Source organism: Mobula hypostoma, chromosome 4, assembly GCF_963921235.1.
Source record: "Mobula hypostoma chromosome 4, sMobHyp1.1, whole genome shotgun sequence".
In the NCBI taxonomy this organism is placed as follows: domain Eukaryota; kingdom Metazoa; phylum Chordata; class Chondrichthyes; order Myliobatiformes; family Myliobatidae; genus Mobula; species Mobula hypostoma.
The window spans coordinates 53,520,254-54,096,969 of record NC_086100.1 but is presented as its reverse complement, the minus strand read 5'-3'; the positions used below and the strand labels follow the sequence as shown (position 1 = coordinate 54,096,969).

Sequence of the window (576,716 nt, the reverse complement as noted above, 5' to 3'; positions counted from 1 at the left end):
TGTGATGGAATGGTTTTGTTTGTATTATAATAGACATAAATAGATTGTAATCAGATGAAGAAATTGTAGAAGCAATTATGTAAATGAGAAAACCTGAAAATATTGCAGAATTTAGTTCAGTCTTAAATGCAGGAGAGTACTGGACATTTTGCCAGATCATGCAACATTATTGATCTTTTACATCAGATATTGAGAAAAGACAAAAAAAAATAATTGGGGCAAAGAGTAAAAGACAAATCACTTACATAAGAACAACTTAGGAAGAGGGTGACCTTTGTTAGTTTATTATGATAAAGCATAAATATTAAAACTTGCTAACTCTGAATGGATTTACAATAGTGAGATTAGTTATACCTAAATTAAGAAAGAAGCGTTAGGAATTGTCTCTGAAACAGACAAGATTTCGAATGGCTGATAGATAAGTGCACCATCTGTCAAGATTGCAGGGATAAGTCATCAAGGACACATCTTCAAAGTTGGAAATGGTCAATGAGACTTTTCAAAAAATACACTTAATTACTGTGAAAACGGGACTGATACGTCTTAGTATGCAAAGATGATTTTGGAAATAGATTGAGGTGAAACATGGTGTTGAGTGTAAACATTGGGTAATAATGCTGCAGCAATATCAAACTTCCAGTCGGCCATACTTGAATTATTGTCTTCGGTCCTGGTCGTCACATTACAGGAAGTATGTGGAAGCTTTGTAGAGGGTGTAGAGGAGGTTTACAAGAGTGTTGCTTCGATTAGAATGGAGTAGCTATAGGAATAGGTTGGACGAGCTTGGATTATTTTCTCTGGAGCATCACAGGGTGAAGGGCAACCTGACAGAAGTATAGAAAATTCTGAGATGCAGTAACGGGGTAGATAAACTCTTCTAACCTGTAATAGAAGGCAGTTTTAAGGTGAGCAGGCTGATATTTAAAAGAGATTAATGTGGCAAGTTTTTTTTTCTACACAGAGTGGAAATTGCATAGAACTTGCTGCCGGGGAAATGGTGGAAGTAGATACAATATTAAATGTCTAAGGGCATTTAGACAGATACATGAGCAAGCAGGGGATAGAGATTTCATGTGCACGCAGATAGGGTTTAAATTAGCATGACATTGTGGGCCAAAGAGCCTGCTCCTGTGCTGTTCTACATTCCATCGCATGTCCTGTGCTACATGATGGCCTACTGCTGAATACTTATTTCATGAGAAATAGATAAGTACCCTTAGTTATATTAATTTATATTTGAACATTTTATGTAACAAGATGGTATTAAGGCACATATTTATTCACTATGTTACCCAGTGTCAAACAGTTCAGTGGACAGAACATGAGAATTGTCAACAATACACTGAAGAAACAGGCATTGCCTGGATGCCCTAGTTTAACCATGAATCATCCTCTGATAAACTGAAGAGCAAGGGGACATTTCTTATCTGGTTATGTACCAAATGAACTACTAATACTGAGGAGACTCATTACAAGATGAGCTTGGATCAACCGAATATTGAAGGGAGATTGGTAGAGAAGCAGGTGAGATGAAAATTGAATTAAAACTTGTGACTGAGAGAGGTTCATGCTACATAACAAAGTTCATAAGTTAATCCACCTAACAAATATGGTATTAGCTCTTCACAGTTCCCTTGATGCTCAACTCACCAGATGTCCGGTACTCTTTTCCACATTGCCATTAACTTCCACATTCCCTATGATGCAGATTTACAGAAGTAGTCTGCAAATTAGGAAGCTCCTATAGCAAGAAAAACAAATGTTTTGATTTTACGTCAGAACTTAAGTGAGACCATTGATTTCCCTTTCCTCAAATACTCCCTAACATGCTGAGTATTTCGCAAATTTCTGTCTCATTTCAGATTTCCAGCATTTGCAGTATTTTGCTTTCCTACATTCTTTTTATAAACACTTGAGCTGTCTTCTGATTGGTGAGGAGAAATGCTTTTTACTTGAACAGTGCAATAAGAACTCAGCAGTTCTGATCCTGTGGAGTGCCTGAGGCAGAGGCGTATTCTACATTCAGGCGTACACTCTAAAGACAGCACACCAAGCCATTTAGGAAAACTAAACTAAATTGATGCTTTTAAAGAGTTAGCTGTTCACGTCTTCTCTTGTAAGGGAAATATTTCCCATTCTCCTAATTCAGGAAGCTGGGGATCTTTTCTCCTACTGCTCCTCAAAAACCTCTAACCTTTACAATCTTAACCTCATCTTTGAATCTCCTGAGTTCACTTAGACACACCAGTCTCTAACAAGGGTAAAATCTGGGAGTATAGCTGATTTAAATATAGTAGTTCATTCCATGTAATAGAGACTTTGAAATGCAGTTACAACCGAATCACTTCTGGGCATCAGAGTCACGTGAAATCAGGCATCTCTACAACATTTCTGTATCCTGGTATAATCTGTACCCACCAGTACGGTACCCCACTGTTCCATGAAATCAAACCTCAATCACTGTTATGAGTTCCAGAATAATACAGGAAATGCCAGTGTCCCAGTGTTATACAACAAATGAACTGTATCCACCATTTTGCACCCTGCTGTTGTAGGTAATCAGACTATTGACCACTTGTTCAGTGTCCAGGATGGAATCCATGACAGGAGTAGGGTACAGTTGGAACTATGCTTGGATATGAACCTAGATTTGTACTTGGGCTCAACAAAAAGACAGGTAGGCCCTGAGGGCTAGATCTGGCATCAGGTGGCTTCAAGAAGTTGGCCTTTAGATGAACCCCAACAACTGCGCCAGTTACTTTGTCACTGGGTAGTGCACTAGGTGTTCTCTGCAGACCAGATCTAGTAGCAGGGTACCCTCAAGAGTGAGCCTGAAGCCACATGGGCCCTTGGGACTGGGTCTGGAACCAGGTGGTTCCTTAGGGATGGGCCTGAAACCAGGTAGGTCCTCAGGATTGGGTCTGGAACCTAGAGGCTGGGGTGCTCTCAAGGCTATTCCTGGAACCAGGTGGGCCCTTAGGAGTGTGTCTACAACCAGATGGGCCCAGGAGAACTGATTCGGGAACTAGGTGGATTCTCAGGTCTGTGCCTGGAACCAGATGAGCCCCACAAACCTGCTTTGGTACTGACTACATAGCAGTGGTATGTCTAATGGAAGAATTTACATATGTATTACACTCATAACTACAGGAAGTGGTTGAGGCCAATAGAATAAATGAATTAAGAATGCAGATTACCATATAAGGGAGAAGGAGATGGGGTATTACCCTGACAGAATTTGATGAGAAAGGACAGAAGTGGCTTGCTGTAGCATAAGTGCTGCCTTGAACTGTTTATTTTCACTGACCTGTCCTAGTGTTGAATATTCTGTGTACTTCTAATTCAGTAATTCATCATCTTCTTGAATTGCATACTTTGTAATCCATGAACAGGTATCTGTAGTCATCAGCAGTTCAGTTTTCATTAGCAGTCCTTCTAAATACTCATACTGTAAAATTCACATGTATGATGTGCTGTAATACTGATAATAATCATGAAACATGTTTTCTCAATATTAACGTGTTGTTCCGGTAAGATGGCAGCATGCTCGGTCACGGTGGCCTCTATGGGGCCAACCAAAGATGTGTCCTTTTTTAACATTTTTTCTAATGATCGCAAAACCCTGCTGGACATTAAGAACACTGAGTCCTAATGGTCTACCCTATCAGCAAGTTGCTCGTTGGCGGGGAAACTGAAGGAGATAGACGGTGCAGGTACTGCTGCTGCCTGTGTCAGAAAGGCGTTGGAGGATTCCGTGCGCAAAGGAGGTGTGCAGTTTAACAACGAGTGATCGTATGAGTTGATTTTCTTGTGATTGCAAGACACTGTTGTACATTGTTAATGTGGAACGCTGCAAGTCCAATTCACTGATTTACTGGCAGATGGCAGGAGCAAATGGCAGGAGAGCTTCGTGGCCTCAGTCATAGCGACAGCAAGGCCTCAAGCCCTGGTGTCCCCTGTTTACAGCCACCCAGGAGAGAGGGGTTGGAGTCGGTATGCACCAAGTATGGTGCGGTGTCCCAGCTGGAGTTGCTGCTGTCCTCAGAAGACAAGCCATATTGTGCTCGACTGCAGACTGCTGTAATATTCATGGACTCAGGGTCTTAGACGATATTTCTTTTGTGTGACCGTATTTTACTGATATCTTATATATGCTTGCTATCTTATACATGCTATATGTGCCTTGTGGGTGTATGACTGTTTGTGGATAATCAATGTTGTTCTGCTGTTTAAGAAAGGTTCTAAACAGAAACAGGAAATTATAGGCCGGTGAGTCTGACATCAGTTATGGGAAAGTTATTGGAAGATATTCTAAGGGACCAGATATATAAGTGTTAGGGTAGAGATAGACTGATTAAAGGTAGTCAGCATGGCTTTGTACATGGTAAGTCATGTGTAACCAATCTTATAGAGTTTTTTGAGGAAGATACCAGGAAAGTGTATGAAGGCAAGGCAGTGGATGTTGTCGACATGGACTTTAGCAAGGCATTTGACAAGGTTCCACATAGGGGGTTGATCAAAAAGGTTCAGTCACTCAACATTCAAGATGAGGTACTAAATTGGATTAAACGTTGGCTTTGTGGAAGAAGCCAGAGAGTCTTAGTAGATGGTTGCCTCTCTGACTGGAGGTCTGTGGCTAGTGGTGTGCCACAGGGATCGATGTGGGGTCTGTTGTTGTTTGTCATCCATATCAATGATCTGGATGATGATGTGGTTAACTGGATCAGCAAATTTTGGAGACGACACCAAGAATGGGGGGTGTAATGGACAGTGAGGAAGGTTTTCAAAGCTTGCAGAGGGATCTGCATCAGCTGGAAAAATGGGCTGAAAAATGGCAGATGGAAGTTAATGCAGATATTTTAAGACTACCCTGGGTAGGTTTTACACAGTGAGCAGTAGGACACCAAGGAATACAGGAGAACAAAGGAATCTGGGCATACAGGTCACAGGTAGATAGGGTTGTAAAGAAAGCTTTTGCAGACATCCCACCCTGCAAAAACTCATTTCAGGGAGGTAGCACCATCAATTTGCGGGAGACTTCCGGGAGAGGTGGGATGTCTGCAATAGAGTAGCTCCTTAGCAGCTGGCCAGCTAGTTTAAATAACGTTAGCTATGCTAATGAGTGAATGACACCTGTTAAACTCACCTCAACATGGCTTTTATAGTCTTAACCCACCATGGGCAATAGAAAGGTCATTGTTACAACAGTGCAGCGAGCAACACTGTCATTATTTTGACCCATATTAGGCAGGGGTACACTTTAGTGTTGTCTGGGGTGACGTATGTTTTATTTTTTTTTGGAACACTCTGCAATGGCGCGCTCTCGCTCGCGCGCTATCGCTCTCTCTCTCGTGGTCGCTCGCGCGCTCTCAAGCACTCTCACTTGCTTTCTCTCTCGCTCGCTCTCTCTCCCTCTCTCACTTGCTTTCGCTCTCGCTTGCCCCCTCTCCCTCTCTCGCTTGCTTTCTCTCTCCCTCTCTCGCTTGCTTTCGCTCTCGCTCGCTCTCTCTCCCTCTCTCGCTCGCTCTCTCTCCCTCTCTTGCTTGCTTTCTCTCTCCCTCTCTCGCTTGCTTTCGCTCTTGCTCGCTCTCTCTCCCTCTCTCGCTCGCTCTCTCTCCCTCTCTCGCTTGCTTTCTCTCTCCCTCTCTCGCTCTCTCTCTCTCCCTCTCTCGCTTGCTTTCTCTCTCGCTCGCTCTCTCTCCCTCTCTCACTTGCTTTCTCTCTCGCTCGCTCTCAAAAAAATTGATTTCCGTGATTTTGTATATAATTTGTGGGCATCAGAGAACCACTATTATCCTGGAAGTTCCAGGAGAGGTGGGATGTCTGCTTTTGGCACATTGGTCTTCATAAATCAATATACTGAGTACAGGAGATGGGATGTTATGTCCAATTTCAACAGTTAAGCAAAATTTGGATAGGTACATGGGTAGTAGCATGGGTATGGAGGGCTTTGGTCCTGGTGCACCATATAGGAGCAGGCAGTTTAAATGGTTTCGGCATGGACTAGGTGGGCTGAAAGGCCTGTTTCTGTGCTGACTTTTCTATGACTTCACTGTGTTTTGCACCTTGGCCCTGGAGTAACGTGGTTTTGTTTGGCTCTATTCATGGGTGTTTATGTATAGTTGAATGGTAATTAAACTTCAGCCTGAACCTGAACTTGTTTTGTCAGATATTCTGCCTGTGTGTGTGTGTGTGTGTGTGTGTGTGTATGTGCACCTACGTGTGCACATTGGTAAGAGCTGGAGTCTTAACATCTTCGTAATTCTCTACTTAATCTGATAAGGTCATACTGAACTCTGCAAATAGAGAGGAGTTCAAAATCACGTGTTATTCTGCAGTGCATAATTGGTGCAGCTGCATGTATAGGCATCAAAACACTGCATGCAGATGAGGGATTTGCCTAAAAGAAAATCATAAATTGTAACCTGGTTTATTCTTGTCACATGTACTGAGGTACTGTGAAACACTTGTCTTGAAAAAGTTCAAAAGTTCAAGAAGTGCAAAAGTTCATTGAGATAGTACACAATGTAGAACAATAATAAAATACAGCAAAGTGTCACAAATACTGTCAGCAAAATATAGAGAAGGTGCAGTGCGGTAGTCAATAAGGTGCTAGGTCATTGAGGTAGGGGTAGATTGTGGCCAACAGTCCATCTTAAAGTACAAAGGAACCATTCTATAGTCTTATAACAACAGTTTAAAAGCTGTCTTTAAACCCGGTGGCAAGCCCTGATGAAGGGTCTCGGCCAGAAACATCAACTGTTTACTCTTTTCCATAGATGCCTCCTGGCCTGCTGTTTTTGTGTGTGTGGCATGTGCTTTCAGGCTTTTGAACCTTCAGCCCAAAGGGAGGGGAGAGAAGGGAGAATGACTGGGGTAGGTGGGGTTCGCTGCTTTACTGGAACAACCAGAAGTGTAGACAGAGTCCATGCAGGTTTCTGCGATATGCGTGGAAACTCTGCAGTTTCTTGTGGTCACAGGAAGAACAGTTCCATAATAAACTGTGATGCATCTGGATAGGATGCTTTCCATGGTGCAGCAATAAAAATTGGTAAACGTAAAAGGGAATATGCCAAATTCTTTTAGACTCCAGAGAAAGCTTTCTTGGCTGTGGCTTTGGAATAGGACAAGCTATATGAATTTGAAGCTCTCAACCATTCCAGCTTCAGCAATGTTGATGTAAGCAGGAGCATGTGCACCACCCCCTCCCAATGTTATTGACCAGCTTCTTTGTTTACCTGACATTGAGGAAAAAGTTGTTGCAACGACATCATTTCATTAGGCTCTTCCTGCACTCTGACTCATTAGTATTTAAGATATGGTGGTTGTATCATTTGCAGATTTGTAGATGGAGTTAGAACAGAATCTGGCCACACACTCATGAGTGTATAAGGAGTAGAATAGGGGACTGAGGTGTGGCCTTGTGGAGCGCCAATGCTGAGGATAATTATGGTGGAGGTGTTTCTGCCTATCCTCATTGATTGTGGTCTGTTAGTCAGGAAGTCAAGGATCCATTTGCAAAGGCAGGCCCAGGAGTCTGGAGATGAGTTTGCTTGGAATTATAGTATTGAAGGCCGAACTACAGTCAATACATAATGGTCTAAAATTAGTATCTTTACAGTCCAGATGCTCTAGGGATAAGTGGAAATCAGGGAGTTGGTTATCTACCGTAGACCTGTTTCGGCAATAATTGTTGTCTAAGTCTACAAAGTCTAAATTTTCAATATAGAATAATGATCTTTAAATTGTCTTTCCGAAGTAAACATAGAGTGCATTACTTTCCATCAGTTACTGTGGTGATAGTAATCTGGATTAGATGTGCACCCATTATCTAATTAATCATTCATCCTTCTGGTCATGTTGTATTTTTTTCTATATCTCTCGTTGTTCCTAATCACAGGAGCCAATTAAAAGTCACCACATCATTGAGTGTAGTGTCACACGTCAATTAGAACCATTTGAGGATATTCATGAACCACTCAGGCTTTTACGACACTTCACTTATGTCATTATCACTACTTGAATTTGTCTTGTATATCAAACCCTTTATTTTAATGATGTGAAGTGAAATTCTATGGGCACCGTGGTAGTATTCAAACTCATTTCTCTGGATCAATGGTCCAGGCCTATTGACCCAATAATTTAACAGTACCCATCTTATCGTAGAGTCATAGAATGGGAGATCATGGACACAGTAAAATCTGCTGATGCTGGATATCTAAAGCAACACACACAAAATGCTGGCGGATCTCAGCAGGCCATGCAGGTTCTATGGAAAAGAGTAAACAGTCGACATTTTGGGCCAAGAAGTCTTGACCAGGAACTTCTACTCTTTACTTTTTTTTCCATAGATGCTGCATAGCCCGCTGAGTTCCTCAAGCATTTTGTGTGAGGGCATGGAAACAGGTCATTCCGTCTAATTCCTCCATGCCAACCAAGATGCCCACTAAGCTAGTCCCATTTGACTAATATTTTGCCCACATCCCTCTAAATTATTCCTATCCACATACTTAAATATCTTTTAAAGATTGTTACTGCACCTGCCTGAGCCATTTCCTCTGGCAGCTCATTCCATGAATGTACCATTGAATTTCACCATTGTGTCCCTTTTAAACCTTTCACCTCACTGTAAACCTATGCCCTTTGGTCCTTGACACCCCTTCCCTGGGAAGCAGGCTGCATACTTTCACACGTGTCTGTATCTCCAATGATTTTAGTGTCCTGCCAAAATGCAGTTCCAGTCTCCACTGAAGCTGGTGGTGGCTATTCATAGTGGTCCAATAAACTGATCTATCTTAATTCCCTTAAACATTTCTTTAAACTAAACCATCTTGTTTTGATCATTCTGATATTTGGTACACATCTAAAAGGTGAATTGATAAAATCGATACAGTGAGATGTTAGTGTCTCAATAACTCGTATATAGTTGAAGAAAATCAAAATAAAAATTGCAGAAGCTGGAAATCTGACGTAAAATCAGAACTTGCTGAAAACTCTCAGCAGATCAGGCAGCAGCTGAGAGCAACAAAAAGCAACAGATCTGAAACATTAACTGTTTGGTTCTCTTTCTGTTACAGTAAGAAAATTTAATTAAGGATGTCCCAGAATTTTAGGGAAGGTCAACAATCAGTTAACAAAGTAGACATCAAATTTGTCTCATTTGCCCTATTTTTAGACTGTGTTAGAAAGAGAATTTACTGCATCACTATCTCAGTGAAGATTATTTGCTCTGAAACATTGTCTGTTTCTCTGTCCTCAGATGCTGCCTGACCTGCTGAGTTTTCCCAGCATTTCTGTGTTTAGTTCAGGTTTCCAACATTTTCATTTAATACTCAATTTCCTTATGAACAATGGCAGACCTGAATGGTCCCCACAGGGCCTAAAAGGGATGAGAAAAAACGAGGGGGCATTAGGAATTACACATTTTTAAAATGAAAAATAAAGTCATTAGCAAAGACCAATTTGTGGAAATTCAGTCAAATGACTTATAGAAATAGGAATAACCATAAAACTCAGGCTTAAAGTTTCATCCAAAAATCACAAGGGCTTCAATAAAAAGTATTCACCCAGCTTTTTCAGCTATTCGGACATTAGTTCCTCATTACGATACTTTGCCAGTTTTTTCTAGATTCCTTCTCATATGGTGTCTTCCCAGCTTACACCGAACTGAAGCATGGTGACTCAGCGACCCTCCTGGTGAATCTGCTGGAAATTCTGGAGCAACATAAAGGGGACAGGGGCTCATCATCTGTGCTCTGAATATTTCTTTCCTATGTTTCCAAACAGAATATTTCTTAGACACAGTCAAATAGAAAACTGGAGCCTATGTCGCTACTTGTGTCTGTGTGTGAGAGAGAAAGCTGGCATCATACACCAGGGTGCTCTCTTTTGTTACCTGTTGAGGTAACCTCATGCCTTTGGCCAGGAGCAGATGTTGTCAGGTGGTGCCCAACCTTCATACAGTATTTCGTCTCTTAACCACTACACTCTCCAGCTGGTGGGTCAGCAGTGGTGGCCAAGTCGCTGTCCATCTGCCCCTGACTTCCAGCTCAACTCCTCTCACCTGCTCCATATCCAGCAAGAGGCTCTTTCTGCTTCCTTCCCCATCCTGCCAGCTGCTTGGTTCTTGCTCTTTTCAACAAGGCCCAGAGCAAACAGCAATCTCCCTGCCGACCTTGCTGGGAACCCTCTACAGCCGATCTCCACGGGGAATAACCATGTCTGACATCCTTTGTCCCTGCACTCCTGGACTAAGGACTGGTACCTCAGGGCCTTCCTGTCATGAGCCTCCTCGCATCCTTCCTCCCATGGTACTGTGAGCTCCACCAGGGAGTTTTTTTTGTCTGCAGTGGACCACTGTATATTGTCCGGTCGAAGTGTGGTTGGCACAACCTCCGGAAACTTCTTCTACATTATCCTCTGCAACTTCCACCACCTTCAACAGGACCCCACCACTAAGCACATCTTTCCCTCTCCACCCCTCTCCGCTTTCTGCAGGGATCGGCCCCTCCGCGACTCCCTGGTCCACAGGTCCCTCCCCACGGATCTCCCACCTGGCACTTATCCCTGTAAGCGCAAGTGCTACACCTGTCCCTACACCTCCTCTCTTGCCACCATTCAGGGCCCCAAACAGTCCTTCCAGGTGAGGCAACACTTCACTTGTGAGTCTGTTGGGGTCATCTATTGCATCCGGTGCTCCCGGTGCGGCCTCCTCTATATCGGTGAAACCCGACACAGATTGGGGGACTGCTCTGTCCGCCACAACAGACAGGATCTCCCAGTAGCCACCCATTTCAATTCTGCTTCCCATTCCCATTCAGATATATCCATATATGGCTTCCTCTACTGCCATGATGAGACTAAACTCAGGTTGGAGGAGCAACACCTCATATATTGTCTAGGTAGTCTCCAGCCCCTTGGTGTGAACATAGAATTCTCCAATTTCCGGTAATTCCCTCCCCCTCCCTTCCTCTATCCCTATGTCACTCTGCCCCCTCCCCCAGCTGCCTATCACCTCTTTCATGGTTCTGCCTCCTTCTACTACCCATTGTGTTTTCCCCTATTCCTTCTTCACCTTTCCTGCCTATCCCCTCCCTGCCTCCCCTCCCCCACCCCTTTATCTTTCCCCTTACTGGTTTTCACCTGGAACCTACCAGCCTTCCCCTTACCACCCTCCCCCCACCTTCTTTGTAGGGCCTCTGCCCCTTCCCTCAACAGTCCTGTCGAAGGGTTCCGGCCCGAAATGTCGACCGATCTTTTCCACGGATGCTGCCCGACCTGCTGAGTTCCTCCAGCATGTTGTGAGTGTTACCTCCAGAAATTGTAGCTTCCTCCCCACATCGACCCTCACCTCCCGTGATTCGGCAGTTTGCAGTGGATTGGATTTAGGCCTCTTTGATATGGCTGGCGTGGCCATCTCCTTTATGAAAATGACTCTCCTGTTCCTCTCTGCCAGCTAATCTCTTTTTACACCTCTCCCACTCCAGTGTATTAGCAAGGGACAGCAGGACCTCGTCGTAGCACCAGCTATACCATCCTTGTGCTAAAGCTGTTTTGCATCCTGACATTATGTGTGCCAGTGAACCTGCTGATCACAAAGCTTGCAGCTGGGGTCTTCTCTCAGCCCCCATGTGTGCAGCTGTGATGGTGTCTGGAGAGTGTCATACATAGACCACAGAAGGAAAGAAATGTGGAAGGGTTCCAGTCTCCAAAGCTCTGCCCAAGTGATCTTGCACTTGGGAAGGTCCCATTTCGTCTTGGCGCCCTGTGACCCCAAATCCACTGCCTTTGAAACCCAAAATAAAGAGGATGAGGACAAGTTACCTGTGCAGATGATTCTATCATACTCATCAAAAATGAGGTTGAGTATTTTATTTAGTTAATACAAAAGAGTTAAAAGAGAACCTCAGAAGATGGATCAAGAAAATGCCAACAGTTCAATAAATTTGAGAAACAAAATCAGAACAAAGTACATAAGAAGATTATGTAATATAGACAACCATCAATTTGTATATTTATTCTAAAACAACAAAAACATGATAGGTAAGATATTGTCATGGGAAAACTTCTCCTTCAAAAAAGTCTTCCTCACCAGAAAAAAGTAAGAGATTTCTTATAACATGACAAGCCAGGACAAGTACCTTCCTCTTAGATCATTATGTTCTTTGACAAGCCCTCAGGTAAATGAAGGCATTCAGCTGTTGCAACATGAACAGCCTACACACAAAAAAAAGGGAAGAAAAAACAATTATGGGACGTATTGTACCACTGAATTTCACCAACAAATAAATAACCAAAATTGACAGAGTGCTTTTTGCTGGATTGGGAAAGTCTATTAAGATAAAGTAAAAGCTAAGGAATGAGGTATTTCTGTTATTTTTCTCGAACATACCACAGTTTGTAATGCAGAAAACAGATTGAAACATGTCATAAGATATTAAAGAAAAAGATGTAAATTTTCTTCCTGATTATCTGGTATGAAGAAAACATTGGTAAGACTGTTGTACAGGATTAGACACTAAATTCTTATCAATATCCACAGCCCAACTATCTGTCTCATGAAGCAACATGTCCCCTGAAGGCACTAACAGAAAATCTGGAAATACATAAAAGGCCAACTGTGAAAAACGAGTATTTAAATCCTGGGTAAAACTCTTAGTACTGCTGATCCTTGACTCCAGCAATTTTTTTCTAATCAGTTCTACAGAATTTGCACTTTCTTTGTTAAATCACCTGACAATTACAATTGAGAAAGGATGAGCTTCGGCAATATGAAAAATTCTGTTGTCTTAATAATAGCCATCTGTAGCTCCCTTTTAAGTATCTGAGCTGCTTAACATCTCCCCTAACATAATCAACACTTGCATTGAAGAATAATCAGAAAGACCCAGTCTCGGGTTTTTATTTTGCCAAATAAATGAAGAAATTTTTGAGTCAACTTTATCAAAAAAAGATTTTGGAACAAAGATTGGTAATGCCTGAAATATATATAGAAATGTTGGCAAAAAAAACATCTTAACTGCATTAATACGACCAATCAAAGTTAAATATAAAGGAAACCATTTAGATGAAAGTTGAGTAATATGGTCAATTAAGGGTAAAAAGTTAATCTTAAATAAATCTTTATATTTACAAGTAATTTTAATCCCAAGATATGAAAAATAATTATTAATCAATTTAAATGGAAAGTTATGATATAAGGGAAGTTGTTTATTAATTGGGAAACGTTCACTCTTACTAAGATTTAATTTATAACCTGAAAAGAGACTAAATTGTGCTAATAACTCTAAAACAGCAGGGACTGGGTAAAATACATTTACAGAAAGCTAAGAGAGATGGAGATTTAGCATTACCCAACTTTAGATTTTATTATTGGGCAATTAATATTTGACATATGAAATTTTGGTTACTTGACCAGGATATACTATCCATTCTTAAATGGGTAGCATTGGAATTACAATCTGTTCAGGGCTATACACTTGGCTCTATTTTAGGTTCCTCTCTTCCTTTTGATTTGAAACGCCTTAAACAGGTATCTAACCCGATAGTTAAATATACCTTACGTATTTGGTTTCAATTCAGAAAATTTTTTGATCTTAACCAATTTGGGCTAGTGATTCCTATTTTAGGTAACATATTTTTTCCTCCCTCTTTTACAGATCGTGCTTTTCAAATTTGGAAGATAAGGGTATTTCAATGGTTCCCTTATGTCTTTTGAACAATTATCTAATAAATATAATTTATCAAGAATACATTTTTTTTAGATATCTACAAGTTAGAAATTTCCTAAGTACTATACTTTCTTCTTTTCCAATGCTTCCTCCTACATACATTTTAGATACTATAATTAACCTTAATCCATGTCAGAAAGGTGCATCGGCTATGATTTATAATATTATTATGAAACTTAGGAAAGCTCCATTTGATAAGATTAGGGTAGATTGGGAACAGGAATTGGGGTCTATCATTTCCGTGGATGACTGGGGGCAGATTTTACAATTAGTCAATACTTCCTCTATCTGTGCTAAACATTCCCTAATTCAATTTAAAGTTGTTCATAGAGCACGTATGTCCAAAGATAAATTAGCTCGCTTTTATTCTATATTAATCCTTTTTGTGATAGATGTCCGGGGCAGATAGCCTCTTTAACTCATATGTTTTGGTCTTGTCCTACTCTGGAAACTTTTTGGAGAGACATTTTTAATATTATCTCTAAGGTATTGAATATAGATATCTCTCCTCACCCTATTACTGCTATCTTTGGACTACCTAAAATTTCAAGTAATCTTTCTCCTTCAGCCCGTAGAATGATTGCATTTCTTACTTTAATGGCGAAAAGATGTATCTTACAACATTGGAAAGAGCTTAATGCTCCAACTACCTTTTTTTGGTTTTCTCAGACGATATTATGCTTGAACTTGGAGAAAATTAGAAGCAATCTTTATGATTCCTCACTTAAATTTGAACAGACCTGGAGATCTTTTATTCAATATTTTCATTTAATGTAATTTTTTTTCTCCTCTTTTTTAGCTCCATATTTATATACCCTTCTTGTTTTTTTTTACTGTTTTTAATGGAGGTCGGGATTGAGGACGTGATTTTAAGTTTTTTAACTCTGCTTGGTTCCAAGTTAGCCCATTGCTTTGCTTTGCTTTTAGTTTAGTTGCACGGTGGGTTTTTTGGGGTTTTTTTTTCCTTTTCTCTATTGGTATATATATATATATAAAATAGTATACTATTATGTTACCTTAGTATGTTATGTTTAAATTACATTGTTTGTAGTATTTTTTTTGTATTAATATCTCCTGTAATTTTATTATATTCTAACAGTGTATCAGTGCCTTTATGGCTTACCTTTTTGTATACTTATTCAATAAAAAGATTTAAAAAGAAAGAAGAAGAATCAGAAAGACGACAATTATTACCTCAGGGTGATGGTGGAAAAGAACGTTGGCTGTCATTTTTACTTTCATCAGTATTGCAATCATGGCAAAGTTGGTTTGGCTGCCCTTTATTCAAAGAGCAAAGTTCAAAACAAATTTATCTTCAAAGTACATATATATTACCATACGCTTCTTTGAGATTCATTTTCTTGCAGGAATTTATAGGCAAAAAAAGAAATACAAAAAACTATACATAAACGAAGACTGAAAAACACCCAATGTGCAAAAGAAGACGAATTGTGAAAATAAAATAATACCGATAACTTGAGCTCTAACGAGTCTGAAAGTGAGTCTATAGATCGTAGAGTCAGTTCAGAGTAGTGGTAAATGAAGTTATCCACACTGGTTCGGGAGCCTGATGGTTGAAGGCTCATAAATGTTCCAACATGGTGATGTGGAATCTACGGCTTATGTAATTCCCACCTGATGGTAATATGGAGAAGAGGGTATGGCCAGGATGGTGGGGGTCTTGGTCTTGAATGATAGTTGCTGCTTTCAAGTGGCAGTGCTCCATGTAAATGTATTTAATGGTGGGAAAGGCTTCACCTGTGAAGGACTAGTCTATATTCTTTTCTGTTCCTGGATATTGATGCATCCACTTAGGATGCTCTCCAAGGTGTGTCTAAAGAGTTCACCAAAGTTTTTGGTGATGCGCTGAATCTACACAAACTTCTATGAAAGTAGAGGCACTTTCATACCTTCTATGTGATAACACTATTGTGCTGGTCCCAGGACAAATCCTCTGATATGTTGATGCCAAGGATGCTGTGACTATAAGACATTGATTAAGACTATTGTGAGCAGTTTTGGGCCCCATATCTAACAAAAAATGTATTGTCATTGGAGAAGGTCCAGAGATGGTTCACAAGAATGATCCTGGCAATGGAAAGGTTAACACATGAGAAGTTTTTGATGACTCTGGGTATGTACTCACTGGAGTTTAGAAGAATAAGTGGGGAGCTCTTAGATACCTACTGAATATTGTAAGGCCTAGGTAGAATGGACATGGAAGGGATGTTTCCAATATTAGAAGAGTCTAGGATTAAAGGACAAGCCTCAGAATAGAAGGACATCCCTTTAGAACAGAGATGAAGATGAATTTCTTTAGCCAGTGGCTGGTGAATTGGTGGAATTCTTCACCATAGATGGCTGTGGAGGCCAAGTCACTGGGTATTTAAAGTGGATGTTGATAGGTTCCTAATTCGTAAGGATTAGTAAGTTATGGGGAGGAGGCAGCTAAATGGGGTTGAGAGGGAAAGCAAATCAGCCATTATCAAATGGCAGTGTAGAATCAATGGGCTGAATGGCCTAATTCTGCTCCAATGAATTAATGGTCTTATGGAATTTAATGCTACTCACCCTGCCCACCTCTGTTCCCCTAATGAGGTTTCTTTTTCCTGCAACTGATAATCAGCTCTTTGGTTTTGCTGATGTTGAGTGAGAAGTTTTAGTATTCAACCCGATTTTCTTTTTTTAACTATTTAAATTTTATTGAATTCTTTTACAAATTTTTCCCCGAACCCTTGAGGCAATGTTGAAATTATGTAAATCATAGCTTATAAAACATAAAATTATCCATAAAATAAAAAAACAAACATGACAGAAATAAATATCAATATAATAACCATGTGTCTATTTAGGCCTCTAATAACATAAAAGACAGATATTCAGCAATATGTTTCACCACACATTCATCACTACTCCCCCCCCCACAGGAAACCTAAATATTTGCCCCATTTATGTGTATAGATGTCCAATCTATCAAACTGTTTGTAAGACGTGTTCAAAAGCTGCCACTTTGGCTATTTCTGTGGCCCACTCCTGAAATGATGGTTCCCCCCCACCGCCCCCAAGTTCCTCCAACCTCTAAGTATAATTTGTCTTCCTACCATTATATTTATCTGGGTCCAATTTTGAGAGTGTTTATCCCCAAGTAACCCAAGTGTATCTCCCGAGACAAAAAGTCTGGGGCAGAAAGGGAATTGAATACCTGAAACTTCACCAATATACTTAAGTATCATAATCCAAAATTCTTGAATTCTGGGACAGGACCAAAGCGTGCGTACTGAGTCCCCTTTATCTGTCTCATAGCGCCAGCATTCAGGGGTGCTTTTCAACCCTAATCTATGTGTGGGCACATGGCCAAGTGGGTAAGGCATTCAAGTAGCAACTTGAAGGTTGTGAGTTCGAGCCCCAGCCGAGGCTGCGTGTTGTATCCTTGAGCAAGGTACTTAACCACACAGTGCTCTGCGACAATACTGGTGCCAAGCTGTCGGCCCTTGCCCTTCTCTTGGACAATATCGGTGTCGTGGAGAGGGGAGACTTGCAGCATGGGCAACTGCAGGTCTTCCATACTTTCCAGGCGCAGATCCATGGTCTTGCAGCACTAACGGATGCCTAAAAAAATATATTTGTAACCTTGCTCGAGTCCAATGAAAATGGTGTAGAATCTTAAACTGAATAAGGCACACCTTTCACATTTGCATAATGTCACAGGTCTCTTGACATTGTTTTGACATTTTTGTCATTTTGTTCCACTCCTTTGTCTCATGTCAAACTCAGGTCTTTTTCCCATGCGCTTTTAAGACCCAGCAGAAATTTGTCCCCAGAGATTTGTGTTAAAGCTGAATAATAAGTTGAGGCTTCGTGACCTTTACCATATGCAGCCAGTATAGTAGACAGTATGGTAGCAACTTGTGGGGGTTGCTGTGTAGAACCAAAATCTGTATGTATCAAGTGATGCAGTTGAAGATATCTCCAAAATTGTGACCTAGAGAGATCGTACTGTTGGGTTAATTGATTAAAAGATTTTAAACTGTCACCATTATAAAGGTTTCCCAATTTAATTATACCTTTCCCTTGCCATTCCCTCCAGAAGAAAGGGGACTTATCAATACACAACTTTGGATTCATCCTGATACTCGAGGCTTCATTCATTTATGGATTAAATTTAAATAATCCAGCTAGTTTATTCCAAAACAAATGTATATGTGATATAATTGGGTGAGACCTTGCCTCAGGAGGTAACTTGATAGACAAACATTGTAATGGACGGATGGGAGGAAGAGCAGAACAACTCTGGTGAGGCAGAAATTGATAGCTTTCTGAGGCCATTGGGGTTACCTAAGTTGACGAAAGAACAACAACAATACCTTGATTCCACTGTAGCGTTGGAAGAAATTATATCAGTGATTAAGACCTTACCTACTGGGAAAGCTCCTGGCCCAGATGGATTTACAGCAGAATATTTTAAATGCTATGCAGAGGTGCTAGCTCCTCTACTGCTGAATATGTACAATGAGTCTATAGAGCGGGATAATTTACCCCCTACTTTATCACAAGTGCTAATTACATTGATTCTGAAAGAGGGTGAACACCCATGTGAATGTAAGAATGATAGACCAATTTCCGTAATCCCAATAGATATAAATATTTTATCAAAGATGGTTGCAAACTGTTTAGACACAGTAATAACATGGTTGATACATAGTGATCAGGTGGGATTTATCAGGGGCCGTAGCTCATCTGATAACATAAGGCGTCTTGTGAATATTATGTGGTCGGTGGCCGATAATCAGTCACCTATAGCAGCTATCTCACTCGATGCTGAAAAAGCATTTGATTGGGTAGAATGGGGCTATCTGTTTAAGATTCTTCAATTTTTTTGATTTGGACCCATCTTTTTAAAATGGATTATACTGTTATATAATAACCCTGAAGCAGCTGTTCAGACTAGTGGTTACATTTCACCTTACTTCTCTCTCAGAGGGGCTACCCAACACGGTTCCCCACTTTCTCCAATGTTGTTCTGTCTAGCTTTGGAGCCCCTGGCAGCAGCTATCAGAGAGAATGAGAACTTTATAGGGATATCTATGGCAGGACAGGTTCATAAACTGATGCTTTATCCGGATGATATTTTATTATTTGTGTCAGACCCTAGTCGATCGGTGCCATGTCTTTTTCACATTATAAAGTCTTACTCTAGATTCTCAGGTTATAAGGGGTTAATTGAACAAAATCGGAAGCACCACCGTTGACGGCATATTGCCCTGCGTCTGCTTTTTACCCAGGCCAACTTTGCTGGCGAAAGAAGGGTATATGATATTTAGGTATTAATTTTCCCCCTCAACTGAAGGATTTAGTAAAGGTAAATTTTGATCCATTATTGCGGAGAATTTCATGTGATGTGGACAGATGGTCATCATTTTATTTTTCAATGTCGGGAAAAGTAAATGCCTTGAAGATGAATAGCATTCCAAAGGTTAATTATCTGTTCTAATCGTTCCCAGTTCAAATCCCATTAACATATTTTAAGCAATTTGATAAAATAATTAAGGCTTTTATTTGGAATGGTAAACGCCCATGCTTAAACTTTAACAAATTAGAATTGCCATTTGAAAGTGGGGGCTTAGGTTTGCCAAAGTTAATATACTATTACCATGCCTTTACTCTTAATCATTTAGCACATTGGTCTGTCCCTCCGGAGAGAGCGCCTCCTTGGTATCGTATTGAGTGTTCAACCTGATTTTCAATCTCCCTCCTAAGTGCCGATCCGTCAATACCTTTCATTCAGCCAGCAACAGTGATGTCGTCAGCATTGGATCTATACTTAGCCACACAATCATAAATATAATGTGAATAGAGCAGGGGACGAAGCCCACATCCCTGTGGTACACCTGTGCTGATGGCGAGTGTGAAGGAATGTTATTGCCTATCTGTACTCCCTGTGGTCTGCTGGAGAGGAAATTGAGTATCCAGTTGTAGAGGGAGATACTGAAGCCAGGCTTAGTGATGTGTTTCCAGGGGATGATAGTGTTACGTGCTGAGCCGTAATCAATAAAGAGCATCCTGACATATGCATTTTCATTGTCCAGGTGTTCCAGAGCTGAGTGAAGAGAAAATGAAAAGCCATCTGCTGTTAACCTGTTGTGGCAGTAGACAAATTGGAGTGAATCCAGGTCACTTCTCAGGCAGGGGTTGGTAGGCTTCATCACCAGCCTCTCAAACACTTCATCATCGTGGATGCAAGTGCTACTGGACTGTAGTCACTGAGGCAAGTCACCACGTTCTTCTTCTGCTTGAAGCATTTGGGCACCTCAGACTACTGAAGCAAAGGGTTAAAGGTCTCAGTGAACACTCCAGCCAATTGATCAACACAAATCTTTAGTACTTGGCTAGGTAGCCTGCCTGGGCCAGATGCTTTTCATGGGCTCACCCTCCCGAAGTCTAGCTGCACGTCAGCACCAGAGACTGAAATCACAGGATCACTGGGGGCTGTGGGAGTCTGTGATGGTTCCTCCATGTTTTGATGGCCAAAGTGAAAATAGAAGACATTGAGCTCACCTGGAAGTGAGGCCCTGTTGTTGTCTATGTCGCTTGATTTTATTTTATGAGAGGTGATAGCATTCAAGCCCTGCCACGACTGTCGAGATTCCTTCTTTGATTCAGCTTTAATCTGGAGTTGTCACTTTGCCTGTGAGATTGCTGTCTGGAGGGATGTCATTCCCTCATGTAAGGTATTAACTTTTAATTGTCCCTGCAAAGGACATTTTCAGATTTAGATGGATAATTGATGAGTTTAGTTTTATGCAGTTTCTATCTAAATTAGTAGTTTGGGAAAAAAATCCACTGTGGACTTCCTCTGTTCTGTCCAGATGTTTAATAGAATGTGCAATCCATTAGAGCATCCTACGTTGTTCAGTTGGAACTAATTGAGGAGTCTCCTTGGCAGAAAGTGCATCCTTCCGCTCAGATGGGATGATGCACTCGGATACAATGGCCTCTCTGGGGCCAATAAAAGCTACTCTGTGTCTTTTCACAATTGCAAGACTCTGCTGGTGATTAAGAACTTCGAGTACTGCAGGTCCACTCCATCAGAGAGATGCTTGTTTTATGGAGGAGCTGGTTTTGGTGCACACTGTGTTGCCGCCCAACTGAATGGCCTTGGAATCAATGTGCAAAGGCATTGTGCAGTCTGCCAGTGAGTGATTGTCTTGGACATTTTTCTTGTGATCGCAAGATCCTGTTGGATATTGGTAACGTAGAATACTGCGAGTCTGGTTCAGTGGTTTCTTGATGAGACGGACGGTGAGAGGACTGCATAGCCACTGTTGTAGCACGGACTAAGCCTCGTGCCGCAGCGTTGCCTGATGCTGGAGGTGGTGTGGTATAGTGTCTGTGGTGAATGGGGGGCAGGCTCCTCCAGTGCTGCTCTCCTATATTCATTCGGTGGGAGACTTGCTGGATTGTATTCATCTGCAGACTGCCAACAACATCCATGCACCATCTACCTACAGGACATTCACTCAGGAACTTGGACTATATTATTTTTTTGTATGGCTGTATATTTACTGTTAACTTATATGTGCTTTATGTGCCTTGTTCTGTGTATGACTGTTGGTGCAGTGTTTTGCACCATGGCCTGGGAGGAACGCTGTTTCGTTTGGCTGTATTCATGGGTATTCATGTATGGTTGAATGGAAATGAACTTGAAATAATTTGCCTGGACCTCTAGAACACAGTGGTGTCTGACATTTGCTCCAGGCCATTTAGAAACAAAGCAGAAATCTCACAATCAACACCCTGCTTCTGTACCCAAATGTGAGAAAATCTGCAGATGCTAGAAATCTGAGCAACATCCACGAAATGCTGGAAGAACTTAGCAGGCCAGGCAGCACCCTTTTCCCTTTTTCCTCTCTCACCTTATCTCCTTGCCCGCCTATTGGCTCTGTCCGGTGCTCCTCCCCACTTTTCTTTCTTCCACGGCCTTCTGTCTCTTTTACCAGTCAACCTCCCAGCTCTTTACTTCATCCTTCTCCCTCCCGGTTTCACCTATCACCTTGTGTTTCTCTCTCCACTCCCCCACCTTTAAAATCTACTCCTCAGCTTTTTTCTCCTCCAGTCCTGCCGAAGGGTTTTAGCCCGAAATGTCGACAATACCCTTTTCCTAGACGTTGCCTGGCCTGCTGAGTTCCTCCAGCATTTCGTGTATGTTGCTGCTTCTGTTCCACCTGCTTTCCCTATTCTTCCACCTACTTGGTACAGAGTAGCGTGCATTTTCCAGCTCCCTGTAGAACAGACTGCAGAGAAGTTACAAACACTGCTTGACATATTGGTGCTTGTCATATCCGCCCATGCCATTCACAGAGAACATAACCTATAAATTAATATTCCGGATGCCAAAATGCACATCACAACATGTCATCCCCAGGTTGCGGCAGGGTTCCGTTCCTGTGAACTATTCATAAGGCAAACAATTTATACGTAAGATATGAAGCCACAGACTGAGTCCCCGGAAGCAGAATATGCCTGCAGCTCTGAAACGGCCAGCAAATGCACACTGCTGGGCTCCCAAACACTTATGCCTGTGTGTGGGTTGTATACATCAGGTACAGTATTTGTAAGCTCAGGAGTGCCTGTGTGACCAATATAAGTCCAATTAAGTGTACTAAACCCTAGCACTGTAAAAATCTTGCACCATTATCTTTAAACAAGATCTTCAAGAGACTTTTATTTGACCTGACCTTTTTAAGATTCTTGCTGTCTTTAATGTGGGAACTTCCTCTCAAAATGTTCACAGCAGTCAACACAGAACTTGTAACAACATATGAAATCTGCTTTCTTTGTGATAATGAGGTGAAACTGAAAATCAATAAGCTGAGAAATTTCTGTGAGAGCAATCACTTCAGGTGCCCTACAGTTGAATTTTACCAAACACCATCCTATCAGAACTTGAACCCTACTAAATTATGAAACAGATTTTTTTAATGCAAGAATATTTAATCCAGAATGTTATAATATGCTCATTATTAGTTAGACAATTTAATTTCTATGTTTGTAAATGAAATCTATAGCAGCTGCAGCACAAAATTGGACACTAGGGGTCATTTCTAAGACATTGGTTTACCAAAATACCTTAAGTGGGCAGTCTTATTCTAAGACTCAGCTGTGCATGTTGTAATTGGTCAGTTGCCCACCTGACTGTAAAGGGTTGAAAGCAGTAGGTGGCCAACAGGAAGGATCAGAAGTCAAGGCAGAAGTGGGGCTAATAGATAAAGATGACTCACCATCAAGCATATGAGAGACAACAAAGGGTTGTCTAGACACAAAGTAAAGATTCTCATTTAACCTGGAAGGTTTTCTTGCCCTCTACATAGCAGCTGACTTGTGTTCACCTCATGGAAAAGCTGCAGTGGCTTCCCCTTTCAGGCCAAGGTTAGAGATCAATTAGGAGCCCAGTGATGTAATAAACTTCTAATATTCATAAACTTATGAGGTGCCCAATTTCTTAAGACCAGTATTTAAGTTATCAAAATGTTATAAGTAGTTATAACAACGTTCAGAGCGAGAACCAAGCAGTAGGGCAGAACACCTTATTCAAACCTCTTGCGAGATGGAGTGGGTTTTATTGTGGAACGTTTTCCTTACTGAACAAACACTGCATGCATTATTTTCCAACATTGGAAGTTTTTTTATAAGCATGCCATATGATTGTTGTTGTCACACAAAAGAAAGCATAAGTAGAAATGTAGCTGTTTCTGCTGCTGCAATTGATGATTGAAACTCTAAACAGCAAGAAAAAGAACTTCTGTTATTTCCTTTATATGAGCAGGTCCATTGTTGCTCCATGAAAGGACCATATCATATTCTTGGTTTTTACAGATTAAGACTGTAAATACTGGAAATAGCCTCTCTAGTCCCAGTCACAGTGTCCTTGATGGATGTGAACATTATTATATACCTGTCTCCCACTATCAGATGCGGTCATGAAAATGTGTATTCCACTCCAACTGCACCACATTCTCTCACTGCTGCTGCAAAAAAAGTGTTTGACAATTGACAACAGCACCAGTACTGTCACAAAGTAAATCCCTATATGCTGCCACTACATAATTAGTACAATGACAATTTCTTCATATTTTCATTTGAACACCTTCCTTTACTTAAAATATTCTTTAAAATAAAAGGATATTTTGTGTTTACAAAAATAGATTAATAGTTAATGACATTAAATTTTCCAAAAGATCTTGCAAGCAAAATGGAGCAGGAAATATGACCTGAGGCCAAGCTCAACTAGGATACTGAGCAGTGGAGCCCGCTGAATTTACCATATGGTTAACTGTATTTTATACACTTTTATGACTCATGGTATAACTTGAGCAAACATCCTGTGAAATCATCAGGAAAAAGGCAGGAATTCAGCGATGTCTCCTGGATTTCTTCAGTTTTGCAGAGACAAAATCTGTAATAGTATTGTCAGAGGGTGGAACTAGAGTGTGCATCATCTGGCTAGACATTATCCATTTCCCACATCATATTAATGCAGGTTCCTGTGCAAGTTCTGGACATTGGCTCAAGGATGACCTATGGTTCCCTGCCACTGACCACACAACATTCCAAGCAGGGCAAGAGTACAAAAGCTCAGAGTTCAAAGTATGTATACATTATACAACCTTGAGATTTGTCTCCTTACAGGCAGCCACAAAACACAGAAACCCAAAAGGACCCATAAGAAATTGACTGACAAACCCAATGTATAGAGAGAGAAAAAAATTGTACAAGCCATAAAAGTAAGCAACTAGCATTTGGAACAAAGGTCAGAATTCAGACCCGAAGCCCCGAGCAGGCCATAGCCTCAGCCTCAGTGCAGCAGAGAGCAGAGTAAACAGCAGGAAGCAGCAAGCAGAATCAACCCAACCCTTGCCTTTGGTCCCAAAACCCTGCCTTTTCAATCCATCTGGCCTGGCATTTAAATTGTCCACATGTTGGGTTGTTTCTCACTTCAGGGCCCGGGCCCTGACACATTAACATGCTCTGGGCCTGGACCTTGTCACCATGTTTTGGCCTGTGACCGACTTTTCCAAATCGGCTAGGTGCTTAGATTGATCAAACCTCGCTCTCTGCTTAGGTGGAGAGGCCTCAAATCTGCCTCTTCACTGATCTGACTTTGCTCCGTTCCGCTCGTCCTGACTTTGTTTCGAATGTACCTTGACAGTGCCCCGACTTCGCCTTGACCATGCCTCGACCTTGCCCCGACTTCGCTTCGCATCCATACACTTCAATACTCGACTCAGCTTCGCCATCACTTGCCTGTTCATTTTTGTAGTGATAGTTTGTCATAGTTTTTTTTTCCAAAAAAACTACTTTTAATACAGTATTTAGTTGTATTTCTTGTTTTGGTACCGCCAAAATTTTGTTGCTCGCCTTCAGCAGCCATTATCCGTTATCCATTATAATTGTGAATACTCATAAGACCATAACATATAGGAGCAGAATTAGGTCATTTGGCTCATCGAGTCTGCTCCACCATTTGATCATGGCTAATCCAATTTTCCTCTCAGCCCCAGTCTCCTGCCTTCTCACGGTATCCCTTCATGCCATGACCAAGCAAGAATCTATCTACCTCTGCCTTAAATATACATAAGGACATAGCCTCCACAGCTGCCTATGAATTCCACAGATTCACCACTCTCTGTCTAAAGAAATTCCTCCTCATCTCAATTCTGAAAGGACATCACTCTATTCTGAGGCAGTGTCCTTTGGTCTTAGACACTTCCACCATAGGAAACATCCTCTCCACATCCACTCTATCAAGTCCTTTCACCATTTGATAGGTTTCAATAAGGTCACCGCTCATTCTTCAGAATATCAGTAAAAACAGGCCCAGAGCCATCAAACGATCTTCATATGACAAGCCATTTAATCCTGGAATAATTTTCATGTACCTCCTTTGAACCCTCTCCAGTTTCAGCACGTCCTTTCTGTGATAAAGGGTCCACAACTGCCTCACCAGTGCTTTATAAAGCCTCAACATTAAATCCTTGCTTTTATATTCTATTCCTCTTGAAACGAATGTTAACATTACATTTGCCTTCCTCACCACAGGCTCAATCTGCAAATTAACATTTGAGGAATCATGCACAAGAACTCCCAAATCCCTTTGCACCTCAGATTGTTGTACTTTTTCTCCATGAAGAAAATAGTCTACCCTTTAATTTCTTCTACCAAAGTGCATGACCATACACTTCCTGACACTGTATTCCTTCTGCCATTTCTTTGCCCATTCTTCTAATCTATCTGTCCTTTTGTAGCCTCTCTATTTCCTCAGATCTACCTGCCCTTCCACTTATTTTCATATTGTTTGCAAATTTTGCAACAAAGCCATCAATTCCTTCACTTAAATCATTGACATATTATGTGAAAAGCATCGGTGGCAACACAAACCCCTGAGGAACACCACTAGTCACTAGCAACCAACCAGAAAAGTTTCCCTTTATTCCCATTCTTTGCCTCTTGCCTATCAGCACTGCTTTATTTATGTGAGAATCTTTCCTGTAATGCCACGGGCTTGTAGCTTGTTAAGCAGCCTCATGTGTGGCACCTTGTCAAAGGACTTCTGAAAATCCAAGTACACATCAACCCAATCTCCCTTTTCTAACTTGCTTGTTATTTCTTCAAAGACTTTCAACAGATTTGTCAGGCAAGATTTTCCCTTGAGGAAACCAGACTGACTACAACCTATTTTATCATGTGCCTCCAAGTACCCTGAAACCACAACCTAAACAATAAAACAATCTTTCCAACCACTGACGTCAGACTAACTGGCCTATATTTTTCTTTCTTCTGCCTCTCTCCCTTCTTGAAGAGTGAAGTGACATTTGCAATTTTCCAGTCTTCTGGAACCATTCTAGAATCTAGTGGTTCTTGAAAGATCATTACTGATGCCTCCACAATCTCTTCAGCCATGTCTTTCAGAGCCCTGAGATTTACACCATCTGGTGACTTATCTACCTTCAGACCTTTCAGTTTCCCAAGAATCTTCTCCCTAGTATTAGTAACTTCACATGCTTCATGACCTCTGACACCTGGAAAATCCACCATACTGCTCGTGTCTTCCACAGTGAAGACTGATGCAAAATACTTATTCAGTTCATCGACCATTTCCTTGTCCCCCATTACTACCTCTCCAGCATCATTTTCCAGTCGGTCAATATCCACTCTCACCTCTCTTTTATACCTTACGTTTCTGAAGAAACTTTTGGTATCTTCTTTAATATTATTGGCTAGCTTACTTTCATATTCCATCTTTATCTTCTTTTGTGACTTTCTTGATGCCTTCTATTAGTATTTAAAAGCTTCCCAATCTTCTAACTTCCCACAAATTTTTGCTCTATTATATGCCCTCTCTTTAGCTTTTATTTTGGCTCTGACTTCCCTTGTTAGCCACGGTTGTGTCACCTTGACTTTAGAATAATTCTTCCTCTTTGGGATGTATATATCCTATGCCTTTGGATTTGCTGCTGGATATTGCGACCGTCGCTGCTCTTTTTGAGGAGGCTGAAGAGAGCTGGACTTTTGCACACCTATACTTACATCATTCTGTAGATGCACAGTAGAATGAAAAGCTACATCACTGCTTGGTATGGAAACTGCACTACAGTGGACAGGAAGGCTCTACAGTGGGTAATCAAAATGGCCCAACACTTCTACCTGCCATCAAAGACATATATACAGAAAGGTGCCAGAAAAGAAGGATTCAACTCATCCTGCTCATATACTGTCTATTCCACTCCCATCAGGGAGAAAGCTACATAGAGTCCATGCCAGGACCACCAGACTCAACGACAGTTACTTTCCCCAAGCAGTAAGGCTAACTAACACCTCCACCATTACTTCATTATTTTCTGTCAGTCACCTTATATAATGCATAGCATCACTTTATGGACATACAATCAATATATTTATATAAGCTATCTTATATATTTATATTTATTGTGTATTTTTATTATTGTTGTGTTCTTTATCTTTTGTGCATTTTTTTTTGTGCTGCATCAGATCCAGAGTAACAATTACTTTGTTCTTTTTGTACTTGTGTACAGGAAATGACATTAAACAATCTTAAATCTTGAATTGAAAAATATTGGCTGAGGACATAAATTTTAGACGGATGCATGTATTGTTATTGTCCAGGTGGACCAAGGTCCAGTGGAGAACTAGTGAGATTGCATCTGCTGCTAATCTATTGTGGTGATAGACAAATTGCAGTGGGTCCAGAGTTGTTTCAGGCCATGATCAACCTTTCAAAGCACTTCATCATAGTAGACATGAGAGTAAATGAGTAATAGTCACCCTGCTCTTCTCAGGCACTGGTATGATTGTTGCCCTTTTGAAGCAGGTAGGAACCTCTGACTACAGAAGTGAGACATTGAAGATGTCCTTAACATTCCTACCAGTTACTGGCACACGTTTTGAGTGCCCTACCAGGTACACCATCAGGGCTGAAGCCTTGCGAGGGTTCACCCTCTTGAAAGATCTCTGAGACAGAGATCACAGGGTCACCAGATACTGCAGAGATTTACACAGGTATGGTTTTATTCTCTCTTTCAAAGTGTGCATAAAAAGTGTTGAGTTCACCTGGGAGTGAAGCATCACAGCCATTCATGTTGGTAGTTTTGCTTTGTAGGAAGTAATTGCCTGCAAACCCTGCCAGAGCTGAGTGACTTGCATCTGATTCTGTCTCTAATTTCAATCAGACTTATCTTTTCTCTTAAAACAGTCTTCCATAGGACTTCTTGTATTGTTCTGGATCATCAGTCTCGAGTACCACAAAATTAGCCCTTAGCAGACCGCAATTCTCCTAGTTCATTCATTGCTTTTGGTTTGGGCACGTCCAGTATGTTCTTGAAGGAATGCCTTCATCCACACAGGTCTTGATGAAGTCAGTGACAACTGTGGCATATTCATTCAGATTCAAAGATAAATCCCTGAATGTTGTCCAGTCCACTGATTCAAAGCAGACTTGTAAGTGCTCCTCCGCTTCCCATGACCATACTTTTGTGGCCCTCACCATTGATACTGCAGTCTTCACTCTCTGCCTGTGCACCGGAAGTAGAAGTACTGCCAGGTGTTGGACTTTCTAAAGTGTGGGTGTGGGATGACACGACAAGCATTCCAGCTGGTGGTATAACAGTGGTCAAGCGTGTTAGCTCCTCTGGTTCCACAGGCGACAGGTTGGTGTAGTTCTTCAGAGATTTCCTCAAACTGGCCTCATTGAAATCCACTGCAATAATAGGGAAGGCATCAGATGTACTGCTTTGTGACTACTGATCATGGCACTCAGCTCATCCAGTGTCTGCCTGAAGTTGGTCAGGGTTGGAACATACACTGCTACCAAGGATGATGGTGAAGAACTTCCTCAGCAGATAAAATGGAAGACACTGGGCTGCTAGATATTCCAGGTCCGGTGAGCAGAACTGAGACAACTGCCATGTCAATGAACCATGATGAATTAATCCTGTACCATACTCCACCTCCTCTACCTTTCTAAGACTCAGCCATTATGCATTTGTGGTGGATGGTGAAGTCCTTGGGTTGCAGTGCTGCTCTGAAAGGTTGAGGATTAGCCATGTTTCCATGAAGCAAATTACATAACAATCCCTGACGTCCCTCTGACCACTTGCTCTGAGGTCTTCAATTTTATTTTCCAGAGACTGTACATTCGCCAGCAGAATAATAGGGAGTGGGTGCTGGGGCTCTGCATTTCAATCTTACCTGCAGACCAGCACCCTTTCTGCTCTTCGTGTTTCTTAAGGGAAACTGCACTCATGGCCCAAGTCTGCAGTCTTATTCGATAGATATTTTAAACGTCTTGAAACAATGTTGCTTACTGAAGTACCCATAGCTGTAGATTTCAGCTGTTGAGGTCCTAAATGGGAATACTTAAATGATTCCCTTTCGAGCTGCATGCAAAACATCGGCACTTTCTGGCACCAACCTGTCTTGTCAAATCTCTTAGCAATGAATTTATTGGCATAATCCATACTGTTAGCATTTCAATGTGAAAATATCACTTTGATTTTTACATATATAATATGCTTAGAATACAATTGAAGGTAATGGCATGTAACTCACTGACAGCCAGCCATTATCTCTTAGAAGTATGTGAACACACACGATTTTCTTCCTATGCTTTTTAATGGCACATCAATAATGATTTAACTAATTTCATTTCCCCCCTAGGCTGGTGACAGCAGTAATATTCTGCATAATGTTATCTATTTTTCAAGTTTCAGTCACAGCTCTGAGTGACAGTGGTAATGAGTGTTGAAGAGTATGTAATAAATTTCTTTTCCTTTCCTTTTATTTTCATCTTCTTACAGCATGGAATGAAACGGTTTGACCCATTAAACATATGCCGACCTCAGAGCAATCACATCACCCTCATTGCCCCATCACAGATCCCCACCAACTGCACCAACCCACATGGGGGGCAAATTCCAGTCTCCACTTAACTGACCAACCAGCATGTTTTTGAAAGTGGGGCATTTTGGAGAAACCCACATGGTTACAGGAAGAACATGCATGCTCCCTCCACACACAGATAACAGCCAAAATCAGGTAATGCCCCCCACCCCACCTCCTTTACCATTTCCCATCCCCTTTTCCCTCTTTCACCTTATCTCCTTGCCTGCCCATTGCCTCCCCCACTGGTGCTCTTTCCCCCTCCCCTTTTCTTTCTTCCATGGCCTTCTGTCTCTTTCACCAATTTACTTCCCAGCTCTTTACTTCATCCCCTCCCCTTTCAGGTATCACCTATCACAAGGGTGGCCAACCTTTTACATTCCATGCGTCAATTTTTTCACGCACGAATTCACATGCACCATGCAACTCTTGTACCCCCATTCAATTCTTGTAAAAATATGTTAATATAGACATATTTAGCATTTTTACATGATATATTGATTTAATATGAAAACAAGATAAACATTACTTAACTTAATGAGAATTTTAACAAATATATTTTGTCTCTTTTTGATGCCTTCCTTTTTCTTAATCATATATTCTTTCCGTGACTAGACCCAAGCACTAGCTTCAGTTTTCCTTCTTATTTCACTCTGATGTTGTGTTTTATAGTGTCTATTAAGATCATGTCTTCTATTATGTGAGAAAGTGTTCTCACAAGCAATGCACAACGGTTTTTCTGACGGACCCGCTATAAGTAAGAACTAATTTTACCATTGTTCATTGAATTCATGCTTACTATCACTTTCTGCTTTTCTTTTGCTCATTTCCTTTTGCACTGTGATGGGTAACTGAATGTAAAAACAGGGCTTAATTTTCGAAAAAGTACAAAATTGCAAATGTTCACAAAGGACGATTAAAGCACAACTCTGTGGCGCACGAGTATCAGTTGTAAACTGACTGGCAAAAACCTGTGACGCTGGTGCAGGCACCTGGCGCCTCCGGATCAAACAAGTATCAAACGTGTACTGAGCAGTTATGGAACGACTGCAGAACAAAAGTCCTTCTTTCCTAGTTTGACTCATTGAACATCTTCTTTTAATTGAAAACAGATTAATGTGAAAGAACATTTGCCAAAAGATGTGCATGAAATAATAAAATCGCTAAAATAATTGGTAAGTTTTAGATTTATTCTCAGTAAAATCCATTTCTAGCTCTAAGCTACTTGAATTCCTGTTATAGATTTTTTTTCTACAAATCGGTATTTGGTTAATACTTTTTGCATGAGTAGGCTTACTTTTTTATTATTATCACTGGGGTGCAATGAGCCACTTCTAATCATCCAATGCGCCACTTTTGGCATGTGCGCCATAGGTTGGCCATCCCTGACCTATCACCTTTTGACCTTTTGTTTCTCTCTCCCCTCCCCCCCCCCCACCTTTTAACTCTGCTCCTCAGTATTTTTCTCCAGTCCTGCCAAAGGGTTTTGGCCCAAAATGTTGACTGTACTCTTTTCCATAGATGCTGCCTGGGTTTACTGAGTTCCTCCAGCTTTTTGTGTTTGTTGCTTAGATTTCCAGCATCTGCAGATTTTCTCTTGAAAATCAGGATCAAACCTATTTTGCTAGAGATAGCTGAACTACCTGCTGTGTTAGGTGGCCCCAACCTGTTCATCTTCCCCCTTTGTGTTTATGGGACAATGAGCTGCTAAGACCACTGAAGCAGTAAGCAGCAAGAACTTTCACACTAGATGCTTTGTGGTTTGGTTAAACAGTGTTGCAATAGTACTGCCAAGTTAAATCATTACTGAACTGGGAGAGTATCTATGCTGACTTGCTGAATAAGTGTGTGCTGGACTAGTGGTTCATGCAGTGCATTTGTACTGAAGCAGAACAGGGAGAACTTAATGAGAAACTGCTTGAACAGAACTAAATCAGTCTCATGAAAGAACAAAAAGGGAGACAGACACAGAACAAAGAGATATAGAACAAAGGAACTGGAATTATAATTTTGAAGACACTACTTTAATAAGATCAAGTAGAAAGACATATGAGAAGAGTGAAAAGAATATATGTCGTGGTATAAAGCTATTTTAAATGTAGAGATTTATTCCATAGATTTTAAATAGTTCCTTATATGTTGGTATATTTTGTTTGACTTGATGCCAGAGTTGAAGCCCACTTGTGCTTAGTGACTCCTATACATTACACACAATGCCATAATCTGAGATGGTGTGTCAAGTTGAGTGATGGCTCTATTTTCTCTGTCTCTTGAAGCTCTCAGCAAGGTTTAACCAGGTGGAAGTTTTTGGCTATTTGAAAGAAGGAAGCCACAAAGATAAGACCATAATGGAGGGAGAGAAAGTAAGGAGAGCACATTTACACCATCTGCAGATCTAGAATCAAAAGATAGAATGCGGGGTAAATGAAATGTCAGATTGGATATAGAAATACCATTCTTATCTTCAATGGCATTTTACCATTGCTGTACTTATTTATCCATTAATTTATTTATTCATCTTTTTATTTATTGAGATACAGTTCAGAATAGGCCTTTCTGGCTCTTTGAGCTGCGCTGCCAAGCAACCCTCAATTTAACCCTAACCTAATCACGGGACAATTTACAACGACCAATTAGTGTACCAAGTGGGGATGGAGGGAGGCAAGGAGGGAGAGGGAGAGGGAGAGGGAGAGAGGTTGAGAGAGAAAGGGAGTGAGAAAGAGAGGAGGAGAGAGGGGGAGAGAGAAAGAGAAATGGGGGAGGGAGAGAGAGAGAAGGAGAGTGAGAGAGAGGGAGGGGATGGAGAGAAGTGAGAGAGAGAGAGAGAGAGAAAGAGAGAGTGAGGAGAATGGGAGAGAGAGGGGGAGAGGGAGAAGGAGAGGAAAAGAGAGAGTGAGAGAAAGAAAATTAGTGACTTATAATGAATCTGAGTGTTGTGGCTGCACTGTTTGAAAACCTGGAAATATAATAATCTGTGAGCTGTAGGGATAAGATTTGGAGTAATAACAAGATTCTGGGGTGGCATATGAATGCTAACTGTGAGATGTTTTAAGTGTCCTGATTTTTGCATATTGATTGCTGTGTTGAGGCCAGTGATGCAGTTTTCTGGAGAAGGGATTTGCTGATATGTTTGCTATTCTTGATGACGAGATCAAACATTTTGCAGTGTTTTCTCCATGCCCAAGTTGCTTCATTCCTAGCTCTGATTTCAAGTTCAGTTTCTTTCTATTGCTGTCCATCATTAAGTTGGATAGCTTCCTAGGCACCTGCATGTAAAGGAGCTCTTTCATCCAATAGCAAGGTATTCAAAGCCATAGTCTGCCCCCCATCCTGTTTCACCGTTGCTGACAACATACTTCTGAAATTACTTCAGCAGTGGTTTTACTTCATCTGGTGCTAGATACTTACACAATTGGATCCAGTTGTAAATTGCCAAGAAGAAAAGCAGAGTGTGTAGCACCAGCTGGGTGCCATATTATATCATGGACTGAAAGTATGATCATTGTAAGCAACCTGCACCAGGTCACAAAGGCAAGGTATGGTTTGTATTGTGCTTCAAATTCATGCTTTCAGAACCATAAAGAATGTCTCCATTATATGTTTCAACAATCCATTAACTACCATCCACTATGATTATTGACCTGAAGTCATTTCTGATTCAAGGTTGATTTAACTAAATGGAGGCAGATTAGCTGCTTGAAAGCATTCCCACCCAATTTTTTAGCCTTGACTGGATACTTTGACTATGCAGCTAAAAGGAGCCCCATTAATAGATATCGCTCATGATTGGAAGGTGCTCAATAATGTTTTAATCTCTAACTGAGTACGTGCATAAACTAAAGTGATCTTCTTAGTCCTAATTAAAGCCCTTAGATTATTCTGTGTCACAAAAGAGTTTAACATTTATGCTTCTTAGGCTTTCAGGATTGAGTATGACTTGCATCTAATCTGGTTTTGATGTGGCTGACAAGGCCATGTGTGAACAACAGACTCCTCCGTAGATGGAGCATATGGTTGTTGATAGGACAGGCAGGTGGGAAATTTATGATACAGAGCTTTTCTACACACTTAAGCAGGGGCTTTTGAAAGCTCCTCACACATGTTCTTGAGATTCTTAATACCATTTAAAATTTTCCCTCTCTGTTCTGAGCGATCAAGGGATAAAGACTCTCAGGGTCAATGAACATGCTGCATTTTCTGAAGGAAGCATGTTATTGAATATTTTCCTCTGTCCATCTGGTAATCTCTTCCCACAACAGAACCTCTTGCTCAATGTCAGCAAGAGCAAAGAACTGATAATTGACTTCAGGTGAAAGAAACCAGAGGTCATTGGAGCATCAGAGGTGGAGAAGGTCAGCAACTTTAAATTCCTCCGTGTTATTATTGTGGAGGACCTTTCCTGGGTGCAAAACATAAATGCAATTATGAAGAAAGCATGGCAGCATCTCTACTTCCTTGGGAGTTTGCAGAGATTTAGCATGACATCTAAAACTTTGACAAACTTCTATAGATGTGTGGTGGAGAGTATATTGACTGGCTGCATCACAGCCTGTTATGGAAGCACCAATGTCCTTGAATGGAAAATCCTACAAAATATAGTGAATATGGCCCAGTCCATCACGGGTAAAGCCCTCCCCAACATTCCCAACATTGAGCGCATTTACATGAAATACTGTCACAGGAAAGCCGCATCCATCATCAAGGACCCCCTCCCCCACCACCATCCAGGAAGAAGGTACAGAAGCTTCAGGTCTCACACCACCAGGTTCAGGAACAGTTACTACCCCTCAACCATCAGATTTTTGAACCAGAGGAGATAACTTCACTCAACTTCACTTGTGTCGTTATTGAAACCAATGGACTCACTTTGAAGCCCTTTTCATCTCATGTTCTCGATATTTCTTTCTTTTTGTATTTGCACAGTTTGTTCTCTTTTGCACGTTGGTTGAATGCCCCAGTTGGTGCAGTCCTTTATTGATTCTGTTATGGTTATTTTTCTACAGATTTATTGTGTTTGCCCACAAGAAAATTAATCTCAGGATTGTATATATGTACTTTGATAATAAATTTACTTTGAACTTTGAACTTGGAACAGTCTGAGTTTCCTGAAGGTTTTTGTCAGAATGCTTGTATTTCCAGACATCTGAGGATCTCTGTTTGAAGAAAAGCAACTCATTCTTTAATTTTCCTTTGTCTTCCTACATGCCTTTAGATCTGAAACTTGAACCAGAGCTGTTTCATGCTGTATGTATGGCCAGCTCTTTGACAGGTTTTCAGAATATTGAGGTAGCCACCTAACCACAGTATGCAACAGGGCTGAATATCCCTCCTTGACATTTTTCATCCCGTGTAGTTCCTACTCCTTCAAAGTACTGAAACTTCCCCTCACCACCAAATCAGGGGGTCAAGGCATTGGCATCACACAGAAAGGAATGCAATTACTTCTTCTTTTCCTCTACTTTCAATCTGGAGAACAATTATGAATATTCTGCAGGCGTGGAATATTTAGATGACATTGCTTAGTTGTATGAAAGTTGTTTCAATAGAAATTCCTTATAAATATTCTGACTAAGAGTCTTCAACCTGAAACATTTCTCTTTGCACAGCCGCCACCTGACCACTTGAATATTTTCAGGATTTTCTGTTTCTATCACTTAAAGAAGTTAAAGTATGTTAATTATAGGTTTGAAACATTGATAAACAATCAGTAAAGTAACTATTGGGTTACATGAGTAAAACAAACACATGCTGTTATTTTTCAATTCTCTTAAACAAAGTAGAAATTATCAACAATGGAATATATACTTAGAATTAAAGGAATTTTTTTCTATAATGGCAGAGAGTATGATCTTTCAGTAACTGTGACTCTCATAAACGATTATTTTCCAGTTCGTGTCCCTGACAAGTGCACACAGGTCTGGAGTACTTCTTGTGCTGTTTAAAAAGTACAGGACTCAGAATGTCATTTAGTTCTGTACCAACCCATGTTCTTATGCAAAGGTGTTCTTTCTTGTCAGAATTGAACATTATCACCTTGGGTTGTTAAAACAGGACACAAACTAGAACATTACATGCAAGCAAATGCCTTTCCTAATACTTTTTGAATTATCTTTAGAGTTGCACTTACAGTGACTTTTGGAGAAAGAACATCATTACATTAAAATCCACTGGGTTAAGGAACGAGTGATTTAAATTCAATGACCCTGGCAGAAGTTGCAGTGTTCACAATCATCACAGTTAACCCATGTTTGCTGATTTCAATATGGGTAGTATCCCAGTTTTGATGCCTGCTGATTTCAATAATCTCAGCATGCATCTGGTGCTAACCTTACTTTTGATTGAAAATCAATGGCTATTTTCATGATGCTAGCTCCAATGAAAGAAAACGTCACAATATTGGCCACTGCTTTCCCTAAAGAAAAGTTGCATTATGACTGAACCAAGTGATGGGAGTTGATCAGGAGTGAGAATCTACCTGGGAATATTTGAAGAAAGACAAAAACCTGAGAGAGAGTAATAGGAAAATGATATGTACCTGCAGGTTAGGTGTGAGTGATTTGGGTGGTGAGGAGCAGGGAGAGTGACCTCCAATCTATGGTCAGAATGTTATAGGTGCAAACAATTATAGATGTCATTGCAGGAGTCCAGCTCTGAAGACCTGGCTGCAGTGATACTGGAATTTCAATTACTTCACACAGTTGGTTGGTCAGGAATTTCATCTTTAACAAGGCATAGCTCATTAAACATTCAACCAGCTTCAGATACTGTACAAGCTCAGCTACCATAAATGTCTTTCAACCAGTACTTCAAATCTAACAGTGGCTAGCTTCACCTCATCCTCACAAACACAGGTGATTTGCAAACCTCTTTCCCAGAGCTTCAGAATCAGAATCAGAATCAGGTTTATTATCACCGGCGTGTGACATGAAATTTGTTAACTCAGCAGCAGCAGCAGTTCAATGCAATACATAATCTAGCAGAGAGAGAGCGAGGGAGAGAGAGAGAGAGAGAGAGAGAGAGAGAGAGAGAGAGAGATAAATAAATAAATAAATAAATAAATAAATAAATAAATAGATAGATAGATAGATAGATAGATAGATAACGTGTATTGAATAGATTTTTTTAAATGTGCAAAAACAGAAATACTGTATATTAAAAAAAGTGAGGTAGTGTCCAAAGCTTCAATGTCCATTTAGGAATCAGATGGCAGAGGGGAAGAAGCTGTTCCTGAATCGCTGAGTGTGTGTCTTCAGGTTTCTGTATCTCCTGTCTGATGGTAACAGTGAGAAAAGGGCATGCCCTGGGTGCCGGAGGTCCTTAATAGTGGAAGCTGCCTTTCTAAGACACCGCTCCCTAAAGATGTCCTGGGTACTTTGTAGGCTAGTGCCCAAGATGGAGCTGACTAGATTTACAACCTTCTACAGCTTCTTTCGGTCCTGTGCAGTAGCCCCTCCATGCCAGATAGTGATGCAGCCTGTCAGAATGCTCTCCATGGTACAACTACGGAAGTTCTTCAATCACCGCAGTTATACAAACATGACAGCCTTATCTCAGAGATCGAATTATACTGTTTGATAATATGTTTGTTCCCAAAGGTCAAGGTGATACACATGCAATTTCATCAAAAATCACCCATAGGCACTAGGGAGGAGATTGCGAAGCCCTTATTGGGATTATCATTGTTGAGAACAGGCTTGACCCTATCAAAGCATGTGTGCCTTCACACTTAATGATTATTCACCCTTCATCTTCTCCTTAGCCCCACTTGTTTCTGATTTACAAACTGCAGATGACGTGCAGATTTTCCTGTTACTTTTCCCTTTCCCTGCATTAACAAATTTACCCCTATCCCTTTTGTGGTTTAGAAAACCGTGCATGTCAATCAAGTCTGACTGGAAGAAGATGATTCTGATCAAGACAGACTGTCACTCTGATAATGATGCTGCATGCAATGAAGAGGATAACATAGATGTAGGATCTGCATATGGTGAGGCATGAGTAACTTGCAAGATGACAGAAGGCAAGGATTTCATGAGTGCCAGCTTGCTGGTGGATAAGGTCAGAAAAAGTCAAGTGATTTCTTTTATGAGCCTTGCTAATGGATGTGTACAATTAAATGTTTAGTATACTATGAAGATGTCAGAAAACATATGTTTTATGTTAAGAAGCATTTAGAAGTACAGTGATAGCTTGATACAGAGCTCTGCAGAAACCTTGGAGCTCATCCTTTTCACTGTGGCTTCCAAGATCTTACAGCAGTTTAACAATCTGTCAACCAGTAAATTACAAGAATTGTTGATGCATTCCCTAATGCTAGTTCCCCTGGCTGGCTGGAGCTGGAATTTTCTGTCCTCTCCAAGGAAAGGATTGATTTTCCTTCCAGACAAATATCTCTTGCAATGTCTTAGTGTTGTCTGTTAACCACCCAAGCAGGTTGTACACATGCACAGAGGGTGTAGTCCATAGTTGGATTGGCTTGAGATCATCTTCCAAGAGACCCTTCAACTCTGGTAGTCAGCAACCAGACTACCTGCTCTGGAGTAACTCTGCATAGAAGCTCAGAGTGAGCTTAATCTAAACAGAAGACAGGCGCTCAGGGTGCAAGGGTGACTAACTGAGTTTTGTATCCAATTTTCCATGATATTGGTTAGTAACTTGGTTTGGGATGCTTATTTCATGGTGGTTTTTAGCTCTCTCTCCTGGTTCAAAGTTCAAAGTTCAAAGTAAATTTATAATCAAAGTACAGACTGTATATGTCACCATATACAACCCTGAGATTTGTTTTCTTGTGAGCATACTCAGGAAATCCAATAACAATAATAAGATCAATGAAAGACTGTACCCAACAAGGTAGACAGCCAGTGTGCAAAAGACAACAAACTGTTCAAATACAAAACAAAATTGAAAAAATTAATAATAATAATAATAAACAATAAATATGAAGGACTTGAGATGAAGAATTGTTGAAAGTGAGTCCATTGGTTGTGGGAATTTTTCAATGATGGGCAGGTGAAGTTATCACCTTTGGTTCAAGGGCCTGATGGTTGAGGGGTGATAATTGTTCCCGAACCTGGTGGTGTGACTCCTGATGCTCCTTCTTAATGGCAGCACCGAGAGGAGCATGACCTGGGTGGTAGTGGGGGGGTCCCTATTAATGGATTCTGCTTTCCTGTGACAACGCTCTGTGCAGATGTGATCAATAGTGGGGAGGGCTTTACCCGTGATAGACTGTGTTGTATCCACTACTTTTTAAAGAATTTTTTGTTTGGGGGAATTGGTGTTTCCATACCATGAGTTGATGCAGCCAGTCAATATATTCTCCACTAGAAGTTTGTCAGAACTTTAGATGTCATGCCAAATCACCGAAGGAAGTAGTAGTGCTGTCGTGCTTTCTTCCTAATTGCACTTACGTGCTGGACCCAGGACAGACCCTCTGAAATGATAACACTGAGGAATTTTAAGATATCATTTCAGGGGACCTGTCATGGTCCCAAGAATAGTGTGGTAGCCAGTGAATGTAAGGTATGGAATTCTTGGTGTATGTGAAATTGGTGTTGTGGTTATTTGCCTGAATTTCTCATAAACAGTGAGGGCATAAGGAGAAACTGTCCTTCTTTGTCCCTTGCACTTCGTCTCCTCATCAACGTCCTGTTTCTCTGCTGCAGGCTCTACACCTGCTGGGGTTGCAGCTCCATGCTGATGAGTTTGAGGAATATATAAAAGACTATTAAGAATCCTAATAACATTTTTCCCAGCACTTTCCCAAAGTGATCCAGGAGCACTCTACTGCTTCAATCTGCTACCTCAGGCTGATGTAGTTAAAAGGCTTCAATCCTATCCCTGACATACGTATGAGCACAGATTGTACAATGATAAACAGTCAGCCAAAATGTCAATGTATAACTTCTGCTACCCAAAGCCACCCTTCGTTTTATTATGGAAACAGAGGGCAGAAGGACTTCCAGAAAATGAAGACGTCGGCCTGCCTCCTGAACACCAGGCCATGCCCACCCACATTGGACCTTGAGAGTTCAGAATCTCTTCTTGTTTTGATGTTAGACAGAATTGACACACAGTATCCATAAACAAAATGTTTGCTGTAAATGGCACCTTTTACCATGAGGAATGCTATTATCCATGTAAACCCAAATACTTCCTTCAGCTCAGACAAGAGGAATTCTGCAGATGCTGGAAATTCAAGCAACACACATCAAAGTTGCTGGTGAACGCAGCAACTTCCTTCAGCTCTTGCCTTATGAATACTGATACTTAAACAACAACAGAGAATTGGAAATTGTGATATTATACAGATAACACCAGATCCAACCTGCAGAGAGCCAGGCCCATAGAAGCGTAATGGCAGCATGATGTATCTGTATATAATTACATGAATGATTCATAAGGTCATAGGATACCAGCAGATACCACATTATAATTGGTGACAAGGATTGGCAAGTTATAAATGATCAGAACAAAGTCAGGAGAAATATTAATTTGATGTATTTAACAGTACCATTGTTACCTTGTGGACTGTGAGAATTCTGTAGCTGCAAGCAAATGGTAGCATGGAGGTTAGCGTTATGCTATTACAGCTTTTCTGGATGGCTGCCAGTGACTAGTGGTGTTCCTCAGGGGTCTGTGTTTGGACCACTTCTTTTTATGTTATAAGTCAATCATTTTTGGATGATGGAATTAATAGCTCTGTGGCCAGGTTTGTGGGGGGTCAGGTATTGTTGAGGAAGTACAGAGGCTGCAGAAGAAAATAGACATATTAGGAGAATGGACAAAGAAGTGGCACTTGGAATACAGTGTTGGGAAGTGTAATTTTATGCACCTTGGTAGAAGAAATAAAAATGCAGACTATTTTCTAAATCAGGAGTTCCCAATCTGGGTTCTACAGACCACTCAGTTAATGGTAGGGGTCCATGGCAGAAAAAAGGTTGGAAACCCCTGTTCAAATTGGAGGAAAAACTCAAAAATCTGAGGTGCAAATGGACTTGGGAGTCGTCGTGCAGGATTCCCTAATGGTTAGTATTGAGGTTGAGTCAGTGGTAAGGAAGGTAAACGCAATGTAAGCATTCATTTCAAGAGGACTAGAATATAAATGCAAGGACGTAATGTTGAGGCTTAATAGGGCGCTGTTGAAGCCTCACTTGGAGTATTGTGAGCAGTTTTGGGCCCCTTATCTCAGAATGAGTGTGCAGAGATTGGAGAAGTTTCAAAAGAGGTTCATGAAAATGATTCCAGGATTGAAAGGCTTATCATAGAGGAGCGTTGGATAGTTATGGGCCTGTCATCATCATCATTAGGTGCCGTGCCCAGTCTGAGCTTTGACTGCCATGGCCCACACACTCCTGTTTTGGATCAAGTGGATCAATTCATCGGTATTCATTTCCAGTTCTCTGGCTGTTGTCTCCATCATCATTTGTCTTTGTCTTCCTCTTGCTTTCTCCCCTTTAATCTTTCCCATAATTACCATGCATTCTAACTCCTCTTTCCTAATCACATGTCCAATGAAGTTACGTTGCCTTTTCATGACCTCCTTGTCATGCCTAGTTTAGTATTGGTCAGTATACTCTTCATTCTCGTAAAGGTTTCTTTTGCCATCCCTATTCTTCTTTTGATGTCCATGTCGCACCTGCCATCTGATGTCACCCAACTTCCTAAGTAGCAAAAGTTCTGTACTTGTTTTATGTCTTCCCCATTTATTCTCAGCCTGCAGATAGGATTCTCCTTCTTTTTAGATATCACCATAAATTCTGTCTTTTTGCCATTCATAGATAGACCCATTTTTGCACTTTTCTTCAACAACAATCAATTAGGTTTTGTAGTTCTTCCTCTGTACTTGCAATTAACACAGTGTCAGCTGCATATCTGAAATTATTGATGTTTCCACTGCCAACTTTGATTCCCAAGATGTCTCTTATTTTTTGTAATATTGTTTCACTGTACACATTAAACAAATTGGGGGAGAAAACACACCCTTGTCTAACGCCTCTATTGATTTTCATAAACTGACTCACTTCTCCATCTATTCTTACAGCAGCAGATTGTTCCCAGTACAGATTTCTGATTAGGCGGAGGTTTTTCGAATCTAGATCTAGAGTTTCCTATAATATTTCAAATAATTTATTGTGTTTCACTTTATAAAATGCTGTTGTGTAGTCGATAAAACAAACAAACAGATCTTTTTGCACCTGAATAGCTCATTCTGATAGTACCCTTAACATCAATATTGCGTTTCTTATACCTTTGTCTTTCATAGAACCACATTGTTCTTTACCTATTTCAGCTTGTATCTTACTTTAAGCTCTTGTCATCAGAATTCTTAGAAGTATCTTGGTGATATGACTCATTAAACTTATGGTCCTATGTAATTCATATTCTATTGCTCCAGGTTTCTTAGGAAGAGTGATAAATACTGATTTTTTTCATCTCTTCTGGTATTATTCCAGTCTCATAAATGTCATTGATTAAATCAGTAAGTTTTTCAATTCCATGATCTTCAAGGGCGATAATTTGTTCTGTTACTAATTCATCAGGACCTGCTGCCTTTCCTTTCTTCATCTCTTAAGTTCGTCCGGTGGAAGGCAAAAGCAAACCACCATTGCTAGATACTAGGTTTCCTAGAATCTATTTGCTAAGAAAACCATGGTCAAACTCACAAAATGTATCACACAACAACAGCATCAAGAGGATCTTCAGGACAATTCAGAAGATGCTTCACTCGGTAGGGTTGATTCTGGGCAGCAGGGGATCCCCGACCGTCATCAAGCTATTGCTCATAAAATTCAAGTAACACAAAAGAAAATTATGGGCCTGTACTCAATGGAATTCAAAAGAATATGGAGGGGGCACTCATTGAAACCTATTAAATGTTGAAAGATCTCGATAGAGTTGATGTGGAGAGGATGTTTCCCGTGGTTGAGGAGTCTAGGACCTGAAGGCATAAGTCTCAGCACAGAGGAAGATCCACTTAGAATGGAGGTGGGGAGGAATCTCTTTAATCAGACAGTGGGGAGTCTGTGGAATTCATTGCCACAGGCAGCTGTGGAGGTCAAATCGTTGGTTCATTTAAGGTAGAGGTTGATAGATTTTTGATTAGTCAGGGAATGGAAGGTTACGGGGAGAAGGCAGGATATTGGGGCTGAGAGGGAAATAAATCAGCCATGATGAAATGGTGGGGCAGACTCGATGGGCCAAATGACCTCAGTCTGCTCTTTTAATTTATGGTCTTATGAGTTTGGAGTTCAGTTCCGGCACCATCTGTAAGAAGTTTGTATATCATTCTCGTGAGCACATGGGTTTCCCCTGGGTGCTCTGCTTTTCTCCCGCATTCCAAAGTTGTATTGGTTAGTAGGTTAATTGCTCATGAATTTTCCCCTGATTGGGCTAGAGTTAAATAGGTTGGTTGCAGGGTGGTGCAGCTTGTTTGGCTGGAGGAGCCGGTTCCATGCTGTCTCTCTAAATGAAAAATGAATAAAACATAAAGGTAGCAAAAATGAGAGAAAATGCTTCTAATCTTTAATTTCCCAAGAAGAAGTTCTGTAAAACCAGTTCTCCAGGTTAAGATCAAAAAGAGAAAGAAGTGAAGGACCTGGGGTGAGGATAAGAGTACGGGAGGTGGAGTACAAGTGGAAATTGAAGGTGGAGTTGTTTGCTAGCTCATTCTTTAAAGCTGCACCTACCAATATTAAAATTAACACACGGAAGGAAGAATGATGCATCACACCGTAGAAGCATCTCAGGATTAAAGTTACAAATGGCTTGAATACTGCGACAAAATAAAATAGCAGCTCCAGCAGAATCAGGATTTGTAGGAAGCCTGTAGGTGTAAAACAAAATATGTATATTGTTCACATTCTGCATGGGAAAGGACAAAAGTAGTAGTCATGCTCAATCAGTTTCTTGAAAAGCATAATGCTGACAGACTGAATGCTCTAGTAAGGGAATGTTAGAAAACAATATTACATGTGCTCCCTGGGTTAAGAACACATGACTTGCAGATGCCCATATATATGAAGGACCAGTTGGAAGACCAGTGGGGGTGGGGTTACTGGCTGCTGTTGGTCTGTAAGAGCCTTCTGTTGGGTAGGGCAGTGTGCCTCCTCTCTCCATGGCACACAACCCCCTCCCTTGCACTATGACAGTCAGGACTGGATTGAGTGGAGCAGAGCTGGGGACACTGAGCGGACTCACTCACTGAATCAATAAAGACAGCTGGCTGCCGTTCTCTCCACGACTTCTCGGTCTCCTATCATCGCTGTTTTGTAAACCGCTCTCCCACACTGCTTTTGTTAAGATCTGACTTCCGAACATTTGGGGTTACTAACCGTTCTCAGAAATACAGCTTTATCGACCTGCTTGTACTTATCCAATCTTCTCTGAAGTGGTGGTTTTATGATCATAAGACCATTAGTGTATTGCATATTCACAACATGGTAGCTCCACAGGAAGATACAGGTTACAGATACAAGATACACTTTCTGAGGTAATTTGAAGGTTGAAAGAATACAACCTACAACTGTCCAAAGCAGGAGATAAAATCAAAAGCCACACAAATATGTGATTAATTATATTATTAGACTCATAGATCCATCAAGGTGACAAGGCAAAAAATGCTGGAAGTCTGAAATAGAAACAGAAAATGCTGGAAATGTTAATTAGGTCAAACAGCATCTGTGGAGAGTGAAACAGAGTCAAATGATATCTGACCCACTGATTGTTTTGAACATTGTCTGCATTCCTATCAAAAGTTATTACTTTGGAGATTCTTTTGGATTGTGCACTCAAAGACAGGTTCCAGTGTGGTCCAACAGATGAAAGGATACTGTTGGACGCTGTGGTCTAAGAGATGAAAGGAACAAAGTTGCTTACATTTGGTTTGGCATTTACAATTGTGACTTCCATTGATATGGCAGCCAGTAGGGAGTTTTTCCTGTGCCAGTCACAAATGGAACAGCAAACTAAAGTCAAAGTCTACTTCCAAGCAAGAACTGTATCATGTGACCAGAATTGACTTAGACTCTTATGTCAATAAGCAGAAGAGTCATTCCTCAGAGTTCCTTCCTTGAAGTGTCCAACCCTGTCAGAACAAGGGACAGAGAATAGCTGTTTATAGAACAAAGCACAAGTGAAAGGAACATAGTCACCAGTGTAACATCAGCACGGAGTTTATTTCTCATTACAAATGGAGTTTGAGCAATATCATAATCATTGCAGATGGCACAGAATTTACTTTGTATTGCCTCTAAATTTCAAGCAACAGTACTGCAAGACAACAGGATTTTTAAGTCACAGTCCTAACTGATGGAAATTTAATGATGGTGCAGATCACCACTGTTATAGATTGTTTTGCGTTATGGGATAATACATATGAAAGGCAGTTGAGTCTCTCTGAATAAGCAACTAGGTCAATCATAAACCAAAAGCAAAGTACTGCAGATGTTAGAAATCAGAAATTAAAACAAAATATTTTGTAACTACCCAACAGATTAAGCAGCAACTACAGAGCGAGTTAATGTTTCAGGTCAATGAAATTTCAGACAATCGAGCATCCTAATATAGCAGCTCAAATTTCGAGCATTCAGTATGTTTTCTCTGCCTCTTTTGACATTTCAAATTGTATTCATTTCTATCTATTTACATATGCTCCAGGTCTACCTTTTGTTATTCCCTCCCCTTTATCACCCTCCAGCTCCACTTGTGTCACACAATCTCTCACGGTCTCCACCCTTTCACAGGCATTCCACTTTGTTCTAGCCCAACCTCTTTCTCAGGAGCTTTAAACTTCTTTCATTTATAATTTTTCTGAGTTCCTACAAGAGGTAATTTACTTAAAAATGTAATAGGTGCAGGAATAAACCATTTGGTCACCCAAACCTCTACCATTCGACAAGGGTATGACTGGCCTTCTACCTTAAATGTTACTTTCCGACCCTATCCTTATAACCCTTGATTCCTCTAATAGCCAGCATGGTAACAATGGGAGGTTTTAAATGTGTATGAAGACATGGCAGAAACAAGTAGAAGTATCCAATAATTAACTTTTGCAAAATCGTTTGTACCTTTAAATTTTCAGCTGGTTAGTACGTTTCTGCATAAGTATGCTGGTTCTGCCAGGCAAGGTTAAGAGAGGACGTTTGCTGAAATCTGAACTCCAGAATGTCAGCAGTTCAAATTTCAAAGTAGATTTATTGTTGAAGTACATATATGTCACCATATACAACCCTAAGATTCATTTTCTTGCAGGCATACTCAGTAAATCCATAAAGGAATAATAACCATAATAAAATCAATATAAGACTGCACCAACTTAAGCATTCAACCAGTGTGCAAAAGACAACAATCTGTACAAATACAGATAGAAACAAATAGTAGTAATAAATAAATAAGCAATAAATATCGAGAACATGAAATGAAGAAGCCTTGAAAGTGAGTCCATTGGTTGTGGGTACATCTCAATGATGGGGCAAGTGAAGTTGGTTTGAAGTTATCCCATTTGGTTCAAGAGCCTGATGATTGAGGGGTAATAACTGTTCCTGAACCTGGTGGTGTGAGTCCAGAGGCTCATGTACCTTCTTCTGGATGGCAGGAGCAAGAAGAGAGCATGACCTGGGTGATGGGGGTCCCTGGTGACAGATATTCCTTTCCTGTGACAAATCTTCATGTAGATAAGCTTAATGGTGGAGAGGGCTTTACCCATGATAGACTGGACCGTATGTACTACTTTTTGTAAGATTTTCCATTCAACAGCATTGGTGTTTCCATACCAGACTGTGATGCATCTGGCTGGTATACTCTCCACTACACATCTATAGCTGTTTGTCAAAGTTTCAGATGTCATACTGAATCTTTGCAAACTCCTAAGGAAGTAGAGATGCTGCCAGGCTTCCTTCATAATTGCACTTACATGCTGGGCCCAGGACAATTTATCCAGAGGATGATAGTATTGAATGCTGAGCTGTAGTCGATAAAGAGCATCCTGTTGTACACATCTTTGCTGTCCAGATGTTTCAGTGTTGAGTGAAGAGCCAATGAAATGACATCTGCTGTGACCTTCTGGTTCCAGTAGGAAAACTGGAGCGGATCCAAGTCGTTTCTCAGGCAGGAGTTCATATGTTTCGTCATCAACCTCTCAAAGCACTTCATCACTGTGGATATAAGTGCTACTGGATGATAGTCATTGAGGCAGCTTACAATGTTCTTTTTGGGCACCAGTATGAATGAAGCCTGCTTGAAGCAGGCGTGAACCACAGACTGCTGAAACAAGAACTTAAAGATCTCAGTGATTGCTCTAGCCAGTTGATTACAGGGTTACAGGATCATGTCAGCCTCAGAGACTGGAATCACAGAATCATCGGGGGCTATGGGAGTTTGTGATGATTCCTCTATGTTTTGATGGTGAAAATGAGTATAGAAGGCATTGAGCTCATCAGGAAATGAAGCCCTGTTGTCTCCTATGCTGTTTGATTTTACTAATATTATTTAAGCCCTGTCACAACTATTGAACGTCCTTTATTGATTCAAGTTTAGTCTGGACTTGGCACTTCACCTGTGAGAGGCCTTTCAGGAGATCATAACTGGACCACTTGTACCTGTCTTGGTCACCAGACTTGAATGCCTCTGATTTGGCCTTCAGAAGATTATGGATCTCAGGTCTTCTGGTTGGGGAAGACTATGAGTGATTTTGTGGGGACACACTCATTTACAACTATTTTAATAACGTCCATGACAACCATTGTGTATTCATTCAGATCCATAAGTGAATCATTGAACATGATCCAGTCCACCAACTTGAAGCAATCCTGTAGCCACTCCTTTGCCTCGCTTGACCACTTCTTTGGTATCCTAATCCCTCGAGTTTTGCTTTTTAACCTCTGCTTGTATGCAGGTAGGAGAAAGACAGCTAAATAATCTGATTTGCCGAAGTATGATCGGGGCATGGAATTGTAGGCATTTCTTATTTTAGTATAGTAGAGGTTTACTGTGTTGGGACCTCTGGTGCTGCAGGTTATATGCTGGGGAAGTCCCTGACTATGATTTGAAATGCATCAGGATGGACTGTTTCTTGTTTGGAGATGGCATCAGGCAGAACCTCAAGCACTTGATTATTGTCAGCTGCTGGTGGTATGTAAACTGCAGTCAGGATTATGGAGGAGAACTCCCTAGGTCAATAAAACAGATGGCATTTGATCATTAGGTGTTCAAGGCTGGGGGGAACGCAAGTTTGTCAAAGCTGCCACATCGGAGCACCACTGTGAGTTTACCAAGAAAGACACATCCTCCACCTTTTGCCTTTTCAGAACCAGCAGTTCAGTCCATCCCGTGAATCTAGAAGCTTTCAGGTCTGATTGCCGTATCTGGTGTGCTGGGAGTAAGCTATGTCTTGGTCAAACATGGAATATAACGATGTTCAAGGTAAAATTTATTATCAGAGTGCATACATGTCACCACATACAAACCTGAGATTCTTTCTCTGCAGGCATACCTAGCAAATCTATAGAAGAATAACTAAACTGTAAACATCAGGAACTGTTAACTGTGAATAAACTGTACAAATGCTGATATAAATAAATGGCAATAAATAATACACATGAAGTAGCAACATAAGAGAGTCCTGAAATGAGTGCAGCCATCCCCTTTTGTTTAAGAGCCTGGTGGTTGAGGGGTAGTAACTGTTCTTGAACCTAGTGGTGTGAGTCCTGGGGCTCTTGTACCTTCTACCTGATGGCAGTATGGACTGCGTGGTGAGGATACTTGATGATGGATGCTGCTTTTCTATGGCAACGTTTCATGTAGTTGTGCTCAATGGTTGGAAGGGTTTTACCCATGATGTACTGAGCCAAATCCATTACCGTTTGTAGGATCTTCCACTCAAAGGCATTGGTGTTCCCACACCAGGCTGTAATGTAGCCGGTCAGCACACTTTCCACCACACCTCTATAGTAGATTGCCAAGGTCTTCGATGACATGCCAAACCCCCAAAACTCCTGAGGAAGTAGAGGTGCTGTCGTGCTTTCTTTGCAATTATATTTATATGATGGGTCCAGGACAGGTCCTCTGAGATTTTGACAAACTCTTTTTTCCCTCCAATACAGCAATCTTGCCCTCAGCTCCTCAATTTTGTTCTCCAGCAACTGCACATTTGCCAACAAGATGCTGGGTAGAGGAGGTCTCATTCCTCTGTGTTTCAGCCTAGCTTGGAGTCTCCCTCTCTCCCCTCCCCCCCCCTCCCCCAGCTTAAACGTGCCATACCTGCTTGCTTGAGAATCCGCCAAGTCTTTCTTAAAATTGTAGATGATCGTGAAATCAGTGATAATTGTCCAGGAAAAAATAAGCATATTATCAGAATGTGAGACACTGAAGAGCTATGAGATGCCAAGAAATCTGGGTGTCCTCATGAAAGATTTGCAAAGTGCTAGTATGCTATATTGCAAATAGCTAGGAAAGCTAACAGAATATTACAGATAACATACATCAAAGTTGCTGGTGAACGCAGCAGGCCAAGCAGCATCTGTAGGAAGAGGTGCAGTCGATGTTTCAGGCTGAGACCCTTCGTCAGGACTAACTGAAGGAAGAGTGAGTAAGGGATTTGAAAGCTGGAGGGGGAGGGGGAGATGCAAAATGATAGGAGAAGACAGGAGGGGGAGGGATAGAGCCGAGAGCTGGACAGGTGATAGGCAAAAGGGGATATGAGAGGATCATGGGACAGGAGGTCCGGGAAGAAAGACAAGGGGGGGGGTGACCCAGAGGATGGGCAAGAGATATATTCAGAGGGACAGAGGGAGAAAAAGGAGAGTGAGAGAAAGAATGTGTGCATAAAAATGAGTAACAGATGGGGTACAAGGGAGAGGTGGGGCCTTAGCGGAAATTAGAGAAGTCGATGTTCATGCCATCAGGTTGGAGGCTACCCAGACGGAATATAAGGTGTTGTTCCTCCAACCTGAGTGTGGCTTCATCTTTACAGTAGAGGAGGCCGTGGATAGACATGTCAGAATGGGAATGGGATGTGGAATTAAAATGTGTGGCCACTGGGAGATCCTGCTTTCTCTGGCGGACAGAGCGTAGATGTTCAGCAAAGTGGTCTCCCAGTCTGCGTCGGGTCTCGCCAATATATAAAAAGCCACATCGGGAGGACCGGACGCAGTATATCACCCCAGTCGACTCACAGGTGAAGTGATGCCTCACCTGGAAGGACTGTTTGGGGCCCTGAATGGTGGTAAGGGAGGAAGTGTAAGGGCATGTGTAGCACTTGTTCCACTTACACGGATAAGTGCCAGGAGGGAGATCAGTGGGGAGGGATGGGGGGGACGAATGGACAAGGGAGTTGTGTAGGGAGCGATCCCTGCGGAATGCAGAGAGAGTGGGGGAGGGAAAGATGTGCTTAGTGGTGGGATCCCGTTGGAGGTGGCGGAAGTTACGGAGAATAATATGTTGGACCCGGAGGCTGGTGGGATCTCCATTTTAATCACACATTTTAATTCCACATCCCATTCCCATTCTGACATGTCTATCCACGGCCTCCTCTACTGTAAAGATGAAGCCACACTCAGGTTGGAGGAACAACACCTTATATTCCGTCTGGGTAGCCTCCAACCTGATGGCATGAACATCGACTTCTCTAACTTCCACTAAGGCCCCACCTCCCCCTCGTACCCCATCTGTTACTCATTTTTATGCACACATTCCTTCTCTCACTCTCCTTTTTCTCCCTCTGTCCCTCTGAATACACCTCTTGCCCATCCTTTGGGTCACCCTCCCCCCTTGTCCTTCTTCCCGGACCTCCTGTCCCATGATCCTCTCGTATCCCCTTTTGCCTATCACCTGTCCAGCTCTCGGCTCTATCCCTCCCCCTCCTGTCTTCTCCTATCATTTTGGATCTCCCCCTCCCCCTCCAACTTTCAAATCCCTTACTCACTCTTCCTTCAGTTAGTCCTGACGAAGGGTCTCGGCCTGAAACGTCGACTGCGCTTCTTCCTATAGATGCTGCCTGGCCTGCTGCGTTCACCAGCAACTTTGATGTATGTTGCTTGAATTTCCAGCATCTGCAGAATTCCTGTTGTTTTAGAATATTATAGATTATTTTTAAAGGGCAAGATACTAAATAAAGGAGTTTATGCTTCAATTATATTGGGCAATTGGTGAAACATCATCTGGAGAAATCTTGTGCAGTACTGGCTTCCGTATTTAAAGAAGGATGTCTATGCATTGGAAGTACTTCAGAGAATATACACTCAAAAAATACCTGGAAGGATGGCTTGTCTTGTGAGGCTTGGCCAGGCTAGGATTGTGTCCATAAGTTTATAAGTGTGAGAGGTTCTGACAAATCTTAAAGAGGCAGATGCGGATAGATGTTATTTCTGATGGGATAATTGAGAACTAGGGATTGCTGTTTTAAAATAAAGATCCAGCCATTAACGACAGAGATGAGGTGACTCTTTGTTCTCAAATAGTGCTGATTTCTTGGTCCTTTCTTCCTCAACTGGTGGAAGAAAAATCTTTGATTTTTCAGAAGCAGATGGATTCTTGATAAGCAAGAGAGTGAAGGGTTACTTCAGTAAAGTTGAAACTACAATCGTGTCAGTAACAATAAAAGCGTAAAACAGGATTGAGGGACTGAGCAATCCATCTCTGTTCCGAATTCCTATTCTCATATATATGCTCACGCTGGAGAAGCAGAAATAATTGAATGGAAACTGAGCAAACTAACTGTGTAAGGACTTCAATTTGTAATGAGGAGGATTTAAGCTGATGGAATGAGGACATCTTCTTTAAATCCTTTAATGGATTTACTGAGTATGCTTGCAAGAAAATGAATCTCAGGTTTGTATGTGGTGACACTACATGTACTTTGATAATAAATTTACTTTGAACTTTGAGCTTTTGGTCATCGGGTTTTTCTGGAAGAGACTATGGTTAAGAAAGCACAGCTAACATGGATAGAAGCAGTGTCCCAGTGAAGGCTGAGCTTTGCTGGAAACGGTGCTTTTGTTAAGTGTTTTCATTATATAGATTAGAGGAACTTAATAAACCTCAGCGTCACGTAAAAAAGAATCTGTACTAATACAGTCTAAGTCAATAGAGTTCACAGCCTGTAATAACTTCCTCCCCATGTGGCATGCAATTGGATACACTTCACTAATGTGTATATGAGCCTTTGGAGTTACTTAAAAGTTTTCAGGGTACAGGTGGTATTCTTTTCCAATTTTTCATTGTGAGTGTCATCTTCAGTTTTTAGTGCTTTATTTAAAATATAGCTTTTATTTCAAAAATAAAATTTATTCATAAAAATATTTGCAAGAAATACAAAATACATGGCTTATATTCATCCTTTAATAATGTTGTCTGGTTTACATATCTGTTGTGCTATTACGTTAGTCAATCTACATACAAAGCTCATGTGACCTGCTTAAACAATATGCCTTTCAGGTATTTACACAGGACCCAGCCTCTTAGTGTCCAGTGGCAGCAGGACCTTGGGTTGAAGTTCTTCCCCACAAAGCCTCTGTGTTGCCTGCATCAAGTTTTAGCATGCACTCCTGCAACCTGTGATGTGTCAGGCAGTAGCACTCCCTTATGGACATCACGTTGTACTGAAAGGCCAACAAACTTCAGGCACCAAAATGTGTCTTACCAGATCGAATGATCCTCCAGCAGCACTTGACGCTTGTCTCACTGTGCATCCCTGAGGACAGCCTGTAGATCAGAGAGTCGTGTTTTATGCAGCATTTTGGGATGAGCCTCAACAAGGAACCTTGCATCCCTTCCAAGCCTTCTTTGGCAATGCACAGTCTGCAGAGGTGGGTGATTGACTCAGCATCTCAAGGGGAAGATGCACTGGGAATGAGACTCCAAATGTGCAGGAAAGAGCAGATGTGGAAGCTCCCTCTCACTGCTAGCCAAGAGCTTGAGGCTTGCTGCTGAGCTCCAACAATGAGGCATTCAATAATGATAATGATGAGGCATTCTGCCAAATAGTTTTGACAGTCTGCTTGGGGAACAATCCCACAGGATCCATCATGTCCTTCTCCCACAGTGCCTGCAGGGCATTCCATGCTGACTACTGGTTAATGGACGTGTAGTCAAAAATGTTTCTTCCAGACAAACTTTTCTGCCAAGGACAGGCAATGCAGCAACTTAACTGAATATGATCTTATGCTGCACCAAGGTTAGGCCCAACCTTCACAGATTGACATCAGCGTGCAGTGGCACCTGGTGCCTGCATACCTCTGTTCAATGTACAGTTTGATGCAGGCACACACAGAATCTTAAAACCATTAAAGAATTACTGAAACAACACACATAAAAGTTGCTGGTGAACGCAGGCCAGGCAGCATCTCTAGGAAGAGGTACAGTCGAAGGGTCCTGACGAAGGGTCTCGGCCCGAAACATCGACTGTACCTCTTCCTAGAGATGCTGCCTGGCCTGCTGCGTTCACCAGAAACTTTGATGTGTGTTGCTTGAAATTCCAGCATCTGCAGATTTCCTCGTGTTAAAGAATTACTGAAGTAATCTTTAGTTGCTATATTTTTGAAAACTATAGGAATTAATGTTTCGGGCAGTGTAATAAATTTGTTCTGACTGCAGCTTGAGTTATCCAGTACTTGAGGGCTTGATTTTTGAGGAGAGTCTGGATAAACTGGGACTGTTTTCCTTAGAGTGAAGGAGGCTGAGGGGTGAACTTGTAGAAGTTTATAAAAACATGGGAAGTGTAGTTAAGGTGGATGGTCACAGTTTTTTTTCCCCCAGGGTAGGAGAGTCTACAACTGGAAGATAAAAGTTTAAGGTGGAGAAGAAATATTCAAAGGGGACCTGAAAGGCAAAATTGCCACATAGAGGGTGGTGGGCATATATAATGAGCTGCCAGACGAAGTGGTAAGGGTGGATAAAAGACATTTGGACAGGTTCATGAATAGGAAAGGTGTAGAGGGATATGGGCCAAGTGAAGGCAAATGGGACTAGCTCAGAAAGGCACCTTGGTCAGCATGGATCAGTTGGGACAAAGGGCCTCTTTGCAAGCTGTATAATTCTATAACAACATGAAAAGTTTTGTTTCAATTATATCATTTGGTCATCATTTTTTTAATCGTACAAAGCTGTGAATGATTAGTTCTCTCACCTTTCAAATATTTTCAACAGCAGTCATTAGTATACATTGAGCTACGCCCAATTTGCATAGCAATATCACATGATGCATTTGTGACTTGTTCCAGACATGCAGCATAATTAACTACCCATTACAAACTGACCACAAATGTAGTTGCCAGTACACAGTGTAGGGTGGGGTAGAAGATATTACTAATCTGTGAAAGATGTTCCAGCGGTGTGAACACTGCAGCACAAAAACTTGCCAAGCATTTCCCATGCTTTTGAACACCATTCATCATCTCAATTACGCAATTGTGAATGTTGGCTTTCCATCAGTTCCTGTAACACAGTTCAGTCTTCGCAACAAAGAGGATTACCTGTGGCAAAAATATCATGATTGTTTCAACAAATTTCTGCCAACAGTTGATGAGCATTATGAATCTCTGAGTACAGTAATGATTTGAGCATAATATTTATGCTATCAACGTATCTGCAGGAGATTCAATGTTTGTTGTTTTGAAATAGTTCTGGAACTATGTGTGTCTTCAGTTTCAATGTACGGTCAAGTGAAAAGATCATTTAGTACCAGAGAAAACAAAAGATGTTTAATTTAGTGAAGTAATTCAAAAGTTGTAGGACCATTTTTACCTGAGTCATCAGAACTTGTGAAGAACAACAAATTTGGAACTGCAAATTTGGCATCTTTTGAGACAGCATGTTATGTGCCAAGTTTCTACAAATTTAGCTGAAGTTATCAAGCATACTGAATCTTACATTTGATTTTGCAGTGAACATTGCAGCATCTCCAGAGTGATGTTGAAGAATGTGGTCCAGTGCAAGGTACAAATAAAGTGGCAATTTATATTCACAGAGCAGTAGCAAAGACCAAAGTCCCAAAGCAGAATCCGAGCCATATCGATGAGATATGTATCAACTGATGTGAATGATGCTATAGAAGGTAGTGTGTATCAATTCAATATACCAAAATATTTTAACTGCCGGAAAACTAGGCAGATATCCCCCAGAAAGCACGTTAAAATCTAGGGAGTGAATCAAAACTACTTTAGTGGAGTCATTTTTTTCCTGAGCAGAAGATGCTGCAGTTTAGGGAAATTGTGGTTTGGGAAATTTTCAGTGAGGTGTGTTTGTGCAACAACAGTCCATAAAGACTAAACCACATCTGTAATCTCCCCAATTATCATAGGATAGATATTATCTAAACTGAGATGTTGAATGGCAGATGAGGTTTATATTACAAGTTTAATGTTCCTTGACCTCCTTGCTACACTGGACACAGTTGGACGTATCATCCTTAACTCCCCCAGTCTGCTCCAAACTGTTCAAATGCAACTGGCTTGTTATGAAGTTTTCTTTTCTTTTCTTGTTTTATCAATGAAGGTGAACCCCCACCCCAAAAAAAAAAATCATGGCTCCATCCTTTCCATTAAGGATAGGTCGCCTAGCTGTGACATCATCTGTTGACCTGCAGTAAACATGCAGACTGCTGACATCTGGATTTACTTGCTATTCTTCTTGAGACTGCACCCATTGGTGCAGATTCACTGAGGGACCTCATATTTAACATGCAACCTTCTGCCTATGGGAAGACTCAAACAGGTCAGTTCTGCTTACACTACTCCCTCAGTCTGATTCCATATCGTTTCCAGGAATCTCGTTTAGTCCAAAATCAACAGATTGGAATCGGAATCAGACCGGCATGTGATGTGAAATTTGTTAACTTAGCAGCAGCAGTTCAATGCAATACATAACCTAGCAGAGAAAAAATAATAAATAAAATAAATAATAATAATAATAAACAAGTAAATCAATTACGTATATTGAATAAATTTTAAAAACCTGCAAAAACAGAAATACTGTATATTTTTTAAAAAGTGAGGTAGTGTCCAAAGATTCAATGTCCATTTAGGAATTGGATGGCAGATGGGAAGAAGCTGTTCCTGAACTGCTGAGTGTGTGCCTTCAGGCTTCTGTATCTCCTAACTGATGGTAACAGTGAGAAAAGGGCATGCCCTGGGTGCTATAGGTCCTTAATAATGGACACTGCCTTTCTGAGACACTGCTCCCTAAAGATGTCCTGGGTACTTTGTAGGCTAGTACCCAAGATGGAGCTGACTAGATTTACAACCTTCTGCAGCTTCTTTCGGTCCTGTGCAGTAGCCTCTCCATACCGGACAGTGATGCAGCCTGTCAGCATGACCTTAAAGCTCTTTTCAACCTTGTTCCTCAAGGATCTGTGCAGGAAATCAGATTAACAAGAATCCTGATGGGTACCTGGATATAGAGTGAAAGGTAAGTTGTTTGTTTGATTTTAACCTTTTCATTTTGGTTCACGTTTGAAGAGCTGGCATTTGGATAAATTATAAGTAGTTGGCTGAACAGACACAACTGACCTCAGCAAGTATATTTCAGATGAGAAACAAAGGTGGGAAATTTGTTATAATTTATATTAAACTTATTAAATAAGTCACAAACTTGTCATTAGGCTTGGAAGTTTGCGCGCGTCAATGACCTTGAGAGCTATGTTGGCTGGAGTCAGGGCTTTATGCTTTGGCTCTTAGTAGAGTCACCCATGCCAGCTCAAAGGCTAGAGGCCAGACTAAGAGTGGTGCAATGGTCCTCCAGGTTCAGGGGTTTAGCTCAGGGTGAACAACTTTGATTGTTAAAACAACATTGTTACGGAAACAGCAATGATGAATCCTTTTACATCAGAGTGTTAGAGTATTCCTGAGTCTACATCTGGGACTTGTGTGACTGACAGTAGTGAAAACCAAGAGGAAGCTGATTGATACAATGAAGGAAGCCCAGAGCACTATCAGAGTAGAGGACCTTCATTGATACCCTAAACACAGTTTTTTTTTAAAAAAAACGCGCAATGCCAGTAAGTAAGTTATTAAATAAATGGCGCAGCAATATGCACAAAATGCTGGAGGAACTCTAAAGGCCAGACAGTATCTATGGAAAAGAGTAAACAGTCAACATTTTGGGCTGTGACCCTTCATTGGGACTGGAGAAAAGAGCTGAGAAGTTAGACTATGAAAATGGGGTGAGGAAAGGAAGAAGTACAAGGTAGTAGGTGAAACCAGGAGAGAAGGAGGGGTGAAGAAAAGAGCTGGGAAGTCGATTGGTGAAAGAGGTAAAGGTCTGGAGAAGGGGAAGTCTGTAGGAGAGGACAGAAGGCCATGGAAGAAAGGGAAGGGGGAGAAGCACCAGAAGTGATGGGCAAGTAAGGAGATAAGGTGAGAGAGGGAAGTGGGAATGGAGAATGGTGAAGTTGTGGGGGGGGATGCAATCACCAGAAGATTGAGAAATCAAAGTTCACGCCATCAGGTTGGAAGCTACCCAGAGGGAATATATGGTGTTGATCCTCCGATCTGACCATGGCCGCATTGCGGTTGTAGAGAAGGCCATGGACTGACATGTCAGAATAGGAATGGAAAATGGAATTGGCATGGGTGGCCACTGGGCGATGCCGCTTTTTCTGGCGGAGCTTAGGTGCTTGGCTGCCACCAACATCATAGTTCCCTCATCCACTGCCACTATGAGAGTTCCCCAGAGTTAATAAGGTGAAGCCATGGGCACTTACATAGGTCCCAGCTATGCCTGTCTTTTTGTAGACTACATAGAACAGTCTATGTTCCAAGCCTACACCAACATCACTCCCCAACTTTTCCTACGCTACATTGATGACTGCATTGGTCCTGCTTCCTGCACTCCTGCTGAGCACATCGACTTCATCAACTTTGCCTCCAACTTCCAACCTGCCCTCAAATTTACCCGGTCCATTCCAACAACTCCCTCCCCTCTCAATCTCTCTGACTCTGTCTCTGGAGACAGTTTATTCACTGATACCTTTTATAAACCCTCTGATTCTTATAGCTACCTGGACTATACCCCTTCCCACCCTGTTACATATAAAACTGCCATCCCCTTCTCTCAATTCCTCTGTCTCCACTGCATCTGCTCTCAGAATGCGGCTTTTCATTCCAGAACTACTGAGATGTTCTCCTTCTTCTAAGAAAGGGGCTTTCCTTCCTCCACCACCAACACTGCCCTCACCAGCATCTCTTCCATTTCACACATGTCTGCACTCACACCATCCACCCTATTAGGAATTGGGTTCCTCTTGTCCTCATCTACCACCCCACCAGCCTGCGCACCTAGCACATAACTCTCCATAACTTCCGCAATCTCCAATGGAATCCCACCACCAAACACATCATTCTCTCCCCTCTACCTTCAGCTTTCACAGGGATCACTCCCTATATTGTCCATTCATCCCTCCCCACTGAGCTCCCTCCTGGTATTCATCCTTGCAAGTGGAACAAGTGCCATACCTGCTCCTATACCTCCTCCCCCGCTACCATTCAGGGCCCCAAACAGTCCTTCCAGGTGAGGCGACACTTCACCTGTGTGTCTATTGGGGTTATCTACTGTAGTGACGCTCTGGGTATTGCCTCCTGTATATCGGTGAGACCCAATGTAAATTGGGAGACTGCTTCACTCAGCACCTATCTGCCAAAAAAGCGAGAAATCCTGGTGGCAACCCATTTCAATTCTACTTCCCATTCCCACTCCGACACGTCAGTCCATGGCCTCCCCTACTGCCACGATGAGGCCATACTCAGTTTGGAGGATCAACACCTTATATTCCATCTGGGTAGCCTCCAACCGGATGGCATGAACATCAATTTCTTGAACTTCCAGTAATTGCCCCCCCGCTTCACCATTCCCATTTCTCTCACCATCACATGCTTCATGCTCCTTCCCCTTCCCTTTCTTCCATGGCCTTCTGTCCTCTTCTAGCAGACTCCCCCTTCTCCAGCCCTTTATCTCTTTCACAAATTGACTTGCAGCTGTTTCTTTCACCCCTTCCCCTCTCCCAGTTTCACCAATCACCTACCACCTTGTATTTCTTCTTCTGCTCCCCCCACCACCTTACTCCAACATCTCATCTCTTTTTCCAGTCCTGATGAAGGGTCTTGGCCCAAAATGTCTACTGTTTACTCTTTTCCATAGATGCTGCCTGGCCTGCTGAGTTCCTCCAGCATTTTGTGTGTGTTGCTTTGACTTCCAGCATCTGCAGATTTTCTCTTGTTTGGAAATAAAAGGCACAGTTGGTTCATTACCTTTGGAATATTACTACAGATCTCAAACACAATACCTATTTGTTCTCATTACATGAATTCATGTCAAAGTCCCTTGTATGAAATGGGAATGATGTATTCTTACTACCGGGAACCCTAAAAAAGAAACTCAGTTAAATGCTTTTATTGTGAACATCACAAGTGAACAGAGTTAACTTTCACAGTAATGTACCTATCAACCAAAAGGTTTCTACATTTTGATTACAGCTTCAGAATGGCTAATAGCTAAAGAAGTTCTGTAAAAGATGCCTTGTCACTTCACAGTTGGGTTGTATTATCTGAATCTGATCAATTATTTGATACTGTTATTTAGGCTCACAATCAGAACAAACCCAGGTTCTGCCCCATATGGCTTCTAGGGATCACTGTATATTTATCTGAGTCCAATTCAGAAAAATTCTGTTATAAAATATAGTCTTTAGTACAGGGTCAGGATAGAGAGTAACACAACCACTGTTTATGTTATTTAAGGCTAGAGTAAGCAGGTGAGCTTCAGAATTCATATCAGCAAAGAACTGATAGCACACCGAATCTGGCATGCAGTTCCTTTCTTTCCAAAGGCTTAGTGGACCTTTTTTTTAAAGAAAAAGTTGTATGAAAGTTATTTTATTGATTACCTTCTGTTACAAAGTTTGGAGTTAGATGTCAAGGGCAAGAAGCCAGTGGTCGGTGTCCAAGTTGGAGTGCTCAGCAATTGAAGGCCAATTGAATGGATACCCTTGAGGATGAAGACCAGCAATCCCTATTGTTACTGGCCAAGGTTGGTGGGCCCATGGATGAGGGATGATGATCCTCCCCCTTGGTTGGTGAGTCCTCCCAGGTCAGTAAGTCCTGGGATTGGAGATCCATGCAATCAGGAGGCATGAGGACTGGTGACCTTCACCACCCATCCCCAGGATCAGCGAGTCCTGTGATCCATGCACATCAGAATCCTGAGGTTGAGTCCTAGGATCCTAGGATCAAAACCCAGAGATTAGCCAGGTCTGGAGTTCAAAGTCCAGGGATTGGCTAGTCTGGAGGTTGAATCTTGAAGGTCAAAGACAGAAGTCAGAGAGTCTCGAGGTCGAGGCTTGAAGGTTGAAGCAGAGGTCTCTGTGTCCAGGCCTTGGATTGGAGATGGAGGCCCAATATTTATAAGTCTGAGAGTCCGGAGCCAAGGACTGGTGGCCTGGAAGCAGCCTTTCCTGTGTGAGTGGGAGGGTGGGAGGGAGTTTTGGGAAAGGGGGTTTTTTTGCTGTTGTTTTGTTTAGTTGTTTTTTTGTTGTTATGTTGTTGCTGTTGTTACTTGTGTTGTTCTGCTGAAGGTTGTGGGCATGTGATGTTGGTGCTGGAAGGTGTGGTGATGCTTGTGAGTTGTCCCAACACATCCTTCATTTTTTTTTGGTTACTAACACAAATAATTAATTTCTTTCTGAGGTACATGTGATAAATAAATGAATCAGATCTGGATCAGTTCTATTCAATCTAGTGAGGAGTGTATTAAGAGCCATATAGCAAGTTTCTTATTTTTACATGGCATGAACTCAGATCTGGATGTAAATCACATTAAAAACATTTTCATGCATTGCTGACTTTAAGAAAGACATTGAAAGTTTGAAGTGAAATAACCTGTCAAAGGAAAAATATTTTAAAGGAGGTTTGATTATATGCAAAATACCATCTGATTTTAGACCATAAGGCATAGGAGCAGAATTAGGCCATTCAGCCCATCAAATCTGCTCCACCATTCCATCATGGCTGATCCAGCTTCACACTCAACCCCATACACCTGTCTTCTCGCCACATCCTTTGATGCCCCTATCAATCAGGAAATGATCAACTTCTGCCTTAAGTATACCCATGGACTTGGCCTCCACTGTAGTCTGTGGTAGAGCATTCTGCATATTGACTGCTCTCTGGCTACAAAGTTCCTCCTTACCTCTGTTCTAAAAGGTTGCCCCTCAATTTTGAGGCTGTGCTCTCTAGTTCTGCATACCCCCACCATAGGAAACGTCCTCTCTACATCCACCCTATCTAATCCTTTCAACATTCAGTAGGTTTCAATGAAATTCCCCCACAATCTTCTAAAATACAGTGAATACAGGCCCAAAGCTGCCAAATGCTCCTCATACGTTAGCCCCTTCATTCCCAGAATCATCCTCGTGAACCTCCTTCAGACTCTCTCCAATGACAACACGTCCATTCTGAGGTACGGGGTCCAAAAGAAAAATAGAGGGCTATGGGTAACCCTAGGTAATTTCTAAAGTAAGTACATGTTCGGCAAAGCATTTTGGGCCGAAGGGCTTGTATTGTGCTGTAGGTTTTCTATGTTTCTAAGACTGTTGACAATACTCCAAGTGCAGCCTGACTAGAGTCTTACTAAGGCTCAGCATTATCTCCTTGCTTTTATAGAAACATGGAAAACTTACGGCACAATACAGGCCCTTCGGCCCACAAAGCTATGCCAAACATGTCCTTACCTAAGAAACTACCTAAGGTTACTCATAGCCCTCCATTTTTCTGACCACCATGTACCTGTGCAGGAGTCTCATAAAAGACCCTATTGTATCCGCCTCCACCACCATCGCCGGCAGCCCATTCCATGCATTCACCACTCTCTGTGTAAAAAACTTATCTCTGACATCTCCTCTGTACCTATTTCCAAGCACCTTAAAACTGTGCCTTCTCATGCTATCCATTTCAGCCCTGAGAAAAAGCCTCTGTCTATCCACATGATCAATGCCTCTCATCATCTTATACACCTCTATCAGGTCACCTCTCATCCTCCGTCGCTCCAAGGGAAAAAGGTGGAGTTCACTCAACATATTCTCCTAAGGCATGCTCCCAAATCCAGGCAACATCCTTGTAAATCTTCTCTGCACCCTTTATATGGTTTCCACATCCTTCCTATAGTGAGGTGACCAGAACTGAGCACTGTACTCCAAGTGGGGTCTGACCAGGGTGCTATATAGCTGCAACATTACCTCTCGGCTCCTAAACCCAATCCCACTATTGATTAAGGCCAATGCACTGTATGCTTTCTTAACCACAGAGGCCAATGCACAGTATGCTTTCTTAGGAGGGTTTAAACTAATTTGCAAGGGGGATGGGACCCAGAGCGATAGAGCAGTGAAAGAAGTGCATGGAGTAAAGCCAGATCTAACATATAGAGAGGCTTTGAGGAAAGAGAAGCAGAATGAACAGTGTAAAGACAGTAAGGTAGAATGGCTGAAATGTGTGTACCTCAATGCAAGAAGCATCAGGAACAAAGGTGATGAACTGAGAGCTTGGATACATACATGGAATTATGATGTAATGGCCATTACAGAGACTTGGCTGGCACCAGGGCAGGAATGGATTCTCAATATTCCTGGATTTCAGTGCTTTAAAAGAGATAGAAAGGGCGGAAGAAGGGGAGGAGGGGTGGCATTACTGGTCAGGGATACTATTACAGCTACAGAAAGGGTGGGTAATGTAGCAGCGTCCTCTTTTGAGTCAGTATGGGTGGAAGTCAGGAACAGGAAGGGAGCAGTTACTCTATTGGGGGTATTCTATAGGCCCCCTGGTAGCAGCAGAGATACAGAGGAGCAGAATGGGAGGCAGATTTTGGAAAGGTGCAAAAATAACAGGGTTGTTATCATGGGTGACTTTAACTTCCCTAATATTGATTGGCACCTGATTAGTTCCAAGGGTTTAGATGGGGCAGAGTTTGTTAAGTGTGTCCAGGACGGATTCCTGTCACAGTATGTGGACAGGCCGACCAGGGGGAATGCCATACTAGATCTAGTACTAGGTAATGAACCGGATCAGGTCACAGATCTCTCAGTGGGTGAGCATCTGGGGGACAGTAACCACCGCTCCCTGGCCTTTAGCATTATCATGGAAAAGGATAGAATCAGAGAGGACAGGAAAATTTTTAATTGGGGAAGGGCAAATTATGAGGCTATAAGGCTAGAACTTGCAGGTGTGAATTGGGATGATGTTTTTGCAGGGAAATGTACTATGGACATGTGGTCGATGTTTAGAGATCTCTTGCAGGATGTTAGGAATAAATTTGTCCAGGTGAGGAAGATAAAGAATGGTAGGGTGAAGGAACCATGGGTGACAAGTGAGGTGGAGAATCTAGTCAGGTGGAAGAAGGCAGCATACATGAGGTTTAGGAAGCAAGGATCAGATGGGTCTATTGAGAAATATAGGCAAGAAAGGAGCTTAACAAGGGGCTGAGAAGAGCAAGAAGGGGGCATGAGAAGGCCTTGGCGAGTAGGGTAAAGGAAAACCCCAAGGCATTCTTCAATTATGCGAAGAAAAAAAGGATGACAGGAGTGAAGGTAGGACCGATTAGAGATAAAGGTGGGAAGATGTGCCTGGAGGTTATGGAAGTGAGCGAGGTCCTCAATGAATACTTCTGTTCGGTATTCACCAATGAGAGGGAACTTGATGATGGTGAGGACAATATGAGTGAGGTTGATGTTCTGGAGCATGTTGATATTAAAGGAGAGGAGGTGTTGGAGTTGTTAAAATACATTAGGACGGGTAAGTCCCCAGGGCCTGACGGAATATTCCCCAGGCTGCTCCACGAGGTGAGAGAAGAGATTTCTGAGCCTCTGGCTAGGATCTTTATGTCCTCATTGTCCACGGGAATGGTACCGGAGGATTGGAGGGAGGCGAATGTTGTTCCCTTGTTCAAAAAAGGTAGTAAGGATAGTCCAGGTAATTATAGACCAGTGAGCCTTACGTCTGTGGTGGGAAAGCTGTTGGAAAAGATTCTTAGAGATAGGATCTCTGGGCATTTAGAGAATCATGGTCTGATCAAGGACAGTCAGCATGGCTTTGTGAAGGGCAGATCATGTCTAACAAGCCTGATAGAGTTCTTTGAGGAGGTGACCAGGCATATAGATGAGGGTAGTGCAGTGGATGTGATCTATATGGATTTTAGTAAGGCATTTGACAAGGTTCCACACGGTAGGCTTATTCAGAAAGTCAGAAGGCGTGGGATCCAGGGAAGTTTGGCCAGGTGGATTCAGAATTGGCTTGCCTGCAGAAGGCAGAGGGTGATGGTGGAGGGAGTACATTCAGATTGGAGGATTGTGACTAGTGGTGTCCCACAAGGATCTGTTCTGGGACCTCTACTTTTCGTGATTTTTATTAACGACCTGGATGTGGGGGTAGAAGGGTGGGTTAGCAAGTTTAGAGACAACGCAAAGGTTAGTGGTGTTGTAGATAGTGTAGAGGATTGTCAAAGATTGCAGAGAGACATTGATAGGATGCAGAAGTGGGCTGAGAAGTGGCAGATGGAGTTCAACCTGGAGAAGTGTGAGGTGGTACACTTTGGAAGGACAAACTCCAAGGCAGAGTACAAAGTAAATGGCAGGATACTTGGTAGCATGGAGGAGCAGAGGGATCTGAGGGTACATGTCCACAGGTCCCTGAAAGTTGCCTCACAGGTAAATGGGGTAGTTAAGAAAGCTTATGGGGTGTTAGCTTTCATAAGTCGAGGGATAGGGTTTAAGAGTCGCGATGTAATGATGCAGCTCTATAAAACTCTGGTTAGGCCACACTTGGAGTACTGTGTCCAGTTCTGGTCACCTCACTATAGGAAGGATGAGGAAGGATGTGGAAGCATTGGAAAGGGTACCGAGGAGATTTACCAGGATGCTGCCTGGTTTAGAGAGTGTGCATTATGATCAGAGATTAAGGGAGCTAGGGCTTTTCTCTTTGGAGAGAAGGAGGATAAGAGGAGACATGATAGAGGTGTACAAGATAATAAGAGGAATAGATAGAGTGGATAGCCAGCGCCTCTTCCCCAGGTTACCACTACTAAATACAAGAGGACATGGCTTTAAGGTAAGGGGTGGGAAGTTCAAGGGGGATATTAGAGGAAGGTTTTTTACTCAGAGAGTGGTTGGTGCGTGGAATGCACTGCCTGAGTCAGTGGTGGAGGCAGATACACTAGTGAAGTTTAAGAGACTACTAGACAGGTATATGGATGAATTTAAGATGGGGGCTTATATGGGAGGCAGGGTTTGAGGGTTGACACAACATTATGTGCCGAAGGGCCTGTACTGTGCTGTATTATTCTATGTTCTATGTTCTATGTAACCACAGAGTCAACCTGCGCAGCAGCTTTGAGTGTCTTATGGACTCGGACCCTAAGATTCCTCTGATCCTCCACACTGCCAAGAGTCTTACCATTAATACTATATTCTGTCATCATATTTGACCTACCAAAATGAACCACCTCACACTTATCTGGGTTGAACTCCATCTGCCTCTTCTCAGCCCAGTTTTGCATCCTATCAATGCCCGCTGTAACCCCTGACAGCCCTCCACACTATCCACAGCACCTCCAACCTTTGTGTCATCAGCAAATTTACTAACCCATCCCTCCACTTCCTCGTCCAGGTCATTTATAAAAATCATGAAGAGTAAGGGTCCCAGAACCGATCCCTGAGGCATACCACTGGTGACCGACCTCCATTCAGAATATGACATGTCTACAACTACTCTTTGCCTTCTGTGGGCAAACCAGTTCTGGATCCATAAAGCAATATCTCCTTGGATCCCATGCCTCTTTACTTTCTCCATAAGCCTTGCTTATCACCTTATCAAATGTCTTGCTGAAATCCATATACTCTACATCTACTGCTCTTCCTTTATCAATGTGTTTAGTCACATCCTCAAAAAATTCAATCAGGCTCATAAGGCACGACCAGCCCTTGACAAAGCCATGCTGACTATTCCTAATCATACTATATCTCTCCAATTGTTCATCAATCCTGCTTCTCAGGATCTTCTCCATCAACGTACCAACCACTGAGGTAAGACTCACCGGTCTATAATTTCCTGGGCTATCTCTACTCCCTTTCTTGAATAAAGGAACAACATTCACAACCCTCCAATCCTCTGGAACCTTTCCCGTCCCCATTGATGATGCAAAGATCATCACCAAGGGCTCAGCAATCTCCTCCCTCACCTCGCACAGTGGCCTGGGGTACATACCGTTCGGTCCCAGTTACTTATCAAACTTGATGCTTTCCAAAAGCTCCAGCATATCCTCTTTCTTAATATCTACATGTGCAAGCTTTTCAGTCCACTGTAAGTCATCCCTACAATCGCCAAGATCCTTTTCCGTAGTGAGTACTGATGCAAAATACTCATTAAGTACCTCTGCTATCTCCTCCGGTTCCATACACACTTTTCTATTCTCCTTGAAATAAATGCCAACATTGCATTTGCCTTCTTTACCACAGACTCAACCTGTAAATTAACCTTCTGGGAGTCTTGCACAAGGACTCCTAAGTCCCTCTGCACCTCTGACGTTTGAACCTTCTCCATATTTAAATAATAATCCACACTATTGTTCCTTTTACCAAAATGCATTATCATACATTTCCCAACACTGTATTCCATCTGCCTCTTTTTAATCCTTTCTTCCAATTTGTCCAAGTCCTGCTGCAATCGCATTGCTTCCTCAGCACTACCTACCCCTTCACTTATCTCCGTATCATCCGCAAGCTTTGTTACAAAGCTATCAATTCCATTATACAAATCATTGACAAGGAATGTGAAAAGTAGCGGTCCCAGTATTGACCCCTGAGAAACACCATTAGTCACTGGCAGTGACTTTTATTTCCACTCGCTGGCTTCTGCCTGTCAGCCATTCCTCTAACTATTTTGAATCAAAACTGGTTATTGATTGTACTTTTCAGGCATTGACAAATTCTTTGGTGATTTCCGTGCGAGTCAAAGATCCTCACAGTTGTGTTTTGCATTTTACTTAGGGAGCAGTTAAGACCAGAAATAGCTGCACTGAGAAAAATGTTTTAATAACACTAATATTAAACTATGCAGGTTAAAGTACAATGTTATATAAAGTTCATGCACATTAAATCATCTGAAACAGCCTGGAGTCCACATGTTGGATTCTTTGTTTTACATGATTAACTGCAGAATTGAATCATTTAAAAAAAGGGAAGGTGGTTAAACCATCCTTATATATTATTAGATAAGGATAAAGTGTTCCGTTTAACCATCTGAGATCAATCTGACATGTTATTAGATCATTAGAACAACAGCTTGTTATACATGCAAAGTGTCTTTAATGTAGCAAAATGTTCCTTTACAGAATTCGACACTGAGGAAAGAATAATGGCAGATGTGCAAACACATCCAAGTTGCAGATATACCACTGCTGTTGGTAAAATCTCAGATGACAATCAGGAGGCATACAGGAGTGAGATAAATTGCCTGTTGAGAAGTATTGCCACTACAGCCTCAAACTCAATATCAGCAAGACAAAGGATTTGATTGCAAACTTCAGGAAGGGGAAGTGGGGAGAATACACTCCAGGTGGCATTGAGTGCACAGGGTGAGAGCTTTAGTTTCAGGATGTGATCATCCCAGAGCATCTGTCCTGGCCCGGCATACTGATCTGATCACAACAAAGGCATGCCAGTGCCTCTTCTTTATTCGGAATTTGAAGAGATTTGCTATGTCTGCATATTTATCTGAACTCTCCTGTTATCCATTGCCTTAATAAATGCAGTTATAAAGGAAGTATTCTCAATAACATTGTAACTTCCTCCCTTTCAGACAATGTTCATGTCAATGACTTGTAGATTCAAGAATATGGAGCTGATAATCTTACAGTAATAGAGTACTAACTTTATAATATACTCACTGAATCACATTCTTACCGTGAAATGAATTTTAAATAACTCATAAAATAATATTGAGTCTCGACAATACATTTCTTTTCAATGTACTGACCATATCTGAATTAAAGGCTGTTTCAGCAAATAAAGCATACACAAAATTGCCAAGAGTGAGCCTCACCTACTCTAAGTATGGCTTCAGAAAATAATTAATGGCATTTCTACATGCTTACAATTGTTGATTGCTATTTCAGTAAACTTTACAAATTAATTGTAATATTCATCTGCATATAATACAGTAAATTGAAAATCACAATGGCATAAAATATACTGTGGATCGAGGACTTCAATGTCAACTAACTGTATAACTGGCCAATCTGCCAAATCCTGGGTCTACAACAGGTTGTGTTAAAACCAGAATGAAGAATAAGGCTGAAGCATTTGCAGTTACCGTCAATGGATAATCCATCTCAAATTTTTCTTGAGTTTCTCAGCATCATTTAGTATAAATAATATAAAGAAACAGGCGAGAGTGCTTGGTACAGTCAAACGCATGGAACCAAACAACTTCCCAAATATAGTTCTTAAGATGCCTGCTGCAGGCTAGTAGTGCATCAAACTAAACTATAACCCTGGCACACCCAAGACAATGTGAAAACCTGTTCAAAATTTGTCCTGTGTTCAACAACCAGAACAGATCCAATCTAGCTCATTAGCACCCTGGTATTCTATACAATCATCAGCAAAATGATGGTAGAAGTCATTGACAGTGAAGGCCAGCTTCAACCAAGCCAGTATCATTACCTTGAAGCCTCTCAATCTTACTCACTGCAGTGTTGCACCACACTCTTCTTTTAGGAGTGGAAGTATTCTGCAGAACCAATGGAGAAACCTTTCAAAATATGGCAATTATACTTAAGAACCAAGGTCACCTAAATTGTGGTTGTCAGACTGGTGTATACAGCTCAGTTTGCATTCATGCATGCTCAGAGGCCTTACCTGGGCAACAGAAGCAACACACCAATTACAGACTACTCACTTTTCTGCTCTATTAGCCTCCTGTCCCATCTGTAATTCTGACATTGTCTTCATTAGCCATCTCAAGACCCATGAAATCAAAATGAAACAAGTCAAGTTCAAGCTGAAGGGACTGCCAAAGAAGAGAAAGTCCAACTGTACACAAAACAGCTCCACTCCTTGAGTGGGATGGGAATGAAAGGCCATAATGTAAAAAAGAAACAGCACAAATACTTTTCCACTAACTGCATTGGCACCTTAGGCCTTTGTTCCTCAGAGTACTGTTCCAGTATCAATCATCTTCTGCTCTTTTATCAATGACTTTTCTTTCATTATAGCTTCTGTGGTTTGCACCCACTGTACAATGTTCATATCCACTTACGATTTCTCAGAATGTAGCAAGGTCTAGACAGCATTCAGCCATGGACTAATGAGCAGGCAAGAACTTACTGGCACAAATGTTGGGCAATAGTCACCCTTGACAAGGAAGAGTTAAACTACCTTCAATTTACAATCACCAAATCCCCTTGCTTTAGCATCCTTTTCTGTAAGTCAAATGGGCAAGCCACAGAAATGGTGTGGTTACAAAAGCACATAGAAGATAAGTATCTGAAAGTGAATGTCTTATCTGCTCACTTCTCAAAGTCTCTCTACCATCAAGATTACACATCAGAGTGTAAAGAAATTCTTGTCACTCGATTAGATTATTACAACTCCAATAATGCACAAGGAGTTTTTCATCATCCAGAAGAAAGTAGCCCACTTGATTTTAGTCTATCTGTATGAGTTCATAATAAACACAAAAACATACATATTCAGTTGTGCATTGAAGGCTTTAGATCAGATGAAATTCTTGGTGAGTTATATAGCCAGCAAAAAGAGCGTCATTTGTTTTCACTTTTTTTTTTACTAATCTCATGCACAAAACATTGGTGCAATGAGACAATAGTTAAGGTACTGGACTGCAAAAAATCCGCTCCAATTACACACAGTAATAGCTGTGGCTCCTAAATTCAATTAATAATCTGTGTAAAAATTAGTTCAAGTTCAAGTTAATTGTAATTCAACCACACACACACACACACACACACACACACACACACACACACACACACGTACAGTTAAATGAAACATTGTTCCTCTGGGACCAAGATGCAAAACTCAGTACATATAGTTACAATCCAGCACATACAGTCACAGAACAGTAGTACATGTCCCCAAGTAGCACGGTCTGAAGATTGACAGGTTGACATAATGTGTGAGGTACAGTACATTTTTATGTAAGACAGTATAGTATTATTGGCACTATTACAATAAAAGAAGCAGTCAGATAAGTATGTGAAACAGTAGCAATAAAAGATTAGAAGTGCCCAGTGCAGGATGAGCATTGGGGAATGGGGGTGGTTGGGGTGGGGGGCAGAAGGGCATACTACAGGGTGTACATGTTTGCACATTGCATCAGGGTATTATGAAGTCTAACAGCTTAGGGAAGAAGCTGTTGCCCAGCCTGACAGTTCTGTTTCTTATCCTGCAGTACCTTCTACCTGCCAGCAGGGGATTAAAGAGATTGTGAGAAGCATTGAAGGGGTCTTTGACAACACTGGAGGTACTGCGTGTGCAACACCTGATATATGTCCATAATAGGCCGGGGGATGGGGGGGAGGAATGGAGACACTCCCATGATGTTTTTTTTTAGAAACAGGAATGATGGACCACAAAACTATCAGATTATCATAAAAGACATCTGTTTCTTCAGGGGAGGAAATTTGGCACCCTAATCCATTCAGCCAGAAACTCAAGATTCTCCAGCAATATTCCCTCTAATTTGAAATGACCAATCTGTGCAAAAATCTTGTGCTATGCAATTTTTTGCCCAGTAACAACAACATGTGCGCACTGAATTTTATATATAGGTATTCATTTTAATAGCTAGCAGAACACTCAATAACAAGTTTAATCTCCTCTGGGTTTGATAGTTTTTGCTCTTGTTTACCTGCACTCTCACAAAACATACATCGTAGGACTGTAGCAGGTAATGAAGGATTTTCTCACCAGAGCACTTGCACACCATCCATATGTGATTTGCTTGCTAAATGATGCTTTGAAAAGTCAAGTTTCCAAATATTACTCCACTTCTTCCCACTTGCAAAGTCTCCAGCAACTTTTGCATTGTGACAATGCACATAGGTAACACCAGTTTCAGTAATGCACTTAAATATTTCTTGTAGCTGCATGTTCCTGACCTCATGAGCTTTCAGTGTAGTAGTTTCTACTGTTTCATTAAGCCTTTCCGCTTTAAATGCATTAGCAGTTCTTTTGTACTTTACACCTTTGCTTCTTTGGAAGTCAACACGGTGAATCAATAATTTCTTAAATAAAAATGGTATAAATAAGCCAGTTCTAAAATCTACAGACAAACCTACATGTTGTCAACGCCGGTCACATCAGAAACTGGAAAACGAAAGTGATTGTGTATGATTGTGAAATATACTCAACACGCAAACAAGGTAGAGGGTGACAGCCTTTTGTGTGCTAGTAGCAAAAGGTGTGTGCACGCGCGCATGTGCACACCTCAGAAGGAACATTACTCTCCAGCAACGTTGTTGACACTGAAATGGACTAGAAAGTCCCGCTGTTGAAGAGTAATTAGGGTTGAGCAAAAAAATTGCTGGCCTTACCAATGATCCAGATCCTCAAAAGTGAAAGATAAAACAAGGAGGGAGGAGAAGATGGCGGCTCAACGCAGCGTGCACAGCTGTTCCAAATTGATATCAATATGTGTTAACTACAGGGCCGTGCATGATCTGGATTTGATGGAGACAGCCGTGAGAAGCACGGAGGAACATCTGGAGAAACTTCTGAAATGCCTGCTTTGCTGCCACTGCTACTGTGCGATTGAGAACCTCCGGAGAGGAAGGCTCCAAGTCCTCGGCTTTGCCTATTGCCTGATGCCGGGTCCAGGGTCGAAGCGCTCGGCAGAGATGGTGCTCGGTGCTTGGTATCGGAGAGCTGGTCGGAGGCTCGGAGTCGGACTGTGGTTGGATGCTTCCAGTATGCTGCATCGGCAAGTTGGCGGCGCTGGAGGTTCACCGTCTGCATGAGATGATGGGACTTTTGAGAGACCTTGAGACTTTTACCATGCCATGGTCTGTTCTTATCAAATTATGGTATTGCTTTTCACTATTGCAACTATATGTTATAATTATGTGGTTTTTGTTAGTTTTTAAGTTGGTTTGTCATGTGTTTCTGTGATATCATTCTGGAAAAACATTGTATCATTTCTTAATGCATGCATTACTAAATGACAATAAAAGAGGACTACATGTCCTCATAATCTAATCTAATCTAATCTAAATAATAAATAGATGAAAAAGGATCTATACGCTTTCCCAGCGTATACGATGAATAAATTCTTCTCGGGCTTCCAACCAGGAGAAGATATCGATTTTAACCAACATTTTGATGACAAACTGCCAGCTTCATCAGGAATGATGCCTGGTCATATGAAGTACGGTGGTGTTTATATCCCTGTCATCCATCCTTCCTGATTGGTTAGTACTCAATTTGATTGTAAACAAGGTGAGACGATGGAAACCTCATTGGATGAGGACTAACCAATCAGGAAGAACAGACGTTGGGAATATAAATACCACCAACTAGATGTGCGCAGGCATCACCCCTGATGAAAATGGCAGAGACGTTGGAAATATCAATATCTGTACCCAGCTGGAAGCCCAAGAAGAGTTTATTTGTAATAAATAGATGGCACAGAGAACTGAAACTAGATTGAATGATGTATTTATCGTTTCAGGGATATTGTAGGGATAGTGTGATAAATACTCCATTGAGTTGAATGTGAACCAGAGGAGTCAATGATATTTGACAATTAATCCATACAAGTGCTTGTATTTACACAAAAGACAGATTTATGATATGAAATCAGGGAATTTCTTTGAAGATATATTTCATGAACAAGATATGGTATAAAGAGATATCCCTTGAAAATAGGAAATCAAATTAGAAGTGTACATGCAAAGCACTTAATTCCTGTCAAAGATATGCATAGAAATATTGAAGAGTTATATGATTATTCTAGAGGTTGATCCTATGGAGATTGTGAAAGAAATGACACCAGATTTTACTGAATAGAGTGAGGAAATGGCATATTCCTGAGTCAAGAAATAACTACATTGTCGATGATCCAACACCCTTTTACAATATCAAAGAGATTCAGGAAATCTATGACTAAGTTCAAACTGTAACTAATGTGTATGTATGAAATCATTCTTTATTTTTGGAAGACAGAAGTAGCCTAACGTGTCATACGTGACACATATATGACGTGTAAAAACGTGCCACTGCTTAGTCAGAGAGTTGAATAAATAAGCTGCACATATGTTACTAGTTCTCCATATCTCTTAGTGATTCATTATATTCCTGGCAGTTCATGCAATTAGAATAGAAAACCACCCATATATTACAGTTGGCACTTAAAATTAGCAGCAAGCTCCTCTGCATATCCTTTTTCTGTTAGCTACTCAGTTGAATTAAATAGGCATGACATCTGAATAAATTTATGAGGAAATGGGTTTTGGGTACTTGAACAATCAATTCTATAGCTCACAATAGTCTGCATTTGCCCTGTTCACACCCAGCAAGGACAGTTTGAAATCTTGACCCTTTCTTAGCAAAGAAGGAGCACAGGAACGCAAACACGAGGAAATCTGCAGATGCTGGAATTTCAAGCAGCACACATAAAAGTTGCTGGTGAACACAGCAGGCCAGGCAGCATCTCTAGGAAGAGGTACAGTTTACGTTTCGGGCCAAGACCCTTCGTCAGGAACACAAGAAGTTTTATTCTATTCAATTTCTTTTTAAGAGAAGTTTATTACAAAGAATTTGTGATTATTTTGGCTGCAAAAATAACGACATATATTTTGTTGATATGACATGAAAAATCAGGACCTCCTGTATAAATCTCAGGACTCTGGTATGTACTTGTTCTGGTAAAGTAGTTGATCTGTACAGCTGTTACATTTTTTTCCACTGTTCCACCCTCTTTTTGAAAGGGCGTGTGAACGGACTGGTTTATGCCTGTCACTTTCTTGCAATTCACTCTTGAACACAGGGCACGAACTAGCTACAGGAGAGAACATTCTTGTTCCAAGGATCTGCAATCATTTTAAAAGTAATTGTCCATAAACACAAACAGAAACTACCAGTGCTCTCTACTTTGTATTATTCTTCCTTTTTGGGTCAGGCTGATAAATGGAAACAGTGATTCCAGAAATTTGTTAGAATAGCAGCTTCCCTCAGTTTTTTTTAAGGATTGCATTTAACTACAGATTTTAATCTTTCACACCACCTAGTGGAAATTGGAAACAGATTATTCATTTTTCAAAGAAGAGCCCATCACCTGGTAAATTTTATTGAACTTCGACTCAATTGGCATTCTGTATTTTCCTTCATGTTCTATCAGGGAATGTACTATATCATGAGGCAGATCATAATGACCTTCTCCCTCTCAGACTCTGCATAATCAGAAGGATATTATAAATGAGACTCCCAGCTTTATGTAGGTTTTGATGATTCGGTTCAGAGTTCACAGCGCTGTCCCCGCCTCCCCCATGTATAGCATTGACATCACATTTCTGCAGTTATGTCTCAACATTCTTTACAAGTCAAAAAGTTGGTGCAGATTTCCAGCAATGAAATATCACGTATTGACTCTTCTTCTGGAACTCACTCTTATACTCAGTGTGGAGTTAGTTGTTAAATCAGTTTTCAAAACAAATCTTGAAGGATTCAAATCTTGAGTATAGTCTTCCATCATTGAATTGTCATTATCCCCATCTCAGTAATACTGGGGCCAATGTTAAAAATTAATGTTCCTCATTCTCAAAAATAAAATTTTGCTTTTATTTCAGAATTCCAGCATCTTCAATGTTTTAATTTTATATCTTTAATTGAAATTTGCAACTCATGCTTATGTAGACTTATTCAAGCATCACAAAAATTTCTTAAGCAACATAGAAAATACCATACCTGCAAACCCCAAAATAGTAGCTACTGGCATCTAGACCCCTGCCAGCAAAGACTAGACAGTCTTTGGCTTTTCAGCTAAGCATTGCAAAGTCTGCAAGAGAACTGCAAGTAACCTTGGGCAACAAAAGAGACTACCTCCAGAATAATGTTTATGTTCTCAACTCAGGTGAGAGAAGCAGCAGTGTGGCTTTAGTTCCCGATGAAATAGCAGTAGAAGTTTGAGAAGCCCAAGAAATGCTGTAACTGTTTGAGGGAGCATGGCTACTGCCATTCAACTATGCCGAATACTTTCTCTGGGTCCACGGTTATGCCTTGGAGTGAAAGGACATAACCCAGGAAGGAAATCGCTGGGGCGTGGAAATGCATTTCCCCAATTTGCAGTGCAGTTGGTTTTTGAGAAAATGCTGAAGTACTGAATGGATGTGACTGGGATCCTGGAGAAAATGAGGATGTCGTCAAGGTAAATAAGCACATACCTGTGTAGCATGTCTCAGAGGATCTCATGAATGAAGGCTTGGAAAAATAGCTGGATTGTTGGAAAAACTGAAAGGCATCAACAAGTATTTGTAGTGGCCAGTGTGTGTTATGAACACCAATATCCACTCATCCCCCTGGCAGATGCAGATCAGGTCATACATGCTCCATTGATCCAGTCTGGTGAGAAGATCTGCAGAGTGTTTCAAATACAGGAGTTTGAGCTCAATGTAGGACTGCCTTAAGGATGCCAACTCCAGATTCTTCCATGGAGTTTACTCCCGAAGCCTTTCCCATGAGTGGGTAAAGCCACAAGGCAGCAGAGGCTTGAGGTCAGAGTTTTCCTGCTCCTGGATGAGCTGCCAACCACAGCTGACAAGCCCATAATGCCCGAAGCAACTGATTTCCAAGGTGCCAGTAACCCACCCGTCTGTAGAAATGGTTTCACTGGGATTAGTAGCTAAACTACATGTGAAGGGCAGGAACTGGACTTGGCTGTCAGAGGCTATTTGGGACTCATGCCAGTGGGGGCATTTAATAGGTAGTGGGAGCTTATTCCCACTCCAACCCAACTATAACAACCTTAAAGGAAATGGCAAGTGATACCCTTAATAATAAAATATGTAACCCTCAGGTTCTATGCAAGTCTAGGGAAGACAATCTCTGGCCCTGCCAAATGGGTGAGATTGAGATGTGAGTCCACCCCGAAACCCCCCTGTTTGGGTGGATGCTGTGTGATTTGTTACCCCGCTACAAATCAGTAGCACAAAATAACAGATAGTACACCAGATACAATTAAACAATTTAGCTTTATAATTCTTAATTTGACTGCAGGGTTAGTGAAGAGAAGCAAAAAAAAAAGAAAAGGGCCCATTTTAATGAAACAGTCTAGTGTGCACAAGTTGGAGCTCACGGTTTCCCCTTCGCTGATCTTCCATCAAATTCCCCAGGCCTCGTCAACTCCTGGCCCCACTCCAAGTCCATCCTATGACCTCTCCTCTCCTGCATCTTCTCCCTCCATTTCCTGCTGAACAAAAGACCCAGATCACCTCAGCTAGTCAGGCACACAGCACAAAAACACACTCCCTTCATTGGACAGCTCACATCCCAAAGCATCCATTATCTCTAAACATAACCCAAACATTGCTTCTACAGAAAGACCATTACATCAGCAGTGAAACCTTTCCCAGGGTGTTACAAGTATAAAATAACAAGCCACAAAGGGCCACCAAACAAGAAATAACAGATACGAAACACTGCTAGGCAACAAAGTACCTGAAGGCCATGAACAACTGAGGCTGGCTGGTCCAATGAGTGAACAAGGATCATGGATGAAAACTGGGTTTAAATAGGCTGCAGGTGATCAGTCGGAAACAAATGGCAGGTGATTCTTTTTAGCTGGGGTGGAGACTGGGAGGTTCCTGTCTGTGCAGGCCTGACAGTTATTCTTATGTTAACCTGCCATTTGAACAGCACCTGGAAAACTCGATGACTTAATTTAAAAATAAAGCTAGTAGAAACTGCTTGTGAAATTGAAGCTCAAACATTGTTCATTTTAAGGTGTTGCAAACCACACACTCAGATGTCCAACCTGCTGATATCCTCCTGAGATACCAAGAAAAGTTACAGTTGCATGTGCATAGTTCTGGACAAGAGCTTGCGTCAGATTTGACCAACACTTAGCCACGGCTGCAAATATAGGCAATCTTAAAAACACCTAAATCAACTCCTCCAGAAGGGCTAATGGTGCTTGCAAATGCTATATCTTGCCACCATAATAAAATGTAATTCATAGTGAACATCCCAAGTCTGTTCATTTCCCCTATTAAAATAGTGTGCCTGCCAAGTATCTAGACAGTGAAAAGATGCTAGCCCCTTTGGTCCAGTCAGAAAATGCACAGAAATTGCTAGCCTAGTAGGCAAATGAAAGAGAGATTACAAAAGAAAACTGATGATGGATTTAGTGATGGACCTGTGAGGTCTCCCTCTCCAGCAGAGTTACCTGTTTTCATCGTCGTGAAGACATGCCAAGTATGTTGTGCACCCTATGCATAAAATGATAGATGATGGACTGCCCTAAATGTGCATGCAGAGAAGAAACTCAGACTGTCACTACATTGGGATGTTTGCCCTATCCATTCAAATGCATAGGACTCTGAAAAAGCCTGTAAACTGTTTTTAGGTATCAAAACAACACTTGCTACAACCATTTAAAACTAACCATAAGACTTTATGGTTCTTCATGTGAACATAAAGTACTCTCAATGTGTTTGTGCAAAATATGATACTGTGATAAGGAAATAATTTGCATTACACACTTCTGTAGAATGCTTCATGCAAAACTTCTATACATAACTAAAATTCTCATTCTGTTTATCTGGTTGTGTCCTCAAATTAGCCCAAACGGTGCATTAAAGCGGCGCTTTTTTTGACTAAGTGGACTTAAAATGCGCTAACTTACAGAATGCATGCAAAGGTCAGGGTTATATTCGTTTAAAATTGCTCACTCGTCAACAGGCCCCACTTTCCACACCCGATTCCAGCTTTCATGGAAACTGCGACGCGACACCACGACGCATGTGCACATCCAGCCTCAGCAGTGCCTCACAATGCTCAGAGCAGCGACACCAACCGCAGGAAAAGGGCAGGGCAGCTCTATTTCGAGTGGTCACATTCTGCTAACCACCATCAGCATGTGCAGGATTGAGACAGATCAAACTGCGACCATCAGTAAGAGATATTTAAATCTTATTGTAATGAAGTACTTCGAAACACCCTATTCACAGATTCTACACTTGGACTAATAAATAATGGGAAAGAAGAAGTATGGGGAAGAGAGTGGAGGACTGCTCCGGGATTTTTGAAGCAACTGTTCTGGGTCGAGTGTATACTGTTTCTCCAGGAAGCGGTGACCTCTACTATTTGAGATTTCTTCTTCATCACATAAAGCGGCCAGTATTTTTCGAATCATTGAAAACACATGATGGAGATATCCTTCCATCATTCAAAGACGTCTGCAGAGAGGGAGGATTGTTGCAAGCTGACGATCATTGGCAGCAAATATGGAAGAGGCAGAGAGAACAAGAATACCCAGAGCAATGAGAGATTTGTTTGTCGTCTTGCTAACAAACACTGAAATCAACAATCCACAACAATTATGGAACCGGTTCAAGAATGCAATGTCTGAAGATTTCTTACTAATGGAGAGGAGAACTATCAATGATCCTAACATCATGATCGATGAGACGCATCATGGACAAGCTCTTCTGTATTTCCAAGGGAAACTTGAAAACTTGGCAAAACACTTAAAGAATATAACTTGCCGACACCAAGAAACGGTACAATTACTCAAAATGTTGGCAATCTGGAATTTTTGCGTGAACTGTAATACAACAGAGACGTACAGCAGGAATTTATTTCACAGAAGAAGCCCCTGTTGAATAATGAGCAAAGAGAAGTATATGAATATGTGTGCGACTGCTTGGAAAGGAATCTCTCTTCAATAATTTTCATTGATGCACCAGGAGGAATGGGCAAGACATCTATCATCAACTTGATCCTCGCTGAAGTTAGGGGAGATGGAGGTGTTGCTATTGCTGTAGCATCATCCGGTATTGCAGCAACATTGATGCCTGGTGGTAGGACAGCACATTCAAGATTCAAGATGCCCCTCAAAGTCAATGAAGATGCCCTTTGTAACATTGATAAAAATACCAATACTGCAAATTTACTCCATAATGTGAGGCTTATTGTCTGGGATGAGTGCTCCATGATTAGGAGGGAGAGCTTCGAAGCCGTGGACTGGACTCTTTGTGATGTATGCGGCAAGAATGAGGCCTTCAGGGGTATCTTAACCATTTGCTGTGGCGATTTCCATCAGCTTCTAGCAGTTGTGAAACGAGGAAATGATGTTGATGTGGAGAATTCATGCATAAAAAAATCCTACTTATGGAGAAGCTTCATCAAGTTTCAATTGAAGAGAAATATGCGATTGAGTGAGGGAGAAGGACGATATTCTGAGTTCTTATTGGATGTTGGAGAAGACAAGACTGAGAAAAATGAAAATGATGAAATCGATTTATCTGAAGATACGATTCTGCCAGCAAAAACTATGGAAAAATGTATTGATTTCATCTACCCAAGATTCGACAATCCTGCAGAACTGTTCTCGAGGAATTCTATCTTGGTTCCTCTCAATGAAATGATGCGAAAAATAAACTTCATATGCATTAGATGCTTCCCTAGAATCATGAAAGAATACTGTTCCTTCAGTGCCGTAAGTGAAGGAGCTAACGCCATTCATTTTCCAACAGAATTCCTTGATTCGGTTGAACTCTCTGGATTGCCACCACATAAACTGGAATTGAAGAGGGGATCTCCCATCATTTCAATGAGAAACTTGGATCCATCAAGGCTTTGCAATGGAACGCGAATGATGGTGGAAGAACTGCACGATAATCTCATCGTAGCAAAGATAAACATTGGTACGTTCAAAAATGACATTGTCATGATCCCAAGAATTACTCAGTTTATCAGAAGGGGAAGATGTCCCTCTTCAGTGGAGCCAGTTCCCAATACAGTCACGCTTTGCTATGACTATACGTAAGGTGCAAGGCCAAACCATGGAGAATGTGCTGATTTTTCTGGAGAAACCGGTATTCCCGCACGGTCAGATGTATGTGGCTTTAAGCCGAAGAAAAAGAAATGAGAACATTAGAGTATTCTTGAAAGGTGGCAGAATAACCAGAAATGTTGTCATCAAAAGTGTCCTTCATTATACAGGGAGGAGCTATATTTGTCTTGCTATGTGTCTTTCTTCTTTAATAAACTGAGTTTTTTCTTCATTAATTTCCAAAGCAAAGCTATACCAATAGCATTCAGGGAAATTTAATATTCATTCTGGTCACATCAGACTGCACTACCCTTTTCTTAAAGGGTGTCCCAACAGGTCACCCAGTTGTCTAGTATTAATTACAAATTAAACCTCCAGCAATGTATTCTTAGGTAAAACTTAACGACGACTGGATGAGAAGACTGAAACTGGCTCATATTATGAAGTAGAATTAGGCTTACAGAAGGCAGAAATTGCACTGTAATTGAAATGTCTGTGTGAAATGAAACCACTTGGCCACCATGCTAAGACTGCAAGTATAAAGATTCCCTTAACACTTTTAAATGAAATGAAAGTAAAGTCATTCAGCTGTAGCAAAGCTGTTCAGCTGTGCTATTCAATACTTTGTTATGCATTTTTTTTGTTATATTTACATGGATTTCTTTTATAGGTTTCCAGTTACCATGCATGTTCATGCATGGTGAAGACATGAAAGGACATAAACACTCAGTTGTCTGCCAAGCTTGGGGCATTAGAGTTTGGAGTTCAATTCTGGTGGTCCTCTGTTATCAAGTTTGTACATTCCTTCCTGTTTGAACTTGGGTTTCCTTTAGGTTCTCTGGTTTCTTCCCACAGTCCATAGACCTATTGGTTTGTAGGTTAATTCATCATTGGAAACTGTCCCATGATTAGCTTATGGTGAAATTGGTGGGTTGCTGGGCGGCACAACCCAAAGGGCCTGAAGGGCCTGTTTCGTACTGTATCTCTAAGTAAAATAAAGTGAATAAATAGGTCTAATTAAGTGCTAGTTTTTTATATTTAGAATTCGGGAATAGTGGAGTTATAAATAGTGTTTCAGGTGTACGAAATCCTGGTTAAATCACAACCAGAATATTACTTTGCAGCGTTGATAAATTGGAATGATATCAGAATACAAACAAAAAAAACGATTTAACCTGAGTTGGATTAAATAGCATTTATGCAAAATTTGATCAAAGTTTTCAGGATACTAAGATTGGTAGATGTCATTTCTGACAGGATCAAGCTAAAAAATGTGTCAGTCCTGAAGTTAGGAAGTACTTCTCCATGCAATACTTTGTAGAACCTTGGAACTCCTGCAATTTATGAAAGATCAGTTGCAATTTTTAGAACTGGGATAGATTTCAGTTAATCATAGGCAATACAGGAAGGATGTGGATACTATAGAGAGAATGCAGAGGAGATTTACAAGGATGTTGCCTGGATTAGAGGGTGTACCTTATGAGAATAGGTTGAGTGAACTTGGCCTTTTCTCCTTGGAGTGACGGAGGATGAGAGGTGACCCGATAGAGGTGTATAAGATGATGAGGGGCATTGATCATGTGGATAGTCAGAGGCTTTTTCCCAGGGCTGGAATGGCTAACATTGGGGGGGGGGGTTATAGTTTTAAGATGCTTAGAAATAGGTACCGAGGGGGTGTCAGGGGTAAATTTTTCACACAGAGTGGTGGGTGTGTGGAATGCACTGCTGGTGGCAGTGATGGAAGCGGATACAATTGGGTCTTTTAAGAGTCTTTTAGATAGGAACATGGAGCTTAGAAAAGTAGAGGCCTATGCGCTAGGGAAATTCTAGGCAGTTTCTAGGGTAGATTACATGGTCGACACAACATTGTGGGCTGAAGGGCCTGTAATGTCATGTAGATTTCTATGTTCTATGTTCTATATAATGCATCGTGGCCATCCCTCGAGGTCGAGGATGATGGTCTTCGTGCTGAAAAAGTGGCCCACAGAGTGAAGACACCTGTGCGTGTATTTGTTTAACGTGTACTTGATGTTGCACTTCGAGAAGCACACGATACTTCACAAATCAACCAACTGATTCCAATGGCATGGAAACCACGACGATTGGAGCTGATGGATTTGTTGCAGCCTTCATCTGCCTTCACAGCCATTGAGTTCGAAGTAACTTGGTCCGCCTGTTCCACCGTTGAGATCTTGGTTGGATTGTTCTTTGTCAGGGACCTCACCCTCGACCTTACCGCCATGGGTGACCCTACCAGGAGCATAGCTCCAGACAACATTGATCTCGGGATCACAGGACCACACAAGCTTCTCCACCACGACAAGATGACAATCCACGGAGAAGGTTCTATATAATAGGGGATGTGGCACAATAATGGATTTGACTCATACATCAACCATGGTCCAATTGAATGGCAGAACAGACTTGAGCAAATAAATAATCTACTTCTATTCCCATGTTCCAGATCTTGCTGATTTCATGTATTAGGGTGGATATGCTGCAAACGCTCCATAGCACATTTAGATTTGAACAATACCTACAAAATCTAGCAATGCCAGGAATGCTTTTACAGCCTTGTCAGGATTTTTAATCAAGAAATTTTAAACAAAAGACACTTGCTTTATTTGCAGTTCTTAGAATTTCATTCTCAGGACGTGAAAAGGTGGGAATTTATTGCCTGGCTTGATTAATACTGAGTTTGATACAACTGAGTAAACCACATCAGAGTTAACCACACTGGTGTTAAACTGAAACCACAGAAAGATCAAAATGGTTAAAAGTGACTACCAGTAGAATTTTAAAATAAACCAACTTCTGCTGAAACCAGTATTTTATTTATTATTTCCAGATTTTTCTATGGTAAAATTTTGAACTCATATTCTCTGGCTAACTAGTGTTGTAACATAATCGTCTTACTGCTACAACCCATCATTTATTAACAAGATAGATCAGTTTTCAAATTGCTTATATTCCATCAAATGTGTAATAAAAGTAAGGAATCTCCTTGTTTTTTCTTCTTTTACGTGTTATGAAAGCATTGAAAAGTTAACATCTGGTTAACTATGGTCTGGCCACCATTTGTGACAACACTTGAGATCAGGTATTTGTAGATGAACAGTAATAAAAGACATTCCTGGTAGTCCAGACAATACAATGCCAACCAATCTATAAACAGACATCCTCTTTTGTCTTTGCCAAATGCCCTACTGAAATGTTATTAAAATTTGTGATTTGCAGCAGTTTATACACCAAATATTTTAAACCCTATAAATAAGTAATCCTTAAAAAACTGTTACAAGAACATTAATTAGGCTTCCTTCTTCTCTATGGTATTCTGATAGTACCAACAAGAGAAAATCTGCAGATGCTGGAAATCCGAGCAACACACTCAAAATGCAGGAGGATCTCAGCAGGCCAGGCAGAACCTATGGGAAAAAAGTACAGTCGACGTCTCGGGCGGAAACCCTTCAGCAGGGCTCTGATGGTTAACCTGGATAGCACTAATACAAATGCAAAAAAAAGCCAACAAATTTCAAAATGGAGGCCTGTCAAACCTTCTTGATTTTGTTGAGAATTGTACAGAGAAGTGGAGCCTCTCCCTCTTGATACAATATATCTCCTCAGCAAATCTTTTTCAATTCAAGATTGTTTAATGTCATTTCCAGTACACAAGTAAAAAGGAGAACGAAATAATTACTCGAGATCTGTTACAGCACACAAAAAAAGACAAAGAACACAATAATAAAAAAAACCACAATAAATATAAATACATGAGATAGCTTATATACTGCACACAGATTGATTGTATGTCAATAAAATGACTAAGCAGAGGATTATCTGTACATACCATGTATGACAGTGGTGGTGAAGGTGTGGAGAGGTGAGTTAGTGAGTGGAATTGTTGATTAATCTTATTGCTTGGGGAAAGTAACTGTTTTTGAGTCTGGAGGTCCTGGCGTAGATGCTTTGTAGCCTCTTTCCTGATGGGAGTGGGACAAACCATTCACGAGTGGGGTGGTAGGATCTTTCAAAATGTTACTGGCACTTTTCCGGCCCCTTCTGTATGTCTTTGACGGTGCGTAGGCTGGTGCCAGTGTTGTGTGAGCAGTTTTGACTCCCCTTTGTGGAGCCTTCCTGTACCATGCAGACACGCGGCATGGCAGGATGCTCTCTACTGCGCAGCACGAGAATGATAGGCGTATAGATGTGCACAGTCCAGACCTCCTTAGCCACCTCAGAAAGTAAAGGCATTTGGTAAGCTTTCCTGATTGTGTGGAATGTGTTCTGGGACCATGAGAGGTTAAGCCAGATGTGCCCTCCCAGGAGTTTGAAACTGCTCGCAGTTTTCACTGCTGTGCTGCCGATGTAAAGATGGGTGTGAGAGGTGCGAGTTCTCCTGAAGTCGATAACAAAATCCTTTGTCTTGTTGGCATTGGGGAAGAGGTTATTTGCCTGGCACCAAGCCTCGCTTCCTTCCATCTCCTCTCCGTAGGCCATTTCATCATTTGGTGATGACACTGTTGTGTCATCGGCGAACGTGACAATGTGACTACTCAGGTGTTTGGCCATGCAGACCTGTGTGAGCAGAGTGTACAGCGGTGGGCTCAGCATGCAGCCATTAAGACTTTGGGCATATTTCAGATGTGAGAATCATGAAATAAATATTATTAATGTTAGCCAGCATATATCTAGTTATGTTGCTTACTTTACATTCCTTAGGTTTTCAGTTAACCGCTATAAATTATTAAGTTGGTAATTGGTTTATTATTGTCGTGGATACCAAGGTACAGTGAAAAATACTGTTCCTACAGATTAATTCATTACAACAATGCATTGCGGTAGTACAAGGAAAACAATAACAGAGTACAGTTAAAAAGACAATGTCATGCAGATAGGCAATAAGGTGCAGGGTCATAAGAGAAAAAACGTGAGGTCAAGGGTTCACCTCATCATACTAGGGAACCTTTCAGTAGATATATAACAGTGGTATAGTGATATATAGAAGCTGCCCTTGAGCCTAGCCCTTGTGCTTTTAGTATTTTGCTCTGTTTGCCCGATGGGAGGGAGAGAAGAGAGATTGCCTGGGATGAGTGGAGTACTTGATTACGCTGCCTACCTTACTCAGGCAATGGGAAATGTGGACAGAGCCCACTGAGGAGAGGCTGGTCTCGATGATGTACTGAGCTGTGTCCACAACTCTCTGCGGTTCCTTTCTATGGCTAAAATGCTTTCTAGGTGCATTGATAAAAATTTGTGAGGGTTAAAAGGGACATGCCAAATTTCTTCAGCTTCTTTAGAAAGTAGAGGCTTCGATTATCTACACTCAGTGGACTTTATAGGTACACCTGCTTGTTAATGCAAATATCCAATCAGCCAATCACGTGGCAGCAATTCAATATATAAAGCATGCAGACATGGTCAAGAGGTTCAGTTGTTGTTCAGACTAAACATCAGAATGGGGGGAAAATGTGATTTAAGTGACTTTGACTGTGAAATGATTGTTGGTGTCAGACAGTGTGGTTTGAGTATCTATCTATTCCTCGAGCCCTCTTTCTAACTATCTATCCAACCAGCGTGGAAAAGCCCCTACTGACACAACATTCCATGGGCCCAGTAACACACCTATTTAATCCTAGCCTAATGACAGGACAATTTACAATGACCAATTAACCTACTAACCAGTACATCTTTCGACTGCTGGAGGAAACCAGAGAACACGGAATAAACACATGCACTCACAAGAAGAATGTACAAACCAGAATTGAACTCCAAACTCCAACGCCCAAGCTGTAATCACGTCTGACACTACTGTGTATCTCAGAAACTGCTGATCTCCTGTGATTTTCACACACAACAGTCTCTAGAGTTTACAGAGAATGGTGTGAAAAGCAAAACTCCTCCAGTGAGCAGCAGCAGTTCTGTGGGTGAAAACGCCTTGTTAGTGTGAGAGGTCCGAGAATAATGGCCAGTCTGCTTCAAGCTGGCAGGAAGGCGACTGTAACTCAAGTAACTAGGCATTGCAACAGTGGTGTGCAGAAGGGCATCTCAGAATGCACAATAAATCAAACCTTGAAGTGGATGGGCTAGAGAAGCAGAAGACCATGAATGTACAGTGAGTGGCCACTTTACTGGGTATAGCAGATACCTAATAAAGTGGCCACTGAGTGTATGTGATTGGACCAGGACAGGCTATTTGTGATGGCTACTCCTTGCAACCATCATGACCTCAGCACCATTGATGTAAACAGGAGCATGTGCACTGTCCCCCTTCCTGAAGTCAATTATCAGCTCTTTTGCTGACATTGAATGAAATGTTGTTGTCACGGCACCACATTGCTAGGCCCTCTACTATACCCTGATTCATCATTATTTGAGATATGGCCTACTGCACTGGTATCATCTGCATATTTTCCACATGGTTGTGAGTGTAAAGGGAATAGAGAAGGGGGATGAGGATGCAGACTTGTGGAGCACCAATGTTGGGGATAATTATGGCCGAGCTGTTGCTGCCTATCCTTACTCTGTTGGTTGGAAGTTAAAGATCTTGTTACTAAGGGAGGTGTTGAGTTCCAGGTTCAGGAGTTTGGAGATGGGTTTGCTTGGAAGTATATTATTGAACACAAAGCTGTAGTGAATAAATAGTCCAACATGCGGTAGGTGTCTTTACTGCCTAGATGTTCCAGAGATGAGATTAGGGCTAGGAAGATGGCTGTCAGGATTGGTGGTGATACCCCAATCTCCTTTTGTTCAAAATGTACATAGAATGCATTAAGTTCATTGAGAAGGGAATGCTGTCTGACTTGGTTTCATAACCTACTGTTGCATGTAAGTCCTGCCAGAACTGACAGCTGGTCTGGGACTTGATTTTGGATCGATGTTGTCTCTTGGTATCCCTAATAGCTTTACTGAGGTTGTATCTCGATTTCTTGTACAGGTCAGGGTCACCTTATTTTAATATGGCAGTCCAAGACTTCACTAGGGAGTGGACCTCCTGGTTCATCCATGGGTTCCAATTTGAGAGCATCCAGATCATCCTCTTTGGTACACAGTCCTCAACAGACTTGTTGATCAAGACCCTGGTGGTGGTGGTGACACACTCATCTAGGCTGGCTGTTCTACATAGGAACCTTGTAAGTTTTTATGGGGAATACTGATGGTAGTGAGTCAAAGGGACAAGAAGGAACTTAGTTTGATTCATGATGTGTTTTCAGATGATCACAATCAGCACAGCAAAGGGAGTGCTAGATTGGCAGCAACATGCCAGACTTGTAGTCAGCCAGGATTGCTGCCTTAGAGTACTGTTAGTGCCTTATTCTGTAATACTTGCATAGCTAGCCAATTTTTTTTTTCTGAACACAGTTGGGAGTTGACCGAACTGTGATTCCATCACCAGCTAAGCCATCAGCGAGTACTCAAATTTCAGGATCACACGAGAAGGAGTAGCACTTGGTCAAAGTAAGGGAAACTATGTGTAAAAGAATGCCTAAGTGAAAGTTGCACCCTGTGCACTAAGACAGTAAGTATCCTCTACTCTGCTACTGTAAGGATGACATAGCCCAGTGGGAGCCATCACTGTTTACACTTGCAAGCATAAGAATCATGCACTTAACCTCGGGAGTGCATACACCACACACCATGCACCCAGTGAGAGTAAGCAATGTGTACCACAGTGGAAATAAGCACTCGGTATCAGTTACCCCTGCAAGTGCAGCATTGTGACCTTAGTGAGTAAAAACACAAGGTAACATAATGAGTGTGTCATATATCTCAAAGGGTGCATGTCAGCACCATGTCTGCCAATGAGCAACACCACTGACTATCCTAGCATCTTTAAGCACCTTGTACTCCATTGAGTACACGGGGTATTATTCATAGAGAGTAAGTCCTACATTCCCCACCGTGGTAGTTCTGTATATACCAAGGAGAATACGCACCATGTAACACAGCAAGTGCAAGCTCTGTGTATCCTAACGAATTAGTGAAAGTAAACACTCTTTGCATCACTCAGAGTGTCATATACAAAGGTAAGCACCATAAATTGCAACAAGCCTAAGCAAGGTTAATTACCATATACACGGTGAAAAGAAGCACTGGTCTCCTTGCAAGAGTAAATGCCATGTACACAGCAAATGTAAGCTCCATGTTCTCCAGAGAGTATAAACTATACTTACATCTAGTATACCCCATCAAAGTGTCGTTATCACAGCAAGTGTATACCCATGAAAGTCCCATCCTATATATAGCACTTAATATCCCACCAAATGTACAACATCTGCTCTAGCAAGATTAAGCACTGTGCATCACAGACTTAATCACTGCACATCCTGACAATATATAACAAGCACTGTGTGTTATAACAAGATTAAGTCATGCACTGCAGCAAGTCTACAGTATATACTATCATCACCAGCAATAAAAAGCAGTATATACACCAGCTAAAGAAGCAAATGTGTAGCACTATGTAATAACATGATATTAACAAACCATTATAATATCACACCTCTATATAAAACCACTTACTGTATATTCATTCTCTTTCCCTTAATCCCATCCTTCTTTCCCACTCTTCTTTTTTTCTGCACATAAGACCATAAGGCATAGGAGCAGAATTATTGCCTATTTTGAATTTACTGAATTGGATCCTAAATTTTCTAGTGGGGATTACTTAGGCTATTTGGTAGGAGTGCCATTGTTTTAATGCCCAGTAGAAAGAACTATCTTGGGTCAAAGGCCTCATTAAAGCAAATCTCTCCTCAAAGTTCTGTGAAAGGCTTCTGGGCTGCTGTCAGCAAGACGAATGGTGTAACAATCCGAACTGTGATATAGTTGTTGCTGCATTCTCCCTCCTTTAGAGTCAACTCAAAAGATTATCCAAGAATTTCTTGGTTAAAAAAATGTATTTTGTCCCAAGGCCTGGGCAAGTGGAGCATCTTAAAGATAGACATGGCAGAGAAACTAGTACTTGGAAACTATAGGTGAAGTGATTGGACTTGAGAGATCATCTGGCAAAGACTCACAAAATATGAGTCCCCAAACTATTGGTCCAGTATCATCATCAAAGTGTTGAGGATTACGTAACAAAGCAGCCTGCCTGATCAAATAAAATAGAATCATTCCCTGCGACGGACTTTTTATGGGTTTTTCTAATGTAATATTTTGACACTATGTTCAGGCACTAAATCTTAGACATTTTCTGTTTGTAAGTAGTACTGGATGTGTTTGTCCCAAGTATTTGCAGGATGAGTCAGAATTCTCCCCAAGAAACACTTGCTTGCCATGCCTAAAAATCCTTAGGCATAATTATATTAAATTAGTTGATGTTCCACCATGCAGTTATCTGACATCAGTAAAATTTAGAAGAAATTGTCAACTCTGAGGCAAATTTAAAACTAAATAATGATAAGGCCCTAAATGTAAATTCCTCTAGTGTGCCAATATAATCACTGAAATTACTCTGTATAGGACAAATTCTATTGGTATGACAGCTGCCCTCATAAGATATTATGAAGAAATTAGTTGAACGGAACTTTACAGCACAGAGTTATCGCTGAAATATTCTTTTCTTGTCAGAGTATTTATTCAGCAGTGTTTAATCAACTGATTTCTATGAGGCAGGTTGATGCTGTGATACTAGTGGTAGAGTTCAGCTGCATTTTTCTGACAGCTTGTGAGTTGTTTTCCATTTTATTGGTAAATTTGAAAACATGTTACCAATGCAGAAATGTGCTGTATTTAATTAGTCTAAACATGCAACCAACAGATGTGCATCCAGACATACACTGAAGGCTTGAAATACATCTTTTGTGGAAAGCTTATTTCAGAACACAAAGGTTAAGAAGAATTTTCTGTTCACAAGTGATTTCCCTTCCACAAGAAGTTCCTGTCCCCAAATGATTGTTTCGTAAATGTCCATGGAATATTCCATACTCTCTGCTTGTGTGATTGGGATTAGGCTCATTCATCCTGGTTAGAAATGATCCTTTGCTTTCTCACACATTTAAAAGAAAGTGGAAATATGACGCCAGGTTAATGCCCAGGTGGAAACATGCAAATTGATCCCATATATCTTAGCCAGGGAAGGGAATAGTTTACTCCAAGAGGATTCATCATAGGTAGAATAATAAATATTGGGTGAAAGGTTTCTTCTGGTCTCAGTAAATTTAGCATTATCCTTCTGCAAGGTTATAATTCACAAAATACAACCAAGATTTTAAATATTGGAAAAATATTTAAGCCACTTAACCTTCCAGGGCCCTGTTTTTGAAAATTCAGAATGTATGTACAACTACACTTTGCATATACTGTACTACACGTATTATATAAAACAGTAAATTGTTCCAATTAATGAGATTTTGGACCACTTAACTGCCTGTATTTCCAAGACAGATGCTGATAAATTAGCATCTTGAGCTGATTAATGCTCAAGGTAGAAAATGATAAGCGAAAAATGCTCAACTGGTCAGGAAACATATGTAGATCAGATTGGTCACTGACCTGAAATGCTTAGCCTAATTCCACAGATACTTTCCAGACCTGCTAAGTATTTCCAGCATTTTCTGTTATTTCAGATTTCCAGCATATGCGGTATTTTTCAGACAGATTGCATTTCTTCCTTGCCCTCCACCAAACTGTACTTCTGATTTCAGCTGTTCGTGGTTCTTCCAACAAAATTAATGGAAATATAGAGGAGTGATCCCAGCAAGCTCTCATGCACCACCTGCTGGCTTGTTTCCCAATGCTCATGCAATGCCATTCTGCCTGCTATCTCATTTGAAAACAATACATAAAATCAGCAAGGACAATTGAAGAAGTGTGCCAAATGAAAGAAAAAAATAATTTGATTGATTCTCTCCCTAGGAAAGTAGTGAAAATTTTTATTGTGTGCATATATTTTCTGTAGGGTATTTCATAAAATGGACATAAGCACAATTAAGGGCTATAAGGAAATAATTTAGATTGATGGTGAAATAAAGGAAAAGCATGTGTGAATTATTGAAGTAAAATCTGATTGACAATTAGCACCAAATTCCAAAAGTTTGTCAGTGCTGGGATCCATTTAAATGTTTGTTATTAGTACATTCATTATTGGTCAACATAGAATACCAAAAGCATTCGGATTTCTGTTAATAAATGGGTAAGCAGTAGTAAGCATCAGGCTGACATCTTCACCCATCCCCAGACAACCATGTAAAGCAAATATAGAACAGTGATGAGCAGTAATGGAGTAATGGTGAGCAGTAATGGTGGTTAAATGTTTTCATAAGTATATTTTATTTGCTTCCATTACTTTTATTTTCATGCGACTCTGCTATGAGTTACATTACATGAGTTCAGGCTGTACTCTTTCTGGTAGGATCATCAAAAGAATTAACTTGGGTTGTCTTGTTCCCATTCTTGCTCTGTTTCTGATAAAATTTAGATTCTAACCATTACTCTGCCAGCTAAAGGATCTTTCCAAATCAAACATCTGTACACTTCTTACAAACAGTTTCCACTATTTTATTTGCTACCATGTATTTATGTTTTTCCCCCCAAAACAAATCACTTCTCGAAAGGGTTGATTGAGAAAGCCTTATGCAGATAGATTCACTCTTCAAATTTCCCACCTTCATTGTAGGGTAAACAGCCAGCCTCTGATCATACTTTCCTTAAAGTATTTTGTTTCTGCTTAGGATCTCTAATGCAGACCGGACTGTATACCATTAAACTAGACTTTCATTTTAAATCTCACAGTTAATCTGATGGTGTCAACCTCTGACTGGAATCAGCAACCAGCTTCCTTGGCTGGTCCAGTTTGGAAGTCCTAGACAAGATCTGCTATAATGTAACAAATCGCCCATATTTCCATATGTGGATTTATGTAATGAAAATGTCTATGAAAGCCTGTTGTTAGTGCAACACTAGTTAATCACACATTGCTTCAGGAAGGTAACATTCCCATAAAAATATCCTACAATTAAAATGTTACTGAAATAAGCTTGCTACGTTGCTCATTCGTTCATGTTAACAGCACAGCTGCTCTTAACAATGTACTTTTTTACAGTTTGTAAATTGTCAATTATAACAATAGCTGTAATCAATTTGATAAGTTAACAAGAATCATTTTTTTTAATTTTAAAGGCTACAAGTAATAAACTTCAATATATTAGAAAAGCTGATGGTTACCAACAAACTTCAGACCTTGCAGTCTAATGTGTACCAGTGGGCACACCGTGCTTCCTTCCAGGCACAGCTCAGCTAGAATACCACTGTGGAAGAGAGGTACTTTGCCTTTGCATATTCACAGGATGCCAAAGGCTATTCAATACCCCATAAAAACTCCCAAGTAAGTAACGGATTGCAACTACTAGTTCACTGTCTCTTAATTCCATGGTTAAAGAAAATAAACAAAGTATATCCTGAAAATCTGATGAAAATGACCAGAAGACCATATTTAACCACAAATATAAAGCATTCACAGATTGGAAACTCCATTGTTCCTCAAAGGAAATGAGTCACTTAAGCAGCACCCAAAGGTGGAAGTCTAATAGAAAACACATGACCTAAAGAAGAGATGGTGGGTGGAAAGAGTATAGGAGGATCAGCAGTTCTCCAGCAGCCACAATACAGAGTATATGTGAATTTGCCAGTGTTCTCAAGACCATCTATGGCCCACTATCCAAGGCCCCGCTCCAATGACAGTCAAGAATGGCAATGAACTTATCAAAGATTTGAGACAGTCAACAGCCTTTGGAAGGAAACTTCAAAGAACTCTTTATTCACATTCTATGCTAAAATTATGTGTCATAGAATCCATTTCATACTCTTCTATCTGGCATAGGCCTACAGCCATTCCTGAATTCCATTTGCCAACTGAAATACAAGAAGACCTCATGAACACATGGTATTCTTCTTGAAGTTCCTCAACTTAATTAGGAAAGACAATTTCAGTTCTACAGCTTCTATGTCCACCTCCTATGTAACCACCTCCTATGTAAGAGGATTTGCCAGGTGATCGGAAATGATAATGGTGACTTTCTTCAAAAGAAAAAACAAATTTGACTGTGGTGACGAACAACAGCCAGCCTGGTGTCTGCCAGAGGATCAGGCAGTGCTGGGGGAACTTCTAGCACCTCCTCCTGCAGTCCAAATGAAGGGTCTTGACCATAAACGTTGACTGTCCATTTCCTTCCACAGGTGCTGCCTGACTAGCTGAGTTCCTCCAGCTTATCATGTGTATCTCCCGCAATAGTTTAAAGCATCTCCCCATATCATGATGTGGAGTCAGTCAATATAGAGACACAGTGGACATGACCTTAACCACCAAAAGCACCTTGCACAAATCTAGCTGTCCACAGATACTATTTTCCTTCTTACATTTGTTTCCAGGTGGCATGTAAGCCAGGATCCTAATCAGTAGGCCATCAACAGAATCCAATTTCAGTGCTGACTGGTGCCAAGCAAAGCTGCCTCAAAGCCTTTTTTTTTCAACGCATCACATCCCCTTGAACAAGCCTTCTATTGGAGTGTAGATAGTCTGTAGGTCAAATCAGAAATTGTTCAATCTTCATTGCCTCTTCTCCAGACCTGAGGTCATTCCCAACCTGAGTAACCAAGCTGTGGCATGCAGATGGTAGTCGTGTATGAGAATATGAAGAGACCAAACTCCAAGTCATCATTGTCTCATTGTATATAATGAGTTGGCCCCTTTTCTCAATCTTCACAAAGCAATGTTCTCTTACAACTTGCCTACATTGTACAGCTTTATTTCGAGACATGAAAGGTCCACAATGTGACCTGAGGATCCTGATGAGATTCCCTACTTTCTCCCATAACGTGGAAACAACCTCTCAACAAAAATAGACACAAATGATGAAATTCCCCATTGACTCCGTGCACCAGCACCACCTTTGCTCAGGTGAGGAAAAGGAGTATGAGATTCAAAGCTTCTGGTGTCATTTTTAGGAGAAGGGTGACTTAATTTTCAAACCACTGGTGAGATGCCAGCAATGCTGCCTCCACAAAATCCTTTGAATCCATTTGCAGGATAAACAAACCAACATCAGCATCATCTCAAAGGAAAATATCCTAAGCTTCGAGGCACTAATTACAATAATTTGGTGTTATAAAACAGGCTAGATTGTTTGCATGCCTGACACCAGACTCCTGAAAAAGACACTCAATTCCAAGCTCTGTCCTGGGAAGAAATTTCAAGAATGTTCTCAAAGTCCCTTGGAAAAATGTAATGCCCACACTGACTATGATTACAACTGCTCAGCGTGGGAAGAAGTACGCAAAGTGACATTTAGAACACACAGAATTCTAACGTAAGTGATGGATAAAGAATCCCAAACTACCCACCTGCCAATCAAGTCAGCCACCAAACCATCTGAAGTTCCTACACCGGTGACATCAGAACCCACAACATGGAGTTAAAGCAAGTCATCCCCGATCTCAAGCATTACCTAAAGGATGTTAATTTCTATCTTGTGGGAGAGTATTAAATGGAGCAGGGCAAATTAAGAGAGTATTAAACAGAAAATGGAGAGGGTTAATTGGGAATAGCTGTCTTTGGGCAATTCCACATCTGAGATGTGGAGGGTGTTTCAAAGACTTCACTCGTCTTCACTTGCCCCATCACTGAAATGTTCCCACAACCTTTTGGACTCACTTTCAAGAACTCTTCATCTCATCCTCTTAATATACAGCATATTGCTTATTTACTTATTATTACCATTTTTTTCTTTTTGTATTTGCACAGTTTGTCTTTTGTACACTGGATGGTGCGGTCTTTCATTGATCCTATTATGGTTATTATTTTGTTATGGATTTGTTGAGCATGCCCGCAGGAACATTAATCTCGGGGCTGTATATGGTGACATATATGTATTTTGAATATAAATTTGCTTTGAACTTTGAACAAAGTACACATAGAACAGAACAGGTATATACCAGTAAGAGGGAAGGACAGGATGACAAGGTAAGGGAAACTTGGATGTTGAGAGAGGTGCTAAGTTTAGTCAGAAAGGGAAAAGTGTATCAGGTTTAGGAAGTTAAAATCAAGTGGAATCCCTGATGATTATATAGAAGCTAGAAAGGAACTCAAGAAGGGAATGAAGTGAGCCAGGAGGGGCCATGAGAAATCCTTGGCAAGTAGGATTAAGGAGAATTCCAAAGCATTCTATACACATATCAAGGGCAAGAGGATAACTTGGGACAAGGTAAGATCACTCAAAGACATTGTTGTAATATTCAAGAAAGAAGGGGATAATCATTAGAACTGTAGACCATATGGTAGGAACGGCTTTGCAAGGGTTTTTTAGGGATAGCATGAGGGTTAGGGTTGTCAATGTGGTTTTCTGCACGGCAAGATCAGTTTTACTAGCTTGATTGAGTTTATTTCATATGTAATGAAGATGATTGATAAAGGTAGAGCTGTGGATGTCATCTACAGAAATTTTAGTAAGGTGTTTGACAAGATCTGCCATGATAGGCTCATCCAGAAGATTAAGAAGGATGGGATCCATGGCTGTTTGGATTTAGAATTGGCTTGGCCATAGAAGACACAGAGCAGTATAAGTGCAGAGTAAGTCCCAGGTCAACGAGCTGGAGGTCTCTGACTAGTGGTGTTCCACAGGGATCTGTACCAGGACCCTGTTGTTTGTGATATATAAATGACCTGGATGAAAATGTGGATGTATGGGTTAGTAAGTTTGCAGATGACACAAAAATTGTAGTGGATTGCATAAAATATTGACAAAGGATACAGTGGGACATAGGTCAGTTGCAGATACTCTCAGTGGATGCATTATAGAGTGTACACCTGCTCATTAATGCAAAAATCTAATCAGCCAATCATATGGTAGCAACTCAATGCATAAAAGTATGCAGATATGGTCAAAAGGTTTAGTTGTTGTTCAGACCAAACATCAGACTTGGGAAGAAATGTGATATGATTGACTTTGATTGTGGAATGACTGAGTGTGCCAGATAGGGTAGCTTGAGTATCTCAGAAACTGCTGATCTCCTGGGATTTTCACACACAATAGTCTCCAGAGTTTACAGAGAATGATGCAAAAACAAAAGACATCCAGTGAGTGACTGATCTGTGGGCGAAAATGCCTTTTTAATGAGAGGTCATAGGTTCCAAGGTTGTCAAGCTGAGAAGTGGTAGTGGGGACAAGCTCCCACTACCCAAAAGTGCTCCTCATGGCATGCACCTCAAATACCCTCTGACAACCAAGTCCAACTCCTGGCCTCCTCGTGTAGCTTAGCCTCTAAGCCCGGTGGAACTGTTTCTACTGACAGGAGAAGGGGCGAAGGCGGGTCCTGGCGCCTTAAAACCAGTGCTTCGGGTAGATGAAGCTCGTCAGCCTGGGAAGGCAGTCCATCTAAGAGAGGAAAAACTCTGATTTCAAACCTCCGCTGCCTTGCGGCCATACCCACTCATGGGAAAGGCTTCGGGAGTAAACCCTGAGGACAAATCCGGAGCTGGAGTCCCTAAGGCAGTCTGACGCTGCCTTCAACCTCATCCTGACAACTCCTGCAATGACACTGGTGCCAAGCTGTATCGGCCCTTGCCCTTCCCTTGGACAACATTGGTGTTGTGGAGAGGGGAGACTTGCAGCATGGGCAACTGCCGGTCTTCCACACAACCTTGCCCAGGCTTGTGCCCTGCAAAACTATTTCCAGGTGCAGATCCATGGTCTCGCGAGACTAACGGATGCCACCACCACCACCATAAGAGAATGGTCAAACTGACAGGAAGGTGATATTAATTCAAATAACGATGCGTTACAACAGTAGTGTGCAGAAGAGCATCATACATCAAAGCACGTGTTGAACCTTGAAGTGATGGGCTACAGCAGCAGAAGACCAATAACATACACATTGTGGCCACTGAGTGTATGGGTAGAGAAACTGGAGGAGTTTCGTGTGACCAAATGTATGGTGTTGCACTTAGGCAGATCAAATGTGAGAACTCAGTACAGTATAGTATTAATGACAAGACCCCCAACAGTGTTAATCTACAGAGGGATCTTGGATTCCTAGTCCATAGCTCCAAGAAGGTGGCTGCACAAGTAGATAGGGTGATAAACAAGGCACTTGACACGCTTGTCTTTATTAGCCAAGGCAGTGACCTCAATGCTGCAACAGTTGGAGGGGTTCAGAGTTCAATTGCAGCATTCTCTGTAAGAAGTTTATACATCTTTCCAGTGAGCGTGTGGGTTTCCTCCGAGTACTCCAGCTTCCTCCTACATTCCAAAGACATACTGGTTAGTAGGTTGATTGGTCATTGTAAATTGTCCTGTGCTTAGGCTAGGGTTAAATAGGTGGGCTGCTGGACAGTGTGGCTTGTCGGGCTGTGGAGGCTTTTGAGAGGGTGCAGAGGATGTTTACCAGGATGCTGCTTGGATTAGAGGGTGCATGCTATGAGAGGTGAGTCAAACTTGTTTTTTTTCTGGACCAGTGGAGGCTAAGGGGAGTCCTGATACAAGTTTATAAGATTATGACAGGCACAATATCTTTTACTCTGATCAAAATGTCCATCACTACAAGGTATGCATTTAAGGTGAGGGAGGCCATTCCAAAGACATGTGGGCCAAGTATTTTTACAGAGAGTGGAATATGCTGCCAGAGGTGGTAGTGGAGGCAGATACACACATTAGATGTTTACCAGTCTTGGTTGTGTGTTTTTAAAATGGATTCCATTGTTTTCTTGTTTGTGGCTTCCTGCGAGATGAAATCTCGAAGTTGTATATGGTATACATATATTGATAATGAACTTACTTTGAACTTTGAACAAGATATGTATTAGCTGTTAATGCATGAATATGTAGAAGCTGGAGGGATATGGCCTGTATTGCAGGCAGAAGAGATTAATTTGTTAGGCACTTAATTACTAGTTAATTAGTTTTACACATCATGATCCGAAGGGCCTGTTCCTGTACTGCTTTACTTTTTACGCACTTCTCTGATTGACAATAAATCTTGAATCCAACGTACTCAACTCAAATCACTAATTCTCATCTCCAAGCCTTTCCATGGCAGGCTGCCTTTTTGAATCTGAAATTCCTTTTATTGCCGTGGGCAAATGGCCTTTTTGTTTCTTCTTTTCATTTCATCTGCTGTAAACAACAATGGTATCAGCTGCCTCTGGCTTGCAATTTGGGATAATTTTCCAATCTTTATCCACTTTAATCTTCTCAAAACCCAAAACCAAATGATTTGAACAGGTTAACAAGTGTCAGACTAACATATACATAATGCTGGAAGAACTCAGCAGGTCAGGTGGCATTTATGGAAAAGAATAAGCCAAGACCCTTTATCAGGACTGAAAAAGAAAGAGAAAGAACCCAGAATAAGGCAACACACATCAAAGTTGCTGGTGAACGCAGCAGGCCAGGCAGCATCTTTAGGAGAGGTACAGTCGACGTTTCCGGCTGAGACCCTTTGTCAGGACTAACTGAAAGAAGAGCTAGTAAGAGATTTGAAAGTGGGAGAGGGAGGGGGAGATCCAAAATGATAGGAGAAGACAGGAGGGGGAGGGATGGAGCCAAGAGCTGGACAGTTGATTGGCAAAAGGGATATGAGAGGATCATAGGACAGGAGGCCCAGAGAGAAGGAAAGGGGGGGAACCCAGAGGATGGGCAAGGGGTATAGTCAGAGGGACAGAGAGAGAAAAAGGAGAGAGAGAGAAAGAATGTGTGTATATAAATAAATAACACATGGGGTATGAGGGGGAGGTGGGGCATTAGCGGAAGTTAGAGAAGTCAATGTTCATGCCATGAGGTTGGAGGCTACCCAGATGGAATATAAGGTGTTGTTCCTCCAACCTGAGTGTGGCTTCATCTTTACAGTAGAGGAGGCCGTGGATAGACATATCAGAATGGGAATGGGATGTGGATTTAAAATGTGTGGCCACTGGGAGATCCTGCTTTCTCTGGCGGACAGAGTGTAGGTGTTCAGCAAAGCGATCTCCCAGTCTGCGTCGGGTCTCGCCAAAATTCTTTACAGTAGAGGAGGCCGTGGATAGACATATCAGAATGGGAATGTTCTTTACAGTAGAGGAGGCCAGAATAAGGCAGATGGAGTGGGGGGTTGGTGAACCAGATAGATGGGGAATGGGGGAAATGAAGTGAGAAGCTGGGAGGTGATAGGTGGAAAATGTAAGTGGTTGAAGAAGATGATGAGCAGCAAATCATAAACACAAGACACTCTGAAGATGCTGGAAATCCAGAGCACCACACACAAAATGCAGGAGGAATCTAGTCTTGAAACGTCGACTATTTAATCATTTCCATAAATGTTACCTGACCTGCTAAGCTTCTCCAGCATTATGTGCGTATTGCGTTGGTGAGGAGGGGGCCAAAGGAGGAAGGAGCGACACCAGCAGAGGTAGGGGAATCTGAGCAGGTGAGAAGGGTTAAGAGGTAAGACAGAGCAGGGAATAGGGGGATAATTTACCGGAAGTTAAATTAATCGACGTTACATGTTGCTGTTGAATCGATGTTATTGGCGCACAACCTAACTAGTGCCAGGTTTTAAGACAGCTTTTTTTGCTTCAAAAATCTCATTTTTAAGCCCACCCTCCGCCACCTCCAGTTTAAATTCCAAGCGGAATATTTGGAAGATCAAGAACCAAGGAACCAGGTTGCGCCAATATCAAAGATGGCACCGATCCCGTAAGCTTCTCTGGCAGCCGTATCGAAAGCCGGAAACCGTGTGGTGCGTGTACATTTTTATATTTTATACTTATTGCTTGATGCTGATGCTCCTGTTTGTGTTTTATTAATATTCTCTCACTTTGTTCTCCTGCAGGTATGACAGGCCTGAGGGGTGAGGGGTCACGGTGCTGTGGATTGTGGGACGGCCCTGAGCGCTGACTGGCCTTTGGAGGACTCCGCCCGAAGACGTGGAGCGATGGCGCCGAAAGGGAGCAACAAGCAGCAGTCGGAGGAGGATTTACTGCTGCAGGATTTCAGCAGAAATGTCTCGGCCAAATCATCGGCGCTGTTCTATGGGAACGCATTTATTGTGTCGGCCATTCCCATCTGTGAGTAGCCGGAGCGGAGGGGAGAGCGCTGGCTGGGTGTAGTCTCGGTGCCTGCACCGGCGGGGGACACCTCACCTCCCTGGGGTGGTGATGTGGCAGCTGGGGCTCGTTATCGTGTCTAGTGGACATGGGAACGGGAGCAGACTCCCGACCCTCCTGCTGCCCCTGGCATTCGATATGACCATGTCTGTCTCAGGCCTCGTCCCTTCTGGTGCCAATTCCACATACTGTAATCCCCGATTTTACAAATTACCTCTTCCCCGTACCACGCTTGGCAAAGAGAATTCCAGTGATTTATTCTGCACATGAGTAGCATCCCTAGATTCTACCTGACCTCGTGAATTCCTCCAGCATATTTTGTTTTTCTTTAAATTCCAACACTTGCAATTTCTTGTCTCTTGTACCACAGAATTCCAGTGATCTATCTTCCACAATCCTCTGGCATAGATAATTTCGGTTAATTGAGACACATCGGAACCATTACGTTTTGGCCCAATTAAGCAGTTGTTCCAGTTAGCTGAAGTTCCATGGAAATAGTTAGAAAGGTATCAAAAAGGCAAACGAATGTTTAACTGAGTTACAAATCATGTATTTAAATAAAAAAAAGCAAGTTAGAAAACTACCAATACTAGTACAGTACTATAAAGCTGTATTAGTTCTTAAAAGTTATCGAAGGAGGAATTCATTCATATCGTGCAGCTGTGTTCTTTTGATTGCAAGTAACAAAATCAGTGCAGGTATCTAGTATAGGTAATGAACTGCTTTGAGCAATTACATCCTCAGTCTTCATTTTCACTGTTATATTGAAGATGATTGTTGATGCCTTCAAATTTTTTTGTAGTTCCTTGTTGAAGTAATGAAATAATTTCATTTTCATTCCAGCCATTTCTGGCATTTCCAAGCCTGAATGCTGGAAACTGCAGTGTTCTGAATTGTCTTGCTGCTTATTTCTTGCAAACTTTTGGTGACAAAAATCTCACAAATGTTGACAATACTCTTTTCCATAGATACTGCCTGGCCTGCTGAGTTCCTCCAGCATTTTGTGTGTGTTGCTTGGACTTCCAGCATTTGCTGATTTTCTCTTGTTTGTGACAAAAATTGCTGAGTTTTGAATGCAAACACGTGCAGCTGACACTATTTAAAGACTTCACTCTAAGCATGGTGTGCCTAACAACCACGGAAATGCACGCAATGGACACTAGGTAGAAACTGTTCACCCACAGTCTCCTGCCCCTATTAAGTGGCATAGTATCCCAAATAAACAAAGGGAGTCCAGGATATTTTCTCCATTAACGTTTGGTCTTTAAGAGTTGTCCCAAATATGTGGCTGCCCTGATTAACCAATGGCCCAGTGAACTGGAGTGCACTGTATATAGTGTACTGAGAATTCTAATGATATACCTTGCACACCCTAAGGCACAGAGAATTCCTGTCATTTTCCCCTCTGCGTGAGGTTCCTTTGTACCTCAGATTTTAAATGACTACTTCTTAATGTTGTAAAGGTGTCCTCATCAAATTTACTACCTCCTATAGGATCTTATCTTTTAAAAAGATCTCCCCTTCTCTGAACTCAAAGAATGTAGGTCTAATTTCCTAGGCCATTCATGACAGGACAATGATTTCATCTCAGGAATTGGCCTACTAAATCTTTTTCCAATGCTACCACATCCTTTCATATATAAAGGAATTAGCACTGTTACCTACTCAGGTGTGGCCTTGCAAATGTAAAAATACTAATCTACTTCTAAACTCAAAACCTCTTGCAATAAAGGCCAACATCCTATTTACATGTCCAACCACATGGTACATTTGCCTGCTTTTTTGAGTTTATCTGCACTTAAATCCCTCTGTTTACTCTTAACCTTTCTCCATTTCGATAAATTTACTTTTAGATTTGTTGAAGTGCATCTATCTTATCCTGTCCCACATTAAATTCTATTTGGCAAGTTCTTACTCATTCACTGAACCTTCAGTCACATAACATTTTTAATATCGTCCCACTTGATAGTGATATTTTTACAAGTTATCCCTCACTGGAATTAATCCTAACAGGTATCTTTGGGATGTTGTCAATGTGACTTGTGGGTAAAATATTGGACAATATGGATAAATAATAATGGGTGCGTGATGGAAGCAAATAAATGGTCTTGGAATATACATGGGCATGGAAGAAGATGCTATTAAAATATTCTTTCTGGTAGGGGTAGAGTCACAAGACTGCTGTTGAGATATAACTGAAGTGTGAGTACAGTTGCAAAAACTTAGAGGATAAGAGATCAGTTCTGTAATATGAATAACATCAGAACTGTAGCATTTTTATTTCTTTTTTAACCTCTACAAAACAAATACTTTATATTTGCTAATACTGCCACAATGTACAATCAGGAAACATACCAATCCAGTTCTTTTTTTAGAAGCAAGGTGCAGTAATTGTACTCAAATTTTATAGTTTTAAATCATTTTGGTTATAAATATTCTCATATTTCTTTAGATGCCACTTAAGGTTTTGCTAAGGTTACTTTTCTATAAATGTCAAATTTTGGAGAGAATAAGACATAGGAGCAGAATTAGGCCATTTGAGCCATCGAATGTTTTACCATTCCATCATTGCTGATTTATTATCCCTCTCAAGCCCATTCTCCTGCCTTCTTGTAACTTTTGACACCATGACTAATCGAGAACCTTTCAACCTTTGCTTTAAATATACCAATAACTTGGCCTCTACGGCTGTCTGTGGCAATGAATTCTACAGATTCAACACCATCTGACTAAAGAAATTCCTCCAAATAGAAGTTGGTATCTCAAGACATACTATTGATCAAAGTTTGGAATTCATAATGGAGTATTTTGCTTTCAGGTTCATATAAAACAATAACTTCTATTTGTGCATCTTATTAAATAAACTTAATAGCTAATGTATAGCTAAAATTCCCATGGTCAACATCTGGATAGACCATAAAGCCATATATTTCACTACTTTTATGGCTTTTACGTTTGTTTTTTATCTTGAACGTGATCCTGGAACTGTTGGAGCCTGTGATTTGCAGTTTAGAGATTGATTAGGTGTTTCAGCGCTCTGCAGTCTCCGAGAGGATTCCGGAAGACAGGTGATGTGTCCTTGTGGGGAGAAGACTGCGGGACGGGGCATGAGCCGATGTTTGACTGCATTTCACCGATTGAAGCTTCCATTGTCCGCTGATTAAAGCGACAAGGGAGATTCAAACACTGAGGCCAATGCAGAAGGTGAACACCAGCTGCCTGCCCTTTGATAGCTGGCGGGATCGCGCTGCTGCCAGGGAAGGGAGACTGCCTTTTGTTCACCAGTGGGATTGCTTTGCTGCTGGAGAGGGGAGACTGCGTTTGATTGCTGATGGGATCACTCTGCTGCGAGAGAGGCCGCCACTGTGCCTGGAAAATGTTACCAGGTTTTCTGCATTTTGGATATGGACTTGGACTATGGACTTTCTTTTGTAGTCTTATAATCTTTTATATTCTATATTTTTCGCAAGATCTAACTTGTTTTTTGTGTAAGGGGGATTTGTGGGTTGATGATTGTGCTGCCATTCTTTCTTAGTTTTGGCTATCTGGAGAAGAAGAATTCCAGAGTTGTATACTTTGATAATAAATTAACCTCTGAAGAATAATGTTAAGAATAGTTCTCCTGCTCGGAGGAATATGAAATGGGGAAAATTTCTTTGCTCCAGCATCATCAAATTGCGAAGGCGCTGGGCGAATAGAATTAAGTTATAATGCCTTTAGATTGCCAGCGCACAAAAAAAAGTTAACTTCCCTTTTCATTGTATCTTCAAAAGTCAAAGGATTTTGTTATTCATAGAAATATAGTAGAATTTGCAAGTATAACACTTTCACCATACAATTAATAGTGCTTTTTCCGGTTTTCGTAGTTCTTGTGTGTGAATGAAGATCAGTAAAGCTTGTTTTTTTGAATAAAGCCTTAATAGGAAGATTTTAATGTCAAAATCATCATTTTTATTAATTTTACACTTACACAATGGAGCAAAGTGGTTAAGCTAAAGTTCTCAGCTTCCCCAGCCTTAGTGCCAAAGGAATTGTGAATATTTTTTTCCCATCTCAGGTGGAATTAACAATGTTCATATTTTTTTGAAGCTTTCTACATGAAAATAGACTTCTGTGGCAAATTGTTTAAAAAATCTATTTTAAAGATAAAATTTAATTTACTGCAAGTAGAATTGAAAATTTAAATCTGCATTACTGCTGTATGTCAATTCTTGCTGCTAATTTGTGTTCTGGATTATGAATGTAATTATTTTCAATTTTATTCTTGCAGGGCTCTATTGGAGGATCTGGCACATGGACCTTGTCCAATCTGCAGTTCTGTACTGTGTTATGACCCTTATTAGCACCTACCTTGTGGCATTTGCCTACAAAAATGTAAAGTTTGTCCTGAAGCACAAGTAAGTATTTTCTGGATAGCCTTTATTTGTAGTTTTCCCTCGGAAGTGCTGCATATTATTAACAGAAGTCTGTGTGTCTAGGGTGGCGCAGAAGAGAGAAGATGCAGTTTCCAAGGAGGTCACCCGGAAACTATCAGAGGCTGACAACAGGAAGATGTCTCGCAAAGAGAAAGATGAAAGGTATTTTAAATTTTGTGATTTTAGTATAGTAGATAATATTTTGAAAGTTGAGTGTTACTAAAGTTCCATGCTAAAGTTGATGCTGTAAGTTGAATGTAAAATAGAACTGGACTAAGTTAAGTTTTACATTATAATATTGTAAATTGCTTTTTGATGCAGAGTAACCCACTACCAATTGGACTCTAAAGAGGACTTATCAAACCACCATTTTAATGTATACTTCTGTAGTTAGCCAACAATTTGAAGACGTTCAAGGACACAGTCTTTCTTCAGTTGTTCATGATAATGCATTATAGCTCTTGCTATTGCATAGAAAGTACAGATTTATAATATTTTGATTAGTTTTAATTACCTATTCAGTGGTATGTTGGATTGTTTCTTTACCTTTTCTGAGGGTTGGTTTTGAATCTAGTTGGTTATGTAGATTTAATGTCACATGAATTTGATATTCTTAGCTTAGTTTCTAAAGTATATTTTGCTCCTAAAAGTGCCACCAAGTCACCTGGTTATGTATAAAAATGGTTAGTTGGAGAAGTGGCAAATACTGACTCCTTTAGTAGATGGAACTTCAGTTATAAGCAACAGCCGAATACACACAATCCTTGGGCATCTAATAATCTGCTGGAGTTTTTATATACTGTATTAAAAAAACTACTGAACATGGATCTAGGTGCTGCAGGAAGTAATACAGCACTACTGTTAGCTGATGCTAGCCACTGCTATTGTACTCCTCATTCCTCTACTCTCCATTAAGGATTTTAAGAAGTAACTCAATACTTAATGAAAACAAACTTACTGGAAGAGCTCAGTGGGTCAAGCGAGAAATGGGTGACAGTTTGGCTTGAGACTCTGCATCAGAAAGGAGGGTGGAGATAGGTAGTTTAAAGAAGAAAAGGGGAAGAGATGCACTGAGCTTGGGTAAAGGATGATGGGCATAAGTAACCAGGTGGGGGGGAGAGAGGGCTGGAGTTGGGGGACGGAGACAGGTGGGTGTTTGGCGGAAGCAAATGGGGGGGTGGGTGGGAATAAAGGGAATGGAGCTGGTGGGGAATGGGAAGGGTAAAGTTGGAGCCAGGACACCAAGGTTACAACTGTTGGGATCTGGTAAATAAGGCAAGTGATTATGGCAACTGTTAGGGAGAAGTGCTGGATGGATGGTATGAGAGAGGGGATACAGGGATGGAGGATACTGGTCACTGCATCTATCATTCTTTGTCACTTCTGCCAGCTGCGATGGATCCCACTACTACCCATGTTGACCCTTCCAACCCCCTTTATGTCATCCATAGTACTGTTCTCTCCACTACTGCCTGGTCTGCTTATCCTTCCCTCATCCCTGGCAATTTCCCCTGCAACTATGGGTGGTGCAAGACTTTAGTCCTCCTATTCCTTCCTCACCACTATCCAAACTCCTGAACACCCCTCCCGGGTGAGACAAAGACTCGTGAGCGCCTCCAACTTCTACTGCGTTCAGTGCCCCAAATCTCTTAGTCGGCGAGGTTACATTTCGTAACTTCAGCACATGAATGTCTATCCTGGTAAGTGAGATCACTTTGTTTAGCATGTGAGACTTGTGGCTGTGAAAACAACCTCAGGTTCTGAGACCTCCTCTGTGATGGTTGTAGGAATTGATTCTGAGACTGCAGGAAGTGGTTCTGACACCTCTGGACACCTTCCTTTTCTCTCTCTGGATCTACTTCAATCCCTTTCTTTTTCTTTCACGCTCCTCCTCTCCATCTCTTCCCTCCTTTTTCTTCAGGTTTGTGCATCTTGATGTTGGGAAGGTGCATTTAGTTCACTGGAGTATTCTCTTGTTAGTCCGTCTATTGCTTTTATTCACTCTGGTCTGTGCTCTGATCTCTCCTCTTGGTTTTGTCATTTACAATGTCATCTGATTAATGCTCTGTTTTTGTATCTCCATTGACTCATTTCTTCTTGGCTTTCCATTCATCCAGCTGGACCTACACCTACTTTTATAAGCAGACTTCGGTCTCCCACTTCAAGTTCATGCAATAAATTTAATGCATGTAGAGTCAATTCTGGTTCTTTATACTCACACAAGCCAAATGCTTACAAATTTCCTAAAGCTTGTTGAATTCTCCAGCTTAAAACCAAACCACATTTTGCAAGTAACTGCCTGATTAACACATCAGAAGCTTTCTCAGATATGTTACCTACAAAAAGTTGTAGTTGGACCACTGCTTTTGTCACTTTCACACTCCCGTGAGCAGCATGGCCCTACTTTGGTCCAATATACTTTCCAACCAGAGGCAGAGAGATTGGCACCAACACCTGTTTGTCTTTTGCTGGGCAATGGTTCACAGTGTTTGGCATGGAGAGAATTATGGCATCATCCAGCACCTTGTTTAATTCACTTTCAGTTGGCTCCATTGCGGGGAACGTGGCATGCAAATAGTGGATGGGCCTTTAATCAAATCATAGTTGCCTCAGCCACTGGTGTCCCCACAATGCTAGTCCTCTTGTTTTTACCATATACAAGATCATTGTGACCTTTTTTAAAAACACAAACAACAGGAATTCTGCAGATGCTGGAAATTCAAGCAACTGTATTTCGCAGTTATGAATGTCCTTTCCATAGGAGTTATCTTTTTTCCAGTACAAGTTCTTCGTTGGACATCTGCCAGCTTCAGTTTAGTATCTTTGAAATGCCCCTCAAGCTCATTTTGTGGAGTGACTGAACCGGTGTCCAATTCTGTTTTAATTAATTTGCGATTCACTTCTGCTGCAAGCCATATTGCTTGGCTATTGTTAATTTTCACACTTAAGATTCCACAAATGATCTAGTGCATCTTTAATCTCATGACTGAATTGACAATGCTCAGGTAATCTCTTCAATTCAGCTACATACACTAAAATGGACTTGCCATCTTTTTAATTCTACTTATGAAACCTAGAGTTTTCTGCAATTAACAATAGCTTTGGTTCTAAGTGTTCCTGCGTCACTTTTACAACAGTAGCAAAGCTCATTTCTGATGGTTTGTTTGGGACAGTCAAACTTTGAAGCAATCTGTATGCCTTTAACCTTAATGCATTTAGCAAAATTAGCATTCACTTCTCGTTGGCTATTTCATTTGCTTCAAAATACTGTTCCAATAGCTCAGTATACCTGAGACAATTACCCATTGTGTAATCAAACTTATCAATCCTTCCAATGTAACTGACCATTTTTGATTTTACCTGATACTGAGTTTATGAACCCTGAATTTTTAGATTTACTGTGTTTTTTTTAAAAAAAAAACTCAATTATGTCTTTCCTTCTGAAGAACATACAGTGCCTATAAAAATTACTCTTCTCCCCCCCCCCTCCCCCGGGATGTTTCATGTATTATTGTTTTACAATCTTGAATCATAGTGGATTTAATTTGGCTTTTTGACACTAATCAACAGAAAAAGCTCTTTCATGTCAAAGTAAAAACAGATCTCTAAAAAGTGATCTAAATTTATCACAAATATAAAACACAAAATTGATTTCATAAGTAGTCACCCCCCCCCTTTAATATGACAGCAAATGATCATTGGAACAGCCAATTGGTTTTAGAAGTCACATGATTAGTTAAATTGAGATCTGTTTTTGGAGACCTGTGTGCACTCAAGGTGTTTCAATTGATTGTAGTAAAAATACACCTGAATCTGGAAGATCCAACAGCTGGTGAGTCAGTATCCTGGAAGAAAAAAACTATGCTTGAAGACAAAAAAAACACTCCAAGCACCCGACAAAAAAGTATTGAAAAGCACAAATTAGGAGATGGATACAAGGAAACTTCCAAGTCACTGAATATCCCTTAGAGTACAGTTAAGTCAAGAAATAGATGGAATATGGCACAGCTGTAAATCTGCTTGGAGCAGGCTGTCGTCAAGAACTGAGTGACCATGCTGCAAGAAGTGAGGGAGGCCACCAAGAGATCTATGACAGCTCTGGAGGAGTTACAAGCTTCAGTAGCTGAGATGGACGAGACTGTGCCTACAACAACTGTTGCCTGGGTGCTTCACCAGTTGCAGCTTCATGGGAGAGTGGCAAAGAGAAAGCCACTGTCTGGTGGAAAAAAAACTCACATGAAATCTCGGCTAGAGAAAGCGTGTGGGAGACTGAAATCAGCTGGAAAGCGGTTCTGGGGTCTGCTGAAATCAAAATTGAGCCTTTTGGCCATCAGATTAAATGTTACGTTTGTCGTAAGCCAAGCACCACACAAATCAAAAACACCGCCCCTTTTGTGAAGCATGGTGGTGGCTGCATCATGCTGTGTGGATGCTTCACTGCAGCAGGCCCTGGAAGGCTTGTTAAGGTAGAGGCTAAAATGAATGTAGCAAAATACAAGGAAACCCTAGAGGAAAACCTGATGCAGTCTGCAAGTGAACTGCAACTTGGGAGAAGATTTCTTTTCCAGCAAGACAACGACCCCAAGCATAAAGCCAAAGCTATGCAGGAAAGGCTTAAAAACAGCAAAGTTAATGTTCTGGAGTGGCCAAGTCAGAGTCTAGACCTCAATCCATTTGAGAATTTGTGGTTAGGGTTGAAAAGGGTGTTCACTCACGATCCCCATGCAATCTGACAGAGCTTGAACAGTAAAGAACGGGCCAATTTTATTTTAAACTCGACTGTCTCTTCACGTGCCTTTTTTGGCTTGCTAATGCTCCCTCTGCACGTTTTGAATATCTCGGTGCGTTTTAACAGGTCGGTAGCTGTCTGGGGCTTGTTTTAAAATATCTCGTTGCCAGTGTAAGGTTTTGTAACTTCAAAACATTAAACTAATTAAATGAAGACGTGGAGCCCAGGAATACGGTCTAGTTTGAGTTTACTTTAACGGAGGTGTGCCCGTATCACATGGTAATGTGATGACGTATGCAGTTAATGTATTTTTACACATAATCTGTAATTATTTAAACAACTAAGAATGCTTAAACAATATATAACTTTGTTACACATATTATTGAAATACTAAATACACAACAAGTGAGACTGAGTGTGGGTGAGACAGCTGGTTTGTGGAGCACCTGTACTTTGCTTGCAGTGGCCATCCTGAGCTCCCAGTTACATGCTATTTTAACTCCTTTTCTCTTTTCCACTCAACTTGTCCATCCCCTACTTGTTCCATTGTCAGATGTTTGCTAGTTCAACCCACTGGTATGAATGTTGAATTTTCCACTTTCAAAGAACCTTTACCACCTGTTTGAATGTTCTCGCTCTCCTTTCACTCTATCTCCTGTCCTGTTTTTGTTCCCTTTCCCATGTCCTGCAAATATTGTTGCCCCCGCCCCTGTGGTTTCTTCATTTAATACCCACATATTGCAACTGCCATATCCTTGCCCCCATCTGTCTTTTGATCCTCCCTTAATGTTTCCTGTTATCAACTTCCTTCTTTATCAGATTACGGCATTTGTAGCCTTTTTGATCATTGTCCAGCACGTCTCCTCTTTCACCCTCATGTCCTCATCACTTGGTAGCATCTGCTTTCTTTCCCATTGTCTGCTTTCACCTATCACTTGCTTGTCTCTGTAGCACAACTCCAAACTACCATTTTCCCCATCTGCCTCTTCCTGCCTATCGGTCTTTGCCGCTCATTGCTCCTGATTATACTGATTACCTTCTCTCTCCACTCTGTAGAATTCTGTTAGTCTCAACCTGAGATGTCGACTGTTCTTCTGTCCGTATAGATGCTGATGTGACCCATTGCGGTAGTTTTTTTTTCGGTCCAGATTCTAGCATCCATAAGTCTCTTGCAGCTTGGTCTTACTTTTCAATCTGGCTGAGAATGCCTTTAAATTGTATACAGTTTACAAATTCAGCTTTAATGGAACTTGAAATCCAAAACTCGGTGTGCAGTGGGTCTACATGGTAATATGTTAAGATTCTTTTTAAAATCTTGGAAATCTATTTTCAAATGCAAAGAAACTTTTCTTCTCAATGTAAATATAAAACTAAAGTTTCTAAATTTCCTTTCCAAACAATAGAATTCTGTGGAAAAAGAATGAAGTGGCTGATTATGAAGCAACAACCTTTTCAATCTTCTACAACAATACCTTGTTTCTGGTTATGGTGATCATTGCTTCATTCTTCATACTGAAGAATTTCAATCCAACTGTGTATCCTTTTTAATGCTGGTTTTACGATAGATAATTTTGCATTTTCACGATAGTATCATGAACAAAACAGATGAGCTGAGAGTGTGGATCAGTACTTGGAGCTATGATGTTGTGGCCATTACAGAGACTTGGATGGCTCAGAGGCAGGAATGGCTACTTAGAGTGCCAGGCTTTAGATGTTTTAGAAAGGACAGGGAGGGAGGCAAAAGAGGTGGGGGCGTGGCACTGCTGATCAGAGATAGTGTCACAGCTGGAGAAAAGGAGGAAGTCATGGAGGGATTGTCTACTGAGTCTATGTGGGTGGAAGTTAGAAAGAGGAAGGGGTCAATAACTCTAATTGGTGTTTTTTATAGACCACCCAATCGTAACAGGGACATCAAGGAGCAGGTAGAGAGACAGATTATGGAACGGTGCAATAGTGACAAGGTTGTCATGATGGGAGATTTTAATTTCCCCAATATTGACATCTCCCTAGAGCAAGGGGTTTACATGAGGTGGAGTTTGTTAGGTGTGTTCAGGAAGGTTTCCTGACACAGTATGTCAATACGCCTACAAGAGGAGAGGCTGTATTTGATGTATTTGGAAATGAACCAAGTCAGGTGTCAGGTCTCACAGTGGGAGAGCATTTTGGAGATGGTGATCACAATTCTATCTCCTTTACCATAGCATTGGAGAGGGATAGGATCAGACAAGTTTAATTGGAGTAAGGGCAAATATGAAGCTATCAGGCAGGAACTTGAAAGCATAAATTGGGAAGAGGTGTTCTCGGAAATAAATGGCAGAAATGTGGCAAATGTTCAGGGGATATTTCCATGGCGTTCTGCATAGGAAAGTTCCCATGAGACAGGGAAGGGATGATAGGATACAGGAACCATCGTGTACAAAGCTGTTGAAAATCTAGTCAAGAAGAAGAGAAAAGCTTATGAAAGGTTCAAAAAAACTAGGTAATGATAGCGATCTAGAAAATTAGAAGGCTAGCAGGAAGGAGCTTAAGAATGAAATTAGGAGAGCCAGAAGAGGCCATGAGAAGACTTTGGCAAGCAGGATTAAGGAAAACCTCAAGGCATTCTACAAGTATGTGAAGAGGAAGAGGATAAGACGTGAAAGAATAGGACCAATCAAGTGTGACAGTGGAAGAGTGTGTATGGAATTGGAGGAAATAGCGAAGGCACTTAATGAATACTTTGCTTCAGTATTTACGACAGAAGAGAACCTTGGCCATTACAGGGATGACTTACAGCAGACTGAAAAGCTTGAGCATATAGACATTAAGAAAGAGGGTGTGCTGGAGCTTTTGGAAAGCATCATTGGATAAGTCACCGGGATCGGACGAGATGTACCCCAGGATACAGTGAGAGGCGAGGGTGGAGATTGCTGAGCCTCTGGCAATGATCGTTGCATCATCTCAAAGGGGACAGGAGCGGTTCTGGAGGATTGGAGGGTTGCAGATGTTGTTCCCTTACTCAAGAAAGGGAGTAGAGATAGCCCAGGAAATTATAGACCAGTGAGTCTTACGTCAGTGGTTGGTAAGTTGATGGAGAAGATCCTGAGAGGCAGGATTTATGAACATTTGAAGAGGCGTAATATGATTAGGAATAGTCAGCATGGCTTTGCAAAGGCAGGTTGTGCCTTATGAGCATGATTGAATTTTTTTGAGGATATGACTAAACACATTGAAGGTAGAGCAGTAGGTGTAGTGTATATGGATTTCAGCAAGGCATTTGATAAGGTACCCCATGCAAGGTTTATTGAGAAAGTAAGGAGGCATGGGATCCAAGGGGACCGTACTTTGTGAATCCAGAATTGACTTGCTCACAGAAGGCAAAGGGTGGTTGTAGATGGGTCATGTTCTGCATGGAGGTCGGTGACTAGTGGTGTGCCTCAGGGATCTGTTCTGGGACCCCTCCTCTTCGTGATTATTATAAGTGACCTGGATGAAGAAGTGGAGGGATGGGTTAGTAAATTTGCTGATGACACAAAGGTTGGAGGTGCTGTGGATAGTGTGGAGGGCTATCAGAGGTTACAGCAGGACATTAATAGGATGCAAAATCTAGGCTGAGAAGTGGCAGATGGTGTTCAACCCAGATAAGTGTGAGGTGGTTCATTCTGGTAGGTCAAATATGATGGCAGAATATAGTATTAATAGTAAGACTCTTGGCAGTGTGGAGGATCAAAGCTGCTGTTCAGGTTGACTGTGTGGTTAAGAAGGCATATGGTGCATTGGCCATTATCGATTGCGGGATTGAGTTCGAGAGCCGAGAGGTAATGTTACAGCTATATAGGACCCTGGTCAGACCCCACCACTTGGAATACTGTGCTCAGTTCTGGTCATCTCAGTACAGGAAGGATGTGGAAACTATAGAAAGGGTGCAGATGAGATTTACAAGGATGTTGCCTGGATTGGGGAGCATGCCTTATGAGAATAGGTTGAGTGAACTCGGCCTTTTCTCCTTGGAGTGATGGAGCATGAGAGGTGACCTGATAGAGATGTATAAGATGATGAGAGAGATTAATTGTGTGGATAGGCAGAGGCTTTTTCTCAGGGCTGAAATGGCTAACACAAGAGGGCACAGTTTTAAGGTGCCTAGAAGTAGGTACAGAGGAGATGTCGGGGTAAGATTTTTACGCAGAGAGTGGTGAGTGCTTGGTATGGTCTGTTGGCAACGGTGGTGGAGGCGGGTACAATAGGGTCTTTTAAGAGACTACTGAATATAGGTACATGGAGTTTAAAGTATGTACATGTTCGGCACAGCATTGTGGGCTGAAGGGTCTGTATTATGCTGTAGGTTTTTTGTTTCTATTTTCAAAAAAGAAACAGGCAGAGTCTAAAAAGTAATATCGAAATAAATGGTATTATTGTAATGCTGTCCAGTTGTGGCTAATTTACAAAAACATCAAATGAATAGGTGGAAGATGACAATTTCAGTAATTTGGCAACAAATTTATGAATAAGACCTTTAAGGAATGCTCTAGCTTGCCTGCTTAATGCTGACACCCAATTTATCCATGAACGCTTTGTTGGCTCCCTCAGTTGTCTAAAATGCTGACCACCAAATTTCCCTTTTTATCCTCACTGATCTTGGATGCTACTACCTTATTTTCAAGTTTTCCATCATTAATCATTGACTCCTACCATCTTTTTGTAACCTATCACCCCCTCTCCTGTTGCCTCCTAAACACTTCCCAAAATTCTATTTATGAATTCTCCAATCACAGTAGCATCCTTGCTGCATTAACAAAGCAGCTGTAGTGCCCATAAACCTTGTATGCATCTGTAGCACTGATTCTTCTCCAAAGTACCTCTTCCAGTTACTGGATTTTATAAAATTACGGGATGTAGAGGCAGAATTAACCCGAATAAGCAGAATTAATCAGCAGGGGTCAGAAGCCTTGGGAAACGAGACATGCTGTCTATAGTGCCCAACAACCCTCGTGGCTGCTATCTTCACTGATGTTGGTGGCAGTCTCCTGAGTGCTGTGAGCCTTTCCTTCAAGTGTGGCTTATTGATTTCATCACCTTCTGTTTGCTTAATCCATGCCACTGGGGCAGAAGATGTGAAGAGCCAGTAATTTGGTCTTTCTCTTCCACAGCAAGTCATTCAGGCATGGAAGCAATCAAGCATGCAAAATCTGAATCGTTTTTATAAAATTTATTTTCCTTAATCATAATCACAGAAACTACATCCTGTCCATCTGTGCTTCATCGGGAATGATTGCATTACTTTCCACAGGCTCTAAGTGATTAACATTGGCATAGTTAGCTGATGTTAAGATTTGAATGATCTTACATTCTTGAGGATCAGGTCATTTAGATTTTCAGTCTGTAAAAATTGGCATCCATGATGACAGAATTGGCCACTTAACGACGGTTCTGTGAACTGCAATGTATTTTCACTTCATATGACCAGCTGTGGATGTTCTGTAATAAAACTGCATTTTGCAACTAGTTTTTATTTGCAAGCCTATTACTGTGAGTTTTCTCGTAAGCATTTAGCCGTTGTTTGGATTTGCATGCTAGGCGTCTGACATCATGTTGAAGCACTGGATTGGACCCTAGGCATACTTTTAACATTACAGATTGTGGAACATGTTAAGTATGTGAAGTGAACATGTGAAGTGCTAAGTATGGAATCCTATTCCAAAAATTTGTTTATGATACTAGTTTTGTAAAACAGTTATGTCCCATTGATCGATTTGTAGCTTATAATCATCAGGTATAAAGAACTTCATGGGGCCATATTGTTATATGATTTTATGAATGAATATTGTACCTCAGTGCAATATTGGATTCTTCAGTGTTTTACATTTCTATATTTTTACAAGCAGCACGATAGAGGTAAAGGACAATAGTGGCAAAATAGATGCTTGAGGAGGTCCAGCAAAAACTTCACAAAATATTGACAAGAATTACAGATTACCTTTATGGGTTTATAATTATGACAGGGATTTGTAAGCAGGTCGGGGAGAGAACTATGAGGAAGCAGTTGTATTGTTAAACGTAAAAAGCTTGAAATACTGGGATTAAAAATAACCATCCCTTAATTTACTGTATAGAATTAAGATTTAAGATCAAAACAGGAGGAACGTTAATCACATGACTGAATTGTACCACAACAGTTAATAAAACTTAATTGAAGAAAGGGTATACATGCCTGGAATAGATGTACAAGATTAGGACTATTGCACATTAAGAGAATGTACATCAATATAAGTACATTGACATAAATTATTTTTGCTAAATGCCATTTATTGTTGTCTGAATGAGTTTTCAGAATCAGTTTTATTATCACTGGCATGTGACATGAAATTTGTTAGCAGCAGCAGTTCAATGCAATACATAATCTAGCAGAGAGAAAAAAAACATAAACAGGTAAATCAATTGTGTATATTGAATAGATTAAAAATGTGCAAAAACAAATACTGTATTTAAAAAAAAATGTGAGGTAGTGTCCAAAGCTTCAAAGTCCATTTAGAAATTGGATGGCAGAGGGGAAGAAGCTGTTCCTGAATTGCTGAGTGTGTGCCTTCAGACTGCTGTACCTCCTATCTGATAGTAACAGTGAGAAAAGGGCATGCCCTGGGTGCTGGAGGTCTTTACTAATGGATGCTGCCTTTCTGAGACACCGCTCCCTAAAAATGTCCTGGGTACTTTGTAGGCTAGTGCCCAAGATGGAGCTGACTAGATTTACAACCTTCTGCAGCTTCTTTTGGTCCTGTGCAGTAGCCCCTCCACCACGGAATAACTATAGAAGTTTTTGAGTGTATTTGTTGACATGCCAAATCTCTTCAAACTCCTAGTAAAGTATAGCCTCTGTCTTGCCTTCTTTATGTCTACATCAATATGTTGGGACTAGGTTAGATCCGCGGAGATCTTGACACCCAGGAACTTGAAGCTGCTCACTGTCTCCATTTCTGATTCTTCTATGAGGATTAGTATGTGTTCCTTCATCTTGCCCTTCCTGAAGTCCACAATCAGCTCCTTTGTCTTACTGATGTGGAGTGCCAGGTTGTTGCTGTGGCATCATTCTACTAGTTGGCATATCTCACTCCTGTATGGCCTTGTCACCGCCTGAGATTCTACCAACAATGGTTGTGTCGTCAGCAAGTTTGTAGAAGGTATTTGAGCTATGCCTAGCCACACAGTCATGTGCATACAGAGAGTAGAATGGTGGGCTAAGCACACACCCCCGAGGTGCGCCAGTGTTGATCGTCAGTGAGGAGGATATGTTATCACCAATCCGCACAGACTGTGGCCTTCAGGTTAGGAAGCCGAGGATTCAATTGCATGGGGAGGTATAGAGGCCCAAGTTCTGCAACTTCTCAATTAGGATTGTGAGAATGATATTAAATGGTGAGCTGTAGTTGAACAACATCCTGACATAGGTGTTTGTGTGGTCTAGGTAGTCTAAAACCATGTGGAGAGCCATTGAGATTGTGTCTGCCGTTGACCTACTGTGGCGATAGGCAAATTGCAATGGGTCCAGGCCCTTGCTGAGGCAGGAATTCAGTATAGTCATAACCAACCTCTCAAGGCATTTCATCAGTGTATTTCGACAGAAGCAACTAATTAAAAGCATCTGTCTAGAAATTCAATTACGTGCAAGTTATTCTCCTCTCCCCGCTCCCCCAGACTATAGCACAGGTTGCATTGTATCTAATATGGTCATATCTGGTTAAGGGTTATTCTGATGACCTTGATTTAATATCATTCCATATGCAATGTCTTTTTTGGTGCACATCAAGGAAATGCTGACCTCATTATATTGAGTGTGACCATCATTAGGCACTCCTAGAACATTCTTCCCTTGTTTTCAGTTCCTGATCCGATTTGCTAACACGAGCACGCTGCTCAACTGTACTTGGATTTCTGTCCCATCAGTTAACAGTTTTAAAGATTAGGTTACTAATGGTCCAGAACATTCACTGGAAATGGTGAGTAACAATCGCTGGAAATGTTTGGCTTGTTAAGAAAACAACATGCCTTGGTAATTTTGTTCCTGTGCAGAGGGATAGTTTGTGCTTGATTTAATTCACTGTCTACACCCGGTGCATGTGCAGTTGCAATAACTTGTTGTGGCAGCATGTGAAGGGTTACCTTGGCAACCTCAACTGTGGGATTTCCATGGGGCCGAACAGGCCACAAGTAGCAACTCGGGTCAGAGACCTCCGCTGCTGATTTTTGAAAACCTTGAAAAATACTTTAAATGGATTAAAATAAATCCATTGCTTAATCTGCTTAAATGTTGATGGATCTGAAAGCTGTGTACAGAAATCAACCATTAAGTGCTGCTGTGCAGAGAGATCTTGGGGACCAAGTTCATAGCATGGAAGTGGCTACACAGGTCGATAGGGTGATAAAGAAGGCTTATGGAATGCTTGCTTTTTATTAGTTAAGGCATTAAGTTCAAAAGTCAAGAGGTTATGTTGCAACTTTATAGAACTCTGGTTAGGCACATCTGGAGTATTGCATACAGTTTTGGTCACCCCACTATAGGAAGGATGTCAAGGCTATGGAGAGGATGCAGAAGAGCTTTACTAGGATGGCCTGCTGGGTTCCTCCAGTATTTTGTGTGTGTTACCATGATGCTGCCTGGTTTAGAGGGCATGTGCGATCATGAGAGGCTGGGCAAACTTGGGTTGCTTGCTCTGGAATGGCGGAGGCTGAAGGAAGATCTGATAATAGATTTATAAAATTATGAGAGGCATAGATAGAGTAGACAGGGAGTATATTTTTCCAGGGTAGAAATGTTTAATACCAGAGGGCGTGTATTGAAGGTGAGAGGGGGTATGTTCAAAGGAGATGTGAGGGGTAAGTTTTTTTACTCAGTGGTGGATGCCTGGAATGCGCTGCCCAGTAAGTTGGTAGAGGCAAATACGTTAAATGCTTCTAAGAGATGTTTAGGGAGTGACATGAAGATGGAGGGTTATGGACATTGTGTAAGTAAGAGGGACTAGTTTTTGGGGGATTTTTGATCTGCTTTTTGGATTGTTCAGCACAACATTGTGGGCCAAAGGGCCTGTTCCTGTGCTGTACTGTTCTATGTTCTGATTGTCTTCTGGGAAATAGTGGCATGTTGGTCATTTATTTAGCAGTCTGATGAACATGTATGATACCTGGTGACAGTAACCAACATAATTCATCAGTAGAAAAACATGCCAGGACTTAGGTTTGCATGCCATATTTCCTGCAGGAGTGTTCTGCAGTTGGAATGTGAGGAAATGGTAAGTGTAGTCTGTGGCTCAAGAAAGATATTGACATGTTCATTGATGAGACAGAGAAATGGCAGATAGAATTTAATCCTGAAGACTGAGAAATGGTGCATCTGAGAGAACTAAAGGCTGGGATATAGACAATGAATGATACTACCATAGGAATATATACTATGTTCTACATGAAAAGGAAATCGGCTTTTAAACTCACGAGGGCAAAGGCCATCAACTTTTTGCTGTTGATATTTCTGTAGCAGGCAATTTCTTCTTTATGAGGTCGAGTTGCTAGCTTGACGCTCAACCCAGCACGGATGGAAAGCGTGCCATGGGAGCCGGCTGGGTTCGAACTCAGGAGCCCTCGCTCCTAAGTCCGGCGCCGATGCCACTACGCCACCAGCCGGCATGTTGTACGTGTCTTAAGGAATAAAAAGGGGAAAACACTGGTAAGGTCATTAAGAAGTTGCCTTCTGAACTTTGGCGATGTTAGCAGCAGCTGCGTGTACAAGTGTACTCCAGTATTTCTCTCCAGCTACTTGCCTCATGTCATAGCGATATAATCAGTGTGACTTCTCTCCAAGGGTGCAATTAAACATTAATCAAGCGGTTTCGTTTGGCCATTAAAAAATTGTTCCTCAAACCAGGTACTTGTGCTGCCACACACAAAATGCTGGAGGAACTCAGCAGGCCAGACAGCATCTATGCAAAAGAGTAAACAGAGACTTTTAATTAGGACTGTTCTCCCATCTTTAACCCTCCTCTTCCTGGACACCCTGCTCAGGCCTTCTGCCTGCTCTGGATCTTTTCTTTACTAAATGCCGACAAGATATCAACAGTCTCGACTTCACCGCTCCTCTCTCCAAGTCTAACCTCACTCCTCCCAAACGAATGTCTCCATAACACCATAAGACAAAGGAGCAGAAGTCGGCCATTCGGCCCATTGAGTCTGCTCCATTCTCTCATTTAGTTCCACTCCCCCACCTTCTCACCATAACCTTTGATGCCCTGGCTACTCAGATACTTATCAATCTCTGCCTTAAATACACCCAATGACTTGGCCTCCACTGCTGCCCGTGGCAACAAATTCCATAGATTCACCACCCTCTGGCTAAAAAATTTTCTTCACATTTATGTTCTGAATGGGCGCCCTTCAATCCTTAAGTCATGTCCTCTCGTACTAGACTCCCCCATCATGGGAAACAACTTTGCCACATCCACTCTGTCCATGCCTTTTAACATTCGAAATGTTTCTATGAGGTCTCCCCTCATTCTTCTAAACTCCAAGGAATACAGTCCAAGAGCGGACAAACGTTCCTCGTTAACCCTCTCATTCCCGGAATCATTCTAGTGAATCTTCTCTGTACCCTCTCCAACATCAGCACATCCTTTCTTAAATAAGGAGGCCAAAACTGCCCACAGTACCCCAAGTGAGGTCTTTATAGAGCCTCAACATCACATCCCTGCGCCTATACTCTATTCCTCTAGAAATGAATGCCAACATTGCATTTGCCTTCTTCACCACCGACTCAACCTGGAGGTTAACTTTAGGGAATCCTGTACGAGGACTCCCAAGTCCCGTGGCATCTCAGAACTTTGAATTCTTTCCTCATTTAAATAATAGTCTGCCCGTTTATTTCTTTTGCCAAAGTGCATAACCATACACTTTCCAAATTGTATTTCATTTTCCACTTTTTTGCCCATTCTTCCAATCTATCCAAGTCTCTCTGCAGACTCTCTGTTTCCTCAGCACTACCGGCCCCTCCACCTATCTTTGTATCATCTGCAAACTTAGCCACAAAGCCATCTATTCCATAATCCAAATCGTTGATGTACAATGTAAAAAGAAGTGGCCCCAACACTGATCCCTGTGGAACACCACTGGTAACCGGCAGCCAACCAGAACAGGATCCCTTTATTCCCACTCTCTGTTTCCTGCCAATCAGCCAATGCTCTATCCACGTATGTAACTTCCCCATAATTCCATGGGCTCTTATCTTGTTAAGTAGCATCATCTGTGGCACCTTGTCAAAGGCCTTCTGAAAATCCAAATATACAACATCCACTGTATCTCCCTTGTCTAGCCTACTGGTAATTTCCTCAAAAAATTGTAATAGGTTTGTCAGGCAGGATTTTCCTTTAAGAGAGTCTCCACTCTCTCCACACTAATCCTAACCTCACCACCAAACTCACACATAAAAGGGGGTGCTGTAGTCTGGTGGACTGACCTCTACCTTGCTGAGGCCAGGCAACAACTCTCCTACACCTCCTCTTACTTACCCCTTGAACAGGAGCCCACTAAGGAGCTACAGGCCATTGTCACCTGGGGATTTTCCATCCACTGCCAGCAACCTCATAGTTCCCTTACCTCACACCTCTCGTTTCTACCTCCTACCTTTACCACAGATGTTGCCTGGCCTACAGAGTTTCTCCAGCATTTTGTGTGTTACTTGGATTTCCAGCATCTTCAGATTTTCTCTTGTTTGTGATTACAATGCTGGCATTTGTATTGCACTAAATCCCAAATCAGTGACTAAAAATAAGTTCAATATTTTTATTTATTTGGACCGGATTTTGTCATGCACAAATAATAATACATTCCATTAAAATTCACTTCTACATTGTCTGAAAACCATTGAACAAAAAAAAAGCATTTATTCCTGAGATGTTGCACCCTAAAAGAACACAGGCATTAGCTACAGTTGTATAGTACAACCCAAATCAAAGTCCAAAGATATGCAATATCATCTAATAACTCCTGGCAATTCAATTAGATTGCTATTATAAATCTATTGGATTTATCAATTGTAATGCAACAAATCAACAAAAGAAACAAAGGCATTGTATGATGGAACCAATTATCCGATAGTACACTTGTATCTAATTAAGCTTTTTTGTATATACTGTACAAGTTTTAATCTACTGCAAGTCATTTTGTAAGCATCAAAGTAAAGATACATGAACATCAAATGAAATCTGTTAATCAATCTGAGTGCATAGTACTCTGGTATGTATTGTGTTGTTTCAAAACAATTAAGGATGAGCACACTAACAAACTACCTTAAACTACTTTGTTTCACAGATTTTAATTGATTTGTATTAGATTTTTAAAATCTGTTAACAGGGGAGGGGGTTTTATTTTGCCTAATGATCTTGTCCTACCATTCAGTTTTATCATGGCTGACTTCTGCCTCTGGATTTGCATGGCAAGTTACCTCAGCCAGACACTTTTGAATTGGTTTTAAAGAAACATTGACTTTAAGTATCCACAGCCTTTAAGGGGACAAAAATCAATACTGGTGGCTTAAGCTTTTAAAAAAAAATGATGTAAAAAGGATCTTTGCCAGCAAAGAAAATAGCATTGTACCTGCTCAGGGCCAAATCTACTTCCTGAGGTGCCTTGCCAAAACTGAATATAACAATCTGTTTTACGTTATGTACAACTGAAGTGTTGCTTCACCCTTTTCTACTTCACCCCCTCTCACTACAAAGGCCTTTCAAGTACATTTTCTACCTAATTTGAGTGTTTTTTTTAAAAAAAAGTATAGCGTACTTACATCATTAATTAGTCTGCCTTGATTCCATTGTGTGTAACTTGGCTCTTTCAACTGGCCCACTCACCTTATCCATGTTGCTAACGTTCTGCCTCAAATACGTGATGTCTCTCACCAGTACCTTGTACAAATGTGGTAATACATAGCTCCCTTTGTTAAAATCCAACAGGCTTAAGGTCCCAGTTCAACATTTCTGGGGTCACTAGGGTCACAGTCAGTCTATATATATATTTATTTCCTTCTCTCACTCCCCATTTCAATGAAAGGATTAAAAACTAGACATTTATACAACATAAGCTTTGTGGAGCTTTCTTAAATAAACTTCCATTCTGAACAAGGTATCCAACAGTTCCGGTGAGAAGTTCATACAGTATACTTCAAGTGAATGCAATATAGTTACAATGCAGGTTAACCTTTGATTATTACAGATAGTACCCAATCAAGAACAAGTTAAAACAAGCATTGACTTTCAGCATATTTTACAATGCAAAATAAGGTGTGCAATGTCCATCACTGGATGTCAATTCATTGATGTAAGCACACTTAGCCTCCTGTTCTAAGAAAGTCACAAAAGTTCCAGCTCAGTGCAAGCAAGGAAATGTATATGACTGATCCTAACGCAGGATGAGGTTCAGAAGGGAGGAAAAAGAATACTTGTTTAAGCTTTACCGGAATTAATAAGTTCAACGATACACAAGCTATGAACTTGCATGATCTAATTTTTTTCATGATGCAAAGAGACAAAAGTAGAGCTCAGTTTTGCTGAGTAATAAACTTCAGGAACCACCTTAATAACCCAGGAATGTGCTTCTCAGTAAGGGCACACTCTCTCGTGGCATCGGCATGCACCTGTGGGAATTCAGCAGGGAACAGCTTTAAATTCACATTAACCAGACAGTGGTTCAGCAAGTAAAGAGTACCACTTTCATCATGCATTCCCAGTCAATGTCATGCTTCTTTAAGTTAGGACCTGTAGTCCTTCTTGCTGTATGGTTTGTTGCCCAATATATTGTCAATCTCAGTCACAGTCTGTGTTGTCAACTTTGAGAGTACCTAGAAAAAAATTTCAAAACAGGTCAATTAAATACTGAGGATAGAATGCTTGAAAAGTGGTTAACATTTACTTTGAAATGGACTACAGTCAGGAAAGAATTGAATCCTCTTACAGCTTCTCACAGTACAAAAACAGTCCAGAGTACATAAATATTATTGCATTGCTGTGTGCAAATTAGCTTCCTAGTTTGCAAAGTCCCTAAATAATCTGTGATACAGAGGAAGTATTTTTATCATTGATTAAATCTCAGCCAAGACTCTAACAATATTGTTTACATCCACTTTACTGGACTGATAGGGCTTTGTTTAATGTCTCAATTCAGTGACAGATTGGTGTGACTGATTCAAGGTCCTGGACAAGGTATGTACTGATGAATGCAAATGGGTGCAGGAAGAATAATCAATGAAAAGTTTTTACACAAAATAACTCAGTATGAATCTAACTGCCATAACATGAATTTCACATAATATTTGTATTGATATTCCGTATTCAGTACTGGGCATGCATCAGTTTAGCATAGACTGAACTGAAGCAGTTGGTTATATAATTGACTCTACATTTGTTTTTTAAAATTCATATTAAATCATTTATACCCCTTTCCATTAAAGCAGGAACAGTGGTGAATTTTGATTTGGGCAAACAATAAATTGCAAGATGTGGCTTCCCTTTTACCTGCCAATATAGATAGTGAAATTGTGTGACTGGGACTCATTAGAGATGAGTTATTGTAGTAGGGTGGTAATCTCATGGGACCTGTGACAATATGTTCAGAGGGGTAAAGCAGGAGTATTGGAAGTGAAAAGGAGGAATGGCTTACAGTAGGGAAAATGTGTGTTCAGAATCACAGGATGCTTGAATTGTAGAATAGTGACAGTGCAGGATGTGGCCAGTTCACCACTGTATTGACTCCTGATTTCTAGGGACTTCTTTAAAACTCACGCACAGACAATTTTTAAAAAAGAAATTTACAGCTTGCAATAGATTTATAGCAATTACAATATCTACCTCCCAATTGCTGCAGGCTCTATTTGCATACAGGTTGATAAATAAATAGTAGTCAAAAGTGGCACAGGGAATTTAGAGTGTCAAGTTACTCCAATTTGAATAATTTCTAATTAATAAAAATAACAATTGCAGCTTTACTAAACTAATCTTCAGCATGAGGTGGCAAAATGTAACAGAAGAGCATGCTATTTTATATAAAATTTTTAATAGAACAACTCATTCCCCTGTGGCCCGTGCAGTAACCTGTATTATTAATTGTAAGTTAGTATTTCTAGAGGGCGTATTGATGTGATTATCTTTCCTCCTGCAGTTTATTGTGAATATGATAAATTCCATTGATAGAAACATGATATCAGCAATGAATCAATTAGTTGTTGTCTTTAATAATTACTTGCCTGTATGGCACCTAGGTTTTCAGTAAGCTGTTGTGCATTGGAGGCTCCTAAGAGGACTGAACTGACACCCTCTGTACGTAGACACCAAGCTGAAAGTAGAATAGAAGTGCTAAATTAAGAATAGAATACAATTTTTCTGTGAACTTCTGACAAAAATCCTGCAATGTGAAACGCTGATTCAAAATATCTGTGTATTCCTCAATGGAAAGCCTGATATTTGAATTTTCTGTTTCTCTTTATGCACTATTTCCTGACCACTGGAATGTTTCTAGCACCTTGTTTTTTTCTTTTGCTGACACTATATGTTTTAATTAAGGAATACAGTGCATTCTGGTTAACTGGGACACATCAGGACCAGTACATTTTGGCCCAATTGAGCAACTGCATCAATTAGTTGAAGTTTCATGGAAATAGTTAAAGGTATATATATAAAAAAAAGACAAACTACCATTTAACTGAAATTTAAATTCTGTATTTAAATTAAATACAGAACAAATTAGAAATTACCAGTACCTCTGCAGTACTATAAAATTGTGCATTAGTTCCTAATATTTATTAACAGCAATTAATCCTTGTGTCTGCTGCTGAGTTTTGATTGGCTGTAAATGAACAAAATCAGCATAGACACCTAGTGCAGAAAATAGATTGCCTTCATGCAATGCATCCTATAAATCTTTGTTTTCGTTGTAACATTCGAGATGAATGTCAATACCTTCAAACTCTTTGTAGTTCCTAACTTGTTGAAATATTGAAATCGTTTAATTTTCACTCCCAGCTATTTCTGGCACCTACAGGCCTGAATGCTTGAAACTGCAGTGAAAAAGAGTTCTGAACTGTCTTCCTGCTTATCTCTTGCCAACCATCAGTGTCAAAAATCACTGCTCTTTGAACATAAATACACGTAATTGTTGCTACTTAAAAATTGTTATGGTAATTTTATTTCCCTCCCCCTTCCCTCTCTTGTGTCTCCTACTTTGGCCTCTTACCTCTTCTCCTCACCTGTCCATCACCTCCCCTGGTGCCCCTCCTTCCCTCTTACCTACAATCCATTCTCCTTTCCTATCAGATTTCATCTATTGCCTTCTAGCTAGTCCTCCTTCCCATCACCCATGTTTTTTATTCTGGCATCTACTCCCTTCCTTTCCATTCTTAAAGAAGTGTCTTGGCATGAAACATCAACTGTTTATTCATTTCCATGGACGCTGCTTGACATGGTGAGTTCCTCCAGAATTTTGAGTGTGTTGCTTGAGATTTCCAGCATCTGAAGAATCTTTTGTGTTCATGACATTTGAATTTTTCCACATTCACTGTATACCACTTAGAATCAAGACTGCCTACACATTTAGATAGATGTTTTCCTGTAACCTTTGCACTTCTAATGCCCAACCATTAATTTCCAGGCCAATTTGGTATAAACTTCCTTCTCAATGCTAGTGAACTGGTCTCTTACCTAAAGGGCTTTTCTATTTCTGCCCAAATATTTGGCTTCATTCTTTTCTCACTCTTCCCATCCATTTTGCATCTATATTGTTATCCAATGCAATTCACTGCAATCAATTTGTTCCCTCTTCATTGTGAACTTTTACTCGAGACCAGCTGCTGGCTAATCAGGTACCACACCAGGGTAGCAATTCTGTTTGCTGCATGTGAACTCTTATGTGCCAGCCTTCACAAAGTACAGAGTCGATTCAATCCCATTCCTAGTTTCAGCACGAAATTTGAAGGGAGCTATTCAAACTGTTAGATTGGTAGCTAGGTTTGTTTGAAAGAGGCTTTAGGAGAAGAGAAATAATCTGTACCAATTTCTAATTAAAACTCCGACACAATCCCCAAAATGGTCAGAGTTTACCCAATTAGACAGGCAGAAGGTCCATGCCAATGTGATCAATTAATAATGGCTACAACAAGACAGTTTTACAAGTCAAATAAGTTAGTAGAGATTTACTTAAAGTAGGCTAGTTTAAATTTACTCTTTAAAAAAAATTAAAGTTGTATCAAAGAAATAAAATTTCAGAAGCACATTACTTCTGGATCTCTTAAAACTGGTCTCACCTATTGCTAACTGAGGCAGAGTGCAGCTCAGTCGTTCCACAATCGGAGTGAGATCCTTCAGCTTAGCCTGTTGTCTCCTTCCTTCCTCGCTGATAATTTTGTCCTTCAACCACTGGTAACACTAAAATCAGGAAAAACTGTTATAACTTGTTACATTCAGCATTCTTAAATACAGGTGTCCCCTGTTTTTCGAACGTTCACTTTACGAAACCTCACTGTTACGAAAGACCTACATTAGCACCCCGTTTTCGCTTTCAGAAGGTGTTTTCACTGTTACTGAAAAAAAATTCAGCGCGCGATAAAAGGCAGCGCGCCCCGAGCAGCTGCTCTCCCCCCGGATTCGGAACTGCTTTGCTTTAACATGTGCCTGTGAGCAGCCGTTTGCAAGATGAGTTCTATGGTATCGGAAAAGCCTGAAAGAGCTCCTAAGGGTGTTACAGTTACGGTAAAACTAGACATAATTAAGCATTTTGATTGTGGTGAACGAAGTAAGGACAACGTGAGTTTGGCTTGTGGAAGCTGACGAACATGATGTTGAAGAGGTTTTGGCATCCCATCACCAAGAACAGACAGATGAAGAGCTGATGCAATTGGAAGAAAAAAGGATAACAATCGAAACCGAATGAGTAATGATAAAGTACGACTTTAATTTTGAAAGGGTACTTCAGTTTAGGGGATATTTGCAGGATGGTTTGAGTCCTTATTAAAGAACTGTGTGATAGAAAAATGCGCGAGGCTCAGCAGTCAAGCAAGTCTTCCACAGCAGACGACGAACCTCGACCTTCGACATCGAGGCGGGCAGAGATAGAAGAAGATGAGCTGTCTGCTCTAATGGAAACAGGCAACAAGATGATACCCCAGTGTCCCACCACCCCAACCCCCAGGCCACGGACAGATACCGATTTGCAGAGAATGCAAAGGTAGCCGGGAGGCACACAGCACATCTTTAAGAAAAAAGCCGGAATAAACATGCTAATTAATTAGGTGCCGCCGACACGTAATTGTCGGCCCAGACCAGAGACGACGCAATTCGAAATCGGCACTGATCTGGGCCAACAATTACGGGCGGCACCTAATTAATTAGCATGTTTGTTTTGGCTTTTTTCTTAAAGATGTGCTGTGTACCTCCCGGCTCCCGCTGGACCCCTGCATGCTTCGCGGCAATGTATCGCTCAGCGGCCTGGAGAGTGGGGGCCACTGCACCACCCAACCTGCAACGACTCAGTCTAACACACCATCATCAGTGTGCTCGCTGTCTTCCCGATTCCCGTGATACTACACTGTACATACATTATTCCTACTTTATATTGGCTGTGTATTTTTACGTGTTATTTGGTATGATTTGGCAGCTTCATAGCTTAAAGGTTACTGGACAGAGTGTTTCTGCCAACAGCGCTTACGTGAGATTTTTGCTACAGAGAACAGTTCAGTAATGATTGTGGAAAAGTATTTCTACTTTATATAGGCTGTGTATTTATCATATCATTCCTGCTTTTACTATATGTTACTGTTATTTTAGGTTTTATGTGTTATTTGGCATGATTTGGTAGGTTATTTTTGGGTCTGCGAACACTCTCAAAATTTTCCCATATAAGTAAATTGTAATTGCTTCTTCGCTTTACGACATTTTGGCTTACAAACCGTTTCATAGGAATGCTCTACCTTCAGATGGTGGGGGAAACCTGTTGTTTATAATTTACTTCAATGCAAAAGTGGCTGCACTTGGGATAATCCATTGATTGTGAGTCACTTCTGTACTTCCTCAGAATGTGACAGAACAAATTGAAAGTACAGTAAATGCCTTTTAAGTATCTACAAGGGGTGATTGATAAGTTTGTGGCCTAAGGTAGAAGGAGTCAGTTTTAGAAAACCTAGCACATTTATTTTTCAACATAGTCCGCTCCTACATTTACACACTTAGTCCAGCAGTCATGGAGTATATGGATCCTGGACCTCCAGAAAGTGCCCACAGCAGGGGTGATCAATAAGTTTGTGGCCTAAGGTCGAAGGAGATGAATTATAAACTTCAAACTTTCTGCATAATCACTCAAAGAGTTGAACTGCACATGCATGTAACGAGAGTTGTATAACTCATCTTCTTCGACCTTAGGCCACAAACTTAACAATCACCCCTGCTGTGGACACTTTCTGGAGGTCCAAGATCCGTATGCTCTACGACAGCTGAACTAAGTGTATAAATGTAGGAGGGGACTATGTTGAAAAATAAATGTGCAACGTTTTCTAAAATTGACTCCTACCTTAGGCCACGAACTTATCAGTCACCCTTGTATACTTAATTGTATTTTGTTTTCTGTGAGATATCTTTGGATTGCAATGTCCCATGGAATTGATACTTAACAAAGAAAATAGTATTTTTAAGCTTTTGTAGATTCTTATAAAATACTGATTTTAAACTCTCACCTAATACTGAGCAATGCAATTTATACAGTCTATCATTTTCTCACTTCCAAGCAACAAGATTTCAATCTTGTTTAATTATGTCCTATTAGTGTATTTAGTATATCATGTCAACCTGGTATACGACATATACTGTACATCATGTATCATAGTGTAGAGTTTGTCATGGTGCACATTGTATACAGCAGTGGTTTTCAAAACGACCTCTGATTTTACAGTTCTACGGAAGCATATCTGATGTTTGCAGGAGTCTGTGTTTTTGGTCTCTAATTGCCCTCCAGCTTGGATTACATCATCGCTTTCTCAGGTGGTATAATATTGTTACCTAAGTATATAAATTTATGAAGTGGCAACAAAGCGTTGAAATGGAGTTAAAAAATAAATCCATCAAAGGATTACTGCGCCTGGTTTTAGGAACCACACTTTAAGAAAAATGTAATGATTTTTCAGAGAAGAAAGAATCAAAAAGAAAATCAGGGTGTGGAATGCACTTCCAGAAAGGGTATTAGATGCAGATTCAATCATATGCTAAAGGAAGCTGGAAATGTATCTCAAAGGGAAATGTTGCAGGACTATGGGGACCAGATGGATTGCTCTTGCAGAGCTTGTACTGACTGTCTCAATAAGTATGTCATAACCTCATTTCTAGCAAAGCAAGACAAAGCCATAACATTGTTTCTCTAAAAAAAATACAAAAATTCATTATCTGTTTTACCTTTAAAGAAGCACGTGAACTATCGGGTACTCCAATATCATACTTCCCACTAATGATTCCACAGGCGAGTGGAGACCACGTCATTGCCCCAATTCCTACAGAAAGATAACAAATGGAAATGAATAGATGCTGAGGTGATGGAATGAATGCACTGAGACTGGTGAGTGTTATGGAGGAACCAAAATATTAATTAAAACTGGAATGATTCTTATGTGTACAGGAATTGTCAAAGCTCAAAGCCAATATCCACTAATAGTTTGTTCAGAATGAGAATTCCGATATTCCATTCTTAAAAAGTGCAAGGATCATTTTTAAACAAGATTAACAAAACTTGTACTATTCAAACTGCTAACATTGCATTTGGAATTAAGTACTTTGTAGCCCCAGAGCAACCAGGTTACTGAATCCCTGTACTCTTTTTTTAAAATGTTATTCTGTAGGTAGATGACCAGAACTGCACACAATACTCCAACTTCAGCATAACACACCCACTCCTGTACTCAATACTTTGATTTAGTGTAGTGGTTAGCACAACACTTCACAGTACAGGTGCCCTGGGTTCAATTCCCCAGTGCCTGTAAGGAGTGTGTACATTCTTTCCGTGACAGCGTGGGTTTCCTCCCACATTCCAAAGGTGTACTGAGTGGTAGATTAGTTAGTGTAAAGCTGAGCCTACTGGGCCCGAACACCTGCCTCTGCAACTGGATCCGGGACTTCCTGACTAGGAGATGTCAGTCAGTCCGGATCAGAAGCAGCATCTCCAACACCATCACACTGAACACGGGGGCCCCCCAGGGCTGTGTGCTCAGTCCACTGCTGACCTGTGACTGTGCTGCAACACACAGCTCGAACCATTTCATCAAGTTCACCAATGACACAACTGTGGTGGGTCTCATCAGCAAGAATGATGAGTCAGCATACAGAGAGGAGGTGCAGTGGCTAACGGACTGGTGCAGAGCCAACAACCTGTCTCTGAATGTGAACAAAACAAAAGAGATGGTTGTTGACTTCAGGAGGACACAGAGCGACCACTCTCCACTGAACATCAACGACTCCTCTGTAGAGATCGTTAAGAGCACCAAATTTCTTGGTGTTCACCTGGTCCCTCAACACCAGCTCCATAGCAAAGAAATCCCAGCAGCGTCTCTACTTTCTGCGAAAACTGAGAAAAGTCCATCTCCCACCCCCCATCCTCACCACATTCTACAGAGGTTGTATTGAGAGCATCCTGAGCAGCTGCATCACTGCCTGGTTCGGAAATTGCACCATCTCGGATCACAAGACCTTGCAGCGGATAGTGAGGTCAGCTGAGAAGATCATCGGGGTCCCTCTTCCCGCCATTAGAGACATTTATACCACACGCTGCATCCGTAAAGCAAACAGCATTACGAAGGACCCCACACACCCCTCATACAAACTGTTCTCCCTCCTGCCATCTGGCAAAAGGCACTGAAGTATTCAGGCTCGCACGACCAGACTATGTAACAGTTTCTTCCCCCAAGCCATCAGACTCTTCAATACCCAGAGCCTGGACTGACACCAACCTACCGCCCTCTACTGTGCATATTGTCTTGTTTATTATTTATTGTAATGCCTGCACTGTTTTGTGCACTTTATGCAGTCCTGGGTAGGTCTGTAGTCTAGTGTAGTTTTGTGTTGTTTTACGTAGTTCAGTGTAGTTTTTGTATTGTTCATGCAGCACCATGGTCCTGAAAAACATTGTCTCGTTTTTACTGTGTACTGTTGCAGCAGTTATGGTCGAAATGACAATTAAAAAGTGACTTGACTAAATTGTCCTGTGATTAGGCTAGGATTAAATCTGGGGATTGCTGAGCGGCAAGGGCCTATTCTGCGCGGTATCTCAGTAAATAAATAAGTAAAGCATAGCCTCTGGATCAAGTCATAGTTCCAAGTTCATATCAAACTTCTAAGTGCCACTAATTGTGAGCATAAAACTAATTATCAGCAATTCATTGGGTGACAACAGTATATTCCCTCCGTTGTGAACTTTGTTTAGTGCCTCAGTCAATGAAAAACCTATTGAATTTTCCTAATGAAAATTCAATAGGTTATTCCAAATTGGACAAAAAAATCATTAACTTCTAGTTATAGGCTATGTGCTATATTTCATTTCTTTTATGCTTCAATGGAATTAATTCTTTATGTCCGTAATAAATACTTTTGAAAATGTTTCATCCAAACCATTTATGCTCCAGTGATCTGCTTCCCTTCAATTTTAATATCATTTTTGTACTTTTCATCACAATGACTGAATTTAAAAAATGAAAAGGTAGGGTAGATAATCAGAATCTTCTTTCCAGAGTGGTAATGCCTGCTGTGCCTTGCATAGGCACATGAGATATTTACCAACCTCTGAAAGGCAGCAGAGATGTGGCCCTCATCCCCCTCAATCTGCTCACAGCTGTCAGTCTTTATCCGCACAACTGGGAGCATATTCAAGACTCCCAAGTGAAGTCAGAAGAACTAAACTTCCAGTCAGCTAATTTCCACTGACTTGATAACTGCACTCTGCCTTTGAGTTATTTGTGGAGTCCCTAAGGAGACATAACATATCTGCAAATTTCCCAATACTTAGGCTGGCGAATCTGCCAACTGAACCTCCCCAAATGCACCATGAAGTACCATGGAGAAAATCAGATAGTGGAAGAAGGCAAATTCGAGGTAAGTCACTGCTTAATAAAATCATCAGCTTTCTTTAAATGTATTTCAACATTTTCTGGTATTTTTGCCAATTTTTGATAAAAATGTTGTAATATTTGCAACAAAAAAAGAGCACTGAAACAACTCAGCATCTAAAGAGTCAAAAGGGTTTGCTGACATTTCAAGTGGACTGAACGTAGAACAGTACAGCAAAACCTCTTAAATGTCACTATTGTGTCTGCCTCCCAACTTTTCATGTAAGATAAATAAATAAATAGAAATTCCCCTCTCACATCCTCTTTAAACATTCCCTAATCACCTTATGTCCTCTAATATTTGACATTTCCACCCTGCGGAAGAAGGTTCTATGCCTGTCTATGCCTCTTGATTTAAAATACTTCGATCTAGTTGGAAGGATGAAGATAGGGCAGATGGAACATGGTAGGGGAGGGAAGGGGAGGGGAAAGGTGTACCAAGGGAGAAAGCCCTATGTAGACTGGTGAGTGAGTTTGGGGGAGAACACTGGTGGGGGGGGGGGTCTGACATATATGAAAATGGAAAATTCAATGTTCATACAATTTGGTTTGTAAGTTATCCAAGCAGAATGCGACATATTCTTATGTGGCTCTATTATTTTGCATATGGCCCCAACATAGAAATGGAAATGGTAAAAACCGGACTGGGGAGTGGGGTGGGAAGAGGGGAAGGTGCAACTGAAACTGATGACAGGATCACATTGGCGAATCCCTGCAGGGCAGTGACATAAAGAGGGGAAGATGTGCCTGTTCAGGACCATGTTGGAGTTCCAGGTTTCAGAATCTACAACCTCTTTTGTTTTAATAGTACTTGGAAAGTTAATGCAAATCAGGGATACTTGATTGCCCGAGGGCAGGCTTAACCAGCTGACAAGGGAATTCTGTGGCTGGGAGAATTAGTTCTGATCTTCAGAAAACACAGGATCGCACTCCTGACATTTCAAAGGCAGGTAACTGGAGAGCTCAGGCAGCTTGAGGATTATTAGATTATTCAGGTCATTTACCATAAATTACTCTGTTTTATAATTTTTAAAATAAATCCCACAAGACCAGAATAGGTAATCTCTAAAATATTAGACCTGTGACTCAATATTCCTGAACTGAGCTTTGAACAAACACAGTTTAATTATTTTTACCCTTCTGGCCTATTTCTTTGGGGGAAAAGATTCAGTCAAATGGATTGACTGTGCAAAATGCATTGCATGGCAGTACAACTTATATTAATCAGAAACAACAGGAATACTGCAGATGCTGGAAATTCAAGCAACATACATCAAAGTTGCTGGTGAACGCAGCAGGCCAAGCAGCATCTATAGGAAGAGGCGCAGTCGACGTTTCAGGCCGAGACCCTTCGTCAAGACTTACTCACTCTTCCTTCAGTTAGCCCTGACGAAGGGTCTCGGCCTGAAACGTCGACTGCGCCTCTTCCTATAGATGCTGCTTGGCCTGCTGCGTTCACCAGCAACTTTGATGTATGTTGCTTATATTAATCAGGTTTGGATGAATTAATATCTTGTTTCTATAGAAAATGTGCAATGTGACTGACACTGATTTAACTAAAGATATAAATGAACTACCATTTCAGAATATTGGATTAGGTGAAAACGAATGGGAAATTAGTGCTCTCATGATCGGGTTAACAAGTTGGATAATGTGCCAGCTTGTCTTCTTTGGTGATTTGCCTGAGATTGGAGGTTGTTGATTCAAATGCTGTTGCAGAGCTTGAATATTTGACAGTGGTGAATGCTCCAGTGAAGCGGAGAGCATATAAGTTGCTGTGTCATTTTGATGTTCATAAAAGATAATTTAGCAGTGCTCAGGTCTATTCTAGCATTTCAGCTGATGTTAAAGATTGCAGTGTGCTAATTAGCATCATTAAAAACAGATGAAATTATCAATAATCCCACTGCTGTTAGTAGAATTTTACTTCTCATAGTGACAATGCACTTCAATGGATCATGAATATTCTGATGTGCATTACAACATAATGTAAATATATCTTTATTTCAACCATTAGGGTACATCCTGGAACTGAGTGTTGGCTAGACCACTGCACTAACTTCAATGTACTCACCAATTTTGTGATAAAGCTCAGGGAGCTGGACTTCAATCTTTTCTCTTTGAAATATATGATATTCTGCTTGCTCACAGACTGGAGGAATCAAATTAAATTGCCTTGCCACCGAATAGGCCTCCTGGAGAATGGACAAAAATCAGTAAGAAACACTTTTTGAGGTGGGCTCTAACAATACCTGATGAAATGGATGAAGAGCTAGCCTTGTTAGTGCCCAACTTTCAAAAGCAGCAGTACAAGAGCTGGGAGGAAGAATGAAATACTAGAATCTTTATTTAACTTGCAAATATTTATTTATAAACTCATTTACTGGACTATATTTAATGAGCAAAACATATTGGAAATAAATCCATAGTCAGTCACCAATGAAAATAATAAGCCATCATTAAAGACACAATGGCAGGTCATAACAAAGTTGCCAAATCTATGTCTTACTTTCCCGGCATACTTTTGTTCTGCAGTTCAGGATCTCAATTAGAGTTTTATTCTAGAGATTATTGTTAATCAGGAAAGATCATTTGACAGACACCTACTTTTTGATTTTATTATATCAAATCCCAGTGAAGTGAAGTGACAGAATATTAACAACTTTTGGATGCTTTTTGATGTCTAATAATAAGCAATAGAGCTCATTTAAGTAGTTAATTATGGCAGACAGACTTTTGTCTGATGAAAAGACCAAGGCTTTGAAATAACATTGGTATGAACAGAAAATAAGTATTAACATGCTGTCTAAAATTCCTTTGGGTATTGGGAGAATTTCTGTCAAAAACTGCTCAGATCACAATATTCCAAAATACTGTAGTGTTCACACACTGTAAAAATTACAGAACTTTAAAAAGTATACACTGTAATTTTGTTTCTAGGCTGAGCACTACTTATGCAGACTTGATTAAATGCTATTTTTCTGAAATTTCAAGTGATTATTTGCATCACCAGAAGTGTGTATTGTGTACTTGATTTCCATCTCCAAGCATTTAAAGATGCATACCATAATCTCCATGGCACTCCAACGGGATGTACCCCAGTACATGGCCATTCCCTGGTTTATCACATACGTCATCGCCCGGACAATTTCTAAGTACAGGGAAGCAAACAAAAAGATATTTTAAAAAGGAAAATGAAAGCACAGATATTATGAGGATAGGACTTGCATGAAAAATTGCATTTAGCAGAGTGCCACTGCAGTGCTATTGTCTAAATTTCTTCTAAGATTTCAATTCAAATAATGCAAAACCCAAAATAATCTGCAGAAATGTAATGCTTTTTTTAGATCATGCTCATCCTTTGCTTGAGGCATTTTAAGTACAGTAGATGTGACAGGATGCCCTGTTGCCCCACAGTTGATTTTGGAATTTGATGAAGTTTCTCACATCACTGCTGTTCATGACTTAATCCTATCAAAAGGTACAAGCATAGTCACAGCAGTTTGGTGTATTATATAATACAATGCATCAGTTCAGACCCCAGAGTAAATGAATTTCCTAGTAACTTGACATTAAAATAAATGCTTCACAGTTAAATGAGGTGTGACTAGAGTAGAATATAGAAATTACCTAACAGTTTCTGATTGTTCAGCTTAGACAGGGGATCCTTATCCTTATTTGAGTAATTAGTTTATTTTTGTCACATATACTGAGGAACTTTGAAAAATGTAGTTTTGCATGCTCTTCATACAGATCATTTCACAACATCAATATTTCAAGGTAGTACAATGGACTAGAAAATAATAATATTACAATTACAGAGAAATAAAACCACAGCTCTGGTTAAAGAACACATGAAGAAATGACATTAGTCCAGATCTTATCACTGTAATTAACAGAGTTTTTCAATTTTGTTACTTGATGGAAGACACCACCAAAGAAAAGCACATTAAATTCAGCAGGCAGACTTCACACATTCTTAAATTCTACTGATATGAACATATCTGGATGATACTCATCTCTACTTCAGACAAATCAATAATTTATGCATGTTGAATTAGGTAGTGATTTTTGCCATCCTTTGGAAAAGGGTGATGGAGCCTAAATTTAATATTCAAAGTTCTATGAGGTCATTAAATGTCTCAAAACACTCGTTAAGGAGCAGCAAATTCCTCCACTGTATTTGACAATATTCCTCCATCCAAATACAATAACCAGCATTAAATAAAACCTCAACATTGCACACAATAGACTAAGAAACTAGATTTCAAAATAACTAATTATAAAATACTTTGAACTAAGCCTGTTATTTCTAGAATATTGAATAATGAGTGAAAATCTCAATAAAACTTAAAAATTCTTTTACAGGGCTCAACAGGGTGGATGTGGGAAGGGAGTTTCCCCCAGCTGAGCAAGTGGGACGATCCACTATCTCAGAATAACAGCTTAGCCATTTAGGTGCAAGAGGAAGTTTCTTCAATAGGCAGCAAAGTTTTGAAATTCTCTGTCTTAGTGGACCGTTTGGGCTCAGTCACTGAGTATATTCACAACAGAGATTGATAAATAGGAGAGCAGGCTCAAAAGGACCAAGTTTAAAAGCATTGCATTAGAATAAGAAAAATACTACTCTAAAGCTCCTGATTTCAATTTGTTGCGTGAATTGTTTTAGGATATATGCTCTACAAAACTGAATGCCTGCTGAGTTCCTCCAGCATTTTGTGTGTGTTGCATTCATCGGTTAGAATTGGTTTTGACAGATCCTGCTTGATCACTACAGCCACTAGGAGGTGCTGTTCATCTATAAAAGAGACCTGACCCTGCATGGAGTAAGCTCACACATCCAAACCAAGATATGTTACTGGTCTAATACAGCTGTAACATGAAGAAATTTTATACTCCAGCAATGTAGCAGAAGGTAGATATGAGAGCAGTTCAGTCAGCTGCAATCTACAGTGGGCTGCTTTATATTTGCATCCTACCACCACAGAACTTGTACATTAGTCAGCATCTGGGGAAGAAACGAAATAGTGGCAAGGTTTCAGGTTGAAGACCTTTTGTCAGTTTTGACCCATCAGCTTTTCTGTCCAAATCAAATGCTTCAAGACTATCGTGTTCAGCTTTTTACAGCTTAATTAAATATGATAATGATGTCTTTAGAAGGCATCTGTAAATTGTAGTGTTTTTATTGCAGTTCGTTATCTTCAATTGCTTCTGCAGAATTTTGATTCCCTCTGGACTGCTGTTGAGAGACACTGCATCCTCAGTAGAAATCAGGGGTCTATTAATGACTGCTGTGGAATAGGAATTCAGGTTGAGGGAAAACAGCTTGGTGAATACATTGCAATCCAATTTTGCAACTTCCAGGACCCAAGCATTCAAACTTGGGAATGGCTTGAGAGACCTGCCTTCACAGCCTAATTACAAATGCGAGTAATTAAGGAAAAATAAAAGTGCAAACACTTTCAGAATGAATTTGCAACTGTTTAACTCACTTCACTTTTGCCTCCTCAATGTTGATTTAAGATCAGTTGCTTTATTAAGTAGATCAGTTACATTTGCTGTCTAGTCTCTTTGATTTCCACAATTAACTATCTTTCCATTTTGGATTTTCCACTCTGCCACTGAGCCATTCTGGGAGGTCATGGTGTTAGAAGAAGTGAGACGTGGTAACGTACAAACGTAAGTCCACACTTCTATTTTGTATGCGAATAAATCTCATACCAACAACAAAATCCATCCTATTTATCAATTTTGCCATTTCATTTAATCTCTACAATTTAGGCACTGCATCTATACCGTCCTCAGGGCCATTTGTACTTTTGATATGGAGCCTCCAATCCCATCACCAAGGTCATTGTAGATGTGATCAGTATCTGTGATCCAGTACAGGATTACCACTATCAATGCAAGAACCTGTACCAATACATCGCTACTCCTTGCTGTTCAACCAATTTCCCCTCAAATTCTTGGACGTGAAATTCTGAAGATTCTTTGAAGGATTTCATAGAATGCTTCCTGGAATTTTATCTGAGTAACAAATATGCATACTCCAAAGTTAGACAGTCACAGATAGAATGTAATAAAGAAGCAAAAATAAACTAAACATCTGGGGCTACCAATACAGCGAGCAGTACTTAACGTGAACACTAACTGAGGCTGTCATTTATTAATGCAACAAACGTACTCCCCACCCCTCACGTTATCAAGTAGAATGCTCAGGTGTTGATTATGCAAGGCTCTGAAAGACACACATGGGTGCTGGCCTCACCCGTCTAAGCCATTGGGAAGTTAGGGAAATGAATTAAGAGGAAAAAAGGGATAGTGGAAATAGATACCTCATTTTAAATTTCTGCATGGTCTTAAGGGCTGGGGTATGTACAATAAACCCCACAACTCAGGCATCCTTGTGGTCCTAAAATCCACTACTCTTGTTTTTTTTTATATCTAGGCATCCATTAGTCTTGTGAGACCATGGATTTGCGCCTTGGAAGGTTTCCAGGGTGCAGGCCTGGGCACGGTTGTGTGGAAGACCAGCAGTTGCCCATGCTGCAAGTCTCCCCACTCCACACCACCGATGTTGTCCAAGGGAAGGGCATTAGGACCCATACAGCTTGGCACCGGTGTCGTCGCAGAGCAATGTGTGGTTAAGTGCCTTGCTCAAGGACACAACACACTGCCTCAGCCAAGGCTCGAACTAGCAACCTTCAGATAACTAGTCGAATGCCTTAATCACTTGGCCATGTGCCAACACACTCTTTTGTTTACTTGGCAGAAATAAAATGAACCAGCAATCAGTGTCTTGCTAGAGATGAAATCTACGAAATGCAAAATAAGTTCATTCAAAGATTAAATCAAAATCATGCAAGCATTGTTAAATTATAAATGTAATTGAACATTTACTGAGCCCTCTTCTAATAGTCAGAATTTATTGTACAGCTATTTTGTTTATTTAGATTGGAGGGGTGGTCCCAGCTCTTTGGTTTTTGGTGAGAAACTACCAGTATGGTGATTGTTCCCTTGAGTGCTGTCCAGTGGTGGCCAGTGCGATCACATTTGCTGTTGTGTGCTGGGGCAGCAGGCTGAGGGTGGCAGACACCAACAGAATCAACAAACTCATTCATAAGGCCAGTGATGTTGTGGGGATGGAACTGGACTCTCTCACGGTCATGTCTGAAAAGAGGATGCTGTCTAAGTTGCATGCCATCTTGGTCAATGTCTCCCATCCACTACATAATGTACTGGTTGGGCACGGGAGTACATTCAGCCAGAGATTCATTCCTCCGATATGCAACACTGAGCATCATAGGAAGTCATTTCTGCCTGTGGCCATAAAACTTTACAACCCCTCCCTTGAAGGGTCAGACATCCTGAGCCAATAGGCTGGTCCTGGACTTACTTCATAATTTACTGGCAGAATTTACATATTACTATTTAACTATTTATGGTTCTATTGCTATTTATTATTTATGGAGCAACTGTAACGAAAACCAATTTCCCCCGGGATTAATAAAGTATGACTATGACTAAACTGGAAGGTTAGAAGGAATGAGGGAATGTGCACTACCAGGCTGGGAAGTTTGCAACCAAACTACTCTCTGAACTCCACTGGTTTCACAGATTTTGCAAAGTCCGTTTTCTTTAATTGTTGTCAAAGTATAAGATGCTGTTTGAAAATGGGCTTTACGGAGGGAAATAATGGAGCGACAAAATTAGGGGAACACAAAGCAATCCAAGTTTAAGAAACACTGAGATCTGAGGAACGTAGGAATGGAGGATGCGAGCTATGCCCATGGAGATATTCAAGTACAGGAATGACGTTTTTAAAATTATATCATAGAGATCATATTCCATTGGAAAATATCCGGTGTTTGACTATTGTCACAAATCCCACAGCTGGGACTGAGATTCAATCTTCAAAACAAAAAGTAACAACTGCTTTTTCATGATTTAAAAACAGATATATACAGTATGTTGGGCAGAAAATTACATCCACTAAGCTAAGAGAAGTCCCAAGAAATTGTTTATAGGTGATTACTTTTTAATGTTTACTTAATTAAAAAGCATCTATATAGTAACTGGTGTTCAATGAATTTGTGAATCCTTAAAAAGATACATATATACTTTCCTGAGCTTACTTCCAGTTTTTCTGCCTGGTTAATTAATTGTGTGTACAATTAACCAGTATTATATCATGTTTAATTTTCTGATGTTATATTTGGTTCAGCAAATTATTTAGATGCTCTAGATAGTCCAGTCATTTTCACTGATTGCCCTCCCCCTCCTGACTTTCATTTTTCCAAGTGTAATGAAGAAAGACTTCCAAGGATAACTCAGCAAGAGATACAGAATTAATATTGGTGAGAAGGGAACAGCAAAATCATGAAAAAACATGTGTTTGAAGAGTTTTTGCCCATGCCCTTGGAGACAGTAAAGCATAGCACATGCACATGATATTTCAGTACATTACTTGAAATTTAAAATGTTAGCTCAAGCATGCTTGTTTTACTAGGAAAACTGCATGATTACTGTTGTGGCAAGCAAGGTGATAATGTTTTTGTTTAACTGTATGGATACCCTGCTTGGTCTTAAATGGCTCCCAACCGCTGTTTCTCAAACTAAGCCTCGGCGGATTTGCTTGCTTCATGATTTATGATAATTGCACTCTCTGGGGCCTGATAAACCTGTCTATTATCTCAGTTGAGCTGCTACTAAGCAGTTAAACATAAATGTTAAACCCTGGAAGCTGCTAATCATAGATATAGATATAGATAGTTATCAAATCATGGATACAGCAAAATACTTGTAAGTTAATCAGCCCTGCCTCTGTTTTGTGATTAAAACTGCATTTCCTCCTCCTGTACCATACTTCAGGTTATTTATTCAAGAGAATTAATTACAGAGTATATGCACTCATGAAAAGTAACTAATAGATGTCCAAGATCATTGTGCTAGGCTACTGAACATGAGTAATTCTAACCTGAATACAGTACAGTAATTAAGGAAGATACTCATAAAAGGTTTCACACTATAGCCTCACAAATCATTTTGTGAGAGAATAGAGTTACCACCGATCATTTGGACTAAATTATTCAAAGGTCTATACTCAATGTCCACGATCAATTATGAAAAATGATTTGATTATGTTGAAGAGAGAAAGGACTCACATTTACATGACACCCCCAAGAACTTCAAGATAGCACAAAGCCAATGGTGCACTGGAATGTAGCAAAAACGAGAACCATGGTAGCCAATGTATATAAGAACTATATGATAAGTCATGTTTATTTCGCTGTTAATTGAGGCAAGGCATGAATATTGTCCAAGTCAAAGAATAACTCTCCAGTCTTTCTTCAGTATCACATTATGGGATCTTTGACATTCACCTCTGAGAACAGATGAAGTGCCAATTTAATTGTTCATCCAAAACTATTCCACCTTTTTCACAGCAGCAGTGTATTGTCTGGACAGCAAAGGTCCAGGAAGATTATTTTTGCTCATCTGAAAAGAACGCTGATGTTCTATTTACAGTCACAGCTTTGCACTTCACTGGCAGAGAAAAAATTGTTTCCCCCCACACCCAGTTTAGTTGTGTTACCATCGTCCTCTGCTGCTGTATTTACTGATTAAGGTTTGGTAGAAGAGTTTCAAATCTTAGGCTTTGATATGTAATTTCCAGAATGCAGAAAGGCAAATGGTCTCTCAAACGAAGCGGGAGATTGTGGGGGAGGGGGGGGTGGCTTTTGACCTATCTCGACTTACTAATAGCAGCAAAGCAGTATTTGTTATGCATTGTCTTGTATGTTCACTAAATGTCTGGGAATATCTAACTCATCCCCCTTAATATTTAAGTTTGTGAAGTAGGGGTATTTCGATGTTCTGTACCTCTGTGAAGTGCTGGCGTTTGCTTCTCAGCTTCCTGCTACTCTGATCATATTAAGAGATTTAGTCTTTGCTCTGTACGAGATTATAGATTAACTGACTCTTTATTCTCTCTCCTCAGTAGATCCATAATTAACTTGTCTTTATGTTACTTGTTTCTTTATCATCTACTAATATACTGTTATTAGATACAAAGTACCTGCATCATAACCAATGATTTAAGTTGCAGAATTTCCCAGACAAAATTAGTTCCAAACTTAAAGACGCTTTTGCTTCTGAGTATGTTTTCCTGCTTGGTAATATTAAGGGAAAACAGAGTACAAAATTGCTGAAAATGTACTAGCAAGCTTTGTCTCCCTTTCCCCAATCAAAAATATGAATAAAGTATTTCTGGAATTTAGAAATTTAAAAAACCTGAAAAAAAAATCGGAGAATGAGCAAGAAACCTAAAACAAATTTAAAAAAAATTATCTCAAAAATTTAGAATTGTGAAGTTTTATCGTAACTCCTTAAATTCCATCGAAATGAGTGGATTTCTAAGAAGTAGTGCTGGTTATTTGTTGCAACCTTTCATTCCCCTCACTGGACTCCTAGTAAGCCCTGCAATGGAACAAGCCCATAAAAGTGCTCAGAAAGGAAAAAAAATCTGAGTAAATTGAGTATTTTTGCATTCATACATGGAAATCTGCAACTTCCAGCAAACGTGAAATGTCCACATGAGGAGACGTTGAGAAGTAACTGATCAAATGAGCCAATAACTTGTAGTTTCTTTATAACTCAGTAATTCAAAACAAGCGATAACAATTGTTCTAATTATTAGGAGTTTATGCCTATTTGTTAATCCCTGAGTTATTCCAGATACGTCTTCAACACAATGATAACGGAAATAAGGGTCAACTCCGCATTCTCAGATTTGTTTAGTTCTGGCTATTCAGTATTATTTCTACCAAGTGATATTCCAGAGTTATTTTTTCGAAAAGAGCCTGAATAAGCATGAGTAAAAGATATAAATGGAAATTCTAAATATGTGGGTATTTGAATAGCCTTCAAAAGCCTTGCTGGAAATTTAAAGCTAAAACAGATGTTGGAATTATTCACACTGTTGATTAAATATTAGCTCTGTTTCACTTCTCACAGATGCATGCCGACTGGCTGAATATTTACAACATCTTCTGTTTTTATTTTAAAGTTGAAAAATAACTTGGCTATAAATGGGTCTGAAATATCACCTGTTTATTCCCCTCCACAGATACTGCCTGACTTGCTGAGTTCCTCCGACACTTTGTGTGTGTTGTTGCAGTAAATGGGTTTGCTATAATATGCTTACAAACATCAGGTGCAGAGAATTCCCTGGATGTATGTGTTTGAACCACAAGTGATATATCACTATATTTATTTTTGTGTAACACTTTAAAATCTACACAGAACCAGGAATATATTGATGAATCTCTTCAGTTATTTTTCATATAATAAATCCAGACCATTTAATATACTTTGACAACAATGAAATATACAGCCAATTTTATTAAAGATTTACATAGAACATAACAACACTGTACAGGCCCTTTGGACCACAATGTTGGTCTGACCCTTTAACCTACTCCATGATTAATCCAACCCTTCCCTCCCGCACAGCCCTCTATTCTGCTTTCAGCCATCTGCTGAAGAGTGCCTGGTATTAGCCATTTCCGCCCTGGGAAAAAGTCTTTGCCTGTCCACTCTATCATTTTGTACACCTCGCACAATTCACCTCTCATCCTCCCTCTCTCCAAAGAGAAAGGCCATTAGCTTATCCTCTGAAGACATGCCTTCTAACCCGAGAGCATCCTGGTAAACCTGCTGTACGCATCCTTCCTATAGTGAGGCAACCAGAACTGAAAATAATACTCCAGAGTTAGCCAGAGCTTTATAGAGCTGCAGCATTACCATGGATCTTGAATTCAACCCTCTAACTAATGAAGGCCAATCGAGCAAAGTCCATAATCAAAGTTCAAAAGTTATCAAAGTGCATAGATGTCACTATATACAACCCTGAGATTCATTTTCTTGTGAGAATACACAGTAAATACAAATAAACAAAATATAGTCAGTGGAAAACCACAAAGATGAACAAACAACCAATGTGAAAAAAGACTAAAAGAGAAAGAAAAACAAAATAATAATGATAAATAAATAGGCAATAAATATTGAGAACAAGTGAGTCCATAGGTTGTGGAACCATTTCAGAGTTGGGGTGAGTGAAGTTACCCCTCTAGTTCAAAAGCTTGATGGTTGAAGGGAAATAACTGTTCCTAAACTTTAAACTTTGACTTTGAACTTTGCTCTGTTGGCCCTCACTGTTCCTAGTGGTGTGGGACCTGCAGCTCTTGTACCCCTTTCCCGATGGCAGCAACGAGAAAAGAGCATGGCCTGGGCGGTGGGGTCCTGATGGATGTTGCTGTCCTGCCACAAAGCTTCATGTAGATGTGCTCAATGGTGGAGAGGGCTTCATCTGTGATGGACTGGGCCATATCCACCACTTTTTGCAGGCTTTTCCATTCAAGGGTGTTGGTGTTTCTACACTAGACCATGATACAACCACTCAGAATACTGTCCACCACGCATCTGCAGAAGTTCATCAAAGTTCTAGTTGACAAGCCAAATTTTCACAAACTTCTAAGAAAGTAGAGGCACTGACATGCCTTCTTGTACTGGCAGCTGTGTGTAGGACCCAGGACAAATTGTCATAAGTTATAATGTTGAGGAATTTAAAGTTGCTAACACTCTTCCCCCTCTGATGAGGACTGCCTCATGGACTCCAGTTTCCTCCTCAAAACACTTTGGTTTTGATGACTTTGAGTGAGAGGCAAAACCAGATTTTCAATCTCCCTCCTATATGCTGATTTGTTAAACCTTTGATCAGGCCAATGACAATGGTGCCATCAGCAAACTTAAATATGGCATTGGAGCTGTGTTAACTTCACACTCTTAAGTATAAAGCGAGTAGACCAGGGGTCTAAGCCCACAGCCTTGTGGTGCACCTATGCTAATGGAGATGTTGTTGCCGGTCTGAACTGACCAGTGTCTGCAAGTGAGGAAATTGAGGATCCAATTGTACAAGGAAGTATTGAGACCTAGGTCTTGGAGCTAATGATTAGTTTGAGGGAATGATAGTATTGAATGCAGAGCTGTAGTCAACAAAGAGCACCTTAATGTATGTATCTTCACTGTCCAGATGTTCCAGGGTTGAGTGACAAGCCAATGAAACAGTTTCTGCTGTAGATCTGTTGTGTGGATAAGCAAACTGGAGCAGCCCCAAGTCACTCCACAGGCAAGAGTTGATATGTTTCATCACCAACCTCTCAAAGCTCTTCGTCACAGGGGATGTAATTGCTACTGGACGATAGTCTTTGAGGCAGGTTACCACGTTCTTCTTGGGCACTGGTATAACTGAAGCCTGCTTGAAGCAGATGGGTACCTCAGACTACAGATGTGAGAGTTCAAAAAGATCAGTGAACACACCAACCAGTTGATTAGCACAAGTCTTCAGTACTCCCTTTAATCACTCTATCAACTTGTGCGGCTACTTTGAGTGATCTACAGATGTGAACTCCAAGATCCCTCTGTTTGTCCACACTGCTAAGAATCCTCCCATTAACCCGGCATTCTGCCTTCAGGTTTGACCTTCCAAAGTGAATCACTTCACACCTTTCCAATTGAACTCCACCTACCACCTACCTGTCCAGCTCTGCATCCTACCAATGTCCTGTTGCAACCTATGACAAACTTCCAAACTATCCACAACAGCACCAACCTTTGTATCATCTGCTGTTTAGATCGACATTGCTTAGTGTACCTGATATTGGCAGCTCTTCTGCTACACTCTTATTTTGCCTCAGGATTTTTGCTACTGCATTACTTCAGTGCCCAGAATTACAAAATCCACTACTTTTTCATAGTCCTGATAGTATCGCAGATTATAGGTTATTACAACAAAGATGGTGCTCAAGGCAGCTGGATTACAAAACGGTGTCTATAGCAAAAGAATCCTCCTTCTAGTGAGAGTCATTGCACACTCAGACGATATATTGGAAAGGCTGCCAGAATCTATGGTCAACATTAAAATGTGGCAGGTCACATATCCCACAGCACTAAAGCATTTTAAGGCTTCTAGCGGAGAGTTTATGGCTTTCTGCAGTTAAATACTGTATATGAAAAGGCTTTGTATGAATATCTGATAGGATTTTCAAAACATTACATGTATTCTCAAACTGACTGCATGACAAACTTAAAGAGGCAAGTGAATCATTTAGCTGCTCAGAAAATAAGTATTAAATGGAGTAGAAACTGACCAGGAAAAAAGTGGCCGAACAGACGAAATAACTAGAGCAAATCAGCATGAGTCAGCTCCACTACAAACTTAACAACCGTTTCCTATGCAGCAACATTAGATTTTATCTCTTAGTCATGTTGTACAATCTGACTAACCCCCTCAGCTTCCTTGATGTTGTTGAGCTCTATATGTCTCACATCAGGGCTTCACACAGGCATGGATTTCATGATTCTGAAAGGTATGTTTTTTTAAGCTACATCTCTCTTATTGGATTATTAATCAATAAATTTTTGAAGAATACCAATGAAAGAATCCCAAACTCTTCTCCTCACTACATCGTGTGCTGAAGGGATTTTTTCCTGTGCGGCACTGTTCGGTATTCCATGTTCTTCGTCTATTTAACACAATATGCATGCCTTTTCTGGGATAACACACCAATGATGTGATATTTCTATAACATCTACAAGGTCGTTTTCAGTTCGAGTGCAGATGGGAAACTGGCAAACATTCTGTTTTCCTGCCCTTTATACACAACACAAGGACTACCAGGCTAATTGCAGAGCAGGTGGTTATTTCCATAAACCCTGAAACTACACTCATCACAGTCAAAAGTTGCTTCCAATTCTTCCGAGACAGGGCACCAACCACAGAATAAAAAGACAAGGTAAGCAGGGTTAAGGATAGAGAGTGAAGACCGGGTTATTTATTTATTTTTGAGATTTATTGAGATACAGTGTGGAATAGGCCGTTCCAGCTCTTTCAGCCACACCGCCCAGCAATCCCTGATTTAACCTTAGCCTGGTCATGGGACAATTTACAATGCTCAATTAACCTACTAACCTGTACTTCTTTGGATTGTGAGCACTCTCATGCATTCCACAGGGAGGACGTACAGATTCCTTACAGACGATGTCGGGAATGAACTCCGACACTCCAACCTGTAATAGTGCTGCACTAACTACTACGCTATCTTGTCGACTGTACCTCTTCCTAGAGATGCTGCCTGGCCTGCTGCGTTCACCGGCAACTTTGATGTGTGTTGCTACGCTATCTTGGTGCCTCTTTTTGATGAGGAACATTACAGGAAGCTTTACAAACTGCAACAAAAGTAAGAGGCAGATTATTTTATGGAAGGTGCCCCAGAAGATTAATTGAACAATTGTAGAACTCTGACTAAAGATTCACAAGCATTCAACACACCTTACACATCAATGGGCAGTCCTTCCCCTCCCTGTACAGGCATCTCATATGCAAACACCAAGTGGAATGCTAAATCTGATCATTTTGCTGCAAAGACTGAAGTAACTTCCTTATTATTATAGTTTTGATTGTTCAACAATCTAATAGCATATGACAATAATAATTAATACTTTATTTGTATAACATAGCTGGGTAAAAAAAGCCAATTTATTCAGACATTTTCAAATACAGTAGTTAACAGCCAGTGATCGTGTGATACAATTTTTTAAAATGCAGGAATTGGCTATGTGGAACAATTTGCTTTTGGTCAAGACACCTATTTTGTAGGTTTATTTTTGCCATCCTTATTAAGAACTTGTACAACAAAAACACATTGAGCTTTAAAATGAAGCATAACTGACCTTCCATTGGAGTGTTGGTGTCTGGTCGATTAGCAAATACAACATCAACATACTCGAGTTGCATTCTCTGCAGAGAAGCCTTTAAACCTGAAAGTAGAGCAAAAATCTGTCAGTAGGAATGATCATTCAGCCAATAAATGCAGACTACTCTTTGTGATAATCTGCTCAGTCAATGGCAGGAGCCTGCCATTGTCAATATTCAACATGTTCCACCATCTTCAACACAATCCCCACCAAATGAGGAATAACATTAAGCATTTTTCTTGAATTTTTGTATTTCAAATGCCCCCAAAACACCTTATGAAATGAATTAACAGATTGCACATGATGCTATTAAGTTAGATTTGCAATGTGGAGGTTAAAAATATAATAAATCATCTGAAAGACACAAAGGAGGAGTTTACAACCAAGGTTGAATGCAGCTCTATTCATCTGCCTCCCAGGTTTCCCTGTAGCTATTAAACTGGCTCCTTCACATGGAGTAGGTTGAAATTAGCAACACCAATTCTTTCATTTAATACCTGGACTAATCATAGGGATTGCATCATAGGTATGTTGCCACTACAAGCCTGTAAATTGGCTTCACAGCTACTAAATTAACTCTGTTTGTAGACAGATTTCTGAAAATACAGTAGTCAACCATTTCATTATGGTGGATGCTCCTTTTTAGAGGGGAAGAGAAAATGGGACGATTGCCTTATCCTGTTGCACATGTTGTATGTTCCCTGCATCCAAATTACAAAGCATCACTAATGAACATTCAGGCTGAAATAAGTTGCCTAGTAGAAGGAAATTAAAAATCTAAACATGTATGCTTCTGTATTAATACTTCTTTCTATGTATTGTGCAAAAGTCTGAACGTACAGTATCAACCAACAAAATCAGAAAGGAACTGTCACAACCACGCTTCGTCTAGCAGTACATGAGTGGGAGGATCAGTGATACAGATTCAAGACCATCACATAGCCAAGATTGATCATTATTCCTCAAAACTCCCTGTTACAATATTTATACCTACCCCTTCAATAAGCAGTATAATTCCAATCTGACAGTTAAGTAGAATTCCTGGCATTTGTATATAATACTTCACATGAACAGATTTACAGAATCAGAGTAAAATTGTCAAAGACGGCAAAATTTGTGAATTATGCTCTATCAGACACTGTACCTTCAATAATATGTTTTCGAGAAAGACCTCTTTCAGTCTCAGCCCTGTGGATGAGATTTAAGACATGTTATAGTTTTCATGTAATAAATAATAATTCCAACACTTCCAGTGGCTGAACAAGTAAATCAAGTTTTTCTCATTCATCAATTTTTTATGTCCAAAGATACATTCTTACAGCTTTTCAAACTATAAGTGCTATAGATATTTGTTAAACAGAAGAAATACTGCAGATGCTGGATATCCAAAGCAACACACAAAAAAATCCTGGAGGAACTCAGCAGGTTAGGCAGCATTCAAGGAAATGAACAAAGAGTTGATGTTTCGGGCCAAGACCCTTCTTCAGCACTGGAAAGGAAGGGGAAAGATGCCCGAATAAAAAGGTGGTACTAGGGGAAGGAGGCTAGCTAGAAGGTGATAGGTGAAGCTAGGTAGGTGGGAAAGGTGAAGGGCTGGAGATGAAGGAATCTGAGAGAGGAAGGTGGACCATAGGAGAAAAGGAAGGAGGAAGTGCACCAGGGGGAGGTGATAGGCAGGTGAGAATAGATAGATAGATATACTTTATTAATCCCAAGGGAAATTTGGTTTCGTTACAGCCGCACCAACCAAGAATAGAGCGTAAATATAGCAATACAAAACCCCCAACAATCAAACAACAAAATGCAAACTATGCCAGATGGAAAATAAGTCCAGGACCAGTCAATCGGCTCAGGGTGTCTGACCCTCCACGGGAGAGGGGAAAGGGAGGGATTTTTTTTTTACCAGAAGGAGAAATCGATATGCATGCTATCAAGCTGGAGGCTACTAAATGGAACATGAAGTGTTGCTCCTCCATCCTGGGAATAGAAATTAAAATGTTGGGCCACTGATGCAGCAGAGGTGCTCGATGAAGTGGTTCCCCCATTTACAACGGGTCTTACCAGTGTACAAGGGGCTGTGTGGGGAGCACTCGATATCTCCAGCCCTTAACCTTTCCCCCCCACCTGGCTTCACCTATCAGCTTCTAGCTATCCTCCTTCTCTCCGCCACCTCTTTATTCTGACACTTTTCTCCTTCCTTTCTGGTCCTGAAGAGGGGTCTTGGCCCTAAACATGGATATATTTTGATGGATACTGCCTGACCTGCTGAGTTCCTAAAGGTATTTGTTTTTGGCTGATTCTGAATACGGATCCACTGAATGTAAACATGTGCCCATGGAAGATGGGATGCATATTACTGTTGTTAGTCAATAAAATACCATAGCATTATTTAATATTCAGTTTCTTCTTCACTTAAGATCAAATGAATACAAACCAAACATGCATATCAATACATATTAGCAAATCCTGAACTTAGAAACCAAAGCAGTTCAATACCTGATTCCTACACACAAAGTTAGAAATACAGTAAGTGCCTATTGTTAGAGCTAGAGTAAGCCAGACCTGCAATATTCTACATTGATCAATGTCCGACAGGGACTTGTGATCACTAGAAAAGTGACCAAGACCATCGGTTTTGCCGTTTGTTGGGCTGCGCCCCTCCCTCCACGCACTGCCTCTGAAGCCTTCCCGTAGCAGGCTGCATCACGGTCTGCAACAAATCCAGCTCCATTGTTATCGAGCAACTTGCCAGTGGAGTAGACCTACAGGACTTAACGTTCTTCATATCCACCAGTGTCTTGTGTTTATAAAAACAGCTGAAGGACGGACATTTGCACCTTTGTTCGGACCGAGATAGGCAGCTATGACCAAGCGCAATGCCATCTTACTGGAAGCACCCTCACTCAACTCCTGCAGAGTTGAGTGAAGTTGAGGTAAACTCCTAGCCAAGAGAAGCTTATTTCACTAACCATGGAACCCATTGTGTTTATTTTTAAAGCCAATCAAGAATTTTAAACATGGAGGAATATGGACTGCTAAACTGTACTTAAAAAAAATCCCCAGCACATAGACTTACCTTTCCTTCTTAGTGGAATGTGTAATTTCCTGGCCTGTGATTGAACATGGAACATAGAACAGGACCTTTGGCCCACAATATGTGCTGATTTAGATTAATTTATTAGATGTCTAATTAAACCAGTCCCTCTGCCTCTACATGGATCATATCCCTTCATTCTCTCCAGATTCACGTGTCTCTCCAATAGCCTCATTAACTCCTCTATTTCTCTCTACCACCAACCTCCTTGTAGTGCATTCCAGGCACACACACACACACACACTGTGTACCAAAAAAATGTTCTTCATACCAGAGGCTCTCTGGCAACCAATGACTAAGGATCCTTGGAAGATGTATTGTGTAGTGACTAATAGTCACGAGGGTTTAAATGGGTCAGTACAGAGACAACACGTGGCTACTGTTATCTGAGTACTTGGTCTCTTCTGAGAAATTCATATCTTTCAGATCTAAGTTTCCATTATTTCTCCAAATCACTTTGTGTTAGAATGTCCCTTGGTGCCTCAGTGATTAGAAGGAAACACTACTTCTGGGGAGGCACGGTAGCACAGTGGTCAGTGTGGCGCTATTACAGTACCACTGACCTGGGTTCAATTCCCGCCGCTGTTGGTAAGGAATTTATATGTTCTCCCCGTGACCGTGTTGGTTTCCACCGGGTACTCCAGTTTCCTCCCACAGTCCAAAGACCTACCAGTTGGTAGTTCAATTGGTCATTGTAAATTGTCCTGTGATTAGGCTAAGGTTAAATCAGGGGTTTCTGGGTGGTGCAGCTCAAAGGGCCATTCCGTGCTGCTTCACAATAAATAAATAAATAAATTGAAAAATACAGTAGAATTTTTTACAAATCTTTAAGAAGATTACAGAAGTAAGGGTGATTCAGCTTGCGCATTTTTGACAATATTTCTGTATCTGTTCTAATACAGGCACCAACTCACTGTATCCCAGTACTGACAGCCATTACCCCTCCAATTCCAATCACTCCAATTTCATACAATCTGAAGATCAGTCAAAATTGCTGAATGGATGTTCCATCTCTATTTCAACCGTTACAGAAACAGCGCTTCTGCCAGTGACAAAGAAATGGCAGCAGCAATGAATACAGCAAAAGCAATATCCCAGCTGAAGAATTATCGTTGGTTTATGACCCTGAATTAGCTGTGCCTCTGGCCAAGTTTCTACAATGCAGAGACAACACTGGCATTACCTGACAAACCACCCCCAAAATCAGAGCAATACTTGCCATCCACTCTCAACTATCAACAAAGTGATAGATGGTATTTTGAAAAGGGTTAAAACTTAACCTTTAATAAACTGTGCACCCATGCCCAGTTTGCATTGTCAAAAGCAGTGGTCCCCAACCACTGGGCCGCGGACCGGTACTGGGCCGCAAAGCATGCGCTACCAGGCTGCGAGGAAACGATATGATTTGGCGATAGGAGTCAGCTGCACCTTTCCTCATTCCCTGTCACACCCACCGTTGAGCTTGAACACACGCGAGGTCATTACGCACGCGTCATCCATGTCAGCGCGGGAAGGAGATCAACTCCTCGAGCTTGCAAATGACGGCCGGCTGAAAAGCATGTTTGACATAACATCTCTGCCGGCAGTCTGGATCAAAGTCAAAGCTAAATATCCTGAGATAGCCACGAAAGCACTGAAAACCTTGCTTCCATTTCCAACATATCTCTGCAATGAATGCAATGAAAACTAAATTGCAGAATACAGTGGACATAAGGAACCCCCTTCGAGTATCGCTGTCTCCCATCACCCCTCGATAGGACCGTCTTGTTGCAGGAAAACAAGCCCAGGGCTCCCACTGATTCAGCGATATTGGTATGTTGCAATGATTTTATATGTTCATACGGGGAAAATATGTGCTGTGTGTTCAATATCCAAACATTACTTAAAATGTTATGATGCTATTGACTTATATAACCATATAACAATTACAGCACAGAAACAGGCGACCTCTGCCCTTCTAGTCCGTGCCAAACGCTATTCTCATCTAGTCCCACCGACCTGCACTCAGCCCATAACCCTCCATTCCTTTCCTGTCCATATACCCATCCAATTTTTCTTTAAATGATAATATCGAACCTGCCTATACCACTTCTACGGGAAGTTCGTTCAACACTTACTTCAAGCTCCCCTGATAATTGACTTATCGCTATATTCATGCGAGGAAAATATGCACTGTGTGTTTAATATTAAATTCGTTAGATAAACACTTTTAGAAACAAAATTGAGTGTATTAGCCACTTGTCACCTATATTGCGTTCGTGATTAGCACCCCCACCCCTGAAAGAATCGCCAAAACCGATTTGTAGAAAAAAATCGGCACGTACACGCATGCGCAAATCACGCATGCATAGTGGTGCCCGCGCAAGGCTTCATGGTCATTGTAGTCTTTCTCGGGGTAAACCCAATGCATTTGATTACTACTCTTGTCCGTTGGCAACCCTACCACCGCCCAGCCCCCACACCCGGTCGGCGGGTTCGCAAGATTATTGTCAATATGAAACTGGTCTGCAGTGCGAAAAAGGTTGGGGAGCCCTGGTCAAAAGCACCTGGCTCCTGTCATGAAAATGGATTAAATTTCTGAATTCCTTGGTCGAGATGAGACGAACTGTCCACAACATCAAGGCAATGCTTGGCTGAGTGCAACACTGGGAAGCCCTTTTAAAACTAATATCATGGGCATTAGTGGGCAAACACATATACTTCGTACTTTGCTGTTGTAGACAACGTGATTATTGGAGGTCAAACACCCTGCCCCACAATATCACTACTGGCATTCCTCAGGTGTAATATTTTACCATGGGCTACCTTGTACTTACCTCCTATTTACACCAATGGCTTGTTTTGCACAGTCTTGTATAATTTATGTATAATTACTTAGAGCAAGGACATGGGAACACAGTCCCACAGAACAAATTAGAATAATATTGCAATAAAGATAGTGATGAGCTCAGGAGGACCAGCCAACCCGAGATGAATACATGACATGAAGGTCTGACTTAACATCAGAAACATAGAAAATCTACAGTGCAATACAGGTTCTTCGGCCCACAATGCCGTGCCAAGCATGTCCTTACCTTAGAAATTAAAGAGATCGATGCTCTATAGAAGGATTCAGGAAGTTTACCAAGTTTTAATGAGGCCTCCAGAACCTTGAATAGCCAAGGGATTAGTGAAGGTGCAAAACATTTATAAAATTCCACGGTAAACCCATCAGGTCCAGGAGCTTTCCCCGGGCTCATAGAGAAAATAACATTCTTAATCTCATCAGTAGTAAAGGAAGTGTCTAGCATAGAAGATATATCATGTGAAATCTTAGGGAAATCTAGGTTATCTAAAAAAGTCATACATATATTTAGAGTCTCGTGGAAACTCTGATTGATATAAGGCGGAATAAAAATCAAAAAAGGATTGATTAATCTCAGCTTGATCAAATATCAGTTGATCTTTTTGATTATAAATCTGATTAATTTGAAATTTAGAATAGTTAGTCTTCAACTGATTAGCCAACAGTTTACCAACTTTGTCACTATGTATATAAAATTCGCTTCTTGTTTTCATTAATTGATTTGCAATCGAGGACGAAAGTAACAAACTGTGTTCCATTTGAAGTTCAGTTCTTTGTTTATACAACTTCTCAGAGGGAGCTGTAGCATATATCTTATCAATTTCCTTAATCTTGTCTACAATAACCAGCTCCTCGCCCTTCAACCTCTTCCTCAAAGCAGCAGAGTACGAGATGATCTGACCACAAATATAACCTTTAAAAGTATCCCAAAGGATGTTCATAGAAATATCTTCTGTATAGTTGATTGTAAAAAAGAGATCAATCTGTTCATTCATAAAGTTAACAAAATCCAAGTCCTGAAGCAACAGCGAATTAAAATGCCATTGTCTATTATTTTGTGTGTTGGCCAGTATTTTAATAGAAAGATTAAGTGGAGCATGATCTGAAATGGTTATAGAGTCATATTCACATTTAACCACTGAAGAAATAAGACGAGAGTCAATAAAAAAAAAATCAATTCTTGAATAGGAACGATGAACATGTGAGAAAAAAGAAAAATCTTTTTCCTGGGGATGCAAAAAACGCCAAATGTCCGTCGACCCGGAATCTGAAAGGAATGAGTTAATCAAGGTTGCAGATTTATTGGGTAAGGTCCGTAAAGGAGCCGAACGATCCAAAGATGGAGATAAACAAGTATTAAAATGCCCGCCCCAAATTAGTGAAAACTCATTCAAATTCGGGAACAAATTAAATAATGATTTGTAAAATTCCGGACAGTCCATGTTAGGAGCATAAACGTTAACCAAAGCTACCTTTTTATTAAAGAGTAGACCACTAACCAATAGAAATCTGCCATTCGGATCAAAAATAATATTGTGTTGTACAAAAGTGATTGAGGGATCTATAAAAATAGAAACTCCTCGAATCTTAGCGTTGGAATTCGAATTAAAGTGATGATCCTTCCAGAATTTGAAAAAACGTAATCTGTCCCCCCTCCGCACATGGGTCTCTTGTAAAAATAGAACATGTGCGTTAAGTCTCCGGAATACTTTAAAAACTTTTTTCCTTTTTATTGGATGATTAAGACCATTAGTATTCCAAGAGACAAAATTAATAGTGGACTCCATAAACCCTAAAGTCAACCCGCAAAAAAAGGAGGATTGACAATAGGTTCGACCCACGCACCCAGAAAGGGAACAGAACAAACGAAAGATAATGGGAAGGAGAACGCGACCAATACTTCGGTAATGTAAGTAGCCCAAGAAAAAAAACTAAAAAGTGAAGCCCCTCCCACCACCCCCCCGAACCCCCAAAGTTAAATCTAAGATAGACCAGCCAGAAAGAAGCAAGCACTAGAACTACCCCCATCACTTCCGCTAGACACTCACTAAAAAAAAGTGTATCTATAAGAGGATCAGCTAAAGTTATAAAACAGTAGAGAAATTTTAAAAAAGTACACCGATTAAAGCAAACACGATATAATACAAAGAAAAAACAGGTAAATATAAAGAAAACCGTTAACCAACAACAGACTGTATAGTTGAACAAGAAAATGAGACTATTAGCATAAACTAACAAGGAAAACTACAAAAAGTACGTTTGAAAACAACAAAGTTTAAGGCCTCAAAGGAAATACGTAAAATGATGCAGAGGAAATAACCACCCAGAATCCCAAGGGAAAAAGAAAGGAATGACGCAGTTAGAAAAAAATTGGCAACCATATTAATTAAACCGAAAAAAAACTTTTCTGCCCTCATATAAAGCGAAAAAAAATTTTTAAAAATTAAACCAAACAGATTAACTGCCTCTGAACAAACAGAGATGATTTAATAATTGCGATTAAGATGTTGAAGGCGAAAATTGATCCAGGTAACTCTGGGCTTCCGATGGAGAGTCGAAAAAACGGGAAGACCCATCAGGCGATCGAATCTTCAAACGTGCGGGATAAAGCAACACTGGTTTTAAATCCATCTTGTAAAGTTCCGACATCACAGATCTGTAACGGGCACATTGATCCCGAACCTGCTTACTAAAATCTTCGACCAGGCGGAACCGAAGCTGCGAGTAATCAATGTAACCTTTAGGTTGAGCAAATCGAAGCAATTTCTCCTTGTCTTGAAAATAATGAAATCGTAAAATAACATGCCAAGGTTTATCTGACTTAGACGAATATAATGGGACTCTGTGAGCCCGATCCAATAGTGGTGGTTGGTCAGGAAATAAGGTAGGGAATGCATCTTTTAAAAGTTGAGAAAAAAACTTTATAGGGTCATCAGATTCAGCAGCTTCACGAATACCAATAATTCGAATATTCTGTCGTCGCATTCTGCATTCTAAGTCAGAGTTTTTAAAAGTCAGAAAGTCAAGTTTTTTCTTCATTACAGGAATTGTTTCTTCAATTTTCCCCATCTTGAGTTCATTTTGTTGCGTGGATTTTTGAAGATTAGATATAGCAGTCTGATGTTTCGTGATAGATGTTTCCATTTTATCGATTACATCAATAATTTTCTGCAGTTTAGTTGAAATTTCCGTTTGAATCAGATCCGATATAGCTTTCAAAGTTACCGCTGGTTCAATCGGAGGAGGATCGGTAACTTACGGTCTAACCGGAGGTTTGCCGTCTTTCCCGTTCTTAGACATAGCAGATCTTAAAAGCATGCAAATATCAAAAAACACAATTTGTTGCAAGGTATTATAAAAATTGGTGCCTTAATGGTTAGCTTAAATGTAGCTGATCATAGGAAAAAACTCAGAGGTAATGGAGCGAGTCAAGACAACGACTTCACTCCATGAGCTCTACTGGAAGTCTTCCTTAGAAATTACCTAGGGTTACCCATAGCCCTCTATTTTTCTAAGCTCCTTGTACCTATCCAGGAGTCTCTTAAAAGACCCTATCGTATCCACCGCCACCACTGTCGCCGGCAGCCCATTCCACACACTCACCACCCTTTGCATAAAAAGCTTGCCCCTGACATCTCCTCTGTATCTACTTCCAAGCACCGTAAACCTGTGCCCTCTTGTGTCAGCCATTTCAGCCTCTGACTATCCACACGATCAATGCCTCTCATCATCTTACACACCCCTTTCAGGTCACCTCTCATCCTCCATCACTCCAAGGAGAAAAAGCCAAGTTCACTCAACCTATCCTCCCCAATCCAGGCAACAGAATTTTATCAACTTTCAAGGCGACTGGGTTACTTGCATATTCTCACATTGACAAAGATACAGAACATCCACATCAGAACAAGGGCACAAGGACTGTGACTCTTAATGTCTATCAGGAGCGAAAAGGGCTACTTATGCGATGTCCTCACATTCGAAGGCGATTCAGATCTGGACAGAGCTCCCTTTGACTTAGCATAAGGAAGTTAATCATAAGGCAGTTTGATGGTCAAGAGTGACTATATCTCAACGGCTCCGGGGGAAGGGCCCAAACTGTCCGCTTCACAACATTATACCAGTGAATGTGAGGTCACAAGAGTTCAGGATAGATGCAATGTAAGATCTCATTGTTGATCAAATACAGGAGATTGTTAGCTTCATTTAAAAATATCATAAAAAGCTAAAGTTTGTCAGTTATAAATAGAAAATTCCATGCAAATCATGGACTGAATGAGAAACCACATTTGTTCAGCATAGTTTCCTCAGACATTAAATATGCTTATTGAGCTAATAAGGGAATCCATTAGTTGGATAGCTAATAACTGCTGAATGCTTAGGTACAAATAATTAGCAGAACTAAATAAATTGCATTTAACTTACAAAGGGAAAAATAATGAGAGAATGGCAATGTTAATGAGCACTCACTTTCCTCCCCAGTAGAGCTTCGTTGTTATCACCAAGCTTGATCGTCTGAAAGAGAAACATGGTAGAACAATCATTAGGGCAACACATGGGGCCAGAAAATCTAGTTGGCATGTTTCAGCTTACTTGCATTGATTACCAATAAGTTTGCTATAATATGTGCCTGTCATCGATACTGTATCAGATTCAATGGCGCCTGAGGGATTGGCAGGGAAGGATGGTGGATTCAGATGGATGGCTGATGATCAGGATTATGATGTCAGGGAAAGAACTTTTGACTCCACTGATGATATATTATTTTAATAAAACTAAACTTCAGTTAGTGCCCAGAGAACCTTGAACGAGCAAGCCCTAGTCCTAAGCTAATAAATTTGGTCTCAATTCAGTGCTAGGTGGCAGTCCAACATGCCTAAATAACAGGTCTCATGAATGTAACAGTGTGGTCAGTACTTCAGTTGATCAGCCACGAAGTGTCTCTGTACTAAATGGAATTTTTGCCTATTTTACATCTTTAAAACAAGGACAACAATTGGCTATTTTGTAACCATTGTGCAGTTAAAATTGATTTCTTCTGGGAAAACAAGGCCAAACAAAAAACAAAAGTATAAAGGTGTTAAGCAAACAATTTTTGTCATGCAGCTCATTTCTGGAAGTTTTGTTTTTGCTATGAAAACAGACTATTTTACAGCCAACACACACTAAAATGCGGGTGAACGCAGCAGGCCAGGCAGCATCTATAGGAAGAGGAACAGTTGATGTTTCCGGCTAGGACCCTTCGTCAGGACCAACGTCGACTGTACCTCTTCCTATAGATGCTGCCTGGCCTGCTGCGTTCACTAGCATTTTTTGTGTGTGTTGCTTGAATTTCTAGCTTCTGCTGATTTCCTCGTGTCTGTGTTATTTTACAGCCTTTGATTTCCTTCTGTAATTAAAAAAGTTGTTGCTAATAAGTGACAGGTCCCTGAAAGCCAAGAGAGATACAACTTATGAATAATCAATACCATAAACTGTGTTGCTGCTGCTTTGATAAAATAACATTAAAACACACGTAAATTTAATTAATGTTATTCTGGGATGCAAAACATTTTAGAAAATCTGGTAAAAGCACAGAAATAAACACAGTTCCAGGGACAAATGCTGATTCAACTCCTTGTACACAATAGCATTCTCCTCACTTTTTAAAAGGATTCAGTTTCTAAGGTGTTTCTGTCAGCAATGCACAACCATGATCTGTTTAATTAACAGCTGCATCCATGTGCTGATACAATAGCCACACTCTTGAGTATGTGAATGTTTCAGCAAGAGAAGCCTAAATGACAAAACATAAATTAACCTGGGGCATACATTTCTGAAATTCAAAACAGGGAGGTGACCCTCAAAACTAAGGTGAGGAGGCTCTTGGGCCTAAACTGATGCCCAAAGCTTGCCTGATGAAATTTATGAGTATGAAATTATGCAAATAGTCTTATGTGGTTGTCATTTGAAAGCTTCAGTAGTATGTAGAGTGGGGGTCTCCACTAACTTGCACCAGGTAAAGTTCAGAAAAAAAGTTCTGCGGAGCTGTTATGCACTACTGTAAAGCACCCCTTTGCAGGCAAGTGGGAAAGATAATTGAAGGAGATGTGGTGGGCATGTGAGACAGAATATTCATCAAAGCTACAGGGGAAAGAAGGAGAAAGGAATGGAACTGATAGGATCACTCTCCTGGGAGCAGGAACTGATTCAGTTAGCTTAATGACCTCCTGAAAGATCACTAACAGTAAAACAGGTGGACAAAATGTGGCTTTCCACAGCTCAGTCTGTACTTTTCCAGTCTGTTCATTTGACATTAATTATACTTTAGATTATCCATTTATTATCTTTCTACTGAATCTTAAAATTCTGATTTTAATGTTTCTGAAAACCTGTGCATAACTGTGCTTTCTCATGGGAATACTGGCAAATGAAAGAATCTTATGCAAAAAGGTTATGAGCAGGAATCCAACCCTTTCATGATGTTGTGCACTAGAACACTGAGTGCTGTACTATCTACTTTGTTTACTGTGAATTATTTTTATTTGCAAAGACTTGCACATTTACACCTTATAAACTATGAATGAACCTCCATTACACAAGACTTATGAAAAAGTAATTGCAGTTAACATTCTGTTTCAAAGCTTGAGCTCTATTGTATCAAGAAACAAAACATGACCCTAACACGACAAGCTACCATGTAGATGATAAGGTTGGTTTCAACTCCCCATGGGTTTTCAGTGGAAAAGGAGTCAATTACTTTCCTGTCCATATGTAGCAGAAAGATGCCTCAACAATTTTATTGGCTGACACAAGAGACTGTATGAGCTGGAAAATGGAGCAACAAACAATCTGCTGGAGGAAATCAGTGGATGGGGAGATAACTGAGGGGTGGGAGGTTGGAATTGTCGATATTTTGGGTCGAAACCCTGCCCCGGACTGTCTTGATTCACACGCCTCAGGAAAACTCTTCATTAGAATTGGTGAGAAGAGTCATCTATCCCCAGCCACAACAAATGCGCAGGTCTTATTTGGGTATGTCCAGACACTGGGGTTTTGGCAGTATTTTGAGTCAGGGTAGGGTGATTCTGTTGTGGAAAATCGGGGGAGGGAGATGACCTTTGTGAAGTCCAGTGATATTCTTTCCACAAAGTAATAGATTTAATTTAAGTAATTTCTAGTGTTTCCCATGTACTGACACCTTTAACCTCAGCTGGCAAACTTCAACTGCTTCCCAGTTCAGTTTGTAACTGTAGTCAGTTCCGTAAGGCATCGTTCAATTGTGATCTGTATACTTAAAGAAGGGTCCTGCTATTGCTGAACAGTCTTGTCACTGTGTTTGTAGAAATAGTAACAAGAATTAGTAGTCCACACTGACTCACTTGCTGAGTTCCACATTATTTACTTCTCAATGGTTCAGTTCCCTGGCCCTGGCTACTTTATTTTCACTATGGATGTCCAGTCTCTATACATTTCTATCCCCCATCAGCAAGGCCTTAAAGCTTTCCTCTTCTTGCTCAACATCACTCCCCCTCCGTCATCACGCTCCTCCGTCTGGCAGAACTGGTCCTCACCCTCAATAATTTCTCTTTTGGCTCCTCTCTCTTTCTCCAAACTCAAGGGGTAGCCATGAGCACTCGCATAGGCCCAATCTATGCCTGCCTCTTTTTTGACTATGTGGAACAGTCCATGTTCCAAACCTTCCCTGGTATTGCTCCCCATCTCTTCCTGCACTACACTGATGACTGAATTGGTGCAACTTCATGCACCCATGCTGAGCTCCTCAATTTTATCAACTTTGCTTCCAACTTCCACCCTGCCCTTAAATTCATTTGGTCCATTTCTGCCACCTCTCACCCCTTTCTTTATCCCAGTCTCCATCTCTGGAGACAAAATGTCTACCAACATCTTTTATAAACTTTATGATTCCAACGGCTATCTTGACTATACCACTTCTCCTGTAAAAATGTTATTCCCTTTTCTACATTCCTTCATCTCTGCCACACCTATTCCAAGGATGAGGTTTTCTTTTCCAGGATATCAGAGATGTCCTCTTTCTTCAAAGAACAGGGTTTCCATTCTTCCACCATTGATACTGCCCTCACCTGCATCTCCTCCATTTCTCGGACATCTGCGCTCACCCCATCTTCCTGACACCTTAACAGGGATTGAGTTCCTTGTCCTCACCTACCACTTCATGAACCTCCACATCCAACACATCTGCAACTTCCACCATCTTCAACAAGATCCTACCACCAAACACATCTTTATTTACTCCCATTCTCCACTTTCTGCAGGGATCGCTCCCTAAGTGATTCCCTTGTTTATTCTTCCCTCTCCACTAATCTCCCTCCTGGCACATATCCCTGCAAACGAGAGATTGCTACACATGCCCATTCACTCCCTCTCTCTCCTCCGTTTAGGGCCCCAAATGGTCCCTCCAGGTGAGGCAACACTTCACCTGTGAATCCTTTGGGTTTGTCTGTTGTAACCAGTGCTCCCAATGTGGCCTCCTCTACGTTGGTAAGACCTGACATCCACCAATAACGGAATTTCCCAGTGGCCAATCACTTTAATTCCTATCCTGATTCTCGTTCTGACATGTCGGTCCGTGACCTCCTCTTCTCCCAAGAAGAGACTGCCCTCAAGGTGGTGGAGCAACATCTCATATTCCGTCTAGGTAGCCGCCAACCTGCTGGCATAAACATCGATTTCTCATTCCAGGAATTTTTTTTTTCCATTTCTTTCTTTTCCTCTCCCCTTCCCTTCTCTTTCATTCCCCTCTTGGCCTCTTACCTCTTCTCACCTTGGTGCCCCTCCTTATTCCCTTTCTCCCAAGGTCCACTCTCCTCTCCTATCAGATTTCTTCTTCTCCAGCCCTTTACCTTTCCTGGACATCTGGCTTCACCTATCACCTTCAAGCTTGTCCTCCTTCCCCTCCCCCCCACAACTTTATTCTGGCATCTTCCCTCCTTCCTTTCCAGTGCTGATGAATGGTCTCGGCCTGAAACGTCTACTGCTTACTCATTTCTATCGATGCTGCCTGACCTGCTGAGTTCCTCCAGAATTTTATATGTGTTGCTCTGCATTTCCACCAATAAAGAATCTCTTGTGTTTATTACTTACCTGGTTTCTGACTGGTTTATATTTCCTATCCTTCTCCAATTTTTAAATTTATATAGTATTAGGTCAAATTTTTGATGTTTCACATTCTCCATATTTAGTTGGATTAATAACTTAAATGTTAACTTTATGTCATATTTCAACAAAATGCTGTAAATTCCAGAAAAAAAGAAAAATAGTGCCCAGATTTTGCCTTTTACAATAATCAGGTCATTGATTATGACAATGAGTTGTTGCAAGTACATTGTAACACCTCCTTAAGAATTTGGACAGTGAGCATCCACTGCAGGCACTGGACAGCATTCACATAAGTATACTGGTTATAAACTTACGTCTTGGTATGAAAACAGAGGTACTTGATATTGCTTCTAAAGAAAAGAGGAAGATGATTGGAAAAGAGGGTGCCCTTTGAGAGATGATTGGGGGAAAAGGTTGTAGTATTTCTAGAATGGCTGTGAGATAGCTTTTTAGAGCAGCTCATGGTTGAGCCCACAAGGGTATCAGCTATTCTGGATTGGGTGTTGTGCAATGAAGCAGAATTGATTAGCGAGCTTAAGGTAAAAGAACCCTTAGGGGCAAGTGATAATAATATGGTCAAATTCACCCTGAAATTTGAGAAGGAGGAGCTAAAGTCAGATGTATCAGTATTACAGTGGAGTAAAGGGAATTACAGAGGCATGAAAGGGGAGTTGGCCGGAAATGACTGGGAAGAACACTGGCAGCAATGAATGGAATTTCTGGAAGCAATCTGGAAGGCTCAGGATATATACATCCTAGAGAGGAAGTAGTATTCTACAGGCAAGATGACACAACTATGGCAAACAAGGAAAGTCAAAAACCAATATAAAAGCCAAAGAGAGGGCAAATAATAGAGCAAAAATTGGTGGTAAGTTAGAGGATTGGAAAGCTTTTAAGCACCAACAGAAGGCAACCAGAAAAGATATTACGAGGGTAAAATGGAATATGAAAGTAAACTAGCCAATAATATTAGAGAGGATACCAAAAGTGTCTTCAGATATGGCACATAAAGTCTAAAAGAGTGGAGTGGATATTGGACCACTGAAAAACAATGCTGGAGAGGTAGTAATGGAGGACAAGGAAATGGCAGATGAACTGAATAACTATTTTGCATCAGTCTTCACTGTAGAAGACACTAGTAGCATGGTGGAAATTTCATGGGTTATTAAGTGTGTGAGGTTCCCATTACTAGAGAGAAAGCTCTTGGGAAACTGAAACGTCTGAAGATAGATAAATCACCAGGACCAGATGGTGTTCACTGAGAGTTCTGAAAGAGGTGGCTGAAGAGATCATGGAGACATTAGTAATGATCTTTCAAGAATCACTAGATTCTGGAATAGTTCAGGAAGACTGGAAAATTGCAAATGTCACTCCACTCTTTAAGCAGGGAAAAGGCAGACGAAAGGAAACTATAGGCCAGTTAGTCTGACCTGAGTGCAGGAGGGGATTATTAAGGATGAGGTCTCAGGGTACTTGGAGGCACATGATGAAGTAGGTTGTAGTTAGCATGGTCTCCTCAAGGGAAAATATTGCCTGAAAAATCTGCTGGAATTCTTTGAAGAAATAACAAGCAGGATAGAAAAAGGAGATTCAGCTGATGTTGTGTACTCGGATTTTCAGAAGGCCTTTGACAAGGTGCCACACATGAGGATGCTTAACAAGCTACAAGCCCCTAGTATTACAGGAAAGATTTCAGCATGGATAAAGCAGTGGCTGATTGGCAGGAGGCAAAGAGAGTGAATAAAGGAGGCCTTTTCTGGTTGGCTGCTTGTGATTATTGGTGTTACACAGGGGCCTGCAATGGGACCAATGCTTTTTACGTTATATGTCAATGATCTGGATGATGGAAAGTTTACAGACAATATGAAGATAGGTGGAGGGGTAGGTAGTTTTGAGGAAGTAGAGAGGCTACAGAAGGACTTAGACAGATTAGTAGAAAAGGCAAAGAAGTGGCAGATGGAATACAGTGTCAGGAAGTGTATGGTCATGAACTTTGCTATAATTGAAAGGGTTGAATATTTTCTAAATGGAGAGAAAATACAAAAAAAAAACTGAGGTGCAACGGGACTTGGGAGGCCTTGTGCATGATTCCCTAAAGGTTAATTTGTAGGTCAAGTTTGTGGTGAGGAAGGCAAATACAATGTTAACATTCATGTCAAGAGGACTGGAATATAAAGGCAAGGATGTAATTTTGAGTCTTCAAAAAGTACTGGTGAAGCCTCACTTGGAGTACTGTGACCAGTTTGGGGCACCTTATCTTAGAAAGGATGTCCTGAAACTGGAGAGGGCTCAAAGGAAGTTCATGAAAATGATTCCAGGATTTAATGGCTTGTCATATGAAGAGTGTTTGATGGCCCTGGGCCTGTATTCACTGGAATTCAGAAGAATGAGGGGTGACCTAATTGAAACCTATGGAATGATGAAAAGCCTTGATAGAGTGGATGTGGAGAGGGTGTTTCTGATGGTGAGAGAGTCTAAGTCCAGAAGACACAGCCTCAGAATAGAGGGGCATCTTCTTAGAACAGAGATGAAGAGGAATTTCTTTAGCCAGAGAGTGGTGAAACTGTGGAATTCTTTATCACAGGCAGCTGTAGACACCAAGTCTTTATTTATATTTAAGGCAGAGGTTGATAGATTCTTGATTGGTCAGGGCATGAAGGGATACAAAGAGAAGGCAAGATATTGAGGCTGAGAGGAAAATTGGATCAGTCATGATGAAAATGGCGGAGCAAACTTGATGGGCCAAATGGCCTAATTCTGTTCCTATATTTTATAGTCTTATGGTGCTTGAGAAAAGCTTGACACATGGGAATGAATGCAACTTGGTCGGGGAAGGGAGATGGCTTTAGCAAACACTAATGGTCATGGGTGTACTGGAGTGAAAATTCAGGAACAGGGAGGAACACAGTGGCTAGGAACAGGTGACAAGGTTAGTGGACATTACAAGGAGGGTAAGTGGAAGATATTGGATGAGTCAGAGAAATACATAGATTAGTGAGGGGTTAGACAAAAATTTGTCTGTAGAGGGCATTGCGAGTGGAGACTGACAGTTAAGTAGGGGAAAGTTAAGTGGGTTGAGGCGAATTCTATGCCTAAAGAAAAAAACATGAGTGATGGGAAATGAAGCTCTAAATTTATCATTGGATGCCTGACACGGGTGAACCTTTTACCCAACAGGAGCAAGGCTCGAATCTCCTGTTAAAATTGCGTTGGTCAAGCCCACGTGTTCATTCACAGCACAGAATCTATTTTAAAAATTAGTCACAAAAGCATCTGATATCATGTAGCAATGCAACTAGAATCACAGTGCTCTCCCACTTTTTTATTAGAGAGTGAATGAGGAATTTAGTAATTTCTTAATTGAGGGGTGTGGGATAGTGACAATAGAAGATTTAAATGGATAAAATATTTTCTGCAGGCAGCATTCTTCTGAACCAGTTGGCATTAGACAGACAAAATGCAATCGGTAACTGAATCACCACAGTGCAAATCAAAGCCTAAGAATTACACAGTCCATCTCTGCCACACAGCTCATTGTGCTGCTATTGAATTTGCATTTATCTATATGATGCCATTATAAACTAATATAAGACAATTTCACTAAGCAATATCTTGTTCCTATATATCCTTAATTTTATTGCAATCAGTCAGCAAATTAGCCATAAGATATTAGCCTCCTCAATCTTTGTCATAAAAATTATTGGCAACAAAAGAGGCAATGAACATACTGCGGACAGCAAAGAGAACTCTGGAGGAGAAATGTGGTTTCTATTCGAAAGATAGCTCAAAATGACATCAGAAAGGCAGGGGCAGGCTTATTTGATGCATATATTAAAACATTATAACACCTCAGCATTATATTAGTGTGAATGTGCTCAAAAAACACCAGATAAATTGAACAATGTAAATTCAAATCATCATCCCACATATTCCAGAATTTAAACGTACAACATAACTGTCTCTGCACACACCTGCAAAGAGCTCCCCAAAACCTCTCCACTCTTTCCACTGAAGTGCTCTTTAAAACCTAGCTCTGGCCAGATTTCCAATGCTTTGCCCCACTCATTTTGCAGCTTTTTGACCAAATTTGTTTGATAAAACTCCTATGAAATGCCTTAAAATATCTTACAAATTGAAGTTCAAAGTAAATGTATTATCAATGTATGTAAATGTCACCATATACAACCCTGAGATTCATTTACTTGTGGGCATTGACAGTAAATCCAAGAAACATAATAGCACCAATGACAGATCGGTTCAAGAGCCTGATGGTTGAGGTGTAATAATTGTTCCTGAACCTGGTGTTGTGGGTCCTGAGGCTCCTGTACCTTCTCCTGGATGGCAGCAGAGAGACAAGAGTATGGCCTGGGTGGTGAGGTCCTTGATGATGGATGCTGCTTTCCTGCGACAGCGCTCCATGCAGATGTGCTCAATGTTGGTGAGGGCTTTACCTGTGATGGACTACGGCATATCTTCTACTTTTTGTAGGATTTTCTGTTCAAGGGTATTGGTGTTTCCATTCCAGGCTGTGATGCAACCATTCGGTATATCCTCCACCACACATTTATAGAAGTTTGTCAACTTTTAGATGACATGCTGAATCTTCACAAGCTTCTAAGGAAGTAGAGGTGGTACTGTGCTGTCTCCTTGCTGGGGCCAGGACAGATCCTCTGAAGTGATAACACCGAGGAATTTAAAGTTGTTGACTCTCTCCACCTCTGATTCCCCGATGAGGACTGGCTCATGGACCTCTGGTTTCCTCATCCTGAAGCTAATAATCATCTCCTTGGTCTTGCTGACATTGAGCGATAGGTTGTTAATTTTTAAGGCAATAGGCACATCGTTGTTCATCGTTAGGAAAGTATCTAGATCTGTGCTGATCAATTTAGTGCTAAAAACTGTCCGAATCAGCAGTGTAGAGATTAAAGAAGCAGTGTTAAAATGCTAAGACCTTGAGGATAACAGCTTGCTTCTTTTAATAGTTAATGCTCATGATAAACCCAGCTCCTATTAAAGATAAATGGCAAATTCATCACCTAGAGTAAACAATCCATGGAAATAATTCAATTTCTTCAAATTCATATATTCATGCTGGATTCCCAGTTACTTTGGAGGTTCCATGACCAAAGGTGTTTAGTGGAGAAATCAGAAAGTCCAGTGTGCAAAACGCTCCAAAATTCTGAACAATTACAGTGTTCGCAGCAAAAATGCAACTGGTTCACAAACTATTATTGCATTGTTATTGAAATCTATTAACAGAATGCAAAGAATGACACATTGATCCCCATCGTAACGTACAGCTGGCACCAGTGTACGTTAAGTGGAAGCACTGCCAGATTTAACAGCAGCATGTGATTAGCAGAACGACTTTGGTTCCTGGATGGAGTTAGCAAAATGGTTGAATAATCCATGAATTCCACTGAGCTCAGGCACTGGGAGAAAGAAAGGTATTGACTTTAGCAAATTAGTACATTATGAACCAGAAGGCATAGATGGGTAAGGAGTGGGTTAGTGGAGAAGTACATGGGAGTGGTGGGTAAGGGGGTCAGTCTTTGATGACTGTGATCGGGAGGGAGGATTGGACAGGGATATGAAAGAAGCCCTCCTAGTTTACTTCATTCTCATATGTAAATAATAATTGTTACTTCAATATATTTCTCAGGGAGTTTTAAAGTGTCTACATTTTAAGAATGGACCCACCTTGCCTTTCTGTCACCCATCATCAACCAGCCTGCACTAAATTTAAAAAAAGAGATTGATGGGTTGGAGGCAAGTTAGCTGTCATTTCACTTTTAGCTTCTACTTGGCCAGGGTTGGTGGGGTAGGGAAGCGAAGGAGTTGACCAGAATCCCATCATTTCCTGTTTTACTTCCACCAAGCAATTATACAAACGAGCACACAGGAAGAAACACAGAAACATAGAAAATAGGTGCAGGAGTAGGCCATTCGGCCCTTCAAGCCTGCACTGCCATTCAGTATGATCATGGCTGATCATCCAACTCAGAACCCTGTACCTGCCTTCTCTCCATGCCCCCCGATCCCTTTAGCTACAAGGGCCATATCTAACTCCCTCTTAAATATAGCCAATGAACTGGCCTCAATTGTTTCCTGTGGCAGAGAATTCCACAGATTCACCACTCTCTGTGTGAAGAAGTTTTTCCTAATCTCGATCCTAAAAGGCTTCCCCTTTATCCTCAAACTGTGACCCCTCATTCTGGACTTCCCCAACATCAGGAACAATTTTCCTGCATCCAGCCTGTCCAATCCCTTTAGAATTTTATACGTTTCAATAAGATACCCCCTCAATCTTCTAAATTCCAGTGAATATAAGCTTAGTCGATCCAGTCTTTCATGATATGAAAGTCCTGCCATCCCAGGAATCAATCTGGTGAACCTTCTTTGTACTCCCTCTATGGCAAGAATGTCTTTCCTCAGATTAGGGAACCAAAACTGCACACAATACTCCAGGTGTGGTCTCACCAAGGCCTTGTACAACTGCAGTAGTACCTCCCTGCTCCTGTAACTCGAATCCCCTTGCTATGAATGCCAGCATACCATTCGCCTTTTTCACCGCCTGCTGTACCTGCATGCCTACTTTCAATGACGGGTGTACAATGACATCCAGGTCTCGTTGCACCTCTTCTTTTCCTAATCGGTCACCATTCAGATAATAATCTGTTTTCCTGTTCTTGCCACCGAAGTGGATAACTTCAGCTGTGTACATACATCTATTGATGCTTCTGGACACATCTTCAGTGATGTTCCTGGAATCATCGGGTGTTTCGGGTCTTTCAACATCATACAACCTCCTCCAGGTGACCCAGCCGGGGCTGATCAGACCCCAGCTTGTGTCCAGATGGCTAGCTACTTATGACTCCATGGCTCCCCTCTTTTGAGCCACAGCCATCTTGAGGCCCTCTCTGCCGCATCGGTGATAATGCGGACGGCTCTCCTCTTCCTCTCTCCCTCGATGCCCAAAATGCTGAAGGCCCTAACTAAAGAACGGGCTATGAATCCCCTACAACCAACCTCCACTGGGAGACACCTCGCTCTCCATCCAACCTGCTGACAGTTGCTGACCAGTCCTGCGTACTTGGAGAGCTTCCTTTCAAAGGCCTCTTCCAGGCTATCTTCCCATGGGACTGTCAGCTCTAGCAGCACCACTTGCTTAGTAGACTCAGACACCAGGACAATGTCTGGTCGCAGGGTGGTGGCTGCGATATGGTTGGGGAACTTCAGCTGCCCTTCGAGGTCCACCAACAGCTGCCAGTCCCTTGCAGAGGTCAGAATGCCTGCAGATGTTCTTTTGGCAGGTAATGGCTGCTCCCCAGCTCTGACAAAGGCAATGGTCTGCTTGGAGGGTCGGGACCGCTTCGCCCACTCAACTCCTGCGCTGACGGCTTCAGCGATGGTCTTCAGGACCTGATCATGCCTCCACCTGTACCGTCCCTCACCAAGTGCCCTTGCACAGCCACTGAGGATGTGCTCCAGAGTTCCTCGCTTGGAGCACAGTGGGCACGCAGATGACTCTGCCTTGCCCCATGTGTGCAGGTTTGATGGGCTTGGAAGCACATCGTACACTGCCTGGATGAGAAATTGGATGCGGTGTGGTTCGGCTTTCCAAAGATCAGCCCAGGTCACTTTCCTCTCAACCGCATTCTCCCATCTTGTCCAAGCTCCCTGTTGCTTCATTCCCACCGCCTTGCAGGCTGTCATCTCCTCCACTACTGCTCTCACCTCCTCCTGAACTAGGCGACGCCTTTCCTTCCCTCTGGTGTCCATTTGGGGAGTTGGAAAGGATCCTAGCCCAGCTCGGCCTCGTGTGACCACTCCCACCAGCCTCCTGTGACGCAGTCTCGCCTCTGCCTCCTGAACAGCTTCCTCTGCCCTCCACTTCCTGCCAGTCCTCACTTGGATCCCTGCTCTAGCTACCTTCGGGTCACTTGAGTCCCTATACTGTAGCACTTCTCTGGCTCGTTACCTCGAATTCTTCCTCCAAGGATTTGAAGGGCAGTTGCAGTTTGTTGTGGTGTCCATAGAGTGCGATGCTGCTCAGGCTCTTTGGCAGCCCCAGCCATCTCCTGAGGTGGTTGCTAACACTCCTCTCTAAGGTTTCGACTGTCGAGATTGGAACTGCATAGACGAGGAGGGGCCACAGGATACTGGGAAGAATGCCATGCTGATACACCCAGGCTTTAAACTTCCCAGGTAGGCCAGACTTGTCCACAGATTTCAGCCAGCCATCCAACTCGGTGCAGGTTGCCTGAATGGATGTTGTGTCCCTTAAAGAGCTGTCAAAAACTTTGCCTAAGCTCTTGACTGGCTTTTCTGTGATGGTTGGGATGGCTGTGCCTGCGATGCTGAACCAGAACTTGTTCTCCACCTTCCCTTTCCTCAGCACCATCGATCTTGATTTGGCAGGTTTGAAACGCATCCGGGCCCACTCCACCAGCTTTTCGAGCCCCTGCAGAATCCTCCGGCAGACTGGGACTGATTCTGTGGTGACTGTGAGGTCATCCATGAATGCCCTGATAGGTGGTTGCCGTTGAGCGGAATTCATTCTGGGCCCTCTGCACTCTGGTTCAGCAGACTTAGTGAGCATGTTCATGGTGAGGGAGAACAGTGTCACCGAGATAGTGCACCCTGTGATGATGCCAACCTCCACCTTGTGCCAGGTTGATGTAATTGCTCCTGAAGAGACCCTCATCCTGAAGTTGCTGTAATAATCAGCGATAAGGTCTCTGATTCTGCTGGGGACGTGATATTTGGTCAGTGTGAGCTGCACCAGCTTGTGCGGAATGGAGCCATATGCATTTTCCAGGTCGAGCCACAACACTGACAGGTTACTCTTGTTCTCTCTGGCCTCCCTGATGAGCTGTGTCACCACCCCGATGTGCTCCAGACAGCCCGGCATCCCTGAAATGCCACCCTTCTGGACTGATGTATCAATATAGGTGTTCTTTGCTAAGTAGGTGCACGGCCGGTTAGAAATGGCACTGAAGAAGATCTTCGCCTCGACACACAGCAGGGAAATGATGCAAAACTGATCTATCTGGGTGGCATTTTCCTCCTTCGGGATCCACACCCCTTCAGCCACTCTCCACTGTTCTGGGATCTTCCCCCTTCTCCAGAAGATTCTCAGGATCTTCCACAGACGCAGCAGGAGTTTAGGGCAGTTCTTGTACACTTTGTACGAGGTGTTGCTTGGTCCTGGAGCCGAGCCTGCCCTTGCTTTGCGGACGACCTCTCTGACTTCCTTTAGTTGCAGCTCTGACATGTCGAACTGCACATCCGGTTCAGGTGGGTCTATTAGGATGTCGCACTCTCCCAACTCCTGCTCTCTTTCAGGATCATTATATATCTTCTTCAGATGTTGGTCTATGTCTTCCTGCGAACAGGCCAGTTTCCCACTGCGCTTCTCCCCCAGCAACTCCTTGGTGAACTTGAAGGGGTTGGCGATAAAGGCAGCACGTTTTCGAGCCCTTTCACGACGCTGCCTTCGATGCCACTCTGCCCGGTGGAGGACCCTGATCTTCTTTCGTAGTATACACATCAGCTGGGCCAAGCCAATGCGCTCCTCTTCTCCTGCCTCCTTGTATTGGGACTTCAGCGCTTTCATCCTCTGCCTGATGTTGTGGATCCTCAATGCTCTTTGGTTCTTCGAGTAAGATGTTTTGGAGCCTTCCTTCTCCTCCTCTCTGAACGGTTCAGCTGCGATACTGACAATAATTGTTGTCATGGCTTGCAGCTTCCCATCAACCCCTCCCTTCGGCATTGCCTCCAGAATTTGGTTAACATCTTCATCAAACTGCTTCCACAGTGAAGTCATGTTAGCTGCAGGCCATTTGATCTGTCTCCTGTTAGACTTCATGTTCGAGGGATTAGTTTGCAACACTTGGAGGTTCCGGGCACTATGGGGTGACTCCGGGCCTGGCCCCTCCTTCGTCTCACCAGGTTGGACACCTGCGCGTTGTGCTGCTCCTGCTCCCACCAAACACTTCATCCTCGCTTGGTGGATCTTCAAGCAGCGATCGTTCTTGCAGATTTTGCCACATGCACACTGCTTCCTCATCGTCGTTTGTTCATTCACATTTATCCACATTAAATTGCATCTGCCATGAATTTGCCCACTCACCTAACCTATCCAAGTCACCCTGCATCCTCTCAGCTAACACTGCCGCCCAGCTTCGTATCATCCGCAAGCTTGGAGATGCTGCATTTAATTCCCTCGTCTAAGTCATTAATATATATTGTAAACAACTGGGGTCCCAGCACTGAGCCTTGCGGTACCCCACTAGTCACCGCCTGCCATTCTGAGAAGGTCGCATTTATTCCCACTCTTTGCTTCCTGTCTGCCAACCAATTCTCTATCCACATCAATACCATACCCCCAATACCGTGTGCTTTAAGTTTGCACACTAATCTCCTGTGTGGGAGCTTGTCAAAAGCCTTTTGAAACTCCAAATATACCACATCCACTGATTCTCCCCTATCCACTCTACTAGTTACATCCTCAAAAAATTTTATGAGATTCGTCAGACATGATTTTCCTTTCACAAATCCATGCTGACTTGTGTCTGTGAAATAACTGTAGAAGGAAGGCACCATGGCTGTTAATATGACCTCAGCAAAATGATGGAATAGTAGTAAGTAAAAAAAAAACTGCAATTCATTGCCCATACTGTTGACTTGCATAGATTTTTAAAGTTCAAATATCAATTTTCAAATCCTTTAAAATTAATTCTAACTATAGACCAAATTATTCCAAATGTTAAGCCTTAGTGGCAATTGTATATATCTACTGATGAACGATTTGTTTCATCAGTTTTGAAATTGGAGCGCAGCAAATACTCAGTCACAAACTTAATTGATTGTACTTATCTCCAAATGTTTTCTTATTTCTTTTGAAAAAAGAAACAAGTTCACATTTAGCCCAATTCAAGTTCTGGGCACTGTTTCACACTTGTCTCAAATTTTGGTGAAGACAGAATTTATGAATTTGGAATAGTTTTCCAAAGAAGACATCTGTAGACAAAACAGGAGTATTGGGAAAACAGGAACATTCAAACTCTGCAAGAGTCTCAAATTCAACAACAAAAATATTACCTCCAGCCTTTTTTCTTGATGATGTTTCCAAGTATGATCTCTGCCCTGAAATAATATTGAATTGATTAATGTTGCAAGTTCTAACATCTAACTATACTACGTGCATATGGACAAAAAGTAAATTTGACTTATTTGAATGTATTATACAACATTACAGATACTTCACTTTAACAGATCTTCAATTAGAAAATAAATCTAATGCATTCAGATGTGATCTTGGTGGGTAGGTTTCAACCATTTGCAGCACAGATGGTAATAATACCATCCCTAGTGTGGGTTGCAGTCATACAGTATCCAACATGCTGTAAATGAGCTACTTAAGTGAGCGAGTAAAGCAATTTCACAGTAAATTACCCCAGCCACCTGAAGGATTAGAAACTATGAAAGACTCTCTAAAGAAGAAATTGACCAGGTAACCTTCGTCTTTTAATGATACTCACATGTATAAAACCATTTACTGTATATAGCAGAATAGCATACACAACAAATGGATTTTGAAGCTACAATTCTCATCAATATTTTAAGCAGTTACCCAATCTTTATTTGACAGTGGCCATGCTAAATAAAAATAATAAGCACTGGGTACTGCCAACACTGTTGATTTACTTCAGTTGACTAGAAATTGCGATGAAGTGTCTCAACACAGCAAATGGACACAGTACACATTGCCTTACTGGCAGTGAGGTCATTGCAGTTCTTTTTGTGTTGTTTTCCTGTAGTGAAGCAACACAGGAAAACTTCTGGAAATACACTCTTTTTACTGTTCAATATTCTCCAGAGAATAGTATTGCTGTTTCAAAGTACAATATTTCAGTTCAGTCAATCAAGTTTTATACACTTCAATTAAACAGAAATCTAGATGGCACCATGACACCGAGGAGAAAAAAAATCCTCTAATTATTCTCATCTTCAATGCTTCAAGCACTGCACAGTGACAGATACGTTTCATTTTAACGAAGACCACGCTACCTGTTTGGATTCTAACCTTTTCACACCAATTATTTCTGTTCATATCACAAAGAGGAACATCACTTTTGGGAATGAACTTTCAATGTTAAGATATCCTCTCTCTAAATATAATCCTATTAGGCAAGACAGTCTTATTAAAACAATCACTCTGAGGAAATATGCATCCCAGGCAAGGTTAACATTTACTACTGAATTTCTCACGAAGTGAAATTGAATGCACATTAAATAGAACTATAGAACACTACAGCACAGAAAACAGGCCATTCGCCCCTCTAGTCTGTGCCAAAACTTTATTCCGCTAGTCCCATTGACCTCCACACAGTTCATAATCCTCCACACCTCTCCCATCCATGTATCTATCCAATTTGTTCTTAAAACTTAAGAGTGAGCCCGCATTTACCACGTCAGATGGCAGTTCGTTCCACACTCCCACCACTCTCTGAGTGAAGAAGTTCCCCCTAATGTTCCCCCTAAATCTTTCCCCTTTCACCCTAAAGCCATGTCCTCTCGTGTTTATCTCTCCTAATCTAAGTGGAAGGAGGCTACTTGCATTTACTCTGTCTATACCCCTCATTATTTTGTAAACCTCTATCAAATCTCTCCTCATTCTTCTACGCTCCAAGGAATAAAGTCCTAACCTGTTCAATCTTTCCCTGTATTCAACTCCTGAAGACCCGGCAACATCTTAGTAAATCTTCTCTGCATATTTTCAATCTTACTGATATCCCTCCTATAGTTAGGTGACCAGAACTGCACACAATATTCCAAATTTGGTCTCACCAATGTCTTATACAACCTCCCCATAACATCCCAACTCCTATACTCAATACTTTGATTAATGAATGCCAGGATGCCAAAAGCCTTCTTTACCACCCTGTCCACCTGTGACGCCACTTTCAGGGTTCACTTTCCTTTGTTCCTCCGCACTCCTCAGTGCCCTACCATTTACTGTGTATGTCCTACCTTGATTTGTCCTTCCAAAATGCAACACCTCACACTTGTCTACATTAAATTCCATCTGCCATTTTCTAGCCCATTTTTCCAGCTGGTCCGGATCCCTCTGCAAGCTTTGAAAGCCTTCCTCGCTGTCCACAACACCTCCAATCTTAGTGTCATCAGCAAACTTGCTGATCCAATTTTCCACATTTTCATCTAGATTATTGATATAGACAACAAACAACAATGGCCCCAGCACGGATCCCTGAGGCACACCACTAGTCACAGGCCTCCAGTCTGAGAAGCAATCATCCACTACCACTCTCTGTCTTCTCCCACACAGCCAATTTCGAGTCCAGTTTACACCCTCTCCATGGATGTCTAGTGTCTGAACCTTCTGAACTAACCTCCCATGTGGGACCTTGTCAAAGGCCTTACTAAAGTCCATGTAGACAACATCCACAGCCTTTCCTTCATCTACTTTCTTTGTAACCTCCTCGAAAAACTCTACAAGGTTCGTTAAACACGATCTACCACACACAAAACCATGCTGGCTATCCTTAATCAGCCCTTGGCTGTCCAAATACTTGTATATCTGATCTCTCAGAACACCTTCCAATAATTTACCTACTATTGATGTTAGGCTCATTGGTCTGTAATTGCCTGGTTTACTTTTAGAGCCTTTTTTAAACAATGGAACAACATGAGCTACCCTCCAGTCCTCTGGCATCGCACTGGTGGCTAAGGACATTTTAAATATTTCTGCCAGGGCCCCTGCAATTTCTACACTAGTCTCTCTCAATGTCCGAGGAAATATCCTGTAAGGCCCAGGGGATTTATCTACCTTTATTCGCTGTAAGGCAGCAAGCACCTCCTCCTCTTTAATCTCTATATGTTCCATGACACTACTGCTTGTTTCCCTTCCTTCCATATATACTCTGCCAATTCCTTGAGTAAATACTGATGAAAAAAAACTGTTTAAGATCTCCCCCATCTCCTGAGGCTCCACACATAGATGACCACCCTGATCTTCTAGGGGACCAATTTTGTCCCTTACTATCCTTTTACTCTTAACATACTTGTAGAAACCCTTCGGGTTTACCTTCACATTATCGGCCAAAGCAACCTCATGTCTTCTTTTTGCCTTCCTGATTTCCTCCTTTAGTATTTTCTTACATTTTCTATACTCTTCAAGTACCTCATTTGTTCCTAGTTGCCTATACCTGCTATAGACCTCTCTTTTTTTCTTAGCCAGATCACCAATATCCCTTGAAAACCAAGGTTCCCTATGCCTGTTAACTTTGCCTTTAATCCTGGCAGGAACATGCAAACTCTGCACTCTCAAAATTTCACCTTTGGAGGCCTTCCACTTACTGAACACATCCTTGCCAGAAAACAACTTATCCCAATCCAGTCTTCCTAGATCCTTTCTCTTTTCCACAAAATTGGCCTTTCTCCAATTTAGAACCTCAACTCGAGGACCAGATCTATCTTTATCCATAATTAACTTGAAACTTGAGAGAATATCGAGTATTAAGACCATGGCCAAGTAATGCAAACAGCTGTGGTCACCACATTACAGGAAGGATGTGACTGATTTTGGAGAGAGTTCTGGAGATATTGCCCAGACTGGAAAATGTTAGCTCTGAGGAAAGATTGATAGCCAGTTGTTTTTCATTTCAGAAACCAAGGGAGGATTTAATCGAGGTGTATGAAATTATGAGGAGTCTAAGCAGAAAAAATTGGAAGGACCCCATTTCTGTTTGTAGAGATGGCAAATGAAAAGGTACAAAGATATATGGCAATTGGCAGAGGGAAGATCAGGGAACATAATTATCACTGAAAGGATGGCAGTGGTCTTTGCCTAAAAGAACGGTAAAGGTAGAAACTCTAGTCACATTTAAACAATGCAGTGGATTCCGGTTAATTGGGACACATCGTGACCAGTACATTTTGGCTGAATTAAGCAGCTGCCCCAATTAGCCAAAGTTTCATGGAAATAGCTAAAAAGGTATAAACAAGACAAACTACAGTTTAACTGAGTAACAAATTACATATTTAAATGAAATACAGAACAAATTAGAACACTAACAATACTACTAAAGTACTATAAAACTGGCATTATTTCCTAATAGTTATCAACGGACGAATTCATCTGGTGTTTGCTGCCGTGTGTGGGGTGTCCAGGGAGGGTTAGCACCTCTGGTGAAGGGGCTTGTTGAGTCCATTCTGGGGCAGCTCTCTCACGTGTGGTCCCCACTAGACACTCAGCTCTCACCTGTGGCTCCAAATAGCTGTTAGCATAAGACAGCAGCCATACCGTGGTACACCGCTTTGACAGGCAGGCTGGGTTCAACTAGGTGAGGGTAGCCAGCGGGCCTCATACCCCGGTGAGATAGGGACATGCCTGTCCTAGCATGTGAAGCCAGCTCTGACAGACTGGGCGGATGAAATCAACAATGAGATCCAATGGCCAAGAAGGTGGTTCAGGGAAACTCTGTGGAGAGCTAATGGCTTGATAAGGCACAGAAGTAGTCACAGTTATCCACTGCACCTAAGAAAGACTCGCCCAGTCTGTGGTGACTACTTGTACCACTGGACCTGGACCTCCAAGGTCAAGGGAGTGAACTGTCCTAGTGCACTATAAAAACACCCACGCACAGGTTTCACTGTCAGCATTGGATACGATGGACAAACAACAAATTATGTGTTCTCCTGATTGACTGCAAATGAAAAAAGTCAGCACAGACACCTGCTGCAGATAATGGACTGCCTTCATACAATGCTTTCAATGACTGTATCCTGCAAATCTTCATTTTCATTGTAGCATTCAAGTTGATTGTTGATATCTTAAAAATTCTTTGTACTCCTACCTTATAGTAGTGAAATTGTTTCATTTTCACTCCTGGCTGTTTCTGGCATCTCCAAGCCTGTATGCTTGAAACCACAGTGAGCAAAACAGTTCTGAATTGTCTTACTGCTTACTACTCGCCAACTATCAGTGACAAAGATCATTGCTTTTGGAACACAAACACAAGCAACTGATGCTATTTCAAAAGTGTTTGCTCTAAGCATGGTGTAATGTCTAATGTCCATGCACATTCACTAGTTAAAAACTGCTTGGCAACAGTCTCCTGTCCCAATTAAGTTGCATAGTGTCACAAATAAGCAAAGGGAATCCAGCTATTTTCTCAATTAGTTTTTGTTCTCTTAGAGTTGTTTCAAGTAAGTGGCTACCCTGATTAACCAATGTTCCAATTAACTGGAATCCACTGGGTACATGCATTAAGTGCTGTAACTGTAGGGCGAGAAGGGGGATTTACATTGGGAAAGAGATTTTGATAAACTAGGTATGGCACAGAAGTCACTCATAAGCTAGACTGGATAAGTCAGTAAATATCATTTTTCAAAAGACATTAAGGGATTTTATGATCATCTGAACCTATCAGGGCTGAAGAGAATGAAACTACCACTACAGTTCAAGATTTTGAAGAACAACTGATTTGTTAAACTGCTACAGGAGTTCTGGAAGGAAGTGGTAATAGAATTTGACTTTGGGATTAGTAAACTCATTCTCCAGATTACTCCAGTAAAATTATGATTATATTATACAGCGCTCTACACGTAATCACTCAATATTAACTGATGTCCCTGAATGTAAAATTGCTTTCTACGAGTTAAGTTCCGATATCAAACACAATATAATAAAAAGATTCCCTTTGGTGCCCACAGCTGTTTCTGCTCTAACATAGCAAAAGAAATTTCCCAGGATAAGTGCTCCATCCACCGGCCATAAACTGGATGTAACCCAGCCCTCTGCATCACAGCTGCTGCTACTTGCTCACAGAACTGACAATGGCCAAAGAAGATGATTTTAGCCCATGTCACACTATGGAAACCAGGTTTACAGTCTCCAAATTACCCTTTTGAGGAAATCTTTACCTGAAAAGATAACAACCAGAGCAAACAGCAAGGGTAAACCTTAGTGAGAAGCATCCCTCCCTACTAATCTCCCTCTTGGCACTTATCCCTACAAGCAGCCTAAGTGCTACACCTGTCCATTCACCTCCTCCCTTACCTCCATTCCAAGTGAGGCAACACTTCACCTGTGAATCTGCTGGGGTCGTCTGTTAATGTCCAATGCCGCCTCCTCTACATTGGTGAGACCTGCTGTAAACTGGGAGACCACTTCATCGAGTACCTCAGCTCCATCTGCCAAAAGTGGAACTTCCCAGTGGCCAATCATTTTAATACCCATTCCCATTCTGGCAAGTCAGTCTATGGCCTCCTCGTATGCCAAGATGAGGCTACCCTCCAGATGGAGGAGCAACACCTTGTACTCTGCCTGGGTAGCCTCCAATCTGATGGCATGAATATTGTGCTGGTTAAAAAAACATTCCTGCCACCTCTCCACTTCTTCAATTCCCCTCTATGGCCTTTCACCTCTTCTCACCTGTCCATCACTTCACACTGGGTCCACTCCTCCCTCCCTTTCTCCTATGGCCCACTCTCCTCTACTACTAGATTCCTTCTTCTCCAGCCTTTACCTTTCCCACCTCCCTGGCTTCACTATCACTTTCTTGCCAGCCTCCTTCACCTCCTCCCCACCACCTTTTTATTCCAGCATCTTCCCCCTTCCTTTCCAATCCTGAAAAAGGGTCTTGGCCTGAAATGTTGACTGTTTATTCATTTCTATACATACTGCCTGACCTGCTGAGTTCCTCCAGCATTTTGTGTGTGCTGATTTACATTTGCATGTTCAGCTTGCACTGATGTCATCAAGACCCAAATACATTTTCAAGTCAGGACTATACAAGAGAGCTGCTGTAGAGTTCCTACTAGGCCAAGCATCAGGACAGCAGGATCTGGTCACCACATTATAGGAACGATGTACCTTCTTTGAGACTGTGCTATCACAAAGAAGACACAACAGCATCTCTACTTTCGTAGGGGTTCGCACAGATTCAGCATGTCATCAAACACTTTGTCAGACTTCTCTAGACGCACAGTGGAGATACGCTAACTGGTTGCATAAAGGTCTGGTGTGGAAACATCGTTGACTAGGAACGGAAAAGGCTACAGAAAGCGGCGGATACAGCGCTGTCCGTCACAGGCAAAGCCCTCTCCAGTGAGTACATTTACATGGAACGCTGCCATAAGAATGCAGCATCCATCATCAAGGAACCCTCACCATCCAGGCTATGCTCTCTTCTCACTACCAACGGACAAGAGGCATAGAAGTGCAACCCAACAGGTTCTGAAGCAGTTAGTACCTTACAACCACCAGGCTCCTGAACTACACTCACCACAACTCTGAACTGATTCCACATCTCGTAGACTCACTTTCAAGGACTCTTTACAACTCATGTGTTCAGTATTATTTTACTTACACAATTTGTCTTCTTTTGCACATTTGCTATTTGGCAGTCTTTGTTTATGTATAGTTCTTTTGTAAATCCTATTGTATTTCTTTACTGTAAATGCCTGCAATAACATGAATCTCAAGGTGATTTATGATAACAGATATATACTTTGATTACAAATGTAAAAGTTCAAAGTGAATTTATTATCAAATTACATATGTGTCACCATATACAACCCTGAGATTCAATTTTTGCAGGCATTCACAGTAATGCAATAGAATCAATGAAAAACTACACCCAAAGACTGACAAGCGACCAATGTTCAAAAGAAGACAAACTGTGCAAATACAAAATAATCAAGTAAATAAATAAATAAATCTGAGAACATGAATTGTTGAGTCCTTGAAAGTGAGTCCATAGGGTGATTTGTTCAGAATTGAGGTGAGTGAAGTTATCCACGTTGGTTCAGGGGCCTGAAGGTTGAGGGGTAATACTGTTCCTGAGTGTAGTGGTGTGGGATCTAAGGCCCCTGTATCCCCTTCCTGATGGCAACAGTGAGAAGAGAACATGACCTGGATGGTGGGCTTCCTTGATGATGAATGCTGCTTTCTTGGGGCAGTGCTCCGTCTAGATGTGCTCAATGGTGGGGAGGGCATTTCCTGTGATGGACTGGGCTGTATCCACCATCATGTGTAGGCTTTTCCATTCTTTGGCATTGGAGTTTCCATACCAGACTGTGCTGCAACCAGTCACGATAATCTCCACTGTGCATCTAGAGAAGTTTGTCACAGTTTAAGTTGTCATGCCGAATTTGCACAAACTTCTAAGAAAGTAGAGGCGCTGCCTATTCATCATCACCTTTGATTTGGCCAACAACAGTCATGCTGTCAGCCCTCTTAAATATGGTGTTAGAGTGTTACTTAGCCTCACAGTCATAAGTGTGAAGTGAATAGAGCAGGGGGCTAAGCATATAGCATTATGGTGCTCCTGTGCTGATAGAGATTGTGGAGGAGATGTTGTTGCCAATCCGAACTGACTCGTGTCTGCAAGTGAGGAAATCGAAGACCCAATTGCATAAGGAGGTATCCAGATCTAGGTCTTGGAGATTATCGATTAGTTTCGAGGGGAAGTTAATGTTGAATATAGAGTTGCAGTCAATGAAAAGCATCCTGATGTATGCATCTTCACTGTGCAGATGTTCTGGAGATGAATGAAGAGCCAATGAAAAAGCACCTGTTGTTGACCTGTTGTGGGAGTAGGGAAATTGGAGCAGATCCAAGTCACTTCTCAGGCAGGAGTTGTATGCTTCATGATCAATGTCTCAAACCTCCTCATCACTGTGGATGCAAGTGCTGCTGGACAATAGTTATTGAGGGAGGTTACCACATTCTTCCTGGACACCGGCATGACTGAAGCCTGTTTGAGGCAGGTGGGTTCCTCAAATTGTTGGGGGTTTGTGAAGGTGCCTCCATGTTTTGCTGGACAAAGTGAGCATAAAAGGTCATCTGGGAATGAAACTTTGTTGCCACCTATATTACTTGGTTTTGCTCTGGTGGATGTGATAAAAACACCTGCTGGATATCCTTCTGTGTTTCATGTTTGCTTCACAATTGCAACCTGGCGTGTGAGATGGCTTTCTGGAGATCGTACTTCGACCTCTTGCACTTTCCTTGGTTGCCAGATCTAGATGTCAGCAATCTAACTCTCAGCAGACTGCAGATCTCTTGGTTTATCCAGGGCTTCTGGTTGGTGAAGACACAGAATAATTTTGTGGGGACGCATTCATAAAGCCGGTGACAACTGTAGTATATTCATTCAAGTCCTCTGATGGGTCCTTGAACATGCTCCAGTCCACTTTCAACTTTGACTTTGATTGTGACTTAAATCTGGAAAGAGTTCAGAAGATATTACCTAAGATGGGAAGTGTTAGCTTTGAGGAAAAATAGCTAAAAATAAATTTCCTTTATTTGACCAATAATACTCATTTGACAATGCCAGATTAGGCTCCTCCTACTCAGACTCCTCACCCCACTCCACACATTTAGCCTGCTTTGTGGACACACAATTTTATATTGCACTTGGCAGGAAGGTTTTAGCATGGCCTTGGCAATTCTGCTGTGAGCAACCGGGAAATTTACTTCCAATCTAACTTTTTTTTATGAAAACCCACTGACATAAAAATTTAGCAAACAGGCAAATATTGTTAATATACGTATATTAACATAATCATGTCCAAAGGCAGTATGACCTTTGAAAGGTGGAACAGCCTGGAAGGGTTGTAAGGCCTTCTCAAACACCTCCTAATCACAAGAATTTACAGAGTGAATGCACAAAGAAATGCCTGCAAAATAGATCTTGGGTATAGAGACAAGCACTACATAGAGTGCTGCTCCATAACCTTGCAAATGCACAGGACTTTGCCAGATCTGGTCTCACCCAAGCTCCATATACACACAGTACCACTCCAGATGTGGTCTTGCCAATGCTTCACTTTCACACAGTACCAGTCCCAGGTGTGGTCTCATCAAAGCTCCACATAATTTGTGAAACATTTCGTGGGTCTGTTATTCCATTTCTCTTGCAAGAAAGACTATTGTACCAACAAGCCTCTATAATTCCTTCTGTACTTATACATTAGCTTTCTACATTTCTTGTATCAGTGTTTCCAAGCTTTTCTATACTAAAACATACACTCACTGGAAAAATTCGGGTTTTCTATACTCCCTACCACAGCAAATAACCTTACAAATTCTCACATTGTATTCCACCTGCTAACTTCATTGTCCACTCATTCTCTGCTACATCCCTTTACAGACTCTTCTTTCCCTTACAACTTACTTTTACAGCTAGCTAGGTACTTTCAACGAACTTAGATTGCTGTGTATTTTGCAGTATACTTTATCTTTTGTAAATAATTATTCATAGACTATTTTAAAATATTAATGTATGTACATACAATAAGCATAAACTTCTGCATGAAAAAGATTTTGTACAATAATGCAGTTTTAGCAATTACATACCAAATGTTAAGTTTCTATTTGATAATATAATCTCAAATACAAAATGGTGGTGTTATCTAAATACCTTGACTCCATTTCTTTTCCTTTAAGCACATTCAAAGAATAAATAAATTCACTTACTTGCCAGCTGCATACACCTCTGCTGTATCAAACAAATTTACTCCATGCTCGTAAGCAATTGTCATAAGTTCCTCAGCCACCTATAAATACAGAATATTAAAAAAAAGTGAAGTTGAGCAGAATAAGTTGTCTGATTCCATGCCCAAGGGCTATTTTCCTCCTCCTACATTCAATAGTTATCATGAGTATTCAGTTCTATTGGGCCTAGGACAATATGCATTGGACAAAAAGGAAGCTCATCTTAGTCATAGAGTCATACAGCTCAGGAACTGGCCATTTGAGCTAATTGGTTCATGCCAACCAGGATTCCTATCTAAGCCTGTCCCATTTTTGTGTGTTTGCTCCATATCTGTGTCAACCTTTCCTATCATAAAGTCTGGATCATTGTCTCTTTAAAAAGCAAGAATCAGATCCCATTATTTCGCTTTTCCCAGTTCTCTAAAATCACATTTGACACTACATGTGCAAATATTTACAATACTTGGACTTCAGGTCAAACACTGCATGCTGTTCTGGACCCCACATTACAGGAAAGATGTTATTGCATGAAAGAAGGTCTATAAAGGTTCAGCGATGGGGACTGGTTGGGTATGCTAGGATTGTTTTCTTTGGATGAAAGGTCACTGAGAGAAGATACATGAAAACCGATAAAATTATGAGGGGACTATTTTACTAAACAGAGCAAAGACCAGTGTGAACTTATTTAAAGTTGAAGGGCAGAAAGATTACAGGGATAAGTGGCAGAGGGATTATAGAGATGAGAGTTAGAGGATAGCTAGGATGAGGAAAAATATTTTTAACCAGAAGGCAGATGGCATCTGGAATTCACTACTTGAAAGGGTTGGAAAGACAGGAACCCTCTTCAGATTTTAATGTAAATGTTAAATAATTTGATTAGAAGCTGAGTTCTGAACTATTGATTCAGGAACATCAATTCAAATCCTGGCATGGATCCTAGGGAACTGAGATGTATGACGCTTAAAAGCTATAATTCATTTTAAAAAGTCAGCAGTAACAGAAAACATAGACATAGAAAGCCAGAGCAAGTAACAATCTTTTGGAGAAACTCAACAGGTCAAGTATCATCTATGGGGTGGGGGGGGAATGAATTGTTGACTTTTTGTCAAAACTCTGCATAAGGTCAGAGAGTGGAGAGGGAAGGTACAGGAATAAAGAAGAGAGGGTGCTGGTGAGACAAGAGCCAAGAGGTGATTGGTGGATTGACGATAGGCAGATGGATCCAGGTAGCAGAGGGGGAGAGGCAGAGTTGGGAGAGAGGGACAGGTGTATTATAGATGGAGGCAGGCAGAAAAAAGGCATTTGGAGCCAGGCAGGGGGAGTGGAGAAATCCCAGGCTACTAATGCTGAAATCATTAGGAAGGAAGGTGAACTGAAAACCATTCAGGGAGGAGGAGGCAGAGGAGAGGATCTGTGGGTAAAATGTGAGGGTAGAACCTGGACTGGAGGGGATATGTGAAAGGAGACATAAGCGTGAGGATTCGAGGTGGATCAAAATATTCTTTTCCTGCCTTCACTTGTCATGCATCTGTCTACATCTCTCAGCTCCACAACCCCTTATCTCTCTTCATTTGCCCCTCATCCTCACCCATCCTCAGGCTACCAATCACCAATGCCTTTGTCTTACCGCGTCCCCTCTCCTCCTTGTACTACCTATCTTCCTTCTCCACACTCAGTTCTGATACACGATTTGATCTGAAGTACACACACTTCCTTTCCCACCAGTGATGCTGCCTGACCCACTGATGGATTGTTGCTCCAGTTCCAGCATCTCCACCCTTTTGTGTCTCCAGTCGTAGAAATCTATCTGGTTCACTCACACTCTGGAAGGAAATCTACCCTCTTTACCCCAGTTTGGCTTGGATGGAATACACTTCATGGCTGATAACTACCTCTTCAGTCCAGGATCAACTGGGAATAGACAATATATTTCAGCATTACAAGCAATGTCTGCATCCAGTGAATGAACACAGAGGATAAAATGCTTGAGCATGTATCTGAAGACGAAGTGCTGGGAGGTGGATCTACGCCTGGTGATTTTATTGACAAGCAAAGAGACAATAGCCTGAACAGCATCCTGCAATATTATAAATGTTCTACAATTCATGCAGGTTACCTTAGATAATATAAGTGGCTAATTGGTTAGGCAAATGACTTTCATTCTTCAAATAACTTGTTCTATTCACAAAACAAGAAATTACGAACAGTAATTATTGAGTCATTTGGCAATAACCATGAATGGTCTTTGAAACTATTTTTCTGAAGAATTTTAATATCAATGCAGATACATTTACTCAAACAATGTATTTTTATTTCAAAGATCCACCTTGCCAACTATTTGTTCAGAGTATTGTATTGACATCTGCAAATAATCCGATTCACTTGATTCAGTAAACAGAGTAACGTTGTCCATCTAGAGGTTTCTTCAAAGGCTTCCCACTCCCAGCTTTGTCTTTGATCTACAAAGTTTGGAAAATGTTTTTCATATTTCCTTCCAGCATCAGAGAAGCTCCACCATAGCAAGATACAATCCCAATCTCGAAGAGTAGGAATCCAAGTGTTGGGACAATGTTGTATATTTGCTTAATAATCTATGTGACACTGCTCTGTTCAGGTTTGCTGGACAAATCTGAGAGCAAGATTGATCCAAACATCAATCAACAGTCCATTTTGCACTTTTGAACTGAGAATGGTTTCAGGAATGAGGGATTTCAGCTATAGCATTTGACTGGAGAACTAAAGCTTCTCTCCTTAGAGTAGAGGTTGAAAGGAGATTTGATGGACGTGTACTTATTGGGTCTCTTCTGCAATTCAATCGTGAATTGATTTATTTTCCCTCTTAACCCCAGTCCCCTGCCCTCTCCTGTAAGCTTTGATACCCTTGCTACCTTTCGGGAATCCTGCACGTGGATTCCCAGGTCCCTTTGCACATCTGATTTCAGAATTTGCTCCCCATTTAGAGAATAATCTATGCCTTTATACCTTCCACTAAAGTGCATGACCATTTAATTCCCTACACTGTTGTAAACCTGCCACTTCTTCGTCCATTCTCCTAATCTGTCCAAATCCTTCTGCAGACTCCCTGCTTCCACAGGGCCTCCACCTATCTTTGCATCATTGGCAAATGTGGTCACAAAGCCATCAATTCTGTCATCCAGATAATTGATACCTAACGTGAAAAGAAGTGCTCCCAACACACACCCTGCGGAACATCACTAGTGACTGGCAGTTGATCAGAAAAGGCTCCATTTATTCCCATTATTTGCCTTCTATTAGTAAGCCAATCTTCTATCCTTGCTCGTATCTTTCCTATAATACCATGGACTCTTTATCTTCTTAAGCAGTCTCATGTGTGGCACCTTGTCAAAAGCCTTCGGAAAATCCAAGTAAGCAATGTACATTGTCTCTCCTTTGTCAATCCTGCTGATTATATCCTCAACGTATTCAAACAGATTTGTCAGGTAAGATTTCCCCTTAAGGAAGCCATGCTGACTTTGACCAATTTTATTTGTGTGCCTCCAAGTAACCTGAAGCCTCTTCCTTAATAATGGACTCCAACATCTTTCCAACCACTGAAGTCAGGCTAACTGGCCTTCAGTTTCCTTTCTTCTGCTCTCTCCCATCTTGAAGAGTGGAGTGACACTTGCAATTTTCCAGTCCTCCAGAAACATTCCAGAATCTTGTCATTCTTGAAAGATCATTACTAACGTACCTCTTTCAGAACCCTGGGGTGCAGTCATCTGGTCCAGGTGACTTATCAATCTTCAGACCTTCCAGCTTCCTAAGCACCTTCTCCATAGTAACAGTAACTACACTCACTCAGTGCCCCCTGAAACACTCAAATTTCTGGCATACTGCTAGTGTCTCCCTCAGTGAAGACTGATACAAAATACTTTTGAGTTCATCCACTATTTCTCTGTACCCCATTATTAACTCTCCGGTATAATTTTTCAGCAATCCGATATCCACCCTCGCCTACCTTTTACTCTTTATACCTGTATTTCTGAAAAAACATTTAATATATTTGGCATCCTCTTTTATATTATTGGCTAGCTTACATTTATATTTCATCTTTTCTCTCCTTAAGCTTCCCAAACCTCTATCTTCTCATTAATTATGCCCTCTCTTTTGCTTTTACGCTGTCTAGAATCCCAAGTAGAGTTATCTCTAAACCCTTAAACCTGGGACTCAACAACTTCCTTTGCAACTGGATCCTTGACTTCCTGACCAACAGACCACAAATGGTAAAGACAGGCAGCAACATCTCCACGATGATTACTCCCAGCGCTGGTGTAACACCTGTGTAGTACTTACTTTATCTCATATGACTGGTTGCTGCACTCCTTATGAGAAAATCTAATGACTTAGTACCACACTAGGTGCTAGTGGGCCATCAGAAGCTCTAGGTATCGGAAGGGCGCAGTGAATAGGAAATACACAATTCTGGAGGTAACTTCATAAAAATAGCAATATATACAACATATTTACATGACTAGGAACAATTTGAAATTCCAACATCCTGTTTAGGTTCCAAATCTGAAACATCAAACAAAAACCAAATTCTTGTTTAGTTAGAATCAGTGAGATTGTTTAGAATAACCTTTATTAGTTTAATTTCTTTAAATAAGTAGAAGTAGTGTTATTCTCTATTTAAAGGTTTACAGACTAACCTTTCATTTGTTATTTATCACTAGTAAGTTAGGAAACTAACTGAATTCTTTTCTTAAACTTTCTAACACGCTCTTAAACTTTTCGATGATTTTAAGTTCCCTGGCCCCCACCGCTTTATTTTCACCATGGATGTTCAGTCCTTATATACTTCCATCCCCCATCAGGAAGGTCTCAAAGCTCTACGCTTCTTTTTGGATTCCAGACCTAATCAGTTCCCCTCTACCACCACTCTGCTCTGTCGAGCGGAATTAGTCCTTACTCTTAATAATTTCTCCTTTTGCTCCTCCCATTTCCTCCAAACTAAAGGTGTAGCTATGGGCACCCGTATGGGTCCTAGCTATGCCTGCCTTTTTGTTAGGTTTGTGGAATAATCTATGTTCCGTGCCTATTCTGGTATCTGTCCCCCACTTTTCCTTCGCTACATCGACGACTGCATTGGTGCTGCTTCCTGCACGCATGCAGAACTCGTTGACTTTATTAACTTTGCCTCCAACTTTCACCCTGCCCTCAAGTTTACCTGGTCCATTTCCGACACCTCCCTCCCCTTTCTAGATCTTTCTGTCTCTGTCTCTGGAGACAGCTTATCCACTGATGTCTATTATAAGCCTACTGACTCTCACAGCTATCTGGACTATTCCTCTTCTCACCCTGTCTCTCGCAAAAACGCCATCCCCTTCTCGCAATTCCTCCGTCTCCGCCGCATCTGCTCTCAGGATGAGGCTTTTCATTCTAGGACAAGGGAGATGTCTTCATTTTTTAAAGAAAGGGGCTTCCCTTCCTCCACTATCAACTCTGCTCTTAAACGCATCTCCCCCATTTCACATACATCTGCTCTCACTCCATCCTCCCACCACCCCACTAGGAATAGGGTTCCCCTGGTCCTCACCTACCACCCCACCAGCCTCCGGGTCCAACATATTATTCTCCGTAACTTCCGCCACCTCCAACGGGATCCCACCACTAAGCACATCTTTCCCTCCCCCCGTCTCTCTGCATTCCGCAGGGATCGCTCCCTACACAACTCCCTTGTCCATTCGTCCCCCCCATCCTTCCCCACTGATCTCCCTCCTGGCACTTATCCGTGTAAGCGGAACAAGTGCTACACATGCCCTTACACTTCCTCCCTTACCACCATTCAGGGCCCCAAACAGTCCTTCCAGGTGAGGCATCACTTCACCTGTGAGTCGACTGGGGTGATATACTGCGTCCGGTGCTCCCGATGTGGCCTTTTATATATTGGTGAGACCCGACGCAGACTGGGAGACCGCTTTGCTGAACATCTACGCTCTCTCCGCCAGAGAAAGCAGGATCTCCCAGTGGCCACACATTTTAATTCCACATCCCATTCCCATTCTGACATGTCTATCCACGGCCTCCTCTACTGTAAAGATGAAGCCACACTCAGGTTGGAGGAACAACACCTTATATTCCGTCTGGGTAGCCTCCAACCTGATGGCATGAACATCGACTTCTCTAACTTCCGCTAAGGCCCCACCTCCCCCTCGTACCCCATCTGTTACTCATTTTTATGCACACATTCTTTCTCTTACTCTCCTTTTTCTCCCTCTGTCCCTCTGAATGTACCTCTTGCCCATCCTCTGGGTCACCCCCCCCCTTGTCTTTCTTCCCGGACCTCCTGTCCCATGATCCTCTCGTATCCCCTTTTGCCTATCACCTGTCCAGCTCTCGGCTCTATCCCTCCCCCTCCTGTCTTCTCCTATCATTTTGCATCTCCCCCTCCCCCTCCAGCTTTCAAATCCCTTACTCACTCTTCCTTCAGTTAGTCCTGACGAAGGGTCTCGGCCTGAAACGTTGACTGCGCCTCTTCCTATAGATGCTGCTTGGCCTGCTGCGTTCACCAGCAACTTTGATGTATGTTGCTTGAATTCTTTTCTTAATTATTATGGTTAACTTCAGTTTCAGTTCAAGTCAATACTTTTAAACAAAGTAAATCTCATTCAGTAACTTATCAAAGTCTTTGCAAATATAACTAGTTCTTCCAGAAATTCAAATCCCGATCCTTTGAAAGAGAAATAAACTTATACATCCAACAGTATTAGATCCCCTACGTGCTGGTTCTTCGATCTTGGGTGGCTTGCCATCTTGTTTCTTGGATTGTTGGATGAAATAGAGGGTCATCCATGGAAAGTCAATTCGCAAAACTTGATATAAAAAACAACTGACCAGATCTTGGACACGCATCTCTGCTGATACAGTCTCGCTTAAGTTGCTGCTTGTTATATTCATAGCTTCAAAAAACATAGAAACATGGAAAACATACAGCACAATACAGGCCCTTCGGCCCACAAAGCTGTGCCGAACATGTCCCTACCTAAGAACTACCCAGGCTTTACCCAGAGCCCTCTATTTTTCTAAGCTCCATGTAGCCATCCAGGAGTCTCTTAAAAGACCCTATCGTTTCCACATCCACCACCACTGCTGGCAGCCCATTCCACGCACTCACCACTCTCTGCGTAAAAAACTTACTCCTGACATCTCCTCTGTACCTACTTCCAAGCACCTTAAAACTATGCCCTCTCGTGCTAGCCATTTCAGTCCTGGGGAAAAGCCTCTGACTATCCACACAATCAATGCCTCTCATTATCTCATATACCTCTATCAGGTCACCTCTCATCCAAGGAGAAAAGGCTGAGTTCACTCAACCTGCTCTCATAAGGCATGCTCCCCAATCCAGGCAACATCCTTGTAAATCTCCTCTGCACCCTTTCTATAGTTTCCACATCTTTCCTGTAGTGAGGCATCCAGAATTGAGCACAGTACTCCAAGCGGGGTCGGACCAGGGTCCTATATAGCTGCAACATTACCTCTCGGCTCTTAAACTCAATCCCACGATTGATGAAGGCCAATGCACCGTATGCCTTCTTAACCATAGAGTCAACCTGTGTAGCAGCTTTGAGTGTCCTATGGACTCGGACCCCAAGATCCCTCTGATCCTCCACACTGCCAAGAGTCTTACCATTAATGCTGTATTCTGCCATCATATTTGACCTACCAAAATGAACCACCTCACACTTATCTGGGTTGAACTCCATCTGCCACTTCTCAGCCCAGTTTTGCAAGATATCATTGTCCCGTTGTAACCTCTGACAACCCTCCACATTATCCACAACACCCCCAACCTTTGTGTCATCAGCTAATTTACTAACCCATCGCTCCACTTCCTTATCCAAGTCATTTATAAAAATCACAAACAGTACGGGTCCCAGAACAGATCCCTGAGGCATACCTGGTCACCGGCCTCCATGCAGAATATGACCCATCTACAACCACTCTTTGCCTTGTGTGGGCAAGCCAGTTCTGGATCCACAAAGCAATGTCCCCTTGGATCCCATGCCTCCTTATTTTCTCAATAAGCCTTGCATGGGGCACCTTATCAAATGCCTTGCTGAAATCCATATTCACTACATCTACGGCTCTACCTTCATCAATGTGTTTAGTCACATCCTCAAAAAATTCAATCAGGCTCGTAAGGTACCACCTGCCTTTGAGAAAGGCATGCAGACTATTCCTAATCATATCATGCCTCTCCAAATGTCCATAAATCCTGCCTCTCAGGATCTTCTCCATCAACTTACCAACCACTGAAGTAAGACTCACTGGCCTATAATTTCCTGGGCTATCCCTACTCCCTTTCTTGAATAAGGGAACAACATCCACAACCCTCCAATTCCCCGAAGCCTCTCCCGTCCTCATTGATGATGCAAAGATCATTGCCACAGGCTCAGCAATCTCCTCCCTCGCTTCCCACATTAGCCTGGAGTACATCCTGTCTGGTCCCAGTGACTTATCCGACTTGATGCTTTCCAAAAGCTCCAGCACATCCTCTTCCTTACTAGTTACATGCTCAAGCTTTTCAGTCCACTGCAAGTCATCCCTACAATCGCCAAGATCCTTTTCCGTAGTGAATACTAAGCAAAGTATTCAGTAAGTACCTCTGCTATTTCCTCCGGTTCCATACACACTTTTCCACTGTCACACTTGATTGGTCCTATTTTTTCACGTCTTATCCTCTTGCTCTTCACATACTTGTAGAATGCCTTGGGGTTTCCCTTAATCCTGTCCACCAAGGCCTTCTCATGGCCCCTTCTGGCTCTCCTAATTTTATTCTTAAGTTCCCTCCTGCTAGCCGTATAATCTTTCAGATCCCTATCATTACCTAGTTTTTTGAACCTTTCATAAGCTCTTCTTTTCTTCCTGACTGGATTTTCAACAGCCTTTGTACACCATGGAACTTGTATCCTACTATCCTTTCCATGTCTCATTGGAACATACCTACTCAGAGCCCCACGCAAATTTTCCCTGAACATTTGCCATGTTTTTTCCGTATGTTTCCCTGAGAACATCTGTTTCCAATTTATGCTTCCAAGTTCCTGCCTGATGGCCTCATATTTCCCATTACTTCAATTAAACATTTCCCTAACTTGTCTGTTCCTATTCCTCTCCAATGTTATAGTAAAGGAGATACAATTGTGATCATCATCTCCAAAATGCTCTCCCACTGAGAGACCTGACACCTGACCAGGTTCATTTCCCAATACCAGATCAAGTACAGCCTCTCCTCTTGTAGGCTTATTTACATATTATGTTAAGAAACCTTCCTGAACACACATAACAAACTCTACCCCATCTAAACCCCTCACTCTAGGGAGATGCCAATCAATATTTGGGAAATTAAAATCTCCCACCACAACAACCCTGTTATTATTACTCCGTTCCAGAACCTCTCTTCCTATCTGCTTCTCGATGTCCCTGTTACTATTGGATGGTCTATAAAAAACATCCAGTGAGTTATTGACCCCTTCCAATTCCTAACTTCCACCCACAGACACTCGGTAGACAACCCCTCCATGACTTCCTCTTTTTCTGCATCCGTGACACTACCTCTGATCAACAGTGTCACGCCCCCACCTCTTTTGCCTCCCTCCCTATCCTTTGAAACATCGGAAGCCTGGCACTTGAAGTAGCCATTCCTGCCCCTGCACCATCCAAGTCTCTGTAATGGCCACAACATCATAGCTCCAAGTGCTGATCCACGCTCTAAGCTCATCCGCTTTATTCATGATACTCCTTGCATTAAAATAGACATATCTCAAACCATCGGACTGAGCACGTCCCTTCTCTATCATCTGCCTATCCTCCATTTCACACTGTCTCCAAGCTTTCTCTATTTGTGAGCTAACCTCCCTTTCCTCCATCACTTCAGTTCGGTTCCCACTCCCCAGCAATTCTAGTTTTAACTCTCCCCAATAGCCTTAGCAAACCTTCCTGCCAGGATATTGTTCTCTCTCGGATTCAAGTGCAAACCATCCTTTTTGTACAGGTCACACCTGCCCCAGAAACCCTTTATCAATATCATCTCTCCTCTAGGGGTTTCACTCTGAGGTTTTTAAGTAGGGCAGAGATACTCACTACGAATTCCACTTTTAACAATTTATATATTTGGTTTCTAATAGTTTGCTGCGTTTCTCTCGCTTGTCCACACCTGTGTCAGCCACGCCTCGTTCTTGCATAGCTTCTTTTCACCCAAGTTCTCTTTTAAAAAAACAAAATCGGTAAATCTCATTTTCATCCCTTCACAGGTGGAGCTTTCTAAAATTACATCTTTGGCTTTAATTAACCTAGGTTACACTGGCATCCCACAAGATTGCATCCTCCATCCCTTATTCTACTTCCTATATATTCATGACTGTGTAGCCAAATTCTGCTCTAACTCCATCAATAAGTTTGCAGGTGATGCCCACTACAGTGATATCTCAAATAGTGATGAGTTGGAATACAGGAAGGAGGGGGTGTGATCTTTCATTATGCAGGATGCTTTACCAAGTCAGTGAGAGTTGTAGGCAGAGTTCATGGAGAAGGTGTGCTGTGTCGACAGCTCTCTACGGTTTCCTCGTGACATGTATCATGACTCCAAACTTTCTCTCAGGAAGGGTCGGAGGCAGTGTACATGGTCTTTCTTACATAAATGCTGCTGAGGTCAAAAAGGTTGCGTTTCAGGTTCCTAGGAGTGAACACCACCAATAGCCTATCGTAGTCCATGACCAAGAAAGCTCAAAGTTCCCTTTATGTCTTCAGGAAGCAAAAGAAGTTTGGCATATCCCCTTTGACCCTCATTGACTTTTATCATTGCGTCACCTATCGGGATGCATCACAGCTGCTCTGCTTGGGACCACAAGAAACTGCAGGGAGCTCAGCACATCACGGAAGCCAGGCCCATGGACTCCAAGAACACTTCTTGTTGACTCAGTAAAACAGTCAGCATAATCAAAGACCCCACCCACCACAGACATTCGCTCTTCTCCCACATTCACAAGATCACAAGAGAAAGGAGCAGAAGTAGGCCATTCAGCCCATCGAGTCTGCTCCGCCACTCAACCATGAGCTAAGCTATTCTCCCACCTAGTTCCAATTTCCGGCTTTTTCCCCATATCACTTGATACCCTGACTAATTAGATACCTGTCAATCTCCTCTTTAACACCCTCAATGATCGGGCCTCCACAGCTGTATGTGGCAACGAATTCCATAAATTCACAACCCTCTGGCTAAAAAAATTTCTCCTCATCTCTGTTTTAAATGGGTATTCTCTAATTCGAAGACTGTGGCCTCTTGTCCTGGACTCACCCATCAAGGGAAACAACCTTTCCACATCTACTCAGTCCAACCCTTTCAACATTCAACATGTTTCTATGAGATCCCCTCTCATTCTTCCATACTCTAATGAATACAGTCCAAGAGCCGATAAATGCTCATATCTTAGCCCCTGCATTCCAGGAATCATCCTCACAAATCTTCTCTGAACTCTTTCCAACATCAGTACATCCCTTCTAAGACAGGGGGCCCAAAACTGCACACAGTATTCCAAATGAGGTCTCACCAGTGCCCCACAGAACCTCATCAACACCTCCTTACTCTTATACACTATTCCTCTTGAAATGAATGCCAACATAGCATTCGCTTTCCTTACTGCCAATCCAACCTGGTAGTTAACCTTTAGGGTATCCTACACGAGGACTCTCAAGTCTTTTTGCACTTCCGATTTTTGAAATTTCTCCCCATCTAAATAATAATCTGCCCGATTATTTCTTCTTCCAAAATGTACAACCGTACATTTGTCAACGTTGTATCTGATCTGCCATTTCTTTGCCCACTCTCCTAAACTGACCAAGTCTCTCTGCAACCTTTCCGTTTCTTCAACACTTCCTACTCCTCCACCTATCTTGGTGCCATCCGCAAACTTAGCCACATAATCTAAATCATCGATATAAGCTGTAAAAAGAAGCAGCCCCAACACCGACCCCTGTGGAACACCACTAGTAACCGGCAACCAATCAGAATAGGATCCCTTTATTCCCACCCTTTGCTTTCTGCCTATCAGTCATTCCAATATCTTTCCTATAATTCCATGGGCTCTCAACTTATTAAGCAGCCTCTAATGCGGCACCTTATCGAAGGCCTTTTGAAAATCCAAATACATAACATCCACAGCCTCTTCCTTGTCAATCTTATTTGAGATTACCTCAAAAAATTCCAATAGGTTAGTGAGGCAGGATCTTCCCTTCATGAAACCATGCTGGTTTGGGCCTATCTTGTCATACACCTCGAGGTATTTCAAAACCTCGTCCTTGAGGATTGACTCCAATAACTTTCCAACTACCGATGTCAGACGAATAGGTCTGTAATTTTCTTTTTGCTGCCTCCCTCCTTTCCTAAACAGGGGAACTACATTTGTGACCTTCCAGTCCTCTGGAACCATGCCAGAGTCTATTAATTCCTGGAAGATCATTTCCAATGCCTCCACAATCTCTAAAGCCACCTCCTTCAGAACCTGTGGGTGCACCTCATCCAGTCCGGGAGACTTATCTATTCTTAGTCCATTTAGCTTCCCAAGCACTTACTCTCTAGTAATCTTGACTGTACTTAATTCTATTCCCTGAGACCTCTGGCTATCAGGTATGTTGCTAATGTCTTCCACTGTGAAGACTGATGCAAAATACTCATTTAGTTCCTCGGCCATCTCTTTGTTACCCATTATAATTTCTCCAGCATCATTTTCAATCTGTCCTATATCTACCTGCGTCACTCTTTTACTCTTCATATATTTAAAAAAACTCTTAGTATCCTTTTTTTTATATTAATTGCCAACTTCCTTTTGTAATTCATCTTTTCTTTCCTAATGACTTTCTTGGTTTCCTTCTGTATGTTTTTAAAAGTCGTCCAGTCCTCAGTTTTCCCACTAATTTTTGCTTCCTTGTACACTGTCTCTTTTGCTTTTATTTTAGCCCTAATGTCTCTCTTTGGCCAAATTTGTGCCATTTTTCCATTCATGATTTTCTTTTATCTTGGAATATATTTTTCCTGCACTTTCCTTATTTCTTGTAGGAGTTTCATCCAATTCTGCTCTACCGTCCCTCCATCTAGCTTACTTTTCCAATCAACTAGGGCCAATTCCTCTCTCATACCACTGTAATTTCCTTTGTTCCACTGAAATGTCGATACACCTGATACCAGGTTCTCCTTTTCAAATTTGAAACTGAAATCAATCATATTATGATCACTACTTCCAAGGGGTTCCATTACCTCCAGCTCCCTAATCGCCTCAGGTTCGTTACACAGCACCCAATCCAAAAACAGTCGGTCCCCTGGTGGGTTTATGGACAAGCTGCTCCAAAAAGCCATCCCGTAGGCATTCTACAGACTCCCTCTCCTGAGATCCAGTACCTTCCTGACTTTCCCAATCCACTTTCATATTAAAATCCCCCATAATTATCTTGACATTTTCCTTCTGACACGCTTTTTCTATTTCCAGCTGTAACTTGTAGTCCACATCCCGGCTGTTGTTTGGAGGCCTGTATATAACTGCTATTTAATGTCTTTTTACCCTTGCATTTCTTAACTCGACCCATAAGGATTCTACCTCTTCTGATCCTATGTCCCTTCTTTCTAGTGATTTGATATCGTTGCTTACCATCAGGGCCACGCCACGCCCTTTACCTACCTTCCTACCTTTCCTATACACTGTGTATCCTTGGATATTCAGCTCCCAATCACATCCATCATTTAGCCATGACTCAGTGATGGCCACAATGTCATATCTTTTAACCTCTACCTGTACAACAAGGTCATCCACTTTATTTCTAATGCTGCGTGCATTTAAGTACAGTACATTTAGATCAGTATCTGTTACCGATTTTGCTTTATTGGGCATTATCACACTGTTGTAAGACTATTGGATGATTCCTAGCACGGTAAGATGGACTCTTGACCTACTTTGTTATAACCTTTTACCTTACTGTTTACCTGCACTGCACTTGCACTATATGGTAATACTTCATTCTGTACTCTAGTTATTTTGGTACCCTGTTCTACATCAACGCACTGTCATAATGAATTGATCCGTATAGATGATATGCAGGACAAGCCTTTCACGACCTTCATATATGTGACAATAATAAACTAATTTGCCAATTTTTAATTTACAAAAAGAATGTAAACACAAAGCGCTTTTGATTCTTAACTCAAGTAGGTTCTGCATTTATTTGCAGTGCAATTCTATTTCAGGCTGTCATAGCCAGGGGTAGTAGAGGGGACAAGCTCCTACTATCTAATAAACGATCCCAATGGCATGCACCTTAAATAGCCTCTGATAACCAAGACCAGCTCCCGGCCTTCAATTGTGGCTGAGCTACCAAGCCCGGCGGAACCGTTTCTACCAACAAGAGAAAGGACTACGGCAGGTTACTTCGGGCAGATGAAGTTCGTCAGCCGTAGTTGGCAGCTCATCTAGAAGGAGGAAAAGGCTTTGGGAGTAAACCCCGAAGAAAAATCTGAAGCTGAAGTCCCTAAGGCAGATCTACATTGAGCTGAACACCGACTGGCTACTCCTGTGACGCTGCTGGTGCCAAACTGTATCGGTCTCTGCCAATGGATTCATCAGCTCTGTGGAGAGGGGGAACCTACTACATGGCGAGAGCTTGCTCTCCATCTCAGATTGCCCTGGCTTACATATCATGCAGACAGCTGCGACACACTATCTATGGTCAACCTTGACCAACAGAGGGGTCTCCTCTCTGAATCCTATTTCAGTTCTCTAAATAATAAATAAAACAAAATAAATTCAAGACAATCAAAGAAAATTACCATATTTGCTTTACTGTATTTGGTGGTGACAATTTTTTGGGTTTAATTTTGTTGGCACCATCAGCAATAGTCAAATAAAAATGGGTAGCATTTAGCTTCTTATACACCACTATAGCCCACAGATACACAATTGAACGTAGATGTCTGGGACATGCTGAGAGAATCAGGTCGAATATTCAGTTTGCTCTGCTAAAGGACTCAACATGGAGTCTAACTTTGTTAGGATTGTCACGAATTTCACTGAGGTATCACCAATCAGATCCTTGCCTGGTCAGACTTTGACAAAATACAAAGCAGATGTGCATGTCAAGGGTTCAGAACAGCCAAGATCTACCCCAGCATAGTTTGCCACTCTTTCAGTGTGAAGTCCAATCTGACCAGCAATACACATTTCAGAAATGCAGACAAATTGACTTCTTAGTAAATCAATGTTATGGTTCTCCAGCAAATTGACACAACCTATTTCAGGAAGCATCTGTACATTAAATTACCTTCAAAATCCATATGAATTTTGAATAAAGCTGAAGCCATTAGAGCTGAAGTATCCAAGACGTTGCAATGGTTTATTTTGTGGAAGAGGACATTGCAAATGGAATTGCTGCAGAATGAATAAAATGAATCAGGCCCTCAGGCCCTCTGTACAGAGAACTGGTATGTCATTTCATGTCTCGATTGTCAGGTTTTCGGAACTAATTCTAAAGCAGCTCCTCAATTTCACTTAAACCACGAAATTGCAGTTGTACCATTTCATGCTGCCTTTTATAAATTTACGTGGATGCCAGTGGAATGCTCCAATTCTACATTAATGAAACCCATTAATTCTATAAAGCAGGGGTCCCCAACCTTTTTCGCACTGCGGACCGGTTTCATATTGACAATATTCTTGCGGACTGGCCGACCCGGGGGTGGGGGGAGACTACAATGACCATGAAGCCTTGCGCGGGCACCACTGTGCGCATGCGTGTATGTGCCGACTTTTTTCTACAAGTCGTTTTTGGCGATTCTGTTTCGAGGGGGTATTCATCACGAACGCAATATAGATGATGTGGCTAATACACTTAATTTCGTTTCTAAAAGGGTTTATCTAATGAATTTAATATTAAACACACAGTGCATATTTTCCTCGCATGAATATAGCGATAAGTCAATTATCAGGGGAGCTTGAAGTAAGTGTTGAACTAACTTCCAGTAGAAGTGGTAGAGGCAGGTTCAATACTATCATTTAAAGAAAAATTGGACAGCTATATGGGCAGGAAAGGAGTGGAGGGTTATGGGCTGACTGCAGGTCAGTGGGACTAGGTGAGAGTAGCGTTCAGCACGGACTAGAAGGGCAGATATCGCCTGTTTCCGTGCTGTAATTGTTATATGGCTATATAAGTCAATAGCATCATAACATTCTAAGTAACGTTTGGATATTAAACACACAGCACATATTTTCCCCGTATGAACATATAAAATCATTGCAACACACCAATATCGCTGAATCAGTGGGAGCCCTGGGCTTGTTTTCCTGCAACAAGACGGTCCTATCGAGGGGTGATGGGAGACAGCAATACTCAAAGGAGGTTCCTTATGTCCACTCTATTCCGCAATTTAGTTTTCGTTGCATTCATTGCAGAGATATGTTGGAAATGGAAGCAAGGTTTTCAGTGCTTTCGTGGCTATCTCAGGATATTTAGCCTTGACTTTGATCCAGACTGCCGGCAGAGATGTGATGTCAAACATGCTTTTCAGCCCGCCATCATTTGCAAGCTCGAGGAGTTGATCTCCTTCCCGCGCTGACATGGATGACGCGTGCGTAATGACCTCGCGTGTGTTCAAGCTCAACAGTGAGCGTGACAGGGATTGAGGAAAGGTGCAGCGGTCCGCGGCCCGGTGGTTGGGGACCGCTGCTATAAAGCATGGTGATTCATCTGCCGTGGCTCTGGGACCTTACGAAAACTATTAACAGAGCAGCGCACAGTTATATAAGTACAGTGGATTCCAGTTAATTGGGGCAGCCATTTATTTGAGAAACGTCTTAAAGTACAAAAACTAATTGAGAAAATAGCCAGGATTCCCTTCATTTATTTGGGACACCATGCCACTTAATTGAGACAGGAGACTGTTACTGAACAGTTCCTACCAGGCATCAGTTGTGTGTACTTGTGTGGTTGTTTAGAGTGAATGCTTATAGCAAATAGTTTTTAAATAGCACAGTTGTGTGTATTTGTGTTAAAAAAAAACGGAGATTTTTGTCAGTGATAGTTGGCGAGAAATAAGCAGAAAGACGATTCAAAACTGTTTTGGTAACTGCAATTTAAAGTATTCAGGCTTAGAGATGCTAAAAATGGCCATAAGTGAAAATGAAATGATTTCACTACTTCAACAGGTTAGGAAGTACGAAGAATTTGAAGGTATCAATAATCACCTTGAAAGTTACAATAAAAATGAAGTTTTAGAAGAGACACTCATTAAAAACATTGTATGAAGGCAGTCCATTATCTGCACTAGATCTGCCCCGATTTTGTTCATTTACAGTCAATAAAAAGAACACGGCAGCGTGCACTGGATGAATTCCTCCACTGATAACTATTAGGAACTAATACAGTTTTACAGTACTGTAGTAGTATTGGTAGTGTTCTAATTTGTTCTGTATTTCATTTAAATACATAATTTATTCCAAAGTCTTTTTTTAATGCCTTTTCAGCTATTTCCATGAAACTTTGGCTAATTGGGAAAGCCGCTTAATTGGGCCAAAATGTACTGGTTCCGATGTGTCCCAATGATCTGGAACCCACTGTAGTTGAATGTGTTGTGTACAATTATTGTTCCAACTAAGTTTCTAGGATAGAATTAAATCATTTCATCCATTCCATATATTTGCACCACCCTGTAACAGGTGACAGTTCATATTATCTGACAAGTATGAAGTAATTCCTACATAGAACTATGCTCCCCAAAATATAAGTATTCATTGATGAAACTCCATTGCAAAATCATTCTTCCCCTCATACAAGGAGAATGCTGAGAGAACGGAAGTAACCTAGCTCACTAAGGGTAAGCACACCTGCCTCCCCTCCCATTTATCTCAAAGGTACAGACAGCAGTTTCACTTCCATCCTGGGCTACTTACAAGTTGAAGTTAACAGTTAGTAAAAAATACTAGTTTACATTTATGAAAGACATAAAAAAAAGATACTTGAAGGAATCACAGGTAAGTTCAGCAAGGGAGGAGACTACTTAGCCAGATGGTCTGTGCCAACACTCTGAAGAACAAACCAGCTAGTCCTCCTCCCCAAACCTCACACCCTGCATCTCCACACACTTTTAATTTTTCCCCATTTCAGTAATTTTCCAGCCCCATGACTGAATCTGCCTCCACTGCCTATTCTGACAATGCCCATTCTACTTACACAGTTACACAAAAGAAAAATAATTCTCATGTTGCTTTTAGTTCTTTTATCAATTACCTTCATTTTTATGCCCTCAAATCCTAGACACACCTGTCAAAAAGATTAGTTTTCCATGTATCAAACTTTCATGACTTTAAATACCTCTTTCAGATCTCCTAGCAACATCCTTTGTTAAAGAGACAAAGCACAACTTCTCCCATCTATCTATAGAACCAAAGTTGCTGGAATCATTCCAGTATATCTTTTTAACTTCTCTAAAAGCCTTCACATTTCTCAGAATTGAAGGTAATGCCTAAGTTGTGGATGAATCAATGTTTTATAAACTTTCAATCTGACTCCCCTGATCTTGTGCTCCCTGTCTGTATTTATAAACCCAACTCTGCCCACTACTTTTAAATCACTTTCCCCAGCCCACCCTGCCATGTTCAATGATTGATTTCCAGATCCATTTTGACTTGCTTACGTGGGGTGATTGATAAGTTAGTGGCCTAAAGTAGAAGGAGTCAATTTTAGAAAACCTAGCACATTTATTTTTCCTACATTTACACACTTCGTCCAGCGGTCATGGAGCATACGGATCCCTTCCTCGTAGAAGTGGTCCACAGCAGGGTTGATTGATAAGTTTGTGGCCTAAGGTAGAAGGAGATGAGTTATTAACTTCAAACTTTCTGCATTATCACTCAAAGAGTTGAACTGCATGTGCATGTAATGAGAGCATCTTAGACCTCCAGTGGTCCACAGCAGGGGTGATTGATAATTCCGTAGCCTTAGGTAGAAGGAGATGAGTTATACAGCTCTTGTTACATGCACATGCAGTTCAACTCCGAGCGAAAATGCAGAAAGTTTGAAGTTAATAACTCATCTCCGTCTACATTAGGCCACGAACTTATCAATCACCCCTGCTGTGGAACACTTTCTGGAGGTCCAAGACGCCGACTTCTACGAGGAAGGGATCCGTATGCTCCACGACTGCTGGACTAAGTGTGTAAATGTAGGAAAAATAAATGTGCTAGGTTTTGTGAAATTGACTCCTTCTGCTTTAGGCCACGAACTTATCAATCACCCCTCATTTATTGACTCTCTCCCTACATCCAATACATTGTAATTTTCTGCATACAATTGCATGCATCTTACTATTTCACTGGAAGTGTATAACTATACTCCTTCTATAAGGCTGCTAACTAGTGGGAAGGATATAGAAAAGCAAGTCAGAGAGCATTTGTAAAGATATATCAATGTACCAATAATGGGGGGGGGGGGCGGAATTGTGCTATCTTAATATTGACAAAGAAAATACTAAGAGATGAAATAGTTCATTGAAGCTCATTCAGGAGAATTTTTATGACCAATCCATTTCATGGTCAATGAGAAGGAAATCTTTATTGGGCAGAGTTCTGAGAATAATGTGATGAAACGCTTTGAGAGGTTGGTCATGGCCAGAATCAACTCCTGCCTAAGCAAAGACCTGGACCCACTGCAATTTGCCTATCACCACAACAGGTCTACAGCAGATGCAATCTCACTGGCTCTCCACTAGGTGTTGAATCACCTGGATAACAGCAACACCTAAATCATTTATTGATTACAGCTCCGCATTCAACACCATCATACCTTCAGTACTAACCAAAAGGCTCCAAAACTACAAGGCTGCATACTTAGCCCACTGCTCTACTCTCTCTACACTCACAACTGTGCGGCTAGGCACAGCTCAAGCGCCATCTAAAAATTTGCTGATGACAACTATTGCTGGCAGAATTTCAGATGGTGACGAGGAGGCGTGCAGTAGGGAGATAGATCAGCTGATTGAGTGATGCTGCAATGATAACCTTGTACTCATCATCAGTAAGACCAAGGAATGGATGGAAGAGGAAGTCAAGGGAACACGCAGTAACCTCAGTAGAATGACTGAGCAGTTTCAAGTTCCCGGGTGTCAACATCTCCGAAGATCTATCCTGGGCCCAACATATTGATGCAATTACAAAGAAGGCACAACAGTGACTATATTTCATTAAGAACTTGAGGAGATTTGGTATGTCATCAAAGACTCTCGCAAATTTTTACAGATGTATGTGGAGGGCTTTCTGACTGGTTGCCATCACCATCTGGTATGGAGGGGCCACTGCACAGGATCAGAAAAAAGCTGCATGAAGTTGCTAACTCAGCCAGCTCCATCATGGGCACTAGCCGCTCCATCATCCAAGACATCTTAAAAACATCTTAAAAATGTGACACCTTAAAAAAGGCATCATCCATCACTAAGGACCCCCATCACCCAAAACATGCCATCTTCTCTTTGCTACCATCAAGGAGTTGGGACAGGAAACTGAAGACACACACTCAACATTTTAGGAACAACTTCTTTCACACCGCAATCGTATTTCTGAATTTCTGACTGGACAATGAACCTGTGAACATTACCTCACTTTTTTTGGTCTCTTTATGCACGACTTATTTAATTATATATACACATTACTTATGGTAATTTATAGCTTTTCTTTAACATGTATTGCAACGTATCGGTGCTGAGAAACAAGATTTCACGACATATGCCATTGATGTTAAACCTGATTCTGATTCTGAATAACAGAAGTCAGGTGGACCAAGTGTCCGCTGGAGAAATTTGAGGTAATAATGCAAGTTTTAAAAAAATCATGAGGAAAAAAAAACATGACCATCTTAAGGTAAAAATAAAACTGTCATACAGAAGAGGGCCAATTTCAACATCGTGAAAACAAGTTTCACATACAAAACTCTTTTTAATGGAAAGCCTTTGATGTGCAGCAGATCAGGTCCATAGTCCTGCGGAAGGGTCTCGATACTAAACAACTCATCCATTTCAATGCTCCAGTTTTCCAGCATCAGCCTTTGCTGAAGATATGGTTCAAGTGCATTCCCACAAGGGAGAGAGTTAGAGCATTAAAGCCAGAGCTCTCCGGATGACTAAAGATAGTAAAATAAAGCAGGAAGAAAGGGCACATAATGTATGTTAGGTTGATAATACACTGGAGAACCAGCCTCATTACTGAAAGCTGAGAGGGGAGACAAATAAACAAAATAAGATGATCAAAAATAGTAGTACATTGAAAACCGATGGCAAACATATCCAGAATTTTTTTGTAGGCATGTAAACAGTAAATGGTTAATGAGGGAAAAAATATCAAAAGATAATAGAGCTTTCTTGGTGAGGTGTTCATAGCTTTTCAAAAGGCCTTTGATACGCTGGAGCATAATAATGATGTCATCAAAACTGAATGCAAAGGAATGAAATGGGCGGCAGCAACATGTATAGAAAACAGGCTACATGACAAGAAATAAATTTGTGAAAAGAGACACAAGACAGATTGCAGATGCTGTAAATCTGGAGCAACACACAAAATGCTGGATGAAATCAGCAGGTTAGGCTGTGTCTATGGAGGGAAATGGACTGTCAATGTTTTGGGCCATGTCTCTTCATTGGGACAGGAAGGAAAGAAGGCAGAAGCCAGAATTAAACGGTGGGTCACAGGGAAAGAGCATGAGCTGGTGGGTGATAGATGAATTTAGGTAAGAAGGGAAGATAGGCAAGTGGGGAGGGGGCAGGAGGAAGTCCGAAAGAAAAGAGAAGCTGCGAGGTAATAGGTGGAAGAGGCAAAGGGCTGAAGAAGATGGAATTTGATTGAAGAGGACAATGAGCCATAGGAAGGAGATGGAGAACTACAAGGAGAAAGATGGATTGGATGTGATTGGTGGGTCATGAGAGCAGAGGAAGGGAAGAGAAGATGTAATGTGGACTAGAGGATAAGGGAAATCAAAGGGGGTGATCAGAGGGGAGTAATAACCATAAGTTCAAAGTTCAAAGTACATATATATCACCATATACAACGCTGAGATTCATTTTCTTGCAGGCACTCACAGTAAATACAAGAAACGCAATAGAATCAATGGAAAGCTCCACCCAACAGGACAGACATCACCAACGTGCATAAAAAAAACAAAAACCACAAAATGTGCAAATACTAAAAGAAAGAGAAAAAAGAATAAATAAACAAACAAACACACAAACAAGTAACATACATCAAAGTTGCTGGTGAACGCAGCAGGCCAGGCAGCATCTATAGGAAGAAGCGCAGTCGACGTTTCAGGCCGAGACCCTTCGTCAGGACTAACTGAAGGAAGAGTGAGTAAGGGATTTGAAAGCTGGAGGGGGAGGGGGAGATGCAAAATGATAGGAGAAGACAGGAGGGGGAGGGATGGAGCCGAGAGCTGGACAGGTGATAGGCAGAAGGGGATACGAGAGGATCATGGGACAGGAGGTCCGGGAAGAAAGACGGGGGGGGGGTGACCCAGAGGATGGGCAGGAGGTATATTCAGAGGGACAGAGGGAGAAAAAGGAGAGTGAGAGAAAGAATGTGTGCATTAAAAAGAGTAACAGATGGGGTACGAGGGGGAGGTGGGGCCTAGCGGAAGTTAGAGAAGTCAATGTTCATGCCATCAGGTCGGAGGCTACCCATACGGAATATAAGGTGTTGTTCCTCCAACCTGAGTGTGGCTTCATCTTTACAGTAGAGGAGGCCGCGGATAGACATGTCAGAATGGGAATGGGATGCGGAACCAAAACGTGTGGCCACTGGGAGATCCTGCCCTCTCTGGCGGACAGAGCGTAGATGTTCAGCAAAGCGGTCTCCCAGTCTGCGTCGGGTCTCACCAACACACAAAAGGCCACATCGGGAGCACCGGACGCAGTATATCACCCCAGTCGACTCACAGGTGAAGTGATGCCTCACCTGGAAGGACTGTCTGGGGCCCTGAATGGTGGTAAGGGAGGAAGTGTAAGGGCATGTGTAGCACTTGTTCCGCTTACACGGATAAGTGCCAGGAGGGAGATCAGTGGGGAGGGATGGGGGGGACGAATGGACAAGGGAGCTGTGTAGGGAGCGATCCCTGCGGAACGCAGAGAGAGGGGGAGAGGGAAAGATATGCTTAGTGGTGGGATCCCGTTGGAGGTGGCGGAAGTTACGGAGAATAATATGTTGGACCCGGAGGCTGGTGGGGTGGTAGGTGAGGACCAGGGGAACCCTATTCCTAGTGGGGTGGTGGGAGGATGGAGTGAGAGCAGATGTACGTGAAATGGGGGAGATGCGTTTAAGAGCAGAGTTGATAGTGGAGGAAGGGAAGCCCCTTTCTTTAAAAAATGAAGACATCTCCCTCGTCCTAGAATGAAAAGCCTCATCCTGAGAGCAGATGCGGCGGAGACGGAGGAATTGCGAGAAGGGGATGGCGTTTTTGCAAGAGACAGGGTGAGAAGAGGAATAGTCCAGATAGTTGTGAGAGTCAGTAGGCTTATAGTAGACATCAGTGGATAAGCTGTCTCCAGAGACAGAGACAGAAAGATCTAGAAAGGGGAGGGAGGTGTCAGAAATGGACCAGGTAAACTTGAGGGCAGGGTGAAAGTTGGAGGCAAAGTTAATAAAGTCAACGAGTTCTGCATGCGTGCAGTCCCTATATACTTGCATCCCCCATCAGGAAGGTCTCAAAGCTCTACGCTTCTTTTTGGATTCCAGACCTAATCAGTTCCCCTCTACCACCACTCTGCTCCGTCTAGCAGAATTAGTCCTTACTCTTAATAATTTCTCCTTTTGCTCCTCCCATTTCCTCCAAACTAAAGGTGTAGCTATGGGCACCCGTATGGGTCCTAGCTATGCCTGCCTTTTTGTTGGGTTTGTGGAACAATCTATGTTCCGTGCCTATTCTGGTATCTGTCCCCCACTTTTCCTTCGCTACATCGACGACTGCATTGGCGCTGCTTCCTGCACGCATGCAGAACTCGTTGACTTTATTAACTTTGCCTGCAACTTTCACCCTGCCCTCAAGTTTACCTGGTCCATTTCTGACACCTCCCTCCCCTTTCTAGATCTTTCTGTCTCTGTCTCTGGAGACAGCTTATCCACTGATGTCTACTATAAGCCTACTGACTCTCACAACTATCTGGACTATTCCTCTTCTCACCCTGTCTCTTGCAAAAACGCCATCCCCTTCTCGCAATTCCTCCGTCTCCGCCGCATCTGCTCTCAGGATGAGGCTTTTCATTCTAGGACGAGGGAGATGTCTTCATTTTTTAAAGAAAGGGGCTTCCCTTCCTCCACTATCAACTCTGCTCTTAAACGCATCTCCCCCATTTCACGTACATCTGCTCTCACTCCATCCTCCCACCACCCCACTAGGAATAGGGTTCCCCTGGTCCTCACCTACCACCCCACCAGCCTCCGGGTCCAACATATTATTCTCCGTAACTTCCGCCACCTCCAACGGGATCCCACCACTAAGCATATCTTTCCCTCCCCGCCTCTCTCTGCATTCCGCAGGGATCGCTCCCTACACAACTCCCTTGTCCATTCGTCCCCCCCATCCCTCCCCACTGATCTCCCTCCTGGCACTTATCCGTGTAAGCGGAACAAGTGCTACACATGCCCTTACACTTCCTCCCTTACCACCATTCAGGGCCCCAAACAGTCCTTCCAGGTGAGGCATCACTTCACCTGTGAGTCGACTGGGGTGATATACTGCGTCCGGTGCTCCCGATGTGGCCTTTTGTGTGTTGGTGAGACCCGACGCAGACTGGGAGACCGCTTTGCTGAACATCTACGCTCTGTCCGCCAGAGAGGGCAGGATCTCCCAGTGGCCACACGTTTTGGTTCCGCATCCCATTCCCATTCTGACATGTCTATCCGCGGCCTCCTCTACTGTAAAGATGAAGCCACACTCAGGTTGGAGGAACAACACCTTATATTCCGTCTGGGTAGCCTCCGACCTGATGGCATGAACATTGACTTCTCTAACTTCCGCTAGGCCCCACCTCCCCCTCGTACCCCATCTGTTACTCTTTTTAATGCACACATTCTTTCTCTCACTCTCCTTTTTCTCCCTCTGTCCCTCTGAATATACCTCTTGCCCATCCTCTGGGTCACCCCCCCCCCCGTCTTTCTTCCCGGACCTCCTGTCCCATGATCCTCTCGTATCCCCTTCTGCCTATCACCTGTCCAGCTCTCGGCTCCATCCCTCCCCCTCCTGTCTTCTCCTATCATTTTGCATCTCCCCCTCCCCCTCCAGCTTTCAAATCCCTTACTCACTCTTCCTTCAGTTAGTCCTGACGAAGGGTCTTGGCTTGAAACGTCGACTGCGCTTCTTCCTATAGATGCTGTCTGGCCTGCTGCGTTCACCAGCAACTTTGATGTATGTTGCTTGAATTTCCAGCATCTGCAGAATTCCTGTTGTTTACACAAACAAGTAAGCAAGCAAGCAGTTACTATGGAGAATGTAAGATGAAAAGTCCTTGGAAGTGAATTCAGTTCAGTGAAGGGGAGACTGAAGTTACCCCCTCTGGTTCAAGTTCCTGATGGTTGAGGGGTAATAACTGTCCCTGAACCTGTGGTGCTGGTCCTGAGGCTCCTGTACCTTCCTGATGGCAGCAGCAAGAAGAGAGCATGGCCTGGATTGTGGGGACTCCTTAATAATGGATTCTGCTTTCCTGTGACAGCACTCTGTGTAGATGTACTCAATGTTAGGGAGGGCTCTACCCATATGGACTGGGCTGTATCCACTACTTTTTGTAGACTTTTCCATACAAGGACATTGGTGCTTCCATATCAGGCCATGATGCAACCAGTCAATATACCCTCCACCACATACCTATAGGAGACTGTCAAAGTTTTAGATGGCATGCTGAATCTTCGCAAACTTCTCCAGGAAGTAGAAGCACTGTCTTACTTTCTTTGTAATGGCACTTGCGTACTGCACCCAGGACAGATCCTCTGAAGTAATAACCGAGAAATTTTAAAATACTGACCATCTCTGATCCTGGATGAGGACCGGCTCATGGACCTCTGGTTTCCTTCCTCTGAAGTCAATATTCAGCACCTTGGTCTTGCTCACGCTGACTGTCAGGTTGTTGTGGCACCACTCTGCTATATTTTCGATCTCCTTCTATATGCTAAGGAGACTGTGAAAGAAATGTTGTCACCAATCCAAACGGACTGAGGGCCGCAAGTGAGGAAATCCAGGATCCAGTTGCACAATGTGGTATTGATGCCTAGGTATTAGAACTTATTGACAAGTTTTGAGGGGATGATGGTATTCAATGCCAAGCTGTGGTCAATGAACAGCATCCTAATATATGCACCTTTGCTGTCCAGATGTTCCAGGGTTGAGTGAAGAGCCAATGAAATGACATTTGCTGTTGGCCTGTTGTGACAGTAAGTAAGTTGCAGTGGATCCAATTTGCTTCTCAGACAGGTGTTGACATTTTTCATCACTAACCTCTCAAAGCACTTCATCACGGTGGATGAAAGTGCTACTAAACAATAGTCATTGATGTAGGTTACCACGTTCTTCTTAGGCACCTGTATAAATGAAAACAGCTTGAAGCAGGTGGGTACCATAGACGACTGAAACAAGAAGTTAAAGATCTCAGTGATTGCTCCAGCCAGTTGATTACAGGATTACAGGATCATGTCAGTCTCAGAGACTGGAATCACATAAATGAACGAAGCCTGCTTGAAGCAGGTGGATACCTCAGACTGCCGAAGTGAGAGGTTAAAGATATCAGTGAACACACCAGACAGTTGATCAGCACATGTTTTTTAGTACTCAGCCAGGTACTCCATCTGGGCTGGATGCTTTCTGTGGGTTCACCCTTTTGAAGGATACTCGCACGTTGGCCTCAGAGACTAAAATCAGAGGGTCATCAGGAATGTGGGAATTTGTGAAGGTGCCACAATATTTTTGATGGTCAAAGCGAGTATAAACGGCATCGAGCTCATCTGGGAGCAAAGCCTTGTTGTCACCTATGTAGCTTGGTTTCACTTTGTAGGAAGTGATAGTACAGCTGTCGATCATCCTTTAATGATTCAAGAACCGCCACTTCACACAGGAGATGGATCTCCAGAGATCGTACCTGGATCTCTCGTATTCAACTCGATCTCCAGACTGTAAGTCCACTGATCTGCCCTTCAGCAGATTGCGGATCTCATGGTTCATACAGGGCTTCTGGTTAGGGAAGATTCTGAATGATGTTATGGGGATATACTCAACTATAACTGTTTTTATAAAGTCCTTGACAACCTTGGTGTATTCGTTCAGATCCTCTGAGGAGTCCTTGAACATAGCCCAGTCTACCAACTCGAAGCAACCCTGCAGCTGCTGTTCAGCTTCCCATGACCACCTCTTTGCTGTCCTTTCCTCTGGAGCCTTGCTCTTTAGCCTCTGCCTGTATGCAGGCAGGAGGAGGACTGCTAAGGGATCAGATTTCTCAAAATGCCGTCTACATTGCTAATTGCAGTTTAAAAGTGGTCAAGTATGCTGGGGCCCCTGGTGCTGCGGGGGATTTGTTGATGATAATTGCACAGAGATTTCTTCAATCAAGCCCGATTGAAGTCCCTGACAATGATTTGATAGGTGCCAGTGTAGGCTGTTGCTTGTTTGCTAATCATGGAATTCCATTGTTTAACGTCTGCTTTTGGCGGTATGTAAACTGCAATCAGGATCACAGAAAAGAACTCTCTTGGCAAGTAGAATGGTTGGCACTTAATCATCGGATGTTCCAGGCTGGGGGAGCAAGAATGTGACAAGGGTGTTGTGTCCAAGCACCACAAAGAGTTTATCATGAAACACAAACCTCCACCTTTGGCCTTCTCCAAATCGGCAGTCCTGTCCATTTGGTGTATCGAGAAACCCTCAGGTCTTACTGATGTATTTGGCAAATCCAGAGTGAGCCACATCTCCATGAAATACAGAATACAGCAGTTCCTCATTTCCTACCTATACAGCAATCTTGCCCTTAGGTCCTTAATCTTGCTCTCCAGTGACTGTACATTTGCTAACAAGATGCTGGATAGAGAGAATCTCATTCCTCGGCATTTTTGTGGCTTGGAGTCCTCCCCCTCCCTCTTTTCTGGCCATAGTGATGTAATTTCATCCCTGTAAAAGCACCGTAAACTACAGGCTTGAGAGTTAAATCTGCCAAATTCTTCAGAAGGTCATGAAATCGCAAGTTCATTAAAATAGTTCAAAAGTACATTGCTTAAAGGGAAATTACTGGCTACAGATTGCAGTGAGAGTAATTCAGAAGATGTTTTGTAGGCAGCCCCCAAAACACATTGCCGTGATTCACCAGCACCATCTTGGCGTAAGGGAAAGTAGAGAAACTGATGTTAATGTCATAAGTTAGAGTCTATCAAGACAGAATATGAGGTGGTGTTCCCCTAAACTGTGTCTAGCTCCAACTTGGCAGTAGCTGCAGCTGTGAACAAACTTGACTGGTTGCTTTTGGACTAGAGAAGTGTACCATGTCTCTAGTATACAGTCGTCTTCCCCAAAGGAACACTACTAAGAATAACTCTTTTTCTTTATGACTTAGACCTCATTGTACAGGGCACAATTTCCACACATGCAAATGCAGAACTTGGCAGCTTAATATTTACAAGATGCAGCCATTTGAAAAATGTAATGAAACCATCCTTCTATTTACAAATTAATTATTCTGTAAGGAGTTAAATTAATGTTGTATTTTTCTTTTGAAAATTTTAAATGTTTTGTAATGGTTAAAGAATGAAAATAATGACTACAGACTGCAGAAACGTGCTGGATAATTGATCATATTGGAACGGAGCTGAGGGACCATGTTTTGCGGGTAGAGATATCACATAAAGAGAGGTTTCCAAACTTTTGACTATTTTTCACTCTATTCATTATACTATCCAGCTACACGTAAGGAGGTCATACAGTCTGTCAAGTTCATACAGTCCCTCAGTGTATTCCCATCAGACCCATTCCTTCACTCATTGTTCTACCATTCACCTGCACTAGGGGCAATGTACAGTTACTAATTAATCTTTTCACATTCTTTGAGATGTGCGGGAAAAATAATCAAAGCACCAGAGGAAGCCCTTGTTCAGTCACAAGGAGAATGTGTAATCTCCACACAGAAGTAGCAGCAAGAGCATTAACTGCTCCTCCACAGTGACACAAACTACAGGAGAAAGATATGTACAAAGATACTTATTATCATAAGCTACAAACCCCATTCCCAGAAAAGTTAGGATATTTTCCAAAATGCAATAAAAACAAAAATCTGTGATATGTTAATTCATGTGAACCTTTATTTAACTGACAAAAGTACAAAGAAAATATTTTCAATAGTTTTACTGACCAACTTAATTGTATTTTGTAAACATACACAAATTTAGAATTTGATGGCTGCAACACACTCAACAAAAGTTGGGACAGAGGCACGTTTACCATTGTGTTACATCACCTTTCCTTTTAATAACATTTTTTAATCGTTTTGGAACTGAGGATACTAATTGTAGTAGATTTGCAATTGGAAATTTTGTCCATTCTTGCTTGATATAAGACTTCAGCTGCTCAACAGTCCGTGGTCTCCGTTGTCTGATTCTTCCCTTCATGATGCGCCATACATTTTCAATAGGAGATAGATCTGGACTGGCAGCAGGCCAGTCAAGCACACGCACTCTGTGTCTACAAAGTCATGCTGTTGTAGCCCGTGCAGAATGTGATCTGGCATTGTCCTGCCGAAATAAGCATGGACGTCCCGGGAAGAGACGTCGCCTTGATGGCAACATATGTCTCTTTAAAATCTGAATATACGCCTCAGAGTCAATGGTACCTTCACATACATGTAACTCACCCATGCTGTGGGCACTGATGCACTGATGCTTTTACTGCATTTTGGAAAATATCCCAACTTTTCCGGAAATGGGGTTTGTACATTACTAACGAGGTTTGAAAAAAAAACACACCTCTAGTATTTTGTAGGCCTAATTCTAATGGTTCGTTTTGCTGTAAGAAACAACAGCTCTTTACCCTCACTTGAAATCAGTTGTTGGTTGAAGCAAATGGAAGAGAGATGTTTGAAGCATGTAGTTTGGTGCTTGGAAATATGGCAGGAATTCAGCCAATTATACCTTCATTAGGTCCTGTGGAAGCCGTGCCCAGTTAGAGCAGGTGTGCAGAATGCTTTTAACTATTTTAAATTTAGGTTTCCTGGCAATCCTCTGAAGCCTGCTCTCTGTTAACATTTCTACAGCCTGTGTATTCTGTGCCACAGCCACTGACGGGAACTAGCTTGTCATTAGGTGAGGAGAAAATGTACTAGATTTGTGAGAGCACTTCAGTTTGGAGTTGTTCTAAAAATAAAATATTTAGAAATAATATTTTCCTTTTTATTGTATTTGTCTCATTGTATGTGCCAAATTCAATAAAAATATTGTTTCTAAATACATATAATTTCTTCATTCTTTAGAAAATGAAACAATTACTTAATTTAAATATATAAAGTAGTTCTTACCTCATCAGATATCTGACCTCCAAATGTTACCCAGGTTCCTAGAAAGAAATATACAGAAATAGAGTCAATTGAGGTGTTATTGCAGATGAATCTGCTGTTTGCTTACACTTTAAAAAAAATTAAAACCGCCTTTAACAAATGCCACATAGGATACATACAGAACTCAAAAGGCAATGTCTTATTTTAGTTATCGGTAGGCATATTGTTTTGTAACATAGAATCAGTATAAGGTTATTTAACCCCTTGAAACTGTACCATCATTCTCTTGAGCAGGGCCGAAGTGACTTAATTATACTTAGCTGTCTTTCTCCCATGTCTCCTAATTAAAATTAACTGTACCAACATCAATTTCCACTTACAGAAGTTTGTCCCAAAATTCTACTTTTTCCATGTTGAAGTGTTTTCCAACATCACACCTAAAATGCTTGGGTTTAGTTTTTTTTAAACCAGACTCTTCAGTTTTAGAATCTCCTAATAATGAAGGAGTTTCTTTATGTTTATTTCAATTCCCTCTTTGAAAATTCCAAACATTACCCTTTTTAATCTAAATTTTATAGACAGCATCCCTAGTTTGAATAATCTTGCCTCATAATTTAACTTTTGGATTTCTGGTATATCTACAGTGCATTCCCTCCAGAATCAATACATTCACATTCTGGGGGAGCGGGGGGGGGGGTGGAGATCAGTCGGAGACTTGGTACATTTTGACACCAATGACATGGGTAGGAAAAGTGAAGTGGTCGTGAAGAGAGAATTTAGGGAGCTAGGTAAAAAGTTGAAAAGCAGGACCTCCAGGGTAACAACCTTTGGACTGCTGTCTGTGCCGCGTGCCGGTGAGGGTAAGAATAGAATGATTTGGTAGATGAATACATGGCTGAGAAACTGGTGTAGGGTTTCAGATTTTTGGATCATTGGGAACTCTCCTGGGGAAGGTATGACCTGTACAAAAGGCACGGGTTACACCCGAATCCAAGGAGGACCAATATTCTTGCGGGCAGGTTTGCTGGAGCTGTTGGTGAGGGTATAAATGAATTTGGCAAGGGGATGGGAACCAGACTGATAGGGCTGAGGATAGGGCTGTTAGTTTACAAGCAGAGGCAATGTGTGGTGAGACTGTTATGAAGGACAGCCGGTGATAGGGCAAAGTTGCACTCAGTGGGATGAGTTGCAGTGTAAAAGGGGAATAAATCAAAACAAATGATGGATATAGGACTGAAGGAGTTATCTTTGAATGCACGCAGTATACGGAGCAAGATAAATGATTTTCTAGCCCCATATTGAGATTGGCAGGTATGACATTGTGGGCATCACTGAGTCATGGCTGAAAGAAGATTACAGTTGGGAGCTTAACATCCAAGGATGCATGTTGTGTCAAAAGGACAGGCAGGTAGGCAGAGGGGGTGGCATGGCTCTGTTGGTAAAAAATGAAATCAAATCATTAGAAAAAGGTGACATAGGATCAGAAAATGTAGAATCTTTGTGTGTACAGTCAAGAAACTGCTAAGGTAAATGGACTCTGATGGGAGTTATATACAGACCTCCAAACAGAAACCAGGATGTGGGCTACAAATCACAACGGGAGATAGAAAAGGCATATCAAAAGGGCAATGTTATGATAGTCATGGGAAAATTAGATTGGTGCCAGATCCCAAGAAAGAGAATTTGTAGTATGCCTATGATGTGGCTTTTTAGAGAAGCTTGTTGTTGAACCCACCGGATGTTGTGCAATGAACCTGTTGCAAGGACGAGGCTGAGGACAAACCCAAGTGCAGGACACAGGCGCGGAGGCAGAGTTGTGAGGTGTAGCACCGCCGCGAACGGGGAACCAGTATCCAGGAGAGTCTTTACACAGAGACAAGGTTTACATAGAGTATCCAGGAAATGATGCGGAGCTTAGAACTGACAGTCCCAAGGAATCAGGAAACAAAATTTACTCACACTAGAGTTGACCAACGAACTGGCAAAGCATGGCTGTGCCACCCGAGTTTTATCCTATGTTCGCTAATGGGAACCAAGTGTGCTGTAATTAGTGGAACTGGGAATGATTGGAAATCAGACGAGGGGATTAAGGCCCAATTAAGGATGTAATAGCAAGATGGGGAATTGCCAGATGGGACGATGACAGAACCAGAATTGATTAGAGAGCTTAAGGTAAAGGAACCCTTAGGGGAGAGTGATCATAATATGATAGAATTCACCCTACAATTTAAGAGGGAGAAGCTAGTCAGATGTATCAGTATTATAGTGTAGCAAAGGGAATTACAGAGGCATGTGAAAGGAACTACCCAAAGTTGATTGGAAGGAAATACTAGCAGGGATGACAGCAGAATAGCAATGGCTGGAGTTTCTGGGAGCAATTTGGAAGGTGCAGGATTGCTACATCCCAAAGAAGAAGTAGTATTCTAAAGGCAGGATAAGACAACTGTGACTGACAAGTGAAGTCAAAGCCAACATAAAAGCAAACGTGAGGGCATATAATGGGGCAAAAATTAGTGGCAAGTTAGAGGATTGGGAAACTTTTAAAAGCCAAAAGAAGGCAACTAAAAATTCACGGGGAGGAGTGAAATATAAAGTTAAGCTAGACAATAATATCAAAGAGATACCAAAAGAATAAGAGATGCAAGGTTAGACTTTGGACTATCGGACAATGACACTTGAGAGTTAGTAATGGTGGACAAGGAAATGATGGATGAATTGAAAAGGTGTTTTCCATCAGGCTTCTCTGTGGAATACACTAGCAGTGTGCCAGAAGTGAGATACTAGCAAGGGGTAGAAGTGAGTGTAGTTGCTACTACTAAGGAGAAGGTGCTTGTGAGACTGAAACATCTGAAGGTACATAAGTCACCTGGTTCAGATGGACTACACCCAGGGTTCTGAAAGATGCAGCTGAAGAGATTGTGGAGGCATTAGTACAGTAATAATCTTTCAAGAATCACTAGATTCTGGAGGACTGGAAATATGCAAATATCATTCCACTGTTTAAGAAGGGTGGGAGGCAGAGGCAGAAGAAAGGAACTTATAGGTCAGTTAGCCCAACTTCAGGGGTTGGGAAGATGTTGGAGTTGACTGTTAAGTTTGTGATTTTGGGTACTTGGAGGTAAATGATAAAATAGGCCAAAGTCAGCGTGGTTTCCTTTGGGTAAAATCTTGCTTGATAAATCTGCTGGAATTCTTTGTGGAAATAACAAGCAGGATAAACAAAGGAAAATTGGTGTATGTTGTGTATTTGGATACTCAGAAGGCATTTGACAAGGTGCTGCACAAGGCTGCTTAATAAGATCAGAGCCTGTGGTATTACAGAAAAGATACTAGCATGGATAAAGCATTGGCTGACACAAGGAATGGAAATAAAGGGAGCCTTTTATGATCAATGACCAGTGGTATTCCCCAGGGGCCAGTGTTGGGACTGCTTCTTTTTATGTTGTATGTCAATGATTTGGATGATGGAACTGATAGCTTTGTGACCTAGTTTGTGGACAATACAAAGATAGGTGGAGGGGCGCAGGAAGACTGCGGAAGAACTTAGACAGATTAGAAGAATAGGAAAAGTGTCAGGAATTGTATAGTCATGCACTTTGGTAGAAGGAATAAAAGCATAGACTATTTTCTAAACGGGGAGAAAATTCGAAAATCCAAGATGCAAAGAGACTTGGGAGTCCTCGTACAGGATTTCTGAAAGGTTAATTTGCAGTTTGAGTCAGTGGTGAGGAAGGCAAATGCAATATTAGCATTCATTTCAAGAAAGCACAGGTGTAACGTTTGTTACATGCTCACAGTTTGATCTTGGGTCACTGGGATGATGTAATGGTCTTGTGAGTGAGCATTATGTCATTATCTTGTGATGGGCATGATGTAATTGTCTCATGATCATGGGGTAATGTTATGTCACCTGATGGCATGGTATAAAAGAAAAGGCCTGCCACGGTGACGCGGTTCTCATTTTTATTTTGAGTGTAACATTGTTGCCGGCAGTTTCGCCAATTGCTGCCAGTTTTTGTTTGTTGCACATTTGTTTTACTTTTACAGTCTCGTACTGGAGAGTGAATGTATTACCAGAGTTATCCATGCAAAGGATTGGGTAAAGTTAATGTCGTTCTGCTTCTTGGGAATGATCGACCTTTTTAATCTTCGTTCTGGAACTGTGGCATGCACATTTGAGTAAAACCCCTGCAAGGTCAGGAAGGTTTGTGCAGTGACCACCCTCCAGTCAAAAGGTCAGTTCCTGTATTTCTTCGTGATTCCTTTGGACAAGGCTTCTCTCGGCTGTGATCAGCAGATTCACCATTACTTTGAAGGGATCGTTGTTTTGGGAAAGTCTGTCCTTAATGACTGTATAAATCACATGGACTTTTGAATTTACTGCTTTAAGTCTGTGCTTGGATGAGAACTCGTTAAGAACAGTTTATAAGTTTGACTGTTTGTTTGATATAGTTGCCTAATTGTTAACTTCCAGTTAAGTTAGTCGTTCGTTTACTTTTCGATGTTTTGAGCAGAGGTTAGTAAATATCGTTGTTTCTTTATATAACCTGACTCAATTTCATATCCATTGTTGCTGGACATGTGACACGTTGAGGCTTTATCAAGCCATGTTGAGGCTTCACTTGGAGAATGTGAGTAGTTTTGGGCCCTTATCTAAGAAAAAATTGCTTACATTGGAAAGGGTTCAGAAAAGGTTCACGAGAATGATTCTGGGAATGAAAGGCTTATCATATGAGGAGTGATTGATGGCTCTGGGTCTTTACTCACTGGAAGTTAGAAGGAGGAGGGGGAATCTCATTCAAATCTATTGAATGTTGAAAGGCCAAGATAGAGTGGATGTGGAGAGGATGTTTCCTATGGTGCAGCAGTCTAAGACCAGAGGGCACAACTTCAGAATAGAAGGACTTCCATTGAGTACAAAGATGAGGAGGAATTTCTTTAGCCAGAGGGCGGTGAATTTCTGGAATCCGTTGCCACAGAAGACTGCGGAGGCCAGGTCATTGGGTATATTTTGAAGGCAAAGGTTGATAGGTTCTTCATTAGTCAATGCATGATAGGTTACAGGGAGAAGGCAGGAGAATGTGGTTGAAAAGAAAATGAATCAGCCATGATACATTGGTACAGCAAACTTGAAGGGCTGAATGACTGGATCCTGCTCCTTTGTTTTATCGTCTTATGGTACCACACACAGAAATATTCTCTCTAGTCCAGCTACGATATAATCAAAACTTCTTGTATTAGTCTTTCACAATTCCAAATGCAAAGGCCCGGCATTGCTTTAGCCTTTTCAGTACCAGACCAAACTATTCTGTGGATCTCCATTTCACCTTTTAATAATTAATCTATTTTACTGATTTAATGTCCAAAATGGATCTCCCATTTTCCATTTGAAAATGCATTTTCTCCACCCTTTTCTTTATGCGTATACCTCTGTAGTGTAACGTAATTGGGAGAAATGTACATAATTCACAGCCACTGAGTTGTGGTTTTACATTGAGAGGCTGGTCTAATGTGACATCGTTATTACGTAAAGATTTTTAGCTTTTGTGTTTTCAGCTTTGGAATTCAGTAAGATGTGTTACGGGTTTCATAGAAATATAAAAACATAGAAAATCTACAGCACAATACAGGCCCTTCGGCTCACAAAGCTGTGCCCAACATGTCCTTACCTTAGAAATTACCTAGTTACCCATAGCTCTCTATTTTTCTAAGCTCCATGTACCTATCCAAGAGTCTGTTAAAAGACCCTATCACTTCCGCCTCCACCACCATTGCCGGCGCCCATTCCACGCACTCACCACTCTCTGTGTAAAAAAACTTACCTCTGACATCTCCTCTGTACCTACTTCCAAGCACCTTAAAACTATGCCCTCTCGTGATATCTATTTCAGCCCTGGGAAAAAGCCTCTGACTATCCACACAATCAATGCCTCTCATCATCTTACACACCTCTATCAGGTCACCTCTCATTCTCCGTTGCTCCAAGGAGAAAAGGCCAAGTTCACTCAACCTGTTCTCATAAGGCGTGCTCCCCAATCTCAGCAACATCCTTGTAAATCTTCACTGCACCCTTTCTATAGTTTCCGCATCCTTCCTGTAGTGAGGTGACCAGACTGAGCGCAGTACTCCAAGTGGGGTCTGACCAGGGTCCTTTCATTAAACATAAAATGCCTCTCTTCATTTTATTTATGAAAAACTACACCTGTACCTCTTTATAATATGGAGTTTTCTTCCACATTGCTTACTACTCTGTCTTTCTCTGTCGGCTGGCCACATTCGAGTATGTGCCTTGCTTTCCCAATATCTTAGTCATTTATTGATATGGTGGATATTGCAGCTATTTACGTTACTGCGCAGCCCTGGACTGGTGATCAGCGAATATTTCAAACTCCACCACAGTTGCTGGGGAAATTGTATTCAATGAATGAAACATATTTGAAACAAGAAACTTGTACCGTAGTGGTGATCATGAAACTATCAGATTATCATTATAATAATAACACTTGGCCACTGCCTTTAGGAAAAGAAATTGATGTTACTTAATCAGGCCTAAATGCAACTCAGGATTGCAGATTTTAATTATGTCTCCATGGAAATTCCAAGCACACAGCAGGGTCACCAGTTAGCTTTTAAATTCGCTGTTGCAACAGTTAATTGTGCAATGCACTTCAGAATCCCCTTGGGCCTCAAACAAAGGAGGAGGTCATAATGGAAGAAATCAGTTAAAGGCGAGGGGCCTATCATTATCTGAGCCCTTACTGGTGAATCCAGCACATAAAGCCTGCATGGATTCCTCACTCATCATGTGCTGCCTCTCATGTCACCAGATAAAGTCTTATTCATGGTAAGAGCAAAGTCAACCCACTCCACTTGTTGCCATGGCAACCTGTTCCCTATTGCACTATATCCTATGAAGCATTGGGGAAAAAACCTATCTCTATTCTGCCACTCAAAGATAAATTTACCCAAATTGGTTCACCGCTTGAAGCAGACGTAGAAGCATGGCTTTGGGAGTGGTGCATAGATATCGTGCACAGTTGTACTGAATGCCCACAGTTTACATTTATTGTGACCTCAATAGCCTGTTATTGTTATACATAAACAATATCATTACCCTTGGTTCCAGAGTAAATTACCACATATTCCCCAGTGCAGTTGATTTAAAATGTTTTTGAACATACAAGAGTTTTTATACTGTTTATCTTTAATTATCCTTTGAAAGGGCTAACATTTTTCACTTGTCTGAAACAACCTCAACAAAGTACAAGGATAATAAAGTAGTTTGAAAATTATATTCAAAAGATCATCCATTTCAGACTTGGCTATCAGAATCCCCAAATGTGTCCTGTCCACCAGAGAACTACAAGGAGTATAATCAGGAAAAGGAGCTCAAAATTAAATAAGGACCACATGGATTCTTACGTCTTCACAGTGGCAAAATATTTCACTGCTTCTTCCAAATGCAGTTCAAAACGGAAGAATACCAATTCATCAGCCAAGGAATTAGTATATTTCCTTGCCCATGTTTAATCTGATGTTTTGTATAGAAGGTGTTCTAGGCAAATGCAGAGGACTCCCAGCCAACTTCTCATGCTCCAACCTCTGGTAATCTGTCATGCTGGTGAAATGAGACCTAGCCAATTTGCATTCACAATAAATTTCAACTTGGAGGGACATGTGAATGGTCCATTATAGCTCTACTGAGATCTTCATTGATACCAAAAACCAACCGGGTTTACTTGATGTGATATCAAGAGAGAAGGCTGAAATCACCAAATGCGGAAAAAACTACCAGCCGCTGCAAGATCTCAGCAGTACTCAATGCTTGACCTTTTGCCCTGCTGCTAAACAGGGGCATTCAGGTTCTCTCCACTAAAGCAGGGCAACGCTAATTAAATGCATTGATCCATCAGTCTTCTTTCAAGGTGCTGAGAAATGTTACAGCATTAAAACACAATGAAGAATCACATTAAAAGGTTCCAACCACTACCATTGAATGGTCATTAGTCTGGGCCACATATTACATCAATATTATCAGTTTTATCATTATAAAATCACTAACTGTCAACTGAAACATTGCTATCTTAATTTCAATTATGAATACGCCTTTCGAATATACCTTGTTTTATTTGAAGCCTCCAGAAGGTACACTGTAAGTTACTGGAGTGTTAGTTTCCTGAGCATTGCCCAAGTACAATGCCATAGAATGTTCTTGCATCACGAGAAATTTTGTAGATTTATTGTAAGACTTTCCAAAATACTTTAGAGAGACAGCCCATGTAAAATGACTGTTAAAAAGCGATTGAAAGCCTGTGATTGTGCAACTGCAGTATTGTATTCAAAACACAATTGTCGTTTAGTGCACAAAACCATCAGTGATCCCATTCACCATCTTCCTACACATGGAGAGATTACTTTTAACCAAAGTACCTTATTTGGTGGGGAGTACATTTTTTTTTTGCATTTTATTGAGTTGACAAAGCCAGACATCCCACCTCTCCTGGAAGTTCCGGGAGTCTCCCGCATATTAATAGTGGCTCCCTGATCCCGCAATTATATACAATGTCCCGGAAATTGACTTTTTTGAGAGTGAGCACGAGAAAGAGCGAGAGAGTGAGTGCAAGAGCAAGAAAGCAAGCTCGAGTGAGAGCAACCACAAGAGAGAGACAGCGTGCGCGAGAGCATGCGCACGAGACAGAGTGAGCACAAGAGAGCGAGACAGAGCGAGAGCAAGAGCGAGAAAGCAAGCGCGAGTGAGTGCGCGCAAGAGAGCGAGAGAGTAAGAGCAAGAGAAAGCGAGCGCGAGTGAGAGTGCGCGCAAGAGAGTGAGAGAGTAAGAGCAAGAGAAAGCGAGCGCGAGTGAGAGCGACCACGAGCGAGAGAGCGCGCACGCGCACGCGATAGAAAGAGAGCAAGAGCAAGAGTGAGAGAGTTCCAAAAAAAGTCAGAGTGACAGTGCTCCAAAAAAAGAAAATATAAAACGTACGTCACCCCAGACTACACTAAAGTGTACCCCTGCCTAATAGGGGTCAAAATAATGACAGTGTTGCTCGCTGCACTGTTTGCAACAGTGACTTTTCTATTGCCCATGGTGGGTTAAAATGTAAAAGACATGTTGAGGTGAGTTTAACAGGTGTCATTCTTTCAATAGCATAGCTAATGTTATTTAAACTAGCTGGCTAGCTGCTAAGGAGCTACTCTATTGCAGACATCCCACCTCTCCCGGAAGTTCCAGGATTCTCCCGCAAATTGATGATGCTACCTCCCTGAAATGAGTTTTTGCAGGGTGGGATGTCTGCAAAGCACCTTCCTACACATTTGTGATAGGGATTGAAACTTATGGGAAGCCACTCTCCGTATTTCATTAGCAACTGAAAATTAAGGGGATGTGTTTAAGGTGAGAGGGGAAAGGTTTAAAGGGGACCCAAGGGGCACAGAGGATGGTGGGTATGTGGAAAGAGCTGCCAGAGGAAGTTGTAGAGACTTGTTCAATCAGTGCTTAAAAGATACTTGGAAAGGTACATGGATAGGAAAGGTTCATTAATTTATTTAGTGATACAGTGTGGAGAAGGCCGTTCAGGCCATTCAAGCCATGCCACCCCAGCAATCCCCGCCACCCTAGCAATCCCCAACAACTCCGATTAACCGTAACCTAATGACAGGTTTGAGCTGGATCCTGTGACACAGTCTGCATCAGCAGTGGGACGAGCACACGGCCCTGGGGAGCGCCAATACTCAGCGTAATGGGACCAGAGATGTCACTGTCTGCACGGACTGACTGTGGCCTTTCTGTTAAGAAGTCCAGTGTTGAGACCCAGCGAGGACAGTTTCTGGGTATGATGGTGTTGACCACCGAACTGAAGTCTATTAACAGTAGTCTGGCATATGAAAGGAAAGGAAATGTACATTGCATCCGGAGTTTCTCCGGTTAGCAGACGATTTCCCTCCACACCTCTCTGACGTAGTGGGGAAACCGTGTATGAGGCAAGTTACAGCAGTGGTTTGCCATTGTTTTCTGTCGGGTGAGTTTCCAAAGAGATCACCAGCTCGTAACCCAGCATGAATGGAAAGCGTGCAGAGGAGCAGGCTGGCTGGATTTGAACTCGGGACCTTTTGTCCCAAAGTCTGACACTAATGCCACTACACCATCAGCCAGGACCCCATTTTTCAGGTGGGACAGGACAGACTGGAAGGCAGAGGCTGTTGCATCATCAGTGGATCAATTTGAGTGATAAGCAAATTAGACAGCTTCCAATGTAGTCGGGAGAAAGGCTTTAATGTGCTCCATAAGTAGCAGCTCAAAGCATTTCATAATGGTTGATGTTAATGCCACCGGCATAGAGGAACATTCTTCAGTTTCAGCTCATAACACCTTGGACTAGTCTCTCACCCGGGATTTCCAGTGGGCACAGCTTTCTGGTGCCTCGGGAGCTGCAGCTTGGGGGGGGGGGGCATGGTGGTGGTGGGTGCTCTGTCACAGTCTCAGACTCTGTCTTGGAGTCTAGGTGCCTTCCGAGGCGAGTAGCTGAAAGGAGTCGGCAATCACATGCATGAGAATGCACATTCCAGCCAATTAGGGTTTCTTTGAGGTTGTATCTAATTCCCTTTCTTTCATTTATATCTTGTCAAGTCTTGATTGAAACACAGCAATGACAACACTCGTTCCAGGAAAGAAGCCTAGTGCTTTGGACAGATGCTGTTAAAGGAGAGGTATTAAGATTACTGATTTTGAGCTGTAGTGATGGCGTGAGCCTTCAGCTAGTTTGCAAGTTTTTGGTTAATTGCCGTGTCGGCCTAGGGTTTATTATTTTCCTTTGTACTGTACGGTTCTAAATAAAACAGAATGAACTGTTCGTTGCGAGTCCGCACCTCTCCCTCTGCACTTGGGACATCACCGAACCCCTGTCAACCAGAACTCAATGTCCAGAAGAAATAAACAACAAATTTAAAATCATTGATTATTTCTCATGTGTGGGAGTAGCTAAATATTGTGGAACTAAACAGGAAAATTAGTAAGTGACTGGGGGTAGGCATAGGACAGTTTAACCAACAAGAGAAACATCAGTTTAAACCTTGCTTCCTCTGGAAGAAACAAATATTAGGTTCTTAAGATACAGGCATGGGATGTACAAGAAGATCTGTGTTTACAGTGGCCAATTTATTAAAGTGCTTTCCCTGACATAGCCAAAAGCCTTCAAAGCATTACTCACTTTTTAAATTCTCTGCAGGGCAAGTGCTGGAACTGTGCTGATTGTGCAGTTCTTGATCACTCAAACAAATCATCTCAGGAAAAAAATACTTACTCTTGCACAAATCAACTTCACAGCTCTTTACGTCCTCCCTCCCCCTCCAGGTTTCACCTATCACCTTGCGATTCTCTCTCCCCTCCCCCACCTTTAAAATCTACTCTTCATCTTTTTTTCTCCAGTCCCGCTGAAGGGTCTCGGCCTGAAACGTTGACTGCACTTTTTTCCATAGATGCTGCCAGGCCTGCTGAGTTCCTCCAGCATTTTGTGTGTGTTTCTTGGATTTCCAGCGTCTGTAGATTTTCTCATTTGTGATTTGTTTACCCAGTCTCGAATGTTATAACACCAAAGAAGCCATTCTCAGCTTGTTGATCTCCAAGCCTTTCCTATAAATAAAGTTATTTTCTATTTACCTACTACCATTTAAAACATGAGAACTGAGTAAGCCTCCATTCCTCTGTTTTCTCCATATCCTAACTAAAGTAAATTGAGGAACTTTTTCCTCATGTTATTTTTGGTCTGTTGCCAATCACCTTCACTCTATTTCCTCTCTTTGATCATCCTGCTCTATGCTGTCAGAAGTTACAAGAGAAGGCAGGAGAATGGGATTGAGAGGGATAATAAATCAGCCATGATGAAATGGCGGAGCAGACTCGATGGGCTGAATGACCAAATTCTGCTCCTTTGTCCTATGGTCTTATCCTATTCTGTCCAGATCCTTCATGATTTTAAATACCTTTATCAAAAACCCTCTCTATCTCCTCTAATCCTAAAATCATATCAGCAGCTCCTCCATTAAATCCACATGACTACAATTCCTCTGTTCTGCTATCATTGTAATATACCGTCTCTGCACCTTTCCCAAGCTTTTCCAAACTGCATTGTATAAGTTTGCCCTTCACATCTTTCCTCAGAACAGCACTGATGCATCTAACCCCCTGTTTTACAATGATTCATTGTAACCTCCTTACTTTTGCGCTCGAGGCCTCGATTTATAAAACATAGGGTCTCTTAAGTTTTAAGCATTTTCCCAACTTGCCAGTTTGGTAACTGTGCCCTCTGGTTTATATTCCCTCTCTTCGGATTTGCTGCCAAAGCATAACATCAGACTTTTTTTTTCTGGATTGAATTGCACCTGTTATGTGAAGAAAAAGCCAAAACAACAAACTACAGATACAGGAAATCTAAAACAAAAACAGGAAGTGTAGGAAATACTCCGCAGATGAGGCATTACTGTGGTTCGAGAAACAGAGTTAATTTGAAATGTCTCATGGATGTTGCCTGACTTGCTGAGTACTTCCAGGACTTCCTGCTTTTATTCATCTGTTATCTTTGCTCATTCCACTATTATGTCACATCTCCTGTCTGTCACAATCCATTTTACAGTTATTAACCATGTGTGTGTGAGATCATAAGTAGTTCAGAAATGGTAATTAGAAGGAAGCTGAAGATATTTCCAGAACAAGGAACACAGATTTAAATATTTGGGCAGCAGATGTTAGAAGAAGGTGAAGAAAAAGTTTTTACTCCAAAGATCTAGAATTCACTACTTCTCACAGTAGTGAAAGCAGAATGTATCAGTGCCTTCAGAAGGCAACTGAGTAAGCACTTGTATAATTTGCAAGACAATTGGGGAAGAGTAAGGAAATGGAACTGATGGGATTGCTCTCCTAAGAGCCCACATATACTTGTTGGACCAAAATGATCTGTTCCTATATGAAAAATTTCCAAGAAGTTATTCATCTGTATTTTCAGTTTCTGTTTAAAAAGGGATTTTTTTCCCCCAGAGTTTGCCCCTAGTATTAGAAACTGTTGAAAATTGAGCTAAAAGTGGAATCTGTCATGGTCCAGTCCGTGCAGTCCATATTCCGGTTCACAGTCCGGTCCATTGACCTTTGCTCCAGGTTTTTCTGTCTACCCTGTTTCTGTTCTTGTTGAGCTCTAATTGAGTCAGCTGATGCTCATTGGGGTTGGCTGCATAAATACCTTCAGAGACCAGGGCGTGGCTGCTGGATTGTTCTTGTCCTTACTCCTTGTATCCCTTCCTCTGCCTTCTGTTTCCTCACCTGAAGCCCTGCCTTGTCTTGCCAGTAACTTTCGCCTTGCTTTGCCAGAAGCCTTGCCTTGTCTTGCCGGTAACTCTCGCCTCACCTGAAGTTCTCGTCTCGCCTTGCATTGCCTGAAGCCTTGCCTTGTCTTGCTGGAAACTCTCACCTCATCTCGCCTGCAGTCTTGTCCTGGAGCCACCCTATACCTAGCTCCCTTCCTGTCCCTTGCCTCTGCCCAGGTAAGCCAGGCCATCTTGCCGTTACCTGCGGTTGGTTCTGTCCCTTCCTGTTCCATGCCTCCATCGGGTGGTGATCCGCGCCCTGCCCAGGAGGAGCCTGCCTAGCCTCAAGCCTGAAGACTCCAGCTTCCTGCCTAGCCTCAAGCCTGAAGACTCCAGCTTCCTGCCTAGCCTCAAGCCTGAAGACTCCAGCCTCCTGCCTAGCCTCAAGCCTGAAGACTCCAGCCTCCTGCCTAGCCTGAAGACTCCAGCCTCCTGCCAAGCCTCACCTCAAGTATCTAGCCTCTAGCCTGAAGACTCCAGCCTCCTGCCAAGCCTCGCCTCTAGCCTGAAGACTCCAGCCTCGTCCTGTCTGCCTGCCAAGCCTCGTCCTTGCCTAATTCTGGGGTCCGAGCCAGAGGCAAGACCCAGGTACTGGGTCCTTGTCCAGTCTCTGGCTCGGAGTCCAAGCCCAGGCTCCTACCTCTCTTGTCCAGTCCTGTTCCGGGTTCCCGGTTTTCGTGTCCATGCCCTACTCCTGTCCCTAGTACTTCAGTGTCCGTGTCTTGCACTTGGGTCCGTTCCCAGCCACCTCCTTATGACAGAATCAACATCATTTAAAAAGGCCTGAAATACTACATTTAGCAATAAAATGCTAAACCTCATTTTAAGCCTAATTTCGGTGACATTAAAAATATATACTAGAATCCATTGTTGTATGGGCTCTGTAACTTTGCTGATGACAATACTGTTGTTGGTAGAAACTCCGATGTGGATGAGGAGCTATACAGGAGTCAAGATAGATCGGCTGGTTGAGTGGTGTTGCAAGAACAACCTTGCATTCGATGTCAACAAGACCAAGGAATCAATTGATTGTGGATTTCAGAAAGGGGAATTCAAGAGAACATATCATTAGGCCCCACTGAGGGGTAGGTGGTGGAAAGGGTGAGCAACTTCAATTTCCTGGGCACCTTCACATCAGGATATCGATCCTGGACCTAACACATTGATGCAATCATGGAGAAAGCACACCAAAGGCTACACTTCACTAGGAAGTTGAGGAGATCTGGTATATCACCAAGGTTTCTAGCAAGTTTTTTTTTAACGGATGTACAGTGGAGAGTATTCTAACTGGCTGCATACTTTCTGGTATGGAGGCTCTAATGTCAAGATCAAAAGAGGCTGCAAAGGGTTTTAGCTCCATCATAGTCACAACCCCCACCATCGAGGGCATCTTCCAAAAGCGGTGCCACTAGAAAGCAATGCCCATCACAAGGACCCTCACCACCTGCAACATGACTACCATCGGGGAAGGGATATATCTTAGGAACAGCTGGGGGCAGTCTGCCAGTGTCACCATGCTTCCAGTACCATTTGTCTTGTACTGTACTGCTTCCACAAAATAGCAAATTTCATGACAAATGTCAGTGCTAATTTACCTCATTCTAAATTCATAGATTACCTTTTATTGCATAACATAACATAGGAATGCTTTATTGACTTCCAATTTATACCAATATGAAATTCTGAGGTATTTTGTTATTATTCCTTTTATACCCCTTACTATTCAGCAGCCAGAGAATAGCTTTTAAAGCTGCTTAAATCAATCTGGTGTTCTAAATATGCCTTTATATTACTTTCAACTGAATTCATCATAAATTTTGCTACTTTTCAAAGACACTAAAATCAAAAATTTAATATATTCTGGTTAAATATTTGTGTATGCGAATGCATGTGTGGGCAGAACAAGCTGTGTGATGGGGAGAGAGCGCATGTGGGACAGAGAAAGAGAGAATGCAAAATCCTGAATTTGCTGAGTGCTGTTTGTTGATAATTTTTTTTTTAAATTGGGGCAAGAGAGTATTTATCTGTTACTGGTATGACTGAAATTTGTTGACCATTCCTAAGTGCAAAAAAGAAATGGATGGGGGGGGGCACCTTCTTGGATTGCTGTAAATCCTCTTTCAGTAAGAGTAGTCCTTGGTTCCTTAAGGTTGTTAGAGTCAGGGGTGGTAGTGGGGATAAGCTCCTATTAAATGCTCTCAATGGCGTGCACCTCAAATAACCACTGACAACCAAGTCCAGCTCCAGACCTTCAAGTGTGGCTTAGCTACTAAGCCCTGCGGAACCGTTTCTGCTGACAGGAGATGGGGTAAAGACGGGATACTGGCACATTTATAACAGTCACTTTGGGCAGATGGGGCTTGTCAGCCGTGGTTGGCAGCTCGTCTAGGAGCAGGAAGACTCTGATCTCAAACCTCTGCTGCCCTGCGGTTATACCCACGCATGGGGAAGGCATTGGGAGTAAACACCAAGGAAGAATCAGGAACTGGAATTCCTAAGGCAGTCCAACGTTGAGTTCACCGCTGTCTGGTAACTTCTGCAATCCTGCTGGTACCGAACTGAATCGGTCTCTGCCACGCCTTTGGATTCATCAGCTGCATGGAGAAGGGAAGCCTGCTATATGGGCAACAGCTTGCTCTCCATATCGACCTTCCCAGGCTTGTGCGTCACGTAGACAGCTGGGATGCAACATCCATGGCCGACCCTGACCAATAGAGGCCCTCAAAAAAAAGTAGACTCCCACAGTCCTGTTGGGCAGAACATTCCAGCATTTAGACCCGGTGACGATGAGAATCAACCACTATATTTCCAAGTCATGATCATGTAGATCTGGAAGGGAGCCTGCACATGGTGGTACACCCCATACATCTGCTGTCCTGGATGGTGTTGGTTTCTTGAGCATTTTTGGTGCTACACCTATCCAGGCAAATGAAGAATATTCCCTCATCCCCGAGATATCAGGAGATGATTACATTCTGTCGGCTTTTGTAGCCACACAGTTTACGTGGCAAGATCAGATGAATTTCTGGTCAGTGGTAACCACAAGGATACAGATGGTGAGGTATTTGTCTGTAGTAAAGCCAAGGTTAAGAGTACACAGTTAAGATTCTTGCCAGAGATGGTCATTGCACGGCACACCTGTGACATGAATGTCACTTACCACTTACAAAGCTGTACTTGAATACTACTGAGGTCTTGTTACATGCAGACATGGGTTGCTTCATTTGCCAAGGTGTTCAGAATAGAATTGAATATCGTGCAGTCATCAACGATTCTGCCTTCTCACCTCATTGTGGAAGGAACGTCATTGATGAAGCTGTCAAAGATAGGTGCGCCTCTTGCAGTGAGGTCCAGGGGTGAGAAGATTGATGATTTACAACCACAACTATTTTACTTTGTGTGAGGTATGATTACAAGCAGTGGATTGTATTCTGTTTGATGTCTATTGTATCAGTTTAACCAAGACACAATCAGTTTCACCTCTGGCATTCAGCTCCTTGATACAACCTTGGACCAGTGCAGTGATGAGATCTGGCCCAGAGTGGTTCTGGCAAAACCCAAACTGGCCATTTCCAAAGATACAAGATCCTAAAGATGTGGTCGTTTCATGAAAAAAGGACGAGAAGCATCTACAATTTCTTCATCATAAAGTACATTCCAAACCTCTTATGTCAAACATCATTTTAAATCATAGTTTGATCATAAGAATTTGATCATTCATTGCATCATCATCACCTGTTGAAAATAATGGTTAGTTCCCATACACCTCCACCCACAGCCTGGGTAGAGTGCACATAGAGGGGATGTTTCCAGGACAGTCTGGAATATGAAGGCACAGCCTCAGAAATGAGAGTCATCCCTTGAAAACTGAGATGCAAAGGAATTTCTTCAGCCAGAGGGTGGCGAATCTGTAGAATTTGATGCCACAGAGGGTAGCAAATGCTATGCCATTCGGTGTATTGATAGGCTTTTGAATGAGAAGGAGGTCAAGGGTTATGGGGAGAAGGCAGGAGAATGGGGTTGGGAAAAAACAGCTATGATTGAACTGCAAAACAGACTCAATAGGCTGAATGGCCTAATTATGCTCCTATATCTAATGGAATTCAACTATTATAATTACTTACATATAAAAAGTAAAGAAATAGTTGAGGTACAAGTGATATGAGTGGAGTACTCTTCACCATAGAAACAATCAAGCAGACGTGCTTTATCCTCTCCAAGCATGTTTCTGATAAAATGCTAGTGTTTGCCTAAATGGAAAGTTACTGTAAGTGAAATCCGCTTCACACAAAAAAGTCAATAAATGCCTAGGAAATAAAATTGAATAATGTGATAAGTAGGTATAAAACCAGTAAAAAGTAAATGCTATTAACAAAGCCCAAGGCAATTTAAAAATGAAACTCAGTAAAATCTAAAATGAAGAAAAATAGTTACAAAAAGGATGTTTGAGATCTAACAACCACAAAAGCCTGAATTATGGTCATCTCAATTGCTATAGATCTCAGCATTGGCACAGAAATATTGGTGGCATTTCACAAATTTTAGGCCTAGCAATCTCATTATCATCATGTGCCATGTTATATGATGTGGGCAATCACTGTCCTGATCAAGATTGCTTTTGGTGATTTTTTTCTACCAAAGTGGTTTGCCATTGCCTTCTTCTGGGTAGTGTCTTTACAAGACAAGCGACCCCAGCCATTATCAATACTCTTCAGAGACTGTCTGCCTTGTGCAGTAGATTGTGCTTCTAGCAAAATGCAAAGTAGTACAAGAGCAGAATTAAAATTAAAACTTCAAGGGAGGCAGGTTTTAGACTTAAAATTGTACTTGGATTCCTGATTATGCCCAAAGGTGAAATTCTACTCCCACTACATAGCCTGAAGACTCACAGATGCTGCTTTAATCCTGGTATGCAATACTAATCCTTTCATCCTTCATTCAAAGGTCTCATCCAGTCAATTGGCCAATACCCAAGATACTAATTTATTATTTTGCTAACTGATTGAGCTGCTGGCTTGCCTTGCTGTCGTTTCATAATTGTGGAAATATCTTCAATCACAATCAAGCTTCAAAATAAATAGAAATCTAGTAATTTTGATCTTACTGCTATATCAGCAAACAAAAAGAATAAAGATGCAAAAGCTATGCAAGCGGATCGCACATTCACAATATTAACCCCGTGGCATATAAACTGGGGTCCAGAGATTTTCAGCCATCTAAACAAACTAAATGTATTTCACTGTGCAGAACAAACGCAACCTCACCACCAACAACCCACACCCTCAAGCTGTTACACAAAGGGAAAATAGACACAGCACATATGCAAACTAACCTCGACCATACCAAAAATCAATGCCTTCTTGAAAGAATTATTAAGACGGTTTTCCAGAAGAGATTGTTGTTTTTTTGGTGTGGTTTTGCAACTCAAAGGGTGATTTCTGAAGACGAACCCATTTGAAAAGGAACATGTCCTTCAAAAAAGTTTGAACAGCCAAATTATTCCACTTATTTACTGATGAAAATTGAGCCAGCAATGAACATTTCCAAATAAATGTACCCAGCTTGCAGCTGGAATTGGGCTGCATGGATTTACCTTAGCTGGTTTACATTCAAAATAGAGAACAAATTCACACTGTGGTATCCAATGTTCTGAGCTATTAACCTTAAATCTGATTTTCCAGTTAAAATAACTTAATGTCAATGGCAATTGAAAATCACACTGCATCATTTCAAGATGATGGCTTTACTGGAACAAAATATACATTGCTATACTTCAGAATTACATTACAATGCCACAATGATCGAAGAGGCAATTCTGCAGGACTCCTTTCTTGGTGCTGTTTTCAAGACAGGAGGACGATTTGAAAATAAACCAGTTCCAACCACTAATTCTTTTACTCGTATTCCTTTATTCCTAACAAGGCTCTGTGCCACATGTGGAGCCCCACAAAATTCCCCTAGGATGTTCCATATTTTAACCCAAAATCATGCCACGTTAAAATCTGTTACTTACCAAGTCCCAGACAAGATACTCGAAGTCCTGATTTTCCCAGATTCCTTTAAATTAAAACAGTAAATTTTTTATGAATGAAAAGAAAATGACATATCTTGTTATCTTCTATACATTTTAAAAATAAAGAATTATTAAATTCAATCTTAAAGGAAAAATGTCAACTTTTAGTAGTGTCGGGAGAAGATCATATTAGTGATTTTATTATTAAATAAATACAATATTCTGGCTATTGTTCAAAGTTCAAAGTAGTTCAAAGTACAATTTATTATCAGAGTACATACATATCACCACATAAGTACACTGAGATTCTTTTTCCTGTGGGCATAATTAGTAAATCTATAGAATAGTAACTGTAAACAGGATCAATGAACAACAAACTGTGCAAATAAATAAATAGCAATAAATAATGAGAATGAAATAACATGAAATGAAAGAGCACGAAATAACAAAATAAAGAGTCCTTAAAATGAGATCATTGGTTTCGGGAACACCAGAAATAGAATGAGTGTAGCTATCCCCTTTTGTTCAAGAGCCTGATGGTTGAGGGGTAGTAACTGTTCTTGAACCTGGCGGTGTGAGTCCTGAGGCTCTTGTACCTTCTACCTGATGGCAGCAATGAGAAACGAGCATGGCCTGGGTGGTGAAGAACTTTGATGATGGATGCTGCTTTTCTTTGGCAACGTTTCATGTAGATGTACTCAGTGGTTGGGAGGACTTTACCCATGATCTACTGGGCTGAATCCCACTCAATTTTCCACTCAAAAGCATTGGTATTCCCATGCCAGGCTGTAATGCAGGCAGTCAGCGGATTTTCCACCACACATCTATAGAAGTTTGCCAAGGTTTTTGATGGCATGCCAAATCTCTGCAGACTCCTGAGGAAGTAGAGACACTGTCATGCTTTCTTCACAATAATATTTATATGATGGGTCCACAACAGATCCTCTGAGATAGTGACGCACAGGAATTTAAAGTTACTGACCCTCTCCACCTCTGATCCTCCAATGAGTACTGGCTCATGAACTTCTCGTTTCCCTCTCCTGAAGTCTACAATCAGTTCCTTGGTCTTATTGACATTGAGTGGGCAGTTGTTATTACATCACTCAGCCAAATTTTCAATCTCCCTCCTGTATGCTGATTCATCACCACCTTTGATACAGCCCACAGAAGTGGTGTCATCAGCAAACTTGTATATAGTGTTGGAGCTATACTTAGCCACACAGTCAATAGATAATAGACAATAGGTGCAGGAGTAGGCCATTCATCCCTTCGAGCCAGCACCACCATTCACTGTGATCATGGCTGATCATCCACAATCAGTACCCTTTTCCTGCCTTCTCCCCATATCCCTTCACTCCACTATCTTTAAGAGCTCTATCTAACTCTTTCTTGAAAGAATCCAGAGAATTGCCCTCCACTGCCTTCTGAGGCAGAGCATTCCACAGAACCACAACCCTCTGTGTGAAAAAGTTTTTCCTCAACTCCGTTCGAAATTGTCTACTCCTTATTCTTAAACTGTGGCCGCTGGTTCTGAACTCCCCCAACATCGGGAACATGTTTCCTGCCTCTAGCCTGTCCAATCTCTTAATAATCTCATATGTTTCAATCAGATCCCCTCTCATCCTTCTAAATTCCAGTGTATACAACCCCAGTCGCTCCAATCTTTCAACATATGACAGTCCCGCCATCCCGGGAATTAACCTCGTGAACCTACGCTGTACTCCCTCAATAGCTAGAATGTCCTTCCTCAAATTTAGAGACCAAAACTGTACACAATACTCCAGGTGTGGTCACATCAGGGTCCTGTACAGCTGCAGAAGGACCTCTTTGCTCCTATACTCAACTCCCCTTGTTATGAAGGCCAAAATGCCATTAGCTTTCTTCACTGCCTGCTGTACCTGCATGCTTACTTTCAGTGACTGATGAACAAGGACACCTAGATCTCATTGTACTTCCCCTTTTCCTAACTTGACACCATTCAGATAGTACTCTGCCTTCCTGTTCTTGCCACCAAAGTGGATAACCTCACATCTATCCACATTAAACTGCATCTGCCATGCATCTGCCCACTCACCCAACCTGTCCAAGTCACCCTGCATTCTCATTACATCCTCCTTACATTTCACACTGCCACCCAGCTTTGTGTCATCTGCAAATTTGCTAATGTTACTTTTAATCCCTTCATCTAAATCATTAATGTATATTGTAAATAGCTGTGGTCCCAGCACTGAGCCTTGCGGTACCTCACTAGTCACTGCCTGCCATTCTGAAAAGGACCCATTAATCCCTACTCTTTGTTTCCCGTCTGCCAACCAATTTTCTATCCATGTCAGAATCCTACCCCCAATACCATTTGCTCTAATTTTGCACACTAACTTCCTATGAGGGACCTTATCAAAGGTTTTCTGAAAGTCCAGGTACACTACATCCACTGGCTTTCCCATGTCCATTTTCATAGTTACGTTCTCAAAAACTTCCAGAAGATTAATCAAGCATGATTTCCCCTTCCTAAATCCATGCTGACTCAGACCTATCCCGCCACTGCTATCCAAATATGCCACTATTTCATCTTTTATAATTGATTCCAGCATCTTCCCCACCACTGATGTCAGACTAACTGATCTATAATCGCCTGTTTTCTCTCTCCCTCCTTTCTTAAAACGTGCGATAACATTAGCTACCCTCCAATCCACAGGAACTGATCCTGAATCTATAGAACATTGGAAAATGATTACCAATGCGTCCACGATTTCTAAAGCCACCTCCATAAGTATGCTGGGATGCAGACCATCAGGCCCTGGGGATTTATTACCCTTCAGTCCCATCAGTTTACCCAACACCATTTTCTGCCTGATGCGAATTTCCTTCAGTTCCTCCGTTACCCTAGGTCCTCTGGCCACTATTACGTCTGGGAGATTGTTTGTGTCTTCCCTAGTGAAGACAGATCCAAAGTACCTGTTCAGCTCGTCTGCCATTTCCTTGTTCCCAATAATAATTTCACCTGTTTCTGTCTTCAAGGGCCCAACTTTGGTCTTAACTAATTTTTTCCTCTTCACATACCTAAAGAAGCTTTTACTATCCTCCTTTATATTCTTGGCTGCTTACCTTCGTACCTCATCCTTTCCCCCTGTATTACCTTTTTAGTTATCTTCTGTTGCTCCTTAAAAGTCTCCCAATCCTCTGGCTTCCCACTCACCCTTGCTATGTTATACTTCCTCTCTTTTATTTTTATACTGTCCTTGACTTCCCTTGTCAGCCACGGTCGCCCCTTATTCCCCTTAGAATCCTTCTTCTTCTTTGGAATGAACAGATCCTGCACCTACTGTATTATTCCCAGAAATACCTGCCATTGTTGTTCCACTGTCATCCCTGCTAGGGTATCTTTCCAGTCAACTTTGGCCAGCTCCTCCCTCATGGCTCCATAATCCCCTTTGTTCAACTGTAATACTGACACTCCCGATCTTCCCTTTTCCCTCTCAAATTGTAGATTAAAACTTACCATATTATGGTCACTACCTCCTAATGGCTCCTTTACCTCGAATTCCCTTATCAAATCTGGCTCATTACACAACACTAAATCCAGAATTGCCTTCTCCCTGGTAGGCTCTAATACAAGCTGCTCTAAGAATCCATCTCTGAGGCATTCCACAAACTCCCTTTCTTGGGGTCCAGTACCAAACTGATTTTCCCAGTCTACCTGCATGTTGAAATCCCCCATAACAACCACAGAATTACGTTTGCAACATGCCAATTTTAACTCTTGATTTAACTTGCACCCTATATCCAGGCTACTGTTTGGGGGCCTTTAGATAACTCCCATCAGGGTCTTTTTGCCCTTACAGTTTCTCAGTTCTATCTATACTGACTCTACATCTCCTGATTCTATGTCCCCACTCGCAAGTAACTGAATTTCATTCCTCACCGACAAAGCCACCCCACCCCCTCTGCCAACCTGTCTGTCCTTTCGATAGGATGTATATCCCTGAATATTCATTTCCCAGCCCTGGTCCTCTTGCAGCCATGTCTCTGTTATTCCCACAACATCATACTTGCCAATTTCCAACTGAGCCTCAAGCTCATCCACTTTATTTCTTATACTCCGTGCATTCATATATAATACTTTTAATCCTTTTAAAGTAATTCTTTTACTCCCCTCACCTTTCACATCGATTCCTACTGCACTTGGCCATACTCTCAGATCCCTTCCTGAGCTTTCTGCCCCTTTAGTTCTGTTGTCTTTAACTTTTCTTATTCTCTCTTTCCCTTTAACTCCATTCTTATATTTCCAATTCATCCCCTCCCCCTCCCCACAGTCATAGGTGTAAAGCGAGTACAGCAGGTAACTAAGCACACATCGCTGTGGTGCTCCTGTGCTGATGGGGATTGTGGAGTTGCTTTTGCCAATCTGAACTGACTGGAGTCTGCAAGTGAGGAAATCCCAGATCCAATTGCACAAGGGGCTCGTAAGACACAGTCTTGGAGTTTACTGATTAGTTTTGAGGGGACGATTGTATTAAATCCTGAGCTGTAATTGATAAATAGCATCCTGGTGTATGCTTCTTTGCTGTCGAGATGTTCCAGGGTTGTGTGAAGATTCAATGAGATGGGACCTGCTGTAGACCTGTTGCTTCAGTAGGCAAATTGGAGCGGATCCAAGTCGCCACTCAAGACAGGAGCTGATATGCTTCAATACCTACTTCTCAAAACACTTCATCACTCTGAGTTTAAGTGCCACTGGGTGATAGCCAGTGAGGTGGCTAACCACACTCTTGAGCACACTCATCCAGAGCTGTCTTGGTAAAGTCTGCTATGGCCCTGGCTTAGTCATTCAGGGCCTCAGATGAGTTGTTGAACATGGCCCAGTCCACTGACTCAAGGCAATCCTATAACTGTTCCTCTGCCTCCTATGACCACCTTTCAGTTGTCTTGTCTCTGAAGCCTTGCTCTTTAAGGCTCTGTCTGTATGCAGGTGGCAGGTATACAGCCAAATGATCTGACTTGCCAAAATGCAGTCTCGGAAAAGAACGATAGGCATACCTTGTAGTAGTGATTTAGCGTGATGGGACATCTGGTGCAACAGGTTACGTGCTGGTGATAATTGGACAGGCTTTTCTTCAAAGGCCTGGTTAAAGTCACCTGGTTATAGTCAAAGATGCACAAGTTTGGCTTCAACTTGTTATGTTCAGTATAAAAATAAAATAAAGTATAAAAATAATAAACTCAGCAACGAAGGAGCCTACAGAAATGTAGCCACATGCATGTATGGTCAAATAAGAACAAAGAATTCAAACTAAAGGCAATGCCATGGAAAATCGGAGCTCATTTTATGAAGGAAAGATATATGCTGGAGTTGGGTCCAAGACAAAGACTTAAATTCCACTGCCTGTCACAACATTCTTGCATGATATGTAATCTATCTTGTTAAGCACACTGTGTATTAACAAGTCCCTGATTTCCTTCCAGATTCTCCCTAAGCTTGATCTACTCTGGCATGGATGCACCTAGAAAATCAGAAGGATATACAATGGCATGCAACACACATTTGAATACCACTTCTGCACAAATGGGCAGATTGAGCCACTCTTGCATAGAAGCCTATGTAACAAATATGAGACCTGTCTCAATAAGATGTAGAGTTGAGCGTGTCCATTAGCACGTTGCTTAGCTCAGAGTCAACTCTGGAAAACAACTGCAAAAGGAGCTTCTCTTCGTTAAGAACTTCACCTCTTGCTGCATTTCCCTCACCCTCAGATCTGATTCACAATCCTCAACAACAAATGCATCTCATTCATCCCCCTCTGAAACCAGTCCCAACTCTTAACTTCTTGGCATTCAAGATCAGTGATCCAACATTACCAGGTTCAGATCAGTGGGACTAAGCAGAAAAATGGTTCAGCACAGCCAAGAAGGGCCAAAAGGCCTGTTTCTGTGCTGTAATGTTCTATGGCTCTATGATCTATGGAAGGATATTTTAAGAGCGAAAAAACAATTCTGACAGAAGTTCGAGAAGGAATCTGATGCACATCAGATCTGACAGGGTTTGCAAGCCATTACTTCCTACAAGGCAAAATCTAACATCATGAATGGCTGTGATGCTTTACTCCCAGGTGAGCTAAATGTCTTTTATGTGTACTTTGAAAGGGCAAATAAAACTATACCTGTGTGAATCCCTGCAGCATCTGGCTACCCTGTAATATCTATCCCGGAGGTTGATGTTAGAACAACTTTCATTATGTTGAACCCTTGAGAGGCATCAGGCCCTAATGGTGTCCCTGGTAGGACACTGAAAACCTATGTCAACCAACTGGCAGGAGCGTTCAAGGACACCTTCAATCTCTCACTGCTGCAGTCAGAGGTTCCCACCTGCTTCAATCATACTGACAATCATACCAGTGCCCAAGAAGAACAAGGTGAGCTGCATCTATGACTATCGCTTAGTTGCACTCACAACTACTGTGATGAGGTGCTTCAACAGGTCTGACATGGCCAGAATCAACTTCTGCCAAAGCAAGAATCTGGACACATTACAAATTGCTTTTCACCACAATTGGCCTTGCATCACCTGAACAATAGCAATACCTTTGTCAGGCTGCTGTTTATTTATTACAGCTCAGTGTTGACTACAATTGTATCCTCAGTCCTAATCAGGAAGTTCCAAAATCTGGGCCTCTGAAACTAGATTCTTGGTTTCCACTTTGGGAGACCACAGTCAGTGCAGATCAGAACCAGAAATCTTTTCCTTGCTGACAATCAACACTGGTGCACCTCAGGGATACATGTTTAGCCCACTGCTCTATCCTCTCTACACCTATGACTGTATGGGCAGGCACAGCTCAAACGATATCTAGAAATCTGCAGATGCCACAACTATTGTTGGCAGAATTTCAGATGGTGATGAGGAGGAATACAGGTGTGAAGTAGATGAGCTGGATGAATGGTGTTGAAACAATAACCTTGCACTCAATATCAGCAAGACCAAGGAACTGATTGTGAACTTCTGGATGGGGAAATTGAGGGAACTCACACCAGTCCTGACCAAGAGGAAAGGATGAGTGAGCTGTTTCAAGTTCTAGGATGCCAACATCTCTAAGGACCTATCCTGGGCTCAACATATGGATGCAATTATAAAAAAAGTCACCACAGTTGTTATATTTTATTAGGAGTTTGAGATGACTTGGTATGTCACCACTGAATCTTGCAAATTCCTACAGATGTACTGTGGAGAGCATTCTAACTGGTTATAGAAGACATGGAAGCCTGAAAGCACACATTGCGTTTTAGAGACAGGTTCTTCCAAAAGGCCATCAGTTTTCTGGATGGACAATGACCAGCACATTTTTCCTTCTTTTTTGTTCTCTTATTTTATTTATATATATATTTCTTATAGTATTTTGTATTTTATTAGGTATTGCAATGTACTGTTGCTGCAAAACAACTTACTTCACTGTATTCCAGTGATATTAAATCTGATTCTGATTTCTCACAGAATGAAAGAAGAGTTTCTTGTAAACAAATTCTAAAGCAGAATTAATTCATTTGATAGGAAGCTTTGTAACTTTTAAGATACTCAGTACAAGAAGCATATCATGATGATCAGTAACACACTTCGATAGAGCTAAATTTTACACTGATTAGTTACATACTGTATATTACTGATGAACTCTTTTTGTCAGAACTAAAATATTAATGCAACATGTGAAGAATATGTTTAACATCAACCATAATTCACTCTGATCCTAAAAGAGATGGTTACAGCCAGGGTTAGATCATAACTTTAGTTTAGATGCATGTAAATAAAGAATTATCAAAGTTAATATCTAAAACTCCCAGTCTATTTATCCAGTGAGGGACCAATTTTAAAGTGTCCATGCTGAATGTAAATGCAGCAATGTTGTCCTGTGAACATTAGTTTATTTATCTTTGCTTACAGTGACTACTATCACTTTGACTATTGAAATGAATTATATGACCAAGCATTAACCCATTCAGTTGGAAACATGCGGAAGACCATGAATGCAATTTTCTGGAAGGCTGGATTGTGCATCTGTACTGGCATTTTCTGTTAAATTAACCAGTGACCAATAAGAGGCTTCCCAGAATGTGTTAAAATCAGCTAGATTCCAACTTTAACTGATGTGAACCCCCAAGTAAGCTCAGGCCTGCTGGTGGCCATTTGAAACAGCCCTGGGATCTGCCTGTATTTCAGGCTCCAAAATATGTGCAGGATAGTGCAGGTCAACCTCAAGCTTTCCCCATCAGCAAATCTCAGGGACACTGGTTTACTTCCTGCAGCTCACTGACGGCATTAGACTGAGCTCAGGGTCTATCGTAATGGCTAAGGTTTCTCAATACATAGTAGCATGGTGGCTTAATTCTCCCTGCCACTTACTGTAAACCTAAAGTAATATCAGATTCTGCATACTTAACCATGGAAGATTCACACTCTTTCTCTGGAGTGTACGCAAAAGATTTCCAAATAATTGTATACAAAATAAATTTAGTGTTCAGTCATTGAATCTCCTTAAACCTTGCACTAATTAACAAAATTAGCTGGGTAATTTTCATAATTGATCCTTACTTCCGGTCAAGGTGGTGTTGAGTTGTGTTGAGAGTTGAGGCTGTGGCTCAGATTTGGTCGTTTTTTTAGGTTCTTTGGGATGGCTTTGGGGAATGTGTGAGGTGTTAGGGGGTCAGTTTACGGTTTACAGAGAGGGATGAGAGAGAGTTAGAGGCCCTGGGCAGTAAATGAAGAGTCAGTGGCAGGAGCCATTGGTCAGAGTTCAGGTCGGCAGGCACTGAGAATGGAGACCAGCAGTCCCCAGGTTGGCGAGTCCCAGGGTCAGAGGTCCTTGTGGGTAGGAGACTTGAGGACTGGTGACCACACCCCCCACCCCAGGCAAGCGAGTCCCTCCGTCGAAGGTGCGTATGGGGTCTGGAGTTTGAGACCCAAAGGTCAAAGTCCCATGAGTAGTTAGTCCTGGGGTTGATACCCAGAGATCAGCAAAGCCTAGAGGTCAAAGCTGATGTTTGAAGTCCAGAGGGCAGTGTCTCTGGAGGTTGAAGCCTGAAGGTCAAGTACAGAACTTGGCGAGTCTAGAGGTCAAGGCCTGAAGGTCCAAGCCCCTGGGTCAGCTTGTCTCAAGATTAGAGACCTAATGTCTCTGAGAGTCTGAGAATCTCGGGCCAAGAACTGGAGGCTTGGAAGAAGGCTGTCCTGGGGTTGGAGGCCTGTTTATGTGTGTGAGTGGGTGGGTGGAGGAGAGGGTGGGAAGGGTCTTATTTTGTTGGGGGGGTGTTATTTTGTTCTCTTATTGTTGCTGCTTGTGTTGTTTTACTGAACGTTTTGGGCATGCGATGTTTTGGGCATACCAGAATGCGTGGCGACAGTTGTGGGCTGCCCCCAGCACATCCTTAGGTGCGTTGGTTGTTAATGCAAACGATGCACTTCACTGTTTCTTCCAACGTATGTACAATAAACAAATCTGAATCTGAACCCAACAAGTAAACCATTAAAACAAATTTCATGCTAGAAACCAACTGAAATCAATAGATTGAAAATAATTCAAATTTTATGTGGGATAATGAACAATCTGTTCTACAGTTCATCAGCCAAGCAGTGAAGCCCATTTTCAAATTGTGATGAAGTGCAAAAGAGGTGCATAATATTTGAAGATAAAAGATCAATTAAGAAAATATAGAGCCATTGTGAAACTTTAAGTTATGCATTTGAACCTTTGGGATTACTGTTTTCCATACTGGGGACAGCATGTTAGCATAGTAGTTAGCACAGTGCTTTACAATACAGGCGATCAGGGTTCAATTCCCACTGCTGCCTGTAAGGAGTTTGTACACTCTCCCCATAACCACGTGGGATTCCTCTGGGTGCTCTGGTTTCCTCCCACAGTCCAAGCAGTTGGTAGGTTAATTAGTTATTGTAAATTGTCGCATGATTAGGCTAGGATTAAATTGTGGGATTGTTGGGCGGCATGGCTCAAGGGGGCAGACGGCGCTATTCCGTGCTATATCGCAGTAAATAAACAAACAAATTAAATAAATAGCAAATAATGTATTAACATGCTCTCCTTTTTAATTCTTCAGTGTATTAATGGGAATTCTGTTTACAGCCTGTAAAACCCAAGGTCAAAGAAGAAATTGGCTAGAAATGTAAGGGCAGCTTCTATGCTAGAATTGGAAAAGTTATAAATTAGGTAGACTAGACATATACTGATAGTAAAAGAAACAAACTGCACAAATGTTATATAAGTCTGGAATAAAAAGCCAGTATGATCAAAAATTTCCAGATTATTTCAATAATCTGTCCGGATCCCCCAAGATCCTGAGGAAAAGAAATTTTCCATTCAATGGAATATGGTAAATGGATAAGGTATTGATTATACATTTGCTGCATTCCAGGGGTTCCCAACCTTTTTTATGCCATGAACAATATCATTAAACAAGGGATCCATGGACTCCAAGTTAGGAACCCCTGCTGAATTCCTTTGAAGAAGTACCAGGGCTGTCATACACAAAAGTTCTATGAGATATCTTAGAACATTCAACTGATCATATACTAGAAATATAAATCAAAGGCTAAAGAGTACATTTAACTAAAGAGGAAAAACACAAGAATTTCATAAACATATTAAACCAGTAATAAGAGTCAAGAAGAAACAAATCCAAAGAAATCAAACACGTTGAGAAGAAACCTTTTCAGTACTAAAACGATTTTCAAACAGCATTGAGTTATCATAGGGCTGCAAGCAACATGAATACTGATCAAACTAAATCAGAATTATGATTACTTTGTGAAGTTATTCACGAGCAGATCCAAAATACAAATAAAATCTTTATGATCGCCACTAGAAATGAGTAAGAGACAGCTTTAGAAAAGATGCTAACAGCTGAAACTGCCTTTTCATGGAATAACTTAAATCTCAGCAGATTTCTGATGGTTTTGGCAGCTTCAGCTTGCAATAATTATCAGAAGACCACAATTTCTCATTTGGAAGCTTGTTTATTTCAAACATTCTCCAGTTTTCAACAGACATTCAGTTATTTGAGCATCAGGAATGATGTAGCATATAAACAAAATTCAAAGCAATTTTGCTGACATGTTTATATGAATATTATTCTCCTGTTTATTTCAGGCACGGCAATTATCCCTTTGCAGAGTGTTCCCAACATTGCATTACATGTTCTTGTATATTCTGCCTTTACTAGAGAAATTCAAGACCAGAAGACCAGGAGTCATAGGAACAGAATTAGGCCATTCAATCTATTGAATGTGCTCCACCATTCTATTCTGGCTGATTTATTATCCCTGTCAACCTCATCCTCCTGCCTTCTCCTCATAATCTGACACCCTTACAAATCAACTTCCACTTTATTACAACCAATGACTTGGTCTCCACAGCCAGCTGTGGCAATGAATTACACAGATTCACCATCCCCTGGCTAAAGAAATTCTCATCTCTGTTCTAAAAAGACGTCCTTCTAGGCTGTGCCCTCTGGTCCTAGACTCCCCCACTATAGGAAACATCCTCTCCACATTCACTCTACCTAGGCCTTTTGATATTTGATAGGTTTCATTCAGATCCCCCCTCATTATTCTAAATTCCAGAGAGTATAGACCCTGAGCCATCAAACCCTTTCATTCCTGGAATCATTCTTGTGAACCTCCTCTGGACCCTCTCCAATGACAGGACTTCCCTTCTTAGACAAGGGGCTCAAAACTACTCACAATACTCCAAGTGTGGTCCGACCAATGCCTTATAAAGCCACAACATTACATCCTTGCTTTTCTATTCCAGTTCTCTCAAAATGGATGCTAAGATTGCATTTGCCTTCCTTACCATCGACTCAACCTACAAGTTAATCTTTAAGGAATCCAGCATGAGCAACTCTCAAGTCCTTCTGTACATCTGATTTTTGAATTTTCTCACCATTTACAAAATAGTCTACGCCTTTATTCCTTCCCTACACTATATTCAACCTGACACTTCTAATCTGTCCAAGTGCTGCTTCCTCAACATCACCTAACTCTCCACCTATCTTTATATTGTTTGCAAATTTGGCCACAAAGCTATCAATTCCATCATCCAAATTATTGACACATAACGTGAAAAGAAGCAGTCCCAAAACTGAACCCTGTGGGATTGCCCCTATTCACCGGCAGCCAACCAGAAAAGGCATCCTTTATTCCCAGTCTTTGCCTTCTGACAGTCAGCCAATCTTCTATCCATGCTAGTATCTTTCCTGTAATACCCTGGGCTCTTGTTTTGTTTAGCAGCCTTATGAGCGGCACCTTGTCTTCTGAAAATCCAAGTAAACAACATCCACAGACTCTCCTTTGTTCATCCTGCCTGTTATTTCCTCAAAGAATTCCAACGGATTTGTCAGTCAACATTTCCTCTTAAGGAAACCATGCTGACTTTGGCCTATTTTATCATGTGCCTCCAAGTACCCTGAAACCTCATGCTTAATAATGGACTCCAACATCTTCCCAACCACTATAGGTCAGTTAGCCGGACTTCAATTTCCTTTTTTTTTGTCTCCCTCCCTTCTAAAAGAGTGGCATGACATTTGCAATTTTTTCAGCCCTCCAGAACCATGCCAGAATCTAGTGAGCCTGGAAAGATCACTACTAATGCCTCCACAATCTGTTCAACTACTACTTTCAGATGCCTGGGGTGTAGTCCGTCTAATCCTGGCGACTTATCTACCTTCAGACCTTTCAGCTTCCCAAGCAACTTCTCCTTATAATAATGACTACACTTTTTTGCCCTCTGACACTGTTGAATTTCTGGCACACTGTTGGTGTCTTCCACAGTGAAGACTGATGCAAAATATTTAGTTTGTCTGCCATCTCTTTGTTCCCCCATTACTATCTCTCCAGCATCATTTTCCAGTGGTCAGATATCCACTCTCACTTCTCTCTTAATTTTTATATCTGTGAAAAATCTTTCATATTATTGGCTAGCTTACCTTCATATTTCATCCTTTCTCTCCTTTTTGCTTTTTCTTTAAGTTGTCTTCTGTTGGTTTTTCAAAAACTTCCAAATCCTTAGATTCTAATAATTTTTGCTATATTGTCAGCACTCTTTTGCTTCAAATCAGTGCTAACCATTCTATTTTTTTCCAGACTTTATTTGTTCATTCCCAGGATGTGAATAATGATGGAAGTATTGTTATTTGCCCAAATCCCAAAGCTTTAACCAGCACAATTCAGCTTTGCGTGTGTAAAAATGCAAACAGATGGTGTTCAAGTGATAACATTTTGGGAAGCTCATTCTAGAACCTTAAAGTCTGACGTGATCCTCAAATTGCTTGCAGCAGCGTTCAACGGTAATATTATGTTTATTCATGTGAAGTTAGTGTCTAAGGCTTATTGCGCATCTCTCAACAATTTCAGTGAAGTAGTATCAGAGACAATTTGCCCGCTTTACAATTCTAAAGTGCTGACAAAAGGTAAACATTAAATAGCTTGTAAACAGGCCAGCAGCTGTAATAGCTGATTTTTTTCTCTTCTTTACTCCCAATGCTCTTTTTGCAATGTAACTCTCCTCACACATAACGGAAAGTAGATCTAAGTAAGAAAGAATGGCAAAAGATCAAAGTTTCTTGTTCTTTAATTGACAGCATGCAGAACGTGCAGCATGATACAAAGAGCAACATGCAAGCCTAATCTCACAGCCATTATAGAGATGTGATTATGGGATAAAATGGACTGGGTCTTCAATATTCCAGATTACACAATGCACCAAAAGTAAAGGCAAAAAGAGAACAGAGGCAGGATAGCATTATTAATAAAGCAAGGTATCAATATAGAGCAGAATCATGATAAGGAATCTATGTTGAACATCAAGGCAAAGAATACATGGGTGGGAGCAACGTTTACTATCTCCAAAGTGTGGCCTCTTGATATGACAAAGTACAAACGGGGAAATATCAAAGGCACTTTCAGCTTTATTTGTCACTTGTACATCGAGACACACGGTGAAATGTGCCATTTGCATCAAGGATGTGCTGCGGGCAACCCACAGGTGCGGCCTTGCTTTCGGTACCCAGCAGAACTTAATCTGCAAATTGTCTGGATAAAGCACACTAACAAGGGTATCATGGAAAAAGAAGAAGAATTTGTAGGCTGCATCAGGGATTGCTTCCGAGGAGTAGTATATTACAGATCTTACCAAGGAACATGATATTGCAAGTTTGATAATGTGCAACAGAGAAACATTAATAAGCGATTTTGTGGTTACTGATACCCTGGGGAGTAGAATTTCAGAGACGGCCAAAGGGTGAACATCCCAGGTCCAAAACCAGTGGCTTCAGCTTCAATAAGGCCAATTACAATTGGTGAGTAGATGGGAAGTGGCAGATATTTAAACAGTAATTCATAATAGTCAGCCAAAGTATATTCCAACTAGAAAGGGGAACCACCCATGACTAACAAAAGAAAGTCAGTAGTGATGGCATCCATTAGTCTCGTGAGATCATGGATCTGCGCCTGGAAAGTCTTGCTTCAGTCTGCGTTAGAGCAGCATCTGTTGTGGCTGTAGGGACCCACGCGGGAGTGACAGTCTCAGCTGCATCGACTGCACTTGAAGGCGCTGTCCTCCAGTGTTGTCTTGGTGCTGTTTTTCTGACGAGTGCGCTTTTCTTCAGCAGCAAGCCTCAGCTTCTCTTCTCCTCTTTTTAGACCTCTGCATAGTTCCAGCCTTCAGTGACAGTGATCGCTTGCGATGTCCTCCCACCTCTCGACGTTCATTTTCAGTGACTGCATGTCTCTCTTGCAAACGTCTTTGAAATGAAAATGGGGTCACCCTTGTGCTCTCTTGCTGGAGGCCAGTTCCCCGTACAGCAGATCTTTCGGGATCCTCCTGTCTGACATGCAGTGTACCTGGCCCAGCCAGCGGAGATGGCGTTGTTGGAGCAGGGTGAAGAGGCTGGGTATCTGGGCGGGGGCCAGGACCTCATTGTTGGTGACTCGGTCAATCCACGTGATGTCCAGGATACGTCTCAGACTGCGAAGGTGGAAGGCGTTGAGACACCACTCTTGTTTGTAGTAGAGGCTCCAGGTCTCGCTGCCGTAAGGCAGTGTGCTGAGGACACAGGCCCTGTAGACTGCAACTTTGGTGTGCGTCATCAGTTTTCTGTTCTCCCAGACTCTCTTTGTCAGCCTGGCGAATGTTGAGGCTGCTCGTCCGATCCATGTGTTGATCTCGAGGTCTAGGGAGAGACTGTCTGTGATGGTGGAGCCAAGGTATGTAAACTCGTGGACTATCTCCTCTCCAGCTCGTAGTTGTTGTTGGTAATGGCAGGGGGGTGCTCAACACCTCGGTCCAACACATTGGTTTTCTTCAGGTTGATGGTCAAGCTGAAGTCATGGCAGGCTCTTGAGAAGTTGTCCATGAGGCCTTGCAGTTGCTCTTCAGAGTGTGTTGCCAGTGCCGCATTGTCTGCAAACAACATGTCCCTGATGAGTACTTCACGAACCTTGGTTTTTGCCCTCAGCCGGGACAGACTGAACAGCCTCCCATCCGATCTGGTGTGGAGGTAGACACCATCAGTTGATGTTCCAAAGGCGTGCTTCAGCATGACTGCGAAGAAGATGCCAAACAGGGTGGGGGCAAGCACACAGTCCTGTTTCACACCGCTGCGGATGTTGAAGGCCTCCGAAGAAGAGCCGTCAAACTGAACGACACCCTTCATGAATGTGTGGAATGACTGAACTATCCTGAGGAGCCTCGGGGGACAACCAATCCTGGCGAGGATTTTAAACAGGCCGTCTCTGCTCACAAGGTCGAAGGCCTTCGTGAGGTCAATGAAAGCGACGTAGAGTGGTTGTCTTTGCTCTCCGCATTTCTCTTGTAACTGTCAAAGGGAGAAGATCATGGTTGATTGTGGAGCGTTCTGACCTGAAACCGCACTGAGACTCGGGATATACCCTTTTGCCTATTTTCTGCAGTCTGTTCAGGTTAAAGAATATCAAGAATTATGTTAAATCATAAAATGGGGCATACAAGGTAACAAGGGCCGAATGACTGGGAAGTTCTCAGGAATTAGCAACAAAATATTAAAACAAGACTGATTTCGAGAGAGAACTTGCATGACACATCAAAACAAACAGTAAAAGTTTCTATGAATACATAAAAAGGAGTGTGACTAAAGTTAATGTGGAACCTCTAGCGCATGAGACTGGGGAACTAACTTCGGGAAAATGAAACAGACACTGTCAATATTGTAAGGAAACAGAAGGGCTAGTTTCAAAGAGCATGGAGAGTTTATCCCTCATGACTGGCATTACCAAAACTCATGAGAGTTGAGGCAGACAAACTGGTGCACCCAAGGAAATGGTTTCCAAGATAGTTATCTATTCATTCCAAGGATCCAGAAGTCTGGGAAAATAGCATGTTTGGCTCTCTTGATCAAGAAAAGAGGAAGACAAAAGGCAGGAAACTAAAAGCAGAGTTATCTTAACATCTATTTTTAGCAAGGTGCTAGAGTTAATGATCAGAAGAAGAAACAGCAAATCATTTCGGAAAACTGAATATAATCAAACCGGCTCAACGCCATTTCATAAAACTCAGATCATGTTAGATAAACCTGCTTGTGTTAAGAACCTAACAAGCAAATTTGATCGAGGGGAATCAGCAGATGCACTGCATTTGGAGTTCCAAAAGGCACTTGAAAAGATGCCACATTGGAGGCTGGTGCAAAAGTTAAGAGCTCATGATGCTGGAGGAAGTGCATTAGCATGGATAGAAAACTGTCTATCACAGAAATCCACAGTTGGAACAAATGAGTGCTTTTATTTAAACTTGGAAGGATATTGCTATTTGAATATCCCATGAATCTAATCTTAGTCCTTAGTTATATAGTGTTTATAGTGCCCCGTTCAAACTGTTATTTCTTCAGCAGTTTGAACGGGACATGACTGCGCAAGGGCATGGAGGTCGGCCAGTGAGAACAGCGGGAAGAGTTTAAAAAGAAGACAAATTTACAGAGTAGGCATCTGAGGAGCAGGCGACAGAGTAGTGGGAGATAGAGTACGAAGGCTTTGGCTCTATGGGGCTTTGGCAATAAAGGGTCGAGGTGAGGTAGGTTTAGAATGCAGACAGAAAGAATGTGTGTGAGGCCAGTTTTCTGTGCTCGGTGTCAGATGTGGGAGGTCCTGGAGACTCCCAGCCTCCCAGGCGGCCACATCTGCATAAGGTGCGTTGAGCTGCAGCTCCTTAGCTCATGAGGGAACTGGAGATGCAGTTCGATGACCTTCATTTGGTCAGGGAGAGTGAGGAGGTGATAGAGAGGACCTATAGGCAGGTAGTCACTCCAGGGCCTGGGGAGACAGATAAATGGGTAACAGTCAGGAGAGGGAAGGGCAAGAAGCAGGTGCTAGAGAGCACCGCAGTGGCTGTCCCCCTTAACAATAAGTGCTCCTGTTAGAGTACTGCTGGGGGAGATGGCCTACCTGGGGGAAGCAACAGTAGTCACACCTCTGGCACAGAGTCTGGCCCTGTGGCTCAGAAGGGCAAGGAAAGGAAGGGGATGGCAGCAGTGATAGGGGACTCTATAGTTAGGGGGTCAGACAGGTGATTCTGTGGACGCAGGAAAGAAACACGGATGGTAGTTTGCCTCCCAGGTGCCAGGGTCCGAGATGTTTCTGATTGCGTCCACGATATCTTGAAGTGGGAAGAACAGACAGAGGTTGTGGTACATATTGGTACCAACGACATAGATAGGACAAGGGAGAAGGTCCTGAAAGCAGACTACAGGGAGTGAGGAAGGAAGTTGAGAAGCAGGACCTCAAAGGTAGTAATCCCAGGATTACTGCTTGTGCCATATTACAGTGAGTATAGGAATTGAATGAGGTGGAGGATAAATACATGCCTGAGGGATTGGAGCACAGGGCAGGGATTCAGATTTCTGGATCACTGGGACCTCTTCTGGGGCAGGTGTAACCTGTACAAAAAGGACCATTTGCACTTGAATCCGAGGGGGACCAATATCCAGGGCTGAAATAGCTAGCATGAGAGGGCATAGTTTTACGGTGCTTGGAAGTAGGTACAGAGGAGATGTCAGGGGTAAGTTTCTTTTTTACGCAGAGAGTGGTGAGTGCGTGGAATGGGCTGCCAGCAGCGGTGGTGGAGGGAGAAACAATAGGGTCTTTTAAGAGACTCCTGGATGGTTACATGGAGGTTAGAAAAATAGAGGGCTATGGATAAGCCCAGGTAGTTCTAAGGTAAGGACACATTCAGTACAGCTTTGTGGGCCGAAGGGCCTGTATTGTGCTGTAGGTTTTCTATGTTTCTATGACCTGGAGGAAGGGGAAGAATGGAAGGAATTCAAGTTTATTAGTGACAGACACTAGGTGAAAGGGCTTGTTGCAATGATGATTTCGTAACTGCAATGGGATAGACAGATCAAATAAGTCGGTGAAAATTTAGGAAATCAAGTTTAACCTGGGAAGGTGCAGAATCATGCACTTAGTAAGAGGAATTAAATGGCAAATTATTAAAAAGAAAAGACTGTGAATGAGTGAAATACAGCTGACAGATGGGTGTTATTGTGAATAAATCACCAAAAGTTAATAGGTAGGTGCTGCAAGCAGTTAAGGGGTTAAACATATGGGTCTTCATTGTAAAGGGTGTGAGGACACCACACATGGAGTCCAGCATAGTTTTATTCCCTTATGTGAGAAAAGGTATTGTAGCCTTGCAGACAGTCCATAGAAAATTGACTAGGTTAATTCCTGGGATGAGAGAACTGCCCTCTCATGAGGGGCAAAACTGGCTGTGCCTGTATTCTTTGGAGTTTAGAATAAGTGTATATTAAAGAAAATCCTAAATGAACTTGACAAGATAGATGTCAATATGTTTTCATTGCTGGGTAAACGTCACAGGAGAAAACAGTCTCAAAATATGGAGACGGTCACTTAAAACTGAGGGAGGAGAAGCTGTTCAAATTTTCCACATCTCGGATATGCGGAGGTTAAATTAGAAGTATTCAAATTGGATATAGCTAAATTTCTGAAAGATCAGGGAATTGAGGACTATTGAGACCTGGCACAGAGGGGGAGTTCAAAGTTTAAAATTCAAAATGCATTTATTATCAAAGATTGTATAAATTATACAACCTTGAGGTTTGTTTGCCCTCTAGGATGCCACAAAGCAAGAAACTTGAAAGAACCCAATTTAAAAAAAATAAGACCAATCCCACAGTGCCCGTAGAGAAAGAGGAAAAATAAAACAAATTATATAAACAGTAGGAACGAGTATCAGTAGCAGCATTCCAAACCAAACTGAAGCTTAGCTAGATTTGCCATGAACATACTGAATGACATGGAAGGCATGCGTGGCCAGATGGCCTACTCCTGCTTTTATTTTCTTGTCCTCTTGTTTGTTACGATTGTCTTGACATTAATTTTACAGGATTTATGAAAACTTTTGCACTGAGTAGGTAATACTGAAACACCATTTAAAATTCCTAGATAATTCCCAGCTAATTTGAAATAAATTTGGGTCTCCAATTCAATTAAAAGTGAGTGCACATTTGCAGAACTGATTTACCCATTTTGCACATAATTTGTAATATATTTGCACCACATTACGGAAATCACAGAATGTCTAGATGGACAATATAATGGTACAACCGAGAACTGGGATTAAAATGCAGAATGATCTTTATTAACCATTCAGTACTTGGTTCAGGAAAGATTGTTAGACATTGGGGACAATTGCAAGATTGTCGTAGGGTAACCCAATCTCAAAGACTTTATGCTGTGGACTCAAAGTGCTGGTGTCCATAAAATTAATGTGTTTAATTAATATTACACTATTACTTCATATTCTGGAACTGCAAATATACTTGGAAAGATGTGAAGCCTCATTCAGGTTCAATTAAATATTACCCTGATGTAAAATTAGCTGTAAATTACACAATCCTATCAGGTCTAGTAGGTAAAAAAAGATGTTTAAAGTTATTTGGTATGACATTTTATAAGATAAATACAGTATTTCCATAGCTCAGCTGTTGAAATAATGATAACCTGTGTGGAACGTATGTTTTTCTCAATCCACCATACAGTCATAAATCATTGTTGAGTCTCAGAAATATTAACACAAATATTTCAGTTATTTTACACTGAACCCCAGAAAACACACATAATTAATTTGGGTGAGAAAATCTCCACATTTTATTAGTTTTGCAGTCTCCCCATAATATTTTCATTGATTCTCTTTGATCAACAACATTAAAATGATCCTAGACCTCAGTTATAGGAAAATTCAATATAATGTCTGCGTGTTTTATCCCAGAAGGAAATTTCAGAAGCTAACAATCAACTACTTTTGTTTTGCACAGACTTAAAAGGTTGAAAAGTGGTAAATTACTACCATAAATCATTACTGTGCATTTGTAACCATATATAAATATTTAATATCTTTTGCAGAAAGCTGATTATTTAACTTGAGTGAAGCCATTGTTATTCTAAACAATCTTTGAGGAATTTTAAAAGTTCTGGCACTGCACTTTATATGTTAGATGCCTTGTGCTGAATGAGCACTAAATCAGGGCCAGAGTCTGAAGCTGAAACAGGATTAGACAGTTTCTTTCCACACCTGGTAACTGCAGCAGTAGCTAACAACAAATGTTGAAAATTCTCAGCGGATCTGTGGAAAGGAAAATAGAGTGAACATTTCAAATTAAAGATACTTTATCAAAAAGGTCGATGGTCATTGTCTTTTGTGCTGACAGCAGTTGATTCTCATGGTAAAACAATTTGTGGTTTAAAAATAAAATGAAGAGTTCTATTCCTTTTGTAGCTAAAAAGCATTCCTTAGTGAGCAAGACATACTGTGAATTTATACAGAACTGACAATGGTTAAACAGGCCACAAATCCTGCTGTCACTTCATACAAGTCCAGAAATACTTATAAACTTTTAATGAAAAGCCAAGTGGACAACCTATAAAACAAAACTAAGTAAAATTCATCACTTTTAAAATACGACCAATACGGGGAAAAAAAAAGCAGAGGAAAAGGAAAGATGAGAAGTGCCACGACTTCAGTGAAGAAAATATCCTGCCTCAGTGACACAGTGGTAAGGAGACACCAGCTTCTCTGGTACAAGTGTTGTGGGCCATGACTTCCAATTGAATTGAATTGACTTTGATTGACATACATGAGGAGTAAAAATCTTTACGTTACATCTCCGTCTAAATGTGCAATGTGCAATCATAGTAACTTATAATAATTTATAATAAATAGAACAGTCAATGTAACATAGAAATACACTCAAATCAGCGTGAGTTAACAGTCTGATGATTAATACACCATGAAAAGTTAACCCGTCAGCAAAGCAGATGGCTGAGTTTTGTAGAACTGGCTGCACCCTATCAGTGCTGTACAAGTTGAATGACATTTAAAATATTAAGGTTAAGATTACTTAAAATTTTACTGATCCTCATTTATGAACAGGATGACTAGTGTTCTTTAAAATTCAAATATCAGAATAAATCTTAAGACTACAGGAATCTTAAGAGATCCTCTTTCCCTCTTGCAGACGGCTACTTAGTAGGAGCACATAACAAGATTGGTTTCCAAAATTCCTTGGCGCAGAGTCGGGGCAGTGACCAAAATTAATTTATACTCTCTCTTATCTACATTATATTTATTAGAATTAGGGTGTCAGATTGCATTTAGTAAATTATATGCCAATGCAATGCTCCAAACCAGCCTCTCTCTTACCAACAATCATATCTGGGTTATGATGCTCACAGACAGTTCACAGGCAAGTGGCGGTGCGGCCTATTTAATGACCAGCAAGGATGGAGGAGGACTGGTTACAAACACAATGGAATGCTCTTAACAAAATTGATGTCCCTCATATGTCATGAAATGCGAAAGGGCACATCAGAGGCTGGCCATCATATACTGACCTACTCACCAGTCATCTAAAAAAAATCATCAACTCAGCAGCATCTGGTACCCAACCATTACTGTTCTATTCACTCATGTAGGTTATGGACATGATTTAAATGCAAGATGGAGCACATCATCAGCTGAGGAGTTATGAATGGAACTTAATATTGCATAACAATGTTGAACATCACTACCTCTGATCTGACAGAGGGAGAATGGTCACTGATGAAAGAACTGAAGTTGGTGGGATACACAAAATTGTCTCTTAGACACTCCAGTGCTATTAACCTGGAGCTGGAATGATTTAGTTCCAAAAAGCACAATGACTTTCCTTTGTCCTATTGGAGTGTTTTCTCCTGGTTGCCCATTGACACAGCAGCACAAATGACAGAGTTAATAGAGCTGCTCCCTCACACACCAGAGACCCAGGTTCAGCCCTGGCCTCAAAAGTTGCTTCTACAGGGTTTGCATGCTTTCCCTGTGACCACCTGGGTTTTCTCTGGGTGCTTCAGACTCTTCCTGTGTCCCAAAGATGTGCAACTTGGCAGATTAATTGCCATTGTAAATTGGCCCCTGGTGTGCAGGTGGACGCTAGAACTTGGGAAATTGATAAGAATGAGGGAAGATCAGAAATAGTGAGGTTAATTTAGGATAAGTATTCAAAGGGTGAAGGATGGTCGGCGTGGACGCAGTTGAATATAGGGTCTGCTTCCGTGTACTCTCTCTTTCTCTCTATGGCTCCATGTCATTTTAATATCTTGATAAAAATGACATGGAGCCTTAAATTCAGGCTTGATATCAATCACTGTCAATCTCACCACAGGTCTGGAATCAGCTCTTCAGTTCTTGTTTGGGCCAAGGCTGTGATGTGGTTGAGAGCAGAGTGATCCTGGCAAAACCCAAGCTGAGCAGATTGGTGCTGAGAATGTACTGCTAGACAGCATTGTTCAAAATGCCTTCCATCAGCTTGCTGCTTGACTAAACAGTAATGAGCGACTTGTTTTTTTTTCATATTGTTAGGTAGAAGCCAATTTTATGAAACAGCTTGGCTAGGTGGCCAAAACAAAACTTCAGCATCTTTGTCCAGTCCTAAACCATTCGCTGTATCCAGTACTTTCAGAAGTTTCTTAATGTTATATGGACTGAAGCAAATTGACGAATTACCTTAAAGAGCTACAGAGAAAATAGGCCCTGGTGCCCAACTGGTCCATGCCAACCAAGATGCCTCATTCAAGGTAGTTCCATTTACCAGCATTTCACCTCTAACCTTCTAAACATTTCCACTGACCTGTCTTTTAAGGTAAGTTCTTGATTAGTAAGGGTGTCAAAGGTTATGGGGAGAAGGCAGGAGAATGGGGTTGAGGAGGATAATAAATCAGCCATGATGGATTGGCAGAGCAGACTTAATGGGCCAAATGACCTAATTTCTGCTTCTCTGACTTATGGTCTTAACTTGTTTTTTTCTTCTGCAGATGCTGTCTGACGTCTAGACAGCCTTTATCTCACTCAGTTGCTTGGTGGATAAATTGCTGACTCTTTAGAACAGCTCATTTATTTTAGTGGCCATTCCTCAATTCTAAATTGCATGTAATTTGATAAAACCTTCATTTGCAAAAATATTACTGTTAAAGATCTGAGATGACTCTACAAATTCTGCAACCATATGGTATTTTTAATTAAAATCAGCACAATTTTCAGAAGTAGCACATAGTATGAATTTGAAGAACAAATTACTTCTAGCAGGATAGCTTTAGCCAGTTGAAATGTGCCAAAAATTATTATTTTTACTAAGTTTTATTCACCCTCATTTTAAACTCTGTAACAAACCAATGCAACCTGCAGTGTTTCAAGATATAATTTGTTTACATAAGTACTTTGCTTTAAAAGATACTCATTGAAATATTTAAACATGAAAACCTGTTCCAACTGAATTAAAAACAAAAATGGACTTAATCAGAAATATAAGCATTTTCATTAGAGTTGAGTTAAGCATCAATTGATTTTAAATTACCCCGAAGTTGCTTCTGAACATCATACAGTTCAGGGTTCAGGGGTCAGTTTCTTCGTAAATCTTAAAAATATGCTTTCCAGAAGTTTTTAAAATCCGTCATTTTGTGTTTTGCTCAAGGATGCGAAATAGCTTCTAAACCATTTTCGAAGTCTCACAAACAAATGCTACTTGCAGAAACTTGCATCTAATGATTTATTGGATTTTAGGTCATGGCAGGTTTTGCGCTGTGCCAGATCCAGCCGCATCTTTTATTAAACCAGGACAAAGGATTACAGCAGCATTTATTACTAAGTTCTTCATCTCTATCTGTACACTGACTGAATCTTTAAATTACTCATTAAAAAGTTACTGTGTCATTCAGGGTTAAAAAAGTCTGTATTTTGTTTCAGGCATGTCTTACAAAAAGAGTGCGAATGCCTACTCTACATTTGAGAACTTCTGATGCATCCTTTAAACTAATTTTAAAAATTAAAATTTAATATGAACCCTTCTAGTTAATCAGTTATTTTCTAATAAAATCAGACCTTCTTACACCAAGTAAAATAACACTCTATATAATAATGCTAAAATTAATGTGATTTCTTATGACTAGTTTAAAGATTGCATTGCAAAGGAAAATCATCGAATATTTCATTGCTGTATTGCATTGGAGACGTGTTTTAATGAGGTATGAAGCCCTAAAAAAATACATTTCTGGCTCTACTAATGGTAAGTTCCTTCAGGTTTCACACCCAAACACTCTGGGTGATAACAAAGTCTGGGAGGCTGTTTTACTGCCAAGGCAAACATTGCGAGAGGCTTTGCTGCCGTTTGCTGTCAGAAAATACAAGTGAAACTGCAGTGATATTTCATACTCCCAACATACAGAAAGATCCAGACTGGACATCAGCTGCATAGATCAATTCCAATTGTTTGGGGGCCTCTACTGGAACTGCAGTGTCTCCCCACCCACTCATTGATCATCTTCCCCTTCTGACATTTAGAGTGGCATTTGCAATTTATAGATTACCTTGGAAAATTATGATTGAGCATTGAGGCAACTTGAAAAAACACATTTGTTAAATTCAGATATTTATTGCCTTGCCTCTAGCTCACTGAAGATGTCCAGAAGTATTGTGTTCATGAATTAATCCATTTTCCATTAAAAAAATAATAATCTTTGAGTACAATTTAAATGGTGTACATAGAAATATTACATTCCGGTTGTGGATTAAGTACAGTATTTAACTGATTCAATTCATCAAATGAGACAGGCTGACGGTGAATCTGGTCGGGCACTGAAAACCTGTGTCAACCAACTGGCTGGAGTATTCAAGGATATCTTCATCTCTCACTGCTGCAGACAGCTCCCACTTACCTTTTAAGGGCATCAGCCATACTTGTGCCTCAATATCCATCATGGTTAGAATTAACACCTGCCAAAGCAAAGGTCTGGACCTGCTGCAATTTGCCTACCATCACAATAGGTCTACAGCTGATGCAACCTCACTGGCTCTCCACTTGGCCTCCGATCACCTGGACAATAGCAATGCCTACCTCAGACTGCTATTTATCGATTACAGCTCAGTGTGTAACACCACCGTACACTCAACAAGCTCCAAAACCTGGGCCCCTGTCCCTCTCTCTGCAACTGGATCCATGACTTCCTCATCGTGAAACCAGTCAGTCCGGATCGTTAAAGATCAACACAGGAGCACCTCAAGGATGCATGCATAGCCACTACCCGACTCTCTCTACTTTCAGGACTGTGTGACTAGGCACAGCCCGAACAGCATCTACAAACTGATGGCACAACTGTTGTTGGCAGAATCAGAGATGGTGAAGAGGAGGCGTACAGGAGTGAGACTGAGTGGCTGGCAACAACCTTGCAAAGTACAACGAGATTACTGTGGACTTCAGGAAAGGAAGTTGAGGAACACACACCAGTCCTCATCGAGGATCTGCAGCGGAAAGGGTGAGCAGCTTTAAGCTCCTGGGTGTCAACATCTCTGAAGACCGATCCTGCATTGAACACATTGATGTGATGACAAAGAAGGCATGTCAGTGGCTACGTTTCATTAGGAATTTGAAGAGATTTGGTATGTCACCAGATTTCTCTAGATGTACCTTGGAGAGCTTTCTGACAGGCTGTAGCAACATCTGGCATGGACGGACCACCGCACGGGATCGGAGGAAGTGAAGTCAGCTCCGCCAAGGGCACTGGCCTCCCCAGCATCGTAGACATAAGTGATGCCTCAAGAAGGTGGAATTCATCATTAAGGATCCTCCCTATCCGGGACATAACCGCTTCTCATTGCTACCATCAGGGAGGAGGAACAGAGCCTGGAGGAGACAAACTCATATTTCAGAGACAGCACCTTCCCCTCAATCATCAGATTTTTGAATGGACCATGAACACTACCTTTCTATCCCTACTATTTATTTAATTAATTAGAGGTACACGGGCCCGTCGAGCCACGCCACCCCAACAGCCTCCATTAACCGCCATTAACCCTAACCTAACCACGGGACAATTTACAATGACCAATTAAGCTACCCGGTGCGACTTTGGACATTGGCAGGAAACCAGAGCACCCTGGGAAAAACTGACCCATTCCACGAGGAGGACGTACAGAGACGAAATCCAAACTCTGGAACACTCTGAGCTGTAATAGCGTCATGCTAACTGCTACACTTCCGTGGTGCCCTTTTATGTATTTATTATAGTAAGCTATAGTAATTTTTTTTGTATTGCACTGTATGACTGATGGAAAACAACTTACTTCACAACATGTGTCAGTGATAGTAAATCTGATTCTAATGGGTCGCCTTAAAGGACAAATGCTAGGTAGGTTTTACACAGTATCTGACATTAGGTAACACAAGTAGAGCTTATTTTATATATTTTTTCAGCAGGAGTCTATTCTTTGAAAGGTGTCATGAATAATTAAAAGCACAGAACTTGTAGAGGCTCAGGTGTAAGCTGCTTAACTGATACAACCATGTCTTCTTTCACACTTCCTTAGACTGAGGTCATGAACAAGATGGGATTTTTTTTAATGCGTCAATAAATTTTGGCTTCAACTTTGTCCTTCTCTGTTGCCTTCATTATAAATTTACGAGCTGTTCACTTTTGACTGTCACAACTTTCACTGAAACATAGGCATTCTGACATTATGACAGAAGGGATGGCAAGAGGTAATACAAGCTTAAAGACAGTCCTACCCTACAGAATGTATGGGAACATGGGCTTCATGTGCCTTGATGTCTGAAAGTGATATAGCGATTGTATAGATGTTGGGATGTTCAGCTGTAGAAGTGGCTAAAGCAGCAGATAGCATTCTGGACAAGAGAGTACAAGAAAAACAAATTTACCACGAATATTTAGAAAATACTGGTGCACCCACTGCTGGAAACCATTCTCTAGCTGTGGCTCAACACAAATTCCTGACTTGCTTCTCAATATAAGACCATAAGAAACAGGAGCAGAGTAGGCCATTTGGCCCATCGAGGCTGCTCCACCATTTTATCATTGCTGATCCATTTCCTTCTCGGCCCAATCTCCTGCTTTCTCCCCAAATCCTTTCACGCCCTGACTAATCAAGAATTGATCAACCTCTGTCTTAAATATAATGACTTGGCCTCAACAGCTGCCTGTGGCAATGAATTTCACAGATTCACCACTCTCTGGCTAAAGAAATATCCCCTCATCTCCACTCTAAATAGACATCCCTCTATTCTGAAGCTGTGTCCTCTGGTCTTAGACTCTCCCAACATAGAAACATCCTCCCTACATCCAGTCTAAAATCATTTTCAACATTTGACAGATTTCAATGAGATCCCACCCTCCTTCTGAATTCCAGTGAGTACAGTCCCAGAATACTCCTCAAATGATAAGCTTTGCAATCCCGGAATCATTTTCATGAACCTCCTCTGAACCTCTTCAATGTCAGCATATCCTTCCTTAGATAAGGGGCCCCCAATCTGGTCACAATACTTCAAGTCAGGCCTCACCAGTGCCTTAATAAACCCTCAACATTACATCCTTACTTTTATATTCCTGTCCTCTCAAAATGAATGCCAACACTGCATTTGCCTTCCTTACCACCGACTCAACCTGCAAAGTAGCCTTTAAGAAATCTTGCAAGTGGACTCCCAAGTCCTGTTGCACCTCCGATTTTTGAATTTGACAGGATTTTTGATATGTCTGTGTTTGTAATAACAAGATCCTACTCAGTTAAGATGGACGAAGGAAAGTTAATTGTAGAAGTAGGGAACACAGATTTAAAAATTAGGGCAAGAGCTATGGGACATGTAGAAGAAAATTTCAAAAATACAGCAGGGATAGAGCAGGGGTCTAGAACAGACTTATCTGCTCTAAAGAGGGCCAGCGTGGACTTGACCGGCTATGCGACCAGCTTCTGTACTGCAGCTTCTGCTTAATCTAGGAACTGCCAGCATAGAGGTGGGAAACTAGATCAGGAAAGAGCTAGATTTGACAATCAGGTTTCGCAAGTTCGGTAAATAACTGACTTAAAAATCTACATTACCAAGTCCTGCAAACAGTGACATAAAACCCTACCATCAGATGAAAAGACAACGTTAGCAGGGCATTTGCAGAAAGGATCTCTCAGCTGTACAGAAATGGTCACTTGTTTACAATTCTGAATTGACAATTGAAACAACAATATATCTCCAACGGTGAAGTGAGTAATGATTGAGAGCACGGTATAAAAGAGCAATGTGGTACATTGTGCCCGTGCTTTCCACACAACAAGCTCAACAATGCTTCCATAAAACCCACTCCATCTCATGGGGAATAGCCCTGCCAAACTTCTTCCCACCTTCCGCCCCAAAAAGTAAATCAACAAAGCTGCCAGATGTCATCGTAACCTTGAAACACAATACACACCTTTGACGACTTGGTTTCTTTCTTTGACATGGTATTGCTAAATTCCTCAGGGAACACTCAGCATTAAATCAACTCCCCTCGATTTTATCTGCACAGGTCTTCAATTCATTTTCCAGTGAATATAAATCCGATTCCATTTAACATGTCTGGTACATCTACAGGTTTGATCCCAGACCTTATGACTAGCATTATTTTTGCCAATAGAAGCTCAGGGGGTACAGTTAATTTTGCATTAAACTCCAGACTGACTGGGCCCCCAGAAGCTACAGTATGTACAAAGAATGCCAGGAAACAAAATAGAATATGCATACAAATTTAAAAGCTAAAGGGACTGTTTTGAAATGGTTTCTCTTTGTCACTAGGCAACAGATGATCTCAACCTGGAGTCTATTTATTTCCATGTATTATTGTGTTCCACTGTATAAGTCTGACTGCGACCCAAATTACTCATATATTTGTTTAAATAAAACTAATTGTACCTTATGAACAAAATAAAATCAGCTTTACCAAATAGATATATAGGTAACGGATATCGCTGACAGGTCTATGAAGCAAAGTGGAATGTGATGCCCTTCCTCACTGGGCTTCTTCTGCCCTCTCAATTCTCAGGCTAGGGCTTCTCAATGCCATCCTGAACGCTCTTTCTCCATGGGCCAGGGACTTCAAAGAGTGGACGGGAATACTACACATTTTCGAGGAGGATTTGAGAACCATTTTGAATCTTTTCCTCCATTTACCTTGTAATCTTCAGCAATGACAGAATTTCCAATGAAGGAAGTGGCACGGTGTCCAGGCTGGAGTTGGTGTTGCCCCCTTGTGTTCACTTGGCAGAAGACAAGCTCTGTTTGTGGAACACACATAAAAGCAGCAGGCCAGGCAGCATCTCTAGGAAGAGGTACAGTCGACGTTTCAGGCCGAGACCCTTCGTCAGGACTAACTGAAAGAAGAGCTAGCAGAATTAGTCCTTACTCTTAATAATTTCTCCTTTGGCTCCTCCCACTTCCTCCAAACTAAAGGTGTAGCTATGGGCACCCGTATGGGTCCTAGCTATGCCTGTCTTTTTGTTGGCTTTGTGGAACAATCTATGTTCCAAACGTATTCTGGTATCTGTCCCCCACTTTTCCTTCGCTACATCGACGACTGCATTGGCGCTGCTTCCTGCGCGCATGCTGAGCTCGTTGACTTCATTAACTTTGCCTCCAACTTTCACCCTGCCCTCAAGTTTACCTGGTCCATTTCCGACACTTCCCTCCCCTTTCTAGATCTTTCTGTCTCTATCTCTGGAGACAGCTTATCTACTGATGTCTATTATAAGCCTACTGACTCTCACAGCTATCTGGACTATTCCTCTTCTCACCTTGTCTCTTGCAAAAATGCCATCCCCTTCTCACAATTCCTGCGTCTCTGCCGCATCTGCTCTCAGGATGAGGCTTTTCATTCCAGGACGAAGGAGATGTCCTCCTTTTTCAAAGAAAGGAGTTTCCCTTCCTCCACCATCAACTCTGCTCTCAAACGCATCTCCCCCATTTCACGCACATCTGCTCTCACTCCATCCTCCCGCCACCCCACTACGAATAGGGTTCATACACTTCCTCCCTTACCACCATTCAGGGCCCCAAACAGTCCTTCCAGGTGAGGCGACATTCACCTCTGAGTCGGCTGGGGTGATATACTGTGTCCGGTGCTCCCAATGTGGCCTTCTATATATTGGCAAGACCTGACACAGACTGAGAGACTGTTTCGCTGAACACCTACGCTCTGCCTGCCAGAGAAAGCAGGATCTTCCAGTGGCCACACATTTTAATTCCACGTCCCATTCCCATTCTGATATGTCTATCCACGGCCTCCTCTACTATAAAGATGAAGCCACACTCAGGTTGGAGGAACAACATCTTATATTCCGTCTGGGTAACCTCCAACCCAATGGCATGAACATTGACTTCTCAAACTTCCGCTAATGCCCCACCTTCCCCTCGTACCCCATCCGTTATTTATTTATATACACACATTCTTTTTCTCTCTCTCTCCTTTTTCTCCCTCTGTCCCTCTCACTATACTCCTTGCCCATCCTCTGTTTCCCCCCTCCCCCTTTTCTTTCTCCCCCTCCCCCTTTTCTTTCTCCCTAGGCCTCCTGTCCCATGATCCTCTCATATCCCTTTTACCAATCAACTGTCCAGCTCTTGGCTCCATCCCTCCCCCTCCTGTCTTCTCCTATCATTTTGGATCTCCCCCTCCCCCTCCCACTTTCAAATCTCTTACTAGCCCTTCTTTCAGTTAGTCCTGACGAAGGGTCTCGGCCCGAAACGTCAACTGTACCTCTTCCTAGAGATGCTGCCTGGCCTGCTGCATTCACCAGCAACTTTTATGTGTGTTGATTGAAATTCCAGCATCTAACAGATTTTGTCGTGTTTGCGTTTTTAAGCTCTGTTTGTGGTTGACTGCAGTTTGCAGCGGCCATTCAAATGGGCTCAGGACCTCGTGCTGTGATATCACCTGGAGAGAGGAGACGGAGCCAAGGTGCTTCACCGAGGGCAGTGTGGCTGACTGGAGTCGGTGCTGTGCCTGCCATCCCCATGTTTGCTCGGCAGAAGACAGTGGTCGACCGAAGATTTCAACGGACTGAAGGGTCTACACTAGATATTTTTCAATGGTTATATTTTACTAATATTCTAAATGTGCTTGTTATCTTGCATATATCAGGACTAAGCTTCAAGTCATGGTATCGTCAGTCTGCAGCCACCAGGGAAAGGCATTGGAGTCGGTGCGCTCCGCGGGGGGCGTTGTCCAGGCTAGAGTTGGTGCTGCCACCCAGTGTTCACTTGGCAGAAGACAAGCTCTATTGTGGCTGACTGTAGATTGATGGCTCGAGTTTGGGCTCGTGCATTGTGCGAGTGTGATACCAAAATCTGCTTGCTTTCTTGTACATGCTGTGTGTGGCTGCTGATACAGTGCCCTGTACCTTGGCCTCAGAGTAATAGTCTCATTTGGGTGTTTTCATGAGTGGTTGAAATAAATTGAATTGAATATTCATAGCAGATATGCAAGCAATGTGGCTGTTTTTCACAGCTAATGAATATGGGGCCATTGGCAACAATGAAGGAATGGAGACATGTTTCAAAGTCAGGCTGGTGTACAACACAGATGGAAAATCCATAGGTGGTCATGTTCCTATGTTCCTCTTGGTGGTAGATGCTGCAGCTTCACAAGGTTGGCAAGCTCATGCCTTGAACAAGTGCTGATCCCCAAGCCAGTAAAGTAAGGAATACAAAACAAAACAAAAAAGAGAAAATTGTGGAAAAACTCATCAAGTAAGGCAGCATGTGAGGAAAGAGAAACAACAAACATTTTGGGTCTGCAATCCTTTGTCAGAACTGACAGGGTCACAACTCTGAAATGCCTACTGTTGCTGTTTCCGCAGACAACACTTAACTTTCAGAGATTTTTCCCCACATGTTCTTCTATAATTTTAGTATCTACAGTGTTTTTAAATTTCAAGTGCAGGGTATGTCAGGTCAGGTTATAAATTAACAAATTTCACGTCACATGCCGGTGATAATAAACCTGATTCTGAAATTGTGATGGTATATAGTTGTGCAGTTGCTGATGGTCTATGTCCAGTTGTGAATCATCTCATCTCTTCTGGAATATGATCCACAGTTTGCAGGTCTTGTCATAGACCTTACCTCCAGAGGAAAGCGTTGTAAATGGCAGAAGGTTGGTCAGAGGACCTTACTCTACAAACAAAACAACAAATGCACACATACAATAAAAAAAATTAAAATAGTTCTTTTACGCACGACACAGAAAGGATGAAAACCAAATGTACTTTGTCTGAACAGGAAAAAGCTTCAGCTGCAGTGTTTCATTATACCAAGCCTCTATTCAACGTCAAGATGGCAATTAGGCACACTTAACAATTCTAAACAAAAATTGTATTTGCAGCATTAACACAAAATTACTCGAACTGAAGAGCACATCAAATTATGCAAAATCTAACATCTTTCCTTTTAGCAGTAACTATAATTGATTATTCTCTTATCACAGAAAAGGACTGGAAATATGGAAAACCTTCACTTGGAACAAAAGAACATTGATGTCATCTGTTCAAGTTTTCCATCCATCTCTGAAAATAATAGTTTCATTTTGGGCTAAGGTACAGTGGCATGGAATAAAGACAGTGAGCTTAGGTATCAATGCTTAAATGAGAGGCAGAACATGCACAAGGGAATTTAGCTCCAATCCAGATATTATATTATCATCTTTCTTCCCATCTGGTCAAAACAACAGAAACTGCTGAATTGGCCAGAGGCTGCACCATGTGCAATTCCGCTGATATGATGTTGGAATTGGTTAATCACTTCAGCCTGGGTTTCAAACATAACATTGACTCGTGTCAGATTCCTCCTTGGTCCTGGACACTAAACATAGGCCTTTCAGCAGGCTTCTCAGGGGACAAAATGTTTCGCTGGGAATCTTAATCTATTTTTTGTAGCCTGTTCCATTGTATTTTTCATCTCTGTCCTCTCCAGCCAGATGACGCAAGTTCTATTTTGTTCTTCTTCACTCCAGCCTTAAACTCTGTCATTCATTTTCATATTTGGTCCTCTCAGTTTCCACAGCAACAGTGTTTTTTTCCATCAATGCTCTTTAACATTTGGTCATCATGCATAGTCAGATTCCACTCTGGGCAGCAGAAAGTTAAGAGACAAGGGGTCCTGCTGTGGTGAGAAAAGCAGGAACACAAGAAATGTACACCATTTGCAAAACAGAGCATTATACAAGGAGGAGATATGGCAAAGAGATTATTATCTATTGATTTACTACCTCCCAGTCACATGGCCAGAAAAGATAACACTGGTACATCTCTCCTGTACAGGACTTGGAAAATGCAGGGCCACTTTTCCCCTCTGGTTATTTTGAAGCTTTGCATTTTATGCCTTCTCCAGCTGTGAGCACAAGGGTAGATGTGCCTGGATAAGTGTGGTCTGGATGATAAGATGGCAATGTGAAAGGACTTCCAATTATGTAAAGCACTTGAGAGAGAAGTATGAACATTTGGGCAATTCCTCATTGATAAGAGACCAAAAGTAGATTTGTTGGAGTAAAATGAACAGTGGCGGAGACTAGTACTGTGGTTGGTGCGAAATGAAATTTGAAGTAAAATGCAAACCTGGAGAACTAGTGTAAGGTCATTAGCTCTACATCCACATTGCTGAGGCTAACATCTCAGAAAAGAGAGATAGAAACATAGAAAACCTACAGCGCAATACAGGCCCTTTGGCCCACAAATTTGTGCCGAACATGTCCCTACCTTAGAAATTACTAGGGCTACTCATAGCCCTCTATTTTTCTAAGCTCCATATACCTATCCAAAAGTCTCTTAAAAGACACTATTGTAACCGCCTCCACCACCATCGCCGGCAGCCCATTCCATATACTCACCACTCTCTGCGTAAAAAACTTACCCCTGAGATCTCCTCTGTACCTACTCCCCAGCACCTTAAACCTGTACCCTCTTGTGGCAGCCATTTTAGCCCAGGGAAAAAGCCTCTGACTATCCACAAGATCAATGCCTCTTGTCATCTTATACACCTCTATCAGGTCACCTCTCATCCTCTGTCGCTCCAAGGAGAAAAGGCCGAGTTCACTCAACCTGTTTTCATAAGGCATGATCCCCAATCCAAGAAACATCCTTGTAATTCTCCTCTGCACCCTTTCTATGGTTTACACATCCTTCCTGTAGTGAGGTGACCAGGACTGAGCACAGTACTCCAAGTGGGGTCTGATTAGGGTCCTATATAGCTGCAACACTACGTCTCGGCTCCTAAATTCAATTCCATGATTGATACATCGTACGCCTTCTTAACCACAGAGTCAACTTGCACAGCTCCCAAGATCCCTCTTATCCTCTACAATGCAAAGAGTCTTGCCATTAATACTATATTCTGCCATCATATTTGACTTAACAAAATGAACCACCTCACACTTATCTGGGTTGAACGCCATCTGCCACTTCTTAGCCCAGTTTTGTATCCTATCAATGTCCCACTGTAACCTCCGACAGCCCTTCACACTATCCACAACATCCCCAACCTTTGTGTCATCAGTAAACTTACTAACCCATCCCTCCACTTCCTCATCCAGGTCATTTATAAAAATCACAAAGAGTAAGGGCCCCAGAACAATTCCCTGAGGCACACCACTGGTCACTGACCTCCATGCAGAATATGATCAGTCTACAACCACTCTTTGCCTTCTGTGGGCAAGCCAGTTCTGGATCCACAAAGCAATGTCCCCTTGGATCCCATGCCTCCTTACTTTCTCAATAAGCCTTGCATGGGGTACCTTATCAAATGCCTTGCTGAAATCCATATACACTACGTCTACAGCTCTACTTTCATCAATGTGTTTAGTCACATCCTCAAAAAATTCAATCAGGCTCGTAAAGCACGACCTGCCTTTGACAAAGCCACACTGACTATTCCTGATCATACTATGCCTCTCCAAATGTTCATAAATCCGACCTCTCAGGATCTTCTCCATCAATTTACCAACCACTGAGGTAAGACTCACCGGCCTATAATTTCCTGGGCTATCTCTACTCCGTTTCTTGAATAGGGGAACAACATCTGCAACCCTCCAATCCTCCGGACCTCTCCCGTCCCCTTTGATGATGCAAAGATCATTGCCAGAGGCTCAGCAATCTCCTCCCTCGCCTTCCACAGTACCCTGGGGTACATCTTATCCTATCCTGGTGACTTATCCAACTCGATGCTTTCCAAAAGATCCAGTACATCCTCTTCCTTAATATCTACATGCTCAAGCTTTTCAGTCCGCTGCAGGTCATCACTACAATCACCAAGATCCTTTTCCATAGTGAATACTGAAGTAAAGTATTCATTAAGTACCTCTGCAATTTCCTTCGGTTCCCTACACACTTTTCCACTGTCACACTTGATAGGTCCTATTTTTTCATGTCTTATCCTCTTCCTCTTCACATTCTTGTAGAATGCCTTGAGGTTTTCCTTAATCCTGCCCTCCAAGGCCTTCTCATGGCCCCTTCTGGCTCTCCTAATTTCCTTCTTAAGCTCCTTCCTGTTAGCTTTATAATCTTCTAGATCTCTAACATTACCTAGCTCTCTGAACCTTTCGTAAGCTTTTCATTTCTTCCTGACTAGATTTACTACAGTCTTTGTACACCACTGTTCCCGTACCCTACCATAACTTCCCTGTCTCATCGGACCGTACCTACGCAGAACTCCGCACAAATATCCCCTGAACATTTGCCACATTTCTTCCGTACCTTTCCCTGAGAACATCTGTGCCCAATTTAAGTTTCCAAGTTCCTCCCTGATAGCCTTATAGTTCCCCTTACTCCAATTAAACGCTTTTCTAACTTGTCTATTCCTATCTCTCTCCAATGCTATTGCTAAGGAGATAGACTTATGGTCACTATCTCCAAAATGCTCTCCCACTGAGAGATATGACACCTGACTTGGTTCATTTCCCAATACCAAATCAAGTAGTCTCTCCTCTTGTAGGCTTATCTATATATTGTGTCAAGAAACCTTCCTGAACACACCTAACAAACTCCACCCCATCTAAACTCCTCGCTCTACAGATACAGTATGCAGTCCTTTGTCTTTTTTATCACGAATTTGCAGAACCCCTTCTGCAGCAGTTAGAAAACCTCTTGCTTCCATTTGAGCACCACCTCTGGCACATTGGTTTCCACGGTAAGCCTTTATTGATTGTTATACAGAACGGAGCCCAATTATTTCCAGCCACCTATTACACTTTTCTCTTTTAAAAGATGTAGGCAAGAATTATGTTCCATCTAATAAGAACATTTGCCCCCTACTGATAGCAGCACATCAGAATCCATCATAATGATCATCTTGTACTATGTGTAGAGAATACATGGGGTGCACATAGTTAATTCACCATCTGAAAGCACAATTATCTTTTGTGGGTTCAGGGATAAGACTCCTGCTATAAATGAATATTTATAATTATACAGTTTATGTGAAATCTGTTTCAGTTTCTTTACTTAACTAACCATAAACTTTCATTCATGCCAAAGATTAATTGCCCCATTCTTCCTCACACAGAAAAACACCAAAATATTTAAAATATACTGAAAAAACAGGTTACCTTTATATTGTTCTAATAATATTTCAGTGATAATAACAATTTTGGTATAAATGAAGCATGGTAAAATAACAAAAATCTTTGGCTCAAAGAATTTCCTTCCATTATTCTGAAAATACAGTTCTTTTTACTAACTGAGGCTGTGTAAACACGCAAAGAAAATCCACTGTTCCATTCTTATTTTTTGTTGCTATCTCATAACACAAAACAAATTCCTCAATTGTTGCTGAGGTATTTGGAGAATTTGAATTCATGCTATCAATTAAAAAACCCTCTGTCGTGGTGATCATGGAACTGCAAGAATGAAGTAAAATTCCATCTGGTCCATGAATAGCCCTCAGGGAAAAGATCTGTCTTCATTACCTACTGGCTCCAGACAATTGCTTTGGGATTCCTCTCAAGTGTTCTCTGAATGACCAAGCCAGACACTCATAGCAGGATAATGAATTCATCAAATGACTCATCCCATTAAGGAACAAAATATATATAGGAATTAATATCAGGATTCATTAGAAACAATGATATTCTGTTAACGAAAACACATTTTGCAGTACATTTCCTCCCAGCAAAATTAGTTATCTGTCTGATTTCATAGATGGCATAGGTTTTATCATCTCTTGTCATGTCAACTTCTTCATAACCAGTCTAACAATGCAGTAAATATTAAACAAGTGAGCAATAAAGGGAAGACAGATTATGAAAATAAAGTAGCACAAAATATAAAAGCGGATAGTAAAAGTTTTTATAATTATATAAGGTGGAAAAGGGTGGCTGAAGTGAATGTAGGTCCCTTGGAGGACAAGAAGGGGATTTGATATTGGGTAATGAGGAAATGGCAGAGGCTTTGAATGACTATTTTGTGTTGGTCCTCATGGTGGAGGACAGATCTAACATGCCAAAGAGAGATGTTATGGATGCGATGGGAGGTGAGGACCTCCATACAATAGTTATCACTAAAGAGGTAGTGCTGAGCAAACTTGTGGGCCTAAAGATAGATAAGTTCCCTGGTCCTGATGGAATGCATCCCAGGCTATTGAAAGAAATGGCAGAAGTTATAGTAGAAGCTTTGGTGATAATGTAACAAAATTCTCTGGACTGCTGGGCTGCTCCTGGCAGTTTGGAAGATGGCAAATGTCATGCCACTATTCAAAAAAGGATGCAGGCAAAAGACAGATAGCTATAGGCCAATTAATTTAACATCTGTACTTGGGAAAATGCTTGAACCTATCAACAAAGAAAAAAATAGCGAGGCATCTGGAAAGAAATGGATCCATCAGGCAGATGCAGCATGGACTCAGCAAAGGCAGGTTCTATTTGACAAACTTGCTGAAGTTCTTTGAGGATATAGCGAGGCAGTGGATAGAGAAGAACAGATGGACATTATTTACTTGGATTTCCAGAAGATGCTCGATAAGGTGCTGCATAAAAGACTTATCCATAAGATAAAAATACATAGAGTTAGGGGTGCTGTATTAGCATGGATAAATGGATTGGTTAATTAATAGAAAGCAGAGAGTTGGGATACACAGGTCTTACTCTGGTTGGCAACCAGTGGGGAGCTGTGTGCCGCAGGGTTCGATGCTGGGCCCGCAACGGTTCACGATATATATTAACAATCTGGAAGAGGGGACCGAGTGTAGTGTATCAAAGTCTGATGACATTGAATTGAGTGGAGAAGCAAATTGTGCAGAGGATATGGAGAGTCTGCAGAGAGATATAGATAGGTTAAGTGAGCGGGCACGGGTCTGACAGGTGGAGTATAATGTTGGTAAATGTGAGATCAACAACTTTGGAAGGAAAAAAAAAATGGAAGAGTAAATTCTTATTTAAATGGCAAAAAAATTGCAGCATGCTGCTGTGCAGAGGGACTTGGGAGAACCTGCGCATGGATCACAAAAGGTTGGTTTGCAGGTGTAGCAGACTATCAAGACGACAAATGGGATGTTGGTCTTCATTGCTAGAGAGGTTGAATTTAAGAGCAGGGAGGTTATGCTGCAACTGTACGGGGGGTACTGTTGAGGCTACACCTGGAGCACTGCGTGCAGTTCTGGTTTCCAAACTTGAGGAAGGATATACTGACTTTGGAGGCGGTGCAGAAGAGATTCATCAGGTTGATTCCAGAGATGAGAGGGTTAGACTATGAGGAGAGAATTAGTTAGATTTAGATTATGAAGACACACAGTCCTCTTTTATTGTCATTTAGTAATGCATGCATTAAGAAATGATACAATATTTCCTCCGGTGTGCTATCACAAAACACAGGACAGACCAAGACTGAAAAAAAACTAACAAAACCACATAATTATAACATACAGTTACAACAGTGCAACAATATCATAACTTGATGAAGAAGTCCATGAGCACAGTAAAAGTTCAAAGTCTCTCAAATGTCCCACATCTCATGCAGACGGGAGAAGGAAGAAAAACTCTCCCTGCTATGCCGAACCACAGACCGAATGAGTCATCCGAAAACTTCGAGCCTCTGATCAGCTCTCCGACACCGAGTACTGAGCACCATCTCTGTCCAAACAATTCGACCTCAATCTCGGTCACCAACAGCAGGCAAAGCCGGGGATTTTGAGGCCTTCCCTCCAGAAGATTCCTGACCGCGCAGTAACAACAGCAATTTCAGAACAGCATTTCAGAAATTTCTCCAGATGTTCCTCTGTGCTTTCACGTCTATCTCCATCAAATCAGAATTGCCCACAGCCCCTATTTAACGGATATGATATCATTTTTCACCAGAGGGCTGCGCACACACGGCGCTCTCTCTCCTCCCACTTTACTTGGACTGTACTTTCTGGAATTCAGAAGAATGAGAGGAGATCATATAGAAATACATAAAATTATGAAAGGGATAGATAAGATAAAGGCAAGAAAGCTGTTTTCACTGATAGGTGAGATTAGAACTGGGGGACACATAGCAGCATGCAAAGGTTTGGGCACCCCTGGTCAAAATTTCTGTTACTGTGAATAGTTAAGTGAGAAGAAGATGAACTGATCTCCAAAAGTCATAAAGTTAAAGTTAAAGATGAAACATTCTTTTCAACATTTTAAGCAAGATTTGTGTACTATTTTTGTTCTGTACAATTTTAGAGTAGGAAAAAAAGGAAAGGGGCACCATGCAAAAGTCTGGGCACCCCAAGAGATTTGAGTTCTCAGATAACTTTTACCAAGGTCTCAGACCTTAATTAGCTTGTTAGGGCTATAGCTTGTTCACAATCATCATTAGGACCGGCCAGGTTATGCAAATTTCAAATTTCGAAGCTTTATAAATACCCTGACTCCTGAAACCTTGTCCCAACAATTAGCAGCCATGGGCTCCTCTAAACAGCTGCCTAGCACTCTGAAAATTAAAATAATTGATGCCCACAAAGCATGAGAAGGCTACAAGAAGGCGGATACAAAGCGTTTTCAGGTAGCCGTTTCCTCAGTTTGTAATGTAATTAAGAAATGGCAGTTAACAGGAACGGTGGAGGTCAAATTGAGGACTGGAAGACCAAGAAAACTTTCCGAGAGAACTGCTCGTAGGATTGCTAGAAAGGCAAATCAAAACCCCCGTTTGACTGCAAAAGACCTTCAGGAAGATTTAGCAGACTCTGGAGCGGTGGTGCACTGTTCTACTGTGCAGCGACACCTGCACAAATATGACCTTCATGGAAGAGTCATCAGAAGAAAACCTTTCCTGCGTGCTCACCACAAATTTCAGCATCAGAAGCTTGCAAAGGAACATCTAAACAAGCCTGATGCATTTTGAAACAAGTCCTGTGGACTGATGAAGTTAAAATAGAACTCCTTGGCCACAATGAGCAAAGATATGTTTGGAGAAAATAGGGTGCAGAATCTCATGAAAAGAACACCTCTCCAACTGTTAAGCCTGGGGGGTGGATTGATCATGCTTTGGGCTTGTGTTGCAGCCAGTGGCACGAGGAACATTTCACTGGTAGAGGGAAGAATGAATTCAATTAAATACCAGCAAATTCTGGAAGCAAACATCACATCATCTGTAAAAAAGCTGAAGATGAAAAGAGAATGGCTTCTACAACAGGATGATGATTCTAACCACACCTCAAAATCCACAATGGACTACCTCAAGAGGCGCAAGCTGGAGGTTTTGCCATGGCCCTCACAGTCCCCCAAAAATCATCCAGAATCTGTGAATGGACCTCAAAATAGTAGTGCATGTGAGATGGGCCAAGAATCTCACAGAACTAGAAGCAGGGAAGAGTGGGCAAAAATCCCCCAAACAAGAATCGAAAGACTTAGCTGGCTACAAAAAGTGTTTATGAGCTGTGATACTTGCCAAAGGGGGTGTTACTAAGTACTGACCATGAAGGTTGCCCAAACTTTTGCATGCCACTGTAGCCTCAAGATTCGGGGGAGTAGATTTAGGATGGAGATGAGGAGGATCTGTTTTTCCCAGAGGATGGTGAACCTGTGGATTTCTCTGCCCAATGAAGCAGTGGAGGCAACCTCAGTAAATATACTTAAGACAAGGTTGGATAGATTTTTGCACAGTAGGGGAACTAAAGGTTATGGAAAAAAGGCAGGTAGGTGAAGATGAGTCCATGGCCAGATCAGTCAATCTTACTGAATGGTGGAGCAGGCGTGACAGGCAGGATGGCCTATTCCTGCTCCTTCTTCTTATGCTTTTATGAGTTTCATTACAAATACGTCATTGCAATCTCTGTTGCATGTAAAGAAAGAAAACTATCTATGATTTCTTCATTATAAGGGGTTTAACTTGTCTCATTTTACCATGCTGCATTATCACTGAGTGTTGGCCAGCTGGTGGCAGAATGGCATCAGCGCTGGACTCTGGAGCGAAGGCTCCCAAGTTCGAATCCAAGTCGGGCCACCCCCCGAGCACACTTTCCATCCGTGTCGGGTTGAATGTTGAGCTAGCCACCCGGCCTCGTAAAAAAATAAAGGGTCAAGTCAGGAACATTCATATCGTGACCCGGTTAATCCGAGAGGAGACCAATGCTGACAACCACGCGCCAGCCAAAATTGGCTGACTGTCTGGTGCGACACGCTAAAAAACTGAGTGTTAATACACCATGGAATTGTTTCCAGATTTAACATATCATGATTAGTATAGACCTTGGATTGTAGTCTGTTGCAATATGATACAATTCTCTCTGTGACCCCCAACAACATCAGATATCCCACCCTGCAAAAACTCATTTCAGGGAGGTAGCACCCCCACCTCCTGCAACCCCATATCGCCCCCCTCCCCATCGACTTCCAAGTGTGTATGTAATACTTTGTTTACTGATTTTGTCCAATCTGTAAGCCAAGTTGGGTATATGCAGCAAATGTGACATTAAAATATGTACTTATATTATCATGTTTATTCTATTACAACTTTAAGCAAGTCTACAGGGAGTTTGGCCTCATCACGTAGGACATCAATAGCGTAGCTCCTTGGCAGCTAGCCAGCTAGTTTAAATCAGGGGTCCCAACCTTTTTTTGCACTGTGGACCGGTTTAATAGTGACAATATTCTTGCGGACCAGCCGACCCCGGGGCGGGGGGGGGGGGCTGTTAAACGGCACCGGAATATAGGTGAAAAGTCAACTATAAGTCACTTGTAAGTGGCTAATACACCCCGTGTCGTTTCTAAAGGGGATTATCTAATGAATTTAATATTAAACACACAGCACATATCTTCCTCACATGAATGTAGTGATAAGTCAATTATAACAGTAGTCCCAAACCCCTGGGCCTCTGGTACAGCGGTAGCCAGAACGCACCCAGCACATCTTTAAGAAAAAAACTGAAATAAACAAACTAATTGATTAGGTGTCACCCGGCACGTAAATGTCGGCCCAGATCAGAGACAACGCAATCGGCAATCGCCTCTGATCTGGGCTGACATTTACGTGCCAGGCGGCACCTAATTAATTAGCTTGTTTATTTTGGCTTTTTTCTTAAAGATGTGCTGGGTGCGTTCCGGCCACCGCTGCATTCTTCACAGCCCAGAGGTTGGGGACCACTGAATTATAAGTCACTTATAAGTCAATAGCATCATAATATTTTAAGTAACGTTTGGATATTAAACACACAGCGCATATATAAGACCATAAGACCATAAGACAAAGGAGCAGAAGTAGGCCATTCGGCCCATCAAGTCTGCTCCGCCATTTTATCATGAGCTGATCCATTCTCCTATTTAGTCCCACTCCCCCGCCTTCTCACCATAACCTTTGATGCCCTGGCTACTCAGATACTTATCAATCTCTGCCTTAAATACACCCAATGACTTGGCCTCCACTGCTGCCCGTGGCAACAAATTCCATAGATTCACCACCCTCTGACTAAAAAAATTTCTTCGCATTTCTGTTCTGAATGGGCGCCCTTCAATCCTTAAGTCATGCCCTCTCGTACTAGATTCCCCCATCATGGGAAACAACTTTGCCACATCCACTCTGTCCATGCCTTTTAACATTCGAAATGTTTCTATGAGGTCTCCCCTCATTCTTCTAAACTCCAAGGAATACAGTCCAAGAGCAGACAAACTTTCCTCATATGTTAACCCTCTCAATCCCGGAATCATTCTAGTGAATCTTCTCTGTACCCTCTCCAACATCAGCACATCCTTTCTTAACTAAGGAGACCAAAACTGCCCACAGTACTCCAAGTGAGGTCTCACCAGCGCCTTATAGAGCCTCAACATCACATCCCTGCGCCTATACTCTATTCCTCTAGAAATGAATGCCAACATTGCATTTGCTTTCTTCACTACTGACTCAACCTGGAGGTTAACTTTAAGGGTATCCTGTATGAGGACTCCCAAGTCCCGTTGCATCTCAGAACTTTGAATTCTTTCCCCATTTAAACAATAGTCTGCCCGTTTATTTTTTCTGCCAAAGTGCATAACCATACATTTTCCAACATTGTACTTCATTTGCCACTTCTCTGCCCATTCTTCCAATCTATCCAAGTCTCACTGCAGACTCTCCGTTTCATCAGCACTACCAGCCCCTCCACCTATCTTCATATCGTCAGCAAACTTAGCCACAAAGCCATCTATTCCATAATCCAAATCGTTGATGTACAATGTAAAAAGAAGCAGCCCCAACACTGATCCCTGTGGAACACCACTGGTAACCGGCAGCCAACCAGAATAGGATTCCTTTATTCCCACTCTCTGTTTCCTGCCAATCAGCCAACGCTCTATCCACGTATGTAACTTTTCCGTAATCCCATGGGCTCTTATCTTGTTAAGTAGCTTCATGTGTGGCACCTTGTCAAAGGCCTTCTGAAAATCCAAATATACAACATCCACTGCATCTCCCTTGTCTAATTTCCTCAAAAAATTATAATAGGTTTGTCAGGCAGGATTTTCCTTTAAGGAATCCATGCTGAGTTCTGCCTATCTTGTCATATGCCTCCAGGTACTCTGTAACCTCATCCTTGACAATCAACTCCAACAACTTCCCAACCACCGATGTCAAGCTAACATCTCTATAATTTCCTTTTTGCTTCCTTGTCCCCTTTTTAAATAGCGGAGTGACATTTGCAATCTTCCAGTCTTCCGGAACCATGCCAGAATCTATCAACTTTTGAAAGATCATCGCTAATGCCTCCGCAATCTCCACAGCTACTTCCTTCAGAACACAAGGGTGCATTCCATCTGGTCCAGGAGATTTATCTACCTTTAGCCTATTCAGCTTCCTGAGTACTTTCTATGTCGTAATTGTGACTGCGCACACTTCTCTTCCCTGCCACCCTTGAGTGTCCAGTATACTGCTGATGTCTTCCTCAGTGAAGACTGATGCAAAATACTCGTTCAGATCCTCTGCCATCTCCTTATCTCCCATTACAATTTCTCCAGCATCATCTTCTATCGGTCCTATATCTACTCTCACCTGTCTTTTACTCTTTATATACTTGAAAAGTATCCTCTTTGTTATTATTTGTCAGCTTCCTTTCATAGTTAATCTTTTCTCTCTTGATGACCTTCTTGGTTTCCTTCTGTAAGGTTTTAAAAACTTCCCAATCCTCTGTCTTCCCACTAATTTTTGCTTCCTTGTATGCCCTCTCCTTTGCTTTAACTTTGGCTTTGACTTCTCTTGTCAACCATGGTTGCATCCCTTTTCCACTCTAAAATTTCTTCTTTTTTGGAATATACCTGTCTTGCACATTCCTCATTTCTCGCATAAACTCCAGCCACTGCTGCTCTGCCGTCTTTCCCGCCAATGTCCCTTTCCAGTCAACTTTGGCCAGTTCCTCTCTCATGCCACTGTAAGTTCCTTTACTCCACTGAAATACCGACACATCAGATTTCGGCTTCTCTTTTTCTAATTTCAAAGTGAACTCAATCATGTTATGATCACTGTCCCCTAAGGGTTCCTTCACATCAATCTCTCTAATCACCTCCGGTTCATTACACAATACCCAATCCAGTACAGCCGATCCCCTAGTGGGCTCAACAACAAGCTGTTCTAAAAAGCCATCTCGCATTCTACAAATTCTCTCTCTTGAGATCCAGTGCCGACCTGATTTTCCCAATCCACTCACATGTTAAAATCCCCCACAATTATCATAACACTGCCCTTCTGACAAGCCTTTTCTATTTCTAGTTGTAATTTGTAGTCCACATCCCTGCAGCTGTTTGGAGGCCTATAAATAACTGCCATCAGGGTCTTTTTACCCCTGCTATTTCTTAGCTCAACCCATAAAGATTCGGCACCTTCCGATCCTATATCACCTCTTTCTAATGATTTAATATCATTTCTTACCAATAAAGCTACGCCTCCCCCTCTGCCTGCCTACCTTCCTATCCTTCTGATACACCATGTATCCTTGGACGTTCAGCTCCCAGAGACATGCATCCTTTAGCCAGGTCTCAGTGATGGCCACAATATCACACCTGCTAATCTGTAGCTGTACAACAAGATCATCCACCTTATTCCTTATGCTGCGTGCATTTAAGTACAACACCTTAAGACCAGTATTTTGATACTTTTTGCTTTGATTTCACTGCAACTTTATTGCACTGCAACTCATCCCAATGGTTACAAATTTGCCCCATCACCTGCCTGTCTTTCCCGACATCTTTACTCCTCACTATCCTAGATTTATTTCTGTTTTCCCCTTCCACCGCTCTATCATTCCGGTTCCCATCCCCTCCTCGTATTCCCCGTATGAACATATAAAATCATTGCAACACACCAATATCACTGAATCAGTGGGAGCCCTGGGCTTGTTTCCCTGCAACAACACGGTCCCATCGAGGGGTGATGGGAGACAGCGATACTCGAAGGGGGTTCCTTATGTCCAGTCTATTCCGCAATTTAGTTTTCGTTGCATTCATTGCAGAAAACCGCTTTGCAGCGATATGCTGTTGGAAATAGAAGCAACGTTTTCAGTGCTTTCATGGCTATCTCAGGATATTCAGCCTTGACTTTGATCCAGAATGCCGGCAGAGATGTTATGTCAAACATACCTTTCAGCCCACCGTCATTCGCAAGCCCGAGGAGTTGACCTTTTTCCCGTGCTGACATGGATGATTCACCAGGGACATTCACAAATGGGTCACAGACCCATTTCTTTGCACGTCTTGGGTCACTGATGACCTCGCATGCGTTAAAATTCAACAGTGCATGACAGGGAATGAGGAAAGGTGCAGCTGACTCATATCGTTTCATATCGCCAAATCATATTGTTTCCTCACAGCCAGGTTGTTGAGGACCACTCTTAGCATGAAGAGAGACCGATCAGGATGTTCGCTCTCCCTCTCAAAAAAATCTATTTCCAGGAATATTGTATATAATTTGTGGGCGTCAGGCAGCCACTATCAATATGCGGGAGACTCCCGGAACTTCCGGGAGAGGTGGGATGTCTGCAACATCATTGTGCACAAAGAGAACATATAACAAATGTTGTTTAACAAATATGTCCTTATCTACAATTTAAAAATCTATTCACTCACAGATAGAATATTTTTCCCTTTGAAAAACCTATTTTCAGCTGTACTAACAATAAAATGTGCTTGATTATCAGTCTTGAGTTCACTATTTAAAGATCTAAAGAAAACAATGATTACCACTGTTAAATTGAACAAGTGCACTTGTTCATGAAAATTATGTGTTTGCAGTTAAACAATAGAGTTTTACTGAAACCTGAAGTATCAATTCACCTCAAAAACAACACCTTTCAAACCACGTTTGTACATGGTTTCCCAAATGCACCAAGTCAACTGCAACTTTTGGCTATGGTCCTAACTAAATGCAGTTTATAAATGAAAATGGCACACAGCATTATTTGTTTAATTCAGGCAAGTCTGGAGAATTGTAATTAAAAATTCAGTCAACTTAAAATCATCTGAAAAGAAAGTGAACAATTTCAAATGTAAGGCAATTATAACATCACAAAAGCCAATCAACATACAGTTTGAAGGGCGCTCAATTCTGAAATAGCAGATTTATTTATTTATTTTGGCATAACATTTTTCATGATGCAACATATAGATACTGCCTTAGCAAATAGTTTACTCCAAACATATTACTTTGATAAAATAAAAAGCCCTGCTTCAGGCTCACTAAGATTAATCACCTGATTGAAAATTTATTCAATAAGTACTGGGGCCTTGGAGCAGGATGGATGTTCGTGTGGTGTCCAGTCCAGCCAATAATTTAATCAGATAGCTAGGCAATGGAGATATTCTATCCCAGATCAACTGCAGTGGATGTACAGACGGACACAGATTATGTGAAGTGAGACTCACCTTTGCACTCCGTGCTTGTCTTCCTTTGCCCAAGAATGACCAGATTTACATAGATCCAAATGGCCTGTGTCACTAATAGACATTGAGTAATCTAATTAAATGACATAGGTTGGCTAGGGGAAACGACATCTATTAAACTCAGAAGCTTTTGACAGATGGCAAACACACACCACCAGTTTTGACTGTCAAGTAGTTCCAAAGTCTCCAAATCAAGAAAGAAATAGCTTTTAACTTAATATCTTCAACATTTAATTTAAAATAATTAAATGTAAAACAAATAACTAACTATACTCTTTTCTTTCCCTCTTACAACATAATCGTATGATGGGCTGTGCCATCAGTTTTAACACACCAGTGATGATTCTGAGTAACACTGAAGCAGAGGGTCAGACAGTCCCAATGCCTAAGCCCCCACACCCTCCCTCCCAGCACCCTACCATCCTCCCAGCTAACGTACAGTCTTTGAAATATTTATAATTCAAAATATTTTACATAGAACATAGAATAGTACAGCACAGTACAGGCCCTTCAGCCCACAATGTTGTGCCGACCCTCAGACCCTGCCTCCCATATGACTCCCCACCTTAAATTCCTCCATATAACTGTCTAGTAATCTCTTAAACTTCACTAGTGTATCTGCCTCCACCACTGACTCAGGCAGTGCATTCCACACACCAACCACTCTCTGAGTAAAAAAACCTTCCTCTAATATCCCCCTTGAACTTCCCACCCCTTACCTTAAAGCTATGTCCTCTTGTATTGAGCAGTGGTGCCCTGGGGAAGAGGCACTGGCTATCCACTCTATCTATTCCTCTTATTATCTTGTACACCTCTATCATGTCTCCTCTCATCCTCCTTCTCTCCAAAGAGTAAAGCCCTAGCTCCCTTAATCTCTGATCATAATGCATACTCTCTAAACCAGGCAGCATCCTGGTAAATCTCCTCTGTACCCTTTCCAATGCTTCCACATCCTTCCTATAGTGAGGCGACCAGAACTGGACACAGTACTCCAAGTGTGGCCTAACCAGAGTTTTATAGAGCTGCATCATTACATCACGACTCTTAAACTCTATCCCTCGACTTATGAAAGCTAACACCCCATAAGCTTTCTTAACTACCCTATCCACCAGTGAGGTGACTTTCAGGGATCTGTGGACATGTACCCCCAGATCCCTCTGCTCCTCCACACTACCATGTATCCTGCCATTTACTTTGTACTCTGCCTTGGAGTTTGTCCTTCCAAAGTGTACTACCTCACACTTCTCCGGGTTGAACTCCATCTGCCACTTCTCAGCCCACTTCTGCATCCTATCAATGTCTCTCTGCAATCTTTGACAATCCTCTACACTATCTACAACACAACCAACCTTTGTGTTGTCTGCAAACTTGCCAACCCACCCTTCTACCCCCACATCCAGGTCGTTAATAAAAATCACAAAAAGTAGAGGTCCCAGAACAGATCCTTGTGGGACACCACTAGTCACAATCCTCCAATCTGAATGTACTCCCTCCACCACGACCTTCTGCCTTCTGCAGGCAAGCCGATTCTGAATCCACCTGGCCAAACTTCCCTGGATCCCATGCCTTCTGACTTTCTGAATAAGCCTACCATCTGGAACCTTGTCAAATGCCTTACTAAAATCCATATAGATCACATCCACTGCACTACCCTCATCTATATGCCTGGTCACCTCCTCAAAGAACTCTATCAGGCTTGTTAGACACAATCTGCCCTTCACAAAGCCATGCTGACTGTCCCTGATCAGACCATGATTCTCTGAATGTTCACAGATCCCATCTCTAAGAATCTTTTCCAACAGCTTTCCCACCACAGACGTAAGGCTCACTGGTCTATAATTACCCGGACTATCCCTACTACCTTTTTTGAACAAGGGAACAACATTCGCCTCTCCCCAATCCTCCGGTACCATTCCCGTGGACAATGAGGACATAAAGGTCCTAGCCAGAGGCTCGGCAATCTCTTCCCTCGCCTCATGGAACAGCCTGGGGAATATTCTGTCAGGCCCCAGGGACTTATCCGTCCTAATGTATTTTAACAACTCCAACACCTCCTCTCCCTTAATATCAACATGCTCCAGAACATCAATCTCACTCATATTGTCCTCACCATCATCATGTTCCCTCTCATTGGTGAATACCGAAGAGAAGTATTCATTGAGGACCTCACTCACTTCCACAGCCTCCAGGCACATCTTCCCACCTTTATCTCTAACTGGTCCTACCTTCACTCCTGTCATCCTTTTTTTCTTCATATAATTGAACAATGCCTTGGGGTTTTCCTTTACCCTACTCGCCAAGGCCTTCTCATGCCCCCTTCTTGCTCTTCTCAGCCCCTTCTTAAGCTCCTTTCTTGCTTCCCTACATTCCTCAATAGACCCATCTGATCCTTGCTTCCTAAACCTCATGTATGCTGCCTTCTTCCACCTGACTAGATTTTCCACCTCACTTGTCACCCATGGTTCCTTCACCCTACCATTCTTTATCTTCCTCACCTGGACAAATTTATCCCTAACATCCAGCAAGAGATCTCTAAACATCGACCACATGTCCATAGTACATTTCCCTGCAAAAACATCATCCCAATTCACACCCGCAAGTTCTAGCCTTATAGCCTCATAATTTGCCCTTCCCCAATTAAAAATCTCCTGTCCTCTCTGATTCTATCCTTTTCCATGATAATGCTAAAGGCCAGGGAGCGGTGGTCACTGTCCCCCAGATGCTCACCCACTGCGAGATCTGCTACCTGACCCGGTTCATTACCTAGTACTAGATCTAGTATGGCATTCCCCCTAGTCGGCCTGTCCACATACTGTTACAGTAATCCGTCCTGGACACTCTTAACAAACTCTGCCCCATCTAAACCCTTGGAACTAATCAGGTGCCAATCAATATTAGGGAAGTTAAAGTCACCCATGATAACAACCCTGTTATTTTTGCACCTTTCCAAAATCTGCCTCCCAATCTGCTCCTTTGTATCTCTGCTACTATCAGGGGGCCTATAGAATACCCCCAATAGAGTAACTGCTCCCTTCCTGTTCCTGACTTCCACCCATACTGACTCAAAAGAGGATCCTGCTACATTACCCACCCTTTCTGTAGCTGTAATAGTATCCCTGACCAGTAATTATTTAGAGATATAGCACTGAACAGGCCCTTCTGGCTCAATGAGCCATACTGCCCAGCAACCTTCCTACTTAGCCTAATCACAGGACAACTTCCAATGACAGATTAACTTACTAACCAGTACGTCTTTGGACTGCGGGAGGAAACCCGAGCACCCAGAGGAAACCCACACGGTCACAGGAAGGACATACAGATTTCTTACAGTTGAAATCTGATGCCGTGAGCTGGAATAGTGTTGCGCTGCTATGCTACTGTGGTTCCTATATAATTTAAAATATTATATTAAAATATAAAATCTAATTTAAAAAATTAAAAATATTATGTAAAATTGAGGATCTCAGAGCAAGGACTGCAGGACTAGACGAACATTAGGGACACCAAGGACTGTTGTGTACTTGGCTTCTTAGATACAGGGCTCACCCCCAGCGCTCTAGGCTGAGGGCTTCACCACCGACCATGTGAACCAGATGGCAGCATCAGGTAAAGGCAGAGGTGGTTGTGTTGGCTTTGTGATTATTAACTGATCACAACGCACTGACGTGGCAGCCCTATCTCAGTCCTGCTTCCCCAATATGGAATATCTAGTGGTGATGTATTATCGGTTCCATATACTGAAGGAATTCTCTGTCATTTTTCTCGTAGCTGTGTACATTCCATCTCTGCCAAACATTAAGCTGGTACTGGGAGAGCAGAATCCTGTCATGAGACAGTGCAGTCTGATGCCTTCACCAGCACTGCATGGGACTTCAACCAGGCCAGCTTGAAGAGATCTTTGACAAACTACCTCCAACATGTGACCTGCAGAACTAGAAGAGCCAACATACTTAGTCACCATCAAGAATGCTAACTGTGCCATCCCAGACCCACAATTTGGCTAGTTCAACCACCTGGATCTTCTTCCACACCCAAATAGGCTGAGACTGAAGACAACAGCACCAGTGGTGAGGATCGCAAAGCTCAAGGAGCACTTACAGGATTGCTTTCAACTGGTGGACTGGACTATATTCAGGGAACCATCTTTGGATCTAAATGAGTATGCCATGGTTGACACCAACCTTATCAAGACCTGTGTGGATGACTGTGCATCTTCAAGAACATACCAAGCTTATCTAAACTAGAAGCATTGTCTGAACCAGGAGATTTGCAGCCTGCTGAAGGCTAGACCTGTGGCATTCAGGAAGTAAGAGACACTACTGTGTGCATGACACCTGGGCTAGTGTTTGTATGACATTACTTCCAACAAGGCAAAACCTTACAGTGTAAATGGAAGTTCATCCCTGATGAACTTAACACCTTTCACACTTGCTTTGAATGGGACAACAAAACTATACCTGTGCTATCCGTACAGCATCCAGCCACCATGTGATCGCTGTCTCAAAGACCAACATCAGAAAGTCCTTCAAGATAGTGAGTCCTCACAAAGCATAAGGACTTGGTGTATCTGAGAGGTCACTGAAAATCTGTACTAACCAACCGGCTGGAGCGTTCAAAGACATCAAATTCTCACTGCTTCAGTCTGAAGTTACCGTCTGCTTCAAAAGAGCAGCAACCATGCCAGTGCCCCAAGAAGAACAGGGTGAACTGCCAGAGGTGACTGTCACACATTTACCATAATGAGTGCTTCTGAGTGGCTGGTTATGGTTAGAATTAGTTTCTGCCTGAGCCATCAGATTGCTAAATGGTCTATGAATCCATGAACACTACTTTATGATTCCTTTTCTTGCACTGTTTATTTTATAATAATTCTATATCTTTGTACTGTCCTGTAGCTAGAAAAGTACAACTTTCACCTCATATCAGACGGTGATTATAAACCTCATTCTGATTCTGAAGAACTGAAAGTAGATTCCCCAACACGGGTTCTGGGGAAGCTCACAAAAGCTTCCACATCACCGCTTGAATCGGCGCAGTCCAGAGTTTGCCAATAGAGTGTATTAATAGATTTACAAACTCACTAATATCTGCAGTTAATTCTAGTAGGTTTTTTTTTGCAGAGCAGTTGTAAAGAGACTGTGAAATACAGACGAAGATTTTCAATGTAATTCTTGTAATACAATTTGCAGCAATTATCTGCAAGTTTCTTCTCCTTCAGCCAAAAATCAATTCCTGCATAAATGTTATGACCAGTCAAGGAGACAATTATCTAAAAACGTTAGTAACCGTTAACATTGCTGCAAATACCTAAAAACGGTCACTTTACACATGATATAGTGAGTGTAATCCAGTCTATCCGGTCTGTAGGAACCATTCTGAAAGGAGTATAGCAATGTTCTTTCATCCTCTTTCTAATTCTATATTTCCCCCACTGACCATCATCTCAATCTTTCTTTACTTAGCTGGCTCTTTATTTACTCAAATTATTCTTATCTTCCAATTCTGTTAAATAACTTTAAGACAATTAACTGTTGATAGTTTTCATTCAATTGTATAGCAGCGATATGTTAAAGATAATTCACTTCAACTTCTCCTTACATATCCTGCTAAAAGCAAATCCTTTGCATTCTGAACCTTTCCAGAATTTGGATGTGAATATTCCTGCATTCATGAGTGCAAACAGATGACACCGTGTTGGAAGTGTGATCTTCATAACGTACTAAATAACCATATCATTGCCCATCTTCTAACATTAGTCTATGATAGCTGGCATCAATCAATTGCAAAACCTTTGAAGTGATTTGGCACCAAATGGCTACAAGGACAATTTTATAAGGACAAAAACTAAAGCCTTGAACATTAAGAGTGGAGGATTGATTAAACACAGCATCTGTTTCATGGTTTAAAACATAAGAACTCAAATCATGGTAAAAAAAAACAAATCTTCCCTAAAATATTAACTTGAAAAGCTAAAGAGAATGATTGGATATTTTGAGCAGTGAGAGTACTACAACAATCCCTCCGTAAAACAAAAATGCTTTCAATCAAAACATTCAATTTTAATGATGACTTTCCAAACCAGATACTGGAGATTATTTTTTCTAATTTTCCAGATCTTTTTATTCACTTCAATTGACCATGATTAAAACATCTCTGCTAATACAATGTTCACAATTGTGCAAATCGAATTTTTCTAACCTGGTCTAAGCAGCTTTTATATACTGTACTGTAAAGTTGATAGTCATGCTTCTATTCTCTACCCCGTAATATTTGTAATTTCACAGACACCCATATGTTTTTCATAGATTCATAATTTTAACCACCTTAATTAACTAGTTCCTTAATCTCCTCTGTACAAAAAAAAACGTTTTAAAATCTTTCAATTGCCTTCTATGTCTGGGCAAGATGAGCATCCCCTCAATACATTTTGTAAAGTGCTGACACCAGAAAGCATTGTGCATTACTGAGGTTTTGTGCAGATTCATCCTTATATTCCACCTTTTAAACAATTCATCACGAAATCCTGCAGTACATTCCTTCAAATCACCTTTTCCTCTTGGCAATGCTTTGAGTGTTTTTTGAATCCGTATCCAAGAAACATGTCTAGTACTTCTCTGTAGCATTTTACTAATAGCCCATGGTTGTAACCCTAACCATTATCAGTTCTGTGACCAGCTAGCTGGAGACTCTCATTTTAAATTGTAAACCGTAGCCAGAATGCTGATTTTACTTGCTCTTAACCATGTAATTAAAATTGAAATATTTTGCATGCAATATCATACACAGTATATTAGAATTAATTTAAAATATTAACCTTGTTGAATCTAAGCTGAGCCTCATGGGCTCAAGACCCCAAGGCATATTTCTAATACTAAAATTTGTTTCCTTTAGTAAAAGGACATACTTGTTGACACAAGCGGTACATAAATCATGTTACAGTCTGCTCTCAAGCTTTGAAGTTTCATCTTTCCCTAAGGTTATTCAGCCTCTTGCGCTAACACATCCCACTCCTCCACTTATGCCCTTGTATCTTACTTTCTCACATATGCTCAACAACCCCATCAGTTTATATTAGGAGTTGAGATAATCTGATTTTAAACACGTTATATTTGAAGACCCAGCAACTCTCTAACCTTGAACTTCATTCATTACCAAAAAATAGTTGTGTTGCTAAATCTCTTTAGGACACAGCACCCTGCTGTACAAGAAGTCTCATGTGAATAATTCCTAGATATAACGTTTGGAATTCTTCATGTTAATTTTTTTCTCAGTCCTTAATTCATGCTAAAACTGAATCTGGTCTTGAATGCATTCAATGCACAGGTATCGCCAGAGGGACACAGACATCTGTGAAGTGCTCAGAATCTGAAGCCAAGTGCATGTGAGCGAAAGGAGCTTCATCAGGCACAAGAATATATAATTTTTGGTAAAATTAGGAAGAAGGCATATCCTTTAATTGGTGGGCAGCAAATTACCATGTCTCATAATTTAATGCTCAAAGATGATTTTTTTTTTTAAGTATTGCAAAGATTGTACTTATAAAAATAAAACTACAGCAAATCACACATGAAAAGCAGCCCAGCCAGCATATGTGCAAAGGGGTCCAGGCCCCTTCATTACAACTGGGACAGAGAAAAAAACTACCAATATATCGTAATAAATAGATGGAATCTCTCTGATATCACGTGGCCAAGTTACCTATTGGTGCAGTTAAGGAGCAGTTAAGGTTAGATTAAGCTTCTTGTAGCTAATGGCAAGACTGTGAGACATGCCCAAACATGGCAGACTTGACAAAAGGAAAGGAAATGGAAATACAATTAAGATACAGTAGGTATCCAGGAACAAATCTGTCCCAAAACAAAAATAAGACAAATTGCTATTACTAGTAAGACAGTATATCAGACAAACACACTAGGGTGCTCAAGAACAATTTTTAAAAACATTACTGAACTCCCTGCAGGAAGTTCACCATGTTTTACAACACCGATATTTTTCACTCAAGGCTAGGTAGGGGTTGGGTAAGTTTCAGTAAAAGGAATTTTATGATAAAACTTGCCTTTATTTCTACTGTTTCCACTACTGTTGCCAATCGTTACACCTTAGAATTCACTGCTTTACATTTTAACTCTAACAATTTGAAATACTACATTTAGAGATGATGTACTTTGAAAAAAGCTATCACAAACTCCAGTATACGTCACTTTTCGGAAAAGTTACCAGTTCTGGGAGAGTTTTTCCTTTCATTCAAAGAGGACAAATGGAGTAGTCCTATTATTGGAACCAAAATCTATTCTACAAGGCCCATCATGAAGCTGTTACGTGGTCATCTTTCTTTTCACATTGTGAGCTGTTCCTTTGTGCAACTGAGCTGTGTTTCTTTCAGTAGATGGCTATATAAATCTAATGAAAGCTGACCATCCCACAGAAGATAGAGAAACATCTCTGCATGGACATCCAAATAGAAAAATAGCTTTTTCCCTGGGGCTATCGTGCAACTGAACTTTAGTGCTGTTTGCTTATAATTCAGTTGAAACTTAGATGTCACTCTAAATAACTCAGACATTATTTTAAATTCAGTCATTGTGTTTTTAGTAATCGAATTGCCAGTACGCTATTTTGCACTAGAGTAGCACTGCAATCTGGTTGTCCTCAGCAATAACAAATGAGCTCTAATTAAGTAACTAACTGACACAAAAGCCACTGAAACCACACTCACTGTTTTATTAAAAAATTAAAAGTAATTCTCCTTCTACCATCATGAGCAAGAATAAGATTTTCCTTCTATTTCCTTCCAAAATCTGCCCAGCCTCCACATTCAATGGAGTCTTGTATGTAGTCTCTACCTTCTTCAAAAAGATAAGCTTTCCTTCCCTCTCTTTCAGCATTTAGAAGATACTACCTCCACTCTGGTTCACTCCTTCACCTCCAACAATATGTATCCTCATCCTCATGGCCTTTACCTCATGCAACTTTCTTCCTCTTTCCTTCCTATATCCAGGTATTCAAACACTCTTTTCAAACCTGAACTTCTTAGGCATCTTCTAATCCTAGCTTACCATACAGCTTCCTCTACACAAGAGAAACCAAATATATATTTAAGGCCACTTAAAAGAACACTCCTGGTCAGTGCAAAAGGGTGACCCTGAGCTTCCAGTTCAATTCTCCATCCCATTCCTACTGCCCACCTGCAGTTCCAACTCAGCTCAAGGAACAGCATCTCTTGTTCTCCCTTACCATGTAACAGATCACAAAACCACAAACCATATTCAACACTCTCAGGTGAGAGTGAAAACCCACTGGTTCCAGTTCAGGAGCAGGGAACGGCATGTTGTGTAGAAGGTTGACCAGCAGGTGAGAGGTCAGTGACCTGATGCAATACCTGCTTCTCACTCTGTAGATCTTGCCCGACTTAATTGTTTCAAACTTTTAGCTTCAGATTTCCAGGATCTGTATTTTTTTTTACATTTTAATTCTTGGCCAGTTCCAATATAACTCAGTTCTCCTCTCTGCACAGACGTTGCCTGACCTGCTGTGCTTTCCCACCCTCCTCCTCTATCTCACATTTCTAACAGTTACCATGCTGTGCATCTCAAAGCTTCAGTACAAGGATAGTTTCCCATTTCATTCTCCTCTGTTCTCAAACTCAGAAATTCAAGAGGGATGCAAACTGAGTAAATCACTTCCATCTCCCTTTTTCCAGCAGGAACTCATCCACAGAGGAGGGAAGAAAAAGGGGTTTGATCACAATGTCTATAATTGCTTCCTGACACCAGTGAGAAGGAAGAAACTTGAAAACAGCCAGCACGGCTAATTCTACAAATAAATCTGGATTTAGAAATCACTACAACCACCAGTATAGTCATGATTATCACTACTGGTACTGAATTATTAACTTTGCCTGCAATTGTGCATGCAAGCATGTGACAGGGAGGGGAGATAAACAGCTTTACTTGACAAAAGATTCCTAAGTATTTAAGGAAACTATCAGATATCTTTGACAATAACCACAAGCAGTCAGAGCTTAGAGTGCATGGGCAATGTAGAGGTGTGTAACATTTTGGGGTCTTGAAATGAGGTACAAATCAACTGGGGAAAGTTGCAATATTTTCATACGTGTGCACATTAAGACAATAAGACACATTAAGACACTCACATTAACAGTGATGAAATGCTTTGAGAGGTTGGTTATGACTACACTGAACTCCTGCCTCAGCAAGAACCTGGACCCATTACAATTTGCCTATCACCACAATAGATCAATGGCAGACACAATCTCAATGGCTCTCCACATGGCTTTAGACTACCTGGACAACACAAACACCTATGTCAGGATGCTGTTCCTCGACTATAGCTCAGCATTTAATACCATCATTCCTACAATCCTGATTGAGAAGTTGCAGAACCTGGGCCTCTGTACCTCCCTCTGCAATTGGATCCTCGACTTCCTAACCGGAAGACCACAATCTGTGTGGATTGGTGATAACATATCCTCCTCATTGACAATCAACACTGGCACACCTCAGGGGTGTGTGCTTAGTCCACTGCTCTACTCTCTCTATACACATGACTGTGTGGCTAGGCATAGCTCAAATACTATCTATAAATTTGCTGATGATACAACCTTTGTTGGTAGAATCTCAGGTGGTGACGAGAGGGCGTACAGGAGTGAGAAATGCCAACTAGTGGAATGGTGCCACAGCAACAACCTGGCACTCAACGTCAGTAAGATGAAAGAGCTGATTGTGGACTTCAGGAAGGGTAAGATGAAGGAACACATACCAATTCTCAGGGAGGGATCAGAAGTGGAGAGAGAGTGAGCAGTTTCAAGTTCCTGGGTGTCAAGATCTCTGAGGATCTAACTTGGTCCCAACATATCGATGCAATCATAAAGAAGGCAAGACAGCGGCTTTACTTCATTAGGAATTTGAAGAGATTTGGCATGTCAACAAATACACTCAAAAACTTCTATAGTTGTACCATGGAGAGCATTCTGACAGACTGCATCACTGTCTGGTATGGAGGGGCTACTGCACAGGACTGAAAGAAGCTGCAGAGGGCTGCAAATCTAGTCAGCTCCATCTTGGATACTAGCCTACAATGTACCCAGGATATCTTCAAGGAACGGTGTCTCAGAAAGGCAGCGTCCATTATTAAGGACCTCCAGAACCCAGGGCATGCCCTTTTCTCACTGTTACCATCAGGTAGGAGGCTCAGAAGCCTGAAGGCACACACTCGGTGATTCAGGAACAGTTTCTTCCCCTCTGCCATCCGATCCCTAAATGGACATTGAACCCGTGGACACTACCTCACTTTTTTTTAAATACACAGTATTTCTGTTTTTTTGCACTTCTTAAATCTAGTCAACATACATATACTGTAATTGATTTACTTGTTTATTATTATTATTTTATTTTTTATTTTTTTCTCTTCTAGATTATGTATTGCATCATACGGCTGCTGCTAAGCTAATAATTTTCATGTCACTTGCCAGTGATAACAAACCTGATACTGATTCTGATATTCAGGTATGGTTAGAAATGGAAGGTACCATTGCAAAGAATATTCTGTGTGTGCCTGAATAAGTGCAACTTCAGTACTTAAGCTTGATACCATTTGCTTGTTCCACCAGACATTCCACCATTACATTACATACAAACAGTGCTCCACTCTCACATAGATTTCTACTGTGTTGGGGGGCTGGCCTCACCCATCAGTGCTGCTCTCCAGTATTCGCTCGATGGAAGGGAAACTGGATTGTATTCATCTGTGACTGCACTTGTGCGAGATGAGAACTGCTGCAGGTTTGTTCTTATAGAACCATGGCTCCAAGTCAACTTCCATGCACCACCAATCTACAGGCCACAACACTCAGGGCTATATTATTTTATTTTTGTAACAGTATGTTTTATGCTATTGTAATTGCTATATATACTGTGTATGACTGTCGGGACTGTGTTTTGCACCTTGGCCCCAGATGAACACTGTTTCATTTGGCTGTATTCATGTGTAGGGTTCAATGACAATTAAACTTGAACTTTCTTGAACACTTACTCATGTGGGCTATTCCCTCAGCACTTCCCAAACCTGCAGCCTTTACCACCAGAGACATGCAAATTCCCCTTCAAGCCACACTTGTAAATACTGTTGTGCCTTCATTGCGACATCAAAACACTGGAAATTCCTACTCAACACCACGATGGAAATTGTCACCACCGGTCTCTCAGGAGCAATTTAGAGATAGGCTCGTCAGTGTTGCCAACATCCCCTAAATTAATGTGAAAATAAAATCTCAGTTGCTAGCTAAATTTTCCAGATAGCCAGTGATCAGAAAATGACTGCACATCTTTATTCATTACATAGCAGTTAGACTGCCCAGTTTTCTTTCATTTTATTTGCAACACATAAACACTGCTGGCAAGGCTGTTCTCAACCAGGCACCTGTGTAGTGTTCCATCACAAACTTGACCGCCTTGCAATCATTAGAGTCAGAAGACACAAAGCACAGGATGGCCATTCTGCAGCCTGCCTTTGACGCCATCGTGTCCATTTGGCTGGCCCAATTAACGGACTGGAAACCTCTAAACTACTGATGCAGGGGGACTCAGTAACAATGACACAACAGAATTCCAGGGGAAATGATTACAACTCTTTTGTTATAGTTGATCACTGCAAGGCCCAAGTTTTACTCTGTTGTCGACCCATGGCTGAATGGCAGCCCAGTCTTTCTGAGGAGTTACAAGTGCAATTTTTGCAAACAACATATACTTCTATTATTCATCTTATAATGAAAGTCAATACATAGAACATACCACAGAACTAGAACAGGCTCGGTAGCTCACCTGGCGTCAAGATGCCAATCTAAACTAATCCCATACGCCTGCTCGTGCTTCATATTCCTCTAGAGCAGGGGTTCCCAACCTGGGGTCCACAGACCTCTTGCTTAATGGGATTGGTCCATGGCATAAAAAAGGTAGGGAACTCCTGCTCTAGAGAGTCAGTACCTGTGTCAGTTTAAATACCTCTTAAATATGACTCTCACATACACTTCTACCAGTTCCCCAGTAATGCATTTCAGGCACCTACTATTCTTTGGGCAAAAAAAAAATCCTGTCTTGCAAATCTCCTTTCAATTTTCCCCCTCTAACCTTAAACTTATTCATTCGTGTATTTGATATCGCCAACGTTGGAAAAAGGCTGACTATTTCCTTATCTATGCCTCTCAATTTTATATACCTCCGTCAGATCCTCCCTCATCCTCCAACACTCCAGAGAAAACAATATTAGTTGTCCAACTTTTCCTTATAGCTAATGCACACCAATCCGAGCAATATCCTGGCAAACATTTTCTGCACGCATTTCAAAGCCTCCACATTCTTCATAGAATATAGTAACCAGAATTGCACACATTGTTCCAAATATGGCCTAACGGAAGCTGCAATGATGATGTTTCGACATAAAACACAGGCCAGTGGAACTCCTACTTTGATGTCACATAATGAAGCAATGGAAGAAATCATCACCCTGACACAGTGGTGTCAAGAAAACAACTTCTCCCTCAATGTTGCAAAAGCAAAGGAGCTGGTTGTGGATTACAGAAGGAATGGAGACAGGTTAACCCCTATTGACATCAATGGATCTGGGGTTGAGAGGGTAAACAGCTTCAAGCTCCTCAGCATCCACATCACTGAGGACCTCACATGGTCTGTACACACTAGCTGTGTGGTGAAAATGGCACAACAGCACCTCTTTCACCTCAGACGGTTGAGGAAGTTTGGTATGGGCCCCCAAATCCTAAGAACCTTCTACAGGGGCACAATTGAGAGCATCCTGACTGGCTGCATCACTGCCTGGTATGGGAACTGTACTTCCCTCAATCGCAGGACACTGCAGAGAGTGGTGTGGACAGCCCAGCACATCTGTAGTTGTGAACTTCCCATGATTCAGGACATTTACAAAGACAGGTGTGTAAAAAGGGCCCGTAGGATCATTGGAGACCCGAGTCACCCCAACCACAAACTGTTCCAGCTGCTACCATCCGGGAAACAGTACCATAGCATAAAACCCAGGACTAACAGGCTCCAGGACAGCTCCTTCCACCAGGCCATCAGATTGATGAACTCGTGCTGATTTGAGTATACTTGATATTACATTGACTGTTCTGTTTATTATAAACTATTACAAATTACTATGATTGCACATGGCACATTTAAATGGAGATGTAACAAAGAACCTTACTCCTATGTGAAGGATGTAAGAAATAAAGTCAATTCAATTCAATTGCCTTCCCATAACCACAGCCATCTTTCTTCCATTCATGGAGGTGCTTTCCTCCTGTGTCTCATTGACTTCAATTTGACCCTGGCTTCTTCATGCAGCACTCATTCAAGGATTTTCTGAATATCAAGAGAATATCTCCTGGATTTAGTTGTTTTTTTTTTCTGTCTATGGAATAGAGTAGAATTTGATATTACCAAAACTGAGAAGCAGTGAGAAGGTTAATTTAAGTAAATGCCCTAGAGACACTGGCAATGTCACTTTCTGTCACTCTGCTGATGACTGAGAGTAGTCTAACAAGCTAGTTATTGGCTGGAATGGTTCTGCTTTTTTTAAATGAACTGGAAATTTCTGAACAATTTTCCTCTGATGCTAGGCTGGATGCCTGTTTCATCTATGCTGGAACAGCTTGGTGACCTCTGGAGCACTGCCATCAGCTTTATCCAGTGCTCTCAACTATGCAGTGATCAAACAGCCTTCCTGGGATGTTTATAACAATAGAAAATAAAGTTAGAAACATGCTCGCTGGGTTTTGTTGTGGTAAGTGATAAGTTAAAAACTGAAGTTCAAATTTTGACCTTGTAATTGACAATGTTGACATCAAAGCATAACCCTAAAGCTACATTAACTGAATGGAAGAACATTGGTCATGATACATTCACTCAACACAAAGCTCTTCCATTTGATTACTGACTTGTATCTGATATCTTACATATGATGATTTTACTCCAAATCAACATCTTCATACTCCCAAAGGTTGATACAAGATTGGGTGCACATTAACATCATCCCTATGATTCTGGTCATCCTGACTTTTCATATCTTGTTATTTATTCTGAAATATATTTTCATTGCATGTCTCATATAAATATTTCCTGGCAGTGCAGTGGACTCACTGACTGTTTGTCCTTCACCATGTCATTTCAAGAATACTTTGCCTTGAAATATGTTGGAACTGAGAAAGGGAATGTTTAATGCCCCCTGCAATCTGAGTGAACTGAACAAGTTCCTGCTCTTAATTTTAGAATTGTCCATTTGATAAGTCAACAACATAAAAAGACTGAAAGATACTCTAGATAGATTGAATAAACTCAACGTAAAATAAGCATAAAAGAAAATAGAAAGGAAGCCAAAGAGAAATGGGAAACAGTTTTAATTTTAATGCAAAAATATAAACACTTGAAACAGTGAGATGTGACACTTGGAAATGGGCAATTTCCAGTGTGGCTCTGAGCGTTAGCAGTAATTAATGCTCATTACATATTACATAGACTTGAAGGGATAAGGTGCAACTTTCTCCAGCTAATTTATTTCATATCTGTAATGTGAGTCAGGAATCTCACACCATTCAATAAGGAGTCAGATAGCAAAAGCGTGTTATTGCATCCTCAATGCCAACTTCTTGATTTCATGTTTAATCACATGTATGCACTTACCAAATATGAGGAAGCATTTGTAATAATGGAAATTACTACATGCTATTACTTTGATAGCAGTTTTTGAACCAAACATATAGATTCATTAACAAGAGAAAATCTACAGATGCTGTAAATCCCAGCAACACAGACAAAATGCTGGAAGAACTCAGCAGGCCAGGCAGCAAATATGGAAAAGAGTAAACAGTTGACATTTCGGGCCAAGACCCTTCATCAGGACTGGAAGAAAAATTTGAGAAGTCAGGGTAAGAAGGTGGGGTATGGGGCGGGGCGGTGCGGGGAAAGAATAAGTCCAAGATGGTAGGTGGTAATTGGAACTGTAAGAGGGCGAGGGATGAAGTAAAGAGCTGGGAAGCTGATTGATGAAGGAGATAAAGGGCTGGAGAAGGGGGAATCTGATAGCAGAGGGTAGAAAACCATGGAAGAAAGGGTAGAGGGAAATCGGACAAGTCCAATGCAGGTGCCAGAAAGAGAATCCCTCTTCCCTTTCTTCCATGGTAATTTTTGATAACTTTGATCATGATTTACTATATCAGGTTTTGATATGCTATTTTAAGTATTTTTTTACATCTGTGAATTTGATTTTCTATTAATAAAAATATCATATTCTCCCAGAATTGGGTGGTGATAACACAACATAATGCTGCAGATACAGTAAAATTATTTTATCCAATAATTTGATGCTGTAATATTTGTATTGTATGTTATAGTCACACACATACACACACAGGGGATCCATCTGTCTGTATGGAATTTCTAGAAGTACTTCCAAGCTTTCATCTTCCTTATATTTACAGATAATTATCTGACCTTTATTAAGTTAGTTGGATTTTCAATCTGTATTATTCTATTGCTTAATGAGAAATTTCTTTCTACCATTTCGCAAAGCTGTCAGCTGCGATGATCCTTGAAGTCTCAATGGTGCCTGAAACTATCGAAGCTTTTTAAAGTTGGTCAGAACAGAGCAAGAACTGATTGAACTACTTTGAATTGATGATATGCTTAATGCATTTTAAGTGACACATCTATAACTAACTCCCAAGGCAAATGATTAGTGCCACTGTTCCAATATAGGCAGGTGTACATGAAAAACCTGCATGATACACATAGTGTTGAAAGTTGTGCTTGGTCTATCAAGTCATTTACCAGTAACCATGGAAACATAGTGACACTTAACCTGGGGGTAAGTTAACTCCTGGAAGTTGCCCTGATAACTGATATTGTTATTAGTTAAACTGTTTTGGGGGAGGGGAGGAATAAGTGTCTCAGGAAAGAGAAAAAAGATAGAAATCTTGGGATGAGTTGAGCAGTGAAATTAGAATGTTATCGTTTCACACCTCAGAGCTGAATTTTAACACTGTCTGCATAAAACTTCCTTCTGCTAAAGGATGAACTCCATATTTGGACAACGTCAAGATGATGGCTTGTTGGTTCTGCACTGTAATGACGTTATCCCCTAACTTGGCAATCGTCCTTTGTACTGAAGCAAACGATATTAGTCATAAGTGGATTCCTAAAGAAATAAAAGAAACCTCTTTTTATCTAGGGTATCAACTAGATTTTAACAAACAGTGCATGCCTTGTCAACCACCAAAGAAATCTCATTAGAACTTCTGACAGATTCTTATAGTCCCCTTCCAATAGTGCCTCAATTTATTTTACAAGGCAGTCAGCAGGTGCCATAATTCATCAAAAGTTCTACTGATGTATATTGCATGGCAGCACTGTATATTCTGATGTATGGAATGTATGCTAACTATAATTTTAACCCCAAAACTTATAAAATTTAAAGATCAATCATATTTATGCCTTGATTTATTCTCTCAATGTCTTAATTTAAAAATAATGTTTTAATGTTATTTGAGTCTGTTAAATCGTGCAGTAGTTTTAAATACTGCAAATGTTTAAAATCTGTGCATTAATTATATTTGTTACCCATTTTTGATTACCCAACGTCTGCATTTTACTCATGGGAAGCAAGTTCAAGATAATAAGAACTTAATTACTTTTTCAGTCTTGTACCCCGTTGTCTGATCTCAGTTTGCCTCTAGTAAATATTCTCCAAAGTGGCAATAAAATGATATCTGAAAGGAACCTATCCACATTTCATCAGAAATATCACTCTGATGGTTTGTGAATGATTAAGCATTTGGCATTATTATCACCCTTAACAATTTCTCTTTAGGCTCTTCCCACTCTTTCCAGACCAAAAGGAATAGCCATGGTTACTTTCTTGGGCCCCAGCTATGCCTGCCTTTTTGTTGGCTACAGTGAACAATCCATGTGACAAACCTACACCAGTAACCCCAACTCTTTCTCCACGACATTGATAACTGCATGCAGAGCTCATCAATTGCACCAACTTACTGCTCATAAATTCACTTGCTCCATCTCTGACAGCTTCCTCCCCTTTCTTGATCTCTTTGTCTCCATCTCTGGAGACAGTTTATCCAATGACATCATTTACAAACCCAGTGACTCCCACAGTTACCTCTCTCCACCCTGTCATTTGTAAGAATGTTATTCCCTATTGTCAGTTCCTCCATCTTTACTGTATATGTTCCATATTGAGATTTTCCATTCTAGGACATCCAAGGTGTCTTTTTTTTCCCCAGAAAATGGACACCCCCTCCATTGCTATCAATGCTGCCCTCACCCATATGTCCTCCATTTCCTCACCACATTCTAATCCCCTCAACATAACAGGGATGGGGTTTCCCTTGTCCTCACCTACCACCCCGCAAAGCCTCCATATCTAACATATCATGCTCTGCAACTTCCACCATTTCCAATGGGATCCCATCACTGGGCATACAAGAACATGAGACCATAAGATATAGGAGCAGAATTAGGCCATTCAGCCCATCAAGTCTGCTCCACCATTCCATCATGGCTGATCCCGGATCCCACTCAACCCCATACACCTGCCTTCTTGCCATATCCTTTGATGCCCTGACCAATCAAAAAATGATCAACTTCTGCCTTAAATATATGCACGGACTTGGGCCTCCACCACAGTCTGTGGCAGAGCATTCTACTGATTTACTACTATATCTTTCCCTCCCTTCTCAGCTTTCCACAATCTCTTCACAATTTCCCTTGTCTGCTCATCCCTCCCCACCAAATCCCCTCCTGGCAATTAACTCTACAACCATGTTAAGTGTTACACCTACACCTCCTCCCTCGCCACCATTCAGGGCCTCAAGCAGTCCTTCCAGCTAAGACAGCATATCACACGTGAATCCGTCAGCATCTCATTGTATCTGGTGCCCTCAGGGTGGCCTGCTCGACATTGGTGAACCTGACAAGAGATCGGGAGACCACTTCATCGAGCACCTACGCTCCTTTTGCCAGAACATCAAGGATCTCCTGGTGGCCAGCCACTTTAATTCCACTTCCCATTCCCACACTGACATGCCTGTACACAATCTCCACGCTGAGGCCAGAGGCAGGTTGGAGGAGCAACACCTCATATTCCATCTTGGTAGTCTCCAACTTGATAGCATCAACAATGACTTATCTAACTTCTGGTAACCACTTCACTCTGTTCCCCCCTCCTTTTTTTCACCTTACCCCTCTGCACCTTTTACTTTCCTCTTCCCCCACTCTCACAGCCTGCCCAACACCTATATTTTCCTCTCTCTAGTTTCCCACTCCTTTCCCTTATTCCATGACCTACTGTCCTCCAATAGTGACTCATCCTTCTTTAGCTCTTTGCCTCTTCTACCAATTACCTCGCAGCTTCTCACACCATCTCCAGTTTCCTACACTGCCCTCTCACCTGGATTCATCTATCACATGCCAGTCCATGCTCCTTCTCTCCCACAACCCTTTTATTCTGGCTTCTGCCTTCTGTCTCTCCAGTCCCAATCAGAGTCTCGTTTCCCCTCATCGAAACAGCGACGTTCATTTTGCCTCCACAGGTGCTGCCCGACTTGCTGAGTTCCTCCAGCATCAGTGTGGCAGCTTTGGGTACAATGTGCAAATTTATTTTTTGAAGTTTACTACACCCACAGATGTATTAGATTCTTTTTCCCAGACCTACTGTGATACTCATTCCCAGTCTGCACAGTCTCACCAAATCATTTCATTAAGCTCATTCCACACCGCTGTTGTCAGCTCTGAGCTGGCTGAATAAACAGTGGATTTAAAAAAATGGTGTGCTGTATGGTTTTTCTTCCCAGGATAAATGTCTGTATTTGTGAAGTTTCATCTTTAGCGTAATAGAATAATACAGTAATAGAGTCATAGAAAAGTACAGAAGAGAAACAGGCCCTTCAGCCCATTTAGTCCGTGCTGAGCCATTTAAAAACTGCCTAGTCCCCTCGCCATGCACTGGGATTAAATCCCTACCATTTGTGCGCACAAAATTCTCTTAAATGTTGAAATCAAGCTTGCATGCACCACTTGTGCTGGCAGCTTGTTTACTGCCAGCTGTTTTCAACATGGAAACAACATAGATAAATAAACTTGAAAATGTCATGTTTGTTTTAATCATTTTCCAATTTGTGTGAGAAATTTTAAATACATTTTGGTCTAGGTGGAATATTTAAATAGATTAGATGCAAGTTTTCTGTTGACTAGGAGATACAGCCACATTGAGAACTTAAATCAGGCTCTGTTCCCATTACCCTCAATACCCATTGTGAGTCACAACATCATCCCTGTGGGGGAAAAAGTGGAGAAGCTACAATTCTAATAACAGCTTTTATCGATCCACATTTCTCCCATTTTATTCCAAAGCTGAGGCTCCTTTACAGCTGCTATAAAAGAGAAAGGCAGAGCCAGCTGTGGTCATTCGTCTCTCTCTTCTGACACCAACGGTAAAATATAACGCTAGAAAAACGAAGTAATGCAGACTCTGGAGATCTAAATAAAGGCTGCATGACCTGCTGAGCAGTTCCAGCATCTTCTGCTGTCAGTTTGGCAAAATTTATTGCTGTGCTTCGAGAACAGAACTGGTTTGTTTTAGCAAAGCAAATCTCATGCAATACCTACTCATCCAAAATATTTCATTAAATAAATTTATCTTTTTTTGTGTGAATCGGAATGACCTCAGCCCACTATTTCTAGGAGGCAGAATACTTTTATGTGAAAATGTCCTTTAAGAAAACAGATGCTAGTAGATTTTAAAGCTAAGCTGTTCATATTTTCTTGAAACACATCATTAGTTGGATATATATTCCTCGAGTTGACTGGCAGTTCCATCTCACTTTCTGAAGGAAAATGAAAACAAACAAGAAATATACATCACTAAATCCTATGGAAATTTTTGCCTTAACTTGGGAGTTCAAATACATTTTCAAATCGAACTAAGGATTAACAAATGTCTCTCATTTTAATGCATTACTACCTGCTGAATCTTTCTCACAAACTCTTGAAGGCCTGGTTAAATTGAGAGAGCCGTCTCACAGACAAGGCAAGTAACAGTTTACACACTTTCTCACAGACTCGTATTTCAACCAGTATTTCAGACTCGTCTGGCATCACCATCATCATCCCTGCAAAGACTGCAGATGCCATAATACTGAGCAAAAATTAAACAAACTGCTGGAGGAATGGAGTGGGTCGAAGGGATAGGAATAGTTGGGGGGGGGGGCTAAAGGATTGTCGACATTTTGGGTGAAATCCTGCAGCTATAGTGGCCATCTTGCCTCTACACTCTCAATCCTGATCCCGAGTCGATCAGCCAGCCATAGGACATCCACCATGCTCCTTAAGCCAGTAAGTTTTTCAAAAGCCCAATGCAAAAGAAACCAGAGAAGAATAGCAGACAAAAATGACCAGATCTTTCAAGTGAAACAGTGATACATATGCACTGCTTCCAATCTTGTGTACTGCCTTCAATGCAACAATGTGGCCACCTCTATACTGGAGAAGCCAGTTGTAAATTAGTTGACTGCTTTATGGAGCAACTGTTTTCAGTACAAAGTGGTGATCCTGAATCCCAACACCCCCTCCTACTGCTACTTTAATTCACCTCTCCACTCCCATTCTGAATGCACTAACATGCTCTTTCTTTCTGTTTGTATGAGAAATGGGTTCAGTGGTAGGAAGCAAAGGGGCAACGTGGGTGGTGTTGAGACCCTTGCCTTTCGTGATTTATGTAAATGATTTTCTGGCAAATGCACAAGGCTTGATTAGTAACATAAGGGATTCTGCAGATGCTGGAAATCCAAAATGACGCACAAAATGCTGGAAGAACTCAGTAAGTCAGGCAGCATCTATGGAGGGGAATAAACAGTCAACGTTTCGGGCCGAAACCCTTCATCAGGATGGCATTTTGTGTGTGCTGCTTGATCAGTGAATTTGTGGATGACACAAAATTAGGAGGTGCTGCTAATAGTGAAGAAGGTTATCATAGGTTACGGGGGATCTTGATTAGGTAGGGATGTGGAAAACAGATTTTAATTCAGATAAGTGTGAGGGAATGGATTTTGGAAAGTTAAGCTAGTGTGGGTCATACTATGAATGGTAAGGTACTAGGGAGTGTAATAGGACAGAGGGACCATTACAAATAGTAAAAATGCATAGTTTATTGAAAGCAGCATATAGTTAGACAGGAGAGTGACAAAAAGCATTTAGTATGCTGGCTTTCATTAGTCAGCGCATGTAGTACAAGAGCTGGGTCATTGCTGTGGATGTACAAAACATTGGTGAGGCTATACTTGGAATACTCTGTGCAGTTAGGTCACCCTGTTATAGGAAAGGCATTGCTAAACTGATAGAGTGTAGAGGAGATTTATGAGGGTGTTGCCACGACTAAAGGGAAAAGATTGGCCAGCTTAGGTCTTTATTCCTTGGACAATAAGGGGTGACTTTATAGGAATGTTAAAGATTATGAAGGGCAGAGATAAGGTGAATGGTGACAGTCTTCCCACACCCCCACCACCCCAGGGTAAAGAGTACAAAACTAAAGGGAAAAGGTTTAGTTGAGAAGGGAAAGGTTTAAAAGGAACATGAAGGGCAACTTTTTTTTAAATGTAGTGAGTATATGGAATAAGCTGCCGGGGAAGTATTTCAGGCAGGTTCAATAGTTTCATTTAAGAAACATTTGGGAAGATGCATGGAGATACAAGGCTTGGAGGGATATGTGCTGAAAGCAGGATATTGGGACTAGCTGGGTGGGCACCACGACCAGCATGAGCTGGTTAGGCTGAAGGGCTCATGACTTGCGGAGAACAGGAGATTTGCTTGCATTTTTCTTTTGCATATTCAGACTATACAAACAGCAACATATCATACAAAGAAGCCTTACATCAACCACTCTATTATTTCAATTTATCATCCTTTGTTCTACCCATCAACCTCTCCACCTTCTTGGTTGCCTCTCATTCAGTTCTGAAGAAGTGCCCTGGATCTGAAACATCAACAGTTTCTCTTTCCACAGATGCTGCCTTACCTGCCGAGATTTTTCATCACTTTCTGTCTTTTTCCCCCAGATTTCTAGAAAAAAAATTATTTTGATAGACACAGAAGACTGCTGAATGGGCAATCAAATGAATCAAAAGATTTGGCCACCTCAGAACCAATGCTTGCTCTACTGATGATGGAAATGAGCTAATAGCGTTGGAAATGGGCAGAGGAACTGCCCTGATGCCACAGGGCTAAAGCAAGTAAGCAGATATCTTAAAGAGCATGGCATACTCCACTCACGTCAAACACAGACTATTGAAACAGCTTGAGAGGTTCCCAACAGATGTTACAAATCATTTGAAGTCATGCAATATAGAATCTCCACTCATCCACAACCATTGGTTTTACAGCTTGGAGACACAAGATATGATACACAGATTCTCTATGATGTAGACCTTACTTCCAGGATGATGGAGAGCTGCACGTACCTTTCAGCGGGAAAGACAAACCACAACCCACAGAATTGATGCAGGATTACGCTGGTGGAGTCATCAGTGCCAAAACTATCAAAAGAGATGCAGCAGTAAAACATATCACTAGATACCTTACTGCAAGTGCCTGCAGATACTGTGAGGGAAGTGCCACAGAGCCACTGGAGACACATTAATAATCAGCTCTTTGCTTGACTTGCAGAGGTGAAGAATGGGACTAAAAACCTTGAGTGAAATTCTGGAGAGGCTCATCCCTTCTATGGAATAGCTGTTTGATGACCGTCTGGAATTATTCTATACAGGTCAGGAAGAAACGCAGATTGGGAAGATTTCAACCAAAAATGATGTGCACAGATCTTTAAAGGCAAAGCGACAATACTTGAACCTGAGGTAGCAGATTGATCTCAGGCAAAAACTGAAAATTCTTAATGGGCAAAGCTAAAATCTATCTGGTGCGACATGGCAGTGCAGTGGCTAACATAACGCTATCACAGTGCCAGTGATCTGTGATCAGGGTTCATTTCCTACCCCTGTCTCTAGGAGTTTGCACATTTCCCCTGTGACTATGTGGGTTTTCTCCGGATGCTACAATCACTTCCCATATTCTAAAGTAGTATAGTGAGGGTTAGTGAGCAGTGGGAATACTATGTTGGTGCCAGAAGCATGGTGTCCAGCACAATCCTTATCGATTTAGCTTGATGCAAACCATGCATTGGATTAGCCGGATGCATATGTTTTGCTGTACATGTGACAAATAAAGCTAATCCTGTCAAATCCCTTTTAAATCTTTATCTGAAAATCTATTGGGTTATCACTATGTTTCCAACTTCCAAGTAATAAGCTACTTCATTTTAAGCAGACTTCCCTCCATATTTCACTAGCTGAAGGCTGGGCTGCGAGATACAATACTCCAGGAGATACACTGTCTGCTGTCACAAATAGTGATCACAATTTGACGCAGAAGAGCTTGCAAAGTCTATATAGCTACATGGGATTTACTGTTACATTATCACATTATCCAGAATCTGATGGAAAGACGAATATTGCTGTAAAATTCAAGTTGCTTCCGAATACTGTGATCACTTGCCATAGATGTGTTCCAATTTTCAGGGCCCAGAAACCATTGAATCACTAAGGAATAATATTACCAACAACTGCAGGTTAAAATAAACAGATGAAGGAGAGAGAGGAGAGCAAGCTTCATATTACAATGGCCCACCTATGAGATAAACTTCAACCCAGGTGAAGCAGCAAGAAGTCAACCCTAATACCAACAAGAAAAAACACACTTTTCGCACATTACATCCAATGAGACATGAAACAATTAAATATCACAGTGAACAGAATCCCTCAGCGAAATACTGCAAATGATGTCCTGGGTAGTCAAGCCAGAAATGAAGTAACAGACACTCTAATTCCTGTTTTTGGAAGAAGAATACACCAACTAAAATCAGCGGCAGTCATATACGGAAGGACTGTTTGCCAACTAAAACAGTGCAAATTTCTGTGCAGGTACAGATAGGGAAAAGTGTATTGGATTAGCAGGATGAATAGAAATTTTATGGTTTTTCATGCTAAGTTGTGTTTCATGAATATTGTTTTGGTTTATTAGAAAAGTAGAAATAACGGTTTTCCATTACATACACTTTTAAAGAAAGGCAAAATAAATTACATAAATGATGAAGCAGCATTTCATGGTAACAACTGTTCCAAACGATAAGCATTGGAGGTCAGAGAGTGTTACAAGATGGAGAACGATTTTGTGCAAAACAACTGACAGTTAATCTTAAACATGTCCAATAAAGAATCCTATGTCACATTTTGTGGGTTCTCAATTTATAAATTTAATTGTTACTTGAGACAGTAAGGTTTAATACCAATGCCATGAAGACATGTAGTCATTGTAAAAACTGACAATTTTTAGTGAAATCTCTTTAAAAAAGGAAGGTAACTATTCTCCAGGACCAATAGCTCAACAGATATTACTGTAAGGGGTTTTTCAGACAGTGCCCTAAGCTTATCCAACCTCAATCTGCAGTATCAATGATACTGTGGACATTACCAAAAGTAGAAATTGTTGCTGAATGCTTTTTCAGATTTCAGTTTTCAACCTGCAAACCAGTCTCTGCTTGCATACTGCAAGACCTAGACAATGTTCAGGCTTGGGATAGGTGATGGAAAGCTTTGTCTCAAATTTCTTTAAGCTAAACCATATATTGCCCATATTCTGCAACTCAGACAATTTTAAAAATAAAAACGAGATTCCCTTTTCTGTGATCCTGATTATTAGAATGACACATTCATCAACAGATGGCAGCAAGTTGATTTTCCTGCCTCCAAAGAATAATTTGATCTTCCATGGAGAAATATGAAGATCTAAATTTAAACATCCTTGGATTCTAGCGGCACAGCATTAACCAAGTGTTGAAGACCCTCAAAGCTGAAAGTTCACCAGGCAGCAATGATCCCTGCCCTCCTGAATATTTCACAAAACTCTCTCTGGACTCAGTCTGCCCTTCACAAGGATTCCAGGAGGACTCCCGCAGGACTCGTTGCATAGAGGTCTCGAGCAAAGACAAAGATTGACATTTTCCTCTGTACCCAAGGAATCTTGACGCCATTGCAGAGCTTACATTACCACGAAGGAAAATATCAATTTATGTCAGATACTACACAGCTACAGTAGTCCCACCATGACTGGGGTTTTGCAAGGAATCCATGACCACTCCCCCACCCCAATACAATGCAAATGGTATACCAAGTCATAAGTCTGAACTATTATTCCTACAAGTTACTGTACGGAACACAGTCCTATAAGTTTTATTGGATAGTGCTGATCATGCCAACTACTTCTGGATTACTTTGCATCGGTTCAGAAATTCAGCACCTCCATGAGAGTCATGCTTGGGTGTCTGACAGAAATGCCATGTCAGATGTTTATCAAGTTACATCATACCATGCAGGTTTCCTTTGCTGGGGAATTCAATCCACACATTGTTGGTTATTGGCCACTCCAAGAATAACCTACTAGTGCAAAAGTGGCCTGGGACATTAGTAAATAAGTCTATTTTTTTAGCACCTTTCATAACCCTTCCCTCAGTACCAATACCACCAACCTTGTGAGCCAAAGTTAGTAAGTCTGCAGGTGTAGCCAAAATTAATGGTAGAATGGACAGTGGAAAAGGGTATCTAAGCACATTGATCAAGTAGGAAAATGGGCAGGGATGAAGATGGCAAAGATTGTCATCGAAACATTGGTTAAAATTGATACCTGTACCCGGCTGGAAGTCTGAGAAGAACTTATCCTCAATGAATAGAGGGCTTCGGTTGGTAAGAATAAACTGGATAGGTTGGGACTGTTTACCCTGCAACAAGGGAGGTTGAGGGGTGACTTTACGAAAGTTTATTACTAGAGGAATAGATGGGGTAGTTTTCACAACAATATCTAGTGAATAAAAATGAATTGATTTGTAGTGGAAGAAACCTTCCTTTTAGTTGTATAGAAGTTTAAATATGTGGATATTCATATAACTGCTCGTAAGTTTATGAAAAACATTTTCCTTTATACCGTGGATACTAGTCCATTTCCTTCCACAGATGCTGCCTGACCCATCAAGTTCCTCCAGCATTTTGCTCGTTGCCCCAGATTCCTGCATCTCCAGTCACATGTCCCCATTGTGCTGCTGCAAAGCCCCAGTTTTAACATTGGCAGTAAACTGTACAGCCCAACAGAAATTCAGCAACATCAGTATAGATTCAGGAGGCTAGCTCAGAAACAGGCTCCACTCAAGCAGCCCAAACCTTTAAAAACTCACAATTTTTAAGATCTTCTTCCCTCTGCAGCCTTTAGTTTCAGGCTGCCCAGTTAAAACTGCAGTTCACTCCCATCATATCACTAGCATCCAAAATGTCCCTGCTAACTACTTGAACGATTTTAGGAAGCTAGCCATTTCCATGCTGCAAGGGTACTGGCAGACAGGGTTAAAATTTTCACCTTATTACCCAAAGATTATACAGTCAATGTGAAACACTGGAGAATGCACAGGTTTCTCTCATATTCTGGCTCCAGCCAGGCTTTTTCCTCTCCTTTAATGTGCACCATTACTCATCATCGAGGAGATAGCCTGTTGCTTGGTGACTGCTCATGATCACGCCTGTCGATAACCTGTCACCAGCAGGTCATCTCTCACACTGGGGGCCATTGTGCACATGTTGTCTCCAAAGTAGGGTTAATTACCGCAAAAATAATTAAATCCTATCAGTCCTCACTAACCTGGAGAAAAAATGTACTTTCTTCAACCTCTGTTATTTTCAGCCTTCTGTGATCTATGATATCTTCGTCAGCAGAGCCAATTAAAAGCAAAATTGAAAAGAAAATTCTTCCCTGACTGTTCTCGTATCACAATAGTTCTATCTTAACTTGGCACGATTCTTCTGTTAATCTGTTTTGTCATGCACTATATCCAGAAAACTACTGGCTCACAGTTCTTTCACTATATAATGATAAAAAGGCTCATATATATTGGACCTTCACCTGAAGAGTTGGTTTAATATTTTGGAGAAACTGGCAAGTGCGATTAAAGCTCTTCAATAAGAATAAAAATCCTATCTCTTGAGATCATCAAAAAGAAGTGTTCAGCACCATCTGCCTGGGTTTGACTGGTCTCCCTCTCTTCTCACTGCTACCATGGTCAGGAGGTGCAGGAGTCGCCAGTCCCATACCACCAGGTTCGGAAGCAGTTCTTTCCCTGCAGCCACTGGGCATGTGGACGGGCTTCACTTGCCTCAGCACTGTGGACCCACTTTCGGGGACACTGCACTACCCATGTGCTTTTGTTGACTTTTTAAAAAAAACTATTTGTACGATTTGATCAAGGTGTCAAGGCCAGAGGCGAAGGACAAACCATTGTTCAGCTCACTACTCCATGAAGTTTATTCACTTCAGCTCTGAACTGACCCTACAGTCATCGGGTTTTTGGACTGGCTTCACTCACCTCAGCGCTGAACTGTCTCCGTGTCCCCGGACTCACTTTCGGGGGCTCTGCAGTTTATGTTCTGTGTGTTACTTGTTTACTTTTTTATTGTTTGCACAATTTGTTCTTTTTTTTTTCGCACATTGGGTGTTTGATGGTCTTTGTTGCATGGAGATTTTTATAGGGTTCTATTGTGTTTCTTTTGTTTTGTGGCTGCCTGCAAAAAGATGAATCTCAAGGCTGTATACAGTATACATACTTTAATAATAAATGTGCCTTGAACTTCGAACCTTTGAAGTCATTTCAGTCTGCAAGTAAAGATCTCTACAGCTCCCCCTGTGGACGAGCAGTTCATTTCCAATTAATTGAAGATGTTCCATTTAGCATACGACCCAAGACGATAAGACATAGGAGCAGAATTAAGCCATTCAACCCATCTAGTCTGCTCCATTATTCAGGCATAGCTGATTTATTTTCCCTCTCAGCCCTATCCACCTTCCTGCTCTAAATAATCTGTGATGCCCTTACTAATCAAGAATGTATTAACTTCTGCTTTAAATAAACCACAAGTAACTTGACCTCCACAGTCACCTGTGCCAATGAATTTCACAGATTCACCACCCTCTGGCTAAAGAAATTCCTTCTCACCTCTGTTCTAAAGGAACATCCTTCTATTCTGTGTGTGTGTGCCCTCTGATTTTAGACTCTTCACCACTGGAAACACATTCTCTCTACATCCACTCAGTATTCAGTAGGTTTCATTCTTCTAAACCAGGGTTTTCAATTTTTTTTATGCCATGGTCCCCTGACATTAACTGAGGAGGTTTGTGGACTCCCAGTTGAGAACTCTCATCCTAAACTCCAGTGAGTATGGGGTAGAGTCAACCACACCATGTGCATCAACCCTTTCAATCCTAGGATTATTCTCATAAACCTCCTCTGGACCTCTCCAATGCTGGCACATCTTTCCTAAGAAAATGGAACCCCAAAACTGCTCAGTACTCAAAATGTGGTCTGACCAATTGCTTATAAAGCCTGAGAATTACATCCTCTATTTCATATTCCAGTCATCTCAAAATGAGTGCTAACATTTCCATTCGGTCTTCCTTAACACCAATTCCTGCAAGTTAACCTTTAGGAAATCCTGCACTGGGAGTATCAATATCCTTTGCACCTCCCTTTTCAGAATTCACTCCCCATTTGTAAAATAGTCTACACCTTCATTCATTCTACCAAAGCGCATGACGACACCCTTCACTACTCTGTAATCCATCTCCCACTTTTTCTGCCCATTCCCCTAATCTGTCCAAGTCCTTGTGCAGACTCCCTGCTTCCTCAACATTACTTGCCCCTCCACCCATCTTTGTATTCTCAACCTGCTTCCTTGAGATGAACTACTGGAAATGAGGGCTTACCAACTGGGGGAAGTTCTATTCAGCCCCATGGGCCCAGGCCTGATGAAAGTGTACAACACTATGCATCGAGCTGGCAGTATGCCTGAATCCAGGAGGAAAGGCACCATCACCTTCATTTACAATACAGGCAGAAGGAGGAGGATATTCGGGATTGACAAACTTTACTGTTGAAAGTGGTTTACAGGATCCTTACTATTCAGATCAAGTCTGTTTTGGGACAGGTAATCCATCCAGATCAAATCAGCATGGAAATCACTAGCAGTCTTACACCATTTAGCCATAGGCCCAGGGGAGCGAGGTAAAGGTGAAACTTTTGCCTGGTCAGCTTGGTTCAGGAGAAAGTTTTTAACGGGGTATTGAATGCATACATGGTAGAGGTGCTCTTCAAAATAGGATGCTCGTGGCAGGCACTGGGGGCACTCAGTTCAAAGCTTCCCTGTATAGGGAAAATGTCACCATCTTCCTGTCAGATCCATAGATAGTAGGCAGATTGATAGGAACTGAACATTCTGATATGGCCTCAGAGATCAAAGATCACTAGAACTCGGGGGCATAGCCTCAAAGCCTCAAGATTTGTGTGAGTAGATTTAGGACGGAGATGAGGAGAAACTGCTTTTCCTACAGAGTGGTGAATCTGTGGAATTCTCTGCCCAATGAAGCAGTGGAGGCTACCTCAGTAAATATATTTATTCAAGGTTGGATAGATTTTTGCTTACTAGGGGTTATGTGGAAAAGGCAGGTAGGTGGAGATGAGTTCATGGCCAGATCAGCCACGATCTTATTGAATGGTGGAGCAGACTCGACAGGCCAGGTGGCCTACTCCTGCTCCTATTTCTTATGTTTAAAGTCAACCACAGTGACCATAGGCCTGACTGATTCCCCAATCTCCTAATCTTCAGGTCTGAGTATCTGAAGGTGCTGAGAGTCTAGCCCAGAAGAGCCAGGGTGTGCGGCAAGCATTAGCTAGAGTAGGTAGGCAAGGTCAAATAACAGCTATGTAAGTAGGAGCAGTAGTCTCTCAGTAACAGGCAAGAACCTGGTCATCAGGTGTGAAATACTTTCAGTAGTTGCTGTACATTTGCACAGGTATGGTCCATTTCCAGACATCATTGCAGCCGGCTTCTATTTCATCTGGAGAGCAGAGTGGTGAGTCAGCCATGTTGCCCAAGTCTTCAGAGAACTAGGAAAAATACATATCCAATGTTGCCGTTGTCCTAATGCTGACCTTTGTGTGCAGCTCTGTGTGTAGGACCAAGGTGTACAAGTACAAAGTGAGCATGTTACTGAGAACCAAATGTTACAAAAATGGAGCTGGTCTCATTGCTACATAACCTTCCATTCAGATGAACTTCACCACACTACCAGTTATTTGGTTAAAAAAAATTGTGCAAAGAAAAAGCCTTTGACCACAAGTTCATCAGACCAGCACAGAACATCATACAGGCTCCACTGGATACGGACACAATGCATCCTGCAGGATGATTTCACAAGCAGATCGTCAAAACCATTTGGCAGAATACCCCATCATTCGAACTCACCCACTAGCACCATGACCTTGCTTACCTGCCAAGTAGAAAGATCTTCCTCACCTGATCCTTCCTGCACTACCAGAACCTTATTCCTAAAGCATGCTAGCCTCAAGATAGCCCCGATGAGGATGAGATCATTGCTTATCTTCTCGTGGCCAGTGCACTTGCAAACATCTGAAAAAGGATGAAATCATCATTGTGCTCCCAAGCAGCTATGTAATGGACCACAGTGTGTTCTCAAGGATGCATTATTAAGACAAAAATCATAAGCAGCTGGAAGATCAAGTTAGTGAAAGATGCACTTTGGTTAATGTTCTAGTGCAACAAGGTGTCTGTATGTGAAAGCTGCCAACTGGCACAATCAAAGGCTGCAAGAATTCACGCTAAGCAACGCACTGAAATTTACTACAGTCAACAGTAGGCTTTATGGAGGATAGCAACCTGTGGTCCTACCACCACTGGATACTGACAGTCTGGGTTCTCAACAACAAGAACGACAATGGTACTTTATGCATTAACTTAATGACACAATGAATACAAAGAATGGCATCTGATCATTCTGTATTTCTTGTAATTTTTATGAATGAAACTAAGAATATTTTTGAAATAAAAATCATCTAGGAGCCAGCATTTAATTACCTATCTCTAGTTGCCTTTGGGGTGCCTTCGGCGAGATGCGGTCTTGAATTGCTGCCATCTTTGAGGTATGGATACACCTACAGTGTTGTTATGGAAGGAGTTGCTAGATATTGACCCAGCAATATGGAAGAAAATAATGATATATTTCCAGATCAGGATAAATGTTCTCTTGAGCCACACTGAAAGGTTACAACAGATAGAGGAATGCAGAGTTGAGGTTACAATTAGATGGAGATGATCAAATGTTCAGATGTGCCAACAGCCCCCGTCGGTCAGATGACATAGGCAAATGGCCTTCTGCTCCTAATTTGTTTGTTCATATGCAAGCATAAAGCATTTATGTTCAGAAAATTCCTCAGAATTCTACCTGAAACATTGACTGTACTTTTTTCCATTGATGCTGCCTGGCCTGCTGAGTTCCTCCAGCATTCTGTTTGAGTTGCTTCAATGCAAATTTTACTAGCTAATAATTTCTAGAAATGAGCAATCATTGTACTTAAACAAAATGTTCATTTTCAATAGGACCATTGGGTTTGCTGACTACAAAGTTCTAAGCTCAAAAAACACCTAAAGCCTTATCGGATATAAACAGCCACGAGTGGTGGGACACCTCTCCCTCTCAATGAGAAAATACTCCCAGCTAACAAAGTAGTTCCAAACAGTTCATGTATTAAGAGTGATACATGTTTAAATCCAAACAATACTCTTAAAACATACTTAAAACTCTGAGGATTCTTAAGCATTTCCAATTACAAACCATTTCTAAAACACAAACCTCAATATAACACATTCATTAAACATAAAGGATTTCCAAAACACAGGTACAATTTCTATAAGCTAAAAAGACATAACACAATGCAGACGAGCAAGTCATCTGCCGCAGAAACTAAAGCAGGAGGAATGGAATGGATTCTTGTACACACCATGTCTCTTTCAGGTCTCTTCCTGAGGTTCCTTTATCCATTGCCAATAAGGTTAAATTGCTTTCCATATTCAAACCCTTTTTCTGCACTTGGGTGACTTCACACACATATGATTTTTCCTCAGATATCCTTTTAAAACAATTGGTCTAAAAGCTTTTTTTGGACATAGGCCTCAGCTTAATGTTCACAGTTCACAACTTCTTTGAGCACATAAACCTCCTAACGCTCTGTCTGCCAGAGAAGGCAGGATCTCCCAGTGGCCACACATTTTAATTCCACGTCCCATTCCCATTCTGATATGTCTATCCACGGCCTCCTCTACTGTAAAGATAGAGCCACACTCAGGTTGGGGGAACAACACCTTATATTCCCACTGGGTGGCCTCCAACCTGATGGCATGAATATTGACTTCTCAAACTTCCGCTAATGCCCCACCTCCCCCTCGTACCCCATCCGTTATTTATTTATATACACACATTCTTTTCCTCTCTCTCCTTTTTCTCCCCCCGTCCCTCTCACGATACCCCTTGCCCATCCTCTGGGTTTTCACCCCCTCCCCCTTTTCTTTCTCCCTGGGCCTCCTGTCCCATGATCCTCTCATATCCCTTTTGCCAATCACCTGTCCAGCTCTTGGCTCCATCCCTCCCCCTCCTGTCTTCGCCTATCATTTTGGATCTCCCCCTCCCCCTCTCAAATCTCTTACTAGCTCTTCTTTCAGTTAGTCCTGACGAAGGGTCTCGGCCAGAAACGTCGACTCTACCTCTTCCTAGAGATGCTGCCTGGCCTGCTGCGTTCACCAGCAACTTTGATGTGTGTTGCTTGAATTTCCAGCATCTGCAGAATTCCTCATGTTTGCGGTTTTAAAATAACCAGAAACACATTAGTTATTGAAATGCTAAATGATATTATTCATCTGTGCTGCCAGCTTCTGTGAACTAACCAACTTAAGAGTCAGCTTGTCTGTTTGAAACAGCCAAAATTAAACAACCCATTGTCTTATACTACACCTCAGGCAATAATAAAGCAGGTGTAGTGAGCTAGCATATTCTTTCACATCAGAGGGTTTTCAAAATACAGAATTATTTTCAAAGCCGTTCTGTAGAGCAGTGGTCCCCAACCTTTTTTGCACCACGGAACAGTTTAATATTGACAATATTCTTGTAGACCAGCCGACCGGTGGGGGGGGGGGGGGGGGGAGGGTTCAAGTAGGGTTAAACTCGCCTCAACATGTCTTTTACAGTTGGGGTTGCCAACTTGCTCACTCCCAAATAAAGGACAAAAGTAGCTGTCAAAGCCCGGGACACTTGTGTTTACCCCGAGGAAGACTACCATGACCATGAATCCTTGCGCGGGCACCTGTATGCGCATGCATGACGTGCACATATGTGATGTGCGCATGCGCGTATGTGCCGATTTTTTTTCTACAAATTGGTTTTGGCTTAATCTTTCCGACTATACTGTACATACAATATTTCTACTTTATATAGGCTGTGTACTTATCATAACATTCCTGCTTTTTTATGTTAGTGTTATCTTAGGTTTTATGTGTTATTTGGAATGATTTGGTAGGTTATTTTTTGGGTCTGGGAACGCTCAAAAATGTTTCACATATAAATTAATGGTCATTGCTTCTTCGACTTACGCCATTTCAGCACAAAAGGTTTCATAGGAACGCTCTACCTTAGTGGGGGAAATACGGGACAAGGGTGGTCCTGTATGGGACAAATGGGTTGTCCTGGCAAATAAGGGACAGTTGGCAACCCTATCATCAAGTTCAACAGTGCGTGACAGAGAACGAGGATAAGGTGCAGCTGACTCATATCGTTTCCTCGCGGCCCGGTAGCACATGCTTTGTAGCCCGGTACCGGTCCGCGGCCCAGTGGTTGGGGACCACTGCTTTAGAGAGTGCTTGTTTTAACTTCAAACTGATCACTGTTTTCCATTTACATTTTAAGATCTGAAGACTGACCTTTATTTATGGCCAGAAAATAAACAGAACTATGTTTTTAAAAGTTTACTGTTTGTGATCTTTCAAATGGCAGCTGCTGTTGTTTAGACAGCAAGCTTTGCAAACCTGAGACAAGAAGCAAATATCCATCACACCTCATGCCCACCATTCTAAACTGGTAAGTTTATAAAATAGCTAGGTCTAACTAGAAGACATCCAAAACCACAGGACTATTGCACAAGAAGCAAGGGAAGTTCATTCCAGAGAAAATACTGCCTGCTTTTTAGATTCATGGCATTACAGGAAGCCATACGCTTTTGGGGAGTTGAACAGGTCAAAGTGATCCTGCTTACACAAGAGCCAGTGATTCTGTTAAACCCAAAACAAACATCTTCCAGTATCATCTACTCCTTTTTCTGCTATTATTCATGCTATCATATTTTGCTTGTTGGGACAAGTACTAGAGACAGGGAGTAACCTTAGGAAGATATATTAGTTCCATCATGCCAGCATCTACAAGGCTCACACGAATGAACAATTACACACAAGACAACAAGTAATACAAGGTCAAATAATTATCCAATCACAACGAGTGCTGTGAGCCTTGTTTTTTTTTTGATTAGAAAATGTGGCCCACTTTGTTTATAGAACTTAATATATTGATGTTTATAATCAAGCATTGGTTCAAGGTGGATTTTGACAAGCATTTTTGAAAAAGTTGAGTAAACAATCATTTTACTTCCCAGCATTTAAAGCATCACTTCTCAGAATGCTTAATATTCATTTTACAATTGAAAGAATGAAACTTTAATATTCAAAGTACTATCAAAATTCATGCTTATTTGATCTTGATAATGACAATGCAGAACTCAAATTCAATCATTTACAATCATGCTATGGAATTTGCTTTTTTTTAATCTTGCAGGTACATTACAGAGGGACGAAATACACACCAAAGTAAACCTTGTTTAAAAACATCCTTAAACTTCATAATTCCAGAGGTATATTTTCATTCCTCAACTTCTCTTAAGCCCAGTAATATTCTCATGACATTATAATCTGAAAAACAATATATTAAAAAGTGCCTTACATATGTGAATTTATATTTCTTTGGCTCATAACCAATGACTAGTGATGTACCCCATATATAGAGGAGAAGGATTAACTTTTTCAAGAAAATAGGAGCATATAATCCGTCAACAACCTTAATGTATCATGCTGCCACATAAACTCTGTAGTTTCAGTTTTAATGGATTAAATGGATTAACGTTGCTAAATTTGGATTACTGCTCCACTGGTTTACTGTAGTTTTGTTGTCTAATTTTAAGGATTTGGGCAAATGTCATTAAAATGTACCAAATCTAGGCAACCATTTTAACCCCATTATTTAATCTGGCACTTGCCCACGTGATATGCAGTCATCTTTTTTTTTTGCAAATTGAACCACAATTGTTTCAACATTTACATTTGTGTGTGTTCTGGTTCACTCTGAATGTGCACAAAGAATTTTTGTAGTTTTATTTGTGTGCATTAGAATTGACAAAGCATGTAATATGGAACATTTAATGAGTGCAGCTAATCATGTTCATCCCATGTGTTTCCATTAATAATCAACAGTGACACAAAAAATATATACAACTTTGTAAAATGTAACATTAAGGACTTTATAACTAAAGGAATTTGGCATCCAATGCAATAAGGACATTGTTAATTCATTATCAGTTATGAAACAATACCCAGTCACCAAAACAGTAACAATCAGAAGAGCTCTGGTAAATTACCAAATATGGTTGAAGAAGATACTTAGAAAGATATTCAGAGGAAGACTCTTTGCAAGATGAAGCAACATAGAATTACAGCAGAATAATTTCCATTGCACAATACCCACCACATCGTGCAGAATTTATCAACGACACATACTCGAAGAAAACAGATGACGCAAAACTATGAATGCATAGCAGTGATCATTTTTGTTATCCCTGCAAGGTGTTTATAATTTATAATTTATTTTCCATTTCTGACGCTTTTGAAAGTGCTTTGAGTTTTTTCAATTTTTTTTCACTGAGGTATCTTCAAAGTAAGTATCGTTGTGAAAAAGAACATTTTGGAATTTCCCATTATTAAAAACTAGTGTCAATGAAGTGGTTACAAATCTATTAAAGACATTAATTAATGCCAAAAAAGCCACCTTCAGCAGATCTTGGTTTACTTACAACACTTACATAAAATGTGAATTTTATGGACTCTTAAGTCTTTACCTGGACTTTCAAAAACAAGCTCATTCACCAGAACACTTGCACCTCTATCATCACTCTCGCCCTTTCTCCTCAGCACGGGCACTTGCCAGTATAAAATGTCAGCATCATTCATTGTCTCACCACCTTCAATTTTCAGATTGGCTTATTTACTCAGCAATGCTTTCTAAAAAATCATTTTTAAAAACATCACATGCTATTTGCACAAGAGATTCTGCAGATGCTAGAAATCCTGACGAAGGGTCTCAGCACAAAACATTGACTGTTAATTCTCCACTGATGCTGCCTGACTTGCTGAGTTCTCCAGCATTTTGTGTGTTGGGTACATTCCATTCGAAACTGTTATTCAACTGAAAATACATTCAGCTCATGTCACAATATAGAGACCCATGTTCAAGGACAATTGCTGTTTCTTCTCATTGAGCAAAGCATTTTTATGATGGAAATGTGCAAAACTCCACAGCACAAAATGTTCAGGCAGTCTGACTAACAGAGATGTATTAAGGCATGAATCATTGGATATGATTTTCAACTTGATGAGAACAAAGCTAGCTGTATCAGATTGGTCAGCAATGACGCACTGGCAGTGCCCCCACCTGATCCCAATGAGTCTGCCATATTTATAATTGGAAACTCTGCAAATGTGAACAATTGGTAAGGAAATTTTATACATCTGATATGCAATGTACTATAATGCAAAAATGAAGTCAGCTCAATTAGACATGAACTATATAGAGTTAATGTATGATATTGCTGGGGCATAAAGCTGCTTTCAGCAGACTGGCTAGGATTAAACATGCCCAACTTCCTGATCTTAACAACCAGAGTGGAAAATGTAACAATTTTCTTGCCAGTGTCTACATCCATGTAATTCAATGAGATAAAACCATTTCTGATTGCTATTAAATGAAATGTGATAAACATTATCAAATCAAAATAACTTGGATACATTAAAGAATCTATTATTATGTCACACTCATCCAATATCCCAATATTAATTAGGCTTCATAGTTTATACAAAATCTCAAAATAGAATTGGTAAATCTGATTGTAATAAGTAGTGCATGAAATGGGCATCTCCAGGGTGAATTTGTGCTGCCTGTTTTCAACACAGCCTCTTTCTATAAATAACAAGTGAACTGATGAATTATACTTGTGTACACTATCGTCAAAGAAGCCTCTCTGACAAACTGAACTTTTACGTTTTATTTCCGTACTTATTTACCAGATTTGGTATGCTGTACAATAGCTGAGAACCTTTGAAAGCTTTTCGCTAGCAAACAGCCCGAGGTTCAAATATGACTGCAGTCATTAGTGCATATTGTGTAATGGATTCATTGTTTGATGGAGCTACATTAAGTGGAGTTACAAGGCTGACTGAAAGTAAGGTTCATTTTGAACATTTTACCTTTCAATCCTTCCTTGGTTATTACAGTCCATTATTTATACAGTGCATTAATTTTTTTTCTAAATGAGACAGAATGAAAATTATTTTGTAATACATCTGTCAGTTTGCAGCATAATATTTGCATAACAAGATTTTACTAATTAGGCAACAACTTTTGAATAGAGGTCACAGCTTGGAAATTTCCTCTGCCCAGTCTTAATTAGCGAAGGATTACCAAAGGACTCATTGTTCAAAAAACATCCTCAATATCTTGAGAATGACACTATTTTAAGTTTTCACTCTAATGGCAAGGGCAGTTTAGCTAATGAAGAATGACATTTCAATCCTTACAATCATAGTTAGCTTGAGGAACAGAAACAATACAAACCAGAAATGCACAACAATCAAATGCCCTTCTGTTATCAAGAATACAAACTAAAATTCCAAGGCAGCAAAGACAAAGTACAGATATACAGGGTACAGTGACAATTGGTTGAACAACTCCCTTATGATCAGCTTTCTTAAAATTGCTTTCAGTAAGTGCATATATTTTATTCTTGCTTAATATATTTGGAAGAAAAAGTGAACATTGTTTTAGAACACTCAATGTGCCAGACTGTCCTAAGGTTAATTGAGGAAAAGGATATTGGAAGACTTGGATCTTAGACCTAGCACCAAACACAAGGTCTATTGAGCAATACACACAATGTGCTGGAGGAGCTCAGCAGGTCAAGCAGCATCTATGGATTGGAATAAACAGTCATCCGTCCTGATGAAGGGTCTCAGCTCAAAAGTGTCAACCGTTTATTCCCATCCATAGATGCTGCCTGACCTGTTGAGCTCCTCCAGCACATTGTGCACATTGCTCTAGATTTCCAGCATCTGCAGTACCTCTTGTATCTAAGGCCTGTCGAGCAGCAATGATTTGTGTCCTGCTGTATGTTTCTGAAATCTGAACAACCTGCAGGTATTTGAAAGACACCACCAGTATTACCTCTGCACAAACTCCAGATTCACTGTGGAATAAGTGAAACAAGGTCAAGTCCCTCTTTTAGGCCAATATATCCAGCACTGAGGGCATAATTACATTCCATTGTCTCTATCCAACACTGGACACCCTGAAACAGATGCTCAATTTTGAACTCTATCACAGGAAGAGATATCAGGTGGAGAATGAAAAATATTTCTCGTTGTGCTCAAAATCTTCTTAAAATATGCAATATCTAAAATGACATTTGCTAATCCCTGGCCCAAAACCTTCAAAGTGGAAGAGTTTTAAGGGTGGTGATGAGAAACTCAGTTCTGTACATTAAAGCATACAGATGCACTGCATACACAGTGAGAGTGCCACCTCACAAAATATTTACCTTTATGGTCCACCAAGAACATTCCAATGCATCTCTGGAAAATTGCATTTTCCACAATGACCTCAGTCAGCTCAGAGCCCAAAAGACTGGAAATAAAAGAATTGTCCTCAATCCAAATAGATTGTCTTACACACAAAAAAAAGATATAATTTTGTAGTTTACCTGCCAACTGAATAAACTTTTCAAAAGTCAGCAACCATTATTCAGTTGTCCTTAATGAAGATGGTGATAATAGATTTGCAAAGAGAATATTATCTACTAAAGAGTGAATTTAAATATTTCAGTCATTAACAAGAGGGGGGAAATCTTGTTCTTGTTATTTGTGAAGACACAAGGCTGCAGGAAAGTAGTACTTCAGGTCTATAAGAAAAGCATTTGTTTTAGAACTAAAGGTATGATTTTATTTACACAGATGCATGGCAAACAACCACAGTATACAGATTTCCCATCCATTCTTGCGAGACTGAGTGCTGTGCCTTGAGGCACAAGTCTCATTTTCTTGAGAAGAATGTTATGCATTTTCTCTACAGGTCCTTAGTCATAACACTCCAATTTGCATGTTACATGTGGCCTCCCACCTTACTTAGTCAGCTGATCTCAACACCCTTTTAATGTTGGAATTGGATAAAATAAACACGAGTGACAAAACATAAATAAAATGCAGGAATAAGTTATCAATGCACAACATGAATAATACTTAGAACAATGAAACCAGAGGGCTTTATTATTCAACAACACAAGGATATTCACTAGTTTCTTTAAAAAGGAGTAAATTCAGATGCAAAATTAGACAACTGAATGAGATTTTTAACATGGAAATTGAGAAACCTGTACAAGTGCACAGAACAAAATTTCAAATTGTGCTGCACAATTTTTAAACAAATGTTATAATGCAGGCACATTGATTTTCATTCACAATACTACAGATGACCAACTTCGGTGAAACTGACTGCTGATTCACCTCCCACTCCACTCCTTTTGACTGAGTGACGTTTGAGCTGGAGAAAATCTCCAATTTCCAAATTTCCGTAAGACCACGAGACACAGAAGAAGAATTAGGCCACTCAACCCATCAGGTTTGCTCCACCATTCCATCATACTGATTTATTATCCCTGTCAACCCCACTCTCCTGCCATCTCCCCGTAACCTCTGACACCAACTGATCAAGAACCTACCAATCGCTGCTTTAAATATACCAAATGAATTGCCTTCCACAGCCACCATTGGTAATTAATTCCACAGATTCACCACACTTTAGCTAAAGAAATTCCTCCTCATATCTTTTCTAAAGAGACATCTCTCAATTCTGAGGCTGTGCCCTCTGGTCCTTGACTCCCTGACTACAAGAGACATCCTCACCACATCGACTCTATCTAGGCCTTTCGATATTCAATAGGTTTCAATGAGCTTCCCCCCTCATTCTTTGAAACTCCAGCAAATACAGGCCCATAGCTATCAAACACTCCTCATACATTAACCCCTTAATTCCTGGGATTATTCTCATGATCCTCCTCTAGACAACACACCTTTTCTTAGATAAGGGGCCCAAAACTGCCCACAATACTCAGAGTGTGGTCTGAACAAAGCCTTACAAAACCTCACCATTACATCCTTGCTTTTATATTCTAGTCCTCTCTAAATGAATCTAACATTACATTTGTCCTTCACACCACCGAATCAACTTGCAAGTTATTCTTTAGGAAATCTTGCACTAGGATTCTCAAGTCCCTTGGATTCTCAAGTCCCTTTGCTTCTCTGATTCCTGAATTTCTCTCCATCTAGAAAATAGTCTATGCCTTTATTCCTTCTACTAAAGTGTATGACAAAACACTTCCCAACACTATATTCCATCTACTAATTTTTTGACCATTCTCCGAATCAGTCTACATCTTTCTGCTTCCTCAACACTACCTGATCCTTCATCTATCTTTATATTATCCACAAACTTGGCTAGAGAGCCATAAATTCATCACTCAAGTCATTGACATATAAGGTGAAAAGAAGTGGTCCCAACCCCAACCCCTGGGGAACACCATTAGTCACTGGCAGCCAACCAGAAAAGGCTCCTTTTATTCCCACTCTTCACTTCCTGCTAGTCAGCCAATCTTTTATCCATGCTAGTATCATTCCTGTAATACCACAGGCTCTTGTTTAGCAGCCTCATGTGGACACCTTGTTAAAGGCCTTCTGAAAATCCAAGTACACAACATCCATTGACTCTCTTTTGTCAAACCTGCCTGTAATTTCCTCTAAGAATTCCAACAGATTTGTCAATCAAGATTTCCCCATAAGGAACCATGCTGACTGGCCTATTTTATCAAGCGCCTCCAAGTACCCTGAAACCTCATCCTTAGTAATGGACTCGAACTTCTTCCCAACCATTGAAGTCTGGTTAACTGGCCTATAATTTCTTTTATTTTGCCTCTTTCCCTTCTTAAAGTGTGGAGTGGCATTTGCAATTTTCCATTCCTCAGGAACCATAAGCCGAGGAAGACCTCGGCTTATGTACATCAAAAGCCTAGCCAGGTGGCTACACAGAGGAAATGGAAGTCATCCAAAGAACGAGGGATAGATCTATATGGAAAACCATGGTCACCAACATCCGCATCGGATATGGTACCTAGACAGACAGACAGGGACCATTCCAGAATCTAGTGATTCTTGTAAGATCACTACTAACGACTCCACAATCTCTTCAGCCACTTCTTTCAGAATCCTGGGAGTAGTCAAGAAAAATGGTTCAAGATTTGGAAAATAGCCTGGAGCACTTTTTGGATTCACCAGGGCAAAACAGTGGCAAAGCTAGAAGTAATGCTGCCTTGCATCTCCAGTGACACAGATTTAATCCTGACTTTCACCAGTGACTGGGTGAAATTAGCACATAGCATATTGTCTCTGTCCAATTTCCTCTGTAAGCATGGAGGTTTTTAGGTAACTGGTCCGAATCTTCAGGTGAGCGGTGAGATCAGGTGGGGTATAAAGAGAGGTTCATCGAAATGCAAAGAGAATATAGTAACAGGGAAAATTACAGAGGGAACGGGGTTGCTCTGTGAACTCAAAGGGCTAAGTGGCCTCTTTCTGTATCATAAGGAAATACTGTATAGTACAGAAATTTATTCTCGAACCGCTTGTTTAAATTAAAATGCTTGCATCATTCAGTTGAGATGATGGAATGTGCCACAAGAAGAAGTGACCAAAAACAGCGGTGTTCCATTAACCAGGAAAGCAAACCTTGGCAAAGAGTGAGAGGCATGCTCTCACACATTCCCTGAAGTTATCAACCTTATCTGCACTTCTGTCAGGGAATCCTCAACAGAAGAGAAAGGAGGATTGATCCTCTAATTCCATACTGCTTTGCGGAAGGTTCTCTCTGGGGATGAAAAGGGACAACACAACTTTTCCTCTCCTCAGGTATTCATCACCACCACACTGCCTAATTGAGCAGAGAAGAGCAGCCATTCCTTTGTCCTCCCGGACACCCTCAAGTAGAAGGTAACCCGAATGTTCTCACTTCTCTCAGCAGCAGCTTGTTGAGAACAACTGTTTCAGATGAATTACCATGGGAATGTTTATGCTTTACATAGTATATACATGTTAGTAATCACCCCTCAAGTCTTCTTCACTGTTACTTTAATCAGCTCGAGTCAACAGCCTATACAAAGTGAGCTCAGCAGAGTGCTGGATATAGGTATGAAGGAGACCAGAACCGATGAAGAAATGCATTGAAATATAATAAAACCTACACAGTTGTGAAATTTCACATAGTTTATGTGCACAACACTGGCAAAGCCTCATCTGAACATGTCTCTGATGTAACGCATAGATAAAAACCTCAATCCTTTGGCTTCAGAAGACATGATTTTCCTACCATCATTTTGGCATTCATGTTTATGCACAGTTCAGTTTCTAGGGCATTAATATCAAGGCTGCAATATCTTTTGTTTGTCTGCAATGTGTTTCTATGCCTAATAATTGAATTTTCCAGCAGGTAAGACCATTCAATGGTACTCACAGTGAAAGAAAAATCTAGCAGAGATAAGATTACATTTTGCTGCTCTTGCTGAACCTACCACCCAGTTAATTAATCAATTTAGAAACAACGAATGATATGAATTTAACTCTGAAGAGATGGAAAATACATCAAATTAAGTGCAGCAACTAATTTCTACGAGTGGTGATTGATAAGTTCATGGCCTAAGGTAGAAGGAGTCAATTTTAGAAAACCTAGCACATTTATTTTTCAACATAATCCCCTCCTACATTTACACACTTAGTCCAGTGGCCATGGAACATACTGATTCCTTCTTCATAGAAGTCGGCGTCTTGGACCTCCAGAAGTAGTCCGCAGCAGGGGTGATTAATAAGTTCGTGGCCTAAGGTAGAAGGAGCTGAGTTATTAACTTCAAACTTTCTGCATAATCACTCAAAGAGTTGAACTGCATGTGCATGTAACGAGAGCTGTGTAACTCATCTCCTTCTACCTTAGGCCACGAACTTATCAATCACCCCTGCTGTGGGCACTTTCTGGAGATCTAAGATCCGTATGCTCCACGACTGCTGGACTAAGTGTGTAAATATAGGAGGGGGCTATGTTGAAAAATAAATGTGCTAGGTTTTCTAAAATTGACCCCTCCTACCTTAGGCCACGAACTTATCAATCACCCTTCGTATATCTCCAGCAATTCCATTTTTAATATAACTTTAAGATTCAATGCTTGTATTGATATAATCAACCCCAGGGTAGCAGCAAGTGAACTACAAGTCCGGGTTTAAAATCAGTCCTAATCATGAGCTTGTGTAGGTTGCATTGTGTCATATTTCAATGCACATTTTCATCAATGCAGGTTTCCTTTATATTCACATCCAGTACATTGCCAAGATCACCATTCACTTCAGTACATAATCTTGACCTGAGCATGTTTCAATTGAATAAAAAATAGTGAGGACTATAGTGGTGGGTGCTTGCTCTATATTAAAGCCTATACTCTATTGTCTTATTCTGCTCATGTGCATTATGAGCTAGCTAATTTAACAACTGCAGCAAAATCAATTGGAGCATATATTTAATCTAAGTTTTTAATTGTTCCATTTCAAAATTAATTCCTGCTGACTGGGTGACCTAATTCTTAACAAGAATCATTTTAATATACTCCAAATACTGGGGCCCAACTGCCAATGAGTAGCAGACTAGTAATATCTTTCAGTAAAACATAAACAAGCATTTTTCCAAACTTTCTGCGACTTTCACAACTACCTTTTGGAATGGGTATCAAAGAAAGGCATAATGAGGAAAGTGTGCATGTGTTTTGTGGGGGTGGGGTGGCAGATTGAAGGAAGAAGTGGGTGGCAACAGGTAACAGGAAACAAAATTCACTGAATTGTTCCCACAACCTATGGACTCACTTTCAACAATTTGTCATCTCCTGTTCTCAATATTTATTGCTTATTTGTTATTAAGTATTATTTATTTATTTTGTATTTGCAGTTTATCATCTTTTGCACATTGGTTATTTGTCCAGCTGGGGGCAGTCTTTCATTGATTCCATTGTGTTTCTTAGCTTTATTGTGTATGCCTGCATAGGGTTGTATATGGCAATGGGAGAACTTTGATAATTTTTTTTTGAATTTTGAACTTTTTAAGGTCCTCCATGTGCTTAATAGGGAAGGAAAAGCCTACAAGTTGCACTCACACAAGCTTAGCCTTTGCACACCATTCCTGTAGAAACAGGCGTGAGGCCCACTCCTTAATGACATAAAGGAACTCACCTGAGCAGATCCCAATCCAGTACTGTGAACTATTCACCTACCTGAAGCTAATTGGACACACAGAACCATCCCACCACAGGCAATCCTCAGGACCACATCCAGTCTGTGAGCATAGCCATGCACAAATTCCCACACCATCAATTTCCTGACTTTGTGAAACTTGCCCATCAACATTGAACTCACCCTTGTTCTAACCAACATATTGCCAATGCCCACCTCCAAGCCGGGCGACCTACTGATTGTCTCCACAACCTTTCCAATCCCCAACATAGGTCCCTCTCCTTCTGATCCCAAAGACTCTTTGCAAGTTCAACAAATGGCAAAGGAATGGCCTTTGATCATGCAGGGTCATACACATCAGATGTGACAAAGGTGTCCAACCTTTAAAAAAAACAATGTTGGACCTGCTACATTTCCCACCATCTTCTAGCTGCATAATGTACAAATATTAATTATTGATACAACCTATTCTTGACACTGGATATCCACACCCATTTACAGCTCTGCAATTTACCATAAACTTTCAACACATTTTAATCCTAGAAGGATTTCACAGAAACAAATCCTAACAAAACTTTTCTATGCCTATGTGGACACACAAGAAATGGAGCAAGTTGTTTATGTATAGGACCTCTTGTATTTCAAGCAGCTACTTATCTAATTCCGGTCAAGATGACGTGAGTGTACAAAGCTCCCTCGGTGGACATCTTGCAGATACTGCAGCTAACGTAAATGTCTTTTTTACTTCTCTTACATCTGTTTTCCACCTTAAGGTTTTTCACCTTGCCTGACAAGGAATCTGTGAGTGGCCTATCACTATGCGGCTCACTGCGGCAGGCGGGTAGACCTCTCTGCCTCCTGTGAGGTCCCTTTCTTTCGATGAACGTCAGTGATTTCATCGGATGGTATCGTGATCCTGCATCTATGTATTGGACTATTGCATTTCTGGACTGTGGATTTTTTCAGGTTTTTATATTCCGTGTTTTTTATAGTCTGTTCTTTTCCATTTTGTTGAACAAGGGGAGGGTGTTTGAGGTTTGGGTTGATATCGATACATGCTTTGATAATAAATGAGCCTTTCAACAAGCAGGAAACAAGATGGTCTCTTGACAAGAAGACCTTCAATCCCCAAAAGGAAACGATTTTGATTATCCTTGGAGACTAGAGAGCACCAAATATACCAAAGGCTTTTACCAAGCTGAAGAATAGTCCCATATCTTTTACTTCATTCCTCTTTGCACATTTACCAAGCAGAAACATTACTCCATAGCTACTGTCTAAGTGCAATGTTGGGAAGAGCTTCCAGCTGTCTATTTTCTATCATAAGTTTGTCTACGGCTCATTAGAGACTTCATTTTTGTTCAGTAAACAGTCTATTCATAGCATGCAAAGCAACCACAACAGCAAATTGTAAAGGAAGCATTTCTATGAATCTACTTTAAATGTCACATTTAAAAGAACAGTTGAAATCACTGTATCAATGGAAACAGCAGCCAGAAATGCAATGAGTTGCAGTCATAAATGAAAGTGAGTGTGGAAAAAAATTGCAATGTCTATACAGAAACCTGCCTGGTTGAAAAAACTGTGCTACCACCATGGCAGGGGCTCGCAAACACCAGCCAATGCAGGTTTAAAGGCAAAACTTGCAGAAAATGCAACGAAGTAGAACACTTACAAAAAGCATGTTTGGCAGAAAAAAATAATTGGACTGCAAAGGAAGAGAAAATGATACAAAGTCAAGTTGTGGTTCAAAAAGAGCACCAATCTGCAAGCTGATGATGCAAAATCTGATAATGATGAGAACGGCACAGGACTGGGTAGCCAAACTGCTTCAAGCAGGCTTCAATTATACCGATGACTAAGGAAACATGGTAATCTGCCTCAATGACTATTGTTCAGTAGCAATTATATCTACAGTGATGCAGTGTTTTGAGAGGATAGTGATGAAACATATCAACTGCTGCCCGAGAAATGACTTGGATCCACCCCAATTTGCCTACCAGAGCAACAGGCCCACAGCAGATGCCACCTCATTGGCTCCTCACTCAACCCTGGAACATCTGGATATCAAAAATGCATACACCAGGTTGCTGTTTATTGACTACAGCTTACCAGTCAATACCATCATCCCCTCAAAACTGATCGATAAGTTCCAAGACCTTGTCCTCAATACCTCACTGTGTAATTGGATACTTGATACACATGTAGAACTCCATCAGTTTGAATTGGCAACAAAATCTCCTCCAGGTCTCCATCAGCACAGGTGCACCACAAAACTGCATGCTTAGCCCTCTGCTCTACTCACTTTATACTTACAATTGTGTGGCTAAGCACAGCTCCAACGCCATATTCAAGTTTGCTGTGACACCACTATTGTAGGCCGAATCAAAGGTGGTGACAAATCAGTACACAGGAGGGAGATTGAAAACCTAGCTAAGTGGTAGCATAACAGCAATCTCTTATTTAATGTCAGCAAAACCAAGGAGCTGGATAATAACTTCAGGAGGAGGAAGCCAGAGGTTCATGAGTGAGTCCTCATGGGAGGATCAGAAGTGGAGGGGTTCTGCAACTCTAAATTCATGGTATTATTATTTTGGAGAACCTGTCTTGGGCCCAGTATGTAAATACAATTACCAAGAAAATATGGGAGCACCTCTACTTCCTTTGAAGTCTGCGAAGATTCACTGTGACATCTAGAATTCTGACAAATTTCTACAGATGTGGAGAGGAGAATACATTGACTGGTTGCATCACAGCCTGTTATGGAAGCACCAGTGCCTTGAATGGAAAAGCCTACAAAGAGTAGTGGGTATAGTGCAGCCCATTACAGGTAAAATCGTCCCCCCCATGGCGCAGATCTACATGAAGCATTGTTGCAGGAAAGCAGCATCCGTCATCAGGGACACCTATCACCCGGGCATGCTTTCTTCTCACTGCTGCCATCAGGAAGAAGGTAACAGCTGTCTCAGGAACAGTTACTACTCCTTAACCGTCAAGCTCTCAAACCAAAGAAGATAACTTCACTCAGCTTCACTTACCCCATCAGTGAAGTGTTCCCACAACCTACAGACACTTTCAGGGACTTTCTGTTGTGATTTTAAGGTTACCATCAACCCAGTACAGATAAATATGTCATGTTCTCGATATTTACTTATTATTATTATTTCTTTCTTTTTGTATTTGCACAGTTCATTGTCCTTTGCACAATGGTTGAATTCTCAGTTGGTATGGCCTTTCATTGATTTTATTAAGGTTATTATTCTATTATAGATTTATTATGTCCGCAAGAAAATTAATCTTAGAGTTGTATATGTTGATATATGTACTTTGATTATAAATTTACTTTGAGCTTTGAACTTTTGAGATTTACAATGTGAAAACTAACAATAGACAAGCAATATGCTTACACCAGAAGTGTACAGCAAATTAATTAAAATGGGATTGGACACTGGCTCAACTGTTTCAGTCATTCCACAAAATCAGTCAATGATACTGAACTGAAACCTGCAGAAATCCAACTTACACTGAAGAAAAGATCATTCTTGTGGGAATAACATTCATCACAGAGAAATAGAACAACCAAAAAGCCACATTAGGCTTTTTTGTCATAAAAACAGGAGGGCCAGAATTGTGGGGCCATGATTGGCTATGACAACTTCAATTTGATTGCAGATCCATCCACCATTTACACGCCACATCCCCTACAGCAGAGTCAACTGAAAGCAAATTAAGAAATTCAACAGCAGTGTTCAAGGATGGCATTAGAGTGAAATAGTGCTAAATGAAAATGCCATGCCCAAGTTTTACAAACACTGTCCAGTTCTGTACACCATCTGTGATAAAGTAGACAGTGAGCTAGATCACATGGAGACTGAAGCAATTCTCTCCAAGTTTGAGTGGAGCCCATCCGCAATGGCAGTCATCCTGGTAGCCTAGAAGAATGGGTGTATTAGAATGTGTTGTGATTTTAAGGTCACCAGCACTCAGTAGAGATTAATATCCTGGACCCATCATATACATATAATTGCAAAGAAACCATGACAGCACCTCTACTTCCTCAGGAGTCTGCAGAGATTCCTCATGTCATTGAAAACTTTGGCAAACTTCTATAGATGTGTGCTGGAAAGTCTGCTGACTGGCTGCATTATGGCCTGCTATGCGAGCACCAAAAGGTAGTGCTTTTGGCCCAATACATCACGGGTAAAGCCTTCCCACCACTGAGCACATCAACATGAAACATTGCCAAAGAAAAGCAGCATCCATCATCGAACATCCTCACCACTCAGGCATTGCTTTTTTCTTGCTTCTGCCATCAGGTGCCTCAGGACTCACACCAGCAGGTTCAAGAACAGTTACTACCCCTCAACCATCAGGCTCTTGAACAAAAGGGGATAGCTACACTCATTCTATTTCTGGCGTTCCCACAACTGATGATCTCACATTAAGGACTCTTTATCTTATTATTTCATGCTCTCATTATTTATTTATATTTGTATTTGCCCAGTTTGTTGTTCATTGATCCTGTTTACAGTTACTGTTCTCTAGATTTGCTAAGTATGCCCACAGTAAAAATAATCTCAGGGTTGTATGTGGTGACATGTTTGTACTCTGATAATAAATTTTATTTTCAACCCTCTGCCCAGAATAGAGGATATCTTTGCAAACTTTTCTGGAGGGAAACACTTCAGCAAAGTGGACTTAGCTGAGGCCTACCTATGCATGGAGATGGAAGAAGAGTCCACAGTGTTTCTCACCATAAACAGTCAGAAAAGTATTTATCACTATAACAGACTTATTTTTGGAGTGGCATCTGCACCTGCACTCTGGCAGAAAGCCATGGACCAGGTGCTGCAAGGCTGCCCAGACACTCAGTGTTACCATCATTGTTACCAGTAAGAATGACAAGAAACATCTCCAAAATCTCAAGACAGTGTTAAAAGATTAGAAGATTACAGATTCACAGCACAATGCGACAAGTGTGAATTCTTCAAACCAAGCATCACTTACTGCGTTTACACCATCGATGCACAAAGATCACACTAGTGTGCTGAGAAAATTCAAGCAGTGATGGATTCCTCAAGGCCAAAGGGTGTGTCACAGTGCAGTCCTTTTTAGGATTTGTCAATTACTATAACAGGCTCCTGCCAAATCTGGCTACTGTGCTTCATCCCTTAGACTCATTACTATAGATCGGAAAGAAATAGCAACAGACAACGGAGTGTAAGGTGGCTTTCCAAACGACAAAGGAAATGGTGACGTCGGATTCACAGCATCCAGTGAAGCTCGCCTTATGGCATAGGTACGGTCATGTCATATGTTATGAGTAATGGAAGTCAATGCCCTTACATCACAGCTGCAGAGAAAAATTAGGCACAGATTGGCAAAGAGCCCTTGGGCCTTGTTTGGGGTACAAAACATTTCAACCAGTACCCCTGTGGGAGAGAGTATACCCTCATTACTGATCAAGCACTGGTGGCCATTATCCACCCACATAAGGGTGTTCCACTAACAGCAGCAGCAGCACGGATGAAGAGATGGGCTCTGCTTCTTGGAGGACAAATACAGATTAAATTCAAGAGGCCAACGAATCATGGAAATGCAGATGAATTGTCCCATTTAGAAACATAGAAAACCTACAGCACAATACAGGCCCTTCAGCGCACAAAGCTGTGCTGAACATGTCCTTACCTTGGAAAGAAAATACTTGAAAAGTTTACAAAAGGAGACAGTACTGTTGATGCATTCTCCCTAATGCAAATCAAAAATCTCCCCATTACAGCAGAGATGTTCCAAAGGAAAGTTAGTAAAGACCCACACTGCCTTGGGTCTACATGACAACCCAAAATAGCTGGAATGCACAGCAGAAATTCCACTGTCCCCATTTTTACCAGTGCTGGGATGAACTTGCCCTTAATGGGTTTTCCCCAACGAGGGGATTAAGAGTTGTTGTACCATCCAAATTGAGATGATCCAAAGGAAAGTTTGGATCACTGGAGTGTTGGAGGAGCTGTATGCTGGTTATCTAGGCATGGTCAAAATGAAAGCATTGATTCGAAGCTTTGTCTAGTGGCCTGGGATAGATCAGCAGATCAAGCAGTTTGCCATGCACTGTTCCGGCTGCCAACAAGTCCAGAATATGCCAAGAGCAGTGCCTCTCCATCCCCCAGGGAATGGCCTATATTGCCCTGGCAGAGGACTCATGTGGATCTTGCCAGACCATTGATGGACACAAATTTTCTTAGTAGTAATGGAAGCAGCTACAAAGTGGCCAGAATAGACCTAAATCTATGTCCCTATTTTTGGACTCCCATACTGTCTTCCTTATATATGCCTCTAATAATTTTAAACATTCTATAACAATCCCCTTTACGAAAGTGCAATGGTATCAGAAGCTCTGTTCACGCCTGAGCAGAACACTTAAATATAATGAAAGAGGCGATCTTAGATGGATTTTTTTTTTGCATCTGTATTTATTCAGGAGACAGACACAGAGACTACAGAAGTGTGGCAAAGCAGCAGTAAGGTCATGGACTGTATACAGATCACAGAGGAAGAGGTGTTTGCTGTCTTGAGGCAAATTAAGGTGGATAAATCCTCAGGAGCCTGATAAATTGTTCCCGTATACCCTTTGGGAGGCCAATGCAGAAATCAAAGAGGCCCAGCAAAAATATTTTAAACGTCCTTAGCCATGAGTGAGGTGTCGGAGGATAACTAATTTTGTTCTGTTGTTTAAGAAAGACTTTAAGAATAAGCCAGGGAAATTATAGGCTGGTGAGCCTGACATCAGAAGTGCACAAGTTATTGGACGGTATTCTCAGGAACTGTATGTTTTCTGGTAGTACTTGGTTAGACAGGGACTGATTAGGGATATTCAATATGGTGTTGTGTGTGGTAGGTCATGTCTAACCAATCTTATAGAGTTTTCTGAGGGAGTTACCATGAAAGTTGATGAAGGCAAGGCAGTGGATATTGTCTACAAGGACTTTAGCAGGGCCTCTGACAAGGTCCCACATGGAAGGCCGGTCAAGAAGGTTCAGTCGCTTGGCATTCAAGATGAGGTAGTAAATTGGATTAGACTAGCTTCACAGGAGAAGCCAGAGAGTGATAGTAGATGGTTGCCTCTCTAACCGAAGGCCTGTGACTTGTGGTGTGCCACAGGGATCAGAGCTGGGTCCTTTGTTGTTTGTCATCTATATCATTGATCTGGCTGATAATGTGGTTAAATGGATCAGCAATTTTGCATATGACACCAAGATTGGGGATGCAGTGGACAGTTAAGACGACTATCAGAGTTTGCAGCGGGATCTGGACCAGCTGGAAAAATGGCCAACGTAATGTAATGCAGGCAATTGTAAGGTGTTGCACTTTGGTAGGATCAGCCAGGGTAGGTCTTACACAGTGAGAGCTAGGGCACTAAAGAGTGCAAAGGGATCTGGGAATACAAGTCCATAATTCATTGTAAGTGGCATCACAGGTAGTGTGTTGTTCTTTTCCACCCCTTGTGTCACATCGGGTGGCAACCATGCTGTTTCTTTAGCATTTTTTTTAAACAAACCCAAGGTGTTAGCTCGACACTCAACCCGGCGTGGATGGAAAGTGTGCAAAGAGCCGGCCGGACACTCAGACACTCATCTCAAAGTCTGGTGCGGATGCCACTACACCACCAGCTGGCTATCACAGGTAGACAGTGTCATAAAGAAAGCTTCTGGCACACTGGCTTTCATAAATCAAATATTGAGTAGTGTACAGGAGTTGGGATGTTATGTTGAAATTGTATATTGGTGTGGCTTAATTTGGAGTATTGTGTGCAGTTTTGGTCACCTACCTACAGGAAAGATGTAAATAAGATTGAAAGAGTGCATAGAAAATTTACAAGGATGTTGCCAGGTTTTGAAGGCCTGAGTTATAGGGAAAGGTTGAATAGATTAGGACTTTATTCTCTAGAGCGTATGAGAATGAGGGGAGATTTGATAGAGGTATACAAAGCTACAAGGGGTATAGATAAGGTAAATGCAAGCAGGCTTTTTCACTGTGGTTGGGTAACACTTGAACTAAAGGTTATGGGTTCAGGGTGAAAGGTGGAATGTTTAACAGGAACTTCTTCACTCATAGGGTGGTGAGAGTGCAGAATGAGCTGCCAGAGGAAGTGATGGATGCCGGTTTGATTTAAACATTTAAGTGAAATTTGAATAGGTACATGGATGGGAAGAGTATGGAGGGCTCTGGTCCAAGTGCAGGGAAATGGGACAAGGCATATTAAAGGTTTGGCACAGACTAGCTGGGCTGAAGGTTCTGTTTCTATGCTGTAGTGCTCTATGACTTTATAAGCCAGTGTAAGAAGCTCACTGTCTTCATCACAATGCCCACCTATCTGTGTATCCCTTTTCTAATGAACATTGACCACTCACCTTCCTATCCTGGTTGCCCTGACAACTCATGGTTTAAAGAATTCTGTCTCCGTGGGTACATCCCATTGTTAAAATTGTTGGTGTTATAATACCTTTTTTTAGTTAAGAAAGGTTTCTCAGTTTTCCGTTTCAATACAGTTCACCTCTTCTCCACCCTTCCCTTCTCAGGCACAGAGCCAAACTCAGTGCCAGAGACCTGACGCTGTGGCTTTCCTTTGCTAAATCATCTCTCCCCCAACAGTATCCAAAACCTGCTGCTGGAGAGAATGGCCACAGGGATATTCTGCACTGTCTGCCTATCCTCTCTTACCCTCTTGACAGTCACCCAGTTAGTTATCTGTGACTTGCACCTTGGGTGTAACCTGAGTCTGGCCCTGTGGCTCGGAAGGGAAAGGAGGAGAAGATGCAGGCTGTGGTGATAGGAGATTCATTGGTTAGGGGAACAGAAAGGAGGTTCTATGGATGAGAGCGAGATTCCCAGATGGTTTGTTACCTCCCAGGTGCCAGGATCAGCAACATCTCAGATCAACTATGTCCTGTCTTTCAACCCCTCAGACTTCAGAATGATCCGGAGTTCATCCGATTCCGGATCCAACTCCATCCAATTCCAGATCCAACTCCTTAACTTGGTCCATTAGAGGCTGCAGCTGGATGCGCTTCTTGCAGGTGTAGTTGTCAGGGACACCGGAGGTCATCCTGCCTGCCCACGTCCCGCAAGAAAAGCATTCCACTTTCCTGCCTGGCATCCCCACTGCTCTAAAGGTGCAAAATGAAAAAGAATAATGAATAAATCTACCTACATCCTAAGTCTCTCCTTGCCAATATCTCCTTGGGAACTGCCCCCACTCGCTTCTTTTAAACTCTCTCTCCCTCTGTGCATTCTAACTATTCCCCGAAGCTACGCCATGCAAAATGTTTCTGAAGGGAGGGTTAAGATGAGAGTTTAAGATGACGGTAAAATGAAAAGGAGACTTTTCCCTCCAGGTTGGTTTCAATGCAGCTAACCTTACGCACATTAGCATGTACTGTAGTCTATCAGAGCCGGTCATGAAAGTCTAAAGCAGTTGTACATCACGTACCATCACTTTCACTGCCATGCACGTGAAAAAATGAAGGACACTGTAAATGATTTGTTGATCAGGATCAATAAGGTGCTGAGAGAGTGGATGAAGAGATCAACATCTTCAAAATTATTATTAAAAAATGGCATGACATTTGGGAATTGGAAAATGCTGTCATAAGTGATCTAGGAGAATGTTTCTTCCAGGGTAACATGTATTGGAAAATGTAAATGCACACATTGTATTTTCAAAATGTAAATGCACATATTGTATTTTCCACAGTATTTACTATGTAACCACTGTTAGCTCATTAGAAGGTATTCACTATGCAGCCATGACTTTTGACCTGTTCACTATTAATTCATGACAGGACTAGAATGAAATCAAGTAGAAAGATAACGGTGGCGGGTAAGATGATCAAATATGTGGCAGTATGTCGATGCAAGATTAATTAAGAAATAACTGTGGTTAGGGAGGAGAGGATATGTGGTCTAAAATGTAAACTAGGACATAATTAAGTTGGAGAGTAAAACAACAGTGGAAAGTCAAGAGCGGATATATTGATGATATGTAATTACAGGCCGACTGGATATGATAATGTATCTAAGATAGGAGAATTGCTATAAAAAAAGGCAATGTACAAGGATCGGCGGGCAATCAGCGACTAGCTCACTGACTGTCTCAGCTTTGATTTGCAAATTAAAGTTTAAAACCTGTTGAAGAATTTTCTGCGTCTCCTTGTTGTTTGTGAGAAACGAGAAACCACGACAAAATTGGCGACATGAACTGGATCGGATAGAGACCTGCGAGGAAAGGGAACAGCAGATTGTTACGCTTCCCAGTCCCTTGAGGACCCTCACGGGGCTAACAGAATTAAGGGTGCACCCAGAAAAAAGTAAGCGCTTTTTGCGATAATTCGGACTGATAATTCTGCTGGTTTTGGAGGGTCTCGGGGACTCAGAAGTGTGAAGCAACAGCTGAAGGGTCTCTCCGATCCAAAAAATCGGGCAGAATTGGGGATAAAAGGAGGCTCAGAGGATTAATCAAGAGAACGGCAGTGGGGGATAAGTACGAATAAAGTAATAAGAAGATAAGTAAGGAAAAATTCCACGTGGTGTGGGTAAGCCCCTGTGGATACCGCTTCGCACGAAACAGATGTCTAAATGGGCAGGGAAAGAAAGAAAGGAAGAGAAAATCCTCGTGAATACCGCCTTAAGAAGTGTAAGGGTCTGAATAGGTGAGGTACAAAAGCAAGAGTTCTGTGGATACTGCCCTAGGTAGGGGTCTGCACGGGTAGAACGTAATAGGAGATAAAGATAGTTTAATAGATAATTCAGACGCTGGTAAGATAAACCATAAGGCTAGGCATAGAAATAGAATTAGAGAAATAGTATTATTAAATAGGTAAGTCGTGAGATCATAGAATACCATAATAGAAAAAGGAAAAAGAGGACAACATGACAGAGAAAGGAACAGCAGTAGAAATACTGAGCAGAAAATTCCCAGTATGTCAGGATGAGATCACAGAAACGTCAGAGAAATGGGGAAAAAAAAGAACCAAAAATCTGGTCACAAAATGGCCAAGAGAAGGAACGTTTGATGCAAGCTTATGTGAGGAAATGGAAGCGCTAATTAAAAATCACAAACCCAAAGATAAATCCAAGAGAGAAAAAAAGAAAACAAGAAATGGAAGTGTTAAAACTCATTAGGATGGAGGGAGAAAGGTTAAGAAAGACGGGAAGTATATTAATAGTAAGTAAAAAAGACACTGTGAAACGAAAGGAGCAGTCTGATAAAGGAAAGGAAAAGCATAACAGGGAGCCGGCTCCGGCTCTATCCCCAGACCTGAAAGACGTAGAAAAACCTCCTCCCTATTACGAGAAGGAAACCCTTAAGCAGTGTCCGATGATAACAGGAAAAGTGGATCTAAATGGAGAAATTAAAGTCTGGGATACCAAGGAGGAAAGAAGGAATCACGAAAAGGAGCAGGAGGCACTACGGAAGGTAATAGAAGACAGGGCAAGAATAGAACAGGACAAAAGGAAACTAGAAGAAGAGGTCAAAAGGTTACAGGAATTAAGAACAAGAAGGGATGAAGAGGAATATCTGTTATATGGGCACGGAACTGAACAGGCCAGAGGAGAAGGTGACTTGTCCGGAGAGCAAGAGTTAAGTAGCAAGGGAGAAGATGCAAGGGACTGGGGGAAGAGGATAGGAGACAGGAGCTTTGAGGAGGAGGAAGAAAGACTGAAAATATTAGAAGTGGAAGAGGATCTTAGGAAATTTCAGGGAGGGAACTACCAACGGACGTATGTGGAACTTGTAAAGGATCGAGCAAATATTGAACCAATTCAGAAAGGAAGAAATTCACGTGGGGATCAAGAGAAAGTAGAAAAACAAAGGAGAAAAAAGGCCCCAGGAAGAATCACGTGGCACTCAGTAAAAACGTGCTCAGAAACAGATGGGGAGTCAGGCGAGGAGGAGAGTCGGGATATGTGGAAAAGGAAAGGAAGAATAATGCCGTTGTTGGTAAAAGGATCGGGACAAGTACAGTATATTCCTTGGGGATCCCAGGACCTGGAAGGGCTGAGAAACACCCTGACCAGCCTACATGAGGGTGCAGGGAAGTGGTTTAGGACCTTTGAGGAAGAAACCACGGGACGAATGTTGGCTATGGGAGATTTGAAGGTGCTGCTGATGAGGCTGATGGGAACTTCCAAGCTACAAGAGCTGATGGAAGTGGCTAGTTTACAGAATGCAAACAGCCCACTGATTGACGGGGCCAGATTTGACACAGTGAGGCAGAGGGTATGGCGGGCCCTCAGGGAGCTTTATCCACCCAAAGTAGACCCCAAAGCCCTGAAAGGGGATCCACTGGGAGACACTGAGAATCCAGCAGCCTATGTAGAAGCAACACACATAAACGTTGCTGGTGAACGCAGCAGGCCAGGCAGCATCTCTAGGAAGAGGTGCAGTCGACGTTTCAGGCCGAGACCCTTCGTCAGGACTAACTGAAGGAAGAGTGAGTAAGGGATTTGAAAGTTGGGGGAAGGGGAGGGATAGAGCCGAGAGCTGGACAGGTGATAGGCAAAAGGGATAAGAGAGGATCATGGGACAGGAGGTCCGGGAAGAAAGACAAGGGGGCGGGGGGGGACCCAGAGGATGGGCAAGGGGTATATTCAGAGGGACAGAGGGAGAAAAAGGAGAGTGAGAGAAAGAATGTGTGTATAAGAATAAGTAACAGATGGGGTATGAGGGGGAGGTGGGGCATTAGCGGAAGTTAGAGAAGTCGATGTTCATGCCATCAGGTTGGAGGCTACCCAGACGGAATATAAGGTGTTGTTCCTCCAACCTGAGTGTGGCTTCATCTTTACAGTAGAGGAGGCCGTGGATAGACATGTCAGAATGGGAATGGGATGTGGAATTAAAATGTGTGGCCACTGGGAGATCCTGCTTTCTCTGGCGGACAGAGCGTAGGTGTTCAGCAAAGCGGTCTCAAAGTCTGCGTCGGACCTCGCCAATATATAAAAGGCCACATCGGGAGCACCAGACGCAGTATATCACCCCAACCGACTCACAGGTGAAGTGTTGCCTCACCTGGAAGGACTGTTTGGGGCCCTGAATGGTGGTAAGGGAGGAAGTGTAAGGGCATGTGTAGCACTTGTTCCGCTTACACAGATAAGTGCCAGGAAGGAGATCAGTGGGGAGGGATGGGGGGGACGAATGGACAAGGGAGTCGCGTAGGGAGCAATCCCTGCGGAATGCAGAGAGAGGGGGGGAGGGAAAGATGTGCTTAGTGGTGGAATCCCGGTGGAGGTGGCGGAAGTTACGGAGAATAATATGTTGGATCTGGAGGCTGGTGGGGTGGTAGGTGAGGACCAGGGGAACCCTATTCCTAGTGGGGTGGCGGGAGGATGGAGTGAGAGCAGATGTACGTGAAATGGGGGAGATGCGTTTGAGAGCAGAGTTGATAGTGGAGGAAGGGAAGCCCCTTTCTTTAAAAAAGGAAGACATCTCCCTCGTCCTAGAATGAAAAGCCTCATCCTGAGAGCAGATGCGGCAGAGACGGAGGAATTGCGAGAAGGAGATGGAGTTTTTGCAAGAGACAGGGTGAGAAGAGGAATAGTCCAGATAGCTGTGAGAGTCAGTAGGCTTATAATAGACATCAGTGGATAAGCTGTCTCCAGAGACAGAGACAGAAAGATCTAGAAAGGGGAGGGAGGTGTCGGAAATGGACCAGGTAAACTTGAGGGCAGGGTGAAAGTTGGAGGCAAAGTTAATAAAGTCAACGAGCTCTGCGTGCGTGCAGGAAGCAGCGCCAATGCAGTCGTCGATGTAGCGAAGGAAAAGTGGGGGACAGATACCAGAATAGGCACGGAACATAGATTGTTCCACAAAGCCAACAAAAAGGCAGGCATAGCTAGGACCCATACGGGTGCCCATAGCTACACCTTTAGTTTGGAGGAAGTGAGAGGAGCCAAAGGAGAAATTATTAAGAGTAAGGACTAATTCCGCTAGACGGAGCAGAGTGGTGGTAGAGGGGAACTGATTAGGTCTGGAATCCGAAAAGAAGCGTAGAGCTTTGAGACCTTCCTGATGGGGGATGGAAGTGTATAGGGACTGGACATCCATGGTGAAAATAAAGCGGTGGGGGCCAGGGAACTTAAAATCATCGAAAAGTTTAACAGCGTAAGAAGTGTCACGAACATAGGTAGGAAGGGATTGAACAAGGGGGGATAAAACCATGTCGAGGTATGCAGAAACGAGTTCGGTGGGGCAGGAGCAAGTTGAGACAATAGGTCTGCCAGGACAGGCAGGTTTGTGGATCTTGGGTAGGAGGTAGAAACGGGAAGTGCGAGGTGTGGGAACTATAAGGTTGGTAGCAGTGGATGGGAGATCCCCTGAGCGGATAAAGTCAGTGATGGTGTGGGAGACAATGGCCTGGTGCTCCTTAGTGGGGTCACGATCGAGGGGTAAATTATTATTATTATTAAACCCGCCGATAAGGGGGGTGCTGTTGTAGTCTGGTGGAACGCTCTGCTCTCCACTCCCTCCGCACTAATCCTAACCTTATTATTAAACCCGCCGATAAGGGGGTTGCTGTTGTAGTCTGGCGTACTGACCTCTACCTTGCCGAGGCACAGCGACAACTCGCGGATACCTCCTCTTATTTACCCCTCGATCCAGCAGCCTATGTAGAAGCAACACACATAAAAGTTGCTGGTGAACACAGCAGGCCAGGCAGCATCTCTAGGAAGAGGTGCAGTCGACGTTTCAGGCCGAGATCCTTCGTCAGGACTAACTGAAGGAAGAGTGAGTAAGGGATTTGAAAGTTGGAGGGGGAGGGGGAGATCCAAAATGATAGGAGAAGACAGGAGGGGGAGGGATGGAGCCAAGAGCTGGACAGGTGATAGGCAAAAGGGATACGAGAGGATCATGGGACAGGAGGTCCGGGAAGAAAGACAAGGAGGGAGGGGAAAATACCCAGAGGATGGGCAAGGGGTATATTCAGAGGGACAGAGAGATAAAAAGGAGAGTGAGAGAAAGAATGTGTGTATAAAAATAAGTAACAGATGGGGTATGAGGGGGAGGTGGGGTATTAGCGGAAGTTAGAGAAGTCGATGTTCATGCCATCAGGTTGGAGACTATCCAGACGGAATATAAGGTGTTGTTCCTCCAACCTGAATGCCCAACTAGAATTAAAATTAGAATGTACCAGAAGTGTGTTGAGTGTGGAAAGAGTAAATGCTCAATTACTAGTGCGTGAAATCAAGAAAGCTAATGTCTTTTGGATAGGAGACATAGAAGATCAGATCTGGGAAACCTGGGAAAAATGGAAAAAGGGCGTGCAGGCCATATTGCCCCAGGCTGTAGCACCCAAATCCGAATTACATTGCACAATGATTTTTGACGAAACTCAGAACAAGGAGTTAGAGGAGAGATGGCACAAGGAGGCATGTACCCAGCAGCACCTAAGAGGAGAAGCTATAATTATTGGGAGACAAGGGGCAGCCCTGCAAGTCAGGTGGAATTTCTTCTTGGAGAAATTGTACAGGATACTGGAAGCTGAGCCCCACATAACGCTGCTAGTAAATGAGGGACATCAGTCTAAAGACCTAGGACCCTTAGTAAAGCACGCTGGAACCATAGCGGTGCGGAGGAAAATTATGCCACAGGTGTGGGTATCGGGAGACAACAACTACTTTAAAATAGAGGTAGATATAGATATGGTAGGAACAACAAAGGAGGTCGAAGTAACTCCTCAACCACACATGACGTTATTGGGAAAGGAGGAAGGCCAGCAGAGAGATAACAGGCTGGATAGGTTACCATCTATTCTGTGGTCACAACATGACACGGATGTAGGGGAATAAGAACAGCCAGTCCGGTGGAAATAAAGCTGAAAAAGGGAGCAGTTCCACCCAGGAGACCACAATATCCCCTAAAACTCGAGGCAGAAGAGGGAATAGCACCCACAATACAGGGGCTGCTGGAGGCAGGAGTACTCAAAAGGACAGACAGCCCATGTAATACCCCATTGTCACCTGTCCTAAAAGCGGATAAATCTAAATGGAGACTGGTGCATGACTTGCGAGCGGTGAATGAGGTAGTGGAGGACTGGCCAGCGGTAGTTCCCAACCCACACACGCTTTTAACTAATGTTCCGTCGGAAGCAGGCTATTTTTCAGTGATTGATTTGTGTTCGGCTTTTTTCAGCATTCCCCTGGCCAATGAGTGTCAGTACCTATTTGCGTTTACATACAGAGGCAACCAGTATACCTATACTAGAATGCCGCAAGGATTTAAACATTCACCACACATTTTTAATCAAGTGTTAAAGGCGGACCTAGAGGGCATACCGTTGGAAAGTACTTTGATACAGTATGTGGATGATTTGTTGATTTGCTCTGAAAGTGAGGGACAGTGTGAACAGGATACAATAACCCTTTTAGAGAGACTGGCGCATGGAGGGTATAAGGTATCTAGAAAGAAGCTGCAATTTTGCAAGCAACAGGTAGAATACCTAGGTAGAGTGATATCCAAGGGAGCGAAGGCGATAGCGCCGGATCAAATTGAAGCTATAACTAAAGCTCCCAAGCCCCAGACAGTGAGATAGATGATGACGTTTCTGGGGCTGACAGGATAGTTCAAATTGGATTGGGGAATATGCTGAAATTGTAAGGCCACTAAGGAAAATAATAAAGGAAGCAGGACATACAAGCTTGGGGAGTAATCTACAGTGGAATGAGGAGGCGGAAGTGGCTTTCAATACTATAAAGTAGGAATTGCAGTCAGCCCCAGCATTAGCTTTGCCGGTTCTCACCTTCGTTGCCTTATTTACAGGCTTCAGTAGACCACGTGTTGTCACAGTGCGAGGTATGCGCGCAGAATAATGTTCGGAAAGGAATTACAACCCCAATAGGTCATATATCCGCCACCTCCAACGGATTCCCACCACTAAGCATATCTTTCCCTCCCCGCCTCTCTCTGCATTCCGCAGGGATCGCTCCCTACACAACTCCCTTGTCCATTCGTCCCCCCCATCCCTCCCCACTGATCTCCCTGCTGGCACTTATCCGTGTAAGCGGAACAAGTGCTACACATGCCCTTACACTTCCTCCCTTACCACCATTCAGGGCCCCAAACAGTCCTTCCAGGTGAGGCATCACTTCACCTGTGAGTCGACTGGGGTGATATACTGCGTCCGGTGCTCCCGATGTGGCCTTTTATATATTGGTGAGACCCGACGCAGACTGGGAGACCGCTTTGCTGAACATCTACGCTCTGTCCGCCAGAGAAAGCAGGATCTCCCAGTGGCCACACATTTTAATTCCACATCCCATTCCCATTCTGACATGTCTATCTATCCACGGCCTCCTCTACTGTAAAGATGAAGCCACACTCAGGTTGGAGGAACAACACCTTATATTCCGTCTGGGTAGCCTCCAACCTGATGGCATGAACATTGACTTCTCTAACTTCCGCTAGGCCCCACCTCCCCCTCGTACCCCATCTGTTACTCTTTTTAATGCACACATTCTTTCTCTCACTCTCCTTTTTCTCCCTCTGTCCCTCTGAATATACCTCTTGCCCATCCTCTGGGTCACCCCCCCCCCGTCTTTCTTCCCGGACCTCCTGTCCCATGCTCCTCTCGTATCCCCTTCTGCCTATCACCTGTCCAGCTCTCGGCTCCATCCCTCCCCCTCCTGTCTTCTCCTATCATTTTGCATCTCCCCCTCCCCTCCAGCTTTCAAATCCCTTACTCACTCTTCCTTCAGTTAGTCCTGACGAAGGGTCTCGGCCTGAAATGTCGACTGCGCCTCTTCCTATAGATGCTGCTTGGCCTGCTGCGTTCACCAGCAACTTTGATGTATGTTGCTTGAATTTCCAGCATCTGCAGAATTCCTGTTGTTTTTGTTTAGGTCATATATCCATACCTGAAGGGCCATTTAAACACCTAGTGATTGACTATGTAGACATGATAAAAACAGTAAGAGGGAAAAGATACATGTTGGTGGTAATTGACAGATTTAGCAGATGGGTAGAGGCAGTACCCTCGAAAGATCAAGGGGCAGGAACAGTGGTAAAATTCCTGACAAACGAAGTGATTCCAAGATTTGGGATACTGACAGAAATTAGCTCAGACAATGGTTCAGCTTTCATCCAAAAAGTGGTCAAGTTAGTACTGCAAGCACTGAGAATAAAGCAAAGATTTGGATGTGTGTATCATCCTCAGTCGCAGGGTATAGTGGAAAGAATTAACGGGACCTTGAAAACCAAACTAAACAAAATCTGTGCAGGTACTAAACTCAACCGGGTCGATGCACTACCGTTAGCGTTAGACTAATCAGATGACATGTCTAACACCTCATGAAATGCTAACCGGAAGACCCATGCCGGTACCCCAGTCGAGAGGACCATATAAAGGGCCTAGTTTGGAACAATTGGAGTTGGAATTAAAACAATACATGCGGCAATTAACTATGATACATAAGTCTATTTATGCACAGGAAAAACAGAAAGAGCCGGAGACCGTTCAAGGGGAAGGACCAATCAAGCCAGATGATCAGGTCTACATGCGAGCGTTTCGAAGAAAGTGGAACGAACCAAGAAGGGAAGGGCCCTTTACAGTAACCAAAGCATCACCCACCGCAGTTCAAGTGGAAGGACGCTCCACCTGGTATCATGTCAATCACTGCACTAGAGCAATCCCGCAGGTACAGTCAGGTGGGCCACCCGAGGTAAGAGGTGAAGAGGAACAAACAGTAGGGGACAGACAAGAGGAACAAGAAGCTGATACTGAACTGCAGGAGCTTAACCAAGTAATAAGGGAAATTTTTGGTCCTGAGGACAGGCCCGAAGACCCTAAGGATGGGGTTATGGATGGTAGTACCCTTTCAGATAATGGGGACGACCAGTCTCTCCCCCCCCGCCCCCCCCCCCCGGGATGATACACTCAGATACTCTTGTGCAGACTTGGAGACCATTAATTTGGCAGATGTGGCATGGGACTGTTAGGATCCCACAAAACCTGAGAGAAAGGAGTAAGAGGAGCACAACAGTTACCTCCGTACCATGGTACCAGAACACGTGGTACCAATGGGCAAATTATACAGCAGGGATGATGAAGAGGCAGAATTGTTATCTGTGCTCAAGGGCAAGCCCCACGCAGCATGTAGTCCCCATGCCCTACAACTCCTCCACTTGTGCGCAATGGCGAGGGGAGCAAAGGGTGCGGTGTGAACGGTAGTGTCCGAGTGCAACCAAAGCTTGTTTCATGAGGGTTTGCATTAAGGTAATTCCCTGTTATCAGAAGTGTGTGGCCAACACACCAACGTGCCCTTATTGGTGTATGTTATACCAGGCTTCCTCGCAGTTTGATCAAAACAAGCTTGCCTCTAACTGTAATTACAGCAGACCGTGGGCTATAAATAAAAGAAGCCAGGCACCCACATTGGGAAAGCTTAAAATGCAGGAGCATTTGAGTTATGACTGCTTCACGCGGACAGGTGATCTCTCGGTTGGGCATTTCAGCGGCAACTGTATTAAGACTTGGGATGTAACCCCAGGCCGAAGATACCAGACAGGTACACCTCTGCCCGAGGGTGCACTGAACTCCCAGACCATCCCGTTAGCAGATACCTGGTGGCTGTGTGGACAGGAGGGGGGTCTGAGATCCACGCTTCCCCTTAATTGGGAGAGTACATGTACGCGTGTTGTGCTGATTCAAGAAGTTTTAGTATCCCCTGAAATACAGTTCGACACCTCGAGGCAACAGACACTAAAACGGAGGAAGAGAAAATACGAGCCCGACCTGACAATATAGGACAGCCGAGGGGTATACCTAACGAGTTTAAGGCAAGAAATGAGATTGCTGTAGGCTGGGAAGCACTTATACCTGTAATAGGGGTTAGCAAAAATTTTGAGTGGATAAATTATATATATTATAATCAACAGAGATTCATTAACTACACCGATGATGCACTGGAGGCTTTGGGACAGCAGCTAGATGCAACCAGTAGAATGGCGTGGCAAAACAGACAGGTACTAGACTGGCTATTGGCAGAGAAAGGAGGGGTTTGTGTAATGTTTGGGGAACAGTGCTGTACTTTTATACCGAATAACACTAGTCCAGAGGGATCTTTTACCAGAGCAATGAATAAACTGAAAAATCTAAGAAAGGAAGTTAAACAAAATGCAGGGTTTGGACACCAATTCTTTGACTGGTTAAATAGTAAACTAGGAGGATGGGGAGCATGGCTGACCAAGATTGCAGTAACCATCGGTATTGTATTGCTAAGCTGTGCGGTCATTCTGTGCTGTTTTCTTCCATGCCTCAAGTCGCTTGTAGTGCGTGCTGCAATGAAACGGTTTCTGATGCTCCTGGAAATTAGTGGGTCGAGCCCTACAGAGAAAGAAGCACCGATGATGTATTCGTACAGTCTACGAGACATGCAAGACGAACAGGAGAGCAATGATAGTGTGGGGAGTAGACTGTGAAGGCTCCTGAGTCTTTTTCCTCGTCTCAGATATGAAGGGACGGGTTTTTGGCTCAGCGGCCTAGGGAGGTAGGGAGAGAACACTTTGAGTCCTAAGCGCAGGAAATTGTAGTTTAACCCAAATTTGGGAATAAATGCTGGGCTTTATTTGAGCTTTTGTGCATAGACTCTCAGTCCTCTCTCTCTGTATGAGACCCTATGGATCTCAAAGGGGGATTATATCAGAAAATGTAAACGCACACATTGTATTTTCAAAATGTAAATGCACATATTGTATTTTCTACAGTATTTACGATGTAACCACTGTCAGCTCGTTAGAAGGTATTCACTATGCAACCATGACTTTCGACCTGTTCACTATTAATTCATGAAGAGAACTAGAATGAAACCAAGGAGAAAGATAACGGTGGCGAGTAAGGTAATGAAATATGTGGCAGTATGTCAACACAAGACTAATTAAGAAATAACTGTGGTTAGGGATGAGAAGACATATGGTCTAAAACGTAAACTAGGACATAATTAAGTTGGAGAGTAAAACAATAGTGGAAAGTCAAGAGCGGATATATTGATGATATGTAATCACAGGCCGATTGGATATGATAATGTAGCTAAGATAGGAGAATTGCTATAAAAAATGTGATGTACAAGGATCAGCGGGCAATCAGCGACTAGCTCACTGACTGTCTCAGCTTTGATTTGCAAATTAAAGTTTAAAACTTCTTGAAGAATTTTCTGCGTCTCCTTGTCGTTTGTGAGAAACGAGAAACCACGACACATGTAGCTGCAAGTAAGGTTAGTAGCTAAAGGAAAATATCCTGCACGTCTTTTTAACTTGTTTGCATTATTTGTGGAAATACACCCAATTTATTTGGTCCTTCATACTAATTGGTATCCTGGAATTTACTATGTAGCCCCCGGCCTTTGCATAGCTCCAAGGTTGTTTTTAAATTACGTTAATTGTACCTGTGAAATATGAAAGAAAAGGTTTCAAGAGCAGCCCATGAGAGATGAAGGCTCAGTCAACAGGCTTGACTGATGGTTAAAAATATTCATCAACTAAGGCTGCAGATTTAGCCTTCATCTCCAATGAGCTGTCCTTGAAGCTTTCCCCTTTTTTGAAAAAGCAGCAAATGGTATTAAATAAATGAATTGTCAAAATGATCACAGCAAGGAAAATACAATAAATGCCAAGATATTGGTTGGTAAGCAGGAACAATCAAATTTTGTGTCTTTTTACAGAGATCCTTAAAGATAGCAAGTCAAGTCAATAAGCAGTAAAGAAATATGCAACTTTTTTCTTTATTTATGTTGGTCAAGACACAGAGCAAAAAAAAAGCAGAAATGCTATACTAGAACTACTATTTAGACCACAGCTTACTTTTATTGTGTGCATGTTTATTTTTGCACATTGGGTGTTTGACAGACTTTTTTTAAAATGGGTTGTATTGGGTTTCTTTGTTTTGAAGCTGCCTGTAAGAAGACAAATCTCAAGGTTGTATAATGTTTATGTACTTTGATAATAAATGTACTTTGAACTTTGAATAGCTTGAATCACCAATGTGGCAGAGAGGGCTTCAAGATGGCTGTGGTTCAAAAGAGGGGAACCATGAAGTCATAAGTAGCTAGCCACCTGGACACAAGCTGGGGTCTTATCAGCCCCGGCTGGGTCACCTGGAGGAGGTTGTATGATGTTGAAAGACCCGAAACACCCAATGATTCCAGGAACATCACTGAAGATGTGTCCAGAAGCATCAATAGATGTATGTACACAGCAATAACGTATGCAGTTCTGGTCGCTACATTGCAGGACAGAGACAATTGTACAGGACAGAATACAGTGGTGATATACAGGCTGTTGGTGGGACTGGAAAATTGCAGCTTTGAGGACAAGTTGCTCATTAATTTCTTTGGAACACAGGTGAATGGGAACAGAGAAAAATGATAGCGGAGTTAGATTTATCTGAATGTAGAACAGAGTAAATAGTCTATTTCTCTTAGCAGAAGGGTCATGAACATATTTAAAGTAACTAGTAGCAGGTTTAGGAGATGAGAAATAAAAACATCCAGTGGCTGATAGGGGGTTGGAGTATCTTGTCCGAAAAACAGAAACCCACATCATAGTGAAACAGTACTCAGAAGTGTGCTTGTAGGGTTATAATAAGCAGGGCTACAGATGTAGGACTGGAACATGGGATTAGGCCAGTTACTTCTTTATCAACAGATGTATTGGTGTGAATGACCTCTTTCTGTGCCATTAAATCATGGAACACTACAACACAGAAACAGGCCATTCAGCCCATCTAGTCCATGATGACCTGGTCTTCTGTGTAGTCCCATTCACCTGCACCTGGACATCATCCTCCATGCCCTTTTTAGCCATGTACCTGTACAAGCTTTTCTTGTTGTTACAATTGAACCCATATCTACTACTTCTGCTGGCAGCTCGCTCCATAGTTGCACCACCCTGAGTGAAATTCCCCCTCAGGAGTCCGCTCAAATATTTCACCTTTCACCCTAAACCTATGACCTCTAGTTCTTGTCTGAAGGCCTGAGAGGAAAAAGGTTGTGCTGTAACCTTTCTATCATTCTAACTGTACTTATCACATGTCAGGTAACCATTCATTACGTAGTTTTATGATCTTGGTTTATTACAATCTGAGCAAAGAGATAGAAGGTTTGCAGTTCATGAATGCTATTATATTATGTCCAGTTAAGAGAAATGTTGATGTCATTTCCATGTTAATTGATGGGTTAATTGGGGATAATGGTTTCTTGTGAAAGGAGGGCTTAAATGCTCAAGGGAAACAGTCCATACTGATCTTCTTATAGTCTTCAAGGTGAAAACATTGCTTAAAAAGTTATTTACAAAAGCTTAAACTTAGATCTTAGAAATGGGTATATCATTATTTGCTTACTGACTGAGTTAGTGAGAAAGATGCCTATGCAAACACAACATTAAATAAAGGACTTAGTCAACTAATTGTTCACTTACTGCAAAATAAAATTTGCTTGCTACTCTAGAGCACATTGCAATGCTGTACGTCCTTTGAAGAATGAAGCGAAATTACAGAGGCATTATTCTTAAACTAAAAACAACTAGCAGACTCAACTGCTGTTCATTTGTATGGGCTTATTATCAAAAGCAAATCTAGGTTTAAGGGAAAACATAAACACTTGGGAAAAACTCATCACATTTGTGATTCACAACACAAGAATCAAAATAATCTGTGATAAGGTTAAAAGTCTTCAAAACCATAATAGGACATATTATTCAGACAATAAACACTTAATAATATTTAACACAAGATTTTCATCGAGGGCTAATGAAAACTAAATAACTTTTGTCACAATACTTCAGATAATCAAGCTTAAAGACTGTACACTTCATAACAGAAAACTCTCCTGCTCAAATTATGAATATCCATGAAAGTCCTAATTACCACAACTCATGCCATTGCAAACATTTTAACCATTAATTACATGCACTTAATATTTATACTTAGCATTTTAAAGTACTAATTCACAATATTATGAAAAAATTGATTCAGATTAAATGGACTTCTATCCACAAGCACAACTAAAACATTATCATTAGATAACATTTGGAGCAATAAGTAGATCACATTACCAAGATCCTCATTTTTATTGCCAATTTCAAGTTTTCATTCACATGAAAAACATTATTAAAGATAAATCCATAAAAGTTTCAGCTGTATACCAAAGAGTTTTAAAATCAAAGTTAATCAACCCCACTGTTATTTGACATAGTCAGCATCACATCACATAAGCAATTTCAGACTGATCCCATCAATAGAGTACTTAGCATCAGCTTGCTGTTGAAATTTACTACTGCAGCAGCAGCAAGCCATCATTGCTGGGCGATAATCTGCTGTGACAAGTCATCTAAAGGTTTATGTTGTTGCTCTCGCCCATATACAGTAGATGTTTATATGTTTTGCATGACAAGACATCGAGAGTGCAAGCACAGGAGGGAACACGGCATACATGATAGAGCAAGTTTATGCCTATTTTTTCACCAGATTATGCTAGTTATTTTAAAAAGCTAAGATTTAAGATGATGAATAAGAGAGGGTGAATTAATATCAACTGCAGATATAATGAAATAAAGGCTGATTGGATTGAGAGAAATAAAATGCAAAAGGAGTAAATTCCTGATAATTTTTTTACTCTTATAAATAACAAAAATCAGAACCCAAAATAATGAAAATTAACATTTGTAACTCAATTTATAAATTAGAAAAAGTTGATTGGAAGCAATTAACTCATTAGATTAGAGTAAGGAAGTTCAAGGGGGATATTAGAGAAAGGATTTTTACTCAGAGAGTGGTTGCTGCATGGAATACACTGCCTGAGTCAGTGGTGGAAGCAGATACATTAGTGAAATTTAAGGACTATTCGTCAGGTATATGGAGGAATTTAAGGTGGGGGTTATAGGGGAGGCAGGGTTTGAGGGTCGGCACAACAATGTGGGCCGAAGAGCCTGTACTGTGCTGTACTGTTCTATGTTCTATATAACGAAAAGAATTCTCACATGGGAGCTTCCTTAGGATTTATTAGACATCTTCAGCAATTTCATACCATTTAATACATTTCAGTGTTGAACAATACAGTAAGATACTCTTTCCACAGAGTCAAATATGGAACTTGGAAAAGCAACCTACCGTCATCCATCCGAAGTTACTCTATTGCATGTAGATAACAAACGTTGATGTCTGAGAGTCTCTGCTTTACTTTGACAAGATTTGTGGTCCGTTATATCACCATATTTCTGGCACTTGTCATTCCTCCTTCCTACTATCATTCTTAAATATATTTTAGCCCAGTGCTGATCTTCCGACCTAATTACAAGAGGAGATAATTTCTTAAAACACAAATTTAGCTATCTAGTTAAGAAACAGGTGAGGTATACAGATAATATAGGTTTGTCCTGTGCTGGGAAATTAAACTGTGGCAAACGAGACTTGGAAGAGCAAATCTGCAGGGAGATAGCAGGCAACTGCAGGAAACAAAGTTGTGGTGGTAGGGATTTTAATTTTCCATACATTGATTGGGACTCCCATACTGTTAGGGGTCTAGATGGTTTAGAGTTTGTAAAATGTGTTCAGGAAAGTTTTCTAAATCAATATATAGAGGGACCAACTAGAGGGGATGCAATATTGGATCTCCTGTTAGGAAACGAGTTAGGACAAGTGACGGAAGTCTGTGTAGGGGAGCACTTTGGTTCCAGTGATCATAACACCATTAGTTTCAATTTGATCATGGACAAGGATAGATCTGGTCCTAGGGTTGAGGTTCTGAACTGAAAGAAGGCCAAATTTGAAGAAATGAGAAAGGATCTAAAAAGTGTGGATTGGGACAGGTTGTTCTCTGGCAAAGATGTGATTGGTAGGTGGGAAGCCTTCAAAGGGGAAATATTGAGAGTGCAGAGTTTATATGTTCCTGTCAGGATTAAAGGCAAATTGAATAGGAATAAGGAACCTTGGTTCTCAAGGGATATTGCAACTCTGATAAAGAAGAAGAGGGAGTTGTATGAAATGTATAGGAAACAGGGAGTAAATCAGGTGCTTGAGGAGTATAAGAAGTGCAAGAAAATACTTAAGAAAGTAATCAGGAGGGCTAAAAGAAGACATGAGATTGCCTTGGCAGTCAAAGTGAAGGATAATCCAAAGAGCTTTTACAGGTATATTAAGAACAAAAGGATTGTAAGGGATAAAATTGGTCCTCTTGAAGATCAGAGTGGTCGGCTATGTGCGGAACCAAAGGAAATGGGAGAGATCTTAAATAGGTTTTTTGCGTCTGTATTTACTAAGGAAACTGGCATGAAGTCTATGGAATTGAGAGGATCAAGCAGCGAGATCATGGAAACTGTACAGATTGAAAAGGAGGAGGTGCTTGCTGTCTTGAGGAAAATTAAAGTGGATAAATCCCCAGGACCTGACAGAGTGTTCCCTCGGACCTTGAAGGAAACTAGTGTTGAAACTGCTGGGGCCCTGGCAGAAATATTTAAAATGTCGCTGTCTACGGGTGAAGTGCCTGAGGATTGGAGAGTGGCTCATGTTGTTCCGCTATTTAAAAAAGGATTGAAAAGTAATCCAGGAAATTATAGGCCGGTGAGTTTAACGTCGGTAGTGGGTAAGTTATTGGAGGGAGTACTAAGAGACAGAATCTACAAGCATTTGGATAGACAGGGACTTATTAGGGAGAGTCAACATGGCTTTGTGCGTGGTAGGTCATGTTTGACCAATCTATTGGAGTTTTTCGAGGAGGTTACCAGGAAAGTGGATGAAGGGAAGGCAGTGGATATTGTCCACATGGACTTCAATAAGGCCTTTGACAAGGTCCCGCATCGGAGGTTAGTTAGGAAAATTCAGTCGCTAGGTATACATGGAGAGGTGGCAAATTGGATTAGACATTGGCTCAATGGAAGAAGCCAAAGAGTGGTGGTAGAGAATTGCTTCTCTGAGTGGAGGCCTGTGACTAGTGGTGTGCCACAGGGATCAGTGCTAGGTCCATTGTTATTTGTCATCTATATCAATGATCTGGATGATAATGTGGTAAATTGGATCAGCAAATTTGCTGATGATACAAAGATTGGAGGTGTAGTAGACAGTGAGGAAGGTTTTCAGAGCCTGCAGAGGGACTTGGACCAGCTGGAAAAATGGGCTGAAAAATGGCAGATGGAGTTTAATACAGACAAGTGTGAGGTATTGCACATTGGAAGGACAAACCAAGGTAGAACATACAGGGTTAATGGTAAGGCACTGAGGAGTGCAGTAGAACAGAGGGATCTGGGAATACAGATGCAAAATTCCCTAAAAGTGGCGTCACAAGTAGATAGGGTCGTAAGGAGAGCTTTTGGTACATTGGCCTTTATTAATCAAAGTATTGAGTATGTTACGAGAATACACATAAAATTAAGATGTTTGCTGGCCTGGGCTAGCATCAGTGGCATCAGCAGTTGGTCTGCCACCTGCCCTCAGGGGAAGGAGAGATAAGGAACAATGGAGCAGCGTCTGGAGATGTGTAATGAAGGGATGTGGGAGAGAGAGCTGTCTGGAGCGGCTCCCCCCTTTGAACCCTGAACTGTTTGAAGTGATGGACAGGCGATACCCCAGCAGGGGGATAAAAAGGGACAGGTTCGCTGGGGCAGGACACACACACGCCACCCGAGGTAACGAGACCCTGGAAGCGGTGCGCCTCTCACGAGTGGGTGAGAAGTACCAGACAACGACCAGGGTGGAAAGGTACGATCAGCGGGAACCCGGTGTGTGTCCGCCCTTGCCTGGGTGCCGGGTTCACTGCAGAGGATCGACCGCATCTGGAGGAGGGGTCACAGTCGGTGACCTCAGGTGACATCACCAAGGACCCGCCCAAAAGTTGCTTGTGAGCAATCTCGCCGGTCTGTGAGTGAAGCAGTGTTCTGAATGATCAGTTGTTCCTGTTCTCTCTGTCTCTCTTCCCCCACGTTGTCCGTCGCCATGGCAACGATTACTGCGAACTGAACTTTGAGTCATTTTGAAATTTGGTCATTTACCCCTAGACAACGATAGAGCTTGATTGATGCTGTTATCTTAATTCTGTGCACATGTGTGTTTATCATCGCTGAACTGTTGCATTTATTATCCTTTCGATTACTGCGTTGCTTGTTTCTTTAATAAAACTTTCTTAGTTCTAGTACTCCAGACTCCAACTGAGTGATCCATTTCTGCTGGTTTGGCAACCCAGTTACGGGGTACGTAACAAGTATAAGAGCTGGAATGTTATGATGAGGTTGTATAAGGCATTGGTGAGGCCGAATCTGGAGTATTGTGTTCAGTTTTGGTCACCAAATTACAGGAAGGATATAAATAAGGTTGAAAGAGTGCAGAGAAGGTTTACAAGGATGTTGCCGGGACTTGAGAAACTCAGTTACAGAGAAAGGTTGAATAGATTAGGACTTTATTCCCTAGAGCGTAGAAGAATGAGGGGAGATTTGATAGAGGTATATAAAATTATGATGGGTATAGATAGAATGAATGCAAGCAGGCTTTTTCCACTGAGGCAAGGGGAGAAAAAAACCAGAGGACATGGGTTAAGGGTGAGGGGGGAAAAGTTTAAAGGGAACATTAGAGGGGGCTTCTTCACACAGAGAGTGGTGGGAGTATGGAATGAGCTGCCAGATGAGGTGGTAAATGCGGGTTCTTTTTTAACATTTAAGAATAAATTGGACAGATACATGGATGGGAGGTGTATGGAGGGATATAGTCCGTGTGCAGGTCAGTGGGACTAGGCAGAAAATGGTTCGGCACAGCCAAGAAGGGCCAAAAGGCCTGTTACTGTGCTGTAGTTTCTATGGTTTCTATGGTTAAATGTAGTCTTTGTATAAACTGAAGCGTCTATATAGACAGCAGTTATACATGTCAAATACACTTTAGAGCAAAGAACAACATGATTTGCGACCAACGGGAAAACAGACTCAGTGAGCTTAAAGAGATCAAAACACACTTGGTAATTCATTAACTTCCTGCAGTCAAGCGATACCACAGATTTCAACAAAAACCAATTGCTTTTTGATGACCAAATCCCTTCTTAACTCTAGCACTAAACAGCAATATGTGATTTTTTTCCCATATGTACATAGTTGCCAGCTTCCCTGCAGTGAGACCTTCAACCCGTAAACTGAATCAGTGCCTTAATTGGTGGAAGATGAAACAAATTCAAATTTTTAAATCCATTATTTATCCTATCATTTTCAGAGAAATTAAAACACATACCAAAATGGGGTCTGCTGAGATGCTGCTGATACAAATTCATTATGACAAGAATTGACTGCTTAATTCAGTCATAGTAGGCTCAGATGTCAGAGAAGAATAGGCTGAGGAAATGATCGGAGACAGTCGACATGTGTTAATTTCTTCATGCTATTCATTTTAATGTGCTGTCATTATTCCCAGCAAAGTTAATACATTAATCTTTACTTTACATTTGCCAATGCACAGATTCATGATGGTTTTTTTAACAGGAACTGGAGATATTCTCAAGCATGGACTGCCAAGACAGATCAATGAATTTTGAATATACCCCACATTGTACCTTATCAACAGCACTACAAAATTAGAAAAATAAGGTAAGGAGAGTCAGGTTCTACTGGTCATATTCTAGCTACTCGCTCCATCTACAAATTCTAGTCCACTTCAGAGCTGGTACATCAAGTTCAGCACTGGACTGGATCTTCCTGCAGTGCTATCAGCAGTCACGTGCAGCATGCACCAACCTGTTAATGACGCATCTACCAGAACTAATTCGATCAGCAGGGGATGTTGTAGAATGGCTACAAGATGGCTTTTTAGAGCAGCTTGTGGTTGAGCTTGCGGATCAGTTATTCTGGATTGGGTGTTGTGTAATGAACTGGACTTGATTAGGAAGCTTATGGTAAAGGAACCCTTAGGAGAAAGTGATCAGAATATGTTAAAATTCAACCTGCAATTTAGGAGGAATAAACTAAAGTCAGATGTATCAATGTTACAGTGGTATAAAGGGAATTACAAAAGCAAGAGAGAGGAGTTGGCCAAAGTTGATTGGAAGGGATGATAGCAGGGCAGCAATGGCTGGAGTTTCTGAGAGCAATCTGGAAGACACAAAATAGATACATTACTATTCTAAAAGCAAAATAATGCAACTGTGGCTGACAAGTGAAGTGAAAGCCAAAATAAAAGCAAAAGATAGCAAAACTTAGTGGGAAGTTAGAGGATTGGAAACTTAAAAACAAACAGAAGTTCAATTAAAAAATCCATGGCGGGGGGGAGATGAAATATGAAGGTAAACTGGACAGTATCAAATAGGATATCAAAAGTTTTTTCAGATATATAAAGAGTAAAAGTGAGGCAAGGACAGATATTGAGACTGCTGGAAAATGACACAAAAGAGGTAGCGATAGGGGAATAAGGAAATAGCGGACAAACTGAAAGAGTACTTCGCATCAGTCTTCACTGCAGAAGACACTAACAATATGCCAGAAGTTCGAGAGTGTCAGGGGGCAGAAGCGAGTGTAGTTGTTATTACTAGGGAGAGAAAGGTCTGAAGGTAGATAAGTCACCTGGACTAGATGGATTACACCCCAGTGTTCTGAAAGAGGTGGCAGAAGAGATTGTGGAGGCATTAGTAATGATCTTTCAAGAATCACTAGATTCTGGAATGGTTCCGGAAGACTGGAAAACTGCAGATGTCACTACACCCTTCAAGACAAGATGGAGGCAGAAGAAAGGAAATTATGGGGCACTTAGCCTGACCTCAGTGGTTGGGAAAATGTTGGGAGTCAATTGTTAAGAATGTGGTTTTGGAGTACTTGGAGGCACATAGTAAAATAGGCAAAGTCAACATGACTTCTTCAAAGGAAAATCTCACCTGACAAATATGTTAGAATCCCTTGAGGAAATAACAAGCAGGGCAGACAAAGGAAAATTGGTGGATGTTGTGCTTTTGAGTTTTCAGAGGCCCTTTGACAAAGTGCCACAAATGAGGCTACTTAACAAGATAACAGCCCCATGGTATTACAGGAAAGGTACTAACATGGATGGAGATTAGCTGGTTGGCAGGAGGCAAAGAGAGTGAATAAAAGGAGCCTTTTCTGATTGGCTGCCTGTGACTAGTGGTGTTCCACATGGGTTGGTGTCGAGACCACTTCTTTTCATGTTGTGTGCCCAATGATTTGAATGATGGAATTGATGGCTTTGTGGCCAAGTTTGTGGATGATATAAAGATAGGTGGAGGTGCAGGTAGTGCTGAGGAAGCAGAGAGGCTGCAGAAGGACTTGAACAGATTAGGAGAATGGGCAAAGAAGTGGCAAATGCAAGACAGTTCTGGGAAGTGTATGTTCATGCACTTTGGTAAAAGGAATAAGAGAACAAGGGTATTTTTCTAAATAGAGAGAAAATTCAAAAATCCATGCACTTGAAGTCCTGATGCAGAACTCCCTAAAGGTTAATTTGCAGATTGAGTCAGTGGTGAGGAAGGCAAATGCAGTGTTATATAAATGCAAGGATGTAATGCTCTTTACTAGGCCTAACATACATGCAACTAACAAGCTACCCACATAGCCTGTTAAAGGCAAGATGCATTTCTCACTGGAAGATGACAGCAATGTTTTTGGAAAGCAGAAAACACAGGCTAACTTTGGTAACAGAGCAAGTATATATCAGGACAAGGACCAGGTGCAGTGTAGGAAAAACAGTACCTATTACAACCAAGGTGTAGTTTCCTCTTTCACTTTCTTATAATCAAATCACAAAAGCTCTTTCTGCATTTAAATGTTATAACCTTCACTTGGATTCACAATCTCATCACAGTTCACAGGATGCTAATGCAAGTTCACAATTTCAAAGCCCTTCAGCAGAACACATGCCACCTCTACCTTCTGCAGGAAGCACTGATGCAGCAGAGAGGCCAGGACATTTGGTGTTAACAGGACCCAACCAGCTGAGTCAGCTGTAGGGAGAATTGCTGCCTGTCAGCTCCAGTGTCCTGGCTCTGATCCTGACCACTAGCACCACCTGGGAAATGATTACACATTCTCTGCATAAATGCATGGGATTCTCTCATGTGCTCCAGTTTCCTCCTACATCTCAACACATGCTGCACAATACCTCTTCCTAGAGATGCTGCCTGGCCTGCTGCGTTCACCAGCAACTTTGATGTGTGTTGTTGTTGTTGTTTGTTGTCTGCACAATGATAGACAGTTTAACTGGGTTCTGTAAATTGGCCCTTCCTTGGAAGGTGGGCATGCAAGATAGACTTCATTACACTGAAAAACTGGGAGAATGGGACTGTTCTGAGAACCAAAAGGCCTCTTTCTATGCTGCAAATACCCCAAAATATGAGACAGCTGAAGATACAAGTAATGCTGCTGAAATGTGAGCACAGCAACTTCACTCGTCTCTGAACTGTTCTACAACCTATGGATTCACTTACAAGGACTCTTCATGTCATAGTCTCAATATTGATTTCTTATTTATTTATTATTAGTATTTCTTTTTTGTTTCTTTTTGTATCTGCACAGTGGGTTGTCTTTTGCACACTGATTGCTTGTCCATCCTGCTGGGGGCTGTCTTTCATTGATTCCATTGTGTTTCTTGCATTTACTGTGCATACCCTCAAGACAGTGAATCTCGGGGTTGTATATGGTGACATAAACTCTATGTATTTTTATAATAAATTTACTTTGGATGTTGCCTCACAGCTTCAGTGTCCAAGATTCAGTCCTGATCTCCAGCGCTGTCTATACAGTCTGTGTGCTTCTCCCTCGACCTCATGGATATTCTCAGGTGCCTTGCCTTCTTCCCACATTGTGAAAGTACGTAAGCTGGTAGATTCATTGGCCACTGTAAATTGCCCCTGGGGTGTAGGTAAGTGGTGCAAATTGGGAGAAGGGACTGGGCAGCTGATAGGAATACAGTGAGAATCAGTTTGTGTAGGACTGATGTAAAAATAGGTGCTTGATGGTCACCACAGGCCGGTGGTTTGAAGGGTCCAGTTCCATGAAATCTCTCTCCGTGACTTAATGGCAGTGCTCATGCTGGTTCTCCAGTGTGACACTGAGTGAACACTTCAGATGATATGGTCAAGCACTCAGTTGAATAAACTCCTGTGTCCTTGCCAATATTAATCCTTAACCAATATCACTAAAACAGAGATCACTCATTATCATACTGTAATGGTGGTGGTAGGAGATGGAACTGTTGCATTAAGGCATGGTCACTCTTCTAAAGTACTTTAAAATTCCGAGCCCTCTCAAGGTCAAAAGATGTGTTCTAAAATTCCCCTACCAAGTCCATCCTTTCCCCCTCCATTTAATTTCTACCCACTATACTTCTTCCCTTTGATTCTTTTCTCTAGTCCCCACCCCCGCCCTTCTCAATATCAATCTGGTTATCTATAAGCTTTTCCCGGTTCTGATAAATGGCAACTAAACTCAAACATCAGGCTTCCTTCTCCAGAGATAATACCTGACCTGATGAGTTTTTCTAGCATCTTCTGTTTCGTTTCAAAATTCTAACACTGGCTGTTTTTCTTCTATTTTTGAGCAACAGACTGGGATACCTGCACTTTCATTTTTCCAACTTTCATCTTTCAACCTTCTGAAAAGTGCACACAGTCTAGGATATGCTGATGTCATTACACATTAAATTTCATTTTCTAAAAATACATCTGAGAGTAATGGTACTAAACTTTTAGCTTACTGTACTATTGCACAGTACTGACTACGTATTCCATTTTTGAATTCTGTTCCATTGGAGTCAACGGAATTTCAGTTCAAAGTGAGTTTTACTGAATTGAATATGTGCAGGAATCTGCTCCAAACATATTCAATATTCTATACAAAAGAATTGATATTTAAACAGCATTTCTAGGACTGTGTGCACTTTTCAGAAAGTTTTAAGATGAAAGTTGGGAATGAGATCACAGACCTTAAGAAATTAATTTTTATTGCTAGTACAGCTTGTCAGTGCAATAACAGCTCTGCTGTTCGCAGACAATGCTGTGACCGTGTTTCAGTTAATCCCTTTTCCTTGCACGATTGTAGGTCTTTCTATGGTCTGATAGGCAAAAAGAGGAGGAGGAGGAGGAGGAAAGTGCTCAAAAGACAAAATGACAGAAGGCAAGAGGAAAGTTTATCCTGTCATTCTTCAGAGAATAAAGGTCCTTTGATCACTTCCAAGGGCAGCAATTTCTGCAGAGACTCTTTGAGGTGATGATAGAGATGTAACACATGCTCATGCAAATCTATAGCAGCTGAATTGTCCTAAATCAACATGGAGGGTCTCTCCAACATGGAGGTACACTGAGGCATGTTGAAAGTCAGGACGTCTACACCTGTTTGTGTATTCTCATGGCTTTCGCCAACCTCCCCAGAGTTGTGAAATGAGTTGAAGAGGTGCAACATGGCTTCTTTCGACAACTAAAAGCTTCAAAGAGTGCCATCTGTTTCTGAAATCAGACTCAATGGAAATGCACTTGCTGTGTATTTAATATTTCAGAAATATTTGAGTAATATTGTAAATATATTGTTTGATTAAGCATTGTTTGTTTAAATACAGTAAATCATTAGGGGTTACAATATGTAAACATACATTAATTCCATACACTACCACGTCATGTATATGTGTCTCATTAAAAGTAAGTTAAGAATGTACACAAGTTATCTTCCACCTCCCTTGTTTTCCTTTCAATTAGTTTTTGTGTTTTGGAGTTACAAAACATAACAGCACTGAGACATCAAAGAAGATAGTTATTGCTGGATGGATGATGATGATAGGAACAGGATTTTAGTTTGTACCTTGTATCTGTAGAAAAAGAAGCAAATTATTCACACCTGCATTTTCCCCTCTTTTGACCCACTTATTTCAACAGCTCTCTCTCCAAGGAAGAGCGTTTAGTTTGGATGGCAATTGTTTCTTCTACCAAAGCAGAAACATCCAGAATATTAATTTAAGAGAAGTACACAAAAATATCAAGTGGGCTTTCCATTAGTGGGAAAAACACAAATTAAATGTTAATGAAAACAGGGAGTCAAAATCCCCAGCCTGAAACTTAGGCAGCAAATGCATTTCACAACTGCTCTACAATCTGTTTAGAGCTAAAACTCACCACAAGAAATGTAACAAATGGTAATTGCTATGACCAATTGCAGAGTGTGTTGAGTGTCCTTTTTTTGTACTGCATGGCTAAATTCTAATCCCAAAGTAAAATTAACAAATTTAAGATTTCAACTTTGACTTTCAACTTTGATTAAACAAGCAAAATGTACAATTATTGCATTGCCCGACATCTTTATACTTGGTCTCTTGTAATCTCCATTCAAACATAATCACTCAAGAGGGTTTGGTTAATCCCATTACAACATTAATCAAAATGGTGTTATGTGGTGCCTGCTGAAATTTCAGAAGCCAGGGCTTTATCCAATACCCAAGTTCCAAATATGATAAATTGAAAATGTAGATTTTCTGTAAATGTAACTTCAGCCATAAAAAAAAAGACTCAGGGGCTTATTATAGAGTTTTACTAATTCCAACCCATGGCATTACCAAGTAGCATGGAGGCCTGGACAGGGTTTGCTTTTGGGGTTACACAGCCAATTGCTCTCCTATTCACCATAGCATGAACAAACACAGGAAATTCCATTAGAGAAGGGAGGGATAAGCTATTAACAGAAACCAAGGATATACTTCACACGTGCAGAAAAGGAATCATTGTGAGTAGTACTGAACCTGATCCCGCAGTACAAAGACAGACACTGCCTCTGCACTGAAGCTCAGTTAGTCCCTGAGCTGCATTTCAAAAGTGTAAAAAAAACTGTAGACATTGACATTAAAATAGTACTGGTACAGCAGATTGGCTGCATCTGTGGCGTGAGAAAAAGTTGATGTTTCAGCCTGAGGACCTATCCAATAAAAGATTCTCAACCTGAAAATGTTAATTCTCTTCCCTTCTCCACAGATGCTACCTGATCTGCTGAGTATTTCCAGCATTTCCTGTTTTTATCTCAAGCTGTGTGTTGTGTGAATCTGTTGAAAATATACCTCAAAGGCCTCTGAATAAATTTAATTTGTTGCACTTCAAAGGACGGTCTCCCATATGTTGCCCTCAGTTTGGATCAAGAATACAATTTCACAGACTCAAAGTTTGATGACTAAATAGCAGTAATGAATAGTAACAAAGGGATCCGCTTCTTGCAGCCCTGTGGATAAGTTATGAAGAACACAATATGTAAATATTTTAAATGCCTGCAGTTAAGATCTAGAATAGTCCTTTGCAATAGTTGTACAGCACAGAAACAGGCTCTTCAGCCCAGAGTAGTACATACAAAATGCTGGAGGACGCAGCAGGTCAGACATTATCAATGCAAATGAATAAACGGGTGATATTTCGGGCCTTCATCAGCAAAAGAAAGAAAGGGGAAGAAGCCAGAATAAGATGGTTGGGGTAGGGTAAGGAATATAAGCTTGAAGGTGACAGATGAAGCCAGAGGCTGCCCTTACACCCGTATCTCCTCCATTTCCCATACATCCACGATCAAGTGACAGAGTTCCTCTTGTCCTTACCTACCACCCCACCAGCCTCCACATCCAACACCTTATCCTCCACAACTTCCACCATCTCCTAAGGGATCCTACCACTAAACATATCTTCACCCCACTTTCCACCTGGATCACTCACTCCATGATTCCCTTGTCCATTCATCCCTCCTCACAGATCTCCCTCCAGGCAGTTATCCTGGCAAGCAGCTTAAGTGTTACACCTACCCATACATCTCCTCTCTCACCTCCACAGGGCCCCAAACTGTCCTTCCAGGTAGGGCAACACTTCACCTGCAAATCTGGTAGGGCTGTCTACTGCGTCTGGTGTGACTCTGGTGAGACCCATCGTAAACTGGGGGACCGCAGCATCAAACACCACCGCACCATCTGCCACCAGCAGGACTTCCGGATGGCCGAACATTTTAATTCCCATTCCCATTCTGATGTGTCGATCCATAGCCTCCTATTGTGCCAGGATGAGGCCACCCTCAGGGTGGAGGAGCAACACCTTTTATTCCATCTGGGTAATCTCCAACCTGACGGCATGAACACTAATTTCTTCTTCTGGTGAACAAATTTCCCCAACCCCTCCTCTATCCCTCACTCTGACCTTTCACTTCTTCTCACCTGCCTACTACCTCCCCTGGGGCTCCCTCCTTTTTTCCTTTGTCATCTCCACTGTCCTCTATCAGATTCCTTCTTCTCCAGCCCTTGACCTTTCCCACCCACCTGGTTTCACCTATCACCTTCCAGCTAGCCTCTTTCCCCTCCCCCCACTGTTTCACTCTGGCATCTGCATCCTTCCCTCTTAGTCCTGAAGATGGGTCTTGGCCCAAAAGGTCAACTGTTTATTCACTTCCATCGATGCTGGCTAACCTGCTGAGTTTCTCTAACATTTTGTGTGTGTTGTTCTGGATTTCCAGACTCTACAGCCTTTCTTGTGTTTCCTATCTATACTAATCCCATTTCCCAGCACCTGGCCCATACCCAAAAATGTCTCGGCAATTCAAGAGCTTGTCAAAAGTGAGGATTGTTTAATGTCATTTCTAGTACACAAATCCAGATCTGATGCAGCACAAATAAAACACAAGATAAAGCATTCAATAATAAAAAAAATACAATAAATACAAGGGCACAGCTTAGATACAGAGATTGACTGTATGTCTATAAAGTGACACTAGGCACAGGAGTGTCTGCACATAAGCTGACTGACAGGAAATGATAACGTAGTGGTAACGGTATGGAGGGGTGAGTAAGTGGGTGGAGGTGTTGTTCAGTTTTACTGTTTTTGAATCTGGTGAGAAGAGTCCTGATAATTTCAGGCAGGTCATTTAATAAGTCCATCTGCTCCATTTCCACCAGAAGAAAAAGAAAATCCCACCATCTTCCCTGATATTCGATGGTTCTTATTCATGAATGGAAAAGTGACTGAAAATGTCACTGAATGAGCAATTCCTGTGAGAGTAAAGCTCAAGAAAAACTTTTTTACACAAACAAATGTTTTGTTGGCTTCTGTGAGAAACCCAGCAACTGCAACAATAATATTTGCTGACAACACACACAAAATGCTGGAGGAACTCAGCAAGTCAGGCAGCATCTGTGGAAAAGATTAAACAGTTGACGTTTTGGGCTGAGACCCTTCTTCAGGACTTGCTATGCTGCTGTTAATTGCTAGATTTGTCATCAAACGGTCATTTATGACACTAATCTCTCTGAAAGCCACTTTCCTCTCAGAGTAGTATCAATCTTCCTCTGCTCTCCACAATGCACAGATTTGAAAGTAACTGGTAAACCCCCCAAACTTCCCAGCCAATGCTGTTTCTTCCCATGTACCACTGGGCGCATTCTTCTACTAAGACGTCATCCTTGCAGTTGATCAATGAAATCCTTTACCGTACAGGCCACTGCAAGAAATACCCAAATGTATTTTGACAAATAAAAATAATTCTACTGGATGACATTTTTCTTTTGAATTAAAAAAAATGCTTTGGTTAGAGAAACGTTTCCTTTAGCATCGAAATTAAGAAAAAAAGAAATAATGATATATGAAAAGGCTATTGTTTTTATTGGGACAAAGATGGTCCATCACTATACAACATCCCCACCCAATATAAAAATGTGGATTCTTAAGAGAGTCTAACCTTATGCTTTTAAAACTAAGGAATTACAATCTCAAGACGTCAAGCCTAAGGGCTGAACGTCATTGGAAGTTACCCAAAAAACTAAGGATGCCAAAACATGACATTATTGAAGACTGATATAAAATAGATCAGAGCTACAAGGAAAGGGTTATAGAAACCAGGCAGCAAAGTGGGGTTGTCGCCAAGATCAGATCAGGCATGATCTTATTGAACGAAGGAACAGACTTGACTTGCCATATGCCCTACACCTGCTTCTATTTTTAACATTCTAAGAGAAGTGCAGTTTGCAATTTTGCCTTGCAATATTCATTGTGATAAGCTATGAAAGAGAATCTCTTCTGCAAGGCAAACCATAAAAATTTAGTACAAAAAGCAGAAAATTGTTTGGAAATTCATCTTTGCTCAGTGATGCTAAAATGCAATATACAGTATGTGTGGCTGCAGATTTGACGTCAATGGAATGAATTACAAAACTACAATGCTGCAATCTTCTAGTGCAAGCATCCCCGGTAGATTTTCCTTGAATATTATCTTGTACTAGTTACATTGTATAATACAATTAATAATCTGGAAGTTGTGGTCATTAAAATTGTAGGACACAGAATAGTTTCAAACAGTCAAAAACCTCTTGGAAAAATCATCTTTCATGTTTCTTTTGTGACATATATATGTATAGTTATCAAAATGATGAGTAAGCACTCCTTCCAATATTCAGCTGCAGTGCAGCTTGGATCAATCAAAAATACACAAGGATTATAACCACACTGGGACACAAATCTGAAACATTATTGTTGTCCTTTTGCCTTCATTTAGCACTAGTATTTAACTTACTCCATCTTCCCTTCATCCTGTGCACAGGCAGACAATTCAGTTACGTCTCTGTGTACAACATGAGAACCTAGCTGATTGTTACCTCCTAATTTAAGAGTTTCAGAAGATTTTTACTTCTATTGAAATCAATTAATTCCTAAAGGACAATATCTGGCACTTTAATTTTGATTGAAGAGGCTCTGCAAGGCAGAATACCAAAGTAGTACAAACACATTTCAATTGAAGTTTTTGTGTGGAGGATCAATTCAGTTGTTTCCCACGGAGCAGTTGCAACATACCTTGTGAGAAGTTGCAAACTAAGTATATTTTGATTAGCTATTCTGCTCTATCTGCTGCTTCACAAAGTGTAAGCAACGATTTCAACCGGTGTTATAAAATTGGAACGCAATGCTACAAAGATTTGAAAGGATAATTATTGAGCAGGATATGAAGGAGAGATGGCCAAGCAATGCTGTTCATGAAGGCACCATGATCCAATATATTCTGTCAAAGTATTACAAAACAAATACTCTGCAAAAAAAGTTGACAACTGAAAAGCAAAACTAACATTAGTTATGAAACCAATGGACCTCGTGGGAGGCGAGGGCAGAAATTGCAAGCGTCCTAGCAGAGATATTAAATAAGATTAGCATTATTTGTCATATGCTCATTGAAACATACAGTAAAGTGCTGACCCTAACTGCACATTTTGAAATGTGGGGTGCAACTGAAGCACCTAGAGGAAACCTAAGCAGCCACAGGGAGAATGTACAGACTCCTTACAGGCAGTGGTGGGAATTGAACCCCAATCGCTGACAGCTGGCACTGTAAAAGTGTCCCGCTAATTACAACACTACTGTGCTGCCCTTAAAATGTCCTTACCCACGAGTGAGGTGGTGGAGTACTGGAGGATAGCTTCACTTGTTCCATTGTTCCCGCCGCTGCCGTAAGGAGTTTGTACGTTCTCCCCATGACCCTGTGGGTTTCCTCCGGGTGCTCTGGTTTCCTCCCACAGGCCAAGGTCATACCAGTTGGTAGGTGAATTGGTCGCTATATATTGTGCCATGATTAGGCTCAGATTAAATTGGGGGACTGCTGGGCAGCATGGCTCAAAGGGCTGGAAGGGCCTATTCACAAATTCACAAAATAAACAAATAAAAGGCTCTAAGAATAAGCTAGGAAATTAAAGGCCAGTGATCTTGATGTAATTAATGGGTAACTTATTGGAAGGTATTCTAAGGGACAGGATATGAGTATTTCGATAGACTGGGTCTGATTAAGGATAGTCAACTGGTTGTGTCTAACAAATCTTATAGAGCTTTTTTAAACGTTACCCTGAAGGCTGATGAAAGAAAGATGGTGAACGTTGTCTACATGCACTTTAGCAAGGCCACTGACAAAGTCCTGTATGGGACTGTGGTCAAGAAGGTCAAGTCAGAGAGTAGCAGTAGATGCTTGTCTTTCTGACTGAAGGTCTGTGACTAATGGTTTGCTGCTGAGTCTGTTGTGCTTTATCATCTATATTAATGGCTCAGATGATAATGCTAAACTGGATCAGCACATTTGCAGATGATAGCAAGGACGGCCATCAAAGCATGCAGCGTGATACTGACCAGCTAGGACAATGGGCTGAACATTGGCAGATGGAATTTAATGCAGACAATTGTGATGTGTTGCACTTTGGGAGAACAAACCAGGGTACGAGTGTTGCTGAAATGGTAGGTCTGTGGTAGAACAAAGAGACTGGGGAACATGGGTCCAGAATTCCTTGGAAATAGCATCACTGCCTGATGGGGATATAAAGAGAGCTTTTGACAACAGGCCTGCATAAATCAGAACGCTGAGTACAGGAGTTGGGACACTATGTTGATGATGTCCGAGGCCAAACTTTGAGTATTATGCGCCGTTTTGGCCAGCTACCTACAGGAAAGATATCAGCAAGATTGAAAGTGTGCAGAGAAAACTTACAAGGATGATGCAAGGACCTGAGCAGCTGAGTTCTAGGGAAAAGTCAAATAGGTTAGGACTTTATTCCCTGGAGTGCAGGAGAATGAGCAGAGATTTTACAGAGTTAGCCACAATTATGAGTGGTATTGAAAGGGTGAAACTAAAACGAGAAGTCATCGGTTTAGGGTGAAAGGGAAAATAGTTAAAGGGAATCTTATGGGAACCCCTTCGCTCAGAGGGTGGCGTGAGCATGGAACGAGCTGCCAGAGGAAGTGGTGGATGCGGGTTCAACTGTAAAATTTAAGAGAAGTTTGGATAGGCACATAGATGGGATGGGTTTGAAGGATTATGGCCTGGGTGCAGGTGGATGGGGCTATAGGCAGAAGATCAGGTCTACATGGACCAGTTGACCAAAGGGTCTGTTTCTGTGATGTAGTACTCTATGATGCTACATTTTATTGGGTGCAATGCAGACTCTTAATTAAATCAAGTGCAAATGAATGTTATTCCCTTTCCTGCTTCAGTAGATAGACAACAGCAAAAAATAAACTGGTGGAAAATCTCAGCAGATCGAGCAGCATCCGTACAGCAGAGCAATGTTTGAAGTTATGGATCACAATGCCGCATCAGGATTGATTCCAGCATCTGCAGACCTTAGTGCCTGCAATGCACAACAGCATGCAAGTAGCTGAATATTATACTATATAATACAATCAGATAACAAGCCTCTTTGCCACAGCTTCCTCCAATAACAAAATATATGGCTGCACTGTTCACTAGCAGATATCCCATAGCAAATTATCAAAGATTTATTCTTATCATTTTCCAAACCTGGAAGTGACAACGCTTAAACACAAAGGCACTGATACACAGGGGCACCAACACCTTCAAATCATACACAGAACTAACTCAAAAATATATTTCTTTGCCTTCATTGCTGTTGTCAAAATTCTGCAATACTTTACACAACAGTTGTGGCGCAAAATTTCAAGGAGAAAGCTGAAACTACAGATACGCAATAAGCCAGCCCTACCGATATTATAATGACTTGGAATAATTCCTAACAAATTCAAAGCAAAATTAAAACATAAACAGTGCAAATAAAACTCTGGGTATTTATTTAATTGTTAATTTAATTTTTAGCGCCCAATCCGTTTGTCTCAAATAATTTCATATCAGTTACTGAAGAAAGGCTGTTGACCAATTTAACTTTCTGTTAAATATTTCTTCATGGAATTAAATTTGCATCACAAGAAATTCCTCCACATTACACTTCACATATACACTCAGTGGTCACTTTATTAGGTACCTCCTGTACCTGATAAAGTAGCCACCGAGTGGACGTTCATGGTCTTCTGCTGCTGTGGCCTATCCACATCAAGGCTTGATGCACTGTGTGTTCAGAGATGCTCTTCTACACACCACTGTTGTAACACGTGATTATTTGAGTTGCTGTCACATTATTGTAAAGCCTGGCCATTCTCTTCTGACCTCCCTCATTAACAATGCGTTTTCACCCACAGAAATGCTGCTCACTGGATCGTTTTTTGTTTATTGCACCATTCTCTGTAAACTCAGCCCAGGGGCTCCCAGCCTTTTAATGCCATGGACCCCTACCATCAACCAAGGGGGTGCACGGACCCCAGGTTGGGGAACCGCTGCCCTATAGATTGGTGTGCGTGAAAATCGCAGGAGATCAGCAGTTTCTGAGAAACTCAAACCACCCGTCTGGCACCAAAACTTATTTCATTTGGATCACATTTCTTCCTCATTCTAATGCTTGGTCGGAACAACAAGTGGAACCTCTTGACCATGAATGCATGCTTTTATGTAGTGAATTGCTGGCATTTGATTGGCTGATTAGATATCTATATTAACTGGTATACAGGTGTATCTAATAAAATAGGCACTGAGTGTACTGTACACTCAGAGAAAACAACTCACCTTACAGAAAAACAATGCATAAAAGAATTTAAGTCATAATTATAGTGGTCACAGCTTTGAGCGTTAGCTTGACTTTGGTTATGTCACTTGGCAATTTTTGAGGTCATATTGAGGTCATGTGGAAGCACTGAAAAGGGTACACAGGAGATTTACCAGGATGCTGCCTGGTTTAGAGAGTATGCATTATGATCAGAGATTAAGGGAGCTCTCTGGAGAGAAGGAAGACGAGAGGAGACATGATAGAGGTATACAAGATATTAAGAGAAATAGATAGAGTGGATAGCCAGTGCCTCTTCCCCAGGGCACCACTGCTCAATATAAGAGGACATGGCTTTAAGGTAAGGGGTGGGAAGTTCAAGGGGGATATTAGAGGAAGGTTTTTTACTCAGAGAATGCACTGCCTGAGTCAGTGGTGGAGGCAGATACACTAGAGAAATTTAAGAGACTACTAGACAGGTATATGAAGGAATTTAAGGTGGGGGGTTATATGGGAGGCAGGGTTTGAGGGTCAGCACAACATTGTGGGCCGAAGGGCCTGTACTGTGCTGTATGTTCTATGTTCTATATTTCTTAATGAACCATTCCATTGTGATAGAGGGTATGCTGTCTCATCAGATGTAAAGAAAAGCCCAATATGAAGGCTAAATAAAAATAAGACAAGAAGCAGAGACAGGAACATGGTCTCTCAGGCTGTTTCACCATCATGGCTGATCCTGCACTTCAATTTCACTGTCCTCCCCACCCCCATTTAGCTTGATTTAACTTATCTTTACAGACCTATTGATCTCAGTGATAAGCAGTCTGCAGGAAGAACTCAGCAGGTCAAACACCATCTGTGAAAGGAATGGAATTGCCAATGTTTACATTTGCCCACTTTACACTCAGTGGCCACTTTATTAGGTACACCTGTATATCTGATCATTAGTGCAAGCATCTAATCAAGCCAAGCATGTGGCAGCAACTCAACACCTAAAAGCATGCAGACATTGTCAAGAGCTTCAGTTATTGTTCTGACCAAACATGAGAATGGGGAAGATACATGATCTAAGTGACTTTGACCGTGGAATAATTGTTGATGCCAGACAGAGCGGATTGAATATTTTCAGAAACTGACCTCGTGACATTTTCATGCACAACAGTGTCTAAAGTTTACATAGAATGTGCAAAGAACAAAAAACATCTGGCGAGCAACTGTTCTGTGGGTGAAAAATGTCTTATTGATGAGAGAGGTCAGAGGAGAATGGCCAGACTGGTTCAAGCTGACAGGAACTCAGATTGTCACACATTGCAAGGGGCATCTCTGACCGCACAACACGTTGAACTTTGGAATGGATGGGCTACGGCAGCAGAAAACCACACCGGCTTCTACTCCAATACCTAATGAAGGGCCACTGAGCGTATATCCTTTTGTAAAACCTTTGCTCCCCACAGCTCAATTTTCAACCTACATCAGGAGCAAATGTGCAGGCACGACAGCCTGTGATTGAATAATAGATGTTAAATGTTCAGGGATCAGTACTCATTCCTGTAGTATCCACAAAAACCAATCAGAAAGTAAATCATGGCGTGAAGTGTTAGGAGGTACCTTGGTATTTCCATCAGTAATTGATATGTAGATATATTGACAAATAATATGTTGCAACTATTAACAAAAAAGTCAGAGCTTGCTGTAAATTGTCAGTTTGGAAACAGTTTGTGTTATTTTCTGCATCATCTACGACCGACACATTGAAAATCGATGTCCCATATCTTGAATTTATAGGAGAAAAATGGTGTTAATGCAGGAATACTGAAAAGCACATTGGTTAAAAACATGGGAAAAAGACACCAATCCATTGTTTAAGGAAGCAATAAAAATTAATTCTGCAATAATCATTAATTCCCTCCTCCCCACAAAAGCAGAAACTGCATTTCACAGGTGCTCCTGAGCTGAGTGGCATTAGCTTTATGATTTCTGCATTATATCCCCACCCAATTATACATCAAAATTAAATGTCTGGCTGCCTGGAAATCATTTCAAAATCAAATTGAATACACACTTATCCAATCTCAGCCTGCGTGGAGAATGTAAAGCTCTGTTTTACTTACAGTAACGTGACATTGAAGTAAATCATGAGTTGACACTAGAATGGAAAATATGCCTATCAAATAATAGGCATCCATTAGTCTTGTGAGACCATGGATTTGCGCCTTGGAAGGTTTCCAGGGCGCAGGCCTGGGAAAGGTTGTATGGAAGACCAGCAGTTGACAATGCTGCAAGTCTCCCCTCTCCATGCCACCGATATTGTCCAAGGGAAGGGCATTAGGACCCATACAGCTTGGCACCAGTGTCGTCACAGCAATGTGTGGTTAAGTGCCTTGCCCAAGGACACAACACGCTGCCTCAGCCAAGGCTTGAGCTAGCAACCTTCAGATCACTAGACGAACGCCTTAACCACTTGGCCATGCGCCAACACAAGCCCACCAAACCAAAATAAAATGTGCATTTTTCTGTGACAGACAGATCTTCTCTGTCATATCTGAAAACAAGGGATACAACACTTAAATGGTCACAGATGCATTTCAGAAATGAATCTAATCCCCGATCTATTCAAGGGGCCAGGACTAGGTTAGAACAGTGTTTGACAATGATGTGCTGCGGACAAGGAAGGGAAATAATACACCAGCTGCATTAGGATAAAACTTTCTGCAAGGCACTTTTTGGAGCCTCTTCACTCGGCCACAGCATTAAAACATTTCTTCATTTCCCAATTAATCAGTCTGAGCTGCCACGACAATAAGCTTATGGGGTGTTAGCTTTCATAAGTCGAGGGATAGAGTTTAAGAGTTGCGGGGTAAAATTCTGGTTAGGCTACACTTGGAGTACTGTGTCCATTTCTGGTCGCCTCACTACAGGAAGGATGTGGAAGCATTGGAAAAGGTACAGAGGAGATTTACCAGGATGCTGCCTGGTTTAGAGAGTACAGAGTATGATCAGAGATTAAGGGAGCTAGGGCTTTACTCTCTGGAGAGGAGGAGGATGAGAGGAGACATGATAGAGGTATACAAGATATTAAATGGAATAGATAGAGTGGATAGCCAGCGCCTCTTCCCCAGGGCAGCACTGCTCAGTACAAGAGGACATGGCTTTAAGGTAAAGGGTGGGAAGTTCAAGGGGGATATTAGAGGAAGGTTTTTTTTACTCAGAGTGGTTGGTGTGTGGAATGCACTGCCTGAGTCAGTGGTGGAGGCAGATATACTAGTGAAATTTAAGAGACTACTAGACAGGTATATAGAGGAATTTAAGGTGGGAGGTTATATGGGAGGCAGGATTTGAGGGTCGGCACAACATTGTGGGCCGAAGGGCCTGTACTGTGCTGTACTATTCTATGCCTATTTCTAACGTGCACAGCTCAAATTCAGTCTCATTATTGAAAAATGCAATTCAGACATGAATTCTGATAGACCACCTAGTTTACTTAATTTTCATTCAGAAATACAGGCCTTTCCGGCCCATCAGGCTGCACCGCCCAGCAACCCACCTATTTAACCCTAGCCTACACGCAGGAAAATTTACAATGACCAATTGATCTAATAACCAGTATGTCTTTGGAATATGGGAGGAAACCGGAGCACCTGGAGGAAACCCATGCGTTTGCGGGAAGAATGTACACACTCCTTACAGAAGGCACTGGAATTGAACTCTGAACTCCAACACTCTGAGCTGTAATGGCATCTCACTAACTGCTATGCGATGTTGGCTACGGTGACATTGCATGAAGTTAACGGTAGAATAAAGGGTGAGGAGAACATGGACTGCTCCTGCAACAAGGCTACCCATCACCAAGGCTCTCACTGGGGTCCCGGTAAACCTGCTAGTAAGATCAAGAATACTGCTGAGGAGAGTAGCATGAGCATGGTCTAGTATTCAGTGCTGCAAGTATTTGTGTGAACTTATCAGATTGGGGAGGACTCCAAGCCAGATTAAAATGCCAGGGAATGAAATTTCCTTCATCCAGCATCCTGATAGCAAATGTACAGTCGCTGAAGAACAAGACCGAGGCCCTAAGGGCAAGATTGAACTAAGAAGCTTCTGCACAGACAACACACATAGAAGTTGCTGGTGAACACAGCAGGCCAGGCAGCATCTCTAGGAAGAGGTGCAGTCGACGTTTCAGGCCGAGACCCTTTGTTAGGACTAACTGAAGGAAGAGTAAGGGATTTGAAAGTTGGAGGGGGAGGGGGAGATCCAAAATGATAGGAGAAGACAGGAGGGGGAGGGATAGAGCCAAGAGCTGGACAGGTTTAAGAGCAGAGTTGATAGTAGAGGAAGGGAAGCCCCTTTCTTTAAAAAAGGAAGACATCTCCCTCGTCCTAGAATGAAAAGCCTCATCCTGAGAGCAGATGCGGCGGAGACGGAGGAATTGCGAGAAGGGGATGGCGTTTTTGCAAGAGACAGGGTGAGAAGAGGAATAGTCCAGATAGCTGTGAGAGTCAGTAGGCTTATAGTAGACATCAGTGGATAAGCTGTCTCCAGAGACAGAGACAGAAAGATCTAGAAAGGGGAGGGAGGTGTCGGAAATGGACCAGGTAAAACGCATCTCCCCCATTTCACGTACATCTGCTCTCACTCCATCCTCCCGCCACCCCACTAGGAATAGGGTTCCCCTGGTCCTCACCTACCACCCCACCAGCCTCTGGGTCCAACATATTATTCTCTGTAACTTCCGCCACCTCCAACAGGATCCCACCACTAAGCACATCTTTCCCTCCCCCCCTCTGCATTCCGCAGGGATCGCTCCCTACGCGACTCCCTTGTCCATTCGTCCCCCCCATCCCTTCCCACTGATCTCCCTCCTGGCACTTCTCCGTGTAAGCGGAACAAGTGCTACACATGCCCTTACACTTCCTCCCCTACCACCATTCAGGGCCCCAAACAGTCCTTCCAGGTGAGGCAACACTTCACCTGTGAGTTGGCTGGGGTGATATACTGCGTCCGGTGCTCCCGATGTGGCCTTTTATATATTGGCGAGACCTGACGCAGACTTTGAGACCGCTTTGCTGAACACCTACGCTCTGTCCGCCAGAGAAAGCAGGGTGTCATCAGCAAACTTTCAAGGTGCACTTAAAGAAATAAAGACCTGGGGTCAGTTGAAGTTGAATCATGCCTGCAAAAAATTAAAATTAAGAATGCTAGAGTGGAGGACTGTTGACATTTTGTGGAACTATATGAACTTAATAAATATAGAGAAGCAAGGTTTTGAAGATGAAGACAACTCTTCTATTTTAGGATTGTTTCAAGCTGCAGAATTTTGAATAATGTAGGAGGGTAGGCAAGAGTATATTGAAGTAGTCAAGTAAAGTCAACAATGGATGAGAGTTTCAACTGTAGATAATTAAAACAGAAAGCACTAAAGAAATATGAATACGTGATCATAGTGATTGCGCAGAAATATGATTGGATGGTTATCACTGTATCAAACATGATCTGAAATTGCAAATGGCTCAAGCTCCAATTGCTCAAGATTTCCTACAACGGCAGAACCACTCATGTTTAAGCTCCAATTATTGTCAGAAGACAGATGGAGTGGATGGGTGGGAAATGGAGTTTTTGATAGGACCGAGGATGACTACTTTGGTCTTCTCAATTATTTATTCTCCATAGTTTGTATTTCCTTATGTCAGAGGAGGAGGAGGCTATTTGTCCATCTAGTCCTTGCCGGCATACAGAGCAATCGTACTCCCTAATATCTATTTAGAGATAGTCATGATGGTAGGGGAGGAGAACTGAGTTTCATCAGCATATATGAATAATAATCAAGTTACACACTTGCAATTTTTGCTGGTGTAATGGGGTTGTATTCTGCTGATTGCACTCACTCATCATTCGGCTACTTATTTATAGTCAGTGAATCATCCCTTGCTGACCATCAAGTACCAATTTAAATTAACACCTTTTGACAGAACTTGGTCCATAGCCTTCTATGTGTTGGCGTTTCAAGTGCTCCTCTAGATACTACTTAAATGCGGTAAAAGTATCCGCATCCACCACTCCCTCAGGAAATACATACCAGATTCAATTCACCTTCTCAGTGAGGAAATAAATTCCTCCTCCTATTCCCCCTAAACCTCCTTCCCTTTACTCTAATTCCCCATACTCTAGTATGAAGTTTGCACTGTCACTGGTACAGGTGAAGTTTCCTATTATTTCTCCACTCTGTGGTAGTTTTATCAGGAAGATTAATATGGAAGGAATCAGCTTGGTAGTTTGGATTTAGAATTCCTAAGTCTGACCTGCAATTCACTATGATCATGGCTGATCTATGCTGGTCTCAACTCTCTTTCATGCCAGTCCCCTGCAACTTTAATTCTTGATTCTTTCAAAGTATTTATCTATTTCCACTTATCGTTTGTAAGTATATTTAGACCATAAGACCATAAGACATAGGAGCAGAATTAGGTCATTCAGCCCATTGAGTCTGCTCCACCACTGCATCATGGCTGATCCCAGATCCCACTCAACCCCATACACCTGCCTTCTCGCCATATCCTTTGATGGCCTGACTGATCAGGAAACGATTAACTTCCACTTCAAATATCCCCACGAATACGGCCTCCACTGCAGTCTGTGGCAGAGCATTCTACACAGACTCACTACACTCTAGCTAAAAAATTCCTCTTTACCTCTGTTTTGGAAAGTTGTCCTCAATTTTGAGGCTGTGCCCTCTCGTTCTGGATACCCCCATTATAGGAAACATCCCCTCCACATTCACCTTATCTAATCCTTTCAACATTCGGTATCAATGAGATACCCCCCCCCGCCACATTCTTCTAAATTCCATTGGGTACAGACCCAAAGCTGCCAAATGCTCCTCATATGTCAACCCCTCCATTCCCAGAATCATCCTCGTGAACCTCCTCTGTACTCTCTCCAATGACAACAAATCCTTTCTGAGATATGGGGCCCAAAAATGTTGACATTACTCCAAGCGTGACCTGACTAGTGTCTTATAAAGCATCAGCATTATCTCCTTGCTTTTATATTCTATTCCCCTTGAAATAAATGCTAACATTGCATTTGCCTTCTTTAGCACAGACTCAACATGTAAATTAACCTTCTGAGAGTCTTGCACAAGGACTCCTAAGTTCCTCTGCACCTCTGATGTTTGAACCTTCTCCCCATTTAGATAATAGTCTGCACTATTGTTCCTTTTACCAACATGCATTATCATATATTTCCCAACACTGCCTTCCATCTGCCATTCTTCCAATTTGTCTAAATCCTCCTGCAACCGCATTGCTTCTCAGCGCTACCTACCCCTCCGCCTATCTTCGTATCATCCACAAACTTTGCTACTAAACCATCAATTCCAATATGTAAGTCATTGACAAACAATGTGAAAAGTAGCAGTCCCAATACTGACCCCTGAGGAACACCACTAGCAACAAGCAGCCAACGAGAAAAGGCCACCTTTATTCCCACTCGCTAACTCCTGTCAGAAAAATCATGACCAATGCATCTGTTATTTCTTCAGTGACCTCTCTCAGGCCTCTGGGATATAGTCCATTTGGTTCAGGTGACTTATTCACCTTCAGACCTTTGAGTTTACCAGCACTTTTTCCTTTGTAATAGCAATGGCACTCACTCCTGCTCCCGGGCTCTCACGGACCTCTGGTGTACTGCTCACGTCTTCCACAGTGAAGACTCGTGCAAGGAACTCATTTTCATCTGCCATTTCTTTGTCCCCCATTACCACCTCATCAGCATCGATCTCCAGTGGTCCGATATCAACTCTCAACTCCCTTTTACTCTCTATATAACTGAAAAAACTTTATCCTGCTTTATATTATTGGCTAGTTTGCACTCATATTTCATTTTTTCCCTTCTTATAGCTTTTTTAGCTGCCTTTTGTTAGATTTTAAAAGCTTCCAAATCATCCAACTTCCCACTCACTCTTGCTACCTTATGTGCCCTTTCCTTGGCTTTTATCCAGTCCTTAATTTCCCTTGTCAGTCACGGTTGCCTACCCCTGCCATTTGAGAACTTCTTCTGTGGGACATATCTATCCTTCACCTTGTGAACTATTCCAGAAACTTCAGCTGCCTCTGATTTCTGATGATCTGACTGCCAATTTCCTCGCATAAGTCTGGAGCTTAGGATGATGGCATTTAATGGTGACTCCTTTGCTTACATCTTGGGAAACAACTCTATTTCTATCTTTAGTATCCTTTTTTTTCTTTTCAGGGTTCTTTTGAAGACCCTGGCCTGGAGTTACACGCTGACTTCAGTTCTTTTTGAAAATGGGACCTGCTCTCGGGGCCTCACAACCGGCCACTTTTCAATATGCAAAGGACGCGGCCTAGAAGACTAGCGCACCTTCATGGTACCAGATTTTCATGGCTCTGGAGGCAGGCAGATTCGAGATCAGTGCCTCTGCCTGATGTGTCATGGGAGTACATGGAAGATCGAAAGCAGCAAGCTGGCTGCTGGCTGTGTGCCCAGAGACCTGAGTTCTTTGGGCACAGAGCTCGGAAAAAGCGATGCAGCAGACTTCTAACACCATAAATCGGCGAGTCATTTTGTTATATCTCCCCTCTTGCTGTGAAATGGGTCACCTCTTTATCCCTTATTAGGGAGAGAGAGAGCCTGTGGTATGTCGAATTACTGAGTGAATGAGTAGTTTATGGAGTACTGCAAGTCTGTGTCTTTAGTGATGCTTTGCTGCACGCTTGAGTGCCCAGTGGAGGGTGCAGATGATTTTTAGCAGGTGGGGGAGGGGAGCTGAGGGGGACTTTGGGGTTCTAACATTTAACTGTCATTCATTCTTTGGGGCATTCCTCTGTTTTCATGGATGCTCATGAAGAAAAAGAATTTCAGGATGTACATTGTATACATTTCTCTGACATTAAATGTACCTATTGAAGAGAATTCCAAAGATTCACTACTCTCTCGAGAGAAAATTTTACACAACTCAGTTTCAAGTGATTGGCCACTTATTTTCTCACTGTGTTCCCTAGTTTGTGACCCTCCCACTATTGAAAATATCTCAACATCTGTTCCATCAAGTTCTTGTACATTTGAATAAGGTCACTCCTCATTTTCCTAAACTTCAAGGAATTCCAATCCAAAATGTCTGGCTTCCCATCCCAGGAATTCGTTAGCCCTGTAAATCTCCTTTGGATTGCATCTAGTATTACTAAATTCTTTTCTAGACAAGTGGACTAAACCATGCACAGTATTCCTGGTGTGATGTCATCAACACCAGTGTAACCATAACAAAGCCTTTTCAAGAAATGCCAAGATATTTGCTGCCTTAACTACTTGTTGGTTCTGCATGCTATCTTTGTGAACCATGTACTGGAAAAATTAGTATGAAGTTCACTTTCTGCCAATTTGGATGATAATCTGCCGTTGTTCCTATCTACACAGATCCCATTTGTTTGCATTAGATCTGGAGACTTACATGCCTTGGGTTGTCAAGTGCCTGTCTAGATGTCTCTTAAATGTGATTGTATTTATCTCCACCACCTTCTCTGGTAGTACATTCCTGATATCAACTATTACAAAAACTTGTGGGGTACAATAAATTTCCAGGTGCCTGTATGAATGCAATGTTGTTTTTGCAACATGCTTAGAAAGCCACATTTGCTGCTTCTTGTGCTCATCCTTAGAAGTCGCTGATCCTTTCGTTGACAGATGAAGTAGAGTTTAGTGGATGGTGGTAATGGTGCCAATGATCTGGAGGACTTTCTGGTTTGTGATGTGGATGCTCCTCCTGTGCTCCCTAAGGTGTTAAGTCTATCAATTATAATTGCTTCTCTCCATGATAGCCTAGCAATTACATATATATTTAGATCATATTCTGTGACTTCATCTAGTTTTTGGAATCTCATTAAGAATATTCTTAAAACTCTGCTGCAGGTGCCTCTCAATATATTATATCCAACTTAGCCCTAATAAGTCTAACCTGTTGCACGTAACGATGGTATGTGGAGCTATGCAAGGAAAGAAATTTTGATTGTGGCAGCAAACTCCCAAAACTCATTAAGCACCAAATGCTGAGACTTCTTAATTTTGTACATGTTTCTCACTATAAATGCAGAGTAAACAAGCCTTGCATATAAAAGTATACATCTGCTTCAGCTGAGGAACCACATTTTCGTCTTAACTGCCACACTCTTTAATTAATTATTTTGACATTTAAAATAGATAGATATTATTGACGAGGCAGTTACTATCTTACACTAATTGTACCCTACTCTTCTAACTACTGCCATTTTTAATTTGAATTTGGTATATTTTACCTGCTTGGATATATGCTGAAACTAGAAGTGGAAGTAGTTAGAAGAGTAGGGTGGGACTGTCGCATAGCAGTTAACATAACACTTACAGCACCAGTGACTGGAAGATTGGTGTTCAATTCCCACTGCTATTCAAAAGGAGTTTACAGGTCCTCTCCATGACCATGTGGGTTTCCCCTGCTGCTCCAGTTTCTTCCCACATTCCAAAGATGTACAGATTAGATTTACTAAGTTGTGGGCATGCTATGTTAGTGCCAGAACCACAGTGACACTCGTGGGCTGCCCCCAACACACCCCCGGACTTTATTGGTTGTTGACGCAAGCAAGATATTTGAAGAAACCATGAGCCAGTCCTCATCGTGAGATCAGAGGTGGAGAGTGACAGCGACCCTCTCATGTCCTCGATATCTATTGCTTATTTATTTATTATTATTCCTTTTCTTATTTTTTATTTGCACAATTTGTTGTCTTTTGCATGCTGGTTGTTATTCCGTCCTGTTAGGCGCAGTCTTTCATTGATTCTATTATGTTTCTTGGATTTACTGAGTATATCCACAAGAAAACACATCTCAGGGCTGTATATAGTGACATACATGTATTTTGCTAATAAATTTACTTTGTACTTCATAAAGGTCCCTTTGGCAACTTGTCTCCTTCTCTCCCAGTGTGGCTCAGTTTCACATTATGTTTAATAACTCTCCATTGAAGTGACTGGAGACGATTTATGGAATTAAAAGCTCAATACAAATAAAATATTGTTGTCATTCAGGTCATTGAAGTCTATGGCTGAATAATGAAGATGTCTGAACAAGAGTCCAGGATTTAAAGAACAATGATGATAGAGCTCATAAAGAAACAATATAAATTTATCCTGCTGGAACTCTCCAGACAGACAGCAGTTGCTGCAATACCTTCTGGTGATGTGTACTTGTCCCATTTTTTTTGATAACCTGCTTTTGAATCTATTTTGTCTGAGAGGGTGCATTTCATACACGTAGTCCTTTCCCAAGAGGACAGCACCCTTGCCCTCAGACACTTTAATAGGATAATTGTGTAAAGATAAGATTCCAATCACCCAGCTACATTAACTTTTCACAGGACTTGTATTCATTCTGTTAAACAATTTAGACTGAAGAGGCAAGTATGCTTCTAATGTGTTTTTCTCTCTTCATGAGATGCATCAATTCAGGTTTCCTCCTCTGGGTACTTGCTGCTAACACTGGATCTAAAAAAACTGAAACACCTTCTCATGTCACTTTCAATAAAATATTGATTATATTTATACCAAAGCATTGTTGGCTTTAAAGATTCATTGTATAACCAAAATTATGTTTGGAGTTAAAGACCTCGGGAACATAAAAACGAGGTGTAATTTTCGCATGTACACTTCAACACTATAGTGAAATAGATTATTAGAACAATTAAAACAGGTAAAAAAAACATTTGAGCTGACATTTAATCCCTACGGGATGCAGATCCCAGCTTGGGTGGCGCATGATAGCAAATCTCTTAGTAAGCACATTAAACTTCTAACATTATTGTTTTCACTGAACATTACTATTTGTTAATATACTTTAGTACCAAGTAAGGGTGTTAATTATTTTAATGAGAAAGACAAGTAATTCAATTTGACATTTAATGACAAAGAATATTTCATACAAAAGCAAATTGCAGCTGCTGCTGAGAATACTTCGCACGAAGTCTACAAGCAGCCATCTCCTTTTTGTGGCAAGTACAGCCATAATTAATTAATTCTCCAAAGTTCTCAATCTGTTTAACATTACATTAAAACACAATCATTACTGTATTATAATTAACCTCTTCCCTTCTCTAAAAAACTTGGAAGCTTATAACTAATTTACTACAAACTCACGCCTTACTCTCTTTGAGCCATTATAATGCCACTTGAATGCTATGCTCAGAATATTGTTACTTCTCAGTTTGAATTATCATCATTTCTACTCAGGTTTGAAATCGTTTTGCTGAAGCAATGGAATAAATCGCTAAGCTACGAATAAAACGCGAACACATTTCACATACCTGTATTTCATCCCCGTCTGCTTTGCTGTGGATTCTTTCAAAGACATGTGGTTTTGGGGTATGAAGTGTCCCAGACTTCGGGCAATGATAGCAACCGTCCGGAATTTCGCACGGGCCCCATTGCCTAATTTCGGACTGCTGGAGTTCTGCTTGTGCCTTTCCTCATTATTCCGTGCCTTCAAATTGTGATCGGTGCACGCAATAGAGACTTGCATTGTTTGGTTAATGGAGCCCAAGTCAAAAAGCTAACCTCAAATGCACAAACCAGCCGCCCTGCAACACTTGAAAACAGGGCTACTGTAGGTTTAATCCGGAGAGGTGTCAGCGGAACATTGCATCACAGGTACTTCGATGCTCTTCGGGTCCGAGGAATGATGCAAGTCAACAACTGACCACGGAAAACACTCAGCTAAACTCCCCCAATTACAGTCTCGTCTTTTTCGTCAAACCTGCAGTGATTTAATACTTTGGTGAAGGAAAACTCGCCACTTTGATGGTCTGCAGTATAGATTTCCCAGCGACCTGCCTGTATTGCCAGCAGTTTTACATCGTGTTAGTGAGCCCCTCCTACAGTTACGCCAACAACCCCCACCCCCGTGTCTAGTTCACATTTTCTCGCCGCACCAGTAGGTTGCACGAGTTCTCGCCGTACTCCTAACTCTGCGTTAATGCTGAGCTGACACGTTTCGCGGCACTCAAAAATTCGCAACCCGCTTACTCAAAGGAAGATACAACAGCAGCCGTTTGGGCATATCGGAATTTGCAGGCATGTTGATCTGCCTTCTATTAAATGGGGCCTCGGGCACTGTCAAACTATCATTTTATAGCTGTTGTACAGCAAGATGTCTTGACCGAGCGCATTATTGTCGCAAACTGAATAAAAGGGCAGGGGTTGCCTTGGACGCATTGTGCCCTTGTTGGTACTTAACGCACTGCCTTGTGCATTTTCAGCGGAGGCGCAGCCCTCGCTGCGGCGGCTGTGGGGAATCTCCGTGCAGGGAGAGGTTAAAAAATCTCAGTACCGGGCCGTTCAGCGATCTCTACTGGAAGCGGCTGATCCGTCTCACAGCCTTCTATTTTTGTTTTGTCCTTCCTATATTGAATCTACTTCTGAAAGTTGCACTTGAATCTGCCGCACTACCCTTTTAGGCAGTGCATTCAGGACGTCGGCACGCTATTAATAAAACAAAAGTTTGGTCATTTCATCAGTCATCTTTAATCCGTGCCTCTGCTATCCACCATTAGCGGGTGCCTCCGCATTTTCACTGAGAATCTGTTCATCATTTTGAACATTTCTGTTAAATCTCCCAACCTTTCCTTCTCGACTGAAGAAGTTGTGGTTCTCCAGTCTATTTAACTGAAATCTATTTTCTGCCTCTTCAGCTAGCCAAGGTTCCTCGTGCTTTGTTTTTTTTCTCTCAACGTGTTTTTACATCTTCAAGGATTCATGCACACGCACACCTAGGCTTCTGCGTCTGCAACAAACACTCCTGCACCCTATTTCCTCACATTCTCCACCCAAGGTATGCTGTGTGTAACATTCATCAGTCGTGTCTTTCCTCTTTTCACTATCATCCTATGCATATTCTCCTGAAGTCTATTAACATCCTCCTCATTGCTTACTGCAATGAGTTTTGTTCCCTCAGCAAGTTTTAAAAAAAATGAATTGCGTACAATCATTAACATATATGGATAAAGCAACATTATAATAAGTATCCCTGGAGAGGGGACATCACTGTATTTCCTTCTAATTTGAAAAGTAATTATTTCCTACCACTTTGTGCTTTCTGACCATTAGCCAAAATCTAAGTCACACCAGTGCCTTGATGCCTTTAAGATTAGATAAAACTTTATCTAGAAGGAAATTATTGTTGCAAGGCTGTTACAGCCAAAAATATATACTTTAAAATACAAGATGTACAAAAAGTGATAGTGCAAAACACAGATGTGAAATGAAACCATATACTTATATACTAAGGAGGAGTAGTTGTAGGGAGAAAGGATCTCCTGTGGCGTTCTGTGGTGCACCTTGGTAGAATCAGTCTGTCACTGTTTGTCCAGTATGTCAACAAGGGGGTGAGAGGGATTGTCCACAATGCTTCGTAGCTTCTGCAGCATCCTCCTCTCAGACACACCCACCAGGGAATCCAGTTCATCCCCATAAGAGAACCAGCGCTCCTGACGAGCTTATCGATCTTCACCCTGCTATCACCCTGCCGCCCCAGCAGACCACAGCGTAGAATGGAATGCTGGCCACCACTGAGCCAGAGGACATCTGCAGCCTAGTACTGAAGATGTTGGATGACCAGAGTCTCCTCAGGAGGTACAGTCTGCTCTGTCCCTTCTACTGTATTTTCCGTCCAGTCCAGTTCATTGTCCAGATGAGTTCCCAAGTATTTGTGGTCCCAGACAACCTCCACATCAATTTCCTTGATAGAGCTGGGAATGCAGGGTGTTTTCAGCTTCCTGAAGTCCACCACCAACTCCTTTGTCTTAGTGATGTTGAGTTGCAGATGATTCAGCCCACACCACTCAGCCTCTTCAATACTCGGCCGCTTGACCCTGGCTGATACAGCCCACAACTGCAGAATTCCGCAAAGACTTGTGCAGGTGACAGGATTCCAATTTGAATCTGAAGTCCAAGGTGTAGGCGATGAACAGGACAATCCCCTGAGGTGCCCCTGCGCTGCTGACCGCAGTATCTGATACACAGCTCTGGACAGGTAGTCTGTAATCCAGGACACTAGCAGAGCATCCACCTGCATCTCCATGAGCTTACTCCCTAGTAAAGCAGGTCATATGGTGTTAAAAGCACTGGAGAAATCAGAAAGATGATTCTCACAGTGCTATCTGGCTCATCCAGATAGGTGTAAGCCTGTTGAAGGAGGAAGATAATTGCATCCTCAACTCCAATATGTGGTTGGTAAGCAAACTGCAGGGCATCCAGTGATGGATTTATGATAGTCCGGAGGTGTGTCAGGACCAGTCTTTCTAATGTTTCATAACATGTGAGGTCAGTGCCACTGGTCTGTAGTTACTGGGCGTGGTGGGACGTGTCTTCCTGGGTACTGGAACTAGGCAGGATACTTCCCCAGCTTAGAGATCCTCTCCAGGCTCAGATCGAAGATGTATTGAAAAACTGCACCCAGCTGAGTAGCACACACCTTGAGTACCCTTGGGTAGATGCCGTTTAGGCCCACAGCCTTGCCTGGGTGAAGTCTGCTGAGCCTTCCCCTTATCTGCCCAGCTGAGACAGTCTGTGGCTGTTGGCTCTCTGGTGTACTTGGAGAGAGACGGAGGGCAAGGGGTGAGAGGGCAGGAGCTGGGGTGGATGGGTTGTAGAGGAGTAAACAGAAGCCTCCTCATCAAACCTGTTGAAAAGACAGTTTAACTCATTGGCCCTGTCCTAGTCCCCTTCAATCACCTGGTCTCTTAAATTTAGTGCTACAAGATTCATTGTCAGCATTATTCTTTGCGATAAATACAGAAATGCTGCTGTATTGGTTTGGTTACGCCATAGTCCTGCTCTTCTGTAAACAGGAATAAAATTTAAAACTATTTTATTTGCTTATGGAATCGTAGATCAGTGTTAAACACCCCACTTTGCCGTGTTCAGTCTCAGCAAAATAAGAAATGCACTGCTAACTGGACAATGACAAGTGACAAATGGACCCCTGCTTCAGTACCCTGAAGCCCTGTGTCAGGAATAATGTGGCTATATCTCAAAAGTATTTGATTATAATCCACCTAATAGACTCAAAGGTGAGAGGACTCAGGATAAGACTTGCATGCGTACAGAATTTGGTGAAGATTAATTCATGACAGATACTTAAGTATAGTGTTAGTTTCAGGGTGCAGAAGGCAGCTTTAGGAACACTACTATTTCTAATTAACCTGAAAAGAGGCGATGCAGAATTGAACGAGTGAACTGGGCTTAATTTGTAAGTGGGAAGGTCTCCTTTTGGACAGAAGCGGAAACAGTTTGGGCTGAAATAACCCTGTTGAGTTATGTAAAATAGTAAATGGTATTATCTTAGTCAATAAGCTATAATATAAAATTATAGCAAGGGAAGGGGCAAAGGTACAAAGTACCTCTATTAGCAGAGGTTTCTTCTTCAGAGTGATCAGAGGTTAGATTGAACCACAATAATGAATGCAAAACCCCAGTAATCATTTAAGATGCAGTCACATGGAATGTGAGAAGTGAATGGTTGTTCTAAAAGTATTAGGATATTGGCATGGACCAAATAGCTTTCTGCACCACTCCATTCTTTTTGTAATTTCAGTACTTCACCTATCTTAAATTGATTCACCACAATAACTAAAGCAGCCGTTTCTGACAACATAAGATTTGACTTGCATTGAAACATCTAAAATAATAAATTTTATGGGAATCTGTTTTCTAAATTTCTTGCAGTTTTCACCTTCATGATTACAATCATATCAAAGTCTCTTGCTAGTATGCACAACTCAGAGTAGTAACCATTCAGACATCAGGCTGGATTAAATACCGGAATGTAAGTGCTCTGAGGTAGACTACAATAGACCTCTGTGTATATGCTTCAGTGCACGTGTAAGATCATTCAGCAGTAAAGCAAAAGGAGTAAAGCAGCATTCTTTCACTAATAGTACTGTTAGAAACCCCATACATATTTTGGGAGATTCTAGGAGTGTAAACAGACTCCCTGTGACACCTTGTGCTGGGGGTGATGGAATCGTACCGTATCTGGTACATAATCAGTGAGATACAAGTTAGCCTGGTGATGTAGAGACGTTCTGTTTGGCTTTAGAGCAAGTACGAGTTATATGAGGATTGCTTCTCAAATGGAATATCACTTTTCCTTTTGTTGCACATGATGTTGATTTGGCAGTATAACTGCAGCAGGAACAGAACTTGCATTGAAATTAGAGACATAGGATAGAAGAGTTCTTACCACTTGCATCAAATACACAAAAGCATTTGCTACATGGATGATTCCGACATTCCCCATTCACTATGATCAGACAGAGCACCAGTATTTTTCTGGAATGTTTTAACATAGGTTGTTTTGGCCGCAGATTAATTCACACCACTGTGAAGCAGAGCATCATTAGTGAAAACAATTCAGAACACCTTGACAACCAAGGATCACCAGTAGACTTTTGATCAGTCCCTGGCACTCCTGGCGCACACCTACATTGTGGGGCCTAGCAAGGCAGGAGTATTTATTGGAACCCACAGGTAAAGTCCCAATTCCCCCATTCTCTCAGCCAGCAACCCAGTAATACTCTTTGGTCCATCCTAATCGTGCTTTACTGCTAGTAACTTTCTCAACCTGGTGGTTGCCTGTGAATGGTTTAATTTTAATCCTTCACAGCTGCCAGCTGAACTACCCTGCCAGAAAGATCACAAAGTATTTCCATCTTTCATCAGCACTTCCAACATCACATCATTTCTCCATGCATGGTTATTCCAACTAATAAACTATTTTTTTCCGTTGTCAATCAAAATACATCTAGTATTAGCTTCCTTGCTAATTAACTTTATTTTCTCATATGTCTCCAACTTTACTAGATCATGTTCAACCACTTGGAATTTAACACAGAACCAGGACTCCTATGGACTTCCTTGCATTAACACTGTAAGTGTCACACTCCAAAACATTCTTTGCATTAACCCTTTTTGGTATTGGTTTATTATTGTCATGTGTACCAAGATACAGTGCAAAGTGTGTTGTGCATACTGTCTATACATATCCAGTCATAACAGTTCATTGTGCTAGAATAAAGTAAATCAATAACAATGCAGAATGAAGTGTAAAAATGCAGTGCTTTAACCTATAAAGTATAGAACTATGATGAAGTAGATTGTGAGACCAAGATTCCATCTTATGATACAAAAGATCCATTCAAAGTCTGAAATCAGTGTGCTAGAAGCTGTCCTTGACTCTGGTTTCAGGCTTTTTTTTTAATCTTCTGCCCGAGGAGAGAGGGGAGAAGAGAAAATGTCCATGGTGGGTGGGGTTTTTGATTATGCTAGCTGCTTTACTAAAGCAGTGAGAAGTATAGACTAAGTCTATAGAGGGGAAGCTGGTTTCCACCATGTACTGAAGTGTGTCCACAGCTCTCTACAGTTCCTCATGTTCACGTGCAGACAAATGCCATGCCAAGCTGTTATGTCATAAGGGTCGACAGGGACATGTCACATCTCTTCAGACTCCTGAGGAAGTAGAGGCCATTGATGAACCTTCTTGGTCATGACATTAATGTGGTTGTACAGGCTATTGGTAATGTTTCCTCCTCGGAACATAAAACTCTCAACCCTCTCAACCTCAAACCAGTGATGTAGACAGAAGCCTGTGCACTCCCCCCACACTCGCTGCCTTTCTGAAATCAGTTTGGAGTCACAGAGTATCAGAGCACTACAGCACAGAAATGGCCCTTCGGCCCATCTAGGGCATGTCAGTATGGCCTTATCACAGCCCTCCATACCTCTCTAATCCATGTATCTATCCAAACTTATCTTATTTATCATAACTGAACCCACCTCTGTTACTGTTTCGTTGTCCTTCTTCTGTTAAATGCAGCTTTTCACTTCATATACCTACCTCTAGCTTTCCACCCACAGCTGCCATTTTTAATCAGTGTGCTCCTTTGTTTCAGTAAATCCAACTGTTCCTCATTAATTAACAGCTCACACTTTCATCTGCACTTTTGGAAACCAACTTAACTATTGTCATCAACAATTACTGCTTTCAATCTATCGATCACAACTACACTCCATTTGTGATTTTTCTTAACAAGGAATTGCCAATCAAATATAGGTATATACAATGAGCATAAAATATTCAAAGCTTCAGAGCAGCAAAAAAGCAAACAAGAAAATAGCTTACATTGGTCCTGGCATTTTAGATTAATCATTTATATTAACAAAATATATCTGGTATCATTTTAGTTATTTCTAAATTCTAATTTTAATTTGAACTGTTTCCTGTGTGTAACATCATGATTGTTGGTGGTTACCATGGTAACAAGGCTTCAGAAAAATTCTGCCATTGGTCTATTCTTGCTCTCATGGTGTCAATGTAAAGCCCAATGCACATTTTCACTGAAATTAACTACAATTGTCAGTTGAAGTGGGAACATTTAGGCAAAAGTTCATTTCTTATAAATATGTATGCCAGATGGAATAAATATAGAAAGCTTTGTTCTATGTGTTCATAATCAGTAAGGTTAGAAAATCATTATTTTGATATTTTTATTTTATCACGAATTCATTGTAGAATACATCAATCAATGCAAATCTCTTTTTAGTTGCCTTCGGTTATTAGTCTGCAGAAAACTATGCAAGTTGATAAACCAACAGATCAAATGAAGAGAATAACTGAAAGTAGGTACAAAGATGAAGATCAAAAATGAAAACAAATTTGCACATTGGGAGATTATAATTTTCACCGAGACTGGTAAAAGTAGAACCAATCAATTATTAAATGCAGTGAATTTCCAGGATACGTTTGAGGCAACTTTCTAAAGAAAAAAAAAGTTTTGGAATGGACCAGTCACACTGAACTTGTGATAAATAAGGAACCTGAATCTAATGGGGAAAAAGGGACCATAGCATAATATGGATTTCAACCATTAAAAAAGAGACTAGAAAACTAGATTTAAAGAATTAAATATGACAATTTTTGAAGGGATGAGGAATAAATTGGCCATATTGAATTTGACTACAGGACTAATAGGTAAACAAGACGAACAGGAGATTGTGTTGTTGGAAGTAAAGTAAATGAAAACTTCCATTGTCAACACACGAGGACAATATTAAGCTAGAAGGGAAGCCTTCCATCATGCAATGAAAAGTGACAATACAGCAGACTAGAAAACTATAAAAAGTAACATAAGAAATCAAAGAAAAGAAAAGGTAGAAAAAAAAGATTGTGGAAAAAGCTTTAAGGATATAAAGAGAAAGAATGTGGAATAAAGGAAATATAAGCAATTAAAAAAGAGGAAGACTGGTGAATTGTAAGAAATCAGCCCTGTTAAGCATCAATGGAGGAACTGGATAAGAAGGGTCATTTAAGGAAATTATTTGAAACTGGTACAGGAATTCTTCAAAATCTTCTAGACATGGGAATTGAAATGCTGCAGACTTGCACTCTATTTTTTTAAGAGTGGAAGAGGCTAAGTAATTAGGTAACTAACATTATCTGTTAGATATTCTGGGATAAGTACTGTAAATTTCTTTTATACTGGCATCATACAATGAGAAGTTCCATGCATTTCTGAAAGTGAGAAAGGCCGCAAGATTCATCCCAATGATGCCTCGCTTTCTGGAGTCATTGATGATCCCAAAAAACAGAATAGTAGGAAACATCTAGCCTCAAAGATGAGTATTGATGTCCAGCAGCTGGCCACTTCCTTTCCCACAGAAGAAAAAGGTTTTCAGAATTACAAAATATACACCCTGAATCTTAACTTGGACAAAGCACACTAAACATGTATGATAAGCACTAATGTACAATAAACTGGTTTAACTGAACTTGGAATGTGCCCTAATACTAGTTGCTGCTTTCTCTGCTCCCTTCTTCCATGTTCTAAGATAAATTAGATTCCAAGGAGCCCTTGGTAATGGTCGATTATGGCACTTTCAACTTGTCTAGCTTTTCGTTCACAGCTGAGAATGTTAATGGTGTACTTAGAAGAATATTGTATGTCATCTGGGGTTTTGAATTGTCTGAGTTACAAAATGCTTCACTTGTTCTTGGACCTATGATGACTAACAGCTTTAAAATGAGGAAACCATAGATGATGTCAGAGTGACAGGCCGTCCGTTTGGTACTCTTTGCAGTTCATTATTCAAAGACTACTGAAGGTAAAGGCACATTTTGCCAAATAGATCCATAAGGCTATGCACATACCACTGGGGAGCCCAGGCACCTGGTTAAACAATTCCTGCTGCTGGCAGTTTTGTAAATGACTTTGATGAGCAATATAAGACCATAAAACCATAAAACATAGAAGGAGAATTTGGCCATTTGGCCCATCAAGTCTGTTCCGCTAATCAATCATGAATGATTTATTATATTCTGCCCTCTTCCTGTAACCTTTGATGCCCTTGGTTTCACAGGACCAAGGATGGAGACCTCCCTGAACAGTCAACAGTTCTGCATTGTGATCTGAGACTGCTGATGTCTGGATTTAACCCAAAGACATCAAGCAGCAACTCCAGTGCCTCCACTGGACAGTGTTATTAACTGTGTTATTAATTTCAATTAATAACATTAAATGTGACTTCAAGTCAGTTTGGAGACTTCACCTGGAAGGATCCTGACTTCCTCAAAGTCATCAGTACACCTCGCTGTTTGTAAGTGAGTTTATGCATGCTGACAGGTATCTACATGCATTTATCTTGATGCCCCTGCAGCAGCACCCTGATCTTCAGTCAGAGTCTGTCTCGACTTGAAGCCTGCATTTTGGGATTATTCCAGCATCCTATTCAAGACATCTATTGCATTACTCAATCAGGTACACACAAAGCTACCAGGCAACAATAGAGGTCCTGTTTATGAGAAGTTTCATTTGCAGCAGCTCCACCATGGATGGTGCCATTCAGAGTGAGAAAGATCAGATTGATCATTGGTAGGCAACATCCACCCATGGAAAATCCGGTGTATAATTACAGGGAACAATCAATTAACAGAGCATCGGAACACTACCAAAGAAGCCACTGTAGGTGTTAAAGAGCAAGATTTCAGAACGTTGAAAATACACTTAGATGCCCTGACTGCTTTACAAAGAACTCCCGTATTGATCTGAAAAGTGGGCAAGAAAGAGAGTAGCTTGTTTCAGCACCTCACAATGTAATATGCAGTAGCTTTGGACATACATATGGAGGAGCAGGCAAATCACACGGAGCTGGAAGAGAAAGGAGCTGCCGATTGTATACAGGACACTTTGGGTACACTTTGAGAGCTGTGGGGTTTAGTTAGACAGCATCACTTGTCAACGACCTGCTCCCTTTCACTACTAGAAAGCAGTCCCACAACCATATATAATAACTTGCCCAACCACTATTGCTCACAATGTTTTTCAATTTCACAAAACTTAAAGGCCAAAAATCAATGCTACATGCCAGAATAGGGTGTCAGATTATTCATTTTGTGTTGTTATACAATAGAAACTCAAAACTTGTTTATAGTTTTCTACCAATGCAATTCGTTGGTTTTGGAGGTATGAGCGCAGCCACCCACCCAGACACCACACTGCAGCTCGCTCCACACATACCCTCAATGGCCACTTCATTGGGTACACCTGTACAACTGCTCATTAATGCAAATATCTAATCAGCAAATCACGTGGCAGCAACTCAATGCATGCACAAAAGCTGCCGACATGGTCAAGGGGTTCAGTTGTTGTTCAGATCAAACATCAGAATGGGGAAGAAATGTGACCTAAGGACTTTGATGCCATACGGGGTGGTTTGAGTATCTCAGAAACTTGCTGATCTCTTGGGAACGGTGCAAAAATCAAAAGGCATCCAGTGAGCATTATTCTGCGGGCAAAAATGCCTTGTTAATGAGAGGGGTCAGAGGAGAATGGCCAGACTAGTTCAAGCTGACAGGAAGGTGACAGTAACTCAAATAGCTCATGCGTTTCGTTAGTGGTGTGCAGAGCAGCATCTCTGAACACACGTCGAACCTTGAAATGACTGGGCCACAGCAACAGAAGACCACGGACATACACTCAATGGCCACTTTATTATAGAAACATAGAAACATAGAAAATAGGTGCAGGAGTAGGCCATTCGGCCCTTCGAGCCTGCACCGCCATTTATTATGATCATGGCTGATCATCCAACTCAGAACCCAGCCTTCCCTCCATACCCCCTGACCCCTGTAGCCACAAGGGCCATATCTAACTTCCTTTTAAACATAGCTAATGAACTGGCCTCAACAGTTTGCTGTGGCAGAGAATTCCACAGATTCACCACTCTCTGTGTGAAGAAGTTTTTCCTAACCTCGGTCCTAAAAGGCTTCCCCTCTATCCTCAAACTGTGACCCCTCGTTCTAGACCTCCCCAACATCGGGAACAATCTTCCTGCATCTAGCCTGTCCAATCCCTTTAGGATCTTATACGTTTCAATCAGATCCCCCCTCAATCTTCTAAATTCCAACGAGTACAAGCCCAGTTCATCCAGTCTTTCTTCATATGAAAGACCTGCCATCCCAGGAATCAATCTGGTGAACCTTCTTTGTACTCCCTCTATGGCAAAGATGTCTTTCCTCAGATTAGGGGACCAAAACTGCACACAATACTCCAGGTGTGGTCTCACCAAGGCCTTGTACAACTGCAGTAGTACCTCCCTGCTCCTGTACTCGAATCCTCTCGCTATAAATGCCAGCATACCGTTCGCCTTTTTCACCGCCTGCTGTACCTGCATGCCCACTTTCAATGACTGGTGTATAATGACACCCAGGTCTCGTTGCACCTCCCCTTTTCCTAATCGGCCACCATTCAGATAATAATCTGTTTTCCTATTTTTGCCACCAAAGTGGATAACTTCACATTTATCCACATTAAATTGCATCTGCCATGAGTTTGCCCACTCACCCAACCTATCCAAGTCACCCTGCATCCTCTTAGCATCCTCCTCACTGCTAACACTGCCACCCAGCTTCGTGTCATCCGCAAACTTGGAGATGCTGCATTTAATTCCCTCATCCAAGTCATTAATATATATTGTAAACAACTGGGGTCCCAGCACTGAGCCTTGCGGTACCCCACTAGTCACCGCCTGCCATTCTGAAAAGGTCCCGTTTATTCCCACTCTTTGCTTCCTGTCTGCTAACCAATTCTCCACCCACACCAATACCTTACCCCCAATACCGTGTGCTTTAAGTTTGCACACTAATCTCCTATGTGGGACCTTGTCAAAAGCCTTTTGAAAATCCAAATATACCACATCCACTGGTTCTCCCCTATCCACTCTACTAGTTACATCCTCAAAAAATTCTATGAGATTCGTCAGACATGATTTTCCTTTCACAAATCCATGCTGACTTTGTCCGATCATTTCACCGCTTTCCAAATGTGCTGTTATCACATCCTTGATAACTGACTCCAGCAGTTTCCCCACCACCGACGTTAGGCTAACCGGCCTATAATTCCCCGGTTTCTCTCTCCCTCCTTTTTTAAAAAGTGGGGTTACATTAGCCACCCTCCAATCCTCAGGAACTAGTCCAGAATCTAACGAGTTTTGAAAAATTATCACTAATGCATCCACTATTTCTTGGGCCACTTCCTTAAGCACTCTGGGATGCAGACCATCTGGCCCTGGGGATTTATCTGCCTTCAATCCCTTCAATTTACCTAACACCACTTCCCTACTAACATGTATTTCGCTCAGTTCCTCCATCTCACTGGACCCTCTGTCCCTTACTATTTCTGGAAGATTATTTATGTCCTCCTTAGTGAAGACAGAACCAAAGTAATTATTCAATTGGTCTGCCATGTCCTTGCTCCCCATAATCAATTCACCTGTTTCTGTTTGCAGGGGACCTACATTTGTCTTTATCAGTCTTTTCCTTTTTACATATCTATAAAAGCTTTTACAGTCCGTTTTTATGTTCTCTGCCAGTTTTCTCTCATAATCTTTTTTCCCCTTCCTAATTAAGCCCTTTGTCCTCCTCTGCTGAACTCTGAATTTCTCCCAGTCCTCAGGTGAGCCACTTTCTCTGGCTAATTTGTATGCTACTTCTTTGGAATTGATACTATCCCTAATTTCTCTTGTCAGCCACGGGTGCACTACCTTCCTTGATTTATTCTTTTGCCAAACTGGGATGAACAATTGTTGTAGTTCATCCATGCAACCTTTAAATGCCTGCCATTGCATATCCACCGTCAATCCTTGAAGTGTCATTTGCCAGTCTATCTTAGCTAATTCATGTCTCATACCTTCAAAGTTACCCCTCTTTAAGTTCAGAACCTTTGTTTCTGAATTAACTACGTCACTCTCCATGTTAATGAAGAATTCCACCATATTATGGTCACTCTTACCCAAGGGGCCTCTCACGACAAGATCGCTAATTAACCCTTCCTCATTGCTCAAAACCCAGTCCAGAATAGCCTGCTCTCTAGTCGGTTCCTCGACATGTTGGTTCAAAAAACCATCCCGCATACATTCCAAGAAATCCTCTTCCTCAGCACCTTTACCAATTTGGTTCACCCAGTCTACATGTAGATTGAAGTCACCCATTATAACTGCTGTTCCTTTATTGCACACATTTCTAATTTCCTGTTTAATACCATCTCCGACCTCACTACTACTGTTAGGTGGCCTGTACACAACTCCCACCAGCGTCTTCTGCCCCTTAGTGTTACGCAGCTCTACCCATATCGATTCCACATCTTCCCGGCTTATGTCCTTCCTTTCTATTGCGTTAATCTCTTTTTTAACCAGCAACGCCACCCCACCTCCCCTTCCTTCGTGTCTATCCCTCCTGAATATTGAATATCCCTGAACGTTGAGCTCCCATCCCTGGTCACCCTGGAGCCATGTCTCTGTGATCCCAACTATATCATAATCATTAATAACAATCTGCACTTTCAATTCATCCACCTTATTACGAATGCTCCTTGCATTGACACATAAAGCCTTCAGGCACTCTTTTACAACTCTCTTAGCCCTTTTTAATGCTTGCCCTGGATTTGTCGGCCTGCCACTTTTACTTTTCCCCTTTGTACTTTTTGCTTCTACGCTCACTTTACACCCCTCTGTCTCTCTGCACTGGTTCCCATCCCTCTGTTGTGAACTAACCTCCTCACACCTAGCCGCTTTAATTTGATTCCCACCCCCCAACCATTCTAGTTTAAAGTCACCTCAGTAGCCCCCGCTAATCTCCCTGCCAGGATATTGGTCCCCCGAGGATTTAAGTGTAACCCGTCCTTTTTGTACAGGTCACACCTGCGCCAAAAGAGGTCCCAATGATCCAAAAACTTGAATCCCTGCCCCCTGCTCCAATCCCTCAGCCACGCATTTATCCTCCACCTCATCGCATTCCTACTCTCACTGTCGCGTGGCACAGGCAGTAATCCCGAGATTACTACCTTTGCGGTCCTTTTTCTCAACTCCCTTCCTAGCTCCCTATATTCTTCCCTATGTAGAGGAGGTACCTAATAAAGTGGCCACTGGGCATCGCTGTGCAGTCAGACAAAACCACTTGGACACTGGGTAGGATGTGATTTCTAACTGAGGCAAAGGATTTCAAGGGAAAATTACTTTCACCAAAGCCCCCACTTCCATGGACCAGGTCTTCTCTTAGTTCTATTTCTTACCAACAGTGGTACCAATGGATATGAATGTAAGGATGCAAGGGCAGTTGTTGCTGTTACTCTCACACACTTTTAGTATGCTGTCTCAGAATGTCATAAAGATGTGCCAACCTAATCAGTGTGTCTTGAAGAGTAAGTAATTAAATGAACTGAGCTATGCCTTTACAGAGCTTATTTAATATGGACAATTTCTTTATTGCGTGCTGAATTTCAGGGGTAATTTTTGCATTTGTATGAATGCAGGCTCTCAGTCGGCCTAATGCTTTCTTCAATTACTTGAGTCACTTTCATGTTGTATTATACCGCACTGAGTTTGCCGCATGATCCAAAGGCATTGCTAATTGCAGGGAGCAATTTAAAATAAGCTGATCTGGCTTAAAATCTTTTGATCTGCCTTGATGCCTCTTCCAAATATAAATGTGCATTAAAGCTGCTACTTCAACCATGTTGCAATTCAGAGAGTATTGTAGAAGTTATTCTGCGTGATTAAAATGTGGTCGGGAATTCTGGCTCTTCAGAATATTTCCAGTTCATCAGCCGCACAAAAGAGCAATCATGAAGATACGACCAAAGTTACAAGAAATCCTAGATACTGCAACATTACCAATTTGTTTGAACTATCTACAGCTGTCCTCCCAAATGCTTTTTTCAGATTTGCAGGGAGAGCCCTACTTGAGTTGAAATCTTTTTATACATATTAGGACCTGGGCTTTGCTGACAGTGCCAGCATTTATTATACATCCCAAAATGCCCATGAAAGCCTGATGATGAATGGCCTTCATGACCACTGCAGTCTTTCTGTTGAAGATATTGGTAGATTGCTTTTGGGAAAGAACTTCGAACATTCACGCACAGTGACAATGAATAACCGGCTAGACATTTCCAAGTCAGAATGGTTTCTACTTTTGTGGGGAACCTGCATGTGGTGGTTCTTTTCCAATTAATCTATTTAAGTACTAACAACATTTGTTTGTATTTATTTTTTCATTCATTTTAAAGGTCGGTTTAGGAGGGACTCAGTCCTCTAACTTCCAGACTTCAGAGTACAAGTCCAAAATAAAGTACCTCTCTTCTTCCAGTTTCCAGTTTCACGCTCAAGGGTTCAAGTTCATTATCACATGCTACATGTGCAGACATCCCACCCTGTAAAAACTCATTTCAGGGAGGTAGCACCCCTGGGCCCCCGCAACCCAATATCTGCCCACCCCCCCGGCCGTCGACCTCCAAGGGTGTATGTAATACTTTGTTTACTGATTTTGTCTAATCTGTAAACCAAGTTGGGTATATGCAGCAAATGTGACATTAAAATATGTACTTATATTATATTATATTATATTATCATGTTTATTCTATTACAACTTTAAGCAAGTCTACAGGGAGTTTGGCCTCATCACGTAGGACATCAATAGCGTAGCTCCTTGGCAGCTAGCCAGCTAGTTTAAATCGGGGTCCCCAACCTTTTTTGCACCGTGGACCGGTTTAATATTGACAATATTCTTGCAGACCGGGGCGGGGGGGTGTTACATGGCACCGGAGTATAGGTGAAAAGTCAACTATAAGTCACTTGTAAGTGGCTAATACACCCCGTGTCGTTTCTAAAAGGGTTTATCTAATGAATTTAATATTAAACACACAGCACATATCTTCCTCGCATGAATGTAGTGATAAGTCAATTATAACAGTGGTCCCAAACCTCCAGGCCGCAGAGAATACAGCGGTACAGCGGTAGCCAGAACGCATCCAGCTCATCTTTAAGAAAAAACCGAAATAAACAAACTAATTGATTAGGTACTGCCCGCCATGTATATGTTGGTCCAGATCAGACTCAACGCAATCGGCAATCACCTCTGATCTGGGCCGACATTTACGTGCTGGGTGGCACCTAATTAATTAGCTTGTTTATTTTGGCTTTTTTCTTAAAGATGTGCTGGGTGCATTCCGGCCACTGCTGCATTCTTCGCGGCCCAGAGGTTGGGGACAACTGAATTATAAGTCACTTATAAGACAATAGCATCATAATATTTTAAGTAACGTTTGGATATTAAACACACAGCGCATATATTCCTCATATGAACATATAAAATCATTGTAACACACCAATATCGCTGAATCAGTGGGAGCCCTGGGCTTGTTTTCCTGCAACAACACAGTCCCATCGAGGGGTGATGGGAGACAGCAATACTCGAAGGGGTTCCTTCTGTCCAGTCTATTCCGCAATTTAATTTTCGTTGCATTCATTGCAGAAAACTCCGCTTCGCAGAAAAATTTTGGAAATGGAAGCAACGTTTTCAGTGCTTTCATGGCTATCTCAGGATATTCAGCTTGACTTTGATCCAGAATGCCGGCAGAGATGTTATGTCAAACATACTTTTCAGCCCACCATCATTTGCAAGCCCAAGAAGTTGACCTTTTTCCTGCACTGACATGGATGATTCACCAGGGACATTTACAAATGGGTCACGGACCCATTCCTTTGCACGTCTTGGGTCACTGATGACCTTGCGTGCGTTAAAATTCAACAGTGCGTGACAGGGAATGAGGAAAGGTGCAGCTGACTCATATCATTTCATATCGCCAAATCATATTGTTTCCTCGCAGCCCGGTGGTTGGGGACCACTCTTAGCACGAAGAGAGACCAATCAGGATGCTCGCTCTCCCTCTCCCTCTCAAAAGAATCTATTTCCAGGATATTGTATATAATTTCCGGGCGTCAGGGAGTCACTATCGATATGCGGGAGACTCCTGGAACTTCTGGGAGAGGTGGGATGTCTGCATGTGCTTTGCCTGAAGTCTCTCAGTCAAGAGTGGGAATAAAGAAGGTCTTTGCTGGTTGGATGCCGGAGACAAGTGCTGTGCCCCAGGGGAAAGTGTAGTGTGTGCTACTTTTCATGTTAACGATCTGGAAAACAGAAATGATGGCTTTGTGGCCAAGTTGCAGAAGATACAAAGATAGGTGGAGAGGCAGGAGAGTTTGAGGAAGCAGGAAGTCTGCAAAAGGCCTTGGATGGGTAGAAGGAATAAAGTCATAGACCATTTTCTAAATGGGGAGATAATTCAAAAATCAGAAGTGCAAAGGGGCTCCGGAATCCTCATGCAGGATTCCCTAAAGGTTAACTTTCAGGTTGAGTCAGTCAGAAGGGCAAATACAATGTTAGCATTCATTTTGGGAGAACCAGTACATAAAAGCAAAGATATAATGCTGAGGCTTTATAAGGCATTAGTCAGAATGCACAGAGTATTATGAGCAGTTTTGGGTCCCTGATCTAATTAAGGATTTGCCTGCATTGGAGAGGTTACAGAGCAGGTTCACGAAAATGATCCCAGGAATGAAAAGGTTAATGTATGAGGAGCATTTGATGGTTCTGGGCCAGTACTTGCTTAGAAGAATGATGAGGGATGGTCATTGAAACCGATTGAAAGGCCCAGATAGAGTGGATGTGGAGAGGATGTTTCCTTGATTAGTAAGGGCGTCAAAAGTTACAGGGAGAAGGCGGGAGAATGGGGTTGAGGGGGATAATAAATCAGCCAAGATTTATTTATTTATTGAGATACACCACTGAACAGGCCCTTCAGACCCCTGAACTACGCCACACAGCAACCCCTGATTTAACCCTAGCCTTTTCAGGGGACAATTTATAATGAGCAATTTACCTCCTAACCAGTACGTCTTTGGTCTGTGGGAGAAAAACAGTGTATCAGAGAAGTCCCACGCATTCCATGGAGAGGATGTAAGACTCCTTACAGATGACGTTGGAACTGAACTGCGAACTCTGATGCCCCGAGCTGTGTAGTGTCGTGCTAACCATTTTGCTTCCATGGCAGAACAGATTCCATGGGCCAAATAGCCTAATTCTGCTCCCATGCCTTGTGGTCTGACGGGTTGAGAGGCTAGCAAAGAAGTGGCAGTAGCAATGGAAGTGGATGGTCATGCGTTTTGGTTGAAGGATTAAAGGTGTAGACCATTTCCTAAATGGGGAGAGAATACAGAGATGGGAGGTGCCACGGGGTATGGCAGCCCTAGTGCAAGATTGCCTAAAGGTTAACTTGAAGTTTGAGTCAGTAGTAAAGAAGGAAATGCATTGTCAGCATTCATTTTAGGAGGACTAGAATATAAAAGCAAGGGCGTAACACTTTATAAAGTGTTAATCAGTCAACCACACACAAAATGGTGGAGGAATTCAGATGGTCAACAGCATCTGTGGAAGAAAATGAACAGTTGACTTTTGGGCTGAGACTTCCTCCAGCATTTTGTGTGTGCTGATCCAGATTTCCAGCATCTGCAGTCTCTCTTGAGTCTCTGTATTGATTAGACCACATCTGGAGCAGTGTCGGGCTTCATATAGAACATAGAACATAGAATAGTACAGCACAGTACAGGCTCTTCAGCCCACAATGTTGTGCTGACCCTCAAACCCTGCCTCCCATATAAGCCCCCACCTTAAATTCCTCCATATACCTGTCTAGTAGTCTCTTAAACTTCACTAGTGTATCTGCCTCCACCACTGACTCAGGCAGTGCATTCCACGCACCAACCACGCTCTGAGTAAAAAACCTTCCTCTAATATCCCCCTTGAACTTCCCTGCCCTTACCATAAAGCCATGTCCTCTTGTATTGAGCAGTGGTGCCCTGGGGAAGAGGTGCTGGCTATCCACTCTATCTATTCCTCTTACTATCTTGTACACCTCTATCATGTCTCCTCTCATCCTCCTTCTCTCCAAAGAGTAAAGCCCTAGCTCCCTTAATCTCTGATCATAATGCATACTTTCTAAACCAGGCAGCATCCTGGTAAATCTCCTCTGTACTCTTTCCAATGCTTCCACATCCTTCCTATAGTGAGGTGACCAGAACTGGACACAGTACTCCAAGTGTGGCCTAACCAGAGTTTTATAGAGCAGCATCATTATATCGCGACTCTTAAACTCTATCCCTCGACTTATGAAAGCTAACACCCCATAAGCTTTCTTAACTACCCTATCCACCTGTGAGGCAACTTTCAGGGATCTGTGGACATGTACCCTGAGATCCCTCTGCTCCTCCACACTACCAAGTATCCTGCCATTTACTTTGTACTCTGCCTTGGAGTTTGTCCTTCCAAAGTGTACCACCTCACACTTCTCTGGGTTGAACTCCATCTGCCACTTCTCAGCCCACTTCTGCATCCTATCAATGTCTCTCTGCAATCTTTGACAATCCTCTACACTATCTACAACACCACCAACCTTTGTGTCGTCTGCAAACTTGCCAACCCACCCTTCTACCCCCACATCCAGGTTGTTAATAAAAATCACAAAAAGTAGAGGTCCCAGAACAGATCCTTGTGGGACACCACTAGTCACAATCCTCCAATCTGAATGTACTCCCTCCACCACCACCCTCTGCCTTCTGCAGGCAAGCCAATTCTGAATCCACCTGGCCAAACTTCCCTGGATCCCATGCCTTCTAACTTTCTGAATAAGCCTACCATGTGGAACCTTGTCAAATGCCTTACTAAAATCCATATAGATCACATCCACTGCACTACCCTCATCTATATGCCTGGTCACCTCCTCAAAGAACTCTATCAGGCTTGTTTGACACGATCTGTCCTTCACAAAGCCATGCTGACTGTCCTTGATCAGACCATGATTCTCTAAATGTCCACAGATCCCATCTCTAAGAATCTTTTCCAACAGCTTTCCCACCACAGACGTAAGGCTCACTGGTCTATAATTACCCGGACTATCCCTACTACCTTTTCTGAACAAGGGGACAACATTCGCCTCCCTCCTATCCTCCGGTACCATTCCCGTGGACAACGAGGACATAAAGATCCTAGCCAGAGGCTCAGCAATCTCTTCTCTCGCCTTGTGGAGCAGCCTGGGGAATATTCTGTCAGGCCCCGGGGACTTAACTGTCCTAATATATTTTAACAACTCCAACACCTCCTCTCCCTTAATATCAACATGCTCCAGAACATCAACCTCACTCATATTGTCCTCACCATCATCAAGTTCCCTCTCATTGGTGAATACCGAAGAGAAGTATTCATTGAGGACCTCGCTCACTTCCACAGCCTCCAGACACATCTTCCCACCTTTATCTCTAATCGGTCCTACCTTCATTCCTGTCATCCTTTTTTTCTTCACATAATTGAAGAATGCCTTGGGATTTTCCTTTACCCTACTCACCAAGGCCTTCTCATGCCCCCTTCTTGCTCTTCTCAGCCCCTTCTTAAGCTCCTTTCTTGCTTCCCTATATTCCTCAATAGACCCAGCTGATCCTTGCTTCCTAAACCTCATGTATGCTGCCTTCTTCCACCTGACTAGATTTTCCACCTCACTTGTCACCAATGGTTCCTTCACCCTACCATTCTTTATCTTCCTCACCTGGACAAATTTATCCCTAACATCCCGCAAGAGATCTCTAAACATCGACCACATATCCATAGTACATTTCCCTGCAAAAACATCATCCCAATTCACATCCACAAGTTCTAGCCTTATAGCCTCATAATTTGCCTTTCCCCAATTAAAAATTTTCCTGTCCTCTCTGATTATATCCTTTTCCATGATAATGCTAAAGGCCAGGGAGCGGTGGTCACTGTCCCCCAGATGCTCACCCACTGAGAGTTCATTACCTAGTACTAGATCTAGTATGGCATTCCCCCTGGTCGGCCTGTCTGAGGAAGGATGTGCTAGTGTTGGAAAGTATCTAGGGGAGGTTAACTTGATTGATCCCAGGATGAAAGGGTTAACGTATGAGAAGCATTTGATGGCTCTCATCCCGTACTCACTGGAGTTTAAAAGCAGGAAGGGGAAATAACACCAAAACGTTGGATAAAGTGGACGTGGAAAGAATATTTCAGTACTGGGAAAGTCTAAGACCAGAGGACACAGCATCAGAATTTATGGACATCCCTTTAAAACAGAGATGAAGAGAATTATTTTAGTCAAGGGGTGGTGTATCAGTGGAATTCATTGCCACTGGCTGCTATGGTACAAATATTCCCAAGTCATTGGATTTACACCAGAAGTTGGCATGTTCTTGATTTATAAGGGCATCGGAGGAAGGCAGGGAATAAGGTTGAGGGGAAATAACAACTCAGCCATGATCAAACGGCGAAGTAGATTCAATGGAGCTAATTCTGCTCCTATGCCTTGTCGTCTCTCTCATGGACCAATATATAGTCTGAACTGAGTGCCTACCTGGTATAAGAAGAGGAACACAGTTACCTTAAAGTAGCTGAGTTCAGCCCTCCCTTCCATCCCATCCCATCATTCAGTATATCATAGGTTGCTGAGCCTGATATCACAGCTCCACGTTCTGTTGCTCTTTACTTTGCACCCAGGAACAGACAGAAAACAAAGAAAAATCTTCACTGTAAGAATAGATCTAAACAAATTTAATGATTTACCATAAAATTTGAAGAACAATATAGCACAAATTTATGTACCACTATCAAATTTAGATAGTTACTGTAAATTATACACATTATTACATTAGTGAAATGAAAATCTTAACTAATGTCAAAGGTGCAAAATGCTTCTGTATTAAATTGTTTGTAATTATGCCAGTTTATATATAAATTATTGCTAAATAAAAACAATGATATACTAGAACAATGTTCTGTTATAAAGTGAAAAGAAAAAAAATGATGGAAATGACAATTGAAGTTTCAGGGGAATAGATTTAGGACGGGGACGGGGGGTAGCAGCTTTTCCCAGAGGACAGTGAATCTGTGGAGTTCTCTGCTCAGGGAAGCTGCAGAAGCTACCTTATTAAGTTATTTAATACACAGTTAGATAGGTTTTTGCATAGTAGGGGAATTAGGGATTATAGACAGGCAGATAGTGCTAAGTCTATGTAAAAATCAGCCATGATCTTTCTTTCTGGAGAGCAGAGCCGGTTTGATGGGTTAGAGGCCTTATTTCTATTCCTATTTCTTATGTTCCTAAATACAAGACATGTAGGCAGCTTTGTAATAAATATATTATTTCAGGCCAATGACCATTCAGCAAAACCAAGAGAAGTTAGGAATCAATTACTTTTCGAGTTGCAGAGAAGGGGAAGGGGTGGAGAGAAGAAAGGGAATGTCAGTAACCGGGTGGAGACCAAGAGAGTGAACAGCACAAGGGGTGACATTGCTATAGATGAGAAAGGATAGTGAAAACTTGATAGTTGCTGCTGATGCACCTGGAGGTATTGTAAGTAGATGCTAGATAGAGGTGTAGTATGTCCTCGATTTTAGTGAATGGCTAACTGAAACTGTCTCCAATTTGTTTCATAAGTTGGCTTGTTTTAAACACCTCATACACCTAATAAAAATAGCTTTTTTTGAAAACGTTCCACATATTGATTGGGACTCCCATACTGTAAAAGAACTAGCTCAGATAGAGTTTGTCAAATGTGTTCCAGAAAAGTTTCTTTAGTCAGTATGTAGATGTCCCAATAAGAGATTGCGCGATACTTGATCTGCTATTAGGTAATGAGACAGGGCGGGTGACAGAAGTTTGTGTAGGGCAACACTTCGTATCTAGTGATCACCTTGCCATTAGCTTCAAAGTAAATGTGCAAAAAGATAGGTCTGTTCGGTGGGTTGAGTTTGGAGAAAGGCCAATTTTGATGGTTTCAGAAAGGATCTGGCAAGAATGGATTGGGAGAGGCTATTTCTGGCATAGGTGTACTTGATAAGTGGGAGGTGTTCAAAAGTGAAATTTTGAGTGTACAAAGCTTTTGTGTGCCTGTCAGAATAAAAGGTAAAGATAACAATTGCAGGGAACCTTGGTTTTCAAGAGATATAGAGGCCCTGGTTAAGAAAAGAAGTAGCTGTATAGCAGGTATATGCAGGTAAGAACAAATAAGGTGCTTATGGAATATAAGTAAACACTTAACAAAGGAATCAGGAGGGCTAAAAGAAGGCATGAAGTTGCCCTAGCAGACAGGGTGAAGGAGAATCCAAAGGGATTCTACAGGTATATTAAGAGCAAAAGGATTGTAAAGGACACAATTGGTCCTCTGAAAGATCAGAATAGTAATCCATGTGTAGAGCCAAAAGAGATGGGGAGATCTCTAAGAAATATTTTGCATCTGTATTAACTCAGGAGATGCGCCCAGAGTCTATAGATGTGAGGCAAAGTGGCATCAACTTCATGGACCCTAGACAGATTACAGAGGAGGAGGTGTTTGCTGTCCTGAGGAAAATCAGAGTGGATAAGTCCCCAGGGCTGACAATATGTTCCCTTGGACAGGAAAGCCAAATGCAAAAATTGCTGGGGCCTTAGCAGAGATATTTAAATCATCCTTAGCGACAGAAGAGGTACACGAGGATTGGAGAACAGCCAATGTTGTTCCGCTGCTTAAGAAAGGCTCTAAAATAACCAGGAAATTATAGGTTTGATATCAGTTGTGTGAAAGTTATTGGATGGTATTCTAAGAGTTTGGATATGCAAGATTTGGATAGACATGGACTGATTAAGAATAGTCAGCATGGCTTTTTGCATGGTAAGTCATGTCTAACCAATCTTACGGAGTTTTTCGAGGAAATTACCAGGAAAATGGATGAAGGCAAGGCAGTGGATGTTGTCTACATGGATGTTAGTAAGGCATTTGACAAGGTCCCGCATGGGAGGTTCGTCAAGGACGTTCAGTCACTCAGCATTCAAGCTGAGGTAGTAAATTGGATTGGACATTGGCTTTGTGGGAGAAGCCAGAGAGTGGTAGTGGATGGTTGCCTCTCTGACTAGAGGCCTGTGACTAGTGGTGTGCCATAGGGATCGGTGCTGGGTCCATTGTTGTTTGTCATCTTTATCAATGATCTGAATGATAAGGTGGTGAACTGGATTAACAAATTTGCGGATGACACCAAGATTGGGGGTGTAGTAGACAGTGAGGAAGGATATCATGGCTTGCAACGGGATCTGGACCAGCTGGAAAAATGGCAGATGGAATTTAATGCAGATAATCATGAGGTTTTGCTCTTTGATAGGACCAACCAGGGTAGGTCTTACACAGTGAACGGTAGGGCACTGAGGAGTGCAGTAGAACAAAGGGATCTGGGAATAAAGGTCCATAATTCATTCAAAATGGCATCACAGATAGATAGGATCATAAAGATAGATAGATAGGATCACATCGACGACTGCATTGGCGCTGCTTCCTGCACGCATGCTGAGCTCATCGACGACTGCATTGGCGCTGCTTCCTGCATGCATGCTGAGCTCATCGACGACTGCATTGGTGCTGCTTCCTGCACGCATGCTGAGCTCAACTTCATTAACTTTGCCTCCAACTTTTACCCTACCCTCAAGTTTCCCTGGTCCATTTCCGACACCTCCCTCCCCTTTCTAGATCTTTCTGTCTCTATCTCTGGATACAGCTTATCTACTGAGGTCTACTATAAGCCTACTAACTCTCACAGCTATCTGGACTATTCCTCTTCTCACCCTGTCTCTTGCAAAAATGCCATCCCCTTCTCGCAATTCCTCCGTCTCCGCCGCACCTGCTCTCAGGATGAGGTTTTTCATTCCAGGACGAGGGAGATGTCCTCCTTTTTTAAAGAAAGGGGCTTCCCTTCCTCCACCATCAACTCTGATCTCAAATGCATCTCCCCCATTTCACGCACATCTGCTCTCACTCCATCCTCCCGCCACCCCACTAGGAATAGGGTTCCCCTGGTCCTCACCTACCACCCCACCAGCCTCCGGGTCCAACATATTATTCTCTATAACTTCTGTCACCTCCAATGGGATCCCACCACTAAGCATATCTTTCCCTGCCACCCCTGCTTTCCGCAGGGATTGCTCTCTACGCGACTCCCTTGTCCATTCGTCCCCCCCATCCCTCCCCACTGATCTCCCTCCTGGCATTTATCCTTGTAAGCAGAACAAGTGCTACACATGCCCTCACACTTCCTCCCTTACCACCATTCAGGGACCCAGACAGTCCTTCCAGGTGAGGCAACACTTCACCTGTGAGTCGGCTGGGGTGATATACTGTGTCCAGTGCTCCTGATGTGGCCTTCTATATATTGGCGAGACCCGACGCAGACTGGGAGATCGCTTTGCTAAACTATGCTCTGTCCGCCAGAGAAAGCAGGATCTCCCAGTGGCCACACATTTTAATTCCACATCCCATTCTGATATGTCTATCCACGGCCTCCTCTACTGTAAAGATGAAGCCACACTCAGGTTGGAGGAACAACACTTTATATTCCATCTGGGTAGCCTCCAACCTGATGGCATGAACATTGACTTCTCTAACTTCCACTAATGCCCAACCTCCCCCTCATACCCCATCCGTTATTTATTTATATACACACATTCTTTCTCTCTGTCTCCTTTTTCTCCCTCTGTTCCTCTCACTATACCCCTTGCCCATCCTCTGGGTTTTTCCCCCCCCTCCCCCTTTTCCTTCTCCCTGGGCCTCCTGTCCCATGATCCTCTCATATCTCTTTTGCCAATCAACTGTCCAGCTCTTGGCTCCATCCCTCCCCCTCCTGTCTTCTCCTGTCATTTTGGATCTCCCCCTCCCCCTCTCAAATCTCTTACTAGCTCTTCCTTCAGTCAGTCCTGACGAAGGGTCTCGGCCTGAAACGTCGACTGTACCTCTTCCTAGAGATGCTGCCTGGCCTGCTGCGTTCACCAGCAACTTTGATGTGTGTTGCTAGGATCATAAAGAAAGCTTTTGGCTCATTGGTCTTCATCAGTGAAAGTATTGAGTACAGGAGGTGGAATGTTATGTTGAAGTTGTATAAGACTTTGGTGAAGCCTAATATGGAGTATTGTGTGCAGTTTTGGTCATCTACCTAAGGCAGACATCCCACCTCTCCCGGAAGTTCCGGGAGTCTCCCGCATATGAATAGTGGCTCTTGATGCCTGCAAATTATATACAATACAATATCACAGAAATCAATTTATTTGAGCGAGCAAGTGAGAGAATGCGAGAGTGAGAGAGCGCGCGAGCGAGAGAGAGAGAGCACGAGAGCAAGGAAGCGAGAGACAGCGCGAGAGCAAGCAAGCGAGGGAGTGCGAGAGCAAGCAAGAGAGCGAGAACAAGCGAGAGAGAGAGCAAGCAAGCGAGAGAGAACGAGAGAGAAAGCAAGCGAGAGCAACCACTAGAGAGAGAGAGAGCGAGAGCGCGCCGTGGCAGAGTGTTCCAGAAAAAAAAGAAAATATAAAACGTACGTCACCCCAGACTACACTAAAGTGTACCCCTGCCTAATAGGGGTCAAAAATAATGACAGTGTTGCTCGCTGCACTGTTTACAACAGTGACTTTTCTATTGCCCATGGTGGGTTAAGACTGTAAAAAACATGGTGAGGTGAGTTTAACAGGTGTCATTTGTTCATTAGCATAGCTAACGTTATTTAAACTAGCTGGCTGGCTGCTAAGGAGCTACTCTATTGCAGACATCCCACCTCTCTCGGAAGTCTCCCGCAAATTGATGATGCTACCTCCCTGAAATCAGTTTTTGCAGGGTGGGATGTCTGCTAAGGAAGGATGTAAATAAGGTTGAAAGAGTACAGAGAAAATTTACAAGGATGTTGCTGGGACAGGAAGACCTGAGTTATAAGGAAAGATTGACTAAGTTAGGATTTTATTCCATAGAATGTAGAAGATTGAGAGGAGATTTGATAGACTTACACAGAATTATAAGGTGTATAGACTGGGTAAATACAATCAGGCTTTTTCTGCTGAGGTTGGGTGGGACTACAACTGAAAGTCATCAGGGAAACTTTTTCACTCAGAGGGTTGTGAGAGTGTGGAATGAGCTGCCAGCACAAGTGGTGCACTCAAGCTTAATTTCAATGTTTAAGTGAAGTTTGGGGTTACCAGGATGGTAGGGGTATGGTGGGCTATTGTCCCGGTGCGGGTCAATAGGCATCGGAACAGCCAAAATGCCTGTTTCTGTGTTGTACTTTTCTATTACACAATGACTCCAAAATCCTGCTTTTAATATTCATACAAATGCAATTCTGAGAAATCTTCTAATTTGCTTTTTCTGAGTTCATAGCAATAAAGCATAACACTGTTATCTACTTAACACAAAAAAATACTTGTATGTTGTGTACCAAACAAATAATACTTTCACAGGTTCCTTTAGTTGAACAGAGTGGACAGGCCAACCTTCCTTTCAAAGCGTATACTGTATAGTGTAAGAAAAAAACAACATACAATCTAAACTGAGTATTGCAAAAGCTGTTGGTGTAGCTCAAACAAAATTTGTATGTCTCAAACAGAATTTATGTCTCCAACAAACAATGATCAAAATAAACCACTTCTATCTTTTAACTATTTAGTATCATCTGAATGATATTAAATGAAATAATGCATTCAACCTTTGAAAGAAATACAAAATTTTTGAATGTGCAATGCTAGTCGTGTCACTTGAAGATGACATCTGTCATTAAAGACCCTGACCATCCAGGACATGCCCATTTCTCGTTACTACCATCAGGAACGAGGCACAGGAGCCTGAATTCTCCCACTCGGCATTTTGGAACAGCTTCTTCCCCTCCACCATCAAATTCCTGAATGGTCCACGAACCCATGAACACAACTTCATTATTCCTCTTTCAAACTATTTATTTATTTTTGTAGCTTTAAGTAAGTTTTATATCTTGCACTATACAACATCCGCAAAACAACAAATGTTACGACACATCACTGATAGCCAACCTGAGTCTGACTCTGATTTACTTAAAATAATTTGGAGGTAAAAGAAAGATTTCATTATAATGTTGTAAACAAACCTCAGATTAATAGCATCCCATAAATTATTGAAAACCTGGTTTTGTTAAGATCTTGGTAAGGAGAACAAAAAGTAATTGTTTAGTTCCTGGACAAATAGACAACGAAAAGAAATATATTGCATCAGTCACTTCTGATGTGCTGAATTTTGCTGTAAAAACAACCTTGGGATGAATAACATTCATTATTATTACTCAGAAAATTCAGGCAAAAATTGCTACTGCATAATCAAATGCAGGTATAACTGTGTTTGTTAGTGGTAGACCTTATCCCTTCATTCAGTAGCAAACTCATCCTCTGCATGACTTTGATATACTTATTCCACAGTTCAGGATTAAAAATATCTGAAGAATTAGGGTTATTACTTATGTGTGTGTTTTAATAGAATAAAACATGGTAATTATTGCTGAATCATCTCTTGATGTCTGGTTTTAAATTCAGTTTGTTTCATGTCTTTGCTTCTGGTTCAGATTTTGCAAACCCCAGTGAGGGTTCTTCAGTTTGAAAGCCTTGAAACTGAAGTTGAGATCTTTTTGATGTTTGATCTATTCACAGGTGCTTTATAGAGGACTCTTTATTGGAACAGACAACAGTTGAATGCAAATTGCCACAGACAAGTCTGGATCATCAACAGTGATCTCTGCAGGAAATGATTGGCACACACTACAGGGTGTGAAATCCAGGATATTGTCACTCATCAAAACTACTTTTCAGAAGTGCCAAAACTCAGTCGAACATGCTAAGAATGTTATAGCATTCTGTAATAAAAATAATCTGACAGGACATAAACCTAAGCAACTTATACAAAATGCCTGAGGAACTCGGCAGGCTAGGCAGCATCTACGGAAAAGAGTACTTTTTTCCATAGATGCTGCCTGGCCTGCTGAGTTCCTCCAGAATTTTGTGTGTGTGCTTGGATTTCCAACATCTGCAGTTTTTCTCTTATTTTTGTTAGGACATAAATCTATTTGACATTGTGAATATTTAGTAAATTAACTAAATCATTTACTGTTCATTTATAAATTAATACTTGGATATTCAAAAAGATTTAAACTGTTCAGTTTAAAGATCTAAACTTCAAGAATTTTATCTTTTTATTCTGTTCCTTATGGCTAAACAGAGCCTTTTTTGAATACATAAATATTACATGTTTAACAATGCAATCCCAGAAAACATCTGTATTAAGAGACAGTCTGCATGTTTTCTCTTGACAATGAAACCAGGTTTTCAGGCATTGGTTTTGTTGACAAATTATCACCATACACAGAGTTTTCTACAGTGTAATTGTCTTCAGGTAGCTTAAGGAGTATCATGACAGATGAAGTATATATTGGTACCACTAATGATGATTTCTTCCAATTCTTCACATCAATTTTATTTATCTGTTTTTTTTAAAGCTCTTCATGTTAGTTGGATCTTTTGTCCTTGCTACGGCGAGCTGAGACAAGCAACAACTATTGGTTGTCTGACAACCAATGCCTTTCTTTGACTTTCATTGATCCCATCAACATCTTGAATCTTCTCGGGTAAATCATTTGAATAGTTGTGCTTGGAATGTACAGTTGAGTTTTGAGATTTGTATTTGCATTGTGTTATTGAATAGAATATAGAATATAGAATAGTACAGCACAGTACAGGCCCTTCGGCCCACAATGTTGTGCCGACCCTCAAACCCTGCCTCCCACATAAGCTCCCACCTTAAATTCCTCCATATACCTGTCTAGTAGTCTCTTAAACTTCACGAGTGTATCTGCCTCCACCACTGACTCAGGCAGTGCATTCCACGCACCAACCACTCTCTCAGTAAAAACCTTCCTTTAATATCCCTCTTGAACTTCCCTGCCCTTACCTTAAAGCCATGTCCTCTTGTGTTGAGCAGTAGTGCCCTGGGGAAGAGGCGCTGGCTATCCACTCTATCTATTCCTCTTATTATCCTGTACACTTCTATCATGTCTCCTCTCATCCTCCTTCTCTCCGAAGAGTAAAGCCCTAGCTCCCTTAATCTCTGATCATAGTGCATACTCTCTAAACCAGGCAGCATCCTGGTAAATCTCCTCTGTACCCTTTCCAATGCTTCCACATCTTTCCTATTGTGAGGCGACCAGAACTGGACACAGTACTCCAAGTGTGGCCTAACCAGAGTTTTACAGAGCTGCATCATTACATCGTGACTCTTAAACTCTATCCCTCGACTTATGAAAGCTAACACCCCATAAGCTTTCTTAACTACCCTATCCACCTGTGAGGCAACTTTCAGGGATCTGTGGACATATACCCCGAGATCCCTCTGCTCCTCCACACTACCAAGTATCCTGCCATTTACTTTGTACTCTGCCTTGAAGTTTGTCCTTCCAATGTGTACCACCTCACACTTCTCCGGGTTGAATTCCATCTGCCACTTCTCAGCCCACTTTGCATCTTATCAATGTCTCTCCGCAATCTTTGACAATCCTCTACACTATCTACAACACCACCAACCTTTGTGTCGTCTGCAAACTTGCCAACCCACCCTTCTACCCCCACATCCAGGTCGTTAATAAAAATCACGAAAAGTAGAGGTCCCAGAACAGATCCTTGTGGGACACCACTAGTCACAATCCTCCAATCTGAATGTACTCTCTCCACCACCACCCTCTGCCTTCTGCAGGCAAGCCAATTCTGAATCCACCTGGCCAAACTTCCCTGGATCCCATGCCTTCTGACTTTCTGAATAAGCCTACTGTGTGGAACCTTGTCAAATGCCTTACTAAAATCCATATGGATCACATCCACTGCACTACCCTCATCTATATGCCTGGTCACCTCCTCAAAGAACTCTATCAGGCTTGTTAGACACGATCTGCCCTTCACAAAGCCATGCTGACTGTCCCTGATCAGACCATGATTCTCTAAATGCCCAGAGATCCTATCTCTAAGAATAAAGGGGCGTTTCAAGTTCTGGCTTTGTCCTATCTCCTGGCTTTGGATCTCATCAGTAGTTATAAGCACACAAACACAACAAATTGGCAACAAGTTGCTGTATTATATTGACATGGCAATTTCAGAAGACCCGCTCAATTCTACAACAGCAACAAGCTCAACTTGAGGCAGCCCAGCTGAAGTTAACTGGAACCGTCACCAGCAGGTAATCAGTGAGTCCAACAACATCGGTGTCAACCACTGAGCAGAACTCATGTAAATCATATACCGATGTCAATTGTGAAGGTGAAAAGTTCAAACTGTGTAACATCTCTGAATCACAGTTCATTTATCTGATCTTTATTTGCTGACTTCAGGCACCTGGTGATGCATCATTTGCAAATGGCTCCTGGCCAGACCGGAGCAAGACCCTGATGTAATTTTATAAGCTGTCACTCAAGCATGCCAGCACTTGATCAACCAGAAACACGATCCCAACCTGGTCAAACAGAACTATGTCAATGCAGTTTCCAATGACCTAGACATCAACAGACAGCAGGTCTGCAAGTGACAAGCACAGCTTGTTGGATCTATGGAGTGTGACATTACACAAGATACTGCCAATATAAGAAATGCATTTGCAGCAAACATCAACATCGTGAAGACTTTTGCTGTCCTTCATGGTCTTCTAGGCCAGTGAAACACAAGGATGGGAAGTTTTAAAAGCATCAAATTCTATAAGGAACTTAATGGTTACATTCAAAGTTGACTTAGCCCCCAGGAGAAGGTACATCAACATACTTATCAATCAGTTGGTCAAGCTACTAACTCGATACAGCATCAGATATCACTATTACCTCCAAACACACTTGCTTCCCCGTCAGTCATTCTGCCTGAGGTGCATCGGGTGGAACACTCCAGCTGATTGTTACGATGAGCGCATGGTGAAGCTGAACAACAAGCCAATCACTGGTGTGTGTTACCTAACAAAACAGCCAGATAAGAATGCCCTTGGCATTGACTGGATAGACAAGCTTGATCTGGGGAGTATCCCTCTGGATGATGCATGTACGAAAGTATTGGTTATTCAAATCATGTCAGTCGATGCGATATCACCAACAGTACGTGAGACCAAACAACAACCACTGCAACAGCACTATGCAGCAGTGTTCCCCAAAGGTTTAGATTGCTGAACCAAAATGCAAGCAGAACTTTATTTCCAACCAGACACAAAGTCTTCTGTTCCAAAAGACTGGTACCATATGCTGCCTTACATGGAGTAAGTGCCAGATTGCCTGCAACAAGCTAGTGTGATCAAAGCTTCAACTACTGACTTTGGGCAGCTCCAATAGTCATTATTAAGAAAGCCAATGAAACAGAGAGGTTAGACCATAAGACCATAGATGTAGGAGCAGAATTAGATCATTTGGCCCATTAAGTCTCCTCTGCCATTTCATCATGGCTGAACCAATTTTCCCCTGGGCCCCAATCTCCTGACTTCTCCCCATATCCCTTCATGCCATGACCAATCAAGAGTGTATCAACCTCTGTCTTAAGTATACATAAAAACTTGGCTTCCATAGGTACCTGTGGCAAAGAATTCCCTAGATTCATCACTCTCTGGTTAAATAAATTCCTCCCCGTTTCTATTCTAAAAAGATGCTCCTCTATTCTGAACCTGTGTCATCTGGTCTTAGACTCTCCTGCCACAGAAAGACATGTGCAGACTTCTCAACTGGTCTCAATGTAGCTCTGGAGACACACCAGTACCCTTAACGGTACTGGCAGATCTCTTCAAAGTTGAATGGTGGTTGCTACTTTGTAAAGTTGGACCTAGGTGAAGAATTAGCTAAAAATTCACAGGAGCTTCTCATCATTTCAACGTATAAGGGGTTGCTTTCTTTCCTCTGTCTGCCTTTCAGGGTAAAGGCAGCTCCTTCTATTTTCTATCATCTTATGTTCACCATGCTGAGTGGTATTGATGGTGTTACTACTTGCCTGAACAACATCATTGTGATGGGCACAGATCAGACAGAACTATGCCAATTCCCGGACTATGTTTCGAACAAACTACAGGACTTCAGATTGTGACTTCGGGCAGTAAAATGCAGCCTCCTGATGTCTTCAATCATGATGAGCACAGTCATCACCCAGATCCTGAAGACATCACTGCTATCTTAAAGGTGTCTCCACAATCAGATCTCAGCATTCTGCAATCAGTTTTGGGCATTATCAGTAATTGTTCTGTAAAGGCCGAGAGAGTCACTCAAAGCCCTGCTCAACAAGAGCGCTACATGGAAGTGGTCCAAACCATGCTGAGGCTTTTGATCAAGTGAATAATACACTTCATCCGATCTTCCCTTGATGCATTTTAACCCAGAGCTGCCAATTGTCACCCAACTCTGTATGGACATATGCAAGCAGTGAACTTAATGTTCTATGGCAACAAAGAATCCATGTGTATATATATTGACTTTGCTGGCTCAATCAATGGGTGTACCTTTCTTGTCCTGGTGGACACCAATTCCAAATAGCCAGAAGTATTTTGTATAAAGTCAACAACAAAATAAGCTGCTTCAGATCTTAAGCCACTTTGGGATGCCAGAACCACTTGTTTCTAACCACAGCACTCAATTCAGTTCTTATTTGTTTGGTGCATTCTGCCAGAGCAGTGGAGTTATCCATAAACAGTCACCCGCCCCCCCCCCCCAGTATTATTCACAGTCCAAAGGCCAAGCAAAATGTTTGTGGATACTTCTGAAATCAAGATGGGAAGGAGCATTGGCCGAGGTCCTCAAAACATTTCTGTTGATATATTGAATTACACTGCTTCCAAGCCTCAAGGGTAATTTACCAGTGCTTTTGGGAAGAAAAGTGCACACAGGGCTGGATGCAATGCTGCTACTGTGTCCAACGTCCAAGAAAGCACATAGTCCGGTACACAAAGGCAGCCACACAGACCTTGGTCGTCAGGTGAAGTCATTCAAGCCCAGAGATGCAGTGTGGGTCAGACAGTATCACAATGGGCAAGACCCCTGAGTACCAGGTCAGATTGGCAAATGAATGGGGAAAGAGCTCTACAAGGTTATCATAGATAGACATTGCTGGCTCACCACAACAATCAGTTATGGCCACATGTTCCCAAAGGCACAAGTTCGGGCAGACCATCAAATACAACGCTGAACCTTCATCTCCTCCTGGAAGGATTTGATTTACCCTGACGAAACCCACCACCAGCACCAGCACAGCAACATCACAACAGGAAAGTGACAGCCTGCAACCACCAAGAAGGACTGAACACCAGCATAAGCTGGTTGTTCTAATCCAAATCAACCCTTGGCTCAAATCCTAGAAGTAATCACCTTCAAGAGGGAACTACTATGGCAAGCCAAAACAGCCACTGCCTATTGGTCAGCTGACAACCAATCCCAGACTGATTTTCACTAATTGGCTATTGTTCCTATCAATGTCTTGAATGTTCTTGGGTAAACCATTTAAATAGTCATGCTTTGGGATATACAGTTGAGCTTTGAGATTTGTAGCTGTGTCATTTTTCTGAATAAAAGAGTATTTCGCGTTCCGGCTTTGTCCCATCTCCTAGCTTTGGGATTCATCAGTAGTCATAGGTGAGCAAGTACGGATATTATCTTATGGAAACTTATGGAAAAGCAAACACATCACTCCTAAACTTGATTGGAGAAAGGAAATTTTGTCATCAATGAATTAAACCATTGCCAATCCCTTTGCTTCTGGGAATTAACTGGATATGTAGCTTCAACTAATCAAAATGAAAAGTTTTCTTTACCATTCATTATATTTCAATGATCCCATAATTTTGTTTCTTACTCATACACAAAGAGCTTTTCACCCCAAACTATGTTAAAAGGATTTTAATTTTAAAATTAATGGTCATGATGTGGGTAGAATTGTAGTGAGATTTTTTAATCTGAACTCAACCAACTCAGGCTCCATTCCAGGACTGCTACCTTATAAAATCCTGCCTTATTCTACCATGAGATTCATGTACTTGAATTAAACAGATTAAATGGTTTTGAAGATGTTTTATCTGCAGCATTCCTTTAAATGTAGATTTAAGAATTATCTAGAAAAGTAAGATATTGCAGAAGCTGGAAATCTGCAACATAATCATACCCTGATATTGTCTCCTACAAGTTGGAGAGATTTAATCCAGGTTAGGTCAATGCTTCACAGAATGCCTCAATTCAGGCCACAACTGAGGCACAGAATTTATGTTATTTAATGCCTACATATTAAATACCTGTCATTTTAATATCTTCAGCAGATTCTACCATCATCTCTCCATCCTTAGTCTCCTACACTTTATTAGTGAAATTCAAAGTGACCCAAGGAACAGCTCCTCATCTATCGACTGGGGTATTATAGCTTTTTGGACTCAAAATCAAGTCCAACAGTCTCACATAACATTTAGTCATTCCCATTTGCTCTGGATCCAAACCACTTGTTTGCTCTTTTACTTGGGAAAGACATCACCTCTTTCTATTGGGAATTAGTAATAGGAATTATTAACACAAGAGCTTCTGCAGATGCTGGAAGAATTTAGGAAGTCAGGCAGCATAAATGGAAATGAATTATTTAAGGATGATTCTTTTTCTGACAACCCTGAACCGTTTTACTGTCTACAAGTCAGGAGCATGGTAGGGTACTCTTGTTTTGCCAGGATTAATACAGCTTAAATAACTCTAAGAAACCTCATCAACATTTGGGACAAAGTAGCTACTTGATTAGCTCTCCTAGCATGACCCTTAACATTTATGCCTTCCAGGACAGTGCCAAGTGGTGTTGGAGGACACTATCTACAAACCGAATTGTAGTTACTTCCCCAATCTACTCCAGAAAGATGTCCCAATCATGCAAACTCTACCATCAAGGAGGACAGGGATATCAAGTGCATGGGAACTCTACTATCCTCTCAAAGCCACACGCCATCTTAACTCGAAAACATGTTGTGGGACATTCAATTATCAATGGGTCCAAATCCTGGAACTTTCTACCCCACAAGACTGTGTAAGTAACAGGTGGAAAAAGATGTCTTACCTCTATCCTCTCAGGAGCGACTGAAGATGTGTAATAAATGTCAGCAAGTATCGGTGGCACTTTGCAATTGCCTTCCACATTCCAAAAAATGAATAAATTGAAAAGACTAATTCAGTATATGAATAGTACTAAGTACAGATATTTTCCAATCAGTAGGTCTGACAAATTGGTAGGTGAATCTAAAATTGTAATTGGGAAGTGAAGAGAACAATTCTATTGCGTAACCGTGAGTCACCAGGTCTCACAGGTCACTTGGGCCCTGCAGTCAAAAGCTGAACACTTCTGTTCAGAGGAGTCTAGTTCCAATTTCTAGTGGGTGTAGGTATCTTGCAAGGCAGGCAAAGCACTCTGCTGTCAGCAGATATTTGAAAAATGCTCACCTACATTCTAACTATAGCTTAACTAATGATTCATATTGGATCCGAATTGCTTCGTTAGTTTTATATTCCACTGCACTATTTATGAAATCTGACTTGTTTTTGCAGCTTCAGCTGTGGCAATATTCTAAGGCTTTGTGTTCCAGTCCAGCTGTAATGTTGTCTGACTGAACCTAATTTTAAACCCCATATGTGTCATCAGAAAAACTTAAAAGTGATTCATCATTAACATGTATCACAGGTACTTTTCCTTTATGCTGCTATTCTGTCACTCCCAGCTGACAAAAAGAGAAGAGAACCGCTTGTCAAACTGTCGCTTGAAGGGTGCTTTCAGTCTGTCTCACATCACAACATGTCATGTGTGCATGTTGATGAAGTCAAGCGTACATCAGTGTGTGAGTGACTGAGCAGGAGAGCAGGGGGAAAGACCAAGCTGTTACCCATGCCCAGCCTGGAAAACCTCCAACCATCTTTCTCAACTCTCTTAAAAATCATTTGCCCGATGATATGCAAGGTAATCTCCCCAAAGAGAGCCTGTGATTATAGAATCTCTTCTTCCTCCAGACCTGGCCTGTTTCCCTCAGATTTGTTCAATCTGGCTCAGGATGATGATAAGTAGACTGAGGGATTTTGCTAGTTTAGATTCCTCAGAAGCAGCCTATCTGGTTACTTGCTAAACGTAAATACAGTTATCTAGTCTGTAGGTACTTAGCAACAAATCATTGCTTGCTATCAGCTTAAGCAAGGCCTGTTTCTCTTGTCATTTCATGGTCAATGAGCAAAGCATTTACTGCAGTTTGTTGGAAGTATGCTACCTGCATTATTGGCTTGAAATGTACCTTCCTGTGCTTGTTGGTTCCATGGAGAACTAGCAGAAAGGCACTTTTAGTTGATCATCTGCACATTGCAGCTTGAAAGTTAGAAAGCAGATGGAGGTCAGGCGCCACCCCGTGTGACCTCCTCCTTCGGCACTGGGCTCCGCACTGCTAAGCTGAGCTGAGAGGCTCAGTGCACTTCAGAATGGGACCCCGATGTTCATGCTAATGCCAGCGTTTGTGGTGGGGTCTCCACTTATTTGATTAGGGTCACTAAAACTTTGACTGAAAAGTTGTTAATGATTTTCAGCCTTTTCTTTAGTAATATTTTAGTTTAGATCACTTAGCTGACTAAGGAAAGCAAGTTTGTTATTTTAGTTTAAACTTGCCCTTTTTAAAATTCGAACTCTCGGAAGTCACCAGCACCAGAGCCTCAGGACCTAATACCAGGGTCCTAGTTATTGTCTGTGGCGTGGTCCACGACATGAGGCAGCCTCGGTGAGTAACAGCTTCGCCTTGTTCTTCTGCTTCTCTGCTCTGTCACTCACACACCGGTGCACACGTGACTTCAACAACATGCACACATGACACATTGTGATGAGAGGCAAGCTGAAAGCACCCTTCAAGCATTTAGTTTTGATGAGTGACAAATACCTGTGACAAATCAATAGATCTTATAGCTGCAAAAAGTGTGGCTGCTGAAATAGCTTGGACAATGATGGGAGAGAGAATGAATCAAGTGTTGTTCGACAATTGAGCTGTTTAGATCCATTTCTTTCAAAGCACAACTCTGCAAGTTAAATGCAAGATCAAATGATTTATAGATGAAATGGACATATTTTATGGAATTTTATCCTTGACTGATACTTTGGTACTTTAGCTTCACCCCAGCTGCATTTCACAGCAAAGCTATTTATTCTTCATATCTCCAGGTGTGCCAGGTTCAGAGTTGCATCCTCTTCATATGTCACTGCTTCTATGCCTTTCTTCATTTCTCCACCTAGATTGTCTTTTACTGAAGTGAAACCAACATCTCGAAGTTCACAATATTTTTTCTAATGTATGAGCCTCAAAATCTCAAGTGATGAATGGCACCCGATCAATACTGTGGAGATTTAACATGAGTTTCCATTGGGAGTCTGCAACAGTGAATTTTTTGTGTCAACTCATTTGCCTACTCTGCAGCAGCACCCTGGAACCAAACAAACTTTAATAGGCCTGTTTCATGGATTGATCTAGCTGTGAAACCAGGAAGATTCGGTGAGCAAAGACAGCAATGGCAAAAGACCAGCCATTTATAGCATGAATAAGTGTTCCCTTTAGGTGGAACACTGACCTGCATGTGAACAAGTACACAGCAACCATGCAAAGTATGATTGAATTCAACAATCCTATCTGTTGCACAAAGAACGAAGGATGAAAACACTCATCTTAATGAACTACAATAATCGATTCAATGAACTACAGATTTCACGATCTTCAAAATTACTCAGCAGACTTAATTCTCAAGCCAGCAGATCCAGCACCGTTAAGCGGATGAAGGTTCATCACCATGGCCCCAGTGGGAGGAGGTCTCCAAGCCAGCTGGAAATGCAATGGAATGAGGCCCCTCTACCCAGCATCTTGTTAGCAAATATGCAGTTAGTGGAGAACAACATTGAGGACCTGAGGGCAAGATTGGTATATCAAAGGGAAATGAGAAATTGTTGTGCTCTGTGTTTTACTGAGACGTGGTTTACTCAGAGTATGCCAGGTATAGCGATCAGACCCAAAGGCTTCTTGATAAACAGGATGGACTGAACTGCTGATTGGAAAAAGACAAAAGATGGAGGCATGTGTTTCATGTTAAACCCTCTGTGGTGCTCCAATGTGGTAGTTTTGTCAAAATCATGTTCACCTGAACTTGAACACCTAATGATCAAATGCCTTCTATTCTATTTACCAAGGGAGTTCTCCTCTGTGATCCTGACCACAGTTTACTTAGCACCAGTGGCTAACTATAATCAAATGTTTGAGATACTGCATGATGCCCTCCCCAAACAAGAAACAGTCCATCCCAATACTTATCATATCATAGGTATTTTAACCAGGCTTGTTTGAAGAAATCCTTGCCCAATTACCATCAATGTATAACCTGTAGCATCAGAGGACCCAACATACTAAACCACTGTTATACTAAGATAAGGGATGCCTACCATTCCATGCCTAGACCACACTTTGTGAAATCTTATCTCTTGGCTGTTCTTCTACCCACGTTCAGGCAGAGGCTAAAGAGTAAGGCTCTAGAGATTAGGATAACAGAGAGGTAGTCGCAGGAGGCAGAGGGGTGGCTACAGGATTGCTTTGAGTTCGTGGACTAGGTTGTGTTCAAGGACTCATCTATGGATCTGAATGAGTACACCATGGTTGTCAAGGACTTTATAAACAGTTGCAGACAAAACTATTCGGAGTCTTCCCAAACCTGAAGCCCTGGATGAACCAAAAGATCTGCAATCTGCTGCGGGCCAGAGCAGAGGCATTCAAGTCTGGTGACCCAGGTACAATCTCTGGAAAGCCACCTCATGGGTGAAGTGGCAATTCTGGACTAAACGAAGGACACTTAACAGTTGTGGCAGGGCTTGAATAATATCACCTCTTATAAAGTTAAACCAAGTGACATGGGCAAGAACATAACTTTGCTTCCAGATGAGTTCAATGCCTCCTATGCTCGTTTTGACTGTCGAAACATGGAGGAATCATCACAAATTCCCACAGCCAACGATGATCCTGTGCTTTCAGTCTCTGAGACCAATGTATGAGCATCCATCAAGCGGGTGAACCCACAGAAAGCATCAGGTGCAGATGGGGTACCTGGCCAAGTACTGATCAACTGACTGGAGTGTCCATTGATATCCTCAACCTCTTGCTTTGGCAGTCTGAGGTACCCACCTACTTCGAGCAAATTTCTTTTTTTTTCTTCGTGTGCCTGCATGCGTGCGAGTCTGTGCGTGTGCGTGCATGTGTGTCTGTGCATGTGCATGCATGCGTCCATGATGATGTCTTTTTCATGCCGCAGAGCGAGAGAGAGATTGTGTGGCACAGCACTCCTCACAGACATTTTCGCAGTATTTTTTCCTTTATCTTATGAGGTCGACACTCAACCTGGCACAGATGGAAAGCGTACTCGGGAGCGGACCTGACTGGTTTTGAACCCGGGAACCTCCGCTCCCGGGTCCGGCGCCAATGTCATTGCGCCACCAGCCGGCCCTTCAAGGAAATTTCAATTATATCAGTGTCTAAGAAGGACATGATCACCTGCCTCAGTAACTATCATCCAGTAGCACTGACATCCACAGTGCTAAAGTGTTTTGAGAAATTGGTGATGAAACACATCAACTCCTACCTGAGAAGTGACTTGAATCCATTCCAATTTGCCTACCAGAGCAACAGGTCAACAGAAAATGGTATTTCATTGGGTCTTTGTTCAATTCTGGAACATCTGGGCAGTGAGGATGCATAATCAGGGTGCTCTTTATCAACCACAGCTTAGCGTTCAATACCATCTTCCCCTCAAAACTAATCAATAAGCTTCAAGACCTAGGCCTCAATACCTCCTTGTGCAATTGGATCCTCAACTTCCTCACTTGCAAACCCCAATTAGCTTGGATTGGCTACAACATCTCCTCCACGATCTCCATCAGCACAGGTGTACCACAAGGCTGTGTGCTTAGCCCCCTGCTCTACTCACTTTACACTTATGACTATGTGACTAAGCACAGCTCCAATGCCATATTCAAGTTTGTTGATAACACAGCTGTTGTAGTTCAAATCAAAGGTGGTGATGTATCAGCATATAGGAGGGAGATCGGAAATCTGGCTGAATGGTGTCACAACAACCTTTTACTCAATGTCTGTAAGACCAAGGAGCTGAATATTTACTTCTGGAGGAGGAAACCAGAGGTCTATGAGCCAGTCCTCATCTGAGGATCAGAGGTGGGGCAGATCAGCAACATTAACTTTCTTGGTGTTGTCATTTCAGAGGACCTGCCCTGGGCCAAAGATATAAATGCAAATACGAACAAAGCACGGCTGCTTTGGATTTCTTAGGAATTTGCAGAGATTTGGCATCTAAAAATTTGGTAAACTTCTATGAATGTGTGGTAAAGAGTATATTGACAGGCAGTATCACAGCCTGGTATGGAAACATCAATCCCCTTAATTGGAAAATTCTACAAAAAGTTGTAGATAAGGCCCAATCCATCACAGGTAAAGCCCTCCCCATCACTGAGCATATCTACACAGAGCATTGTCTCAGGAAAGCTACATCCATCATCAGGGACCCCCACCCCCAGGTCATGCTCTCTTCTCGCTGTTGCCATCAGAAAGAAGGTACAGGAGCCTCAGGATTCACTCCACCAGGTTCAGGAATAGTTATTACCCCTCAGCCATTAGGCTCTTGAACCAAAAGGGATAAGTTCACTCAATTTCACTTGTCCCATCACTAAAATGTTCCCACAACTTATGGACGCACTTTCAAGGATTCTTAATCTCATGTTCTTGATATTTATTGCTTATTTATTTATTATTATTCTTTCTTTTTCTTGTTCTTGCACAATTTGTTGTCTTTTGCACATTGGTTTTCCGCCCAGTTGGTGCAGTAATTCATTGATTTTATCATGTTTATTGGATTTTTTGAGTATGCCCTCAAGAAAATGAATTTCAGGATTGTATATGGTGACATATATGTACTTTGATAATAAATTTACTTTGAACTTGGTTTAGATTAAAGCAGAGATGTGACAAGATAAACAATGAAGGCTGCCCGTTGTTTATAGCACTGGATGCAGTAGAAGGGGATGTAAGGAAAAATGTTTTCACTGGGAGAGTAGTTGGGGTCAAGAACTCGCTGTCTGACAGAGTGGTAGAGACAGAAATCCTTTTTACAACCTACAGTGCTAGGAGACAGGCTCAGTTTTTCTAGCTCTCTTTTACTGCTGCAGACACATTGAGTAAAATGCTTTCTTTGTGCATCATAAATTTTCCAAGATTTCTTCTGCAGAAGCAAAGTCCACATTTAACAAGGAACAGATGTAATAAATTTGTAAATGGAACTGGAAAGCTGGAGGGAAAATTAGTTGAGAGCAAACTGAAGGTAAACAGCTGGCAATGCATCCTCCAGGATCCTCACCATCAAGCAGAGCATTCAGCTTGAAAGACTGATGGAGGGAGTGATCAATATGCCTCAGGACACCCCTAGTTCTTGGCTATCAAGCTTAGTGAATGTGGATAAGCTGTACAAGTTGAGGATAAGTTTGGGCACTCAAGATTTGAAAAGACACTGAAGAAGAATCATTACCTGATTAAAACAAGGTAGAGTAACCTGCCATAGGTAAGCAAAGCAAAGATCACCAGTGTCCTAGCAATCATGTAATGCTCAAGAAAAGGACTCCTGTCCTAATGAACTCTGCACACATCTTGGGTGATCCTGGTCGAGGATGCATTTTATGAACAGCTTAGCTGGGAGTTTTGATTCTAGACTTTGGAGATTGTCGTAATAACGGCAAAAGCTATCCATATCTAAATCTCATAACATTGAGATGTCGCTGGCTCCACCAAACCAGAAAAAATAACCTACCAACATTTGCAAGATTGCTGAAGCCTATAATTCAAATTAGAGTAATCAGACACAGGACGAGAGAGAAGAAAGCATTATTGAGGATCCCTACCGCCCATCCCACAATTTCTTTGACCAACTACCATCAGGAAGGAGGTATAGAAGCATTAGGATTAGGACTGCCAGGCTGGGTAACAGCTTTGTCCCCCGGGCTGTGAGACTAATGAATATCTGCGGCCTTTGAGGTCTTGTCACTAAGACAGCGAGCTGTTCACTGTTTACCTTTGCTGCACTTTACTGTATGCATTTTGAATTATATTTTATTAACTTATTTATAGTATAATGTTTTGGTTTATGTGCTGTGTGGTCCGGAGGAACGTTGTTTCGTTTGGCTGTAAATATATACAGTGTGATGACAATGAAGTTGAACTTGAAGCTTCCAGTGAGGACAGAATTGCTAGGGAGATGTCACCCTTGGTAAAGGTGATATAGTAAAAAGTCACCCAGTACACTAATAGAAAATATTATAGAAAGCTACAACCTGCAGGGAATTGTCATGATTAGTTTCTAGGAAGGTATTGTACCTACCACAGAAATAGTCATTATCTGAAGAGGACTCTGGGGAGATTTGGAAGATTGAACCAGTTGGAGAATAAGAACATTCCTACACAAACAAGCTGAAATGAAAAGCAACAAGTTCAAAGTACCTATATGTTACACAGATTCGTGAAATTTATTTTCTTGCACACAGCTACAGGAAAAAAATACAATAGAAATTGGTGAAAAATTACGCATAAGGAAAGACTGGCAAACATCAATGTTGAAAGGAAACAAACTGTGCAATAAAAATAATACTGAGAACATGAGTTCTGAAGAGTCCGTAGATCATAGAATTGGTTCAGAGTTCAAAGGTCTAATCAAAGTATCAACTCTGGAAGTCTTCTTCTCCAAATAGCCACAAAACCAAGAAAGAAAAGAAATGGCAGCACAATCATCGACCCCCAAATCCCTCCTCCCTGCACAAAAAACAAACAAAAAACCAGAACGGGCACATTGACCCTCAAAGCCCCCTCTCCCACACAGAACAAAACAAGAAAGCTCAGGAGAAAAACACAGAAAATAAAACACTATAAGAATGAAAAAAAAGTCTATAGTCCAAGTCCATACACAAAATGCAAAAAACCTTGGTAACATTCTCCGGGCATAGTGGCAGGGCATTCTCCCTCCGGCAGTGACTGATCCCACCAGTGATCAAAGGGAAGTCTCCCCTCTCCGGCAGTGACTGATCCCACCAGTGATCAAAGGGCAGTCTCCCCTCTCCAGCAGCAGAGTGATCCCACCAGCAAACAAAAGGCAGGCAGCTGGTGCTCACCTTCTGCATTCGCCTCCATGTATCAAACTCCCTCGGCGCTTTAGTCGGTGAAATGATGTTGAATGTCAGCTCACAGCCCTCTCGCCACGAGGTTCGCTCATGCTGCCTCTGCCTCTTGGAATCCTCCTGGAGACTACAGAGTGCTGAAACGCCCGAATGATTTCCAAACTGAAAATCTCCAACAGTTCCAGAATCACATTCAAGATGAAAAACAAATGTGAAGGACATAAAAGAAGTGAAATACATGGTTAGGGTAGTGGTGAGTAAAGTTAACCACGCCGGTTCAGGAGCCTGATGATAGTGAGGTAATAGTTCCTTGTGAATCTACTGATGTAGAACATAATGCTTCTACCCAATAAGAGTAGTGAGAAGAAGGCTTACTCTGGATGGTGGGGGTTATTGATGAAGAATGATTGGGGGTCCTTGTGATGGATGCTGCCTTCTTGTGGCAGCACTCCATGTAAGTGTTTTCAATAGTGGAGAGAACTTTGTCTGTGATGGACTGTAGCCTTTTCTGTTCCTGGGCATTGGTGTTTCCATACCAGGCCATGATGCAGCCAGTAATAATATTCTCTCCACTGTGCACCTATAGAAGTTTGAAGAAGTGAACTGCTTATCAATTTGCAGATGTTGTACTGCAGCTAATATCAATATATGTGTGGTTTCCCATTTAAGACTTCGACTGCTTTGCTGTGAAGTAGTTTATATTAGCAGTTTTCTGTAAAAGCATTGTGCCATGCTGGAAGATGTGTTTGACAGTCTTTTTTTTATAGGTTGTTATTCTTTCGTTATGGACATGAAGTGTTTTTTTTTATTCTCTGCACATTGGGTGTTAGACAGTCTTTTTTCATCTATATGGGATTTTGTTGTTTTGTGGCTGCCTGTTAGCACACAAATCTCAAGGTTGTATTATGTATACATACTCTGACATTTATTGTACTTTGAACCATTGAACCTTTTGGCTTCAGCTAAGATAAGGAGCTACTCTATGTCGTCAAACTTAGGAATGTATGTCAGCCAATCGGGATTGTGGGATGTGAGAGAAGGTTCTAGAGAGCTGTGGAGAAGAGGTTTCTGAAGGACAGCGGTCTGGTTTGGATTCTTTTGGTGGAAGCTGCGGAGCGGGACAGAAGGGAAGGTGCTTCAGAATGGAGTAGGAAGGAGAGTTCCCATTGCAAGAAATGCTTTGTGCAGATGAATGGCTCCAAGGAGGTGGGCCCTTTTACTTTTTTTTTCTTTTTCTGTAACTGTTTGATAAAGTTGAAAATTTGGTAAAAATACTTTCTCTATAATTTTATGCTGGTGTATGATCTGTCATTTCTCGGCTACCAATAACTGCATGGGCAGCATTTACACTGCATTTGCTCAGATTGAGGTCCTTTAATCAGAACCTCATGATGTTATTGTTTGGCTGAACGCCAAATCATACCAAGCCTAGACACATATTGTTTATGAAAGGAGGCCTTCTCACCATTGAATCACCTAGCTGTTAGTAGAGTTAGATAACAAGCCGAGCTTGTATAAGAGCCCTGATGCGAGGGTTACATATAGTATGTTGGATAATTGGAAACTTTTGTTGAAATTTTATGCTGAATGCACAACAATTTAAATTATATGGACTGTAATGCTTATTTTCAGGTCTAGATTCTCGATGGTGTTTAATGTTGAAATCATAACAACCATAAGTAAGTGTGAAACAAACAATATCAGTGTTGTGGAACCTTATCAATTCAATTGAGAGTATCAAATACTTTGAAGACACAGACATTGCCAAGGTGAGGGATGGCCAGATTAAAGGCATGCAAGTAACACAAATGCATCATGTCGTGTGTTACCAAGAACCCACAGAATGTAGGACCATGAGACACAGAGGAGCAGAATTAGGTCATTCTGTCCATTGAGTCTGCTCTGCCATTTGATATTGAGTTATTAGTGAGAACAATTTCTACTATGATGTTCTGTTCCAACTGAAATCAGGGGTCTCAAAGTAAAGGATCAGGCATTCAGGAAGAAATGAGAAAGAAGCACCTTCACACAGAAGACAGTGAGTATTTTGAATCCTTATCGAAAAGGGTAGTGGAGCTTTAGTTGCAGAGTCAAGACAGAGATCGATAATTTTTTAAGTACTAAGGGAATGAAGGAATATGGAGTTAATTCAGGAAAGGACAGTGAAATAAAAGATTAGCTATGAACCACTTTGAATGGCAGAGCAGGTTTGAGACAAAGTACCCCGTTCTTGGTTCTATTTCTTACTTTTAAATTTTACTTAAAATTTCACACAGTGTGCTCAATTTCAGGTGAATTTTCTGATACAAGTGCTATGCAAATACAAGTAACATATAACCGCAAATATTCAGAGTCATGAATAAGTTAAGCAGTGTTAAACTGAAGCTCAACAGCAATACTGCGCATTGAAGCACGAAAGTTTAGGAGAATTCTGAGCTAGCTCAAAAATGGAACTTGCAATACTGCAAGTGAGATTAGTTATCATTATGCACACATGGAAGTAGCATACTGTCCTTTGATGTTCAACTGAAATGCATCTTGACACTTATTCTTCCAGTCCCCACAAGCATGCACACATAACTATGTATTTTCTCCAGAATTTTTCTTGATCCACTGCAAACCATTCCTTCATCCTGTGTTCTATGACGACAATGTCTTACCTGCCACAGAATACCTTCCTCACCTGACTCTGCCCCTCGCACAAACTCACAGCAAACTTTAAACGTTTCAGAAAAGTTTCAGACATTCATTAAAACTACCTCTATTCTTCTTTAATACATTCCATTTAACCTATTGCTTTAACCATGCCCAAGATCATTTGCCCCAATAGCTCCCTATTTTACTGAGAATACTGATATGTCCCCTGGGATAGTTTGCTAATCAAAGCCACTATGTAAACTGATGTTATCGCTGTTACATAGATATCACAGGCTTGCGGGTGCAATACTAGGGAATGCCCAAGCCTGTGGAGAAGACTGATATTTTGTTCTGATCCAACATAATTGCTTCTCTTGCTCATGACGATCATTCTAAATTTTATTAACTTAATTTTAGTGTTGAAGATTTACGGTGAAGTGTTTGATGTCACTTCATCATAAAGTTCAGCAAAGCTTATGTGCTTGATATGGTGTCATTTTTATATCTATAAAAAACAAAAGGATTGAAAAAAGATGGTATTTTTAAAGTCCCAGATCCCAAGTCAGCACTAGACATAGCAGATGCTAACCTACAGCTCAAAATTTCAACAATTTTTTTAAGTATGTACGTGAATGCGAAGTCATCATAGCCAAAATAGAAATAAAGAGAGATGGGGACTGACTGCATAACCATGGACACCACAGACACGAGGAAATCTGGAGATGCTGGAAATTCAAGCCACACACACAAAAAATGCTGGTGAACACAGCAGGCCAGGCAGCATCTATAGGAAGAGGTACAGTCAACATTTTGGGCCGAGCCCCTGTCCTGACGAAGGGTCTCGGCCCAAAACATCGACTGTACCTCTTCCTATAGATGCTGCATTATTCACCAGCCTGCTACATTCACCAGCGTTTTTCATGGATGCCACAGTGCTGCTTTCTGATTCCAATTTAATGAAAATTTTTATTTAGCATGAAATGGCTCATGTGGCCCTCATGTTCTGGCAAAACAAAGTAGTATTTTTGCCAATCAGTTCTGCTAAGCCATGGAACTATAGTTTTCTATCATATCCCAGATGGATTTTAAGAAAGTCACAGATCTTCACAGTGTCATTCATTGTTGATGATAACAGGGTACTGGAATCCAAAGTACATGGTGCAATTGAAGATGCTCTTGACACATTATTATTATCGTAGGAATAATCTCAAGAAAGAGATTCAGGATCCTTACAGAACTGCACTGATTCCCTCTCAATGACATCATTGGTCATTTTTTTGTGCTGGATCCCACAACTTTAAAACATTGTCAGAAGCGTGTGACCAAGCAAGTGAATTTCTAATCAATGTTAGCCCTTTGCCTGTTACCTCTTCAGTCTTTGCTGGGCAACAGCAACGTCTATTGAGAACAATGGCAAGACATTAATGTTTCTTTTAATTTCAGGGAATTAATGTGCAAACAAAATTATCAAGTAAATTTCTTTAACCTATTAAATACTTAACCAAATTACTTGCAAAAACCTCTTCAAGCCAAGATGATACTTGAATATGTACAGAAATTTTAAAACATGACTAATTTTAAATATAAATGGTCATCATCTTTTTAATGGCCAATGGCATGCAACCTGAAACACATAAAAGATCATTCTCCCTGCTCCATCCAGAGTCTTTGATGAGATTTATTTCTACTGTAAACTCTTTGACATCACAGCATTGTTATTCTTTTTACTCTGTTCCAATGAAGTACCTTCGACCTGGAACATTGACTCTCTTGCTCTTCCCACAAATATAGCCTGACCCGCTGAATATTTTCAGTAGTTTGTATTTCTTTTTAGATTTCCAGTATTGGTAATATATTTGATTGCCATTATTTTCTGCCCAGTTCCCATATGATTTCAGTTGAAAAGCAGAAACAGCATAATTTATAGTTAGCATCAATGTAGTCTATTTTTGAATAGAATGCTATATTTTTGTTAGAAATAACAGCAACTCAAAAAGAGTCACAAGACCTTTCTTTGCTAACAGTGAAATGCCTCCTAAATATAAAACTGCAGTGTGACCCATTTCTGTAACCAAATGGATTCTGCTTTATCTACAATCTGTAGACACAATGAGCAATACTTAATTTTCAGGTTAGTTTCCTTGACATATTCTACGTTAATAATGTACGAAAGCAGTTTATTTTACAAACTAAAATTATAAGAATACCGGGTGTAAGATGGGAGTTTAAAGTAAAGAATACTTTGTTATTTTCTATTGAGCAAATCTAACATACAGTCATAGTCATATAATAAAAAACTAATTTGAAATCTGCCAGTGTTCTTATCAAAGAAAAACAGAGCTGGTGCAGGGCATTAAAGAGGATTTCTGTTAAAGAGGAAAAATGACGTAAAAATGCTTCATACTTCACTTTTTTTTAGTACTTTCACACATGATACTCTTCAAAATCTCAGCGTCTAATAAATCAAAGCCAAGGATTTTGATTTTCTCTGAAAACAAACTCCAGGGGTGGAAGAATTGCACACACTCACAGCCCATCACACAGCACGACAGAGGCCCGTCATTCCATAAACCCATGTTAATTCTTTCAAAGTATCTCATTTCTCTGCTTTTTTTTACTTTAGTCCCTCAGTCCTATCCCCTCTCCTATTGTATCCAATTTGATATTGGCACTTATGGCTGAATCTGCCTCCATTATCCCTTCAAATCATACTCATGCACCAACAGACCAGTGTACATAAGTATTTCTCCTCCTCTCTGGTTTTTCATGCCTTGGTATTTCATTATAAAGTACTTTATACTTTTACTTACTTACATACATCTGCCACTAGAAACATGTTTTTCCTATTCACATTCAAATTCTGTCATAATTTTGAATATTTCTATTAGTTCCTTGTTGAACTGCATCTACAAATCTGTCCACCTTTGACTTCTTGCCTGAAATGTGATGCCTGCTATTAGGCACAAGATTCCAGCTCAGTGGCATTTATAATGCCCTGATTCCCCTCTTTAACAGTATCATTGTGAATCCGACAAACACCTGATACCATCCATACGGCTTATTGACTCCACATTCCTTTGCTGGAAGACTGAAATCCATCTGCAAGACAGTCAGCATCTGTTTCCCAGAGTCTCTTGTTTTATAAAGTATAGCTTACTGTGCTACTCTTTCCTTTCTGGTGTTAACATCATCAACATCACTGTGCAGAGAGAAAAATAACTTCAGGGAGATAAAATGTTAAATGTTAAGGGTCAGGGTGATTCTGACATCCGAGAACGTAGCTGACCATATATTGCTTTTGAGGCAGTATTAACAAATGGCCTTCTTGACTGACCGCCTAAACTATTCAGATGCTACTTGACCCGCTGAGTTCCTCCGGCATTTTGTATATTACTGCCTAAAACGTTGCTTCATGGTAAAAAAGTAAGGAACAGCAGTTGCCCTTTGGGTAGGTCTCTGATGCAGGGTCATTCACCCCCCCTGGTCAGTCACAGCTTCATGTCCTACACCTGATCTCCCAAACTTTAAATGGAGTCCTACCTGACAGCCGTGACTCCAATTAAAATGTCTTTAAGGGAGCTTTAAGGGTTGATAGGAGAAATCAGAAATCAGCTGTAGAAAATGGGCAACATAAACACTCAGAATTAAGCAGATGACTAATAGCAAGGATTTGCACTACAGCTATTATTGCAGCAATATCATCCAAAATAATAACCTAAATAAATATAAAAATAGACACACACACTGTTCAAAAACCTGAACATTTAAGCTACTTCTCAATCATTTCTTAGAGCTGAATGTTTTTGGGTTATGTAGCTTCATGATTATTATTAATATTGTTCCAGCCATTTATATTCTGCAGAGGGGCTGCCAGTTCCTAGTCCTAAAACGGTGAGTTTCCAAGGAAAGAAATGTTATATTCATTGGTTTAAGGCAATCAATAATAAACACATTAAAGGATTTGAGAAGTGTCTTTATCCAGGAGGTTATTAAAATGCGGAACATCTTAACATTCAGAATGATTTAAGCAAATGGAAAATACAAACTGCCAGTAAGCTAATGAAATACATGAGGAGAACAGGTAAAACAAGGTGTTGGTAGAGTTTTGCTAGAAGGAGATGTTTATGAAGCAATTAATCAGTTGGCTTGGCAGCTTCACTTTTTTTTTTGTAAATATAACATAATTGGTGTCCCTCAATGGAATATTAGTTTAACTAATGCTGGAAGATATGAACTGGCCATTGGGCAGATATAAATTATGCTCAATCATATACAACATCTAATTGGATTTCAGTTTAACAGAAAATTCAGATCAAATGTGAGAGAAAACTTAACTGCCTGCAAATAATAAGACCATAAGATATAGGAGCAGAAGTAGGCCATTTGGCCCATCAAGTCTGCTCTGCCATTCAGTCATGGGTTGATCCAATTCTCCCAGTTATCCCCACTCCCCTGCCTTCTCCCCATACCCTCTGCTGCCCTGGCTAATCAAGGACCTATCCATCTCTGCCTTAAATACACCCAATGACTTGGCCTCCATAGCCGCTCTTGGCAACAAATTCCACAGATTTACCACCTTCTGACTAAAGTAATTTCTCGGCATCTCTGTTCTAAATGGACATCCTTCAATCCTGAAGTTGTACCCTCTTGTCCTAGACTCCCATACCATGGGAAATAACTTTGCCATATCTAATCTGTTCAGGCCTTTTAACATTCAGAATGTTTCTATGAGATCCCCCCTCATTCTCATGAACTCCAGGGAATACAGCCCAAGAGCTGCCAGACGTTCCTCATACGGTAACCCTTTCATTCCTGGAATCATTCTCGCGAATCTTCTCTGAACCCTCTCCAATGTCAGTATATTCTTTCTAAATAAGGAGCCCAAAACTGCACACAATACTGCAAGTGTGGTCTCACGAGTGCCTTATAGAGCCTCAACATCACATCCCTGCTCTTATATTCTATACCTCTAGAAATGAATGCCAATATTGCATTTGCCTTCTTCACCACCAACTCAACCTGGAGGTTAACCTTTAGGGTATCCTGCAGAAGGACTCCCAAGTCCCTTTGCATCTCTGCATTTTGAATTCTCTCCCCATTTAAATAATAGTCTGCCCATTTATAGCTTCTACCAAAGTGCATGACCTTACACTTTCCAACATTGTATTTCATTTGCCACTTCTTTACCCATTGCCCGAAACTATCCAAGTCTCTCTTCAGGCTCTCTGTTTCCTCAACACTACCCGCTCCTCCACCTAACTTTGTATCATCGGCAAATTTGGCCACAAATCTATTAATACCGTAGTTCAAATCATTGACATACATCGTAAAAAGCAGCGGTCCCAACACCAACCCCTGTGGAAGTTCACTGGTAACTGGCAGCCAGCCAGAATAGGATCCCTTTATTCCCACTCTCTGTTTTCTCCCGATCAGCCAATGCTCCACTCATGCTAGTAACTTCCCTGTAATTCCATGGACTCTTATCTTGTGAAGCAGCCTCATGTGCAGCACCTTGTCAAAGGCCTTCTGAAAATCAAGTGCACCATGTCTACTACATATCCTTTGTCTACCCTGCTTGTAATTTCCTCAAAGACTTGCAGCAGGTTTGTCAGGCAAGATTTTCCTTTCAGGAAACTATGCTGGCTTTGGCCTATTTTGTCATGTGCCTCCAGGTACTCTGTAATCTCATGTTTGAAAGTAAACTCCTGAAGCGAGAAGAAACCGGTGTTCACTGTTTTTAAAGAATAAAGGAAAACATTGGAATCATTTAGGATTCAACTATATGTAAATATGTTTTTACAGGGACACAAGTGACTGGAAATGCTGTAGTGTGGAGGAAAAACACACACTGCTGGAGGAACTCAGCAAGTCAGGCAGAAGGATGGCCAACGTTTTGTGCCGAGGCCCTGCATCAGGATGGGTACTGTCCTGATGCAGAACCTTGACCTGAGCCATTCAGTATCGCACCGCCTTACTGATGATTCAGCAGATTTTTTATTATATGTTTTTGTACTCCTAATTTTGGAATAATCCCAACGCATTGGAAAATAGCAAATGTAATGCCATCAAGGAGTGAGGAAGTCATGTGATTTTATTTTTGACGAACTAGCCATCAGGAGCTCTATAGGGAACTCTAGCTACAATATACCTGGATTTTGGTATTTGATTAACACCAACAAAATTTTTCTGACTACACTGGTCCAATGAAATAATGGCCATGCATCATACAGATGTCCTTGAAGATTTATTTTTATCTCTCTCTCTCTCTCTTTCTTCAACAGACACCGTGAAAACTACAAGAAAATAAAGGACGTAAAAGGTTTGAAGCATACAACTCTCAGTCTTTTAAACTCTCTCAAGCTAGTGTCCACCGATAAACAGGCCCAAAACACGTTAGCACAACAGAAGCGTGCTGAAATCAAATAAGATCACTGAAAACATATCACACTGTCCATATAAAGGCACATCAACAACATTATACACAATATAAACAAATGAAAACAATTACCGTGTGCGCCTCTTGGACCACATTCAGAATGAGGTTATTTTAGGGCCATGTGTCCTTCTCTGCTTCCATGTTGGTTCTGACCCATAATGCCACAGTCATGCTCTTATTAAACTTTGGTCATGTGACCCATTACACTTCACATTAAATAAACCTTATGTAAAGAGCACAAAATTCTTAATCAAACACTATTTTAAGGTGATATGTTTTAAACAATTTTTTTTTATCAATGTTATCTCTTTAACATCTTATTTATTACATTTTTAATCTTTTTTTACGGCTATATGAACTCAAATAATCATGAATTTATGGCAGAGACATATAAAGTGAACATTTCAATGAAACATGTCTCTGAGACAGTTACAGTTTTGTTGTGCAATATATTGGCTACCTGGATAGAGTGATGCATTATTAGGGAAAATAATTATTTAGAGGAACATAACAGGGAGTAGGAATATATCACAAACAAGAGAAAATCTGCAGATGCTGGAAATCCAAGCAACACACACAAAATGCTGGAGGAACTCAGCAGGCCAGGCAGCATCTATGGAAAAGAGAACAGTTGATGTTTCAGGCTGAGACCCTTCAGCAGGACACAGTCAACATTTTGGGCCGAGACCCTTCAGCAGGACTGCCGAAACATTGACTGTACTCTTTTCCATAGATGCTGTCTGGCCTGCTGAGCTCCTCCAAAATTTGTGTGTGTTAGTAGGAATACATGTTCATGTTCAGGTTAACAAACTGCTCTTAGAAGGATACCACAAGAATCAGGACTGGGCTTTTTGTTATTTACATTCAGTACTAATTTCCTCAACAGAAGGCCTTACTGTGTGTAAATTGGATGTTCATTGGCAATATAAATCTAGGTGTAAAACCGAGCTAAGAAGACAACAAGGAGTCTGCAAGGGGATATAAATGACTATCAATTTTGGCGTCCCTTGAAATTGATGCTATTGTTCTTTCAATAATAGAGTTTGCATGTTTGTCAGGTACTGTTTAAGAAGCTTTGCTCTGCTGCTGCTGTGAACTTTATAGATGGGATATCTTGCAAACACTGGTTGCTGGTGGTGAAGACATCAAATGTACCAGAGGGAGGACAGAATACCAGTGAATCAGGCTACTCTGCCTTGATTGGCTTGAGCTTCTTAAAGTGCTACTGGGGCTGCATCCAGCCATCACACTCCTGATGTGGGGCTTGTAAAGATTTGAAAGTGTATTGCAGAGCCAGATGTTGAGTCCTTTCCCCATAGAAAACACGGCATCTAGTGTGTTTGCACCAGGACGCAGATGGTGAGAGATTTTATCGTTGTATCTCAATGCCAACGTGTGCGGCAGTAGAATAATCATTGCCTGGAACAAATTTTACTTACCACTTTTTAGCAATTGTTAAATGATTTCCATCTGAATTTGTTAGGCTGCTCAGTTCATCAACGGTAGGTTTACATAAAGAATCAGACCTGTGTACTCTTTCAGATACTGACTACACACATACGATCATGTTATACCAACAGCTGGAATCACACTCGTATTCATGATTTACAGCTCAAAGCTGCAAGGAAAAATCAAAACATGAGAACTTCTGCAAATTCTGGAAATCCAGAGCAACACACACAAAATGCTGGAGGAACTCAGTGGGCCAGGCAGCATCTATGGAAATGAATAAACAGTCGACATTTCAGGCTGAGACTCTTCTTCGGGACAGGAAAGGAACGGGTAAGAGCCAGAATAAAAGGTGAGAGGAGGGGAAAGACTATAGCTAGAAGTTGATAGGTAAAGCCAGGAAAGTAGGAAAGGTAAAGGGCTGGAGAAGAAGGAATCTGATAGGACAGGAGAGTGGACCAAAGGAGAAAGGGAAGGAGGAGGGGACCCCGGGGAGGTGATAGGCAGGTGAGAAGAGACAAGAGGCCAGAATGGGGAATAGAAGAAGAGGGGAGGTGAAGGAGAAATCGATATTCATCTCTTCAGGTTGGAGGCTGTCCAGACAGAATATAAGGTGTTGCTCCTCTACCCTGAAAGTGGCTTCAGCATGGCGCAAGAGGAGGCCATGGACCAGCATGTCAGAATGGGAATAGGAAATTAGTCATGTTGAAAGAGCTGACTGGCCCAATATTACAGTCAACTTGCTCTCGTGAATTTGTTTGGGTGAAAATTATTTGCCCAGGATATGGGAAAACTGACATGTTCTTCTTTGAAGAAGTGACCGTCTTTATCACATGTGACTGAAGGAAGGCACTGCTGACTGTGCAGCATTTCTTCAGAATCATTAAGAGATATGTAGATAAGTGTTCAGGAAGGTTTTCTGACACAATATATAGATAAGCCTACAAGAGGAGAGATTGTACTTGATCTGGTATTGGGAAATGAACCTGGTCCCGTGTCAGGTCTCTCAGTGGGAGAGCATTTTGGAGATAGTGATCACAATTCTATCTCCTTTACAATAGCATTGGAGAGAGATAGGAACAGACAAGTTAGAAAAGCGTTTAATTGGAGAAAGGGGAATTATGAATCTATCAGGCAGGAACTTGGAAGCATAAATTGGGCCAGATGTTCTCAGGGAAAGGTACAGAAGAAATGTGGCAAATGTTCAGGGGATATTTGTGTGGAGTTCTGCATAGGTACGTTCCAATGAGACAGGGAAGTTATGGTAGGGTACGGGAACCGTGGTGTACAAAGGCTGTTGTAAATCTAGTCAAGAAGAAAAGAAAAGCTTAGGAAAGGTTCAGAGATCTAGGTATTGTTAGAGATCTAGAAGATTATAAGGCTAACAGGAAGGAGCTTAAAAAGGAAATTAGGAGAGGCAGAAGGGGCCATGAGAAGGCCTTGGCAGGCAGGATTAAGGAAACCCCCAAGGCATTCTACAAGTATGTTAAGAGCAAGAGGATAAGACATGAAAGAATAGGACCTATCAAGTGTGACAGTGGGAAAGTGTGTATGGATCTGGAGGAAATAGCAGAGGTACTTAATAAATACTTTACGTCAGTATTCACTATGTAAAAGGATCTTGGTGATTGTGGTGATGACTTGCAGCAGACTGAAAAGCTTAAGCATGTAGATATTAAGAAAGAGGATGTACTGGAGCTTTGGGAAAGTATCAAGTTGGATAAGATGTACCCCAGGCTACTGTGGGAGGTGAGGGAGGAGACTGCTGAACCTCTGGTGATGATTTTTGCATCATCAATGGGGACGGGAGAGGTTCCGGAGGATTGGAGGGTTGCGGACGTTATTCCCTTATTCAAGAACGGGAGTAGAGATAACCCAGGAAATTATAGGCCAGTGAGTCTTACTTCAGTGGTTGGTAAGTTGATGGAGAAGATCCTGAGAGGCAGGATTTATGAACATTTGGAGAGGTATAATATGATTAGGAATAGTCAGCATGGCTTTGTCAAGAGCAGTTCGTGCCTTACCAGCCTGAATGAATTTTTTGAGGATGTGACTAAACACATTGATGAAGGAAGAGCAGTAGATATAGTGTATAGGGATTTCAGCAAGGCATTTGATAAGGTACCCCGTGCAAGGTATTAGAGTGGATTTTTTTTGGGTAGATGATTTGTTTACACTTAAATGACTTTGGCCACCAGAATTCTATTTTAACTGTTTGACAAAGGACTGTGGATTGAGTCCACCACAATGGGCTTCCTAAAATTTGTAAATACCAATGCTTCTGGCGCCTGATGCTGTAGTTTCGAAGACAGTATTATCTATACATTGTAAATATTAATTGTCTTCTATGTTAGCACGTAAAATGCCAAATAAATGTATTATGGATTGAACTAAAGGCTATGGATACCAACCCAGACATGTTGGCGTTGGAAGGAAAGGATAAAATTCGAAGGTGTGATGTTTGTAAGTAGCTTCAAAAGGAAGTATTGTCTAAGCATTGTCTATAACTTTTTAAGTAGTGATTACCTTTGTGCTTAACATATAAATATCGAGCCCACATTGAGCTAACAGACCTTTCTGTGGAAAGCGTCTCTGTCCATAAGATGCCTGCTGTACCTGTTGTGTCGAATAAAGAAGCTGCTTTGTATCTACCAGTGACTCTGTCTCTCCGGTGATTTCATCCACACCACAACACAAGGCTTATTGAGAAAGTAAGGAGGCATGGGATCCAAGGGGACATTGCTTTGTGGATCCAGAACTGGCTTGCCCACAGAAGGCAAAGACTGGTTGTAGACGGGTCATATCCTGCATGGAGGTCGGTGACCAGTGGTGTGCCTCAGGGGATCTGTTCTGGGACCCTTACTCTTCGTGATTTTTATAGATGACCTGGATGAGGAAGTGGAGGGATGGGTTAGTAAGTTTGCTGATGACACAAAGTTTGGGGGTGTTGTGGATAGTGTGGAAAGCTGTCAGAGGTTACAGAGGGACATTGATAGGATGCAAAACTGGGCTGAGAAGTGGCAGATGGAGTTCAACCCAGATAAGTGTGAAGTGGTTCATTTTGGTAGGTCAAATATGATGGCAGAATATACGTAGAATTAATGGTAAGACTCTTGACAGTGTGGAGGATCAGAGGGATCTTGGGGTCCGAGTTCATAAGACGCTCAAAGCAGCTGCGCAGGTTGACTGTGTGGTTAAGAAGGCATACGGTGTATTGGCCTTCATCAACTGTGAAATTGAATTTAGGAGCCGAGAGATAATGTGCAGCTATATAGAACCCTGGTCAGACCCCATAGGACAGGTGCAGAGGAGGTATACAAGGATGTTGCCTGGATTGGGGAGCATGCCTTGTGAAAACAGGTTGAGTGAACTCGGCCTTTTCTCCTTGGAGCGATGGAGGATGAGAGGTGACCTGATAGAGGTGTACAGAATAAGGTAATTAGAGGCATTCATTGTGTGGAAAGCCAGAGGATTTTTCCCAGGGCTGAAATGGCTGCCATGAGAGGGCACAGGTTTAAGGTGCTAGGGCGTAGGGACAGTGGAGATGTCAGGGGTAAGCTTTTTACGCAGAGAATGGTGAGTGCATGGAATGGGCTGCCGGCAATGGTGATGGAGGCGGATACAGTAGTGCCTTTTAAGAGACTTTTGGATAGGTACATGAAGCTTAGAAAAAGAAAGGGCTATGGGTAACCCTGGTAATTTCTAAGGTAGGGACATGTTCAGCACAAGTTGGCGGGCCAAAGGGCCTGTATTGTGCTGTAGGTTTTCTATGTTTCTATGATATCAGGTTGCTGGAGAGTAGCTTGAATTCATAACCTTTGAACTCAGTCCTGATGAAGGGTCTTGGCTTGAAGCATGGACTCTTTATTCATTTCCATAGATGCTGCCTAAGCTGCTGATTTCCTCCAGCATTTTGTGTGCGTTGCTTCTAATTCAAAGATAAGAATGCTAATTGCTTTCATTGAGCCAAAGTAGGTAGCTTGAGGGCAAAGATTTTCAACTTCTCTCTCACATTTCCGCCAGAAAATTGTACCTCTATTTGTGAAGAAATGACTGCACAATGATAGGTATCTGATTGCTGCAGCCAATGTGAGTTCAAAGTTCAAAGTACATGATAATATATTTACTTTGAACTTTGAATGCGCATTGGCTGTAGCATTCTGTTTAGGTCTTAATTCATGTGATCCAAGTAACCTTCCACCAATTGTTCTGATCTATTAGAAGCTTCTACTGTAAAGCCCTTTCATGTCTTCTTTTCCCTCCTCTTCAATTAATCATTTACTTCAAATCTTCCCCTACATGCCCTGGTAGCGCACTAGAACTGAGGATCCTTTGCTTCATCATTTTACTTGAGGCACTACGGAACTAAAAGATTTCATCCCTTTGTGAAGTTAATCTTCTTGGTCCAGTGCAGGAAACTATAACACAGCCAAAGGGACTATTACCCTTTCAGACTTATTGACTGAAAACTGCATTAATTTCCTCAGGAACTGAATGCTTAAGTAAAGATTCAGAAATACACAAAGGGAAAGATATTTAAAGTGCTTGGTAGATTAACAACCTGCCAAAATATATATGCCAATACAGACTGAAAAATGGAAATCTTGCAGTTATCAGTTTAAAACATAGCAGGCTGAAACTGCTACTGAAAGTCTACTTCAGAGGATGTGGAGTACACAATGAACACATTGGCAATTACATAATGAAGTACATTTCCGCCCCCACCACCATCGCTGGCAGCCAATTCCAAGCACTCACAACTCTCTGCGTAAAAAATTTACCCCTGACATCTCCTCTGTACCTACCTTCAAGCACCTTAGAACTATGCCCTCTCGTACTAGCCATTTCAGCCCTGGGGAAAAGCCTCTGACTATCCACACGATCAATGCCTCTCATTATCTTGTACACTTCTATCAGGTCACCTCTCATTCTCCGTTGCTCCAAGGAGAAAAGGCTGAGTTCACTCAACCTATTCTCATAAGGCATGCTCCCCAATCCAGGCAACATCCTTGTAAATCTCCTCTGCACCCTTTCTATGGTTTCCACATCTTTCCTGTAGTGAAGTGACCAGAATTGAGCACAGTACTCCAAGTGGAGTCTGACCAGGGTCCTATATAGCTGCAACATTACCTCTCGGCTCTTAAACTCAATCCCATGGTTGATGAAGGCCAATGCACCGTATGCCTTCTTAACCATAGAGTCAACCTGCACAGCAGCTTGATTCCACAGGGCTCAGTTCTGGGACCCCTCCTCTCTGTGATTTTTATAAGTGACCTGGATGAAGAACTAGAAGGATGAGTTAGTAAGTTTGCCGATGATACAAAAGTTGGGGGTGTTGTGGATAGTCTAGGGGGTTGTCAAAGGTTACAGCGGGACATCCATAGGATGCAGAACTGGGCTGAGAAGTGACAGATGGAGTTCAACCCAGATAAGTGCGAAGTGGTTCATTTTGGTGGGTCAAATTTGGAGACCGAATATAATATTAATATAAGGCTCTTGGCAGTGTGGATGATCAACGAGATCTTGGGGTCCGTGTCCATTGGACACTCAAAGCTGCTGCGCAGGTTGACAGCGTTGTTAAGGCGGCATATGGTGTGTTGTCTTTCATGAATGGTGGGTTCAAGAGCCATGAGGTAATGTTACAGCTATATAAGACTTTAATTAGACCCCACTTGGAGCACTATGTTCAGCTCTGCACACCTCACTACAGAAAGGATGTGAATACTATAGAAAGAGTGCAGAGGAGATTTACAAGGATGTTGCCTGGATTGGAGAGCATGCCTTATGAGAATAAGTTGAGTGAACTCAGCCTTTTCTCCTTGGTGCAATGGAGGATGAGAGGTGACCTGATAGAGGTGTACAGGTGTCCCCTGCTTTTTGAACGTTCGGTTTACGAAACATCACTGTTACAAAAGACCTACATTAGTTCCCTGTTTTCGCTTTCAGAAGGTGTTTTCACTGTTACGAAAAAAAAAGCAGCGCACGATAAAAGGCAATGCGTGCCCCGAGCAGCCACTCTCCTCCGGATTCGGAACGGCATTCTAGCCGGCATTGCTTAAACATGTGCCTGTGAGCAGTCGTTAGCAAGATGAGTTCTATGGTATCGGGAAAGCCTAAAAGAGCTCGTAAGGGTGTTACACTTAGCGTAAAACTAGACATAATTAAGCGTTTCAATCGTGGTGAAAGAAGCAAGGACAAAGTAAGTTTGGCTTGTGGAAGCTGACGAACATGATGTTGAAGAGGTTTTGACATCCCATGACCAAGAACTAATAGATGAAGAGCTGATGCAATTGGAAGAAGAAAGGATAACAATCGAAACCCAATGCAGTAGTGAACTGAACGTGAAGCAACTGCGTGAGATTTTCGCTGCAATGATAAAGTACGACTTTAATTTTGAAAGGGTACGTCGGTTTAGGGGATATTTGCAGGATGGTTTGAGTGCTTACAAAGAACTGTATGATGGAAAAATGCACGAGGCTCACCAGTCAAGTAAGCCTTCCACATCAGCCACAGCAGATGATGAACCTCGACTTTCGACATCGAGGCGGGCAGTCATAGGAGAAGATGAGCTGCCTGCCCTAATAGAAACAGAGGACAATGAGATGACACCCCAGTGTCCCACCTCCCCAACCCCCAGGCCGCAGACAGATACCAGTTCACGGAGAATGCAGTGGTAGCCGGGAGGCACACAGCACATCTTTAAGAAAAAAGCTGAAATAAACATGCTAATTAATTAGGTGCCGCCCGACACGTAATTGTCAGCCCAGACCAGAGATGACACAATCGGAAATCGGCACTGATCTGGGCCGATAATTACGTGCCGGGCGGCACCTAATTAATTAGCATGGTTATTTCGGCTTTTTTCTTAAAGATGTGCTGTGTGTCTCCCGGCTACCACTGCACCCCTGCATGCTTCGCGGCAATGTATCGGTCGGTGGCCTGGAGGGTGGGGGCCACTGCACCACCCAACCTGCGACGACTCAGTCTAACACACCATCATCAGTGTGCTCGGCGCTGAACCAATTCCGGTAAGTGATACTACACTGTACATACATTATTTCTACTTTATATAGGCTGTGTATTTTTATGTGTTATTTGGTATGATTGGCAGCTTCATAGTTTAAAGGTTACTGGAGAGAGTGTTTTTGCCAACAGCGCTTGTGTGAGATTTTCTCTACGAAGAACAGTTCAGGCAATGATTGTGGAAAAGTATTTCTACTTTATATAGGCTGTGTATTTATCATATCATTCCTGCTTTTACTATATGTTACTGTTATTTTAGGTTTTATGTGTTATTTGGCATGATTTGGTAGGTTATTTTTGGGTCTGCAAACACTCACAAAACTTTCCTATATAAATAAATGGTAATTGCTTCTTCGCTTTACGACATTTCAGTTTACGAACCGTCTCATAGGAACGCTCTACCTTCGGATGGCGGGGGAAACCTGTATAAGATGATGAGAGGCATTGATCATGTGGATAGACAGAAGCTTTTTCCCAGGGCCGAAATGGCTAACATGAGGGGGCATAGCTTTAAGGTGCTGGAAAATAGGTACAAGAGGAATGTCAAAGGTAAGTATTTCACCTAGAGAGTGGTGGGTGTGTGGAATGCACTGCCAGTAATGGTAGTAAAGACAGATATAGTAGGGCCTTTTAAGACACTCTTCGAGAGGTACACGGAGCTTGGAAAAATAGAGAGATACGCAGTAGGGAAATTCTTGGCAGTTTCTGGAGTAGGTTACATGGTTGGCACAACATTGTGGGCCAAAGTGCCTGTAATGTGCTGTGGATTTTTTAAAAAAATGTTCCATGACCTAAACTGAAGCTAGAGGAATAATACCTCATATTCCACCTGGGTAGTCTATAACCCAATAACATGAACACTGAATTCTCCAGTTTCAGGTTACCTGCTATTCCTCTGTCCCTTTCTCTCTCCTCCTGGTCCACCCAATTTCTCTTACACACATCGAACTCCTTCAACCCACAATCGCCCTGTTTCTTCCCCTCAACCACCTCCTCCACCTGTTCATCAGCCACATATTCCTGCCACTATTCTCATCTGCTCACCCCACCTCTCTTATTTAGTTTCACAGCAAACCCCTCAATCCTCAGATTCCATTGTCTGCATCCCTTTGTTCAGAATCAGAATCAGCAGAATCAGGTTTATCATCACTGTGGTTGAGTTGAGTTGTTCTCCAATCTTGGCAATTTACTTGCAAGTGCTTTTTCACCATGTGAAGAGACATCATCAGCGTGCTGTTGATTGTGGTGTGTCCTCCGCATGCTTAGTCTTTATATACTTTCCATTCAGCTCATTGGACATTTTTTCAGAAACTCAGTTGTGATGTAGGGAGGAAATCTTGTCACTGATATGCTGTGTGTTGAACTTCATGAATTGTGGTCTGAAATTTTGCCCACATCGGCTCATAAATAGGATTGAGGTCTATGTGTGTGTTTACAGAAGTGTTCATGGAAAACCACACTTCTAGGAATTCCCTTGCATGCCACGTTCACTTGTGCCATGACTTTAGCTGATGCCCAGTCAAATTTGTGCCCCTCTCAATCTTCATGGGTAGAGATGAGCAAGTTAGTCATGTTGCTTTATGGCCAGTTGATGTTCAAGGATCCTTGTTGACGGTTTTCTCCCAGCTTGGCCGACGCATTATTTGCTGTTTTACACACATTGGATTTTGTAGACCATATTGGTCTTGTCTAATAGCTTGGTTCGTTCTTTTGGTCTTCAATGTCGCTATTGGCCTGAGCGCGAACGAAATTGAGGAACACCTGTGATGATTGTCAGTGAGGAGGAGATGTCATCACCGATCCAGACTGACTGGATCACCAGTCTTCCAATGAGGAAGTCAAAGATCCAGTTCCAGAGGAAGGTACAGTGGCCCAGATTTAGAAGCTTGGTGATTAATATTAGGAGATGATAGTATTAAACACCAAACTGTAATCAATAAACAGCATCTTAACTGTAGTGTATTTAATATTTCAGTAATATGTGAATAATATTGTAAATATATTGATTGATTAAGCATTCTTTGTTTGTTTATATAATTTATTATGGGTTATATGTAAGAAGTATGTGAATGGCACATGTTATTATGCTACTACTACGTCGACTCAGGCCTAGGGGGCTGGCGTTGGGCAGGATGACGGACTCTCCACTTCTCCCTCTCCCTCATCAGTGTGTTCAGTTCATCTACATTAGCCGCGCCGCTGTCTTCTAGGAGCGTGTTGACCATAGTCTTGGGAGGGCGCCCAGGGTTCATCCTCCCATGCTTGGGCTCCCCATATGGTGACTAGGCTGGCAGGTAGCTCAGGGTGGCGTAGCCAGTGCCCTGCTAGATGCTGTCTTCTCACCTCGATTTTAGTGGTGAGCATCGGTAGGTCATCATAGTGCTTGATATTCATCATGTGCTGTTGCCAACTCACATCAAGAGCCATCCGGAGCATTCATGTATAGCAACCATCTAGAGACTTTCGCATAGTCTTGGTGAGTGTCCATGTTTTGCATCCATACGTAAGAATGGACTCTGTGACTGCTATGAAGATCCTCTCTTTAAGCCGTCTGGTCAGGTTCGACTTCCAAATTTCCTTCCTGTCGTTCATAGCCCTCCATGCCAGCGCCTTCTGTATCTTTATGTCCTTCTCCGAACTCATCATTCTTGACCTGAGGTACTTGTAGTGAAAGGCTTTCTTAATGGTATCATTCTTTACAGTCTTGAGAGTACCTTTGTCGCAGTTAAACGCCATGTACTCTGTCTTTTTAGCCTTTAGGTGAAGTCCAACTTTATTACACTCAATTTCCACTTTTGTCAGTAGCTGCTGTGCTTCCTCCATCTGGTCAGAGAGCAGGACTATGTCATCTGTAAAATCGAGATCTGTGAGCGTAACTGGTCTGACCCTTTTGGTTCGTCCTGGCCCACCTCACTAAAATAAAACAAAGTCGACCAAATGTATCCTGGTTCCTGAACTTTTCTTTCAATCAGTTTCTCCAGTTATAAAATATAACAGTGGCAATGAGTAAGTTTTAAAATGAACCTGAGATGATTATTTACCTGTTGAAGTACAGCATTGTTTTTTTTCTTTGCAAGGGGAGAGAGACAGTTAAAAAAAAGTACAGCACATATTTCTTCACTAGGGACCAGGGACATCGAGTTTAAACAAAAGGCAGAAAACAAAAGAAATTTATGGGTTCAGAAACAATGAGTACTGGGCAATAGTAATCATAAATAATAAATTAAGCAGAAATGGCTGACTGCATTGGAAAGACAGACATGTTTGGTTGCACAACAGATAACTGGCTGATTTATACCGAAGAAATGGAGCAGTATTTTGAAGCAAATGGCATAATCAAAGAAAAACAAGTGCCTGTTTTGCTGAGTTCAATAGATAGAAAATCATACAGTTTGCTTAGAAGTTTAACTGCTCCAACCAAACCAGTCAAATTGAGCCTTGCTGATATCGTGAACATAATGCAAGAACCTTTAGAACCAAAACCGTTGTTGATTGAAGAATGCTTTAGGTTTCATAAGTGGAATCAAAAAGAGGAACTTCAGTCTACAAGACTGAATTGAAGAAATTGTCTGAGCCTTGCCAATTCAGTAATGGGCTTGATCATTCACTGAGAGATTCTTTGGTTTGCAGAACCTTGTAAGAATGCATTCAAAATTGGCTCCTAACTGAAGCAGAACTCACATTTAAAAGAGCAATTGAAGCGGCAGCCAGAGTCACAACTGAGTTACAGTCAGGAATGAAAGGGAGTCTGAACAGAATTGCAAAGTCTAAACAGAAACATGCCTGACCAAAGAAATAGTGTTACCTTTGTTGCAGGGGTTCACATACACCAGACTAATGCACATTTAAAGGCGAAACTTGCAGAAAGTGCAACAAAGTTGGAAAGAAAGAGTACAAAGAGCATGTTGGGCAGACAAAAATAAATTGGCTGCACTGGGAAGGGACAATGATAAAAAGTCAAGTTGCAGTTTCAGAAAAAAAGCACTAATCTGCATACTGTTGATGAAAAATCTGATAATGCTGGGAGTCACAGGACAGAGTAGCCTTGAAATGATGGGAGTCACAGGACAGAGTAGCCTTGAGATTTCCATCGTGAAATCTAACAGGAGACAAGCAATATGGCTTACACCAGAAGTGAACGGTAAATTAATTAAAATGGATTGGACACTAGCTTGGCGGTTTCAGTCATTCCACAAAATGAGTTTGAAAGGCATTTCAAACATCCTGAGGGAAGCCTGCAGATATCTAACGAATGACTTATATTGGAGAAAAGATAACTCCTGTGGGAATGACATTTGGAATGGTGAAATACAACAAGCAACAAGCCACTTAGGTAGGCATGTGGTAAAGACACGACGACCGGCATTGTAGGACCATGATTGGCTGAGACAACCACAACTTGATTAAAGATCCATCGACCATTTGCATGCCACGTTCCCAGTAGCAGAGTCAAACGAAAGTGAATTAAGAAAGGTACTGGATGACTCCACATCAGTGTTCAAGGATAGCATTGGAAAACTCAGACATATCAAGGGTAAAATGGTGTTAAATGAAAATGCCACACCTAAGTTTTACAGAGACGGTCTGGTTCCTTATACCATCTGTGATAAGGTAGCCAGTGAGTTAGATCACATGGAGGCAGAAAAATTGTTTCCTAGGGTTGAGTGGAGCCCTTGAGCAATGCCAGTGGCCCCAGTAGCCAAGAAGGATGGGCCTGTCAGGATCTGTGGTGATTTTAGGGTCACTTTTAATGCCAGTACTGAAAATAGATCAATGATCTCTGCCCAGGATAGAGGATATTTTTGCAAACCTTTCTGAAGGGGAACACTTCAGCAAAGTGGACTTAATTGAGGCCTAACTACATTTGGAAATGGAAGAGTCCAAGATGTTTTTCACTATAAATACTTACAAAGGTCTTCATCACTATAATAGACTTATTTTTGGTGTAGTATCTACACCTGCACTCTGGCAGAAAGCTATGGACCAGGTACTACAAGGCTATGCAACCTCTCACAGGTGGATGACATCATTAGATGATTATGGATCAGAGCACAATGTGATAAGTGGGAATTCTTTAAACCAGGCACTACTTACTGTGGTCACGCCACTGATGCACAAGAATTACATGTGTGCTGAGAAAATTCAAGCAGTGTTGGATGCTCTAAGGTCAAAGGACGTGTCATAGTTATGGTCCTTTTTAGGATTTATCAATTACTGTGTTCCACCCCTTGAGTACATTACTACAGATTGGGAAGAAAAAATAATGGACATAGGATGTGTGAGGTGACTTTCCAAAAGTCAAAGGAAATGGTAAAATCAGAAAGTACTTACATGTTATTATCCGCATTATCCAGTGAAGCTTGCCTGTAATGCCTCACCTTATACTACAGGTGTAGTCATGTCACATGTTATGAGTGATGGAAGTGAATACCCCGTAGCCTTTCCATCACGTTCCTTTACCGCTGCAGAGAAAACTTACACACAGATTAACAGAGAGGCCTTGAGTCTGGTTTGAGGTATAAAATGTTTCAACCAGTACTTGTATGGAAGTGAGTTTACCCTCATTACTGATCATCAACCACTGGTGTCCATTTTCAACCCACAGAAGGGTGTTCCACTAACAGCAGCAGCACAAATGCAGAGGTGGGCTCCGTTTCTTGGAGGACTCAATTACAAAATCCAATTCAGGAAGACAACTGATTGTAGAAATGTTGATGGGTTGTCCTGTTTACCCTTGTTTTCACTGTCTCAGGTCTACTTGGCAACCCAAGGTAGCTGGAATGTGCAGCAGAAAGACCAGCTCCCCTATTTTTACCAGCGCCAGGATGATTTTGCTCTTCACGAGGGGATTGTCACATGTGGGGAATGAGAATTGTTGTAACATCCACACTGAGAGCTAAGATGTTGGAGGAGCAACATGCTAGTGATCTAGGTATGGGCAAAATGAATGTGTCGGCACAAGGCTTTGTCTAGTGGCCTGTGATAGATCAGCAAATGGAGCAAATGCCAGCTCGTCCAGAAGATGCCAAGAGCAGAGCCTCTCCATCCGTAAGAATGGCTTGCATTGACCTGGCAGGGGATTCATGTGGGTTTTCATGCAGGCTGAGTGTAGCAGACACCAACAGAATCAACAAACTCATTCATAAGGCCTGTGATGTTGTGGGGATGGAACTGGACTCTCTGACGGTGGTGTCTGAAAAGAGGATGCTGTCTAAGTTGCATGCCATCTTGGTCAATGTTTCCCATCCACTACATAATGTACTGGGTGGGCACAGGAGTACATTCAGCCAGAGACTCATTCCACTGAGATGCAGCACAGAGCGTCATAGGAAGTCATTCCTGCCTGTGGCCATCAAACTTTATAACTCCTCCCCTGGAGGGTCAGACACCCTGAGCCAATAGGCTGGTCCTGGACTTATTTCATAATTTACATATTACTATTTAACTATTTATGGTTCTATTGCTATTTATTATTTATGGTGCAACTGTAATGAAAACCAATTTCCCCCGGGATCAATAAAGTACGTCTATGACTATGACTATGACTATTTACCAGACCATTCAAAGATTCAAAGGTTTATTAAATATAATACCAAATTTCCCACAGGATCAATAAAGTATGACTATGACTATGACTATGACTATGACTAAATATCTGAGAATGTATACAGTATACAAACGGAAATATGTCCTCTTCACAGACATCCACAAAACAATAAACCCCATAGAACGTACAATGGAAACTTCGAAGCCCTGAAGCCAACCCCTGCCTTCACACAAGTAGTAGTAAAAGCATCGATTCCTCCTCCCTCCCCACTCGTGTCTGCAGAAACACTGACATCCCCAACACCGCCCCTCACCACACAAGCAACAGCAGAAGTGTCCCAAAGAGACCTTGATCCAGAGTCCATCAAAACTATAGTTCAAAACCCAACACTTTGTTATTTCAGACAGGCTCTCTCTCTCCATCAAGGGAGAGAGAGGTCACTCCTGCAACAAGAGTAGAGGCCAGCAGCTCACTGTTCCGATATTAGAATCTTCTGCGTTGCTTCACCAAGCGCCCAACCACACCAACCCACCCACCACCCCCCCATCTCAAGGACCAACAGGCTCTCATTCTCCATCAAAATAGAGAGAGAAGGTTTGCTCACATGCAGGGGCCTTCCTTCAATGGGAGCCGGTGATTAGCAAACACAAGCTTGCTATCTCTGTGTTCCAGTCTTGATGTTTCATTCTTACATGCTGCTTCAGTCAGCACAAGGAACCAGGCCATCCACAGGGCTGCTCCCCAACTTTCAACCTCCCAGCTCCCAGGGCGCATATCTTCTAGGCCATTCCTGGAGATAGCAAAGCACTAGGCTGCACAGTTGGTCCAAAAACCCAGCGCTTGCAAAGAACCGGAGTTTGAGCTGTAGATCAGAGACTCTGACAGAACCACAAAGTTTGTGGTGGTAGAAAATGCAGCAGAAAACTGGCCTGAACTGTTTCCACAAACAAGAGAAAATCTGCAGATGCTGGAAATCCAAGGAACATGCACAAAATGCTGGAGGAACTCAGCAGGCCAGGCAGCATCTACAGAAAAGAATATATAATTGATGTTTGGGCTGAGACCCATCATCAAAACTGGAGAAAAAAAGCAAGAAGTCAGAGTAAGAAGGTGGGGGGAGGGAAGAAAGAAATACAAGGTTATAGGTGATAGGTGAAACTGGGAGGGGGAAGGTGACGTAAATAGCTGGGAAATCAACTGGTGAAAGAGATAAAGGGCTGGAGAAGGGGGAATCTAATAGGAGAGGTTAGAAGGTCATGGAAGAAAGGGAAGGGGAAGGAGCACCAGTGGGAAGGAGACCAGGTGAGAGAGGGAAGTAGGAACATAGAACATAGAACATAGAATAGTACAGCACAGTACAGGCCCTTCGGCCCACAATGTTGTGCCGACCCTCAAACCCTGCCTCCCATATAAGCCCCCACAGATTCCTCCATATACCTGTCTAGTAGTCTCTTAAACTTCACTAGTGTATCTGCCTCCACCACTGACTCAGGCAGTGCATTCCACGCACCAACCACTCTCTGAGTAAAAAACCTTCCTCTAATATCTCCCTTGAACTTCCCACCCCTTACCTTAAAGCCATGTCCTCTTGTATTGAGCAGTGGTGCCCTGGGGAAGAGGCGCTGGCTATCCACTCTATCTATTCCTCTTACTATCTTGTACACCTCTATCATGTCTCCTCTCATCCTCCTTCTCTCCAAAGAGTAAAGCCCTAGCTCCCTTAATCTCTGATCATAATGCATACTTTCTAAACCAGGCAGCATCCTGGTAAATCTCCATTGTACCCTTTCCAATGCTTCCACATCTTTCCTATAGTGAGGTGACCAGAACTGGACACAATACTCCAAGTGTGGCCTAACCAGAGTTTTATAGAGCTGCATCATTACATCGTGACTCTTAAACTCTATCCCTCGACTTATGAAAGCTAACACCCCATAAGCTTTCTTAACTACCCTATCCACCTGTGAGGCAACTTTCAGGGATCTGTGGACATGTACCCCGAGATCCCTCTGCTCCTCCACACTATCAAGTATCCTGCCATTTACTTTGTACTCTGCCTTGGAGCTTGTCCTTCCAAAGTGTACCACCTCACACTTCTCCAGGTTGAACTCCATCTGCCACTTCTCAGCCCACTTCTGCATCCTATCAATGTCTCTCTGCAATCTTTGACAATCCTCTACACTATCTACAACACCACCAACCTTTGTGTCGTCTGCAAACTTGCCAACTCATCCTTCTACCCCCACATCCAGGTCGTTAATATAAATCAGAAAAAGTAGAGGTCCCAGAACAGATCCTTGTGGGACACCACTAGTCACAATCCTCCAATCTGAATGTACTCCCTCCACCACCAGCCTCTGCCTTCTGCAGGCAAGCCAATTCTGAATCCACCTGGCCAAACTTCCCTGGATCCCATGCCTTCTAACTTTCTGAATAAGCCTACCGTGTGGAACCTTGTCAAATGCCTTACTAAAATCCATATAGATCACATCCACTGCACTACCCTCATCTATATGCCTGGTCACCTCCTCAAAGAACTCTATCAGGCTTGCTAGACACGATCTGCCCTTCACAAAGCCATGCTGACTGTCCCTGATCAGACCATGATTCTCTAAATGCCTATAGATCCTATCTCTAAGAATCTTTTCCAACAGCTTTCCCACCACAGACATAAGGCTCACTGGTCTATAATTACCCGGACTATCCCTACTACCTTTTTTGAACAAGGGGACAACATTCACCTCCCTCCTATCCTCCGGTACCATTCCCGTGGACAACGAAGACATAAAGATTCTAGCCAGAGGCTCAGCAATCTCTTCTCTCGCCTCGTGGAGCAGCCTGGGGAATATTCCGTCAGGCCCCGGGGACTTAACTGTCCTAATGTATTTTAACAACTCCAACACCTCCTCTCCCTTAATATCAGCACGCTCCAGAACATCAACCTCACTCACATTGTCCTCACCATCATCAAGTTCCCTCTCATCGGTGAATACTGAAGAGAAGTATTCATTGAGGACCTCGCTCACTTCCACAGCCTCCAGGCACATCTTCCCACCTTTATCTCTAATCGGTCCTACCTTCACTCCTGTCATCCTTTTTTTCTTCACATAATTGAAGAATGCCTTGGGGTTTTCCTTTACCGTACTCACCAAGGCCTTCTCATGCCCCCTTCTTGCTCTTCTCAGCCCCTTCTTAAGCTCCTTTCTTGCTTCCCTATATTCCTCAATAGACCCAGCTGATCCTTTCTTCCTAAACCTCATGTATGCTGCCTTCTTCCTCCTGACTAGATTTTCCACCTCACTTGTCACCCATGGTTCCTTCACCCTACCATTCTTTATCTTCCTCACCGGGACAAATTTAACCCTTACATCCTGCAAGAGATCTCTAAACATCGTCCACATGTCCATAGTACATTTTCCTGCAAAAACATCATCCCAATTCACACCCGTAAGTTCTAGCCTTATAGCCTCATAATTTGCCTTTCCCCAATTAAAAATTTTCCTGTCCTCTTTGATTCTATCCTTTTCCATAATAATTATAAAGGCCAGGGAGCGGTGGTCACTGTCCCCCAGATGCTCACCCATTGAGAGATCTGTGACCTGACCCGGTTCATTACCTAGTACTAGATCTAGTATGGCATTCCCCCTGGTCGGCCTGTCCACATACTGTGACAGGAATCCATCCTGGACACACTTAACAAATTCTGCCCCATCTAAACCCTTGGAACTAATCAGGTGCCAATCAATATTAGGGAAGTTAAAGTCACCCATGATAACAACCCTGTTATTTTTGCACCCTTCCAAAATCTGCCTCCCAATCTGCTCCTCTGTATCTCTGCTGCTACCAGGGGGCCTATAGAATACCCCCAATAGAGTAACTGCTCCCTTCCTGTTCCTGACTTCCACCCATATTGACTCAAAAGAGGATCCTGCTACATTACCCACCCTTTCTGTAGCTGTAATAGTATCCCTGACCAGTAATGCCACCCCTCCTCCCCTTTTTCCACCCTCTCTATCCCTTTTAAAACACTGAAATCCAGGAATATTGAGAATCCATTCCTGCCCTGGTGCCAGCCAAGTCTCTGTAATGGCCACTACATCATAATTCCATGTATGTATCCAAGCTCTCAGTTCATCACTTTTGTTCCTGATGCTTCTTGCATTGAGGTACACACATTTCAGCCCTTCTACCTTACTGTCTTTACACCGTTTATTCTGCTTCTCTTTCCTCAAAGCCTCTCTGTATGTTAGATCTGGCTTTACTCCATGCACTTCTTTCACTGCTCTATCGCTTTGGGTCCCATCCCCCTCGCAAATTAGTTTAAACCCTCCCGAACCATGCTAGCAAACCTACCTGCAAGGATATTGCTCCCCCTGGAGTTCAGGTGCAACCCATCCAATCTGTACAGGTCCCACCTTCCCCAGAAGAGATCCCAATGATCTAAAAATCTAAAACCCTGCTCCCTGCACCAACTCCTCAGCCATGCATTCAACTGCCATCTCCTCCAATTCTTACCATCTCTGTCACGTAGCACTGGCAGCAATCCTGAGAACGTCACCCTTGAGGTCCTGTTCTTCAGCCTTCTGCCTAATTCCCGAAACTCACACTTCAGGACCTCATCTCTCTTCCTGCCTATGTCGTTGGTCCCAACATGTATCAGGACTTGTGGTTGCTTTCCCTATCGTACCAGGATGTCATGCATCCGGTCAGAGACATCCCGGACCCTGGCACCCGGGAGGCAACAAACCATGCGGGTGTCCTGCTCACGTCCACAAAATCTCCTGTCTGCTCCCCTGACTATAGAGTCTCCAATGACGACAGCTCTCCTCTTCTCCGTCCCACCCTTCTGTACCACAGGGTCAGACTCAGTGCCGGAGGCCCTGCCACCATGGCTCTCACCTGGTCGGTTGTCCCCGACAACAATATCCAGGACGGTAAACTTATTATTCAGGGGAATGGCTACAGGGGTACTCTGCACTACCTGTCTGCTCACCCTCGATTTCCCCCCTCTGACTGTCACCCAACGACCTGCTTCCGACAGCCTAGGTGTGAGTACCTCCTTGTAGCTCTCATACAAAGGAATGGGGAATGGTGAAGGAGAGTGGGGGCAATTACCAGAAGTTCAAGAAATCAATGTTCATGCCAGAAGGTTGGAGACTACCCAGACGGAATATAAGGTGATTGTGGACTCTTCGTAGCAGTAGAGGAGGCCATGGACTGAAACATCGGAATGAGAATGGGAAGTAGAAGTGAAATGGGTGGCCATTGTGAGATCTCACTTTTTCTGGTGGATGAAGCGCTGGTGCTCGGTGAATCAGTCTCACAATCTACGTCGGGTCTCACTGATATACAGGAGGCTACACTGGGACCGCCGGATACAGTATATGACCCTACAGTCTCACGGATGAAGTGTTGCCTCACCTGGAAGGAGTGTTTGGGGCCTTGACTGGTAGTGAGGGAGGAGGTGTAGCACGTATTCCACTTGCAAGAATAAGTGTACTCAGCCCCCTGCTGTACTCACTGCATACCCATGATTGTGTAGCTAAGTTTCCATCGAACTCAATATATAAGTTTTCTGATGACACAACAATTGTAGGCCGTATCTCGGGTAATGATGAGTTTGAGTACAGAGAGGAAATTAAGAACCTGGTGGCATGATGCGAAGACAATAACCTATCCCTCAATGTCAGCAAGTCGAAGGAATTGGTTGTTGACTTCAGAAGGAGTAACGGACCGCGCGACCCAATTTACATCGGTGGTGCGCAAGTGGAACAGGTCAAAAGCTTTAAGTTCCTCGGGGTCAATATCACAAATGACCTGACTTGGTCCAACCAAGCAGAGTCCACTGCCAAGAAGGCTCACCAGCGCCTTTACTTCCTGAGAAAACTAAAGAAATTTGGCCTGTCCCCTAAAACCCTCACTAATTTTTATAGATGCACCGTAGAAAGCATTCTTCTAGGGTGCATCACAACCTGGTATGGAAGGTGTCCTGTCCAAGACCGGAAGAAGCTGGAGAAGATCATGAACACGGCGCAGCACATCACACAAACCAACCTTCCGTCCTTGGACTCACTTTACACCGCACGCTGTCGGAGCAGTGCTGCCAGGATAATCAAGGACACGACCCACCCAGCCAACACACTTTTCGTCCCTCTTCCCTCCGGGAGAAGACTCAGGAGCTTGAAGACTCATATGGCCAGATTCGGGAACAGCTTCTTTCCAACTGTGATAAGACTGCTGAACGGATCCTGACCCGGATCTGGGCCGTACCCTCCAAATACATCTGGACCTGCATCTCTTTTTTTTTGCACTACCTTACTTTCCATTTTTCTATTATCTATTTATGATTTATAATTTAATTTTTTAATATTTACTATTGATTTGTAATCCAGGGAACGGAAAGTGCAGAATCAAATATCGCTATGATGATTGTACGTTCTAGTATCAATTGTTTGGCGACAATGAAGTAAAGTAAAGTGCCAGAAGAGAGATCAATGGGGAGGGACAAATGGACAAGGGAGTTGCATAGGGAGTGATCCCTGTGGAAAGCAGGAATTTGGCGGGGGAGGGAAAGATGAGCTTGGTGGTGGGATCACTTTGGAGATGGTGGAAGTTACGGGGAATTATGTGCTGGACATGGAGGCTGTTGGGTGGTAGGTGAGGACAAGAGGAACCCTATCTCTGGTGGAGTGGCAGGAGGATAGAGTGAGGGCAAACGTGCGCAAAATGGAAAAGATACAGTTGAGGGTAGTATTGATGGTGGAGGAAGGGAAGCCTCTTAAATGAATACGAGGACATCTCCTTAGGTCTGGAATGAAAAGTCTCACCCTGCGGTGGAGACAGAGGGATTGAGAGAAGGAGATGGCATTTCTACAAGTGATAAGGTAGGAAGAGGTGTAGTCCAGGTAGCTGTGAGAATCAGTGAGTTTATAAAAGATATCAGTATATTAGCTGTCTCCAGAGACAGAGAGAGAGAGATTGAGAACAGGGAGGAAGGTGTTGGAAATGTTCCCAATAGCCTCCGGTACAGCGCTGCACACTGTTGATATGTTGAGAAACCTCTTCTCAAGGATTTGTGTTTCAGAACACTTGGGGACAATGGATCACAGTTTGATGTGGAACAGTTGCAGTCATTCCTGAAATTGAGTGGAATAAGACATATTACATCTGCACCAGACCACCCAGCTACAAATGAATTGGTGGAAAGGTTTGTCCTGAGGCTAAAGAATGCACAGTCAGCAATGTCAGCAGAACATATTACACTGACACTGAATCAGAATCTAGCCAATTTCCTCCTTGCATATCACACCCCACAACCTACAACTCACCAGCTATGCTGTTCCTGGATGTCCCTTGTGCTCACGCTTGGATCTCCTCAAGCTCAATCTCAGAAGGAGTATGTAGGACAAACAGCTGAGACAAACTGAGGGCTCCTCAGTCATGTACAAGCAGTGCTGGTGAGGGACTACAGAGCTGATCAAAAGCAGGTACTCATTGAAAAGATTAAGGACAGAACTGGACCACTCTCCTACACTGTGGAAATTGCGTCTGATGTCATCTGGAGATCAGTTGAGGAGAGCAGAGTCCATTGTTAGAGAAGAAAGGTGGCCAGAGCTGTCAGAACCACTTCTGTAGCTCCAGAGTCAACTCCTACAAGCACCATGAAGGAGGCCCCAGAAAAGAACCTGAGGTTGTTTCACAGCCACAAGTCTCACTTGCCAAGCAGAGTGACACCTCTGGTCAGGAAGGACATTATCCCCTAAGAGTAAGAAATCTTCCACAGCAGTTAACTCTTTAGGCCTGAATGGGACAATTTAAAATATACTATGCTGTGGATGTCTATATAGTAGTTATATAGTGTACTGTATATATAAGATGACTAGAGAACAATACGTTACTTATTTGAATGAGATGCAGTCTATATTGAGTTGGAGTTTATAGCCAGAAAGGGGAGGGGGTGTAGTGTATCTAATATTTCAGTAATATTGTAAATGTACTGTTTGATTAAGCATTCTTTGTTTATTTCAATAACTCATATGGGTTATATACGAGGGGTGATTGATAAGTTCGTGGCTTAAGGTAGAAGGGGATGAGTTATACAGCTCTCATTACATGCACATGCAGTTCAACTCTTTGAGCGATTATGCAGAAAGTTTGAAGTTAATAACTCATCAGTTAATAACTCACCAGGGGTGATTGATAAGTTCGTGGCCTAAGGTAGAAGAAGATGAGTTATTAACTTCAAACTTTCTGCATAATCACTGAAAGAGTTAAACCGCATGTGCATGTGAAGAGAGCTGTATAACTCATCTCCTTCTACCTTAGGCCACAAACATATCAATCACCCCTGCTGTGGACACTTTCTGGAGGTCCAAGATCCATATGCTCCACGACCGCTGGTCTGAGTGTGTAAATGTAGGAGGGGACTATGTTGTAAAATAAATGTGCTAGGTTTTCTAAAATTGACTCCTTCTACCTTAGGCTACGATCTCATCAATCACCCCTCATATAAGAAGTTCGTGAATGGCAGACTTCATTATGCCCCCCCACGTCATATATGAGCACCTCACTAAAGTAAAATGAAATAGACAAAATGTGTCCTGGCTCCCGTGTTTTTTTTTTGTTACTCTCTGGGGTTACAAAGCATAGCACTAACAAATGTTTTGTTGTTAGCTAGTTGGAGAGACAGTGAGCTTGTGTCCACTGTTGCTATGGTAAGGGAATTGCAGTGGTTGCGGTTCCTTGCCCAGGCAGAATTAATCTGATATAACCAACGTCTTGAAGCACTTCGCTATGGTGGATGTGAGTGCTACCAGTCTATAGTTACCTCCACTTATCACATTCCAGCCTCTGTCACTGCTTCCAATCTTTCATAAACAAGAGAAAATCTGCAGACGCTGGAAATCCAAGCAACACACACAAAATGCTGAAGGATTTCAGCAGGCCAGGCATCATCTACGGAAAAGTGTACAGTCGATGTTTCAGGCTGAGACCCTTCCTCAGCTGTACTCTTTTTCATAGGTGCTGTCTGGCCTGCTGAGTTCCTCCAACAGCTTGTGTGTGATGCTCCAATCCTTCACGTTCTGTTTGTCAGTCACACCTCACCTTGATCTACCTATTGCCTAGAGCTCTCGCCCCACCTCATCCCTTTATATTGGTTATCTCCCCTCTACTACTTTTATATTGGCTATCTTCCCTCTAAGACTTCTGTCCAGATGAAGCCTCTTGACCCAAAACTTGGACTGCCCATTTCACTCCAAAATGGATCCTGAACCATTGAGTTCCTTCAGCAGTTTGTGCTCCTGATCCTGCATCTGCAGTATCTTGCATCTCCAGAGATTCAGTATTCTCTGAGTACACTGCACCAATAGTTATGTAGCTTGTGTCAGTGAATTATTGGGGAATTCATAAATTATGTACATCAGATACAAAATGTTAACATGTTTCACTGGATTCTGTGGTAATCTTTTCCTTTATGGATGGTGTATTGTTGGTAAATGGCTCCTCCTGCAGATTTCCTCCAGTAGTTCCTGGATCTCTCTCTCGGTGTTAATGTTAAATTAAAAACAGTTTGAACAAATCACTAGAAATTATTTATGATGAAGAAGAAGATGTAACAGAATATTGTATTTTCCCAATAAACATAAAGAATTTGAGAATACTGGAGTAGGAACATTTATTATTTTGGGAATATTAATATGTGCTAATTATTCTACTAGATCAAAGAAAATCAGAAAAGCAATCCTAAAGTGGGAGTGAAAATCATTGTTTAAATTTTGTTTAAATACTTAGAAGTATTCAAAAATGTAACATTTGAGTTCAAATAAATATGAGTCATTGTCAGTCTCACTGTCTGTTTCAACAAATGCAGAAACACATATTGTGACACATGGGAGAATTAAAAGGAATTAATATGGTGCACTCTTTACCAATTAGTTTCAAGGGTACCAGGTATATGGCAACTGCCACCTGCAGGTTTCCTCCAAGTTATACACCTTCCTGACTTGGAAATATATCACCAATCCTTCACCATTATCTGTGTCTAAGTTCTAGAACTCCCTAACAATAGCACTGTTCAAATACAATCACCAGAAGGACTGCAGATATCCAAGAGGACAGCTCAACACCACATACACAAGGGTAAATTGGAGAAGCATTGTTCTCCAATTCTGAAATTCCATTCTATTGAAATTGTGTTCCTTTCTCCATAAGTGCTGCCATACCTGCAGAGTATTTCCTGTAGATTTTATTTTATTTATAACATTCTCATCATTTCTTCATTCAGATCCTTTCCCACCAGTGCTGGAAGTTTTTTCAAAGAAAGAAAGAATTTGTGATGCAATTGCCCAAAAGGTTTAAATCCATTTTCTCAAATGAAAATTCCTCTAATCCCATGGCAGTAGATTTTTCTGGAAATTATTTCCTTTGTGCAGTCAGTAATGTGTCAACAATGTCTGATAGAAAATAAGTCTGTCAATATTTTTCTAATTTACTAATTTATACTATGCATTATATTAATCTATGTATCTAGCAATTATTCTATGTGGATTTGTTGATTTGTATGCATCACGCCATGGCATGACAGGGGTGGGGGGTGGAGATGGACCCTGGGACTCTTATTACATAATTGTGTTCTTATGTGTGCTTACTATTTGTGACTATTGGTAATGAGTCTTTGCACCTTGACCCCATAGTAACACGTATCGTTTGGCTGTATTCATGAGTATTCCTACATGGTTAAATGACAATTAAATTTGAATTAAATTGAATTGTATTGAAATATTAGTGACTGCTCAAAAATACTGAAGCCTACCTGTTGTATCAATGAGTCCAAAGATACCACGATCTCTGGGCATTCGTATGTAACAAAATACCTTTGGCAGCTTTGTGACTGAATACTTTTGAAAAAGGGGATCCATACAGCGGCTCAAATGTACCTTAAATGTGCAATGTGCTTTCAAAGTGAGACAATTATTATTGGAAGTATCTTGGTGAATTTTCCATTTAATTATTAGTTAATTGTTAATTTTCTATTCATTTCGAGATATGCAATTTCTGTTAATAGAGTCTAGAAATGTATGTATTTTATCATCTCTGGGAAGGAAAATGCTGATATGCAGTATAGTGGGAGTCCTGACAAAGTATGCAGACTTATTATATCATATTGTGCTTTATGAAATGAATCAAATTAATTATGAATCTTATAAATACAATTTCGTGAGTATAGAATCGCCTTTCTCTGACGTAGAGAACAAGAGCAGATTGTCAACATGAACGGAATCTCCTTCAGGATAAAGCAACACCAACTCTGATGACAAGGCCACGTCTTTTCAATACGTAGCTCATCTCCGGGGACAGATCCTTTACTGCCAGTTGAAGGAAGGTCAGTGAGCCCCTGGTGGGCAAAGGAAACACTTTAAAGAGAAGATCAAAATCAGCCTGAGGAAATTCAACATCACACCTAAAACTGGAAAGACATTGCACTCAATAGATACCCCTGGCAGAAAGCTGTGCCACAGAGGACAAGCAGCAGCTACGAAAGGAGAGACTGAAGATAAGACCCAACCACTAACCATAGTCACCATTTACCCGTGCCTGCACTGCATCAGAATACGTGGATACTGGATTGGCCTCTACAAACACCTGGAGACCCACCAATAGACAAAGCCAGCTCGAGTGATTGCAAAGTTACTAAAAGAGTAGAGCCACAAAAGCTTCAGATTCAGGATGTATGGCGCATTATTTTAAACAGGTGTGATACGATGACTATGACGTTAAAATTAATTATTGGGAGATTGACACTTAGGCAATATATTTTCTAGTGAGTATCTGTGGTAGGTGCATTATATGAGGTTATTTACCTCTGTTCCTATTGTCCTTTACACACCTCTATGGTTTTCATTTCTATATAAATCACCATTAGGAGTGATGCTGCATTATTTAAATAGACAGATAGATAGATAGATAGATAGATAGACTTTATTAATCCCGAGGGAAATTTGGTTTCGTTACAGCTGCACCAACCAAGAATAGAGCGTAAATATAGCAATACAAAAACCACCAACAATCAAACAACAAAATGCAAACCATGCCAGATGGAAAATAAGTCCAGGACCAGTCTATTGGCTCAGGGTGTCTGACCCTCCACGGGAGGAACTGCACGTTCGATGGCCACAGGCAGGAACAACCTCCCATGTTGCCAAGTGTTGTATCACGGTGGAATATGGCCGAAGTCCAACAGTAAAAAGTTCAATATCCAGTCTGCAAATGCATTCCTCGATCGTAATATGCCCCGGATTGCACTACCTGTTGTTAACCAGATCAGTAAGTACCCAACTCCTTTATACTTACCGCTCTCAGTGCACTTCCGGTCAGCCAGAACGGTATTACGGTATGGTATATGAGTGTTTTCAACCAACTACCTTGAGGTAACAACCCTGGGTTACTGTTTTTAAGGCACAAATGTTGATTTGGAGGAAGCAGTACCCACTTCCTTCCACAATACAGAGAATAAACAAGAGAGTGCAGATACTGGAATCTGGAGCAACAAACTATCTACTAGGGATCTCTTGGGGTCAATCACCATCTGTAGGATGAAAGGAATTATCAATAAACCAGTGATGGATTGCCTTCGCTTTGTTGTACAGGAAAGAATAGGAAGGGCTAATAACCAGTTAAACAGGGACTTTGATTGTGCTAAAGTGGTAACAGGGAACCACAAACAAAGCCTAGAGATGGAGGCATGGAATGCAGCTGTGATAACATCCAAGGTTCAGGAGTTTCATTAATTATGTTACGATGTGCATCCTTTGCTGTAATGGAATATTAAAATTTCTCTTAGAACCGTGGTTAATCATTTTGTTCTGTATCAGAACCTAGTCTGCTTCTTAATTAAGTCTTCCCGTAGCCACGATTCCGTTGTCAAAAAGTAGATTTACTGGCGAACTCATCAACCGAGCATGCAAAAGCTGTACACAGTTCATGGTCCAGTAGATCAGCTTTAACTGGTCACCTGATGCACAACAGTTTTCAACAAATTGCCCGTTTTTTTGAACACCAGCTCCAGGTGGCCTTTCAGTTCGATCCTATAGCTTACATCATGGAAAACAACTTGGTCTCACATCCTTCCTATTCACAGGTGCTGAACGCCTCACTGAACACTTCCAATATTATCGCTCCACCATAAACAATATCTGTTTGAAATAATTGAATGTGAACACATGAAAGAATAACAATTTAATATTTTATGGATTTTGTTTCAAAACTTATTCACAAGTAATGTAATGTTTCTCTACAAACGTAACACTCCAGTGGAGCAATCGTTAACCGTTTAAAGTGATATATTTTCAAGTTATTCTTCTTTACAAGTCCAAAAATGTGAACTTATCAACATTCCAAGTAATAACACAAAAATTTTTTTAAAACTGCAATAAGAAATATTTCAAAATGTGTTAAAACATAAGTAGCAATTCATAATAAATACAGTAGTCCAAATTCAGGGCTAAATAGATTGATGAATTTCACAGCAACCTGATTTTTATTTTTATATTTTTTTAACTTTTGTTCTTTAAGCCAGTCTTATTTCATTATGACACTGATCATAAACTAGAACTATAGTTTACACTTCCAGTGCCAGCACTCCCACTGGCACAAGAAGTTGTACACAGTATATGATGTATAAACATGTGTCACATTTAACTCTACCACAGGTCGAGCTTCTGATCTGTCAATTGTTAAGTTTCCCCTAGAGCTTTAAATGTAATATATTGGAAAATTTTGAGCACTAAGTCAATACTGAACTGTATTGCCTTATATGATGGCAAACAACACTCCCACAAACCCGAAGGTTGTAATGCAATGTCAGCATTTGTATAATGTTTACAAGTCTCTCAACCTCTTCATTATATTCAACACACATAAAAGTTGCTGGTGAACGCAGCAGGCCAGGCAGAAGCTATAGGAAGAAGTACAGTCGACGTTTCAGGCCGAGACCCTTCGACAGGACTAACTGAAAGAAGAGCTAGTAAGAGATTTGAAAGTGGGAGGGAGAGGGGGAGATCCAAAATGATAGGAGAAGACAGGAGGGGGAGGGATGGAGCCAAGAGCTGGACAGGTGATTGAAAAAAGGGATATGAGAGGATCATGGGACAGGAGGCCCAGGGAGAAAGAAAAGGGGGAGGGGAAGCCCAGAGGATGGGCAAGGGGTATAGTGAGAGGGACAAAGGGAGAAAAAAGAGAGAGAGAAAAAGAACGTGTGTATATAAGTAAATAAATAACCGATGGGGTACAAGGGGGAGGCGGGGCATTAGCAGAAGTTTGAGAAGTCAATGTTCATGCCATCAGGTTGGAAGCTACCCAGACGAATATAAGGTGTTGTTCCTCCAGCCTGAGTGTGGCTTCATCTTTACAGTAGAGGAGGCCGTGGATAGACATATCACAATGGGAATGGGATGTGGAATTAAAATGTGTGGCCACTAGGAGATCCTGCTTTCTCTGGTGGACAGAGCGTAGGTGTTCAGCGAAATGGTCTCCCAGTCTGCATCGGGTCTCGCCAATATATAGAAGGCCACATCGGGAGCACCGGACGCAGTATATCACCCCAGCCTACTCACAGGTGAAGTGTTGCCTCACCTGGAAGGACTGTTTGGGGCCCTGAATGGTGGTAAGGGAGGAAGTGTAAGGGCATGTGTAGCACTTGTTCCGCTTACATGGATAAGTGCCGGGAGGGAGGTCGGTGGGGAGGGATGGGGGGACGAATGGACAAGGGAGTCGTGTAGGGAGGGATCTCTGCGGAATGCAGGGGGGGGGAGGGAAAGATGTGCTTAGTGGTGGGATCCCGTTGGAGGTGGCGGAAGTTACAGAGAATAATATGTTGGACCCGGAGGCTGGTGGGGTGGTAGGTGAGGACAAGGGGAACCCTATTCCTAGTGGGGTGGCGGGAGGATGAGGTGAGAGCAGATGTGCGTGAAATGGGAGAGATGCGTTTGAGAGCAGAGTTGATAGTGGAGGAAGGGAAGCCCCTTTCTTTAAAAAGGGAGGACATCTCCTTCATCCTGGAATGAAAAGCCTCATCCTAAGAGCAGATGCGGCGGAGACGGAAGAATTGTGAGAAGGGGATGGCATTTTTGCAAGAGACAGGGTGAGAATAGGAATAGTCCAGATAGCTGTCAGAGTCTGTAGGCTTATAGTAGACATCAGTAGATAAGCTGTCTCCAGAGAAAGAGACAGAAAGATCTAGAAAGGGGAGGGAGGTGTCGGAAATCGACCAGGTAAACTTGAGGGCAGGGTGAAAGTTGGAGGCAAAGCTAATGAAGTCAATGAGCTCAGCATGCGTGCAGGAAGCAGCGCCAATGCAGTCGTCGATGTAGCAAAGGAAAAGTGGGGACAGATACCAGAATAGGCACGGAACATAGATTGTTCCACAAACCCAACAAAAAGGCAGGCATAGCTAGGACCCATACGGGTGCCCATAGCTACACCTTTAGTTTGGAGGAAGTGGGAGGAGCCAAAGGAGAAGTTATTAAGAGTAAGGACTAATTCCGCTAGACGGAGCAGAGTGGTGGTAGAGGGGAACTGATTAGGTCTGGAATCGAAAAGAAGCGGAGAGCTTTGAGACATTCCTGATGGGGGATGGAAGTATATAGGGACTGGACATCCATGGTGAAAATAAAGCGGTGGGGGCCAGGGAACTTAAAATCATCGAAAAATTTCAAAGTGTGAGAAGTGTCACGAACATAGGCGGGAAGGGATTGAACAAGAGGGGATAAATCAGTGTCAAGGTATGCAGAAACGAGTTCGGTGGGGCAGGAGCAAGCTGAGCAGGCTCAGGATGAGGATTTTCATTCCAGGACGAGGGAGATGTCCTCCTTTTTTAAAGAAAGTGGCTTCCTTTCCTCCACCATCAACTCTGCTCTTAAATGCATCTCTCCCATTTCACGCACATCTGCTCTCACCCCATCCTCCCGCCACCCCACTAGGAATAGGGTTCGCCTTGTCCTTACCTACCACCCCACCAGCCTCCGGGTCCAACATATTATTCTCCTTAACTTCCGCCACCTCCAACGGGATCCCACCACTAAGCACATCTTTCCCTCCCCTCCCCCTGCTTTCCACAGGGATCGCTCCCTACGCAACTCCCTTGTCCATCCGTCCCCCCCATCCCTCCCCACCAATCTCCCTCCCGGCACTTATCCTTGTAAGCGGAACAAGTGCTACACATGCCCTTACACTTCCTCCCTCACCACCATTCAGGGCCCCAGACAGTCCTTCCAGGTGAGGCATCACTTCACCTGTGAGTCGGTTGGGGTGATATACTGCGTCCGGTGCTCCTGGTGTGGCCTTCTATATATTGGTGAGACCCGACGCAGACTGGGAGACCGTTTTGCTGAACACCTACGCTCTGTCCGCCAGAGAAAGCAGGATCTCCCAGTGGCCACACATTTTAATTCCACGTCCCATTCCCACTCTGATATGTCTATCCACAGCCTCCTCTACTGTAAAGATGAAGCCACACTCAGGTTGGAGGAACAACACCTTATATTCCATCTGGGTAGCCTCCAACCTGATGGCATGAACATTAACTTCCCTAACTTCCGTTAATGCCCCACCTCCCCCTCGTACCCCATTCGTTATTGCCCATCCTCTGGGCTTCTCTCCTCCACCTTTCTTTCTCCCTAGGCCTCCCATCCCATGATCCTCTCCTATCCCTTTTGCCAATCAACTGTCTAGCTCTTGGCTCCTTCATTCCCCCTCCTGTCTTCTCCTATCATTTTGGATCTCCCCCTCCCCCTCCCACCTTCAAATCTCTTACTAGCTCTTCTTTTAGTTAGTCCTGACGAAGGGTCTTGGCCCGAAACGTCGACTGTACCTCTTCCTAGAGGTGCTGCCTGACCTGCTGCATTCACCAGCAACTTTTATGTGTGTTGCTTGAAATTCCAGCATCTGCAGATTTCCTCATGTCTTCATTATATTATAGCCTTGTACCTCATTGGCTAATATCTAATATCCTATGTACTATAAATTTATATAATTAGAAACATTCATGGAAGTTGCAGCAAGGCAAGGGTTAATGTGATTATCCAGGCAAGGATAGAATACTGACTAATAAGAGTGCAGACAGCCCAGGCAAGAAAGGTCTCTTAAGAACATAGCTTCCCTTTATAGAGCAGATTCCCAGAAGATGTGTCCAGAAGCATCAATAGATGCCCGTCAACAGCTAGAGCCATTTTCACTTCCTGGAGATGAGATAAGAATATAACAGAACAATGCAAAGCACACACACCAACTAAGGGACAATTGCTAAACTGAATTCGAAGTGTCAGTGGTTGTTAGCTTGCAGTCTGTATTGACTTTTAACACTCTACTGCAGGCAATTGTCCTTGCAAGTAAGGAATTCAAACATACACGGTTTACCAAATGGTCAATATCCATAACTGCTCGTCAAGCCAGGTTTATTGTCTTTTAACTATATACATGCATACCGTCAAATGAGGCAACATTTCTCAGGACCAGGGTGTAAAGCACAGTGGTACACATAACATACATATAACACGCAAGGACTTAGGAAAGTAAGGATAAAATCTACATGAATTACGCATAAATAAACAAAGTAAAGTGCATGAATTAAGTATTCGCTGTTTCTGGCCATGACCCTTCATCAAGACTGAAAAATAAGTTGACAAGTTGATAAGTTGGCAAGAAGGTGGAGGGAGGGGAGGAAGAAGCACAAGGAGGTAGGTGATAGGTGAAAGTAAAGAGCTGAGAAGTTGCTTGGTGAAAGAGATAAAGGGCTGGAGAAGGGGGAATCAGATAGGCAAGGGTAGAAGACCATGGAAGAAAGGGAAGGGGGAGGAGCATCAGAGGGAGGTGATGGGCAGATAAGGAGATAAAGTGAGAGAGGGAAACGGGAATGGCGGAATGGTAAAGGAGAGGGGCAATTAACGGAAGTTTGAAAAATCGATGTTCAGGCCATCAGGTTGGAGGCTACCCAGACGGAGTACAAGGTGTTGGTTGCCCTCCAACCTCATCACAGCAGTAGAGGAAGCCATGAACTGTCATATCGGAATGGGAATGAGAAGTAGAATTGAAATGGTTGGCCACCAGGAGATCCCACTTTTTCTGGTGGGTGGAGCCTAGGTGCTCGGTGAAGCAGTCCTCCCAGTCTACGTCAGGTCTCACCGATGTACAGGAGTCCACACCGGGAGCATGGGGTACAGTACAGTGTCATCTCACCTGGAAGGATCGTTTGGGCACTGAATGGTAGTGAGAGAAGAGGTGTAGGGGCAGCTGTGGCACCTGTCCCGCTTGCAAGGGTAAGTGCCAGGAGGGAGGGATGAATGGACGCTACAGATCACTATAGAAGGTGGAAAGTGGGTGGGAGGAGAAAGAAGTGCTTGGTGGTGGGATCCTATTGGAGATGGAATCCGGCACATAATTCTTCAAAACTTTCCTTACTTTTCCTTCATATTCTTCTACCCTCTTCTGTCAGATTTCCCATCCTCTAGCCCTTTATCTCTTTCACCAATCAACTTCCAAACTCTTTAATTCTCCCCTCCCCCTCCCTTGCTTTCACCTATCACCTACCTCCTTGTACATTTTCCTCCCCTCCCTGCACCTTCTTGCTCTGACTTCTCACTTTTTTCCAGTCCTGATAAAGGATCTCGGATCAAAAAGTCAACTGTTTACTCTTTTCCATAGATGCTGCCTGGCCTGTTGAGTTCCTCCAGCATTTTGTTGTGTGTAGCTTGGATTTCCAGTATCAGTAGATTTTCTCACGTTTAAATTAAATATTGTAAGGTACAGAACAGATTAACCAGCAACACGTTAAATCAGTGGCATATCTAAGGTATGGCAGGTATGGCACGTGCCCTGGGCGCCACTTGAAGGGGGGCGCCACTGAGCAGTTTCTATTAAAGTCAGACAAGCCACCCTCGGATAGTGAAAAAAGAATTTTCTTCAGATGTATGATCTGTCTTTGATTATCATGGGTGAGAAGCACTAGGATGGCCTTATTTCAGAGCATTGTGTAAGAAGACCATGAAATGTTTCTTCATGAAGAAGAAGGGAAGTGGAGCTGAAGGACAGAAGAGACGAAAATTGGAGGCGGAGGAAGCCAAGAAGTCGAGCAAGTTCTTCGTGCCCTTCTTTGAAAAGCCCGGAACAAGTAGTTCGACACATTCCATGGATTCGCCTGCACCTGCTACAAATTTGTTAGAATCCAAAGGTGGATCAAGTACAAATGCGTCACAAGCCGAGGAGGAAGTCAAGTCAGATAAATCCGAGTATGACGAGATTAAGAGTGAGGCTGTCACAGAGAACGTGGACATGACAGGAGGGGAAGATGATGGTGGTGGTGGTGATGTTGAGTTTATTGATGAGATTTTACCTGACGAGATTGAACCTGATGACACTGAACCTAGTGAACTGGATGGTGTCAAAGAGCCTCGAACTGTCATCCCAGAAGTGATTGAACAGCATGACATCGGCCTTCTGAAGTTTGACAAGGATACTGGAAAAGCAATTCTGCCTGACGTGTTGAGAACAGAAATAATGAAGCTGGGTTTGAAGTATTTCCAGAACAGTGAGGCGCCTTTCCTATCAACAAATAACCGCTCAATGAACAAAACTCGGTTCAAGAGGAAATTGGGAAATGGTTGTGGTCAGGAAGTGGCTCGCTCATGGCTGGTCTATTCCCCTTCTAAAAAGTTGCATTTTGTATCTGTTGTCTTCTCTATTCCCGGTCTGACCATCGATCCTCATTGGAGCAGGAAAGTGGATTCAACCAGTGGGAGGCACCTGAAAGGATTAGTGTTCATGAAAATGCCAAGAATCATCGGGAAAGCTTCCCACAATGGAAAGAAATGGAAAGAAATTTAGCTGGAAACAGAGGAGTTATTGACGCGGTATTTCAGTCACAGATTGAGAAGGAAAAGCATAAGTGGTGTGATATCTTGACGAGAATCCTTCACTGCATAAAATTCCTTGTGGCTCAGAACCTGGCTTTGCGAGGACACAGGGAGTCACTTCAGCTAGATGATGACTCCAATGTGGGAAATTTCCTTGGCTTACTGAAACTACTGGCCACCTTTGACCCTGTCATAAAAGAATACCTCACTCGTTTGGAAAGTCATCCTGGATCCACGTCTTATCTTTCACCAGGTGTCCAGAACGAATTCATCCATATGATGGCATCCACTGTTTGCCAGAGTTTACTGAGAAGCATTCGTAAAGCCAAGTACTATGGTCTCATATTCGACTCGACTCCTGATCAGGCAGACCATGAGCAGATGTCAGAAGTGGTGAGGTATGTGGAAGTTGATTTTGAGAGGAAAACAGTCCGTGTTAGAGAGTTCTTCCTTGATTTTATCCAGATAAGCCAGAAGGATGCTGAAAGCTTGGTTGAAGACATCTTGAAACAGCTAAAGAAGGACGAAATGAAGCTACAAGATTGTCAGTCACAGTGCTATGACAACGCTGCTGTGATGGCTGGACACAGAAATGGTGTTCATCAAAGAATAAGTGATAAAAACAACCTGGCAGTGTTTGTGAATTGCGGCAATCACTCACTCAACTTGGTGGGTGTACATGCAGCCAAGCAGGATACAATAATGGTCACATTTTTTGGAACCATCAAAGCTCTCTACATGTTTTTCTCTCGTTCAACACAGCGCTGGGAAAAACTCAAAAATGCTGTGCCTGTGGTTGTTAAGTTCGAGTCCAAAACCAGGTGGAGCACAAGGACAGAAGCAGTGAAGCCCGTCAACAAGTATCTTGAGGAGATACTTCAAGTTCTCCAGGACATGATAGACAATGAAAACAAGACCAGTGAAACAAGAAGTGACGCAAGGCAGCTGTACAACCGCATGTTGAGTTACAATTTTCTGATTTTGCTAGGATTTTGGAACAAAGTACTTATTCACATTGACCGTATTCAAAAGAGGCTGCAGGATCCTAGCATGAACTTCCACGATGCTGCCCTGGATTTGAAAGCCCTCCGAGATCATTTTTATGATGAAAGAGAAGTGTTGGTCAGTGAGTCACTCGAAGGAGTTGGTCTCTGTCAAGAATGGAATATTGAAGTTGAAAGATGTCAGAGATGAAAGAAACGAATGGCTGATGAGAACTCAAGAGATGCTGGGTTAACAGCTAAGGAGGAAATGGAAAGAGTCATGAAGGGAACACTCGACCGTCTTCACAGAGAAATGGATGGAAGGTTCGCACGTTTGCATGACAGTGACACCAAGTTTGGGTTCCTTCTGGATGTCGCGGGACTGTGTTATGGCGCTAACAGTAATAACCTGAAGAAGAAGTGCAAAAAGTTGGGTGAATTGTATGGCTCTGATGATGATGGACAGCAGCTATAAGAAGAAATTTTGGATTGCAGAATGTTGCTATCAAGGCAGGTCAACATGAAAATATCAAGACCTGAAGAGCTCCTTGAATTTATTGTTCAGTATGAAGATGAGAGTGTCTTCCCCAATCTTCGCATTGCTATTCAGATAATGCTAACCATTGCAGTTTCCATCGCCAGCTGAGAGGGATCATTCAGCATGTTAAAACTAATACTTTCGTATTTGAGAGCCTCCATGGGTCAAGGCAGACTCTGTGATCTTGCTCTACTGAGTGTAGAAAGAGAAGAAACTGAAAAAACTGACTTTGATTACATCATAGACCAATTTGCATCAATGAAAGCAAGGAAGGTGCAGTTGTAATTTTCATGTAGTGCCATAATTTGTTAATTAAAAGATTAACAAGCTTGACTTGTATTTTTGAACTGATATTATGGTAAAGTTATCTAAAAGATGGGTGTCAGATGTTGGACAGGGGCGCAATTTCAGTGCTTGCCATAGGCGCTATTTTCCGTAGATACACCCCAGCCTTAAACGCGATGTGAAAGGGAGTTCAGAATCCTAATGGCCTGAGGGAAGAAACTGTTTCTCATCCTGGCCATTCTTGTTTCTATGCATCAGAATCTTCTGCCTGATGGTAGAAAGTCAAAGAGGATGCTGGATGGATGGCTGGGATCCTTAATCCTAAGGGCCCTGCATACGCAGCGCTCCTGATAAATATCCCTGATGGATATTAGGGAGACCCCTATGATCCTCTCAGCCATTCTTTGTAGGGACTTCCAGTCCGATGCTCCACTGCTCCCATACCAGATAGAGATGCAGCTTGTCAGGAAGTTCTCAATGGTGCTCCTGTAAAATGTATTTAAGACAGGGTGGGAGCCTTGATTGCCTCAACTCCTTAGGAAGTGGAGGCATTGCTGTGCCTTCTTATTCTGGGAGGTGATATTAAGGGACCAGGTGAGGTCACCTGTGATGTGAACTCCCAGGAACTTGATGCACTTAACTCTCTCTATGGAGGATCCATGAATTCACAGAGGGGAATGGTTCATCTGCACCTTTCTGAAGTTCACAATGATTTCCCTAGTCTTCTCCACGTTCAGACTTGGGTTGTTCTTCTCACACCAGCCCACAGCTGCTCCACTTCCTCTCCATACTCTGTCTCATCATTGTTCTTGATAAGGCCAACCACTGCTGTGTCATCCGCAAACTTGATGACACGGCTCAATCATGTGTCAGCAGTGTGAACAGCAGTGGCTGGGCTCACAGCCCTGGGAAGCACCATAGCTCAGCGTAATGGGACTAGAGACATTGCTGCCCACACGGACTGACTGTAGCCTTTCTGTTAGGATTATGTATAAAAAATTACATTTCTTTATTCAGATTTCAGAACAGTGTGTGTGACAGTGTGGTACTTGCCTCCCTGTGTACAAGTGAAAAAAAATATGATTGACGAACGAATGTGAGATTTCAGAGTCCAGTTATTTTGGCAATGGCATATTATAATAATTCTTACTAAAATATTTTTTATTTTTCACAGCATATTGTTCAAGCCCGAAAACACAAAGAAAGAAGAGAAATTTCTTGTTAAATCAAATCCTTCGATCATCAAAATCTTTTAACTTTATACAATTAATGTAAGGCAGTGTCAGGGAAATGAATGCTACTAAAGTGAATGAAGTACGTTCCAGAATAGCAGGATTCATTAATTCAGTAATCGACTAGACCCAAATACTTTTAGGGTGAGAGCAAATTAGGTTCACAAAGCCAACTGGCTTTGACCATCAGATGGAAGGTGGGCTAGGGCAGCAGACAGGGGAGTGAAAGTGCTTGGTAATCATTGCCTCTCACGGAGCTTGTGGCCTTCCTGGTGCAAACTTCAGGCAAGTCTGCAACAGAGAAATGGAATGGCCACCTGATTCAAGTGGAATGTTCCTAAACTTGCAAGTTCCGCGAGGGTGATAGAACCCAATTTTCAAAACTCAAGTTTTCTCAGTTAGTGAAGGGACTTGAAGGGGACCATTCATTGTGAAATTCGCATTGTGAGCCACATGCAAGTATTGCGATGTGTTTTGCATTCAATCTGCTGCATGAGTCAAACATACAAATACAGAAAATTCAGAATTTGCAACTGAATGAGCCTTTCAGAGGTATTACAAGGATATCACATAAAATTAATTAAAAAATATTATTATTATCCTGACCAACACTCCACAGAAATCCTTAATACATGTAAATGTATATGGCAAATAAAATTGATCCTTGATAAATGGACTTCCTAGTCTATAATCATAATCTGTAATAATACAAAATGTTAGCAAAATATTCACTGATAGTATTATACGTCCAAACAAAAGTAGATATATTTATAAATTGAGCAATAAAAGAGATGATTCAACCCACATGCAATCTTTTTTTCTCACCAACATATGCTAATACTTTCAAACACATCCTATTTCTAACAAATTCTCACTCTGATTTGGATGAGATTAAGAGGTTAACGAACTACCAAACTACCTCCGGGTCTGCGGCATTCCTGCTCAGCAATAGCAACATTACCTAATGTAGCTAATTTAGGATTAAGTACCATTTATACTGAGCTGAGATATAAATGGTATATCTCAGCTGAATAACATTCATTTGATGCCTTCCTCATTTCTAATTATATTTCGAGCAAAAGCAAGGCTTTTAGATCTTTCCTTTATTAGGTTGTGCAAAAAGTTCAATGAGGTAAAGATACTGTAAAAGATAGATGGTATTATTGCAACTCATTACAAATATATTAATAAATGGATAAAATAATATATGCTAGTCAATTTTAAGTTGAACATTTAAAAAAATAACTCTTTGCCAAGTGAAACACCTTGTGTTGAAACCGAGACTATAACAAGGGTATCATATAGAGTAAACAGATTAATTACCTCATTATGCATGACAATTTATGAGTATTTAATGAACTAGTCTGCTTTTCTTTGTGAAAATTTAATTTGGTTTCCACATTGAATTAATAAAAAGCTGTAAGCACTGATCTTGCTTTATAGCAGTAGTTAATTTTAGATAAGTACACTGAACGTTCTTTGTCAATGTATTTTCTGGTTTTTGTTTTTGCACTATTCTAGATTTACTATAACACCATGTATATTGGAATAAACATTGTAAAAATATAAATATTATTACAAATATAAATAACTGCCTCAATTTAAAGCAATTGCACCTCAACTATTTTTTAAAGTTATATTCACTGCTTTTAATAACTCAACAAATAAAAAAACATTATTACCTAGAAGTTCAATTGGTTGATTTTTGGAGCATTAGATAATAGCAATGGGGTGTCCACATACAGATTTCAAATAACAACAACATTAGAGTAAGTGCCTTCTATTTGAGCAATGATCCAGTCATAGGAGGCAGCAGTGGTCACAATGTTTGCTTCTTGAATCAAAGCAGTTGCTGGCAGTTACTTGTATATCAATTAAAGCAGGACTTCACCCCTTAAAGGGGCATTCCTCATCAGCAGCAGGAAACTTAATGATTAGCCAAAAAAAAGGAGACAGCCATGAGAAGGAAAGAAGTATGCACAGTCACAGATAATGACCTTAAAATACTGTACATGCCATGAGAGGGGTGCAATCAGCTTAGGGCCACCAAGGGATACCATCAAGTAAGGATGGCACCAGGGCCTGAGCAACATGGAGAAATGGAGAAAAAAATGTGATCTCACTATGTTAAAAGTGAGAGCTTGGCTACTTGCACAACTTCATCAAGTATACCATCTCCAGATGCATCTCGGAGGCAATTGCCCTGATTTAGGTTTTGCCTTGGTGCATTACTGCATTGACTGCAATAAATTGTTTTCCTCTTTTGTTTTTCCAGCAAAAGTTACAAGTAACGATTGAGAGGGCAGCCATAGGGGGCTTTATTATATACTTAATGATCCCTGGGACTTAAGGAGAGGATGCTCCCTCTGAATAGCACAGAGTCAACTGAGGGAAATGTCCAATACAATGCATTAGAGGCTGTGAAACGTGATAGTGAGCAGATTTTGTCTGTCCCTCTTCACTGACCATTCCATTATAAAGCTTCTGATCCATATTCATTCATTTTTTTCTGTGCTGGTCTGTTCCACAGGACACAGCAGGCATAGAGTTTATTTGTATCCTTCTACTGTTATTTAGCATTGCAGGTACCATATCCCAATCTTAGCTGTCAGTACAGGAGGAGGAGGAATAGGAATTTATGATCAAGTCAAGTCAAGTGAAGTCAAGTCACTTTTTATTGTCATTCCGACCATAAACTGCTGGTACAGTACACAGCAAAAACAAAACAACGTTCCTGCAGGACCCTGGTGCTACAAGAAACAACACAAAACTACACTAGACTAAGTGAGACAACACAAGGCTACACTAGACTATGTAAGACAACACAAAAACTACACTAGACTACAGACCTACACAAGACTACATAAAGTGCAAAAAACAGTGCAGGGCAGTATAATAAATAATAAACAAGACAATAGGCACAGTAGAGGACAAATTACAATACAATAATAAATGATGTAGATGTCAGTCTAGTCTCTGGGTATTAAGGAGTCTAATGGCTTGGGGGATGATGCAAGAAAAGCTACCTGTATTGTAAATGTTGCTTAAAGGGCTTTGCATAGTGATGTGTTACAGTCAAGTAGGGGACCAAGCAATGCCTTTGTGGTGATTGCATAAAGGAGAAGATCAAATATTGATGATGCACAGGGGACGCAGAAAAGGATCATAATTGGAAGGTGATCATAGGATAACTGATACAGATTCACAATGAGATAGCCTTGGCTCCAATAGATTTGTGAAATGTGATTTTCCTTACATATAGGCATCTGTTAGTCTTGTGAGACCATGGATTTGCGCCTTGGAAGGTTTCCAGGGCGCAGACCTGGGCAAGGTTGTATGGAAAACCAGCAGTTTCCTATGCTGCAAGTCTCCCCTCTCCATGCCATCGATGTTGTCCAAGGGAAGGGCATTAGGACCCAAACAGTTTGGCACCAGTGTCGTCGCAGAGCACTCTGTGGTTAAGTGCCTTGCTCAAGGACACAACACGCTGCCTCAGCCAACTAGCGACCTAGTGACCTTCAGATCACTAGACGAACGCCTTAACCACTTGGCGACATGCCAACACTTTTCCTTACATAAATCTGCCTAATTCTTGTATTATTTTGCAATTTCATAATGATAACTTCAGCATGTTTCCTACCACTTCCTTGCAGCACATCCATTATCAAGAACCCCCTCCATCCAAGACTTGGTCTTTTCTCACTGCTGCCATTGGGAATGAGGTACAGAAGCCTAAGGTCCCACAGCTCCAGGTTCAGGAACTGTTGTTACCATACAACCATCAGGCTCCTGAACCAATATGTATAACGTCACTCACCTCAACTCTGAACTGATTCTGCAACCACGGACTCACTTTCAAGGACTCTGTAACTCCTATTCTCAGCATTATTTTACTTATATATTGTATTTGTGCAGATTGTCTTCTTCTGGACATTGACTGTTTGTCAGCCTTTGTGTGTAACTTTTCATCGATTCTATTGTATTTCTTTTTACTACTGTAAATGCCACAAGAAAATTAATCTCAAGGTAATATATTGTGAAATAAATTTACTTTGACTTTGATTGTAACTCTAATGTCAAATTAATTAGTTGATAGTGTCCTGTTTCATCTCCACTCCTTTCTTAAAAAGTAATTAAATATGTTAGTCTTTGAAAATCATTCTGGAATCTATAGAATCTTGGAAGATGGCGGACAGTGAATCTAGAGTCTCCACCGACATTTTCATCAAACCTTAGAAGGAGATGGCTGTCCTGAAGATTTATTGATGTTCATTCCCAGTAATTTCTCCAGTACTAGCTTTTATTACCAATACTAATTTCTTTGAGCTCCTCATTTACTCTAAACTTTTGGCTCAGCACCATCCCCATGATTTTCTTCATGCCTTCTTCCATGAAAACAGACACAGAATAGGTATTTGCTTTCACACCATTTCCTTTCTCCACAGAAGTATTTCTCCTATCTCCTATCTACAAATGTTTTGTATATTCATGCTTTGTGTAGACTCAGGTCATCACAATTAGAGCTCTACTTCTAGTAACTCAGGCACAGTCTGGTGTTCTCCATGAGCAGAGGAGATGTATAAGCTCATTGTTTTACTGTGAGAACAAAGAGGATCCACCGTTGAATTCCACAGTGTTATTCAGGAACAACGAAATCAATGCACCCTGGGTTTAGACTAGGTTCTTTTCAGAACCCTTTGGTAGTTGCTGACACTCAGGGGAATACTGAAAATTTCAGGCAGTAGACAAATAAGTTGCAGGTCATATTTTTCAAGTTGATTCTGTGGGCCATGAGGATGAAATGTAGTCTACTGCCAGTCTGTTGACCAGCCATTCCCAGAGAGTTCCATGGGAATGTGAAACATTAAATGAAGGATGGGGGAAAGTATATTCTATCCAATGGCAGACTATACCTTATACTCTCTCCCTTCTCCTACTTCCCCTCTCCATATCTCCTCATCAGCCTCACTCTAATTAGGAAATGTCTCTTATGAATCCTCATCTGCCTTTAGGTCCATATCCTCCTCTATCTGCCTGTGATGTCAGCCTCCAGTCTTCCACATAAAGTTCAGTCAGTGGGAGCAGAACAGAAACACTCTTAATAAGCAGTTTTCAAGTGTCAGTCAGTTGAGGCAGCTTGGAGTATCCATTAGCCTGTGAAAACATCCTCCAGAGAATTCTACTGCAGCCCCAGAATGCTGCTGTTTCAGTTTGAATGGCATTGTTATAGTGCAAGGTCTCTGAAGACTAATTTGGCTTGGAACTGTCAAGTGACCAGGGTCATCTAATTGTTACAAAGAGCACTTGAAAAATGTCTTATCATAGTGATGGCCCTCATCAGAGTGTGTGTGTGAGCTGCTAATACAAATGTCTGGTGCACAAGAGGAAAACCCAATACAGTTACACAACTAAATAGCAGAGTGTCACACTGTGATGCAGAAATAATCACAGTCACCGTCCACTATTGATTAATCCTATCTGAATTGCATATTACTGTTAATACTAATTTCTAGGTGTGTAGTTAGTTAGTAAAAATTGATCTCCAGTGAGTTCAAATGAATCATATTAATTCACATTATGCCAGTAAAATTATATGCCTTGCATTCCAATTGCAACCCGTTGAAAGTGCGCTATACTGGACAGATTTTTGAAGAGTGATAGAAGGTAAATATGCATGGATTTCTTCTACGGTTGTGATGGGAATTGAACTATCCAGTGAAGTGGAGCAGTTATATGGTTCAGCATGTGCCTGAGTTTTTTAAAAATCACAGCATCAGTTTTAACAATGTCATTTCTCATATCAACCACAAAATCAAAATAGTTCTAGTTTAAACATTTTTGACAGTTTTGAGCATTATTTCTAGGGTACAGGAATTTTGATATTCTGGCAAAACAAAGTTGGAAACTAACATGTCAGAGAGAAACTAGGGGTCTAGAAGACATTTTAAAATTAGTTGGAGACTAACCTGGTAAAGTAAGTTGCTCACCTGTCCCTGTGCAGTCCCAATTGTCATTCTGACTACAATGTCAATGTCAAAGTGAAATTTATTATCAAAGTAATATATATATTGTGACGAAAAAACCAAGTTATCAGAAGATTGATGCTGATGAGACAGATAAGAGAGACAAAGGGAGAAGCATTCAAAATGTTAATGAGAGATGAGTGAGATTAACGAAAAGAGACACAGTTCCGAGTATTGACAGACCGGTTGCTTTGTACCTGAACTGTTTGAAGTTTGATGGACAGGCGATACCCCAGCAGGGGGATATAAGGAACAGGTTCACTAAGGCACGACACACACCACGAGATCACGAGATAACGAGACCCTGGAAGTGCGGTGTGCCCCCACAAGTTGGTAAGAGTTTGGAGGTCTGGTCGCGGGACCGACCATAGACGTTCAGGGTGAAAAGGTACAATCAGCGGGAACCTGGTGTGAGTGTCCGCCCTTGCCTGGGTGCCGGGTTCACCGCAGAAGAACGATCGTATCCGGAACGTGGGGTCACAGTCGGTGACCTCAGAAGACATTAAAAGGGCTCGCGCGAAAGCTAACTGCGAGGAATATCAAAGGTCTGTTTGAATTGAAAATTTGCATATTCGCTCTCTCTCTCTCCAACGGCTCAACAGCGATTGCTGCGAACTGTACTCAGCTGAACTGAACTCTGCGTCACTTGAGACTGATCATTTTACCCCTAGACTGCGATAGAGCTTGATTGATTCCTACTATCCTAGTTCTGTGTACATGTGTGTTTTATCATTGCTAACCTGTTGCATTTATATCCTTATGATTAGAGTACTGTGTTGCTTATTTCTTTAATAAAACTTTCTTAGTTCCAGTAATCCAGACTCCAACTAAGTGGTCCATTTCTGCTGGTTTGGCAACCCGGTTACGGGGTGCACAACTGTGATGAGAAGTTTCTCCTCTTCCTCATTCTAAACCTCTTGAGTTTAATCTGTCCCATACTGGTAGTCACTCTGGCCCCTTGGCAGTATCGAACCATTGCCAGGCTGGACCTCAAATAATACAGTGGAGATCCAGCTGAATCAGGTTGCATCATTTTAGTTGCAAAACACAGTTACAAACAGAATACTCTATTCCCAAGAGTAGAGTCATTTTTTTCTATTATACAAAAATAAATGTTAAAACTGACAAATGTCCCATTGAGGAGTTGGCTTGGGTTTAGATCTGACATTTGCCTTCATGGTTTTGATTTGATTGCCCCTATGCAGGTGTCTTCAGAGATCTGGTTGTAATGGTAATGTATATGCATTTGGTTTCTGAGTGAAACTCTGAAATCCAAATATCCTCACTGTCGGAACTAGATCCCAAACTTTAATAATAGGTAGCAATAATTCCATCTTGAACTCAGATTGATCTGTTGGTGTCCCCGCAACAGAATATTAATTTCTTAGCAAGTTTGTGACTGAAATAGTGCCAATTTAGTTATGTTTGACTGTTTTTTGTGCGCCAAAGGCAGCTACTGATTTTTCTCTCTCTCTGAGCACTGTACAATCTGGGCTCAGAATTTTTCTTTTGTCTAATGAAAGTGGAGCACAGCCAAGTTCAGAGATCTTGACCATCATTTTAAATCACTCCAGTCTAATTCTCCTGCAAATTCAAGCAAAATGGAATGAAAGAAACATACTGTGAAATTTTTCATGTCTAACTATCTGATGGCTAAAAAGTCAACTTGTTCTACGTCTTGCCTGAAATATGATTTTACTTGCCATATGTCTTTTGTGTATGCAATCAATACAGTAAGCAATAAATTTCCAGGGGCAGTGAAGGTATACGTCAGCAGGAAGGGGTTTTCTGTGCATTTAGAACTTGGAAAAATTATTTTATTTAAGAATATTCAATTTATGGTTTGTTTGTTATAACATTATTTATTCTTTGGGCATTTATCTACAATATACAATCCCATTTTTTGCTGTAATGAAATAACATGCCACTCTCCGTATCTCTGAGTAAGAGTAAGCTGACCAGAAAAAATCCCTGTTGCACTTCAGTCAGACTCTCTTTCTATTCCATCACTGACCTGCTTCTACAACCTATGGACTCACTTCAAGGACTCTTCATCTCATGTTCTCAATATTTTTGCTTATTCATTATTTTATTATCTATTATTATTATTTCTATATTTTTCTTTTGTATTTACACAGTCTGCTGTCTTTTGCACATCGGTTGATTGTGTGTCCTGTTAGGTGCAATCTTTCATTGATTCAGTTGTGTTGCCTGGATTTACTGCTGCCTGTAAGAAAATGAATCTCAGGGTTGTATATGGTGACATATATGTACTTTAATAAATTTATTTTGAACTTTTGAACTTTGAGATTTTAATTCTGCTGAGCATATGATTTTCCATGAAGATCAGTCTTCTGCATATGTGGTTGTGGTTGTACATTGAAGAACATATCAACAGTTGCCATTGTGTTCCATGTTCTTAGCTAGAATATAGTGAACTTACATTTGAATGTTTCACAACTATGTCATCTGCCCAACCATATCCAGTTATATCAAATCTCAATAATTTCCTTCAGTTCTTCATTACCTGCTCCCCAATGTCAAATACTGCAGTTACGGGAAATCTGAATTATAAAGGATGCTAACAATAGCCAGCATATGAGGCAAATGGTAAATGATCAACCCAGCATTTTCAGTATCATTTGTGTTTGTCCCCCCAACTCACATTTCTTCTTGAATGTGCATCATGTCTTCTCATCACTGCAACATTACCTGCCATGTTTACCAGCTCATAGCCTGGAAATCCCTTCCCAAACCTCTCTTCAACTATCAGCTTCTTTCATTTCACCGCTATCTTTTTGTTCTACCTTCGCGTGGAGCCTCTGTGTGTCTTATTTCGTCAAATGAAACAGGCATATGCAAATTGCTATTCTAGTTAAACTAGACCATTAAACCAATCTTAATCAGTGCATTATTGTCTTTCTAGAAATAACAAGGTTCAAAGTTCCAGTGCTTAAAACTCTAAATGAAGAATACTGGTCAACACTGATCCTGCTTTGTTTCGGCAAGTGAAGTTATCCACATTCAAATGAACTGTACAACTAAGATTTCAGTATCAAAGGAAGTCATGTTCAACTCTGTGGTGCTCAGGATTATGTTTACTTAGAGATACAGAACAGTAACAGGCCTTTCCAGTCCAACGAGCCTGTGCAACTCAACTACACCCATGTCACCAATTAACCTATTAACCTGTACATCGTATAAAATGGGAGGAAACCAGAGCACCCAGAGGAAACCCACGCAGTGACAGGGGCAACATACAATGGGACACAATGGTGGTAATTGGACCCGGGTCGCTGGTTCTGTAATAACACCACACTACCCAGTGCGCTACTGTGCCTCCCCAATAAGTAGTGTTTCTTTCTAATCGCTGAGGCACCGAGAGACATTCTAACACACTGAAAGTGATTTGGAGAAATAGTGGAAACTTGAATCTGAAAGATACGAATTTCTCAGAAGAGACCAAGCACTCAGATAGCAGTAGCCATGAGTAGTATTCTATTTCCGAACTTATTTTTAACGGAACTGAATTTCACAGGGAGAGCAAGTGACTGAGGATTCTGGCTCTGAATGTCTCCAGTCTAACTGACCAATAAACTTAAAAGCAATGTTAAATACACCACTTTAATAAAATGTAAATTTCAGGTGTATCTATTTATTAGCATTGTAACAGCAGATGTTCTCATCTTTGAAGTGAATGTTTATATAATATACTTGGATTAAAAGTGTCATTGTGTACATTTTCCAGTCCCAGGGATCTGGTACTGTTGGTATTCTTCGGAATCTGATTACTAAATGTTCAATGGACTTGAGAAATAATCTTCTGATCTGTGATGAAACAATATTTCACTGGGAATATTTAGTCAGTTTCTAATGTTACACTTTATAAAAAGAATAAAGAACATTTTATGAAGCTGCTCCATATTTGATCTTCAAAGGAGTAATCTTCTAGAAACCAATTTCTCACAAGCATAAGGCTTCTAGGAATATGAGTTTATTTTAATTTTACAAATCAATGGCATTTCATTAGATCACTCTAAAAAAGAGGTATGACTTAGGGTGAGCTATCTCAAGAGAAAAACAATTCTGATTGAGGTTAGGGGTGGAATTGGAAGCACGTCAACTCTGGCAGGGTTTGCAGACCATGACTTCCTACGAAGTGAAACCTAACATTTGACTGGCAGTGATGCTTCACTCCCAGATGAGCTCAATGCCTTTTATGCTCGCTTTGAAAGGAAGAATAAAAGTACAGCTATGAGGATCCCTGAAACATCTGGTGACCCTGAGATCTCTGTCTTGGAGGCCAACGTCAGAACATCTTTCAAGAGGGTGACCCTTTGCGAGGTGACGGGCCCCGATGGTGTACCTGGTAGGGCTCTGAAAGCCTGTGCCGAACAAGTGGCAGGTGTGTTCAAAGACATTTTCAATCTTCATTGTTACAATCGGAAGTTCCTATCTGCTTCAAAGAGGCAACAATCATAGCTGTGCCCAAGGAGAGGAGGGCGAGTTCTGTTAACAACTATCAACCAGTAGCAATCAAATCTAGGTAATGAAGTGCTTTTAAAGGTTGGTTATGGCTAGAATGAACTCCTGCCTAAGCAAGGATGTGGACCAACTGCAGTTTGCCTATCACCACAATAGTCTACAGTGGATGCAGTCTCATTGACAGTTCACGCAGCCTTGGATCACCTGGACGTACTAACGCCTACATCAGGCTGCTGTGCTTTGACAACAGCTCAGCGTTAAGCACAATCATGCCTACAGTTCTGATGAAGAAGCTCCAAAGCCTGGGCCTCTATACCTCCTTCTGCAACTAGATCGTTGGCTTCCTCACCAGAGGATCAGAAATAACATTCTCACCTCACTGACAATCAACACTGGCGCACCTCAAGGATGTGTGCTTAGCCCACTGTTCTACTCTCTCTACACCCATGACTGTGTGGCTAGGGACAGCTCAAGTGCCCTCTATAAATTTGCTGACAACAAAACTCTTTTTGGCAGAATTTTAGGTGGTGACGAGAAGTGTACAGGGGCAAGATAGACCAGCTAGTTGACCGGTGTTGCAAAATCAGACTTGCGCTCAGTGTCAATAGGACCAAAGAATTGATTGTGGACTTCAGAAAGGGTAAGTCAAGGGCAAGTATGCCAGTCCTGATCAGGGGATTGATAGTAGAAAGGATGAGCAGTTTTAAGTTGCTGGATGTCAACATTGCTGAGATGTATCCTGGGCCCAGCATATCAATGCAGTTACAGAGAACGCAGAGCAGTCTCTATACTTCTTTAGAAGCTTGAGGAGATTTGGTATGTCACCAAAGGCACTTGCAAATTTCAAATGATGTACCATGGAGAGCATTCTAACTGGCTGCATCAGTGTCTGGTAGTCACTGCACAGGATCGAAATAAGCTGCAGAAAGCTGTGAACTTGGTCAGCTCCATCGTGGGCACTAGCCTCCATGATGGAACTGACCAGGACATCTTCAAGTGATGCCATCATCCTAAAGGTGGCATCCATCATGAAAGATGCCATTACCCAAGATGGGCCCTCTTCTCATTAAGAATGTATGGGAGCCTGAAGGCACACACTCAACAATTCAGGAATAGCTTTTTCTCCTCTACCATCAGATTTCTGAAAGGACATTGAATCCATGAACACGACCTCACTACTTTTTTTTCTTTTTTCCTCTTTTTGCACTACTTACTTAATTTAACTTAAATATAATATATATATGCTGTAAATTACAGTTTCTATTATTATGTATTGCAATGTACAGCTGCTTCATAACAACAAATATCACGACATATGCCAGTGATAGTAAGCCTGATTTGGACATTTCACAAAAAATTATGCACTGATAAAATTGTGGCAGGGAACAGTTCACACGTGCTCTCTCCCACTGATTGCCTGGGCAGGTCGTACAGAAGTAGCCTTCACAGCAAACATGAGATCTGCTTTGGTGACCCCTAAAGGAGATCTGCCTGAAAAAGGCAACTTTGTGGATCCCAGTGCTTGGGATCAACTGCTGGTTAGTGTCACTGCCTTTGTGTTTTCTCTCAGCTATCTGGTCAGGATACCTCCGGTGCTCTTTTACCTTTCAGTCACCTGAGCAAGGTTGCGATGAGTGGAGGAGGAAATGTCAGTATGGGTATGGTTTGGAGGGGAAACGGGAAGGAGGATGAGGTACAAGCACAGTCCCATCTTGAGTGGAATGCTTTAGCAATGATCCCAAAAGTAGCTGGCAGAATTTCCATCTTGAAAGTTTGAGCTTGTAGGCTGTCTCTCCTCTTCCACAGAGCTCCCACTTACCTTATCTGTGCACCATTTTCTCCAGTAAGGGTGAGGGAGATGTGTCTGTAGACACTGGGCAATCTGTTTGCCTGATGAGTTCTTCTGCTTGAACAGCTGGCAGTGTGTGAAAGCCTTGGGATGTAGGTGTGAGACATGAAACAATATGTGTGATCACGAGATGGAGCTTATGCATATTCGGATGAGTCTGGATTGACAGAAATTGTGAGTGATATAAATAAAGTGATATGAGCAGTTGCTAAGGCAGTTGGTATATTGTGTGATGTATTCACCAACTCGGAGCTCTCATTTGAGATGATTAATCTATTAGCAACACCGCATGCAGCAGTGTTGCACTTCTGACATAGGCAGCATCGCCCCCGGTAATCTGGGTGAGTTCCTGGTCCCCTGTGGACACAGAAAATGTCTCTTTTTTGCCACCAAGACCCCAAGTCCACCAACAGAAAAGCTGCTTTCAACCTCTCACCAATTTTCCCTTTTCACATAAAGCTTACAAAAGACTGCCAACACCAGCTCCAGTCAAAGCACACCTTCCAATTAGGTAGTGTGTACTAGTTTTAGCCACTCCTGGCTGGCTGTGAAAGATGCTGGAGCAAATTGGTTTTGTGCACACGCCTTCTTCCACTGCTGATGTGGGAAGCCAGTCAACAGACAGTTAATGATAGGTGTGCCTAGTGAACCGTACAGTAGGCAAGCAACACAAAGACACGGCACTGCCTGCATTACACCAAAGGACAGAGAGGTGATTGCGCAGTAATTCTCTGGTGTCTCAGTACAAGAGATTGTTCGCTTTGATTCAAAGTAAACAATTGCAATTAAATATGTCAACTTAATATCGCTAGCTTCTCTGCAAGAGCTTTTACACACACAAACACACATCATACTTTTCCTCCCCAACACACACACACACACCTTCTTCTCATTATGTTCAAATTCATTATCAAGGGCATACATTTAAATTTCAAACTTCAAACAAAACATTTTGGTGTCAGCAATCGTCTAATTAATGAAAAGGCTTCTCACCTGTATTGCATCCTAGTTTGATAGGCTACAGTATCTTGGTATGATATGTCATATTCTCTCATGTATAGGTTAAATTCCAACTCACGTACAATTGCTGATCATTGAACTCTCTGCAGCATTTGAACTGTTACAGAATTTTTAATGTCCTGAGAAAATTTCCACTTCTCATTATTCAAAGAATTACTGGAATGTTTTCTTAACTTTGAAACTTCATCAAGTTTGTTTCTTGAAGATCCACTTCCTGCTGCCAACGTCTCGAATGAGCTGGAGGAGAGCGCACCAAGAATGATGCTAGGGTCACTTTAAAAATGACAATCCTTCCTATTCAGTGTCCACCAATGTAATGTGATATATGGATAGTCATGGATTCAAGATGGGAGGAGCCATTCTCAGAGGTACTTTTAACAACACCTTAATAGCAAATGAAATGTAGCATAAGTCACCAAATACATAGTATTTTTTGTACATTTAGGTTATTAAAAATGCTAAATGATATTAGCTGAAATAATATTTTGAGCATCTAATCTAAATGGTGATTTTTTTTAGATATTTGTCAATCACAACAATGTTTACATGTCTACAATTAAAAACAACAATTTGAGTTTATGCAATGTTGTTGGAACACTTACAAACAAGATTAGACACCAAGCTAAAGAAAGAGATGTTCAAACATTTGGCAGAATCCTTGATTTGGTAGACAAGATCATATGACCATAAGACATACTGTAAGAACAGAATTAGGCCCTTTAGCTCATTGAGTCTTCTCCACCATTCCATCATGGCTGATTTATTTCCCCACTCAACCACATTCTCCTGCCTTCTCTCCATAACCTTTGATGTCCTTACCAATCAAGAACCTATCAACCTCCAAATGAAATATATCCAATTACTTGGCTTCCAGAGCTAAATGTGGCAATGACTGCCATAGATTCGCCATCCTCTGGCTAAAGGTATCTTTTTCTCCTCACTTCTGTTCTAAAGGGACATACCTCTATTCTGACACTGTGCCCTCTGGTCCTAGAATTTCCAACTGTTGGAAGCAATCCTCTTCACATCCACTCTATCGAGGCCTTGCAATATCCAGTAGGTTTCAATGAGATCCACCTTCATTCTTCCAACCTCCAGCAAGTACAGGCCCACCACCATCAAACGCTCCTAATTTGTTAATCTTTTCATTCCCATGATAATTTTCATAACCCTCTCCAATGCCAGGTCATCTTTTCTTGGATATGGGGCCCAAAACTACTCACATTTAGGTTTGGGCTCAGGGAATGACCAGAGAGATCTTGAACCCAACAATTAGGGAGCCATCATTGTGGTGGAAACAAAGATGTACTTAACAGAAATAATTTCTGCTCATCTAAGATTGGGTATTGGGTAAACAGTGATGTAAATTAAAAGCAATAAGGAGATTGGGAGTGGCGGTAGTGAGATGGAATAGTTTGTTGGTCAGACTGTATTTTTTCATATTGTGTGAGAACCCCGAACAATGTAGTCATATCTAGCCATATATTCTAAGAAAGTGCAGAGAAAGATCAATGAAGTTAAGCTACAGGTCCTCTCCAGGCTACAGCAGAGTTCTGTTCCTGAGACCGTTGCAAGTCAACAATGCAGTAGATGCCAGCAGCAGCAGGCTGTCCCATTGGACAAGCAGTTTTCTTATTTACCAATTCTTAATGATAATAATAATTTTAACTTGAATCCATCTTGGCCAACAACGATATTCTTTGAAAAGATTTTACTGCACAAGATGTTGTAAATGTTATTAACAGTTTTGAAAAGAAGTATGCTGCTGGCCCAGAAGGTGTGTCTCTAGATAGGATTTGCCAAGTGAACATCAACATGTTAACCAGAGTGCATTCTTCTTGGATCCGATGTGGCAAAATTCCAGCCAATATCAATAACAGTCAGCTGCAACCCTAGAGCAGCAGCTAAATCCATTCCACCAGGCCCAAATGCTCCTCCTTTTGTATGCATTTTACATAAGTTGAGCATCCACAAGCTGGAAAGGATCTGGAATCTTTAGGTTCGCCAATAAAGTAGTGATGAGGAATTAATGGAGCTAATTTTTCGACTTGCAAGCCAAGCGTTAAACTATCAATGCAGTTGAATGCCACCCAGGTTTTCATTTCCTCTGAATGCAGATCCTTAATCTCAGGTAGGTGGACTAGTTATAACTTTGCCAACTATTGCTCACTTATTAAAGATAGAAATTTGCCTTATAATCTATTTATCTTCAGGTGGGTTATGTTCATTTAATAATTAATGGCAAAATAATTCCAGTACATGTTGGAATATGGCTAGTTTTAATTTTTGGCAATGAGCAAAATCAAACAGTCTGCCATAATATCCAGGTGAATTTTTGTTTCCATTGTCTTTTGGGTAAGTATATATCAGATAATTCATAGAAAGTGGTTACTTTATATCTTCACTGAAAGTTAGAACAGCCTCGAGTATCTTTAATGGGATTTTTTTGCACATATTACATGAGTGGAAATGGGGCCTTCAATAATGCAAAGTACTGGTAGAAGACCAGTTATCGTTGTGGGGTTTGGAATTAATTAAGCAAATTAATTTTGCTGTCATGAGATTTATCCAATTGTCTACACAGACATATTATATTAAGGCCTTCTGTTTGCAATAACTTTTACTAGTAAAGTGATTTAAAAAGGAGGATTTTTTAAAGGTAATTTTATGCCCCATTTTTCTCAGTCCTTTTCACTAAAATGCTTTATGTCTCTTTTAAAAACCTTCCCACTGTCATAGCATTAATCTGCAGGACAAGTACAAACTACCTCTCCTCCATTCCAGTATGATGGTCACCTCAAATTTAGCTATTGAGCTGAAGTTCACAGAGGAGATTTCTGTAGGTGCACACTTAGCAGCTTAGCTTCATCTCATCAACAGCTCATTTAACGAAGTATCTAAGAAAGTTGCCACACACTTAATATTACGAAACAGTGATCCTTTATCAACATGTCACTACTGTACAAGACAACTCCTTGACAAGTACTGTATCCTGGAAAATGTGAAGTCATCTCTCAACAAACATAGACATCAATGTTGAAATCCACCATTAGCCCTGAGGGCAACAGTATAATCTTTATTTGTTTGAAGGAAAGAGTGAGTTTTAAGGTCCCATACATGGCAAATTGCACTGGGCAGCAATGATCTCTGCTCTTCTGAATGCTTCTGCAACATGGACATCCTACAGCAGACAATAGGAAAGGGTACCTCTAATGCTGTCTCCAGAATATCCTCTATATCCACTGGCAGATTAAGCAATCCAATGTCAGCATCCTCTCCTGATCCACACCAATATGACCCTCAGCATTGATTCACATATCAGTCCACATTGGCCTCAGAATTGGACCCCATATTATTCAACCTCAGTACCCGTAGAAATAGAGTGAAAAGAAGACATCCTCAATCCCAAGAGACTGACCAAGGAGACAGAAAGATTGTCTACAATGCTGACTGTCAGAACTAACAGAATACCATACTATAACTTGTGTTTGTATCTTCAGATTTATTGATTTCCTTTCTCAGAAGCACAGAATTTGCTACAGTTCCAGAGGCAATCTTATAACATTAAAAAGGTATTACGTGCAAAGCCAATAAATCTTTAAAATGAGGTAAACATATACAGTGTAAGGATCGGTCCTGAAATTTTATCAGTAATCTGATATTGTGATTTAAGTAACAAGTGAGAAGATTGCATATGTGAGTAAACAGTGAACACTATCTATCAGCTCTTAACCGTTCATCCTATTGCACAAAATGCAGTACTTCAAATTTGAGATTTCAGTAATTTAAGACAAAAAACTGAATATTTTTGTTAAAAATAATAATTCAATTAATCAACCATAAAATCAAATTGACTGTAATTTAAATTTAATAAAATGAACAACTAGAATGTAAGTTGGAATGAAGAGTTTTTGGATAGGCAGACTTCTAAACAGTCTTAAATAAAATCTTTTAGCAAGTGTTGACAGTTGGAAATGCACGTATATCACACAGTACATAATTCCTGAGTCCATGTTCATCAGATAGTCATAATGTGACAATATACGGACACTAATTCTGCTAAGTAATACAGTAAAAAACCACACCATCATACAGCATCTGGCTCAGTAGCTGCTGATTCCTGCGCTGTTCTCAGTATTATTTATCTTTTATTTGCACAGTCTGTCTTCTTTTGCACATTACTTGTTTGTCAGTCTTTATTTATGCATAGCCTTTCATAAATTCTTCTGCATTTATTTATTTTCCTGTAAATGTCTGCAAGAAAATGAGTCTCAATGTAGTACATATTTGGTAACATACAGTACAGGTACTTCGATAAACTTTACTTTGACTGACCTTGAAGACCCCAGTTCCCACGCCTAGTCTCACACACTGTTCCTTTTTAAAGTTCAAAGTTCAAATTTATTATCAGAGTATGTATTCACTCAGTGGCCAGTTTATTAGGTACCTCCTGTACATAATAATGTAGCCACTGAGTGTACATTTGTGGTCTTCTGCTGCTGTAGACCATCCACTTGAATTTTCGACATGTGTATTCAGAGATGCTCTTCTGCACACTGCTTTTGTAATATGTGGTTACTTGAGTTACTGTCACCTTCCTATCAGATTGAACCATTCTCCTCTAATCTCTCTCATTAACAAGTCCTTTTTAAACCCACAGAACTGCCACTCAATGGATGTTTTTTTTTCATTTTTTGCACCATTCTCTGTAAACTCCAGAAACTGTTATGCTTGAAAATCCCAGGAAATCAGCTGTTTCTGAGATACTCAAACCACTCCTTCGGGCATCAACAATCATTCATCCCACAGTCAAAGTCACTTAGATAACATTTCTTTCCCATTCTGATGTTTGGTCTGAACAACAACTGAACCTCTTGACCATGTCTGCATGCTTTTAATTTGCTGCCACATCATTGGATGATGAGATATTTGTGTTAACGAACAGGCATACAGGAGTACCTAATAAAGTGGCCACTGAGTGAAAGTCACCTTGTGCTACTTTGGGATTCATTATTTGTGGGCATTCACAGTAGAGCAGAGAAATACAATAGAATCAATGAAAGACTGACAAACAACCAATGTGCAAAAGAAGATGAACTGTATAAATTTTTTAAAATACTGTACATAAATAAATAATACCGAGAACATGAGCAGTGTGTCCTTGAAAGTGAGTCCACAGGTTGTGGAATCATTTCAGAGTTGTGATGAGTCAAGATGTGCATGCTGGTTCAGGAGCCTGATGGTTGAAAGGTAATAACTGTTCCTGAACCTGGTTATTACCCTTCAACCATCAGGCTCCTGGATGCCAGGACCGCTGTTCCCACACTCCTTTTCACATACCAGGGACACAGTGTCCCTGAAACACATCTGGTTCTAGTTCCCACACTCCCTTAAACTCATCTGCTTCTGTTTTTCACACTCCTTTGAAACTTACTGGACCATTATTTCCTGCACTCCTATTAAACTCAGTGGGTTCACTCAAATAGTATTATTGTTCCGTGTGATATCTCAAATAAAAGTTAAATAAAAATGTGTTAGAGTATTAATAGGAATAATAGCCAATAGTCTAGAAAATCTGCAAGCCTGCCACCTCCAAGGACCTGAGAATAGCTGATTAACAACCCAGACCTCTGGCCATCAGGCCTAAGATTCCAGACTTTCAATGAATGTTCGGGCTTCGATCTTCAGTATCGACATAGGTCTCACCAATGACAATGAATGAGGATTCTGGACAACGATCTCAAACTCCAGGCTTTGAACGCTAGACTCTCTGATGATCAGAACCTGGAACACTAGGCATCACAATCCAGTCTTCACCAAATCCCATAGCTGGGGGTAGTCACTGTTGCCTCTTGCACACAAGGAACTACAATCCTGGAACCCACCGACAACTCATTGACCTGGGAAGCCACCAGCCCTTGTACTCAATGGTTTGCTAGCCTGACATCTAACCATGGATGTCTTTCATCCTGCATCCACATCGCTGGCCTTTGAATGTGGAACAAAGGCCTTGGACTCCAGCTTGACCTCTAACCTCCCCACAATCCTGTCCCTAATCCCAACCTTACCCTTAATTCCCTTCTCTATCCCCAGAACTACCCATCTGAACCTTAAAAGAAAACAACTCAGTCTAAGCATTTAGATAGGTACATGGCGAGAAAGGGCTTGGTGGGTTATGAACTGAACGCAGGAACTGGGACTAGCAAGGAAGATGCTGTGGTCAGCATGGACCAGTTGGGCCGAAAAGCCTGTTTTCTTGCTGAATGACTCAATGATGTGACAATAATAGTACACAATAGTTTTAACCATACATTAATGTACATTTAACTAATGTGCTTTGACCGATGAAGCTACCAAGCAAGAGGTGGTAATAGGCTGAACTGCATTCAACTTATAATGTGATACAAAGACAAAAGTACTCTCGCTGTACTATGAATGCCTATGTTTCTGTGAAGTAAAGATTATAATGCAGGATCTCATATTCTTGTAGCTCAATAGAGAATAGAGATTTGACTTGTTCTTCATTTTTCTGCGTCTTGGCTGTGGTTATACAACCTAGTGCAATCTTAAAATTATAAATAATTGCATTTTACATGCTAAAAACTAACCAGTTTAGAAAGGCTTCATTATTAGACTTTACGCTTCACATGCTCCCTGTTGAACATGGACATCGGAACTCAAAATGACAAGTATCCCAAGCATAATGAAATGTGATTAGTCAAACTTGTAAAGATGTTTGGCTCTTTTAAGTAGACAGTCCTCAGCACAGGAAAGCAAACAGAATGCACTTTTCATGAATGTGTTTGATAAGCATTTCTTTGGTTTGAAAGCAACTGCATGAATTATGGATCATGAATTATAGAACATAGAAACTAAACTAATTAATCTCTTCTGCCTACCAATGTCTATATCCTTCCATTTTCCTCACATTCATGTGCCATTCTAAACGTCTCTTGAAAGGTCTCTAATGTTTCTGCCTCTACCACCTTCTGAGGCGTTGTGTTCCAGCCATCCGCCACTCTCTGTGTAAAAAAACACTTGCCCCTCACATCTCCTTTGAAATTACCCCCTCTCACCTTCAAAATTCAAAGTTCAAAGTAAATTTATTATCGAAGTACATATATGTCACTATAGCCAACCCGAGATTCATTTTCTTGCAGGCATACTCAGATAGTTAATTAGCCAGGGCATCAAAGGGTATGGAGGTTCTTGATTAGCCAGGGCAGAAGGCAGGGGAGTGGCGATGACTGGAAGAATTGGATCAGCCCACGATTGAATGTTGGAGCAGACTCGATGGGCTGAATGGCCTACCTCTTCTCCTATATCTTATGGTCTTATGATCTTATAAATCCATAAAAGAATAATAACCGTAATAAAATCAATGAAAGACTGCACTAACTTGGACATTCAATCAGTGTGCAAAACACAAAAAACTGTGGAAATACAAAAAAAAAGAAATAATAATAATAATAAATATATAAACAATAAATATCAAGAACTTGAGATGAAGAGCCCTTGAACGTTCCCTAGGTTGTGGGAACGTTTCAATGATGGGCAAGTGAGGTTGAGTGAACTTATCCTTATGCACTGTTATAAAGCTGCAACATGACTTCCTGACATTTGAACTCAATGCCTCAACTAATAAAGGCAAGCATGGTGTGTGCCTTTTTAACCACCCTGTCAACCTGTGCAGCCTCTTTCAGGGAGCTGTGAACTTGGACACTAAGATCCCTCTGCTCATCAATACTGTTAAAGATCTTGCCCTTAACAGTGTACTGTCTCTTTGCATTTGACCTACCAAGATGCAACACTTCACATTTAGCTGAGTTAAACTCCACCTGCCATTTCTCTGCCCATATCTGCAACTGATCTATGTCCTGTTGCATTCTTTTCCAGTCTTCTATGCTATCTTCAACATCACCGATCTTTGTATCATCTGCAAATTACTAACCCACCCATTAACACTTTCATCCAGTTCATTTATAAACATCACAAAAAGCAGAGGCCCCAGTACAGATCCCTGCAGAATACTACGAATGACAGGCCTCCAGCTAGAATATGTCTCTTTGACCTCTACACTCTGTCTTCCATGTACAAGCCAGTTCGGAATACCAACAGCCAATTCACCATGCATCCTAATCTTCTAAATCAGCCTCCCATCAGGGGCCTTGTCAAACGCCTTACCAAAATCTATATAGACAACACCCACAGCTCTACCTTCATCAATCGCCCTCGCCACCTCATCAAAACACTCAATCAAGTTAGTAAGACACAACTTGCCCGACACAAAGCCATGCTGGCTCTCTCTAATTAGCCCATGATTTTCTAAATGCTCATGAATCCAGTCACACCTCGCTATCAGGTGTGGGTAAGCGTATCAGAACAAGGGTCACCAGTTGAAAAAGAACAGATGGCAAACTGCAACAGCACATTAGTGCAGGGGGTTTTATTTAGTGCCACGTGAAAAAAATGCAAAAGTGGCCCGGAAGTTGTGAAGAAAAATAGTATTTCCAAATAGACAAATGAAGACAAACGTATGTAAAAAAAGTGACAAAGAGATAGAGGCATTCTCCACGACACACTTTGTCCTTCACTTTCCAATATAACTTCACCAACCGTTGAATCCAACCTCCACACCTCTCTAGCAAATCCAGACTGAGCATTTAAGTCTGCCTCTGCCTAACCTAAATGGAAATTCTACAGCTGGTTTGATGGGGTGGGGTGGGGTGGATGAGATAATCACGTGACCAGACCATAATTATTTCCAATGCAGAATTGGAACATTTTTAACAGGGATTCTAACATTCTACAGTTTTATCCCAACACCTATGCCTTAGTTAAACCTATAGATCAGTGTCCGCATGCTCAAATGAATATAAAAGAATAATGTCTGCCCCCCCCAGTGGTGTTGCTTGCATAGGGTGTAGTTCACCTGCTCCCACTAACCGAGACATTATTTTAGGATGACCCAAACTGTCCTTTGGGTCTTTTGGAGCCATTCTGCTGTCTATAAACCAATGTAACTGCATGAGTGAAAATATTTGAAACTGTTTGGAATGGTTGTGTCTAGAATCCTTATTTTTATGAGTTATATCCAGAGTAGAGCATGTTAACTGAAGGCATTGTTTTGATTAGCCAAGCTAGCAATTGTTTTACTGTTGGGGTGTGTAAATAGTATACTCCCAAGAAATGCAGAACAGGAGGGCAAAGTGTGTGAACTACTGGGAAAACTAGACCAGGGACCAAACAAGGAGGAGTGACTAACCAGGCAAAGGGGCTAGGTTAGCGGGAGAACTAGCTTTGCCAACCTGTTCTGTCACAAATCCTATCCCTCAGAATTCTCTCCAGTAACCTCCCCACCATTGACTGAGACTCACCAGTCTATAGTTTCCAGGATTATCCCTTGTTCCCTTCCTGAATAATGGAACAACATTAGCTGCTGACTAGTTCTCCGGGACCTTGCCTGTGGCTAGAGAACATGACAGTATAGGTCAAGGCCCCAGCAATCTTTCCTCTTGCCACTCTCATTAACCTGGGGTATATCCCATCAGGCCTTGGGGGTTTATCCACATTAATGCTCTTTAAGAGACCCAACACTACCTCCTCCTTTACTTTGAAATACCCTAACATATCAATACGCTGATCTTCTTATCCTCTTCATGCTTCTCCTTGGTAAATACTGAGGTAAAGTACTCACTAAGGACATACCCTAGTCATCAAAGCAAATGTTTGCCCATTGATCCTTGAGTAGTCCTACCCTCTCCTTAGTTATCACCTTGCTCTTGATGTATGTATAGAATGCCTTGGGATTCTCTTTAATCCTACTTGCCAAGGAATTTTCATGGACCCTCTTGGCTTTCCTATTTCCCTTTTTGAGTTCTTTTCTGGCTACTTTATCATCCTCAAGGGCTCAGTTTGATTCCAGCATCCTACATACTAAAGCCTTACATATTTTTCCTTTTTTCTCTTGACTAGATACATCATCCAAGGTTCTCTTACCTTGCCCTTCCTTTTGACTGGAACATAACTGTCCTGTACTCTGTGCAGTTGGTCTATCTCACTATCTCAGAGGACTTGTCCTGGACCCAACATATAAATATAATTGCAAAGAAAGCATGACTTCCTCAGAAGTCTATCAAGATTTGGCATGTCATCAAAAGCCTTGGCAAACATCAATAGACGTGTGGTGGAAAGTATTCAGATTAGCTGCATTATGGCCTGGTATGGGAATATCAATGCCTTTGAGCTGAACATCCTACAAAAGATAGTGGATTCAGGCCATTACATCGCGGGTAAAGCAGCTACATGAAACGTTGCTGTAGAAAAGCAGCATCCATCATCAAAGACCCTCACCACCCAGGCTATGCTCTTTTCTTGCTGCTGCCATCAGGTAGAAGATACCAGAGCCTCAGGACTCACACCACCACGTTCAAAAACAGTTCCTATCCCTCAACCATCAGGTTCTGGAACAAAAGGGAATAGCTTCACTCATTCTATTTCTGGTGTTCCCACAACCAATGGTCTCAATTTAAGTTCTATTTATCTTCTAATTTCATGCTCTCATTACTTATTGCTATTTATTTATACTTGCATCTGCACAGTTTGTTGTTCATTGATCCTGTTTACAGTTACTGTTCTATAGATTTGATAAGTATGCCCACAGGAAAAAGGACCTCAGGGTTGTATGTGGTGACATGTTTGTACTCTGATAATAAATTTTACTTTGAACTTTGAACTTTTAAACATCCTCAACATGTCAGATGTGGACTTGCCTAAATATAGCTGTTCACAACTAACTCTCCCTCATTCCTACCTAACGGTCTCATAATTTTCCCTGCTCCAATTCAATACTTTGCTCAAGGTCCATACATCCTTATTGATAGCTATCTTAAAACTTACAGAGTTGTGGTCATTTTTCTTAACTTTCACCCACTGAAAGATCAGTCAGCTGACACCAGGTCCAGTGCAGCCCCTCCTTTGTGGGACAGTCTACATATTGATTTAAGAAACCTTCCTGGATGCACCTAACAAATTCTGCCCCATCTAAACCTCTTGCACTCAGAAGGTCCCAGTTTATATTAGGGAAGTTGAAGCCCCCCATGACAACAACCCTATTGTTTTTACATATTTTCTTAATCTGCCTGCATATCTATTCCTCAATGTCTCAGGGGCTATTGAGGGGATTTTTAGTACAATCCCATCAGAGTGATTGCACCCTTCCTAGTTTTGCGTTCTACCCATATAGCAGATGAGTCTCCCATTATGTTCCCTCTGAATGCAGCTGTGATATTGTCCTGATTAGTAGTGCAATTCCTCCAGCTCTTTTACCTCCCTCTCTGTCTTTTCTAAAACATCGAAACCTTGGGACATCAAGTATCCATTCCTATCCCTCTCTCAACAAGGTCTCTGTGATGGCCATAAAATCACAATACTGATCCATGCTCAGAGTTCATCACCTTTACCCATAATACCCCTAGCATTAAGGTACACACACTTCAAACTACCCATCCCATAGTACCTGTTACTTTGCTCCTGCCCCTTTTTCCTGGCCCTGACATCTACATTCCTCTCCACACATCCATTTTCTAACCTGGTCCTCCAGTTCCCATATCCCTGCCAAACTAGTTTAATTACATTAAAGAGTAATTTTGTGCTGTGATTCCATTCTGAAGATCTTCTTTAAGTCCTTCTCATTAATGAAGCAAAAACCATCTTCTTATCCAGTATTTCGTGTAATCAATGTGTTATAAATGTAGGCATATGTTACAAAGGTAGATGGAACCTGGAGCAACAAACAGTCTATTGGAAGAACTCTGCAGGTTGAACAGCTTCCTGAGGGTGGGGCAGGGGAGGAAATGTCAACATTTCAGGTCCAAACTCTGCATCAGGATGAAGACTAGAAAGGGAAGTTCATCACTACAAAGAGGAGAGAGGAAATTGTGAGATGGGGACGGTAGGTAATTGGTGGACTGAGGAGGGGATGAAGGGTGATGGGCGGTTTGGTCTAGGTAGGAGAGGGGTGGAGTTGGGAGAAGTGGCAGGAGGATAATAAGTGGAGGTAGACAAGGGAAAGGCAGATGGGGACAGATGGAGGGAGGTGAGGGTGATGGAAGATATAGCTAGGAGAGTGAGCATCACCAACACAAAAGCTACCAGTGCTAGACTCTGTTCAATGGGAACCATAAAGAGAAACCTAAAGGGCAGATGGAACTAGATGGGGGAAGAGAGATCAAAGGGTAAAATACGTGGATAGTAGGTAGATGGAACCAAGAGGTGGACAGCGCGTCACAACCACAGACTCTGCTGCGGGGTCTAAACGCCCACACGGGTGGGTTACACAACAGATTTGACAATTCCACTTGTGAGGATGCACATTCCAGCTAATTAGTGTTCCATTATGGTGGCAATAATTTTCATTCTAGTCTTGTTGAGACTTGACCAAAACCATAGTGATGTTTATTCTCCCTGCTCACCCTCGTCCTTGTCCAGGAATGAGAACTACCATTTCGACAGACAATTTAAAGGAGCAGTATTCATTTAGTACTTAGTCATTGCTTCTAGCCACAAGTGTTGGCATTTAACTTGCAGTTTGGGAGTTTTAGTTAATGGCCTTGGTGGTCTGGCAAATATTGTTTTTCTTTTCCTTTAAATTCTGCAACAGTTCGCATAAAAGTCAATGAACTGTTGGCCCGCTTTTGTGTGTGTCTCTCCGCACTTGGGCCATATCCAGACAGGGCGATGAAATGGATGAATTGGGGCTGGAAGAGAGGTTTGAAAACGGGAGGATCAGAGTCTGAGTGGGCTAGAAACAGAAGGTAGGGTCAACCGGTAGCCAGAAAATTCCATGTTGCAAATTTCCAGGCAGAATATGACAAAGAGGTTGCTGTCAATGGACTTATAGTCAATGTCAGTGGATAGTTTGTCCCCAGAGATAGAAACAGAGAAATAGTCCAGGTGAGTTTGTGAGTGGGGTGACAGTTAATCGCAAAGATGATAAAATTAAGTTCTGCATGATTGCAGGAAGCAGCATTAATGCAGTCATCAATGTAATGGAGAAATTCTGGAAGTGGTACCAGAGAAGATTTGGAACAAGAACAGGTCCACATAGGCATTGAGCAAGGGGATGCAAGATGGAGTCGAGGAATGAGGAGATAAATTCACTGGGGCAAGAGTGACAGATGTACACTGCCCCAACCAATTATAACCAACTAAATCAAAACAGTTACGTCAGATGCTCATGGGTATTTTTCAGAAAGGTTTGTTAGCTACTTTGAATATCCACCGCGAAAATATATATTCAGTCATGAACGTAAAAACGAGGAATTCTGCAGATGCTGGAAATTCAAGCAACACACATCAAAGTTGCTGGTGAACGCAGCAGGCCAGGCAGCATCTCTAGGAAGAGGTACAGTCGACGTTTCGGGCCAAGACCCTTCGTCAGGCAGTGCGCGCCCCATGCAGCCGAGCTCCTCCCCCCGGAACTGCATTCTAGCCGGAATTGCTTAAACACGTGCCTGTGAACATCTGTGCTTTATATAGAGTTATTTTGAGCATCCGTTAGCAAGATGAGTTCTAAGGTATCGTAAAAGCCTAAAAGAGCTTGTAAGGGTGTTACACTTAGCGTAAGACCAGACATAATTAAACGTTTCAATCGTGGTGAACGAAGTAAGGACAAAGTGAGGTTGGCTTGTGGAAGCTGACGAATATGATGTTGAAGAGGTTTTGGCATCCCATGACCAAGAACTGATAGATGAAGAGCTGAAGCAATTGGAAGAGGAAAGGATAACAATCAAAACCGAATGCAATAGCGAACGGACCGAAAGTGAAGTCGTCCAGGAACTGAACATGAAGCAACTGCATGAGATTTTCGCTGCAATTGACAACAATGATTGCAGAAAAGTACGGTTTTAATTTTGAAAGGGTACGTAGGTTTAGGGCATATTTGCAGGATGGTTTGAGTGCTTACAAAGAACTGTATGACAGAAAAATGTGCGAGGCTAGCAGTCAAGCATACTGTCGTTTTTCAAGCCTTCCACATCAGCCACAGCAGATGACGAACCTCAACCTTTGACATCAAGACAGGCAGACATAGAAGAAGATGACCTGCCTGCCCTAATGGAAACAGATGATGATGAGATGACACCTCAGTGTCCCACCACGCGAACCTCCGACGACTCAGCCTAGCACACCATCATCAGTGTGTTCGCTGTCTTCCCAATTCCAGTAAGTGATACTACACTGTACATACATTATTTCTACTTTATATAAGCTGTGTATTTTTATGTGTTATTTGGTATGATTTGGCAGCTTCATAGTTTAAAGGTTACTAGAGAGAGTGTTTCTGCCGAGAGTTCTTGCATGAGATTTTCACTACGGTGGACAGTGCAATGATTGCAGAAAAGAATTTCTACTTTATACAGGCTGTGTATTTATCATATCCTTCCTGCTTTTACTATATGTTACTGTTATTTTAGGTTTTATGTGTTACTTGGCATGATTTGGTAGGTTTTTTTTGGGTCTGTGAACGCTCACAAATTTTTCCCATATAAATAAATGGTAATTGCTTCTTCACTTTACGACATTCCAGCTTACGAACCATTTCAAAGGAACACTCTACCTTCAGGTGGCGGGGGAAACCTGTACTTTCTCTGAACAGCAGGATACAGCTGCGAGATTCTTTCAAGCAATATGTTCTCCTAATACTACGTAGCACAAGCAATTACATGCATGTGGCAACTTAATCTACAAAGATAACAACTAAAACTTTCTACTGAATCTCCCCAGTGCAAATGCACAATTAATCTGTGATCATACTGAGCATTCCCCCCCCCCATTAATTTAGAGTGTTCTGTGACACCACAGTTATTTACAAGCAAACAGAAGTACGAGGTTAAATCCTTCCAGAACATTGATGGGATCTGCAGTGCTCTCTCCTGACCCTTTGGGTCCCTAAAGTCTGAAATAACAAAATCAATGCTCCCACCATCAGATAGACATTCCTAATGCTGTGACAGTGACATCAATATCATTTGAAGTCAGTGCTCTCTAATGCAATCCTGCCAGAGGTTGTAAGATGCTAAACCATGCAACAAAATGTTCATAATATTTCTCCCATAATGAATTATTTTAGGGAGTCTCCACTTGGCAGCATATGGAGTAAGACGTTTTTTGTCATAGCTCCATTTTTCACAATTTACTTTCCACTGCTAGATCCATTTCAAGTTTGAAGATTTATTATATTTGCTGAAGGATTTATAATTTAATTACGATGGCTGGAACCGAATTAAGAAGTGGCAAAACTCTTCCTGAACCTCAACAAACAGAGGAATCAGAGGAAGTTTCTACTTCAGAAAGAATGCTCTCTTTAATAGGAGCTATTACTGTGAAGACCGGTACGGTGGATACCAAAATAGATAAATTGACGAAAGCTAATGAATTGCTTGAGAAAACCATCCTCGCTGTTCAGGAATCTTTGAAGAATCTGGAAGATCTATATCAGACACTTAAGCAGAGTACTCATAGAACTGAAAGGATTTCGAGTTAATGAATCAAACTATTAAAGAGCAAGATTTGAAGATGTCTTTTATGGAAAAGAAAATTAATGAGATTACTTCAGAATTATCAAGAATTAAGAAGAAAATGATTGATTTCGAAAGCAGAAATCGCAGGATGAATCTACGTATACTGGGTTTGCCTGGAAATACGGAAACCGGTGAGCCATTAAAGTTTTTTTCGAACATGTTATATTCAATTTTTAGTGACATTCTCGAAGCCAACATTGGACAGAGCCCACCGAATTCGATATCCTAAGCCATCAGCCGAAACTAAACCACGTCCTGTAATTCTGTGTTAGTATTAGTTCACCTATTGGACGGTTTCTGAGTTTCTGGGGGATCAGTGGGTCTATTAGGTTAGTTTTTTTTTCACCGGGCAGTCCTGAGGGGTTTTTCTTTGTCAATCATTTTCCTTCTCTGTCTGATCAAGTCATGCTTCGCCCTTTCTTCCAATTTAGAATGCGTCTGTGCATTAGATTGCTTTATAAAATTTTAAAATTAAACTTTAAATATGGATCTTAATAAAATTAATATAATATCTTGGAATTTAAATGGTATGAACCAACCTATTAAGCGCAGAAAGATTCTTAAGAAATTAAAAACACTTCATGCAGATATTATTTTTGTGCAGGAGACTCATATCCGCAGGCAGGATGAAAATCACTTTTTTAAATTTTGGAAGGGACCCTTATTTCATTCTTTATCAGTAAATAAAATAAGAGGGGTATCTATTTTTATTAATTCTAAAATCCCCTTTGTTCATTTTAATACTGTTACTGATTTAATTGGAAGATAGTTAATTGTCACTGGTTTGTTATGTGGTCAAAAGGTGGCTTTGGTGTGTGTGTATGCACCTAATATAGATAGCCCTGAATTTTTTAAGAAGCTATTTTCTGTATTGCCGCATTTAAATGAATATAAGTTGATTATGGGCGGTGACTTTAACTGCTGTCTCAATCCGTTGATTGACAGATCGTCCACCAATCCATCGCTTCCTAATAAAGCTGCGACTTGTATAAATTCTTCTTTATTAGAATATGGTCTGGTTGCCATTTGGGGATTTAAATATTCTAAAGAGAAATATTTTTCTTTTTTTTCATAGGTATACCATAAATATTCAAGAATTGATTATTTTTTGTTGGATACATGATTGGTGCCCTCTGTTGTTGAGTGTGCATATGATGTGATTGTGTTGTCAGATCGTGCACCTATGAAACTAACTTTGGAGCTCTCTGATAATATTCAGATACCTCAGTGGAGATTTAATGTTTCATTGTTACAAGATTCAACTTTTGTAAATTTTATTAAAGAGCAAATTTCTCTATTTTTTGAATTAGATACAACTGAGGGAATGTCAAATTTGGTTATTTGGGATGCAATGAAATCTTTTCTTAGAGGACAGATAATTTCATATTCGGTAGGTTCAAGAAGGAAAACTAGGCAGAACTTTTAGTGATCACTAATAGGATTAAAGAAATAGATAGACTTTATTCAGTAATGCCTAGTGAAGATCTCTTTAAGGAAAGGGTGGAACTCCAAACACAGCATGATTTACTTTTGACTCTTCCCATTGAACAGTAACTTCTTAAATCCAAAAGCCAATTTTATATACATGGAGACAAGTCAGGCAAATTATTAGCTGGTCAGTTAAAAGCAAATATGGGTAGAAGACAGATCCTGAAAATACAAAGACTTGATAGAACTGCAACAGTAGATCCTTATGAAATTTAAAAGGTATTTATGGATTTCTACTCTAATCTTTATGAGTCTGGATTTTCAGATAATATTACCCTTATGAGTAGTTTTTTTGCAAAAAATTGAATACACCTAAAATCTCTATTCAAGATATGAATACATTAGATGCACCCATTAAACAAGAGGAAATATCAAGGGCTATATCCTCTGTCCAATCAGCTAAGGCTCTGGGACCGGATGGATATACAGTGGAATTTTATAAGACTTTTACTGATATACTTATACCTCATTTATGTTAAATTTTCACTGATTCTATATCCTCTGGGACTCTCCCAAAAACTTTCTATGAAGCTTCAATCTCCTTAATTCCTATAAAAGATAAAGATCTATCCGAATGCGCCTCTTATGAATCAATTTCTCTACTGAATGTGGATTTTAAAATTCTCTCTAAGATCTTGGCTAATAGACTTGAGAATATTTTACCTACTGTTATTTCCAATGACCAAACTGGATTTATTAAAGTTAGATATTCACATTTTAACATTCGAAAATTATCAAATATTATTCACTCTTCTCCATCTACAGAATCCGAATGTGTTGTTTCTCTTGATGCAGAGAAAGCCTTTGATAGGGTGGAGTGGTCTTACTTATTTGAGGTTTTGGAAGTATTTAATCTTGGCCCGGAATTTATTTCCTGGATTAAATTGATCTATCATGCTCCTATGGCTGCTGTTATAACTAATAATCAAAAATCTCCCTGTTTTAGATTATATAGGGGTACTCGACAGAGATGCCCTCTTAGCCCTTTATTATTTAACTTGGCCTTAGAACCCCTTGTTAGTGCTCTTAGAGATTCTAATACTGTTCAGGGTATTAAGAGAGGAGACAAAATACACAAGGTTTTGTTATATGCAGATGACCTGTTAGTCTACATTTCAGATCCTAGGAAATCTATTCCTTCTATATTATCTATATTTTCTGAATTCAGTAGTTTTTCTGGGTATAAATTAAATTTACATAAAAGTGAGTTATTTCCTATTAATAATTACTCAGATTCAAATCATCAAGTACCTTTTAGTATTACTAAAAATTACTTAACCTATCTTGGTATTAAAATCAATTAAAAATTTAAGGAACTCTATACAGTACATATAATTCTCTTCCATTAATTGGCTACACCAAACAAATGCTTTCTAAATGGTCGCCTATGACATTATCATCAATAGGTCGAACTAATGCTATTAAAATGATAGTTTTACTTTTCAGGTAGTTCCTTCCTTTTTTCCTAAGAACTTCTTTGACAGAATAGATTCTATAATCTTATCTTATATTTGGAACAATATAAATCCTAGATTGAGTAAACCCTTATTGCAGAAATTAAAAAAGGATGGTGGTATGGCTTTGCCTAACTTTATAATGTACTTTTGGGCAATTAATATTTGATATATTACTTTTTGGATTCACTATTCAGATATACATGAATGTCCTTCATGGTTGGATTTGGAAGAAAACTCAGTGAAGGGGTTCTCTTTGGCCTCTTTACTGGGAGCTCCTCTTCCCTTTTTTAAACATACATTAAGAATTTGGTTTCAGTTTCATAGATTTTTTGAGTTAAGTAATTTTATTCTTTCTAGTAATATCCATTTTTTTAAACCATCAATTTTGGATAAGGCCTTTTTTAATTTGGAAAACCAAGGGAATAATAACTCTTTTAGATTTGTTTTTATGGGACTGTTTAATGTCTTTTTCTCAGTTAGTGGATAAATATGATTTATCTAATGTACACTTTTTTAGATATTTACAAATTAGGAATTTTTTTATGTGGTTTGTTGCCAAATTACCCTTCTGCTTATCCACCTAATATGACAGACACTCTCTTTCAGTTTAAACCATTTCAAAAAGGGTCGATAGCTATAATCTATAAACGATTATTGAACTCACGAATAATATCTAATGATAAAATTAAACACACTTGGGAGTTGGAGTTTCAAGAGTCATTTTCAGATAATCAATGGAGTAAAATTTTTCATTTGGTTAACAACTCATCTATTTGTGCCCGTCATTCCTTGATACAGTTCAAGGTAGTGCATCGGGCCCATATGTCAAAGGATAAACTAGCGCGTACTTTCTCCAATATCAATCCTATTTGTGACAGATGTATTACTGAGCTGGCCACTTTAACTCATATGTATTGGTCTTGTATAAGGCTAGATAACTTTTGGAGAGATGTTTTAAAAATACTATCAAAAGTCTTGGATCTGGATCTACAATCTAATTTGCTTACAGCAATTTTTGGTATTATCCCATCAGAAGCAGGAAATATTCCTGTTTCCACTCAACGTATGATAACCTTTTCGACCTTACTGGCTAGAGGAGCCATTTTATTGAAGAAGAAGGATTCTAATCCACCTACAGTCTTTTATTGGCCTGTTTAAGTTTAGAAAAAATAAGAAGTCGGACATTTGATACATCCTTTAAATTTGAGTAAATCTGGCAACCTTTTATCCAATATTTTCATTTAATTTGATTTATTACTCTTTCAATCTTTTTTTTCGAAGTTTTAGATTTGATCAGAAAGTCTTTCTTTTTTTTTTGGTTGTATCCTCAAAATGGACTGCCTAGTCCCTTTTTTTTTGGTTTCTTTTTTTATATATGTGAGCGGGGTTTTTTTTCTCTCCATTTAAAACTCAATGTTTTTTCTTTCCTCTTCATGAACTGATAAGAGGAGAATTGCTGTTTTCATTTTTTTTATTATATATTTTATACTGGCTTAACAATGTCTATGATTTAGACAATGTCCATCTTATTCTCGGTTTGTATTATTACTGATATATATATATATTTGAGATAATCTCCTCTTGATTGTATTTATGCTCCTTTTAAATCAATAAAAAGTTAATAAAAAAAGAAAGAATTATTTTAAAGTTCAAAGACAATTGGTATGTACTCAAACCAAGATCTGACCAGATCACCATGAATTTTCAGCATTACATCCTTAGGTTAGTATTCTATTGACTTAACAACTTTGTTTGACATTATTCTTCAAATGAATTAAGAAGCCTTCAATGGTAGATCACAAAGTATTGTTATCAGATTAATGTCAGGTCTCTGCTGTCACTTTTGTAGCACAGCAGCAACAACAAAACAAATTTTGTTTTATTTGAAATATTAATGATATTAATGCAACAGAATGCAATAAGTTCCTACTAGTGCAGTTAAAAGAATGCTGTGCTTAATTGTGCCAGACGACTAATACAAAGCTTAAAAATTTGTGAATATAAATTCTACTGATTCAGTGCAGCAGGAACGAAGGACTAGCATGGGAAATGTTAATTGTTGTAGTTGTTAAAATAAAATCTAATTCACTAATAAGTGATGAAATCTGCTGCACTTGTTCCAGTCTACATTTGTCTTCTGACACACGCAACGTAACTTACTAACTGTATTTCCCTAGCAAGTCACATTATTGTATCAAGAACAAAACAGAATAAACCACTTAGCATCGAACCACGCAATGGATTCAAACACGACAGAGACATATCCTTCACAATCAGTCCAACAAAGTCTCTTTCTAAACTATATGAAGATGTCGCGATTATAAAGGTAGTCGAGCTCAGACTAGCTAGTCAGCAGCTGGGTGTAGCTTTATTCACAAAATCAATCACAACCCTTCATTGGGAATGTATGGGAATTTCCAACCTACAGCACTGTAGGGGGAATCAACAAAAGCATTACACAGGTTCAAGACAGCAGCTCATCTCAACTTCCTCAAGGAAAATTAGACTTTGAGTGCTTGAGCTTTCTAAATGGTCCCTCAGTAAAATGTTCAGATCATGGTGTTGGTCTGTTTAGCATCTCAGAAACAGAATCAGAATCAAGTTTATTATCACCGGCATGCAATACATAATCTAGCAGAGAGAAAAATAAATAAATAATCATGATAATAAACAAGTAAATCAATTACAATATACATATATTAAATAGATTTTTTAAATGTGCAAAAACAGAAATACTGTATATTGAAAAAGTGAGGTAGTGTCCAAAGATTCAATGTCCATTTAGGAACTGGATAGCAGAGGGGAAGAAGTTGTTCCTGAACTGCTGAGTGTGTGTCTTCAGGCTTCTGTATCTCCTACCTGATGGTTACAGTGAGAAAAGGGCATGCCCTGGGTGCTGGAGGTCCTTAATAATGGACGCTGCCTTTCTGAGACACCGCTCCTTGAAGATATCCTGGGTACTTGGTAGGTTAATACCCAAGATGCAGCTGACTAGATTTACAATGTTCTGCAGCTTCTTTCGGTCCTGTGCAGTAGCCCCTCCATACCAGACAGTGATGCAGCCTGCCAGCATGCTCTCCACAGTACAACTATAAAAGTTTTTGAGTGTAATTGTTGACATGCCAAATCTCTTCAAACTCAAAATGAAGTATTGCCACTGTCTTGCCTTCCTTATAACTACATCGATTGTTGGAACCAGGTTAGATCCTCAGAGATCTTGACACCCAGGAACTTGAAACTGCTCACTCTCTCCACTTCTGATCCCTCTATGAGGACTGGTATGTGTTCCTTCATCTTACCCTTCCTGAAGTCCACAATCAGCTCTTCTGTCTTACTGACTTTGAGTACCAGGTTGTGCTGCGGCACCACTCCACTAGTTACATAGAAACATAGAAAACCTACAGCACAATACAGGCCTTTTGGCCCACAAAGCTGTGCCGAGCAACTACGTACTTTAGGAGTTTCCGAGGATTACCCATAGCCCTCTATTTTTCAAAGCTCCATGTACCTATCCAAGACCCTATCATATCCGCCTCCACCACCATTGCTGGCAGCCCATTCCACACATTCACCACTCTCTGCATAAAAAACTTACCCCGACAACTCTGTACCTACTTCCAAGCACCTTAAAACTGTGCACTCTCGTGTTAGCCATTTCAGCCCTGGGAAAAAGCCTCTGACTATCCACACGATCAATGTCTCTCATCATCTTATACTCCTCAATCAGGTCACCTCTTATCCTCCACCACTTCAAGGAGAAAAGGCTGAGTTCACTCAATCTATTCTCATAAGGCATGCTCCCCAATCTAAGCAACATCCTCGTAAATCTCCTCTGCACCCTTTCTATAGTTTCCACATCCTTCCTGCAGTGAGGTGACCAGAACTGAGCACAGTACTCCAAGTGGGGTCTGACCAGGGTCCTATATAGCTGTAACATTACCTCTCGGTTCTTAAACTCAATCCCGCAGTTGATGAAGGCCAATGTACAGTATGCCTGCTTAACCACAGAGTCAACTTGTGCAGCAGCTTTGAGAGTCCCATGGACTCGGACCCCAAGATCCCTGTGATCCTCCACACTGCCAAGAGTCTTACCATTAATACTATATTCTGACATCATATTTGACCTATCAAAATGAACCACCTCACACTTATCTGGGTTGAACTCCATCTGCCACCTCTCAGCCCAGTTTTGCATCCTATCGATGTCCCGCTGTAAACTCTGACAACCCCCCAGAGTATCCACAACACCCCCAGCTTTTGTGTCATCAGCAAATTTTCTAACCCATCCCTCCACTTCCTCGTCCAGGTCATTTAAAAAATCACGAAGAGAAGGGGTCCCAGAACAGATCCCTGAGGCACACCACTGTTCACCAATCTCCATGGAGAATATGACCTGTCTATCTTTCCCTTCTGTGAGCAAGTCAATTCTGGAGCCACAAAGCAATGTTCCCTTGGATCTCATGCCTCCTTAATTTCTCAATAAGCCTTGCATGGGGTAGCGTATCAAATGCCTTGCTGATATAGTTGGCATTTTGTTCGTCCATCGTTGTCGTCGATGAAGACCTCGACACCATTATGATGGTGTCGAGACCAGCACTTGATTTGGATTTAAGTGAGGGAGAGTTGCGCAGCGTCAGCCTCACTCTCTCTTCCCAATTCCCATCTGGATCCGGCGGCAAGACAAGAGTCGAGACAGCTGGAGATGGGACTAGGCGCAGTGGATGATCAGGACGTCTTCTGTGTCTTGTTCTGCTCTACATGTTCCACAACGCTTGCAGAGACCACCTTCTTGACCGTTGGCCCTTCCGTTGGTCTCGTCCGCTCAGTCTGTCAGAGTCTGTCTTCACATGCTGGGATAGACAACTCCCTATCTCATCGAGGGTTTGAGACCCGTCAGCTACCCTCAGCTGATTTAGCCGGCTTGTCGAAGCCGTTGCCCAGGGTGTGGCCGCTGTCGCATGCAAACAGCTACGGGGAGCCACAGGTGAGAGCTGAGTGCCAGGTGGGGACCAAAGGTGGACGAGCCACCCTGAAAAGGACGTGACATGCTCCCCCTAGTTGGCATATCTCACTCCTGTATGCCCTCACATCACCACCTGAGATTCTACCAACAATGGTTGTATCATCAGCAAATTTATAGATGGTATTTGAGCTACGCCTAGCCACACAGTCATGTGTATATAGAGAGTAGAGCAGTGGGCTAAGCACACACTCCTGAGGTGCGCTAGTGTTGATCGTCACCGAGGAGGATATGTTATCACCAATCTGCACAGATTGTGGTCTTCCAGTTAGGAAGTCGAGCGTCCAATTGCAGAGGGAGGTACAGAGGCCCAGGTTCTTCAACTTTTCCATCAGGATTGTGGGATAGATGGTATTAAAGACTGAGCTATAGTCGATGAACAGCATTCTGAGGTAGGTGTTTGTGTTGCCCATGTGGTCTAAAGCCATGTTGAGAGCCATTGAGATTGCGTCTGCCATTGACCTATTGTGGCGATAGGCAAATTGCAATGGGTCCAGGTCCTTGCTGAGGCAGGAGCTCGGTCTAGTCATGACCAACCTCTCAAAGCATTTCATCTCTGTTAATGTGAGTGCTACTGGGTGATAGTCATTATGGCAGCCCACATTATTCTTCTTAGGCACTGGTATAATTGTTGTCTTTTTGAAGCAAATGGAAACTTCCGCCCGTAGCAATGAGAGGTTGAAAATATCCTTGAATACTCCCGCCAGTTGGTTGGCACAGGTTTTCAGAGCCTTACAAGGTACTCCATTGGGACCTTCTGCCTTGCAAGGGTTCACTCTCTTTAAAGGCAGCCTAACATCAGCCTCTGAGACAGAGATCACAGGATCATCAGGTGCAGCACGGATCTTCACAGCTGTAGTTGGTTGTATTCTCCCTTTCAAACCGTGCATAGGAGGCATTGAGTTCATCTGGTAGTGAAGCATCACTGCCATTCATGCTATTGGGTTTCGCTTTGCAGGAAGTAATGTCTTGCAGACCCTGCCAGAGTTGTTGCACATCCAATGTTGCCTCCAACCTCATTCGAAATTGTCTCTTTGCCCTTGAAATAGCCCTGTGCAAATCATACCTGGTTTTCTGGTGCAGGCCTGGGTCGCCAGACTTGAATGCCATAGATGTAGCCTTCAGCAGACAATGTACCTCCTGGTTCATCCAATAATGTGTAAAGCTGAGTTCCCCAATAATGTGTAAAAAACTTGCATGTCAGGTACTGAGAGAGAAGAACAGTTCAGATTCTAGAATGGCATAAAAAATTGTTCATTGATATGATCAAAGTTTTAATGCAACTTTTCTGTCCCTAGTAGTGTATTGACTGCACAAAACTACTCATTCACACTTTGTATTGAGAGAGTGTACCGTATCTTTATCGTTACAGCAGTGTGATCATTAATTCTTCATAATATTTCTGCTTTACTGAAGCATATCTACTTCACCTTGTAAATTATCCAATGTTGATCCATGTCTTAATGACATCTCCCACTGATGCACTCTCACTAAGTTAAACCTATCTTTTGCAGAAAGACAAATATCCCCAGTCCTTACTGATACCTCTCAGTTGCAATAGCTTTGCTTCCTTCAAATGCTCTCGCACATTCTCTTCATCTCATCTCTGCCAAAGCATTGTCTCCTTCACATATTTTCCATTGCCTCTTTCTAGTGTGCCCATGAAAGACTCTTTGCTCAAACCTTTCAAAGACTAAGACAATTCAGAATCTTTTATTGCAGTTCTTGCAAACAGACATCCTGCAACAAAATACCTTGATGAATTTCATACCTGAAGATTTCAGGTAGTAGTGATTCATGATTGCCTTCTCTTTCAAAGTCTCACAAAGATTGCAAAGATGTACAGTTATTACAAATTAGTAAAATAGATAGTGTAAAAAGAAAGATATTACAAGGTAGCGATCGTGGTTTCCATGAACCATTCAGAAATGAATGACAGAGGGAAAGAAGCTGTTCCACAATCATTGATGTGGCCCAGGCTCATGTACCTCCTGCCTGTTGGTAGTAATGAGAAGTCATGTTCCAATGGTGACAATCTACCTTCTTAATTACATACTCAGTAGTAGGGTGAGTTGCGTCTGTGATAGAGCTGACCCTGTCTGTGACCCTCTGCATTGGAACCTCTTTACCAGGCTGTGACTGTGATGCAACCAGTCCGAATGCTCACCGACATACATTTTCCAAGGTTGCTGAGAGAAGCAGAGATGGAAATTGCTGAAGGCAGATGCCAAAAGATTGTAAATGGCACGTAGGTTCTAAACAGAGTAAAGGGTAAATGCTGCAAATATATGCTGTCCAGTTTAAGATCAGTAGCGGGAATGCTTCGGAGATGACTACCAGGGGAAACATTAATAGCCACTTAATGACATTTGAGTTAATAAAGGTCAGCAGAACCGATTTGTTAAAGGGAAATCATGATTAATTTTCTTTTGCCAAGGTAGCAGGTTGGAGGCAGCTATGGGAAAGATGTCACTTTACAGAAAGCGTCAATAAAGTCCTACATTAAATGCTGATTATCAAAACCGATACCAAGGGATTGAAGTAGTCAGTGGCAGCATGAATAAGAAATTAGTTTAGCAACAGAAAGCAAAAGTCTTCAAATGTCTGTTTTTTAGTCTGGAGAGTGGTAAATAGTGATGTTTCACATGGATAATTGCTGTCGATGTGGCTTTCTTTTCTGATTTGTATTAATAAACTGGATTTTTCTCTCAGTTCAGATCAGTCAGTGGAAATGCCAGCAAGTTCAGGACCGGTACACAATGTACAAGACCTAAAATGACAAACAAGTTCTGACAGTAATTTCCTGGTACAGTCTGATGGTGGAACAGAATTTTTTTTAAATTTCATAGCCCTTACACTGGGAACTTGTTTTTGCCTCATGCAACCCATTCACTTCGATAGAAACTATAGCAGCAATTGAAGAATTATAAGAACGAAGTAAGTATTTAAATATTGGTGTTTGTAGTTTTTAAAAAATTATTTAAATGTAGTTTTAACATTTTTCTTTTTCTAAATTTGGTTTCAATGACTACAAATACTCAAATTATATTTTTTAGCATTTTATGGATACTTCTGAATAGATCATAAGACCATAAGATATAGTAACAGAATAAGGCCAATCAGTACATTGAGCTTGCTACACATTCACTTATGCTTGCGTTATTTTTCAATCCCCTTCTCCTGTCTATTCCTCGTAACCCTTAATCCCCTACCAGTGAAGAACCTAAGAAAGCCAAAGATATTCAGAAGTATAAAAATGCTTTACAGCTTTGAAAGTGGGGAAACGCCAGTGGATTCAGCTTTGCCAATTGTCAAAGTTCTTTCGAGGATGGGGCTCCCTCTGGCCCACCCCCTTGAACTGTTGGGCTCTAGGTCAGTCTCAGACAAGTTAGGTGCCAGGAGTATGGCAGGAATTTTAATGAGATCAAGTGTAAAAGTGCCACATATTGGCATGAAGAGAGAAGAAATGATGAACTGATACAATTTAGAAGTGAGTGTAGGAACAGAGAGGCCTGAGTGTACGTGTGCAAGTTGGGGAAATGGTTGATAAAGTGTATGTGATCCTCTGCTTCATAAACAGTGGCAAAGAAGGCAATAAAGAAGTTACTTTAAGCCATTAACCTCATTATGAGATGAATGTTCAAATCTGTTCTCTGCACTTTAGTAGGGACACATGGGTCCAACAGAGGATTTAGGAGAAGTTTCATGATGATTTCAGGAAAAATAGTTCTAGTTACAAGGACAGATGAGAAGGTCTAGGAGATGTTCTCCTTGGAGCAGGGAAAACTGAGAGGAAATTTATTTATGCAAATTAATGCTCAATAGATTATGTAAGGTAAATATAGAGAAATTGTCCCCAATGACAGAGCTAACCAAAAGCCACAGCTTTAAATTGACTGACTGCCTTTTCTTAACACATCAGTTATTACCTAGAATGTGCTGACTGAAAATGAGAGGGGTGCCAATTCATTTGTGCCATTCTAAGGGAAATGAGAAGCATCTAAAGGTTTAAAAGATGGGCAAAGCACACAAAATGCTGGAGAAACTTAGCAGGCCAGGCAGCATCTATGGAAAAAAGTACAGTCGACGTTTCAGGCCAAAACTCTTTGGCAGGGCTGGAGAAAAAAAGCTAAGGAGTAGATTTGAGAGGCAGGGGGAGAGGAGAAAGAAATGCCAGCTGATAGGTGAAACTTGGAGGGGGAGGGATGAAGCAAAGAGCTAGGAAGTTGATTGGTGAAAGAGACAGAGGCCATGGAAAAAAGGAAGAAAGAAAAAAAGGGGTGGTGGAGGAGCACCAGAGGGAGTCGGGATAAGGCCATACTTAGGTTGGAGGAACAACACCTTGTATTCCAACCAGATGGCATGAACATTGATTTCTCAAACTTCCAGTAATGCCTCCCCGTACGTCACCATTTCCCATCCTCTTGTCCCTCCCTCATGTTATCTTCTTGCCCGCCCATCGCCTGCCTATGGTGCTCCTCCAACCCCCTTTTTCATTCTTCCATGGACTTCTGTATCTTTCACCAATCATCTTCCTAGCTCTTTGCTTCATCCCTCCCCCTCCAAGTTTCACCTATCACCTGGTGTTTCCTCTCCCCTCCCCCCACCTTTCAAATCTACTCCTGCTTTTTTCTCCAATCCTGCCAAGTTTCAACCCGAAACATTGACTGTACTTTTTTCCATGGATGCTGCCCAGCCTGCTGAGTTCCTCCAGCATTTTGTGTGTGTTGCTCGGATTTCCAGCATCTGCATCTTCTTCATTTGTTAAGAAGATGGGGGTGGGATTGACTAAATACAACACAGAAAGAACCACGATTAGCTGAATCATCTCCTTCAATGCTGTGATAATGTATCAATTCTTTAATGGTGCAGTAAATGTAAAACTGGTGTCAAAATTAATGTACTAAAACTGTCATTTGTGCCTTCATACTCTGTCATAGACACTCTCAATAAAGAAATGCCATCCTGAAACAGCAACCAGGATCAGTTATTCCCTTCCATCTGCACACTCAGGGGCTACTCCAATCAATGTAGCAAAAAATATCCATGAAAACACACGGTTAGCATTACTAAATTAAAAGATAGTTATATTTAACTGATTTATTGGAAGATTATGAATGCATCACTGGTAAAGCGAAAACCAGGCCTCAAGAACAAAAGGGAAATTGTAAACTGATGGTTGATGCATTATTGGAACTATATATTGCAGTACTTCAGTAATTCCACAAGGTGGCACATGCTAATTAACTCATCCACAGAACTGAATCCTTGTCAACTAAGTCACATGACCAAAACATTCTGTTTCTTACAATCGGGCTATTGTTAAAGTTAGCTGCTGTTATATACAATGATCATGAAGTGCCATAATTCAACAGTTTGTGATTAGTTTAAACTTCATGTATGGATTTGTGGAACAAATTTTCATCAACATGTGAATTAGAATAAATTTTCAGTGTGAAACATGGTAACAGGAATTTATTTTCATACCCTAACCCCCATCCTCGCTCTCCCCTCCCGTACGACCACCCTTCCTTCCTTCCAAACCCAGCTTTAGTCCTGACTGACACATACATTTTTCACCATTCTGTTCACAGTTATGATAAACAAAAAACCTGTTAGGACTGAGATAGACCAGAAGACGTAGTTGTAAATACAAATTAAATAAAATTTTACACCATTTCTGAGTATAATTGTAGAATTCAGTTAGAAAGCAATGCTAATGTTCTGAATAATGCTTAATGACACTTTTAATATACACTTTGCTAAGTATAGGACAAAGTTTATCAGAACAAAATATTTATTAAGAATCACTACTTGAGACCTAGTTTATCTTTGTAGACTATTCCACAGCACAGGGCAGCTGTTGCAGAAACTCTTGAGCTCAACTGGACTTACAAGGCTATGAAAAGTTAGTGCTGCCATTGCGATTGTATAGAGCTTGGGGGGAAGTGGAGGAACCAGTGACGGGATCAGCTGTGTTGAGCAACGTCCAGCTCAGTAAACTGCCCTGGACAGAACGAAAAACAATTAGAAAGGTTCATGGATTGTTTGTATTTATCATCCAGTACACAAGAAGATAAGAAAGTGGAAGTTGTGCTACAAATTTACAGAGTCAAACATCAGCCTTACCTGGAGACAATGCCAAACTAGAGACTTTCATTGCTAGTGGGATTGAATTTAAGAACAGGGAGGTTATGCTGCAACTGTACAGGGTACTTGTGAGGCTGCACCTGGAGTACTGCGTGCAGCTCTAGTCTCCTTACTTGAAGAATGATATACTTGGTTTGGAGGTGGTTCACCAGGTTAATTCTGGAGATGAGGGGTTTAGACTATCAGGAGAGATTGAGTCACCCGGGACTGTACTCACTGGAATTCAGAAGAATGAGAGGAGATCTTATAGAAACATATGAAAGGGATAGATAAGATAGAGGCAGGAAAGTTGTTTCCACTGGTATGTGAGGCAAGAACTAGGGGACATTGCCTCAAGAGACAAGGGAGTAGATTTAGGACGGTGATGAGGAGGAACTGCTTTTCCCAAAGAGTGGTGAATCTGTGGAATTTTCTGCCCAATAAAGCAGTGGAGGCTACCTCAGTAAATATATTTAAGAGAATGTTGGACAGATTTTTACATTGTAGGGGAATTAAGGGTTATGGGGGGGAAAAGGGGTAGGTGGAGATGAGACTGTGGTCAGATAAGTCATGATCTTATTGAATGATGGAGCAGGCCAGACAGGCCAGATGCCCTATTCCTGCTCCTATTTCTTATGTTCTTATGTTCTTATGCCATGTTAAAATGTGGGTCCCTACATTTTAGGGAGAGTTTATTGGATTTGGAGGGAGAGTAGCAGAGATTTATGAAATTTAAACCTAGAATTCAAGAGTCAAATTACTGGCTACAAAAAGCATTTACAAGCTGTGATACTTGCCAAAGGGGGTGTTACTAAGTACTGACCATGCTGGGTGCCCAAACTTTTGCTTCGGGCTCTTTTCCTTATTTGTTATTTTGAAACTGTAAAGATGGAAATAAAAGAGTAATCTTGCTTAAAATATTAAAGAAATGTGTCATCTTTAACTTTATGCCTTTTGGAAATCAGTTCATCTTCTACTCACTTAACTATTCACAGTAACAGAAATTTTGACCAGGGGTGCCCAAACTTTTGCATGCCTCTGTACATGGCATGTTTTAACACCAGGATTGCTTTCCCTGATGTTTTAAAGGGAGAGTGAATTGAAGTTTTAAGATGTTGAAGAAACCGATGACCTGATGATGTGAACAGAATTTCCATCTGCTGGGAAATTTGGGACTATGGTGGAGATAAGGAGGGTGGGGGATTGGGGTAAAGATGGGGATATGGGGTGGCAATGGTGTAATTTTATCAAAAACCTGTGCCAGGCCTATCTGATATTACAAAATGATTCTATGTGCAAAAGTTTGGAGTACCCAGCTACAAATGCCAAATTATTTTATTTCATTTGTTAGTTTTAAATCTGAGACTGTATGACTTTTGTTTAATAAAAGATCATAGGGGGCATGAGAGAGAATTGGGCATAATCGTAGAAAAGTCATACAAAATGCTGGAGGAACTTGACAGGTTCGACAGTATCTATGGAGAGGAATAAGCAGTCAGTGACGAACAAGCAGGAATATAGTAGCCAGGATGTGGGATATAAATTACAATAGGAGACAGGAGGCATATAAAAAGGACAATGTTACGAAAGTCATGGGGGATTTCAACATGCAAGTAGATTGGGAAAATCAGGTTGGTGCTGGATCTCAAGAGAGGGAATTTGTAGCATGCCTACAAGACGACTTTCTAGAGCCCACTAGGGGAAATGCATTTCTGGATGGGGTGTTGTGTAATGAACTAGATTTGATTAGGATACTTTAGGTAAAGGAATCCTTGGAGCAATTGTACCTAATATGACAGAATTCATATTGCTGCCCTGCCATCATACACTAGCAGGAATGATGGCAGAGCAGCAAAAGCTGGGATTTCTGGAGGCAATTCGAAAGACAGAGATGAAAAAATATTCAAAAGGGAGGATGAGGCAACCATGGTTGACAAGAGAAGTCAAAGGCAGAATAAAGAGCAAGGGGATAAGACATGGAGAGAACAGGACCAATCAAGTGTGACAGTAGAAAAGTGTGTATATTTTTTTCACTGTTTTAATGGAGGTCGGGATTGAGGACGTGATTTTAAGTTTAACTCTGTTTGGTTTCAAGTTAGCCCATTGCTTTGCTTTGCTTTTAGTTAGTTGCACGGTGGGTTTTTTTTGGGGTTTTTTTTTTCTTTTTTTCCATTGATATATATAAAATCTAGTATACTATTATGTTATCTTGGTTTCTTATGCTTAAATTACATTGTTTGTAGTATTTTCTTTTTGGTATTGTTATCTTTTGGAATTTTATTATACTTTAACATTGCATTAATGTTTATATGGCTTACCTTTTTTGTATACTTACTCAATAAAAAGATTTAAAAAGAAAAAAAGAAAGAAAAGTGTGTATGGAACTGGAGGAGATAGCAGAGGTACTTAATGAATACTTTGCTTCAGTATTCACTACGGAAAAGGATCTTGGTGACTGTAGGGATGACTTACAGTGGACTGAAAAGCTTGCACATATAGATATTAAGAAAGAGGATGTGCTGGAGCTTTTGGAAAGCATCAAGTTCGATAGGTCACCAGGACTGGACGAGATGTACCCCAGGCTACTGTGGGAGGAGAGGGAGGAGATTGCTGAGCCTCTGGCAATGATCTTTGCATCATCAATGAGGGCGAGAGAGACTCCAGAGGATTGGAGGGTTGCAGATGTTGTTACCTTATTCAAGTAAGGGAGTAGAGATAGCCAGGAAATTATAGACCAGTGAGTCTTACTTTAGTGGTTGGTAAGTTGATGGAAAAGATCCTGAGAGGCAGGATTTATGAACACTTGGAGAGGCATAATAGAAGGCAGGTCATGCCTAACAAGCCTGATTGATTTTTTTGAGGATGTGACTAAACACATTGAAGGGAGAGCAATAGATGTAGTATATATGGATTTCAGCAAGGCATTTGAAAAGGTACTCCATGCAAGGCTTATTGTGAAATTAAGGAGGCGTGGGATCCAAGGGGACATTGCTTTGTGGATCCAGAATTGGCTTGCTCACAGAAGGCAAAGGGTGGTTGTAGACAAGTCATATTCTGCATCGAGATCGGTGACCAGTGGTGTGCCTCAGGGATCTGTTCCGGGACCCCTTCTCTTCGTGATTTTTATAAATGACCTAGATGAGGAAGTGGAGGGATGGGTTAGTAAATTTGCTGATGACACAAAGGTTGGGGGTGTTGTGGATAGTGTGGAGGGCTGTCAGAAGCTACAGCAGGACATTGATAGGACATCGTTCCTACGTGCTTCAAGACCACCACCATCATCTCCATGCTGAAGAAGTCTTCAGTGTCCTGCCTCAACGACTACCATCCCGTTGCACTCACATCCATTATCATGAAGTGTTAAGAGGGGCTCATCATGAGGCACATCAAGACCCTGCTGCCCCCCTCACTGGACGCCCTGCAGTTCGTGTATCGTCCCAACTGCTCAACAGACGACGTCATAGCAATCACTCTCCACCAGGACAAAAAAGACTCGTACGTTCGAATGCTGCTCATAGACTTTAGTTCAGCATTCAACACAATCACTCCTCACAAACTGATTGGAAAGCTGAGCCTACTGGGCCGGAACACCTCCCTCTGCAACTGGATCCTAGACTTCCTGACTGGGAGACCTCAGTCAGTCCAGATCGGAAGCAGCATCTCCAACACCATCACACTGAGCACGGGGGCCCCCCAGGGCTGTGTGCTCAGTCCACTGCTGTTCACTCTGCTGACCCACAACTGTGCTGCAACACACAGTGTGAACCACATCATCAAGTTCGCCGATGACACGACTGTGGTGGGTCTCATCAGCAAGAATGATGAGTCAGCATACAGAGAGGAGGTGCAGTGGCTAAAGGACTGGTGCAGAGCCAACAACCTGTCTCTGAATGTGAACAAAACAAAAGAGATGGTTGTTGACTTCAGGAGGACACAGAGCAACCACTCTCCGCTGAACATCAACGACTCCTCTGTAGAGATCGTTAAGAGCACCAAATTTCTTGGTGTTCACCTGGTCCCTCAACACCAGCTCCATAGCAAAGAAAGCCCAGCAGCATCCCTACTTTCTGTGAAGGCTGGGAAAAGTCCATCTCCCACCCCCCATCCTCATTACATTCTACAGAGGTTGTATTGAGAACATCCTGAGCAGCTGCATCACTGCCTGGTTCGGAAATTGCACCATCTCAGATCGCAAGACCCTGCAGCGGATAATGAGGTCAGATGAGAAGATCATCAGGGTCTCTCTTCCCGCCATTGGGGACAGCATTGTGAAGGACCCCACACACCCCTTCTACAAACTCTTCTCCTTCCTGCCATCTGGCAAAAGGCACCGAAGCATTCGGGCTCTCACAACCAGACTATGTAACAGTTTCTTCTCCCGAGCCATCAGAATCCTCAATACCCAGTGCCTGGACTGACACCAACCTACAGTCCTCTACTGTGCCTATTGTCTTGTTTATTATTTTTGTAATTCCTGGTCAGACCTCACTTGGAGTACTGTGCTGAATTCTGGTCGCCTCATTACAGGAAGGATGTGGAAACCAACTGAATGCAACTAAGTAAGTTGGAAGGAGAGAAAAGATGAAAAATGAAAGCTAGCCAATAATATAATATGGATTCCAAATGGTTTCTCAGATATATAAAGAGTAAAAGAGAGGTGAGAGTGGATATCAGACCTCAGGAAAATGACATTGGAGAAGTAGTAATGGGGGACAAAGTAATGGCAGATGAACTGAATAAGTATTTTGCATTAGTACTCATGTGGAAGACACTAGCAATATGCCAGAAATTCAAGTGTCAGGAATCTGAAGGAAGTGCAGTTGCTATTACTAAGGATAATGTGCTTGGGAGACTGAAAGGTCTGAAGGTGGAAAAGTCACCTGGACTAGATGGACTACAACCCATGGTTCTGAATAGATTGTGGAAGCAGTAGTAGTGATCTTTCAAGAATCATAAGATTCTGGAATGGTTCTGGAGGAATGGAAAATTGCAAATATCACTCCACTCTTTAAGAAGGGAAGAAGGCAGAAGAAAGGAAATTTTATGCCAGTTAGCCTGACTTCAGTGGTTGGAAAGATGTTAGATTCTATTATTATGGATAAGGTTTCAGGGTACTTGGAGGCACATGATAAGATAGGAGGAAGTCAGCATGGTTTCCTTATGGCGAAATCTTGCCTGTCAAATCTATTGGAGTTCTTTGAAGAAATAACAGACAGGATAAACAAAGGAGAGTCAGAGGATGTTCTTTACCCCAATAAAAAGCTCTGGATGAACAAAGAAATCTGGAATTTGCTGAGAGCCAGATCAGAGGGACTCAAGTCTGGAGATCCAGAATGCTACAGGAGATGCAGGTATAATCTCCAGAAATCCATGTCACAGGCAATGTGGAGATTTCGAACTAGACTGGAATCAATGAGGGATGCTTGACAGCTGTGGCAGGGTTTGAATGGGATAACCTCCTACAAAGTTAAATCTTGCAACATATAAGACAGCAGAGCTTCACTTCCAGATAAACTCAATGCCTTCTATGCTCACTTTGACCACCAGAAAAGGGAGGAACCATTGTGCACCCCCATGTCTCCTGATGATGATTTGGTCTCAGCATTAAGTCCAGACTATCACCCAGTGGCACTTACACCCAGAGTGATGAAGTGTTGAGAGAGGCTGGTGTTGAAGCATATCAGCTCCTGTCTGAGTGGCGACTTGGATCCGCTTCAATTCACCTACCAAAAGAACAGGTCTACAGCAGATGGACAGCAAAGATGCATACATCAGGATGATCTCAATTGATTACAGATTGCTATTTAATACCATCATCCTCTCAAACTAATCTGTAAACTCCAAGACCTGGACCTCAATACCCCATTGTGAAATTAGATCCTGGATTTCCTCACTTGTTGAACCCAGCCATTTCAGATTGGCAAAAACATCTTCACATTCTCCATCAGCACAGGTTCACCACAGGGATGTGTGCTTACTGTCATGGTCCAGTCCGTGAAGTCCAGATTCCGGTTCACGGTCTGGTCCATTGTTCCTTATTCCAGGTTTTCTAGTTTTCCCTTTTTCTGTTGGGTGCTCTAATTAAGGCAGCTGATTCATATTTTGGGCAGGCTACATAAATAGCTCCTTGGTTCAGCTTCAGTTGCTGGATTGTTCCTGTCTGAATCCATTCTCTGCCCCTTCCTCCTGAAGCCTTGCCTGCACTGCTGTCAAGTTCAGCTGCCAGAGCAGGATAAGGAACTGTCTGTTGTTGTTTTGAACTGTCTCTGTGACCATGCCTTTGCTAGGTAGGTCTGGCTGTTTGCTGCTACCTAGTGTTGGGAACCATCTCTGTGTCCATGCCTTTGCTAGGTAGGTCTGGCTGCTTGTTGCTACCTAGTGTTGAGAACTGTCTCTGTGTCCATGCCTTTGCTAGGTAGGTCTGGCTGTTTGCTGCTACCTTGAGTGGAGAACTGTCTCAGTGTTCGGTGTATGAGTCCCAGCCCTACACTCTGCTCCCTAGGAGGGGTCCTAACTCTGTGTAGAGCCCTGGCCCCAAGTCCTGTTCCCAAGGAGGGGTCCTGGCTCTGTGTTCCATGTCTCTGCATTCCTGTCCTCTCAAGTCCAAGTCAAGGCTTTGTGTGCCTCGTTCTGTGCTGGAGTTCCCTCATCTTGCCCAGGAGTCTCTTATTCTGTACTGTAGCCTCGCCTAGTCCTGTCTCCCAAGACCACGTTATGTCTTTGCCTAGTTCCCGAGCCTGAGTCAAGACCCAGGATCTGGGTCTTCGTCATGTCCTCGCCTCGAGGAGCCCAAGCCTTGTCATGTCCTCGCCTAGTTCCAGGGTCCGAGCCCGAGTCAAGACCCAGGTTCTGGGTCCTTGTCCAGTCTCTGGCTCGGAGTCCAAGCCCAGGTTCCTAGTTCCCAGTTCCTAGTCCTGGTCCTGCTTGCCTAGCCAATGTCCCAGCCCAAGTCTGTGTTCACGTCCCAACTCTCTAGTCAAATCCTGTTCCTAGTACTTCGGTGTCTGTGTCTTGCATTTGGGTCTGCTCCCAGTGCCCCACTTTATGACACTTGCCCCCCTGCTACTCACTTTATACCTGTGACTGTGTGGCTAAGTACAGCTCCAACAGCATATTCAAGTTTGCTGATGACACCACTGTTGTGGGCTGTATCAAAGATAGTGATGAATCCGCATAGAGGAGGGAGATTGAAAGTATGAATGGTGTAATAACAACCTCCCACTCAATGTCCATAAGACCAAAGAACGATTGTAGACTTTGGGAGAAGGAAATCAGAGGACCATGAACCAGTAATCATTGGAAGATCAGAGGTGGAGAGGGTCAGTAACTTTAAATTCCTGGGTGTCAGTATCTCAGAGGACCTATCTGTCATATAAATATAATTGCAAATAAAGCACTACAGTGCCTCTACTTTCTCAGGGGACTGGAGATTTGGCATGTCATCATAAACTCTGGCAAACTTCTATAGATACATAGTGGAAAGTGTGCAGTCAAACTGCATTACAGCTTGGTGTGGGAACACCAATGCCTTTGAATGGAAAATCCCACAAAAGAAGTGAATTTAGCCCAGTACATCATGGGTAAAACACTCCCAATCATTGAGCACATCTACAGAAAAGCAGCACACATCATCATAGATCCTTACCACCCAGGTCATGCTCTTTTCTCATTGTGGAAGGTACAATTGCCTCAGGACTTTCACCACCATGTTCAAGAACAGTTACTACTCCACAACCATCAGGCTCTTGAACAAAAGGGGATAACTTCACTCATTCTACTTCTGGTGTTCCCACAACTGATGGTCTCACATTAAGGACTCTTCACCTTGTTATTTCATGTTTGATATTTATTGCTATTTATTTATTTTGCAATTGCACAGTTGTTGCCCATTGATCCTGTTTACGGTTATTGTTCTATAGATTTGCTAAGTATGCTGCAGAAAAAGAATCTCAGGGTTATATGTTGTGACATGTATGTACTCTGATAATAAATTTTACTTTGAACTTTGAACTTGGATTTTCGGGAGGCCTTTGACAAAGTGTCACACATGAGACTGCTTAATAAGAGCCCGTGTTATTACAGGAAAGATACAAACATGAGTATAAAATTGGCTGACTGGCAAGAAGCAAAGGGTGGGAATAAAGGGAGCCTCATTTGGTTGACTGTCAGTGACTAGTGTTGTTCCTAAGGGGACGGTACTGGGACCACTACTTTCAAGTTGATATATCAAGATTTGGGTAACTGAATTGATGGCTTTGTGGCCAAATTTGCAGATGATATTAAAATAAGTGGAAGGACAGTTAGTGTTGAAGCACTGAGTTTGCAGAAGGACTTAGAGATGTTAGGAGAATGGGAAAAGAAGTGGTAGATGGTTGATAGATTCTTGATTGGGTGGGTCATCAGAGGTCAGGGGAAGAAGGCAGGCGAATGAGGTTGAAAGGGATTTTTTAAAAAATTAACCATGAAGGATTGGTGGAGCAGACTTCATGGGCCAAATGGCCTAACTCTTCTCCTATACCTTCTGGCCTTCTGGATGTTTTGGGCCAAGACCTTTTACCAGGACTGCTTCAGGGTCTCATGGAAATAATGACTACTTGTTCATTCCCATCGATGCTGCCTGACCTACTGAGTTCTTCCAATATTTTGAGTATGTTGCTCAGAATTTCCAGCATCTGCAGAATCTCTTGCATCACAGGAAAATCTGTTTGACAAAACATGTTTGGGGAACAACTGTTCCACGTTTCCTACATTGCTATAAACAGTGAAAGATGCCATAATAGAAGCATTCCTTAATTATGAAATACTGACAGTAATGGACTATACCTGTAGAGCATCGCAATACCACGCTGCTTCTTCTGTGGAAGATTCTCAGGTGAGTCGGTCAATGAATCAGAAAACATTTCTCCAAATAAAGAATCATATCATCCTCTAATGAAGAAAATCAGAACAAAATAACACAACTGACTAGCAGCTATTTCACACAAAATTATCATCTGCAATATTGTGATAATTCTTAGAAATGAATTCTACTAGCACAACATACTAAATCTCAGAACTGTTTATAAAATTTTCAAGTTTATTTCCAACAAATAGCACAAATATGAATGTTCATTTAAATAAGATCAAATAGCTATTTGCTCCTGCTGTATTCCTCCACTGGGCCATCTTACTGAAGGAACAGATGCAAACTATCCCACAGGTATTCCTCAGCTCTATGTAATTACAAAAGTCAAAATTAAACAAGGCAGTAAACCAGGTGCCCTCCTTTATCTTAATCCTGTGGCTTCCCCTTTGAATGAGATCATTTTTGTCAAAAATTCATTCATTTACCTCTCACCTTGCTGTTCTTGAGAATTTATTACTTCCCATAATTATTAAACTTCCACCAAATCCATTTGGTTGTGCAAACTAAATAAATGATATATATGCAATCTCAAGTTGAAACTATCTTATTCAGACCACCAGACTAGAATTACTTATATAAATTGCAACTGGTATTAAAATGGATTGCTTTAATTAAATAGTAATGAATCTTTTGACAATATATCAGTTGGTGAGTGCATTAATAACACTAGTAAGAACTTAATTCAAAGTTAGCAGACCACTTTCTCCAAATAGCTTCATCCTGAAGTTCTGTGATGCAATGAACTAATTGATACAATTATTTTTCTAACAAATCTGGATAAACCATTCTTTCAGTTGCAGAGATTTTTGCAAACCAAAAGCCATATGGTTGAACAGGTGAAACTTAACATCTGGATCCCATGGGGGTGACGATGAGTAATTAAATGAATTAAAAATATTGATCTGTGTCTTTCCATTGGTATTTTGTTCATGTACCTGCATGCCCCTGTGCTTTATAAGTACTCTCTGATGTGTATGATGTTATCCCTCGATAGAGAAATATTTTTCCGTTTACAGCGCAAAGTATTCCCACCTCAGGGTTGATGTTGGTGAACAGTGCTGTAAACCTTCTAAAGAAACAAAATCCGTAATTCACTACTACCTCGTCACTATCTTTACCTGCATCCATTCTCCTGCAATACTCGTTAACCCACAATTACTTCCTGGGCGCTACAGAGGGGTATTTCAATTTTGCTTGAGCTGGCTTCTTGAAATCCTTTAAGAAAGCTTCCCATATAAGGATCTAGTATATGATGAATAAACTCTTCTTGGGCTTCCAGCCAGTTGGAGGCATCAATTCTAGCTGACGTTTTGATGACAAACTCTGCCATCTTCATTAGGGATGATGCCTGGGCATGTTAAGTCTGGTGGTAGTCATACCCCTGTCATCCTTCCCTCCTGCTTGGTTAGTACTCACCCAATCAGGTTTCCGCTGTCCCACCTTGTTTACAATCAAATTCCAGTTCTTACTTAGTGAGAATTGTCATTGTTAAACCTCTTTTCCTCTAGTTTTATTTCAATGGCTTCCTTCAGGCGGTCCCAAAAGCCATCTGAGTGGCACAGGAGTTTGTGCTGTCAAAGTCAATCCTATGGCCATTGCAAATTCATTGTTCTGAAACCACTTATTTCTCTGAGTAACCCAAAAATTCATTGTTCTGCTACCACTTATTTCTCCAGGTAACCCAAAAAAGATGTACCTTCTGTGCTCCTTGATGCAGGTTTCCACCATGCATCCTGTCTGGCCAATATACGCTGCTCTACATTCACAGTGAATCCTGTAAATGCCACCGTCCTGAGTCCCAGGTCATCTTTGACCTGCATAAGCTGTGATTTGAACTTCCTTATGGGCTTGTGGATGGTATTAATCCGGTATTTCTTCAGCATCCTGATGATCCTTCCAGAAAACATGGAATTATAGGGAAGAAAGGCAGTAACGACAAATTCCTCCTTGTTGCTAGGTTTCCTGGTTTTCCTGTCAGCATTTTTAAGGGCCTGATTTATTTCCTTCACTTTGTAGCCATTCTGTAGGAACGCCGTGCGTAATCATCTCATTTTCTCATGAAGACTCTCCGGGTCCAAAATAGTTTTTGCACGGTTAATCAAAGTAGAAAGAACCACTGTACATTGGGAGGAATGATGGTGGCTGTAAGTAAGAACGAGAATTCGATTGTAAGCAAGGTGGGACAGTGGAAACCTGGTTGTATGAGGACTAACCAATCAGGAGGGACAGATGACAGGGATATAAAGTACCACTGAACTACGCATGCCCAGGAATTATCCCTGATGAAAATGGAAGAGTTTGTCATCGAAATGTCGGTTAAAGTACACAGCTGGACATCTGAAAAGAGTTCATTCGTTTCTCATAAAAGTCTGTTACAACTGGTCAAAATTGTTAATTTCAAAATTAATACTCTACGGGGATGACTAATTTTGCTGAAACAGAGGAATTGTACATCAATTACAGAGCTAAGGAGGGGGGCACATTCAAAAAAATCTCCAGAGATGGATGTTGGGACCCTGCTCTATCCCATGGGTTCAGAAACTCAATCCAAATTGCAAAAGGCAATAAACTGGAAAGGATGTGAGTGCAGCCAAACTTCTCACAGCTTTGTTTTGAGGCCTCATATGTGGTACCATGTCAAAGGCCTTCTGAAAATCCAAGCAAACAACATCCACTGACTCTCCTTTGTCTATCCTGGTTGTTATTTCCTCAAGGAGTACCAATAATTTGTCAGGCAAGATTTTCCTTTAAGGAAACCATGCAGACTCTGCCCCATTTTATTATGTGCTTCCGAGTACCCCAAAACCTTAGCCTTAATAATCGACTCTAAAATCTTACTAACCACTGAAGGCAGGCTATCAGGCAGGTTTACTAAAGCTGTTGGGAGTGGTTTAAACTAATATGGCAGGGGGATGGGAACCAGTATGATAGAGCTGAGGATGAGCCAGCAGGTTTACACATAGATGATGGGTGTAACATGAACGTAAGGAAGGACAAGCCAATAACTGGGTACAAATGCAGACAGAGCAAAGAGTTAAATTGTACCACAGAGACAAAGTTCACAGAGGCGAAGAATGCAGGACTGAAGGTGTTTTATTTAAATGCACGTAGCATTAGGAATAAGGTGGACGAACTTGTAGCGTAATTACAGATTGGTCAGTATGACATTTGGGCCACACTGAGTTGTGGCTGAAAGAAGGCCATAGTTGGGAACTTAACATCAAAGAATATACTTTGTATCGAAAGGACAGGCAGGAAGGCATAGTCAGTGGTGTGCCTCTGTAAGTAAGAGATGGAATTACATCTTTAGAAAGAGGTGACAAAGGGTCAGAGAACGTTGAATCTTTGTGGGAGGAGTTAAGAAACTGCAAGGGTGAAAAAACATTGTGCAAATCATATATAGGCCTCCAAATATTGGCCAAGATCTGAGGTTGAGATTGCAAGTGGAGGTGGAAAAGGCATGTAGTAAGGGCAATGACACAATTGTAATGGGGGACTTCAATATGCAGGGGGATTTGGAAAATCAGGTTGGTATTGTATCGCAAGAGAGGGAATTTGTTGAATACCTATGAGCATTTGGCAGCTTTGGGCCTGTACTTACTGGAATTTAGAAGAATGTGGGGGGGGGGGGATGTCTCAATTAAAGCTTACCAAATATTGAAAGCACTAGATAAGGTGGATGTGAAGAGGTGGGGGAGTCCGGAACTAAAGGGCAGAGCCTCAAAGAGGTAAGGAGAAATTTTTTCTAGCCAGAGAGCAGTAAATCTGTGGAATACTCTGCCATAGACAGATTTGGAGGCCAAGTCTGTGGGTATATTTAAAGCGGAAGTTAGTTTCCTGATCAGTCAGGGCATCAAAGGATATGGCGAGAAGGCAGGTGTATGGGGTTGAGTGGGATCCAAGATCAGTAATGATGAAATGGTGGAGCAGACTTGATGGGCTGAAAGGCCTAATTCTGCTCCTATGTCTTATGTTCTATGGTCTTATAATTTCCTGTCCTTTGATTTAGAGTGGACTGTCTCTTTAAGATCACTAAGATTCTTGAAAGATCACTACTAATGCCTCCACAATCTTTTCAACTATATCTTTTATAACTCTGGGGTGCAGTCCTTCTGGTCCAGGTGACTTATCCACCTTCAGGCTTTTCAGCTTCCAAAGCACCTTCTCTTTAGTAATAGTGCCTACGCTCACTGCTGCCTCCTGACACTCAGGATTCTGGCATGTCGCTGGTTTCTTCCACAGTGAGTACTGACACAAATTACTTGTTAGGGGCATCCACCATTTCTTTGTTTTCCATTACAGTATTACTTTTTCAGCATCATTTTCCTGCAGTCTGAGGTCCAGTCTTGCATCTCTTTTATTCTTTATATGTCTGAAAAATCTTTTGGAATCTTTTATATTAATGCCCACCTTACCTTCCTTCTGGTGGCTTTTAAAAGCTTCCCAATCCTCTAGCGTCCCACCAATTTTTGCCATATCGTATGCTTTCTTTTTGGTTTTTAAATCTGATTTTGACTTCACTTGTCAGCCATGGTTGCCTCATCCTGCTTTTAGAAAACTTCTTTGAAGTGAAATGATCCTGCACCTTCCAAATTGCTCCCTGAAACTCCACTCATTGGTGTTCTATCATCTTCCCTGCTAGGGTCCCCTTCCAATTAACGTTGGCCAGCTCGTCTCTCGAACACTGTTACAGGAAATTAAAATTTTTAAAAAATGCAGATACCACAAACCTAAAATAGAGATTCATTCAACTGTAATACCAATACATCCAATTTTAACTTCTCCCTCTCAAACTGCAGGGTAGATTCTATCATATGATCACTGCTGTAATTGTGAAACCTAAGGTTTGCTTTACCTTATGCCCACAGATCAAATCTAGTTCATTACACAGCACCAGATCGAGAATTGCCCTTTTCTCCAATGGGTTCAACTGCAATCTGCTCTAAAAAAAAATCTCACACACATTCTACAAATTCCTTTTCTTGAGGTCCAGTGAAATTTTGATTTTCCCATTCTACCTGCATATTAAAATCCCCCATGACCACTGTAATCTTGACTTTCTAACATGCTTTTTCTTTTTTTCCTAAAAAAAGTTTTCTAAATTTTTAATTTTTAAATTTTATTTTTATTTTAATTTTAAATTTTTAATTTTATAAAAAATCACACTTTTTATTGATTTAAAAGAAGCATAAATACAATCGAGGAGAATTATTTCAAATATATATATCAGTAACAATATAAACCGAGATTAAGATAGGCATTGTTAAAATCATAGATATTATTAAACTAGTATAAAATAAATAATTATAAAATGAAAATAACAATTCTCTTATCAGTTTATGAAGAGGAAAGAAAACTAACTCATGTTGTAATTTGTATCCCTCATCCTGGCCACTGTTCAAAAGCCTGTAGATACAGTAACTCCCATCAGGGCTTTTTTTTTTCCACACTTGTAGTTTATTATCTCCACCCACAAGGATTCTACATCTTTATAAAGAGGAATCAGCAGACACAACAACTATATGGTACAGTCAATGTAGATTAGTTATCATTCATGCCATGTAGAATGTGGGCACTTTGGTTAACAATGCATAAGGGCAACATTAATTTCAGAGAATGTAATTACATCAAGATTCATAATCCAAAATGGCTTTCAGTGTAGGTTAATTATAAAGCCTTATTTCAAAACACATTGAAGATATTGTGTGTACTTTGTGATTCAAATGTAATAATCACTATAACCTCTTTTTATCAGAGGGGTCTGAGCTTCAGAACAAATACGCTTGCACCAAACCATGAAGATTTGTCCCAAATATCTGACTCAGAAAAATAAGTAGATCATATGTAGTACATATCAATTTTATTTCTCAAGATCAGCCAATCATCTACACTAGGCTCCACAAATATCTTCTGCTACACACTGGCTAGCACCTTCCCGAAGTACATCCAGCAACATCTTGCTAAGCAGCTGTTACCAAGGAATGCACATCTCACATTACTGACCATAGGCTAATACATTCTGATACTGAAGGTGCTGGTGGGCCTCCTAATAGCATCATTGCCTGCATCTTTTGAGTTTATTTATATGAACAATCTGTGTCACTTTTCTCACTTTAAATTGATGCAATACACACTTTTCTGACATACCAGGCTCTTAGTCCATCAAATCTACACTAGCCATTGAGTCCCTATTTACACTAATCCCACATAAATCCCAAATTATTCTTCTCACTTTCTCCTCAACTCTCCCCACATTCTACCACTCATCTACACACCAGGGGAAAATTACAATGGACAACTAATCCAGATCATCAATAAAACTTCCCAGAGCCAAAACGCTGGAATGTTCAGCAAAACAGGTAGCATCTGTGTAGGGAGAAATACACAGATGATTTCTTATTTCACACAATTTCTTATTTTTTAATTGTTTTCTTATTTTTCTCTCAGCAGTACTGAGAAAAATAGGAGATCAACCATATTTTAGGTTCTAAATTGAAATGGTCTTTTATACTTAGCCTGGTGTACAAAATTTCTCTAGGCAGATATTTTCAGTCAGGGTCCAGGAATTGTTCTTGAATTCCATTATTCAATATTGATTTCATTTCACGATAATAATACTCTGATAATAAAGCATCAGGTCATTTCAAATTCCTGATGATTTGGCATCTGACTCTATGATTAGTCTGGATGGTCTGTTGGAGTCCAAAGTACAAGTCAGCACACAGCCAGAGCTGGACTGAGAAGTGTAGCTAGAGCCAAGCTCCGGACTGTGAGCTGGAACTCCAGAGTTGAGGAACTTGCATAGATTTGCAGCTAAAACCAAAGTTTGGGATGCTTGTATGTTTCCCAATATCTTGTTTGATGCTTGCTGGTGCCTGAATACGAGTTACATCCATTAGCCCAGAAAATGTACTGGTCTCACCCCTGTCAAGTCCCTAGGGTGCTGGATTAATGTCATTTTACTGTAACTGTTTTATGGTACACTTTATCTCTTATTTTAAAAGCTTTAAAGTTTTTTTACACACAGAGTGTGGTGGGTGCTTGGAACATCCTACCATGGGTGTAGTAGAGGCAGGTACATTGGGGCACTTAAGAAACTCTTAGATAGGCAGGTGGATGATAGAAAAATGGAGAGCGGTGTCGGAGAGAAGGTTAGATTGGCTGTAGAGTAGGTTAAAAGACGCAGGATCTTTGACCTCGTTTGGCCTCCCTAAGGATCTCTGACCTCCCCTTTTACCACAATTAATAGTAAAATAGTATTAATTTTCTTCAATTTCTCCAGGATTTTCCACAACAGATCTGCAAGTATTTTAAATTAATCCTGCATTTTAGGTAAGGCCTGTGGCGGCTCGCCCACGCAGCAAGCGAACTGGCTCCAGCAGTCACGGGCGAGTCCACAGCCAGCGGCAACCGAGAGGGCTCTGAGTGCAGGGCAGACCTCGGTCTGGAAGCCAATGTCACTTCCGCCCCGCAAAAAGCGGGCGATGCTGGGAGCGGGACTGAAGCACGGGTGGATTTTAAAGCAGTGAACAGTTCAACCAGACCCTGCTCGACTCAGTGTGTTGCTTTCACTCGTCGTGTATCAGCGTGACTACATTGGTGACCCTGACGGTTCAACGGTATTTGGATCCAGCGTGAACAACTCAGCTCTACAGAATGCAGTTTCCCTTAAACTGCCAACCTTCTGGACCACTCAACCCCTGGTCTGGTTCAAGCAAGCAGAGGCCCAGTTCCAGGTCAGGCAAATTGTCTCAGACGCCACCAGATATTACTATGTGGTGGCTGCCCTCGACCAGGAGACACTGGGCAGCGTTATCGACTTTCTGCATCAGCCCCCGGCAACAGACCGGTACGAGGTACTCAAGGCCCTGTTAATCCGCACATTTGGTCTCTCCCACCGCGAACAGGCCGCGCGGTTACTGCATATGGATGGCCTGGGCGATCGCGCACCATCAGCCCTGATGAGTGACATGCTAGCACTGGCAGACGGCCATAAGACTTGCCTGCTTTTTGAACAGATCTTCTTGGAGCAAATGCCAGAAGACATCCACCTCCTGCTAGCAGATGAAGACTTCAGAGACCTGCGCAGGGTGGCTGCCCGCGCGGACTTGCTTTGGCGTGCCAAACAAAATGGTGGAGCCACCATTGAAATTAGTGCTGCGGCACGGCCAAAAGTCAAGCCCTCCCACACCCCAGCAGTGGAGCACATAACACCCACACCAAGGGACGGCACCACTTCTGAGTCTTGGTGTTTTTATCATCAAAGGTGGGGTTCTGGGGCCCACCGCTGCCAACGCCATGCTCGTTCCAGGGAAACGCCAGGACCAGCCGTCGCTGATGGCTATGGCGGCTGGTCACCGGATAGCCTGCTCTACGTTTGGGACAAGCACTCCAGGCGTAGATTCCTGGTGGACATGGGGGAGGAAGTCAGTGTCCTACCCACCTCGGGCCATGATACCCGAACTACAAACGTTTGTAGAAGAACAGGACCGGAACTTACAGCAGCCAACAGCAGCACCATCCGCACCTACGGCACAAGAACCATCCTCTTGCAGTTCAGTTCCAGCTACTTTACGTGGACATTTACGGTGGCCGCAGTATCACAGCCACTGCTGGATGCGGACTTCCTCTGCGCGCACTGCCTGCTCGTGAATTTGAAGGGACGATGATTGGTTGATGTGAAGACGTTCCAGACTTTCTCCTTCGGTGAGGCCAGGTTACCAGCCCCGCACCTGGACTCCATCACTTATTCCGACAACGAGTTCGCCAGAGTGTTATTGGAGTTCCCACCTGTCATCACACCGCAGTTTTCCTCAACAGACCACAAGCACGTTGTATGCACCACATCCCCACACAGGGACCTCCCCTTCATGCCCGGGCCCGCAGGCTACCGCCCGACAAGCTCCACCTCGCGAAAGAGGAACTCCAGAAGATGGAGGAGATGGGGATTGTGCGGCGTTCCAACAGCCCATGGTCCTCCCCATTCCATATGGTGCCCAAGCCTGTGGGAAGGTGAAGACTGTGTGGTGACTATAGGACACTGAATGACACCACCACGTCCGATCGTTATCCGGTACCATACATCCAGGACTTTACGGCCAACCTGCACGGGGTGCGCATCTTTTCGAAGATTGACCTGGTCCGAGAGTATCCTCAGATCCCAGTCCATCAGGATGATGTACCCGAGACGGCCCTCATTACCCCCTTTGGCCTGTTCGAGTTCCTCAGGATGCCGCTCGGGCTCAAAAACATGGCGCAGACGCTCCAGCGCCTGATGGACGCAGTAGGGCGAGATCTGGACTTACTGCTCATCTACCTGGATGACATACTTATCGCGAGCCACTCCCGCCAGGAACATCTAGAACATTTACTGCTGCCACCTAAGCGATTATGGCCTGGCTATCAACCCCGCCAAGTGCCAGTTTGGCCTACCGCCATCAACTTCCTGGGACACTGGATTGACCGCCATGGAGCTGCACCCCTGCCAGCAAAAGTTGAAGCCATCCGCCAATTCGCCAGACCCAGCACTGTTAAAGGCATGCAGGAATTTGTTGGGATGGTTAACTTTCATCACCGTTTCCTGCCCTCAGCGGCTCGGATCATGTGGCCCCTTTTTGGCTTGATGTCGAAAGAGGTCACCTGGACAGAGGAGGCGACAGCAGCTTTTGAACAAACCAAGAGCATGCTAGCGAACGCCAAGCTCCTGGTCCACCCCCGGGTCTACATCCCCACTGCCCTGTGGACGCTTCCGACGCGGCAGTTGGCGGCATGCTCAAGCAGCTCATCAAAGGCCAGTGGAAGCTGCTCGCCTTCTTCAGCCGGCACCTATGACCCCCCCAGAACTTAAGTACAGCGCTTTCGACTGGGAGCTGCTGGCCCTGTACCTTGCCATCTGGCACTTCAGGTATTTCCTGGAAGGGAGGGAGTTCACGGTCTTCACAGACCACAAGCCCCTCACTTTGCGTTTGCCAAAGTGTCGGACCTGTGGTCAGGCCGCTAGCAACGCCACCTGTCATACATCTCGGAGTTTACCACCACGATCAAGCACATCTCCGGGAAGAACAATGTGGTGGCAGACGTGCTGTCACACACCTCCGTCCAATCAGTGCACTGTCTCCGGGGGTGGATTATGCGGCGTTAGCTAAGGCACAACGACTGGACAGCGAGATGCCGGCGTACCGAACCGCAGTCTCAGGACTCCGCCTCAAAGACATACCCACTGGGCCCGAAGGTAATGAGCTCCTTTGCAATGTGTCCACCGGGCAATCTCGGCCCATTGTCCCAACCGCTTGGAGGCGCCATGTTTTCAAAGCCTTGCACGGTTTAGCACATCCTTCCATCCAGGCGACCATCCGGCTGATCACAGACAGGTTTATGTGGCACGGCCTACGCAAGCAGGTCGGACACTGGACCAGGACATGCACACGCTGTCAAACCTCCAAAATCCAGAGGCACGTGAGGGCCCCACTGCAACCCTTCCAGCCGACACATAGGAGGTTTGAACATGTCTACGTGGACATCATTGGCCCACTGCCGGTTTCGAGAGGAGCGAGATACCTGTTCACCATGGTGGACAGGTTCACGAGGTGGCGGGAAGCTGTCCCACTCGCTGACACGGCCACGGAGACATGCGCCAGAGCCCTGATTACCACCTAGGTGGCACAGTTCGGACTCCCAGCCCACCTCACTTCAGACGGGGGTGCGCAGTTCACATCGGCTTTGTGGTCTGCACTGGCACAACTCCTCGGAACCCAGCTCCACCGAACGACTGCCTACCACCCGCAGTCCAACAGCCTGGCGGAACGTTTCCACAGGCACTTGAAGTCAGCCCTGATGGCACGCCTCCGAGGGCCAGACTGGGTTATGAACTCCCCTGGGTGCTGCTTGGCATCCGCATGGCACCCAAGGAGGACCTGGCCGCATCATCAGCCAAACTTGTTTACGGTGCCCCGCTCACAGTTCCCGTGAGTTTGTGCCAGCACCCCGTGGCCAGGAGGACACACCTATAGCGGTCCTAACTAAACTCTGGGAGCGGCTTGGAACGCATACCCCAGTCCCGACATCCCATCACGGAACAACACCCTCTTTCTTGCCCAAGGACCTACAACAGAGCAAGTATCTTTTCGATCGCCAAGGTGTGTACAGACCACCCCTGCAGCGACCATACGAAGAACCCTACAAGGTGGTGCACAATAATAGGACGACCTGCGTTCTCGACATTGGCGTTCGTGAAGAGACTTTTACCATTGACCGTCTCAAACTGGCGCATCTAGACCTTGAACGCCCGGTTGCGGTGCCACCCCCACGACGACGAAGCCAGCCACCAGGCTGTGGACTCTGCACCTCCTAGCACCGGTTCTGGGGCGGGGGAGGTCACGTGGCGGCTCGCCCACGCGGCAAGCAAACCAGCTCCGGCAGTCGCGGGTGAGTCCACAGCCAGCGGCAACCGACAGGGCTCTGAGTGCAGGGCAGACCTCAGCCCGGATTCGTCGTCACTTCCGCCCCACAAAGAGCGGGGGATGCTGGGAGCGGGCATTTAAGCGCGCGCGGATTTAAAACAGTAAACAGTTCAAACAGACCCTGCTCGACTCAGTGTGTTGCTTTCACTCGTCGCGTATCGGTGCGGCTACAGGCCTTAATTATTTATACACTTCTGTGCTCCCAAGTTTTCCTGAAAATATTTGAGATAATAACTTTTGCCACATTGCCTGGATGAGAAGCAGAGGACAAAGGAAGCAGTCACGTGCTTCCTTTTAAAATTTTTAGCCTCAAGTTATGGGAATTAATCACTTATTTGAAAATTATTCCTAAAATTCCAGGACAACACCACATAGACTGCCCTGTTGTGACCTACTATGTCAATGAGCTCAGTGAATTTGACCAATACAAGATTTAAAGGTAATGGAATGTTCTGGAATGGCAGAATTATTTGCAATGCAACTGAAGTTTTAATACCAAAAGTCTTTTGAAAGAAATATTGCATTAATTTTCTTATCATTCCCGATATTGTAGAGGCACAAACGTTAGAGTTGAATGACATTGATAACATCAATAGTTACGATAAGCCAGAAGGGATTAATGAGATTCAAGGTGATTAAATAGGAGTTTTTCTGTAACTGCTGCAAAATTTGAATCTTACCCCTGAAACATGAATACATATACAATAAGACCCTCATAAAAATGTTATAAAAGATTCTGCCTCTTGCCAAACAAAGAACAGCTCATAATTTATTCCTGACTCAGTATCACATTCTGAACAGGAGCTCGCAGTAGCAAAGTTTCAATCTGTATAATGCCTTACATTCTCGAATTGCAGTTGATTTTTATGAAAGCTCTGACTCACCTCTCTTCTGCACAGTCCCTTGAGATTTCCGAAGAAAATTCTGGCCCTGATGTTCTCTGGTTTGCAGATTTTCTGCCTTAGAACTATTACCACCACTGTTTCTGCTTGTTCATTCACACAACTTTCAGAGACACATTAACAATGATGAAACCAGACATTCTGTTCCATTAATAGCACAACCCTACTCAATTGGGAGTCCTGCCAACATTCACTTGGTCAGCATATTAAAAGCCAATGATAAAAGTCTCAAGAGACCAGTTAAACACAGCCTCTACTTGCTTATTGTTAACCTATTGAGATCTCCATGAAAGACAGTAATCGCCATACTTAAAAATTCAGTAAGTATACAATCCATTAAATAATATGTATCTGGCATTTAGAATTCCTTAGAATGAGACCAATGACCGGTAAAGTCATTGCTTCAGTATTGTTAAGCACACTACACACTGGGCTTGTGCATTATCTTCATCCAAAATATATTTTTACGGAGGAGCTGAAAAGGGTTAACACTATAAAGAGGACATACATGAAATGAGTTCCCAGCAATGGACGCCAGGGCCAATTCAGACTGGCTCCCCTAAGCCAATGAAGAACTAGGTGCAATATGTGCTGTAAAGAGCCGATGTTCTTCTGGACATCATTGCACATGTTCGACATGATAGTTAGTGCGTCAGATAATGAACAAAGTCTAAAAGGAAAATCATGGCTTGTAGCAAATACATCACTTTCTTGAACAATTGTTTAATCATTAAAATGTTATCTCCTACTGCAAAGTCTATTATTCTTAATGCAGAATTTTTAGACTAAAAACTTAGAAATTAACAAAAGAACTTGGATAAATCTAAAACATTTCTAAATGCTTCAAAAGATATAAAATGTTACTCCATTAGGGATTGATGGAAAATAAGATTGGCAGTGAGAGAGCATGAGAAAAAAACCTGGCAACAAACATAAAGAGGCCAAAATACTCCACAGGAATGTGAACAGGGAAAGGATTGTAAGGAGTGGTGGGGTTGGGCAGAGACCAAAAAGGAAATCTGGTCACTGAGAGGGAGCACATGGCTGAGGTACTAAACAAGTACTTTACGTCAGTCTTCAGAAGATGAGTTGTATTTCTGGGTGAGCTAAAAATTGATGATGAAAACCTATGTATATCTAAAAGTGGATAAATCACTTGATCCAGACGGGTTATATCCCTAGGGGGCATGGAGAATTAGAGGAAATTGCAAAGGTCCTGGTCATAATCCTTCAAACATTGGTGAATTCAGGAATGGTGTCTGAAGACTAGAGTATCAGAAATCTTACACATTTGTCCGATAATGGGTGATGGGATAAAGTCATACAGCAGAGAAACAGGTTCTTCAGCTGACTGTGTCTGTGCCAGCCGTAATGTCCATCGCTACTAATTCCATATCCCTCTATACCCTGCTCATTAAAGCATTGCCAGGATTCCTCTCAAATGTTGTTACTGTTCCTGCCTCCATCACCTCCTCTGACAGACAGGTTATTTTAGATGCCAATTACTCTTTGTGTGAAAACAAACCCATTGATTCCCCATGAAACCTTCTCCCACTTACACTAATACCATTTAGTTTCAAACACTCCTTCCACTGGAACCAGACACTGGTAATCTAACCTATCTATGTCTTTCATAATTTTATACACCTCTATCATGTCACCTCTCAGCCTTCTTCATTCCAAAGTAGGCAGACCTCTCCTACTAATACAAGCAACACACACAAAATGCTGGAGGAACTCAGCAGGCCAGGCAGCATCTATGGAAAAAAGTACAGTCAACATTTTGGGCTGAGACCCTTCGGCAGGACTATTAATACGAGCCCTCCAATCCATCTAATATCATTGTGAATCTTTTCTGCAACCACTGTAATCACATCCTTCCTACAATATGGCAATGAAAATTGCATACAATACCAGCAGTGCAGCCTAAACAGTGTTTTGTACACTGTAAGAAGATGTCCCGACTCTAATTCTCAACGCGTCGGATGATATACACCAGTGTTCCTAGTGTTTTCCTTGCCACCCTGTTCTCGTGTTGTCTCCATTTTAAGGGAACCACGTAATCATACCCGAGGTCTCTCTCGTTCAACAATCCTCTCCAGAGACCTGCCATTCATTATGTTTGTCCTGCCCTGGTTTGATTTACCAAAATGCAACTTTTCATACTTGTCCAATTTAAACTTCATCAGCAATTCCTTTGTCCAGTTGATCTATATCCTTTGTTAAGTTCCATCAGTCTTTCCCATTTCCAGTTGACCTAGATCCTTTGTAAACCTAGACAACCTTCTTCACTGTACACCACGTCACCAGTATTGGTGTCATCTGCAAACATACTAACACAGCAATTTACATTCTCATCAATTGATGTGATAGACTTCCAAAGACATTTGATAAAGTGAATCCCATCCATCATAGACAGCAGTGTCCACAATGCGTGTCTTTTTTTAAATTTGGTGTGGTAACTTTACTAAGCTTATTAATTGCACTGTTCCCACTACTCAAGTGAGCTTCGATGAGCTCCATCTTGAACTGCTGCAGTCCATGTAAACAAGGTGCTCCCATAATGCTGCTGGAATTTGGGTCAATGAGTAAAAAAGGAACAGCGTACAGTCAATTCAGAATGACCTGTAACCTTGGACCATAATTAGGAGTTGTGATATTCCATCAATGCCAGCAGCTATGTTCCATAGGAACCCAAGTGATGATATATCCCTGCCAGTGACTGGCAGTGGGTATTACAACCACATAGAGATGATGAAGTTCAATTTCAAAGTGCTCTTGGATATGATCCCTGCAATAATGGCATAGTCTAAAGAACTTCAACATGAATAAGTTCATCAAAGCTAAATTTCTTCCAATTCTGCAGAGGAAAAGAGCCACATTGTTTTCTCAGGGCTTTCTTGAAATGTTGGTGAACTCCTGTAAGTAAAGAAATAACTTTTAACAGTAACCATAAAATGCACCGGGCAATTTAGTATCATGTGAATAATTATTTTATGAAATGGATGATGATGACTATGAACTGTCACAGGACATAGAACAGTAGAGCACAGGAGGGACCCTTCAGCCCATAGCGTTGTGCTGAACCAATTAAATTAGTGATCGACTGATGTCACACAAATGATTGAGAAACTTGAGCAGAATAAAATTAAAGGAACAAGCATTGTGAAATACACTGTAGCATATGCTCAGTGGTTGTTGTTTGGCAGTGACTCTGGATGATGAAGAGTGCTTTTATCTGGGTAGGTGCCAGACCCCTAGATCAAATGGCTGTAGGTGGTCACAACTTTTGTTTCACGAGTGTGGTTTGAAGCCAGTTGGCCGGGAAGCAATTTGCTGAACTTGTTCATCAGCCAAAAACCTATGAACAGTCAGAAGATTACTCAGGACTATGAAGTGTTACAGTAAGCATTCAAGTAAGCTAGTCTGCTAGTAAGCTAGTCTGGTTGGGACCCTCACTACAGATGGGAAGTTCATGTGATATCGTTTATTTTGACATGGCTTGTACTTAGCATTTCCCAGTCTTTTGACAACAATTAACATCCACCTGCCCTACTTTATCCAGAACATGCTCACTAAATTATCTGTCTTCTTCAAATTTGTAACTAACATCAGCAGAGATTATCATATTGTACTATATATCAGAGATGCTGATAATTAACTCAAGGGAAAGTTATTATATATCTTCCAGTGTTCCTCTGCTGACTTACCTATCTGTTTGTAAATCTAACCTCATGTCAAGTAATAGTTCAATTCACTTAGTAATCCTCTTTCTGCTAACTATTTTTTTGTTTGAATGTACCTTGTCATTATGCAGTGACTAATAGCCTGATAGAGTTGGTTGAAGAGATCATTGAATAAATTGCAACCTATATTTTCTCCAGTGTTATGCCTTCAGATATCAAAGTCACCTTATTCACAGTTGAAGTCTTCCACACTGCATTTTAGCTTCTACATAATCGTGACTTACTTTCATTGTAAGCCTTTTTATCAAAAGTTAAAACTAGTTCACACAGATTGCCAGATAGTATTGCCATTTAGTGCAAAGTAAAACATGTAATTCAAACTTGTGTAACATTTGGCCATTGAATTGTGATACAGGTTTCATTCCCTGCCCCAAAGGGTCTTGATGTCGTCATCTCTATGGAGAAGAAATGTTGAGTGGGAATCAGTTCCTCCTTCACAAGGAACTGCAGGGAATTAACCAATAGGAGAACACATTACTACCAGGGGTGATTGATAAGTTTGTAGCCTAAGGTAGAAGGAGTCAATTTTAGAAAACCTAGCACATTTATTTTTCAACATAGTCCCCTCCTACATTTACACACTTAGTCCAGTGGTCGTGAAGCATACGAATCCCTTCTTTGTAGAAGTTGGCATCTTGGACCTCCAGTAGTGGTCCACAGCAGGGGTGATTGATAAGTTCATGGCCTAAGGTAGAAGGAGATGAGTTATTAACTTCAAACTTTCTGCATAATCACTCAAAGAGTTGAACTGCACGTGCATGTAACGAGAGCTGTATAACTCACAAACATGAGGAAGTTAGCAGATGCTGGAATTTCAAGCAACACACATCAAAGTTGCTGGTGAACGCTGCAGGCCAGGCAGCGTCTCTAGGAAGAGGTACAGTTGATGTTTCAGGCTGAAACCCTTCGTCAGGACTAACTGAAAGAAGAGCTAGTAAGAGATTTGAAAGTGAGAGGGAGGGGGAGATCCGAAATGATAGGAGAAGACAGGAGGGGGAGGGATGGAGCCAAGAGCTGGACAGGTGATTGGCAAAAGGGATATGAGAGGATCATGGGACAGGAGGCCTAGGGAGAAAGAAAGGGGGAGGGGGAAGCCCAGAGGATGGGCAAGGGGTATAGTGAGGGACAGAGGGAGAAAAAGGACAGAGGGAAAAAGAATGTGTGTATATAAATAAATAAATAATGGATGGGGTACGAGGGGGAGGTGGGGTATCAGTGGAAGTTTGAGAAGTCAATGTTCACACCATCAGGTTGGAGGCTACCCAGGCGGAATATAAGGTGCTGTTCCTCCAACCTGAGTGTGGCTTCATCTTTACAGTAGAGGAGGCCGTGGATTGACATATCAGAATGGGAATGGGACGTGGAATTAAAATGTGTGGCCACTGGGAGATCCTGCTTTCTCTGTCGGACAGAGCGTAGGTGTTCAGCAAAACGATCTCCCAGTCTGCGTCGGGTCTCGCCAATATATAGAAGGCAGCATCGGGAGCACCGGACGCAGTATATCACCCCAGCCAACTCACAGGTGAAGTGTTGCCTTACCTGGAAGGACTCTCTGGGGCCCTGAATGGGTCTATCCACAGCCTCCTCTACTGTATAACTCATCGCCTTCTACCTTAGGCCATGAACTTATCAATCACCCCTGCTGTGGACCACTTTCTGGAGGTCCAAGACGCTGACCTCTACAAAGAAGGGATCCGTATGCTCCACGACCGCTGGACAAAGTGTGTAAATGTAGGAGGGGACTATGTTGAAAAATAAATGTGCTAGACTTTCTAAAACTGACTCCTTCTACCTTCGGCCATGAATTTATCAATCACCCCTCGTACCAACAAAATGGCTTTGTCTGAGACTTCAAAATATTCCAGAAGAAGGTGGCACCAGCAAACAATGCAACCAAGAGAGACATCCTCCAGATGGTTCACAAAACCACATCTTCTGTTTCTTTCAAATGTGATTCTGTTACTGTGGGAGCCTGTGATCTTCAGTTTGCTGGTGTGTTTTCAGGCTGATTGAGCAAACTGGCACTTTGCTCTCTCTGAGGGGCTTCCATGAGGCATGTGGTCTCGAGGCCAAGAAGGCTGGAGATGAGATGTGAGCCCATGATCAACTTCATTTCTCACCAATTAATGCATTGAGGGCAATATTGAAATCATCGAGATGAGTGCACAGGGCAGGTGCTTGCTCATTGCCTTGTCCCTGCGTTCAAATGGTCTCTCTCCCTCGATGTAGCGGAGGATGGTACCGGAGTCCTGGGCCTTGGGCAAAGTTTAATTGACATTGTTTGTGGAATGGACTCTGCAGTTCACGTTATAATATGTTTATGGTTTCTGGTCGGTCCTTTTTTTGTTGTTTTGGGTGACTTAAATTGGATAACAAACACCGAGCTGAACTGAGTCTGTCTGGACTCTTGATTTTGTGTGTTTTATGCTGTGGTTTTTGCTCCCGTTTTTTGTTGCCATTTGCACAATTTGTTCTTTTTTCGCACGTGGTAGAGTTTGGTGATTTTCTTTCTACTGGTTTTGTTTGTTTAGTGCCTGTCTGTGGAGAACACGAATCTCAAGGTTCTATACTGACTACATTGATAATAAATGTACTTTGAATCTTTCAACCTTTGATACATGGATAGTAAATATTGGAAAGCAGAGGCATTTTTCATTAAGTACAATTGTCAATTCACTTAAAGCTGGTGGTTGATTTTAAATAAAAAAGGGAATAAAAATTGGTAAATCAATTATTGATTATAAGTAGTTGTCTGCACTAGTGGTTCAATGTGAGAGTAAGTTGCACATTATGAAATACAAATCTTTGGCAAATATTTATTTATTTATTGACATATAATACGGAGTAGGCAGTTCCTCCAATTTATTCGTCGCCTAATCATGAGACAATTTACAATGACCAATTACCCTACCAACTAGTACATCTTTGGAACGTAGGAGGGAACTGAAGCACTCAGAGGAAACTCACATGGTCACGGGGAGAATGTACAAACTCCTCACAGGTAGAAGTTAGAATTGAACCCAGGTCGCTGGTACTGTAAAGCATTGTGCTAACCACTACGCTGCCATGTCACATCATATTCCAGACTGATATTCTGTGAGTTCATTGCCCTCTAAATACAAACAAGAAATAATTTTTACTAAAATAGAAAACTCAGTCCAAAAGACCAGTAGACATTATAGCAGATGAAAATCTGCTCAGAAATGAAAACATGAAGATTTCACCCAGTAGTAGTGCAAATAATATACAGTACTTAAGCTCATTAAGCAGTGAAACCATAGCACAATTACAGCAACTTTCAAAGATCACTAATGGGGAGAACATGTAGTCTGGTTTGATTCAGCTCAAGGTATGCTCATTACATCAGATCCTTTGATATACAGTGTTGTTGCATTTAGACCATAAGATAAAGGAGCAGAAGTCGGCCATCCGGCCCATCGAGTCTGCTCCGCCATTTTATCATGAGCTGCTCCATTCTCCCATTTAGTCCCACTCCCCCGCCTTCTCACCATAACCTTTGGCATTTGGTCCTATGTATGTCTGCAGCACTTAGTTTTTAAACTTTTAAATAGTACATGCTTGCAAGGTGGATGGAAGTCAGCTCCTTATGCCTTACTTTGGTTTTTGTCTCATTAAGCAACCTTTTAAATCAAACACTTTAAGATAAACAGTTATCTTGATATTAGGCCCATAGGAGTAGGCCATCTGGCCCGTCAAGCCTGCTCCACCATTCAATAAGATCATGGCTGATCTGGTCATGGACTCATCTCCACCTATCTGCTTTTCCCCATAACCCTTAATTCCCCTTCTATGCAAAAAACTATCCAACCTTGTCTTAAATATATTTACTGAGGTAGCCTCCACTTCTTCATTGGGCAGAGAATTCCACAGATTCACCATTCTCTGGGAAAAGCAGTTCCTCTTCATCTCCATCCTAAATCTACTCCCCCGAATCTTGAGGCTATGTCCCCTCATTCTAGTCTCATCTATCAGTGGAAATAATTTTCCTGCTTCTATTTTATTTATCCCTTTCATAATTTTATGTTTCTATAAGATCTCCTCTCATTCTTCTAAATTCCACCAAATACAATCCCAGGTGACTCAATCTCTCCTCATAATCGAAACTCCTCATCTCTGGAATCAACCGAGTAAACCTCCCATGAAGCCTCCAAGGCCAATATATCTTTCCTCAAGTCAGGGGACCAAAACTGCACACAGTACTCCAGGTGCAGCCTCACCAGTACCCTGTACAGTTGCAGCATAACCTCTCTGCTCTTAAATTCAACCCCTCTAGCAATCCCATTTGCCTTCTCGATAGCCTGGTGCATCTGCAAACCAACCTTTTGTGATTCGTACACAAGCACACCCAAGTCCCACAGCAATTTTTACCATTTAAAAAATAATCTGCTCTTCCATTTTTCCTTCTAAAGCTGATGACCTCGCATTTACCAACATCGTATTTCATCTGCCAGACCCTTGCCCACTCACTTAACCTATCTATATCTCTCTGCAGACTCTCTGTATCTACTGCACAATTTGCTTTTCCATTCAATTTAGTATCATCAGCAAACTTAGGTAAACTACATTCAGTTCCCTCTTCCAGATTGTTAATGTATATTGTGAAAAGTTGCAGGCCCAGCACCAACCCCTGTGGCACACTGCTCACCACTGATTACCAGCTAGAGTAACACCCATGTATTCCAACTCTCTGCTTTCTATTAGTTAACCAATCCTCTATCCATGCTAATAAATCAGCCCCAACTCTATGCCTCCTTATCTTATAGATTAGTCTTTTATACGGGACCTTATCAACTCTCTTCTGGAAATCCAAGTAAATAACGTTCATCTGTTTCCCTCTATCCACTGCACTCATTATATCCTCAAAGAACTCCAGTGAGTTTGTCAAACTGGACCTGCCTTTGCTGAATCCATGCTGCATCTGCCTGATGGCTCCATTTCTTTCCAGATGTCTTGCTACTTCTTCTTTAATGATAGCTTCAAGCATTTTCCCAACCTCAGATGTTAAACTAACGGCCTATAGTTACCTGCCTTTTGCCTACGTCATTTTTTGAACAGTGGCGTGAACTTCACCTTCTTCCAATCTGCTGGGACCAGCCCAGAGTCCAGAGAATTTTGGTAAATTATCACCAAAGCCTCTACTATAACTTCTGCCATTTCTTTCAATACCCTGGGATGCATTCCATCGGGACCAGGGGACTTATCTATCTTTGGGCCCATAAGTTTGCTCAGCACTACCTCTTTAGTGATAACTATTGTATCGAGGTCCTCACCTCCCATCACATCCATAACATCTCTCTTTGGTATGTTAGATGTGTCCTCCATTGTGAAGACTGACAGAAGATAATCATTCAAAGCCTCGGCCATTTCCTCATTACCCAATATCAATTCCCCCTTCTTGTCCTCCAAGGGACCTACACTCACTTTGGCCACCCTTTTCCACTTAATACAATTATAAAATCTTTTACTATCTTTTTTTATTTTATGCTAGTTTATTTTCACAATCTATCTTCCCTTTCTTTATTGTTTAGTGGCTCTTTGTTGTTTTTTAAAGTTTCCCCAAACTTCCAGTTTCCCACTACTCTTGGCGACTTTGTACGCACGAGCTTTTAGTTTGATGCCTTCTTTTATTTCCTCAATTATCCAAAGGCTGGCTCTCCCCACCCTTACTGCCGTTGCTTTTAACTGGAATATACTTTTGTTGAGCACAGTGAAAAATCTCTTTGAAACTCTCCACTGTTCCTCAGCTGTCCCACCATATAGCCTGTGTTCCCAGTCTACACTAGCTAAATCCACTCTCATCCCATTGTAGTCGCCATAGTTTAGGCATAATACACTGGTTTTCAGTCAAACTATTGCACCCTCCATTCGTATGAGAAACTCAATCATACTGTGATCACTCTTTCCAAGAGAATCCCTAACTACAAGATCACTAATTTTACCTGCCTCATTGCACAGAACCAGATCTAAGATATCACGTTCACTTGTAGGTTCAGTAACATGCTGTTCAAGAAAGCCATCACAGATGTATTCTATGCAGTCCTCCTCAAGAGCCTCGACCAACTTGATTCACCCCATCTTTGTGTAAGTTAAAGTCCCACACAATAATTGCTGTTCCATTCTTACATGCCTCAGGTATTTCTCTGTTTATTGCCTGTGCCACTGTAATGTTATTATTCGGTTAATGTTAATTTAATGTTATTAAACACCCACCAGTGATTTTTTTTCCCTTTACTATTCCTAATTTCTATCCAGATGGATTCAACATTTTGCTCCTTAAATCTTATATTGTCTCTCACTCTCGTCCTGCTCTCATCCTTAATTAAGAGCGCTACCCCACCTCCCTTACCTTCCTGCCTATCCTTCCATATTACCTGATATCCTTGGAGATTTAATTCCCAATCCTCTCCACCTTGCCACCGCATTTTGATAATGGCGACTAAATCATACCACTTTGTTCTGATTTGTGCCACAAGTTCACTGATCTTGTTTCATAATCTATAGGCATTCAAATGAAGTGCCCTTACACTCATTGTGCTTTTAAAATCTTGTAATTTTTTACTCTTTTACACTTGACTTTTCTTCACTCCACTCTTACTTATCTCTTTTTCATCTTTTGCTTTTTCTTTACCTTTATCCACACTTTTCTCTATTACTTTATCCATACTTCTCCAATCTGTTGAACCCAGCCCTCTACTATTTAGTTTAAAGCCCTATCCCCAGCCCTAGTTATGCGATTCGTTAGGATCCAGGTCCCATCACAGTTCAAGTGGAGCCCGTCCCACTGGTACAGCTCCCTCCTTCCCCAATACTGGTGCCAATTTCCCATGAATTCAAACCCATTTCTTCCACACCAATCCTTAAACCATGCATTTAACTCTCTGATCTTCTTGACCCAATACCAATTTGCATGTGGCTCAGGTGGTAATTCAGAGATTACCACCTCTTTGGTTCTGCTTTTTAATTTAGACCCGAGCTGCTCAAATTCCCTCAGCAGAACCTCTTTCTTAGTTCTACTTAAGTCATTGGTACCCACATGGACCACAACAGCTAGATCTTTCCCCTCCCACTGCAAATTCTTTTCCAGATCAGATAAAATGTCCCAAACTCAGGCAACACAGCCTTCAGGATGCCCTACCCACACAACAGAGAACTCTGTCTATTCCACTGACTACACTATCCCCAATTATCACTAGATTTCTCTTCTCCTCCCCTCTTGAATGGCTCCCTAAACTATGGTGCCACAGTTAGGTTGCTCATCCTTCCTACAGCCCTCACTCTCATCCACACAGGGAGCAAGAATCTCAGACCTGTTGGACAAGTTCAAGGGCCCCAGCACTGTCTCTTGGATCCCACTACCCACCTCACTTGCAGTCATACCCCTTTGTCCCTGACTGCAGACTGAATTTGAGGCAGCTAATCTAATGGGTGTGACTACCTCCTGAAACAGAGAATCCAGGTAACTCTCCCCCTCCCTGATGTGCTGGAGTGTTTGAAGCTCAGATTTCAGGTCATCAACTCTGAGTCTGAGTTCCTCGAGCAGCCAACACTTGCTGCAGGTGTCATCACCAGGAACCACAATGAAGTCTACCAGCTCCCACATCATGCAGCTACAGCACATCACCTGATCCTGCATCATACCTACTTTATTTAATTAGCTGTAATTTAGTGACTTTTTATTCAATCACTACAAAAGCCTTACCTGCTGCTTACCTGTGCCTCCCCACTGAAGCATCTTGAGCCAAAGCCTTAAGTTCCCACTCCTACACTGGTCTGCTCACACAATGGCCGCTCCGCTTTGACCCTGCTTTACTTTTGTTTACTCCTGCTAATGAATCGTGAATCAATTGGTCCACCGCTAATGCGCTGAGCCCTGCGAAACGATCCTTTTTTAAACTCCTCTCCGACCTGTGCGAAGTCCTTTCTCTCTTCGCATCGATTGGTCCTCAACTAATGGTTCAGACTTTGTAGTTCATTTGTATATAGTTTGTTTGATGATGTTGTGCAACCACTCCCACAACTCACTAATTCTCTTTTTGTTTTTGACTTTGTAATTTATAGTGGTATGGGAAGAAAATTATTAATCATAAGACCATAAGATCAGCATTAGCTCATTTGGCTCATTGAGTCTGCTCTACTATTTCATCATGGCTGGTCCATTTTCACTCTCAGCCCCAATCTCCTACTTTCTCCCCATATCCTTCATTGTCCTGACGAATCAAGAATCTATCAACCTCTGCCTTAAATACACACAATGACTTGGTCTCCACAGTCGCATGTGGCAATGAATTCCACAGATTTGCAACTCTCTAGCTAAAGAAATTCCTCCTCATCATCATTCTAAATGGACGTCCCCCCATTCTGAGGCTTAGACTCCCCCGCCATAGAAAGCAACCTCTCCACATCCAATCACAAATAAGAGAAAATCTGCAGATGCTGGAAATCCGAGCAACACACACAAAATGCTGGGGGATCTCAGCAGGTCTGGGAGCATATATGAAAAAGAGTACAGTTGACATTTCAGGCCAAAACCCTTTGGCAGGAAGGGTTTCCACATTATCTCTATCGAGGCCTTTCAACATTAGAAAGGTTACAATGAGCTCCCTCCTCATTCTTCTGAATTCCAGTGAGTAAAGGCCCAGAGCCATCAAACACTCCTCATATGATAAGCTTTTCAATCCTGGGATCATTTTCATGAACCTCCTTTCAATCCTCTCCAATGTTAACACATTTTTTCTTAGATAAAGTGCCTGAAACTGCTGACAATACTCCAGATGATGTCTTACCAATGCCTTGTAAAGGCTTAACATTACATCCTTGTTTTACATTCTAGTCCTCTCAAAATGAATGCTAACATTGCATTTGCTTTCCTCACTACCAACTCAACCTGCAGAATAAAGTTCAGGGTATCCTGCACGAGGACTCCCAAGTCCCTTTGCACCTCAGAGTTTCTAAACTTTCTCTACATTTAGAAAATAGTGTACCCTTTTATTTCTTTTACCAAAATGCATGACTATACACTTCCCAACACTGTATTCCATTTGCCACTTCTTTGCCCATTTTCTTAATCTGCAGCTTTTCTGTTTCCTGAAAACTATCTGTCTTCGCCTCCTCCTACCTTCCTACTGACCACAAACTTGGCCACAAAGTCATAATTTCCACCATCCAAATCAATGACCTAGAACTTTAAAAGAATTGGTCCCAACACAGACCTCTGTGGAACACACAAGTCACCGGCAGCCAATGAGAAAAGGGTCCACTTATTCCCACTTTTCACCTCCTACCAATCAACCAATGCTCTATCGCTAGTATATTTCCTATTATACCATGGGTTCTTAACTTGTTAAGCAACCTCATGTGTGGCACCTTGTCAAAGGCCTTCTGAAAATCCAAGTACACAACTCCCACCAATTCTCCTTTGTCTATCCTGCTTGTTATTTCTTCAAAGAATTCCAACAGATTTGTAAGGCAAAATTTTCCCTTAAGGAAATCATACTGACTACAGCCTATTTTATCAGGTGCCTCCAAGTATCCCAAAACCACATCCTTAACAATCAGCTCCAACATCTTCCCAAATGACTGACGTCAAACTAACTGGCATATAATTTTCTTTCTTCTGTCTCTCTCCCTTCTTGGAGTGGAGTTTCATTTGTAGTTTTCCAGTCTTCCAGAATCAGAATCAGATTTATTATCACCAGCATGTGATGTGAAATTTGTTAACTTAGCAGCAGCAGTTCAAGGCAATACATAATCTAGCAGAGGGGAAAAATAATTAATAATAATAAATAAAATAAAAATAATAAGTAAACAAGTAAATCAATTTTATATATTGAATAGATTTTTTTAAAGTGCAAAAACAGAAATACTGTATATTAAAACAAAGTGAGGTAGTGTCCAAAGGTTCAATGTCCATTCAGGAATTGGATGACAGAGAGGAAGAAGCTGTTCCTGAATCACTGAGTGTGTGCCTTCAGGCTTCTGTACCTCCTACCTGATGGTAACGGTGAGAAAAGGGCATACCCTGGGTGCTGGAGATCCTTAATAATGGACGCTGCCTTTCTGAGACACCGCTCCCTGAAGATGTTCTGGGTACTTTGTAGGCTAGTACCCAAGATGGAGCTGACTAGATTTACAACCCTCTGCAGCTTCTTTCAGTCCTGTGCAGTAGCCCCTCCATACCGGACAGTGATGCAGCCTATCAGAATTCTCTCCATGGTACATCTATAGAAGTTCTTGAGTGTATTTGTTGACGTGCCAAATCTCTTCAAACTCCTAATAAAGTATAGCCACTGCCTTGACCATGATAGAATCCATTGACTCATGAAAGATTATTACTAATGCCTCCACAATCTCCTCAGCCACCTCTTTTTAATCAATTTTAGAACCCTGGGGTGTAGACCATCTGGTCCAGATGATTTATCTTCCTTCAGACCTTTCAGTTTCCCAAGCACTTTCTCCGTAATAATGGCAACTTCACATACTTTTGTCCACTGACACTCTTAAACTTTTGGCATACAGCTTATATCTTCCACAGTGAAGACTGATGAATACTTCATCAGTTTTTTCTGCCATTTCCTCGTCCCAGATTACTATCGCTCCAGCATAATTTTCCAGTGATCCGATACCTACTCTCGTCTCTCTTTTACACTTTATATATCCGTAGAAACTTGCTGTATCTTCTTAATATTATTAGCTAGCTTACCTTCGTATTTCATCTTTTCCTTCTTAATGACTTTTTAGTTGCCTTCTGTTCCCAATCCTCTAACTTCCCACTAATTTTGTTCTATTTTCTGCCCTCTTTTTGACTTTTATGTCAGCCTTGACTTCCCTTGTCAGCCGTGGTTGTGTTTTCCTGCCTTTAGGATTCTTCTTTGGGATGTATCTCTTCCAATCCATCTTCTCTCAGGCTTCTGTAATTCCCTTTACTCCACTGTAATATTGATACATCTGACTTTAGATTCTCCTTCTCAAATTTCAGAGTGAATTCTATCATATTGTAATAACTGGCCCCTAGGGTTCTTTTACCTGAAGCTCTCTAATCAATGTTGGTTCCTTGCGCAATACCCAATCCAGAATAGCTAATTCCCTAGTGCAGTGGTCCCCAACCACCGGGCCGCGGACCAATACCAGGCCGCAAAGCATGCGTTACCGGGCCGCGAGGAAACAATATGATTTGGTGGACTGAGTCAGCTGCACCTTTCCTCATTCCCTATCATGCGCACCGTTGAGCCATTACGCATGCGAGGTCATTACCCACGCGTCATTCATGTCAGCGCGGGAAGGAGATCAACTCCTCGAGCTTGCAAATGACGGCAGGCTGAAAAGTAAGTTTGACGTAACATCTCTGCCGGCATTCTGGATCAAAGTCAAGGCTGAATACGATATCCACGAAAGCACTGAAAACATTGCTTCCATTTCCAACATATCTCTGCAATGAATGCAACGAAAACTAAAATGCGGAATAGACTGGACATAAGGAACCCCCTTTGAGTATCGCTGTGTCCCATCACCCCTCGATAGGACCGTCTTGTTGCAGGGAAACAAGCCCAGGGCTCCCACTGATTCATATTGGTGTGTTGCAATGATTTTATATGTTCATACGGGGAAAATATGTGCTGTGTGTTTAATATCCAAACGTTACTTAAAATGTTATGATGCAATTGACTTATAAGTGACTTATATAACCATATAAAAATTGCAGCACGGAAACAGGCGATCTCGGCCCTTCTAGTCCATGCCGAACGCTACTCTCACCTAGTCCCACCGACCTGCACTCAGCCCATAAACCTCCATTCCTTTCCTGCCCATATACCTATCCAATTTTTAGTTAAATGATAATATCGAACCAGCCTCAAACACTTCTACCGGAAATTCGTTCAACACTTACTTCAAGCTCCCCTGTCCTCCCCTGATAATTGACTTGTCACTATATTCATACGAGGAAAATATGCGCTGTGTGTTTAATATTAAATTCGTTAGATAAACACTTTTAGAAAGGAAATTGAGTGTATTAGCCACTTATCACCTATATTCTGGTCGTGATTAACAACCTCCCCCCCCCCCCGAACAGAATGGCCAAAAACGATTTGCAGAAAAAAATTGGCACGTACACGCATGCGCACTGGTGCCCGTGCAAGGCTTCATGGTTATTGTAGTCTTTCTCGGTGTAAACCCAACGTATTTGACTGCTACTCTTGTCTGTTGGCAGCCCTACCCCCCACCCCACCCCCCCCGGGTCGGCCGGTCCACAAGAATATTGTCAATATTAAACCGGTCCACAGTACACAGAAGGTTGGGGACCCCTGCCCTAGTGTACTTTAAAAAGCCATCGCATAGGCATTCTACAAAGTCCCCCTCTTGGGATCCAGTACTAACCTGATTTTTCCCAATCTACCTGCATACTAAAATCCTCCTATGACTATTGTAACATTGCCCTTTTGACATGCATTTTCTATCTCCCATTGTAATTTGTAGACCACATCTTTACTACTGTTTGAAGGTCTGCAGATAACTCCCATCAGGGTCTTTGCTCCCTTGCTAGGAGTCTCAGTACACATTGCCTCTGTTGTAAACCAACTACCTCATCCTCAGCTCTATCGCTCCAGTTCCCATCCCTGCCAAATTAGTTTAAACCTCACCCCCCCCAATAGCTCTAGCAAACCTGCCCGCGAGGATGTTGGTTGCCCTTGGTTTCAGGTGTAACCCGACCCTTTTGTACAGGTCATACCTTCCCCAGAAGAAATCCTAATGATCCAGAAAATGATCCGGAAATCTGAACCCCTGCCTCCTGCACCATTTTCTCAACTACAGATTCATCTGACAAATCATCCTATTCTTACCCTCACTGGCACATGGCAACAGACAGCAATCCAGAGATTACTACCCTGGAGATCCTGCTTTTCAGTTTTCTACCAAGCCCCCTAAAATTTCTCTTCAGGACCTCCTCGCTTTTCCTACCTGTGTCACTGGTGCCAATATGTACAAAAACTTCTGGCTGCTCACCCTCCCTCTTTAGAATGTCATGGTCCCAGTCTGGGACATCGCCTACCCTGGTTCCTGGGAGGCAACATACCATTCGGGTGTCTCTATTGCATCCACAGAATATTCTCTCTATCCCTCTAACTACTGCAGTCCTCTTCACCTCTCTTGTCTTCTGAGCCACAGAGGCAGACTCAGTGCCAGAGACCAGGTCACTGTGGCTCCCCCCGGTAGGTTGTCCCCCTTCAACATTACCCAAAGTGATATGCTTATTATTCAGGGGAACGGCCACAGGGGTTCTCTCTACAGGGTGCCCATTTCCCTAGCAGTCATCCAGTTACCTGCCATCTATCACTTCCTCACTCTCCTGAAGAGCTGAAGGTCATCGAGTAGCAGCTCCAGTTCCTTAACTCATTCTCTGAGGAGCTGCAGCTCGGTGCACCTGGTGCAGATGTGGTTATCCAGGAGGCTGGAAGTCTCCCAGAATTCCCACATCTGACAACACAGTCCCTGGATCCATCCTGTGCACCAACAGATGAGGAATGAAGAATAAAGAAGAGGAAACTTACCAGATACTTACCTCGCCTAAGCCTGATCTTGCCAAAGCCACTCCAACACTGTCCCACTCACACAATGGCTGCTCCAACAATAGCTGCTGCACTTGCCCCGGCTTTATCTTTATTTCCCCTTTTGTAATGGATCCCATTCCTTGATTGGGTGCAGTCCCACTCTGAAAACTGCGGTGAAGTGCTGCCTTTTTTAAACGTCACCTGCAGACCTAAATGAAATTGCTTCTTCTTCTTCTTGTGCTCCCACTCACTGATTGGGCGTAGTCCACCTCCGAAAACGGCCGCGAAGCACTGCCTTCTTAAAAATTGCACCGTGGACCTAAATAAAATCTCTGCTTCTTCTTGTGCTCCCACTCACTGATTAGTGCAGTCCAACTAAAATTAGGTAGTTATGTAACAGCACATAACTATCCAATTTCAGAAATAAAACTAAAAAAAACTTTGAATAAGCACTTAGGCTAGGCTTGTTAAGCAAAATAAGTTTACTTCATTATATTCTAAAACATCGAACATAGTTGTGAGTCTTAAGATGAACTTCACCTAGCTCAAACATTTAAGTATTTATGATATTGCAGAAGTCGTCAAATTGACTAGATAAAAGAGTTAAATGCTGAATTAATAACGTTATTAAAATATAAGCCATTGGGATTTTATATGTGGAATATACACTCAGCGGCTACTTTATTAGGTACACCTGTACACCATCTAGTTAACGCAAATATCTTATCAGCCAATCATGTGTCAGCTGTTCAATGCATAAAACATGCAGATATGGTCAAGAGGTTCAGTTGTTGCTCAGGTCAAACATCAGAAGGGGGAAGAAATGTCAACTAAGTGACTTTGACCGTGAAATGTTTGTTGTTTGAGTCTCTCGGAAGCTGCTGATCTCCTGGGATTTTCACGCACAACAGTCTCTAGAGTTTACAGAGCATGGTACGAAAAGCAAAAGAACATCCAATGAGCAGTAGTTCTGTGGGCAAAAGTTCCTTGTTAACGTGAGAGGGAGAGGAAAATGGCCAGTTTGGTTCCAGGTCACAAAAAGGTGACAATAACTCAAATAATCACGCATTACAACAGCGGTGTGCAGAGAAACATTTCTGAATGCACAGTACATTGAAGTGGATGGACTACAGCAGCAGAAAACCACACCAGGTTTATTCCTGTACCTAAGAAAGTGGCCACAGTGTATAATGTATAACTTTCTTAAATACTTGAAAGTCATAGAAATATATGCTCAAACAAAAACAGTCTAACACCACAGCAGATCCTATCAAAAAAACAAGTTTATCACAAGTTTACCCATTGAGCGTAACAGTTGAGCAGGCCGTGCTTGTTCCTGATGTGGACAATGACTGTGAAGTTGATGGAGCGCTCTTATCATTTGTACCAGTTATGCCATTAACTAATTGCTCTGTGTTCCTTTCTGGTTTTAGTATGATAATATAGCATTTAGGAACAAAAAGGCAAGCAAGTACACCAAAACTAGATGCCAAAATAGCAAACATTTCAACAGCCACCATGTACTTCCCCCGAGTGCTTAAGTAGGCTGGGACAAAAGAAATCCAAACAATGAAAAAGACAAGCAAGGCAAAGGTCATGAACTTAGCTTCATTAAAGTTATCAGGTAGTTTGCGCGCAATGAAAGCAAAAATAAAGCAAATTCCAGCCAGCAATGCATCGTAACCCAACACACAACACAGGAACGCCACAGAGCCTTCATTGCATTCCATAATTATTTTGATATTTTGAGACAGTGTATTCTTGACAGGGAAAGGAGGAAAAATTAGTAGCCAAGCTGTACAAAGACAAGCTTGGCATAAGATAAAAACCAGCGCAATGATTTTCCGCTGAAAAGGGCCTAATTGTTTTCTCTCTGCACCCTCAGATGCCTTTTGTAATTTGACGGCTTTGGCTTTGACCATCAAATTAACAGCCTTCGATAACATACATGAAAGACAAATGGCAAAGCTAATAGCCAGAAGAACCTGTCGAGTCATACAAGACCACGTTACTGGCAGACCAACAAAAGCAATTGCACTAAGAAAGCAGATAGCTAGCGAAAATAACAGTAGTAAGCTCAGTTCATGATCATTAGCTTTGACAAGCGCTGTATCCCTGCGGACTATGTAAACTAAAGCAATAGCTATAGCAATGCAAGCCCCAAATATGGATAATGCTACTAAAGCTATTGCCAGGGGATCATTGTAACCAAGGTACTCAATCACTTTATGCACACATTCATCTCTATTTTCATTGGACCAGTAGTCTTCAGGACATCGAATGCATTCCCTTGAATCTGTTGAATGAATATCAAAATCAGGTTATGTAATTGACAGACACTAATTTAAAACTGTCTACTAGTAATTTCATACTATGTACACAACCTTTCCTAAGTACATTTACATGTTTGATCATATATGCCGCATAATTTATTTAGTTGTGCTCTCAAGTTTGATCTAAATTAACAAAGATTATTCAATAATTTAGGAAAGCTATCCCTCCCAGGTCAGGACTCATTTTAAAATGTCAGATTAATATTAAATACTTTGGATTTACTTGCAAGGAGCTGCAGTGCCTATTCAAAATCTCTGCAGCTTAGGAGAAAAATGAATTCATCAGTCTTAAACAATCAATAGTAGATTCCACATCATCACAAAGAATTCTAATCTGCACAATGTATTTCATACACTTAACCAAATACTCAGGGTAATTAATTTATGGATTTAGGAACCAAAGAGAAATTCACAAATTCCCTTAACCCTGATACACCGCTAGCACTCAAATGAAATACGCTATTGTTTGGATCTGTTTTGTGTTCTATCATACATTTTCAATTTACAATGTTTGACTAAAATATATTTTACCTTAGGTTATCATATTTTCTACTGCAACTTTCTTGCCTTACAATTTGCTTTCATACTTCAAGTTAGTAAAATTCAAGTTCTAATCTTCTCTCCTCTAATCATCTATCCTAGTTATTTATTTAGCTCTGACAAGAAAGGCTAAAAGGATAAAAGATGGCAATAAGACTTATGATAGAATTACTATTAGTACATTAGTTCTTTGGAACTCTGAAGCGTGCAAGAGTGATATCTTATTTAATATCTCAAACATAGGCAATCAAGATGGATACCAACCACCTTCTTCATGTGACAGAAAGAAATCTAGAGCATACATTAATTTGCACAATTTCTAATTGTTAATTTTTATGTTTTACTCAAATTATGTGACTGCATGTAGATAGACAATTGAGTAAATATTTTGTATAAATTGGTAAACAAAACAGAAATTTGTTTAACTAACCTGTTTCATTGGTTATCTCACCCTCGGCACATAGAATGCAGTCAAAGCAACAAACAGGCTCTCCTTGTCGAATGCCTTTCCTGGTACCAGGCTGACAGCTTACACTACACACAGAAAATGGAGGCTGCCAAATAGAACATTGATACAAAGTAAACACGACTTTCCAGAAAGAAACTTGAACAAATAAAGATACTAGCAAAGTAAAGTGAGCATTTTTATGGGCAACAGGAAAATTGCAAGTGACTGAAATAACAATGCAGAGCATAGTAGAAAGTCAGTGATTACATAAACAGTGAATTCCCATTCTAGGACTGACCGCCTTTTGTTTTCAGAAGACCATGACCATTATGAATTGGGAGATGATCACTGCACTTCACATTTCTATGTCGTCTGTGCAGCAAAATCGAATAAATGAAAATTTGCAGAATCGTTTGCAGAATAGAGAATATATAACTAATTGATTCTGTGTGAAAATGCGATAGAAGCAGAAGGGCACCAGAATGATGCCTTTCAAAATGGGCATGCCAATGATCATTTGAAACTGCTTCCAGACACTTGCTAATTCCCTTCTCTCCTCTGAAAAGATAGATGAAGTACTACTGCATTAATTAACTCTTCTACTACTATCACTATATCCTCAATTGTACATTATATTGAATATCAAATTAGGTGATTTGTAAGTTATTATAAATAGAAACTACACACTAAAGTTTAGCAGAGTCTGCTAGAAGTGAAGATCCTTCACCCGCTTAGAGAAACACTGTGTCCTTGTCTGACCTAATTTCTTGCAATAGATCCTCCACCAGCAAGGAACCCGAGAATGTGCAGTTTTCTTTTCAGCTCATTTTCTGGTTAGCATCATTAAAGAATGCATTCTCAGCAAAATGAATGCTATCATTCATTCCCCTAAGCACTGCCAAGGATCATCAGTTTTTGTCAGTGCTTCTGTGGATTACCAGAAACTACAGTAAGTGAGTGGCGTATTGTGTCAGACACATTAATTTGTAACACACACACTTAAACCTACTCCAGCCTCTACTTTTAAGCACAAGAGCTCCTGCAGATGCTGGAAACCATGAGCAACACACAAAATGGTGGAGGAACTCAGCAGTGTCTATGGCGGGAATAAACAGTTAATGAGGCTGAGGCTGCAGCAGGCTGAGGGTAGCAGACACCAACAGAATTAACAAACTCATTCGTAAGGCCAGTGATGTTGTGGGGATGGAACTGGACTCTCGCGGTGGTGTCTGAAAAGAGGATGCTGTCCAAGTTGCATGCCATCTTGGTCAATGTCTCCCATCCACTACATAATGTACTGGGTGGGCACAGGAGTACATTCAGCCAGAGACTCATTCCACCGAGATGCAGTACAGAGCGTCATAGGAAGTCATTCCTGCCTGTGGCCATCAAACTTTACAACTCCTCCCTTGGAGGGTCAGACACCCTGAGCCAATAGGCTGGTCCTGGACTTATTTCCTGGCACAATTTACATTAAATATGTAAATTGTGCCAGGAAATAAGTCCAGGCCCAGCCTATTACTATTTAACTATTTATGGTTTTATTACTGTTTATTATTTATGGTGCAACTGTAACGAAAACCAGTTTCCCCCGGTATCAATAAAGTATGACTATGACTATGACTATGATTATGACAATGACAATGACAATGACAATGACTATGACTATGACTGACTGATTATGATTATGACTATATTATCTATGACTATGATTATATGACTGACTATGACTATGACTATATGATTATGACTGACTATGATTATGATTATGACTATGATTGATTATGACTATGATTATGACTACGACTATGATTATGATTATGACTATATGACAATGATTATGATTATGACTATGATTATGACTATGACTATGACTATGACAATGTTTTGGGCCGAAACCCACAGTCAGGACATCTACCTCTGTTTTGTCACTTTATACAATTTCATAGATCAGAGTACTTCATATCAGTAAAATAATGTCTGTCTGCTTAAACTTAAAGTACAACTGCTTGATAATATTGTAGCTCAGTTCATAGTCTTATCTGGAATGGCAGTTTTCTGATGTCATTAAACTTGTTCAATCTCTCACTCCAAGCTGGGGGTGGAGAGGGAGTTCTCAGCCTGGGGTCCACGCACCCCTCGGTTAATGGTCGATAAATGGCATTAAAAAAAAGGTTGGGAACCCCTGCTTTTATTAATTCTTTTGTACTGTTTTGATGAAAAGCAAAGGACTTACTTCCTGTATTTATGTTGAACAAACATCACTGAAAATCGGGTAATCTGATCATTATTGAACTACTGGACCCGGGGGAAGGTAATTTCCAAATGTTAACTACATTACAAAAATGATAACATGTCAAAAGTTCTTTGCCACCTAAAAATTTTTCTGTGGTCAACAGATTATGAAAGACTCGATCTAAATGAGCTCTTCTTTATTTCACCGTTTTTGTTTGGCATATAAACTTAAGCTGTGTTAGCCAAAGAGTGATTTAGCTCTATTGGCTATTAAAGTTTAAATGTCCTCACATTGTTTTCAATAAAGCAGATGCTTCATTACTTACATACCGTTGTCTGATCATCATTCCAAATTATCGGGTCGTTTTGGATTGTCATCTCTTCTCCAGAAGGAGCAGTGCCATTGTAACTGCCTATTACTTTATAAGTGATGGACCCATCAGAAGTTCTCTGCCAGTTTATAATATCATACATTGCATCAATATCCCCATTTGCATCAAAATATATTTCTTCACCTAGAAGGCTCCGAAACCGGACATTTTTCAGGTAATACATAAGCTGGAAAAAAATCCAAAGAAAAATTAACAAGAAACAGAAATTGTTTGTGAATAATTTTTTAGCAATAGCCAACAGCCTGCCCTGGTCCAATCTTTTCAAAGCTTGCAGAGAGATTTAGACCACTTAGAAGAGTATGCTGAAAGATGCAGATGGAGTTTAATGCTGATAAATGTGAGGTGCTACATTTTGGTAGGACTAATCAAAATAGGACATACATGGTAAATGGTAGGGCATTGAAGAATGCAGTAGAACAGAGAGATCTGGGAATAATGGTGCATAGTTCCCTGAAGGTGGAATCTCATGTGGATAAGGTGGTGAAGAAAGCTTTTGGTATGCTGGCCTTTATAAATCAGAGCATTGAGTATAGGAGTTGGGATGTAATGTTGAAATTGTATAGGGCATTGGTAAGGCTAAATTTGGAGTATTGTGTGCAGTTCTGGTCACCAAATTATAGGAAAGATGTCAATAAAATTGAGAGAGTACAGAAGAGATTTACTAAAATGTTGCCTGGGTTTCATCTCCTAAGTTACAGAGAAAGGTTGAACAAGTTGGGTCTTTATTCTTTGGAGCGTAGGAGGTTGAGGGGGGACTTGATAGAGGTATTTAAAATGATGAGCAGAATAGATGTAGTTGACATGGATAGGCTTTTTCGGTTGAGAGTAGGGGAGATTCAAACAAGAGGACATGAGTTGAGAGTTAAAGGGCAAAAGTTTAGGGGTAACATGAGGACATGAGGGGGAACTTCTTTACTCAGAGAGTGGTAACTGTGTGGAATGAGCTTCCAGCAGAAGTGGTTGAGGCAGGTTCGATGTTGTCATTTAAAGTTAAATTGGATAGACATATGGACAGGAAAGGAATGGAGGGTTATGGGCTGTGTGCAGGTCGGTGGAACTAGGTGAGAGTAAGAGTTCGGCACAGACTAGAAGGGCCGAGATGGCCTGTTTCCGTGCTGTAATTGTTATATGGTTATAAGTAGATTCTATGGCCAAGAAAGCTTACCAACACCTCTACTTCCTCAAGAAGCTAAAGAAATTTGGCAGTACACCTTTTAGCCTCATTAATTAGCATTGATGCACCATAGAAAGCATCCTATCAGAATCATAACGAGGTCTAGTATCACTGGCATAAGTTGTGGAATTTGTTGCTTTCTGGGTGAAATACATTGCATTTGATTGGAATTGGTAGATTTGCCTGCTGGTTTGCATAATACTCCCTAATGTTTTGCTCAAACAACATCTCAACTGCAGCTCCTTTGATATTTTAAAGAGCATAAACTTTAACGGTGTCAAATCAAAGCACATCACAAAACAAAAGAACACCACATTTGGATGATTGGGAGTAGTACTGGGCAAAATACCTAAGAAAGGATGTGATGGCATAGGAGAGCATTTAGATTAGTTTACAAGAATGATCCTGGGAATGAAAGGGTTAATGTATGATCAGCATTTGATGGTTCTGGGCTTGCACTCACTGGAGTTCAAAAGAATGAGGGGGAATCTCATTGAAGCCTACTAAATATTGAAAATCCTAGATAGAATGGACATGAAAAGGATGTTTCCTACAGTCAGGGAGTCTAGGAAGCACGGGGCACAGTCTCAGAATAGACAGTCATCCCTTTAGAAGAGAGGTGAGGAGGAACTTTTTAGCCAGAGGGTGATGAATCCATGGAATTCATTGAAACAGACAGCTATAGAAGCTAGGTCATCGGTATATTTTAAGCATAGGTTGACAGGTTCTTGATTAATATGGTTATCAAAGATTATGCCTTATAGTGTAATATTGTGCAGAATGATGTAAGAAAATGTTACTGGGCAGCAAAAGACAGTTCACTTCAGCATTTTTCCAATTCATTTCAAACTTCTAAAAAAATTATGTATTGATATGCAGTGCGAAGTAGGCCTTCTGTCCCTTCAAGCTGCACCGTCCAGCAATCCCACAATTTAATCCTAGCCTAATCACAGCGCAATTTACTGTGACCAATTAGTCTACTAACCGGTACATCTTCGGACTGTGGGAGGAAACTGGAGCACCCGGAGGAAACCCACACTGCCACAGGGAGAACATACAAACTCCTTACAGGCAGCAATGGGAATTGAACCTGGATTGCCTGTACTGTAAAGCGTTGTGCTAACCACTGCACTACCATGCCACCCCTACTAACTTAATAGGTTGTCATGTTGTCAGGATTGAATCTTTTCAAACAAGATGATAAAGTTCAGCAATGATGCTGATATTATTTAGCTCCTCTTGGTACAAATATGATACCTTTTAATCTCTAACATGTAAAATTCTGATTCATTAAGTGTGATGCAGAATTCACAGGGTTAACATTTTTTAACAATGCAGTATCGATATACATGAAGTTCATAGAAAGAAGAAGCTGAGATTGTTTTCCTTGGAATAAAAGCTGTTGCAATCAGACCTGATCAGGCTATTTAAAATCATGAAAGCAAGTCTTGCCAATAATCAAGTACCAAGTCTTTCTTGGAGTTACTGTGTATGCCCACAAGAAACTGAATCTCAGGGCTGTATATAGTGACATGTATGTACTTTGATAAATTTACTTTGAAATTTGAATTTTGAGGTCATTGGCAAAAAAACCCCTAGAAGTGACCTATGGAAAATCTTTCAGCTTACATCAGACATTAGTGTCTACTAACATTAATAGTGAAAACAGATCCAACTGCAACATTTCAGCGGGAGATTAACATGTATCTGAATGGAAAAGAATTTGCAGAGCTATGGGGAGAGTGGAGGAGAGGACAGAGACATTTTCAGCTTGAGCTGTATTTCATTAAGCTGCTTCATTCTGAGATCCATGCAAGTTCTATGCTTTATTTCTTAAAAATATCATATTTATGAAAAGCTGTAAATCTGCAGAAATCCATTATTTTCACCTGGAGAACAGATTACACTGCACCATATGTACAACTCACTATTAGACCTACCAGTCCTATACTGAACTACTGTCACATACAAACAGGAGAAATTCTGCAGATGCTGGAAATCCAGGCAACACACACAAAGTACTGGAGGGACTCAGCAGGCCAGACAGCATCTATGGAAAAGAGTACAGTCGACATTTGAGGCCGAAACATCAACTGTACTCTTCTCCATAGACGTTGCCTGGCCTGCTGAGTTCCTATTGTCACATACACAAGGTTCTTGGACCTTTAATTCCCTGTGATCAGCTTTTTCAATATACTTTCCTTAGATTTCTGTATTCCCTGATTCTTGAATGATGATGTCCAAACAATTCACAAAAGGGCATGCTTATCTGTAACTAATAACTGTGGTCAGTCATTTATTAATGAAAGACCATTCACAGTACAACTACAACAGGTTCAAAACTAATGTTAACTTCTGTAACATTTTAGGAAAGCAACAGTAAAAATGGTGTGAATCATTCATATCTATATTATTGCCAGACTGGTAAAGATCTTGAGTTTCACTTTTATTTCATTTGTCCATTATTCTTATTCTGTAAAACTATTCATAATTAGCTGGCACCTAGGTCCTTGAGAAACTGTTTCTTTAATAGATACTTAGGAGTCCTAAGCTACTAAAGCCAGTAAATGGAAAAGTAAATATATGAAGTCAATTGTTGTGATAAGTGTTAGCTGAAATTTTCTGGAGAAGTTTGAATACAACTTTCAACCAATGATTGGATAAAAATTTGGAAGGGGAGATGTTTGCAGATTAGGGACTGGGTGGTGTTTTCAAAGATCACACTTCAGAGAATTTCTTTTTGTGTGTCATCTTCCATTACAATGCTGTGATTGAGCGCTGCGATTATTCAGGATAGTAGAATGTTTGGTACAACTTTCAGGAGGTTGAAGATGACGCTTTCTATTATTATTCCTTCTTTGTATAGATATTTCAACGGTGTGTGAATCGTTGCCTCACTGGAGGTTAAGAACACTGATAGGAGTTAGGAGCCAATACAATAAAAAATAACAACTCAGTGAAGAATTATGCATGCAAGCTACCAATTACATACCTGCCATGGTTGAAAGTCTCTGATGTTTGCACATGATCCACTTACAAATGGACCTTCACCTGTCTTACAGGTGTACATATTGTGAAGAGCATGTGCTACTGTGTATACAGACTTATACACACTGTATGTCAACCTCAGCTGGGATACATCAGAATACGTATTATCAATATCATTGAAATTCTCTTTTCCTGTACATAACTGCTGAGAAATAGGAGGAATATTATGAATTCTAGCATCTACATCTGTTGCTTTATACTTCTCCAGTTCATGATTCACCATCTTACTAAGAGATACACCATTCTCAGGCCACATGCAGTCAAAGGCTCTCTCCCAAAACTCAGTTACCAGCTTATCTCCAGTATTTCCCGGATCTAGCTGAATTAGATGATTGTAAAGACCACGGATATCAGCTCGTGGAATTGCAAATCCAATGGTTCCACCCAAAAGAGAGGAATATTCTGGTTTGGAAATCAAAGCAGAGTTAATCCAAGCCTCACTTGCTATCCATGTTCTGCCAGAAATATTGCGTTGTATAACTTCCTCGATCAATGAGCTCAGATCAATATCAGCAGAGAAGACGGCAATGATTTTGGCAGTTGATTCTTGAATCTTGTCCACAATCCGAACTATTTTCTCTCGTGTGTAAACCTTGGGGATAGTCTCAGAGAATGAAATGCATACACCTGCCTTCTCTACTTCTTCTTTAAAACGTTTAATTCCATATTTCCCATAGTCATCATCTGATGCTATTGTGCCCACCCAGGTCCATCCAAAGTGCATCACAAGTTTTGCCATGGCTGTAGACTGAAAAACGTCACTTGGTATAGTTCGAATGAAGGAGGGAAACTGAAATTTATCACTCAAAACTAAGCAAGAGGCTGAGTAATCCACCTGCAAAGGAATCAGCAAAGAGGTGGTTTTAAAACATATACAGCTTCTCAGTAGCAGCAGCTCTGTGTAGTATTGTGAGTGCAAGACGGAGCTAGCAACTAATGACAATGTCCTTTTAGATAGTTCACAAAACAACTTCCTCTTCTCCTTCTTCTTTTAACTATATTTGTACTACTAATTTGTGTGTATTGGAGCCCATAATTTATGTTTTAATAATGTGTTTTGGGGGTCACCTGAGTGATCTGGCTCTTTTGCTGTCTCTGAGGGAACTCAGCGCTGTTGAGAGTGAGATTGAAAACGGAGTGCGTGGTCTAATGGTAGAGTGTGAGACCATGATCGGCTCCATTACTCCCTGACCTCGCCAATTAAAGCATCAAGCAAGATTAAAATCAATAAGGATGAGAGCGGAAATCAAGTAGGTGTTCATTGTCATCTGCCTGTGTTGACCAGAGTGGCTTCTCCCTCTCCTCCTTGTTCACTGCTGTCAGATGAACTGCATCGGTCTTGGGCAAGGTTTGCTCAACACAGTTTGTGGATCGGACTCATTTATTACTGCTATTTTGCATGATTTTGACTCAAAATGGCTCTGTGGTCTGCACTCAATGAATATTACAGCGTTGAATTGAACTGAACTGAACTAGACTGAACATTCCCGGACTGTTTTAAGGACTTTGCAGTTTGATCTTTAATATTTTGTGTGTTATTTGCTTGTTTTTTTTAAGCTATTTTTGTGATTTGTTTTTATTTGCATGTTGGATATTTGATGCTTTCTTTGGATGGGTTCCATGTTTGTGGCTGCCTGCCAGAAGATGGGTCTCGGGGTGGTATACTCCATACATACTTTGATAATAATTGTACATTGAATCTTTGAAAACAGTTATGGGTTTCACCTTTTTTAATTTGTTTACTGGCTTTGTCTTTAAATCTTTGTGGGTCAAAGATACAAATTATGCTAATATTCCCAGGCTTCCACTTACATCACTTCTACTCTAGTCATTTAGATGTTTCAACAGCTGGAGTAGCACCTTCACTGACCCCATTAACTTCAGCCTCTTTGGAGATTCCTTAATGACAAGTCAAGCCTCCATGTTGTCACACACTGCCATACACATTAGTGAACAATGGAACTTATCACCTCAGTTTTAGGATAACATTTTGTCATCAGATCATATGTGCCAGTAGTTACTGTCTGGACATAAAACTATCAATATTACATCTTGCCATAATCCTGTTTAATGACATAGTTGATGCCAAACAAGGCTGTTTGTTTATTACATAATGGAATGTTGTAAAGACAGAAAATGATCAGCAAGATTTTATTCAAAAATATCTGTTTATGAAATGAGAAATGAATGTTGTAAATAAATTTTGGCCTTTGAGATGGAAATGTAATATTTTATTAAAAGAAAAGTATTAATTAATTTCTAAACCCAATTTGAGTTTCATATATTAAATTTCACAGATATTTACTGATTACTCTGATGCTATTTTTACATTGCAGAAAATATCCATCTTCAAACCATTACGTTCCCCAGTGCATCAAACAAATATTTACATCAGTGTGAGCTCCAGATGTGTTAGCTTATCATTAGGTGGTCAGTATTGAGTTGTCTTAAGTATCTCATTGTGAAATGCCTTTTGAATTATCAAGAAATAGTAAATGATGCAGATTGATTCAGCAAAGAGGAATGAAGTTCAATTAGAACTAATCACTGCCCTCAGTAGTATCTTTAATCTTTGTAAGACTACAGTGAACCTACAACCAGGCAATTATAATGTTTCCTAAGAAACAGTGACCTCTATTGTGCTACCATCTATGTTACTAATGGATGATTATATTAGAATTATGGGTTTCAAATGACAACTTGTTCAAATAGATTTTCAAATAACATTTTTACATGTTACTTGCTTTTGCAAAATGAATAGTTTTATGTGATATGAGAACACCTAATAATCCTCGTAGAGTTGAATGTCACCATGTAATTATTGATGGCTCTTTTAACTCAAATACATATCAAGATTTTAAAAGTTATTCTTTGCTGAATGAGATATGCCTTTAACTGTATTAAAACACATAATTACTGCTTAAGAATCTCACTGGTTATTCTTACATTTAGACAATCCTGAATTTAAATCTTCTCAAAGAATTTGTACAAGTTTTGTAGTACAGGTCGACCTTCACTAATCCAGCACCACTGGGACCTGAGGAGTGCCGGATTAGTGAAAATGCCGAATTACAGAAGGATCACGTTAAACATAATCAGTGCCGGATTATCGAAGAAACTGATTACAGGTAGTCAGATTAGTGAAGGTCGACCTGTAGTTATAAAGCCATTGTTATCTAGTAGGTATAATTAAAATTTGAATTTCAGCTGAAAAATTTATACTTAGATATTAAAGGACAGGTGCTCATACATTTCTTGGTCATCGTCCAAAAGAATTGATGAGTAACACACCAGCTGAGGTGAGTATACCACTATGCATGATGGGTACATGAATTCAAAATGGCTGCACGAGGCCAAGCACCAGAATCACTGCCGCTCACTTATATTTTATTCCACAGATCATCTAGGAATATGATAGCTTAATTTGTACCTCATCTAACTTAAGTTTATGTGTAATAGAACTGATTGTGTATTAGAACTTCTTGCCAAGAATGCCCAACTTTAAGCATTTCAAACAAAATTATCTGAACTAGACGAAACATAATAATGGATCAATCTGCATAAAATTAGTAAGTTTAAGAAAGCTTAAAATTAACATTTAAACTTATGCATAGGTTACTTACAGTAAGGTGTTCAACCTTTCAAAGCAAATTATTTCAGTAAGATTTAGATTAGATTCAACTTTATTGTCATTGTACCGAGTACAGATACAAAGCCAATGAAATGCATTTAGCATCTGACCAGAATTGCAAAGAATAGTGTTATTTTCAAAATAACTGCGAATAAAAACGTGCTACAGCACACAAATATAAAAGTACTGAGACAGTACAATATGGATGCAATACTGCTTAGCGCTGTGATGTGAGGTTCAGCAGGGTCACAGCCTCAGGGAAGAAGCTCTTCCTGTGCCTGCTGGTGCGGGAGCAGAGGCTCCTGTAGCGCCTACCGGATGGGAGGAGAGTAGAAAGTCCATGGTTAGGTGAGATGCATCCCTGATAATGCTTTTCGCCCTGCCCAGGCAGCGTTTATGGTAGATGTTCTCAATGGTGGGCAATTGGGTGCTGATAATCCGCTGGGCAGTTTTCACCACACGCTGGAGTGCTTTGTGGTATGATATGGGACAATTGCCATACCACACTGAGATGCAGTTGGTGAGTATGCTCTCAATGGTAAAAGTTCACAACTTACATGTTAAAACTTTATCATACGAATTAATTGCCAAATATAACTGTGCAGTGTTGGCGCGTGGCCAAGTGGTTAAGGCATTCATCTAGTGATTTGAAGGTTGCTAGTTCGAGCCTTGGCTGAGGCAGTGTGTGTGTCCTTGAGCAAAGCACCTAACCACACATTGCTCTGCGACGACACCGGTGCCAAGCTGTATGGATCCTAATGCCCTTCCCTTGGACAACATCGGTAGCGTGGAGAGGGGAGGCTTACAGCATGGGCAACTGCTGGTCTCCCATACAACCTTGCCCAGGCCTGCACCCTGAAAACCTTCCAAGGCACAAATCTATGGTCTCATGAGACTAATGGATGCCTATTAAATTAAATAACTGTGTTGTGGTTACTCTGCCATCTTAATTGAATAACTGTAAAACCAATTTCTACACTTTAATAAAGTTCTGCAACAAAATTGAATCATATCTTGATTGAATTTTACATCTTGTTACCTGAGGAAAATAGTACAGGCCCAGGATTCTGGCAGTTGCAATGGACAGAGCTGATCCTCCAGCTCCGATCAGTACTGCTAAAGGTGCTCCAGAGCCGCACCGGTAGTTGGGGACAGCTTCATCCTGTCCAGTCAGATACGTCAATGTTCCCTCAACAGCTTTGGAAATAGTAAAACAAGAGTCATAGATTGTGTATCCCAGCTGGATACCAGGCAGAATTGAATCATCCTGGTTGACCTCATTAATTGCATGGATCATTGTTCTGGCCCAGCGGAAAGCTCTGAAATTGAATCTGGTCAGGAAATTAAAGAAGATTATGAGAAAATTCCGTCTTTTACAAAGCTACATAATAAACTTAGAGATTAAGACTATCGAAATTGCCAATGATAAAGGAACATAAGAAGTAAAATCACAAACACTGGGAAATCTGCAGATGCTGGAAATTCAAGCAACACACATAAAAAGTGCTGGTGAACGCAGCAGGCCAGGCAGCATCTATAGGAAGAAGTACAGTCAACGTTTCGGGACAAGACCCTTCGTCAGGACTCGGCCCAAAACGTCAAATGTACTTCTTCCTATAGATGCTGTCTGGCCTGCAGTGTTCACCAGCATTTTTTTGTGTGTGTTGTTATAAGAAGTAAAATATTGTCTCAAGATGTTTCACAAACATATGAGTAGCCAATGGAAAGAAATTCAAAAATGTTTTTTTGTGGGGGTAGGGGCTGAAACACAATAAGCTTTGGGAAGATTTTTAAAGATCAGCTACCCAGAGCAAATCCTATCTTCCAGCTCTGGATCTGTAGCCTGTAGGTAATGGCTCAGCACATACAAGCACTGTTTTAGTACAACGAAGGTTTCTTCCTATACTGTCTTTAAGGGCAGTAAGTTCGTGATCCATCTCACCCCACCCCATTCCCCAAATACTAAAGGCTTCTGGGTGATTTTTTTCCCTTTGTTTTTTTTTATTGGCTTTCTAATTCCTCCGGTAACTCCAGTTTTTAATTCCTCGGCTAAGAGAAATGCTTTTGTTTACTCTATTTTAAGGAGGTAGTTACATAAAATTGAAAACTTAAAGCATTAACATTCCTTCAGAAAAATAAAATAAGGGAAAATAACTTCACAAAGCAGTTTTGATTTAGAATTTACTATCTGAAAGAATAACAGAAGCAGCCATAATCATTGGCTTAAAATAAAGAAATGGATAGACAGTTGAAGGAGAAAAAGATTACAATAATTTATATCTCTTGCTGTGGGGCAATAGATCAAGAATGAGCTTGCTGTTGCTGACACTCAGTAAGGACCTTATTGACTGGATGGCCTGATTCTGAAACACTTCTGTAATTCTATCTATCATTCTCCTTTTAATAGCAGCATCATTACGGACCCCTGCCTGAGGTATCTGCAGTTTTGCATTTCCCAAAGCAGAGGAACAACCTGGGCAGTCACGTGTCATTAGGCAACAGGGTTTTGTTCATTATCTGGCACAAAAACTTAGTTTGCTTCATCCCTGCAGATTCATACTACTAAAACCTTTTATAAATATCTTAAGAGCAAAAAAGGTAACCAAGGAAAAAACAGGGTCCATTAAGGACCAAAAATAGTAAACTGAGTGTAGGGCCAAAGAACTTAGGGAGGTCTTAAGTGTATGCTTGATAAATCCTCATTAGTGCCAGGTGGACCTACATAATGAATGGTAGGGCCTCAGGAGTACTAAGGAACAGAGAGACTTTGGTAGGCAAATCCAAGGATGTGGACAGCATAGTGGTGCAGGTAGAGTTGCTGCATCATGAGATTCAACCCTGACTTCGGCCTGTGTTGCCTGTGTGGAGTTACCCCTTCTCCCTATGACCACATGGATTTTCTCCAGGTGCTTCAGCTTCCTCCCACATTCCAAAAACGTAAATGTTGGCAGGTCAGGTGGCTACTGTAAATTGCCCTAGTGTTTAGGTGAGCATTACATTCTTCACATTGATGGTGGGTAGGCTGAGTTGTGATGGAATTTTATAGCACAATGGTTAAGCCACAAATCAACATCGTATCCAGTCCTCGTCGTCACACAATATCAAGAATGCAATTGTACTGGAAAGGTTGCAGAGGGTGTTTATTAGGATATTGCCTGAAATGGAGACCAGAGACTGTGTTTTGTTTCCTTGGAGTGCAGGAGGATAATGGGTGAGCTGATAGATGAGTTCAAAATTATAGGGGCTGTAGACAAGGTTGAGAGTTTTGTAAATAGCAGTTATCGAAAACAGGAGGGCAAGTGCTAAAAGAACGGGAGGGGATCTAAGGAAGAACTTTATTTGGAATTCAGAATGCATGGACTGAGACCGTGCTGGAAGAAGGAATTCTCATTTAGGAAGTATCCAGAGCAATGCTTGTATCACATAGAAGCTATGGCCCAAGTGGAAGTAAATAGCATTAGTTATAGTTAGATACTTAATAATCGATATGGACTTGGTGGGCTGAAGGTTATGTTTCTTTGCAGTATGACACTATAACCACCTCAGCCTAACCCCATCCTTTGGAACATGTACATGTCTGCGACTACTGATGAGAGAAATGAAATGCAAGACACTGACGAAGCTGATCACTAGTGCGAAGACATTGTCGAAGCCGACCACTAGCTTCTCCAAGTCGATACAATCATTCTGAGACAAGGTGCAGTGTGTAATAAATCAAAGGATTTAAATTATCTTAGGGACCAGGATTAAATGCCAATGCTCTAAATGTTGAGTGATGATATTGAAATGACTCTAGTGTTTTATGCAGACATGCACAGAAAGATTTTTCCTTTAACCACCTGGGATTTGTCTTACAATGCACCCACCATTGCAACCAGCTCCTGCTTGTCCATCAACAACAGACAAAGCTCGCTGGAGATGTTCTCAGGAAGTTGGACCCTTCTGATTGGCAAACCAATTTGGCCACTTACTGATTTGCTAAGCGTGGCCCCCAGGCACAGAAGGGGAGCAGTGAAGTTACAGGAATCACCAAATAGATGATTTTTTTCTCTATTTACTAGAAATCTCCAAAATTATTTATCTCTTAATAAATAAATAGGAGGAATTAATAGAAAACAAACAAAGCTTTATAACTTTGGATGCAAGGAATTCAGCAAATGCTGGAAATTCAGAACAATACATACAACATACTGGAGGAACTTAACAGGTCTGGCAGTGTCTATGAAGGGAAATAAACAGTTGGTGTTTCAGGTCAAGACCCTTCATCAGGACTGGATCAGCCCAGGAGGGTCTCACCCCAAAACCTTGAATGTATGTTCCCCTCCATTATTGCTGCCCGACTTGCTGAGTTGCTTCAGCATTTTTGTGTGTGTTGGTCAAGACTTCCAGCATCTGCAGAATATTTTATATTTATAAAAAAAATGTGTTGTTTTGGTTTTGTATATTTTACCAAAATTTTGAAATAATTAGTATTCAAGTTTTTTTTATTTATATTGTATTAGTTATGTCTGTGTTTGCACATGGATTGCTTATTTTAACAGTACCTAGTAAATGATGGGACAAATATCCACTTGAGCTAATAACTGAGAGTAGGAACCCTATCAGTGCCACTCCTCAAGATCTTTTATTGCTGTACTGAAAGCAGGCTGAGCTATCTTGCAGCAGAAATCATAAACAATCTGACAAAGAGACACCAAATCAAATAAAGCAATGGATATAACTGAATAGTTTTCATTTGCTTCCAAATATTGGCTAAAACAGTAATCTGAGGAGCCGTCAGCAACTGTTAGGTTTTCTGTGGAAATGGAAACTAATTTATTTCCTTAACTCTCTTTTTATTTAAAATAAAATCTCTTAAAATTACATAGTCAAATAATAATTGAATTGCCCGAGCTTTTCATAAATGACAATCAAGTTTTTTATAATTGAGAATATAATTCTTACCCCTCACATCCCGAAGATTGTGGCGCCGTACTGGATGATGAATTTGTGGATACTACTCTGTAATGAATAGGAAACATCCCTCCAATCATCACATCTCCGGGCATTTTGAAACTATTTAAATTAAACTTTCCTTTTAATTTGCATGTCGATTTCCCAGAAACTACTGCCAAAATGGTAAAACACATCACAAGACGCAAGTAGCTTTGTGAATGCATGTTAGTATTTGCAGGACATGAGGGGTAAAAAAAACTCAATCACCAGCAAGTCCCCAGCTTTTATGGGTTCTTGGGACACCAACTTTAAACCCATTGGTTAAGGCAATGAAATGAGCAAAAGATACACCTTGAGATCATCCCGGAGGGATTTAGGGTGTTATTACAATGCAGAGCTCAGCATTTCAGGTAAAGAAAACATTTCCTTTTAAACCCACTTTGTTTTATTTATCTCCATTTTGTGGAAAATTTTTAGCAATTAACATTGCAAGTAAAAAAAAGGATTAACTATTATTATTTTTCCACGTAGATCTTGTTACCCAAATATTGCGAATTGGCAGAAAGTACAGTCCACGAGATCTTGGATTAAGCAGCGGCTTGATTCTGCTTGTGTAAGTATTTATGAATACAGCACAAATACCCAAACGGGGTTTATCAAACATCCATCGAAAATATTCACAAAACCGACCAGTTTCATTTCAATAAGAGGCAAAGATCTGAGCAGAAAGTTGGGACTGCAATTTCTTAACGACTGAAGCTCAAAACTTGAGTTGCAATTGGTGTTTAAATGTATCCGGCCCAAGGACTGCTGGAAATCTCTTCTGGCAAGCACTGGCTTTACAAATCATCCCTTGCTAATTAATTACAGTAACAACATAATTGACGAGCGCCTGATTAATTTTTATTTAAACAACTTGGATGGATCACTGTTCTAGTTAATGTTGTTCTGTAAATCTGACAAACATATTTGAAACCACCATGGACTTCAGCATCACTCTTCCTTTTAAACTGAGGCCTCGGGTTAAGTGCAGATCGATAACACATACCATCCATAAGGCATGGATATTCT

General features: G+C 41.5%; 3 protein-coding genes and 1 long non-coding RNA gene across 6 annotated transcripts; 2 read left to right on the top strand and 2 right to left on the bottom strand.

Moving 5' to 3' along the window:
* Window positions 1-100,066: 100,066 nt before the first annotated feature.
* Window positions 100,067-114,893, top strand: ssr3 (signal sequence receptor, gamma). Its single transcript, XM_063045806.1, has 5 exons — window positions 100,067-100,253; window positions 104,563-104,689; window positions 104,771-104,869; window positions 110,840-110,971; window positions 114,647-114,893. The coding sequence occupies exons 1-5, from the start codon at window positions 100,121-100,123 to the stop codon at window positions 114,711-114,713; spliced, it is 558 nt and encodes a 185-aa protein (XP_062901876.1). The 5' UTR covers window positions 100,067-100,120; the 3' UTR covers window positions 114,714-114,893.
* Window positions 114,894-115,086: 193 nt separating this feature from the next.
* kcnab1a (potassium voltage-gated channel subfamily A regulatory beta subunit 1a) lies at window positions 115,087-437,449 on the bottom strand. Of its 3 annotated transcripts, none has more exons than XM_063045804.1 (14): window positions 437,392-437,449; window positions 234,882-234,925; window positions 215,534-215,571; window positions 184,951-185,030; window positions 174,543-174,587; window positions 158,787-158,831; window positions 149,525-149,568; window positions 148,357-148,443; window positions 135,630-135,715; window positions 134,639-134,759; window positions 129,869-129,963; window positions 126,736-126,856; window positions 124,684-124,772; window positions 115,087-123,282 (listed from the first exon to the last, which is right to left on the bottom strand). In XM_063045804.1, the coding sequence occupies exons 1-14, from the start codon at window positions 437,412-437,414 to the stop codon at window positions 123,193-123,195; spliced, it is 1,008 nt and encodes a 335-aa protein (XP_062901874.1). In that variant the 5' UTR covers window positions 437,415-437,449; the 3' UTR covers window positions 115,087-123,192. The 3 variants fall into 3 exon arrangements, with proteins under 3 accessions (XP_062901874.1, XP_062901875.1, XP_062901873.1); XM_063045805.1 differs by lacking the exon at window positions 437,392-437,449 and adding an exon at window positions 390,944-390,993; XM_063045803.1 differs by lacking the exon at window positions 437,392-437,449 and adding an exon at window positions 384,072-384,765.
* Window positions 129,950-134,697, top strand: LOC134345324 (uncharacterized). The gene is made up of 3 exons (XR_010017656.1): window positions 129,950-130,028; window positions 132,465-132,550; window positions 134,582-134,697. It is a non-coding gene; the product is annotated as an uncharacterized LOC134345324 (long non-coding RNA).
* Window positions 437,450-558,204: 120,755 nt separating the features above from the next.
* On the bottom strand, window positions 558,205-575,800 carry LOC134345939 (vomeronasal type-2 receptor 1). The gene is made up of 6 exons (XM_063047289.1): window positions 575,655-575,800; window positions 571,750-572,041; window positions 567,024-567,914; window positions 562,796-563,023; window positions 560,213-560,336; window positions 558,205-559,205 (listed from the first exon to the last, which is right to left on the bottom strand). The coding sequence occupies exons 1-6, from the start codon at window positions 575,756-575,758 to the stop codon at window positions 558,205-558,207; spliced, it is 2,640 nt and encodes an 879-aa protein (XP_062903359.1). The 5' UTR covers window positions 575,759-575,800.
* Window positions 575,801-576,716: the final 916 nt, after the last annotated feature.

Coding starts and splice junctions, on each gene's coding strand:
- kcnab1a (XM_063045803.1), bottom strand. CDS start 384,286: ATGCAAGTCTCTATTGCGTGCACCGATCACAATTTGAAGGCACGGAAT. Junction 215,572..234,881: donor AGTATCTTGTCTGGGACTTG/GTAAGTAACAGA, acceptor ATTTCTTTCTAG/GAACCTGGGTAACATTTGGA. Junction 129,964..134,638: donor TGAGCTTTATCACAAAATTG/GTGAGTACATTG, acceptor ATCTTTCTGTAG/GAATTGGGGCAATGACGTGG.
- ssr3 (XM_063045806.1), top strand. CDS start 100,121: ATGGCGCCGAAAGGGAGCAACAAGCAGCAGTCGGAGGAGGATTTACTG. Junction 100,254..104,562: donor TGTGTCGGCCATTCCCATCT/GTGAGTAGCCGG, acceptor TTATTCTTGCAG/GGCTCTATTGGAGGATCTGG. Junction 110,972..114,646: donor AAGAATTTCAATCCAACTGT/GTATCCTTTTTA, acceptor TCATAATCACAG/AAACTACATCCTGTCCATCT.
- LOC134345939 (XM_063047289.1), bottom strand. CDS start 575,758: ATGCCCGGAGATGTGATGATTGGAGGGATGTTTCCTATTCATTACAGA. Junction 563,024..567,023: donor GAGACTTTCAACCATGGCAG/GTATGTAATTGG, acceptor ATTTTTTTCCAG/CTTATGTATTACCTGAAAAA. Junction 559,206..560,212: donor TGAGATAACCAATGAAACAG/GTTAGTTAAACA, acceptor TTCATTCAACAG/ATTCAAGGGAATGCATTCGA.